The following is a 536277-nucleotide window of genomic DNA, read 5'->3' on the forward strand; positions in this document are numbered from 1 at the left end:
AAAAGGTGACATTTTTTGCTGAGATTTGAAGTCAATGAAGCCAGGAGGTAGAGATGAGTGAGAGCATTCTATTGCATATGGAGGATAACCAAGGAAAATGTCTGGAATGAGGACATGGGGATTCTTGTTTGAGGAATAGCAAGGAGGTCAATAGTATGAGGATGAAAAGTGTAAGAAAATTGGAAATCTTTGAATGCCAGGGAATTTTGTATTTGATTTTGAAGGTGGTAGAAGATTGGAACTTTTTGAGCTCCAAATCTTTTTGAGTCTTTTTGAGTCTTTGAGGACTTTTTGAGTCAGGAAGTTCACTGACAGCTAAGTAGAGAATGGATTGAAAGGGGAAAAAACTTGAAACTTGTGGTAGAAGGTGGGAGAAATTAACACTAATTATTAATTTGTGACCCACCCTTTTCCTTCTATTTCTGTTAGAACCCAACTCCTAAAAGTTTCTTCCTAGTCAGTTTCTTGAAGGGCATGGGTAAGTGATAAGATTGTTTCTAGCCTCCAAGGCTATTAACTTTGGGTGGGACCTTACCCAATTGGGAGACCTAATTTCTGTATAAACAGAATCCAGCTATATACAATAGAATAAAAATAATATATAATAATAGAAATAGTATCTATCATTTACATAGTGCTTCAAGACTTACAAAATGCATTTGAACATATTTTCTTATTTGATGTTCATAGCATCCTTGTGCTATTATTAAGTATATTATTATCCTAATTTCAAATCTGAGAAAAGATAAAATAGGCAAACTAATGCATTCTTGGTGAAGCTATAAATTAGTGCTACCATTCTGGAAAGCACTGCAAATAAAGTGACTAAAATTTCCGTGGGGAGCGTGAAACAAGTAGGATGTGAGCAGGAAAAGCGGTACTTCTGTGAAACTGCAGATACTGGTCAGATCAAACCAGGAGACTAACCCCAACCTGACCTGAACAAATTATTGCTGTACAATTCCTTCCTCTAATTTATCTTTCCATTCCTTGAGAATATTGAGAATTGTTGAGGGGAAAGGAATCAGTGGTTTAGTAGGGCAGGCCTATCAAGACAATCTGGTAGGTTAGATTGAACATTGGAATGCATAAGATACCTATAGAACTTCTAATAATTAATAAAAGAAAGTATACTTAGCCAAAGCTGGAGAAGGATATTCAGGGAAATGAAAGAATATTTAGCTAAAATTCAGTATTGATTCAAATTATACATCTTCTTGGCCTCTGTATTGCTCATGATGATCTGCCAGTCAGAAGCAGAGAATAGAAACAGGAAAACAGATAAGGCATCACTAATGTATGCCAAGGTGGTACAGTGGTGGTACAGTGAATGGAGTGCTGGGCCTAGAGTCAGGAAAACCTGAATTCAAATTCAGCCTTAGACACTTATTATCTGTATGACCCTGTGCACATCATTTATCCTTGTTTACCTCAGTTTCCTTTCTGTAAAATGAAAGGGAGAAGGAAATTTCCATTCTAGCATCTTTACCAAGAAAATCCCAAATAAGGTCACAAGGAATTGGATATAACTTAAAACTAACCAGCAACAAGACTTTTTGCCTTTTTTTTTTTCCCCCAATCAAAACCTGTTGCAGAAGGGAACTTCTAATGAGGAAACTGCCAATTAGAGTATTAATTGTACTTTTATAGTTTAAGAAAGTTGCTGAAGATACTAGGTGATAGTGATTTCCTTACGGTCACACAGCTAATATATATGAGAAGCAGGACTTAAACCCATGTTTTTATGAATCTGAAATCAAGTTTTTACTATACCACAAGAAAGTGAACATTACATACTCTTCCTTTGCTGCTGCCATTTCATGGGCTGCTCTGCAGACATTGACACTTGTGTGATTATTGATAATTCATACTACACTTGTTCAACATGTCTAGACAAGGGCATATAGCTCATCTTGAAGCATCTGAAATACCTCAGGAGATTTGATTTTATTTCTCTTTCTTCAATGTAGACCCAATTGATTATGCCCATATAGTTTTTAAAAATTCACTAAGATCACTAAATTTTACAAATGAGTTGTCTTTTTACTTTCTTTTATTCTAATAAACTTATTATATAACTAACCACTAAAAGAATATACTAAATTATAAAGAATGAACATGAGAGATTTATTTCACCTTTCTAGTTTCTAAAAATTAGTTCTTTGAATCTAAGACCATGGAGAAGTAACAGAAGTTGGAGATAAATAATGAAGTACTACACCAGATTATAATCAATTCTATGCAAGATATATGAAGGCATCTGGTATCCCCAAACTACGAATTGATGATTTTCAAAGCTATCCATGTGATTTTTGAATGTGAGCCAAGAGAATACTCTGGAACTGATATAAAATAGGTTCTAATAACTCAAAATAACAATAAATATGCTATCAACTTGAATTGCTTTCTTGAAAAAGATATCTTTTCATAAACCCTTGTAACTAATGGGGGTGAACTTGTGTCCTCTTTAATCTGTAAAATAATCACTCTGAAATTGTGTGCTTTGATTCCTGGCCTCCCAGACTCCAGAGAGTCTAGAAGAAGGCATATTTTTCAGGCTGGGCTTTCTAAGGCAAATCACCACCCTCCTTCCTCCCCCCCCCGCCCCCCCTCCCTATTGGTAGCCAGATCATCATTCAGGAAGCCTTCAAAGTGATTTTCATTCAGTTGAGATCTGGGTCTGATATTGAGTGGCTTGAAACTCCAAGTATCTAGGCCTGGGGGCATTGACTTTCTTTTCAACTGGGAACCTTAGCCTCAGACTTCTATAAAGGACAATTCTAAACTCCATATTTTTGCAGAATGTCCGAAGCAGGATTATGCTTTGTCAAGGAACCTCTCTCCTCGGCACAGCTGCCTGCCAGGACTCTTGTCCACTGTGAAGAGACGCTCTTCTCAGTGATAACCTTTTGTTATTTCTCTGCCAGGACCTTGTCACTCAGAAGTCTGTCTTCCTAGCAAAGCTGGCTTCTGCAGTGCCAACAACAAACTTCTCTTTTGCCAGTCAAATTTTTCAGGTTCGTGAATTCTTTCACATTGGACCTGCACCGCTCACCAAAAAGGGGATTCTCACAACTCTCTGCACTGCCACTAACTGCAACTTAACTATTGAGAATCAGTTTCTTCTGAAGAGAATAGAACTATAAACAACATTTTAGAGATCATGGAACACTAATATACAAAGTCCTACTTAAGAAGTAGTGTAGGAGGCAGCTAGGTGGTGCAGTGGATAGAGCAATACAAAGTCCTACTTAAGAAGTAGTGTAGGAGGCAGCTAGGTGGTGCAGTGGATAGAGCACCAACCCTGAAGTCAGGAGGACCTGAGTTCAAATTTGACTTCAGACACTTAATACTTCTTAGATGTGTGACCCTGAACAAGTCACTTAACCCTAAATGCCTCAGCAAAAAAAAAAAAAAAAAAAAAAAAAAAAAAAAGTAAAGTAAAAGTGAGTAGAGCACTGCAGAAGTCAAGGTGATGTGAAAATTTTTTTTTTTATATATAGTTTACCTGTGAGGATTAATTCTGATGAAATTTGAGATTTTGAGAACAACCTAGTTAAGGTCCTAGTCTTAGTGGGAATCAAGAAATATAGACTCTCATTTCAATATCTTCAAGGAAACTTAAAGCCAGAGAATTTTATCACTCCCTGATAAATATTCTAGGGATCCTGAGGTTTGAATAGAAGGCTCATTGGAGTCAGAACACAGCTTTTCAGTGTATATGACACCCTGTATATAACACCATCAGGCATGATGCCATAGGCCTTACTCTGTAACCATTGGTGTTTGGGAGGGAACCACTGCTACCTATTGAATTCACACAATCACAGAACCACAGAATTTAAGTGCTAGAAGGGACCTCATTTTTCTAGCCCAAAAGAATCCCCTTATCACATACCCACAAGTGGTCATCTAGTTTTTTGCTTAAAAACTTATGAGGAAAAAAATTCACTGTGTAATGATGCACTAAATTGTTGTTGTTGTTGTTGAAATTAAGCCTAAAATGACTTCTTTGCAACTTGCTGGTAGACCTGCCCTTTGGGATAAATAGAAAAATTCTAATTTTTTTCCCCCTCACATTACAATCCTTTAAATACTTGAAGACTGTATCATAGATCCTTTTGTCTTTTCTTCAGACTAAGTACTTCCAGTTCATTCAATCAATCATCATATGACATGTATTGAAATACCTTTATTATCCTGATTATCTTCCATTGGACATTCTCCAGTCTATTAATGTCTTTAAATTGTGGTGCTTAGAACTGAACACAGTACTTTCTTTATATTAGGTATGACTAGGACAGAGTATATCGGGAATATAATCTCACTATTCCTGGAATTTATATCTCTCATAATGCAACCCAAGATTGCATTAGCTTTTTAATTTTTGGCTGCAATATCACACTGCTGGCTCATATTGAGCTTGCCATCTACTAAACCTTGCCAGATTCTTTTCAGAACAACTGTTGCCTATCTCTGCTTTTCACATCTTAAGTAGTTTTTTTTTTATACTTAAGTGTAACACTTTACATCTACCCCTATTGAAATTTATCTTATGACATCTAGCCCTATTGGAATTAAATCTTTTGAAATATCTTATGACATGCAATGCTATAGTGCTTAGAGTGTAGCCTGTTCTGATCCTGTCATTCACTGTGTTAGCTACCTCTCTCAGATTTCTAAGTTCTGCAAATTTGATAAGCATATCATTTATACTTTTACCCAAGTCACTGATAAAAATATTAAACAGCATCAAGCCAAGTATAGATCTCCGAGGATCTCCACTTAGAATCTTCATTGGAAATATTCTGCCACTGGGAATATTTTGACATTAAGCCACTGATAATTACACTTTAAATTCAACTATTCAACTGGTTCAGTATCTTTCTGATTGTATTACCTAATCTCCATCTTCTCTACAACAATAGAAAGATATTTAAGAGAAATATATTAAATAGGAAATAGGAATATGTTAAATAATAAAAGTTTTATTTAAATATGAAATATAGATACTAAATAGGATATTACTTTATTAAATGTCTTGGTAAATATCTGCATCATTCCCCTATTTTAGATTAGAAAACCTGTCAAAAAAAAGGAAATGAAGTTATAATGGCATGGCCTATTCTTTCTTTTAATCCCCCCCCCCACCCAATTACATGTAAAAACCATATAAAAATATTTAAAATTTTTGAGTTTCAAATTCTCTCCTTCCTTTCCTCTTATCCTCCTTCCTCCCACCCTTACCTCCTATTAAGAAGGTAAGTAATTTTTGATATAGGTTATATATGATATGACCTATTCTTGATGAAACAGTGCTGACACTTTGTAATCTTCACTTACCTTTTTAGATGTTGGCCAACCATCTCTCTAATGCTGCTTTTTATGATTTTCTTAGGATTTGAAATCAAGTTTATTAGCCTGTGATATACAAACTTTTTTCCTATTTATGAAAACCAGGACATTTGCTCAATTTCAATCTTGTAGTACCTCTCCCATTTTCCATAAGCTTTGAAATATCACTGATGGTAGTATTGTAATCATATCTACTAGTTCTTTCAGGATCCAGTGATGTAGTTCATCTAAAATAGGTGACTTGAATTCATCAAGGATAACTAAGTGATCTCTTACCATCTCTAGATTTATTCTGTAGATCATTGCCCTGTTAGTCATTTTTTATTGTCATTTCTAGCGCCAGGCAATTTTACTTTGCAGAGAAAAGTAGAAACAAAATGATAACTACTTTTTTCTGCTGTTCATTCCATCTACCCCGAGCTAAGATGCTATCCCTTCTCTGAGCTTCCTTTTTCTGCTAAGATAACTAACAACAAAAAAAACCCCAAAACCCAACTTCTTTTTGTTGCCCTTACCTTCTCTTTTTGACCCCAACTCATTTCTGAGAGTTAACATCATGACATTATTTTTCAGGACCAGTAATTCTTAGATTCATTTTATATTACCCATTCAAATTTCTATCTATACAGTTTTTAAAAGTCTAAATGCTTCAGAGAAATCCTATTTTTCTTCTTCAAAGGATATGTGCTCTTTTGTGTCTGCAGTATTTCTCTTAAACATCTCCCATGCTTCTAGGGATAACCATTTTAGTCATCTATGTGGTCCTGTCTACTTTTCCTCTGAACTCCCTGAACAATGTTTTCCTAAAATGGTATGTCAAAAAATACTCAGATTTTCTTTTCTATCACCAGATCTAGGATTAAGTGATTCCTTATCCCAAGGTTCCCATTATTATCATTCTAGTAACTAGTTCTTCCTATTAGTGAGAAAACTGAAAATATAATATCCTCTTTTTGGCTGCTTTGCCTTTCAAAGAATGAAATTATCACTAAGACAAGTCAAGAAGTTATTCACTGCTTTGTTATTGGTAGCATATGTCTAGATATTGAAATCTTCCATCACCACTATCATGCCTCAGTGCCAGGCTGGATATAGTACAGCCAAAATTCTCATATATTTCTTTCTGTCCAAGTGTTCTGTAGTATATTTTAATGACAAATCAGTTTTGTTTTTCTCTTTTTTGATCTCCATCCAAATATTTTCCAACAAGCTTCCTAACAAGTTCCTGGATATCCTCATATGAACATAACTTCTTAAATTACAATGCTATCCTTCTTATCTATCCTGTTTCTTTTGAAAAGTAATACCCTTCTAGAGCTATCGATCAGGCATGAGTTTCATCTCACTAAGTCTTAGTAGTACCTATGAGAAAATTTTCCCCTTGAATTAGGAGTTCTAATTTATTTTTGTTTGTTGTCTAAATTTTGGGTATTTGTGTATAGGCATGGAGCCCCGAGTTTTAATAGTGACTCTTTCCTTGAATTTTGTCTCTTGTGAATTTCTAGCTTCTATTCACCTTCCATCTTTTTGGCTGCTCTCTAAAGTATCTAACTTTGGGGATATATGTATGCATATGCATATACACATATAACCATGCTAGATGCATACAAATAAATATAAATGTATATATATAACAGTGCCTCAATTGCAAGAATTAGAAAAAAATAACTGCCCCATAGTCTTCAGTTTCTTATCCATAAATTTGTAAACTTGATTAAGACTTCAGTAGTATCATTTGTACCAAGCTAAATCACCAAAAGTGTGTATGTATGTGCACATGCGTGCATGCGCACGTATGTGATTTTGGGAAATCTTCCATGTCTTCAATATATGCTCTAAGAGATCACAGATTATTGTGGTCTTTAGAAGGTGGGGTGTATAGACCTGAATGTTATACACATTGCTTTGCTGAGAAATTAGTTGAAGGGGGCTTACTAGATGTTCCATTCAAAAATATTTGAAGAAAGAAAGGAAACAAGTTTATTAAGTAGTTTCTATGTTCCAAGCACTGTGCTAACTACTGGAGACACAAATACAACCAGAAACAAAGATAATCTTTCTTCAAGGAGCTTATATTCTAATAGAGAAAGAAAACACAAAAGATAACTTGGAAAAAGTGGGAGAGGGGAATGAAGTTACCTAGCACAGGAATATCATTTCTATGTCCAAAAAATTAGGAATGGGGCTTGGAGGGGAATGAAGGCTGGACAGCCTGAACCCCTTCATAAAATGGAAGTTTCAGAAGAAAATTACCATTGGAGAAGGGATAAGTTTGGCCTTGGGAAGCAACATTCCAAGATGAGCAAGCCACTGGGATAGTAGGATGCTCCAAGTGAGGAGATCCCCAAAACTCTGAGGAAATTCTAGGATAGGACAGCTATAAAGTCATGATTTTTGAATTCCAGAAAAAGTCAGGAACAAGCAATGACTTGACTCTTAAATTTGCTCGTAGGAACTACAGCCAGGGATAAAATTCTTGCTATCAAGTTTTGTTATTCAAAGAAAACATATATACAAAGCCATCTCATGGAAATTAGGTGAAAGATTGGGTAATCTCCTGGCCAATAAAATGACTTTTGAGAATTATTGACATTTTGAAGACATGATACTTCATAACCACATTGGAACATATGTAAGAAATAGAAAGTTAAATAGACAATGGTTTCTGAAAAGATCTATTCATCAATTGCAGATGGTCAGTTAGTGATTTATTGGGAGAGGCTGTAGGAGCAAAATTTGAATGAAGAAACTTCATTTTAGTACTTTTTTTCTATTAGTGTTTTATTTTTCAACAGTTACATGTAAAAACATTTTTTAAACAGCCTTTCCCAAATTTATTTAAAGAAACAGAATGAGAAAAAAGTAAAACAGAAAAGGAATACAAGACAAAATGAAGCAAAATAAAAGAGAACATTGTCATGCACCCAGCAGAACATCAGGGAAGATTCAAAATATATAACAACAAATACTAGTTCAAGAAAGTATATATAGTAGTAGAATAAATTATATTTATCAGCATCCATCTTTACTTCCTTATAAATTATTTTGTTTTCTGTTGCACACTTTTTTTACTTTATTCTTTTTCTCCCTTTCTTTTACCCCCAGTTAAGAATGGATATATATTTATATATACATCTATATATATGTAGTATGTAGACTTATATATATATATGTGTATACATATACATACACATATACACATACATATTTCCTATCCCTGCTGACCCTCCCTTGCTACTTAACCTATTTCTACCCATGAATCCCTCCCTTGTCTTCTTCCCTCTTTGCTTCACTGTCACCCATCACTCTCTCCTTATTTTCTTTATAGATTTTGGAGGGTGCTACATCCTTCATAGTATATATGTAAATCTTACCTATTTAACTCATTCCTGATGTGAGTAGGTTTTCATAACTATGACCCTTCCTCCTCCCTCTAATGCATCTGTGTTTATTCTTCTTCTGCATCTCATTTATATGACATAATTACTATTTTTATTTTAACTCTGTCCTAATCTTTCTTTTTGAGTTGTTGTAAATCTTAAACATATGCTATAAATTTCCCATATAAAAAATAAAAACAATTTATCCGTGTTGAGTTCCTTGAAATTGATCTTTGATATTGGTTCATATATTAAATTTTCTATTAGGTTTGGGTTTGGTTGATAGAAAGTCCTGAAAATCTGCAAGTTCATTAATGTCCATTTTTTTTCTCATTCAATATTATAGATAATTTTTGCTGGATATATTTTTGGCTGCAGGCCTACTTCTTTTGATTGCCAATAGATATGATTCTAGGATCTGTGGTTTTTTATTGTGGCTGCTGATATGTCCTATACAATTCTAATTTTATCTCCAACATGTTTGAATTTTTTTCACCTTGTTTCTTGACCTAGGGATTTCGAAATTTAGCAATAGTGTTCCTACGTGTTTCTCACAAAGGATATCTCGTTCTGGTGGTGGTGGGTGGATTTTTTTCTATTTCTACTTTCCTTTCATGTTTTATCACTCCAAGATAATTTTCTTGGATTATTTCTTGCATTACTGCATTAGTTTTATTTATACAAAACCTTTTTAATTTAATATAATCAAAATTATCCATTTTGTATTCAATAATGTACTCCAGTTCTTCTTTGGCCACAAATTTGTTCCTTCTTCTTCTCCACAGATCTGAGAGGTACCCTTTGTTCTTCTAATTTGCTTATAATATCACTCATGTCTAATAATATAATATCATGTCTAAATCATGAACCATTTCAACCTTATCTTGGTATAGGGTGTTAGGTGTGGGTCATTGCCTAGTTTCTGCCATATTAGTTTCTAATTTTCCCAGCAGTTTTTGTCAAATAGTAAGTTCTTATCCCCAAAGCTGATGTCTTTGGGTTTATCAAACACTAGATTACTATAGTTATTGACTATTTTGTTCTGTGAACCTAACCCATTCAATATGCATAGGTTTTGAAAATAAAAAAGCTTTAATTAAGAAAAATACTAGAGAGCAAAAATAAAAGTTTGAGCTCCAGATTCTTTCCCTTCTTCCTCCCTATCCATCCCTCATCCCCCATATTGAGAATGCCAGCAATTCAATATAGGTTATACATGTATGGTCATGCAAAACATTTCCATCTAGAGTCATGTTATGAAAGAAAACACAGGACACCCCCCCCAAAAAAAAAACTTAAAAAAAATAAAGTTTAAAAAAAAGTATGCTTCAATCTGCATTCAGACACCATCAGTTCATTTTCTGAGTATGGATAGCATTTTTCAACGTAAGTCCTTCAGAGTTGTTTTGGATCATTGTATTGCTGATAATATGTTATTTGCAAGAATTGAGTGTATATGTTATTCTCTCTTTGAGCCAATTCACATGAGAATAAGGTTCACTCATTCCCCTTTACCTCCTTTCTCTTCCTCTCCACTCTGACAGCTCCTTCTTGCTTCCTCCATGTTATAGTTTACCCCATTTTATATCTCCCTTCGCCTTTCTCCCCTCTTTTACCTTTTACTTTTTTTAAGTACTATCCCCTCATATTCAACTAACATCTGTGTCCTTTGTTTATCTATACTCCTTTTTTAGGGTCCTGATAATGAGAAAGTTCTTATGAATTATAAGTACCATCTTCCCATGGAGAAACAGAAACAGTCCAGCCTCATTAAGTTCCTTATGATTTCCCTTTTCTGTTTACCTTTTTATGTCTCTCCAGCATCTTGTATATGAAAGTCAAATAGCTCTGCTATTTTCATCAAGAATGCTTGGAAATCCTTTATTTCATTGAGCATCCATTTCCTCCATCCTTTCAGATTATAATTAACTTTGCTGGGTAGGTGATTCTTGGTTATAATCTTTCCTACCCTCCTAAATATTATATTTTGAGCCTTTTGGTTATTTAATGTAGAAGCTGCTAAATCTTGTTATCTTCACTCTTCATTCCTTAAATCCTGAACTATTTCTTTCTGACTGCTTACAATATTTTCTCTGTGATCTGGGAGCTCTAGAATTTGGCTAAAACATTCTTGGAAACTTTCATTTTGGGATCTCTTTCAGGAAGTTCTAGGTGGATTCTTTCCGTTTCAATCTTACCTTTTGGTTACAGAATTTCAGGGCAGTTTTTCTTGACAATTTCATGAAAGATGATATCTAGGCTCCTTTTTTAATCATAACTTTCATGTAGTCCAAAAGTTTAAAAAATTATTTCTTCTGGATCTATTATTCAGGTCAGTTGTTTTTGGAATGAGGTATTTTAGTGTTGTCTATTTTTTCCTCCATTTTTTTGGTTTGTTTTATTGTTTCTTGATTTCTCATAAAATTATTAGTTTCCATTTGCTCTATTCTAATTTTTAAGAAATTATTTTCTTAGGCTTGGAGAGACTTATATGAACTGATGCTAGGTGAAGTGAGTAGAATCAAGAGAACATTGTATACAGTCAACAAAATTATATGATGATCAATTCTGATGGACATGGTGTTTTTAAACAGCAAGGTGATTCAGGTCAGTTCCAATGGTTTTGTGATGAAGAGAGCCATCTGTACCCAGAGAGAGGACTGTGGGGACTGAGTATGGATCACAGCATAGTATTTTTACTTTTTTGGATTTTGTTTTCTTTCTCATTTTTTTCTTTTTGATTTTTCTTATACAGAATGATAAATATGGAAATATGTTAGAAGAATTGCACATGTTTAACCTGTATTGGATTTTTTGCCGTCTAGGAGAAGGGGTGGGGAGAAAGGAGAAAAAGGTCTTGTGAATGTTAAAAACTATCTATGCATATGTTTTGAAAATAAAAAAGCTTTTAAAAATAAAATAAAATAAAATAATTTTCTTCAGTGAACTTTTGTATGTCCTTTTTTGTTTAACCAATTCTACTTTCAAAGGATTTATTTTCTTCAGTGGATTTTTTTTTTCATTTGGTCAAGTGTTTTTTTTTTTGTTTGTTTGTTTTTGCTGAGGTAATTGGAATTAAGTGACTTGCCTAGGGTCACACAGCTAGGAAGTGTTAAGTGTCTAAGGCCAAATTTGAATTCAGGTCCTCCTGACTTCAGGGCTGGTGCTATATCCACTGTGCCAATTAGCTGTCCCTCAATTCTGTTTTTAAGGCCTCCTTCTCCTTATTGACTTTTTATATTTTATCATTTGGTTTAATCCTTTTTTTTTAAGTGTTATTTTATTCAGTATTTTTTTTTTTTGGGTCTTTACCAAGCTGCTGACTTTTTTTTTTCATAATTTCCTTGTATCTCTCTCATTTCTTGTCCAAAATTTTCTTCTTTCCTCTTTTATTTAATTTTCAAAATCCTTTTTGATATCTTCCATGGCATAAGACCAATTCATATTTTTCTTGGAGGTTTTGGATGTAAGAACTTTGATTTTGTCATCCTCTGAGTGTGTGTTTTGATCTTCCTTGTCACCATAGTAACTTTCTATGGTCAGAATCTTTATTTGTTGTTTGCTCACTTTCCTAGCTTATTATTTGACTTTTAACTCTGTTAAAATAGGGCTCTGTTTCCAGAGTGGAGGATATAGTGTTCCAAGCTTCAGAGCTTTTGTGAAGCTGTTTTCAGAGACTCTTCTAGGGACCTCTAAGTCTTCAGTTCTTTCAAGATGGTATGATCTAAGCAGAGCTGTGCTTTCTATTCTCCCGGTCTGTTAGCGACCACAAGCACTCATTTCTGCTCTGGAACTGTGAGGACAGTTGCTGTTCCCCCGTGGCCACAAGCTCTGGTGTGCTAGCACTCCAGGCTGCCTGGTACTGTTGCCCAAGACTGTCATCCAGGCTGGAGTGTGGGTAAAACAACAGAGTCCTGGCTCAGGGCTGGCAAAGAAACTCCTGTAGTCTCCTCTGATCAGTTTTTTGGTCCCCTTGCTGTCTGTGGGTTGAGAGCTTCAGAAGCTGTCGCCTGCTGCTGCTGCTGCTGCTATTGATTCAGGGGTTCCCCGGTGTAGTTTGTGGGGCTGCACGGCCCTGCCTGCCCTGGGCAGGGTTCCCCCTAAGATTCACTCAGCCTCACAGGGAATTCTGTATTCTGAGGCTTACCACTCAAGCTTTCTTTCAAGGGAAGAGAAATCACTTATAAGGGCTCAGTTATTACAGAGAGGATTAGCAGGCAGCCTGGGCCATATAAGGTCAAAGCATCTGCACTCTAGGTCAGTGGTTCAAACCCCCCCATTTGACACAAAGGGATTGCACAGGTTCAGGATGCAGAGCTGTTAAGTTGGTTATTACTTAAGTACAAGTCAGGCTTTGGTCAGCAACCAGCCTGACATAATACTTCTGGAGGAATGGGGAAAAGTGTTACATATGTAGCCAAATGGGGCTCACAATAAAAATGTCCCAAAAGATGCCATATTATATGTTTCTGCAGGGAATGCCTGTGTTTGGTCTTTAATTTGAAAGTTATCTGCCTGCATGCAGCTTTTGTATTAAGACAATTGCCTGTGACTGTCGTTTTTTCCTTTTTGGACAGGACCTAGGTAGCTCTTATGAAAGAACTTTCTCATGCATGAAGATCAACATTTACTCTGCAATTTGTAGTCTTACAGAGAGTTGTCTGGAACATTACAAAGTTGAATGATGATGGCATGTCTGTCAGAGGCTGGGCTTGAATCATGGTTTTCTTCACTCTGTGGCTTGTTCTCAATCCATGATATCATACTCCACACAACTTTGCTATATGCACACTAAGTGGATTTCTCTTTTCCTAAGCAGAGGTTTTTCTGATTAGAATAATTGAATTAATAAAATTATCCTTGGCAGGCGTGTTCCCCTTTTTTTCCTCTTTCACATCATTCATTTAATATAAAGGAAAGAAAAAAATACAAAAGAGGTTGCTTAAACCCAGATTTAGACTTGCCTAGGCAGAGCAAATGCTTAGATGCCATGGAGGTGGCCAGAGATTAGGTCAAGACATCTCCTTTCTCTACCCGCTTCTTAGGAAGTAGCTAAAAACAGTTCCAACTAGACTCAATGAGGGAGAAGATATATATGGAGAGAGAGAGAGAGAGAGAGAGAGAGAGAGAGAGAGAATGTAATCTGGTTCTTCCAGCTCTGTCTTTCAGAGTGCATTGTAAACTTTAAAGTACTACATAGGTAGTTTGCTATTTTATTGCATCATGCTATATTATTGTATTTACACTCCACTTTTTGTTCTACTTACATGTTTTAATAGTGAATTGAAGTCTGGCTTTGGAATGAAAAATATTTGAGTTCAAATCCTGCCTCTGACATAGGCTAGGCAGGTCATTTAACCCATCAAGGTCCCAGGCAGCTTTTTAAAGTCACAGGAAAGTTGCCAATATGCATCTGAGTTGCTAGGGGGAATTTCCACACAGGGAATTCCCCACATGGGTGAAATTACTGTTCACGGGTAGTACATGAACATAGAATATCTTCTACCTGGCTTTTAACACTATCCCCAATCTGGTTCTGGGCTACCTTCCCTGACTCATTATTCCCATTTCCACACTCTCTACAAATCCCTACCTCCGATTTCTCCCCCTTCCTGGAATGTATTGCCTTTACGTCTTTGCCTTTTGCCTTCTTTCAAAGCTCATCTCAAGTTTCATTTCCTTAGGCAGTGGTTTCCAATTCCCCTCTCCCCCATTTTGGGAACCCCTTTCAACAACAACTAAAAAGATGGTGTGAACCTTCAAGGTAATTTAATATATTACTCGTAATATCCTTTTAGATTTGCTCATTAAAGGCTTATAATAGCTACAATGATAATAATATAATGCTTTAAACATGCATACTTATTGTCACAGAGGAAAAAAAAAATTTGTAACATGGGAAGACTTTCCTAAACCTCTATTTGTTAGTGCTTTCTCCTCAAATTATTTTGAATTTACTTATCTTTATAAATATTGTACACCTTCATTAGAATGGATTTTCTTGAATATCCCTTCTTGAAGGAACATTTTTTGTTTTGTCTTTTGAATCTCCACTATCAACCACTAAAGGCCTTGCACTTCAGCAGTCGATAAATTTTTTCTGAAATAAACTAAATTGGATTATAGAAGAGGGCTGTTGTGATGAAATACTATAAATTTTATTCTTTTTGAATTGCTATTGTTTCTTTTAAGTTCTTGTCAGGTGACTTTCTATATTAGAATTTTTGCTAAGAGTAGTTTTTACTCTAATGAAAAATGTGTTATGTGAAAGTCTGCTGGTCTCGCTGCATTTTTGATTCCTAAAACTCCACAAGATTTAGTTAGATATAATAATACATTCATTAATTCCAAAATATTATGCATCCAATATGTCCATGGTACTGTACTAAACTCTGGGAACTATTCAGTGATATTAATTGAAATAATATATTCAGCAGAGCTTTAGGAGCTAAATTTATCTGTAAGTCATAGTCACCAGAATCATAAAGGAGGTATGGTGTAATGAAAAGAGCTCTGGATTTAAACACAGAGTAATTGAATAGAAATGCTTGATCATTTTTCATACAGGACTGTTGTGAAGCTCTATTGAAATAATGTCTGTAAAGTGCTTTGCAAACGTTAAAGGGTTGTATAAGTGCCAACTGTTGTCCTTACTATGATTCTGTCATGGCTCTTAGTGACAGCAGGCTTCCTTTCTAGTTGTCCATAAATCATCCCTTTAATAATACATTCTAGATTTCCTCTAGGAATAGAAGTTAAGTTCATAGGCTTCCAAGCTGGCAGATTTTTATCCTTTGTCCTTTTCTCCAAGTCTGTAGCATTTCTCCCATTCTTTTTGTCCTTTGATCAATGGCAAGTTACTTAACTTTTCTGGGCTTCAGTCCCTAAAATAAGAGGGTTGGATTAGGATGGTTTTTAAGGTCTCTTTCAATATCAAATCTTGTGATTCTAAAATCTTTCCATGACTTTTCATGTAAACAACTTTCTTATTATGAAATAAGAGTTATGAGAAATATAAGATAACTCCATGTACATACTGATGTGTTTCTTATTGTTGCTAAATAAGAAATATTTGTAAGCAATATTATATCATGCAAGTGTCTAGAAATATAATATGTTCTATAATGGGTTTTTACAAAAACTTCCTTTGGTTTTACTGTTTGAGCTTAGATAAGACATTTATTATCTTTATGCCAGCTGTGATATAAATATAATAATCACTTGTAAATTGATTCTAAGTCTTCAGATAAAAGAAACTTAGATTTTGAACCATAACTCTCACACTTGTTATCATTGGATTTATTTTTGAGGCATTTACCATTGTTCAAAAGAATTTGAAACCACCCATATAATAAATACAATTAAACAAACATTTCTCTTATTTTCAGTCATTTTCAGTCATATCCAATTCCTCATGATCCTATTTGGCGTTTTCTTAGTAAAGATACTTGAGTGCTTTGCCATTCCCTTCTCCAGCTCATTTTACAGGGGAGGAAACTGAGGCAAACAGGGTGAAGTGAGTTGCTTATATGTGATTATAAGTATAATTAGTCTTCCCAAGCAAGGCCTGCCATTCTATCTGCTGTGCTGTCTAACTCCGACAAATTTTTCCCTAGCTCCTAAATTGTTGGAAACAACTAAGACTGAATTATAAGGACTCATCTCTAGGACACCTAAGGTGGTTGTGTTCCAAATTACATGTGGTATTGGAACTTTTCTGAGTGAAAATTATAGAAACATATGAAAGATGAATTTAGATAAAATTCAGGTCTGGAACACGGAATGTTCATTTTTTTTTTCTTAATGGCATTTTTAGAGCTTGCAAAAAACCTTAATTAGAATTTCTGGGTTCCATTAAAAGTCTAAATGGTTTAAAAGAAAAGAAACTAAATATTTCATAAGAAGAGTGCTTAAATGCTATTTTTAAAAAGAGTCATAATAAGGCAATTTATATACAAGTGCATATGAATTCTATTATTTAAAAAAAAGATACAAATTTTAAAGAAAATATTCAATCTTAGTAAATTATTAATTATTAAGCTGATGAAATTTAATTCAACAACTTAAATGTCTATTGTGTAGAAATCATTGTACTAGATCCTGGGGATGCAAATATAATAATATCATTTCAAGGCACTTGAGAAGAAATACAAGATATATAGCTAAATAACCACATTGCTATTATAAAATAGAAATGCTCCAAATTGCTAATTAATTCAATTCAATAAACATTCATTCAGCACCTATTAATTCATTTGTACTAACTATGCTAAGCATATAAAGATGAAAATGTAACTAACATTTCCTGTCCTAAAGAGTTTAAATCCTATTCTGGGAAGCAATTTCTACATGATAAACCTGCTTCTGGGAGTATCTGAAAATGTTTAATGTAGGGACCCTGTTCATTACTTCTCATGAGGTGCTTTTAGAAGTAGGTTCACTAAACTATAGAGGCCAGCAGCTGACAGAGCCTATTCTCTATGCTCCTAGAACATGGCTCTCATAGGATGACATACACAGATAAATATAAAATTTATACTAATGCAAAAACAGTCAATATTTTTAAGTATCTACTATGTTTCAGCTACCTGTGTTAAGCACTTGGAGATACAAGGAAATGTGAAAAATCCTTCACTTTAAGAAATTTACATTCTAATTGGGGAAACTAAGTAAATATCTAGGTGTACATAAATTATGGAATAGGTAGAAAACACTGAGAGGGAAAGTTATTAACAGTTGGCAGAGATAGATGGAAAAGGAAGAGCCTATGAAAGGCTTCCTGCTGAAAATAGGATTTAAGTTGAGGAAACTAAGAGGTGGAGGGGGCAGAGAATTCTAGGTATGGAGAATAGCTAGTGGAAAGCACAAAGAAAGGAAATGTAGTAGATGGAGAGAAGCACATAAGCAACTCCCATTATCCCTTTTTCATCACAACTCTCCTATCACAATTTCCATATATCATGGGTTATTGTTAGAAGTTAAATGGGAATTTTTTGAAAGTTTTGTAAATGCCACAGATGAAAAATGAGGGTCAGCAGATGACACAGAACAAGTAACCAAATACTTAGCCCAATTTTACAATAAGGTACTATAAACACCACCATAAAAAACAGAAAAAATTCAGACTTTTTTTCTGAAATGAAGAGAGAACCAAAAATTTTATGTAGATTTTCCAGATTGAGGGGTTACCAGGCTGCTAACACCCTCCTCCCTGCCCCATGTGGAAGGGATATCTATATAAGTAGGCCAATGAATTTAGGTTGTAGGGCACATGGTGAAGGAGGAATGAAGTATAAAAAAGAGTGGAAAGATAGGTAAGGGCCAGTTTATGGAGAGTTTTAAATGCCAAACAAAAATTTCTATTTGATTTGGTAGAGCAGTAGTATGAGAATCGCTGCAGGCTGCATATTAACTTAGAAAGCCACAAATTAACGTTATCTGTGTTGTATTACCTTTTTATTTATTTTATTAAACATTTCCCAATTATATTTTCTACTGGTTCTAATTGTACTGGGGAGTTTTTGTAACTGTGAGTAGACTGGGATTTTGCCCTTTTTCTTGTAGATAACAAGGAGTTTTTGAAATTTATTCAGCAGGGTAGGGAATGAATTGATCAGATATATTTAGAAAAACAGCTTCATAGAGGATAGATTAGAGTAATATAGAACTGAGAAAGGGAGACCAGTAAGAAGGCTATTGCTGTAATCCAGGTAAGATATGTTGTCAAGGTAGAAATGAAAAGATATGACAATAGATTGGATTTGTGGGTTGAGTGAGAGTGAGGAGTTAAAGATAATATTGAATTTGCCTACCTGGATGATTAAAAGAATGGTATAATCTTAAACATTAATAGAGCAATTGAAAGGACAGTGTGTCTGAAGGAAAAGATCAGTTCTGTTTTGGACACTGAGTTTGAGATGTCTATAGGACATAATGATGATTGTTGGAGGAGATGTGGGAAAACTGGGACATTGATGCATTGTTGGTGGAGTTGTGAACAAATCCAACTGTTCTGGAGAGTAGTTTGGAACTATGCTCAAAAAGTTATCAAACTGTGCATACCCTTTGATCCAGTAGTGTGACTACTGGGCTTATATCCCAAAAAGATCATAAAGAAGGGAAAGGGACCTGTATGTGCACGAATGTTTGTGGCAGCCCTCTTTGTAGTGGCTAGAAACTGGAAACTGAATGGATGTCCATCAGTTGGAGAATGGCTGAATAAATTGTGGTATATGAATATTATGGAATATTATTGTTCTGTGAGAAATGACCAACAGGATGATTTCAGAAAGGCCTGGAGAGACTTACACGAACTGATGCTGAGTGAAATGAGCAGGACCAGGAGATCATTATATACTTCAACAACAATACTATATGATGACCAGTTCTGATGGACCTGGCCATCCTCAGCAATGAGATCAACCAAATCATTTCCAATGGAGCAGTAATGAACTTAACCAGCTATGCCCAGAGAAAGAACTCTGGGTAATGACTAAAAACCATTACATTGAACTCCCAATCCCTATATTTATGCCCACCTGCATTTTTGATTTCCTTCACAAGCTAAACTGAACAATATTTCAGAGTCTGATTCTTTTTGTACAGCAAAATAACAGTTTGGTCATGTATACTTATTATGTATCTAATTTATATTTTAATATATTTAACATCTACTGGTCATCCTGCCATCTGGGGGAGGGGGTGGGGGGGTAAGAGGTGAAAAATTGGAACAAGAGGTTTGGCAATTGTTAATGCTGTAAAGTTACCCATACATATAACCTGTAAATAAAAGGCTATTAAATAAAAAAAAATTTAAAAAAAGAGATGTCTATAGGACATCCAGTTGAAGATGTGTGGCTGTGGTTTAGGAGAGAGGCTAGATATATGAATTTGGGAATATGGATTTTTCATAGAGATGATCATTGAATCCATAAAAGCTAATGAAAGGTTAATATAAGCTACACAGAGGAAAAAGAGAAAAAGGTTCAAGACAAAGTCTTATAGAACATCTGAGATTAATGGGCATGATATGGGTAGAGAATCAGCAAAGACAGAAGAATTGATTGTAGAAAGAAAAAAATGCAAAAAAAAATTAGTGGGGCTGATGGTGGTGGGAGGAATCTCTTGGAAGAGTTATGAGGGAATGTGATCAAGGGTGCATGTGGATGGGTTGAATTTGAATAGATGAAGGAGCTCTGCTTTATCTGAGACCAGAATATAAAAAAATAGTAAGAGAAGATACTGGATTTTTGTGAGGTAAAATGGGAGGGAGGAAGGAAAGTTCTTGATAAATGGCCTGAATTTTTTCAGTGAAGTATAAGGTGATAAAACTATTTAAAGAGTGAGAGAGTGATAATAACTAGAAGAGGGAGAATCAGTAAAAACCTCATGGAAGAAGTGGCACTGAACTTGTGCTTCAAAGGAATGTAAGTATTCTAATAGTAGGGGGTTGGAAGGGAGAGTGTTTCGAGATTTGCTGACCTAATTGTACAAAATCATGGAAGTAGTAGATGTCATGGATAAGGACTGGAAAATATGTCAATTTGACTGAAGTAGAGTGTGGGAAAGAGCCAATATGAAATGATTTTGGCAAGACAGGTGGTAACCAGACTGGGGAAGGATTTTGATGTCAGATAGAGGATGTTTTATTTTATACTTGAGGCAAGAGGAAAGCCATTGAATACTTTCCAGTGGCAAATTGATACAATCAGATAATATATTTTAGGAATATCATTTTTTGGGGGGAGGAGGCAATTGGGGTTAAGTGACTTGCCCCCTGTCACACGGTTAGCAAGTGTCTAAGGTTGGATTTGAACTCAGGTCCTCCTAGACTCCAGGGCTGATACTCTATCCACTGTTCAAGGAATATCAATTTTGTAACTATATGGAGGATACCTCACAAAAGAAAGAAAACAGGAAGAACAGTTAGCAGGCTATTGAAATAGGATAGACAACAAGTGGTGATGGCCTAAACTACAATAGATGAGTGTAAGAGAAGATAGATGTAAAAGATTTTGATGGTAGGATTAAAAAGATGTGAGAACTAATTATAAACAGGAATTAAGGAATAATGAAGAATCATTAATAACTCTAAAATTGTTAATCTGGGTTCATAGTTGTGAACCTGAAAGCACGATTAGGCCATAATTCCTAAGAGAGAATGTTTGGTAGTAGGATAAATGGGAAGAGGGGAAACCATTGCATCATATACCAATTTTCTGGCTTTGGGAAAAAGAGAAAAAATACCATTTGTTATATCAGGTCTTCTGCCTGGTTTCCAAAATAGAAACACCCTTTCTTGAGCACTAAGCTCTTCCTCTTCTGGGAAAGAAGAGAAATGAATTCTGTAATGTTTCTAGATTGCTGTCCTACCTTGGGGAAAGGAAAGTAACAACATTTCTTCAGTTCCCAGCATGTTTTCTCTGACCAGAAAGGTACTGAGAAGACTCTATTTTCAGGCAAAACTCCTTTGGACAATGAAAACCCATCTAAACTCATTTCTGAATGATTAACACAGCGTCCCTTAGTTATATCTTCCTCACACCCATCTGCCATCATTCAAAACTTATTCTTCCTGCCCTATTGTTCTATTTTTTATTCCCATTCTCAATCCCCTGTCCCCCATGTACCACTCTAAAACTACCACACCCTCCACTGTGCTCTCAAGAATGCCTCTCAATAGATAACAAATTTTCTTTCATCTTAAATCTTTTCCTTTCCTACTTCTTTCATCTTCTGGCTCTCTAGCTCCCTTCTTCATCACACCCACTTTGGCTCTCTGTCTAGCAGAGCTTTCTCTGCTGAGACTTTCACTCATTCACCTGACTCACAGATCAAAGTTGGGAATGAGCACCTTCCTGTTTCCTATCACCATTTCTGGGTTCTTCCTCCACTGCCATCTCTCAGTAACCTCTCCTCATCAGAGAGCCAGGAAATGTATCTGTCTATCACCCAATCAAAATTCTGGCAGTCTTATCTACTGGCCTCCTCAATGAGTTCAATGCCGGCTCCCAGTCTTTCCTCCCCAATTTCTGCCTCATACTAGGGGACTTCAGCACACAGCCTGATATTCCTGATTTTCTAACTTCACAGTTCCTCAGTTTGCTCGTTTCAAATGATCTACTCCTCTACCCCATCTCAATTATATACAAAGAAGGATCTTGCCATCACTCACAAATGAACCACTTTCATGTTGATGAATTCTGAAATTTCCTTTTCTGATCACAACCTATTTTCATTTCTTATATTTTACTGAAAGAAATTGAGGCAATTCACTGATCACGTTCCCCCCTTTTTATGCATTTCACCATCACCCAGATGCCTTCTGCCACTATTTTCTCCATCCTTGCTTTACACAATGAACAGGCCCTTTTTTTAACCAAAGCAAACTCCACTTGCACAAATGATTCTATTGCTCCCTCTATGATCCTGATTCTCTTACTTTTCTTTAATGTTTTCCTTTCCACTGGATGCTTTTCTTTTGCTTTTACAAACATGTTCATTTCTCTCCAGTCCTTTAATAACCGTCACTTGAACCATCCCTCTCTGCAAGTGATTGTCATTTTTGTGGTTAAACTTCTTGAGAAAGGTACCTTTCTGTGCTTGTTGCCACCATCTCCATCTTTACCTGTGTCTCACATGAAAAGGTGATCTTCTTTGTTATGGTCAACCCTTCTACCTGCACAAGTGATCCCATTACATCCAGTATGCTCCAGAAGATTCCCCACTCGATCATCCCTATTCTTCTTCTATTTTCCTCTAGCAATAATGTGAGAAACGAAATATCTTTTAAAAAATTTCTTTATTAAAGCATTTTATTTTTCAAAATATATGTATGGACAATTCTTTAACATCAGCCCTTGCAAAACCTTGTTTCCAATTTCCCCCTTTTCCCCCATGTCCTCCCCTAGATGGCAAGTAGTCCAATATATGCTAAATATGGTGGTAATATATGTTAAATCCAATATATGCATACATATTTATATAATTATCTTGCTGCACAAGAAAAATAAAATCAAACCAGTAAAAAAAAAGAGAACCAAAATAAAATGTAAGCAAACAACAATAAAAAGAGTGAGAATGCTATATTGCGAACCACACTCAGTTCCCATGGTTCTCTCTCTGGGTGTAGATGGCTCTCTTCATGACTGAACAATTGGAACTGGCCTGAATCATCTCATTTTTGAAGAGAGCCACGTCCATCAGAATTGATCGTCGTTTTGTCTTCTTGTTACTATGTATAATGATCTCCCAGTTCTGCTCATTTAACTTAGCATCAGTTCATGTAAGTCTCTCCAGGCCTCTCTGAAATCATCCTGCTGTGTGAAATGCACAATCCATGAAAATGCCAGAAATCAGGCCAGCTGTGCTGGCTCTTATAGAGAGCATGAAAAGCAAGAGAAAGACAAAAAGACACCGGTGTTCTTCCAAAGTGAAGTCGTAACAAGAATAAAGTAGAGCCCTTTATTATCATTAACTGTGCCCTTAAATGCTTTCTAACCACAATGTTGCTAAGGAAACACAAATGAAAACAAAAAGTAAATAAATCAGTCAGTGTATGAAAGTTGTGTTCAAGGAGAAACTTTAACATTCTCAGACAAACTGTCTCTCCTCCTATCTGAGCAGGTGGCTTATTATTCCTGCAGATCCATTCCCATGACATCTTTTGCTCCTGAAGCTTCCCAGCCTCTGCCGGGCAATGAGCAGATTGAAGCTCAGAATGACACAAATTACTGCAAACTGAGTGCAGATTGAGCCCGCCAGAATGCCTGGGAAAGTACAGCTTGGAAATAGCAAACTATGCACAAGCTAGACAGGTATGATTACCTGGGAGGTCACACTGCTGGTTGTTTCTTACAGAACAATAATATTCCATAACATTTATATACCATAATTTATTCAGCCATTTCCAATTGATAGGCATCCATTCTGTTTCCAGAAACAAAATATATTACCAAGAATTCCTGACTCACTGATGACTGCAGAAAAGGTTTATTTTACATTCTTGCAAGAATGGGTATACCCCAATTCCATAGAATTGAGAGCATACCAATAAAAGTCAGATTAAGCCTTTTCATGATATTTAGTTAGCCCTACTTCTTCCTTCTGGATCTTGACCAATCAGGATCCTTTCCAGGGTACCATTCTCCCTTATAAGGTATGTAAGATATTTAATTTAAAGCGAAATTTGACCAGAACAGTTCTTTAAACTTCAATCCTTTCTTGTCCAAGAAGAAATCTTCCTTTTCTTATCACATAGCCAGTTCCTACCTCGAAGGAGGTTAGATTCTTCATTTTTATGGAGGAAGATTACCCAAGGAGGGGAAGGGCAGAGTTCAGGGGATTCCCATTCAAATCTAAACCTCCACTCTTGATTATCCTTTGATGTCTTTGTAGGTTTCAATTTTCTAATTTTAAGTTTTATTTCTCCAATTTAATTTTCATAACTGTGGAAACAAATAAATGTCCATCCATTTCTCCCAATTAGCTTGTCTCATATTTTTCCTCTTTTTCTTGGACAAATTCTTTGAGAAGGCATTACATAAGTCATGCCTTCACTTCCTTTTCCTTTATTTTCTTCTTAAATCTCTACAATTTGACTTCTCTTGCTTTTCCTTGAGCAAGACAATCCATTTTTGGACACTGGGCATTTTCACTGGTTGTTCCTATGCCGGAAATGTCCTCCCTTTTCCTCTCAGCCTCCTGGCATCTCTGGTTTCCTTCAAGTTTCAGCTGCACTCTCACCTTTTACAGGATGCCTTTCCTATAATTCAGGATGACTGTATGATATGTATTGAGGAATTCTTTACTCTTTCATTGTATAGATCTTTAAAAAATAACTAAATTGAATTAATATTGTAGTGGTATTTTAAAAAATTATTTATTTTTAGACTAGTGAAGAATTGTACAATTTAAAATTGTTAAAATAATGTAAACTAACTTAAAATCTATTACAAAAATAACACATATTGTGTAAACTCCAAAAAAAATTTTTTTTTTGGTCTGGAGGGTCTTTTTGATTATTTCCAAGAGGGGAAAATCAAGGAATATTTAGCAGGATTATTTCAGATGTCTTAAGGAAGTCAAGGGTTGACCAAAGAAAAAGGATTATAATATGTGGAAATTTAAGAAGGATACATTGTGAACCTAGAAGATCACTCTAACATAATTAATCATGATATATAAAGACAAAACTTTCAGGAAGCATTTATAAGTTAAAAAGTTTGCAGAGAGACATGCACTTCAAGGAAGTCTTTGAATAGCAGCCAAGGCTCCAAGTAAACAACATGAGTATTTTTAAATATTCACACTTCTCAAATCAAGATTAAACAGTTGCTAACAAAATGTGAGAACCCTTAGATTACTGTATTGGCTAAATTACTGAATGTTTCTGAAGGGTGTTTCAGGTAAACAAAGGATAAAAGTGAACAATAAAAGGAAAGTGTGTAAGAGAATAGGACAGGGTAATCTCAAAATGAATCACTATTTAGGATAAAAGGTAATTCCAAGTTAAATAAACTTACTTTTACTAATACAAGACATAAATTTTTTTGCTTATAGCAATTTTATTAGTTTGAACTAACACTAGAAATAAGAACAGGGGAAAATCTACCAAGTCTTGTTCCAATGCCTCATCTTGCCATGGAGGACCCTCTGAGCTCTTCTAAGAGTTAAATATGTCAGTAAGGGGCAAACCCTGCTAGATTCTACTGGGTTGGAAAGGCTTCGGGCATGGTCTCAGCAACAGAATGATCTAGTTTTTAGGTAGAATCACGATAAGCATGGAAAAACTAATCACCAGTAGATTAATTTCTTGATGGTGAATTTTTTGGTCATGCTAACTCATGAAACAAAGAAAAGTACAAAATGGCCTTCTGTCCTGGTGACTCCCTTCCACTTCCCTATGGCACTGAAAGAGACATGGATTGAAAGTCAGAGAATACTAATAAAATCACAGTTTTTCAATTACATTTAAATTTTAGTTTGTTTATAACTTCTGATTTTAATTCATATCTTTGAAAATGTTTTCTCTTTGATATAAAATCTGTGACTGATGAGGACTATGTGATAATTTTTCATCTTTGATTCCCTTTTATAAATTTTTATTGTTGGGTCTCAGGGTCAACTCTCTTACATTTGGTTAATTGAAAACCTGTCTTCTGTTATTACTAACTTTACTTGACTAAGATCTGACTCATAGACTAAAATCATTAATAACATTGGGATATTATTCTCCTAATGCCATATTTATATGTAAGAGATTCTTATGGTGATTTTTTTTGTTTTGTTAGTAACCTTTATTTATAGCTTCCTAAAATATCAGAGAAACCCACATTGTATGAGGACTAATTCATACTAGGCTAAAGCCAAGCAAGGGATTGTAATTAGAATAAGATACATTACACCAGTGATACCAAATGCAAATAGAAAAGGATATCTGAAGGCTGCATATTGACTTAGAAAACCACAAATATTATCTATGCCTTATTATGTTTTTATTTATTTTATTAAATGTTTCCAATTAAGTTTTTTTCTGGTTTTGGCCTTGTGCCTTGAATTTGATATCACTGCTTTAGATTATGGGGTCTTGGGCAAATCTGCCATTTTTAATAGTGGGAATTTCATGCCAATTTTATCAGAGCTTGGTAATCAGAGATCTCAAAATGCGGATATAGTGCTTTGTGAATCATCATTAGGACATAGAGTCTTACTTCTTTAGCCAATTGCAAAGGCATTAAATGCCTTCCCCAAGGACCTAATCCATACATATTCAAAATAGAATTGTTTTGTTAATGATTTGCTCATATTCTTTTGTCTCTCATATACTCTGAACACAAAGCACAGAATCTGCTATGAAAGTCTATATCTAAATATCTTTCTTTCCTTTCACTTACTGCCCAGTATTCAATAATCATTCTACAAACACTTGATAATTACTCTATTTTCTATTTTCTTTTATAGTGCTAAAGTGGAAAAATAACTTAGTGTTGCATTAACATGAGATTTTATTTCCACTTATAATAGGAATTACAGATTGGAATTGGCGGAGGGAATGGCTAGGCTTGTCCTCAGTTTCTGGATATAAGTTTTGATTAGTTGATGGGTATTTTAAAAAAATATTTAAAACGATTCCTTCAGAAACAGGTATATGAAAGGTAACCTAAGTATACAGTCAATAAAGGATTCGATTCTATGGAAGTTGCTTCTCTTTTCTTTTTCATTTCACATGGCATATAAAATATCTCTAGATTTGAAATTGTGGCTTGCTTCAGATTTGAAATCCTTCTCCTGCTTGTCCCCTTAAAGTGGTTATAAATTTCTATAGCAAATCAGCACTACCAGGATTGAGATTTCTACCCTCAAGGGAGTACATTAGTATTCTACTACTTACTGTCCAGAGTTCCTCTTCTAAGGACTGATGTATCTTCTATTTTCTCTGAGAATATCCATTTTTCTTAAATCCATACCAGTGAGGTTAAAATTAAATATACACGGTTCAATGAGTGCTAATTTCTTTATATAATAATGTCAATATATAGTAATACTAGTAAGTGGTACAGTGCATAGAGGGACTAGGTGTCACGTCTTGAGTTCAAATCCTGTCTCTGACACTAGGTGTGTGACCTTGGTTAACCAAGGTCACTTTGGGCCTTTGTTTTTTCATCTGTAAAATGGAAAGGTTGGATTCCATGGGCCTCTAAAATTCAGTCTCCTCTAAATCCTATGATCGTAAAAGGGAAGGAACAGAAGAACAGAGAAGAATGGAACAATTTGTGGGCATTTATAGATGGTGTAGGACTCTTCCAACTCTAGCAGACAAGTTCTGTACTCAGGGCTCCCTCTTCATGAGGAGGAGTGGGGCCCCCTTCTGGCCAGAAACGTTAAGACGATTCCTTAAGATGCTTTAATACATTTTTCCTTGATATCTGATTTTCAGTGTCAAGAATGTATTTCTAACAGTTTATTTGAGTTTTTGTTGGATCCAGTCAATCTTTTGAATTATATTGCTTAATTTCCAATTAGTTTTTAGTATATCTTTTCCTTGCTTTTTATTGCATGTTTCTTTATTGCATCATGATGTGAAAAGGATGCATTTATTATTTCTGTCTTTATGCATTTGATTGTTAGGTTTTAATGCTCTTAATGCTTTAATGCTTTTAATGCAATTAATGCTTTAATGATCATTTTTTGTGTAGATGCCATGAATTGCTTAGAAAAAGGTGTATTCTTTTCTATCTCCATTCAGTTTTCTCCAGGGGTCTATCATCTCTAACTCTTTAAAAATTCTATTCACCTCCTTAACTTTTTTCTTGCTTATTTTGTGGCAATGTTTAGGACATCCACTAGTATAATGTTGTTATCTATTTCCTCTTGTAGCTCACTTAACTTTTCTAAGAATTTAGATGCTATGCTACTTGGTTCATATATTTTTAGTACTGATATTACTTCATTGTCTGTGATACCTTTTAGCAAGATGTGGTTTCCTTCTTTACCTCATTTAATTAGATCTATTTTTGCTTTTGCTTTGTCTGAAATCAAGATTGGGACCCCTGCTTTTTCTTTTTTTTTACTTTAGTTGATCCATAATATATTTTTCTCCAACTTTTTACCTTTACTCTGTGTGTATCTCTCTGTAGATTCTGGTTTTTAGTCTATTCTGCTGTCTGCTTCCATTCAATGGGAGTGCTAATCTCATTCACATTCACAGTTATGATTACCAGATGTATATTTTCTCCACCCCATTTTGTCCCCTGTTTATACTGTTCCTGGCCCTTCTCACCAGTATTTTGCTTCTGACCATTGCTTCCCTTAATATGTCCTTCCTTCTATCACTCCTTCTTCCTTATTTTACCCCTTTCTCCTACTACTTCTGCCCTTTCTTCTATCCACTCTCCCCCTTTTCTTTCCCATTTCTCCTTCTACTTTCCTAAAGGGTAAGATAAATTTCTTTACCCAACTGAGTGTATATTTTATTCCCTCTATGAGCCAAATCCAATGAAATTAGGGTTTAAAAATGCTCATCCCTCTCCCTTCTTTCCCTCTACTATAATAGCTTTTATGCCTCTTCATGTGATCTAATTTACCCCCTTTTACCTCTTCTTTCCTCTTCTCCAAGTGCAATTTTTTCCACCCCTTAATATTCTTTTTATATTATCACATCAAAGTCAAGTTATACCTACACTCTTTGTCTATATAAAGTCCTTCTAATTGCCCTAATAAAGATACAATACTTAAGAATTTCAAGTATCATCTTCTATTGTGGCTGAACTAGCTCTCTGGAGCATCTTGGTACCAGCCTGAATCCTTGGTTTTAGTGAAGGAGTGATGAGGCACAGCTTATGTGGACAGTTAAAACATGGAATCTGTTTATTCAAAATTCTCTCAGCCTTATATACCCCAAACCTTTATATAACCAAAGCAATACTGTGCATGCACTAAGTATATACTGCGCATGTGGGACCACATAAACAACTTGCTATTATGTGTAGATGACTCTTTGTCACTTGGTATCACTCTGCTTCAACTACAGCACAGGTTATCACCACTCCCTGACTTCTCAGGAAGGCCGAGATCCCTTAGGGGAGATGGGGGCCGAACCAGACATTGTCAGCAGGTTCCCTCTGGGCCAAAGGGTCTTATACCTCACCCATAATTCTCCCACTGTCTGTGGCCCTCTACAATCTTCCTGTGTAGGAATGTAAACAGTTTAATCTTTATATAAAAATGTTTATTTTTTTCTTTCCTGTTTACCTTTTATATTTCTCTTTATAATTGTATTTGAAGATTGAATTTTCTGTTTAGTTCTGATCTTTTCATCAGAAATGATCAAAAGTCCCCAATTTCATTGGATGCCTTTTTCCCTGAAAGATTATGCTCAATTTTTTTAGTAGTTGATTTTTTATTGTAATCCATGCTCCTTTGCCTTCTGAAATATCATATTCCAGGCCCTTTGATACTTTAATGTAGAAGTTACTAAACTGGGTAATCCTGACTAGCTCCTTGATATTTGAATTGTTTCTTTCTGGCTACTTTCAGTATTTTCTCCTTGACTCAATAATTTTGGAATTTAGTTATTGTTTGAAGTTTTCATTTTGGGATTTCTTTCAGGAGGTGATCAGTGAGTTCTTTCAATAATTATTTTACCCTCTGATTCTAGGGTATCAGGGAAGTTTTCTTTGATGATCTTTTGAAAGATTCTATCTAAACTTTTTTTTTTGACCACATCTTTCAGGTGGTCCAATAATTCTTAAATTATCTCTCCTGGATCCATTTCCCAGGTAAGTTCTTTGTCCAATGAAGTTATTTTACATTTTCTTCTACTTTTTTCTTCTTTTTATTTTGTTTGATTGGTTCTTGATATCTCAAGGAGTCATTAGGTTCCATTGCCCAATTTAATTTTTAAGGTATGATTTTCTTCAGTTTTTGTATCTCCTTTTCCATTTGGCTAATTCTACTTTTTAAAGAAGTTGTTTTCTTCAGTAGATTTATTTATTTTTTTTTTTTGCATTTGGCCAATTGTATTTTTTTTCCTGAGGCAATTGGAGTTAAGTGACTTGCCCTGGGGCGCGAATTTCAAAAGACTGTCTTCCATCCATTACCTCTTTATGTCCACTTCAGCTCATATCCTTCCTGATCAGTTTAATTCTCTTGATGATATCCCCCTCACATGTAGTCCCAGTATCTGGTTCCATATGGTGATGACATTTAGGGCTTTAAAGTTGTGGGACCTGAAACTATCAGATCTGGAATTGATGATAACCAGTGGTTAAGAAGCTTGTTTTCAAGGGTCAGGAGCTAGTAGACTATAAGGAGGATTTTAAGGATTAGGCTGCCTAGGGAGAGGCAGAGAGAGGATAAATGTAACAGATAATATTGGTGTACTTTTAGGAGTGGGGGATAAGTTGGTCCATAGCAGAAGTGATCTGGGCTTGGTGCCCTTGAGGATATCCCAGAGTTTCTGGTTTGAGATGTTGTCAGATGTTGCAGAGTCAGTAGGAGGGCCAAAAGAATGCTGGAGATATTACAGCTTTGTCCATAAGAGAAGATTAGCACCATATGGGAGGTATATTTATGGATGAACATGGGTATGTTGATGGCTCCCTCCATTTTAGGCTAATTTATCACGAAAAAATGCCGTTCAAATTTGCTAAAGTTATTTAACTAAAGCAGATTTAGGTTCCTGAAGAAGCTGGCAGATTCTTCTGTGTCTCTATGAACTTCAAGTCAGAGGTGGTTATCTATTTTGGCTGAGAGATATTAAAAGCCTCCTTTATCTGTAGGAAATCTTCTACATTATCCAGTAAGAGTTTGTTTCTCACAAAGCAGCAAGCAGCTGTCTGTGAAGGAACTGAGGATGGTATAAGTTAAGAATTTCCCTTATTACCTTCATGTATTTACCCAGGTCATCTCTCCAAGCTTGACCCATACTAACCCTGTGATTTTCTGGGATACAACAAAGACTTCCTTAGCCTTAGATATGGGAAGTTCCTGGGGATGGAAGTCCAAAAATAGCTGTTCTCAACCCAGAAACCCTGGGATATCCTCTACCTGTCAGATATAAAAATCAGAGTCATTCATTATTCCAGCAGGAGGTAGTAGTCAATTGTTTGTTTTTAGAGCCAGATTTTTATTTCTTGCAATGCTTTCAGTGTTTCTCAGGGTACAGCCAATTCTGAGGTCAAGTTCAACTGTTGCTGGAGGGCTGGAAGTTTGTCCAACCCATGCAGGGAATCTGCTGAGCAGGGAATGACCCCTACAGCAGGAATTATTCCTTTTGTTTCATGAATAGATTACAAGTCTGGAGGGCTAAAAAATTGACATATTTATTTCAGTATAATTGGTTTTTATTTTACGTTTAATAGGGGCGTACTCTGGCTCTGCTTATTCAGAGCCTCAGGTTTGTTACATTTTCTCTCTCTCCTCCCCCAGGATTCTTAGGTACTTTGAGAGGGTTGAGGAGTTAAGACCAAGTGTTTTTGGCCACATTGAGTAAAGGGGATTTGGGAAGGAGGTGACTGACTACAGAGTGTCATCTGCAATGAGTGGGGTCTTTCATCCTCAGACTTGAATGCAGGGGAAGCCCACTGGGTTGTTAAGTCATTCCATTTTAAAGATGGTGATCTTTCTGGGCATACAGAAGATGGAAAAGGCTGCTGACAACCAACTGGTAGATCGACATGGGCTCCAGAATGTCCCTCACTCTCCTAGAAACAGTTCCTTCTGCATTAATGGCACCTTTTTAGGTAGACTGAGCATGAATGAACCGCCCCCCCACTATATATAAAGTTTAAAACATTATCCTGAGAAGGGATTCATAAGCTTCATCAGATTTCCAAAGAGATCAGGAAAAGATTAACAATCTGTGCTCTATGGAGATAGAGCAGATCAACTGTTACAAGTAATGAGTCTGGGGGAAAAGAGCTAGATTCAGATTGAATGTGGGAAGAGAATAGGAATGTCACTCTGGGGCCAAATCAGAGATAAATTGAGTAAACAAAAAAAAGGCAAAAAGAAAAGTCTTCCCAGGAGTTTGAAATGGAGGTCAGAATTGCTATGAAAACTAGGGGCAGGTCAACATGGATCAGTGCTTTGTCTCAAATAGAACACTTAATTTAATACAAAGTTCCTGACTAAAACGTGTCTCTCCATGGCCACAAGTCCATCAGCCACTCGGCCTTCTCCCTTCGCTGCAAGTGTATTGCTATGGGTTAAGACCCAATCATTTCTCAGCACAAGGGCAATTCTGGACGTAGGACATGCAAGATCACTTTGGTAAAGAGTGGAATGATGGATCATAAAACCCTACACCTAGTTTTGGAAGCACCTTAGAGGTCATCCACTGTGACTGAGGAAATGGAGAATTTAAATAACTTGCACAAGGTCACACAGGCCATCAACACTATTGTAGGATTTGAACTCACACCATGGGACTCCAGAGGCAGTGCTCTTTCCACTGATATTCCCCAGGAATATAATTCTTCTTGCAGGCCAAAAAGCCCAGGGGCAAGAGAAACAAATAGTCTTTTGAAAAGTATCCCCTACAGACTTGGGTTCCATGCCTATTCAAAGTGTTCAGGTGCGGGCATTTTGAATAGAGAGAGGTCTACATGCCGTTCGTCCCCACTCATTTTCTTAGCCTGGGATGAAGAAAACTTCATCAGATTTAATCCTGAGATACAGCAAGAATATAGCAAGCCTCCTTGTTAACATATCCCTCCCTTCAGTAACTCTGGCTCTGGAATTCTGGAGGGAGCAGAGATGGAAGGAGTGCCAGTGGTCCTCAAACTTTTGTTCTCAATATCTTTATTCTATTAAAAATGATTGAGGATCTGTCCAAAGAGTTTTTGTTTATGAGGTTTATAGTTATAGATATTGATCACATTAAAAATAAAAACTAATTATGAATTTGTAGACTCTCTGAAAGGATTTCAGAGATTCCCAGGCTGCTCTGGACCAGACTTTGAGAACCACTGAGTTAAGCAGTTTAAACTGTGACACGAAGAGCCATTGCATGACAAGTTGTCACGTTAGCTTTCTTATGGAGTTAGAAGGATTCTTTATTGTTTTTTTTCTTTTTCTGCCCTTCTCTATCTTGAATATATTTGTTTCTGTGTATCATCCCCACCCACCCTTCCGTCTTTACCACTTACAGTGTTCACAGTTGTCTTGACAATTAATTCTAATGGATTGTATATTTTGGGCTCTCTACTTTGTTTCTGTTCTATGTTTCTTTGTGTTTAATATACATAAATATGTAAATATCATATATTTATAGTACATGTAACTATAATAGAAACATATAAATAAATCCATGTTATACATATGCATACATTTACATGCACATACATATTAGGTAATCTTGAAGTCAGTAGACCAGGGTGAGCATCCTCATTTGGACAGTTACTCCTTTGTGAATACTCTTCATTGGTGACATGGGGATAATCATACTTGTATACAGCTGTGAGGAAAATACTTTGGAAACTTTAAGGTGGAGGGTATGGTGACCCACGCTGACAATCCTAGCTGGGGATGTTGTGGAGAGGTGGTGGTTTGGTGGAGCTGGTGGATATCTTGAGTTTTGGAGGGAAGGGAGAGGCAATAAGTATTTATATAATACCCAGTGGGTGTTAAATAAAAAAACTACTGTGCTAAGGGTTTTATATATACTATTTAATTTGATTCTCATAACCCTGGGAGATTATGAGATGGGAGGTGCTATTATCACCCCCATTTTACAGTTGAGGAAACTGAGTTAATTGCCCAGGATCATATAAGTAGTCAGTTTTCAAGGCCTCATTTAAACTCAAGGCCCAGACCTCTATTCACTGGGCCACCAGATGCCCCAAACTTTGACCTTCAGTGTCCTATGCAGATTGGGTATCCACATTAAATTCATCATTAATTTGGTGGTTGTAGGGAAGACACCAGGTTGTCTATGGAGGGGTAAACTTCCCAAGCTAGGAAACCAAGCAGGGCAAAGCTTCCAAGATGATGAGCAGCTGAGAGGGGACTTTAGGTGATGGGGAGAGACCCAGGCTTGAAAACAAAATAAAATAACTCCCTCCCCATACAACACCAACAATTTCCAAATACTTAACATTAAAATACTATTGAAATGTAAGTTATTATTACAAAGAAGTCATGAATGTATTTAAAGAGCAGAAGTTACTGCAGGAGGGAAAGGAACTCTGTAGACTTCTGCCTGCAAAATTCTGTAAAAAAGACAATTTTCATACTTTTGCTAATTTTGATTCTGGGCATAGTTTTATCAAGCTCATATAAGATACACCAGCATATTCTTAATGTTATACCACTTCTTCTCACATTATGGCATGTGGTATAGGGCTAGTAATGGTAATGAAGAAAAGGAAATTAGAACCATTACTCTTCCAAAGACTTCGAAGAGCTTTCTTGAGCAACAGGACTTAGTAGAAACAGCACTGAACTTGCAATCAGAAGACCTAGGTTTGTGTCTGAACTCCTTTAATTACTTTTTGGTTGATTTTAGGCTTCTCTTTCTTCGTTGACAAAATGGGGCTAATAATCCTTGACTGCAGAGGTGCAATAACCTCTCTGTGCCTTAGTTTTTTAATCTGCCAACAGGAGTTGATGATACTTGACCTTGGGTATTTTCTCTGAACTTCAGTTCCTGCATTGGTAAATAGAGAATAAATCCATATGCCCTGTTAACTTCATAGTGTTGTTGAGAAGAAAGCATGTTGGAAATATATAAAGTATAAATTAGGTGCACTGGGTGTGAAATCAGGAAGAACTGAGTTCAAATCTGGCTTCAGATACTAGTTATGTGATCCTGGCAAGTCACTTAACTGTTTGCCTCAGTTTCCTCATCTGTCAAATCAGCTATAGAAGGAAATGACAAACCACTCCAGTATCTTTGCCTAGAAACCCCCAAATTGGGCCATGAAAAGTAAAATATTACTGAACAGCAACAACAAAAATGTGAACTATATTACTATTTTTTCTGTGATGACTTCAAGGACAAAAATGAAAAAAAAAATCACTAGATCTTAGAAAGAATATTTAATCTTGAATAAAGGCATGTCACAGATTCCTCTGCAATAATGGTAATATAGCTAAAGTATGATGAGTAGCTCAATTTTAGACTTCCCAAGATTACACAATTCTTTTGTGAACCATTACCAGTGTCAAGAGAATTGATAGTGCAATTTTAAGTACTTAAAACACTTGAACAATCATGTAATAAGTCTATTCGCTGGGAATTCCAGACAATTGTAAATCTTAGGGATATATTGTGCAAGGTCTTGAGAATAGAAATGAAGTATATCTTCATGTTTTATTGCAAGCGACCCTACATTCCTGGAATGGATTTCTCCTACATCTTGGACTATTGGAATCCATTTCTTTCTGTTGAAAGCGATTTGTCTCACTGATAGTGAGGGAGGTAAGAAAAACTAGATTGTTTAATCTATTGTTTAATGATGACAACAATTTAGACAGAAAGTAGGATAACCACCAAAAAGCACTAAATGTTCTGTAATTATAATGTGGGAGAAGAGAAAATGTCATCTTTCCAGGTTTTGTGGAGGTGAGGGGCTATATTGTATTCACTATCAGCCTAGATTGGTGGCTGGATTGATTTTATTGAAATTTTTTACTTTCCCCCTTAAAAGATTCTTTATTATAAAGAATGGCTTGCTAGAAAGGCAAAAGGGAAAGTAAGAGGAATATATCTGGAAATGAGAATGAGGTAAAAATAAAACATCAATAAAAATGAAAGAAATAGGAGGGAAAAAAGGATATATATCTTCTTAAATTTTCTTAGAACACTGTGTTATTCCTTTATCATTATCACATTTCACCTTTTGTCATATTTTGTGTTTCATATTTCTCCTATTAAATTATAAGTTTCTTGAGAGTAGGGACTGCATTTGGTTTGAATTTGTTGATCCCCATTGTCTAGGATACATGTAAGGAGCCCTTTATAAATAAAGTAGGGGCTAAAAAATGTTTGCTGAAGTTAATTAATCTTCTGGATGTAGTTGAGAGAGAATAGGGAACCAAGAGCTGTCAGATGCAAGATTAATTTTTCATAATTAACATTTTTAAAATGTATGCTGTTCTTTTTGATAGTATTATCCAAGAATGCCATAATGAAAAAAACCTAAGATTATTTTTGACTTTTCCATGTATAATAAATAACTCTTTTTTTTCCACTAAGATATTGAAGTAGAATTTACCATTCTTTAAGTTAAAAGACAGGATAAAAACTTGCTATAATTTAAATTAAAATAGGAGTTATTTCTTTTTGTTGTTGTTTAAATGTTTTTCAGTTGTGTCCAACTTTTTATGATCCCTTTTGGGGTTTTCTTGGCAAAGACACTAGAGTTTGCCATTTCCTTCTCCAGCTCATTTTACAGATGAGGAAACTGAAAGCAAACAGGGGACTTGCCCAGAGTCACACAGCTAAGTATTTGGGGATAGATTTGAACTCAGGTATTCCTGCCTTCAGGCCCAGTACTCTACCCCACTGGTCCTGTTACTTTTTGCCGCAGTTTCATGTATTTTTAGCTCATTCCTATACAGAGTGTATAATCAAAAGTAAGTCACTTGATCTCACTTGAGAGCATTTTTCTAATCTATAAAATGGAATAATAGTACCCATATTACTTAGTTTAGAAGGCTGTCAAGTATTATGAACTGCCTTTAGTCCAGGACAGTCCTAATGCTCAGGATTAGAATGCAATTAACTCTTGTGGATTATAAAATATGATAAAAACAATTTTGTGAAAATTATAGAAAGGAAATAATTTCATACAAAATGATTACTTCTCTTACCTCTTACCTCTCATTAGCTGAACTCACCCAAGTAAGTGCTAATTCCCCTTAGGCTGAACCTTTTATGCCTTAGGGGACAAAAAAATCAAAACAATCATTCAAGCCCTAGTCCATGTGGACCAATCACTATGGTCTTTTTGTAGCTATAAAGCACAGATTTTCAATCTGGAGTTTATAAATTTGGATGACCAAAAAAATTGCAAATTTTTTCCAATATAATTAGGTCCTTTTGTATTTTACTCATTTAAAGATATTAGGTTTATCATATTACCAAAGGGAACCAGGACACAAAAAAGGTTAAGAATTCTTGTCTTTAAAAGGAAACTAGCTCAAACTACATGAAATTGCCAATGTCCTTGCCTCATTGTGGAAAAGTAAATTGGTACCTCATTGGTAAAAAGCCCCCTCCCCCCCCTTGTGCTGCTTATGAGGTCAGAATTATTTTAAGATCATTTAGTGGTGGTCTGTATTCTAAAAGATTGGGGGGGGACTCCTCCTATATCAATACCTTTTTAGTGTTCCCCAATTGGCGATACCAAATTTTGGCTCCTTTAGGAGCTTCTACTAATCTCCAGAGATTCAAGATTACCGTGGTCACCAGCAGGGCTTTTTAAAGTTTTCCCATTTGTCACCCTTTTTTGCCTGAGAAATTTTTATGTGACCCCGCATATATATGGATAGGCACACAAATAGAAAAATTACTGATAATAAATCATGAAGAGATTTATTTTAAAACAATTCTTTGCTATACATATAATTTTGCCACTTATTAAAGATGAAAGCAAATTTGCATACTAATGAGATGAATGTGCTTGTTTATTTTTATATAAAGAATTAAATCTTGGCAGAATATTTGATACCTGTTATTGTTGCCAAATTTTTCACAACCCTTACATTTTGTTACATTACCCCACACAGGGCAGTGATTCACTGGTTAAGAAGCTTTGTCTAGAAGATGCCCCCTTTTCTAGATGAATTCCTGTTTTTCTGGATTGCAACCCCCATCCCTAATAATTTCACCTTTCCCATTTTATTAAAAGCAAAGCATTTCCCAATAATTTCAGTCCTTGGTTCCTTAAATCCTATTTAGGAAGGCATTGTTTGGATTGTCCCTAGGGAGAGCAAACTTGTCAGTTAAATGAAACCTGATTAATTTCTCTGGATTGTATAGAAACCTCTGAGGTAACAACTCAGTTTGGGGAATAATATGAATGCTAGAGAGTGTTAATTGGGATAATGTCCAAAAATAGTTTAGTTATATGAAGATTTCCTGAAGGTTATATTCAAGAATTCACTGAAGCAGAGCCCTTCCCTCTTTTTGGGTAGCAATGACTTATCAAACACACAAAATCTGGAAAATGAAACACTCAACGCTCCCAATTAGAGGTGTAAGGGTGGAATTATAGTACATTTCAATATTTAACAATACCATTTGCCAAAGGACTACAGTATGGAATGACCGAATCCCCCCTTCTTGATCTGCTTCATGGAAAAATGGGCCATGGGATCAGAAGAAATGGTATGGAATAGAGGATATATTCTATGAGTATTTTGATGGTGGCTGCCATTGTGGCTAACTTAATTAAGGGTGACTGCAATCTCATCTTAAAAATGTATGAATCGCAGCAAGGACAAAATACTTGCCCTGAAATAAAAATGGGAGGAACACTATAATTAATTTGCCAATCAGAGGCAGGTGGAATACTTTGTCCTCCTTCTCCCCCCTTACTACTACTCTTCCAGGCTGGCTGTGTATGATCTTGTCTACATTGTGCTTGGAATGCCGTCTCCAAAGCTTCTTACAGAAATGAATATTATCGCCTCTGGCTGCCTAACAGTGATAGACATAGCTGCTCCTCCCATCACATTCAGAGTTCCCATTTATATAGAGCTATTTTTCTCATTTTCATAGTTGGCTAATTATCTGCTCAAGCCTGGAAGGCCAGTTACTGTTCAGGTGAGTCTCTGATTAAAAGGTGGGATACAATGGCTGCTGAAGCAGGCAGGTCATAGGAAGTGGGGTTTGTGAGGAAGGGACAGAAATCCAGTGTACCAAATCCATCTACTTAACAATTTTTACTTCCTCCCTTGCTTTTCTCCATGGGGAACTGGTTTCAGAGACAATTCATCTTTGTGAATTTAAATATGCAGAACTTTCCATTTTATATACCTAAAAAACAAGAAGAAAAAGCATTTAAAAATTTTAGTTTTCCAATAGCATTGCCCTTTCTACTTGTATTGTTATTAGATAGATAAGCTTCTACTTTGCCTTCTAGGTCCTTAAAAAATAAGAAAAAAATGTATTTTTCTGCCTCTAACTGCCAAATATACAAGAACAATTTATCTTATTTTCCATAAGTTGATAATCCAACTTAAAACAACAACAACACATTTTTTAACAGCCAAAAGATATTTAATGTTGCTGTTTTTATTTTCTCCGTTAAGTCCTATAAGCATCTGACAAGTTAATGCCTACAGGGATCATCCAGAATGCTGGAGCTTGCTCAAACCAACTGGGAGAGCCAATTCTCAAATTTTTATTGGGAACATTTACACCTCAATCAGCAAGCTACAAATCAGGACTTGATTTATTGTTTTGTTAATTATCTAGACTTAAGGAAGTGATATAGAAAATATTAATAGTGCAGATTAAATTTAAAAGTGTGTTTTGTACTTACTGGCATCTCTTAACTCAGTAAGACTATTCACTGTTGTTAGGGTTATCTCTAATACTGTTACAACCATGGGATTTCAGTCTTTTCCCACATCAACAATGAATCTAATCATCAATTTATTACAAACCTTATTTGCTGACCACTTCTAAATATTCTAGGGCAGCTTTAGTTCAAGTTAGTCCAGCAAATTGGGTCAAGATCAGAATGTAAAGTAATACTGATAGACTATGAAATACAGTAAAAACAATTTATGACAAGATTTTTAAAGGATAGAATTTCTTTTTAAATTAAAATAAAATATGGCTGTTTTCTACCTCTGGCCTTTACTACATCAAGGGGCAGTATTTAGTCAGGAAGGTTTCTCTACAGGGTATTGGCAATTCCAGTAAGATTTTCCATAATACCAATTCTTTATAAGATGAGCCTTTAAAGCCTCTGAAATCAAATAACTGGAGCCCTTGTTCCCCAGGGCCAACCGCATCCCCAAAATCGAATCTCTGTGTCCTTAAGGGAAGTCAGCCCAGTCTACCTAAAACATGTGCCCTACCACATGAAATTCATATTAGATAATGTATATTTAAACTATAACTCAGCACCCCAAAGTCTATGTTTATACTGACCATATTCAGTCTTAGGGTGGTGGACCTTTTAAAATTCATATCGATTTGACTCATTTTGCCTCTATCCAGAGCTTTCTCTGAATATCTCCTAAGATATGTTGTGTTTAGATCCTTAAAGAAGAAGATTAAAGGGCCCCAGATTCAGTGCAAGCACTCAAAATAAAAGTACATATTAGATATAGAGATATAGAACAGCTTTTATTTCACCCACCTACATACATAAAATATGAGACAACATTAAGGACTTAAAGAATTCCATAAAATATCACTTTTCCCTTTTTCTATGAGTGGAAACTTTGACTTAAGGCACTTATACAGACCAGTAGCTTTGTAATAGTACTCTGCAGGTTTGTAAATCCCTTAGAAAGAAAAATAAACTAACCAGAAATTCTAGCAAGTCCCACATTCTACTCTAGGAACCTCTAACTTTAAAGAACTATCTTAAGGTCCTGAAATTCCCTAAGAAAGGAAGGAAATAAACTTCGAGTTTCTACAGAAATAATACCTTTCCCTTCAGATTTGTCCTGTAGTGATAACTAAAGATAATAGGGAAGGGCCAGGTTTGCCTCTCTATATCAAGATTCTAAGGCCAAATGTTTATTATTTTTTGTGTCCAGGATACTGCTTAACTGTACTTCTTTGTTTGTGCTCACAATTTTTCAGACCAAGAACTCTTCTCTCTAGAAACTAGGTCCAAGAACTCTTGACATTTACCCAGAAGGCTGGAGTTCAGGAACTCCCATCACTACTTACTCATGGTTGGTATGTACAAAATTCCCAGCCCAGCCACTGTTTTTCCACAGTTGGGCTAAAAGTTCAGGGTCTATAAACTCTTGCTACTCTGTTCCATAGGTTTGCAATGTGTGGGATATTTTCCCTTCCCATCTTTTAAAAAATAAATTTTTATTAATATCTTTTGTTTTTATATCATCCTCTCTCCATCCCTCTGTATTTTTCTCCATCTCTCTTCTCAGAATAATTTTTTAAAATAGCTCTTTATTTTCAAAATATATGCAAAGATAATTTTCAATATTGACCCTTGCAAAACCTTGTGTTCCACATTTTTCTCCTTCTGCTCCCTCTCTCCCTCCCTTAGATCTCAAGTTAAACAGTGCAGTTCTTCTATACATATTTCCACATAAATCAGAATAATTTTTAAAGAAGAAAAATAGGGGAAACAAAACAAATCAATACATTGATCCGAAAATCTAAAATGTTTATTATTATTATTACTTTGGTTTTTATTTAACTTTCTGTCATACAGTTATACTAAATCAATACACAGAAAAATCCATGGCTTCAGATTGACTTTTCTTCAGGCCCTGGTAGATCAGCTTTTTATGTTGTTATGGCTGAAAATTTAATAATCTGGTGACATACCTGATGAGGAGTCTCTGAACATAGAGAGGAGAGATACATAGTCCATTACTGGACCAATTTAGACAGTTCTCTGGCTTGAGTAGAACACAACAGAGCTTATGGTCCATTGACACAGCTTTTGAGAATTTAGGATTATCTCCAGACCATGAGGAAACATATCTTAAACTTATAACAACATTCAGTCGTCATGGTAAAATATAAAGGAGAAATATAATTTTATCACAATCAAAAGATATTTGGTTCTTTAACAGTTTCTGAAGTTTATCTTGAAGAGGCTTTCTGAAAGATTGAAAGAAAGAAAGGGCAATCTGGAAAATTTTAATTTGAACAAGACCGGAATCCTAATTTGTTAAACCATTTTCTGGACCTCTAAAAACAGGTGATAGTGGAGTATGAACAACTTACTCAATATTCTAGTAAAAAAAAATGCTAGTAGGGATAATCTTCTTTTCTCACTGTACTCAGGGCTCAAATAAACCATGATTTTCCTCTTTATTGCTTTACACATTGACTGTGCTAGGCATTTTTTCATAACAAAGGAAAGAAAGGAAGTTTTTCATTGTAAAAACTAAAAAGACAGAAAAACTAGGCCATACTAAGTAAGCCCTTTGCTTCCAATTGTAGAGGTTTGTGTTTACGAAGCTGGTCTTTTGTGACTTGGTGAAATTGAACTGAGGCAAATTATTTGTGTCAGGTAATTTGAGGAGCTCAAAGTGGTATCTTCCTGGGGAAGATTTCAGCTGAGCTAGGGTTGTGTTTTCAGGCAGACCTACTGACATTTGTCAAGTGTAATTTAGGAATTTGTGTGTGTGTGTGTGTGTGTGTGTGTGTGTGTGTGTGAGATAAGTGGAGGAAACCTGAAATTCTGGGTTCTGACATCTGCTACACTATATTATAAGCTTTTCAGGATGAATATCTGTTCTACTACTCTTTTCTTCCACTGAGCTATTTGAGAGATTTCCCTAGCAGTTTTTTGTATTATTTTGCAAAGCACATGCACCCTGAAAAAAGAGACAATGACCAAGAAGTAAGCTTGTTTGGGGATTGTAGCCTTGGAATAAGTGGGAACTACTGGGAAAAAGGTATACAAAAAAGATTATTTTTCCTACTTTATTTTAGTTAAATTTACATAATACAAAATAAAGAGGACAATGGACATTATCTGGTGAATTTATGTTACTTACGCAGCTGATCTGGACAATTCAAAAGGCTGTCGGAATCACGACATTTCATCACATAATTGCCACCCTTTTCTTTCAGGGGTTGGCTGTCGTTGCAGGGTTAGCTGGTATATGTTCATTGTCTATTGTGGAGTGTATTGTACAGTTGCTATGGAAGCTAATGAGGGAGCTAGTAGCAGGAGGAGCTCTCCAGCTAGAGGGGAATCTAGAGAAACGAATGGGTGGGACCAGTTAGATATAACCTGATTACACACTCCCTAGTAGGGCAAGCTCTCCCTGGTAGTGGGAGGATTTGGTCGGCATCGCTGAACCAGTACATCTTTGGAGGGGACTGTGGGGAGCATGGTATTCAATAGGTTTAATCTACTATGCCCACCTAGAAGGAAACAGCCATGTGGGGAGAGAGGCTGAGTGTTAGATTTACTACTAGAAGAAAGTGAGATGTTATTGAGGAGAAACTGAGGGGTGATTGCAGGAAGGCAGAATATTAAAAAAAGAGAAAGAAGCCAAGAACCGTGGTCGGGAAGTTAAGGATTCTGGAGAAATGATTAATTTCAGTGTTACTTACTATGTGTGTACTTATACTGTGTTAAGCTCTGGGAACACAAAGGCAAAAACATCGTCCCTGCTCTCAAGGAGCTGCTCTTCTAAGAGAGGGAAGAGAAAGAAAACGAATGCAGTGAAGCTGCAGGGGTTTGGAGCCATGAAAAAGAAACTGTAATATTCCTAACAGAAGACAGTCAGCAAAGTATCAACAAAACTAAAAATCATGATTAAGAAAAAAGCAGTTAAATCCAGAATTATTCGGGTGCTCAAAAACATATGGGGGAAAAGGATCTGATCTTTACATGGAATTGTTCAGTAAAACTTCCCAGGAATATCTTATAAAATATTCTTTACATATAATGAGGGTAATGGTTAGGATTGGCAGAGAAAGCCTGAAGTACTGATAAGAGTCCTCCTTGAGACAAGCAGGGAATCAGTTCAGCCTTGCAATCTACCTCTGTGAGAGATTAGGAAACCCTGCCTGATTGTATCCAATCAGATGTCATACAATAACATAAATTTCCCCTATAAATCTGTCTACCATCTATACTGTCTTTGCTGAATCTCTTTTGGGTTAGTGTGCCACACACTCATGGTGTTTTTCTCCTTAAAGCTAACTTTTTGAGGATACTAAACTCTTCTATGGATTTAGCCTGCCAATTAATGGCATACTCCCATCTCATGGTATATTCCCTTCCTTCTGGTTAATTATGAGTCTCCTTTGCCCACCCCTCACTGGAACTTGTCTTTTCATTGTTAGTTGTTAAAACTCCTTTTCTTGCTAACTATATGCTCTCTCAAATCTATTTCATATCTACCACTCCTGGTGCTTATTTTACCTCTTCATTTTGTCTATAACCTCTTCTCTCTCTCTCTCTCTCTTTTTTAAAATTGTAACTTTTTATTGACAGAACATATGCTTGGGTAATTTTTTACAATATTATCCCTTCCATTCATATCCGACTTTTCCCTTCCTTCCCTCCACCCCGTCCCCTAGATGGCAAGCAGTCCTATACATGTTAAATAGGTCACAGTATATCCTAGATACAATATATGTATGCAGAACCGAACAGTATAACCTTTTAAATAACCTCATAAATAAATGGATCTTTTGGAAAGGCGCAAGCCATTGTGAATTCTACACATGTAAATGGTTACCAAACCTCAACATTTGGGGTCTCATCATATAGAATCTCATCATATAGAAAGGCACTATTTATCCATTCTCCAACAAGGAGAAACTTAAGATTCAACTCATTGGACACAAGTGAGTTGTGTATTTCAAAACTACAATGATAAAGAAAAAAATACTTCAACCAGAATAAAGAAAGATATAACATACCAAAATGCATCAGTCAGGTTCACACCAGATTTATTTATTTAGTGAAAACTAGGAACAATTGGCAAAATTGGAGCATGACATATCTAAAATTGAAAAACATGGGCCATAAGCCCGGAAATCAGTGTTCAAGGAAATATAAACATGTTATTTGAAAGCAAGAGTTGAACATTTAAGAATTAAAGAGACTTCAGAGAATTCATAGAGCAAAATATTTATTGAAAAACTGTCCTTCCCCAACATTTTCAAATAGGGCAGAACTCTTCTGAGTTGAAGAATTAAGTATTTAAAGCAGCATCAACTTTTAAGCTGATTGATAACTAATTAAGAACCTTTGTGAAGAATAAAAATAATTAGTGTTATACTGGATAATTATGGAATGTTACAGAAGAGAGTTCCAGATAAGTACATAAATAGAAAAGACAGGTGAAGAGACTGGAGAGGAAAAAAGGTACAATGCTCTCAAAGATAAGATGGGATGTTCAATATTAAAAAGCCTACAGAATAGCACAAAATATGGAGAAGCATTTATTAAGGATTACCATGTTCCTTGTTCTGTGCTAAGCATAGAAGATACAAATAAAGGATAAAAAGTAAAGACACTTTATGCTCTCAAGAAACTTTCATACTTTCATAATAAAGGAGGCAATACATAAAAGAGAGCTGAAAAAGCAAAGGGAGTAGAGTAAGAATGAAGTGCATGAGAGGGAATGGTGGTAAAATCTAAAGAATGAAGGATGGCTCAAAATGGAGATTCTGTGAAGAATTCACTAATGGGAGAAGGGGGCTTTGGAGGCAGAAAGAAAAGGAAGCCAAGGCAGAGTGATGAATTCCATTTAGTTTGTTTGTTCAGTTTTTTAAATAATATATAGAAATAACAAAATAAATTTTTTGTTTCTTTCTGACAACCCAAATAACTTAACAGAGAATGTTGTACAAATCAAAGTTAACAATAAGAATAACAAATTACCAGATATTTAATAGAATTTCTGAATTGAAAGGGTATGTAAACCATTCAGTCCAACCCATTTTAGAAAAAGAATCCCTTCTATAATAAATTTTAAATGATCACCTAGTCTCTCAAATGAGAAAGAAAACACTATATGCAGAGGCAAGTCATTCCACTTTTGGATAGCTTTCATTATTAGGAAGCTTTTTTTTTTTTTTTTTTAATACCAGGCTTAAATTTGTCTCTGTAACTTTTGCCCAGTGTTCCTAATTCTGCTTCCTGGTGCCAAGCAGATTAAAACTTCTAAACCTTCTTCATCTTGACTATCCTTCAAGATAACTATCCTGTCTATCTATGTCTTTTCTTCTCTTAATAATCACCCAAAATGTAGCCAGCTGATAAAATGCAAACATTTATTTTCTCCTTCCAAGTCTTGTCTCTTTCCTTAGGCCCAGTTAGCTCAGAAACCTATCTCTCTGCTTGGTTCCAAGAGCGCTTGCAGATTGTCCCTTGCTTCTACCTCTGCTCTCTCTCCTTGGTTCTAAGAGCTCTTGCAGCTTTGTCCTTTGCCTCTGCTTTCTTCAGCCTCCAGATGGAATGAATCTCTCTTGCCTCTGAGAGAGGGCTTCTGGCTCTCAATCTCCCAGAGTGCTGAATTTGGTTGTGCCTCCGAGAGAGTGCTTCTCCTCAACTGAACTGATGCTCCCTTCTCCAATCTAATTCAGATGAACTCTTCTCTCATTGTTTTCAGCTTCAACCAATCCATTTTTTAAGCTTTTATTTTTTTTTTCAATTAACAAGCATGAGTTTTCTTTCCCTTTTCATTCACTCTTCAAAGAGTGGGGAGAGGAACTCTTATAATAAATATGCATATGTGAATAAAACAAGATTTCAAAAGTGTATTTTTTATTCTGTCTCCTTTTGTCAGGAAGTCTGTTGTCCGTTGTCAGGAAGTCAGTAGGATAGCTCATTATTGGTCTTTGGAATCATGGTTCGTCATTACATCAGTTAGAGTTCTTAAGTTTCTCAAAGTTGTCTTTATAATATTATTGTATAATTTGTTCTCCTTGTCCTACTTACTTTTTTTTCTGTATTCATACATATAGTTCTAAAGTTCTCTGAAACTATCTTTTTTGTCATGGTACAATAGTATTACATTACCTTCATATACCATAATATATAGTTGTTCAGCCCTTCTTTTACATCTTGAGCTCTGTTGAAGTTCTTCAATATCCTGGTTGCTTTCTTTTTAACTCTTTTTATCCTACCAATATGTTAGTTGCCTTTTTATCCTACCAATATGGTGTTCAGAACCAAATACAATATTCCGCATATTATTTGCAATATACTATAACATGGAACCCTCACCTTCTTATTCCTAATGTCTTTCATAATTCAGCCAACGATTGCATTAGATTTTTTGGTTGTGATAGTATTCTGGAACATTAAGCAACATCAAACAATTGAAAATGGACCACATTTCCTAAGAGAAACATTAAAGGATTTCAGAATGGGTAAAAACAGAAGCCAACAATCTATCTATATTACACATATTAGAAGGAAATATTTACATAGACTTAAATGGAAAAGTTGGACTAAAATTTACGCTATAACTAGCTCAAGAAAATTGAAAGTAGTATTGATGACTGAATTTCATCAAAACCCAAAAGATTCAACAGAAATAAATTAGGTTATTTTAATTGAATTGTTTAAAAGCATTATTGAAAGATAGAGTATGTGTATTTTTAGGAGAATTAAGTTCACTGGGGATAGCTGAGTCAGCAGGAGAAAGCTATGCCTGATATGCATGGAACCATTTAGAATATCAATATCATCCAGAGCAGAGAATGGAAACTTCCAGAGGGAAAAAAAAAGGCTTAAGCTTCTTAAAAGCAGGTTGTATTTAGGCAAAAAGTTAATTTATCCATATCCTCTGCATTTTAGCTCTCTAATCTTCAATATTGTTAGATTCTGTGACTGCTTGAGCTAAAAGGCAGAACAGCTGTGCAATAAAGTCTATGCATGTGTCTACAATGTTATAGGTATATTTAGGAGCTTCAAGAAATACTCTTGATGTTGTTTTTTTGTGAGACAAGATGGTTTTCAGGATGTGAAATTAAAACAGTAATCAGTAGTGTGAATGAAAGGGAATGATTTTGAGTCGGGGGGGGGGGTCCCCACAGCATGAATCCTCAGTGGTAAACCTGTGTGTAGAAGAGAAAGCAAAGCAGTGACCAGAAGTTGGAGCTCTTGCAGATTGTGTTTGATCTTTGATTGTATGGAGCAAAGAGGAGAATTCTAGGGCATGGGGAGAAACTGGGGCATCTAACAAGTGGTCCCAAGAGATTGTGTGTTGGCTCTGGGTCCTAGTGGCTTCTTATGCAGCAATACCAATTAGAGGAAGTAAGGAAGAAGAAGATTCTATATATCTGAATCATATGTTTCTGAATTTTTCATTTTCACAAAGAAAATGGGAATACTTGGGGAGGGCAATCATCATTTAAGGGATTCTTTTTCTAAAATGGTTGGACTAGCCAATGGACCTACTCACACTCACTTTTTTAAGGTCACACTTTGCCACTAATTTTAGTCATACTCTAAGCTCTGTATTTGTTTGAATCTCCCCGGTGCTCTTCTTTCAGATTAGTCTCTCTCTCCTTTTTTGAACTGAAATCTTATCTCACTTGTAGCCAGAGCTTAATTCAATCTTTTGTATTCTTTGGTGTGTTCTAATCTCTATAACTTCTCTGGTTTTCATTAGTTACTTTTCTTGCTGAATGAATTTACTTGCTGTTCTCTCTTTGTGATAGTCTTTTGTGGAGTCAGCAATGGGTAGGAAGGAGCTAAACTGGTGAGTGTAAGCTAAGTGCCACCATCTCCTTTAAGAGCATTTTGGGAAGCAGTTTTCTCCCTTTGAACCTGTCATGCCCTAGACCAGAGAAACTTATCCTGGTCTGATAGTCCGCAAAACTCCCCAGTGAAGCTGAAAGTGATTAAGTATAATTAGGAAATGCTTAACAAAATCAACAAAACTATGATGTAGATAACAAAATGTAACGTAACAGTAATCTTTTACATCATTATGTTGCCAGCAGGGATCCCTTTGAGTCTGACATCACTGTCCTGGACTATCAATACTTGAAGGGGGCAGAGATATAATTCTAGCCCATATCTCTGTCAGAGACTGTAGATAAGAGTTCCCAGCTTTGATCCTCTGTTCTTGTTAGCCCGAGAGTGGTACAGTTGTGATGCTTGGTTCTCCTTCCTGCAGAAGTGTAGAGGGCTGAAACTATGAAACTCCTTTTCAATCCACTCAGCAGAATGAATTGTATGCAATCATTCTAGTTCTTACTTATTATCCAGGAGATAAAAATATAATATCTAATTTGGCCTATTCAGTAAGTATAGTACAAAAAATTGCCACAACCCAAAGTAAAATTTGTAGCTTCCAATATATATCAGCTCTTTAAGGAACTTTTAAGAACAAGTGAGAAAGCATCCAGGTAAAATTTATATCTTGCATGTCCTCTCTCATAGAGGACTTCCAGGTCCTATTTTTGATGATAATTCAAAGGCAATTGCTTTCTAACCATGTTGGCCAATACTCCTTTATTTCAAGAAGTCCAAGAATCTCATTCTAAATATCATCAGGCTGCTTGAGCTTTATGTTTGCAATTTGGAATAACAAAAGAGGAAGCTAGGAGAATAGTAAAAGCCTGTACAGCTTGCCTTCCTTTCCATGCTCCTATGTTTCCTCCAGGGAAAAACCCTCGTGGTTTGAGACCCAATGAAATTTGGCAAATGGATGTGACCAATTATAAATTTTTTTGGTCGTCTGTCTTTTATCCATGTTGTAGTAGATACCTTTTCAGGATTCCTTTTTGGTGTTTTCACCCACTTTCCTGAGAAGTCAAGGAGGGTGTGACCACCTGTGTTCCAAAACAAAAGCAGCAAAAGAGACACAGCCCAAGTGGACACTGAATTCCTTATCCAAGCATTTGCAATTATGGGTGTGCCACAAGCAATAAAAACAGAGGACCTGAATGTGCTTCTAAATATTTTGCACACTTTTGTGCACAGTATCAAATTTTACACACCACTGGCATACCCTTTAATCCTCAAGGACAGACAATAGTAGAAGAGAAACAGAGACATCAAGACATTCCTCTAAAAACAAAAGAAAGGGGGAGCCACAGGTAACCCTAGAGAACTTCTAAATCTAGCTCTTTATACAATTGTCTTCTTGATTTTTGACAAATATGCACTGGCTCCAGCAGACAGGTTTTATAACCCATCGGAAGGGCAGTGTCCAGTGTGAGCAGCTCCACTATCTTTAGATAATCACCAGGTAATGTGGAGAGACCCAGAAAGTGGTGAATGGAAGGGACTAGATAAGTTAACTGTTTGGGGGAGAAGGTTTGCTTGTATCTCCACAGGTGGAGAAGGAATCAGATGAGTGCCAATGAGCCGTATTCTCCTTGTCCATCAGAGAGAGATAGAGAAAACCTTTGAAACAAAGGAGAAGAACCAAGAAACATCGGGTGGTTCCATCGCTGACTGTGCCCACCACTAAATGAGCATGGCAGTTATGGCATTTGACTCATGGACATCAAAAATTGTTGGACTTCAAAACCCTCAGGAATCATTGGATTCTTTGAGACATAATAAGATTGTTGTAGGACTTCAAAACCCTCAGGAATCATTGGATTTTCTGAGAAATGATAAGACTGTTGTAGGACTTGAAAACCCTCAGTAATCATTGGATTCCCTAACACATAGAAAGACTGTAGCAGGACTTCAAAAACTTGCAGGGATCATTGTATTTCCTGACGTGAAGCAATGGACAAGAAGTTGGTTTTGGACTATTTCTTGGCTGCTGAAGAAGGCTTATGTGTGACTATTGTTTACATACCCTCTTCTAGGACTTCTGGAAATCTTCTACAACACCATGTTGATTTATATTCTTTGTTATATCACTACTCACATGTACAATTCACGTTTGTTACACCACATTGAGCTTGCACTGGCTGTGGGGAGAGTCATCACTAATAGCCTGTGCGTTATTGCTATGTGCTTGTGTAATACCTCCCATGCTGATGGGTTTGTGTCTACCTGTTTCTAGTAAGACTCTTCAGCCCAGAAACCTGCTAGCAATATCTGGCTTGACTCCCCACTTCCCTTTGGTGTTTTTTTTATCTCTCTTCCTGAAAAGTCAGGGAGGCCATCATCACCTGTGTTCTAAAACAAAAGAAAGCGGGAGATGTAAAGGGCTGAAACTCTGAAAAGGTGTGCTTGAATCAGACAACCGAGCACTTAAGGCTAATTGCCTTTTCTATATAAGACAATGACTTTATTAGCATATGTTTGGAAAAATGGCTCTTCTCACTATTTGCTGCAGGCTCAATGTTTTGGTCTTAAGATAATTGTAGGCAAGGATTAGAGGGTGGGTCACAAAGGCCAAAATTCACTTGGCTGCAGGACAAGGAGGAGAAAGGTGGAGATTCTGGACTCCAGAATTGAGAAGAGATCTTTGGCAAAACTCCTGGCAGTTTATCTGCTTCTTCCCCTAAAGACCAAGGACTTTTAAACTTATCCTGATTCTGGCTGATCCTGAGGCCTCTAGGGAGCTAGTCCAGACTTAACACAGAAGTAGGTCAGATCTCAAATCATAGCTTTCCATGCCGTCTACTAGACATTTCTATATAACTGAACAATCCATGTAGACATACATTTGACTGGTCATGTCTTGCCTTAGGTGTTCAATATTTAAGAAATATTTGGCCCCTGAGTCAGAACTTAGCCTAGAGAATCTTGCTTTGGTAATCAGTTTCTAGAAGGCTTACGCATGCCTATTCAAAGCGTATTAACTTGATGAGATGAATCCACTGTCCACAGTTATCTAGCAACGTGCATATATCAAAGCCTACTTCTGGTCCTCAGTATGAAATTACTCTATTTGTGGGGAACTGGTTGCATGAGGGAAGAGAAAAGGCATAGATCAGGAAGAATTTTGCTTGACCATTTTGTTTGAAGTAAGCAGAACCAAGAAGAAAATATGCACACTTACCACAATAATATAAAGAAAAACAATACTGAAAGATGACATAATTGAAAATAATGAAAAAATCAAGGCCGATTCCAGAATTTAAATGGCACATGTATATATGTATTTCCTTCTGTTCATTTTATTTTTTTCATGATAAAACATTTATTTTTTATTTTTTTCAAATACGTATATAGTTTCCAACATATCTTTTTTTTAAAGATTTTTTTTTGTTCCAAATTTTTCTCCCTTCTTCTCTGACCTTCCCCCTTCTCAAGGCAGCAAAGCAATTCTATATTAATAGAATAAACATGTACCATCCTTTTACACATATTTTAATATTTGAAAACATTTATATGTGTGTACAAGAAACATTTGACCAAAAGGGAAAAAACCACAAGAAAGAAAAGCAAGCAAGAAAACAAACAAAAAGATGAAAATACTATGCTTTGATCCACATTTAGTTTCCATAGTTCTTTCTCTGGACACAGATGGCATTTTACATCCCAAGTTTATTGAAAATGCCTTAAATTATTGCATTGCTGAGAAGAATTGATCATCACATAATTTTGCTGTTATTGTTAATGTTCTCTTCTTGGTTCTGTTCACTTCACTCAGCACATTCATGTAAGTCTTTCTAGGCTTTTTTGAAGTCAGCCTGCTCATCATTTCTTATGGAACAATAACGTTCATATACCATAACTTATTCAGCCATTCCCCAACTGATGGGCATCCATTCAATTTCCAGTTCTCTGCCACTACAAAAAGAATTGCTACAAACATTTTTGCACATGTGACTACTTTTCCCTCTTTTATGATCTTTTTGGGATACACAGACCCAGTAGTAACACTGCTGGATCAAAGAGGTTTTTTTAGTTTTTTTTTAGCCTTTTAGAAACAGTTTCAAACTGCTCTCCAGAATTGTTGGATTATTAAATGGTATATATATCCACAGAGAAAAAAGCCATAGGTTTATATATGTATCCATCCCCCCAATGCTTTTTTGTTTTTTCTATCTTTGCATAGAGACATAAATGTCTCTATGTGACAAGGAAAAATGGTCAATTATACAAACAAGGATAAAAAAGACACATAGAAAGTTCTGGTTCAGTTTTAAAAGAGATGTTTACTGGGAGATAGTTACAAAAACATTCTGTGTTTGATATCATGCCCTCTTTCTATATTTTTCTTTTGTATTTTTATTTTCTCACTCATCTTTTTTATGTAGTTGTAGTCACTGTGTATTTTGTTATTCTGATTCTTTGCTTATAATTTCTGACAGATTCTTAGTATTAAGTGGAACCTCAGAGGTTAGCTAAAGCAACCTATTCCTGAACAAGAAACCTTGTTACAACATAAATAACAAATGGTCATAGGGGTTTTGCTTGAAACCCTTCAGCAAAAGAAGCTCACTACCCCCCAATTTGGTGAGTAGCTGATAAGTGTAAACTAAGGGCTACTACTCTCCTTAGGAGCAATCAAGAAAATAGCTTTTGTTCTGAACTTATCATCCCCTGTATCAGCAGAGTTTGAGGGAACCGATATATATATATATATATATATATATATATATATATATATATATATATATATGTATGTATATATATAATATATATAAATATATATACATATATATACAAAAAATATATATATATATTTATAGCTCTATATTTCACAATTGGATAGTTTAATTTTTAAGGACATTTTTCTTTATGTCATTTACAATTTCTTTCTTTTTCTTCCAGTCTTTTCATCTAGATAGGGTAAGAATGAGGTCCTTTAAGCCTTCACTTCTTCAAGCTTGTTAACCCCACATTCCTTCAATCAGCTCTCATAAAGTCTGGTCTGTAGGTCTTCTATCATCTATCTGTTTATCTGTCTATCTATCTGTCACCTTCTTCTAGGAGGTCTCCCATTTATCAGTATCCTTTCTAAAAAAAAGATTTGTAGAACTGGATATAATACTCCAAATATCCTCAGAGCAATGCAGAGTAGACAATGGGACCATTACTGTCTGCTTTTCACTGTTCACCAATATACATACTGTCACCAAGACAATTCCTTTCTTTGTGGCTCTGTCTCTGTCTTTTAAGACTTCATAAATTTTTTTGGCTATCATATCATACCGTTCACCTATGTGTAGTTGTATGGCAGTACATAAAATCAACAAGTATTTTAACAGATGGACTGACTCCTGCCTATACATACCTGCTCCAACTTATATTTATAGAGCTGGTTTTTTGAACTCAACTGTAAGAAAGACTTTACATTAATCCCTTTAAAATTTCATTTATCCCATTCAATTCAATGTTCTAACCTCTAGAGACCTTTTAAGATATTGACTCCACCATCCAATATGTTAACTTACCTTTTAGTCACCTACAAATTTGATAAGCATACTATTTATGTCTCTATGCAAGTAATTTATAAAGCTCTTAAAGAATAAAGGGCCAAGCACAGATCCCAAAGAGTTTCTCTGATAGAGACTTCCTTCTAAGTTGACACCAAACCATTAGGGATTTGGATTCAATCATTCAGCCATTTCCTGATCCATCTGACTGTGCTAATAGGCTGATTTATGTGTCTTTTTCTTATTCAGAAGAATTGCAAGACTTTGCCAAATGATTTATAACACTCTTGATTAGCCACAAAGCATCTCTCAGGTTTTGTCTGACTCTTTGTGACCCCATTAGGATTTTCTTGACAAAGGCACTGGAGTGGTTTGCCATTTCCTTCTCCAGCTCATTTTACAGATGAAGGAACTATGGCAAACAGGGTAAGGTGATTTGTCTAAAGTCACACAGCTGGTAAGTGTCTGAAGTCACATTTGTATTCAGAGCTTCCTGATTCTAGTGTCAGTGCTTTTTCCACTGCACCACCTACTGCCCCTTCCCTGACTTACCGATATAATAATTATATAAAAAAGAAATAGAGATCATTAGACATCATTTATTTATTTCATTAAAATTAGGACAATAGCAACAATAAACTGATAACTTTTAATTTCTTTAATCATCTTCTTTTTCAAAAATATGCCCCTTTCACTTTTCTATTAAATCACTAGGTGTAACAAAAAATAAAAAAGGAGAAAAATCTACACATTGATCAAGTCTAACAACAGTATATGTAATACTCAACACCCATAGTACATTATATCTGCAAAGTAAGGGAGGAGACCCCATAGTATTTTCTCATTTTTTTCTCTGAGACCAAACTTGATTATTATAATTGCACAGTATTCAATTTCTTTTTCCTTCCTTCCTTCTTTCTTTCTCTTTCTTTTATTCTTTTTTCTCTCCTTCCCTTCCTCCTCCCTCCCCTCCTCCTCCCTCCTTTCTTTTTTCCTTTCCTTTCCTTCCTTCCTTTCTTCCTTCCTTCCTTCCTTCCTTCCTTCCTTCCTTCCTTCCTTCCTTCCTTCCTCCCTTCCTTCCATTTTCTTCTTTCTTCTTCTCCTCCTTCTGCTTCTTTTGGTTCTAATTATATTGTAGTTGGGCAAGCCTTTTGTGATCATATCTTCTTTTCCTAGATCTTTAATAACTCCTATTGATAACATGTTTTCAAATTTTATCTGGAATTGAAATCAACCTCATTGGCCTATAGTTGGCAAAGTCCATTAACTTTTCTTTTTTGATAATGGAGACAACACTTAAGCTTATTAAGTCCCATCATATTACCAAATTCTTATATTCATTAAGATATTACTATTGATGCCTCAACAATCAGTTTTCAATAGCCAGTTTTTAAATAACTTGGAGATGCATTTCATTTGAACATCAAAGTCATCAAAAATAGCTTGCTTTCCTTTTAAAATCTTCCTCTTTATCTTGGATGTCAACTTCCAATTAACTGTTTTTTCTTCTATCCTTATAAGTTGAAACATTATAGTCTTGTTAAAGAAAATACAAATAACTAATAATCATATATTAAGCACCTACTGTGTGTCAGGCATTGTGCTAAGTACTTGAGAATACAAGAGAGGCAAAAATCGAATTTTTTTCACTTTTACATAATATTTTATTTTTTTCCTCAATTACATGTAAAAACAATTTTTAATATTCATTTAAAAAAAGTTTTGGGGCAACAAGGTGAAGCAGCAAATGGATAAAACACCAGCCATGAAGACAGGAGGACCTGAGTTCAAATTGTTTTTAATTGTTTTTACAATATTCTCCTGGTTTTGCTCATTTCTCTTTGTAGCAATTTATGTAAATCTTTTCAGTTTTTTCTGGTCATCCTGTTTGTCATTTCTTATAGCATGATAATATTCCATTATAATGATAACACAACAATTTGGTCAACCATTCCTCAATTGAAGGATATCCCTTCAATTTCTAATTCTTAGCTACTATAAATACTTTTTCCACTAAAAAAAGCTCATAGTGGTATTGCTAAATTAAAGAGTATAGAGAGCTTTACAGACATTGCAATACTCAATACCTAACTTCCACTACCTATGCAAAGTAAGGAGAAAGTTATTTTTTCATCTTTTCTCTGGGACAAATCTTGGTTATTATAATTATGTTATAATTATAATCAGTTTGCAACTTCACCAGGTGTAATGGGCCAGAACTCTGTACTGGAAACAAGGATTCTTACAAGATGTTCAGTATGATTGATTTAATCTTACAGTGATATAATAATTGGTTTATACTCAGTATACTGCATATAAACTGGGACAAACAGCCAGAGACAGACTCGGAAGGGGACTGGAACACATTGAGGGAAGACAGACAACTGGAGGCTATAGCACAAGCTCCTGGACTCAGAGAGATATTCCATCTTTGATCAGGCTCCTGGTGGCTCTCCTTCATTTCTCCACTGAAACCAAGTCCTGTTTGAAGGACCTCCAGAATGTGTCTTGGTTTCTGTGGGAAAGGCAAGAGGATCACCACAATGATTTCTGTCTTGAAGTCTGTCTCAGTCCGAGAGCTTGTTCTGTATTTCCTGCCATCTTATTAACCCCAAATTGTACTTTTCTCTTTCCTTTCCCCCTCCTTCCTCAGTATTTTGCTTATGTACACCACTTGCCTCAAGCACCGTTTCCCTTTAAAGTCCCTTTCCCTTTCTTATACCTTTCCCCTACTATTTGTTTTCCCTTCCCTTTTAGCCTACCCCTCCCTTCCCTTTTCCTTTTTCCCTTCCCACTTTTCTATAAGGTGAGAGAAGTTTCTCTGTGAACCCAAATATTTCTAATATTTTCTCTTTGAGCCAAATCTGATGAGAGTAAAATTCACACAATGTTCATCCTCCTTCCTTCTTTTCCTCAAATATAATAGGTTTTTTTTGCCTCTTTGTAAGATGTAATTTCTCTCATTTTACTTCCACTTTCCCCTTTTTTTGGTAGAATCCCTTTCTACTTCTAGTTTCTTTTTTATATTATAACAGCAAAATCAGATTATACATGCACTCTTTATGTATACCCATAACAAAAATACAGTTCTTAAGAGTTCTTTCCTTTTTACTTTTTTATGCTTCTCTTGAGTTCTATATTTAGAGGTCAAATTTTTTGTTTAGCTCTGGTCTTTTCATCAGAAATAAATGGAATTCATCTGTTTTATTGAATGTCCATCTTCTTCCCTGGATGAAAACACTCAGTTTAGTGGTGTAGTTTATTCCTTGATGCATTCCAAGTTCCTTTACCTTTTGGAATATCAGATTCCATGCTCTCTGATCCTTTAAGGAAGATGCTGCTAGGTCCTGTGACTCCTTGGTATTTGAATTTTTTTTTGGCTGCTTATAATATTTTTTCTCTGTTCCAATAGTTCTGAAATTTAGTCACAAGATTCCTTGGAATTTTAATTTGGGGGTCTCTTTCAGTAGGTGACCAGTGAATTCTTTCAATGGCTATTTTACTTTCTGATTTTATGATATCCCAGACAGTTCTCTTTGATGATTTCCTGAAAAATGGTGTCTAGACTTTTTTTTTCCATCATGGTTTTCAGGAAGTCCAATAATCCTTACATTATCTCTACTAAATCTATTTTCCAGGTCAGTTGTTTTCCCAAGTAGGTATTTTACACTTATTTTTTCATTTTTGGTTTTGCTTTGTTCTTGATGTCTCATTGAATCATTCATTTCTATTTGTTCAGTTCTGATTTTTAGTGAATTATTTTCTTCATTTAGGTTTCTTTACTTCTTTTTGTATTTTTCCAATTAAATTTTTAAATGAGTTGTTTTGTTCCATATATTTTTTTTTCCATTTCACAAATTCTGTTTTTTAAGGAGTTATTTTCCTTTTCCATTTCACAAATTCTGTTTTTCAGGGAATTGTTTTCTTTTTCCATTTTGTCAACTTTATTTTTTAATGAGTTGTATGCTTTTTCCATTTCACTGTCTATTTTGTACTGAATTTTCTTCAGATCATTTCTGTGTTTTCTTTTCCAAGCCTTCTTCTAAAATTTTCATTTCCTTTCCCCCTTTTTCTTCTAGCTCTCTTTTGAGATCCTTTTAAATTTCTTCTAGGAGAGCCATGTGTGATGAGAACCAAGTTATATCAGCCTTTGGAGCTTCATCTGGAGACAATCTGCCTTTATTCAACTCCAGGTTTGAAATCTGGTTTTCTCTTTCACCATAAAAACTGTCTATAGTCAGAGTTCTCTCTGTTTTTTTTTTATCATTTTAAAAAAATGTTAAGGTCTGCTTTTAGGGCAGGGAAGATTTTCCAAGCTTCCTCTACAAGCCACAGTGAAGCAGCTATGACTGTGCTGGGTCCATGCTGACTCACTCCAAGTGCTGGATAGGTGTGGCCAGATCCCATGAGACTCAGGTGCTTCAGAGTTCACTCTTTACCTATTGCGTTTGTGTTGGATGTTTTCTAACTTCTCTGCTGATCTCCTGGCTTGCATCCAGGACATAGTGACCAACACTGCTGTAGATTCCTCCCCGTAGATGCTCTGCCTGTGGAATCCTCATCACCCTGAATCTGCAATAATGCACTGGCATTTGTTCTTGGCTCGCCTCCCTCCATGCCTGATTGAAACAGACTTTTTCTGGCAATCTTCAAAATTATCTTCTGCTGGTAATTTGTTGCACTCCCCATATTTGAGGATTCTTCCAGTCCAGAACTAATTCAAAGACTGGTTTTGCTAATTAGTCTGAGGTTTGTAGGAGAAGGTCAGAAGAAAACGTGTGTCCTCTCTGCTATATTGGCTCTGCTCCTCCCTCTCCATATTTTATTTCAATTAGATTGTGAGATTTGTTGTCATACAGCTGGACAAAATAGCTTCTAAATTTTGCTTTCATTTCTTCTTCATTGGTGGTAAGTTTACCCTTTTCATTTTTGATGCTGATCATTTGGTTTTCTTCTTTTCTTTTTCTAATCAAATTAACCAAAGACTTAGCAATTTCATTGTTTTTTCTCCATAAAACCAAGTCTTAGTTTTAGTTATTAGTTCAATAGTTTTTTTCACTTTTATTTCTCTTTATTTCACTTTTTATTTCTCCTTTGATTTTCAGAATTTCTAATTTGGTATTTAATTGGTTTTTAAAAAATTTGTTCTTTTACTAACTTTTAAAATTGCATTCCCAACTCATTGATCTCTTTTTTACATTTTTTTCTTAAAGTTTTTTATTTACAAAACATAAGCATGGGTAATTTTTCAACATTGACACTTGTAAAATTTTCTGCTCCAGATTTTCCCCTCCTTCCCCCAACCTTTCCCCTAGATGTCAGGTATTCTAAAAGATGTTAAATATCTTAAAGTATATGTTAAATCCAATATATGTATACATATTTATACATATTATACATATTTATACAGTTATCTTGCTGCACAAGAAAAATCAGATCTAGGAAAAAAACACTTGAGAAGGAAAACAAAATGCAAGCAAACATCAACAGAAAGCATGAAAATGCTATGTTGTGTTCCACACTCAGTTCCCACAGTCCTCTCTCTGGGTGTATATGGTTCTATTCATCAGTGAACAATTGGAACTGGTTTGAATCATCTCATTGTTGAAGAAAGCCATGTCCATCAGAATGGATCATCGTATAGTCTTGTTGCCATATATAATGATCTCCTGGTTCTGCTCATTTCACTTAGCATCAGTTCATGTAAATCTCTCCAGGCCTCTCTGAAATCATCCTGCTCATCATTTCTTACAGAACAATAATATTCCATCACATTCATATATCATAATTTAGCCATTCTCTAATTGATGGGTATCCACTCAGTTTCCAGTTTCTTGCTACTATCAAAAGGGCTGCCACAAACATTTTTGCACATGTGGGTCCCTTTCCTTTCTTTAAGATCTCTTTGGGATATAAACCCAGTAGAAACCCTGCTGGGTCAAAGGGTATGAGCAGTTTGATAGCCCTTTGCACATAGTTCCAAATTGCTCTCCATCATGTAAGCATTTAAAATTTCCCCTAAGAATTGCTTTGGCTTTATCCAATAAGTTTGGTATGATGTTCCATTATTACTATTTTTTTTTTGTATAAAATTACTGTTTCTATGATTTGTGTTTTGACCTATTCATTTTTAAGGATTAGATTATTAAATTTCCAATTAGTTTTTAGTCTGTCTTTCTTTTATTACATGTAATTTTTATTGCATCTGAAAAGGATACATTTACTATTTCTGCCTTTCTGCACTTGATTGTAAGATTTTTATCTTTAATACATGATCAATTTTTGTGTAGATGCTATGATCACTAAGAAAAAGGTACATTCCTTTCTATTGTCATTCATTTTTCTCCAGAGGTTTATCATATCTAACTTTTCTAAGATTCTATTAACCTCCCTAACTTCTTTATTTTGTGATTAGGTTTTTCTATTTCTGAGTGGGGGAGATTGAGTTCCCCCACTAGTATAATTTTGCTATCTATTTTCTCCTGTTAACTGACCTAACTTCTCTTAAGAATTTGGATACTATACCACTTGGTTGGTCTGTCTATCTATCTTTAGTATTGTTTTTAGTACTAATATTACTTCATTGTTTATGGTACCCTTTAACAAGATGTAACTTCTTTTCTTATCTCCTTTAATTAGGTCTGTTTTTGCTTTTGTTTTGTCTGAGATCAGAATCACTATCCCTGCTATTTTTTTTTTTTTTTTGCTTCAACTTAAGCATATTATATGCTCTAGCTCTATAACCTGATTCTGTGTATATCTCTCTGTTTCAAATTTGTTTCTTGTAAATAGCATATTGTAGGATGGTTTTTAATCCAATCTGCTATCCACTTCCATTTAATGAAAGAGTCCATCCAATTCATATTCACAATTATGATTACTACTGTGTATTTCTCTCCATCTTATTTTCTCCCCTCAATATACTTTTCCTCTCTTTTCACTCTGTCCCTCCTTAGCAGTGTTGTTTCTGACCAACCCCTCTCTCAACCTACCCTCCCTCTTATCACCCTTCCTTCTTTCTCTTATCTTCTCTTATTGTTTCTATATTTCCTTCTATCCAGTTCCTCCCTTTTCCTTTTCCTTTTCCTTTCTCTTCCCGCTACCCTATAAGATAAATTTCTATATCCAACTGAATGTATATGTTATTTCCTCTTGGAGTCAAAATTGATGAGATCAAGCTTCAGGCAATACTCATTCCCTCCCTCTTTTCCTCTACTCTAAAAGGACTTTTCTGCCTCTTTATGTGATCTAATTTATTCCATTTTCCCTCCCCTTTCCTCTTCTCTCAGTATAATTCTTTTCCTACCCCTTAATGCCTTTTAAAAATATTATCATATCAATATCAACTTATATAATACCTTCTCTCTATTTTTGCCCCTCCTAAGTGCCCTAATAAAAGATAAAATTCTCAAGAATTACAAGCATTATTTTTCAATGTAGGGATGTACACAGTTTAACTTTTACATAATACATTTTTTCCTTTCCTGTTTACCTTTTTATTCTTCGCTTAAATCTTGTATTTGTAGATCAATTTTCTGTTTAGCTCTGATCTTTTCAATAGAAATGATTGTAAGTCACCCTACTTCATTGAAAATCCATCTCCTCCCCTGAAAGATGATGCTCAGACTTGCTAAGTAGTTGATTCTTGGTTGTATTTTAAGGTCCTTTCCCTTCTAAAATATAGTATTCCAGGCTCTATGATGGTTTATTATAAAAGTTGCCTAATCCTAAATAATCTTCACTGTCTCCTTGATACTTGAATTGTTTTTTTTCCTGGAAGCCTGCAATATTTTCCCCTTGAGATTACAGTTCTGGAGTTTTGCAACAGTATTTCTTGGAGTTTTCCTTGTATCTCTTACTGACAGTGATCGATGGGTTCTTTCAATGATTATTTTGTCTTCTGCTTATATATCAAGGCAATTTTCCTTGTTGATTTCTTGAACAATGCTGTCCAAGTTCTTTTTCTTGATTGTTGTTTTCAGGTAGTCCAATAATTTTTAATTCTCTCTCTTGGATCTATTTTCCAGGTTATTTTTTCAATGAGATATTTTACATTTTCTCCTATTTTTTCCCCTTCTTTTTAGTTTGATTTTTGATGTCTCATGCAGGTATTAGTTCCATTTACCTAATTCTAGTTTTTAAATTTATGTTTTTCTTCAGTTAGCTTTTGTATTTTCTTTTCAATTTGATTAATTCTACTTTTCTAGGTGTTGTTTTCTTCAGTGGATTTGTTTTTCATTTGACCAATTGTATTTCTTAAGGAACTGTTTTCCTTTTCCAAGCTGTTGACTCTCATTTGCATACCTTTTTTTCCCTTTCCCTATTTTCCTCGTATCTCTCTTACTTGATTTCTAAAATCCCTTATGAGTTCTTCCAAGAAAGCTCTTTGTGCTTGAGACAAATCCATATTCCCTTTTGAGGTTTTGCAGGTGGGCATTTTGTCCGGTATTTTGGCCTTCCCTGCCACTTAGTAGTTTTCTATGATTAAGGTTCTTTTCTGTTTCCTGGGCATGGCCTGAGCTGGGCTGAGCCCCCTTTCACCCCAGTGAGGCTGACCTTTCTGGAAGTCCTTCCTGTTTATCTTGAGCTGGAAATTTGCTTCATTCTATCTCTTTGTAGGCTCTGTCATTCCAGATTCTGTTCAGAGGCTCGGTTTCATGTGGTTTTGGAGGAAAACTAGGAGAGCTCCAGCTTCACTCCACCATCTTGGCTCCATCCTAGGAACTCGTGGTAAACCTGTATCTTAAATGCAAAACACTATATAAGAAGTGTTAAAATAATTCCTGTATAATTTGCTGTAGGGACAGCTAGGTGGTGAGAAGATAAAGGGGTGAGTCTGGAGTCAGGAAGACTCCTCTTCCTGATTATGAATCTTTCCTCAGACTCTTACTGGCTGTGTGGGAAAATGCTGTCTGCCTCAGCTTCCTCATCTGTAAAACGAGCTAGAGAAGGAAATAAACAAAGCCTTTCAGCATCTTTGCCGAGAAAACTCCAAATGGGATTGCAAATGCTGAGCACAATTGAAACATGTGAACAACCACAAAAGGACACAACTAAATAAACAAGAAAAAAAAGAAAACTTGTTAAGACTATGCCCTATTTGGATTTCAGCAGAGAGAGACAAAGAGATGTATGAGAGACGCCTGTTCAGGGACACATTTCAAAAGATGTTGGAGTCCTCCATTAACCCAACAGCCTGTTATAAGGATGGCAGGGATAATTTGTACTCTAGGAACCATCATAAGTTACAGTGAGACCCCTTGCAGAGGCAACCCACCCCCGAATAAGGGATAATTGTTGAAAAGGAAAAACTGTCTTTCTCCTGCCCTCTCCCAGTAAGTGATCATCTCAGTGCCAGACAGGCTCTCTGCCTGAGGAACCCAGCTCTCCAGCTGAAAAGGCATTGCAGCACCGGAAGGAAAAGCACAGTGACATCCAGCTGATCCTGGTTGTTTGTCCTTCTTTCTCCACAAGGACCTTGCCTCATGCCGTGACACGCAGGTGAGGAAGGCTGGGCAAGGCCGTGGCCTCCCTTTCGCCTCCGGAGCCATCTGGGTCCTAGGGCCAGACACAGATCAGGATGCCTGGCTCCTCAGAGGGTGTGAACAAGTCGGATAAATCCCTTGGTGTCTTTGGACTCATTCTTAATTAAACAGCTACATCTCGACCATCTGCAGCCTAACCACCCATTGGGCCTTGTGTCAATCACATTGAGCCTTGTTGAAGACCTTAGCTTAAAAAGGCCCAGTTCTCCCCCTGCATCCAGGGCCATTTTCAGGCCTCCTGATCATTATACAGAAGAACATCATACACAGCAACAAGAAGACTATACAACGGTCAATTCTGATGGGCGAGGCTTTTTTCAACAATGAGAGGATTCAAATCAGTTCCATTTGTTCAGTGATGAAGAGAGCCATCTGTACCCAGAAAGGGGACCATGGGGATTGAGTGTGGATCACAACATAGCATTTGCACTCTTTCTGTTTTTGTTTGCTTGCATGTTTGTTTCCTTCTCAGGTTTTTTCCTTTCTTTCTAGATCTGATTTCTCCTGTGCAGCAAGATAACTATAAATATGTACATATATATTGTATTTAACATCTACTTTAACTTAGCTAACATGTATTGGGCTACCTGCCATCCAGGGGAGGGGGTGGGAGGAAGGAGGGGAAAAGCTGGAACAGAAGATTTTGCAAGGGTCAGTGTTACTCATGCATGTGTTTTGTAAATAATTTTTTTTTTTTTTTTAAATCTCAGTGCTCTGTATTACCTCTGGGATCAAATAGAAAATCTTTTACTTGGTGTTCAAAGATCTTAAGACCACGCCCCCCTCCCTTAACCTTTCTAGAATTCTTATAGTTCATACCCTTCAACCTCCATAATCTGTGATCCAGGGTCACTGACCTCCATGCAGTTCAAAGAACAAGATAATCCATTTTCCAACTCCTGACCCTTCACTTCCTCTCTCTCACAAGCCTAGAATGTTTTCCTTCCTCATCTCTGCCCGGTTTCCTTAAAATCTCTGCTGAAAATTCTATCCTTGAGAGGACTATGGTGGCCTGAATGTGGATCACAACCTAGTATTTTCACTTTTTTTGTTGATTGATTTTTTTTCCCCCTCTCTTACTTTTACCCTTTTTGATCTGACTTTTCTTGTACAGCATGATAAATGTGGAAATGTTTAGAAGAATTATACATGTTTAACTTATATTGGATCACTCACTGTCTAGAGGAAGGGAGGAGGGAGAAAAATGTGAAATACAAGGTTTTGCAAGGATGAATGTTGAAAACTATTTTTGCATGTATTTTGAAAAATAAAAAGATATATTTTTTAAAAATTATCTTCTATAGAAAGCCTTTTCCAATCTCTCTTCATCTAGTATCTTCCCTTCTATGGATCATTTCTTATTTATCCTGTATATAACTTGTGTGTACGTATTTGTTTGCTTGTTGTCTGTTCCTTTAGATTGTGAACACCTTGAGATCTGTCAAGTTTTGAGGGACTGTTCTTTGACTCTTTTTGTACAAATTGCCTCATTCATGATAGGTGCTTAATAAATGATTGTTGACCTACTAAATTAAAAATGCTTTTTTTTTCTAGCTTAAAATCCTTTACAGAGCTTTCCCTGTAGAAAAGTGGGAAAAAGCAAAAGCCAGGGCCTTCCCTTGAAACTGAGAAAAGTGATAACCAAAACTTAACTCTTCTAGATGGTTGGCATTAAGACTTATCTAAGGACAAAGTCTGTTTCTTTTTGAAATTTAAGGTTAGTCTTGGTTACAGGAAGGAACTCTTAGGAGAAGTGGTCAAAGAAAGAACTGAATGGTGACTGTTTTGGGATGCTAAACCCAAACTCTATTTTAACATATTATGATCTTTTCTTCATTCAAGATTCCTATAAATGTTATCCAAAATTTTGGGACAGGGAATAATGTAAGAAGACATGGGAGGCTGCCAATTTGAACTTCTCCTAAACTGTTAAGCCTAAATCATTGTGTACAGTATTATTATTAATATTTTTTTCTTGACAATTTAATAGTGTCAGTTAAATAGTTGCTTGGATATCAATGTCTAATAGAAAACAATTATTGAATATAAGAGCTTCTCTTATATTCTAAACTAAACAGAAATGTGGGATCTTTAAAACTGTTTTAGAAAGGATTTTGGAGGACAGCCTTCCCACCTTTGTTGACTTCTGAGTAGGCTCACAGAATGAGGCTATTTAAGGCCAGATCTGTCATGTAGAATAAGGTGCATTTGTGCATGTAACATTTTGTGCATCTTCATGGATGATTTACTGTTACACATACTAACTAACAAGACAGAAATACTAATTAGACTTACACTTTTTACGGCATGTAATAAAATCTTGTTAATCAATATGTGCAAACAATACAACAATCAATATCCTCTGAAAAAAGAACCATTAACCAACTTCTTAGAAATATTGGTAAACAAATCTTTCATAATGGCACTTATGACAAACTTTCCTTCCTGCCCAACCAGAGACAGAGTGTCTTCCTCTTCTGTGGATTATCCCTGGCAATCAGTACTGCCTTCAAATGAACATGGGTGTTTTACAAATGCTGGAGTCTATCCCAGTTGTAACCCAGAAGTAGGTTAATGACTAGGACCTCTGGTGGGTTTCTTACATTCTAGTTATGGGTGTTTCTAATTTGTTTGGCACAAAGTGATTGGTAATTTGTTATATAAACTATAGACAAAGCAATTTATAACATTTTCCTATTTGGTTGTCTGTAATATGAGGGTTCACATTTGCCTATCAATTATATAAGAACACACATATTGTCTCAAATCACCCGAGTGCTTAAGTTATCACTGAAAAAACTTATAGAAAAACAATAAAAATGACTATTACAAAATGGAGGCTTAAAAATGTTGTTGAATGTTGTTAAAAAAATGGCTAAGTTGACAAACACTCCCACTATCTTATTAAGGTAATAAAGCATTCTCACTACAATGTATGTCTTTTTATTTCTTTATTGGTGGCCATTCTACCTTGTGTTTGAAAGATGTTAAGTCTTAAATTGTGGAGTAGGAACCCTTCCTTCGAAAGTTTTAAATCACCTACACTTTAGGACAAGAACAATTTCAGCAAACATCTGGACACTGAAGTCTGGGGCAATCTCCACTGCCTGACCTTGCTATTGTTGAGTAGTTTCAGATTCTTTGTGACGCCCTTTGGGGTTTTCTTGTAAAGATATTGCAGTGTTTCCCATTTCTTTCTCAAGCTCATTTTCCAGAGGAGGAAACAGGGTAGAATGACTTGTCTACAGTCACACAACTAATAAGTGCCAGAGACTGGATTTGGACACGAATCTATTCATTGTACCACTGAGCTGCCACTATATTTGTCTTGTTTATAACTTGTTTATAATAAAGAGATCACAAGGATTCCTCCCAAAGTACTTGATTATTTAATTGGAAGATCCTTCTGTTTCTTAAAAAATGCTGGATTATTTTAGTCTGAAATTCTTCTAGTCATTTAGAATACCTGATCAATATTGGCCAGTCATCTGTTGGTTTGAAAGATGGCCTGTTGTTTTTTTTTTTTTTACTTTCTTTCTAGATCAATTTTTCTTGTGCAGCAAGATAATTGTATAAATATGTATGCATATATTATATTTAACACATACTTTAATATATTTAACATGTATTGGACTAAATGCCATCTAGTGGAGGGGGTAGAGGGAAGGAGGGGAAAAGTTGGAACAGAAGTTTTTGCAACGGTCAATGTTGAAAAACTACCCATGCAAGTGTTTTGTGAATAAAAAACTATAATAAATTAAAAAAAAGAAAGATAGCCTGACTGAATGGACCATTGGATCCTCAGCAATGGTAGATAAGACTGAAGAAGCATATAAGTCAGAATAGAGCTGGACCTGGGCTCCTGAATTCTAAGGACAGATCCTGCACCATGGAGGTAACATCAACAATGAGTGACCACTTTGGGAAAAGTTGGCAGAACTCCAAACTGGGGAGTAAAGCATTTCAAAATGTCTGTACCTGGAAAAACTGATATTCTATCTCACCTACCAGGGAAATGAAACATGAAATTTTTTAGATAAATTGGCCAAATGACAAAAAATTAAAACACTTTGGCCAATTTTTTTTCTTTTTAAAAATTATCCTTGTTTAGTCTACATTAAAAGTGCATTCTGTGAATTTTTGATTGTGTGAATGAATGGTTGCTAGTAACAAAAATGTTTTTTTCTGTTTTCTATAAGTATGGATATCTATTAAGTTCAAAAGGAACTCAGTTCATAAACAGAAGTCACTTGATTTTTTATTCAATGACTTAAAAAAGAAGCAGAAAGGAAAAAAAAAGTTGTGAGAAAAATATGTTGTTTCATAGTATGCAATTTTGAAGCTAAACCTTATCTGATGTTGAAGAATTGTCTAATGAGCAATTAATTATTCTTTTAGCTTTTCTTTTGCTTAAATTTCCTCCAACAAAAAGACTAATAAAATAATTTGGAAAAATGCAAAATTCAATTTTAGTTATCTAGTTTGCTTGACTACAATGAGTTTTTGAATAGTTGGCAGAATTTAATTGCCTAAGTAAATTAAAACTAAAGTTATAAAAAGAAATTAGACTATATCATGCATTTGCAAGTTCTTGAATAGAAAACAAATTGGAAATGATTTATATGGCAAAAAATGAGAAACTGTCTGTAAAACTGGAGGTTTCTACTCTTATTTTCTTCAAGTACAGGTCTGGTCATATCACCTCCTCCCTTCTTCCCTATTCAATAAACTGCAAATGCTTTCTATTGGCTTCCATGATCAAATACAAAATGCTCTATTTGGTATTCAAACCCCTTCCAGGTCTAGCTCTTCCGATTTTTTCTCTTCTTAGACCTTACTTCCCAATAAGTCCTCTTGATCTAATGACTCTGGCCTCCTACATGTTCCAAGAACAAGATACTCCATCTCTTGACTTCAGAAATTTTCTATTTTCAATGCTTAGAATGCCTTCTTTCCTTCACTCTGCTTCCTGACTTACCAGGCTTTCTTCAAGTCTCAATAAAAATCCAACCCTTTTAATTTTAGTGCTTTCTTTTCATTAATTATTTTCTATTTATCCCATATTTTAACTTGTATATATTTATTTGTGTGCTATCTCCCTCATTAAATTGTAAACTTTTTGAGGGCAAGAATTATGCTTTGCCTTTTTTTTGTACCCCTGGTGCTTAGCTCTTTGTTGCATGTGGTAGATGTTTAATATATATTCATTGATTTATCAGTTAAAAGCAAATTTTCGCAAATAATTTGGGATATATAAGAAAATTGTTAATTAACACAAAGATTCAATTGAAGCTAGTTCTGAAAATGCAATTTAAAACATGATTTGAAAGCACAGAAATATAAAGTTAAGAAATTACAACAATATTGGAAAAAATATTGAACAGTTTTTAAAAAGCCAAATTCAGTTCTGTGATTTGTTAGGCTCAGTTTGGACTAATCAGTCAGTTTAAAAAATTAAAAAGGAAATTAGAGATGGTTCTTTGTAAGTTCTGAGCTAGCTCCCTGGAGACCTCAGCATCAGAATAAGCAAAAGTCCTTGGTGTTTAAGGGGAGGAGTGAAGGAGATGGACAAAACTGCCAGGAGTTTTGCCAAGGATCTAGAGTCCAGAATCTCCACACTTTTCTTGTCCCCGTCCTTTGGCCAAGTGATTTTGGCTTGTCTTACTCCACTCTCTAATCCCTCCTACGATTATCTGTGTACACTAAAAGATGGAGCCAGCATGGAATAGTGAGAAGGGCCATTTTCCCAAACATAGGCTTAATAGAGTTATTGTTCAATAGGTAATTAGCCTTAAGTGCTCGGTTGTCTGATTCAAGCATACCTTTTAAGAGTTTCAGCCCTCTACATCTCCTGCTTTCTTTTGTTTTAGAACACAGGTAGTCACATCATCCCTGACTTTTCAGGAAGGGAGAAGAAAGTACTAAAAAGGTGGTGATCACACCCTCCCTAATATCTCAGGAAGGGAGATGAAAAGCACCAAAGGGAAGTGAGGGTTGCTAGTGGATTTCTGGGCTGAAGAGTCTTACTAGAAACAGGTATGCACAAACCCATCAGCATGGGAGGTATTACACAAGCACATAGCAATAAAGCACAGCCAAAGTGCTGACTCTCTCCACAGCCAGTGCAGGCTCAATGTGGTGTAACAAACGTGAATTGTACATGTGAGTAGTGATATAACAAACAATATAAATCAACATGGTGTTGTAAAAGATTTCCAGAAGTCTTAGAAGGAGGGTATGTAAACAACAGTCACAGTCACATATATGCCTTCTTCAGCAGCCAAGAGATAGTCCAAAACTAGCTTATTGTCCATTACTTCACATGTCAGGGAATGCAGTGATCCCTGCAAGTTTTTGAAGTCCTGCAACAGTCTTTTTATGTGTTAGGGAATCCAATGATTCCTGAGGGTTTTCAAGTCCTACAACAGTCTTATCATTTCTCAGAAAATCCAATGATTCCTGAGGGTTTTCAAATCCTACAACAGTCTTATATCTCAGAGAATCCAATGATTCCTGAGGGTTTTGAAGTCCTACAACAATCTTTTCATGTCTCAGGGATTCTAAAGATTCCTGAAAGTTTTGAAGTCCTGCATCAGTCTCATTAACAATTTTTGATGTCAATGAGTCAAACACCATAACTGCCATGCTCTTTCAGTGGTGGGCATAATCAGCAATGGCACCACCCAATGTTTCTTGGGTCTTCTCCTTCGTTTTAAGGGTCTGCTCCATCTCTCTCTGGTGGACAAGGTGAATATGGGCTCATTGGCACCCATCTGATTCTTCTCCACCTGTAGAGATACAGGGTCTCAAACCACGAGAGTTTTTCCCTGGAGGGAGTGTAGGAGCATGGAAAGGAAGGCAAGCTGTACAGGCTTTTACTATGATCCTAGCTTCCTTTTTTGCTATTCCAAATTGTAAACGTAAAGCTCTAGCAGCCTGATGATATTTAGAATGAGATTCTTGGGCCCCCTGAAATAAAGCAGTATTGGCCAACATGGTCAGAAGGCAATCCGACTTTGAATTACCATCAAAAATAGGACCTTGAAGTCCGCTATCATAGTGGACATGTAAGATATAAATCTTACCTGGATGCTTTCTCACTTTCTCTTGAAGAGCTGATATATGTTGGAAGCTGCAAATTTTATTTGGGTTGTGGCAATTATTTATATCACACCTACTGAATAGGCTGAATCAGACATTATATTTATATCTCCTGGATAATAAGCAAGAGCTAGAATAATTGCATACAATTCATTCTGCTGAGTAGACTGAAAAAGAGTTCTGACTACTCTCTTTATAGTTAAGTCACAAGTATACAACACAAATATTATGTTTGGATGCATCTGTAAAGATAGTTGGTCCTTTAAGAGGAACTTCTCTTCAAGAATCCATGGCCAATTATGTAATAATCTGGTTATCTTTAATGGAGACCCATGTGTAAAATTTGGAGCTGTGACCAATAAAATTTGCCACTCTGGGATGGTCTCACAGCACACATTAATTTGTGTATTAGTATAAAAGGTGTATATCTTGTCAGGTCTTATTCCAGATAATTGTACTGCTAGCTTAATGGCCTTTAATAAAATTCTAGCCACAAGCACTGGGTAAGAAGTAAGGCTTTGTTCTAGTTGCACACTGTCTCCTTGATGAAGGACTGCTGTGGGTGCCTCTTGTGTAGCAAAAACTGGTATTTCCAAGGGTTTTTGAGTGACTCTTTCAACCACATTGGATAAAGCCAGTTCAATTTCTCTCAAAGCCTCTTGAGCTTCTTTTGTAAGCTGGCATGGTGAATTTAAAGCACTGTCTCCCCTTAAAATGTCATATAATGGTTGCAATTGATAGGTAGTCAAGCCTAACACTGGACGCATCCATTATATATCTCCTATCAATTTCTGAAAGTCATTTAAGGTGTTTAGCTTCTCTGTTCTTAAGGACAGTTTTTGTACTATAAGCACCTCAGGGTATACTTCATATCCTAAATATTGAAAAGGAGCATGTCTTTGAATTTTTTTCTGGAGCTATGTGCAATTTGTAGTTCCTTATTGTTTCTATGGTCTTTTGTAGACATGCTTCTAACGTTTGTTCCTCAGGTGCACATCCTAATATATCATCCATGTAATGAAATAATATTACTTTTGGAAATGCTTTTCTTATTGGAGTAAGAGCAGCAACAACATACATTTGACACATAGTAGGGCTGTTTTTCATTCCCTGTGGCAAAACGGTCCATTCATATCTTTTATAAGGCTCAGCTAAGTTAATGCTGGTCACTGAAAAGGCAAATCTTTTCATATCCTTCTTATCTAGAGGGATAGAATAGAAACAATCCTTAATGTCTATAACCCAAAGAGGCCATTCTCTAGGCAATTGAGTAGGAGATGGAAGTCCAGGCTGAAGAGTTCCCATAGTTTCCATCTGTTCATTCACCTTTCTTAAATCAGTCAACATCCTCCATTTTCCAGATTTCTTTCTTACAACAAATACTGGGGAATTCCAAGGACTTAGAGAAGGTTGTAAGTGTCCTTGGCCAAGTTGTTCCTGTACTATATCTAATAAGGCCTGAATTTCATTGCTAGCTAAGGGCCACTGTTCTATCCATACTGGTATATCAATTTTCCATTGGATAGGAACAGATGAAAGTGTTGGCAGGCCTTCAACAACAGCAGCCTTGCCTAAAAAACCGAAGTACTCATTTGTAATTCTAATTGTTGTAAAATGACTCTTCCCCTCATATTGATGGGGATTTTTTCAACTATACAAGAAGTAAAAACTCCTGTTTCACCTTCATATATCCATCTCAAAGGGGTAGCACTAACTTCAAAAACTGCTTTTGATCCTACTACACCAGACATGTAAGTGTTTGCCTTAATCTTTGGCCAGTGACTGGGCCAGCTGGTACATCTAATGACTGTATGATCTGCACCAGTGTCTACCAATCCTTTTAACGGTATGCCATTTATATAGATAGTGAGCATAGGTTGGTCACTTGTAACTGCTGCTGTACAATATTCCTGGATTCTGTTGCTTGGAGTCAAAATCTGGGCCACTATCACCAGATTGCCTATTAAGAGTCTGTATCAGTAAACCTGATGCTACTACTTCTCCTGGGTGATAAGTCACACATTGTCTACCTGTATTAGTGACTGGGATATTATTTACACATTCCCCAGTTTCCCACATCAGTGTATGGATGGACACTGTTTTGTAAGTGCTCTCAGGAGGTGAAATGGTCAAGCCTACTGTGCCTGGAGGGAAGGGATCCATAGGCTGGAGAGGAATAAATTTCACTTCTGCAGGTGGTATCTCAGTTGTCCCAGCTGCATACAACTCTATTCTCTCCAATTGTAATCCCTTTCTCCCATCAGGTTGCTTCCTGGCTGATTGATTGTGTAATCCCCTTCTCCCATCAGATTGCTTCCTGGCTGATTGGTCATGACTGAGTACTGGACTTCCAGGCATTCTCTGGGTGTAGCATTGGCTGCCATCATGCCCCAAGTATTTTTTGTCTTGGACCCTGAAGCTGGGCCCCTCATCCCGTTTCCCTGAATCAGTCTACATTCAGATGCCCAATGGAAGTCTCTGTTGCATTTTGGACATGGGGTATTGGGTCTTGTTCTCCCACCCTGTTTTCTCACTCTGTCTTTATACCAACATTGCACTTTCAGATGCCCTACTTTACCACACTGAAAGCATTGAAGAGTCTCTCTGGAAGTCCTTTGCCAAAAGGGACCCTGTCTTCCCATGTCTGGATCTTGGGAAGTCTGCATCATACCCTGGCTATAAAAGGCATTTGTGCCCACTGTGGCACAGTGTCTTATGAGCTCCTCTAAAGGAGCGTCCTTGTGCAGTCCTAGTATCATTCTTCTGCAGATCTCATTAGCATTTTCCTTAGCAAGTTGCCTTATTATAATTTCTGTTGATGCATTTTCACCAATAGTTCATATGATAGCTGTCTGCAAATATCCCACAAAATCAGCAAAGGGTTCAGTTGGCCCTTGTGTTATTTTGTGAAGGCCTTTCCTTTGCCCTGTTTACCTGGAATAAAACCCCACACTTTGATAGTAGCAGATGCAATTTGCTCATATACTGCTATGGTGTAATTAATCTGTACTGAAATTTCTGCATAGGAACCTACCCCTGTTAGTTGGTCACAGGTGATTGGAGGATTAACTCCACTATGACTATTTTGTTGGGCTTGTATCCTACAGAGCTCACCATATTCAGAAAGCCACAACAAGTTTTGTCCAGGTTCTAAGCATATCCTTGCTATAGATTTCCATCCCTAGGGGTTAAGACTTCATAAACCAAATTCTGTAATAACAGAATAAATCTTAACATAAGCTGATGCAGCCCCATAAAGAATGTGAGCCTTTTTCAGGTCTTTGAGGATTTCTATATCAAAAGGAGTATATTTTCTACTTTCTTGACCTGAAGAGTTAAACTGTTGAATCACAGGATACATTCCTATTTTCAAATCAGCTAAATCATGCCCTTCTTCTGTGGCTTTATGTAGTGCCATTTGCAATCTACATAGGAGGGAGTGATTGCTGGGGGGGATGTGCTGGTGGTGTCACTGCCCCTCCCACTTCAAGGTGAAGTTGATGGGGGTGTGTCAAGGACCTGCTTCAGTGTAGGCAGGGTTGAAGCTGGGCTGTGAGAGTGAGAATCACCATGTCCTTTAAGTTCACTTAAGTCCTCATGCCCTTTGGCAATGTTGCCATTAATCTGTCCTTTGTCTTCCTCTTTTTCCTCACACTTCCTCATCTGGCTGTTCTTAAAACTTTTCTTTTTTCTTTAACTTGTGGGATTCTTTAAGGCCACTTGTATTATGTTGTATATATAGAATGTTTCCTTGGAAATTGAATCAGGACCATTATCATTATAATATTCACATTGTTGATCTCCTACTAGTTTCCAATTATCCACCTCTATTTCTTCTTCCTTGAAGAACCAAGGGAACATGCATTCCAATGTATCCAAGAATCCACCAATTTGCTCCCAAGTTACAAGCAAACCTTGTCTCTTTGATCAACCTAAGTATGCTTTCTATAGAGCTCCCTCAGGGTAGAGGTGGGGGTGAAGTTGGGGGTGGGGGAGAATCTTTTCCTAATATCTGTCCCATTTCAGCTAGAAAAAGTTACTAGTTTAGCCCTTAACAAAGTAAATTCCGTTTGTCTATTAAAATACTCACTCTATTTCCTGGTCACAGGGACTTATTCAGTGAAAGTAGGGTCCTTGGTTCACATGTTGCGCACCAAATGTGAAGTCCAGGCTAGCTCCCTGGAGGTCTCAGGGTCAGCCAGAGTCAGGATAGGCAAAAGTCTTTAAGGTCTTTAAGAGGAGAAGTGAAGGAAATGGACAAAACTGCCAGAAATTTTGCCAAGGATCCCTCCTTGATTCTAGGGTCCAGAATCTCCACACTTTTTCCCTCTCAGTCCTGTGGCCAAGTGAGTCTGGCTTCTCACTCCACCTTCTAATCCCTCCTACAATTATCTGTATACACCAAAAAATCAAGCCAGCTTGGAATAGTGAGAAGGGCCATTTTTCCAAGCATATGCTAATAGAGTTATTGTCCAATAGGTAATTAGACTTACGTGCTTGGTTTTCTGATTCAAGCACACCTTTTAAGAATTTCAGCCCTTTACAATTCTTTAACCCAAAAAGCAATGAAATGCATAAAGGTGCTCTTAAAAATAGAAAATTCCATAAAGTAATATGAATTCATTTAGAATCCAGATGAGTGATTTTAATTTTTGATTCTAATCAGGAGCAGAAAAATAGAAACAATGTGTTTTTTTTTTTTCTACAGAGATTATGCAAGATCCTTTTTTGTGCCAGTTCTTAGGGGAAAAAACCTACAGAAAAAAACTCATCTAGGATTTAGGAAAGTTGAAATACAAGTTTAAAAAAATAGCCCTCATTTATATTAGAGACAAATAGCAAGCTTCCTGTAAAGTTGTGAATTCCACTTGAAGAAATGCTTATTTCTTCCTCTGAAAGCTGGAGTTAGTTTTTACTAATGATTTCCAAGCTTCATTTCACAGATTGCTGAATTCCTGTAGATGTGGAAAAGTAGCTGAAATCAGGCAGCAAATTTTAAAATTGATTAATTGGAGATAATTATTATTCACAGCATAGACAATCTGTGCTCTGAAAAGTAATTGCTGGTGTCATATTTTTGTAGTTGAGAGCAAAAGTAACAACTATTTGATACTAGTTTCTGAATTCAACTAGTATAGAATGCCAAAAACTTGTATGATAAAAAAGATAAATGAAATGAATTTTTTTCATGTAGATGATCTAGAGATGCATTCAACTAACTGGATTAAGTTTATTTGACTGGCAATACATTTTGTGCTAGTTTTAAGTATGAGACTGTTTTATGTTTGTTAGGTTAAGTTTGTAGTTTTTTTACATTGTGATTTCAGGAAAATCATTGTATGACAATATTTTTGAAATGAAATATAGTATGAGTCATATGCAACATTGAGAGACTAGATTCTCCTTGAACTGAATACTTTGACTTTATGAATTATGAGGCATTTTCTAGTTTAAAACCGAGTCCATTCCAGCCTTTGAATTCAAATATGTATATTCAAGTTTGTCAAAGAATCAATTTGCATTTGGTTAACAAAACCTCCCTTTCCAAAGTGCTGGAGATCATTATCTCCTACTTGAAGTTCTAGAAAGACCTCTCTCTGAATGATTGTCAATCTTCCTCAGGAGATTGAGTTTTTTTTTTAAATTAAAAATTTTTATTTTCAATTTTCCTCCTTCCCTCTTCCACTATCCATTAAGAGGGCAAGAAATCTATTTATTATACAAAGGAAGTTATGCAAAATATATTTCCATATTAATCATGTTATGTAGTGGGGGAAGTGAAATTAAGTGGGAAAAAATGCCTCAATGTGCACTTTAAGTTCATCAATTCTTTCTCAAATTCTTTTCATCACAGGTTCTTTGGAATCGTCATGGATTTCTGTATTGGTCAAAGTAGCTAAGTATTTCACAGTTGATTATCATTACACTCACTGCTGTTACTGTTTATGGTGATGGGAGACTGGATCCTGTATATATAATCTAAAAAAAGTTAAATAGAAAAATTCAGACTGTTGATATATTGTCAGTATCTGTGTTTTGCAAATGGCATGAAGCGTATTCAGAAGAATTTTTTTTTTTTTACGTGTATAATCCAAGACCATCCTGGGCCATCCACATTTCCTTGTCTTGTTTACAGAACAGTTTTGACTTAATTTCACTTCTTTTCCACGTTTATTAACCAGTGAAAAAGATCTAGATCTTCTACAAAGTTTGTTTTTATAACCAAGGCAATTCTTTCATATTTGCATAATACACTGAACAAAAGAGGGGAATCAGTGTTAACTGAAGTTGTTGAGGTAGTAAGGAATTTTGGTTGAAAAAAAATTGTTTGAATATTTGTTTTTAATAGTCCAAGAAAATCCTTGTATTTGCAATATTACCATGTCTGTGTCATCTACCAGGCAGATACACAATACTGAAAAACTAGGCTAAGACAGAGGCAAATGAGAAGATTCAATTGAATTCAATAAGACCTGATTTCAAGTTCTGCCATAGACACTTACTCCTCCCTATAACCTTGGTCAAGTTACTTAATTGGTTTTAGCTTGTTTCTTTTTCTGTTAAATACAGATAGTGGCAGTATCTGCTTTATAGGATTGTTTTGAAGATTAAGTACTTGGTAAACCTTTAAGTGCTATATTATAGAAAAACCAAATATATATTATAGTAAGACAAAGCATCTTTCAAAATGAGTTTTTTAAAATTATCATAAAAGTTAAATTTATTCAAATGTCTAAATGCTGTAATGATAAACAATTTATCTTTATTACATATATTTATGTATATATGCATGTATGTATATATATATATATATATATATATGTTTTAGGATGAATTGAAGTGGATCCTACTGTTAAAGTCAATTTCACAAAGAGAATTGCTGGAAAACTTTTATAACCAGATTACTACTAACTACCAAAATGGCAACTGAAAGCTACTGATGGAAACTCAATAAAGTTCACAAATTTTACTCTAAATGAACTTTTGCTTCTATGGATCTGAAGGTAAAGGGGCAGGGTGACCTTTTGATTAACTTTTCTCCTGTCTAGAGAATATATGTCACTCCAGAGCAAAGAGACTGTATCTATCATTTCTGAGATGGAGTCTGTACATTTATCCCTAATGAATGTCTTTCTGGAAAGAACTATGAAAAGTTAGCTGAGGATATGAGAATGCCATCAAAGCAAATTTGTGGTATATGAATGTTATGGAATATTATTGTTCTGTAAGAAACAACCAGCAGGATGATTTCAGAAAGGCTTCTCTGGAGGGAGTTATATGAACTGAGACTGAGTGAAATGAGCTTTGTTGTTATATATCTTTATTTGCCACTTCCTTCCTTGGTGACCAAAAATATATTTTTCTTTTTTCAATATATTTTATTTTTTCCAAATACAAAGTTTTCTCCCTCTCCTTACCCCTCCCCAAGAGGGTAAGTAATCTGATATAAGTTAAATATGTGTAATTGTTTTAAACATAGTTCCATATTTGTCATGTTGTGTAAGAAAATTCAGATCAAAAGAGAAAAACTCATGAGAAAGAAAAAAAGCCTAAGTAAACAAACAACAACAAAAAGGTGAAAACATTATGCTTTGATCCACATTTGGTTTCCTCTATCTTTATGTGGAGAGTATTTTCCATTCCAAATCTATTGGAATTGTCTTGAATCACTGCATTGTTGAGAAAAGCCAAGTTCATCACAGTTGATCATCACATAATCTTGCTGTTGCCGGGTACAATGATCTCCTGGTTCAGCTCATTTCACTTAGCATCAGTTCATGTAAGTCTCTCCAAGCCTCTCTGAAATCATCCTGCTGGTCGTTTCTTATAGAACAATAATATTTCATAACATTCATATACCATAACTTTTTCAGCCATTCTCCATCTGATGGGCATCCACTCAGTTTCCAGTTTCTTGCCAGTACAAAGAGGGCTGCCACAAACATCAAAAATGTATTGTTTAAGAAGGTATTTATTAAGTGTGCATATTGATATGAAATATCTATAATGTTTCATGTGCAAATTGTTGTGTTTAATGACCATATTATTCTCCATAACATTACTGAAATTTGTAAGGTTATATAGGATTTAACCATGGTTCCTAGAATTTGTGATCTGAAAATGGAACCATAATGGTAATTTTATTATAGGATCTAAAACTGGGAAAGGATGTAGATAGTATTGTATATTGGCTCTTTAAAAACCTGCTGTTCCCCAACAACATAATTGCTTTAAGACTTTAACTGGTTGAAATCATTTTCCTATATATGACTGGCACATGGCTGTCCTGATTATCTAGGAGAGGTTGTAATTCATACTTTGCTGATAAAGCTCTAGAGCCCTGTCCCTTGTCCACTGACGAACTTCTCCCGGCAGCCACATCCTGACACAATTTTTTCTATGACCTCACAACATCAGAGCCCATCCGAGAAGGTGCTGTAATCCATGAGCAAAGCAGAATTGAATTAGCTCAGAAGAAACAGGAGGTCAGAGTTTGAGAATCCACCCCAATGTTCACCAGACCTGTTTGTGTCCTGCCTGTGGCAGAGCACCCTGAGCCGGACGGCTCTGATCAGCCACAGTTGGACACATTAGCTTGACTTTAACAGAGAGATGTCATTTTGGTCTTCAAGAGTGAAGGGCGACAACTAACCTCCCAAGGGAGCCCTGGTGGGGCAGTAAGTGCTGTTATTTAGTATGGAATAAATAAATATGGACTTTCTGACCTTTATAAATATCCAGCAGCACAAAATATTAAGGTGATGCTATAATGACAGTATTTCATAAATTTTGTTGGATTCAACAAATAATAGTAAGTACACTCTCCCAATGAGAATAATAGTTAGATGGAAGAACAAGTTTATAAATTAGGAATAAATATACTGTTAATAACTGTGTCTAAATAAATCAGAGTATCTATTTGCCACCCAGCAGAATTAAGTAATTGCCTTTAAACTCAAATAACTTTGTTAACCCTGCTTAGTTTTTAAACTACTGTCAGAGATGAAAGGATTAAAGTATGTTTAAACACTGGTTGGGTTTTTTTTTTTTTTTTGTATGTAGTCACTGTTTTGCTTTTCCCACCCCAATTCAACTTTTTATGCCACTTGGAATACTATTATAGAGCTGAGAACAGTCTTTGTCATCTATTTTGCTGCATTCAAATAAGCAAAATGGAGAACTCTATTTTTTGAACCAATTAGAGTAATGAATGCATCTTGCTACTGATTAGCAGGTACAAACTTGAAGCCTAGAATTAATAAATATAGAATATGCTTCAAATTGTGCACAAGCACAAATGGCATAATTGTGGAAGCATATTTCACCCTTCACTCCTTTTAAGTTTCTTTAAACATATTAAGAAATACTATTATTATAGCCTATAATCTTTTCTTTTTAGGAAAGTGGGAAGAATAAAGGGTAAGGCCTTCCTTCAAAAGTAAGGAAAGGGCTGTGCTGAAGCCTACTCAAACCCTTTGCTAAATTTTCAGTGAGACTTTACCCCTTGGAAATCAGCAAATGCTACAAATCAGACCTTGATTTATTGTTTTATTGAGTGTTTAGATTTCATAAAGTGTTAATAATGCAGATTAACTTTAAACTGAGTTCTGAGTACATTCTCTTCATTCCCCAGCACGGTTGTTAAAAATTTATCATCATGTCCCTGAGTAAGGGTGCTAACTAAACAAAGTTAAAGCTAAAAAAGATTTAATTAAAAGAGATAAATAGGAAAACTGCATTATTTAAAAGGTACCATAGATAATGAAGGAATATCAATAGTAAATCTATATGTACCAAGTGCTATAGCATCCATATTTTAAAAGAAGAAACTAAATGGATCACAGTTGGAAATAGACAGCAAAACTATAATAGTGAGGGACTTCAATCTTCCCCTCTCAAAGCTAGATAAATCTAACCAAAAAAATAATTAAGAAAAAAAGAAAAAATCAAGGAGATGAATAGAATCTTAGGTAGATATGATACTATTTGGAGAGGATTAATGGAAATAGAAAGGAATATGCTTTTTTTCTTAGCAATACAGGATACTGTTACAAAAGCTGATCATATAATCATATAATTATATAGTTAAATGAATAAAAGAATAAATATTGAATGCATTCTTTTCAGATGAAGAAATAAATTTATATTTAATAAGAGACTACAAAAACACAGATGAAAAATTAGAGACTAAATAACCTAATCTTAAAAATGTGTGGTTTAAAGAATAAGTCATAGAACAATAAACAATTTTGTTAAAGAAAATGAAAATAATGAGACAGTATACCAAAAACTATGGGATGTAGCAAAAGCAGTAATAAGACAAAAATGTATATCTCTAATTGCTTACATCAATAAAATAGACAAAGAAGAGATTAATGAATTGGGAATGCAATAAAAAAACAAATTAGAAAAGAACAAATTAAAAATTTCCCAATTAAACACCAAATTGAAAGTCCTAAAAATTAAAGATGAGATTAATAAAATTGAATATAAGAAAGTCACTAAATTAAATAAAACTAGGAGCTGTTTTATGAAAAAAAATCAATAAATTCAATAAAGCATTGGTTAATATGATTAAAAAAGAGAGAAAAAAACAAAATTATTAATACAAAAAGTGAAAAATGTAAACAAACCACTAATGAAATCAAAGCAATTCTTAGGAGATATTTTGCCCAATTAGATGCCAACAAATTTAACAAGTTAAATGAAATAGAAGAATGCTTTAAAATTATCAACTGCCTAGATTAACAGAAGAAGAAATAAAATATCCAAATAAATCTATTTCAGAAAAAAGAAATGGAAATGGACATAAATGAGCTTTCTAAGAAAAATATGGATGATTTAAAAATGAATTCTACTAAATATTTAAAAGTTCGCTGAATTACAATATTAAATAAATTATTTGGAATAATAATCAAAGCAGGACTCCTATGAGATTCCTTTTATGAAGCAAATATAATGCTTATACCAAAACAAGGAAGAGCAAAATTAGAGAAATAAAATTATAAATCAATTTCACTAATATGAACGTAAGAATACTAAATAAAAGATTAGCTTACCTAGGTGACTACAATAATATATCACAATGATTATATGCTTTAAAAATATCAACTGCCTAGATTAACAGAAAAAGAAATAGAATATCTAAATAAATCTATTTTAGAAAAAAAATGGAAATGGACATAAATGAGCAAGTAGAATTTATACCAAGAATTCAGGAATGGTTTAATATAAGAAAAACTATTAACACATTTGTTTATGTCAATAATAAAAAAAACAAAAATAATATAATTATATTAGCAGATTCAGAAAAAGCTTTTGCAAAATATAACACTCATTCCTCTTAAAATTTTTTGAAAGCATAGACAAGAAACATCTACCTAAAACCATCAGCAAGCATTATTTATTAAGGGGACAAGCTAGAAGTCTTCTCAATAAGATCAGGAATACAACAAGGATGTCCATTATCATCAATATTAAACATTGTATTAGTAATGCTGGCAATAGCAATAAAAGAAGAAAAAGAACTTGAACTAATCTGAATGGGCAATGAAGTAATAAAACTATGTCTTTTTTTGCAAATGACAGGATGATATACTTGAAAAATAGTAAAGATTTAACTAAAAAACTGGTTGAAACAATAATATTAGCAAAGTAGTAGGATAGAAAATAAACCCACATATATCAACAGCATTTCTATGCATCAACAGCAAAACCCTGAAAGAAGAGATAGTAAGAGATATTCCAATTAAGATAATTGTATACAGCATAAAATTCCTGGGAGTATACCTGGCTAGACAAACCCAGGAACTTCATGAACATAATCATAAAACACTTTCTATATGAATAAAGTCAGATTTAAATAACTGAAGAAGTATTAATAGCTCCTGGGTGGGCAGATCTACTATGATAAAATAGATCCAATTCTACCTAAACTAATCTACTTATTCAATGCCATCTTGATTAAATGACCAAAAAAATTTATTGAGCTAGAAATAATAAGAAAATTCATTTCTTATTGAATGAGAGGTCAATAATATCAAAAGAATTAGAAAGAAAAATATATATAAAGAAAGTAGGTTTAGCAGTACCAGATCTTAAATTGCAATTAAAAGTAATAATTACCAAAACTATCTGGTACTAGCTAAAAAATAGAAAGGTAGATCAATGGAACAGAGTAGTCATACAATATATAGTAGTAAATGATTATAGTAACCTTGTGTTCAAGAAAAGTAAAGATTTAAATTATGGGGATGAGAATTAACTAGTTGGTAAAAATTGTTGGAAAAAATGGAAAGCAGTTTGGCAGAAACCAATATCTTATACCATTTACCAAGATAATTTCAAAATGATATAAGACCTAGATATAAAGGGTGATATCATAAGTAAATTAGAAAGACATTACCTAACAGATTTATTGATAGGAGAATAATTTATGAACAAAAGATAGAGAGCGTCATGAAATGTCAAGTGGCTAACTTTGATTACATTAAACTAAAAAGGGTTTGTATAAATAAAACCAATGTAACCAAAACTTAGAAGGAAAGTAGAAAATTGGGAGAAATCTTTTTATAGAAAACTTCTCAGATAAAGATCTCATATGTCAAAAATGAAAAGAATTCTGTCAAATTTATAAGAATAGGAATCATTCTCCAATTAATAAAAGATCAAAGGATATGAACAGGTAATTTTCAGATGAAAAAACCAAAGATATATCTCTATAAATAGATACATATGTAGTCATATGAAAAAATACTCTAAATCATTATTGATTAGAGAAATGCAAATTAAAATAATTTTGAGATATCATCTCACATTGATCAAATGGGCCAAAATTATAGTAGAGGGTAATGACTAATATTGGGAGAGGATATTAAAAACAGGGATATTATTAATGCATTGTTGATAAAATTGTTGAAAAGATCCAACTATTACGGGGGACAATTTGGAACTTTGCTTAAGGGCAATAAAACTGGTCATATTCTGACCCAACAATACTATTAATAGATCTGGATCCCCCAAAAATCAAAGAGAAAAAGAAAAGTTCTTACAATACTTTATTTATAATAAGTGCTTAATAAATGTTTTTTTTCACTCATTTATTCCTTCATTTCTTCCCTACAGTCTCTCCCAGAGATATTCCTTTCAATCCTTTCCCTTAATTACCAGTTTCTTCCCTAAACATGTCCAGATCTTCATCTCTACAGAACTCCGCTGGGGTCAGAAAACTTTGGATAGAAAACGCCACCTGCACTCAGAACGATGGAGAATTAACAGGAAATCAACACTGTCATGTCCACTTTTTCCCCCTTTTTCTTCTGATTGTTTTACTCTTGTGGTTTTTCCCTTTTGTTCTGAATTTTCTTTCCCAACATGATTCAGAAAGAAATGTGTATTAAAAAATTAGTCTTCATGTACAATCAGAAAAAAATAAAATAATAAAAAAGAAATTGTTCAGTGGGGTGAGTGGGTAGTGGGACAATGAAATGAATGCCTATAAAAATAAAAAAATATATAATATATACACATATAATTTTAAAAAAGATACCTGCAACACAGACCCTATTCTCAAGAAATTGACAATGTAAATACAAACTAATTCAACAGAGTCAAATAAAAATACAAAGGGGAGTTCCAAGTAAAGTGTTATGAGAAATTTTCTCACTTGTAAACATATTTTTCTTTTTTTCTTTCCTTTAAAAAATTAACTAATTTTGATTATACATGTGCATTTTTTACATATTTTCTTAAGAATCAGGTTGGGGAAGAAAAATCAGAACAAAAGGGGAAAAACCACAAGAGAAAAATAAAATAGGAGAGGAAAAAAGGAAAAAGTGAATATAGCATGTGCTGTGGTTTACATTCAATCTCTATAGTTCTCTCTCTGGGTGTCTTTTATTCTTTTTGAAGAAATAACGTCCCATCATCCAAAAGTCTTCATCACAAGTTAAATTGTGAAAGATTTAGAGAATTCGTGGGGGAGGGGGTGAGAGCTACTTGTAAAATCATAGATTTATAGTGGGAAGAAACCTAAAAGGGTATGAAATCAGATCAAGCAAGCAAACATCAACAAAGATGAAAATACTATGTTGTGATCCACATTCAGTCCCCACAATTCCCCCTCTGAGTACAGATGGCTCTCACCATTACAAGCTATTGGAACTGTCCTGAATCATCTCATTGTTGAAAGAGAGCCATGTCCATCAGAATTGATCATCATATAGTCTTGTTGCCGTGTATAATGATCTCCTGGTTCTGCTCATTTCATTCAGCATCAGTTCATGTGAGTCTCTGCAGGCCTCTCTGAAATCACCCTGCTGATCATTTCTTACAGAACAAACTATTCCATAACATTTGTTCAGCCATTCCCCAAGTGATGGACATCCATTCAGTTTCTAGTTTCCAGCTATTACAAAGAGGGCTGCCACAAACATTTTTGCTCATGTGGGTCCCTTTCCCTCCTTTAAGATCTCTTTGGGATATAAGCCCAGTAGAAACACTGTTGGATCAAAAGGTATGCACAGTTTTATAGCCCTTTGGGTATAATTCCAAATTGCTCTCCAGAATGGTTGAATCAGTTCACAACTCCACCAATAATGTATTAGTGTCCAATTTTCCCACATCCCCTCCAACATTCATCATTATCTTTTCTTGTCATCTTAATCAATCTGAGAGGTGTGTAGTGGTACCTCAGATTGTCTTAATTTGCATTTCTCTAATAGTGACAGCATTTTTTCATATGACTAGAAATAGTTCTAATTTCTTCATCTGAAAATTGTCCATATCTTCTGACCATTTATCAATTGGAGAATAGCTTGTGTTCTTATAAATTTGAGTCAATTCTCTATACATATTAGAAATGAGGCCTTTATCAGAAGCCTTAGATGTAAAATTTTTTTTCCTAGTTTATTCTTTCCTTCTAATCTTGTTTGCATTGGTTTTGTTTGTACAAAAACTTTTAAAATCAATATAATCAAAATTATCCATTTTGCATTTCATAATGTACTCTTAGTTCATCTTTGGTTTCCTTCTCCACAGATATGAGGTATCCTTTGTTCTTCTAATTTGCTTATAGTATCACTCTTTCTGTCTAGATCATGAACCCATTTAGACCTTATCTTATTATAGGGTGTTAGATGGGGGTCAGTGCCTAGGTTCTGCCAAACTAATTTCCAATTTTCCCAGCAATTTTTGTCAAATAGTGAGTTCTTATCCCAGGAGCTGGTGTCTTTAGGTTTATCAAACAGTAGGTTACTATAGTCATTGACTACTATATCTTGTGAACTTAATTCCACTGATCAACTACTGTATTTCTTAGTCAGTACCAAATGGTTTTGATGACTGCTACTTTACAATATAGTTTTCAGTCTGGTACAGCTAGGCCACCTTCATTTGCATTTTTTCCATTAATTCCCTTGAAATTCTTGAATTTTTGTTCTTCCAAATGAACTTTATTATTATTTTTTCTAGCTCTGTAAAATAATTCTTGGGAGTTTTATTGGTATAGCATTGAATAAGTAGATTAATTTAGAAATAATTGTCCTTTTTATTATATTAGCTCAGCTTATCCATGAATACTTCATATTCTTCCAATTGATTAGATCTGACTTTATTTATCTGGAAAGTGTTTTGTAACTGTGTTCATATAGTCCCTGACTTTGACTTGGCAGTTAGACTCCCAAATATTTTATATTATCTACAATTATTTTAAATGGAATTTTTTCTATCTCTTGCTGCTGGATTTTGTTGGTGACATATAGAAAGGCCAATGATTTATGTGGATTTATTTATCTTATAACTTTGCTAAAGTTGTTATTATTTGTAGTAGTTTTTTTAGTTGATTCTCTAAGTATACCATCATATCATCTGCAAAAAGTGATAATTTTGTTTCCTCATTTTCTACTCTAATTCCTTTAATTTTTTTCTTCTCTTTTTGTTAAAGTTAACATTTCTAATACAATATTGAATAGTAATGGTGATAATGGATAATCTTTTTTCACCCCTGATCTTATTGGCAATAGTTCTAGTTTATCTCCATAACATATGATGCTTGATGATGATTTTGAATAAATGCTATTGATCATTTTAAGAAAAACTCCATTTATTCCTATACCCTCTAGTGTTTTTTTAATAGGAATGGGTCTTGGATGCTGAAGTTCTTTGAAAGTAGATTAAGACCTCTGTATCACAGCTCTTCTCCATTTAAAAAAATCAGTGCTATTCCAAAATGTTTCTCTTAAAATATTTCTCTATTTTCTTGTTTTGTAATTGGTCACTTATACACTCATAACTCCTCTTTCCTATAAGGTTTAAGACTTTTCTGTAATGTTTTAGTCTGTTAGGTCACCTAGTCATATCAGGTCTGTTAATATATCCAGGTGGCCCATCCAACCCAGTCAGTTCCAAGTATATTATTTTAAACGTTTATATTCTGTAGTTTTGCAGCTCAGAATCTTAATCTTCCACTTACAGTGTTGTCTTTATGAAACTAATCCCTGTAATGTTTTAAAACCCAATGATATTTTCATAAAACCAGTTACCTGTAAAGGCCTGGAATTCTGGAGAAGTATACTTGAAACAAGGTGTTAACTCAGTGGAATTGATGAAATAATGGTTCTCTAGTTCACATATATACTTAGTAGTTAGCATGGTGATGTAATGGTTCTCTAGTTCACACATAATCAGTATGCTGTCATGATGTCATTACAATAAGGTATATAAAGTCTAAGAAGGACTGGAAGATAGACATTCTATCTTTGACCATCCTGATGGCTCTCCTGCCTTCTCCACTAAAACCAAGGCCCCCGTCCAAAGGACCTCCAGAAAGCTAACAGCAGCCCTGCCTAAAAAAGCCAAAGTTATAGGGTTATAAAACCTATAAGTACTTATTAGTAATCCTAACCATTGTAAAATGTCTCTTCCCCACAGATTGATATGGATTTTTTCAACTACAAAAGGAGTAAAAGTTACCTGTGTATGAAGTGCTGTAAATTTTAAAAACAATTTCCCAAAGCTTTATAATTTTTTTGCTCCAAAAATGTTATTATGCTAATGTCTTTTTGAAAGTAGAAATCATACTAGATTAGCTAGAAGATATTAGTGAATCCATTTATGCTTTTACATGAATAATTTAAAAAATCAACTATAAATTTCTTCAGACTGAATAAAGTCTAAGTATGATCATACTTGTTCACCAAATTTTAGAATATTAAAAATGAGAACAACATTTCTTGAAATTTGACTTTTAAAAAGGAATAAAAGTATTATGCTATATCATGGGGGGTAAAGTATGAAACTTATTACTCAAAATATTTTGGAGATAGATGTTTCCCAGAGCTAAGATCAGCAAGCTTCTGTTTATATCTTGACCCTCCTGGCTCCTGCAAATGGAATGCCTGCCTCTTAGGAAGGAGGGTTTACCATGTGGGACCAAAGGTAAGTCTCACGTACCCTAAGTGGGCTGGATTAGGATATAATAATTTTTAGGTCTTGAGTTACCATTTCCATGGTTCTGTGGAAACAGCATTGTCTCAAGTCCTGGGGATCGTGTGTACCCTGTGGGGCACAGAACCAGAATTTTGTGATGGTTGGAACAGGAGAGCAATAGCTAACAGTGACATGGAACAGGGTTTGTGAATATGTCATGGACGGCCCTGGGAAGTAGGGGGAACTAAAGCCTTCAGTGGTCCAAGTACTGGTACCAAGCAATCCTTGGTAATGGTCCAAGCAATACATTTTGCCAAAGGGCGGTATTGTCCTGAGCGCAAAGGATTAGTGTATGACAATGTTGTGACAAAGGTCTGAGAAACAGGGTAGCACCAAATATTCTGACATCTCCCCCTTTGTCCAAAAGACCCTACCATCATGGCCAATGAAGGAGAGGCTGATACATACCACAGGATATTGCCCAAGGGGTCAGTTCCTTGAAGGATCTGTCAGGGATGTGTCCCAGTATCATTGCTAATTGAAAGGAGAGGGGATCAAAAATGTCAGTGAGAAAATGCTGACACACCCTTGGATCAGGGCCTTGGAGGTGGGTACAAGACAAAAGGGGAGAGGAAAAAAACTACTGTAGCAGTAGCAGACTCCACCCTCACCCAGATTCTTGGTTTAGCTGTCTTGGATGTTAGCTACTTCTGGGTTCATCCATTCCGGAGCAGGGGCTTTCTTCAGATGATCCAATTTCCCAGACAATGCAATAAAGTTTTCCTCACAATTCCCTTAATTGCATAGTTATACTAGTCAGATACAGATCAAATTACTTAAAGAGATCACCAAAGTAATCAAGAAAACTTAAACATTATCATTAAGTCCCATCTAACAGAGGAAGAGCTAATAACTGAACATTTTTAGGCTACAGGGTTGGGGGGTTGTTGAAAAGTGGAGCCATGAAACAGAAGAGGCAGAAATAGTTGCTTAGAAAGATAGACCATACAGAAAAAATAGTTGCAGCTGTTTTATATAGTTACCTGGTCTCTAAAAGCCTTTCTTGCACAATATGCTTTATTCTCAGGACAACACTAAAGGGAATTATGCTTCTTTGGTTCTACATCTAAAGTTTTTGACCTAATCTAATACAGTCACTTAAATTTGGTTCTCCAATTCTGAAACTTCAGAGAATTTCAGTTTATTCATTATTTGCTCTCTCCATTTTCACTTAAATCCTAAATATGATATAATGTTTGATAGAATTCACTTGTAAATCTATCTAGTTCTAGTGCTTTTTCTTAGGAATCTCATTTATGGCCTTTTCTTCTACCTTTTAAAATAATCAGACGGATACTTAAAAATGGGAAAATAATTTTTCTTTCTTTACCATTATCACTATAATTTATGTGTAAAATCTCATTAATCCTTAATTAATATAACCTTAGAACTTCTTACCAAAACATTACTAAAACCTGTATTTCCATGACAAATTAGTTTTGGAGTCAGTTATATACAGATGTATATAGTTCTTAGACAAAAACTGTTTAATTCTGTGGCTTTTCTTAAACTTTACTATTCCATTTAGTCAGAAAACTTTTGCATTACATCTTTATTTTAGTACCTTGTCTAATCATTTTCTCTTTGGAAGATTATCATCCCTATATTTGACCACAAATATAGATTAAAATTATAAAAGTTCATACTTAAATCCTATCATAATAACTCAAAGATGTTCCAGTATCAATTTATTATTTAATGCTTTTAGTGCTGTATTTACAAACTTGATTATAGAAATTTATTATAAAAGAAAAAAGAGGGATATAGTTATATCATAACAGAGAGAAACACTCCCTTAGCTGTGTTTGGAAAAAAATTTCCTTAACTCTGATTCTAGGCAGGAGTCAAGTCCGAGAGCCAATCATAAAGTCAGAGAGTGTTAAAGGCATGGCTCAGGATTTACCAAATGGGGAATTTTCTTGTTCTAGAAAGGAAATAGCACAATGAGAAATAGGATCAGGAGGATCCTACAGAGGTCATGTCCTAGGTCATCCCCAGGCCTTTCCCCGGCACAAACATTTACCTTAGCAGTCCTCAGACTGTTGCACATGCCATTTTCTACTATTGGGTTTTTGACAATTTAGATAACTCTCAAATTTTACAACAAATTCAGAAATACAATTTAGAAATAAAATAATACAAAAAATAAACTTCAGATGTCATCAATTGCATTTCCAAATTATCACATTTAAAAATCATTGATGTTATGTTTGGCATTTTGAAAGTTATCAAATATGGAACCATTATTTTCAGTTAGAGAAATACTAATGTAGTGCTTAACACATGGAAGTCACTGTGTTAAGTACTTTATAGAGATAATTTTGATCTCATAACTATTATCACTTTTCTTTTTACAAATCAGGAAACTGGAGCAGAGATAAAATAACTTTCTATCATTTACATAGCTAATGCATTTCTGTACCTGGAACGGAGAAGAGAGGGCTTACCAAGGGCAGAGACTGGCTGGCTCCTGTACCATACTAGGCTCTGTCAGGGGCACTTGCACTCTCCCAAGTAGCAGCTGAGTAGGGCCTGCCAATGGCCAGGCTTACCTTGGAGATACTGAGATTTTGGGGGAGGGGTAGCAGAGGGGGTGGAGGTGGACTTTGCCATTGGTGGTAGTTCCTGGTGATGTTGGCTGTGGACTCTGATCTCTCCATACTTCTCAGGTGCTAGGGTTGCAGGGCTGCTAGGGCAGGGTGTGGGGTCTTGCTCTCATTATTGGATGGTTCAAAATTCAAATTTCCCAATAATTCTCTAGCATTCCCTTTTCTTAATGTGATCTGAGATGAGAGGGGTTGAGGGACATGGTTATAATGGTTTTGTTAGCTATCCCCACAACTGAGATATCCCCAACTCCAGCGGAGAGTGGAGTCCCTGTGTGACAGGGGTTGGGGGGTAAGGCCCTCATTATTTTCTGGGGTATTTTTCCTTTTTCAGCACTGCAACCTTTATTTAAAGGAGCCATATTTTCTTTTCCTAATGACACAGAAGGGGTCAGAGAACAAAATAGGAAATTAAAAAAGGATCGACATAAGATTGCTATTTATTTTTTTCTTCATCCTTCATTTCTGCACTTTCTATCAGCTCTCCTTCGCAACTCTAGAACAATTCCACTATTAATGTCAATTACTTTTAAAACTTATTTAATCCTTATTTTTCTTTAAAATTCATTCCATAAGAATGGTATCCCAAACTTTTTGAAATATGGCAAGTTCCTGATATTACTCCCAAGTGGCAGTTTTCTCCTGCAATATTAAAATGACTAATTGCCAAACTCCTTAATTTCAAAACTTCAAAATCTAAGATGCCTTTAGCAGTTCTACAACTTTCCGTAATGCTAATTTAACCAGTGTTAAGACCACAGAAAAAACTTTTCCCTTTTATAATCTAATCTCTAAAAAGGCTAAAGTGATAAAATTCCCAGTGTTCTAACTACAATTCTTTTAAGTGATGCCTAGTCCACTCCCACTGGCACTAAAGGCTCATTTGGCCCTGTTTTAGTGTCAAATCCCATTTCTAATACCAATTAATGTCAACTAGACTATAACCAGTCTCTTAACATGTGGCCTGAGTGAAGAAAATGCTGTTTTGGAAATGGGAGGGCTCCTCCCATCTCTCAAGGATGAAGGTTTTAACATGCTGAATGAAAGGTAGGTCTCATATCCCAAATTGGGCTGGATTTTGACCTTTTAAGGTCCCGAGTTACTTGTTTCCCCATCATTATGAATTACTGGAATATGAATCCATGTGGTAATTCTTAGGCACATCCTATTTTTCATTGTCATTATCTTTCACAATTCTTAGAAATCTGTAATTATCAAGTAACACACCAAGGAATAATGTATGCTTCAATTTTATTTAACAAGAACTGAACAATATCAATATGGCAAAGTGTTGTAAAATATTTAATATTCAATTTAGTCATATTGGTTTAAGTGGTAAGCACTTTTTACTTTGTATGAAAATTTAAATTTTTTGGTAAAGCATTTATAGAAAAGGACTGTTGTAGATGTTCCCCATCTTCAAATCTAGACTCTTCTGTAGCTCTCCAAATGGGTCAACACCCATCCACATGGTATTAAGTGTGAAGAAAAAATCACCGCTAAGGCAAAGACGGTTTCCTGAAAGACAGAAAGTTCAAATACAAATCAACATATAGAATAACTCAAGAGGATAATTACAGGCCAGCATCGACCAATGTTTTCTTAACTTTTGTCTTTCTTCCACTAAAATGTTGGGACGATAATTGTCTGTTGGTTTTTAATGAACTCAGTTCAAACATTTAACTGGCTAGCATGTGCATAAAAGTCTCCTTGAAAAGCCACTTTATTACCAACAGAAAAAGCTTTAATGACCTTTTCTGAAATACATGGTTTTGGAAACTAATTAAGAGTTAAATCCAAATAAGCTAGTTTATTTGCAGTAATTAAAATTGTCTAATTCCTAAAAAAACCCCCAAGTTCAGTAATTTAGATTGAACGGAAACCTTAACGTCTAACTCCTTCAATGCTTCATATCTGGAAGTCCCTAAGAGGTGGCCAAGTGTCTTTTGAACTGCTGTTCTGACACAGATCAGGGCCTGTGGGCCTTCCGCGTGCCTGGGGCGGCACTGGCGTTTCACTGGATCAAAGTCTATTTTCAGCTGTGGCTACTAGATGGCGGGGAAGCGGGAAAACGAGAAATAACTGAAAGAACGGAGGGGGCTTAAGGGTTAGAAGCCTCCTTCGGTCTGGCCCAGGGGCCCTCGAGGCTCTCCGCCTTTGCCCCTCCCCCCTCCAACGGTTCTCCAAACGATTTTTTCCCTCTCTCCCATCCCCCCCATAACCGTCTTTCCCGCTTCCGCTCGCCCGCTCCGAGGCTCCGCCTAGCAGCCTCGGCCAGCAGCTCGTGTCCTCGTCCGCGGAAATGTCTCCCGCCTTTCCCTCCACCGAGTAAATCCTGCTCCATGTGCCCTCCCCGCAACAGTCCCCTCACCCCTCTAGTGTCCTTCCCCCTTCGCCATTTTCCTTTCTGATGCTGCCCTTAAGCCCCAACCCCCCCCAAATCTCATTGCTCTCCATACTCCTTCCCTAAAGCTAACACGATTCTACCTTCAGGCCCGCATAAAGGGCGTCACGCGGTCCCGTCCCTTAACAGGTTCCCTGGGACCGGGGGTCTGTTTCTTTACGCTTTCCTCCCCGCCTCCATGCCCCCGTTCTCTTTACAGCAGTCTGCCCCCCCAGGCTGCGGATAACGCCCCAAATGGCAGCCCCGCGGCGGCCTGCCCTCGTCACCTCCCCCACGCCCACCGTCTCAGGGCCCGTCCCGCCCGCCTTCCTCTCCCGCTCCCGGCGGCAGTCTCACCATGGCGTTCACCGGCTCCACGGGCCCCCTCCGGGGCTCAGTGGGTTCGGTGTATTCGACGAACTCGCTGTATTCCAAACGACGGCCGGATCCCGTCCCGGGGGGGCTGCTCCGGCTCCAGCGGTGGCGGAACAGGGCGGAGAGGCGTCTCCAGGGCATGGTCCCGAGGGGAATCACCGCCGCTATTGCCTGCTGGGCTGCGGGAACGGTCGAGGCTGCGGACTTCGGGAGGCGACGGAGGCGGTGGCGGCGAGGCCGTGGGGTGGACTGGGCCCGGCTCGTCGCCCCCTTCCAACTCCTCCCTCCCGAGGACTTCGGGGGCCCGAGCCAGCGCCCCTCCTGGCGGAGGAGCGGGGAAGAGGCGGCGCGCGGGCCAAGTGCCCCTGGACCTCGCGGGAGCCAGTCCCATGCTGAGCTGGAGCCCGAGCCCGCGGCCGAACGCTTCTGAGCCAGCGCGGCGCCAACGGCTGCGGCGCGTGACGGACTTGTCCCAGTATCATTCCACTCCCCACCCCCCTGCTTGGGCGCCCTAGCGCCACCAGGCCCACTGGAGGCCCCTCGGAGTCGGTCGCGCTCCGCCCCCACTCCCCGTCCTTGCGAGGCTCGGGCTCTCACGGGCTCAGGAGATGATGCTCCCTCCTCCCTTCCTCCCACCCCCCAAAGCCATCCCCTCCTCCCGTAGCCTCATGCCTACATTCATCATTCATTCCTTTAGTTACTACTTATTGGGGGAAAGGATAGAGAGAGGCCTTGGAGGCGGGAAAGCCTGTGAGGGCTTGTCTTTTGCGCCGGACCGCCCGTTCTGCACGGGACGGAATGAGAAAGACGGTTAAGCACTGGTCATCTGCTCCCTTTGGCGTTCCCCCATCAGCATAATGTGCCATCTGTACTAGGTCTATGACCTGTTGCTTCCTTCTGTACCGGTGGTCTACACTCTAACACTAGCGATTTTTTCCCTCTTATCCATGGGTACGGACCTAGCCCGGGCCGTCCCCATCTTATCTGCTGTGTTTCAGCTTTGAGAGCCATCTTCTAGTCACGAGTCCCAAATCGCGCGGACACATTACGTATAATTTCCCATTTTCCTCCTTCAGATCCGGAAATCTCGTAGCACTAGTCCGTTTTATATTTGGACATGAATATGCTTGGATTCTGTTCCCTTGTGAAACATGGGCACTTTGCTACTTTATATTGTAGTTCTCAGCATCTATGGCCTCTTCCTTGGCAGACTGGTTTCTATCTCGCTTGCCCTTTTCAATTTAAAACCCTTTTAGTTATATTTGTGAGATTCTAAGCAAATATGTTCTTACCAACGTTTCTTGGTCCAAAAAATCTAAATCCTTAGACTCAAAAGACCCATTGGATTCTAGTTCAGGTTCTGTCACAAGTCAAGTCGTGTAGCATTTGTTGAGTACCTACTCTCGGCCAGACTCTCTGCTGAGCAATAAGGATACAGAGACAGGTCGGGAGAGCAGCGTCTGCTCCAGGAGATCACGTTTCTAATGGGAGACCACAAGCAAATAACTATGTATAAAACTCTATACAAGAAAAACTGGAAATAAAGAGAAGGAAAGCACTGGGAATAAGAATTCAGGAAAGACTTCCATAAAAGGTGGGATTTTAGCTGGGAACCAGCTAAAGAAACCGGAGAGCCCAGGAGGTGGAGATGAGGAAGAATATTCCAGGCATGGAGGACAAGTTTAGTGGAAATACTCATAGCTGAGAGCCAGAGGATCATGCCTTTCAGGAACAGAAAGGAGCCCAGTGTCACTGGGTTGCAAATTACTGGAGGGGAGTAAGGTGTAAAAAAGACTAAGCTGGGAAGAGGCCATATTTCAAAACACCTTAAAAGATAGATGATTTTATTTTATTTTATTTTATTTTTATTCTAGAGGAAATAGGAAAATACGGAAGTTTATTGAATGGAGGGAAGTGACATGGTCTCGCCTGCACTTTTAGGAAGATCATTTTGACAGTTGAGTGAGCGAAGGATGGACTGGAATGGGGACAGATGGGAGGCAAAAAGAACAAGTAGGAGGCTATTTCGGTAATCACCCTCTCTGGTCCTCATTTAACTCATCTTGATAAGGGGTTGGATTAGATGGTTTGTAAATCATTCTAGCTTTTCTAGTTCTGGAATTCTCTGTTAGCAAATTAGCAAGATCCATCATAATTCTTAATTAGTGATCAAATAACAATCTCCATTGCTGATTGCTGTAAGACTTCATTTCTTTAGCCAGGGAAGGATTACATTTTTCCTTTTTATTATTTGTAAATCGTATGATCATAACTATGGTAGCGATGCAGATAATTTCAAGCACAACCTAACTGTATTTTTGGGCTCCACATGTTCTTTAGTCCCCCAAATATTAATCCAATAAAGATAATATCTTAGTCAAAAATAGTTTTTGGTGTATTTTACTGAGCACAATGGTAGGATACAGAAACATTACAATTTTATTGCTGGATAAAGCCTTTTAATGATTAATCCTCTTTATTTTACAGGGTAGGAAACTGAGGCCCAGAGAGCTTAACTTGTGATCTTGGCCATACGTTAAACTAGGGGATGAATTGAGTCTTGAAGTAGTGCTTTTTTCCTTCATACTATTATGTCACATGAACACAATCATCCAGACATATCTAGGGAAGACATGAAATAAAGTAAAATATTCTTCTAATACAAAAAATGTAACTTTTCCCAAACCTTTCTTCTTTTAAAATTAGGTATTTTTTCTGAATAGGTATAGATTTCCTTTGATTTAAACACAGTTTGTAGCACAACATTTATTACAGAAATAGTCCTTTAAACGATGAGGAAATGCATGTTAAAAAAGCAATAATATATTGCCAAAGTATTTCATGGTTTACAAGGTACTTTATGTAATGATCATTAACCTCACAGCTGTCCTATGATCCTTTAGGCATTTTAGGAGAAAACTGAGGTCTAGACAGAGGGTGTCATCCTCACTGTCATGAAGCCAGTAAATAAGAGAACTGGATTGAAGCCCAGATCATCTGGCTCAAAACTCATTGCTTTTGCTATTATAACATAGCTCCATCTATGTTTACATTCCCATGATCTAGCATAATACTTGATATAATAGACAACCCATCAGGTTTAGTGAATTGGAGTGCAAATATTATGTCAAGTTATCTAAATTCAGCTAAGCTCTCCTCATTGTGCAGAAATACCTTTGTTTATGTCTAATGAATACTCTTCTCACTCCATAGTGTGGTTATTATTACTCCTATACTTCTTTGATTCAGTCTTTGAAAATAATGTGTCCCTTTCCCTTAACGAGACCAACCACTCCACAGCTACTCTAGGTGCCATCTATTATTTCTTCTCTCTTACATTTCAGTATATGTGCCAAATTTTTCTCCTTTGCCTTAAAATAAAATCAGATCTTCAGGACCCCTTACAGTTGTAATTCAAATTCATATTTCAATTATGAATTTACCTTAAGAGCTCTTACCTCCTACTCCTTTTCCCACTATCCTTTACACCAAGGAGAAATTTTAGAGTGAAACAACCAATATAATGGCTAGAAAATATCCTGGAAAATGGGGTTGGGGTGGGCAAAGGAATCTCCTAGGTTGGCTCTAAATTTCCCTAGGTTGGCTCTTTGCCTCACTTGTTTCCCAGAAAGAGCTAGTTCTTAGCAACAAGAGAGCATAAATTTATTGATCAAACAGTAAGCAACTATTATTATATTTATGTATTGTGATAAGATCTTGGAATACAAAAAGAGGTAAAAGACCCTGACCTCAAGGAGTTTACAGTCTAATATGGGAGACAACATGCAAAAAATATATACAAAGCACATTATATACAAGAGAGATAGGAAATAATTAAAAGAGGCAAAGCACTGGAATTAAGAGGGGTTTTCTGTAGAAGGTAGGATTTTAGTTAACCCATAAAGGAAGCCAAGGAGATTCGAAAACTGAGTCTTTTAGTATATAACTCTGGGTATTTTCTAGACTAGAGGGAAGATTAGTTTTAGGATTTCTCTCTCCACAGTATGTTCTTTCAATTTATTATAGTAAAACTTATCTTTCCAAAATTAACTGCAGCTTGGATACAAATATCCACATGATTTATAGGAAATGCCTATGTCCCTTCAATTTGGTAGTTTGAGGGATGCATTCAGAAATCTATTGCAAAGAGCAATATCAAAATTTAACCCCCTTGATAACTAATTTTAATCCTCTAATTACAAAGACTTTATAATTAGATCAAACCCCAGTTTTCATCTCATAATTGTAATCCATAAAATATTTTAATGACCATTCCGTAAAAGAATTAAAAATGTTTCTTTGATACTATGGACCAAAATTTAAAAAAAATTTAAAAGCAGGATTCAGCTATTTCTTAGTTCTATTTATAAAGAAATTGTTATCAGTTGAACAAATCTCAATCTCTTTGGGCCTCAGTTTTCTCCTCTGTAAAATGACAAGGTTGGACTTGATTTGTAAAGTCCTTTACAATTTTAAACAAATTGATCCAAAACCTACCTATACAGACAGATGATTCATGTATGTCACTATATCCATATACAACATATGTGTGAATATAGATTTAACACTGAAACATGAAATGTTGTTAAAACACTCATTTACTTCAGGAAAAGTTATTCAGACAGTTTAAAATCAAGAAGTATTTTAGCTAACCTTCCTGCATCGATGCCAAATAGCATAGTTTTCCCTGTCTTATTGCTTACATGTTTAACTATCTTTAAGATCAATAAATTGGAATACCAGTTTGTTGGTTTTTTAGCTTCTTCTAAGCCATGGAATGAGCTTCCATTAGTGCCTCTTGGAAGTGGGTGCTGTTAGTTTCATCTAACTTTCGAGTCCTATGTGGCCAAATTGAACTATAAACGACTAAATGAAAAAAAAAGTGCTTACTATATGCCAAGTGTTGCACTAAGCACAAAATATAATTGAAAATTGTAAAGAAAATGGACAATTCTTGCTCTTAAGAAATTCATACTTCAATAGGAAGAGACAAAATATAGAGAGTTAAATTGCAGGGCAGACGGAAAAGTCTGCAAGTTCCAGGGATTCTTTAGTGAAGCTAAAGACCCCATAGTCCTTAAATTATAGTGACAGATCAAATGGCATTTCCTTGATATTAGCAGGGAAGAGCAGATGATAACACCCAGAGGAGCTCAGAACACAGTACCAGAGCAGATGAATGAGTTAAACGTTCTCCATTTTCTGGAAGATTGTAGTTGCTGGTTCCCTGTTCGTACAGGCTGTGTAAACATCTGTTTGTGATCCACAGGGCAAAGAGCTCCTGAAGGTACCCAACTGACCACTGTTGGAAAGGTAGAAAGTAAGGAGAGGGAGGGAGTGGATGGGGATGAATACGGACCAGCCCGGAGGAGAGAAGGGACCATGTGTAAGAAGACTGAGGAGGGCACCTTGTGACTTTTGCTCTGTCCTTTTGTCTAACACCTAAATGTGATCAGTGCTAGCAAGGAGTCCCCACTGGCCCACTTGGCAGTGGAAATTGTAGTGGTTATCTTGGGATAGGAGGAGGGAGATGGAGGAGGAGGAAGACTTTTTTCCTGCCAGGCCGATATCTTCTCTAATCTCCCCACAATGCTATGCTAACTGCTTTTTAGCCACTGTTAAAAGCAGACTTTTATGTTTGCTTTTGTTTCCCACAAATTTTCCTTGCCTCAAACCTATTTTCTATACCTTTTAATTTAATCTCTCATATTGGATAATTATATGAGCCACTTGGCTGCAAGGAAGTAGATATCAGTTTTTCCTACCTAGAATTGTTACTACTAAGAAGACAACATTTTAAATTAGGTCTACAAAGTTTGTTGTCCCTAATACAGTGCCTATCTGCCAGTCCAATCTGGGATTTCAAGGAACAGAAAATTATACTCAGTTGATATATAACTATGAAGTTTATCAATGGCATACAAATTATCATTTGGCAAAAATACAAAAGGATATAAAATATATGTGCACAGTCTCTCTTGGTTTTCAATGTTGCCTCTATTTTTAAGAAATTGGATAGTAAATGTGAAAGCCCCTAGAAAGCAACATTGGCCAGAATTGTAGGATGATTGGATGATTAAGTGGTCCAAGGAGGTTAAGACTAAGCTTTATATTTTGGCTGACAAAAGCCTTGAAAAATGTATTAACTTATGATTTTAATCATTGTTGACTAGACATGAACAATGAAGATAAGGACAAATAGAGGCATTTTCTTATGTATCTGGGGATGCATTTATGAATTGTACATTCATTCTAGTTGTTGCTGTATTCATGTATTTATTTCCATTTCATTCCATTTGGGGAGGAGGACTTTTCTGATCAGACTATATCAGATAATTATTTTTATTCATGGAAGTTAAAGACATTGAAGTGGTTTTATTTTTGGGAATGACATTGTCTTGAATTGGAATGAATATACATTAAATTAAAGTGATATTTAAGTGTCTGATGCAGACACTTCCACTAGTCTTGACATCTCAGGTATACTACTAGACTGCTAAGTCAAAATCTTCCAATACTTCCTAGTTTTCAAGGTCATCCTCTAGTCAAAGGTGGGGAAGTAGCCAAAAAGTCTTCTCCTACCTCTTCCAAGTTATTTCCACCTGGAGGCATAGCTTGAATCATTTCTCCTACTGAGTTGATCATACGATGCTGGATTCTGAAGTGCATTTTATTACATCTGTGATCCACAGGCTATGACTGAGTCTTCTCAACAATTCATAATAATCTTCCCTTGTGGTATTCCATTTCATCCAATGGTTGTCTCTCCTTCAAAAATGATTAAGGCCCTTTTATGCTTAATTTAATGCCTTTGATTTATTGATTGATTTAATAGCAGTATTTATTCAATAGCACTAAATCAACAGCAATTAGATGTTTTAACTTGACAACGACATCTGGGTAGCAGAGCATTTTGCTAGTGATTTTAATTGGAGTGAGGGTGAACTTTGGTAAATTCAGTTGATCCTTACTTTTATGCTCTCTCTATAGTTTAATATTTACTGTTTCAGAAAAATCTACTGGAATGTGTTTGGCAAGGTCCTTAGTTCCAAATACTGGGTAGTTCTCTAGTTACTTGGAGAAGGTCAGCATTCTCCATTCTTAATATCTTTCCCAGTATTGTGGACTAAAGAATTTCAAGACATAAATCTTTTTGGTATAAGTCATAATCAAATTTGAGTTGATTTGATTTTCATTCTTTCATACTTTTAAAAACATGATGATGCAATTTAATAAATATCTTGAAGTTTGAAGCATAACATTTTCTTCTGGAGGCAATATAGGAATTTTTTGTTGTGTCACAAAGTTATGGGCAGTTTTTATATGATATTTCTTGCGTTGTGATGTTCAGAATTTTTTATTAGTAATATTCTATTGGGAAATCTATCATCCTTAATTTGTTTGTACAAAGTTGTCTATACAAAGTCAATAACTTTGATTTGTATAGATATCATGTCAGCTTTGAGATTATTGCCTTCTGTTTCTCTTTTGCCAGGTTTTCTTCCTTTTAAACATTTTTTATTCTAAATGTTAATTTCTCTTTTGTTTTTTCCTCTTTCCTCCCCTTTCCTCACCCCAATTTACTAATAATTTCTGTTTTGAGCATTTAAAAAATCTGACATTTGTTGCTTATTAAAAAAATCTATTTAGTTTTTTTGAACAATCCTGGAATTTCTGGTTGTTTCATACTCTTTTACAATCCCACAGGATTCTATGTTTAAACTATTTTAGTTCACTTTCCCTTATTTTATAATATTTGTTAAAGATGATAGCTTTGTATCTCTTTGAAGATTTAGTATTCTTCAAGTTTTATGAAACCCTCTTTCAGTTAACTATCTGCTTATGTTCTGTCTTTTTAAAATAGTTTTCTTGTTCCTGAAATCTGGTTTTTTTTTTAAATAATTGTATTTCCTTGTGCCTCACTTTCTGGCTCTTCCTCCTTTGACAGCATGTATATACTTGGGGTTGTACTATAATATTTACCCAGTATCTTCTCTTTCAGGTGTGATGTAGCCCCTTATGCTGGTTCCTTTCTGTAGTTCTTCTTTTGGCTCTCATCTTATTGGGTTGAGAATCTACTCCTTTTCTCTAGATTGGGGGAAGCTGGATAAGATGTGCTGGACCAGTCTGTAACTTTGGGGATCTTGGACCTCAGAATGCCTCCGTTTAGATACCAGGTTTTGGGTAGGCAGGGGGTGATGTTCATTAATAGTAGTAGTAGGTAATCCCAATAGTGGTCTCAGGAACAAACTCGTGGATTAGCTTGTATCTTTTTTGTATGTCCTTGCTTGGATTTTGCAAGGTGGAGAAAGAGAGAGGTGCTGAATGAGTGTTTTCAGGATTAGCATTCTTTAATATCAGTTCATAAAACTTTTCTCTTGTAAGGTTCTCTTTCTCTCTCTAATCATTCCCTCCCTCCTTGCAGTGACTACAACATTGTAAAAAGAGAAGTGAGATCAGAGAGAGGAATGAAAAGAAACAGGAAGATCATTTATATTATGACTATGATATCTTAAAAAAACATTTTGAAAGACTTAAGAATTATAGTCAACACAATGAACAACTAAGACATCTAAGATTATCAATTATGATTTCCATCTCTTGGCAGAAAAGTGCTGCCCTACAGGTATGGATTGAAGCATATATTTTCTTTTTTTAAATAGCCTTTTATTTACAAGATATATACATGGGTAATTTTACAACACTGACCCTTGCAAAACCTTTTCTTCCAACTTTTCCCCTCCTTCCCTCCATCTACTCCCCCAGATGGCAGGTTGACCAATATATGTTAAATATGTTAAAATATAAATTAAATATAATATATGTATACATGAAGCTTATTATTTTCAGACTTAGCTTATATGTAGATTTGTTTTGTGTAGCTATACTTACTTGTTAGCAGGGGAGGACTTTAATTTTTTATTTTTATTTTCAGAGGGATAGCTATTAAGAAGAGTAAGAGATAGGGATAGTGATACTAAAAATACAAAGAAGAAAAGAAAGAAAATACTTATAAACATTAAAAATATCTACAGACAAGAGCTGGAGGAAGTTCAGAGTGAAACAAAGAAATAGTATTTTGAAACTACCATGCTAAATTTGTTATGCTTTTAAAAAAAATGAGAGAATCATGTTTTCATATGCAATCTTCTTTTCTGTGCCTTATATTTGGAAATTATATTTGTTTGTTTATCTAGTTCATAAAACAAAGAGAAAATGATAAAGATTGTTTTCCCACATGTATGTCAAGTCCATAAAAGATTCCTTGATGAGAAAACTTTGTTCTATTTGCAAATGACATTGTGTGGATTTTTATTAAACCCTGAAACATTGCTGGGCCTCCTAAATGAAATGTGTACTCACTCAAAAGAATTCAGTTTAACTGAAAAGCCAATCATCCAGATTATGATTTGCAGTTAGAAGCCCCTATTTCTGATCCCTCAGTATGTATTTATTATCTTGGAATTACAATGCAGATGGACAATGAAATGGATCCAGATTTGAATAAAAGAAAGAATGAATTGGATTGTCTTTGGGAAACTGCACAGTGTTTTCAATGACCTCAGCTTTTCTATTAAACAAAAATTCATAAAAAATATTCATAATCATATATAACTGCAAATCATGTCACATTGAGAAGTAAAAAATTGTGTGGGTCATCTAAAGGGCAATAGAGAGATATATGGTGCATATAAATAGGCTCAGTCTATTATTAATGACAAATTATGTGCAAAAAAACCCTTAAAAGATATCATTAAAGAGATGTATGGCTGAAAAAGGAGTCAAGCAGGTCAAGTAGAATAACAGATAACATATGGAAGGCCCACATACATGTTTCACTGTTACCCAGGAATATAAATAACCCAAGAAGCATGTTGCACTGCCACCTTGTAGTAGAGTTATAGACTAGTATAAAGAAGTTGCAGAGAGAAAAGTATGAATGGGCTTGTTTTCGACCTCACACAGTCAAAAGGCACAGAAGAGATATTTAATAAATACTTGCTTGATTCCATTGTTGGAAGAAGCACCTATGATGATAATGTCATGGATCTGTTAAAATATTGACATATATGCAAATCACAAGGAAGATATAGCTTTTAAAAGGTATGATCTTCATAAAATTCAAATGCTCTGAAATAATTCCTTAAATTGATTTGAAACAAAAAACCTGAAGTAGTAGAAGTATATTAAGTATATATATGCAGCTAAGTGGTGCAGTGGATAGACTACCAGCTCTGAAGTCAGGAGGATTTGAGTTCAAATTTGGTCTCAGACACTTAACACTTCCTAGCTGTGTGAATCCTGGGCAAGTCACTTAACCCCAATTGCCTCAGTCAAAAAAAAAAAAAGGAAGTATATTAATAACAAAGTAAAATAAATAAATCATAGTTACTACAGAGAGAACATATTTTCATTCAGGCCCTTCTTACCTCTTGCCTGGATTATTACTATAGTGTTCAAATTAATTGCCAAGAAAGCTTTCACTTAAAACTGCCAAAGTGATTTTCTAATGCCTGTCATCTCCTCCCCTACCTGGGCTGCCTCAAGGAACTTGAGAGGCTTCCTGTCACCTCCAGGATCAAACATATTGACATTTAAAGCCCTTCACAACTTGGCCCTTTCCTCCCTTTCCAATCTTCTTATACTTTAGTCTCCTCCCTGTACTCTTTATCCAATTGTTCTGGCCTACTTGCTGTTTTTTGGGAGTGACACTGTCTCCTTGGTGCCCTTGCACTGGTCTTTCTCACACCTGGAACATGTGATCACTCTGCCTTCTAGCTTTCTTTAATACTCAGCTTTAATGGTCCTTTTTGCAATAGGCTCTCTCAGTTCCTAATTAGTGTACTCTAGGATGTCTGAGAAATAGTCACCTCCATGCTTTGATTTCTAAAATGTTATTCTGAACAGTTGTGAGAAGAAAAGAACATTATCTCCCTAGTCTAATAAATCTGTCAGAAAAATGATTGCATTTCAGTATGGGTAGAGTGAAGGAGATTTATATGATACATATACTATCGATACTTGGAATATTGGAATGACTATAAAATACTTTTAATATTTCATTGGATAGGTGATTTCATTCATATGGGAATTCTCTATTGGAACAGATCACAACTCATCCATGTCTTTGTGTGCACAATCTTTGTTCTTGTTTGCACATAGTTTCTAGACAATGGAATGTAGAGGGCCAGTATTGAAATAAGTCCATGAAGAAGAGATGGACTCTGACAGTGGAAACTCCCAAGTGCTAGAGGGTCTGCTCTAGGTATTTTTACATTTTGTGGGCAGCAGTATAGCATTCATTCTATCCATTGATTATCTTTCCCTTTTGTTACATAACTGTCCCATTTCCTTTTCACATCACACATGTTGTATCTGTCAGGATAAAGTGAACAGTGATGAAAATCAGCAAGATCAGATTTTGTCTAGTACAGCTTATCTCAATCATTGGTAGCTGAGTTTGCCCCTGAGTTTCTGTTTCAGGAGATTTCTCGGTGATAAAGACCTAATCAACCTAATATAAGAGAACAGAAAAGAGTCCTGGAATGAGTACATCCACTTTAATTATCATCATCATTTACCATCAGCTTTGTCTGTCCTTAATTAATCCTTATTGATTACTCTCACTATAGTAGAGACAGTATGGTATAGTGGAAAAATCACTGAACTCTGAAATGAGGGCCATGACTTTTGTCCTGGATTCACCACATAATAACTTGTATAACCTTGGACTACAAATCCCTTCATTTCTCTTAGTTTCAATTTATTATTTTATCTATTAAAGAGGAATAATTCTATCTCACAGGGTTGTTGTGAGGATAGTACTCTGTGTACTATAAAGTGTTATAGAAATGATATTACTAGGCTTTGAAATGAACACAGAATTTTTTAATAATAGCTTTCTATTTTCAAAGAAAGCTAAGATAGTTTTCAACATTCACCCTTGCAAAACCTTGTATTTCAAATTTTTCTCTATTCCTTCCTCTCACCCCTCTCCCCTAGACAGAAAGTAATTCAATATATGTTAAACATGTGCTTTTCTTCTATACATATTTACATATTTATCATGCTGCAAGAAAGATCAAAAAGGAAAAAGTGAGAAAGAAAAAAAGCAAGCAAATAACAATAAAAAAAGGTAAAAACACTATGTTGTGATCCACATTTAGTCCTCACAGTCCCCTTTCTGAATGCAAATGGCTCTCCACAAGTCTATTGGAATTGGCCTGAATCACCTCATTGTTGAAAAGATCCATGTCCAAAAAAGTTGACCATCTCATAATTTTGTTGTTGCTGTAAACAATGTTCTCTAGGTTCTACCATTTCTCTTAGCATCAGTTCAGTAAGTCTCTCCAGGACTTTCTGAAATCATTCTGCTGATTGTTTTTTAATAGAACAATACTATTCTATAACATCATAGACCATAACTTGTTTAGTCATTCTCTAAATGATAGGCATCCACTAAGTTTCCAGTTCTTTGTCACTACAAAAAGAGCTGCTACAAACATTTTTGCTCATGTGGGTACTTTTCCTTTTTTTATGATCTCCTCTTTGGGATACAGATCCAGTAGACACTGGTGGATCAAAGGGTATGCACAGTTGATGGCCCTTTGGGTATACTTCCAAACTGTTTCCCAGAATGGCTGGATCAGTTCACAATTTAACCAACAATGTATAAGTGTCCCAGTTTTCCCACATCCCCTCCAATGTTTATCATTATTTTTTCCTGTCTTCTTAGCCAATATGACAGGTGAGAACACAGAGTTTTTGTTAGAATATTTTCACATTGAATTGTAAAGGAATAAAGCTACCAAAGATATTTTGGTTAAAGTTTTATGTCCCAAATACACTAGAGTTAGCTGATCCATTATCTGCAAATTGACTATTTTTTATAAGTTCATTAGATTATTACATATATATATTATATTATATACATATACATATTCAGTTTTTCTGAATATTTGGTGATCCATGCATTGACTGCATGGAGTCAGCCCTAGATTCTTTACATCTGTCTCCCTTCAATAATAATTATTGTTACTTTCACACCAACTGATAAAAATGGATTAGCTAGCTGATGTACTTGAGCCAGCTTTGGCTTGCCTGGACATTTTAGTTTTTAGAACATGTGTTATCAGAGATGATCAGATCTAAAACATGACACCCAGGCGTTCTTGTGTCTTGTGATCTCTCTCTTAGAGCACTCGGTTGGGCAGCTACTGTTACAAATATCTCTGACTGGCTTCTGGATCAGATAGAATTTATTAGGCATTAAGTGCCTATTATGTGCCAGGCTTGGTGTTATGTACTATGCACTATAAAGAAAGACAAAAATAATCACTGATCTCAAGGATCTAATGAGGGAGACAATGTATAAACACATGTGAAAATAAAATATATATAGGGTAAATTGGAGATAATCTTGGGGAAAGGCAGTAGCACTAAAGGGAATCAAGAAAGGTTTCTTACAGAAGATGGATTTTAGCTGATAACTTGAAAAAAAGCTAGAGAAACCAGAAGGCGGATGAGGAAAAAGAACGCTCTGAAAATGAAAGTTGAAAAATGGAGATTACAGCCTTCCAACTTAGTAACCTGCCAAAGCTTCAATTCTACTGCAATACCTTTGAGAATTTCAGTATGATGACACACATGTAGAATCTATGTACCATTATGTATGTTAAATACTGTGATGGAAACCCAGTTATGTATATTTAAATTTCTTAATGTTAGTAATAAAACTTTATTTACTTATTTTTCCTTATTATTAATTTATTTAATTAATTTATTTTACTTATTTTATTTACAAATTTTTGCAATTGGGATTAAGTGACTTGCCCAGGGTCACACAGCCAAGAAGTGTTAAGTGTCTGAGACCATATTTGAACTCAGGCCCTCCTGACTGGTGCTCTATCCACTGCACCACTCAGCTGCCCCTAGTAATAAAACTTTAAAAATCAAATACATACAAATGTTATTTTATCTGTTATATCAGGGATCATCAAATTATGACAGGCCTTACAGATTTCAGACCTTACAAAAATAGGTGGCTGGCCTTATTTGGCCCTTGTGCAGCAAACATTTGCTGATCTCTATGTTAAATAATACAGACAATAAACCCACTAGGAACAATTTTAATTTCCTAGGGTTTTCTAATAAGCACGCCTTGTATTGGTATTCAATGACAAAGTTGATTCTTTGCCACCTGGAGGCCATGTGTCTCTTTGAGATGGTTGTCAAATAGATCAGCACTGCTCTCAACCTTATATGAGTGATTCAATTCAAACATTTTTTCAGTCTTGTCTGACTCTTTGTGACCCCATATGCTGTTTTCTTAGCAAAGACACCAGAGTGGTTTGCTTTTTCCTTCACTAGCTTATTTTACAGATGAGGAAACTGAAACAAATAGGTTTAAGTGACAAGTGACAATACCTCAGATCAGATTTGAACAGCAAGTCTTGCTCTGTATCCACTGTGCCACCTGCCTGTCCCACAATAAGGGGATGGTTGAGTCTTAAATGCGGGGAATACACTGAACCAAGATAGGCAGAAGACACGGAGGTAGGGGTATATTTTGATGGGTTTTTTTTTATAGTTCTAATTATGGGGATTAACTGGTTACTCTCAGATTCTGATTGATGATTGATTACCAAAGTTTTTAATGAAAGAAAGCTGTTAATCAAAACTAACATCATTAGCAAGTGTTTATGAGTTGTTGTGGTATATAGGTCATTAGCAGTTGTTTATCAAATTTGAGGAACACATCATTAATAGTTGTTTATCAAATGTGGGGAGCACATCATTAGTAATTTTTTATTTTTAACTAAATTTGGGGATCACATATGTCACTGTCAAACTGTACCACTTAAGGCATAATGCTACAGAAAAACAATTTACATAACTGCTCAGTTACAAAATGGAGACTTACAACAAAATCAAGTCAGTTATGGTAAAGAAACAAATTTATTTTTTCTATACCTTATATCAGGATAAGACAATTGAAAAGAATTTGAGGTTTCCTTTTTATAGTAAAAAAATTTTTTTTAGGGTAAATACTATGCAAGATTTGAAGTTGTTTTTTTGTGATTTAAAACTTGGTTTCCTGAATTACTGACATGAAATTATATCTGATATGGTTTATGATGTCCACAAACTTAGTTGTTAAGTTCTTAATTTGAATTGCTAAACATGAAAAACTTGAAAATTTGAGAATTTAATTGTTTTTTATTTTTATTCCTTCCTGAACTTTCTACATGCCTGCCAGAAAGTTACTAAAAGTGTTTCAATGACTGAGAGAACTCTAGTTTTGTTTCCCAGAAGTATCTATTGTGCCTCATAGAAAAAGCAACTTTAAAAAGCATAGCAGCCTGCCTGGAAATCTAGATTTGAGGTTGTTTATAGAAAATGGATTCTTAGTAAAATAAAAAAAGATCATAGTACCAATTGAAACAAAATTACTTTGGATTTTATGAGAAAATTGTTAGCTACTGGAAGCTACCTACAAGAAATATTTATTGACCCCATTTTTTTGTGGTAAAAAAGTTGAATTCCTTCTTAACTAATGACCATCAATAACATGGCAATCTTTTTCATATTCAGTGGCTATTTATGTATGTTATTTTTTTCACATAGGATAAGTAGACATTTAGATGACTAATAAGAGATTTCTCTCATAGAACCATATCAGATAGCACTTTGGAGACTGATGCTCCAAGTTCACTTGGGAAATAATTTTTGGGTTGATGTTACAAATGCCAAATAAAACCATGAGAAGAGGGATTTTGTTGAAGACAAAAATTTTATGATAGTGATTCATGAAGATGTTAAGAAATTTCTATTTTTCTAGAATTAGAAGGAAATATTTTGGTTTTTCAAGAATTAAAAAATATAAGCTATTGATATCTGTTAGAATCTTAAGGGAATTAATATTTTGGGGGGTTTCAAATTTCAAATTAATTCAAAGCTATGGTTTTATCAGTATAGGGAACTCCTAGATGGGGAAACTCCCTTTAACAAATGCATATCAGCAAGTGTTCTGTATCTTATAGTTTTAGAGAGTTGTCAAAGTAGGAAAGGTCAAGTGACTTATCTAAGATTTCACATGTATCAGAGTGGAGAACTGAATCTAAATTTTCCTGATTCAGAGGCTGGCACTTTATTCAATATACTCCACTAGCTCTCATCATTATAACATCTTTATATTACCAAAGATTTTACATAACCAGTTTTAAGGAAAATAGGAAAATAATAAGAAATATTAAATTAAATGATCTCTGAGGTTTCTTCTAACTCTAAGGTTGTTTGATTCTATACAGCACTGACAATGTTGAAAGACTGAAGCTTTGTCTTCAAGATATGAAGGCATCTTGTTAATTCATAAATTGTTCCCATTTTTAAGAGGAAGGAGGAAAGGGGTCATTATATAGATCAGATTTATAATTTGTATATATATATATAATTTATAATTGATTAAATTATTTTTGCCATCAATTTTGATGTTCTGCAGACTCAGCCACTGAAAGAAGTCTACAAGGTTGGGTCTGGGTCTATTTGAAAGCAATGATTTGATGGATGACTTTGAGAGAATGTTTATATTGTGTATATTTCAGAAAGCAGGAATGGAAGTAAATACAAACTTAAAAAAAAGGATAAAATTCAACAGGAACATGGAAAAGACAATCAAGGACATCAATATTTAGAAACTAACAATAACAAAAAAAACTTAAGATGCAATAATTATAGTGTAACAGCAATTACCCTAGTCTCCACTGCCTGAAGGCCAGGTGTGGTACTTTTCATCCTCTCCTCAAAGGTTCCCCACTATCCTTAAGAGGACTGAAGGATGTGTAGTCTGCTATTGGCTAAAGCCACAGCAATTGTCTTCCTTCAATTTTCAAAGGTCTCTTGTACCCAGGTTCTCTTTAATTTAGTAGATTATCTTTTACAAATGAGTATTTACCTTTAGGTCATAAAAAAAGAAACATACAAACATTTTCCCCCAACTCTTGGGAGGGCATAATCACCCTTACACCATTTCAATCTCTGGAGGAGAATAGCTTAATGGCTTAATTCAGTTCCTGCATAATATATAGTTCCACTCACTTTTCTTCATTATCTCCCTGACAATTGGTTGCTTTCCCTACTGCTTTTACAAACATGCTCATGTCTCTTCCATACTATAAAAACCTTCACTTGATCCATCCACTCCTATCAGCTACTGTCCAGTAGCTCTCCTCTCTTTTGTGGCTAAATTTTAGGAAACATTTACAATAGCTGTCTCCACTTGGCTTTCTCTCACATTTTAAAAATTCCCTATAGTAGAACTTTTGACCTCATCATTTAATTGAACCTGTTCTCTCTAAAGTTACTAACAATTTCTTAATGGTCAAATCTCAATGATCTTTTCTCAATCCTTATCTTTGTTGACCATTGTACAACTTTTGACACACCCTTTTCTTCTTGATACCCTTTTTTCTCTAGATCTTCATGACTCTTGTCTCTCTCAGTTCTTCTCCTCTCTGATAACATTTTCTCAGCCTCCTTTGCTAGATCTTTATCTAGGTCATACCTGCTGAGTGTGTGTGCTGCCTAGCTCTGTCCTGTTTCATTTGGTGATCTCATCAGCTTCCATCAATTAAATTAATACCTTTATGCTGTTTTATATAGTTGTAACTTTTCTTCTGATCTCTAGTTTCTCTTCTCCAACTGCCTAGTAAACACTTCAAACTGGATGTTATAAGATATAAATCTTATGCTTAACATATCCAAAATGCCATTCCTTGCTTCATCCCCCCATCATTTACATTGTAGTAGTCATTGTGTACATCGTTTTCCTAGCTCTGCTTACTTCACTTTATATCATACATACATACATATATATATAGTCATGTTTCTCTTTAGTCATCATTATTTGTCTTTTCCTAAAACATAGTAACATTTCATTTCCCTTTTATATCACAGTTTATTTAGCTGTTCTCCAGCAGATAGACATCTCCTTTGTATCTAGATCTTTGCTACCCCAAGATGCTATTATAAATAGCTTGATATACCTTTTCTTGTTTAAAACATCACCATCATTCCTGTGATAGAGGTTCCCAATCTTGGTGACATCTTTAACTCCTTACTCTTACTCATTTTACTCCAATCAATTGCCAAATATACTTTCTATCTGCACAATATCTTTCATATACCTGTATCTATATCCCCTTATCTCCACTCATATAGCCACTACCCTAATCCAGGCCTTCTTTATTTCTCACTTGGGCTCCCAAATGACCTCCCTTTTTGAAGTTATTCCCCATTCTAATATCTCCACAAAATAATTTTTCTAAAGTTCAGCTTTGACCATGTTAACCTCCACTCCCATTCACCTCTCCCTTGATCTATAAACTCCTCTTTTTGATAATTAAAGGGATTTGTGACCGGTCCTATCCTTTGTATCTAGTCCTATTATACATAATTTTCTCTTATGTATTTTAAAATCTGACCATAACAGGCCTTTTTGCTGGTTGTCACAAATGAAAGTCCATCTCATGGCTCAATGCTTTTGCATGGAACTTCCCCAATTTTTGAAATTCACTTCTTTCTCACTTCTGCCTTTTAGAGGCCTTGATTTCCCTTAAGATTCAAGTAAAAATCTACCTTCTACACAAAGTCCTTTTATGTCCCCAAGATCCTAGTGCTTTCCCTTTCAAGATTACATTATGTCTACTTTGTTTTTTGTATATCTCTATAAAAGTAAATATTGTTTTTCCCATTAGACTGTAAGCTTCTTTAGGGAAGGAATTACTATGCTTTTGTCTTTATTTTTCCAATGTTTAGTACACTTCCTAGCACATAGTAAATATTTAAATGAATTTTTGTTGATTGAATGATCCATATTCTCCATTAATATAATCATGTTTAAAATAGACCTACGCCCCCTCACACACACATACACACACATACATAGGGTAACATGCATGTACATCTACATATACTCACATACATATATACACACATGTGCATTTACCCATATATAAACATGCATTTAAAACAGTATTAGTATCGCTGACATATAATGTAAGTTTCTCTCTTAACTGAATCTTCAAGTGTGACTCTAATAGGATCAATGACTACTAGCCATACTTTTTTTCTTAATAAAATCAGCTTCTGATTCTATGTCATAGTGCTTATACACATTTCTTCTTTCCTATCTCTCCACATCCATTTGCATTCCCCTCTGTTTTTCTGCCCCCTCCTTATTTCTTAATAGATTTTGGAGGGTACTATACTCTTAATGGTATATATAATGTTGTCTATTTTGCCTATTCCTGGTGTGAGTAAGTTTTCAGAATTATGAGCCCTCCTCCTCTAATGCCCATGTGTCTATTCTTAGTCTGCAGCTAATTTGTATGACTCTTTCTTTTGAGCTACTCAATTCCTGATGTCATCATAAACATATTTCCATGTAGAAAACATAAACAATTTGTTAACATTAAATTGCTTAAAATTAATCTTGGATATTGGCTCTTATATGTTAAATTTTCTACTGAATTCTGGTTTGGTTGTTAGAAAGTCCTGAAAATCTTCAAGTTTTTTAAATGTCCATCATTTTTCCTTTAGTATTATAGATAATTTTGCTGGATATGATATTTTTGGCTGCAGGTCTAGTTCTTTTGATTGCTGATATATATGATCCTAGAACCTGTGATCTTTTTATTGTGCTGCTGATAAGTTCTGTACAATTTTAATTATAGAATTTTTTTTCTTGTTTCTTGCATAATTTTCTCTTTGATCTGGGGGTTTCAAAATTTGGCAATAATATTCTTATATGTCTTCCATGAAGGATCTCTTTGAGGTGGTAATATGTGATTTTTTTTTCTGTTTCTACTTTTCCCTCATGATCTATCACTCTAGGACAATTTTCTTGAATTATTTCTTGCATTTTTGTGTCAAGGTTCTTTTTTTTTTTTAGTCTAATTATTCTTATATTTTCTCTTCTTGATCTGTTCTCCAGATCTGTTGTTTTTCTTATAAAATGTTTCACATTCTATTCTATTTTTCATCCTTTATATTATTTTGTTTTTTCTTGATCACATAACTTTACTGAGTCCCCTTGCTCAATTCCAATTTTCAAAGTATTATTTTTTTCTTTTTTGTTAATTAAAGCTTTTTATTTTCAAAACATATACGTGGAAAATTTTTCAATATTAACCCTTTCAAAACCTTATGTTTCAATTCCTTCCCCCTTTCCTTCACCTCCTCCTCTAGATGGCAAGTAACCCAATATATATTAAACATGGTAGAAATCCAATATATGCGTCCCTATTTATATATTTATCTTGCTGCACAAGAAAAATCAAACAGGAAAAAAATGAGAAAGAAAATAAAATGAAAGCAAACAACAACACAGAGAGAGTGAGAATGCTATGTTGTGTTCCATACTTTGCTTCCATCATTCTCTCTCTGGGTATAGATGGCTCTCTTCATCACTGAACAATTGGAACTAGTCTGAATCATCTCATTGTTGAAGAGAGCCACGTTCATCAGAATTGATCCTCAGATAGTCTTGTTGCCATGTACAATGATCTCCTGATTCTGCTCATTTCACTTAGCATCAGTTCATGTAAGTCTCTCCAGGCCTCTATAAAATCATCTTCCTGATCATTTCTTAATAGAACAATAATATTCCATAACATTCATATATCATCACTTATTCAGCCATCCCCCAACTGATGGGCATCCCCTCAGTTTCCAGTTTCTTGCCACTACAAAGAGGTCTGCTACAAACATTTTTTTTTGCACATGTAGGTCTCTTACCCTCCTTTATCATCTCTTTGGGACAGAAGCCTAATAGAAACATTGCTGGATCAAAGGGTATGCACAGTCAAACAGTTATTTTCATCTTTAAGATTCTATATCTCTTTTTCTAGCTGGATAACTTTTCCATAATTTTCTTTGTTTTTTTGGATGGTTTTTATTTTTATTTTTTTTTATTTTTTCTTTGATGTCTCTCATTTGCTTTTTAAATTATCTTTTGAGTTCTTCTCCAAATTCTTTCTTGACACAGAGCCATATACCATTACTCTTTGGGATAGAAAAAAACTCTTTTTGCCAGTATTTTCTTCTTAAGCTGAACCTTGGTCTTCCCTCTTTCCCTACTAAGTTTCTGTGGTGCTGTTCTTTTTTTTTTGCTGGTTCATTTTTTTAAGGATAAGTATTAGTGTAAGCACTCCTATACCCCCAACCAGTATTGTCCCTGCTCCCCTGTTGCACTCACTGGGGGCTGGTTCTGGCTCAGGGCCATTTCTCAGCAGCAGCTGTTTCTCAGCAGAGCAGCTGGGCCTGGGGCTCTTCATCAGCCGAGACTCCCCCATCTCCTCAAGCTGTCTGGGAGGTGAAAGTTTCTATGACTCCTGCTGACCTAGGCCCCCCAAAGTGATGTTTCTGTGTCGCTAACCTGGAGGGGTTTGCACTTGGGTTAATCCTGGCCCCTGTTCTGCCCCAAATTTTCTTGATTTTTCATCAGTCTATGTTTGCCCTGAGCCACAAATTTGTTCCATTTGTGGGGAAAATCTGGAGAGTTTGAAATTTCCTGACCTACTCCACCATCTTCCCAGAATCCTCCCCTGTGAATTGTTTTTAATGACTTTTTTGGTGTGAAAGTCATTATTTATGTCATTCTGCCATGAACAGTTTGCTGAAGGTGTGGTTCTAATGTCAGCCTTTCAGACTCCATTTTGGGATGAAATGAGGTACCCATAGGTGATTAAACATTTAACATAAGAGTGTTTACTTTGTCTAAACACAGTAAAGATATGTAGTGAGGATGTAGTCAGAGAAGCTGAGTCTAATCAAGTCTCAGGAATAGCTTTGTTCTGGATCTAACCTATGTTAGCTTATAGAGAATCAGGAGAAGTTATATCAGGAAAGCTGGGGCTGAAAGAAGTTGTTAGGAAAATAATCTTATCACACAATCCATTAAATTAGTCCATCAGTATTTATGAAGTTTTTTAAAATGATATTTTATTTTTTCAAATATATACAAAGTTGTCAATGTTCACCTTCACAAAACTTTGTTTTTCAAATTTTTCTCCCTCTCTTCCTTTCTTTCCCCTTCCCAAGTCATCAAGCAATCTGATATAGATTTGTGTGCAATTATTCTTAAGCATATTTCCATACTTGTCTTACTACACACACACACACACACACACACACACACACACACACACATCAAAGGAAAAAAAATGAGAAAGCAAAAACAAGCAAACAAACAATACCAACAAAAAGATGCTTTGATCCACATTCAGTCTTTATAGTTCTCTCTGGATGTAAATGGCTCTTTCCAGCCCTATAAAGAATTATTGAAGGTGGATAATAACAATGACTTCTGGAACTTATGCCATTTACAATGTCATCTACAAATGGGAAAACCTGGTGACCTGAATAGACACAGATAGTTAATAGCCAGACCAGATATTTTAAATTAAGTTTGCCAGTGAGGGGCACTTAAGTAGAGTCACACAGTTGAGGAAGGAAGCAGTGTTTCTATAGAACAGAAAGTAGTGGGATTGGAGTATCTGTTCTTAGGGCTGTGGGACAGATCTTATTTCATATCTGTTTGTCCATTGAACTGAGGATATTGAGGTTAAACTAATTTTTGGAATCAGGACGCAAAACAAGACATGTTGACACCTTATTCTGGGTTGCATGCAATCTCAAGTGGGAACAGAGTCAGGGCATACAGTAGGGAGGAACTAACAGGTGAACCGATGGTGGAACCATAATTGTCCCCTTTTGTTTTATACAAGTACAATATCCTTATAAAATAGGAGCCTCAGAAATCACATTCTTACCATAACATGGTCAGGGGTGCTCTTAGAGGTCAAGATTTGTACCAAGGATTTGTACAGAATAGTGAAGAATCCTAAGGAAGGCACAAAGTCCTACTTAGTCTTGGAAAGCTATAAATCAAGGGATTAAAACTTGAACTAGTAAACAAATGCACTATGGCCATGTATTTGGCCACCAAATCACCAAAAAAACAAAAAACGAAAACACACAATAGCATGGTCCCTTCAATGTCTTAAAAGTTGAACATTTAAAAATAATCCTAATCTCACACATCCCTTAAGGAGATAAACATTGTAAAATATGTAAACTAAGTCAGATTATAGATTAATCTATTAAAATAGAGTGTTCACAATGGATTAGTTGAAAGGAGAGATTTATATATCACCATTTAGCTAGTGTAGCTGATAAATAAATGATTTTAAGAAGCTCAAACTTCCTTTTGGCTTCTACTTGATCAGTTTCAAACAGCATTATTTTCTTAAATGTGGATAAAGTGAGGTTAATAGAAACAGAAGACAAGCTTTCAGTTGAACAGAATTTGCAGAAGGAATGGCCCTGATTCCCAAACAATAAATACAAGGAATTTAGGCATCCTCCTCTTGTAGGTGAACATAAGCAACATGAAACATTAAAGTCAAAGTAATAAAACAATGATCATCAATATTAAAATCGTTTCCTTATTCCTGGTAATCAATGTCCATGTAATCAGAAGTTACATTTTGAGATCTAGCTGTCCCATGTAATTCTCTGGTCCTTGAAAATATCTCCCCTTGAAAATTCTGGAATGAACATCATTGTCGGTATAACTTGGAGGGGACTCCTCTACTAAGAGTCATTTCCTTTCTTAAAAGTCACTTGAAGACAGTCCTATTTAACACAACTAAAATATGATAGTAATAATACAGTGTCATTTAGTACAACCTCCTAAATTTGGAATTCTAATAACTAGTTCATGCGGTGAAAACCAGTTCAAAAATTATGGAGTAAATCCTAATAGCTGGAAAAACAATTGATCATCAGATTAAAATCCCATAATTCACTTGAAAGTTCAGAGAATTTCAGTTTCACTTGCTTTTACTATTTTACCTAAATCTTAGACAATGCTATCAACAGATTGAAGAAAGAAAAAAGATCCAAGAGGGTCTAACTTGGAAAATCAGCCCTTCTGTCTCCAAATATTATCAGAGAAAGACTTCCTAATAGCAAAATAACATGATTAAAAATTTTGCAATTATTAATATAATTTTACATGTAAATCCTTAATCCAATTTTAAGAATTTATTACTAAATCATATTTAAAGACTTTATTACACACACACACACACACAAAACATACACAGTATAATATATGTAGAAACTATTTCTTAATCTACTTTTGTTGCTTTCTCAAAGAATACTGCATCAGAATTTAAAACTTTATTATCTTTATCCTATTCTCCTCCTTTGAAGATATATTTTATCCTCATCTTGAAAGAATGATGTACTTTAAGGACCTAATCCTATACATGAATAAACAATTAGCAAGCAGATTGCAAGCTGAAGAATTTATTTACCTAGTTACTTAGGATATGGAGTTCAACACAAATTCTGATTAAAAGTAGTAAAATCTCTCATATTTGCATTCTATCATAGTAACTTACCAAGGCTCTGAGCAGATATTACTTCATATCTGAGTAAACAATGTTGATAGGTTTCCGCAAATATTGCTAACAAGGACAACAACGAGGGATGAAACATCCTGTTAAGATATCTTCAACCAATCACCTTGTGAGTCAAGAAGCTAGCTAACTCACAATTTCTGATAAGGAGACCCAGACCTAAAGCTGGCCAAAATTGGCTGAGGTCAATGACTAAATGCATGTTTTTTTGCATTAAACATGCTTAATGAATGAACCTCATACATATTAACCAACACATCCCAAGGGCAGGGTTAGTCAATATTTTTGTGGGTATGAGAGGTAAGGGAAGGGGAACATGTCTAGGAGCAAGATTGTATCCAGAAGGGCTCGCCAACCAGAACTCTGAAGGGAGAAAGAAGTAAGACTTACTCTTAGAGCTTGTTCTCCTTTCTGTATCAGTGTGTGAACTCATATGGAGTTTTCACACCCACTTCTGCGGGAGTGTATTAAAATTTTAAACTGCTTTACTTATCCTGAGTATGTTCATTCATTGTGCCCTTTTGGGTGTTTAGAATTTTGCAGTTAAGATAATTCTCTGAATTGAGGTGTAAAACAGCACTTTGACAACTTGTTTGAAGCTGCTTGCAATTTCAAGTAGGAAGCAGGTTAGGGCACACGAGGAGGGGGAAATTAGCAGGGATAAAATGGTGGGGTCAGGACCCACAAGCCATAGTGAAAAGTGACATACTTATCGTCAGGTGAACTTTGAACAACTTCAGATACTAGTTGTGTTGTCATGGTCAAAGCATATGAGACTTTTCAGAGTCTCAGTTTCCTCATTTTAGAAATAGTGTGAATTTTTTTTCACTATCTACTTTATGAAAATGTTGGAAAAAAGTACCTTGTGTACCATAAAGTGCTATTATTTCTCACTATCTATAGCATATTCCTCTTTTTTTTTGGACTCTAAAAGACATGTCTACTATCACAATGAAGAATGCTTTTGGTAAATGTGCATTTTCCTGGTTTGTGATATATTTAGAGTCAGAGAACTGAAACAAAGGTATCAGTGTCTTGTTGTAGAAGAGCCTTTAAATTGAATTTTGCTCTACTTAACCAAACATAATCAAGAAATAATTGCACTCTGATTCTCCTTGTTAGGACTTTTTGTGGTGAAAAGCAATATAGAAATAGCCAGACAGAGGGAGAGAGGAGGCACCATGTGCCAAGCCAATCCTTGACCATTATCTCCTCTCTACTCTAGTGGAGACAGCTTAGGATCCTTGAGAAAAGTCTTGGAAACAGCAATGTTTCTAGCACTGTGTCCATAGCCATCATCTTGAAAAGGAAGAAGGAAATGAATTGAGTGGAGATTCAACTGAATTACTGCAAGAGCAGAAATAATAGCCACAATTACTAAAGGCTCAGGAAAGGAGGTTCTGGAAACCAAAGTCCTTGTCCCTGCTCAGTGCTTCAGTCTCAGAAACTGATATGATTTTATCAGTGGAAATGACATTAAAGAAGAGAAATCTTCTGTTTTGCTGCTCCACCCTAAGAACCCTGGGATTTTTTTGTTTGATTTTCAGCTGAAACTTTATGCTTATATTTTATTACCCATAAGAATAAAAACTCCTTGAAAGTAGGGCTAAATTACCTTTCTATTTGTATTCTTATTTCTTTGTACAATGTTTTGCCCACAGTGTGTTTCATAAGTGCTTTTTCATTCATTAAAAAAAGAGTGATGTACAGAAAACCTATCATTATATAACTGTATTACAAAGTTATGTAACTTTGTTAAATTGACCTTGCTTTAACTAGTATAATATGGAAAATAAGTTTCTGCATGTGGTTAGAATCCAACTTTCATTTGTCTCCTGGTCCTGTCTTGTTCCTAATTATTTCTGGACTTCAAAACCATGTTCCCTATACTGCTGGTTCATCCTAGAACTTCCCTTAGCACTTGGGATCCCCTTACTTTGAACAGCTTACTATGCCCATAGCCTATTCACCTTAGAATGTCTCCCTGGAAGAATTATCCACTTTCTCTAATTAGTCAGTTCCTCCTACAGCCTCCATTTTGGATAGGGCCTATTTGCAATAAGTATCTCCACTTTCTTTCCTCCCTCCCTTTTTCTTTTTAACCCTTTACAAACCAGCTTCCAATTAATATTTCAATGAAACTGTCTTCTCCAAAATTTCTGATGATTTCTTTGTTGCTAAATCCAATGGTCTTTTTTCTGTTCTCATTTTTCTTGACCTTTCTGCAGCCTTCAATACTATTTATCAGCCTCTCCTCTTTGAAATTGTCTCCTCTTTTGGTTTTGGTGACCCCATTCTCTCCCAGTTTTCCTAGTTAACTGACCCCTCTTTTTTGTCTCTTTAGTTGGATTCTCCTCCAGATAATACCCTCAAACCCTCGGTATTTCTCTCAGAGTTCAGTCCTGGGCCCTCTTTTCCTTCTATACCACTTCATTTAGTGATCTTTCAGCTCTCAATGGTTTAATTAGCATCTCTATCTCAAGTCTTAGATCTACCTGCTTCAAAGTCTCTTCTCACTTTAATCTCACATCTCCTACTGGGTGTAGACATCTTAAATTCAACATGCCCAGAATGGAACTCATCATCTTGCCCCCATACCCTATCTTCTTCCTCCCTTTTTAGGGTAGTTCTTCTCAGCTCTTCAAGCTTTGAAACCTAGGAGTCATCCTAGACTATTCACTTTCTCTCACTCCATACTACTTCCCCCCATATTACGTCCCATATATTGCCAAGGTCTGCCAATTTCACCTTTCCATCATCTCTCCAATATGCCCCTTCTCTGCTCTGACAATGACACGTTCTGGTGCAGACCCTTACCACTTCCTGCTAGGACCATCGTGATAACCTGCTGGTGGGTCTGTCTGGCTTAACACTCTCTCTACTCCAATCCATCCTCCAGTCAGTGAAGTTATTTTCCTAAAGCACAGATCTGATCATTTTATTTTCCTCCCTCAATTCAATAAATTCCTGTATTGCCTCTAGGATCAAATACAAAATGCTCTGTTTGGCCTTCAAAGGTCTTCATAGTTTTCCCCCCTTACCTTTTTAGTCTTCTTACACTTTACTTCCCTTGACATTAGCCTTTTGACTATTTCATGGACAAGACATAACTATTGGTTACTTTATCTCACTATTCCCCATTCTTGGAACATTCTCCCTTCTTCACTCTATCAAATGATTTTTCTGGCTTTAAGTTCCAACTAAAATTCCATCTTTCACTGGAAGCCTTCTCCTACCTCTCTTAATTCTAGTGTCTTTTCTGTTATTTCCTATTTGTCCTGTATATAGCTTGCTTTGTATAATTGTTTACATGTTATCTTCCCCATTAGATTGCAGGTTCCTTGAGGACAGTGGGGTTTTTTTTTTGCCTCTTTTGTTTCCCCAGTGCTTAGCACAGAGATAAGCATGTGTTAAGCACTTAATAAATGTTTATTTATTGATTTGTTGAGTTCATCCTTTGGTATTTCATTCTAGTCTCTACTGATTGGTATTCCTTTGGCTTTTTCTTGGCTACTTCTTTACTTGGTGGTGTTTAGCTAATACAGTGAATGACAGAATCAGAATCCAAGGACAGGTTTGAATGACACTGAAACTAACAGGATTAAATTTAATAGGGTTAGTTTAAAAGTTCTGCATTTGAATTGCAAAAAATAAATTGGACAAATATGGGATATGGAGAAATGTACATCAATTAAATTATGATGTCCAGTCATTGGAATTGATATTTTTTTTGGGTCAGATCATATTTAGACTCTTATATCCAGTTTTGAGATAAACGATAGGGTAGCTATGAGTAGATTGTGACATATTTCATAAAATAAATTATGAAAGAGAATTTGAGTGAAATGTGTCATTGAAGAAATGTATGAGTGAAAAATATAGACTTCTCACATGATGAGAGCAAGATATAACCATCAAATAGCCCATGTACTCTATTGATATCTTCATGACATCAAGAAAAAGTATGAAAGATTCATAGAATATTGGATGGACTCCTCTATGGCTATTGTAAAGATATGAACTCAGAATAGATGTTGTTGGAGAGAATACTCCATTTTCTCAGTATTGATATGAATAAATTAATCTGCAGTCTGCATATCAATACTGAGAAAATGGAGTTTGTCTGGAGAAGAGTCACCAGGATGACAAGATAATTGGAAAAACTACCATACAATTCTTCTTTGGAAAAAACTGGTAATATTTATTTGGAGAAGAAAAAATTTTGTGATAATTTAATACTGTTTTCCAATATTTAAAACATGTTGTATGGAAAAGGAATTAGACCTTTCTTGCTTGGTTCCAGAAGAAAAATAAGACCACTGGGTAGATGTTACAAGAGTGGTAGATTTTGGCAGGATATAATAAATCTGACAGGAGAGATAACATGGTCTGTTGGATAAATTCCTGGGCAAGTTGGTTCAAATTCCCATATTTGACACTTGCTAACATTGTGATCGTGACCAAGCCATTCTGCTTTTCAGAATCTGTTTCCTAATCTGTAAAGTGGAAAAAATGATACTTTTACATTTGCCTCATAGGCTGGCATTATATAAGACTGAGTTATTATTATAAGCAAATACTCTCTAAGAACTAGAGCTATAAAAAATAGAATGGATCGCCCTTGGAGGGTAATGTGTTTCACTTAACAGAAGTGTTCCCTTGGAGTCTAGAGTTTGAAACATTAAAGAGGGGTTTTACCTTTTGGGTAGGGAGTTTGGATAACTTTTGAAGTCCCTTACAATTCTATAATTCTAGAAGTATTAATCTTTATCATAACTTTTTGTGTCAGTCAAAACTATTGATGACACTGCTTCATCTTTGTGAATTTATTTTGTCTCACTTGAATATTTGTTAAACATAGCATAGAAATTAATATTAATGTTTTATTTTAAATAATGGTCATTCATTTTTCCTCTGACAAGAAGTAATATGTATGTCTATTTTCCACATTTGCTAGCATATTAAATGCTTGATCTTCAATGTCCTCCTCCTGCATGTTGAAATATGTCACTATTCATTCCTGCTGTAATCCTTTGCTTCTATAAATTACCAAAGAAAATCAGCTTTATCATTAAATAATAACAATATGTATGTGATAATCATCATATAACAAGTCTATATGACAAGCTTAAGTAAATTCTTTGGGAAGTCGAATGTCAGTGAGTCATGCTTTTGTTCATATATAAATACATACATACACACACACACACACATATATATATATATATACACACACACATATGACCATAATTAGAGAGAGTATTGAGCTGATAGACTATTGATCTGGTACTATGACATTTTCTTTTTAGGTTATTTAGTCTTATTTGCATTTGTATTGACCTTGTAGCAATTCCTTATTTACTTCTTAACAGTTTCATAACTAATGTCAAGAGAACAAAAAGGATTCCATTCAGTCAATCAGCCAGTCAACAAATTGAGATCTACTATATTCCAGGTAGTATGCTAGTTGTGCTCACAAGTGATAGTGTGGCTCACTCTTAAGGAACTTACAACCTAGTTGGGGGAAACAATGTGTACATATATCAATAGGTACAAATATATAGAAAAATAAAAAAAAAACTTTGATGACGTTGTTTGTCCTTCATTCTCAAAGAGGACCATGACTTTAGGGGAGGTGATGCCATGATATGCAAATGAATTGGATTTAAGTGAGGAAGGGCTGTGCAAGGTCACCTGCCTCACTTTCCCTTCCAAAGCCATTTAGGTCCAGTGGCAAGATGGCTGGAGATGGCCCTGGATACAGTGGGAGACCTTGATCTTTTAAAGCTAAGGTCTTTAACTGGTCTCAGTATGACAAAGCCCCCTTCAGTGGTTTAAGAATAGCTAGCAATCGAAGCAAAGAATCTCCTTTTTCACTTAGTCTTCGCTGCTCCCCCCCCCCCAAATCTATCTAAATCAATATATCTGGGAGGGGAAGACCTGGGTTTCTGGCCAAAGCAGAAATGATTGCTATTTACATTCAATCTGAGTCAATCAAGACCCAAACAATGACAAATGGGGCTTGGCATAGCACAAGGTGCTAGCAGCTGAGGGGTTATAGGAAAGGTTTTATGAAGAAGGTAGCACTTAACTTGAGTCTTAAAAGAAATTAAGGATTCTAAGAGGAGGAGAGGAGGGAATACAGTCTAGGTATAGTAAATAATCAACACAAAAGCAGCAAGGATAAAGTGATATAGGAAAAAGTAAGAAGAGCAGTTTGGTTGGATTGTTGCCTGCATGATGGGAAGTAATACATTATAAAGCTGGAAAGAGAGGTTGGAGTCAGGTTGTGAAGGTTTTGAATGGCAAAACATTTATACCTAAGTTTAGAGATAAAAAGGATTCTATGCAGATATTGCTTTGATTTCCTCTTCCTTTTCTTGTTCTTTCTCTATTTCCTCTTTTCTCTCCATCTCTTTCTGGCACTCTTTCCTCGACCCCTTTTACCACAGGTTAGGAAAAAAGGTGCTTCCCTGCTCAGTTGGCCATATCTCTTTCTTTTCCTTTCCTAATTTTTCACCCTTCTATTCTTTTCAAAATCAAAACCTATTTCTACAACCAATTCCCTTAAGACTTTTCCAAAAAAATTCCAATTCAATTCAATTAAAAAAAATCTCAATAAATTCCTTTACATTCCATAGGTAAGAAGATCTATTTCGAATTGTGGTTTCTCGTTAAGATGATTGATCTTGGAACAAGAAAACCTGGATTCTAATTCTGATTCTTCTGCTTATTAGCCATATGACCCTGACTAGAGAAGATACTTCATTTTTCTTGTATTTCAGTTGTAAAATGAAGTATATGGGATGTGAGAACTACCCAGAATTCATTTTACAGATGAAAAATCTGAAATTCAGGAAAAAGCAAGTGGTTTATGCAAGATCTCACACATAAAGGCAGAACCAGAACTCGAATTCGGAACTTTTCTCTCTCAAGCTTTGGCCGTCTACGTTACCCACTTCCCAGGTTTGTTGTGAGGATCAAACGAGATAATGTAGGCTAAAGCACTCTGCAAACCATAAGAAGCTATCTAAATGCCATCTATTATTAGGAAGGAACCTAGAAAGAACCCTTGCCGACAGCGAGAGAGAGCGATATCTCCTGTCGTTGCTGTCTCAGAAGCAATGTTCCCCCTTCTAGGCTTGTCCTCTTTCGCTATCCCTAGGAAAGTCATCCCTCCCATCCTCCCCTGCAGTTAGGACTAAGGATGGGTCACACCTGTGCCCCTCCCTTTCCCGCCCGCTGAGCCATTGAGGGGCCTCACTGGAGGAGGGTCTACAGCCGGGGAGGACTCCGGTGGGGGACCCAAAAGCACGGGGACTCCGCCACTTTAAGAGGCTTTTCTCTGGGAAACTCCCATCCTCTCCTTTCGCCTTATGAATGGAAATACTGCTCCCTCCCCCCATCCGGTCGAGTCCATTTCCCCGTTTCACTAGGAGCCACTTCTGTCTCCCTCTCCCAGCCTCTCTTTGGGTTCTCTCGCCCACGCCGAGGCGGGCAACCCCAGGGGAACAAGGACAGGAAACCTTCGGCCGCCCAGCAAATCGCATTAATCTCCCCGGGGGCGGTTCCCCAACCTCCCGGGAGGGATTCCAGCGTTTGCTGGGCTCTTGGTCCGAATGGTAGCGACAAGGGCGTAGGGGAGGGGGGAAAGAAGGGGAGGGGAGGTGGGAGGGGGGTGGGATGCGTTCATTTCCTGGCCACATAGCTGGCGGAGCGAGGGAGCCCGCAAGACCGAGACATTGGGGGCAAAGCCTTGCCACCCGGGCCGCACCATGTCCACCAAAGCGGAGCAGTGTAAGTAGCGGTCGGTTCGGCGTCCCTGCTCGGCCTCCGGTGGGGAGCTGAGGGAGTTGCGGCTGCGATCGCAGCAGGGAGGCAGAGTCTGGCAGGGTGCTGGGGCGGCCGGTGGAGGGGGTGGGGGGTGGGAGGCTGAGGTTGCAGGGGGTCGCGGACTGGAGCGCGGCGCTGTCCGCGGTGCTGAAAAAAGCTACCTCCACGTCTCTCCCCAAGAGCTTTTAAGAGATTTGCAAAAAAATGTTTAAAGGAGCGAAATAAAATTGAAACGGGGTCATTCTGGGAAAAAGAGGCCTTATACCTTGCAAATAAACATTTCAGTATCTCCTGGTGGGGGAAGGGGGGTAACGACAAATCAGAGGCGGAGAACTGTCAGTGGCGTCCAAGCCTGCCGGGCTACTGAGCATGCCCAGCATTCGCTGCTAGAGCCATAGGGGAGTTTCAGTCTGCAGTTTCCACTCCGGGTTGCGGTGGTAATGAGGAGAAGGGGGAGGGAGCAGCAGCGAGGCAGAATATTGGGCTCAAACGAGGGATGGAGTGGGGGTGGGTGAGAAAGGAACCCATACACGGCTTAGGGTAAAAAGGGAAAAGGAGGTGGAAGGGCCAGGGAAGAAAGCGTTGTGAACGCAGGTCTGTTAAGCAATCAGATCTGAATTTCAACCAGAGTATTCACTCCCTTTGTGGAATAACTCACCATGAAACCTCAGGGAATGTCAAGTGGGTTTTAGTGGTGGAATGGCGAGGGAAAGACTGGGGACGGAGGTTCGTCCCCCCCAAAAATAATGGGAGGCAAGGTCATGAACGACTTGGAATCTCCTTGGGGCAGGAGTTAGCACAGAATGGGGACCAAATCAATATTTCTTGTGGGTTGATTGATTGAATTGAAAACTTCCCATTGCATGCACTTGATGGACTTAGTGACAAACTTTTGACTGGAAATATAAAGCTCAGGAGACTGATTTTTTAAATGGGCATACCTGGACTTATATATACACATGAATTTTGTCTGTTTAGAAGGCAATCAACTTAATCCAGAGTTGCTTTCACTGCACAAAACACGTCTGTAACTGGTTTTGGAATTGCTCTGAAGAGTTAGTTTCATAGTCATACTTTTGGGGCCTACATCATGCTATCGTAGAGCTGGAATACTTTATTTTCCTTTGTTTCTTATTGACTTAAAATCTGTCCTTAACAGGAAGATTTGTAACAATTGATAACGTTCAAGAAATATCCTTCAATCACTAGAGCTGGAATACCTTATTTTTCCTTTGTTTCTTATTGACTTAAAATCTATCCTTAACAGAAAGATTTGTAACAATTGATAATGTTCAAAAAATATCCTTCAATCTCTGAAGACATTTCACCTTTAATGGGATAAATGTATATAGCCTCCTAATGAGGTAATAGGCAAAACCAACCTATAGCAAAGAATTGTCTGAAGCTTATAAAGGTTAAGGAACTTGCCTATGGTCACACAGCTAGTAAGTATCAGCAGAAGTGGGATTTGAACCCAAGTCATCTATCATTCTATTTACATTACAACTTATATTAACTATGAAGCCTTGTAGTGAGATGCATTGTTATCGGGGTATATTTATTTTCACTTGTTTGTTTCAAAGATCAGCCATATGACTTTTTACTTATATTTCTAAGACATAATTTCAGGTCAAATTATTGATGCTTTTTGCCACATCTTTCCTCTTCTATTTTCTTCTCTATTTTTCCTTTTCTTATATTACCCGTATTCAGCTTCTCCTCTTTCCCCAAACATTTAAAAACATGATGACTGAAATTCTTGTATCCAATTTCCTTTGTTGTTCAGGAAGTGAACATAGTTTTCTTTTAGTAGGTAGTTTCCTTTGTTTGCCTAGGGACTGCTTCGAGAGAGGCAAGGGAAATAACTGAGTGGAAAAAATGCTGAACTAAGATGTCAATTCTAGTTCTGTATTCATCACTCTGAGACATGGACAAGTCGCTTAGTTCCTCTGTGCCTCTGTTCTTCCATTTATATTGGTGGGAACAGAAAAAAAATTACTCACAGGGTTGTGTGAAAGGTTTATGAGAGGAAAAAAATATATTGGTGCAAAGTTTCCCACAAATGACTAGGGTAGGCCTTTTTTTTTTTTTTTTTAAAACAGATTGGAGAGAAATTGAGAATACTCCCCCTTCCCCCATTTTGTTGTTTCTGTGAATATCTAGAGTGCAAAAAAAAATGAAGCAGTGGGATTTTCTGCATGGTATAATGAATAAAGACCTACAACCTCATGCCAGAGAATAGCCAAAAAAAGAATATATGGCAGTTGTGCAATGGGATTTTTACCTGTACTAGGGGAGAAGGGTTTATCAGAAGAGACAGGAACAGAGGAAAGGTTATTTTCCTTTATTAGCTAGGAGTTTAAAAATAGTATTTTCCAAACTTGAAGAGAGAAAATTGAGTTTGATATATGTGATTGAGAAATCCTCAAAAGATGGAAACATTATTCACAGAATCATAGAATCCCATTTTTGGAAAGAACCTAAAAATTCTTCTGGTCTTGCCCATAATTTGAATAGGAATGCCCCCTAGAACATATTTGACAAATGATCATGCACTTATTCTCTGAAGCCATCTAGTGAGTGGGAATCTGAGACAGTCCCTTTTATTTTTTAATAACTCTGATTGTTAGATGTTTTCCCAAAATCTGATCTGTGACTTCAATCCATTTTCTTTAGTTCTGTCTTCTGGGACTAAGAAGAACAAATCTAATCCTTCTTCCCTAGGCTAGACCTTCAAATACTTGAGGACAGATATCATACCTCTTTTCTTCTTGCCTTTTTTCTTCTTGTCCACATCTCCTTTTTTCCCCACTGTTAGTTTTAGAAAATCTTTTCTACTGTATGAAAACTGGATTGATTTTGCTGTGGTGATCAGAGGAAGTACCATGCATTTATATAGTATAGGGCAAAAAGCTACTGGATTTGGAGTTAGAAGATCTGAAGATGAATTCTACCTGTACTATTTTTTGTTTGACTTAGGGTAAATTATTTCATTTTTTCATGTCCCAGTTTCTTAATCTATAAAATGTTGATTTTAGACTAGATAATCTTTAGAGTCCTCTGCAGTGCCATATCCTAAGAACCCAAACAAATGATGCAATTTATCTTGGAAATATGAAGAATGACTTATGTTCAGATGATGATACATAGTTATAAATACTTTAATGCTTCTTACTTTAAAACTTTTATGATTTCATCAGTGTGGTCACTTCCTACAATGATATAGCTTGCAACATCCTATCGCTTTGTATATTTTAAAAAATGAATTGCTGTGGTAAAAAAATCCCTTCATTGCCAAATAACTCTTTGGTGATGACCCTCTATGCACTTCCCTAGACTCATCCTTCAAGTCATTCTTTCTTGTAATAGCCTTTAGTGCTGGCATAGCTTCTGAGAACCATGTCCTCATGCTGAGATATTTAGAGAAAAACTTAACATTTCTTCCACTTGTTAGCTATGTGAAGTAGTTCAAATTATTCTACCTCATTGAAACTACATCTTCTCATTTGTAAAATAATAATATTAATGATTATAATAATTGTTCTATCTGCCAATAGGATGGCTTTGATAATCAATTAAGACCATGCTTGTTAAGCAGTTTGTAAGATTTAAAATGTTACATAAATGTAAGTTATGATTAATTCTTTTATTTTTATATTATGGCCTTTTCTCTCTGCTTATGAAACAAGTAAAAATAATGAGAGGAAAAGATAGTTTTAGCTAGGGATATAGTTGGTTTTGGGCCTGTACTTATATGTTCAATCTGTTTTCTGTGCCATGTGCTAACAGCCCTAGCAGAAGGTGAAAGCTTCCTAGCAATTTCCCAGAAGATTGCAAAAATTTACGTTATAAAATTTCTTTCCTTTTTTTCCAATTTTCTAATTTTTTCGTTCAGCCATTCAGGGACATATCATTGAACTGATCTTGGCCACTCCTGCTCTGACCTGGGGGATATTTGGGAGAATGGGGTACTTTTGGTTCTTCTTCCTAAGAAATCCAGGTGAGGGATTTATTTTAGTTCAAACTTTTCTACCAGAACCTTTAGGAACCTCTAAAAGTATTCTTAAAACTATCCTGTCAACGATTACCTGGATGTAGAGATAGATTATAAAGAATTATAAAATTATAGATTCTCAGAGTTGGAAGTCATATCCAATCTGTTTGAATAGGATGTTAAGTCAACAAGTATTTATTAAGTGCTTAGGATGTCATTCAGTCTTCTTCTTGTTCTTTCTTTTTATTTTTTGCCAAAATGATGTTGTGCCAATACCACTATTATGCCTAAATCCAAAAGATATCAAAGTAAGAGTGAAAGATCCTATATATATATATATATATATATATATATATATATGTATATATATATACACACAAAAGATATTCTTGGCAGTTCTTTTTGTAGTGGCAAGCTAGAATTTGAACTGCAAGTAAAGGGGATGCACATTAATTGGGGAATGCCGAACAAATTATGTTTGGTGAATATAATGGAATAATAATTGTACAGTAAGAAATGATGAAGAATTTCAGAGAGACCTGAAAAAAACTTGTAAGAGTGAAATGAGCAGAACCAGGCGACCAGTTTATACTATAACAACACTGTAAAAACGAACAATTTTGAAAGACTAGAACTCTGATCAATGAAAAGTTCGACCATGATTTTACCTTTTGACAGAAGGATGATCGACTAAATATTTAGTCATTTTGTTTAGCTATGCATGTTGATTACAAGGTTTTGGTTTTCTTTCTTTCTTTCTTTCTTTCTTTTTTTTTTTTTTAGTGATGGTAGGAAAAGAAGAGGTAGAAAAAATGTTGGATACTTGGAAAGAAATGCTGTAGGTGATGCACTGATCGAACTAAGGAGACTTTTCAGTTCCTGAGTTTTGGTTTCTCAACAGAAAATTTATATATTTTTCTTTTTTTTCAACCTTACTCTATCTTTTAAGAAGATGGCCTATTTGGATTATTTTTAATATGATCCTTTAGAATACAGAAATTGTGCTACAAAAATAATTTTGTTCTGAATTTGGGAACTAAACTTGGAGATGCTGTCACTTTCCCGTGGTTTGGGCGTGAACCATCAGATGAGTAGTGTATTATCGCACATACTGTGAATCAGGGAGCAAGTGTTTGTGGCACTGGTATTTGTAAAGAGTTTCACTACTCAGTATTCTGGGTCCCTAGAACTTCAAGAACCACGTCATTGCAATGGCCTTAGCCACCCTTGGCCTGGTTTCTGGTTGGGGGGGGGGACATTTGGGAAAATAGGGAATGTTTTGTCCTAGGAAGTTCAGGAACTTTAAAAAAAAAATTGTTTTTACTTATTTATTTATTTATTTTGCTCAGGCAATTGGGGTTAAGTGACTTGCCCAGTGTCACAAAACTAGGAAGTGTTAAATATCTGAGACCAGATTTGTACTCAGGTCCTCCTGATTTCAGTGCTGGTGCTCTATCCACTGCTCCCTCTACCTTACCTTTTAGGGATCCCTAAAAGTATTCATAGAAACACCTTGTTAGTGATTGCCTGGAAATTGATATAGATTGGGCCAGAATTATAAAATTATAGAAATTGTCTGAACAGGAAGTTGTCGACAAGGATTTAATAAGTGCAAGAATTGCTAAGTGCAAGAATTCCCTTCATAATATCATCAACAAACGATCAGCCAGCCATTGCCTAAAGATCTTTAATAATGGAACTTGTTCTCCTTCATGAGGCATCCTATTCTAACTTTGAACAGAAATGGCATTGCTGGGCAGCTGAATTCTAAACACTCACCTCTAGAGTAGTTCTGTTCCCAGAGCCTCCATCTTCTTGTATTTTAAATCTATCACCTCTCTTTGAGGAGGTAGGTAGCTTACTTTATTGCTAACTCTCTGGAATTGAGGTTAGTCATTGTGTTCATCAGAGTTCTTAAGTCCTTCAAAGGTATCTTTATAATGTTGCTTGTTTTTGTATAAATAATTCTTTTGATTCAACTCACTTCACTTTATGTCTGTTTGCATAAATCTTCCTAGATTTTAGATGGATGCACTAGGAATATCACTACCCCATTGGGTGGAATCTTTGAATGCAAAGTGATTTGCTAACCTGGGATCATGAAATGGACAATTGTTGTTTCTTCTATTGAGACTTTGGGCAGATGATCATTTAAATAATGTGAAGTTGTAAGCTAATGTGCTAAAGAACAGGGAATATATAGGGCCTGATATTTTCAATGTATTGAGAACTATTTGTATAAATATACATGAGTTATTTGTATAAATCATAGAATCATATGATTAAAGTTACATTAGAGTCCTCTAGTTCATTCCTCTCATTTTATAGATGAAGAATTTGAAGATCAGAGATGTTAAAGTGAATTGCCTCAGTGAGTATAGGTAGGAAGTAGCAGGCAGGGTTCTGTCTTCCGTTCAGATCAAATTTGTGAAAGTGATTTCATATACAAATAAAAAAATATATAAATATAACATATATGTGTATATGTATATATGTAGGCTATACATGTGTATGTCTGGTTTCTTTGGCTATTTCTAAAGAAACAGGCATTTGAATCATAGTAACTACTATTTCACTTTATATAGCACTAAAATGTTTGGTTCTCTAGATACTATTCTTATCAGGAATGCCAGATTTATATATTCCTGTAAAACTAAATAGCTCTGGTAGTTGGCCTCTTCATTTAGATTTCTTTGAGTTCTCATCATATCGCAATAACATTTGTGATTGAGTGGGTCAAGATTATTGCATTTTAAAGTACCAGCTAAAAAGAAGAGTTTTATAAAATTTATGTAATATTAAAAGAAATTTTAAGATTTAAAATCAAATTTAAAAAATTTAAAAATTCAAAAAAAAGATTTTAAAATTTTAGCTTTCAGTTCTCTTTGTGACAAAAATAATCTATGTCCTCAGATTTCCCAGATTTGTAGATTTTCTTATAGTGTATAGAAAAACATGTCTCATTTAGGTTGGAGTGATTTTATTTGGAGGCAGCATTGTTTGAAAGAAAAAGCATTGGATTTAGAGTTAGGGTTCAAATGGACTTACCAATGGGCAAAGGAGATATTCCTGGCTTATATCCATATACTCTGGGGACAGAACTATTTTAGGGATTAGAGATTAGTGCCCAGGAAATCCACTATATTCTAACTTCAAATCCTGGTTCTACTTACTTACTGGTTGTGTAATCTTGGGTAAATCATTTAGTCTTTTGGACCTCAGTTTCATAATCTGTTAAATGAGTGAGTTGAACTGGGTGACTTCTAAAACTCCTTTCATTTACAAACTTTATGTTCCTAGAAATGAAAACATAAATTATGTTATCACAAAGAAATGACATTTTGTTGAACTCCTGATAGTCAAAATGGAAACTAATTTCTCTTCTCTTTTCAATAATAGTGCAAAATGAACATAGAGTGGCTATTAAAAAAATGATAATAAACCTTGCAATGTTGCTAGTTTTCTATCATGAAAACTGAGTACTACACATTATGTTTATAGGATGAGAGGTTATTTTCCATGAACATATTTTAGGTGTACAGTATCTATGAGAAAGGAAAATTTACTTCAGTTTTGAGTCATGCTTCGATTTTATTTACAGTACTCATTTGATATTTGTAATGCTCAATAAATGAGGCAAAATGCTGTCCTTAGAAAATTTACAATCATGTATACTAAATAAAGCAATTAATAACTTTTGATTCAAGAGTTTGGAAATTTACTTTTGGAAATTGAAGATAAGCTTTAGAATGAGTGGAAAGAAAGTGACTTCAGTTCAATAACAGATGAGGTGATAGGTTTAGTGTTAGATGGAACCATAGCATTTGTCTACACTATTTCCTACGTTTTAGAATTGTCTACACTATTTCCTGTGTTTTAGAATTGAATTAACTCAGGTCCAGAGGTAAGGGTCTTGCTCATGATTACACAACATTAAAATCATAGGACAGGTATTAGAACCCAGGATTCTTGATTTCAGATCCAGTGGATTTTTTAAAACAACAAATTTTTTTCTTTCCCTTCAACCTTCCCTCCCCCCACACCATGAAAAAAAAAGAGAAAAGAAAATTCCTCAAATAAATAATCAGTCAAGCAAAATAAATTCTTGCATAGCCATGTTCAGAAATATGTGTTGTTTTATATTTTAAATCCATCACCTCTCAGTCTGGAGGTGGGCAGGTACTTTCTCATTGATTCTCTGGAATTGTGGTTAGTCATTGTATTCATCAGAGTTCTTAAGTCCTTCAAGGTAACTTGATACTGTTATTTCTTTTTATATAAACTATTCTTCTGATTCAGTTCACTTCACTTTCTATCAATTTGTATAAATGTTTTTAGGTTTCTTTGAAACTATTTTATTCACCAGTTTTTAGGGTATATAGCATGTAATAGAATATTTCAAATACCATAACTTGTTCAACCATTAGTTGATGGGCACCCCTTTACTTTTGGTTCTTTGCTGCTGTAAAAATCGCTTCTACAAATATTTTTGTACATATGCGACTTTACTCCTTTTCTTTGATATATCTGGGGCTTGGGCCTAGTAATGGTGTCACTGCATCAAAGTCTATAGGTTATTTAGTCTTTTAGGGGCTCCATGTATGTGAGCACTTACATGACACTTCTGGAATTTGTGGATGATTTTTTTAGTTGGCAAAGATTACAATCTTCTAGGGTTGTTGTAACTGAAAAACATTATCCAGTGGCCAAACTTTTCTAACTTAGTTTGTCTGGTGGTCTGAGAATTAAGTATAGATCCCATCTCTGTAAGCCCTTTAACTTGGTAAGAAAAATCAGTGTTTGTGTTCTGTTGCTATAGGCCTCTGTTTTATGAATGAGATACTAGCTTAGAAGTGTAGAAGATAAAATGTTTATTGGATTAAAAACACATTTAATATAAAAATACCTTTGCCAACCTGCTATCTTTCTATTGTGTAGAAGATCTAACTTTCCATTTATCATTTCTAGCTTATTTCGAACAATAGGTTTTAATTCTGAATAGGCCAGCTCTGTTTTTTGTCCTTCTAAGGCAGAAACCCCAAATAACATATGGCTTACCATGTGGGAGTCTTTTACTTTTAGAGCTGGACCTAAAAATGGAAATTTATACTGCTCTGTTCAGCATCTAATGGTAAAATTCACTTTCATGGATCTCAGGTTATTGTTTTAATCTGTTGTCTTTTCATCCTCATTGCTCCACACAATGCCTGGCTCATAGTTGATACTTAATAAATATTTTTGATTGATTGATTAATCTTATACAATATGAATTAGCAAGTTCTTCTATTTTAGTTCTCTTTGTTCTGATGTAAAGGTGAGGGCTCAAGTTGCTCTTCCTTAGACAAGAACTTTGTAGCTAAATTTCATTAAATTTCAAGAATTCTAACTTGAGATCGCCATCCCTCTAAAATACTTTTCACATAAACAATCTCTGATAACCAACAGCAAATATGTATTACAATTAAACTCCATTTTTTTGGGAACATTAACTGTAATGCAACTTTATCACAAACCAATGTCTAAATCGACAGATTTAGTTTGGGAAACTCAGTAGTTTTTCTATTGTGTCATATTTGACTGAACTTTATTAAATGTCAATTATATGTTGCTAAGTACTTTTTTAGTATGTGGAGTGATAATTTAAGCAAGAAGTTTCTTCTCTCAATGAGAAACTGATATATACAAAATATTGTATACACAATTGATATATACAAATTAGAAAGAAAGAAGTGTGTAAGAGAGTACAACATGCAATGAGAATTTTGAACAGGAAAGATCGCTTTTTAAATAAACTCCATCTAGAAAAATGATGTGATTGAACCAAACTAGTTTTCATTATTCTTAAGGGAGCATTTACTTTTTACTGGACTGTTTTTGATACCAATGAGATTACCTCCTCTCTTAAACCTTTATACTTCCTGGAAACCTGTCTGAAGGAGCTTCTCCAATATAGCCCAAATTATCATTTTCTGAGTATCTGAGGATTTCTGTTATTCTCACGGCATCTCCTGTGGAGAAGAAGCCAACTATCCCAATCAACTGGCCCTCATGGGGTAGGCAAGCCAGCCTAACACATTGCAAAGCATTCTGAGGGAGACAGGAGGCAGCCTGGCAAGCAAGAATGATCATTGCTACCTTAACCACCACCTCAGACCCAGATGGATATAGTCCAAACCCAAGAGTCTATATCAGCCCCTCCTTGACCACCAGCCAAGATCCTGTAGCTCCCCTCCAGGAATCAGTCCTTGACTTTCAAAAATCAGTGTCCATCTCTCGCTGACAGGGGTCTGGGAAACAGAATGATATGTCACGGTATAGTACTTTAATGATTCTAATGGAGATGTTGGCAAATCAGTGATGAAATCCAACCCCATCCTGTACCACGGAGCAAGAGTGACTGGAATAAGCTGCCATAGGCCTGATGACTTTATCCAGTACTATTTATTGCATTGGCTCTGCCGACATTACTATATATAGGCTATATATCAGAAGGGGCAACTAGGTGACACAGTAGATAGAGTGCCAGGCCTGAAGTTAAGAAGACTTAGTTTTAGGAGTTCAAATCTGGCCTCCTACACTTATTAGTTGTGTGACTTAATGTTCATCTATAAAATGAACTGGAGAAAGAAGTGGCAAATGATTCCAGTATCTTTCCCAAGAAAATCACAAATGGAGTCATGAAGAGTTGGGACAAAAAAGAACAAAAATGCATGAAAGACCATCATCAGGAGTACAGTAGAAGAGCAGAAGAGCTATGAAAGAAACCTGAATGTCTTGCTAAGATGGTGGCAAAATGTATTAGAAGCATATGAAGAGGATCTTAAATTATTCCAGACCCTGCTACAACGATGTTATAAATACAGCTTATGAGAAGAGTGGATCTACATCACTGCTGTCCTTCATGTTTTCCATCTTGAAGCCATATATAAGAGTGCAGCAGTGAAATAACCCTGACTTGATAACACCCTTGAGGTTGAATCACGAGAGGAGAAGACTCAGTCTACATGGCATGTTGTGAATGGTTCAGAAATTCTTATAGATTGAGTACCCGACGATATGCATAAAGAACAATTTTATAATTTAAAAGAATAATGAAGGGGGTTACTTACATTTCCTTTAAAAAATAGGGCCAAATTTCTGAAACCACAACTTCCAGCAATTCTGGGTCATAATATTTCTGTCAGATGAAGTAACTTATCTTAAGTCAAAGGTAGTGGGAAAGTGGAAGAACTCTGGTATTATGGGCAAGAAGAAACCCTTGAGGTTTCCCTAGGTATCCATCCTTACTCTGCTCCCTAGGTATCCATCTCTACCCTAATGGGTCAGCTAAAGTCTGAGTGGTAAAAGAATAATGCTAAGGGACAAGCCTGCTTAATAGCCCAGAAGATCAGTTCTTATGATAAACCCAAGGAAATAACTTTCCCTTTTTAAATGTCTGAAAAAAGGGCTTCAACAATATGGAATATTTGGGAATATTTTGCTAATGATAAATGTAGTCTAGAAGATTGAAGGCAGGAGATTTGGGTTTGAGGTAACTTGGGGTTAGATAGTATACTGTTCTGGGTTGGGAGTTTGGAAAAAATGACTTAAAAGTCTGCTTTAGACCCTTGCTAGTTGTGTGAGTAAGTCAATTAACCTCTTGCAGGGTCAGTTTCCTCATTTGTAAAACAGAAGAGGTGGGACTTGATAGTCCCTAAAATCTCATTTCTAAATCTATGAATTTACTAATATTCTTATATGATATTTTAAGGTTGGAAAGTGCTTTCCATATATTATTTCATTTGGCATAAAATATCCCATGATCATGACTGATACCTATTAACTGGGTGATCTTGGGCAAATCATAATCAACTTTGAGTTTTTTTTCCTTTTGTAAAATGGGGATAACACCTGTACTTCTTATTTCATAGGACTGTGTGGAATGAAGCTTTTTAAATCTTAAAATGCTATTTAATGTGATCCAACAATAATAATATGTCTGTGTCATGAAGAATGGTTTATAAAGGTGATAATTTTGTTGCTGTTCAGTCATTAAGTAGTGTCCAGCTCTTTGTAATGACTGGATAATTGCTAAGAAATTACAGAAAGGTCATCCATACGAACCCTTAAGTCCTGATCATGTAGATTTATAACAAAATGGTAAAAAAAATGCATCACATTACTTTAGGATGTGAAAATTTTAGTACTTACCAAATACTTAGATGCCCACGATCAAGTGACTAGAATTATATGCACCAAAAGCTTGGTATGTATCCATCAGTTATCAGGAAATTAATTCCTATACTATAAACATAAACCTCAAAATAGTCTTGAGAATTCAAGAGATAAACTGTACTAGAGTTTCTAGTCAAATCACCCTTACAGACAAAGCTGCTGCCCATAATTTCCCAGGCAGAATCTGAACCCATAGAATTTATATACACCATCTCTAAATTATGTGGAATGAAAAGCTTTCAAAATATAGAGAGTGAATGGGCAAAATAAAAACTTTAGGAACAAGATAAAATGCATCATTCTTGTCATTTTGTCTGTACTGGACTTGTCTTGAAGATGCTTTTGTTTGAAAATAAACATATCTCAACATCTTATTTATGTACAAAAGAAATAATTTTATTCATCTGCAAAAGAATTTGCCAAACATTAAAGAACAATAGTAAGGTAGTAATTTGTCCTAGGATTATTTCTACCTGAACTTCATTGAATATGACAAGAGTGATGATGATGGTGATGATAAAGAAGAAGAAAAATTTGCTCTTCTCTGGAAGTACTTCTTAGACATTAAATAATGACTATTCATTAGGGATATTATAGAAGGGCTCTGTTATAGGTTATGATGGATATCTTTTGAGTTTCCTTCTGATTCTAAGAGCTTGTGATCCTATATGGTTAGATATAATTATAGGTCATTTCTGCAGACCTGGTTCCATTCTCAATCTTTAAAAGGATTTTAAAAGTTGTGTTTTTTCAGATTGGTAGTCAAGATCATGGACCCAAACCGCTATAAAACTCATTCCATCTGCTAGATTTGATTAATAAGTTTTTCTGAAAAAATGAAGTTATTTTCAAGTCAATCAAGTTTTTCCAAATCTCATTAGTAGGGTGTTGAAATGTGGTGGGGATCTTAGCTAATGCAAAAAATATAATTTCACTTGGATCTATGATGAGTGTGTATCTTCTGCCTTCCACCCTCCCTGTTTCAACTTGGTATATGCCTAATAGTTCTGTACTCATATATTTCATTAAGGAGGCAGAATAGAAAAGACTTTCTTACCAAGATTACATTTATTTCCGTGTTAATTCCTGGCTTTACTTTTTGAGGCAATTACAGGAGAAATGGAAATTTTTTCTTCAAATCTTCTTCAGCTACTTCGGGGAGGCTATGTATTGTGTATATATTCAGTGTGTAAATTCACCCATAGCATATTATAGTGCTGGAAGTAATTCAATGAAGCAATCTCCCCAAGTAATATTCTGAATCTAAAGGGACTGTGACCCTCTTGGATGTGGGGTAAGGGAAGATGGACAATATTCTGCCTTTGAATAAAGTTCTGCTTTGATAAATCTTTCTGATGAGGTAATGGTGGATTTTTCCTTCTCCTGCCTACTAATCATAAGTAACCACAAGACTATATACTTTTTACTCTATTTTCTCTATATCCTTATAGTGATCTCATCAGTTTCTATGGATTCAACTGTCATCTCTGTGCAGGCGGCATATACATACATATATATGTGTGTATATACACACATACATATTTGGATATAAATATATATACATATGTGTATGTTCATGTGTATCTCTAGTCTTAATATCTCTTCTGAACTTTGCCTCTGCTTTACTAACTGTTTGCTTAGACATATCTTTACTGGGATGTCCTGTAGACATCTCAAATTTAACTTTTCTAAAATCTAACTCATTATATTACCACACAAACTCATTATCTTCCAAATTTTCCTTTCCAGTTGAGGGTACTATATATTTTCATTCACTCCATTTTGCATTTTTAGAGAAATCATTGAATTTTGTTTCTTCCTCAGAATCATATTCAGTCAGTCACTAGATTCCATGTCTCTAAAATCTCTTGCTACAATCCTTTCTGTCCACTCACACAGCCACTGTCCTAGTGTAGGCCTTTAACATTTTGTAGATGAACTATTGCTATAGTTTTCCTAATTGGTTTACTTGCTTCCATTCTTCTCTCCCTCTGCATCTTGTGTTCTACCATGCTTCAATTGATTCTTTGCGTAGCTGCCAAATTGATTTCTAAAGCAGGAATCTGACTATGTCACTACTACTAAAAAAATTAGTGGCTCTCTATTGCCTCCAGTACAAAAGCTCTTGGAACATTTCCTTAGCCCAGCATTTAAAACCCATTTTCCTACATGACCTCCATATATTCTTTTAGTTTTATTTCATATTGTTCCTTTTTACCATGTGAAAAAAATTAGTGAGAGGTGGGTGCTCTACATGGAATGGGATGGAGGGAGAGAATGAGAAAGTAATCAGTCTGCTCTTTTCTTGCCAAAGATACCAGGAACCTAACCTTTTCTTCCTTGCCCCATAGCTAATAGCACTTGAATTCATGTTCCCCTCACTTCCTGTCACTCAGCTTTGTGTCTTCTAAATTTCCTGTTCTTGGGGAAAAGACTGGATCACTCAATGATAACCATGGCCCTCAGGAAAGAATTTGTTACCAAGTGCTTCCAAATCAGCTATATTTGTATAAATTCTCAGATTTGTTTGAGCAAAGGCTATCCCAAATTAGTGACTCTAAAATGGCTTTTTAGGCCAATTATTTGACATTGATAAATGGGAAATGAAACAGATATTAATACAAATTATTACCATTTCTCAAGGAAGCTTAACTGATATAAATCAATTTCTACAAGGAGACTAAAAAAGTCTAAGAACTGCCTCCATTAGCAAACACTTGATCTTCTTGCTAAGCAGAGAGATGTGGTATCCAAGGGCAACACACAGTTTAGAATATAATCTCTACTGTAAAATTCTTTGGAGAATGCTGATTGGAAGATTATAAGTATTATCATCTTACAAAACAGTAAGAAACAGAGGGGAAAATAGTTCAGAGAAAGCTTGGCAAGAGAACCAACTAAGTCAAGTTATCCCAAAGGTATTTAATAATGAAATTATAAGAAAGCAACTAACAGGCAAAATTCTAAAAAAAGATTTTTCTAACAAATCTTTCATCACTGACAGTGGTGTCATTGAATTTGGACTCTAATATCACAGATCTTGATGTACTGCAAGAAAAATTAGAAATTGCACTAAAATAAGATTGGAAAAGAAATTAGACTAGATCACATCCACATCCACATATGTATTTACACATGTGTAGGCTCAAATGTACACAGTTTTTAGAGTGTGGAGTGATTCATTTTCAAGATACCTTAAAGAGAGAAGACATTTGAAATATTTGAAAACATTTGAAAGAAATAGGGGACCTTACTGTTTAAAAATGTAATTGAGAAAATATTGGTAACGACCAATAAATATTCTATTTTCTTATTCTATTAAATTTTTATTGGAATCATCTCTGGACACAGCAAGAACATCCTTGATGAGTGATTTAAATATGCACAAAGGGCATCCTTGATGAAGAGAAAGGATGAGAGCAAGGAAGTTTTTATAAATGGTGTCCTAGAGCAGACCATGCCTTTATATTCATACAATTGGCTAAAAGCGGTGAGATCCTGTAGAACTCCGCTGTGCTTATTGTTTGTTATCTATAAAAAAGCATTTGACCGGGTAGAGAAAAATGCCATCTTAATGTTTCTTTCCCAACATATACATATATTAAAATCATATACCATTCCTTAAAAGCAAAATAATACAGAGAACTGTCAGATATTTTGATTATTACAATCAAGTGATATGTAAGACAGGGAGAGAGTTGTTTATTAAAAGAGCTTGCCAATAGCATGGAGGATAACTGGAAGAGTCATAATGGAAAATGCTTCTCAGGAGATAGTGAAATTTTTCAGATGCTTCCCTTTATGGAGCATTTTATGACTGTGTCAAGCCTTGGAATATTACAGGACATTCTAAATGACACCTGTAATTAATCTAAAGAGTTTGGTTTAAGTTCCACAGGAAAAAAAGAGGGGATGAAGGATATATACTGTTCAGCTATGATATACAGTTGACTGGACAGACTATAAATAGCTGCTCATTCATCAGCACCTATATTTTAGACAAATATCATGAATGGACAATGAGTTGAACCTGAATTAATCTGAAGCAGGAGAGAAGGTTAATTTGCTTTTGGGAGATTTTGCAATGCTTCTAATAACTCCAGTGTTCATTCATCTACCCTTTCATTCAGGAAGTACTTATTAAGCATCTGTTATATACCAAGCACTACATTAGGTGCTGGGAATGCAAGCACAAAAATGAAACAGTCCCTGCCTTCAAGGACCTTTCATTTTATAGAATGGTGGAAGCATATACTTAGAAAATTAAATATAAATAATCTGGAGCAAGTAGAGGGATGGGGGATTAGGAAAGATGTGAACTTTGCTTTGAAGGAATGTAGGAATGCCCAGATGAAGAGGGAGTACAATCCAGGTAGAAGAGACTGTACAAAATTGAAAAGAAAAGAGATGGGATATAGAGTATGGTGAAATAGTTTAGCTATAGTGTGGAGATCATGAAGGAGAGTGATGTACAAAAATGCTAAAAAATTAGGTTGGAGTTAGATTGTGAATGGATTTTAAGGCTTAACAGAGGAATTTGTGTTTTATCCTAGAATAATGAGGGAGCCACTGGAACTCTTTATTAGGGGGGTGACATTAATTTGGCAGCTCGGTAGAGGATGAATTGGAAATCAGAGAGACTGGAGAACAATATGGAAGCTATTGTAATAGTCTAGGAAGAAGGCTATGGAACCCTGAACTAGGAGGTGGCTGTAGGATTGGAGAGAAGTGACTGAATATCTGATGTATTTTGGAAGTAGAGTTGGCAGCATTTGGCATCTAACTGAGGTGAGGTGAGGGACAGGGAGAAGAAAGCATTGAAAATGATTCAGAGATTACAAATCTAGATGACTTAAAAGCTGGTAGTGTGCCCTCAATAGAAATAGAGAAGCTACAAAGAGAAATTTGTTTTTATTAAAGCTTTTTCTTGTCAAAACATATGCATGGATAATTTTTCAAGATTGACCTTTGCAAAACTTTGTATTCTAAATTTTACCCTCCTCCCCACTATGGCAAGTGATCCAATATATGCCAAACATGTTAAAACATATGTTAAATCCAATATATGTATAGATATTTATACAATTATCTTGCTGCACAAGAAAAATCAGATCAAAAAAGAAAAAAATGAAAAAGAAAAAATTCAAGCAAACAGAAGCAAAAAGAGTGAAAATGCTGTGTTGTGATCCACATTCAGTCCCCACAATCCTCTCTCTGGGTAGAGATGGCTCTCTTCATCATAGGATCATCGGAACTGGCATCAATACATTCATTGTTGAAGACGGCCACGTCCATCAGAATTGATCATCGTATAATATTGTTACCGTGTATAATGATCTCCTGGTCCTGCTCATTTCACTCAGCATCAGTTCATGTAGGTCTCTCTAGGCCTTTCTGAAATCATCCTGCTGGTCATTTCTTACAGAACAATAATATTCCATAATATTCATATGTGATAAATCATTCAGCCATTCTCCAACTGGTAGACAGCCACCGACTTTCCAGTTTATGAAGAGAAATTTGGAGGGAGGGCAATTAAGTTTAATTTTGAACATTTTGAGGTTGAGAGAGATATGGGAAATCCATAAAACAACTGGTTATATTTTAAAAATAATATTGGCTAGTGGTATGAGATAGCTGTAAGTCATAGAGTACCACAGTCTTTGAGGAATTAATATTTTGGCTCACTGAAAAGCAATGGAGAGATACAAAGTGAGTGTTAGGGGATCACATTGTATTATCAATGAAGAACTAAACAAAAGAAGTAGAGTTAAAAATATTATCAGAGACTTGTGACCTGAAAAGGAAGGGGGTTAGTTTTATAGTGAGAGTCATGGTGGCCCATGTGCTTAATTAGTATCTATGCAATGACAAGAGATCTAGGGGAAGGCCATCAGAATTGTGGTAGAGGAATTATGGGAAGACTGGGATAAAATTAAAGGACAAAAAAGGCATGAATTTGTTGGGGGCAATTACCCACCCCAGTGAGATCACAGACTCATCTAAGTACCTCCTTCCACACCTAGCACAATGTTCTGTACATTAGGTAGGTTCTTAATGAAGATTCACTGAAGTTGATATTTGTTGAATCAAAATTTGAAAATTGTGGCATATGTCTCTCCTCTTCTCAGTCTCTGTTTTCAGCCTCAGTTATGGGAGAAAACTGGCCACACAGGAAATAAGTCTTTACTTCACAGCCTATTTATCTCCTATTTATCTCTTCATTTTTCCTGCGCTGAAACTTAAGGTTTTTATATTTTTTTGGACTAATATGCAATCATCATCAATTATCAAGCAATGGGCTTAATTAGTTCATTAATCAATCATTTAAAAAAGCATTTTAAGTTCTTTTCAAAAATACTTGGAGTGTTGCAGATTCTGAGCTAAGTGCTGGAACTACTAAGTTAAATTGAAAATAATTCCTGCCCTTAAGGAACTTAAATTGAAGAGATGAAATGTCTATAAATAGGTACATATAGGATATGTATTGAGTAGATGAAAAGTACCTTTTAAGCAGAAAAAAGTTAATAGCTGTGGGATTCAGAATTTGAACACAGGTCTTCTGACTAGATCTAGCCTCCTGGTACAGTGCGCTGCCTCTCCAAATATGTAGGTGTGATCTCAGTAGCTTGTCTGTGTTCTCCAGCAAGCAGGTTACTGCCTTCCGGACTGCCACTCAGGAAGAATGAGAAAAGCATTTATTAAGTGCTTATGTATGCCGGGCAGTGCTTATCTACCCCAGCTCTCTGTATTAGTACCAGCTGTGACTACGATTAGCTTTCTGACCCTGAACATGTTACATGATTGTTAATCTTTTGTGAGTGGGTATATAAATCTTTCCTGCTTAGTGTCCTCTCTGGAATCTTGGAAATATTAATGAGTAAAAGCCAGAATGGTTGCATCTATGAGGGAGGGATTTGTAAAAAGTGCAGGTAGGAGAGAAAGTAAAAAATGCAGCTTAGAGAAGAAGCAGGAATTTGAAGTAGAGCAGTAAACAAAGATAATACTGGGTTTCGAATTGTTTCCTAGGAAAAATGGTTAGAAATTAGAGGATGGTTTTGTTGTAAAGAAAACTTCCTAAGTAGAATGGTCTTTCTTGGTAAGATGATTTCTTATCATTGAAAGTCTTTAAAGTGGATGCTAGATGATAACCTCTTGTCAGGGATTTTGCTGTATTAGATGCTATCTGAAGTGACTATCAACTTTGAGATTCTGTGATTCCAAGGGTAAGTTGTAGAACAAGAGGGAATAAAGCTAGAAGTAAATAGCATATATATATATATATATATATATATATATATATATATATATATAGTGTGTGTGTGTGTGTGTGTGTGTGTGTGTGTGTGTGTAGCTATGAAATGGTATTAAACATTTGGGAAAGAAGTTTGGAATCAGACTTCTAAAATAATTAATGTGTCCATATTTGGGCATTTTGACCCAGGGATTTCGCTTCTAGACATAAACCACAAGGAAATTATTCACAAAAGAAAAGGTTCCATATATACCAAAGTATTTATAGCAACACTTTTTATAGTAGCAAAGAACTGGAAACAAAATGGATACCCGTTGACTAGAGATTGATGAAAAATTGTAATACATGAATGTAATAGAATATTATTGTGCCATAAAAATGACAAATATGATAAATGCAGAGAAGTATAGGAAGACTTTTGTAAACCAATGTTAAGTGAGGTAAGTTAAGTTGGAACACCAAAGTGTATGACTACAACAATGTAATTGGAAGAATGAGAGCCTGCCAATTCTTGTTTAGCTATGGGCTAACAAATGATGCAAGGAATAACTTTAGGCAGCAAGTATTTTATTGTTCTTTAAAAAAAACATTTTAGGGACAGCTAGGTAGAGCAATGGATAGCACCAGCCCTGAAATCAGGAAGACCTGAGTCCAAATCTGGCCTCAGACAATGAACACTTCCTAGCAATGTGACCCTGGGGAAGTCACTTAACCCCAGTTGCCTCAGCAAAAAAAAAAGTATTCTATATAACACTTTAATATTTGAAAATCATATTAGTATTAAATGTGCTTATCACATTTATTACTTCATTTGATTCTCACAAAATCTTGGTGAAGATAGCTGCATGCTATAGATGAACAGAGTTTAAATGACTTGGAGTTATCTACACTGTTTGTCGGTCCTCTCATGAGTTCCAACATAGGGGGCTATCACTCAGCAATGACTTCTTTCTTTGAAGTACGCTTCATCTCTCTAGGTTGCCATGTCAAGATTATTTTTTCCTGTCATCTTTCAGTCACCAGGTCATTTTCCTCCATTCTTTCTCAGATAATTCAGTAAATGATTCACTCTCTTCCTTTATATTGTATCTCTTGCCTTCAGGTTTGGCTATTTCAATTTATGGTATTACCTTGTCATCTGAATTTATTTTCTTCCACGATCTCCTTCTCTGCTCTGATTTAACCACTCTCTTCAGAGCTTTGACTTTATCAACCTAAATTGTTCCATCTTAATGATCCTGAACTCTCTGCTTTTTCTCTTGCCAGTCTCTTGTCTTTCCCTTTCCTTGTTTACCTCTTCCCTCCTTAATTATTTCTTCTACACTCCACCTGTAGCCCACTATTTCTTCCTGTTTGTCCAGTTAATTAGTAAAGTGATGCAGTGGATAGAGCACAAGATTAGGAGTCAGGAATATCTGAGTTAGAATCCTGCTTCAGACACTACCTGTAAGAGCTGGTAAGTCACTTAAACCCTTCAGTTTCTCTCTTAATTTCCTGATCTGTAAGATGGGAACAATATTAGCATTTATTTCTTGGATCTGTTTTGAAGATCAAATAAATTAACATTTGTAAATGTTAATGTGAATGTGAATCTTAAAATGACATATAAATGCTAGCTATCCATCCTCATAATCATTCTCCTCTTCCCTTTCCTCCTCCTCCTTCTCCCTGTTATGATTTCATTTTCTTTTCTTCACAGTCTTGACTCAATAATTAACCAATTCAGTAAGGTGCTATCCTCCACTCTTGTGTCCCTTGCCTCATAACTTTCTACCATTCATGCTATCAATCCTCAATTCTTGATGATCACCCTACCATGTGCCTTCTCTGCTCTTGAAACAAAGCTGCTGAAGGAAATTGTATTGTTGTGTCTATACACAACTTTGGCTATAAATTTGGCTATAAAATCTTGTTATATAACCCAATCCCTCCTTCTCAGATGATTGTGCCTCCTATTTAGCTGAGAAAATCAATAATATTCACTGTAATTTCTCTTTTCTCTCTTTTTCCTATGCGCATCTTCATTTGTTTTCTCTTTTGTTCCACTCTGAAAAATGGAGTAATTTTTCTCCTTGCTAAGATTAATTAATGCTTCTACTGTTGCCCCAATCCAATGCTCTATTCCTCTTTTCTTCAGGAGTTTGCCCTATCACTCACTCTTCATTTTTTTTTTTTTTTTGCTCTTTCATCTTTTTTTCCCTCTTTTATCTTTGATCTACAAATATACTCAGATCTTTCTATCCTTAAGAAAACTACCATAAATCGACTTTTATCTTTTCAATTTATTGCCATATTTTCCTCTTCTCTTTCCCTGTCAAATATTTAGAAAGATTGTTTTTGCCTTTACTGGGCACTATCCACTTTCCCCCCAGTTCCTTGCACATTCTATTGAAACTGTTCTCTTAAAGCACTAATCCTCAATTTGTAATTGTCCTTTTCTTTGTCTTCAATCTCCTTCATCTTTTTATAGATTCTAACCAACATGGACCACCTTGAATACCCTATCTTCCATAAGTATCCGTTACATCACTTTTTCCTAGTTCTCCAGACTATTCACCTGTTTGATTACTTCTCAGTCTTTTTGCTGATTCATAATCCATTTTCCACTTCATAATTTTGGGTGCTCTTGAGGCCTGATCCTGGATTACAGTTCTATATCTTTCTGAGATATTTTTCTCAATAGTCTCATTTACTCCCATGACTTCAATGATCACCTATTCATAGGGTCATGGATTCAGAGCTAGAAAAGATCTAAAAAACATGGTCAAAGCTTTTCATTTTACAGAGAAGAAAAATGGGGGTCAGGTGTTTCACAAATATATTTGTCCAGCCTTATTTTTTTTCTCCTGAATTCCATTTACCTGCTAGATAGTTCTAATAGGATGTCCTATTCACACCTCAAACTCAATATTTCTGAAATTGAACTTTATTTAACCTGTTCCTCTTCCAAGTCTTTCTATTTTTGTTGAGGTTACTAACAGCTTTCTCATGAGATAAATTTGTAACATTGGAATCACCTTTAACTTTTTCTTTTTCATTTCCCATTATTCAATAAGGTGTTGTAAATTTTATTTACACAATGTCTTTCATTTTTCTTCCCTTAACCCCATGTATAATAGCAAAACCTCACTTTAGACCTTTATGAACATTCATCTCAGCTATTGTAATATCATCCTAATTTGTCTTTGGGCTTGTAGACTCACATCTTTCTATAATACCATTTGTGTAACTTTCAAAATTTTTTTTCCCTAAGATATAGGTCTGGTTATGTGTAAAACCCCAAAAACTTTCAGGGACTTCCTTTTGATGTAGAATAGAATATAAAATCCTTAATTTAATATTAAGGGCCCTCTACAACTTAGCTGCAAACTGCATTTTCAACCTGGTTTTTTAAATTGCCCCAATTCCTAGGCATCTCATGAAGCAAATGTGTAGCATTATATAATGACATTCATCAGGAACTTGGTTAATAAATTAAGGAAAGATGCACGAATATGGGAAAGACTCTGGTTTTATCAAAATAAGGAACATATAGCCCGGGAATTCCTCTCACCAATGCAGTTGGCAGTTATAGAGAAATATCTAAGACACATTAAAGGTAAAGGAAATTGACTAGGGTCATACAATTGGAAACTCTTAGAGGTGAATTTGAACATTAAGCCCAGAATTTTAGCCATTATGCTTCCCATATAAGGAATGTGTAGGCTAAATAAAAGGATACGGACAAGAATGGAATAACTGATGGCTGTGGTATAAGGAATAGAAGAGCATGGGAAAGGTATAATATTAGATATATTATGAGAAAGATGTCATTAGAAGGTTAAAGAAGGCTGATTTTGAAATCATTAATATGCTGGAAGGAAAAATGCCAAGGAGAAGAAAAATGGGGAATAAAACAAATGGCACAAGAGGAATCTTTGTATTCATAATCTTTAAAAAATGTTGCTTTTAAAATATCACATGTAAATGCATTATCTCTCTTAATCTGCTTCTAGAATTTCCAGCAAAGACTGTATTTCTTCTTTTATTTTTAGTTTTAACATGCAAAGGCATAATTTCATGAATTCTCTATTATGAACCTCATGGAGCAGTGAATCCTAAGGTGACTCTCCAGCTTCATCTGGTTCAATAAATCACAGTATGATATGAGGTGAATGTGCACTGGAAATCCCCTTGAACAGATATAGCCTAAAGGGCTAGAGGAACATACATTCCTTTTTGGTATGTGAACCTAACCCTAACCTCAGTTTATCCATCTGTAAAATGAGCTGGAGAAGGAAATGGCAAACCACTCCAGTATCTTTGCCAAGAAAACACCAAATGGGGTCATAAAGAGTCGGACACAACTGAAATCTATTCACAACTGAAACAGCAACAAAAGATTCCTTCCAGCTAAATATTTTGTTTGGTGTGGTATTGTTAAATGGGTACTGGATTTGAAGGCAGAAGACATGGAGCTGGAGGCTGACTGACATATTAAGTAGCTATGTGACTTTGGGCAACTTGTTTCCTCTCTTAGGTCTGTTTTTTTTTTAACCTACAAAATAAAAAGATTTCATTAGATGATCTTTATGGTCCTGTTCAACTCAAAATCAACAATTCTAATTATGTTCTGTTTCATAAGGTACCTGCCAACATTAATATTCTACGTTATAGTGCCTCTTCCAATTCCAGTCTTCTTTGTTCTAAAATTCTATTACTGTAATATCTCTTTCAGCCCTGATGTCCTATGATTTTTATAGAGGATATAATCTAGCCTTTCTTTTTTCAAGAATTTTGTATTTTTCTACAATGCTCCTGGGGAAAATGAAGTGACTTTTAAATAAAACATGTAGGATAAATATGATATCAGAAGTGAACTTGTCTGCTTATTTAAGAACAGAGGTGCTATATAAGCCCAAGATTTTGTGGTGATTGGCAGCCTTTGATTACTTTTTTATGAAGATTTCCCCCAAAGACATAATTCAAATAGTCTAAGTTGAAAAAGGAAAATATGCCTAATGTTTTTTTTCTTACTCAGAACTTGGAAGTAGTATTAAAGTCAGCAGCAGTCAGAAATTGTTACCTTCTGGGTTCCACTGAGTAAAAATCTCTCACTTTTATATCCATTAAATTTAAATAAGAATGTGGGGTTAATGGAGAGAGCACTGGATTGGGATTTTTTTTATTCTAGACCTGACTTTTCCATTCACTAGCAGTATAAACTCAAGCAAATCACGCTTCTGTTTAGCGCTTGAATTTTCCTTTCTATAAAATAAAGTTATTGGACAAAGTGATTTCTTTAAGGTCCTCCACAGGTCTAAAATTCTGTGATGATCCTATTCCCTTTGCCTATCAACAATATCTTGCTCTTTTCTGGGTTGCTATTCTGACTAAAATTCATTTAGAAGCTAATTTTCATTCACTATTAGGAACAATCAGCAGGACCTTGTCTCTCCTGGATTTGATACTAAAGAGATGTCTTATGTTGACTGCTGGTAGTGACAGTCTTGCCACCTAATGGTCTCTCTCAGTAGCCTCAGAGACATATGACTGAGAAGGACAAATGGACACTAATTGAGCTCTGTGGAAGAGGATACCAAAGAGAAGTTGACCATCATGGCTGCTTGGGATGTGTCAACGAGGAATGACTAGAACTGGTCCAGTCACTACAGCCAGGTCAAACAGTCAGGTCAGGAGTATGGACAATGTTGGTGACTCCAGGTAGGTCTAGGAGAATGGAGATCCTCTCCAAGTCCAAGAATTCCAAGTACTTACAAGGTCTGGAAAGCCAAGCCCAGAAAGGTACTAGCAGCTATAAAGTTCCTTAAAGAAAACAAGAGATTCATTTCAAAAATTATTACATTCACTAGTTTATTATTTTACTTGTATGGCTCAAATTAATCACCCCAACACAGTTTAACAATGTGGCTATATGCCAAGTACATTATCATTATATATTGTTGAGGTAAAAATTTCCTCATTATATAATCCACCTTTTTCTTTTGACTTTATGCCAATGCACAATACCCTGTTTCTGAAGATTGGGTATTAACTGAAAGAGTTTTTGGTTCTCATTGTCAGTTGACAGGCATGTAAAGGAACCACAGCCACAATATTTTCTGAGGATAGAAAGGTTATTAGCTTTATTCCATTCTTGCTTTGACAATGATGAGCTTTCTAGGGAGGAAGTATCATTAGCTTTGGTTTTTTCATCCATAAAATGGGGCAATTACATATTTATTATCTAATTCATAGGATTGCCATAACTTTACAAACTACAATGTTCAATAGACATTTAGAATATTTTTATTATGAGTGTCTCACTAGAGGAGCAAAAATAAAAGATGGATAGTTTGCGATTTCCGTAAGTTATATTACTGGCATGTTGACTACAACAACCACAAGTTACTGGAATACTGTTGTCATTGTTTCTATTATGAATTTTTACCAGAGATTTTAGTAGAGTATTGATGTATGATTTCCTTAGAGTTGTAATTAAAGTCAAACTTATGAATGATGACTAAAACAGAATGAAACTCTTAGGAACAATACATACTACAAGATCCTTCTTGTTTTGTTTTGTTTTGCTCTAGTTGCTTCCAAGATCCGCCACTTGCAGGAATATCATAACCGGGTCCTCCACAACATTTATCCTGTACCTTCGGGAACTGACATCGCAAACACCCTGAAATACTTTTCTCAGACCTTGTTAAGGTAAGCTTTAAATTATCCTCTTCCTCTAAGAAGTCTTAGACAGTATTTTGGAATTTATTAGGACCTAATGTTTGATTGAACTAAAGGTTTTATGAACATTAAAATTTTCACTGCTCTGCCAGAAGAGTCGGGACTCAATTTTTCTAAAATAGATAATGTCAGATCATAGACATCAATTTAAAATAATGGCTTGTATGGCTACTGCCGATTTGCTAATTTAAGCTCCTTTTCAAGTGCCTGATTAAAAATAATAGAGGTTATGAGCTTTATGCCAGTCCATGCTTGGATTAAACTGAGAATGGACATTGTTTTAACTTAAGGTCAGGTAATGCTTTGGTCTTAAGACAAATCCCTCTATTGCTAATATTCAGTAGGACTTAGATATATTATTAGCATTTCCTTCCTCCTAATTGAAGAGCAGTAATGCCATGATAATGAATTTTGCACATCTGTGGTGCACTTAATTTGTTTTTTAAATGTATTTTAAAATTCTTATTTGAAATCCTTAAGGGACAAGGAAAAAGTAAACAAAAGTTTAGGACCCATTTTTCACTGTCTGCTCTTATGATAAAGTGAAAAAGATGTAAAACAGAAAGTCAAAGTTCAGCTTCATGGCAATCATCAAGGTAGCCAAGCAGGCAAATGGGCCACAATAGATCAAAAAATTCAGGTCAGTGTTTGGGTCAAAAATGTTCCTACTCTGATGCCTTATGGTGGGAAGACCTGTGGGGCAGAGCAGCAGTGTCACCCATGTGTTAAACAGGTGTCAAACCTGAGAGCTTCCTGCAGCTTCAACATGCCCAGGTGTGTCCTGAATGAGATTAAAATGTAACTGGGGAATATTTAACAAATTAAGTAAAAATACACGAAAATCTAGGTAATGTTAGCATTTGTTTTGTCTAAGTCATTATGTAGCGGCAGGGCTTTTTATATACAATTTATTGGCCCATCTCTCTTTCTACTTGAGTTTGACACCATTGGTGAAGTGGAAAGGGCCTGACTTTGAATTCAGGCTCGGCTACTTTGACAAGTTATTTCCTCTCTCTGATTCTCAGTCTCCTCACCTGAAAAGGAGGGATTTAGATGATCTCTGAGATTCCTTTAATCTCCACATCCATAGTTGGGTTCTTGAAGAAGTTGCCTGAGGAATATAAGCAGGCAGGACCCAAGACTTCAGGTAGCAGCCCAAGAAATAGATTGTGTTCTTCCTCTCCTTAAATTTTTCTATAATCGTGATTATAGACCTCACACTTGCACATCCCTCTGTAAGTTAGTTGCTCAAGTGAAGTGATTGTTTTATTATCCCTTTTAATGACTAATACTGATCCAATTTGTATTATTACAAGAGACTGAAAATTTTGCAAGCCAAAGAACCCAACGAAATTCTCTTGAATGTCATAGCTGTTGTGTCATTGAGGCCAAGAGTTTCAAAGAGAAACTTTGATCGTTTTCCTTAATCCCAGATTATAAAAGTGTACAATGTAGGATAGCAGGATGCTTCATTTTAGCCAGAGCTGTGGTTAAGGACAATGGTACATTGGAATACCTGCAGGCATTTCCCTTTGATTTCAGTAAAAGCTTTGCCCAAATGTCTAAAGACTGAAATAGGCAGAGATGTTTAACTTCATTTATCAAAATTGCATCAAAAAGATTCTTTAATATTTCCAAAGTATCACAATTTCACCAGTGTGTCATTCCCTTTACTGGCTTAAAGTGTAACTCCTTTTTGCCTTAATATAATGGCTTGCAACAACTTTTTTTGGGGGTGTGATGTAGACCTCTTTGGTGGTCTTTGGATTCCTTCTTAGAAGGCTTTTGATCCATAGAATAAAATATATGAAATTTCAAAGGACACCAATTATAGTGAAACATAATGATTAAATGATAAAAAGGAAAATCTATATCAAGTTCACAGTCTCAACAATTAGCAATCCCTGCTTTAATAGATGGCTTTTAGGAGTTAAGCAGACCCCAAACCTTACTAATAGCTAACAGTGTGATAAGTTCTTTTAAACTTAGGTAGGTTGACCCTCAAATTACAGACACATGTTTCATCATAACCTTCCCACCTTGGTAGGACCTGCTGGAGCTTCTGTTTCTGCTGCTAGCATATTTGTCAAGAACCCAGGGCTTCCTCTGCACCATGATGAGGCATCAAAATAGGACTTTAGAAGAGAAGTCAAGAAAGGAAACATATCAAAATATTACCATACTCATGGAAAAGAAATTGAGAAGAGTTGATATATGTTTACTCAATCCATAATGCATTTCTGTTCAATCCAACAAACTTATTCATTGCCTTACTCTGTGTAAAGCCCTATGCTGGACACTGATTGGGATATAATGAAGAATATCATCTTATCCCTATCCTCCTTGAGGAACTTATAATTTTATTTCATGTTAAAAACATGTCATAGCCATTTTTTTTCACATCTAGCTTCTCTTTGAATGGGCTTGCCCTTTCCCCAATTTGAAATTTTAAAGTTTCCAGATCTTTTTCAAAGTTAAAAACTCAGATTCTTTTGCACCAATCTTTGCTCAAGTTCCATTCATGCTGATATTGGATATAAAATTGAACTGATTGGTGTTAACTTTTTAGAGAGTTTAAAATAATTTAAAAAGTGGATTCCATTCTCAGCCCAGAGATCTCAATTGCAACCAAGAAAAATGGTGAAGAGAAGGAGATTGGTGTGTTAATATGTATAGTTTTCAATTATTTAGTTCCAAAATCTGTATTAGTCAAGCCAATTCTGTTTGCTGTTCAGAATGAATTCAGATACCAAACTTGCAAATTCATGGGAAATTTTGGATGGATTAATTTTCTTTGCTATGAATATGTGAAGGCAAATTCTCATCTTCCCCATCACTCTTTCAGAGGTTCTCTCTTAGCACAGAATTTTTATGAACACGGAAGGGACCTAACATGGTATTGTGAAAAGATCACTGATCCAGGAGTCCCAAGACCTTGTCTTTAATATCAGCTTTGCTACTAAGGAGCTATGGGCTTGGGTAGGTCACTTCCTTTTGGGGGCTATGTTTCCTCATTTGCAAAATAAGAGAGTTGGCCTAGATAATTTCTAAGATCCCTTCTGGCTCTAATTTATTCTAATTTTGAGTGCTATGAAAGGAGAATCTCTTATGGGTTGAAAAGGGAGGGTGATAATTTGACTGTTAAATTTAACTCTTCTGAGCAGGGCATTCCTAGAATTCTTTGTGATTTAATGTCTAGTGTATATTTATTAACAAGAATTGCAGATAGGGGAAATGGTTTTGTCATTCCCGAATTGCACCATTTGGTTGGGAAAAATACTTTTATTTTTTGAAAAAATTTCACAAAACATCATAAAATCACCATAAATGATGCATTACACATTTATTCATTAGCTCTTCCTTAAGTTTCTCCACAAATGAAAGCATTTCCTTACATTAATACATGAATAGTAATTAAAAACTGGTTTCATGGATTACTCATTATCAGCCTTTTCCTCCTACCCTCACCTGAGAGTTGAATTTAAAGGCAGTGAGGGGACAGTTCTGCTATCAGATTTGTAGCCCAGATGTTTTTGCTGACATCCTTCCTACCCTGCATGTGTGCAGCTGTTTTTGAAACTGCCACACATAGGAAGGCAAAAATAGCAAAGTGGAATTCAGAAAATGGAATTCGGCCTTTGATATTTTAATTAACTGATCAAACATTTCTTGGGAAAAAGTTTTCTTATGCTCATGTTTTAGGAAGCATAATAGCACACAATTTAAAAAATATTATAGTATTTTTCCCCCTCCAAGAAAAGTTTGATTGGGGCACAGGGCTTTACCTTAGGGATTGCTTTTATTTCCCTATAAGCAACTAATTTTACCTGAGATGAGAAATTCTGGTCTATCCGTATGACTTCTAAAAGAATCCTATTCCTAAAGTTAGTAATTTGGGGATAGACTATAATTCCCTGAATTTTGAGAAATAATATATCTGACTCTTCTCCTGTGTGATTCTATGGGCATTTTCAGAGGGATGCAGACTCATGTGCAAAATGTTGTACTAATGTAGGACTTGAGAAATAATTTTGGAGCATCTAAGAATGTAATTAGTAGGGATAGGTTCAAATTCCAGCTGGGGCCCAGGAAGTCCAGAAAGGGGTATCTCCTTTTAATGCTCCCGTGTGTTATGGCCTTGGCCCAGATAGAATCCTACAGGATGAGACCTGATTTTCTAAGGGCTGGCCTTCAAGCACATTTAAAGGTGATATTTTCAGTAGAGATCTGTTGTTGCAAGAGCTCAAAGGCGGGTAGATAATTCAATGCCACCCCCAAAAGATCTAGATGGACAGATGTGACAGGAATTTTAATACTGGCACATTTTTCATTGTGAACTGTTAACAAGGCATAGTAATTAAAGTCAAGCAAATAAAAAAAAAACAATAACTAACACATCAAGAATTCAGCACTCTGATTACTTAAAAGCAAACCACATCCACTCTTAGGCTTTTTTTTTGCTAAGAAATATTTTGTAACTATTCTGAAAGTATTTTCTATTATTATCAATTGTTTTGCACTGGACATTGGGTAACAGAAGCCAAAGGAAACTGAGAGGTAAATAAGGCACATGGAAAACCATGTAGTCATTTATTGTAGATTGTGACCTATCTGTCAGTAAAAGGGAAGAAGAATAAATGCATAGATGACATAGCAAGCATGCCTGATACTAACCAACTTGTCACAGAACTGTCCATTTGTACATGTAACAGCCAATCACTAAGAAATTTAGTTCTGTGTAATGACTATAGAATAAGTGTAGATTAAGTTTATTTTATATAATGAAACATAGATAAAAATAAGTGCTTTCTACTTTCATATTTATTAAGCTTATATGCTTACTATAGAACTGCGCTGTATAAGTGCAAAATATATCATCATTATTATAATTATATTGCCTATTTATTGTCTCTTCTTCTGATAAATAGTATGATCGACTTTGTAAGCAAATAAAATCCTAACAAACCCCCAAAGTTTTCTAAGCAGCAATTTCTCTTTTTTAAGAAAAAATTATTAACTTTTTTTAGCTGCAGTAATTTTACTAAAATGTCTTTTAAAATGTCCAAGCTAAAAGCAAGCGAATTTATTTTTAGTTATTGATTTTGATTCCCTCTAAACTTTTTAATTTTCTAAATTATCTTTCCTCTAATTTATAGTGAGTTTTGTTGAATAATACCGTAAGTAGCATCAGTAACGAATGGGAGCATACTGTATGATGTGCAGCTATATAACAGGTGTTGCTTGCTTAACCCTTAGAATTTTGAAGGTAAATATTTAACAAAGCAGTGTTTGTATTCATAAGAGAAGATGTTTCCTCCCCCCAAACATGCAAAATTTAAACACACACATAAACAACCATTATCATTAGCTCACAAACATATGCTACAGACCATCAACTATATATTATTTTATAGCTTTTCCAAATGTAGCTTAGTTAAGCATTTTAGAAATATATATTATTTCTAAATCCATGTGCCTGTTAAAACTCATTATCTCAAATGATACTGACAGAATGTCATGAAACAGTATCATAAAATACATACAGACATTATTTTGATGAAATAAACATGTGATTTTTAAGACTTTCTTAACAAACGCACATGTTTATTCTTTGCTAAAACATGTTTCTGGAAGTGCCATGCCTATATTTTGCATGTTGTAATTGACTTGATCTAGATAGTCATGCACAAAATGCCCTTTCAAAGTGTCTTTGAATTACCAAACAAAACCCTTGCCAATCTGACAATCTTTTTCTTCTTTGAGAAAACCACCCCTTCACCAAATTGCTGAACTGTAAAACATGGGTCTGGCACTGAAACATGAAACATGCATTTTTATATTTTTGCTCCTTATTAACCAGATAACACATGAGATGCAATGCAAATTATCACCAAGTCCAACCTTAATTTCTTAGTATCTCTAAGCATGAAGTATATGGCCGGTTACTAGATTTGTAGACACTGCCTTTGTAGCAATTGCATCTTATGTGGGGCAATATCTGGTGTTTTATTATTTGTTTTATAGTGTCATTTCAATGTAATGTGCTGTTCTTTGTGTCTTTGTTGTCTCTATTTTTTCTTTGTCCCCCCAACAGCATTTTGTCCCGCACAGGGAAGAAGGAAAGCCAAGATGCCTCCAATTTGACAGTGCCCATGACCATGTGTCTTTTTCCTGTGCCATTCCCACTCACCCCATCTCTAAGACCACAGGTCAGTTCCATCAACCCTACTGTTACTCGCTCCCTCCTTTACAGCGTCCTGCGAGATGCTCCATCTGAACGTGGCCAGCAAAGTCGTGATGCTCAATTATCAGATTACCCTTCATTGGACTATCAAGGCCTTTACGTGACTTTGGTGACTCTGCTGGAGCTCATTCCATTACTACAGCATGGTCAACATGGTAAGCATCTCTCCTAATTATTACGATGGATTCAAGTGAATCAAAGTGTAAAATGCCTCTACTATTTGTTGTGGGGGGCGGTGTGTGTGTGTGTGTGTGTGTGTGTGTGTGTGTGTGATAGAGACTGCTTTTGGGGGTCATATTTATGAATCACTTGTTGGGGTAATTGGTTTCTAAAGCCTATTTATAGTGAAATCTTATACTATGCCCCTTTCCATCATTTTAAAAAACGTGTGTTCACATTCTTATATCTCCTTTCTAAGCCAAACTGCATTTCACAGAGTTTAAAAATCTGATTCCTTTCAGCTAGAAAGTGACTTATTTTGAAGCAAACAAAGCAAATGGAATGTTTATTGAATGCTGCCTTGTAGCAAAGAAATTTACACTTAACATAATGAATCAATGGACTAGAAATCAGGAAACTTGGGGTCTTACCCACTGAATAACTGTTTAACTTTGGATAGTCTTGTAATCTCATTCTTCTTCTTCTTCTCTTTCTTTCTTTTCTTCTTCTTCTTCTTCTTCTTCTTCTTCTTCTTCTTCTTCTTCTTCTTCTTCTTCTTCTTCTTCTTCTTCTTCTTCTTCTTCCTTCCTTCCTTCCTTCCTTCCTTCCTTCCTTCCTTCCTTCCTTCCTCCCTTCCTCCCTTCCTCCCTTCCTCCCTTCCTCCTTTTCCATTTTCCCTTTTTTCTCCCTCTCCCTCTTTGTTTCCCTCTCCCTCTCTCTTCTGTAAAGTAAGGGAATAAAAGTAGGATAGTGGTATGATACTCAAATAGAAACAGATCTCTGAAATCCATATTGACTTAGAAACCAACAAATTAAGATTATCTAAATTGTATTATATTTCTATTTATTAAAAAAATTTCCAATCACATTTTAATCTGGTTTGGCCATACTTGTGGTATTGTACCATGGGCCATGAGTTTGACATTTCTGGACTCAATTATCTTGTAAATTGCTTTATAATTTTATGATTTCAAGAACTCTTCTAGCTCTAACATTCTGTGTTTCCAACTATGAATATTAACTTTAAAGTATTCTGGCCATAAATCTGATCAACAGTGTTATAGAATAGTCATCAAGAGATATAGGCTTTTTTTCTTGACTCCTCTTCTTGGATAATTTGATTTTTGACCTTAACCATCTTTTTTAATCTCCTTAACCTTTCTTAGTTTCATTTTCCTTACCTGTAAAGGGGATATTATTAATACCTAGTATCCTAACCTAATAGGTATCTTGGGAGGATTTACTGGATAATATATTCAATAAATTACTCTGACATTTTTGCAGAAAGAGAGTTTATAAATAGAAGTTCTCTAAGTGTTATAGCATTAACAAATTTATTCTTGAAAGCACAATAAAGAATTTTCACTGTATAGATGAATGAGAGTATTTTTCAGATGTCTTATTATGCATTCCTGTTAAATCTTTTAATGATCTGTTTTATGTTTTGCTATAGGTATTTAGTGAGTTATTTTTTAAATTGAATTGCATTTATAAAAATGATTTGATTGTTGAATTTTGGTGGTCTTTTTTGGGGGGGCATATGGTATGACTATAATCCAGGTGAGATATTGATAAACAAATGATCCACAAAATTCATAGTGCTCAATTTGTTCATAGTTGAACAAAGTTGTTATTTGTCAGAAATTGTTAAAATTATCCATTTTAAAAAATTTTCTTAAGACAATCAAAGGTGAGCGTTGTTTTCTTAGATCTCTTGATTGAAAAATAGATTTTTGTTTCAAAACATCAAGACCAGTATTTATTTTGATCCATTTTTTTTGTTGAAAAAATGTTGAAATTTTTTGTTGAAATTTGTTGAAAGTATAAAAGAGTCAAAAAGGGTATAAGGGACATATTCTAAATTTGGTTCTATTGGACTTGGTTTTAGACTTGACTCCATTATTATCAGTTTGGCATTGGCAAGTATCTTAAGTTTCTATTCTCAGTTTTTTCACGTCTAAAATAAAAGTGATCCAAGGTTCTTCCTAGTTACTAACTGATCAAGATTTAAAGCAACATAAATCTTACAGCTAAACAAGAGCCTTCTTGAACAGAAAACTCCAAAAGATTACTATGATAGTGCCAGTGATGGAATATACACATAGCTTGTCACTGTTATCAATATTGAACTAACAGTTCTTGGTTTCACTGTGGTACATGATGCTACTGGGGTTATTTGGTCATTAAAAACCTTCTTTACTTGGGATGATGCTTCTTTTTTCATGGACTAGAATTATTTATGATACAATGCCTTTTTGCAGGTTTTACCCTGGCGTTTCCCCCTGATGAATTATTAATCCTAGGCCTTTAATTTGTTTAAAATAAATCTCCCCTGTCCTTCATGGCATGAATAATTTGAATAGATGTATTGTCAGTTAGAATGATGTGTGGAATTAGAATAAAGAATTTGAAATTAAGTAATGTAGCATTTATTGTATAGTGAAAATATACCAAAACAGAATGAGTCCGAGTTTGTCCACATAATAGCTATAGAACCCGGATCATAGAATGTCTAAATTAGGAGGCTATCAGTTCAGTTCTTATATGTACAGTAATTCCTCTTATAACATCCTTAAGATAGTATTTCCTTGAGTAAATTCAAAACTATAATCTTTGAGGCATTTGAAGCCCCTTGTTTTACTTTTTGGAGCAGTAGGCAAAGTCAGTTCATGTGTTTGGATCTGAGTTGCCCCATTTGTAAAGTGAAGTAGTTGGGCTAGATAATGTGTTGAGATACCTTTTAACACTGACAATTCTGCAATGCTCTGACTCAAGAATTAAGTTTATTGTAATAAATTGCAACCCAGATCAATTGTATTCTGCTCGCTCAATTTATGGAGAATTTTTCATAGTATGTTTTCTATCTTTGTTTTAAAGTTGTTTCATTTTATTCTTTGTTGTTATCCACTTGCATTTTATAGTAGAAAACTTAAAAAAAGACAGATAACTTAAGGTCAATTTTCAGAGGCAGAAGGGGTTAAAGACAGAGAATGTACCTTCACAATAATTCAATTCAATAACAGGGTAGAGTAGGGAAAGGGCACAGTCCTGGAAGTCAGATCAAGTCAAGTCAAATCAACATGCTATTTAATACAAGCTGAATGCTAAACATTAGGATACAAAGAAAGGTAAAGCTCAATAATCCTAAAGGGGATAGGACACACAAATAACTATATACACATACACACTATATATATAGATATAGATAGATATAGATATATAAGTAGAAGGCCAAAGAGAACATGACCTGTTTAATTGTTCTGGCCCTCATTGTTCTGGCCCTCCAGTATGGGCGAGTCATTTCTTTTGGGCCCTATTTTCCTCAAATGTAAAATGAAGGGGTTAGATTAGATGATATCAAAGATCTTTGTTTGCATTAACATTTTGTTGTACTATGATAGATATTTGATAGAATGAAATCACAGGACAACTAAAATATTATTTTCCTCTTTCTTACCTCTAAAGTACAGTGCTATTAGAATGGTTTCATATTAATGAATTCCAAAGTAAACTAGAAATGACTTTTTAAATATCAATTCACTGTTTTGGATTATCTGTGACAGTGTTGCCACTCCTAGAATAAATAATTAATTATTTAGAGGAATATTATTTTAGTGAATACACTTTTCTTTCTTGGATTTTATGCCACCTACATCTCAGTTTTGGAGGCAATAATCTTGAGATATAGTTTCTCATTTATATAGCATAGCTGGAAAGGTATTGTAGTTCTCTCTTGTTGTCAATTTAATAAAAATATTAGTAGGCAAATCACATAACATCACTGAATCTGTTATCTTACCAAAAAATCTTCTTTGGACATAAGAATGATGCAGGAATTTAAGGTTCACCATTACAGAGAAAGTGATTTGAAAGGATTAAAGCAAGGAGCAGCATGGATACTAAATGTTATTATAATCAGTTGATCAATAAGCATTTATTAAGTATCTATTACATGTTAGGATCTGTTCTAGGTAATGGGGACACAAAGAATGAAACAATTCCTACTTTCAAGGAGTTATATATTATATTATTCATTCATTTAACAGACACTTATTAAGTATTTATTATTTCCAAACATTGTAGGTAGGCATTAAGGAAGGTATATTAAAAATAGTCTTTGAAACTAAGGAGCTTGTAGTCTAATAGGATGCAGATATAAGTATTAAACAAAAAGAATGTGACAAGTACAGAAAAAAAATGTAAATAAAATGCTCTGTGAATTCCAAAGAGAGAAAAATCATTTCTGCCTTAGGGAATTAGAAAAGGCTTCATGGGAAAAAGAAAGATATGTTGAGCAGACCCTTAAATAATGATTAGAATTTCAGTGTCATTGAATAACATTATATATACATATATTAATTCAACAAACATTTATTGGATGTCTATTACTCATATAGCAATAGACTAGGTAATTTGCAATTGAGTTTCTAATGACTTGGGAGAACTAGTGGCTTATTTCTTTAATCAGTTCATAAAATTGCAAGCCCCAAAGCTAGTATATTTCATTGGTGACAAACTAAGTTATTAATTTTTTTCTTTTTTTTTTTTGTTTTGCAGATCTTGGACAGTCAATATTTTATACAACGACATGTTTGCTACCCTTTCTTAATGATGACATTCTGAGTACTTTGCCCTACACAATGATATCAACATTAGCTACCTTTCCTCCGTTTCTACACAAGGATATTATTGAATATCTTAGCACATCTTTTCTACCCATGGCTATATGTAAGTTTAAGTTCAATCTCAGTTTGATATTACTATATTTTACAGGGACATAAGATATATTAACATATACTATTTATAAAAATTGTATTTAATGTAATTGGTTACAGGTTTTCAGAAATATAATAGAATTACTTCACAAAGGAGTTATAATTTAAAGACATAATTTGACATGAATATTATTGTAAACATCAAATGAAAAAATGAATTTTTATTCATTCATGCTTTGTCCATATGTAGTAGGGAAAAATAAAACATTATAAACCACAGATTACTCAGAAATTCCCTTTTTACAGATGATGAAAACTTTCTGTTATAAAAATGGAAGCATGTGCATCTTCTGAGATACAATAACTCTTATCTTTTGCACTTAAGGAAGTATGCTATTGTCTAGAGCACTAGATTAAAGATAAGTGATCTGAATTTTAGGTCTAGTTCTAATTTGGTATGTAACCTTTGGTTTTAGAGTAAATTATATAGTTTGAGTCTGTTTGTTTATCTGTAAAATGGGGAATATATTGCCAATGACATAGAGATATCATGATGATAAAAAAATGATTAGATATAAAAATCTTTTGGAAAAATTGAAGGGTTTATACAGATACAAAGCATAGTAATAATTATGGGGTTAAATTGAATTGTATTTTCATTGCTAAGGGATTAATCTTGCTGGCCCTTTCAGAGTATGGAAAGAAAAAGAAAATTATATTAGGTCCCTGGTTCTAAAAATTGCAACCTCTCTCTATATTTTTAAAAGCCTGGAAATTGATTATAATTTAGCTTCATGAGATAACTTTCTTCTCATAGGAAACACATTTGTTGACCATCCAAATTCAATCCTTTAGGAAAACAATTGTCATCATTTTATTACCTATCTTATTAGAACCTGCTGCCTGCTTATTAATTGGTAACTAATTATAAATTGTTTTATACAAATTCATAATAACATTTGGTAACTAGATATTTATTCTACTTATTATTTTAATTTGCTCAGATTGTTTTCCATATATGTATATACATATATTTATGTGTATACACATATCAATTTATATCTATATTTATATCTATCTATTTACAAATTTACAGACCCTAGGAAAGAAGGGATCTAAGAGGCCATCTAAAAAATTTTTTTTCCCAACCAAAATCTCTTTAGTTTTTGAATTTACATTTGGTTAACAAAAGGTTGTTTTTCAGGATATGAAGTATTCATTTTCTTGTAAGTTAGGTTAAAACAGTCTGCTTTTGCCTAAATTATCCAAAGAATTAAAAAATTTGCAGATTACTTATACTATTCAAATTTATAACTTATCATTTCATTCTGTGTTGTATACATAATACTAAGATAGCATTAAATGTCAGTGTAATAAAATTAGAAGGACTTACAATGAATGCCTAAGTGACTCCCACGGGGAAGAGTTTATTTCATGAAGGCTCGATAATGACCTGTCATTTTTGTTTGTAAATTTACTTCTTTATTTATTGAAACTATTTCATTAAGATGCTAATCAAGAAATTCTTCATGTCCTGCCATATAACATGAGTTGAAAGCACTGAGAATATTTAGTGTGGCGAAGAGAAGACTCAGGGAGTCTGTGATTGCCATCTTCAAGAATTTGAGCAGGTGTTTTCTGGAAGCATTAAAGTTTATTCTGTTTTTCCTTAGAGGACAATTCTAATTTCAATGAATGGAAGTTTAAAAGAAGCAAATTTAGGCTTTGTTTACATCAGTAAAATGAGAAAGAAAATTAGAGAAATTATCCAATTAGCTCTGATCTAAATAGGTTTTCCATGAAAGAGCCTGATAAAGGCAAAATATTTTTAAAAACATCAATTTCCTACCTAATTGTTTTGTTCTCTAATCTGTTGTGCTCATCAAGCATTTTAGTTTTTTTCACTTAATATTATATACTTTTTCCAATTATGTAAAGATAATTTTCAACATTAATTTTGTAAGATTTTGAATTCCAAATTTTTTCACCGCTTTCTTTTCTTCTCCCTTCCCAAGATAGTGAGAAATCTGTTATAGGTTATACATGTACAATTATTTTAAACATATTTTCGTATTAGTCATGTTGTAAATGAAAAATCAGAACAAAAGGGAACAAGAAAGAAAAAAAAATAACAAAAAAAGTACTGTGCTTTGGTTCTCATTCAGTCTCCATAATTCTTTCTCTGAATATGGATGACATTTTCCATTCCAAGTCTATTGGAACTATCTTGCATCACTGTATTGCTGAGAAGAGCTAAGTCTGTTATAGTTGATCATCACATAAAATTGCTATTAACTATGCAGAATGTTCTCCAGGTCCTGCTCACTTTAATCAGCACTGGCTTATGTAAATCTTCCCAGGCTTTTCTTATTAAGCATTTTGTAGGCTAACCTCTAGAACTTTTTAAATGCATGAGCTAAAACATCTCTGCTGTTAAGAAAAAAGAGAAAATACATAAATTTTAATTGATTTTGATTCTTACAGAATGGGAAATAACTTTACAATGGCATGCTATAGATAAAGAAAAGCAGGTCTAGAGACCTGGATTCTTGTCTTAGTTTGAGACAAAATTCTGCTGTTTGCTGTGTGACTTTTGCTGGTCATTTTCAGCTCCTCTGGAATTCTATATCGTTAGTTGTGAACAAAGGAGATTATACTAGGTCATCATCCTGATTTAATGAAGAGAGGGTGGTTTTAGAACGGGAATAACTGAATTTAAATTTTGTCTGTGACACTTAATCTGTCAGATCTGAAGGAAATTATTATTCCTTGGAACTCTGTTTCTTCAGTTATAAAATTAAGGACTTGGATCAGTATTATACTACTCCAAAAACGAGTAAAGATGGCTGTGTGGTACAGTGGATAGAGAGCTGGACTTGAAACTTTTCCAGAGTTCCAGCTGTGTTATTCTGAGCAGGTCACTTAACCCTTCATGCCTCAGTTTCCTCATCTGTAAAAAACTGGAGAAGGAAACAACTAACTACTCCAGCATCTTTGCCAAAAAAATCTCAAATGCAGTCATAAAGATATCTTGATTATGATATCTTGATTTTATTAACTTGTCTGTAAAAAAAAAAACTTGTCTGCATATGTTTCCCTATTCTTGTAAGATGCAGTTCCCCATGCCAATAGTACATCTCTGTGTTAATCAAAGATCCTTCTTTAGATTTCACTGAAGTGGTTTAACAATTGGCATTCATGCCATTGGTTTTTAAGATCTTTGAAAATGTTCTGCTGAGACACCAATAGAGCCAGAATTGTGAGGAACTGATTCCTCATACATCTGTCAGATTTGCTGTTTCATAGCCTAGGCAGTTATACAAAGACCCAAACAGAAGGGGAAAAAGGAATCCTATAACAGAAATTCTACTAGAATTGGAGATTGGGATTAGGGTTAAAAGAGCAGAGGGTAAAGTAATGAAGGAGAATGTGTCTTCCAAAGAAATTTTTTTTACAGAAACAAGAGGTAAGAGTTTTATTTTCTTATGAATCTTTTGAGATCAAAGGCAGCAAGAGGCAATATGGGACAGTGGCAAGAGTCTTGGATTAGAATTAATTAAGCTCCCATTTGTATAGCACTTTAGTTATATAAGAAGGCTGTAGGGTAGGCAAAGGACAAAGGACTTTGCTGAGAGATAGCACGATGTACTAGAAAGAGCCTGGTTCCTTTCCCAGCTGAAACGTACAACCTGGATCTACCAGCTGGAATTACTAGTTGTGAAGGTAACCAAGATGTTTGCCTTCTGAAAGCCTCAGTCCTCATTTGTATAATGGAGATGAGAAGCAACATGACACAGGGACACTGTGATTCAAGTCTTACACTTGATAGCTAATAGCTGGGTTACCACAGAGAAGTACTTTATTTGCTGAATGCCCAAGTAAATTCTCTTAAGATTGCAAGTGAAAGGCCAGTTGGCTAGACTGGCAGAGATTCATGCCAATCTGAACTGGGGAGGCAGCGTGTTTCTATATTAGGATAAAATCACAGGTCTCTATTTCTCCCTGAATGGTGATTATAAGATGTAGTTTCCTTGATGGAATTATTTGAGGCTAACTGCTTTGCAAACTTCCGAGCTTTACAGAAATGTGAGTCTTGATTATGTCTGATCTTGAACTCTGAGTAATTTTGGGCATAGCACTCTATTTTTCTAGACTTTACCCCATTTTAAAAATGAGAGGTTTGAATTTGCTTTCTAAGCCCCCTTCTGACTTAACATTCTCTCTATGATTCTATAATTTAGAGCAATCTCTATATTCAGAAATCTCAACAGAGAAAGGGCTTAAGCTAGATAGATTTGTGCTTCATTTTTTTTTTTGATGTTCCCAAAGCTGATATAGGGAGAGCTAATTTCTCAGAGTGTAAGAATGCATCCTTATGGGCCCTAAGAATGAAGGTCTGCTCTTTAAAGTGGCTCTAATAAGTTATTGGCAGTCCTTGAAAGTTAAAGAGGACAAGTCCTCAATGGTAAGTCCTCAATGCCATCCTGTTTCAGATACCAGCTGCTATAATTTTATTAGTTAATAATTCCTTTTGGGTTTCTGGAAGGCAACATCTGATTCATTTTTAAAATCAGATTTGACTTTTATGTCAACCTTTCTTTTCAATTTCTCCTTCATATGTGACATGTAATTCCTGTTCTTTTCACTTTAAATACATATAAACACACATACATATATGGATATATTTGCATGAGTACATACACGCATATATACTTATTGTGTGTGTGTGTGTGTGTGTGTGTGTGTGTGTGTGTTATAAAATTGGCCAACGATTGAAAATCATTTGTATTCTACCAGGGGAAGCTTTCTTTCTCCAAGAGTTGACTCTAGGATTTGTACATACCTTTGAAATATGTATGCTTGGGGATGTGCTTTAGCAGAGAAGCTTACCAATTGTATCCTAGTTAAAATTTATTGGTGGAATCTACCTTCCTTCTTTCAAGGATATTCATGGAATATCAAGTATATTCACCTATTTTGCAAAGGTTCATATCTTCTAGATTTATTTTCTAAGATTTTGACCTTATTTGAATTTTGGGGGTCTATGTAGTCTCATTAATTTTCTTTTGCAACTCTGGATTCCCATAGGAGGTCACTCAACCTCAGAAAACAGGTTCAGTTGTGTCTTAAATATTAACTGTTATTGTAATGGCAATATAAATCTTCCTTGGAATATGAATGGTTAGGGCATTCAGGATCAAGGAGTTTCAGGTCATCACTACACTAACTCTTTTCATCCAATCTAATATGGTAGTGCAAGGTATGTTAGATGTGGAGTCAGGAGAATTGGGGCTTGAAATTTTTGTGATTAATTATTTGATTATGGGCAGTCTTTCTCATCTGTGAAACAGGCATATTAATATCTGTTCCTTTCATCTCACAGAGCTGTTATGGACAAGAGACTTATGAATTATCTAAAGTGTAAATTATTATTGTATTTCTTAGAAGGTGGAAATACTTGAGGTTCTTACAAGGGGGAAGTTAGCTTCATTGTCTCTAAGGTCACTTATAGCTTCAAATCTATAATTCTGTGATAATATGATACTTTAAAAATCACATAGTGATGTTGAACTTAGAAAGAGCACCAATTATCCTATCAATCAAGAAACATTTATTAAGTGCCTCCTATTTTCTTAAGTTCTGGGGATATAAAGTAAAACAGAATGATCTCTGCCCCTCAAGGAGCACATATTTGGAAACAATATGTACATATACTTATATGTATATATTGGATAGGAAATTTTGTGGGGAAACTGACAGCTAAAATGATCAAGAATCATTTGATGTAGGTGGTTGAGTTTTGAGCTGAATTTTGAAGAAAACTAAGGATTCTAAAAAGTAAATGTGAGGAGAGAATGCTTTTGGCCGAAAGCATAAGATTATTATAAAGGTGTAATGGAGCCCTACACAGTTTTCTGAAATGTTTCTCTCCTATTTAGGTGATGCAATGGAAGAGAATGGGACTGCAAACTTTTCAGTTTTCTGGGCACATGTTTTATGTGTGGGGTAGTGGGGGAGCATGGAGAGAGGGAGCAAAGGAGTGAAAGAAGAAAAGAGACAGCGAGAGGAGATACAAAGATAGAGGTAGAAAGAGAGAGACAGATAGAGGAGGAGACACACACACACACACACACACACACACACACACACGGGGGGTGGGGGGAGAGAAGAGAGGGAGACAGACAGATAGAGCAGAAAGGAAATATGTTTTGAATTTTTTCCCTTGCTGTTTGTATTCTTGGCTACATTCAGTCTCATGGGTATAGACTTCACATCTGTTTACATTATACCTTTTCAAAAATTAAATTGAGTAAATGATATATGCTTGTGTATATTTACTAAATTAGAGGTGAATTGTTTGTATTCAGTCTGTTAGAAGATCCTTCAGTTACTTTCTTTCTATATATTATCAGTAACAATTTCTCAAGGCTTTTGCAATGGAAAGCATCCTAATTTCATGATTTGATCATACTTAAGAGCAAAGCTTCTTAAACTATGGGGCCTTATAACTGAATGTGGTGGTTGTGAAATTATGATTTATCTTCAGCAAATGTTTGATTTGTATACCTTTTTTATGTATCCGAGGTCACTTAAAAATTTCTTGGGTGAAATGAGGTCACAAGTGGAAAAAGTTTAAGAAGCTTTACAGAGAAAACTTGATCAATAATGATAGAAAGAACAGTGTCCTTTGGTACCTCACTTCCGTATATGTTATTCTTACTTTGAGCTTGTATAGAACAAAACTCCCAAATAGCAGTATGACAGAAAATAGTGGAAAAATCACTAGACCAATAAATAAGAAGACATGAATTCAAGTACTGCCTTTGATATTAATGACGTCTTGGGCTAATCATTTAATTTCTCTGAACATCACTTTTCTCATTTTAAATGAGGATAATAATATCTGCTCTATTCATTTCACAGGTTCATTGTTTGGAAAGTATTTTATAAACTGGAAAGTGCTTTATCAGCACAAGCTATTTAGCAATTTTTTTTCCTAGAAGAAGGGTAAAGCGGACAGCTAGATAAGTGGTGGATAGAGTAGGGGCCCTGGATTCAGGGGTATCTGAGTTCAAATCTGGCCTCAGACTCATAACACTTCCTAGCAGTGTGACCCTGGGCAAGTCCCTTAATCCCAATTGCCTCGGAAAAGAAAAAAAAGATATTAACTGACAGTAGGAGGATAGCAACAATATAGTCTTGTACCTCTCCAAATTCTCCCAGAGATCTTCAGTTACCAAATATAGACCTAAACATACAAATTCAAGTTATTCTTCTAGCTTTTTTCCATGCTATTTAATATAATTCAGGCCCCCTGTTGTAATATGTATATCCTCTGTGTTAGGGAGATCTAAGTTCTACCTATTGTGGGTCATTCTACTTAAATGGTTCCCTATGCTTGGAACAATATACAATCAAGTTAACCATTGTTGAGTGTGTAAAGTATAAACATCGAGGTGTTGAAAGTTCAAAGGTGTTCTACTTATTGGTTGGGGGTGGCTGGATTAAAACTGACACCTAAGGTCCCTTGCCTTTGTAAATCTCTGATCTTAGTAACTAGAAATGGAGAGGTTCCACTCACTGGTTGGGGTCTGATCCAAGGGTCTGTTCAGAGTATTGTTGAGAGTGCAGTGACAATATCAAGAACAGTAGTAAAAGCAGGAGATGGAAGGTTTGGGTTGGGTTGGCTCAAGGGAATTAAAAGTGGGACTTAGGTGAGAACACAGAGCTGGAGGAAGCAATCGGAGTCAGGAAAGTCAGAGTAAAAATGTGTGGGAGCAAAACTGGATGACCTTTGGTCCATTCTTCTTATGTTATGATGGAGTGTCCTTTTACAATGAAGCTGCCCGTTTGTCATCCATGTTCCCCTCTGCTTATTGAAGAGACAAGGCCTTCAGATGCTGGGATTCACACAAACAACTTGTTGCCCACTCCCCCTTTTACATCTTTTAGGATTTGGCTCAAAATATACTTCTTCAAATATGCCCTCTGTAATTAGTTGAACAAATCTAATATTCATTGCATGGTATCTAAATGATCTTTACATTTTTATTTGTGTCATCATCCACACCATAAACATTTATGGAGAGCTGATAGAGTACATACATTGCATGTTGATTGTCAAAATGAACAATCCTTCCTCTCTCCCTCCCTCCCTCCCTCCCTTCCTTCCTTCCTTCCTTCTTCCTCCCTCCCTTCCTCCCTCCCTTCCTCCCTCCCTCCCTTCCTTCCTTCCTTCCTTCCTTCCTTCCTTCCTTCCTTCCTTCCTTCCTTCCTTCCTTCCTTCCTTCCTTCCTTCCTTCCTTCCTTCCTTCCTTCCTTCCTTCCTTCCTTCCTTCCTTCTTTATTATACAGAGCACTAAAGAAATACAAAATTTATATCACATACAATTTTTGACCTCATGGAGCTTAAAAGTCAGTTACATGCCTTATTTAAAATGATAAATAAAATGATAAAATGATAAAAAAATAAGAACATTGTATTGTGTCTAATCCAAAAATATTTACTTCCAGTGGGCTCATCCAGGAGAGAAGGTGTTCCTGCCCATGTTAATCTCTCAGCATCTTCCATGTTAATGATAGCAATGCAGTACACATCAAATCCAGGTAGGTAGAGTATAAGCTACTTCCACTTCTCTCCAAAGCCTAGATCCCTAAATCCATCCCCAAAACAATCATCAAATATTCTCATGACTCTGAACAGGTTATGAATTCTCATTCTATGAACGACTTCTTTTGGTAAACTAGAGAGATGTTAGGAAATCTATTGGAAAACAGGCGTTAGAATCAAAATAGAATTTTCTCCAGTCTCCTTGTGGAGGCGAGAAAAACTTGCTAGCTCATGATGCTTTCAGAATGATTAAAGACAAGCTTTCACTGAAAATATGTGAGTAGAAATAAACATATATTCACATTAGAAAGGAATTTATTCACCCAGTGGTTAATAGACTTGTGTCTAGTGTGCTTTTTACATAGGTGAATACTGGAAAATGACCTTAAAGGGTAAATTGTTCTGAGTCATATTCTATATGTGTAAAATCAGGTTTTATTAAAACTTAATTATGAGACAAAGAAAAACTATGTAGCATACCCAGCTTTTGTGATTATTTTTTTGAAGTACCTTCTGATATAAAAAATAAGGTCCTCCAATGAATGGTGTAAGAATTTGACTAAGGAATGATTTGCTACATTTCACTCTATGCATTGCAGAGGATGAACAAGATAAAGTTCAGGTTAATTACATTTCTTATTAGTCTATAAAGAAACCTGGTTTGGGGTCTGGTTGAGCAAGGACCAATTTTAATGTTTTAGTTTTAGTGAATACTCTCTACCTCTTGGTTTTCTGTGTAGCATATAAATAAATATATTTGATTTTTTCTATATTAACAAATACTCACTCATGTGTGTGCATTTTTCATGTATTTTGTCTTAGTCTAGAAAAGTAATCCCTTCATTTTATAATAAAGAAACTGAGACTCAGGGACGATAGTGCCTTGCTCATGATTACACACTTATTAAGTGTCAGAATAAGGACAAAAACTCAGGTTTTCTCAATCCAAGTCTATTGTTTTCTATCATATTAGGCTTCTTGTTGAGCAATTCTCAAAAAATAAAACATTTCTTCCTGGGGACTTTCTGTCACTAGGTAATAATAGGATATTTATCTCTCCATTCTTTGGTCATTTGAATTTATTATAAGAGTAGCAAATGGCAGCCTGATTGTTGCAATTAATCGTCTGGTCTTGTAGCTTTATGGGATGAAATTCTTCTCTTACTGTTATCCAATCTGCTTGTCATAATTGAACAATGTGCAGGTTTTTAGGGACTGTGTGTACAAAAAAAGACTTCAGGTAACTTTATAAGTTAGTCCAGGAGACAAAACATGTAGTAATGTGGTATGAAATGGGTCCCAAGTGAATTGAAATAAGAGTAATTGGGGGTTGGGATTTGAAAAAAGGTAGTCCACTTTGAGCTAGAATAGTGAGTGAAGGGTTCAGTTTTATTTAGCTTGTTCTCTTAAGACTCTTCTTTTTTTTTCCCCCTCCAGGTATTTCTTGACATTCTGATTCTTGGAAGTCCCTTAAATTCTACTTTATTAACATGATAAAATAAATATTTCTGTTAGATAATAGAATACAGCGTTAGAAACTCTAAGGCCATTTCTATTCTTTGAAACTTTGACAAAATAAAAATGAATATTTTTTTTCTAATGTCAGTTATAGAGTAGTGAATTAATTCTTGACCTGACAGTTTAGAGACCTGGTTTTGAAACTGAGCTTTGCCAGTAATTTACTTTGTGGTCTTGACCCAGTCATTTGACTTCTGTTTGTATTCGGCCCTACTTTATAAAACAAGAAGACTGAATTATATAATTGTTAGATTGCTTTCCAGATTTGATGTTTTATGTTGCAATTTTCTCAGATTTTTTCTAACTATGGGTATGACTAATTCATTGATTAATTTTAGTTGTATAGTCTATTATTCATGTGTTTACAAGTTAATTCTATGTTAAAATTGCATTTTCCTTCTTCTAGTGTATCATTGCCAATTATTGGAATGCCTCATGAAATATAAGCAAGAAGTCTGGAAAGTAAGTTTTGGACCAAATGTAGCTGGCAGATGCAAATTGAACTTGAACAACATTGTAAATTACGGTTGACAAACATAAGTTATTGTGTAGATCAAATACATCAAAATCCTACTCTCCTGATGTGACAGTCCCCATAATTCTTCCCTCAGTAGAGAATCTATTTCTTAGTTGGGACGGAAATAATGCTCTAAGGACAGTGTATTGACAGAATAAGTTGATGAACATGTCTTCATTCTGGGAATTAGTTTATTCTTGTTTCTCTTATATTTTCAGATGACAAATTATTTAATTTAAATAAAAAAGTTGCTTGGTTCCTTTTTTTCATAACAGATGTACTCTTTAAAGACGTTATATATCTAAATAAGTAAATAAATGTGTGTATATGTGTGTGTGTGTAGCTGTAATCTTTCTAGAATATTAATCTTTCTGGAATAGAATTTGGTCTGAGACCAACTCAGACCTTACATTAAGATTTTTTAAAAATTTATGTCTGAAGGACTTCTTTGTAAGGTAGTTTCACTATAAGATAGGTCCACAATACATTTTTAGGAGATGTTTTACTATGGAACTCCAGTAAAATGATTTCTACATGTTTTAAATTATATAACTTATTATAAAATCTAATAATATTTCTTTAGTAATGTTGAATGACTACAACATTCTGTGATGCTGAGTGAATTTTTCTTTTTCTCCTTAGGATTTGCTGTATGTTATAGCATATGGACCTTCTCAAGTGAAACCACCAGCTGTGCAGATGCTTTTTCACTATTGGCCCAATTTAAAACCTCCAGGGGCCATAAGTGAGTACAGGGGATTGCAGTACACAGGTAAGAAAAATGGTTTAAGTGTTCATTTAGGCCACTAGTAGGCCCATATGCAGGCACTTGCAGGCATCCAGGAGTAATGATAGGGCACCCCAAGATGTAAGTTACTGAGAGTGGTGAGGGTCTTCACCTGGGACCTTATTGTGCCCAAATGGGACAGTAGCCCCAAATGTTCTAGTGGGGTTTTAGCCCTGCTTACAGATTGGTTGTATAGTAAGTGATAACTGATACTTATCTAGGAGGTCATTGTAGTATAGTGGGAAGAACACTGGCAGTCAGGATTACTTGGATTCAAGTCTTGGCTCTAATGCTTATTAGCTGTGATTTTAGTCAAGTTATTTCACTTCTCTGAGCCCCAGCCTTTTCATTTTAAAATAGTGGCAATAATACCTATACTATATATTTCAGAAAAGTAATTTATAAACCTTTAAGTATTATGTAAAAAAAGACCAGTGGTGCTCTAGACTACCAAATTTAAGGCCTGTTTGTTAGGCATTTTCAAAACTATATTGTCTTATATTTGTACTTAATTTATATTTATAATATATGATTATAATATATTTATATTTAATGAACTGAAATGACTATACACAAGTGGGTAGAGCAGAAATTAATGTACATATATTTCCATCCCTCTCAGCAGGTACTGCTTTCTTTAAGTATTTGAGTTCTGTATATAGAGAAATTAGAATTATTTTTGATCCAAAAGGAAAGAATCAGTTCTTTCCTACATCGAGATGTAGAATGAGGCAATTGATCTAGCTGAAAATTGTATAAGCAGATATTGGCTTCTTAAGGATTATAACTTTCCAAAAATGGAAGAGATTCCTTCAGAAAGTAGTCATTTCTCCATCCCTGGTAGTTTAAGCAGACATTGGATGATGGCTTTTTGTCAGTTATGCCATAGAGGGAATTCTTGCTCAGATATGGTTTGGGTTAGAAGTCTGCTGAGATCCCATCTGCCTTGGACATTTTGGATTTTATTGATTTAACTCAACCTAATGGTTGATCAGGGTTTGTCTGTTCCGATTGCTACTTTGAACAAATGAGACTGAAGAATATTGATGGGTGGAATGGGTGTTCAAGCATTGCTGTAGTCCTCAACTGTCTCAGCAATCATGTTCATATCATAAAATTATTTCTTAGACTTATTATTGAAAATGAGGTGATCTCTTTGAATAACATCTCTTAGAAAATCATGTAAAAAGATCCATTTAAAAATTATATAGTAAATTTATAACCTGGTATCTTTTTAAAGACTGTTTAAAATCCATTATAGATAATAAAATCATTATGGTGAATGATAAATACAAGTTGGATTTTTAAAAGTGCTTACTATGCTCCTAGCCTTGCATTAAGAATCAGTGTCATATGGTGGGAAAAGTATTGGATTTGGAGTCAAAAGACTTGAATTTTAATTCCAGCTCTGACACTTTCTACCTTTGTATCCTTTGACAAGCCATTTGATCTTTCTGGGCCATAGGCCCAGATGTAGAATGAGGCAATTGATCTAGCTGACCTCCAAGGAACCTAACATCTATGATGCGATTATATACAAAGATAAATACTTATCTGTGAAGAAATTCACAGTTTTATAGGATGAAAATGTGGCACCTTTAATGCTCCTGAAAATAAACTTGTCATTGCCTTATTAGGAAAAAAATTTTTTGAAGTGCTTTAGGCAATAACACTGCAGGGATAGTGATGATTCTTAGCTGAACATTTCATTCTCATGTGATCCCACTGGCACGGTTTCTTGGCTTATTTGCTCTGTGTCCCAAATTAAGGATGTAGATAGAAACAAACTTCATCCCTATCCCCCTTCTCAAAACAACAACAACAAAACAGCAAAACAACCAAACAAAGAAACAAGCAAAAAAAAATCTCAACCACACTAGGGGTTTAATCTGAATAAGGCAGACATAATTCTGATTGGGGTTAGAGGGAAAAGGAGTATTTTTCTTAGTCAAGATATTGACCCTTTCCTGTTTCTATTGTACATAAGAAAGAGTGCTGGATTTAGAATCAAAAGGATTGAGATCATGTTCTGTCCATCACGTATTGCCTTTGGAAGCAGGGACAAATCATTTACCTTCTCTGGGTCTTGGTTTCTTCATCTGTAAAAAGAAGGGAGTAGACTAGACCAATGTCCCTTCTATCTCTCAATCCTATATGACATAGATTTATGATCCTTCATGATTGAGGAAAGAGTTTAACTCATTTTTTAAGTATTATCACATTGGGATACTTCCACAGGACTAAATCTGAGGCTTTTAGGAAAGTGATATGTAGTAGAAAGAATGAAAGTCAGGAAGTCTGGAAAGTAGAGCTCTCCTCAACCACCTGCTAATTGTGTGAATTTAGATAAATTATTTAATCTCTCTGGTTTTATATTTTCTTGTCTCTGAAATGGAGATGATGACATTTGTCTTACAATAATTGTGCAGATCAAATAATGCAACAGTTTGAAAGATTTCAACAACATATGATTTAGATTTAGATTAAAACGACTGCAAAAGTCTGGTGGTATTATAACCTCACTCTATAGGATGCCTACTTTTAGCCTGTTGTCACCTTTGAGAAGAATGATATGAATGCAATTTCTTTTCCTAGTTTTTGAATTGTTCAGACATTTAAATGATTAGAATACGCTTTGAGGTCAACCAACAAAGGGGCTATTTAAACAGGAATCTAATGAAAAACTGAAGTGTTGGTGTTGGGGAATGTAATAGTTGTAATGAGTAAATATTGATCAGTTGTGCTTTGCTTTACAGCCTGGAATCCCATCCACTGCCAGCATATTGAATGCCATAATGCAATTAACAAACCAGCGGTGAAGGTACTGTTTTATTTGACTGGGGGCCATATTGTTCTGCCAATGGTCAAATTACTGCAAGCTTATTACTCTGTGAAATAGAGCAGAATGCAGCCATTCTCTTCTGAAATTCATAGACTTGTGCTCTGCAGAAACCTTGCCTTTTTCCATAAACCTTTGCTCTCACTTTGTATTCAACTTTACTGCAAGTTGACTGGAGCTTGGCAAATTAGATTAAGGAACAGTAAAATCTGCAGGTATTAGCCAAGCATTTACAGCAAATAGTGCAGAGACAGGATAATTATCACACTTATTCCATTGTAAACACTTATCTTGACCTTTGAGGGTTTTTGCCTTAGTTTTTATTATTGTGGTAGTAAATTAAATTCTTACTGAATGCCACATTTAATACACCAAAGGGCATTGACAAACTGGAATGCACTCAGGGGTTGATGAGTAGATTCCAGACAATGTCATATAAGAACTGGTGGAAGAAATTGATAATGTTTCATGTAGAAAATTAATGGGATGGGATGGAGTGAGGTTGTAATGTGAATACACCCTTCAGATATTTAAAAGTTTGCATTTGCTCTTCTTGGTCTAAGAAAGTTGAAATAGGAACAATAAATGGAAACTGCAAAAGTATCATGAATTGCCTCTCTATATAATGACTTTCTATCTTTGGCAGTCTTTATATAAAGGCTAAATAGGTAGTTATCATGGATGTTGTAGAGGAAGATTCATTCTTCAGGTGGGGAGTGACTAAATTATCTCAGAGGCTTCTTCAAATTCTGAGATTCTTTGAATTCACATTTTTTATTACAAATGGGGGATGTCCCATTCCATTTCACAAACTTTTAATGAGCATTTGCCTTGTTTAAGATACTAGAAATACAAAGGTGAAAAAAAAAATGAAAAAAAAAATGACCTAGTCCCTGCCCTTCAGGAGCTTACATCTGGTGAGATATGTATACAAATAGCTATAATGCAAGTTAGAAAAAGCACATGCATGAGTCACTATGGTCTGAAAGATTTCAAGAAGGAAGAGATAATTTTTAGTTGAACAGTTTTCATGGAGAAGGTTGCATCTGAGATAGGCCTTAAAGGAATAAAAAAATACCAGCAAGATTAAGAATATTTTTTTTTCCTGCTATGGGAAGAAAATATAGAGGCATGAGAAAGGAGATTTCAAATTGATATCAGGGAAGTATGATTTTTTGTTGATTTCACATTTGTTTCAAGGTGAGATGCCTGCAATGGTGTTATGTAAAACCAAGAAGCATAAGCAATAAATAATTACATCTTGCCTAAAAAGTTATGATTTGTGATTAGTAACTGAGATACAGTAGGATAGTAAACATGATGAGATTATTGGGTTGAAAGGAATGGTAGGAAATGGGGGAAAGGAATCACTGATTATTTGTATATAAATGACAAACTCATTTGTTAATTCAGCAAACACTTATTATTTACTTACTATGTGCAGGGCAATGTGTTAGGATCTAGGCAAGAGACAAAGATAATTATTTTACACACACACCTGGGGTGACTGCTCTTAAGAAGGTTCTGTTTTAGTAGGGGACGAAAAGACCTACAAAAATAAGTGTAACATAACTTATATAACGTAAAGTAAATTCTTTTTTTAAAGTAATTATAATTTTTTATTGACAGAACCCATGCCTGGGTAATTTTTTTTACAACATTATCCCTTGCACTTACTTCTGTTCCGACTTTTCCCTTCCCTCCTTCCATCCCCTCCCCCAGATGGCAAGCAGTCCTATACATGTTAAATGTGTCACAGTATATCCTAGGTACAATATATATGTGCAGAAATGAACAATTCTCTTGGAACATAGAGTAAATTCTTAAGAGGAACAGAAGTTATGAGGTCAAATTAGGAAAAACTTACTTTCTGCTGGAGAGACTGAAAAAGCTTCATGTAGGATGTATAGAAAGTGCAAGAAACCAAGGAAACCAATTGATAAAAATGATTAGGTTATAATTAAATGAGCAAAATTGAGGGAAATAGCATTTCAAGATATAACAAGTGCTGTTTTACATTAGCCACACAAGGAGAAGCAAGATGAAACATTTGTGTATGATTATACATCTTTTGTGATGAAGAAATTGATGATGAACATAATGAATATACTTCTATTTTAGCTCTTTTAATCTTTGGATTTTAATGACCACAACTGTTTCTAGGACCCCTTCCTTTGAGCAAATGTCTTTGTATTCTACTTTAAATAAGAAGTCATAAAGGGGATTTATGTTGTAGGTAAGGGTTGGACTTTATGACTTCTTAAATTCTACAATTTTATGATTTTCAAATTCTTTCAAATTCAAATTCAAGTTCTATGATTCAAAGGTCTAAAAAGTTACCTTAATTATCAGTTTATTCTCTTTTAATGTGTTGTTTTATTCAGTATTTTTTTGTGTCTCCTTTACCAAGCTTTTGACTTGTTTTTCATAATTTTCTGTTACTTATGTCTCTTCCTGATTTTCCTCTATCTCACTTAATTTATTTTCAAATTTTTTTTTAAAGCTCTTGCATAGCTTGAGACAAATCATACTTTTCTTGGAGGCTTTGGATGTAGAAGTTTGGACTTTGTTATCTTCTGATTGTGCATTTTGATCTTCCTTATCACCCAGTAAATTTCTATGGTCAGAATCTTTTTCTGTTGTTTGCTCATTTTTTTCAGACTATTACTGGACTCTTAACTCTTTGTTAAAGAGTTCTGCTTCTGGGGTAGAAAATCCACTGTCTCAAGCTTCAAGGATTTTGTGCAGTTGTTTCAGAGATAATTCTAGGGACCTGTAAGTTTGCAATTCTTCCAAGATAGTATGATCTAAGGAGAGCTGTGTTCACTCCTCTTCCGGTCTGTGCTCTGATTTTTGAGCCACCTCAAGCCTTCTTTTCTGCCTGGAACTGTTGAGGAGGGTCTCTCCTCCACTGTGATTAATGTGCCGGTGCTCCCCCTCCCCCTGGAGTTGCTACCCAGCACTGCACTGAGACAGAACTCTGTTGCTTTGCCCATACTCCAGTCCCAGTGCTAGAAAAGACACCTCTGTAATTTCCTTCTGACCAGTTGTTAGACTCCCTCACTATTTCTGGGCTGAGCTCTAGAAGCTGCTGCTGCTGATTCCGTGGTTTCCAGGGCCTATTCCTGGTCGGATGGAGTGGGGGCTGTGCTGGACTGTGCTCCACTCTCACCTTTTCTAATGGCTTTCTAAGTTGTCTTTGACTGGAAATTTGTCTCATTCTATCTTTTTTGTGGGTTCTTCTATTAGAATTTGGTTAGAGTCATTAGAAAGGGACCCTTTTCAACAGTTCCAGGGCAGAAAAGAGTGCTGGGGTCACTTACAGACCAGAGTACAGACTGAAAGAACTGAAAATTTACAGGTCCCTAAAAATATCTCTGAAAACAGTTGCACAAAACTCCTGAAGCTTAGGACAGTGCATTTTCTACCTCAGAAGCAGAACCCTTTAAGAAAGAGTTAACAGTCAAGTAATAGGCTAAGATAATGAGTGAACAAGAGAAAAAGATTCTGACCACAGAAAGTTACTATGGTGATAAGAAAGATCAAAACACATTATTTAAATCTGTTTAAAGTCATTTTTGGAAGAGTTTGGGGGAGAGCTTAAGCTTGTCCCTGCTTTTACTTAGCCATTTTAGCTCTGTCTTCAGCTTATTCTCTTAATTTTCTTTAAAATTTTCAAGTAATTTAAAGAAATTAATCTGTCCCTCTCACTATCTCAGCTCCCCCATTAAGCAAAATAAAGACAACAGCAATAAATACTGTGATACTTATCAAAGCAGTTTGGCAAAACAAATTCCTATATTAGCCATGAACAGAAATGCTTACCTTTTGATATCTTAATATTCCTTTTAAATAGTATTTTATTTTTTTCTACTTACAAAACAACTTTAGCATTTACTTTTATAATAAAATTTTAAGTTCCAAATTTTATCCCTTCCTCCATCTCTCTTCTTCTTCCCTAAGCAGTTATATATGGGTTATATATATTCTTGCTACATTTTAAGTTCATTACTGTCAAATTTCATTTGTCATAAGACTAGTCCATTCTTTTGGACTCTTGGTTTTTTATTTAATTTCATTGATTAGAGTTCTAAAGTTTTTCAAAGTAGTTTTTCCTCTGTAATGTTACCATTATATGAATTGTTTCCTCGATTATGCCCACTTAGCTCTGCATCAATTCATAAAAGTCTTATCAAGTTTCCTTTTATATTGTCAATTTCATCATTTTTATGGCACAATATATTCCATTCCATTCACATATCACATGTTTTTAGTTATTCCCCAATAGGAGGATACCTCTTTAGTTTCTAATTTGTGGCTACCAAGAAAAAAAAAACTGTTATAAATATTTTTGTACACATAGGACACTTTCACCTTTTTAAAATTTCTTTGGGTGTAGACCTATCGTGGTATAGCTGGTTGAAAGCATATACATTCATGCCCTTGAACCATTTATTTATTTGGAAATGGCTTCAGTTTTTTCTTTAATCCTGACTCTATACCATCTGTATATTTTCACTGATCTTTTGAATTTTTTCCATCTCTCTCAAGAATCATTCCTTAAAAAAATTCCTTTAAAAAGTATGAAGAAAGGAAGAGAAAAAAATTCCATGAAATTCAACCTCATGTTAAGAGTCTGACTTTATATGCAGTATTTGATACATGGTCTGCATTTTCACAAAGGAGTCAAGGGAAATGTCTTTGCATATAGCTTCTTTGGGTCCAATTTTGATTATTATGATTTCATAGCATATAGATTTACCAATCTACTGTTCAGGTCAATAATGATTTTGTTAAATTTCATTTTTTTCATAATTCTTATTCTATTTGACTTCTGTGCAAAATCTAAAGCTGTTATTACACCTGCTTGAAACTTCTTCCTCTTTTAGCTTCCTGGTTCTTCTCCCTTTAATTGTTCTTTCTCAATGTTATCTTTCCATTCATACCCATAGGTATTCTATAGAGTTTAATTGTTGGTCCTCTGTCCTCATAAAATTCAAGTTAATGGAAATATTCTCTTGCTCCTCACCTGAGTGCTTTTTTTCATCACTGTGCATTGCCTATCTTTTCTCCCAAACTAAATCTTTCTATTCCTATCTTCTCCAAAGGATATTTGGGATTTCATTTCAAAGGATATATGGGATTTTAGAACTGGAAAACATTATAAAAAGATTATGTAGTTCAATTCCCTTAATTTAAAAAATGAGGAAATAGAAGCACAGAAAGGTAAAAATGATTCACCCAGATCATATCACTAATCAGTTGATAGAGCAACAAAACAATCCTAGGTCCTATGAGTCTAAATCCAATGCTTCTTCCCCTGCCTCATGCTGTTTCTCTTTTTGTTAATATACTTTTTTCCTGTGAACCTACATTGAAAATCTTAGTGTCATTTTGTATTCTTTCATTTCCTGCATTAGCTATGTTTAATCAATAACCAGAGGCAGAATGGCACAAAGATTAGAGAACCAATGCTAACGCCACAAAATTCTGGATTCAAGTCCTATCTCTGACATTTACTGGTCATGTAGCCTTGAGCCAATCATTTAACGTTTCAGTGTCTAGACTGTTCTCTAAGACTTTAAAAGTTAAGAAAATGCTACCTCAGTGGGGAAGTGTTTTTTCACTTGGGAGTTCCCTATTACCATGGAAATCCCAAGTCTAGTTCTCACCACTAATTAATCAATCAATGTTTATTAAGCATCTACTGTGCACTATGCACTGAGCACTACTATGTGCCACTGTGCTAAGCCCTTCTCTTAATCAATAACAATATCCTGCTAATTCTTTTTTCAAAATTTTTCAAAAGCAATTACTACTCAGTTATGAGTTGAACAATATTAAACTATCAAGGAAAAGAACTAGGAAAGAGCATGATGAGAAAAGCTGGTTTATAGTCTCATTTGACTAGAGTATGGTGTATAATGGAATTAAGAGAAGGATAGATTGGAGCTAAATGGTGGGTTGAACTTTAAATATAAGAATCAGGATTTTATAATTTATTGGGTGGGTAGTGGGGAATCATTGAGGATTTCTTCACAAGGAAATAACACAGTCATAGTGGTACATTAATAAAGTTACCTAGTAAACTATGGAGTGAAATAATCACTTAAGATAAATGTTCTTTTTATTTAGTTCTTACATCTATGAAACAATGTATAAAAGATGTAAAGGAAAATGAGATAGAAGTGACTATGGTGTTAACATTCATGGTTTTAATAACAAGGAGGAGGTAAACCAATTAAATAAAGAAAATGCATTCCTGGAAAGTGAATTTTAAAAATTTTTATGTGATAAGAAGGAAAACAAAGTATGATTTAATTAGACAATCTTTAAAGAAATGATTCTATAAGCATGGTAAAGAAGTGGAAAAAACCCAAGAGTACAAAGTCACAAAGTTCAATATAGATTACACAAAACAGGGACTTTAAAAAAGCCAACTGGAATCCCATAAGCATAAACGTTTGCAGACAGAATAAAGATTAGGATTCATTAATTTGGAAGACAGAATTTGAGGAATAGTATTAAAGCTCAAACAATTATGGATTAGGTAAGTAGATTTATTCACCAAATTCTAGGAGACTAGAATGAAAGGCTCCTCCACCTTGAAACTTGAAGTCTAGGAAAAATAAAGGAGATTTTAATTCAATTTAATAGAACATTTATTCAGCATGTTTTATGTTCAAGGCATTATGCTAAATGCTCTGTGTACCAAGCTAAAAAACAACAGTCTCTGTCCTCAGAATCCACAATTGATTAAAAAGATATGACACCTAAACAACTAAGTCATAATAGTCAGAGCTCAGATTTATAGTACATTACACCTGCCAAAACACTTTCCTCAGTACAGCTCTCTGAAGTGGGTAATACAAGGTAATACACATGAATAAATTGAGGCTTCAGGGTTATACAGGTAGTATCGGAACTAAGATTTGAACACAAATCTTCTTAATGAAGAGCCTGAGTTCTTTTCCCTCTTTGGGCTGAAGAAACGAAAAGTCTAGAAGAATTTAGTGGGGGAGAGATCATGTTTAACTGAGGGGTGTACGTGAGTATGTGTGTATGTGTAAGAGAGATCTTGGAAGCTTTATGGAAAGCATGGCACCTTAGCTGGACTTGAAAGGAATGGGCCATGGAGAGGGAATGTGTCCCAAACATGGGGTGGAGTAAGTCTGTATACAAAAATGCACAGAAGTAGGAAAAGTAAAAAATGAGATGAAGGGTGGCTGATAATTTGGTTTGAGTTAAAGGATGAGTTCATGAAAGTTAAAAAGACAGATTGGATCCAATTTGTAGAGGGTCTCAGAGGCCAGATGAAGGAATTTGTAAGATTGTGGCTGCATAAGAGCAGAGGCTATGATTTATTTAAAATTTCTGCCTAACCTAATGCCTAGTACAATGTCCTGCACATAGTAGAAGCTTAATAATTATTTGTTGAGTGAATGAATGAAAGGTTGAATAAAAGGTTCTAAGCAGGAAAGTTCAGACCTTGGGCACTGTGTAGATTTTTTTTGGCACTTAGTGAAGGCTGGATTGATTAAGGAACAGCTGATAGTACTTATATAAAAATTATTTTAGCAAGTGGTACTGGCTTAAACATATGCTCACATTCAAAAAAGATGTAAATAAATTCATGGTGGTCTGCTGCTGAGCTACATGGAGAGAGAAAAATATTTGTAGTTTTTCCCCTGGATCTCTGAGGTTAATGTTTTAAGGAAGATAAGTGGATTTCCCCCCAGCACGGTTCTATGGAAATGCTTTTATTCTTAAAAGAGAAAACTGAGCCAGTTGACTATCTCACTGGAGAAACTGGGCATCCACACTGGACACCCTGCATATTTCAAAGGGAAAAGGGAACAATAATGACCTAGTACTCAGGAACTTATATTGTGTGATGCTCTGATAAAATTATGTGGATGCCTTGTGGTGTCGAGGTGGCTCTGGTGCCCTGGAGGACACGCTCTGACAGGTTGTACCACAGTGGATAAGTTTTGGGTGTGGATTTGGTGATAGATTGCTTGCCTGTAACCTGAGGATCGACTAAAGTTGAAAAGACATCATCAGATTAGCCTCAAAGTCGTGAAATTTTTAGCTATTACAACTTAAAAATATTATTTATTAAGTCAGAGAGTGGTTACAATTTATGTCAACTGGGAAATTACCCATAATAATGCAACTACCCATTCTTTGAGTATTCTGTAAGCATTTTGGGATTTCAGACCTCCTCAAAGTTCTTCAATTCCTCACTGTGACAAGGAGGTGATTTGGGGTTTTTAAAAGTTATTCCAGTAGGGCACAAATTCTGGAAATGTTCTTTCAGGCTGGAAAGGCATTGAGTATGATCTAGGAAAGAAGTAAGAAAGCATTAATTTAATAATAATAAATAATAACATTTAATAATATTGTGCACCAGACACTGTGCTAAGTACTTTACAAATATGATATCATTTGATCCCTCACAATAACCCTAGGAAATAGGCATTATTATTTATCCCTATCTTGCAACCGAGGAAACTGAAACAACTGACAAAACTGAAAACTGAAAAAACTGACAAAGATGAAGTAATTTGACTAGAGAAGTAATATGTACGGTCTTTTTTGAATTTGGGACTTCCATATTTCATGTCCAGCCTTCTCTCTGCTATGTCACCAGACTATCTGTATATAGTTGTGCTCATCAACTGTAGGATGACTATTAGGTGATAAAATTTTTGGAAGGAAGTAATCCTTGTATCAAATTAAAATACAAAATGGCCCTTTCCCCTGTGTAGTCCAATTCACCTTCTGCTTGGATGGTGGCAGAGCAATAAAAAGAGGGGAAGGGAATGATAAGAGCCAATTAATTTTTAAACTTTCTCCAAATATTAACTTATTAGTCCCTACATATGACACTTTTGTCAAGTGATCACAGAGTGGATTTATTACTTCAGTAACCGAGTCTTGTCAATATTGACATTTTCATAATAGATGAAACCCAAAGACAAAAGGAAGTTACAACTAAAAGGAAGGGTGACTCACAAATTCTCTTTAAAAATGTAGACAAAGGAGTTGTCAGAATAAATTTTATTATGTGTCTGAAGGGTAGAAGAAAGATCATTTTATGGGATATGTGGTCATCTTATTTTGAAGTGCTTATAATGTGCTTCAAATCTCTTAAAAATAACCAGGAAGATAATTGAAGCTTATGCACCATCTGTTCTAAGAGTTGAAGACACAGAGAAATTCTGCAGAGAAATCAATAAGATTCTCTGAAGTTTATTAACATATTCTTTAAAACTCAATAACTTCAGGAGGGGACAGTAAAAAACTATTGAAATGTGGGCTCAGGAAAAAGAAATAAAAGAAGGTAAAGGTTATCTTGAAGTTTCATAAAAATAAACAAATATATGATATATATTTGTATGTATATACATATGTGTGTATGCACTTTTTTTTAAAAGAAGCAAACTTTGAGATAATAGATCTAGTAGAATAGTAAGAATCTAATGACATCTTCCAAAACAAAATTGGTTCTATCCTAACAGATTGGAAACAATTGGTTATTGATGAGGTATTAATTTTTGAATGAGATGTTTGTGTACAGTCAAATTTATCAACTTATTAGAGCAAGTATCAATCAGTTGATAAGCATTTATTAAATGCATACTATGTGCTAGGTATTGTGATAAGTATTGGGGATGCCAAAAAAGGGGATATCTAAAAGACAATCCTTATTCTCAAGGAATTTAGAGTTCATTGGGGAAACAACAGCACCTCCAGTACTTATCATAGTGTCTTGTCATATAGTAGGCACTTAACAAATGTTTATAGACTACATGCAAACAAGTTATTTACATGATAAATTAGAAATAACAGCACCAAGGGAAGGCTGTTGAATGAAGATAGATCAGGAAAGGCTTCCTTTAGAAGAGGGACAGGGAACCTTTTTTTTCTGACAAGGGCTATTTGAATAGCATCATTTGTGGGCCATACAAAATTATCAATTTATAAAACTCAAGCAGTGGATGGTTATTGTACCCAATTATCATCACCCGTGGTTGTCTTAGCAAATGATTCTGCCGGCCCTATATAGCCCTCGGGCTGCACATTCCCAACTCCTGCTATAGAATGTGGGATTTTAATTGGGACCCAAAAAAAGCCAATGAAGTCAGGAGGAAGAGAGGGAGAAGCAGAGCATTCCAGCATGGGAGACAGTCAGTGAAAATACCCAGATTTAGGGGAGGTAGTATCTTGGGTAAAGAACAGGAAGGAGGCTAATGTTACTTGATCACAGAATGTACGGTGGAGGATATAATGGTTAGAAGACTGGAGAATATGAAAGGCTTTGAATACTAAATGGGATTTTATATTTGATCCTGGTGGTGATAGGGAGCCACTAGGATTTGTTGAGCAATAATGGCCAGACCAACATTTCAGGAAAAATCATTTTGTCAATTGAGTTGAGGATGGATTAGAGTAGTGAGAAATGTATGGCCAATAAGCAGGCTATTACAACAGTCCAGGTGATGAGGGCCAGCACCAAAGTGGTGGAAGTGTGAAAGGAGAGAAGAGGATATGTAAGAGATGTTATGAGAGTAAAATCAATAGGTTTTAGCAACAGATTGGATGTAGCAGTAAGAGAGAGTCAGGGATGACACTGAGGCTGTTACCTTGGATAACTGGGAAAATTGTTAAATGACTTAACAGTCATAGAGAAGTTTGGAAGGAAGAAAGATAATGGGTTTAGTCTTGGATGTGTTGAGTTCAAGATGTCCCATAAGCAGTCAAAATCAATATCAAATTAAAAGACTGAATAAATATATGAAGATTTGGAATGTTATGAAAATAACTCCCTTCAGAGTGATTTAACCAAGCTATTGATTGTGATAAGTTGAGAACAGGTGTACAGAATTTATTTTTTTCTCAGATTAATTTAATTAATGTAAATCTATTACCTCAATGAGCAGAGCAAGAACCTAGCATCTATCTTGTCATCAGTGCTTGATTTCCTTGCCAAGTGGAGAGAGATGGCAGACAGTGGTAATCTCAGCTCTAAAATCTTACAGAGGATGATAGAGTTCAATCTGGTCTTAGACATATCCTAGCTGTGTGACCCTGGGCAAGTCACTTAACCCTGCTTGCCTCAGTTCCTCATCTATAAAGTGAGCTGGACAAAGAAATGTGCTTCAGATCTCTTAAAAATAACCAGGAAGATAATTGAAGCTCATGTACCATCTGTTCCAAGGGTTGAAGACAGAAAAATTCTGCAGAGATTCTCTGAAGTTTATTAACATATTCTTTAAAACTCAAACTTCAGGAGGGGCCAGTAAAAACTATTGAAATGTGGGCTCAGGAAAAAGAAACAAAAGAAGGTAAAGGTTATCTTGAAGTTTCATAAAAATAAACAAATATTTGATATATATTGTGATGACTACGTATTTTAAAATCAGCCGGAGTCAGGAATTCAGGTTAAGGGAAAATCTTCAATCTTTATTCTCAGTAGAAGTGGAGAAGGAGCGGAGGTAAAAGGGAATCGGAGGTAAAGGGAGATTAGCATCAGCAGCTGTGTCAAGAAGCCAGCTAGACCAGAAGCCACGAGATCAGAACCCAGTTAGCAGTCTCTCTCCCCTCTCTTCCTGCCCCTCTGCCTCCATCCACCAAAATCATCATTTCCTATACAACACATCAGGACTTGCACAGAGAGTGGGCGGGGGCCATTCTTTATCCAAGCATGTATATTAATAGAGTATAGTCCAATTACTATTTAGCCTCACGTGCTTGGGACCTCAGTGCATCAACTCAAGCCTCAGCCCATTACTATATATATATATATATATAGAGAGAGAGAGAGAGAGACCTAGTAGAATAGTAAGAACCCAATGACATTTTCCAAAACAGAATGACAAACCACTTCAGTATTTTTGGCCAAGAAAACATCAAATGAAGTCACAAAGAATTGGATTCAAATGAAAAATAACTGAACAACACAGCAACAATCGCAACTCAAGCACAGAGGCATTTAGCATTTGGGGTCCATAACTCTAGGACCTCTTGTTTTTCCATTTTATTATGACTAGCTACTCTACAGTAATTCAGCTACACATTGCAAGCTCAGCTATTTGCACCAAGCTTTTTTGCCATGATGTGAAGAAATCTTGGGATATATTCACATAGGCAGGTCATTTATGGATCCATAATTTATTCATGTAATCCAACTTGACTGAGCTTAGTTAGCACAATGGTGAAGCTTTCACAACAGCCTCCTTCTTTTATTGCCTAGTTTTACTTCCTGCCTTACATTTATTGCCCACTTAATTTTATACCAAAGAGACAAGAGCCTTTCAGTTTGATTTCTGTAGGTCTCTAGACTATTCTCTGAACAGTGACCTCTCATTCTGGACAAGAAATTTGTTCTTGTTCTGTCTTTACAGTCACACATCCCATCCTGGAACTCTCCCTAGTTCCAGAATACTTGATCCGGATCAGTCTTTCCTTAAGCTCTAGAGACTGGGCTCTAATGAAATATGTCATTGGGCAAGTCAATTAACTTAAAGCTATTTCAGTTCCAGTTTCCTCATCTGTGAAATGGGGATAATAATACTTCTACTACCTTCTTCAAAGTTTTATGAGATTCAGGTGTGTTAATGTGTATAAAATATTTTGTAGCTACAAGATGCTACATAGAATTTAGCTATTAGTATTTCCTACATCCATATTTGTATAAGTGTACTTGTGAAATCAGCTTTCTGGGGGGGTCTGTGGTAAAATAAACTATAAATTAGGAAGAGATCACCCCTTCCCATTTCACCACTTCATGGAAAGTCAACCTAGAAAGACTGATGATGTAAGGGTTTTGTGACCTCTGACCCTGGCTGTACTGAGAAACAGGGAAAAGCTCAGATAATGCTTTTGAGGAGACAGCTTTTTCTGACCTTGTGATAGGGAGGCATCAATTCCCAATCTTTAATTGTTTTCTGCATCCAAGATATCAGGTACTTGGATGGTGCATAAGACCTCTCTAGGAGCAAATGCAAAAATAGGAGAATATAATTCCAGAAATACAAGGAAAGCCACTGGAGAATATTTGACCTCTGGAGCCGGGTTGTTTTTTTACTAAAAGTTTTTCCTTTGCCCTTTTCCTTTTCTTTCTTCTACTTCACACCCCTCTGGGGACACACAACTAAAGTATAATAGTTTAGTATCAATACCAACCCAGAAGCTATGATTTTTCCTACTTTTACCTGTGACCTGTAGTTAGCTGCAGAAGAGCTCAATGAATGCTTTCCTTAGAACTATGAATAGCAGCAGGAGCATAAATATTCTGTCCTTCCAATTGTTAAAACAGATAATTAAAGATGTTTCTTTTCAAACATCTAACTTAAGTAGTTTAAATGAGGGATTTCCAACATGTAGAATTTAGCCTACAAGTAGTTCTCAAAGCACTGAATTACAGAGCTTTATTGGACAGGACTTAAATATCACTGAGTCATACCTCTTAATTCTACAAAAGGAAATAAAATTCAGAGATATTAAATGATTTCTCTCAGGTCACAAATTTGGCAATAAAAGACAACTTTTGTGGTTCCCAGACCAATACTCTTTCTTCCACAATAAACCACAGATGTGCTCTTAAGTCTGTGCTCTGCCCCTTGTTTCATCTGTGCTCCCTTTTCCCACATATATTTCTCTGAAGTTAACTAGTATTCTTAATGTGGAGGAAGGGTTCAAATGGCAGTGACATCTCACATAGTTTTTTGAGTTGTGTTAGATGACGTTTAAGGTCATCTCCTAGCTCTAGCAGGCTATACTCCATTATACTCAGGAACTTCGGGTTTACCATCTGCATTTCCTACTTTTAGATTTTCAGCAGTGCTCTCCCATGGACTCCCTTCCCCAATTATTTCAAGATTTTGAGAAAATGGAAAATAGTTTTGCCTTCACAACATAGTTGGAGTCCTAATTAATTTACCTAGAGGCAAGGATGTCCACTAAAGCACTCTGCCAGTACTCCAAAGTGACATGGAAGTGACACTGGGCTCTTGAAGCTATGCTAGCAGAGGGCTTCACATAGATATTCCTTGATGGCATTCTATTGTCTGGTGACTAACCTAGCTCTGTGGACTATGATGCTTCCAAAGAGTTGAGCACTAGTTCATGAATATTTTTAGCTGTAGTAACATGAGAAGACCATCTTACAAAGGTTATAATCATTGGAGGAAGCCGTAACGCCAATAAAACCAGAGTCCTAAAGCACCGAAATAAATGGAGCATTATAAACCTTATGAATTCATGACATCTTTTCCAGTCTATGATTTCATCATGCTGCCAGTGGTTCCAAATAGGAAGGAGGTGCTGTTCAATTGCCAAACATGGCACTGGTTTCATATAAGTAGAAGTAAAACGACGTTTGTAAGACTTCTCTGACTTAGTTTAATGTAGACGCCTTCAAAAGAATGTCATTACATAAATCCACTAAGAAGCAATGAATTGGGATGAAAATGGCACTGGAACTTGAATTAGGGAAGCTGGTTAGAGTCCTAGTTTTGCCACTTTCCAGCTGTGTAACTATATTAAAAAGTATTTAGTCTTCATAAATCTCAGTTTCCTTAAGTATGGAATGGAATTAGTATTATTTCTACTTTTTATCTTGGAGGATTATTGTGAGAATAGTGCTTTATGAATCAAAAAACACACAGATTTATGCAATTATTAGGTGATGGGACTTAAATTTCTAGAACAAGACTTGAAGGGGGTGATGATACTAATGTAATCAGATTTAAAGCATTGAAATAAGAACACTATACTCTTAGAATTTCATGACACTTTTTTTCAGCTCTGATTCCATCATGCTGCCAATGGTCCCAAATGGAAAGGGGAGGTTACAGTCTACTTCTACTCACCTCTTATCTTTCACAATCTGTTAAGGTCTAAGGAACACCCTTAGAGTATTGTTTTAAAATATATGAAATAAAATTATATTATAAGGAAACCAATTATATTGAAATACTTATCAAAATTGTTAAAAAACAGATTTGTAGAATCTTGGATCTAAAATTTTGGATAAAGGGGAAGTTAGGTGGCTCAGAGGCTCTGGCTCTTGAGTCAGAAGTTCGAATGTGACCTCAGATGCTTGATGTTTACTATATAATCCTAGGGAAATCACTTCACCCTGATTGTTTTGCCAAAAAAAAAAAAAGAATCTTTGATATAAAACATAGGGCTAAGAGATAACGTGTAAATTTTGATTTAAGAAAGATTAAAGGGAAAGAATGGCCTTTCTGCACTCAAGAAGGTGTTATGGAGTGGAGGGATATGTAGTAGATTTTAAAAAAAAGTTTAAGTTAATGAGATTGTTATGTATCTATCTCTTTCATTAAGTTCTCCTAAGTTTATCATTTTATTTGGTTTTATTTGGAAATCACCTAATGAAATGCTTGAATACAGATGAATATTTAATATATACAGCAGCTGGATTTAAAAACAACGAACAGCAGAAATGCAAAATAAATGACATTATATAATACATATATTTAATAAAGTAATACTTAAAAAACCTGAATATGGAGATTCTTCAGGTCCAGAAGGAATCTGGGACAGCTACATCTTTCTGGGAATGGAAACAATAAGAGTAACTGAGCCTGTGGATCCGTTAATTTGGGGAAGGAGCAGTCTAGTCTTGGCAACTCTCCTGACTGAACTGGAAAACTCTCGTAAAGTCTCTTAGGACATTGCATCCAGCTGTATTGACTTAAATGTGGGATGCATCCACAAATCAACTGTAGTTAGTAATAGAGGTGCAGAATAAGGGATGTCTCTGAAATCAAGAACATCTGGGACCTGATGTATATACAAAAATATCAGAGAATCTTCAGCTACCTCAGAGGCCATATGGTGTATTCTATACCTGGAAAACATTCTGTATTAGCACAACTGTTACAATTATTCATCCAGTTTCCATTTATAGATCTCTAGTAACAGAGAATATAGAGCACTATATGCTACTACTGAAAATCCACCAACAAGCATTTATTAAATACTAATTATCTGCTATATTCTGGTGCCAACATAGTGGTAGACACTAGGAATGCAAGACATGAGTGAAACGCTCTCTGCCCTTTTAGGAACATATAATCTAATTAGGAACACACACACACACACACATATATATAAGTATATATATATATATATATATATAGTTTTATGAAAAATAGACAAAATATCATTTCTTGGGGAAGGAAGACTCAGTTATTCTCATAAGGTCAGAAGCCAAATAGTAGACACAAAGGGTTGAGGAGTGAGAGAAAAGAAAGTGGAATTAACAACAGTAGATGCTTTCTTTTAGGAGTATGATTGAGAAACGAAATTAGACATAGAGCATGAGGGGAATGGTATGGTCTAATGTGTGGGTTGGTTTTTTTTTAATGAATGGCAGAGGGACAGCTAAATGGTGCAGTGGATAGGGCTCCAGCCTTCAAGTCAGGAGGACTTGAGTTCAAATCTAGCTTCAGACTTAATACTTGCTAGCTATATGACCCTGGGCAAGTCACTTAACCCCAGTTGTCTCCCAAAAACAAACCATGGAGGAAATAGCCCATTTAACACAAAAGATGAGCTGTATAAACAGATCTTTCAAATAGTATTTTGATAAATGTTTTCACTTAGTTGGATCATGAGTAATTTTCCTCCTCCCCATATATAACGATTCCATACAAGTGAAAGCTTGAAATTACATAGTCCGTGCATTTATTCTCTCACAAGAATGTTTTTAATAGCTTTTTATTTTTACAAAGACATGCAAAGATAGTTTTCAACATTCATAAAAAAAAAAAAGAAAAGAAACAGGGGCAGCTAGGTGGTACAGTGGATAGAGCACCAGCCCTGAAGTCAGGAAGGCCCGAGTTCAAATCTGATCTCAGACACTTAACACTTCCTAGCTGTGTGACCCTGGGCAAATCACTTAGCCCCAATTGCCTCAGCAAAAAAAAAAAAAAAAAAAAAAAAAAAAAGAAAGAAAAAAAGGAAAAGAAATAAAAACACCCCAAAACGAACCTACTCAGTGCTTTAGAGACATTTCGATACAGATGATTATGGGTTTCATGCAATTTAAAGCAAGAAGGGACCGTGAAGATTATTTTACCATTCTTTTTTTATTTCACAAAAGGAAACTGAAGCTTGTATGGGGCAAGTGGTTTGCTCAAAACTGTGCATCTAATAAGGAGCACAGCTTGAATTCAAATCAGCCTCCAAATTCAGCACTCTTTCTTCTAGGAATGAGGTGAAACAGTAATCTTTAGCTCAAGTGTTACGGATCACTGTTGATTAATCAGGAATCAGGGCAAAATGTTCCTAAAGTTAAACTGTAAATAGGTGGGAAAATAGCACTCATTGGCAAAAGTTCAATTTATAGATGACTTTTTTTGTCCTTACCTTTAAATTTATTTATTTAATACTTTTTTCCAGTTATATTCAAAACAACATTTTTAAAAAATTGTTTTTAAGATTTTTGAATTCTAGGTTCTTTTCTTTATCTCCATTCACAATTAAGAAACTTCATATGAAGTTATGTAAAACATTTCTATAAAAGTAAAATTGTGAAAGAAAACATAGATCTCTCACCCTATTGAAAATAAAGATCCTCAAGAAAAATTAAGTTGAAAGAGAGAGAGAGAGAGAGAGAGTAATAGAGAATGCTTCAATCTATATACAGACTCTATCAGTTCCCATAGATGTGGATGATTGTACTACTGAGAATAATAAAGTCATTTACAGCTGGTCATTCCAGAACACTGCTATTACTTTATATACAATACATTTCATTTTGTTCATGGAGGATTTTTCAGGATTTTTTTTCCCCTGAGAGTATCCTGTTCATCATTTCTCAGAGAACAATAATATTTCATTACAAACACATATCACAGTTTATTGAGCCATTCCCCAGTTGATGGGCATCTCCTCAATTTCTGTTTATTTTCTGTTCTGAGAAGAGAGCTGCCATGAATATGTTTGGTACATATAGGTCATTTTCCTTTTTTTTTTTTTTTCTGTTTTTTCCCTCCAATATTTTTTGGTATTCATACCTAATAGTGGTCTTAGGTCAATGGATATGCATGAATTTGCAGCCTTTTGGGCACAGATCTTTTGATCATTTATTAATTAGGGTATGGCCCTTATTTTTTATAAATTTGATTCAGTTCCCTCTATGTTTGAGAAATGAGGCTTTGTCAAAGAAACTTGCTTCAAAAAATTTTTTTTTATAATCACTATTGCTAATTGTATTTCTCCCTATTTATTTTGTCTCATTTCACCCTGTTCCTCTTCAAAAGTGTTTTGCTTATGAGCACTCCCTTCCCCAATATGCCCTCTCTTTTATCATCTTTCCCCCTTCCCATATTACATTCCCTTCCTATTCTTCTCCAGGTAAGATAGATTTCTATACCCCTATTGAGTATGTATGTTATTTCTCTTTCAGCCAATACTAATGAGAGAGTAAAGTTCTCTCACCCTCTCCTCCCTCTCTTTCTCTTCACTGTAAATTTTTTTCCTCCCTTTTTTAATGGCAGATAATTTGCATTATTCCATTTTTCATTTTTCCTTTCTTCCAGTACATTCTTCTCTCACCTTTTGATTTCATCATTTAAAAAAAGTGTATATGGCTTAATATATGAGTTGTCTAAAATGAGATGCATTTATAAGAGCTTAAAAAATCTATCATTTTATTTATCAATTAAATCCCAGTAACAAAAATACCTACTTTTTCTAGGAGGAAATTTAGTTGTCCAATTGTTAAAGCAAAACAATCAAGGTGAGCCGAGTTCAGGCACTGGCAAGTGGTCAAGTTCTATAATGTGTACAGTACCGTAGTGGTTCTGCTAAGATCATTATCACAAATCTCCTACTCTAAGGGACATGATTTCTTAACCATGGTTTTGGTGGGGCAGGATGCTGGTGTACTTAGTAAAACACATGTACATCCCTAAATCTGGAATATATACATGAAAGATGGCATGATGTTAAGGAAAGAACATGAACTAGGAGTCAGGAGGTCTTGGTTCTGCAAAAAGTTCACTGTATGACTATGTAGGCAAGTCCCTTTCCCTCTCTAGGCCTTAATTTTCTCATCTATAAAATGAGACTGTTGACATCGATCAATCAATTGACTTACATTTATTAAGTACCTGCTACTTTCCAGGCATTGGGACAGGTGCTGCAGACCAAAGATAAAAATGAAAATTTGTTTACAAAGCTTATATTTTATTTAGGGAAATAACATGGAAAGATTGGAGTAAATATAAAATATATTTTATAAGACATAAAATACTGAATAAAAACAAGGTAATGTTTTTTCAGGAGAAATGTAGTGAAATAGCAAATGGGAGATCAGGAAAGGTTTCAAGAGGAAGTGCTTGAGTGAATTTTGAGGAAAGCTGAGAATTCTAAGATTTAGAAGTGGAGAGGGAGTGGTGACTTTAACAAGGAGGTCTATTCTCTGGAAAAATGGAGATCCACCATGGGATACAATCACTATTAAGGGAGGACTTGGGCCCTTACTCTTTTCATCTAGATAGGTGAGACACCCCTTTTATCTTTGAAATTGTCTTGTTCCTTTTGCCTACTTACACAGTAGCACATCTAAGTTTTTGGATATATACCACCATTACAAGATTCCATCCAAACTTTCTCAGGGTCCTGGGAAAATACACTTACTCTAGGGATCACTCTAGTTCTTCATCCCCTATGAATGGTTTTTTTAAATTTACAGAACTAGCTACTCACAATAATAATACTTTTGGATATTAAACATAAGTAATAACTTAATAGGGCAAAATAAATATTGTGGATATTAAATCAAATACTTAAATTATAACACACATGTAAACTGGTTCATACTTTTTCACTAAAACACTCACTAGCTATGGTGAATATTCCTAAAGTTAAAATATAAGTAAATGAAAAAATTGGACTCATTGGCAAAAGTTCAATTTATATACTACTTTTGAAGAATGCATCACTTTAAACTGAGATCCATCTACAAGGACTTTAAAAAAATCTATCAGTTTATATATCCATTAGCTCCCAGTGACAACCTGCCATGGAAATATCTGAGGGAGGATAATTCATGCTTTGGGCAATTAACTCTAGACCTCAGAATTCAATATGATATGAAATTGCTTTTCTATTCATTACTTAACTGTTAAACCTCATCACTCTTATGCTGGAGAAATCCTCTATTTGACCAGCTAGTTGACTTTGAGCTTCACTATAATACATGTAAATTGAAGGAATGTCTTTTGCCTAATTTTGTATACATAGAGCTTAGCACAGTCCCTGGCACATAGCAGGTACTTAATAAATGTTTGATTATCAAAAATAAATGTGTCATTGAGAGGGTGTTTAGTAATTGTTAGTTTTTAATATAAATAGGATTTTTCTTTAAGCCAGTCGACTGCAGCACTAATGAAACTATCTCTGGGCCATGTGGACTAGCCTGTCCAATTATTTACTCACTTGGTGCTGTTCTGTCTAATCAGCAATATAAGTCCTCTCATCTCCTTCTGCATTTCCTTCCTGAGCCAGAGGTGGCTCAAGCTCTAATGAAAAGCATCTTTTCCAAATCTTTTGTTGTTCAGTCATTCAATGGTGTCTGACTTCATAATTCCATGGACCATACATGCTAGGCCCTTCTATTGTCTACTGTCTCTTGAAGTCTGTCCAAACTCATCTTCCTTTCTTCCATGACACTATCTATCCATCTCATCATCTGCTGTCCTCTTTCTTTAATCTTTTCCAGCATTAGGGTTTTTTCTAATAAGTCCTGTCTTCTCATTATGTAGCCAAAGTATTTAAGTTTCCGCTTTAGTATTTGACATTCCAATAAATAGTCTGAATTAATTTCTTTAAGTACTGATTTGAGCTCCCTCCTGTCCCAGGAACTCTCAAAACTCTTTTCCAGCACCACAGTTTGAAAGTATTGATTCTGCAGTGCTTAGCTTTCCTTACAATTCAATTTTCACAGCCATATATTGCTACTGGAAAAACCATATCTTTGACTATATGGATTTTTGTTGGCAAGGTTCTGACTCTGCTTTTTAGCTTGCTGTCCAGATTTGCCATAGCCTCCTTCCAAGGAGCAAGCATCTTTAAATTTCATGGCTGCAGTCACCATCTGCAGTGATCTTTGAGCCCAGAGTATAAAATCTGACACTGCTTCCATTTATTCTCTCGCTATTTGCCAGGAAATGATAAAACCAGTTGCCAGAATCTATGTTCTTTTATTTTTTTGATACTAGGCTTCAAGCCAGCTTTTACATTCTCTTCTTTCTCCCTCATCAAGAGACTTCTTAATTCATCTTCACTTTCTGCTTTCAGAGTGATATCATCTGCATACCTGAGATTATTTGTCTGGCTTTTGATTCATCTAGCCTGGTCTTGTCATACTCCTTTTAGAATCTTAAACTAAATAGTTGTTCCATGTTGAGTTGTAACTGTTTCTTTACCCGCATACAGATTCTTCAGAAGGCAAGTAAGATGATCTGGTGTTCTCATCTCTGGAAACTTGCCACATATTGTTATGATCCACTCAAAGGCTTTAGTGCAATCAATGAAGCATAACTAAACATTTTTTTTCTGGAACTCTGTTGTTTTCTTCATATTTCAGTGAATGTTGGTAATTTGGTCTTTAGTTCCTCTGCCTCTCCAAAAATCAGACAGCTTTTCTGGTAATTCTTGTTTCACATATTCTTGAAGGCTAGCTTGTAGAATCTTAAGCATAACCTTGCTGACATGTGAAATAATGTTTGGTAATTTAAACATTCTTTGGCATGACCTTTTTTTAAAATAATTTTTTCAAATACGTGCAAAGATAGTTTTCAATATTCCCCTTTGCAAAACTTTGTGTTTCAAATATTTCTCCCTCCCTTCCTCCTCCTCCTCCTCCCCTAGACAGTAAGCAAGCCAATATAGGTTAAACATGTGCAGTTATTCTAAAGATATTTCTATATTCTTCATGCTGTGCAAAAAATCAAATCAAAAGGGAAAAATATGAGAAAGGAAAAAAACAAATGAACAAAAAAACAACAAAAAGAAAGGTGAAAATGCTATGCTTTGATCCACATAAAGTCTCCATAGTTCTCTCTCTAGATGTGGATGACACTTTCCATCACAAGTCTGTTGGAATTGCCTTGAATCACCTCATTGTTGAAAAGAGCCATCACAGTTGATCATCACAAAATCTTGTTGTTGCTACATACAATGTCCTCTTGGTTCTGCTCACTTTCTTTAGGATTGGTACATAAATTGATCTTTTCCAATCCAGTGGCCACTGTTGGGTTTTCTAAATTTGCTGTCATGTTGAATGTAACACTTTAACAGCATCATCTTTTAGGATTTTAAATAGTTCAGCTGGAATTCCATCACCTCCACTAATATTATTATTAGTAATGTCTAGAGTAATCCTCTAAAATGTTTGGCTCTAGTTAACCATACCATCATGGTTATTGATGATGTTAACTTCTTTCTTTTGCTTTCTTGTTACTTCTTCTTAGTATCTTCTACTTCTGCTAAATGCCTACCATTTTTTGCTTTTATTATGCCCAGTTTTTCATGAAGCATTTCCTTAATGTCTCTAATTTTCTTGAAGAGATTTCTGACTTTCTCATTTTGTTGTTCTTTGCATTGCTCATTTAAGAAAACCTTTCCTCTCTTTGTTGTCTGGAATTCTGCATTAATTTGGATACATCTTTCCTTTTTTCATTTCCCTTTTGCTTTCTTTTTTTCTTCAGTGATTTGTAAATCCTCATTAGACAGGCATTTTGCTTTCTTGTTCTTTTTCTTTGAAATTTTTTTCATTGCTACCTCTTGTACAACATTGTGAATCTGCCCATATTCTTCAGGCATTGTATTCACCAGATATAATCCCTAAAATCTATTAATCACTTGCACTTCACATTCATAAGGGATATATTTAGGTCATACCTATTTCGTCTTGTGATTTTCCCTATTTTTGTCAGTTTAAAACTGAATTTTGCAATAAAAATTGCATGATCTGAGCCACAGTCAGCTCCACATCTTATTTTAACTAATTATATAGAGTTTCTGCATCTTTGTCTGAAAAGTATATAATCAATCCATTTTTTTATATCGACTATCTGGTGACAAAAAGTCACCTTTTGGGTTGTTGAAAATTTTAGAGATTACTAAAGGTCAATGGTTGTTATGGGAGCTCTTGACCAATGACACAAATTCTATCTGACCAATCAGTAATTATTCAATTGAAGCCTTCTCTTAGATGACTTCCCTCTACCTCTAATTCCCAGAAACAGTTTTTCAGCCCTTCTGCTATCTTCACTTCTCTTCCTTTGCTGCTGCTCTCTTCTCTGGATCTTCTCTTGTCCTCTCACTGTCACCCCCAGTGACTTGTCTTTTCCTTATAAAATCAAACCAAATCAAACCTGACAGCTTCACAATTCTTATCCAATCCTTTAAATCCTTTAAAAATCATAATTTGTCCTCCAAATATTTATATCATTTCTTATTTTCTTAGTTTTACCCTATTCTACTGCTGACTCTAAGTAAGAGGGGACCAAAGGGAGAACAGTGTCATGAAAACTCCAGAATATCCAAGAGGAGAAGATGGTTGAACGTGTGCTAGATGCTATTGAGAGCTCAAGAAGGTTGAAGGGCCATTGAATTGGACCATTGCTAGATGATTGATATTACTGGAGAGAGAATTTCATTTGAATGATAAGGTTGCAAAACAGAATGCAAAGTGTTTTTTTTTTGTTTGTTTAAACATACATTCATTTTTTAACATATTTCCTTATGAATCATATTGGGATAGAGAAATCAGAACAAAATGGGAAAAAAACACAAGAAAAAAACCAAAAGAAAAAAAAAGTGAATGTAGCATGTGTTGATTTACATTCAGTCTCCATAGATTGCTCTCGGAATGCAGATGGAGTTTTTCATCTAAAGTCTATTGGGACTGCTCTGGATCACTGAACCACTGAGAAGAACCAAGTTTCTGACATTATTTTTCAGTTTTCCTGGCAACTTTATTGAATTAGTTCTTATCCCAGAAATTAGAGTCTTGGGGTTTACCAAATACTAGATTACTGTAATCATTGATTATTGTGCCATGTGTATTTAACCTATTCTACTGATCCATTGTATTCTTAGCCAGTACTATATGTTTTTGATGATATACAATAAAGTTTTAAGTCTGATACTGCTAGATCACTGTCCTTTGTATTTTTTTCCCATTAATTCCCTTGACATTCTTGACCTTTTGTTTTTTCAGATGAATTTTGTTATTATTTTTTTTCCAGCTCTAATAAAATATATATATTTTTGGCAGTTTGATTGGTATTGAACAAGTAGACTAACTTAGGCAGAATTGTTGACCTGTCCATGAGCAATTAATATTTTCCAGTTGTTTAGATCCGACTTTATTTGTGTGAAAAGAGTTTGGGTTCATGTAATTCCTAGATTTGTCTTGGCAGGTAGACACCCAAATATTTTATTTCATCTACAGTTATTTTAAATGGAATTTCTATCTCTTGCTGCTGACTTTGTTAGTAATATTTGTTTCACACCTGATCTTATTGGGAATGTGCTTATCCCCATTATGAATATTGCTTGCTGGTGGTTTAGAATGCAAAGATTGAAGAAGTAAGAGGGGAAGAAGTGGAAAAAAATGAATATAGATGATTCTTTCTAGGAGAGTTTGGCTATGAGAGAGAGGAGAGATGATCTCTAAGGTTTTTTAATTTCTGGCATCCTGTGTCCTAAAGTTCTATCTAGCTTAATGTTCTTTGTTTTAGCATTTGACATGCTAAATTCCTTTTGACATTCTATTTTCAGTGTCTTTTTAAGTAGGCAGTTGCATAGACAAAATTCAGTTTATCCACAACTTTTTATTACCATGCAAATTTGTTTTAAATGTAGATTATATGCAAAATCTTTTTCACTTAAAACATTTTAAATGACACATGGTCATGTGTTTGGAAAATGAGATGCAAATTTTCTCTGGGTGGAAATTCATATACTGGTGGGCAGACAATAGAAGGCAGTTGCCTAGGTTGCTATATATTGTAGTGGGAGGAAAGCAATGAAAGACCTTGCTTATATTTTAACTTTTTACCAAATATACACATTAATACTAAAAAATTATGCTCTAGAAAATTTCTAGAAAATAGAAAAAAATAAAATGTTTTTATTTTGGTATGACAATAAACATTTATTAAATACCTTCTAGGTTGTAAGCCTCATGTTAAGTGCAGACATGCAAAAAGAGGCAATAGTCAGTCCCAAATCTTCATATGTTATGGTGAAGCTCAAAGTCAACTAGTTGGTAAAGTAGCATTTAGTAAGCATTTATTGCTTGCCAGACAGTAGTTAGGGAGAGATTGAAAATGAACAGAGCATAAACTTGGCTCCAGTTAAGTAAAATCAACCAAGGTAGCCACAATGGCTGGCAGCAATTTTTGGCACTGGTAGTCTTGCAACTCTCTAAAGAAAGGAGGGAAGTACGTTTCCTCATTTTGTCTAAAAGCCAAGATTGGTCATTGTAATTATAGAGCACCCAACATCATGTCAGCATTCTTCTTATTTACATTATTGTAGTCAAAAATTATTTTATGGAGAATTCACAGGGCAAGCGCTCACAAGGTGATCAGAAAAAGCAATACAAGGACACTCTGAAGGTATCCATTAACAACTTCAGAATCGATTGTATGACATGGGAGACACTGGCACAGGAGCACCCAGCGTGACGTGCCCTCATCAAGAGATGCTCCATGAGCAAAGTAGAACTAAATTAACCAAAAGGAAACATGAGATGTGCAAAATTAGAGAGTCCTCCCCAGATGCTCATATTAACTGTTTGTGTCCCATCTGTGACAGAGCACTCCAAGCTCGTATTGGTCAGATCAGCCACAGTTGGACACACTGCGACTTGACTCTGACGCAGTGATGTCATTTTGGTTCTCTTCAAGAATGAAGGACAAGAACCAGCTGACCAATCAACCAACCAGTTCTAAACCAGGCTATGCATATTGTTTTCCAACCAACAATGCATATTGTTTTTCTGTTTCTTCTCACTTTTTTATCAGTTCATAAAACTCTTTCCAGTTTCTTTGAATTACTCATTCATCATGTTTCTTGATGCAATGATATACCTTATGTTTGTATATAATAATTTGTTCAGCCATGATCCCACTGATGAGCATCTACATTATTTCTAGTTTTGTTAGTAGCACTTATTTAAACTTAGCCATTTCCACTATTTTTCTGTATCATCAAAACTCCTTCAGACTGAGGATTTTAAATGAAAGGCTGATTGGGTTAATATGATCTGCCTCTCTCTGCCCTCTCCCTCCCCCCAAATCAGCAAGTACAATTAAAGAAAGCAGCTTTGGTATGTTTTTATAGTTAGTGAGTAGAAAGAAATTTTGGAAGACTTTGTTCCAAGCACATTAACTGCACAGCAGGGGTTGAGTATATTTTGAAGACAAGGAAGAATTGAAAATGACCTTGAAAAATTAGACAGACTTTCTTTTAAATTGTTCATTCTGAGAACATTTTCTTGAAAAGTAGCAAATTTAGATGGCCTTCTGGATGTTTTATCTATGAAATGCTAGAAAATATAGACAATTGACCAGCTGGGTTTGCAAGACAACTATCTAATAGAGTAATGAAAATGGTTAATAGATTTGATTTCAATTTAGGCCCTCCTCCTTCCTTGCTGTATAACCTTGGGCAAATCACTTCTTTCTAGAATCAGAAATCAATTTCTTTCTATGTAAAATGAGCAAGTTGGGCAAGATGATCCTGAAGGTCCTTCTAGTAATCACAGTCTATGATTCTTAGTCTGGAGGGGGAAAACCTCTTAGTCAGTGAAATCATAGTTCAACTGTAGTTAAAATGATCAAATTTCTGAATGAAAATGCTAAAAAAAAAAGAAAAGAAAAATGTGTCCTAATTTAGAGAAACAAAGAAAAGCCAACTGCTTAAAGTATAACTACCTTACATTGTAGCATTTTCCCAAACCATAACTACCTTTACAAAAAAAATTATATTATACATTCTCCTTCTTTTCCTCAAGAATGATTAATCATTTTCCTTCTCCTGAAGAGATATTATATCTCCTTATTGCTTTAGAAAGTGATTTTCAACTCCAGTGATATTCATATTCAATTGGGAAGATCTATTATAATATATTATGGCAGCTAGGTGGCTCAGTGGATAGAGAACTCTGGGCCTGAACTCACAAAGACCTGAATTCAAATGTGACCTCAGACACTCACTGACACTCAGAGAAGTCCCCGGAGAAGGAAATGGCAAACCACTTTAGTATCTTTGCCAAGAAAATCCCCAAAGGGGTCATGAGGAGTTGGACATGACTGAACTACAAATTATAATATAATAAATACCCTGTAAAAATATTTTCAGGGTCTGTGCAAGATGTGGCTATTTAGACTAAAAATTAATAGCAACAATGAGGAGATATAACAGCTAATTTAAGCTTCAAACAAATAATATTTATAAGCTCTCTAGATTTCCATGGAAACATTGGGCTACCTTCTTGGAGAGAAGTGATTCTGTACAGTAGAAAGAGACTACTTAGAGCAAGAAGTGGGTTCAGTTCCTTGCTTTGCCAATGACTATTTTTGGAAAGTTATTTGGTTTTTTCAGGCCTTACGTTCCTCATATGTAAAATGAAGATCACCCTTGTTTGGGACAAAAAGACCTACCCAAATTGACTACCACAGAGATCACTCATAGAAAGCAGAATTATTTATTAGAATCTCAAAAAGCAGACCCCATCCTGGTTTGTGAGCTGAATTCACAGCAGGATAGAACCAGAGCCTTGAAAATGCTTACAGCTTTTATACATTTCAGAAAAAGAACCTGCAAAATCCCATCCTCTATATATTGTGATTGGTCACATAAATCTGTATTCACTAATTGGTCAGTGGAATGTAGTGGACAAGGTGATATACAGCTTTTTCGGCCACGTATATATTTTTAATCCCTTCTTTGGATAATGGAATGTAGCCCAGGCCTTCTCTAAAATCATATGACTCTGGAGAAGCCAAAACTGAGGCCTATAGGCTTGATCTACTTTAGCTAACAGTCTCTGATCAATATATGCTTAATCTGAAAGTTCTTCACCTTTTCCCACACACCCTTATTTCATAGGGTTTTGGCAATATTTAAAATAGAGGAATGTGTGGAAGGTATTAATGTAAGGAATTATTAGTTTTGTTCAAATTAATCAGTTTATTATTTTAGCAACAAGGAAGATGTTATACATGAAGAGAAATGTTCACTTGGCCTTCTCTTTTTTGTTTCAGATGTGTATAGACCCCTCTCTGTCAGTGGCTTTAGGAGACAAACCACCACCATTATATCTTTGTGAAGAATGTAGCCAGCGCATTGCAGGGTAGGTGAAGTCATTGATGTCACAAATGAAATGAAGAATCATAACGAGTTTAGGGGCAAAGTCCTTCTGGTGTTAGCCTTGTATACCATGAGCCACATTTTTCTAAAATTTGTTCAATAATTAACTTTAAAGTTTTTGTTGTGTACTATTAAATGCATTCCTATGCTTCCTTTAGAAGCTCTCTACACTGAACAGTTGCAAAGTGACACTAGAAGCAGCAGGGGAAAACAATAATGCTTAATGAATTTAGCCTTAGATTTGAAGTAGTCTCTTGTCACCAAGTCTTGGTTTTAAGTAAATGGAATCTAAACCATGGCTTCCAAATTTAACATGTATTTCAGATAGGTGTTTCTGCTTATTAGCTTTGCAGCAATCACAATTGGCTCTGCACAGATCATACTATATTTTCTCTGGCCTAATTAGCATCTGGAAAGCATCATTTAAAAATAACTGAACATGATGAAATGTCTATAATTTTAAATTTAACCTCAAAGAAGCAGACACTTTAAATGTTTATTATGATAGGACTTTTAATTACGTTCCATTTCTATAAAAAGGATTTTAGCAACAGGGGGTATTCCAAAGCACTCATTTAGAGGGCAATGTTGAAGCGTATTTAAAATGTGAAACATGGTGTTTTTTTCTCTATAGGGATCACAGCGAATGGCTGATTGATGTTCTCCTCCCACAAGGTAGGATTTACTCCATCTAGGATAGATAATGAGGAATGATGAATAATGCCATTTTTCTTTGTGTGTATCTTATTTATTTATTTATTTAAATGTTTTAATTACTAATGGCCTAAAATTTTTGACATATGGCAGGAAGACCATAGGAATATGTAGCCTGGAGAGATAATATAATTTTCTTTAAGTATTTAAAATGCTTTCTCTCAGTAAAGGTATTAGAAAAGGGATTGTTCTATTTGGTCCCAGAAGGCAGAACCAGAAACAATAGATAGAAAATAAAAAGATACAAATTTAGGTTTGACTAAGGGATAAACATCCTAATGATTAGTCTGATTAGTCCTCCAACAAATCACAATGAGCTTCTTTGGGAGGTAATAAGTCCCCTATTCTCTGAAGGTTTTGATCAAAAGGATGAATGACAACTTGTTTTGGATGTTTGTCCAAGAGAAGATTCTTATTTAGGTGGCATCTGAGAGAGATTTGGTAATTCTGTAGAACAAAGGTGTCAAACATGGGTTGCAGACTTCTGTGGTTTATTACACTCTCCAGTGAGTTAGAACCAGATTAAAATGCAGTGGAGGAATGTTTAACAAATTTTTAAAAATATGATAAAATATAGATGCTATTAATTTGTGATATTCTAAGTCAGTATGTGGCCCATAGGGATGTTATTGTATACTTTAGTGATCCTTTTTCTATTTGGGTTTGACATCTCTGCTGTAGAACAGGGTAATATTGTGGGAAATGCCCTGGAGTTGACATCATACCACTTAACTCCTCATTCTGCAACTCACTAATTATATGACTATAGACAAATCAAACTATCTTTGAGATTAAATTTCCTTACAGATAAAATGGAGATAACAATTGTGCTATGCACACCACAGGATGGTTTTGAAGAAAACTCTTTGTAGGTCATAAATTGCTAATAGAAACTTTAACTTTATAGTAGTAACTATAAACATTATTGTTCTTTTGACTATATTTTTCTGATATCAGATGAAAGCAGGTTTTAACCATGTTTCATTATTTAAAAAAACATTTAGTATTTTTGCTTCATACATATAATACAGAATATGAATGGTGGCAAGGGAAGTCAGGTTAATGAGTGAATCAGTTTCTTTTTGTAACTAAGATCATGACTTTGCTCATATGAGTCTTCCTGTATAAAAGTTGAGTTTTCAATTTTTTGGACCAGCAGAGAGGGAAAGGTAGTAAATTTAACAGAAAGGAGGAGGAAATAGTTGAGTTTTTGGAAAAACTTTGCTCAAATTTATCTCACCTTGATTGGGCTAGAATTTTGATAAGCTTGAGGAACTCTTACCACGAGAATTATAATGAATAAGAATGATGGACTTAATAAGTATGCTGGACTTAGACTCAGAAGACCAGGATTTGAATTCAGCTTCAGTCTCCTTCTCAGTAAAGTGGGGCTAATACATTATCTATATCATAGGATTTATTAAATTGTAAAAAGCCATATAAAATGATCTCTTACTATTACAATGCATATATATAGTAGTTATATTTTGCTGAAATATCATATTAAGGTAGAACTTTGAAGTAACAGTGGGACCTTTAGTTGAAAATGTAGTTTCAGCTGTTGAAAGTCTGAATTGGAGTTTAGAAAATCTGAATTGGAGTTTAGAGGTAAGAGTTGAAAATAAAAATTTTGAAATAATCTGTTTATAGGTGGTAGTGAAACTTCAAGTATAAATGATATTGCCAAAGAGAAGAGAGGAGGACAAAGGATGGAACCTTGGAAGATACATTCTTTAAGATGTAGATCCAGAATTACTGCATAACTTGCTGGAAGTTATCAGATGAGGAGCTAACAAAACAAGTGGGGAAGTGGTAAGAAAGGCAAGAAGGGAACAATGAGATTGTAATACTTTTAAAACTAAAAGAGGACAAATGCAGTAGGAAAGGATGATCAGTGATGTTTTCAAAAAGGGCTTTTGATTTTGGCAGTAAGAAGGTTAGTGGCAATCTTTGAAAGAACAATTTTTGTAAAGTGGTACCAGAGGAAACAAGATTTCAAGGGGCTGAAGAAAGAGAGCATGGATGGGGAAGGCCTTGGAAGCATGAGGTAGAGGCAGTTTTCCAAGGAGCTTAGTGGTAAAGGAAGACAGAGAGATGGAATAGCACCTAGCTCATTAGAAGGGTCAAGAGAGCTCTTTCTTTCTTTCTTTCTTTCTTTCTTTCTTTCTTTCTTTCTTTCTTTCTTTCTTTCTTTCTTTCTTCCTTCCTTCCTTCCTTCCTTCCTTCCTTCCTTCCTTCCTTCCTTCCTTCCTTCCTTCCTTCCTTCCTTCCTTCCTTCCTTCCTTCCTTCCTTCCTTCCTTCCTTCCTTCCTTCCTTCCTTCCTTCCTTTTTTACTTTCTTTCTTCCTTTCATCCTTTCTGTTAAAGAAGTCATTAGAATGTTTGTAGGTTGATAGAAAGGGAATAAGAGAATAGGATGAAATTTCACAAGATTGACAAAAGGGTGATGGCTAATGAATCAAAGTCCTAGAGGAGGTGAAGGGGAATGCAACAAAGGGGACAGTTCAAACAATTAGCTTTATTGAGCTGAAAGCTATGCCTTTTAATATAATATAATAATAAGGTTGGTGAAAGGAAGGAGGAACAGTAATGATGCTCAAGCCAGATAAACTAAGTCTCTCAATTAGTTCAAATAAACATGTTGTGTTTGTTTTATTAAATGCTTTTTAAATGCTGTGACAAGCATAATATTTATTTTTCTCAGTCTTCATTCTCTTGGACTCTGCTTTAGTTTTTAACTTGTCAAATACCCTCTTCTCCTGGCTACTTTTTTTTTTTTTGCCCTTGGTCTTCATGGCTCTGCTATCATCTGCTTTTCGTCTTAATTGTCTGACTTTTTTCTCCACTGGAAGGAAGAAGTCTTTATTCTCAAGCGTCACTCAGGACTCTGTCCTGTTCCCTTCCCTTGTTCCAGCTTTTCCTTTGGTGATATTATTAGCTCATATGACTTTCAAATTTATGCATTTAGCTGTAATACATTTCCTGACCTTTAGTTCCATTTGCTGGTAATTCCTGCCCACCAAGGTAAGGTAGTACAGTGGATAGAGTGCTAGGACTAGAGTCAGGAAGACTCATCTTTCTGAATTCAAATCTGTCCTAGTTGTGTGACTCTTAGCAAGTCACTTAACCTTAGTTAAGTTTGCTTCAATTCCTCATCTGTAAAAAGATCTGGAGAAGGAAATGGCAAACTATTCCAGTATCTCTGCCAAGGAAACCCTATGAGGGGTCACGAAGAGTTGAATATGACTGGAATTACAGACAACAAAATCCATCTGAATGTTCCTTAGACTTCCCAAATTAAATATCTAAAATAGAATTCATTTCCCCGAAACCTATCCTTTTTCTGAATCTTTCTGTTTCTGTCAAGGGCACTATAAACTTTCCAGTTATCTAGTTTCTTAACTCTGGTAATCCTTGATTTCTCTCTCTCTTTTACTTCCCACAATCAATCTTACTAAGAGGTTTTGATTTAGTTTCACAACATCTCTCACACCTCTCCCCTTATCTCTATTTTTAATATCTCTTATCCGGCTTGTTACAATAACTCCTAAGGAATCTTGTTTCTAGCTTCTTCTTTCTCTAATCCATCATCCACAAAGCTGCCAAAATAATATTCCTAAGGCACAAGTCTGACTTTTGCCCTCTTTTGCTCCCAAAGCTCCAGAAACTCCATGTTTCCAGGATAAAATATAAATTCCCGAGCCTTAATTATAGCATATAGCAATTTATATGCATTATAAAGCATTTTTTGTTATTTGTTATTTTTTATTATCATCATCACCTGAATCTTTTTCTTTACAAAGACTTGTTCGTCAAATACCACTTATGTGAAGTAAGTATAATATACCTGACTAGGGGAGGAAGGGCTGGACAAGTTTTATGTAGCTGAGGTGTCTGAAATAGTCTAACTCTCCATCCATAATAGGCAATACTTTCCACATTATCTTTGTCAGGCTGCTGCTATTTTTCATTGGAGCTCATTCCACTTTTAGACATTTCTGTTTTTTAGAAAATTCTACCTTTTACTTTGGTATTTTGATGGATATGAATGCCATATAGGTCCTTTTCTACTCATAGACTGAAAACTACTCATGCCTTCTGACCTCCTGTGTCTTTTTCCCCTTTGCAAATTCTGTAAAAGTCTTAATTTTTCCTGTAGATCTCTATAAAATATCTATCTAACCCAGTATAGGCTAATTATTTTGAAAATCAATTAATCAAAAAGCATTTATTTAGCAACTTGGAACTGTGCTAGAATCTGGAGTTACCAAGACAAAAACTGAAGTATCCCTTGCCTTTAAAGAGCTTGTAGACAACATGTGCATATATAAGTATATATGGAATACATACAAAATAAATATAAGGTAGTTAAATGCAAGGCAATTAAGAAAGAAAAATAAGAAATTGAAGAAAGGAAGGCAGCTAAGGAGTCAGAAGATTCATGTAGCTTATCCTAAAGAAAATGAGGGATTTTTTTTTTGAGGCAGATAGATGGAGGATGGCTGCTGCAAATTCACTGAAATGAGAGTCAGTCAGTAAGTCAATCAGCAAGTACTGTTAAATATTTACTATATACCAGGTATTGCACTTAGTGTTGGGGATACAAAGAAAGGCAAAAAGTCTTATCTTTGTCCTCAGAGAGCTCTTATCCAGCTGAAGAGATAACAAGACAACAGATAAAGAACAATATACATCTAACATATATGTATGTGCATATGCATACACATATACATATACACATGCATGTGCACATATGTTTGTATGCATGTTTGTCTTGTATGTAAAAGTTCTTTACATGTGATTTTGTTATCTCCCCATCAGGTCCTGATACCCTTGCAAAACCTTGTGTTCCAAATTTTTTTTCCATTCCTTCCCCTATCCCCCTCTCCTAGACAGAAACTAATCCAATATATGTTAAACGTGCAATTCTTCTATACATATTTCCACATATATCTTGCTGCACAAGAAAAATCAGATCAAAAGGAAAAAAAAAATAAGAAAGAAAAAAGCAAACAACAAAAAAGGTGAAAATACTATGTTGTGATCCACATTCAGTCCCCACAGTCCTCTTTATGGATTCAAATGACTCTCTCCATCGTGTTTGTTAGAAATGGCCTTAATCTCCTCATTGTTGAAAAGAGCCAAGTTCATCATAATTGATCATCATATAATCTTATTGTTTCAGTATACAATTGGTTCTACTCTCTTGGTTCTACTCACTTCACTTCGCATCAATTCATGTAAGTCTCTCCGGGCCTCTCTGAAATCATCCTGTTGGTCGTTTCTTATAGAACAATAATATTCCATAATATTCATATATACTATAACTTATTCAGCCATTCTCCAATTGATGGGCATCCACTCAGTTCCAGTTCCTTACCACTACAAAAAGGGTTGCCACAAACATTTTTGCACACATGGGTCCTTTTCCCTTTTTTATGTTCTCTTTGGGATACAGACCCAGTAAAGATACTGCTGGATCAAAGATTATACAAGTTTAATAGTTCTTTGGGCATATCAACTAACTTTTTAATTGAATTCTTAGGATAGCATCATCATATATTCTTAGGATATATCATCATATTATCTACTAAAAGAGATAGTATATTGCCTTATTTCCCATTTTAATTCTTTCCATTTATTTTTCTCTTATTGTTATAGCTATAATTTCTAAAACAATATTGAATAATATTGCTGACGTAATTTCCTAGTTTATCTCTTTTAATTAAATTTATTTTAAGTTTGTCTGAGTTTATGATTGCTATTCATGCCTTTTTTTAAACATCAGCTGAAGCATTATTCTTGCCTTTTATTTTAATTTTGTATGTATCTCTCATTTTGAATTGTGTTTTTTAATAAACTACCTGTTGTTGAATTTTGATTCTTAATCCATTCTGCTATTCATTTCCATTTTATGGGTGAATTTATCACATTCACATTCAAAGTTATAATTATTAGTTCTATATTTCCTTCCTATCTTATTTTTCCTCACTATTTATCCTTCTTTCCCTATTTATCCTATGCCTCCTTATGCCACTAATTTCCTTCTAACCACTACCTTGCCCTCCTATTCCTTAATCTACCTACTCCTCTCAGAGTTTCTCCCTTATTCCTTCCCCCTTACCATCTAAAAGTCCTTCCCTTGTCCTATCTACTCACCCTCTTATTTCTTTATAAATTTAGAAAACTTTTATCCCCTAAGATGTATATTTTATTCCCTCTTTAACTCAGTTATAATGTTAGATTCCAGCACTACCAGCCCTTTACCTCCACCTGCTTCCATTGTAAAAGCTCTTATATTCATGTCTCATTTGTATAATTACTCCATTTTACCTTTCCCTATCCAATTTTATTTTTAGAGACATCTTATACTTAACTCAACCCTAAACCTTTTATCAACGTATGATCTTTCAAACTATCCAAGTAATGACAATAATCTTGAGTATAGTTACCATTTTGCCATATAAGAAACAGTTCAGCCTATTGAGTCCTTTATAATTGGTCTTTAATGCTTACCTTATGTTTCTCCTTAATCTTATATGTCATAATTTCCATTGAATTCTGGTCTTTTTGTCATGTTTGCCTAAAAGTCTTTCAATTTATTAAATATCCTATTTTAAAATTCAGGATTATACTCAGTTATATTAGATGACAAATCTAGTTCCTTTGCTCTGTAAAATTTAATCTGTCAAACCCTTCAGTTTTTAATCTAGAAGCTTTTAGATCTTGCAGTATCCTGACATATTTCAAGAGTATTTAAGTGGTTTTTTTCTCTTGTTGCTTGTAGTGTTTTCTTCTTATCTTTGCTATAATATTCCCATAAGTTTTCATCTTGGGATTTCTTTCAGATGGTAATCTATGGATTGTTTTCTATTTCATATTTACTACTTCTTATAGTACTTCAGGGAAATTTTCTTTATAATTTCTTGTAATAATGTATGTAGACTTTTAAAAAATCATAATTTTCAAATAGTCCAATAATTTTTATATTGTCTCTCTTCTATCTGTTCTCCAGACAAATTGTTTTTCTAATGAGATGTTTCATATTCTCTTCTACTTTTTTCATTTTTAAAAATTTTATTTTATTATTTCTTGGTGTCATATAACATCATTCACTTCCTCTTGCCCAATTCTAGTTTTTAAGGAATTATTTTCTTTCTTAAGTTTTTGGATCTCTTTTTCTAATTGGTTTACTTTTTTCATAATTAAAAAATTTATTTTTCTTGGGTTGCTCTTATTTTTTTTTAACTCTTCTTCAATCTCTCTCATTTGATTTTTAAAAAATTTCCCAATAACTTTTTCTGGGCTTGTGACCATTTGACACTTTTCTTTGAAACAGGAGAGGGTTTTTTTTTTTTAGCTTTGTTATTTCCTTTTGAGTATGAACCTAGATTTTCTATAGGGACAATGTATGGTTGGATTCTTTCCTTTACTACTGTGTTCACACGGCTGTGTGCATTTTCCTTCTTACTCATACTCCCTGACCATGTCTGATCAACAGACCTGTGCCTGACAGTTAGCAACTCTGGAGGACCCTTCAGTCTTCTCTTGCTCAGCAGTCCCATCTCCTGTAGTTCTTGAGGTGAAAGTTTGGGCTTATTTGTTGATTCTGCCTGGAGGTGTTTGCTTTGTGTGAGGAACAAAAAGAAGGCCAGTTTGGTCTGCAAAGGCCAGCAAGGAGGTGGGTAATGTTTGAAGAGGCCAGAAAAATCGGTAGCATTCAGGTTGGAAAGGGCTTAAAATTATAAATAGAAAAGTTTAATTGAACTTAAAGGCAATTGTAAACCACTAGAATATATGAGAGTAGGGTAATGACATGTTTAGATTTATTCAACTAAAATACACTTGGAGTGTTTTTTGTAGGATGAATTGGACTGAGGAGAGATTTACTTTTGATTTTTGTGTCTTTTTATTAGTATTTTGCCATGTACTAGTCATACATGTTAATGTGGCATAGCCCACTTAAATCTGTTATGTATCTTTGAGTCACTTGAAATTTTGATCATTCTGTGACTTGGTCTTCTATTGAGCATCATTGGTTAAAAAGATGGCCTTTGCATTACACTGCTTCCCCAAAATGATATAGACCTATTTTTTCTTTTTCTATTTTATTGTGGCCCATATTTTCTTATTTCAATGCTTGTTCAAGTTACTATTTATATTGATGGAATATCTCAAGAGACTGCAAGTCATGATCTTAACAGTACATATTTTTCATCTATTTCATTTTTGCCTCTGTGGATTGCTAAATGATCTCCTTTGAAAGGCTGTGGATCTCACTGAATCTTCCCTTTAGTGTTATGCAGCTTGGTGGAATCAGTACTAAGTTATTTGGAAAAAATGGAGCATTAGGAAAAGGGAATCTTTCTTCTCTTGGACTTTCCAAAGCACATCTTCCATGACAGAAACAATCATCACTGATTAGTATATATTTCCTCATTTTATGCCTCATTTGGTATTGATACTCAGACTATTGTTGAATGGAATTCTCTGTGATTGCCTCTATTATGGAATCTTATATAATTTTAACAAAAACATTGGAAATTTTTGTTTGGAAAAGAGCTTTTAAGATGCCTTTTTATTTTGCCAAGCTAACTTTTTTTTTTTTGGTAACAAATAAATAGAATCTTACATTCTCTAAATTTCTTAATGATATCATTATAAAAATGAAACTTGCTATAGGATATCTTCTACAGAAGTCTTTCTGTTCCCTTCTAAATTTTTACTCTGAATAAGAATCAAAATATACCATTCTCACAAAGATTTAATAGAAATGAGAAAGGAGGTATATGGGGTAGTTGATTTTTTTCTTGTTTTTTTTTTTAGGGTTAAAAATACCACCTCTGCTCTTTTCCATTCTTTTGGAATACCTTCTTTAAGGTGTCTTGCAAAGTATTTTGTGGATTTGTCTGTTTCATGGATCATCATGGACAGCCATCTCTTTAGTACAGTCACTTATTATTAGTTTCTCATTAACCATATTACTACCTATCTACTGCTAAATCTTGAGTTCAATTATATGACTTTGTGGTTCCTCTCAGTGATTCATTCTGCAAATAGTCCTTTTTTTCCATGCTTGTTTATTGTTTCCTTCCTTGGCTACACAGAGGTTCTAAGGAAAGCCATCTTTAAGTCAGCCTTTTAAGTTTTATCTTTGATTCCTAGTAGTCACTGATGGAGCTAAATAGGGATTAGTAGTTAGTACCAGTTTGCTCAGCTAGAAATCAACTCATCCTTCCTTAAGCAGTCATTAGCAGATATAATCAGCAAATACAGGAACCATTAACCAGAAAAGTTTTCCATATGGACAAATGACTTATGGAATTTTAGGTGCTGTAATGGTCTCATTGAGGTAGTATGGAAACCAGATCAGTCAAAATGAACACATACACACATACACACACACACACACACACACACACACACACACACACTCCCCTTCCCGGATCTGGTGATGTGTATGTGAGGTGATTATCCAAATATATTGCGAGTTGACTTAATGAGGTAAAAAATAAAACTTGGAAAAGATATCTCAGAAACCTTTTTCTGCAACCATTGCTATTCCTCTAGTTTTTACCATTGTATTGAAAGTTAGTTTAGGATGGAGTAGAACAAGATAGTGTACTGAAAAACTTTATGTAGGGATAATGATCCTTCACCTATTTCATTATCTAGAGATAATTGCTGTTTTAAAGAGAATGTGGTAGAGAAAAATGTTATAACTAGTAAAGAATTCAGGGGCAAAGAAATAAGTTAAACTGTTTATTTGGCATTGCATAAACAAAATAATCAGTGGATAAATCAATTTTCATTTTGATAAGTTGTTGCGATATTCCTTCTCCGAAGTCTTCTCCCAAAGCATTATTATTATTAATAATAATATTAAATTATCATGGCTTTGCTAATGGAGTCCAACTTATGACAGAAGGTTGGCCACCAGGTAATGAAACTTGTGGACCACATCAAATTTTGAAGACTCATAATAGACTTGGTGAGATTGCGATCTTTGTGTTTTTCGTAAATACCAATGATGTGCCTGCAATTGATAAAATGATAGAATTTTTAAGTGATTAAAGTAGAAATGGTGTTAATGTATAAATGTAAGCATTTTTATAATTTATAATTTTATATAAAATATTATGTTATGACATGATATATTATAAATTATATAAAATAATTTTATAATTTATAATCAAAATTAATAATTTATAAATGTATAAATCTATACCTACATTCATAGTCTAAAGCTTTACTGTTGTACTTTAAACTGACTTCACACATCTATGCATCTAGTAAGCCAGGGACATTTTATTGGCATATTCATTAACTAGAACAGTAGTTCTCAAAAATGTGACCTGAGGAATCCCCAAGATTCTTTTGCAGGATACATAAAATTAAAATTGTTTTCATAATAATGCTGAGAGATACAAATACATTAATATTATATATGCATATCTCTCTATATAAAACACTGAAACATAATAAAACTGAAACAATAAATATAGATAGCTATAGATAACCTATAGATAAATATAAATAGACATAACCCATACAAACAAAAACTCTTTGAGGGGGATCCTCAGTAATTTTCAAGAATCTAAAGAGGTCTTGTAACCAAAATGTTTGAGAACTGCTGAACTAGAGTAATGCTTTAAAAGGAAAAAAATGAATGAAAAAACATTTATTAATCTATACTATAAAATAGGCATTTGCTTGCACTTCTATTGTGAACAGATCTTTTTGATTTATTTCATCTAAAACCACTTCAGTTTCTTAGTTACAAGAGGGTAATATTTGTACTACCTAACTCACAGGGTTTTTATGAATATCATTTGATATAATAAATACAGAAACAAACATAAGGTAAGATGTTATGATAATGATGAAGCTGATGGTTATGATGTATGCTGTTCACCACTGATGAAAAATAGTTCTAAGATTACTTTGTGGCCCAATAAGGAACTACTTAGTCCTGAAGATGTATCCAAGATGAAGCAGAGATCTATATTGGAGTTAGAAAAATGTAGATTTTCTGGGGCTAATTCTAGAGGTAATATAATATTATTTTTCTCCCCTGGATGTCCTTGGTGAGGTGGGTTTTCCTTCTCTGTTGATGTTTTGTATACCTTCCCCTTACAGCTGAAATATCTGCTATATGTCAGAAAAAGGTAAGACTAAATCATCTGTGTGGTGAGGCATGACTTTTCTGTGTTTGTTTCATAATCTCATTCCATGAACATGTGCCTCATTTCTATGCCATGGTCTCCAAAATGTCTATGTGATCTTAATTTGTAAAGGGGGAAAAGTGATTTAGCATGCAAGATTGCTTACTTTTTAGATGGTCAGTTTCCCAGCCCTGATCTTGATAACCCACACCATATGGTGTGCTTGATAATAATAGAAATAATTTTATTTTTAATGTAATTAAACCAAAATGATAGGATAAGATATTAGTTTAAAAAAAAACACTTCACCAAAACATCTGAACAATGATAAATGTGGAGCTTAAATTTATTGAAATGATGCATCTTTCATGCTAAAAAGACTTTTATGGTGGTGGGAAGGGGTATGTGCCAAAATATAGATGCACAAAATATCCTAATTCTGTTTCTATGCATAGAAGATAGTCATTTATGTCAAGATAAATGATTAAAATGACTTCTTTGCCCCCAAATTCTCTCTTTTTTAGGCTGCCCCCAACCATAAGTTTCTCTACATCTTTTCCATCTTTTTTTTTAGTCTAATACTTGTTTGAATAGAAAAAGAGAACAAGAGAGGCAATATGTTGTAATAGAAAGAATATTAGTCTCTGAGCCAGGAGATCTGTTTCTGATTTTGGTTTTGGCTGTATCACTAACTAGAGGTAGCAGATTGAAAACAGAACCCCAAAGGCAACAGGTAGTATAATGTATGGTATGTATGTTTATAAACCCAGAGTGAGAAAGAGAAAACAATGATGCTAAACAGAAAGGAAATTGGAAGGAAGAAGATGATCTTGAAAGTCAGAATTAGAAAACATACATATTGAGAAAAAAAATGAACTCAAAAGTTGAAAGAATATCTTAGATTTGAGAGAAGTAAATGTCTAAAATAGACATTCTATACTAAAAAGGGAAAAGACAAATGTTTCTATCAAATTAGTATTTCTTTTTGCAAGACATTTAGGGTTAAGTGACTTGCCCAGAGTCACACAGCTAGGAAATGTTGAGCGTCTGAGATCAAATTTGAGTCCTCTTGATTTCAGGGCTTATGCTCCATCCATTGCATCATTTAGCTGCCCTTCTATCAAACTATTAAGAGAAACAAAGACTTTGGGAAATAGTTGTTAGTCTGTCATTAATTATATCACTCCAATGGTTTGAAAACCTGACTCTGGTATGGAAAATTCAAGGATACAAAGCTAAACATGTTGTGTAATAGTCAAAATTTAATTCAAAACTTTGTTTTAATATAATTGTTTCCTGTAAACAATATAGTGCCTATATTTAATTCCAGATAATAAATGATTTGTTATCCTTCTTCCCCTTTCAGCACCACTGTTTCATCTCCCTTCCTTAAGTACCTTCATGTGCTTATGCCATGTCTTATACCTACAGGCTCCTTTAGCCCTCAGCTACTGCCAAGATTCAAAAGAATTTTATTAAATTAATCCTAAACTAAGAACTTACAATATGTTCCTTGCCAAGGGCATTTACATTTGAATAGGAGTCTCTAGGAAGCCTTTCAGCCTTTTGGAGTGAATTTATCCATATTTAGAGAATTTCAAGTCCCAGCTGGTCAGTAATGGGGGTGTAAATGAAGACCCTCAAGTCACTACTGGTAGGTAAGGAAGTGCTTTCCACTCCTACTACTAAGGCCAGATCTTACAATATTTCTTAAAACTATGGAATCTCTTTTAGTCAATATCCAATTTTCACACCCTCTATCTCTGGAATGTATTACCTCCCTTTTACTTGAAGTTTGTAAGCAGTTTTTAGAAGTGTCTTCTTATCCCTATTTTGCCTTTGCAGTGTTCCTATGGTTCTTATTGCCACATTATATAGGGCCTCCCACAGAGAATTGATGAGAATGCAAATAGTTTACATGGAGCAGCCAGTCAAGTCAAATAAGGCCACCCAAAAGTGCCACAAAAGTTTTGGAAGTGCCCTTGGATACTAAAAGATAAGAGTAGAATGAAAAATTCCTGTTTTGAAGAAGTTGAACAAAAAGATTTTTCTGGTTGCTTTCAAAAGGGGTGAACAGACATTCTGTGATGATGCAGAATGTAGTCCCTACATGTCTCATTTCTTATATTTATGGTATATATTTCTATATATTGTAATGCTGGAGAAACTGAGGCAAGATAGAGATTAGAGAGTATTTAATATTTTATTTGAAAGAGAGAGATTTACTGAGACCAAATGGATCCATAGTTTGGTCCCAGGGTTGAATGAGACTATCATCCCCAAGAATCCAGCAATAATGTGAGTTCTCAATGATATATATACACGTGGCTCAGACACAGGAGACAGGGGATAGACAGAGTACTACACAGGGGCAGAGTCAGGGTGCTGGGAGCTGGAACAGGACTATGGATCTGGTACTGACTGACAGGATGGGGGAGGCATTCTGGTAAGTAGGGAAGGGCTGGGATCATGATGTCTAAGATAGAAGGTCTTTTATCCTTATCTGGATCATCATGATTAGGAGGGAGGGGTGATGTTGCAGTATTTACCAGAACAATTAGGTCACAATTCAGAGAAACTGAGGCAGGACAATTTAGGGAAACTGAGTCAGGATAATTAGGGAAACTGAGCCAGGATAATAAAAAAGAACTCTGGCACAACAATATTATACATTTCTAAAGCAATATATATCATTATCTATGTTATATATAGATGTAGACATCTATCTATCTATCTTTCTATCTCTCTATTTCTAAAGCAACCAGGGTAAAAAGTCCATTACTTTGACATGATGAATCTCCAGGAACCAAGCTAAGCTTTGGAGGACAGACACAATTCTGGTTCTTACATAGTATTACTGTGTTTGCATCGAAAGAAAACTTACATGAATGGATAATAAACATGTATTTACATGTTAATACATGTGAGAGACTGTATAAATAAAGAAATAACCTCAGAGTCAGAAAGTGCAGCTTGTAACATCCCAGCTTTGTATCAGAAAACAATTCACTTAAATTCTCTAAATAGCTCTTTGGGCCGCCATTTGCACATCAGGTGCTAACCTCCAAAAGAAGGTAAAGGGAGGTAGTTCCCTCAATAATATTTGTGAAATAAAACCACATTGGTTAAAAAAAAGGTACACACATATGTCCATATTTGAACATATATATATCAGTTGGAAAGATACCTACATATATCAATATATACATGAATATGTGTACATATATATGCACATAAACACCCCTGCCTATAAAATAAACTTGACCACATGTATAAGTGGTTCCCCAATAAAAACTAGCCAATGAGAAATCCATCTTTGGAGCACATGAAGTCTTACATTTGCTGCCTGAGGACCAGGGTCTGAAGGCAGGGCATCAGAGCTGTGCTGGCCAATCATGGGCTGGAATTGTAGCCACTCTTTGGTATGGCCCACTCTTCCACTACTAGAATTATTCTTTATTTCACTTATTTATTCATAATTTTATGTATTTGCCTCCTAGAGCAAATAAAAACACACACAACGGGGTCGCGTGCCCTTGCATGAAGGGGCGGGGAGGGCGCTGCTGCCTTTGGGAGTCTTTCGCAGGCCTGCCCCCCTTGGCTCCTAAGGGCACAGGATAGTGCCTGAGCCCTCCAATTGCAAGGCTTGGAAGCGCAGTGAGGGCCGCTGGCCCATGTGTTGGGTGGGCCGGATTTATAATCACTACCACCCCCAGGCCGAGAAACTGAAGCACATCACGCTGAGGAGGGGGGACCCTGGGCCCTCTTGTCTGAAAGGTTTCAGGAAGAGGCCCAGGTTGGGGCTTATGTTTGGCACCGATGCCGGGCTGGCATAGAGCGGAGACACTTGTCACTACGAAGGCCGCCTGCTAGGGGATAAATGTTTTGTTTTGCCCCTCCAAACTGGTGGAGTGGGGGAGAATTAGGATCAGTGTCTGGGCCTGGTGGTGAAGCCCCCGGACTGCTGAAACCAATCAGTAGGTTGCCTGTGCCAGACCCCGAACCTGCAGAGACAAAAATGAAGGCTCCTGTTCTCAACGAGCTTACATCTAATAGAGACACATAGGTATATATGTGAACACAAAACTGATACAAGGTGATTCTGCAAGGAGGGTGCTAGCTAGAAAGGAAGACCTCATGTGGAAAGTCTGACCGGACTTTGATGAGTGCCAAAGGAGGGAAGGACGGCATTCCAGGCTTGGGGCAGCTAGTGCAAAAGTGCAGGTAGGGGAAAAGAGTGAGCAGTTCGATGGGCTCCACCATAGAATTCGAGAAGTTGTATAATGTGTCATAAGACTGGGAAAGTTTTTTTTGAGGCCATTGTGAAAGGTTTTAATGTTCAAAGGATTTTATTTTTGATTCTAAAGGTAATAAATAGGGAGCTACCAGACCTTATTGTTAAGAGGAGTGACATGGCTAGCCCTGGGCTCTGAGAAAATGATTTTGGCAGCTGTGTGGATTATGGTTTGGAGTGGGGAAAAAGGAGGCAGGAAGGCTAATTAAGAAACTATTGCAGTTTTATGCTGAAGGTGAAGACAGTTTGTACTGGAGCTGGGGGAGTGGAGGGGTGATTGTGTGAGTGGGAGAGAAGGGGACCTAAGCCAAAGATGTAAAAGATGGCAGAGAAGTAAAAATAACAAGATTTAGCTATTTAGATGAATTATAATAAGGAATCAGGGAATAATACTTAAGTTTCATCCAGTGATTGGAGGAATGGTGGAGTTGTCAATAGAAATAGGGAAGTTCAGAAAAGAGTGTGGGTTTTGGGGGAAAATATTCATGCCTCTTTTTAATATGAGATCTTTGAGGTATGCTTAGAGAGAGCTTTGCAGCATAGTTGATATTTAGATGTTTTGTTTTCTTTAATTTTTCTTTTAGCTATTTAGAGTTGAAACATTTCTCTTTTTGACCTTTTGATTCTATTAGATCAATAGGAAACATTTTGGGTCACTTCATCCTTACTGAAACCTAACTGAGAGAGATCTGTACTTATGGAGAGCCTTGCTTTCAAATGCTGATGTCCATTTTGAAGAATCCTGATGTTTGTCTATCTCAAGTTCCCTTTTGTTCCAATTTTTAAGTAAATTTACATTGGTTATTTAATTAAAAAATTTTTTTTTAATTTTCAGAACTGTAGTTCTCATGTGAGGAGGGCTGTTGTTACCTGCTTCTCAGCAGGGTGTTGTGGTCGCCATGGAAACAGGCCTGTCCGGTACTGCAAAAGGTGCCATTCAAATCACCATAATAACGAAGTTGGGTCATCAGGAGCTACAGCAGAGACACATCTGTATCAGACGTCACCTCCTCCCATCAACACACGGGAATGTGGGGCTGAGGAACTTGTGTGTACAGTAGAGGCTGTGATTAGGTAATTAGACTGCAGAGTTGATGGCCAGCACCTAGGATTACTTCTTATCCATAAATAAAGATGTGTAGACTCTGATGTACCAACTTTTTGCAGTGACTGTATTTGATGAGATGTATCTCTTTTTTGAGCATTCTGACTTATGATATTTCTTTGGAAGTGAAAAAAAAATCTTAAATGTAAATACTTTTCTTCATTTATTTTTTTCCCCACTACATATGTCAAAAAATTACATTGCTCCTCTTTCACGCCTTTTTTTGGGGTGTGTGTTTGTTCTGTATTTCAACTTTGTCAGTTTATTTATTTTTTTAAATAATCTCCTGTCTTCCCCAATAGTCTTATGTGTATTTACAACATTGATAAACTTAAAGATAGGGAAAGGGGACCTTGAAATCCTATGGAAGAACTTATAAACGGAATTGGATTTTTACTTAGCCTCCATCATTCCAATGGCTGTCTTGTGTGTTTTGAGGGAAGTCACTTTTCTGTGTCCTAGTTTTTCAATTTATAAAAAAGAGATGTACAACACAAATGAAGTGAGTTCCCTACTACTGAAAGTGTTGAAAGGTGAGGCTAAATGACCATTATTTAGAATCCTGAGAGATTCATGCTTTACAATATCATATATTTATAGTTAGAAGAGATACTATTAGTGATTATATCCATTCTCCAGATGAGTATAACAAGGCCTCAAAAGGCCATAGATACCAGGTTCATAGATACATAGCTGGAAAGGATGACATACTATTTAGTTAAATCCCCATCTTTTTACATCTATAAGGGAACTAGCATCTCTATGGGGCTGTTAAATGACTTACCCAAGGTCCTACAAGTATTACACGACAGAGCCAGAATTAGTATTCATATTCTCTGATTCTAAATCCATTCATTGTTTTATATGTTATGCCAAACTGATCTCTGATGACTGAACCAATACTTCTGTTTCTTGGCTATCCTTCCATAATGCTTCACTATCAACGATTTGTTTCTAGACTGTTTGATATGAAAATTCCCTCCCCACCCCCCCCTTTTTTTACAGCTTGCTGAAGGAAGCTGAGTTTCATGCTGAGCAGAGAGAATATGAACTAAATCGTCGAAGACAAATGGGGCTTTCCTCTTCCCATCACTCCTTGGATAACACTGACTTTGATAACAAAGATGATGATAAACATGACCAACGACTGCTCAGCCAATTTGGAATATGGTTCTTAGTAAGGACATATATCTATATATCTATTTGTGTGTATACTTTTTTTTTTTAAAACCCATTATCTTTCATTGTATTTCTCATTATGAGATTCCACAGATGAGGAAATTTGTTCTTGTGCATTTCTATTTTTATAATGTTGGCTGAATAATGTAGTAAAATGGAGAGGAAACAATAAGCTTAAGATACTGTTCTGCATGAGAATTATATTGTACTTTTTAGGCCACAACCAAGCATTGACATTGCCAGGATAGGATGTTTTACTTCTGGTTTTAGTACAGTACAGACAGTGGCATAGGACCTGACATTTATCTACATGCTTGATAGTTCAGGCCCTAGGGAACTATTGATAGGTTTGGGGTTATTTTAATGGCTGTTTCTACACATGACCCAATATATGATTCCAGGACAATTGAAATATTCCATTTGGCTCTGTTAATGAATAATCCGACATCAATGTGTTTGATTTAGCCACAACAGTTCAGAACAGCTTGAATGGTCCCAGGGAACTAAACTCACAATTTCTGCTGAAATGGGTATGGTGGGTTTCCAAACTAGTGATAATTAGGTCTCATAACTGGGAGAAAGAATACAGACACAGTCTGGATGGTCATGGCAACCACAAGTTTTATTGATTGTTAATATTATATTAGGAAGGCATCATTGTATAATAGGAAAAATGAGATATTATATCAGAAGATTCTCAGCTTAGGCACTTAGGCACTTAGTAGGGGAAATCACTTCAACCTTATGAGTATCAATTTCTTTATTTGTTAAAAGGAGATGATGATAATATTTGTTGAGTAGTTAGGTGGTACAGTGGATAAAATGTCAGGCCTGTAGTGAGGAAGACTCATCTTCCTGTGTTCATATCTAGTCCCAGACATTTACTAGTTGTGTAACCCTGAGCAAGTCATTTAATAACCTGGTTTTCTTCAGTTCCTCATCTGTCAAGTAAGCTGGAGAAGGCAATGGCAAATCATTGCAGTAACTTTGCCAAGAAAACCCCAAATGATGTCACAAAGAGTTGGATACAACTAAAAAAACACTATTTGCTATTTCACAAAGTTGTGAAGAACAACACTTTGTAAAACTCAAAGTGCTAGAGATATTTGGACTATTATTGCCACGTTAGTCTAAGATTGTTTACAGGTGGCCTCTAAACAGAATTGGTTTTGGGGATGGAGTGAGGATAGCTGTGATCCCTAGAATTCCTGGCCTTATAAATATCCTCTTCAGCCTAAATCCAGCTTTATTTAAATAACCAAACATTATTGAAATATTTCATTGCCTGAGCCTAAATGCTTCTCTTAATTGTAATGATCAGGAATAAAAAAGGGATTATGAATATTTCTTATCTTCTTGGAAATAGGAGCCTAACCTCTTTTAAGGCAGTGAAGAATTACTACCCCTCTTTTTTCATGGGAGTAGAAGTGGAGTAATACAAAGTTCCAAAATAGAAGGCTAACTACTAAAGATCATAAAGTCAATAATCACCAACATATCTAAGATTTACATGAAATGGCATCCTGTTGTGGAATGTGACATAGATGTCTATGAATAGTGATCTCCAGTGACTTGATTTTTTTCTATTAGTAGTGTTTTCACATCATTCATATTCCTTTTCTGTGGTGTTCTTTTTCCAAAACACAGCCAGGTGATAAAAGTTCAGAACTTTTATTGTGTCCTTCAATGTAGTTCGGTTAGCTCAGGCCTATCTCTCTGCTTGGTTCCAAGAGCTCTGCCAGAATGTCTCCAAATCCAAAGGTTTGTCCTTCCGACTCCAGCCAGCACCAAGGTAGAAGATACAAGGAATGTCTCTTGCCTCGAAGACAGGACTTGTGGGCTTCCTCCCTGTTCCCAAGAAAACTCTCTCAAGCTCTAAGAGCTTCCTGTATATATATGATCTCCCAAAGGTTAACTCCTCCTTCTGGAGAGAGAGGGATTCTGGGTTATCTCCCAGAGTGCTCTCTGGCCCTAAAGGAGGTGTGAATTCGGATATCTCATACTAAGCCATATTAAGCCCTGAAATCTCCCAAACGTGTGAACTCCATTGAGTACTTAGATCCTTATGAGCTCTCTAAAGGTGTGAACACAAGCATCGTTTCTATCAGTTGTACTTAGTACCTTGTTTCAAGTTCTGGCCCAAAATATCTCCTAAGATCTAATCAATCATATTGAACCATGCTAAATTAGATAATTATTGTCTCTATCAACTCTAATGGCTTAACACTTTGTAAAGATTCCAACACTTTTCAATTATTTACTGGAATTTAAAGCTTGATTTTATTATATCCCTTGTATGGGAACGGCAGCCAACATATTTTGACATAATTAGAATGTTCATTGAAGTTGGGAATAATATTTTCTTGTGGAAAAAAAAGGGGTCCAAATGAACTCAAACCCAGTATAAACAAAGTTTACTAGACAGAAAAGGGTTAGGGGGTAAGAATCATACAGTTTTTAAATCATTTGTAAAAATGAATTTAGTTGTTGGTACTTTACATGTGAGATCTTTGTCCAGTGATGACTGAGTGGACATAGTCTATAAACCAGAGGACAAAAAGAAGCAGCAGCTAAATGTAAAGGGGGAAACTAGGTTCTCTTTGGAGGAGCAGTTAAGAAATTGGCAGAATTGTTTTTGTTGTTTATCAAATACAAGAATACACATTATTTCATGGGATATCCAGTTATCTCATATTTCAGTAATCATGTTAAGCATTTGCAAAAAAGAACACCCTGAATAAAATCAAGCCTTATGTCACAATATTAGCTTCAATGGATGAGAAAGTAGAGAAATTCTATAAAGAGCTCAATAAGACTTTCCAAATAAAATCAATGTGTATTTTAATGTAGATAATTTCAATGCAATATCAGATAACAGGGTAGATTTATGAGATAACAGTGAAAAATATGTTGGAAAAATATAGTTTATGAGAAAGAAATATTGACCAAAGGCTGATAATATATACTAAAATCTCATGCCTATATATCATGAATAGTTCAAGAAATTCATAAAGAAGAGAAACAAAGAGTTCTGGACATAGTGAACATTGAATAATATTACCTAAAATAAAACAGATTACAATCTAATAGTTAAGTAAGAGTTAATCATCAATATGGGACTAATTTTCAGATTGTTGTCTGTGTTTAGTCAGATTACCATCTTAATACTAATTGTTACCATTAATAATGGTCCTTGCATTTTTGCAGTGCTTAAAAGTTTACAAAACCTTTTACATACATTATCTCATTTGAGCAACAATTTTGATCAAAGGTGAAAATAAAAGTCAAATTGCAATCACAGAATTTCAGAGTTTGAAAGGAAAGTTCCCAGGCAGAGTACCTCCTACCAGACCTATTTTACCAAGCTGTTGACACCAAAAAGGGAAACAGGTAAAAGAACAAACATCAACATGGAAGATTCCTATTTGCTCAGGAAATTTTATCAATATAAACTAATTGTCAAAGTGAATAAAGTAAAATAAATTTACTGAATGAATTAGTGTTAGCCAACAGAAACACTGGTTTGGAATATAAACTTGTTTGTAAAATCTTAAAAAGAGGGCTAATGTGAGATTATGAGCAATATTACTTCATAAAACAATGAGAAATAGGAAAAAACAAGTTTAACTATAAAACTAGAAGAACAGACAAAAAGTGGAAAAAAATCTATGAAAATTTCTGTGGTAGACCTTTTCTCCATAATGGAGATACTACATTTGTACTCAACATCACAGCTCTCCAAAATAGGAAGAGGAGCAAGATGAGGAATGACTGGGTGTCTCATTGGATAGTATACTGTTCCTTGAGTCAAAGAAGAGTTCAAATCCAGCCTTTGACACCCACTAGCTCTGTGACTTTGAACAAGTCACTTACTCTCTTTCTGCCTTACTTTTTCCCCCATTTGTGACTTAGGGATAACAATCACACTCACCTCCATGTGGGGTTCATATGTAAAATACAAGCTATTATTTTATAAAAGTTGTCTCTAAGGCAGCCAACACAGTTCTGAGGAAATGGACATTAGGTTTTAGTAAAGAGAAAAGTAGATATCAAACTCTTTGGGGGAGGGAGGAGGAAATTAGTTTTTTTAAGTGTGTGTGTGTGTGTGTGTATGTGTGTATGTGTGTGTTGTATGTTTAATGGACCTGTACTAACTTCTGATGAGGAAACTTCTTTTACCAATTCAGGTCAACACCTGCTTTGCAACTTACATTCTTAAGACTGCTGCCTAGGTCACTTTGAAGTTAAGTGACTTTTCAAGAGTACCATAGCCAGTGTATAACTTAGATGATCTTCTTGATTGAGTCCATCTCTGTATCCAGAATACCACACTGCCTCTTCAAGTGTTAATAGTACTGAAAAAGAGCAATAAAATATCAGTAATTAAGATCTATAAAGTCTACTTAACTTCCTCTACAAAACTTTTATAAGAAAGAATACTTGATGACGGTAGATGAGAATATGAAGGTGAAGATAATTAAAATTTTACAGAATGTCATATTTTTATAGTTACTCAGTTACTGAAAGGAATAGAGAATGCAAGAGTCCACTCTGTTTATTGTCTGTGGATTATAAATTATGCATTTGATTTGGCTGAGCAAAATGCTGACTTAAAGACTTCTCCAAGAAGATGCATCCTCTTGTTAAGAATGTTAAGAATCATTAAAAAATCCTTGAAATATAGAATAGTAGAGTAAGCATTTGCTTGATGATTCCATAGTTAGGAATATCAAGTGGGGGGAGAGAGAGAAGGGAGTAGGGGAGAAGGAAAAGAGAGAGGGAGAGGAGGGAGGAAGAGAAAGAGAAAGGGAGAGGGAGGAGAAGTGGAAAGAGAGACGAGAGAAAGAGGGAGAGAGAAGGAGAAAGAGGGGAAAATATGCTTTCCAAAGAGGCCAAATAATCTAATCACCTTATTTAAAGATGAGGAAACTATGGCCTTGATTCAAACCAAGTGATTTGTCCAAGGTCATCCAGGTAATGATATACCATGAAATTTGAATGGAGATCCTTGCTACAGTGCTCTTTTTACTACAACAGTTTAGTTGGAGCTTCTTTGAAGAATTTTGAGGGTAACATGGTCAAAAGTCATATAGGATAAAAATGCATGGGTGGAATTTGTTATGCATCGTTGGACAAAATATCCACAATGATGAGACCATAGATCCATCCAAATATGGAAGTATGGAAATATCCATAATCCTCATGATGTCATACAACAATGAATCTTTAAAGATGCATGATTATTAGTGTAACTTGTATGTTCCTATTTTGTGTCTTACTTAACATTACTAAACTTAGCTTCATTGATCAAAGTTTTTTTTTTTTTTTCTGTTGTCTTTTAGTGAATCTATTGTGATTTTATTGTATTCATGGGAGATCTTGCTAGGGGAGGTTCTTTAAATCAGGCCTTTGTGCTAAATCGAATGCTTTTATAAGCTAATAAACAAAAGCATAGTGGGAACTTGTATTTATGGATATTTCAGTCAGTTGTGTAACTTTAAAATGGTTTTCTGTAGGATGACGTCTTTGAAAGCCTATCATTCATTTCCCTTCTTATGTATTCTTCAAAGATTTTCACAATACTTGTTTAAGTTATTCTCATAAAGGCAAAGTAAGTGTTTGGAGGTTTGTCATTTTCTTGAATCTCTTTTAATAGTAGTAATAAAGTATTAATTTTTATTATTAAGTAATATATAAGTAAAGAGATTTATACTTGCCAAAGATTTTACCTTGGCTGTGAAGACTGCACTTCAGAATTCAAGTAAGAGAGGGATTCTCTAGAAATGGTAAGATTCCTCATGATGTTCCTGATTAAGGATCACATTCTGATTATTTGAAACCATAGAACATTGCAGAGCTTCTTCAGTTGAATTCAGAATTACTTAGAGAAGGTTTGTTAGCTGAGAATTGTAATAACCTTGTGGGAATATCCTTTGGTTGCCTCAAAGAGAGAAAATCTTGTTTTTATACATATTTTCTATCTGCTCTTCTCATCCCCTGTTCTTCTCCCACCCTCTATCCCCATTCCCTTAAATATATTTAAAAGGAAAACGGATAGAAAATGAAATATCACAGCTATTATATTCTACATTAGAGTTTTATACAAGCCAGATTTAGAGAAGTATCATATTCAAATCAGTGGTATGGCATGTGTCTCAATAATTTCATTTGAAAGTAGACTTCTGCAGTTTGGTATATACTTTGTGCTGTTGGAAGTGGGCCAAGACTATCCAAACCAGTGCAGATTGATAGACTGGATCTGTAAAATGGACACAGTGCATTTAAGGAAGATAATTATTCACCAATATAGCCAACCTCAGATACAATGACTAGGATGATTTCTAGATGTGTGAGTAGGTTACTCAACAGACCTTTATAAAAGTGATTACTTTATGCGAAGCACTGTGCTCTTCTGTCAGGAACTTTTTCCCCCCCTAAGGCAGTTGGAGTTAAGTGACGCGCCCAAGGTCACACAGCTAGGACCTGTTAAGTGCCTGAGGCCAGATTTGAACTCAGATCCTCCTGTCTTCAGGGCTGGTGCTCTATCCCTGTGCCACCATGGTCTTCATTAGATTGCCACAAGAGTTTATGACACAAAAAGATTAAGAATCCTTACTTTATAATGACTTAGCCACCCAGGAAGTCTGGATGGGATATGGGAAGTCTTTATGAAGAATGTGGTTAAGGGCCTCTATCAGGGTTAGAAGGAGTGGGACCTTTCTAAAAGTCCTTGAGTTGAGAGTGAGTTAATACTAAAGAAGCTTTGTTTGGGATTCTGGCAATCTCTTTGTATAATACAGAATAATTTTTTAAAAGACAGCTCAAACTTAGAAAGTACTTTGTAAACCTTAAAGCACTATATTAACATGATTTATTATTATTATTGTTAGCTCAGTGCAACTGCCTATTCTTAATGGATAATCCAAGACATATTTTCCCCTGAATTTAAATGTAATAGTAAATATGTTCTGACTGCTTGTATCTGACTTTGGGTTCATGTTTGATGTTTTGCAGGTGAGTCTTTGTACCCCTAGTGAGAATACACCCACTGAAAGCTTAGCCAGACTGGTTAGCATGGTCTTTCAGTGGTTCCACTCTACAGCTTACATGATGGATGATGAAGTTGGAAGTTTAGTAGAAAAGCTGAAACCTCAGTTTGTCACCAAGTGGTTGAAGACCGTGTGTGATGTTCGCTTTGATGTCATGGTCATGTGCCTGCTTCCCAAACCGATGGAATTTGCCAGGGTAAGAAGGGAGTCACATAATTTGCACTGGATGTGAAAAGAGGATGTGGTTAAAAACCCAAACCAAAACATTGGAGTTTTTATTATTTCAACAGATGGACGTCTCTTTGATTATTTTATACCAGGGAATAATAATAATAATAGATGATATTTACATAATGCTTAAAGGTTTGCAAAGCACTTTATATTTCATCTGACAGTTCTGTGAGGTTACTACCGTAGATATTTTTAATCCCATTTTACAAATGAGGAACCTGAGTCTCAGAGTAGTTAAGTGACTTCCTCATGCCTCAAGTGGCAAATAGTAAATGCTGGAAATGAAATCTGAACTCAGGTCTTTCCTACTGCCCAATTATTCTTTCCATGAATTTGCAGTGATATGTACTGATTCTACTTTAAAACATATTTATGTGGGAGAGAGAAGGGGATAATGTAAGACAGTTCATAAAACTGCTTAAGTTAAACAGGGATGTTGCCTTTTTATTATTGGTTACTTAACCAGATTAGTTGGCAACAAACAGAAAAGATTCCTCAATCCATAGTGCCTAAACTCAAGCTTTTTTTTTTTTTTTTTAAATGCTATTGAGTCAGGTACACATGGGTGGTTATGTCTCTGAGATGAGGTATGTATTCTTCAAAATAGAAGGATATCCAACAAACTCCATGGAATTTGAAATGTTGGTTTGGGAAAACATTTTTTTTAAAGTACTTCAAAATCAGACACTGTCAATCTGTCTCCCTCTCTGCAACTGCAATGATATAAAATGTGGATATTGCCAGTTCTCCTAGATTAAAGGAAATGGTTTCATTTCTTGAAGCTTTCTGATACAATTTTTCTATGGGTCTTCCATTTTACCTTACAAGATATAAGCCTTTAAATGAAGAGCAAGGTAGCAAAACAAATTTAATCCCTTTCACATGAGAACCTTTTGAATATTTGAAAGGCATAATGCCCTCCATAAGTCTTGTCTTCTCTGGGTAAATATCACCAATTTTTCAACCATTTATTTATTATATGGTATGATTTTTAATCCCTCACCATCTTGCTCACCCTCCTTTGGATGTGCTTTTGCATGATTCTGGTTCCCAGAATTGAAGAGAGTCAGAAAATTTTAGAAGTGAAAGGGACCTCATTTGTCATCTAGGCCAGAGGTGTGGGATAAGGTGGGACAAAACTTCTGAAAACAGGGGGACTGCCTATTGCTTTTAGTTCTGCATTTTCAGGACAAGCTGAAAAAAGTCAAATCCCTTTCCCATGTGGCAACATGACTTAAAGTTAATGTGCACCTTTCCCCCTAAGTTATCTCCAGGATAAATATCCCAATTTTCTTTCTGCATTTGTTAAGTTTTATAGGTTCTTCACTATCTTGGTTGCCTTGCTCTGGACTCCCTCTAGTTTCTTAAGTTCTTTAAAATGTAGCACCCAGCATGGAACACTTTATTTCAAATCTGGTTTAACTAGGGAAGACCACAGTGAAACCATTCCCTCCACTTCTTGAATGCAATATCTCTCCTAATGCAGCCAGTTAGTCATTGGCTGCTGTATCAAAATGTTGACTTATATTAAGCTTGTGGGCAATCATTCAACTATTTTATCCTGTTAAATTTAGTTAATTAATCTAGTCTTTTGAGTATTTTTTAAGCTCTCAACTCAAATTGTTTTTCGTTATTATTTAATTAAATGCTCCTTGAACCTGTTTACACCTTTTGCTATTATCACTACCATAATACCTCCTCTATGATGATTTCTGCCCTAGTGCTATTGGGTCAAGGAGTGCGTTTCTTATGTTCACAAGTTGCCCTACACTTTCAGATTTTTGGTTCACTTCTTATTAGAGTGACTGGGCAAGTCAATTAACCTCTCCAGCCTCAGTTTCCTCACCTGCCAAATGAGAGTTTTAAATTAGATAATCTCCAAGGACCCTTTTAGTTCTAGGTCTTTGATTTGTTCAGCTCCAGGTTTTTAAACTGTCATCTTCCATATGATTAGGTACATTTCAGCATATATTCCAGGAATCTTTCTTCTCCTACCCTTCATTTAAGTCAGTCACCTATGCCTTTGGGATCACAGATCCATTGAAGTTTCAAGTATTTATAATCTCATCTTTGAATGTAAGTATTTGAAACAGTTTATAGGCTGAAAAGCAGTGTAAAAAGAAGGTACTTTAAAGATAAAACAGAACACAGATCATCTGTATGAAGCAGAAAGAATAGGTTTCTATTTGCTTTTCAAGACTTACTCCATTAACTATTGTAACTTTTGATTTAGGGACTCTTATGACCCAAAGATACTGCGTACATTTTGGAATTTTTTCCTTCACTTAGCTTGGGTAAATCAATCTAGAAAATTTGGGTAACTCATTTAGCTAAACTAAGATTGACTCATTATCTATAGAAAATCTGTCTATTTTTGACTGTGTGTTAGATGTACTCTATGTATGTGGAAAACACTTTTGGCATATGTCTCCCTGTTTTGGAGATTAAACAAAATTTTCTTTATTATATTTTTCAAAGAATTTTGTACTCTGATTTTTGCTTCTCTAAGGTTTTATAAAGCAGACTGCCTTTGTTCTAAACTTGCCTCCACTTCTTGCTAATATTCCCATCCTGTCTTTTTCTCAAAACTTCCTTATCCCATTCTGGAAACTTCTATACCTAATTTTTATACATCCAGGGCTTTATTAACTAAATCCTATTTCTTCATTCCTTTGACTTCAGAGATAGGGAACCAACTAATCAGACTAATCTGAGAGAGAAGTTGCATTTTCCTTATAGTTCTTTCCTGATCTGTCAGCTTAATAGAACCTGTTTCAAAGATAAATACTGACCCTCTGAAGGACAATTGCTAATCCTTATCTCTTATGTAGATCTTGACCTACTACTCAAGAGACCATAGTAGTGACTTATTTCTAAGTTATATCCTTTTCCTTCTGGCAGATGAGATTTTTTGGCATCCTTTGCTATGAAATCCTCTTCTTTTGTTCCTGTTCACTTATGCCTTTGTTTTTTGGTATCTTCTTTCTTACTTTTTTGGTTTTTTCTTTATACGAGTTAAAATATTCCCTAATAAAGGCCCATCTTATGTATTACTGGACTATCTGACTTTTTCATAAAAATATTCATCTGCATCCTTAATAAGGACAATCTTTAAAATAGTATTTTGAGCCTCAGAATTTAATATGTTTTTGTAGTCAAACACAAAGCAACAATAATAAATGCTTTTTAGTGAATTGTGGAGCATAAAGATATAGCATGCTGCATAATATTGCTTGCAGACATTTGTCTGTTCTCTTGTCATATTTTGATCAAAGATTCTTTTGATAAGTTTGTAGATTATTCTCATAAAATTTTGTAAAGATGAGAAAATGGGCATGCGGCCTATAAGTTATTTATATTCTTTTTGTCAACTTTTTTGGATAATATTGTTGGGGATTTTTTTTACTCAAATGTTTGATGTCCTTTCTTTTTTCCTATCTCTTGAGATTAAGTTGCCAAGTGCCAGCAAATCAATGTCAGTTCTCATATGGACCTCCTCTGTGTGTACTTACTCCTATCTAACTGAACTTCTCATTTTTTTTTTCTGTAGTGATATTTCTATTAACTCATGTAATGGAGACTGTGATATTAGAGTGTAACTGTAGTGATTCCACTATCACTGATGGAGAATAGTGCTAGCTTTATAAATCTTTACAGATATTTCTATATTTTTGTCTTCTCATTGTCATTTTAGTTTCATTCTTAAATGCTGTCTACATAAAAGCTGAAATTTAATATAATGGAAGTCTTCCAGTTTTTGGCATTCTTTCTTAAAAATGAACTATGCTCATATGTTTTTTATTTATTGTTTCTTTTGGAAAACTTCCCTGGTGAAGCATTGCTGTGCTTTGTCTCAGAAAGATAAGCAGAAGGTGGACACGTGGCCAAAAAGAACCTAGGCTATAATTGCATCACAAGTTCTTAAGGAAATGTGTGAAAAATATTACTATCATTATCATGGTCTAGGACCATGTTTGCAAGATGTCTCAAATTTCTTTCAGTTCACTGAAAATCTAAGCATTTATATTAATTATTTCCAAATGATCATTTTGAAGCCTTTAAAGAAAAAAGATAAATCCTAAATTCAATAAATAATTTACCATTTTTTCCTTCCTGCAATTGGCAACGAGTATCTAGCATTTGGTATTTAGCCACAATATCTAAATAGTGTCAAAATCAATGTCAAAAATAATTTACTTCCAGTGTAAAGACTGATTATTTGTTTATATTAAGTTAAAGTATTAAGCCTTCTTCAAAACCCTAGAAGTATATTTCCTCTTAATCTTTTACTTTACATCAAGTACTGAGGTTCAGCCAATACTTTCATCTGCTGGTGCTTATAATGAAAGCATAGAACCTGATTTAAGCAAGTAACAGAATAATAAACTGAACTTGATTCAACAGTTTGCCATTTGTTCTATTTTGATTCTGCCAGACAGAGTCTAGTCTTTAGTCAAAAAGTATACCATTTACATCAACCATTTTTTTATACTCAGGAATGGAACCAAATGAAGTGCTAGAATCTCTTCACTCCCGCATTTTAAGATTTTGTTAAAAAAATCTTTATTGTTATTTTTTGTTTTTATGTTGCTTTCATTTCCAAATATCCTCTTTCTCTCTACTCTATAAGTTTAAAACAAGGAATAAAAGAAAAAAAATTAACAGATATATCAGTTAAGCCTGGCACTGCATATGAATACTGATTCATATTCTCCTACCTATGTTCTTTTGGGACAAGCTTGCTCATTAAAATTACAGTATTCAATTTCTTTTTTTTTCTTTTCATTTGTTTTGTAGACATTGTATATATTGTTTTATGTTTCTGCTTACTTCCTTCTACTTCACTTCTGAATTAGCACAGAATGTGTGAATGCTTATGGTCACCACTAAATCCAGTCAGTAGACCCAAAAGATAAGAAGAGCTTGTGAAATAACTCAGCAGGTACCACATCCAAATTATATATTTGAGTGAAATGAAACCGGCAAATGGAGGCCAGCTTGCTGAAGTTGAAGCTAGATGTATACTTTCTGGAGTGGATGGAATGATGGGGAGCTCTGTGAAGCTGGCATAGGTTTTTCAATCAAAACTAATATAGTCAAAAAGTGTTTACACCTTCCAAAAGGAGTAAATGACAGGTTCAAGGCAACATGATTGCCATGTGCAAGAAAGTGGCCACACCCACCATAATCATTGTGTATTCTTCCACCATGACAAATTCTGATGAGATAAAAGAAAAATCTGACTCTAGAGATCCTCATTATCAGTGTACAAAAGAAAACAAGCTTGTAATTTTGGGTGATTTTAATGTCAGAAGAGGGATGGATTATCAGATAATCAGAAACAGCAACGACAGTGATCACTTAATACTGAAGACTTGTGCCTTTTATGACTTTCTTATTATGGACACTGTTTTACTTTTACCTGAATACAATAAAACTTTGTGGATTCATCCTTGCAACAAACTGGCATTTAATAGACTATATTATTGTAAGGAAAAGAGATAGTATCTGAGAGTGACAAAGGTGATGTCTGGCACATAGTGCTGGACTAATCATAGACTTATCTTTTCAAAGCTAAACATTCATATTCAACAAATCCAGCAGCCTCAAGGCAAAATGACTACCAGAAGACTTAATAGCAGCATATTAAAGTGCTCCTCCCTATGTGAACAGTTTGTTGCTAACTTGGAGAGAAAGCTGAACTAGTACATGATTGGTAACAATGGAACAGAAAAGGAATGGGTAATTTTCAGAGATTTGGATCTGGGTCAGAACACTTGCAAACATCAAAACTGGTTTGATGAAAATGATGAGAACATTCAGAACCAGCTGAATGAAAAACAAAAACTCCACAAGATTTACCAACAGGATAGTTTGTTTCTAATAAGGCCATGTTTAATTCTATCAAAAGCAAAGTTTAGAGAGATATAGGCTTCTTGGCTCAATAAGAATGCAGATGAAAATCAATTTTATACTGATAGTAATAATACAAAGGATTTTTATGATGTCTTGAAAGCTATTTATGGACCAAAAATCTGTGGAATATCTCAACTTGAAGCCATGTTGATTAATGATAAGGACACAATCTTGGAGCGAGGGACTAAATACTTCAATAATGTTCTCAACAAATCATTATCAACCAATGGTGAAGTCATTGATCATATACCTCAGGATGAAGTCCATTCCTCTCTAATTGAACTTCCAACTGAGGAAGAGGTTTTGAATGTCATTAGCCTCTTCCTGTATGGCAGAGAGACTAGTTCTGATTCTATTCCAGTTGAGATTTACAAGGCAGTAGATCCACTGGTCATATAAAAACTAACTAAAAGTCTTCTGGGTTATATAGAAAGAAGAGATTATCCTCCAGAAATTCAAGGATGCCTCTACTATCTATCTTTATAAAGGAAAAGGAAGTGGGATATTCATAGAAGGGTCTTTCTCTTAGTCATTGCCATCAAGATTCTTGCCAGATCCTCTTTAATAGGATAATCCTTCATATGAAAGGTGGTCATCTACCTGAGAACCAATGTGGCTTCAGAAAGGCCCATGGAACAGTTGACACAGTGTCTACTTACATGCTTACATGAGATCTGGATAATGGATGATGCTCTCAAGATTTCCCTGTCACCAGTGGAGTGAAGCAGGTCTGTATGCTTATTCCCAAGCTTTTGATATGATATTTTCAGCCATGTTGTCATATGCCTTCAATGAGGATGAAAGTGACATTGATATCAGCTACCACAACTGATGGTAATTTATTTAACTTGAAAAAGTCACGAGCAAAGACTAAAGTGGAGGGAGAGTTGGTACATGACTTTTTGTTTACAGATTTTTGGGCACTCATTACAGCTTCTGAGGCTTAGATGCGACAGAGTTATGGATTCTCTGCTGCTTGTGCTAATTTTGGCCTAACAATGAATATCAAGAAAATAAAGTTTCTTTATCAGTCAGCACCACAATATCCATATGTGGAGCCATCAGTTACAAAGAAATTTTGAATACGTTAAGTACTTATTTTGGCAGTATATTTTTAGGGATGTACACATAGATGATGAGGTGGCACGTGAGTAGCCAGAGCCAACTCAGTGTTTGGGAAGCTCTGAGGAAAGTGTGGGAGAGAAGAGGTATTAGACTGCTTACCCAACTGAAGGTCTACAGGGCTGTTGTGCTGACCTCATTGTTGTCTGCCTGTGAAAGCTGGACAGTATTCTAGTATCATGCCAAGAAACGGAATCCCTTCATTTTATTTGAATTATCTAATTCTGAAGGTCACTTGGGAAGATAAGGTATTAGACATTGACCTGGCAAACATTCACACTCTCCTGCAGAGAGCACACTCCAGTGCACTGGTCATGTTATTTATATGTCAAATGCAAAGTTGCCTAAAAGACTCACATAAGACAAAATGCTCAGATGGAAATCAGACGTGATACAAGGACACTCAAGGCCTTTCTGCATGATTTTGGAACTGAATGTGAGACATGGGAGACACTGGCACAAGACAGCCCAAAATGGTGTGCCTGCATGAAAGAAGGTGCTCTATGAACAAAGCAGAATTGCAGTAGCTCAAAGGAAAGGTGAGCCATGCAAGTTTAGGGACATCTCCATTCCAAATGTTCATATGGACTATTTGTGCCTGACTTGTGGTAGGCCTTTGTGGTAGAGGCTCTCTTCCTGTTGGCCTGATCAACTTCAGGCCATTATACCTTGTACCTTGCACCTTGACCTTCACATAGAGATATTATTTTGGTCCTCTTTAGCATGAAGGACAACAAACAATCAAGCCTTGAAGGCAAGATTTGTTTTTGTTTAGTGTTCCCATTTTCTAGTACAGTGCCTTGTATGTTGTAGATGCTTAAATTATTTGCTGTATTATTATACTATCATTAGCTGTCTGATTTTTGGCAAGTCATTTAACTTCTATAAGAATCAGTTTTCTCAATTGTAAATTGAGGGAAATAGTCTTTATGTTGTTTAATTCTTAGTGTTTTGCAAATGTAACTGATTTAAATAAGATGAGGTATTATTAAGAACCTCAAATGGTCTTATATTGTCTCTTCATATATAGCTATCAATTTAAATTATATTTTCTTTTTTATACCTTAAGTAGACCTTAAAATTATAGTTATAAACTAATAGTTATAAATCTTTACTTAGTAATAGAACTGATTTCTGACTACCTGGAACCTTATCACAAAAAAGGGACCATTAAAAAGACCAGGTTAGGTGTGAACAAGTCTCTTGTTTGAGTCAGAAAGGAGCAATAATTGGGAACATACTCTTGTGACTTAAAAGAGAAGATCAAATCAGGCATCTTAGGTAGGAACACCCTACTCTTTAACTCTTTTTGGAAAAGAAAGTATTTAGTGTAGGAATTCAGTCTACATGACACTAAATTATTACTCTTAAATTTAATTTCTAGAGTTAAAAGTGAATCTTAGATAATTTCGTATTTTTTTCCTGCAACACACAATAAATATTTACTCACCATTCAAAACTATATTGTGATCAATTAATTATATTCATCACATATTAATTTTAAATTTCCCTCAAAGGGGATTTTTTCCCCCTTTCCTCTCTTTATTCATGGACAGTAGTATCTAGCAGCAGAACTACTTGTCCAGGGGAAATATCTCATCTAACATTTGGAAAGTCAGTTTGAGAGAGTTCAAAGTCAAGTTGATGCAGCAGTCATACTTCAGACAGAAACAGATACAGAGGGTAATCACTTGAGGACAAGCAGCTTCAAGGAACTGAACAGCAGAGAAGAGATTCATCTATGGATTCAAAAGAGAGGCAATTGATAGCTGAACTACATAGAGAAGGAATTTCTGGGAGCTTAGATGAACATTCAGATCAGCAGAGATATTTATGAGAACTTCAGGAGGAGAAAAAGGACATCAGGTTCCTACAGTTTTAGAGTTCGGAGTTGCCTTGGTTACATATATTCTCTTATGTGTGCCTCACTTTGTCATACTTTAAATTTGTGCCCATTCTTCTCTTTGTAGAAGAGTGTGCCACAAGTTTATGGGGGGAATGTTTTGAAGTTCTTGTAGTTACTATAACCATCTTAGTCTAAGCTTTCACTAAGAGTTAATTGGGTCTGTTAGCAGGTTGTCAAGGAAAAACACACTGGTGGGAGCTCATGAGCTACACTGTTAAGAGCAGAGACTTACAGTGTGCCCTTTTAGCCTAAGAGTTCAGTCTCACTCTGGGGACTTAACCCATCAGTGTGAGTGATAATTGGGGGGAGTAACCTAGTGGGGATGCTATATTAGGCTTCACTAGGGCAACATTTAGGTTTTCTATACACTGGCAGGGACTGAATGGAGAGATTCTTCATCTGAGATGCCTTCTTTGACATTGTAGCATTGTGATGGACTAGAGAAAAATGAACAATTTTTTCTCTTATCTTTTGGACTTTTTGTTGGGTTTTGAAATAACTTTTTAATAGTTTAATATTTATGCACTAGTATCTGTTGCCTTATTATGCTGTACCATGAATATAGCAACAAATACGAATACCATGGATGTGTGGCATTTCCCAGAATATAGATAACTGGAACTTTGTGAACTAATTAATGTTTATTTAAAAGCAAAACAAGAGAAAACAAACTTTTGTCCAGATTTTGTTTGACTGCTTGCCTTAGGTTATAACCATTGCTTGATCGCACAGTGTATAGAGCTCTGAATTTGGAGTTAGGGAATCTTAAATTCAAATCTTGTTTCAGACATTTCTTAACTGTAATTTTGGGCAAGTCTCTTAACCTTTGACTGCTTCAGTTTCTTCATTTGTAAAATGGGAAAAATGATAGTTCTTAAATCCTAAGGTTGTTTTGAGACTATAATGAGATAGAATATCTACAATGCTTTTTAAGCCTTAAAATGTCATAAAATGCTAGTTTTAAACTAAAATCAAATTCCTGAGCAATCAGTTCCAAGTTTTAATACCTTTTTGGAAGCCCAAAACCTTTTTGGAGTTTCTCTGAATTTATTTTCCTTAACTTACTTGTCCTAGTGAGGGCAAGTTCATACTTCTAGTTGTATATCTGATGTATTATAGTAAACTTTGAAGAGAGTCGGGGTGTCCTGGGTATTGAAGGGATCCAGGAGAAGTTTCATTTCCTAGCTATGGGGTGTAGCTTCTAGGAGAGGTATGGCAGTAACCCCAGTGCTACTTTGACTTTAATCCTAAAGCCACCTGGCTTTTGGGAGTGCTGTAAATTCTGCAAACACTGCTGGCTGTCAAATTACAATCTTTTGATTTGTAATAACAAAGTTTCTGAGACAAAAATGAGGTGCATACCAGACCATTCCTGAACTTTACTTCTAAGCCATAAAATTAGTATATCAGTTACATGAAGCACATGATCTCTTTATCTTTTTCCTACAACTTTATCTTCTTTCTTTTGCTTCTTTTCTAAATTCTTTTGGAACTTAATCTGTTTCAATTGGTGTTGCAATTATAATAAAATTCACCCCTTGATTTGGAGATGGGTTCAAGCCTGCAAATTCTTTTGAGACATCTTGTGACACCAATCTGAAACTCCAACCTTTTGGGGTCTCCTTTGAACCTCAACACTAGGACTGAACCTTTTCTGAATATTTGAATCCAGAGCAAAAGGGCCCGTTAGTGGCTTGGACAAGTTCCCCCCTCTCCCTTACTGCTTAGGGATTTTGTATTATTAAATAAGAACAAAAATAAAGCTGTGTAATTTCTTATGTGAAGATATATTGACAGTAGACCCCAGGTTCTTAAAACCTAGGAGAAGGGCCTACATGTTTTTGAAGTCTTCTGAACCAGGCTTCCCTCTGAGAAGAAAGACATTCTTTTTCTTTATTGAATTTGATTTGAGTGCCTTTGCAAACATTTAGGAGAAATTAGTAAAAAAGTTTTTTCTTGTTAATATTAAGTAATTGTCAATTTGGAAGTGAGTATAATCCTTAAACCCAATGCTAAGGTGGGCATCTATCCTTGTGGAAAAATATTAAATTCTGGATTGTGAACTATGCCTCATGGTCTTTGTCAAAATGCACCCCAGTTACTTTGTTGGGAACAAGAAAATATTTAACTAGAGTGACAGTGTAAAGGAGTGAGTCTTTGAAAGCTCAGGGCTTAATACGGAAAAGGAGTCATCAAGGAGATATTAAATTAATTGTAAAAATGAGACTATCCTGTTGATAATCCTGTTCAACAATATGAACTGTGAATAAATTCCTTGAGTACTGATGTCCTTGGACAAGCAGTGATGGGGAATATATTGTGTGTTATCCTTAAAGGACATGCCCAGTTACTTAGAGATAGTTAAGCCAGAGTCTTATGCTCTTTACCTCTTGAAGGAGGATATTTTCTTTCCTTTTCCTTCACCCACACCTCTGTGCCATTAGCCATGGGGTTTAGCATCAGAGCTACTCATCTAGAGGAAATGCTCATCTAACAGTTGTAGAGTTTGAGGTCCAGTTGAGGGAATGAAGACATCCAGTTTAAGCAGACATTGATACAGAGAGGCCTTTAGTCTCCTCATAGGTATCATATCTGAAAGGGGGCCAGTGTGAGGACTCTTAAGAGGAGAAAAGGACACTGAGACCCTATAGTTTTGGAGTTGGAAATTCTTTGACTATGTTTCCAATATACATGTGCCTTACTGCTTTTGTACTCCATGTTTGTGCCTTAGATTTATGGGAAGGTGTTTTATAGCTACTCTTTTGGAGATGGATATGCCATCTTAGTCACTAATATTGCTAAGGACTTTGTGTTTCCTGGCCAAATATAAAGGGGAAATGCACAAGTGGTGACTCGTTAGCTGTAATATTAGTGCTCCAAATGCATAGAATACCCTATTACTTTATGGGGGTAGTAGCTACACACTTGGAAGCTAACCCAGATGGGTGAACATATCCCACAGGAGGAGACAGACTTATTTGGGGGCTTTTTAGCATAGATCTTAAACATATCTAGATGTTAATCTTAGAAGCGCACTCAGCTTCTTAGGGGAAATGCTTGTCGCTGATGGTCATAAGTATATTATATTCTTTCTTCTTTTGGCACTGGAAATCTCCTTAGGTTGGTGGGTACTGGGACAAGTCCTGCAGCACAGTGACTCAGCTAAAGGAAGGTCTCAACCGCATTCTTTGCCTGATTCCCTACAATGTGATCAGTCAACCTGTGTGGGAATGCATCATGCCAGAATGGCTAGAAGCCATCAGAACGGAAGTCCCAGATAACCAGCTAAAAGAATTCAGGGAAGTATTAAGGTAGGTCAAAGTGTCAAGAAATTTGTTAGCTAAATCTGGAACTTAATGGAGTTTTCAATCTCAGGAATTAAATGATAGCTAAAGAACTACATCTAGTGATTAGAGCATTGTTCAGAAGAGACTTTGTTCATGTTAAATGATGAATAATTATAAATATAATGGAGGATTTATTCATAATTATAATTTTATATGATGGGTTAGAAGCAATGTCAAAAAAGTTAAATGCTAGAAGGTAGCTTCAATTTTAATTTCTTTGATACTAAATCCTTTCTTTTAGCCTTTAATAAGAATGGGAACAAGTACTAATAAATTATTAATATATTTGTTAATAATTCATTTCTTATAATGAGTCATTCTGAATATATCACATGTAAATAGATTCATAAAATGTCAGTACTGGAAAGGAACTTAGAACACAGAATGTCAGAACAAAAAATGTTAGAACATACTATATAGAATTCAAATTCAACTTGCTAAATGTTTATTAAACTCTTGCTATATATAAGAATTATGCTAAGATCTGGTGATAAAAAGATAAAATGAAATAATCCTTACCATCAAGGAGCTTATAGGAGAACTTATATCTTATGGAAAAATACAAGATGCATAACACAATGTAATATAATATAAGTATAATATTAGACACATTATTATTTTAATAATGAAGAAGGAGAGAACCCTAAGGGAAGATGAAAGAAAGCTTCAAGGAGCATATGGCACTTAAATTGAGCCCTGAAAAATGATAGAGATTTTGAAATGTGGACATAATAAATATGTGTACTTGAGATACCAAGTGTGTCTGCATGAAGTCAGGCAATAGAATGTAAAGTTTGGGGAACAGTTTGATTGACCATGAAGGGGAATATTCTGAAAATCTCTGTTGAGATAGCTCAAAGCCATATTATAGGGGGTCTTAAATGTCAGATTTAGAAGTTTATAACTTATCTTGAAATAGGGAGTCATAGAGAATTTTTGAATAGGGATATAACATGGTCAGATCTGTGCTTTATGGAGATTATTTTGGCATATGTTTGGAAGATATATTGAAAAAAGGGATATTGGAAAAAGAGAATTCAATTAGGTGATATAATAGTTCATAGGACAGGTGATGAGTTCTTGAATTTGGATTAGAGTTAGAATGAATCTTAGCATTCATCTAGTTCCGTCTCCTAATTTTACAAATGAGGTAATTGAGCCCCAGATAACTCAAGTGACACATCTAGTAAGTTGTGAGACCAAAACTGGATCTCAGATCTAAGTCCTTGTACAAAAATAAACATTTTATATGATAGGATAGGAGCTGACATTTATATATTGTTTTAAAGTTTTCAAAATTTTTTATATTCAGTATCTCATTTTAGTCTCATGATAATTCTATAAGTAATATTATATTCATTATACAAATAAGGAAACTGAGGCTTAAAAAATTGTGATTTGATAATGGTTATACACCTAAGTTTCAGGTTGGAATTTGAACCCAGATGTTTCTAAATCTATAGCCATTATATTATTCCATATCACCTTTGTATAATTTTATACTTTTTGTATGTGGCTGCTGATGTGATTGAATCATATAAAACATAGACTAGTGGAAGAATAGTGTGTGCATGAAAGTATATATGATTTGACTCCCCAAAGTACAGGGTAGTTGGAAATATATTCCTGATATTAATTGACTTTCATTCTTTTCCTTTGTAGCAAAATGTTTGACATTGAGCTTTGCCCTCTTCCCTTCTCAATGGAAGAGATGTTTGGATTTATCAGTTGCCGGTTCACAGGATACCCCTCTTCTGTGCAGGAGCAAGCTCTACTATGGCTTCATGTAAGTCAGGGATGCTGGTTGATCATGAAGAAAAGAGTTATAACCTGGGAAAGGAAGACCCTTTGGGGTTAAATGACAAATAGTGTAAATATTGTCTAAATGATGGTAGTATTTCTGGGTTTTGCATAAATACAAGATCATTTCCTTACTCTTCTCCCTGCATCAGCTTCACCTACATATGTATAATGGGAGAACTATTTACATTACATTAGAAAAAGGATAAACTAGGACCCCTATTAATTTTATTCAGCTCATTTATTCACTTACTTAAAAATATTAAAAATAATTATTAATCACTTATCTTGTACAGAGCATTTTGAGTACTAGAGCATATACAAAATTTAGATAAGATATAGTCTTAATCTTCTTGGAATAGAGCTTCTGTAGGGGGATGGTACAAATTCTAATAATTGTAATACCCAATCTTACTTGATAACTGCTTTAGAGAGCTGAAAACATTCATTCACTTAACAAACAGTTATTAAGCTATTAAGTAAACTATTAAACTATTAAAGCCAGTATTGGATAGTAGGTGTAGGGCAATCCTCATTGAAGTTCTTTGGAGAGGCCTACTGATTAGCAGGGATCTGATAACTGAGAAAAAGATAAGAGGCCAAACTAAAAGCAAAGAGATTTATTAAAGAAGTTAATAAAATGGAGAAGAAACTCGAAGGGAGGACTTGCAGCTCTTGCTGATAGCAGATTTACCTTTCTGGGATGTAGACTTGTTTTTATGATATTTCAGGTCCAATCAGCAACATTCTTTAGTAACTTAAGCTAGATAAATAATGCATTTCACAGGATACAGAGAGGTAGAGAAAGAAGGGGAACATTCAATGGAGAAAAGAGGAAAATTTGGTAGGATTTATTATTAAAGTTTAAGAAAACATTCACTGTTCAAGGGCAAGAGACAAAGGAAAGAGACCATATACATTTACAATTATTAAAGAAGTTGTTTTTGACCCAAGGATAACAAGTAGACAACCTATTTTATCTTATCCTTACATAGTTTGTTAATATTCTATTTCTCCTTTAACAGGGAGTAGTTACTTTCTAATATTTGGATGCTAAGTGATTGGGGGATTAGTTCATCAAGATTTTGAAAATCATTGTGTTTTCTATTTTTCTTCTTCATATGGGAGACACAATATTTAGATAACAAGTATTCATTGCCTTCTTGGAGCTTTGGTTCTACTAGGGAAGATGGTAACTCATCAACATAGCCATAGGACAAAATAGAGGTTGGTGAGTGCATAAAAAAAGTAACAAATGCTATTAAAGAATTGATGTGAGAGAGATCATTTTGATCTATGAGAAGATAAAAGAAGGATTTATGGAGGAAAGCTTTTTATCTAGATCCTGAAGGATTGATAGAAACTGGACAGGCCGAGCTGAAGATGGTGAATAAAGAATGTACCAGGAAAAGAGAATACATTTTATGGAGATTCATCATTTTTGTTTATTTGTTGTTTTTGTCACAAATGAAATTTTGGTGAATTTGCTTCACATTTTTGGTCCAGAAAACGAATCCTTCCTAATTAATTTTTAGAAGTGTTTAGTTACTGTTTATAGTGAAAGGGAATAAACTTTCATTGCTCTCTATCTTTTTAGAATAAGAAAAATATAAATGTGTTGGGGACAGGAGAGAGGAAAAACGTGGCATCTAGATGGTACATTGAAAAGGTCTATGGACCTGGAGCCAAGAAAACATGAATTCAAATTTGACTTCATACATTTAGTAACTGTGTGACCTTGTGCAAGTGACTTAATTTTTTTTCTGCTTGAGTTTCTTGATCTGCAAAATGGGGATAATATAGCACCTATTTTCCAGGGTTGTTGAGATGATAAAGTGAGGTAATATTTGTAAAGCACTTTGCAAATCTTAAACTAGCTATTATTATTGCTATTAATCATTATTACTTCTGATACTTAATAACAAAGAATATTAGAACAGAGAATTTTAAGAGTGAGGAGAAGCTAAAGAGATCCTCTAATTCAATCCTCTGATTTTATACTCATTCCTTTCATCAACATTTAATGAATGACTGTTCCTCCATACAATATCCCTATGTTAGGCAGTGTGGAGAATGTAAAGGAATTAAAAATGAATAGCATAGTCCCTTATCTAATGGAACTTACAAGTTACAGACAAGAAAATGGAGGACCAGAAATATAGTCACTTATCCAAGGCCATACAGGTGGTCATAAGAGAACTAAAACATAGGCCTTGCAACTCCCAGTCCATTGTCTTTCTTCATTACTTATTACTGATATCCAAATAATCTACAAGACAAAATGACTTCATGTTAAATAAAAATTGTTATATCTCCTTGTTTAGATTTTGAAAATCTGTATTTTTTCTCCTTTTGATATGTATATATGTTTGTCTTTCTTCAGGTATTATCAGAGTTAGACATCATGGTTCCACTTCAGCTACTAATAAGCATGTTTTCTGATGGAGTTAATTCTGTCAAAGAGCTAGCAAATCAAAGAAAATCAAGAGTCAGTGAGCTGACAGGGACTCTTGCAGCTCGAAGGGTAATTATTACTCAAATTCTTCTTGTTTATCTTGTTTGTTGAGCCTGGAAAGCACTGCCAATTTACACCAGTGTCTAATATTGACTTCGAAGGCCCAGATATTTGTAAATGATGACTAGTTTTTTTTTTCCATCTTGCCTTCTTTTTATCATATAAGATTTTGATAAACTATGAAATGTTGGATCTAGGGATTGCCAAATAGAATATATAATCAAATGTAATTTTTATTCTTTAAAATTAATATCTATCAATTTAATACATGTTTATTAAGCATCTATATGCCTCTGTTCTATGTGTTATGGAGGAAGACTGAAAAATTAAAAGATATGATCTCTGCCATTATGGAATAGAAACTCTAGCAGGGGAAATACTCAATATTCCACAGTATTGTAAGAAAAACATTTTGTAAATTGTTAAGTATAGAAATGGGAGTTAATGGAATTTATAGTCTAGTAGAGAGGTAAGATCATCCTATAAAAAACTGTAATATGTAGGAGAATGTAATATAAAAGCATAAGCAAGTTGTTTTATGAGTTCAGAGGAGAGATATCTTCATTCTCCTGAAGTCTAGAATGTGTTTTGGAGTAGATAATTTCTCTTTTTTGCCCTTCTTGTTTGATGAAGAGAGCTGCCACCATTTATTTCCCTCTCTATCTTGCAAAACTTTTCTTCTCTCTTACCAAACTTATTGCTTCCTTTTGCTCTTGTATCCCAAACTTCCTTAGGGCATGTGAAGAGTAGCTGGTAGTCTTTATGTCTCTCACTTCAATTAGAGGCAACATCTTTAATTTGCATGTAGTGCAAATCTTAATGAGCTATTCTTTTTTTTTTTTAAAAGATGGTGCCAGTTACTTTGATTTTTGTGTAAATAGTATTTTATTTTTTTCCAATTACATGTAAAATAGTTTTCAGCATTTTAAAATAAGAATTTGAGTTCCAATTTTTTCTGTCATCTTCCTTCTCCTTTCTCCTCCCCAAGACAGCAAGCAAGCTGATATAGATTATACATGTACAAATGTTACATATATTTCCATACTAGTCACATTGTAAAAGAAGAAACAGAACAAAAGGAAAAAACATGAAAAAGAACAAAGAGAGTGAAAATAGTATGCTTCATCTGCATTCAGACTCTATCATTTCTTTTTTCTGGATGTGGATAACATTGGATGAGCTACTTTTTTTTTTTATCAGAATAGTCCTCAGTTTTTAAAAAATAGGCTACAAACAATAAACTACCTGGATCATTCTATAATCATCATAATAATTAATAATGATATATAGTGATTTGTATAACTTATGTTTATGTTGTCAATTATTTCATGGGTAATATTTTTTTGAGCTCTCAACAGCCCTATCTTTGTAGCAGGCAGCGTTGGGCAGGAATTATCTCCATTTGGCGGATGAGGAAAGTGAGGCCAAGAGATATTGGATGAATTGTCCAAGACCATTTTTGATTTATTGAGTTGATATTTAAATTACTTCTTAAATTTGCTAGTTAAAAATTAACAAATTACCGGTTGTAATTTACTATTGTAGAATCTGTGGTTTCATCTTTGCAGGTACTTCTGTTACTGATAAATATTGTAGAAAGTGTAGAGAAGTAAATAGAGCACTAGACTTGGAGATAAGAAGACCTTGGTATGAGTCCTGTCTCAGATATTTACCAGTTGTGTAAGCTTGGGAAAGCTATTTAACCTCTTTGAGCCTCAGTTTACCCATTGGTAAAATGAGAGGGTTGGACGCAATAATTTCTAAGATCCCTTTAGCTATGACAGCTTATGATAAAAAAAGATCCCTTTATCTATGATCCTAAAGTATGTAAAAAAAAAACAAGTATATTTAAGTGTTTAGATACATACTGTAGATGTAAATTATTATGGCCAAAATAAATCATATGGCCTGGTGGCCAGCTTTCTGAGGAAGGACTTGTCAGCCTTTAGTCTGGCTAGTTTTAGGATGACAGACATAATCTAGGTCCTTGGTTGAAGATTTCCCAATTTTATAGTATGTAACCCTTAGTTTATTCTCTATTGTCCTTTGATATGTCATGGTCAATTTCATGCCATGGTCAATCACTGGAGAAGGATTTATTGTGTTCATGAGGACAAAGATTTAGACATAGGAGAGATTTAGATGTTATTGAGTCAAATCTCCTTATTTTGTAACAAACTGAGGGTCCAGAGATAGGAAATGACTTACTTAAAATTACATAAGCAGCAAGTAGCAGATCCATGTTTAATATTATACTTTACATAGTGAATGCTTCCACAACTGTGGACTTTAGTAAGAAAGGCTTTTAGTAATACTATATAGATATCTATCTATCTATGTGTGTGTTTAATATTGACAGTACTTGGCTCTCCATCTTTCATTTGTCATTGAATTTCCAATTCTTGTGCATAATGATTTTCAATAGTACTTTGTTTTGAGATGATTATTCCCTATAACTTATATTAGAGAAATATCTAATGACATTTAGGAGAGTTTATTTAAAATATTATAATCTAAATATAAAAGTAAATTCAAATGTCTTTTTCTTTTAGTGTCTTAGTACTTTATACATATAGTACAAATTAGCTATTCTAAAAAATTTGAGTTTTATTTCATATTTTTATATGATTCATTTAATTTTTTTCAAAAAGAATGTGTAATTGAATGATTTTCCCCTATATTCTTGATCCTAGGGGAAGATATTGTATTTTATTTTAAAATCATACAGTTTGATGGCTTTTTGAGCATAGTTCCAAATTGCATTCCAGAATAGTTAAACTAGTTTACAACCCAACTAAGAGTGCATTAATGTACTTCTTTTCTCATATCCACTATAGATTTTGTCATTTTCCTTTTTTGGTCATCTTAGGCAAACTGTTGGGTATGAGTTACTACTTCAGAATTGTCTTAATTTGCATTTCTCTAATTATTAATGATTTAGGTTATTTTTTCACGTGTCTATTGATTGGATTTTTCCTCTGAGAGTTGTCTGTTCATATCTCTTTTTATAAATTGAGTAATGGTTCTTCTTATTGTAGATTTGACTCAGTTCCCTATTATCTTAGAAATGAGTCCTTTATTACAGAAACTTTCTGTAAAGATTTTTTTCCTACTTTTCCCCTCAATTCCTATTTTTCTTCTAATTTTAGATACATTGGTTTTATTTGTGCAAAAAAAAATTATTCAAAATTATCCATTTTGTTTTCTAACAACTTCTTGATTTCTTGTTTGGTCATAAATTCTTCTCCTATCCATAAATCTGACAAGCAGTTTTTTCTTTACTTCAGTAATTTGCTTCTGTTATTATACTTTGTCTCAATCATGCACTAATTTTGAGTGTACTTTGGTATGTAGTGTGAATGCCTAGTATTTATTCCTAGTTTCTGCTAGACTTCTTTCCCAGTTTTCCCAGAAGTTTTTGTCAAATAGTGAGTTCTTGTCCCAATAACAGGGATCTTTGGATTTATCAAACACTAGGCTACTGTGTTCTTTGTTTCCTGTGACAATCACAGGGAGGTCTTTTTCTTAGTCATTGCTGGCAAGATTCTTGCCAGAGACTCCTTAATAGGCTAATTGTTCACCTGAAAGATGGTTATCTACCTGAGAAGTAGTGTGGCTTCAGAAAGAACCATAGGACAGTTGATATGGTATTTGCTGACCAACAACTCCAGGAGAAATGCCAGAAGCAGAACAGAGGTCTATACACAACATCCATCAATCTAACCAAGGCCTTTGATATTCTTAGTTGTGAAGGCTTATGGAAGATCTTGGCAAAATTTGGTTGCCCAGAGAAGTTCATCAATATTATATGTCAGTTCCATGATGGCATGCATACATGGGTTCTGAATAACGGATGATGCTCTTGTGTTTTCCCAATCACTAGTGGAAGCAGGCCTGTGTGCTTGTTCCCATGCTTTTAACATAATGTTTTAGCTGTGTTGCCAAAGGTAATTAGACTGCTTACCAAACTGGAGGTCTACCGGAGGTTGTGCTGACCTCATTGTTTCCTTGTGAAATCTGGATAGTATACCAGCTCCAATTCTGCTTTGTTCAGAGCATAGCACCTTCTTTGATATGGGCCCACCACATGGGGCAGTTCTTTGCCAGTGTCTTCAATGTCTCACATTTGATACCAGAGTTCTTCAGAGAAATCTTGGAGTTATTCTTGCATTGCTTCTTTTGACGTCTTTGAAATTGCTTCTCTTATGTGAACTTCCTGTAAAACAGTCTATTCAGCAAACGTGGTAAATAACAACATTGCTAGATATCTTCAATGAGGATGGAAGCAACATTGAGGTCAGCTACTGTACTGATGATAAATGACTTACTTGGAAAGGCTACATGTCACGACTAAAGTGGAAGGACACTTGGTGCACCACACCATCCATATGTTGAACCATCAGTTAATAAGTGGAGAAGCTTTGTAGGAGAATTTGAATACTTGGCAGGATGGCTAGAGAAAGTACCTTATTAGTGTCCAGTTCCTTCCATTGCCAGGTAATCTTCAGAATCTTCCTCTGACAATTCGGAGGAATTGTTGTGCATATTTAGTTTCCTGACATAGCACTGGCATATTGTTCTGGTTTCACAGGCAGACAATAATGAAGTCAGCAGAATGACTCTGAAGACTTTCAGTTTGGTAGGCATGCTAGCTCAGGTTCTGGATAATAGAAAATGCTCTTGAATCATCAATCACCAGTGGAATGGAATAGGGCTACATGTTTGCTCCCATACTTTTTAGATGTTTTCCTCAATGTTGTCAGAAGCCTTCAGTGAGGATGACATCAGTATCAAGGTCAGCTACCATACAGAAGGTAAACTATTTAACTTGAAAAGGCTGTAAGCCAAGACTAAAATGGAGTTTCGTACATGAATCAAGTTGGTACATATTTATACAAGTATCATGCTACACAAGAAAAAAAGAGATGCAAAACAAAATGCAAGCTAACAACAAAAAGGGTGAAAATGCTATGTTGTGAACCACACTCAGTTTCCACAGTCCTCTCTTTGGGTGTAGATGACTTTCTTCTTTACTGAACAATTGGAACTGGTCTGAATCATGTAAGAGGGCCACGTCCATCAGAATTGATTATCATATAATTTTGTTGCCATTTATAATGATCTCCTGGTTCTGCTCATTTCACTTAGCATCAGTTAATGTAAATATCTCCAGGCCTCTCTGAAATCATCCTGCTGATTGTTTCTTATAGAACAATAGCATTCCATAACATTCATATGCCATAACTTATTCAGTCATTCCCCAATTGATTGGCATCCACTTAGTTTCCAGGTTCTAGCTACTACAAAAAGGGCTGCCACAAACATTTTTGCGCTTGTGGGTCCCTTTTCCTCCTTTAAGATCTTTTTGGGATATTAGCCCAGGTGAAACATTGCTGGATCAAAGGGTATCTTGTGTTAATTTTGTCTAAATAATTAACATTAAGAAAACACAGGTTTTCCACTATCCAGCAGCACACCATCTATATATGAAACTATTGGTTATAGCAAATGGAGAAATTTTGAATTCACCAACCTTCACAGTATACTTTTCCAGATATGTACACATAGATGATGGAGTTGACACATGCATTACCAGAGCTCACTCAGTGTTTGGGAGACTCTGAAAGAAAATGTGGTAGAGAAGAGGTATTAGGCAATAGCTTACTTAACTTAGAAGTAAAAGGATGATTCTTTACTTATTTTAAAAAATAATTTATGTAATACTGGAATTATTTGTTCTTTAAATATTTGATACAATTCATATGTAAATTCATTTGTTTTTTTTCCTTTAGAGAGCTCATTTATGGCTTGTTCAATAATTTTTTAAAATAGAGTTATTGAAGTCTGTTTCTTGTTCTGTTAATCTGGGCTATTTATATTTTTGTAAATAATCATCCATTTCATTTAGATTGTCACTTTTATTGGCATATGACTGGAATTGCTTTTATTCCTCTTTATTGGTTGTGAATCAATTCACTTAATTTCTAAATGAATGGCATTTGGAAACATTTATTCTGTTTATTAGAGAATTAGAAGAGTGTTATCTTTGAAGGCTTTTTATTATTAGCTCACATTTGTATAGTATTACAAAACACCTCACAAAATCCTAGGAAGTAGGGAGTACATGTATTATTATCAGTATTATAGATGAAGAAACTGAGGCTCAAAGAGTTACTCAGATGTAACTCAGAAGTTACTTGCTTGAGGTCACATAACTAGTTTCTTTTGTTGGAACTGGGACGTGAAGCTTGCTAGGACCTTTGCCTCTGGTCCCATTACTCTTTTCACAAAACTAGCTGATTATACTCAATGAAGTTTCAAAATTCTTTCCTACAGGTGAGTGTTGCCTCTGACCCTGGTCGCCGAGTTCAGCACCATATGTTAAGCCCATTTCCCAGTCCTTTCCAGAGCCCTCTTCGAAGTCCCATGCGCAGTCCATTTCGGAGCCCTTTCAAGAACTTTGGCCACCCAGGAGGAAGGACTATTGACTTTGATTGTGAAGATGATGAAATGAATCTGAATTGTTTCATTCTCATGTTTGATCTCCTCCTGAAGCAGGTACTAGAAACAAAAGTTTTCCTTTAGTTTATTTATTTTTTATTCATTTTGTCATCATAAAGTCATAGACTTGTAGAGTTTAAAGAAGTCTTGGAGATTATATAGGCTAACCTTTAATTCTTAAATTCTTTCTATAGTATCCCTGACAAGTATTTATTGTTTTGCTTGAACTGTTCACATACTGTGCCTATTTAAACACTTTATTTGGCCAAGATCTCAAATACCTCAGAAAAAAAATTTATTGGATTATATTGTTAGAAATTCTTCCATTATTGAACTGAAATTTGTCACACTGTTCCTCATTGCTTGTTTCTGAGGCCAAGCAAAACAAATCAAATCTTTCTTCTGCATGTCATTTACTAAGGCCTGATCTCACACTCTGAATTGTTTTCAAGAGGGGACTTCCAAAAGTATTTGAAGCAATAGCAGCATCATTGAAATAAATTATGAGCTTCTCTGGGCCTCTCCTTTCAGTAAAAGGAGGGTATTGGAAAATGAGCCTTCCAAACTAGTGACTTATTAGGATGATGCTTCTTTAAATGCTTGTGCTCTGCTCTGTGTAATATTTCTGAACTTTAAGGTTTGGTGATTTCATCATCCATGCGGGTAGATTCTCTCCCTTCACTCCTTTACCCCCAATTACCCTGTATTAGTACTAGTTATTTATGAATTTCTATGAATAAAGATAGTTTTCACTATGCTAACCTTCCGGTAAAAAGCCTCACACCCTGAACTTGGCTGTTCTTCAGATGACCCAGTTTGTTACTGATTCTACATGCATATCTTTCTAGCTGGGTAGGAACTATTAGGGCTTATATTCCAGTAGAATAGTTTCCAAGAGCTCAGGGTCACTTCAGTGACGGAGTGGGATTTGTTTGTTTATTAAAAAATTCTTTGTCATTACTCTTAGTCACGCATTGTTTTGGTATTATATTACTATAAATCCTCAAATCCAGTAGTCATGGAAAAGAACACATATTAATCTATCATAGATAGTTATATGTTTGATCTTTGAATAAGGATTAAACAATATCAAGGGGTGAAGGCTATTTTAGGGGAGGAGTGTACAAAAATCATTAAACAAAAAAAAATCACAAAATTCCTTCCTTTCCTCTTGTATTCTGCAGATGGAGTTACAAGATGATGGAATCACCATGGGCTTAGAAAACAGTCTGTCTAAGGACATCATTTCCATTATAAATAATGTCTTCCAAGCCCCCTGGGGTGGTTCTCATACTTGCCAGAAGGATGAAAGAGCTATTGAGTGCCACTTGTGTCAGTCAAGCATCCTTTGCTATCAGCTGGGGTGTGACCTCCTAGAACGACTGGCTCCTAAAGAAGAAAGCCGGCTAGTGGTAAGCAACCAAGGAAAGGCAATGGCTCTAAAGGTCTTAGTATTATAATTATACCTTTCTTATAGGTATTATACCTTTCTTCTTTTCCCAACAAAAGTGCTGTCATCAATATTTTCATGTATGTAGGACTTTCTTTTGTCATTGACCTTAGAATATATACAGATTTAGACAGTTTAGTTTAGTTACTTTTTTGAATAGTTCCAAATTGTTTTCAGAATGGTCATACAAATTCATAGCTCTATTAACAATATGATTATTATCCATAGCTCTCTGATACTGACTTTTCTTATATTGTAAGAACTTTGTCAATTTTCTGGACATGATATGTTTTTGTTTTATTTTATTAGTAAACACTTGAAACAATCTTTCATATGATTGTTTAATTCATAGCATTCTATTCTGTTGAGAATTGTTCATATCCTTTGACCAGTTATCTAGTAGAGAATAACTTCTTGTCCTGTATTTCTATTAGTTGTTTCTATATCTTTAAATCGGATCCTTATCAGAGATGTTTGATACAATTTCTGCTCTGTTGACTGCTTCCCTTCTAATGTTAGTTGAATTAATTTTGTTAATGAAGAGGTTTTTCATTGTCATAATCAAAATGATCTTTTTTATTTTTAATCTCTTCCTATCTACTTACTTTTTCACAATGCATTTAGTACCTCTCTCCTCGAATTTGTTCTAAGTGTCACATTGCATCTTTCCCTCACTCCCCTCATTGGAGAAGCTTCTTGAAAGCTAGGACCAGTGTCTTTTCCATATTATCCACAGTGTCTCAAAAAGTCTTTGTACAGTGGGGCAGCTAGATGGCGCAGTGGATAGAGCACCAGCCCTGAAATCTGGAGGACCTGAGTTCAAACTGCCCTCAGACACTTAACATGTCCTAGCTGTGTGATCCTGGGCAAATCACTTAACCCCAATTGCCTCAGCCAAAAAAAAAAGAAAAGTCTTTGTATACAATAGCTTCTCATTAAACTTTGAGTTAGATTGAATTCTTGGTTCTAGGCCTTTGCATAGATAGTACTCCTTTTGCTCTGTAATGCTCGCTCACATCACCATCCTTTCTTAATACCCTTCAACTTCTTCAAGGCTCAGCTCAGTAAAAATATTTTTTAAAAAGTATATTTTTCATACTTTCTTTCTAACACTCCCTTTATGATTAACCTTCTTCCAGTCTATTCTTTTTCTTATATTTCCCTCTCTTCTTTTTTGTTCTCATCTATTTCCCTTTAGATGTTATTTTTTTAATGTCAGAATCTGTATGTATGGATAGGCAGGTATGTGTATATCTATTCAACTATTCTTTATTTTGATAAGTGACTTCATACAATGCTTACTCCTCTACCTTTTCCTCCATATTTGCATACTCATTTTCTTGGGCATCTCATTTATATTTATAATCAAGCTGCCCTGTCTCTGGCTCTCTTCCAGTCCAACCTTCTCTGCCATCTTACAAGAAACAATTTCTTTGAATAAGGTGGCAGCCATACCCACCAACTGCCTATCAATTGCCACTCATAGGGCAGGCAGGTGGTCCAGTTTAGTTGAAGCAGACGGTCTGTGTGTGGCAAGTTGCACTATCACCACCAAGTTGTTCACCTTTCTTCTTAGGCCTTGATTGAGACAATAACCTGAATCTAAGATTTTTTGGAATTAGCAATGCCGGCAGCATATCTCCTACAGGGAAGCAGCTGTGGCGAAGCCACTCTTCTTCAATTATTCTTGCTATATTATTGAAATCCTAGAAAATAAAATTCTTATCACCAAAGTCCTTGAGAAATTCAGCAATAGAAACTAACATGACCTTAATAAATGGAAATAATGTTAAAGAAGAGGCTATTGCTATCTTCTTTGTTGCTGCACTCAAAGGACCATAGGACCTTTCTATTTGATTTGCACTTTGAATCTCACATCTATTGAATCTTCCACATATTCTCTCACTAGGATTTGAGCTCCTTATCTTTTTGTATCATCAGTGTTTAGCATAATGTATCACACATAGTAAATACTTAATAAATGCTTCATTCATTCCTTCAATCAATAAAATAATAAATTATTCCTCTTTCCTCACTTCTTCCTTACTGTATTCTTTTTCTGTGTTTATTTCTTCTTTAAAAACTAGTGTAATGATTTATGATCTGGGAGGAGCCAAGATAGCAGAGTGGTAAGAGCAATGCAGCTATGATTCTCTCTTCAAAATTTTAATAGATAGAGAAAATGTACCAGACTAAATCCTAATGGGGAAATTCAGAAAATATTTTAATGAATAGTCCCAGCTTGGCATAAGGTGATACACAAGTATGATTACAGGCTCAGGAACTAAAGTGGGCCAGGAGCCATATGAAACACTCTGTGCCCAGGGCAAGAGGAAGTTTTAGACATATTAGAGTTCCACCAGACTGATACTGAGGCACTGTGATGAGGATTGCTTTGTTATATACTACCCAGCTCTGAATCACAGACCCAGTATATACAGTGAAGTGGCATTTTAAGGTATGAAGTCCCTGAACAGTGCAGTGAGAAAGGAGGCAGTTCAACTCATCAATAAGCAATAAAACAATCGAATATAGTAGTAGCACCTGGAGCTTACAGTTCTGCCATTCTAAACCAAAAGAACTTTCTAGTTGACACTTAAGGATTCTAGTTAAATCCAGGGACTTTCCTAGACACAAACTCAGGTCAGAAAATTGCAAAGCTCAAATGAAGGGAGTACGAAATATACTTTGCTCTGAGTCAGAACACTGGGAGTACTGAAAACTTACAGGTCTTTAGCCTATTATTCGAGATGCTAGAATATTACAACGTTATAATATTACAATATTACAATTATTGTAATATTACAGTATTACAACAATACACATGAAAGCAGCCATAGGACAAGCTCAGACTTTGTCTACAGAAGTGTGGCAGAGCCTAGTCAGTCAGATAGTAGACTGAAAGAATGAACAAACAAAAAAATATTAGGCTGTTATGGTGGGTAGGACCTCTCAAAACACAACACAGAAGAAGAGCAAAACTTCCAAGCAATACTCCAGAGAAAAACATAGCTTGAACACAAACTCAACTAAAATTCTTGGAATAGATGAAGCAACAGTTTAAAAAAAAGCTAAAATCTTTACAGGATAAGAGGGTTTGAGGAAAAGAATTTGAAAACAAATGAAAAGCATAGAAGAAAAGTTGGAAGGAGAATTTAATTAGGGAATTAATTTAGCAAATTGTGCTTGGCACAGGAGATACCAAAACTTGCTCAAGCAACAGCCTCCCTGAAAACTTGAAGGATCAACTAGAGAAGCCAGTGACTCCATGAGGCAACAAGATATATTAAAGTCAAAAGGCTGAGAAATAGAAGAAAATCTAAAGTAACTTTAAGCAAAACATCTGATCTGAAAAACAGATTGAGAAAAAATTTAAGAATCACTAACCATCTGAATACCATAACAAAAAAAAAAGAATATGGACATTCTACTTCAAGAAATCTTAAAAGAAAACTGTTTAGATCTGTCAGAATTAAAGGACAAAGTGGAAATAAAAATAATATAATAATTGCTTTTTGAATGAAATGCCAAGATGAAAATTTCTAGGAATGTCAAAATCCAAATCCAGTTTCCAAGTTATAAAAAATATTGCAAGCAACCAGAAAAAAATCATTCAAGAATCTAGGAATCAAAATCACAAATGAATTAGCAGCCATTATTAGAAGAAAATAACAGCTTACAGTATCATGTAAAAGGTATAGGATATCTTACCAAAAGAACCTTACTTAGTACAACTAAGTATCATGTGTCAGGGGAAAATAGATTTTTAATGAAATAAATTCCAAGCATCCTTGTTCAAAAAACTTGAGCTATGTAGAAATTTTGAAGTTAAAAACCATAAAACAATAAACATGAATGAGCAACAATAAAGGACTAAAAAGAGGATAATTTGCTTACATTCTAATATGGGGAAGTGACACATATGTGAAATTTGTCTCCTCAGAACGCAGTTATCATTAGGGTTCATAGAGGTAGTGCAATTAGACAAGACCTGGTAGTGGTTCTTTTATGTCTTGATGCTCTAAAGAAAAGAGTAGGAAAAAAAGAAAAAAAAAACAATTAGGGGAAATTATTTCACATAATCAGTGTGCCTGATTGTACAAATAGCCTACTGTACAAACAGGAAGGGTAGTTGGGAGACAACAGTTGACACTCTTCATTGACACTGACTTCATTCTTATCTGAACTGGTCAAAAAAAGAAAGTTTTCAGAGATACATTTCAAATAGGAGAAAAAGGGGAGAAGGGAGAAGAGAAAATATGATGGAGGGTAGATTGAGAAAAGGATTAGCCTTAAGCAAAACAAACTAATAGTGCATAAAAATGTTTTATCTTCTTTGAGATGGCAAAGAATGGAAATCTAAAGGGAATACTCATGGACTAAGGAATGGATGAGCAAGTAATGGTATATGCATGTGATGCAATACTATTATGCTGTTCTCTTATTAGAGAAATATCTATTATTCTAGGGGACTAATGATGAAACATGCTAGCCAACTCCTGAGGTGAAGGACCTGGAACGAAGAATGGGACAAATAATTTTTTTGGATGTGTAGATTTTTTTTTTGATTGATTATACCTATTTGGAATAGGCTTTGTTTTTTCTTTTATTCTCAATTGAGAGGAAAGATGGAATGGAAAAATGAGAAAATCAGTGTCTTACTGACAAAAATGAAAATATTTTAAAAAATCTAACAAGAAAGAGCCACAACTAGGTTCTTTGTTTTTCTTTAACTCCTGTGACCCTTGATAACATTTGGATTCTCAAGGGACACTTGTCTGTTCTCTCTAGTTCTCTTAGTATGCAGATACTTCTTCATCAGTTAGACCCTTCCAGTTGCTGAGATGTACATGCTATTGTAGGTTTGACTTGATTCCTATGTATTTCAAATTTTCTTTTTTGTAGTTTTTGAGAAATAAATTTTGTTGATATATTTTGTTTTATTGCCAAAACTTGTCTTCCCAAAATTGTTCACTACTGTGCCTGGTATAAAGTAGGAGATTAATAAATATTTGTTGAATGATTGATAAATGTGAAAATATGAAAAAAAATCAGTAATAATGATGGATTCATTGAAAACATCTGAAAATACATGAAATGTACCACACTTGTGGGTCTCCCATCTTTGAAAAGTATCTTTTTGTCTGAAAAGTGTGAGTGTCTTTTCATCTTTTCTATGTAATTTTGCCATGCTTGTTTTTTTTAAATTTGCATTATTTATTTTGTGGTTTTATAAATTTACATTTTAGTAGTCATTTTGTGTTTTGTTTTTTCACCCTGCTTACTTCACTCTACATCAGTTTATGCAATCTTTCTGTGCTGCTTCATATTTTCTATATTATTTCTTACAGCACAATAATATTCCTTTACATTCATGTATTAATGTTAGGGGTCATGGCCCCAACTCCCAAGTGGAACAGACCTTATGTGACCGGCACTGCCTGTCCACCTGAAATGGCAAAGACTGTAAGTGATGAGGGGCCAGAGCCAGAGTGGTGGGAGACTCCGTTTATTACAAAGACTGCAGGTGCTTTTATCATCTTGGTGCTTGTTTCTAGTTACTACTTCATACATAATCACATCCTAGCCTATAGTAGGTACATGATTCTCTACAGGAAGCTACATGTAGATATGATGTGTGCATTCCTTTCCTAATAAGATACTCAAGGTACTCCCCTTGAAGGTCCAGCACGCCTCTCTTGGGAACTTCCATGTTGCTCCTAGGGTGGGACCCCTTTCCTCCCAGCGCCATCTTGTTCATCCTTACAAGGCTACCCTCAGATTATCTGATCCGTGCCCTGTGTGATATCCAAGGCTGGCCAGGGGGTTGGCAGGCCCTTTTACATCTGAACATTTATTTTCAATCAGTTGGCATCTACCCATTTTGTATTACTTTTTTTGCTATCATGAAAAGTGTTGCTATAAATGTTTTGATGTATATAGGGCTTTTCTTCTTATCAGTGACCTATTCGAGACATAAGTCTAGTAAATGAATCTCTGAATCCAAGGATATATATATATTTTAGCTGTTTATTTGAAAAATGCTTTCCAAAATGGTTGTACTGATTTACAACTCCACCAACAATTCACTAGGATATATAATTCCTAGAACGCCAATATTTAACTATTTCCATCTTTAATTATTTTTGCCACTTAGCAAGTTAAGAGGGAAATATCAGTTTTTTATTTGTATTTCTCTTATTAATGATTTGGTACATTTTCATATGGTTGTTAATAGTTTGTAGTTCTTTTGAGAACTGTTCATTTCCTTTGACTGCTAGGTACTGGGGCATGCCTTTTGGTTTTATAGATACATATGCATACACATACCTGTTAATTATTTATATATTTTAGTTACTAAAGCCTTATTAGAGAAATTTGATACAATTCCTCCCTCTCCCCCATTTAACTGCTTCCTTTCCAATTGTAGGTGCATTAATTTTTTGGTAAGAACTTTTCCAGTTTCATATAATTAAATATCCATTTTATTTTTTGTAATTCCTTCTATACTTTCTTTGGGTAACAACACATCTCCTGACCAAAATCTGCTTCTCTTATAATTTTTTTATGGTATTATCTTTTATAACAATGTTATGTATTCATTTAGGTTATTATAAACTATAACAAAGTGTTGATCTGAGTCTAATTTCTCCTAGACTCTCCAGTTTTCCCAACAATTTTTATCTAATAGGAAGTTCTTTTCTTAATAATTAGTATTTTTAGGTTTATTGATCATGGGTTATTGAATTGTTTTTTAAAATTCTACTTATCTAGCTTTCTTTCTGCTACTTTTCTGATTTTTTTAAACCAATACCAAATGGTTTTAATGATTGTTGTTTTATAGGATAGTTTGAAATCCAAAAGTGCTATTTCCCTTTTTTCCATATTTTGATATTCTAAATGTTTTGTTTTTCCAAATTAATTTTTGTATTATTTTATCAAGGCCTGTAAGATATCCCTTGATAATTTGATTGGAATTGCTATAAGAATCCAAATTAAATTTGTCATTTTTTTATTATAGTGACACAGTCCAGTCACGACCATTCGACAGTTTTTAAAGTTATCTTTTATTTGTTTAAGGAACACTCTGTAATTGAATCTATATAAATATTTTGTGTGATTTTGTAGGTCAATCTCAAAATGTTTTATGCATTTTGTAATTATTTAGAATGAAATTTCTTTTTCTATTATTGCCTCTTGGGTTTTTATTATTATTACATAGAAATGCTATTGATTTTTGAAGGGTATATTTTGTAGCTTGTAACTTTACTGAAGCCATTAATTATTTCAGTAATTATCTTTTCTAATTCCCTAAGATTTTCTGAATAAACTATCATATCTTTTTTCTCTTTCTTAATCTTTATACTTTTAAATTATTTTTCTTGTTTCATTGATAGCATTTTCAGAATTATGTCAAGTATTAGTAGGAAGGGTGGCATCCTTGCTTTACTATGTATATATGGAAATTTCAGTCATATCTTTAGTACATTTGCATCTTGTTTTTATTGAAACATTTAAAATAATATTTTATTTTTTCCCAATTACATGAAAAGATCATTTTAAATACTCATTTAAAAGTTTTTGAGTTCCAGATTTTCTGTGTCTCTCCCTTTACCTCTCCATTCCCTAAGATGGTAAGCAATTTGTTGTATTTCACGTATGTGCAATCATGTAAAACATACTTACATATTAGTTATGTAAAAAAAGAAACATACCAAAAGAAAAAAAAACATGAAAAAAATTTTGTAGGTTTCAATCCACATTCAGACTCCATTAATTCTTTCTCTGGATGTAGACAGCATTTTTTATCATGAGTCACTTAGAATTATCTTGGATCATTATCTTGCTGAGAATAGCCAAGTCATTCATAGTTGATCATCATACAACATTGCTGTTACTGTGTACAAGTTCTTCTGCCTCTCTTCATGTCACTTTTATATCAGTTCATGGAAGCCTTTTTAAATTTTTCTTAAATCAGTCTACTCATCATTTCTTCTAGCAGTCATATTCCATTACTCATTTTCACAACTTGTTCAGCCATTCTTCAATTGACGGACATCCCTTCAATTTCCAGTTCTTTGTCACCATAGAAAGAGCTGCTCTGACTATCTTTGTACAAACAAATCCTTCTACTCCCATCTCCCTTTAAAAAATCTCATTGGGATAGAAACCTAAGAGTGAGAAGGCTGGGTCAAAGTGTATGTACAGTTTGTCGTTCCACATTGTTCTCCAGAATGGTTAGTTAGATAAGTTCACAACTCTATCAATAATTCATTAGTGTCCTATTTTGCCACATCCCTTCCAACATTTATAACTTTCCTTTTCTATCATATTAACCAATTTGATAGTTTTCTCTCTCCCTTCCTTAGCACCCCTTCCCCAAGACAGCAAGTAATCTGAGAGGTGGAGGTGGTATCCTGGAGTTGTTTTAATTTGTATTAGATCCAAACCCTCAAAACTATCATCAACTCCATTTCTGGTTACCATATTTCAAGAGTTAATATAAGAAGATCATAATAGATGTGTTAGAACTAGTTGACAAAATGAATAAAAAGAATACGCTTTTGAAATAAAGACTAAAGTGACCCAGCAATGCCACAACCAAAATCCAGAGCTTCCGAGTCAAAGAAAAAGTCTTCAGAAATAAAGAGTTCAAGGACGAAGGAACCCAGTCAGAATCATACAAGATTTAGTAGCAACACTTATGAAGAAAAGAATCTTGCAATACAATATTCCCAAAAGGTAAAAGATAAAGACCAAGAATTATAATTTACCATGTAAAATTAAGTATTACTCTACAGGGAAAAAACAGGCCTTTAATATAATTAAAATCAAGTATGTCTAGTGAAAAGAGCAAACCTGGAGTAAAACTTAGAAATACACTGCCAAAGTCGTGAACTGATCCAGTCATTTTGGAGAGCAATTTTTTTTATTATTATAATAACTTTTTATTGACAGAACCCATGCCAGGGTAATTTTTTTTACAACATTATCCCTTGCACTCACTTCTGTTCTGATTTTTCCCTCCCTCCCTCTACCCCTTTTCCTAGATGGCAAGCAGTCCTATATATGTTGAATACGTCGCAGTATATCCTAAATACAATATATGTGTGCAGAACCAAACAGTTTTCTTATTGCACAGGGAGAATTGGATTCAGAAGGTAAAAATAACCCGGGAAGAAAAACAAAAATGCAAACAGTTTACATTCATCTCCCAGTGTTCTTTCTTTGGGTGTAGCTGCTTCTGTCCATCATTGATCAATTGAAACTGAATTAGGTCTCTTTGTCAAAGAAATCCACTTCCATCAGAATACATCTTCATACAGTATCGTTGTTGACATATATAATGATCTCTTGGTTCTGCTCATTTCACTTAGCATAAGTTCATGTAGGTCTCTCCAAGCCTCTCTGTATTCATCCTGTTGGTCATTTCTTACAGAACAATAATATTCCATAACATTCATATACCACAATTTACCCAACCATTCTCCAATTGATGGGCATCCATTCATTTTCCAGTTTCTAGCCACTACAAACAGGGCTGCCATAAACATTTTGGCACATACAGGTCCCTTTCCCTTCTTTAGTATCTCCTTGGGGTATAAGCCCAGTAGTAGCACTGCTGGGTCAAAGGGAATACAGTTTGATAACTTTTTGGGCATAATTCCAGATTGTTTGAAGAGCAATTTGGAACTTAGCCCAAAGGACTATAAAACTGTGAATACTCTTTGATCTAAAGTATCATTATTGGATCTGTCTCTCATAGAGATTTTTTTAAAAGGAAAAGGACCCATGTAGACAAATATTTGTAGAAGCCCGTTTTTTGGTGGCAAAGAATTGGAAATTGAGGGTCTACTCATCGATTGGGGAATAAGTTGTGGTATATGACTGTGATGGAATACTATTGTGCTATAAGAAATGATGAACAGGCAGATTTCAGAAAAATCTGGAAAGACAAGAACTGATATTGAGTAAAGTAAGCAGAGCCAGAAGAACATTATACACAGTAACAGCAAACATTGTGGGTAGATTAACTATGATATGCTTAGCTCTTCTCAGCAATGCAGCGATCCAAACAATTCCAATAGACTTGAGAGGGAAAATTCCATCCACATCCAGAGAGAGAACAATGAAGACTGAATGAGGATTGACGTAATTTCACCTTTTTTGTTTGTTTTTTTCTTCTTGAGGTTTTCCCTTTTATTCTGATTTTTCTTTCATATCATGACAAATTATGGAAATATGTTATATAGCAGGAGAGGCCCTCTTGAAATTGGATATCATAAATTTACAGTGGATCTAGGCATTGTAGGGATGTGCCTTTTACAGTTGAGTAGCATATAAGAAAAAGTGGTGAAAAAAGATAGTGAAGGCTAGAGTTTGGTGACATTTAAGTGGCAATAACATAAAGATCTGATATGTAGTTGAATTGTTCAGCCAGCAAGACTAGATTGGGAAGGAAAGAAAGGAAAGCTGTCATAAGGGTGATGGCTAAGAAGAACATTGAAGGATAGAAGGACTAGGGATCATTATGAAAAAAAGTAATTTTCAGAATATTCAAGTTCAAGGGAAGATGGAAAGAGAAGGTTATGGTTAAAAAGAGGAATTTCAAAATTCTTGGTCATGGAAATAGAACATCATCATATGGGTACTAAGAGATAAAATATGTTGATGCTATACAATACTATATATTTGTTTTATGAATTTATGAATTTTTAATCTTCTGTATCTTCTGCTAGCCTTTGTGTGTCATTTGTGGCTTCTGAAATCACCACTCCCTAAATTCCCATTTAATTTCTTATGTTATCTTTCAATATATCAAAACTATGATGAGGAAAGTCAAATTCTGCAAGGGATAACTATATTCCATTTTATATATTAGAAACTGAGACTTAGTGAAGTTATAAATTGGCCATTAATTAGTATAACCAAGACTTGAATCTAGGTCTTCTGATTCCAAATCTAGGACAATGCTTGACCAGCTGCCAGGGTCTTCCAACAATAGAGAGATCATCATCACTATCGTCGTCGTCATCATCATCATCATCATCATCATCAACATCATCATTATTATTTGGCTTCAGGGATATTCTTTTTTATTTCAAAGTGTATAAAACCTTTAACAATTGACTGACTGACATGATTGGTTAATGAGTAAGCTCCAAACAGGACGGATTTCCAGCTAAATTAAGAAGTTTGTATTTGAAGATAGTTCATTTCCTATATTAACAAATCCTATTCTGGGTTATATCACGACTGTAATATTTTGTTTCATTCATCTTCTCAGTTGCTTATCAGTTGATAATCCTTGGTAAGGTATTCATTAGTAATGAAAGTTTTAGATTATGGACATCCTTTCTGTGGTCATTTAAATTTTTAAAAAGGACTCTTAATGGAAAAAATTTAAGACTTAGGAGAATCAAGCTATGATGATGGAATGAAAGGAGGCTGGGTTGAAATGTTTCAGTGGAGATCCCGCCTAGTACCAAATCATGTTGGTAACCTACTAATGTCTCCTAAGACTAGACTAATAGAAATCCAGTTTTTGTAAACTCCTACTTAATATTTTTTGGCTTCCCATTGTTTTACTCAGGATATATTCTGACTTATATTTGGGAGATAGCATGATTATACAGAAAGAGCACTGGTGGTGGCAAAAAATAGAAACATTGGTTACCCATCAATTAGGGCCTGTTCGAACAAATCATACTATTCAAATGTAATGGGATATATTTGTACTGTAAGAAATGAGAAATGTGAATAATAAAGAGAAACTTTGTGAGAATTATGTGAACTGATATAGAACAAAATAAGCAGAAACAAGAAAACACATTACCAAAATATCCACAGTAATCAAGGAAGAAAACTCTAAATACATTAAAATTCCCTACATGGTCAGTAAATCAATTGTTCTGCTTAACCTCTTTCTTAAAAGGGAGAGTTTTCTTGGACAGGGTTAATGACAGCAGTGTAAAGGAAAACATCAATACATTAATTTTTGAAATAATCTTGGTCAGAGGACTCACATTTGTATCTTGATTATGCCTCTCAACAGTGTGGCCTTGGGCAAGTCATCTTACCTGTGAGCCTGAATGTACTTTTCTGTAAAATGAGGGTCCTATATTTAGGCCTTTTTAGAAAAGGCAGCTAAGTTGTACAATGAATAGAGTGCTGGGTCTGGAGTCAGGAAGATTCATCTTGCTGAGTTCAAATCTGGCATTAGAGACTTACTACCTGTGTGATCCTAGGAAAATTATTTAATCCTGTTTTCCTTGGTTTCCTTATTTGTAAGATGATCTGGAGAAGGAAATGGCAAATCACTCCAGTGTCTGTGCCCAAAAAAACTCTAATTGGGGTCATTAAGATTCAAATACAACTGAAAAATGACTAAAATGTCTTAAGGTTTTTTTTTTTAAAGAAAGTATATTCATAAAACTTAAGGCACTATAGAAATGTTATTATTATGGATAGATGAAGCATTTATTATGTGTCAGACATAACTCTATGAAGTAAATAATACAAATCCTATCTTCATTTAACAGATGAAGAAACTGAAAAAGAGTGGAGTAGAGTGCCGACTAAGGTTACAAAGCTTGGAATTTAGACTTGGAATTTAAAGTCCAGTCCTTCCATGATATTAATAATAATTATGGTATACATCTATGTAGAATGACATTAAAAATTAAGACTAAAGTACCTATGTCAGGAAAATAGTTTTTAAAATTTCATAAATTCCACCAACTTGATGAAAGTTTTACTATTTCTAATATTTATTTCCACATAAAGGAAAAACCTTTCTAAGAAGGCTTGGGACTCCATAATTGGCTCCATTGGCTATTATTCATATTGCCTGAATTTTCATGAAGGCTTTTGTGTTCTGAAACTCATCAAGATTCTTGTTCTATTATTTTAGGAGCCCACAGACAACCTTGAGGACAGTCTTCTCTATTCCCGGCCTGAGTTTATAATAGGCACTGAAGGAGAAGAGGATGAAAACCCTGTTGCAAAACATGGAGAGAATCCAGGAAATCACACTGAACTCCCTGAAAACATTGGTAGGTCAACCTAATATGAAATTAGAATCAACCTAAGCTTTAAGAGGAAGCGTATGCAAAACTTTGGGCTTTTTGAATGAGCACAACATTTAAGAGTAAATTTTTTCCCACATAGTCTAAAGATTGAAGAGTGGGGATGGGACTTATATATGTACTATTGATTAGGGGACAATAAATAGTGCCAGGAAGAAAAAACCTGGGGAAAGGAGCAAGTCTCAAATACTATGTTCAATAAACCAAGATTTTGGCGAGGATGGGGTGGAGGTGGTGATATTGGAGATTGTGGTGGAATTAGATAAGAAATGGGAAAAGCTCCTATTTGAATGTATGTATTTCAAAGTTGAAAAATTAGTGGTCAGAAAGAACACACTGAATAAGGGACAGTGACAAGAGGGTAGTTCATTTCACACTGGTACTCCTAGATTTTCAATTGGGTGATGAAGCAGAGTTTTAGGATGATCACAAGAACAAAAATGCAAAAAGAGCCAGCAGTAAAATACTTTTTCATCTAAAATTCAGCACCTACTGGAAAATTACTTTCTTCTACTTGGGAACAGTACTAAGTACTGCCCAGAGAACATTACAACACTAAATACTCATATATCAGTCATACTCTTTCAAATGCTGGCATCTCATTTAGGTCTTATTCCAGGTTAAATATTTTTTTAATATATATATACGTACACACACACACATATATATATATATATATATATGTATATATTCATTGATACTTCTGTTTCTTTAATGGATACTTATATACTTTCTCATATTTTTAATACCCTTCTCTAGATATGTTTTACTTTATCAATGTCTAATAATGTATGAACGAAAAGATAATTTAGTACCCACTGTGTGCCAGGCATTGTATTAGATACTAGGGATACCAAGACAAAAATGAGATAATCTCTTCCTTTAAGGAGCTTAAATTCTAATAGGGTTAGAGATGGTCGAGATAATATTTACAATGAATTGGTGAGGGGCAATTAGATGGTGAAGTGGATAAAGCACTAGCCCTGGAGTCAGGAGGACCTGAGTTCAAATCAAGCTCATGGGCCTATATTTTATAGACATTTATCTTCCTTATTTTGAAAATCATGACAAAATTTACCTTTTTATCATCTTGTGGAACCTCTTTCATTTTATATCATTTATTAAAAGGTCTCCAACAATGACAATAATTTGTTTATTCAAAATGCATTTATTAAATAAAAACTAAAATAGATAACAAAAAAGCAGTCAGGAAACAACATAGCCTAATAGGTAGATCTGAAAATGAGTATAATACTGAACTAAAAGGCATCAATTAAATGCTTACTTTAAAAAAGGAAAAAAATGCACTTATTTAGCACCCACTATGTGCCAGGCACTATTCTAAGCACTAGAGGTAGAAAATTAAATAATAATAATATTATTTATTATTATTATATTATATAGCTTATTATAGTAGGGGGTGTCAGGATCAACATATACACATAAAAATGAATACTACATACACACACTCTAATTTAGGGAATGGAGGAGAATACTAACAACTGTGAGAGTTAGGAAATACCTCATGGAGCATATATCACATAAGCTGGGCCTTGAAGGCAGATGGGATTTCTTAAGAGGTAGAGTAGGGAGCCATGGGGGAGGATAAACTGTGCAAAGGTACAAGATATAGAAGAGAGGGAATGTCGCATAAAGGGAGAGCATATGGGCCAATTTGAGTGGAATATAAAGTATAGGATTAGGAGAAATATGAAATCAGATGGAAGAGATAGGTGGGATCCTGATTTTAAGATCTTTAATGTCAAAAACTTTAAATGTCAAACAGAAGAGTTTTTATTTTATCTTAGAGAAAATAAGGAGTTGTTACAGAACTTTCTTGGGTAAAAGATTTACCTAATCTTGTGCTTTAGGAATATAAATTTGCCATCTGTGCAGAAGATGAAGCAGAGAGACCAAATTAGCAAGGTGTTGTAATAGACAGGTGAGAAATGATATAAGTGAAAGGAAGGGAACAAAAGAGAGACCTGCAGATGTCCTTGAGTTGCTTTTAAAATATGATCCTTCCCTCCATGATTTCTTTGGCTGCTTTTGTTGAAGTTGCCATTCATGACTCTATTGAGTAGTCCATTCTATGGTTCTGCGTTGCTCCATAGTTTTGCTTCTTGCAGCCCTCAGCAGCATGCTTTTTCTATACTCCATGGCTTTGCAGTTCTTTTCCACCACTTCTCTCCCTGTAGTTCTCAAGTCTCAGAAGATGGCACTTATTCCTTTGTTTGGACCAGCTCTAACATCCTGTAGGCAAAGACCTTTGAAGGTTCTATCTTTTTTGAATATGTTCACCACCACAAAATACTTCTATGCCAAAACACTTTTATTTTCTGTTGTTATCTTTTGTATGAATGTCATATTTCCAGTCCTCACACAGAAGATATCATTTGTGTAGAGTAAACATGTCTTCTTCTACTTATAAATAGTCCTTTCTCCTTAATTCCATGTTGGTTCCTTATTATTTATCACAATTTGTGTCTTTTCTCCCCTGGAGTTCAGGGTTCATACCTTTTACCCAGTCAGTAGTACTTGGTTGTTTAGGGGTTTAACACCTAGACTTAACTTGGGTTCATGATCTTAAAATAGATTTTGATAATTGTATTTAAATATAATCCTATATTTTATTCTTTTAAAAACATTATTCTGAGAAGAGTTACATAGACTTCATTAGGCTGCCAAATGAGCCATAACAAAAAAGGGTAAGAATCTCTGGACTACACTATTAGAGGGAGTACTTAGTACTTTTCCACTTATCTTGCCATTCTTCTTAGGCCTCTGTGTGCATTTTTTCAGATTACTTAATTCAAGAAGAATCATACTTTGACCTTTGTGCAATAATGTCAGGGAGAGAATTCCTCTGTCTTCTGATTTGTAATCACTAGCTATAGTTTTGTTTATATGTAATGGCAGATTGGATAGAAGAAAGAATAAAAGCAGAATGAACTTCTTAGTACATGAAAAATATTCTTATTCATACTTATTATTAATTATATTCATCATAATATCTGCTTTTGTGAGACAACCTAAGATTATCTCACATTCCTGTTTACAAGCAATGCACCTAATGGTTATCATTCATGGTATAGATGCTATCACTGCCTCCTTCGCTTTTCCTATTGGTCTTTGAACAAATCAGTTCAACAAAAGCTTATGTAGTACTTACTGTGTTCAAAGCCATGGGATTAGTTCTAGGAATACAAGATAGATGTAATATAAATCTAGATCTGAAAATCTTATAATCTGGTCGGGGCAAGGAGAGGGGAGAAAAATGAAGGAGAGACTAAGGAGAAATATACTCCAAAAACTTTTATACTCCACAATATACTCCACAATACAATATACTCCAAAAACTTTTATCTTCTCAGATATTGGAATCATATTGGTATCAAATCTACTCCATCTGTTATACACACACACACACACACACACATATATATATATATATGTTTCGTATATACTTGTACCTAGTGTATATATATGTTTTGTATATACTTGTACCTAGTGAGTAGCAGACCTGGGGTTTGAACTAATGTTCTGAATTCAGTACTCTTGTCACTAGAGCACTTTTTTGAAAAAAAAAAAGACTGAAGAAATACTTCAAGAAGGTAGTATTTCAGGTCTAAAGTGCTTCTGAGCATTTTACATTTATTTCTTCCCATTTTTATAAATTTATGTTAAGTAGAATCTAATAAATTATGTTTATGTTTTAATACCACTTCTCCTCTACTCTCCCTTAGAGATAGGAATTCTAATTCTGTATTTGATGTCCTAGTACTTTGTACTCTTTCTCTACAATTACCCTGTTTTACTTGTATTTTTGTGTATGTATCCCTACAAGATATTAAGCTTTTTGAGGGTGGAAACACTGTCATGTTAACTTTATATTTCAGTCTTGTACACAGTGGGCACTTAATAAATCAATTTACTCTATTTCTTCCTCATTAGAAAATGAAGACATTAGAGTAGATGATCTCCAGATTGACTTCTCATTTTAAATAATTTACAGTCTGTGGAATATCAGTTTACTGAATCATCTTTTGGATCATTCTTACTGGATCATCTCCTTGTAAATTCAAGGAGGAATTACATTAATGCTTTGTATAATTATTTCTTGACAGCAATAAAGAATGACACTGAAAGAAAATTTTGTTACCAGCAACTTCCAGTAACTCTAAGGCTAATATATACCATTTTCCAGGTATGCTTTTTATAATGTTGGATTATATGTGTATGTTTATCATAAATTTCAGTATCTGAACAAAGCAATAAATATGTGGTTATTTGAACAGGAAATGGCAAAGTTTGAAGAGCCTGACATTCTTTTTAACATGCTCAATTGTCTGAAGATTCTCTGTCTTCACGGAGAGTGTTTGTACATTGCAAGGAAGGATTATCCACAGTTTTTAGCCTACATTCAGGATCATATGCTAATTGCAAGGTATGTCTTTCATCTGAAGATTATTTTAAATCTTTGCATTTTAGATTTTGACCCCCAAGTAAGTTATGAATATGATTTATTTGAATGTGATTTTTTGATCCTTATTTCTCAGTCAAGGAAGGATTAATGACAAGTGTATGCTTCCTTATTTTTCTTCTTGACATTAATTCTTAGTGTCATGGGAAGGAATGTTATTGCAAATTAATTAAATTCCATGGAAATACATAAATACAATTAAATCTTTTTAAAGCATATATGCACCAAGTATATGCTGAATATACAAAGAACAAAAAACCAAATAAACCCTGCTTTTAATGAATTTACATTCTACTTGAGGAAAATTATATGTATATAAAAAGTAAACAAAATATATATGGAGTAGAAGCAAATTACTTTCTGAAGGCAAAACATACAGTAAAAAGCATGGTTTGATGGGAAAAAGTATTAGATTTTGAGAAAAGACACTTGGGTTTGAACACTGACTATAATATTTTTTAGAGATCTGATCATGAGAAAGTCATGAAATCTGTATGAACCTTCATTTGTTCATATGAAATATGAGAATAGGAATACTTGCTCTAAGTTCTTATTAGAGTTGAAGAAAACACTTTATAAGTAGGAAGGAAATATAAATTGTTATGATTATGTCTTTTTTTAGACAAGTTACTTGGTCTTCTTAAACTTAATTTTCCTTACATAAAAAATAATAAATTGAATTATAGATAAGCTCTAAGATACCTTCTTGTTTTGTCAGTTTATTATTTTATGAATGTGTCATCTTTCAGAGGTCATACATTTTGGGAATCTGTTTAGTTTAGGCAAATTCCTAAATTCCTTCTTGCTATTTGCCATTGCACAAATATTTTGTTTAAGATTTCTGGAAAGTGACTCCAAATACAGATTTAATGGTTTCCTAGCCAGAGAGAGATTACATCAAAGAAGGCTATTAAAGTGTATTTGTTTGAAATTTTGCAGATTAGACAAAAGGGCTTTTGATTGAAAAGGTAAGGAAGAAAATTACTTATGTAAGTAAAAATAGATACTATAGAGAGTAGCTACAGTATAGAAAAAACTAGAAATAGGAGAAAAAAAAATCCAAGAAAGATGCTAATAAGAAACCACTTAGGAGTACATACACATGCGCGCGTGCACACACACGTAAATGTATAAGGTGTAAGTACTAAGCATGATGAACTAGAGAGGAGACAAATTTGACCTCGGAGGTAGGTATGAATTAGATTTACCCAGATAAGATACATGAATATAATATGACTTTGGAAGGATACATTTTATTCAAAATGAATAGGATTGATAAAAGGGCATAGGCAACAGAGTAGTACTTTGTAAGACTATAAGAAGATAAATTTATGTGAAGAATTCTAAGCATAAAAGGGGTGTAGGTATGGTTGGACATCCGAATTTAGAATGATATTAAAATGATCTGTACTACAACCACCTGGACAGAAAAAAGGAAATAAATGATGAGTTTGGGAAAGATCATAAATTTGGTAATAGAGGCATAACATAATAGTGATAAGAGAATTAAATTATCCAGACATATGCTTGGACTCTGTCTCTTACCCAAAAGTAGAGCAGCTAATAGATTTTTGGTTTCCTCTAATGATAATTTTATCCTATAAAAATAGAATAATCAACTTGGGCTTGATTCTGATCAATAAGCAGAAAGCTGAAGTGGAAATGATGGGACGTTGGGCAGGAAGTTTAGAATTTATGAAAAAGGAAAGACTAGCTTAGTCTATCATGTATCCTACATTCTAGGAGTAGAGACTTAAAAGTGTTCAAAGAAAAGATTGGTGGGATGTGATAGATTCTACATTTCTACAGCAGATTTGGAAAAAATCCCAAGAATGTTATTCTGAAGATATGAAAAGAAATAATTCCAATGAGAATGCAAAATGGATATTTTCTAAAGAGTCCAACATTAATGTGTAGGGAATTAATTGAGCAACTTACTTTTTAAAATTACATACAAAAGATGGAAGTAAGAGCAGATAACTAAAAATTGAACATAACAAGCATGCTGTTGTCTAAAGCCAGGCATAATAAAGTCTTGAATTGGTCAAGGAATGCTGAGGATAACAAAAATAATTTTTTGGTTGCTTTTAGCTGTGTTGCACCTGTAGGCTTTCCGTTACCACTCAGGATCCCCTAAAAACCATGTTAGATTCAAGATATGGGTCTGCATCTACTAAAAAAAGATTGTAGAACTTCACTGATGTATTTATTTTTACTAGTTTACCAGAGGGTCCTTTAAAAAGGCATTAAATGAAATTACACAGAAAGGAGTGTAGAATGGCAAATACTGTACTATTTTTCAAAAATGAAAGGGAATAGAATTTGAAAACTTTTATACAGTGAGTGCCATTCTCGTGCATAAGATGAAAAAATGTGGAATAAATGATTTGTAAGAAACCAATTGAATGCCTAAAGAATAATTAAAGGAAATCAATAGTGGACTGCCCTTGGACATTTAATATTTCTATTTATGGCTTGGATAAAGACAAAGATGGCATACTTATAAATTTAAAGTTGACACAAAAGCTAGGAGGAAAGCTTAACATTGGATGACAGATTCCAGCTAGAAAATTGTCTCAGCAAGCTAGAATGTTGGGCTAATTTAATTCAAATTTGAATTAATTTGAAATTTAACATGAAGAAATATAAAATCTTAAACATGAGCTCAAAGATTAACTTCACAAAAATAAAATAGGGGAGATGTATCTAGTAATTCATCTGAAATATTTTTTTTTGGTTTGCGTAGACTGTAAGCTCAATAAAAATAAATAAATATACATTGTGATAGAATAACCAAAAGAAATTAATACAAACTTGTATAACATTAAGAGAGGCACTATAATAAGGCCAACAAAGGTTATATTTTTTGTGTATTTTACCTTGGATAGACAACTCCTAGGGAATTATGTACTTCATTGAATAGAGTGTTGAAGTTGGGGTTAGAAAACTGTTTTCAAATCTTGTCTCAGGTATGTGCTAGCTGTGCAGTTATAGGCTAGTCACTTAACTCCGTTCTGAGCCTCAGTTTCCTCATTTGTAAAATGAAGAGATTGAATTCATTGGCTTCTGGGGTCCCTTTCAGCTCAACTCAAAGGTCTGATGAATTTTGGGCATCTATTTTTTTTGTAAACTGGAAAGTGCCCAGAAGAGGGTAATGAAAGGTCTATTTTAACTATTAATTGGACGAACTAGGAATATGTAACTTAGCAAGGAGAAAACTTTTTGCTTTTGTGATACCTGACTTCAAAAAAGACTGTCGTATTCCACTTATCCTTTTTGGCCCTTAAAAAATTAGAAGCAATGTGTGTAAGTTGTGGAAAAGTAGAATGTGGTTTGAAGTAAAGAAAAACTTGCCAAAAGGGGAATGGACTGTTTCAGGAGGAAGCAGACCTCCTTCATTGGACGGTCTTTAAAGCAGTTTCAGGTGATGACTTATTGGTTGTAGAAGGCATTGATTGAATTAGATGGTGCTCTGAGCTTCTTTTCAACTCAGATTATGTGTTTCTATGATAGTATATCATAGTGCCTTGGAATGTACAAATAAGCTATGCCTTCTTGGACCATTTTAAATTATGTGTACATAGAAAGAAGCTCATGAATTTATTGATGAAGATAAATGGACAAGATTTTTATTCATTGAAGAGTGAATTCTCAAGGCCATATCTTCCTCCAGTTTTTCATTTATATACTCACAAAGTACCTTATTTGCTCAGTCAGGGTGAGACAAGCAACTAACAATCAGATTACAAGTGTCAGAGACATCCTTGATGTGGACTTTAACAGCTAATTGTTAATGACTCCCAGCTGGGATAGCAGCTGGTGAGACGGCACCTCAGCTGTGTGGCCTACGTGATTATTGCCTGTATGCTGGTGCCCTCTCTGTCTCTCTGCCTTTGACAGCTACCTTCTGCTGCTTGAGACTCCATGGTGGACATGGCTTAGAGGTGATGTGGTGCAGTGGGAAGAACATTGGAGTTGGAGGCAGAGGACCTGGGTTTGAAGCTTCACTCTACTACTTACTCCCTATGATGTGGGCCTCAGTTTCCTCATCTATAAAATGAGAGGGCTGAACTAAAAGATCCCTAAGGTCTGTTCCAGCTCTAAAAATCTTACGAGTACATGTGAATTTTGTCATGTTAAGTTTTTTGTAAACTTAAACCATTAACAATAAGTGTTATTTGCTGATGGACACAAAGCACTTGCCCTTTCTCTTGTATAAAATGAAAGCCTATTTCAGGGATCAAAATTCATCAGGGTATAGGAAAGCCTTCTCAGAAGAGGGAAAATTTGAGCTAGACCATGAAGGATGTGTATGATATTTCAACAGATGAAAGGAAAGGGAGGGCATTGTATAAAAGGGAAATAGCATAAAAAGGCAGGGAGATTGGAAAGTACTTTATCTTTTAGGTTTTGTTTTTGTTTTTATTTTGGGGAGCAGCTAGGTGGTACGGTAGAGTGCCAGGCCTGGAGTCAGGAAGACCCAAGTTTCAATCTAGCCTCAGACACCTCCTAACTATGTGGTGTTGGGCAATTCATTTAACTCTGTTTGCCTCAGTTTCCTCATCTGTAAAATAAGCTAAAGAAGAAAATGGGAAACCACTACAGTATCTTTGCCAAGAAAACTCCAGATGGGGACACAAAGAGTCATACATGACTGAACAATAACAATTTTTTCATTGTCAAGGCTTTTTGATGATGTTAAAAACAATACTCTCAATATACAAACACTTCTTTCTAAGGAACTTTGAAACAATCTTCACCATCTCCCTGCAATATAAAGCAGAGGAAGTATTATCTTTAATGAACCAATAAAAATGAGGTTAGGAAAAAAGAATCAAATATGCACTATGAAAAATATTGGTAGTTATCAATATACTTTTTTTTTTTCAACAGAGAATGGAGCCAGAGAATTCTTTGAGAGCAAAGAAAGAAGTGTTACTCATTCATTTTGTTCTGAAATACTGCTGAGTACTTTTCTTGGCCAAAAAAGGTCACTGAGAAAGTGTGTTTATAAAAACCTCATAATAACAATAATAACTAGCAATTATATAGTACATTAAGGCTTGCAAAACAACAACACTAATAATAATAACTAGCATTTATGTAATACATTAAAGCTTGCAAAGCACTTCCCATTTGTTATCTAATTTAATCTTTACAGCAACCATTTAAGGTAGTTGCTGTTATTCCTATTTTACAGATGAGGAAACTGAATCTGAGAGAGATTGAGTGACTTTCCCAAAGTCATATGCCTAGTAAGAGTCTGAGATAGGATTTTAATTCATTTTTTTTCTAAGTCCCAGTCTAGCATTCTATTCACTGTGCCATCTTGCTGCTTTATGTATAGTACTTTGATTTAGGTGCTCTAGAAGATATAAAGATGAGATGAAAATAATGGCTCACATTATTAAAAACTGAAAAAGCCCTGTGAAGTATTACAGGTATTATTCTCCTAATTTCAAAGATGAAAAAGCTGCCAGAGCTCTGGTTAGAATTACATACTTAGTAAGCATATGAGCCAGGAGACTGGAATCTAGGTCTTCTGACCTGAAATCTACTGTTCTTTCCACTAAATCCCTGTTAGAAAAGATAATTTCACAAATAATTACAATAGACTGTAGTATAAATAGCATAAAAGAGGTAAGAGCAAATTGTCCTAGATCAATTAAATGACAAGCACTTAATCAACTCTTACTAAATGCCAGTTGTATTGAGTGTTCTTTTGTTGTGCTCTGAGTATTCAAAGTAGTTCAAAACCACAAAAACAATTTTTGACCTGAAGGATCTTATACACTAATGGAGGAGATAGCATGCAAATAAATAGATACCTATTATAAAGAGCTTTACTAAATTTACAACTTCTAACTTCCCAAGATAATTCCCCTTCAAGTTTTGGATAAGTTTTATTGTAATGTGGGAAGAGGTAGTATATCAAGATAGTGTGGATCTCAGAAAAGAGAAGTTTTTTTTTTTTTTTTTAGTTATTATGGCTTAATAGTAGCTTGGAGGTGGCACTGGAGAATAAGGAATATGCATTCTGGCTCAATGGATTGGGTCAGAGGGAGTACTAGTCTCTGGAAGTATAAAGTTTCAGTCAAGGTGGGTCAGTAGAAGTACTGGTGTAAAGAGTGCATGTAGGAATGATGCAGGGAAGTTTATTCACAAAAGAATAGAAGTTCTGTATTAATCACAGGAGAAAAGAAAACTAAGGAGTAGCAGAAAAGCTAGTCTGAATAGAAAGAACTGAGTAAGCACAGAAGAAGTAAGAAGTGCTGAGTAGCAGAATTTGGTCATCAGACAAGCAATGTGAACTAATGGCCCAGCATTCCAACTGCAACATTACAGTGGAGAAGTCAAATATGAGCACTGTCTTGGGGCTGGAAAGCTTTGAGTTCAAGTTCCAACTTAGGCACATAATAGAAATGGCATCTTGGGCCAGTCATTTAACCTTTTGAGTTGGTTTTCTCTTTTGTAAAATGGGGATAATATACATGCACTGCTAACTTTATGGATGTTTGTGTCAACTTTTACAGCATGATGTAATCATTATTATTAGATTGTTGGAATTGTCCTCCATAAATTAACCTAGTTTTCTATTTTAAAATGTTGTCTTTTAAAATTAATTCAGAAAACATTTATTAAATGTCTCTAGTGAGTGGTGGGTTTGGGGTCAGAGGAGCTAGAACTGAATTCCAGTTATGTCACTCACTGCCTTGGGTGAATGACATCAATTCTCTGGACTTGGACTTTTTTTGCTGTAAATTCAGAAATTGGACTTAGTAACTTCCAACTCTTAATCTGTGATCTTCTATGTAATACATTTTGCTTTGTGTTGTAATGGAGAAATAAATTAAACACAAACCTTCTCAAAGAGTTTACAGTTTAATAGGAATTGTAAGACATGGATACATAAATATGTTACAGATTAGAATGTTCTAACTACATAAGAAAAGTATAGAGTACTATGTGTTTAGGTGAAGGATTCTTTTCATGTAAGGATTGTGGACCATTTAGTTGGCAGGTTCTTTCCAAAGTTCCTTCCAAACTTCAAATCCTGTGATTCTATTAAGAGAATAATAAGATCTGGTGGTTGGAGGGAGTCAGGGAAGACTTCATGGAGTATATAACATTTGAATCACATAATCTAGGAGCTGGAAAGAGCCTTTGAGACTTTATGGTTCATAAGATCACAGAATCCAAATCCAACCAAAACCAGCATTCTGAACTGGGCTAATTTTGAATCAGTTAATAACTTTATTGTATATTCTTTTCAGCTAATTAAAGAGTTATGCCATGAAGTTAATCTGAGCATAAAACAGTCTATATTCATTATTGTATGTAGAGAATTCAAAGCTATGGATCACTTTATTTCCAAAGGGACAAAGACTCAAGATTGTGTTTCTTAGTGAAAAATGTTGTAAGGGGAATTTTCTTTACAGACACAAATACATCTTGAGTCTAATAAGACTGTACCAATCTTTACATCAGATTGATATTAATCTCATTAATTAAGAATGACTCTACAACATTTTCAACAAATGGTCATTCACTTTTCATCTACTGGAACTATATCTTAAAAGATGGGCTGAATGTCAGCAGTTGGAGACCAAGGGAAAACTGGTTTTAGAGAATACTATGCACAAACATGCAGAAGTCAAAAAGCTTGAGATGCTTTACAGGGTACATACGACTTAGAACTAGATGGAACCTTTAAACTAATTCTCTCACTTCAGAGATGAGGAATTTAAGACTCAGAGGGATTATCTGCTTTTCACATGGACATATAGGTAGAACTAGTATTTGATCCTACCTCTTCTGACTCTAAATCTAGTGCTCATCACTGTTGTAAATGGGGGTAGTAGTCAAATGTTATTGGAGTACAAAATATATAATGGAATGTGAAATTTGACTAGAATAAAGATTAATCTAGAGAAGGGAAAGAATGAAGATTATTATCATCATTGCTATATACTCTATAATGTGCTTTTTTCCTTGTTTAAAACAAGAAGTTACAAGGAATAACAGGAAGGACCTGCAGATATGAGAAGGTTTCATGGGGGAAGTGGTATTTTAGGTGGGCTTTGAGGGATGGGTAGGAAATTAACAAGTTAGGGCAGAACATTCTGGATAGCAGGAGAAAACATGAGCAAAGTCAGGGAAATAGGAAGACCAGGAATGTATTTGGTTGACTAGAACATGGTGGTCATAAAAGGAGAAGTAGAAGAACAGGCTGAATATATAAGTGTAACTTTAACAATTCCACATTAAGTACAAGTCACTTTTATTATAAATAATGGCAGTTTTTTGAAGTTCAGTCTTCATTCACTTAACAAACATTTTCTAATTATCTACTATGTTTAAAGTTCTTTGCTCATCAGAGGGGAGAGATTAAAAAGAACCTCTTCTCAAGAAGTTTACAATCTAATTGTGGATTTGGGAAGAAAATATTAATGATGATTATACAAGAAAGAGAAGTATAAAGAGGAATTACGTACAAACTGTTATTTCATAAGGTTATTCTAAGGATCATACATGGAATGCATTGCAAACTTTAAAACACTATATACATGTTAGCTATGAGAAATTTTTTGGTAACCAGAGTATGTTTTCCTTTGGTCTTCTAGCTTATGGAGAGTCATCAAGTCTGAATTCTCCCAGCTGTCTTCACTAGCAGTTCCTCTCCTTCTTCATGCTTTGTCACTTCCTCATGGTGCTGATATCTTCTGGACAATCATAAATGGCAACTTCAATAGTAAAGACTGGAAAATGAGGTTTGAAGCAGGTACTTTTCTACTAACTTGAGGTTTATCCTGGGGGCAGAGGACGTCAAAAGGAACAAGTGAGTTAGCTGCTGCCATCTACTTCAAGCAGTGAGACAGATTATTAGAATCTAATCATTATATGTATTATTGGTCCTCTTTTTTCCTCATTTTCAAAGAATCTTCATTTTTTTTTTCACTGATGTATCTGATTGCTCCACTGACTTGATAGCAGGTAGAACTCCTATGTTCTATTTTCATTATTTCATTGTAAGGCACCTAATGCCAGGTTTTCTGACATTGATTTAGTTTGATTCTGTTCAATTCATTGTACTTCAATAAATAGTCGTCAAACATCCTTTTAGATACAAAGATGAAATACAAAGATGAAAGATGAAAGTCTCTGCCCTCAAGGAACTTATTAAAGGGAATATAAACAATAAACAGTCTTAGAGGGAAAGGTAAGGTTGGGATTAGACCTAGGGCTTAAACAATTAATTATGATACAAGCTAGAATGTGATAATGGCAAAAAGAAAAGTGAAGATAAATGAACATTACATACATTTTCTCGTTTTATCCTTACAACTCACACTTTTAAGGTATCCCTGTTTTCTAAAAATCGTAACAGAATTATAGAAATTGAGTAGGCCAAAGTACACAAAAAAGTAAATAGCAGGATCAAGTAATCAACCCATGTCTTCTGCCTTAGGTTTAGTGAGTTCTTCACAATATTTTATGTAATGATCAAAATCATGGTAACAATTTTTTAAAGAACTGTTCAAAGCATTGTGGTTATATAGATAAATGAGGTAAATCCATTATCCGAAGGAGCTTTTTGTCAATATTGCTCGAGAAGGTTACAAAACACTTTTGTCTTATTAAATCATTTGATTTTTACTTTAAGTCTACTGAGCAAGTCTTAAGTGTGAGAACTATAAATAAGAATAAAATAATTATATAATGATAAATTAAAATACTAGAGAAATTGTGCAGACAGGGATTGCTATGGGAATTCAGAAGGAGAGAGAATTGGAGTTGGTGTAATTAAGAAAGTTTTTTTTAGTGGAGGTATGATCTCAACTGATTTTTGAAAGATAGATTGGATTTATGCAGGCCAATAGGAAGGAGGGAGGGTATTCCAGTAAGGGAGATGAATTTGAGAAGAATCACATTATTTAAATGTTATAGGGGATCAAATGAGATATATGAAAAAGTGTCTTGTAGCCATAAAGTAGCATAGAAATGTGGGCTGGTTGGATCCATGTAATAGCTCACATTTCTATAGTTCTTTAAGGTTTACAAAGAACTATCTTCACTGCTGCCTTAAAATATCAGTATTATTAACTCCATTCTGCATTGAGGAAACAGAATCTCATACATCTATATAATTCCCATAATTAGCCAATCAACAAACATTTATTATTGTTACTGTCTGCCAGATCCTAGGACTACAATGGCAAAGACGATAGTTTCAATATCCAATGAGTTTATATTCTGGTGGGTGGGGAACAACATTCATACATACATATAATACAGAATATGTATAAAGTAAACACAGTATAATTTTGGTAGGAAGAGATGAACCATTGAAGAGATCAGGAAAACTCTTCCTCTAGATGGTGGCTCTTGAACTGAGACTTAAAGGAAGCTGGAGTTTCCAAGGGCAGAGGAGAGGAGGCATGCATTCTGGGGAGGGGATAGGCCGTGAAAAGGCATGAAAATGGACTTCAAAATGGACTATTGTATTTGAGGAATATTGTATTTGAGGTCAGTATGGCTGGAATGTAGAGTGCAGGAAGAAAAACAACATGCAGTAAGGTTGGAAAGGTATGCTGACCTGTCAACTTTGCCATATTAAATTTTGTTGTTCAGTGTAAGCATAGGTTCAGAGTTTGCTCTGAGCAAAATTTACTAATATATTTTCATCTATATTTTGGGTAGATCCCTATGTTCCTCTCCTTGTCCCATTTCATGGTGTTCCAGCTTCTTGCTCCCTTCAAAGCCCAAATCAAGTGCCAACTCCTCCATCAAACATCCTGGACCTTTCCTCCTTCATCTGACCTTTGTCATCTGCAGACACCATAGGATAATTTCCTCCTCAAACTTCCTGAGACCCTTGCTCTTATTTTATTACCCCTTGTGTTCTACTTATTTTGACTTGGTCTTCCCCCAATCTCTGACCTTGTGAGATTGGGAGTGCATTGTAGGGGGACCTTTTGCATAATAAACAACTTAAATTAGAGTGAAATAGTAAGTAGATTACTATATACTAAATAAATTAGTATATGATTCTAGGAAAATATTTTGAATATTCAGAATCCAAGAAAACAATAACAACAATAAAAAAGCAGGAGCAATTGCTTTTAAACACATCTCGATTAATTCAATTCAATTAGGCAAATATTTAGGACATACTGCTCAGCACTGTGATTGATGCTTGAGGAGAACATTTTGTTAAGGCATGTCTTCTACTTTCATGAAGTGTATAGTTTAGTAGGGAAACTTGATACATATACAAGATAGCTATAAAACAATTATGAAGCTAACTATAATTCACATTTATATATTACTTAAAGGTTTCCAAAGTTCTTTCCTCTTATCTACCCTGTGAGGTAGCTAGAAATGTATATATAATACCCATTTTACAGCTAGTAAGTATAAGATCAAGGTACAACTCAAACCCAGTTCTTTTAACTCTCAGGTAAGGGCTCTTTCCATTATACCACACTTATCAGAAGAGTATTATGTGAGGCTTGAGAGAGGCTAATTATTGAAAATTATTGAGAGGAAGGCTATTGAAAAAAAAAGTTTAATATTTCCTGAATCTGGGTTACATAAGTTAAACTGAAGGCTAAAAATGCAATAAAAAAATCATAAATCCTTAGGAATAAAGAGATTGCTCTGTAATCTCTTATTCCATAGCTGAATTAGAGAAGTAGTGAAAGGCAGACACAATTTCTTTTGATGTTTAAAGCCAGTATTTGGGGGTTGCTTTGGGTAATATCTGGTCTCTGTGTGCAGTTCTCATCCTATGTGAATCAATGCCAACATTCTCTTTGTCCTGTTCCCCTTACATTGCAGTGGAGAAAGTGGCAGTCCTGTGCCGGTTTCTGGACATTCATTCAGTGACTAAAAACCATCTGCTGAAGTACTCTTTGGCGCATGCCTTCTGCTGCTTTCTGACAGCTGTAGAGGATGTCAACCCTGCGGTGGCTACAAGAGCAGGGCTCTTGCTTGATACCATAAAGAGGCCAGCTTTACAGGTACCTTAAACGGCACACGGATTCTCCACTCTTGATCATGTGGGACAGATTTTGACAGAATCAGAGAATTTCAGAGTTGGACAAGACCTCAGAGGCCTTCAAAAACAACCTATACTGAACAGTAATGTCTTCTTCAGTATTGCTGATGAATGGTCTTCCAGGCTTTGCTTCATTACCTTCTGTAGGATAACAATGACTAAGACTGTCCATTCCATTTTCAGATAGCTTTATTTAATTGTTTGGAATTTCTCTTTCCTTCCGTGGAATTTATATTTGCCTCTCTCCAACTACTACCAGTTTCCTTGAGTTCTGTTCTCTGAAGCCAAATAGTAAAAGTTTAATCCCTTTCCCACATGACAGCCTTTGAAATACTTGAAGACTGATATCATGTGCTCCCTAGGTCTTCTCTTCTCTAGGCTTAACATCCTCAGCTACTTCAGCCTATACTTGTCTATCATATTCTCCAGGCCCTTCCTCATCCTAGGTACCCATCTCTGGATATTTTCTAGCTTATCAGTTTCCTTTTATAATTAAACACACAGAAATGAATATCATATTCCAGATCTATCTGATCAGGTTAGAATTTTGGAAACTGTACCTTTCTTGATGTAGCCCAAGATCACATTAACTTTCTTAGCTGACTTGTCATACTATTCATTCATATTGAGCATGTAGTTCACAAAAAAACTCAGATCTTTTTCAGATAAATGGAAATGTAGTCATGTCTCCTCTGCCTTATAATTTATAGCTTATTTTTTGATTTTAAGTAAAGAATTTACATATGTCTATCATTAAATCTATTATCTATCCTTTCATCCTAGGCATGTTTGAGTCTACTCAATATATTTCTGTTGATTACTCCAGTTTTTAGATAGTAAATGCTAAGGAAATGCTTACTAATTGTATTTAGCAAAATGACTTATATTCACAGTTCACAAATAGTGCTTGAAGGTTTATAAAACTTTTTCCTCATATGAGAGAGGTAAAATCTTTTTTTTGAAGAATAATAACTTATTTCATGGTTAAAAAGGCATAATGTTAGAGCTTCAAGTGATCTTAGAGATTATCTAGTCTGATCCCTTCATTCTAGAAAATGAAACCAAGGCTTGAAGGGATAATGACTTGCCTAAAGACATATACAGCTAGCAGATTCAGAACTCGGATTCTGGTTGCTAGATTCCACTCATCCAGTGTTTTTCTACTCTACCTACCACAAGATGATTTTCAAAGGAAGGAAAAGATTGGAATCTACAAATCATAGGCTAGAAGTTCTAGAAAATTCACCAGAATAGTTTGTGGACTTTAAAAAGTGGTGATTAAACCCTAAGGTGGTTGTTTTAAAAACCAGTCAATATCCTGATATAAATAACTAAGGATTCTTGATAACATTACAATACTGATTGTTCAGGGGAGATCTATAAATATTATTTACCTATGTTTTAAAGAAGCATTTGATAAAGTTTATTAGGCAATTTGGGGGGACAAAATGGAGAAATATAGACCAGTTGGAAGAATGGTTGAATGATCAATGACATGGTTGAATGACTGGAGGCCCAAAGTAAACGGTGACAGTTATCTCTCAGTTTGAGAAGTGTTCTCTAACATATTTTTCCAAAGATTTGTTCTTGGCACTGTGACATTCAACTTTAAAAAAAGTTAGTGATCTGAGTGAAACATAGATGTTATTATTATGCTTATCAATATATCCAACAAGACGAAACTAAGAAGAATAGGCAAAATGGTAAATGAAAGTGCCAGGATATGTAAAGATTTAGAGAAGCTAGAATGATGATTCAAAGAAAACAAGATGATATTTAATAGGAATAAGTTTAAAATTTTATTCTTAGGCTAAAAAAATCACTCTCATAATTATAAAAATCAGGAGGATTGATAGATCTGAAATTCACATGAAAAAAAGTGAGGTTTTTGTCATAGTATACAAGCTCAATATGTCAGTAGTGCTACCTACTGACTGAATGTTAGACAACAGTAGAGACACATAGTGGTCAGAACATGGGAGGTTAACTCCACTTTTCTGAGCTCAGGAAAGACTCAGTATGGAGTTCTATGTTCAGTTCTGGTGCCACATTTTTGTGTTGATATTGGTAATCTATAATTTGTCCAGAGGAGGTTGACTGGGATGATATAGGAATAAGAGAATATGCAGAATAAGGGTCATTTTATACTAGAGAATAAAAGACCTAGGGAGATATGGTAGTTTATTTTCAAGCATTCAGAGAGTTTTAATGTGGAAGAGAATTTGGCTTCTTTTGCTTTGCCCCAGAAAGCAGAAATGAGAGCAATGGGTGAAAATTAGAGAGACAGATAGGCTCCATTTAGGAGGTAATGTGAAGGCAGTTTGAATTTAGCCTCAGGTATTTAACTTGACATTTTACCTTGGACAACTCTTAGCCTGAGCAAGATTGTTGCTTTATCTGTAAAATGGAGATAATAAAAGAACTCACTTCATAAAACTGTTATGATTATCAGAAAAAATAGCATTTGTAAAGTACTTTGCAAGCTTTAAAATGATATATAAAAATAAAACATTACATAAGGATTTTTAAAAATAATAATTAAAGCTGCCTGAAGATAGTATAATCTGCCCAATAAAATAGTATATACCTTTTCATTAGAAGTCTTTTTATCTTTTTTTGGGCCTTTTGTGACCCCTATGGGGGCCATATATAGCCCACAACATTCCTGAATGTGATCCTGAACCATATTAAAATCTAATTGGGAAATAGTCAACAAAATAAAACAGTAAAACATAGGTAATGTTAATATGTGTTTTTTCTAAGCCAGAATGTCATCTATAGGGATTCTTATGTATGTGTACATGTTTATGTTTGAGTTAGACACACTTGTTGTAGAGGAGATTTCTGTACCAGGATAGATGGGAATTCATGGCTCCTGAAGTTCCATCTGATTTAGCAATTTAGGGTATTTAAATGTTGTAGAGGAGGAAGAGAACTGGGCTTGGAATTAGGACTGAGATCGAATGTTACTTCTGACACTTGCTAGATAGATGTGTGATTTTGGGCAAGTCATTTAATCTCTTAGACGTAGATATACATATACATATATATGTATATGTATGTATATCTATATATGTGTGTGTATGTGTGATGTATGTGTATGTATCTTTTTGTACATACATACAAAGACACAAAATATACCATTGACAGGATAAGAACTAGAACTATGAATTCCTGAATTTAGAGTAGAAATTGCAAAACATGGAATACGAGATTATATAATTTGAAGGAGTGAAGAAAGAACATGTAATAATGATGCAGATGGAAACTATGTGAGAAAAGTGCTCCTGTGGGTTTTTTTTTGTTTGTTTGTTTTTAGTTACATGGTACACTGCCAGAAATGTTACTCTAGTTTAATATGGAAATTGATTTTAAGTAATTTTGATGAGATGAAATTATATGAATTGCTTAAAAGGTCTGGTAAGAAGAAAGAAGGGTCTGATTTCTATTCATACATAGTACTGGAGACCTTTGACACAATGGAGATGTTTTAGGGAAAGATTTAGGGAATTTAGGGAAAGATCAAACTCTTTGAAGTTACTCTTTGAAGTAAGGCCTTAATGTATCTTTGTAACAGAGACTGATGTTCTCATCTTCTGGACAGGAATGACAATGTTGAGTCAATGTGTTGACACTTGTATTCCTCTTTGTGTAAAAGGGAAGAAAACATCCATCTAAATTCTCTAAACCATGGGTTTGATGTCAGTCTGTCTTTGGACTGTGGTGTCCATATGGGAACTTTTCCTGTCTTAAAGGAGTAGGAGTTGTATTAGAGTTTGTTTCCCTCCACAACTCCTAGAGTTGCTATTTTAGTTCATCAAACTGAAAGGGAAAGAATTGGGGCAAACCTGCCAAATTGCTGGCAGACTTGAGAAATTCTATAACCTGTTAAGTAGCCAAGATTCCCAGGAACAGAGGATCATTATTTCTCTTCTCTAAGCTCTGTCTCAGCTCTGCCTGCCAGTCTTTCTAATTACAACAAAAACTTTATAGTTTTCTATTTAATTCTATCCATAAGTAAGTAGATGGTCTTGGGTGTCCTCTTAAATATTGGGGAGACACCTTCTTAAAGTTTTATCTCATCTTGATCATATTTGCTTTATTTTTCAAGAAGGAAGAATCATTTTAAATTCTTTTCTTAAAGGAACTCAGATTATTTAAAATTAGTTATAGAGAATATCCAACCAAGGAAAGTGAGTAGTGGAGTATTGTTCCTTCATGAGGTTACTGAAGCAGCTTTGGTATAGTGGAAAGGATGCAGGATTTAGAAGGAAGAGAGCTGGATTTGAATCCTATCTCTGATATTTACTAGCTGATTGACTATGTGCTAGTTACTTAATCTTTATGAACTTCAGCTTCTTTAAATTTTTACGAGAAAAGCACTTTGTAAACATTATAGAACTATAGAAATGTGATGTTATTATTACTGAATTACCCCTTTGGAAGCTTATTGCTGATGATACCTGGAGTTGGGGTCAGGAAGACCTGTATTCTAGTCCTGCCTCACACATTTTCTATGAACCTGGACAAATCACTAAATTTGGTCTTCCCCAGTTTCATCAGCTGCAAAATGAGGATAATACCAGCACCTGGTACATAAAGTGGTTGTGAGGACCTAATGATAGAACACATATACAGTGCTTTGTAAGCCTTAAACCATTATAGAACTGTGAGCTTTTATTAGATTTATTATTGTTATGGTAAATTAAGAACTAGAAAAAACAACCAGATTTCACTGATTTGAGAAATGATTCAGACATCGACCATAACATAGCTAGGAACCAAGAAAACTCAATCATAACTGCCTTGTACAAGTCTGGTCACAATCTAGTACATATATATGTAATGTAATTTGATATAGGAATGTAATATTGATAGAGATAGCAACTCAGAAGTAAAATGGTCTCTGCTTGTAAACCAACATCTCTAACAGACACACAGTTCATATTTTATCAGAATCAGAGCCAAAATTAGATTTGGACAAGGTTCTTACCTAACTTATTTCCATATAAAATTTTGAAAAAGTTTTTCCAATTTGAAATATCATTTTTATTCAATCAGAATATTCATGTCTCCTTTGGCGGTGAAATGTACCTAACAGTTGGGAGCTCTGGGTTCAAGGCTCACTGTGTAACCTCAAAGATATCACCTTGCTTCCCTGAGTCCTGTTTGAGATAGAGAATTGTAAGATTCTTCTTAGTTTTATGATTCAAATGTAATGGAAAGGGCATGAGACTTGGGATCAGGAATTCTGGCTTTGAATTCTAGCTATAAGCTAGTTGTGTGATATTAAACAAATCACTTTTTTTCTCTGAACTTCACTGTCCCCATTTGTAAATGGGGATAATAATACCAGCACCACTTACTTCATGAGGAACGAATGAAATATAGTACAAAGTGTTTTATAAACCTTAAAATTTTGTTATACTGCACATAACCCCAAAATGTTTATATCTATTATCTTTTCTTTTATTCTCCAACAGGGCCTATGTTTATGCCTTGACTTCCAGTTTGATACAGTTGTTAAGGATAGACCCACAATTCTTAGCAAGCTTTTACTCCTACATTTTCTTAAGCAAGATATACCTGCATTGAGCTGGGAATTTTTTGTTAATAGATTTGAGACCCTTTCTCTGGAGGCTCAGCTGCATTTGGATTGCAACAAAGAGTTTCCTTTTCCAACAAGTAAGTATAGCAGAGAAATGAAATTTTAAGGGGGTGCTGCAGTTCATATCCTTGAACAAGTCAGGATGAGCAGAGGTCCTTTTGCATGTAGTTTCACCTCTTGTTATGGATGGAATGTTGAATTTTTCTTATCTTTCTAAGGTCTAATAATACCCTAGTGCCCTAGTTTTAAACTGGTTCTAACTCATTGCTGGTACTCTTGTTCTCTCCTCTAGGGTCCCAAATCATTTCATTTTGTATCTGCATCTTTTGTATTGTTTATTCATTGTGCTTAGATCCAAATTTTGAACTTTTAGTTAATGATTTGTGCATGGGCAGATTTATAAGATGTGCCCTCATCCCATTAACCCATTGTGACATATTTACAGATCATTAATCTGCATGATATACATTAATAATACTCTGATGCACAATTTGGAGGCACCCACCTCTGTGTTTGTGTATACCCGTATATTTTGCCCTGTTGAATTAAAAAATTAGGTGTTTTGGTATTATGATCTAAAGGTAAAAATTATAGACTGGACATAAATCCCTACCTACCTCTGACTCATCATAAAAGTGTGCATCCCACACGATACATGAAAAAGATTTTTTTCAAGTAATCACACAGCATACATTTGTATATATATATAGTGTATATATATATTATATATATATATACACACAGTTATCTTGTGCAAAGATTCTTATATAGTGGTACAGACTGAAGAAAATGATAACTTCTTTAATTCTATTTGCAAAGCGATCACTGCTGTAAGGACCAATGTTGCTAACCTCAGTGATGCAGCATTGTGGAAGATCAAGAGGGCTCGTTTTGCAAGGAATCGCCAGAAAAGTGTGCGTTCCCTGAGAGACAGCGTGAAAGGGCCTGTGGAATCAAAGAGGGCACTATCCCTTCCTGAAACTCTAACCTCCAAAATTCGTTGAGTATCTTCTCGCATCCTATTGATAAAGCCTGTGTAATGTCTTTTCTGAGGCTTACTTGTTGTGCTTTTTAACGTTCACAGAGAGTGAGTTGCTTCTATGGTCAACTGAGCTTTTTTTTTTTTAATTTAAATTTTTTAAAAAAAATTTTTTTAGCAGGCTTGGCTTTCAGGTTCCCTAAAATATCAACTCTGATGTGCAGAAGTTATTCTAACCAGTTCTGGGTTGGCCTGGCTATTTCACTGTGACAAAATACTAATAAGCATTTAGTGAGATGGGAAGAGTGCTAAAACAAAGGAAGCCATGGTCTTTTCTGGCCATTATTGCCCCAGAAAGAAGCAGTTGTCAGAATGGAATTCTGGGCTTTGAGTTTTTTGTTTACATTATAGTAAATTTAAGAATTATTTAAATGATAATCAGCTAAACCTGCATGCCAGAACTGGGAATGAATAAATGTTAAAAATGAGCTATAGAACATGTTGATTTTTCCCCCTTGCCCTTTGATAGAAACATCTGAACAAGGCTCCAAATCACCCACCAAATCATAATCACCATCATAATTGCTCTTCTGAAGGGAAGACCAGGCTAAGAGGAAAGTTGGAGTCCTACTTTTAAAAATCTCTGTCTCTCTCTCTCTCTGTCTCTCTGTGTGCCTTTGTCTTTTTTCACTCTCTTCTTGTTTAAAATTCATTCTTTATACTTTACTGTTTTAGAAAAGTAGAAAGAAATTAGTATTTTCTGTTTTAATAAATGAGGAGAAAAACAGCACATATCCTATAAAAGAATGCATATGTTTTGTTATATTGCTGTTTAATTTGTTAATTATTTAAGCCCTATCTAATCCCCAAATAATCACAGTGAAATCAATGAAACACCTCCATATAACACATTTGGGATCTTATCATAAGCTGAGAAGTTTAATTTAACATTGGCATTCATTAGTAGAGAGCTTTTTTGTGACATGGCCATTTTAATCGCAATTTTGATTTAATTTTTGTTTTTCTTTTATATCTTGATTTCTTGACTTTATGATAAGCTATGAAAATGTGGTACTTTTTCCTTTTGGAGAGTCCACAGAGTTCCTTGTAACATTAAATAGATCTTCTCCAGGGCAAGGGATGGGGTGCAAAGAGAAAGGAAGGGACCAATTTAGACTTTTCAACAGAAACAAAACCACTTGAACATAAGCCCCAGGGATGCTAGACTTTGTAATGAATTCAGGTGAAATTGATTTGGATCCTAAAAACCAGCAGCTGGGATCAATGATCTCATTTCATTTTTCTTTAACAGCTTTTTTTTTTTTAAAGCAGTTTCACAACCTTGCAGACTAGCTCCAATGTGCCCCCAGTTGTTTTCTTGTATAGTGCCCATGACAATTGGTAATGAATCTAGAAACCACATTTCTTATTTTTGTGAAGCTCAGAGATATCATTCAAATAGCTTGCATAATAGTCTGATGCACAGATACCCAATATCTGATGTTAATGATGACTAGGAAGAATGAACTTGTCCTTACTGTTCAGTGTAGCTTTGTTAGCATTGAGAATATTTCTAGGCTCAAGTTGTCTTCAATGCTTATTTAAATAGAGTTGTTGTTGATTTTTAAGCTGTGAGGTTGACCAGGCATGAGCAGTCTGCTCCAGCTCTCGGTGGGACACCTGAACAAACGCCAGGTGGGTACTTTGGGTGTTGAAGGGCTATATAAACATATTGGGCATATTATCTGACTCAGGTAGACAAGATGAGATAAAGTGTAATGTCTTTAACTGGACCAAGGATGATTATGAGATTGCTAATTCCTAAAGATTCCTACCTCAGAAATTCAGACACCTGAGCTCCTGAAGTTGGAATTTTGAAAGATTTGAAACATAGTAGCTGTCCAGTGATTTGTGGTCCCATAAGGAGCATCATGCTGTAAGCCTTGTGCACTTTTCCCAAGAGAGCCAATGTAACTGCTATTCCATCCTATGAATATATGCATATATATGCATGTGTACATATATAAATTCATATATGATATAGCACTGCTTTAGGAAAGCATACATTTCATTTACATTTTTTAAAGGTCTGCAGTTTGAACCATCTCCATTATCACCTCCACATCCACCTAGGAGCCAGCCATTAGCCCATTTCTAATCCCTTAAAAGATTCTCACATGTCATTTCTGTCTTTTGAAGAAAGGAAGAACTCTTTTAAATGATTAGTATTGAATGACTAAGGGAGCACACTAAGAGTGGTACCATCTTTCTTTTGACATATTGTGGTATATCCCAATATATTGGGAAGCATTCTGAGGGTTAAAGGATAACAGGAAGTCAATTTCATGTTTGTAGCCTGGAATTTATCTACTGAATGCCTGTGGAATTTACTGAAAATTGTAACAACTCTAATACCTGTTGAATTCCCTCTATTTCCCAGTTAATGAAAGCTGATAAAAAGTGTTCAGTAATCCCTGGCATAGGTATAATTTAGCTTAATCCTATACAAATGAGGAAAGTGAGCTTCAGGGAAGCTCCCACAGATCAGCATCATGGCATAAGTCTTGTGTCCATTCATCCTCTAATAAGGATCAGAGGATTTAGAAAAATGACTGTGCAGGTCTATACTGGTAACTTGAGGGCTCTGGAGTACTTTCCTCCTAAAACACGGTGATATTGGTGGTATCAGTATCATTTTGGCTCAGACAGGTGTAGTGACTTACTTGCTCATAATTACAATGAGGAGGTATCAGTCAAGGTGTGAAAGTCGGCATTTTCTCCATTCCGTAGCACTCTCTCTTTGTTCTTTGTAATCCTTCTTTTCTACATGTGGCACTTATGAAAGGACCACATTGAGAGACATAAAACATTATGTGTTTTGAACTTGGTGAGAAAGAGGGAGGAACCAATATGTGAAGCTCATGTAAATTGCAAATGTGAGCCAAAGTGCATATTCTGTTTGTAAATAAATGATAGAAAAGAGTATATGTGATTTTAGAGAAAACCTTTGTCAGAGTCCCTCCAACACAATATTCATATTAATACAGTGGATATTGTAATACCATTATATTTTGTTTTATTTTCTTTTGTGATAAAATGGAGTGAAAATCACAAAATCAAGCATTTAAAGATGGAAGAAATTTTAGAGTTCATTTGGACCAAATGAACTTGGTCAAGTTTACCTCATTTTATTTACATAAGTGAAAATCGAGGCCTAGAGAGGTGATGTGATTTACCAAGTTCATACTAGTAATAAATAGTAGAGGCAGAACTGAATTTGAAAGTTGTATGCTTCCAAAGATGGCCCTTTCCCACTGTATCACAATACTATGCTTATTAGGAACATGGAGTACAATAATCGCTTCTTCAGTTACGCCTTTCGTAGGATTCAGTCACTCTTTAGTCTGGTACTTTTTCACAGTTTTAAGGCTTAACTGGAGACCTAAATTATATTTATCAGTGCCTACCTTGATACCTAACTAAAATGAAGTATTTTTGAAGTTTTTGGAAAACATACAACACCTTAAGGTTTTGGATTCTGAAGAAAGCTCCCAAGAACGCAGTAACCTACCAGAGATGATCGCACAGAAATAGGTTGGTTATCAGATTTGTTCACAATGACAATGAAAAATTAGAACTTTCAGTAAACATATTCTTGAGCTGTCATATGGAACAAAGTTTGCTGAGACAGTGGGAAAAAATGGGTCAGCTCAGAAAGCCATTTCTTAGTATTTTTCACTATATTATTTGCCAGGTGTAGACTACTTAAAAAGAGAAGTAGAGATTTGCCAAGACAATCACAAGTTATAATGAAATTGTTTTAAAAAATAATTATAATGAAACCATAGTGCTTGTTGCAGTCCTAATTTTCCTGGTCCTTATTTTCTAGTGTAACCAACAAGTTTCTTGAGTACCTCCTTTAATGACTATGCTTGAAATAAAATGAATTCCTTTTAATTATGCAGTTAAAAACTTTAATTTCTGCTTAAGTTGAGTGTTTTGGTAATTCACATATAGTTCCTGATATACCTTTTTTGAATTGATGGATTATCTATAATATCTATAATAAATATCTATAATAAAAGGTAAGAGTTTCTGCCATAAGCTTTCAAAAGCTATATTGTCTCCAAGGACAGTTACAGATTATGTGTGTCACATACTCCACTTGAGAATCAGCATGATACTTTGGAATGAATTCTAAATTTTAATCAGAAGATCTGAATTAAAATTCTAGCTCCATTACTATCTGTGTGACCACAAACCTCATGGTCATGTAGGTTTTCTAGATCTTAGTTTTCTCATATGTAAAATTAAAGGGTTGACTTTGATGGTTCTCTAAAGGTCTTTCCAACTCAAGGTTGTGATATTTAGAATCCATAAGTCTTAGGGATCAGATTAAAGTCATTTGCTGGGAAAAATCTCTTTCAGTAGTCCTGACCTATGAACACTATATTACATGTTCATTTCTAAAAATGTTATGTAGGTATAACCTATTTTTTTTAGTCAATGCTTGATTGCCAAATAGAAATTATCATTAAGACTCTTGATCTACCTCTTAGAACTATATTTATGTGTATATGGAAAGTAGATAATAAAGCACTAACCCTTTTTCAAGGAATTTGGTCTTGTTAGGATTATATAAAGTTGCCCTGAACCCGAAAATATTTACTATAAGTTACTCATAGAGGAGCAAGTCTTGGGTCTCTTTTATGGTTCCTCCAGCCTTAGAGGCCACATATACATTTCTCTTTCTCTAAAGGGCAACACAAAAATAGACAACCCTTTTTTTCTCTCTTTAGAAGGTCAGGTTCTTATTTTCCTTGTGCAACCATCTTTGGCTAGAAGAGTTGATCATGTTTCCTAAGAGATTTACATTCATTCCCTCCCTTCATAAGAAGGTAGGGTTTAGGGACATTGTCTATGAACTTTTTTGTTATCCTTGTGGGGCTAGTATATTTTGCTTTTGCTATATGCTTCTGCCATTTCTTGTTCATAGAAGGCCTACTCTTAACTATCTACTGTCTCTGATCAGTGCTCAGGAAGTAATAATAGAGCACCTGGACTCACATATGTGTTTGCTTCAAGGCAGCTGTTAGCGTTTCCCCTCATATATAGGACAAGTCTACCCTGTGATCTGTTCTATGAGGAGAGAAAGGTGAAAAGGAGCCCAATAAAGGACTGAAAATATTTTAATCACTCTCCATTGTAGGCTTTCACTAGGGGGTAGCTCCATCTATAAGAGTCTATCCTCTGATGGCTTAGCTATAGGAACATAGGAATGCCATATCTTGGGGGCAGCCCTAGCTATTCAACAATATACATATCCATGTCCTCTATAGAGAGATACTTATTGACCCCAAAATCTCACACCCTACAAAACTTGTTAAAATGATCAGAGCCCTCCCTAAAAAATTCCTTTATATATTTTTAAAATCACATTAATATGCATTATTTTATTTAGTTATCTAAATGTTGTATTGTGAATAGGATGGGTAATATTTTTATTATGAGAAAAATATGGTAGAGAGAGATTGATTAAGTTTGACTGAATGACTCAACGGAAGACACACAAACAAGCAAGTTAGTAATAGAGATGAGATGAAAACTCTGATCTTACCTGAGATAAAGCTTGAAATTTTTGCCTCATTTATATGGCAAGTTTGGAACCCACAGTGGAAGTTTGGAGTCTTTATTATTATGTAGACAACATCTGAACAGAATTTTTCAGTATGAAAATGCTGAAAATATATGTATTTTAAAAAGTCACGTTAAAATTAATTGTATACCCTCCCAACATCACTCTATAATAAGCATTCTTTTAGGAGAAATCAAAATGACATTAGCTTTAAACCTATAGTTCTCTTCAGTTGTATCTAAATATGAACAAAAGTTTTGGTTGAATACATCATCCATATAGCACATAATTAGGGCTGTGGGATTAGAGTTACTACAAGAGTATAATATCATTTATCAAGACAGATCTCTAAAATCTGTTTATCTACCTCACATCAAAAAACCTAAGTGTGTTGGCTCATGGAAACACAATATTAGACTTTCCATTTATATGATGCCACTTCATGCCTTTGACTCTTGATTCTCTTCTTTAAAATGGGAATTATCATTCCTTGTATTGCCTTCCTGGTTGTAAAGATCAAATGAGCTATGCTTTTTAAAGTACTTTGCAAACCTGTAAAAAATATGACTTCTTGCTCTATTGTTTTCTTCTAAAAGAGGTGAGACCCGGGATATGTCTATAATTTAGTCATATTTTATATATCCAGGCTCTTCTTGGTCTTAAAACAATCCTGTTTTTTTAAAAAAAGTTATATTGTATTTCTTAGATGCAGCCAGATGTATTATTGCACAGATAATGGTCATCATAATAATAATCCATAACATTCATACTTATATCTCACCACCTATCTGAGCCTCAAAACAGTCTTGTGAGGTAGTCAGGGTAAGCATTATTACTTCCCCTATTTAATAGTGAAGAAAACAGGCTTGGAGGTGAATTTAGACTTGCTCAAGATCTCTTGGCAAATAACCTGTTTAGGACAAAATTTGGATTCAGGTCTTGTGACCCCAAGTGCAGTCCACTTTTTATTTTTCCAGAATCCAGAGTGTTCGAACTTGGAGAAATTTTAGAGTCTATCTGATCCCACCTCACAGTTTTACAGATAAGGAAACTGAGGCTCTTCATGTTAAAATGACTTGTAATTAACTTATAGTCAGTTATTGACCCAGCTAAGATTTGACCCCAGATCTTAAAATTTTAAGTCCATTTTTTCCTTTATTCCATTTTGTCTATTGATGTTCTAAAATGAATGTTTATTATGCAGTAAATGCTTTATCTTCAATTTTAGATCTTAGATCAATATTATATTAAAATAATTTAATTAGTCAGATGCAATAAGCACACTTATCTTTTAGGGAGACAGTACAATGTTGCTTATATGAATAATAATTGAAAATTTGAGGTTGCTAAGTGATTTAGTTGAAAAAATTATGGTCCTGGATTCAGAACAAAAAAGAAATGCTATAAATATTTTTGTATATATAAATCCTTTTCCTTTTTCTCCCTTCTCTTTGATATTGCTGAATCAAAAGGTATACATTGTTTAATACCCCTTTGGGTATAGTTCCAATTTGTTCTTCAGAATGATTAGACTAATTCACAACTCTACCAGGAGTAAATTAGCATCCCAATTTTTCTACATTCCCCTCCACCATTTGTCATTTTCCTTTTCTTTCATTTTGGGCACTGTGATAGATATGAGGTAGTATTTCAGAGTTGTTTAAATTTACCTTTCTCTAATCAGTTGTGATTTAGAGCACTTTTTCACGTGATTATTGATAACTTTGATTTTATCTTCTGAAAACTGCCCGATCTTATCTTTTGACCACTATCAGTTGGAAAATGACTGTTATTTTTATAAATTTGATTCAGTATTTATATATTATATATAGAAATGAGGCTTTTCTCAGAGAAACTGTAAAAGTTTTCTTCCCATTTCCTGTTTTCCTTCTAATTTTGGTTGCATTAATTTGATGTAATTTAAAGCTTTTTCCTCCCAAAGTGAGATATTGTGAGTTGATATTTTCAATCAAAAATCATTTATTAAGCATTGATGATGTGTCTGGCACCATGATTAGCATTGGGGATGCCAATTACTTTAAATGAAATATTCTCTAATCTCAAGGACCCTACATTTTGAAGGAAAGACAAGAACATATATATGTATAAATATATTTAAATAGATACATATATGTATATATGTACATATAAGTTGGATTATGACAGGTTTCTTGACATCTGAAAGTTTTGTCTGTTTTTTATTTGAGTTGCTAATAGGGTGATTTTTATTTGAGGTGCTTAGTATGAGACAGTCGAGCAGAAATCTGAACAAGAGTGAAGATCAGGAATTCTTAATCTTTTTTTGTGTGTCATAGATTCCTTTGGCAATCTAGTGAAGCCTATGGATCCCCTGCTTTGAATAATATATTTAAGCATAAAACAGTACATAGTGTAACAAAGGAAGCCTATGGATCCCCTACTTTGAATAATATATTTAAGCATAAAACACAATGCATAAAACACAAAGGAAATTAGTTATATTTAAATATTTTATCAAAATATTTTAAAAGGTTCTCAGATTGCAGATTAAGGAACCTCCCTGCTTTAGTGATGTTTTTCCTTTGTATTTACAAGTAACATCATGTAACATAGACTTCAGAATTTCATAAAGTGATATTCCCTTTCAAAACCTACTAAATACAAAGTACATTAAATATTTGTTTTGCTTATGATATATGACCTCATTTCTACTCATGATATCCTATTTTATCAGTACTGCCATGATACTGCAAGATTGATTTGCTGTGTTATTTGAAGGATAGAAGGGTCTGCCCCTCCCCAGCCAATGCTTTGCTTTCTTGGGCATAGTATGTCTTTATGTTTCTTGTTGAGAACTGAAATTCAAAATATCATGGAAGCAATCTTAGGTCAGAGATCATGAAAACTTACAGACCTAACGAATGACATTTCTTATGTTGACAGGGCAACAGTCTCCTGAGAATGATAACACCATAAAGGACCTGCTTCCCGAGGATGCTGGGATTGACCATCAGACAGTTCACCAGCTGATTACCGTTTTAATGAAGTTTATGGCTAAAGATGAGAGCAGTGCAGAGTCAGATATCAGTAGTGCTAAGGCCTTTAATACTGTCAAACGGCACCTTTATGTTTTACTTGGTTATGACCAGCAAGAAGGATGCTTTATGATTGCCCCTCAAAAAATGCGCCTCTCAACTTGTTTCAATGCATTTATTGCTGGAATTGCACAAGTAAGTATGGTTTTCATTCTCAGTAGAATATTTCAGTTAGGTAAGCCATGGATTAGAGATAGTCATCTTCTTGATTCTATAGCAGAAGCAATTTCTAAAATGTTCAGTCACTGATTAATAATATTAGTTCATTCAACAAACATTTTTAAGCACTTATTGGTTATAGAACATCGTGTAGGTGTCAGGACAGGTAGAAGTTAAGATAATACTCATCACCCTGATGTGAAATAAGACATAGAGTTGCAAAACAATGTGTTATTTACTGTCTGAAGGGGAAGGTTGTTACCAACCAGGAAGAATAGGACTGATTTCATAAAGGAGATGTCATTCATGCCAGGCTTTAAAATTTACCAGGAAATGAAGGGAAGGAAAGAAATGCCAAATATAGATAAATAACATTCTGGGGAAAAAAGCATAGAGGTGGGAAGTAAGGCACACCCTTAAGAGATAAAGAAGTTCACATTTATATATCATTTCATAGTTTAAAAAAAGCCTTTCTCTTAAAACAAGCCTGTGAAATAGGTGGTGTAAAAGTATAATTGACTCACTCCATTTTCCAGAGAAGATTGTGGGATTGGATAAGTCCCAGGAGAAGGGCTAGCTCTCAGTTAAGACATGGCTAACCTTAACATTAAGATTCAAACTAAGAACTGTGGGTACAGCTTCTTCAAGCCCATAAACATTTGGTTATATTAGGCAGGAGTTGTACAAGGTTGGAAAAAAATTAGGTAGGAGGAAATTTAATAATCCTTGCCTTCTTTCTATAATTGTCTTGTAAGTTTTCCTTTGGAATTTCATTTGTGGTGTCATAAAATATTTATATCCTCTTACCTTATGAACCTCTGAAGTTTTTTACAGCATTGTAAAAAGACTTTAATGTATGGTCATATCAATTCCACAACACTAGAAGTGATGCATATATATATATATACATATATAAATGATAAGCATATATTTGAATATTTATGTACATATGTATATAGTTCCTTAGTTATATATACATATTAATCAACTGCATTTCTATTGTAAAACCTTAAAACTGGTCAGAGAACTCAAAAATTTTGTAGAATCACAGAATCTTGAAATGGAAGTAACTTTAGGTCACTGTGCTAGGTGTTTGGACATTTATTCCAGCATCAGAACAGAAATTTCCTCTACAATATTTTGGTCAGTTTAATTCTCCTTGTATAGCACCAACATAGTTTTCTATTACATTTTGTACTATAGCTTATACAATTAAGTGTTTTCTAAAATTACTTCTGATAATGCTGACAGATCAATATATGCTATTCATTCATATGTGGTGGGAGAGGGTATGCAATATTATATGCCAAAGCAAGGCAAGACTTGATCTCAGACCTCTAATAGTATCATATAAATGACAGCCTTGTGGACAGACTTCTGTTTGTTTTGACATTGGATGCGTTTAATTGAAGTTTTCCCCTCCAGTTTTCTGTTGACACCGAGGCTTGTGTTTTGTTTTTTACAGTTCATTCATTCATTTTTTCATAATCCATTCATCTCTCCCTCCATTAATTATTTGTTGAATGCGTACTATGTATAATACAAAGATGATTAAGGTGAATGGCTCCTGACCTCATTTATCAAATATATGTATATTTAGATTTATAGACACACAAATGTCTCTGTAATTTACAGATATTAGTTCATTGCATATATTTATATATGTGTGTCTCTTTATATATATGTATATAAGTATTTATTTTAAAAATCTGGTTCATGATTTTATCAGTATAAGGATTTCTTACTTATGTAGATTAGAATTATTTCTGCAACTTATCATATTAGATAGACTTGCCTGGAACACTGAAATGTTAAATGATGCCCCAGGTCACATGACCAGTTTATGTCAGGTGCAGGACTCCAAGGTCAACTTTCCATCCACTACATGCTGCCTTTCGTTCAGAGCTAGATCCGGTCCAGGATGCCTGATTCCATATCTAGAACACTTTTCCCTTTAATACTGGCTCTAGCCATTGACTCAGGAAAGTATAAAGTCAGAAAATTAGATAGGTAATTAGATAAATCACTCTGTTCTGAGTGATGACTAGTTCTGACATGTCATGACTTTATGATGCTATGAGGAATATAGATAAGTGGTGTAGGTAATTCATCAGTAAAAAACAACTGTGGGAGAATTGGTCAGGGAATACTTCATGAAAGGAGTAAGAATTGCATCTTTCTTGGGTAACTGGCACATTCAGCCTTGTATTCCAGCTGCTTATGTTCATGTCTTATCTTCTGATTAGAATGTAAATTACAACAGGGACATTGTGATTTTTGTTTTAAACATCTTTTTACATGTTTATCTTCTGACAATACTTTAGGACTTTGCTAGATGTTGAATATCTACTTAGTGAAGGAATTATGGGAATGAGAGCACCATTAAGGCAGAGAGAAGAGTAAGGGTAAGCACTAATACTTCTATTTGCTTTCGTTGTTCAATCTATATCTATTTCAGGTGATGGATTATAACATCAATCTGGGAAAACATCTTCTTCCTTTAGTGGTTCAAGTGCTTAAGTACTGCTCTTGTCCTCAGCTGCGACATTACTTTCAACAGCCGCCTCGTTGCTCTCTCTGGTCCCTGAAGCCTCATATTCGGCAGATGTGGTTGAAGGCCTTACTTGTTATTCTTTATAAGGTGAGCCACCTTTGTTACTTTTCCACTCTGGGTATAATGATCCTTTTAGGGAATCTAGCATTAGCGCAGTACTTGGGCAGCGATTCTGCAACTTCAGGTGTGGTGTTAATGACTCTCCAAAGAAAATTAATCTTATATAATTTGGAATTGGGGTCTATGCAGATAATTTGGAGAGAATTAAAATGGAGTGGCTAAAATATTTCAATATCCCAATAAATAGTTATTTATGAAGTACTCAATGCAGAACCCTGTGCTAGGTATTTTGAGGGGATATACACATTTTAGATGAGACATAATCTTTTTTTCTTAAGGTTTTTACAAGCCAATAACTTTTGTGAACTCCTAGAGTTTATAATGATTACTGACATTTACTAAGACTTCAGAATTGTATTATCTCATTTTATCTCTCACAGCAACCTTGAGGGTGAGGAGAGGCATTATTATCACATATATTTTACAGTTAGGAGAACTTTGACCTAGAGTTCAAGATCATACAGATAATGAGTGTGAGAACCAGGATTTGAACCCCAGTCTCTGACATGAAATACAAAGTTCTTTTGTATCAAATTGACATCTGATATTGATTGTCTAAAAATTTAATAAAATAAAAGTAATATTACAAGTAAAAGTTGGCTCTATACAGTTATAAGTCAGGATTCGTTTTTAAGTAGCCATTATTAAGACCACAACATTTTTAAAGAGATTTTTAAATAAACCTACTATAATTTAGAATATTCCTGGGCTGAACTAGGCTAGTCTGTCCTGTGGTCAAATGATATTACAGTGGGACTTATGCAAATTTAGGCAATGTCCTATGTTTGAAATCTTTGATCCTTCTTTTCCCTTTTTTCTCTTATCCAGTCAATTACTTTGTTCCAATGATTTTCTCTTTTTACATCTATTTTGAATCCATTTTTCCCTCTCTGTTTTCATTGTTACCACTTAGTAGAGACCCTCATTTGACTAAATTATTGCATTAGACTCCCAGAAGAGCTTTCTGCCTCAGATTTAATTTCCCTTTAGTCTAGTCTTTATCCTAGAATAATCTTTAGTATACCTAGATTTGGATATGACATGCTTTTTTCTCAAAAAACTTCACTGGCTTCCTATTTTTTCTAGGCATAATTCAAACTCCTTTGCCTGTAATTTAAGGTTCTCTACATTTGGGCATTATTTTACCTTTCCAACTTTGTCTCATATCACTGCTTTCCATGTACTCTTTTTTCTGGGTAATTAATAATTTTTATTAATTATGACTAGCAGATAATTAATAAAATGGTCATTTGACATGATCTTTGTATATCAAAGATAATCAGGAAGCTCCTCAGACATATATATATGTATATATATATACATATATATACATATATATATGTCTGAAGAGTTGATGTTTCCTGACAGGCAGAAACTAACTCTGATTGGTTAACAATTAATCAGAGAATAGATATTATGTTAGGTAGACCTATTCTAATGAGGGATTGAGGGGCTTTGATCACTTTTACTCCTCACTACCCAGATCCATCCCCAGCCTTCCACAATCTAGATAAAGGGATTTTTATACCCCACCTCCATGTACTCTTTAGCCAAATTGTTTTTTTTCCCCTGCTTCCATAATGTAATGTATATGTTCCACCTTACCTTTAATTGGGTTGTTGCTTATGACTTCTTACTTTACATACTATATTTTTATTCATCTTTCAAAGTCTAACTCAAATATCATCTTGTCTGTAAAGCCCCCTTATCAGTTATGAACCTCATGCAAGTTAACATGAAATGTTGTTTATTTATATGTTTTTATTTAATATCTCTATACTAGACTGTGAACTTTGCTCTCTCATAGTTTGTACCTTCTTTTACAATTTTATTTCCTTATCCCTTTCATACATAATCTGCTCTCATCAAGCTAAATGGCTAGCTTTTTTCCCCACATGTAATGTTTCATGCCCCACTTCTTTGATTTGCATTAGTGTTCCTGCTTTTATCTATTGTATGCTCTCCTTATTTCTGCCTCTCCATAAGGCCTTGCCTGATTCCTCCATTTATTAGAGCTCTCTCTCTCTCTCCCTCTTGAAATTACTTTATATTACTTTGTATTTATATGATTAGTTATTGTATCTTCTCAGGAGATAGTAAATTCCTGAAGGGATGGGACTTGCTTCTGGCATTGCATACCTCTCTTCTAGGAGAAAACCTTGGATATAGTAAATAACAATAAATATTTTCAGAATAAATGAATTCACAATATTATTGTGAAATGTTTCACATATTTGTCTATAACATATTTCATTTTATTGTAACAGTATCCATACCGAGATTGTGATATCAGCAAAGTTATGTTACATCTGATCCACATAACAGTCAATACGCTCAACGCACAGTATCACAGCTGTAGACCTCATGCTACTGCAGGACCTTTGTACAGTGACAACAGTAACATCAGCAGATACAGTGAGAAAGAAAAAGGTACTTTCAGAACTTGAATTTTATTCCCTATTCTGCTTAATATACTTTGCATGATATGTTTAGGAGAGAGGAGACCTTTAGGAGTTAAGCTACGTATTGATCCTGCATTTCTTTGTAAAACTTTCCCTCCTAACACTACTTTTTGCATTTTCAAATGCTCCTTGAGGAGAAATTACCAGTCTCTTTTGACATGAATTATATTGTTCTCTATGAATCATATGATATTTAAATTTTGATTTTAATATTGAAGAAACCTTTGTGAACCTTTTCAAGACTGTTAGGAAATTTCTTTCTTTGATATACCATAAAAAAGATGTTTTGTTTTTCCAGCACTTTAAAGAGTCATCATTTTGAAATTCTCAAGTTTGTTTCTGAAATCATAATCAAAATTTTAAAGGATTTTAGGCTTGAAAATATTTCCTGTTGCTATCTATCATAATAAATGGTCTGTATTGGTAATTCAAGGTTCTGTTCACAATAATAGCTAATGTTTTAAGGTTTGCAAAACACTTTATTTTTATTTTATTTGCTGTCTCGTGAGGAAGTAAATTATAAACATCTTAAGCATACAGCTTATAATAACCTTGTTTTACTAAGCACTTTGCCAGGTAATTGTTTTTCTTGAAATTAAATAGTAAAAATAAATCTCAAAAAGAATGAAATTAATATCAGATATATTCTTATGATATCATATTTGAAGAACAGAGACTTTTTCCACAATTAATGCTAAATTGACTTCATCTGAACTATTGGGGGCTAATTAATGTTATAATGAATTTTGGGGCTATAGATAACAATTTTGAAAGAACCAAACACTACTACTTCACCTTGGAAGTAATAATTCACTATAGTGAAGTTAAAGTACTTTAATTTGATTCAATTTTAAAATTCTGGGGCGACAGTAGAGTGGGGTGCATGGGTCAAGTAGATTACTAAGGTTACCAAAAATCTTCTCTGAAATAGATATAACCTTCTGGTTTGGCCCTTGATTTAACCTAATCTCTTAGATGTTCTATAGATTAGCTTGATCTAGAGACTGATTTTAGCTCCTGTTTTGGGACAAGGGTTGGACATATTTTTATATTCATTCACCACCTTAACAAACAATATTTTCAAACTCTGGGAATGGAATCAAAAGGAAATCATATACTCCTTGAATTTTACTTTGCCAAATGGAGAGCTAAGATGTGGAACCAACATACCTGGAATTGTCACATAAAAGTAGATTTGGACATTTTTTTTTGAGCAATGACAATAGCAATTCTATATCTATATATAGCTCAGCAGTTGGGCCTTAAAGGCAAATTGATTGTAAGCATTTATTTTTCATTTCATTAAAAAGTTCAACATACATAGTTTTGTCAGTGGATTTTGTTTGATGTCAAATTAACTTGCAGAATTTAGGTAAGGTAAAAATGATACCTGAAGTGAGGTTATTTTTCCCTTACTTCTGCTACCCGGTGGTTATTATTAAAAAAAAAAAAAGGCTAACCATACCTGGGTGTCATTGTTCCAGATAATGGTCCCAGAGACCAGGTTGTACTATATTCATTCTGAACGTTATTATTTCATTGTGAATAAACCTAAAAAATTGCCTTTGAGATATATAAGACCTGATGAGTAAGAATAGAATGCCATTTTTGTTAATCATGGTGTTTGATGCATGTCAATATTTTTTTTCTTGTTAATTTGTCGCCTTTTGGGCATAAGAAAAATATGAAAGTTTGCTGTTTTCTCCATTAAATTGCCTATGGCCCTATCTGTGATTTAAAAGTGGCCTACAGGAGGTATAGAGGATTTGGCACTCAGACAAAGACACTAAACAAATGAATGTGTGTGTGTGTGTGTGTGTGTGTGTGTGTGTGTGTGTGAGAGAGAGAGAGAGAGAGAGAGGGAGAGAGGGAGAGAGAGAAAATGAGAATGAATATGCACTGATCCTTAAGACTATTAAAAAACCAGGATGCTTTGGGAATCTCATGAAGAATATTATTATAATGTGATAAATACCACAGAGAAAGAATCTTATTTGTATTAGGAGAATTTTTTTTTTTGTTTTTTGTTTTTGTTTATTTTCTCTTCAGTCCATAATCATTTGTGGAGCTTTTGAGATAACAAATGGCTTTTATAAGCTTTTTATGTGTTGTGTGTTTCATTATCAAATGTAGAGTACAGTATTTTGCATTTACAAAGTTAAAGGTGCATGTAGTGCTAGGCTGTGTCTATACTAGTCTTAAAAGAACCCTGGAATAAAAAAAAAAATCACACATTCTAACATGGTCTTGTTTAGTTTATTTTTCTTTTGTCAAAATAGAATCAAAAACCTAGAAAAAACAAAAAAAGAAAATAAGTTGGTTTAGCTAGTTTCCCAAGTATAAAGAAAAAGTATCATGCAGTTTTAAGAGCATTTAATAACTCTCTTCTCCTATTTGACCATATTGGGATAGTGAGAAATATGTATTCTGGAAATGATGCAATAGAATGAAGTATGATGGGCAACCTCTTTGTAGTTTGCTGCATTTCACAGAAATTTTAAAATCTGGAAATAATACCAAGCCATGACTTAAATTAGGTTGATGTAGATGCCTTCCTCAAAACTTAATTCCACAAATGATTTCATGAAAACACTAGTGTAGACACAGCCTAAGAGATGGTGGAGTCTCTTAAGTGTAATTATGACTTTCTCTCCCCAATTAGAGGAAGATAGTGTTTTTGATGAATCTGATATTCATGATACACCTACTGGACCCTGCAATAAGGAGTCTCAAACTTTTTTTGCAAGATTGAAAAGGATAGGCGGCAGCAAAATGGTGAAATATCAACCGGTTGAGATGAATGTGCAGAGAAGTATGAAATTTTTTATCTTAGTAATTTTATGCAGAAATGTTGTACTCTACCGTTTGTTTTAGGCTAAAACTTAATTTGATTATGTTACTACACTTTTTTTAATACTATTGATTTTGATATATGTATGCACAAACAGTATATATATAGATATATTTATATATATACGAGAATTGACAGATACATCATTAATTGTCATGATTGTCTCAGAGGGCCATTGCTTAATTTGATTTGTTGCAAAATGTTTGCTTCTCTTCCACACAACCTGAATACAGTTCCTTAGATCTGATTCAGCCAAACAAACCCCATCTAGGGCCCAACTGAACAGAGCTGAGGAATTATTTGGAAACCTAATTGTCTGCAAAAACAAACTATAGGGGGTCACTTTGGCTCTGCCATGGCACAGTTCTAATCTTGTTCTTGCAATTAGAAAGCCTTGTTAAGAACTTGCCCAGAAAATCAGATTTCCCCACTGGTGGTGCTGGGATTGTAGATTATGATTTATGCCAATTTTGTGCTGGAGCATGAGGGGAAAAAAAGTGAAATCGTCAAGTAAAATAGTACTAGCTTTTTCTGTTTTAATCAGGTGAAATAGAACTGGCTGAATATAGAGAAACGGGTGCATTTCAAGACAGCATTCTACGCTGTGTGAGAGAAGAAAGCATTCAGAAAAAAAAGCTGCGCTCTTTAAAACAAAAATCTCTTGATATAGGGAATGCAGACTCCCTGTTGTTTACATTAGATGAGCATCGTAGGAAGTCCTGCATAGACCGGTGCGATATAGATAAGCCATCTACCCATGCCGCTTACATCACACACAGACATAATGATTATGGAAGACCCAGACAGAATTCTTCTACCAGGCTGGACAATGCAGAAATCCCCGAGAACCCCACTATAGAGAGTTTTCAGGAAACCCGAAGACCAGTAATACCAGAAGTCAGATTAAATTGCATGGAGACATTTGAGGTAAAAGTTGATTCTCCAGAAAAACCTTCTACTCCTAAAGAGGATTTAGATCTTATTGATTTGTCATCAGATTCCACATCAGGGCACGAAAAGTGCTCTATCCTCTCCACATCAGACAGTGACTCTCTTGTCTTTGAGCCTCTTCCTCCTCTCCGAATAGTGGAAAGTGATGAAGAGGAGGAAACGATGGAACAAAGTACTGAGGGTGTGTCTACAAAAAACATTTTGTCTTTTCCTTCAACTCCCACTGGACCATCTGTGCTCAGTTTAAGTACAACTCCTCTTGTGCAAGTTAGTATAGAAGATTGCTCTAAAGATTTTACTTCTAAAGACAGAAGAAATAGTCAGTCATCAGGGAAAAAGGAATCCCCTCCTCTGCTTTCTGAAGAGTCAAAAGATGGTGAAGAGTTGTCAAAGCTGGAGGCACTTCAAGAATTTTCCTGTGGTAGCCCTCTCACTCTGAAGCAGAAGCGAGACCTTCTGCAGAAATCTTTTGCCCTTCCTGAGATGTCAGTTGATGACAGCACTGAGATTAACATGGAGGAAGAAAAAGAAGGTGAACAAAGCTCAAGTTCATGTGCTAAAACAGTCCTCCTTAAAGTTCCTGAAGATGCTGAGAGCCAGTCTGAAAGTGAAAAGCCTGATGCTGGTGCTGAATCTGACACAGAGCAGAATGCTGAGCAAAAGACAGGAGAGGATGGAACTGAGGAGTCTGAATTTAAGATCCAGATCGTACCTAGGCAAAGGAAGCAGAGGAAGATTGCAGTCAGTGCTATCCAGAGAGAGTACCTGGACATTTCCTTCAACATTCTAGACAAACTGGGAGAGCAGAAGGAATCAGGTAAGCACATTTCTCTTCCTCCTGCATAATCCTACACAGGCCCACCCACTGAGTCTTTGCTTAAGTTTGTGCAACTGTGATAGAATTCTGGTCCTGAACATGCATCAAACTCTTTATTCTTATAATGTCAGTCAGCTGACATTATAATTGCTTCAGAAACCACCCTGACTCCCTCTTGCTCCAAATAGCATGCTGGATTCAGATGTGGTTTTACTGGCTGCCTACATGTCATAGTCTTTGTTGTCTCCTAAGCACTACAGTCAACTCTTAATTATCCACTTTTAAGAGAGAATTAATATTCCTAAAGCTTTGAGCCATTTATTTTGCTTCTTTTCTTCACAAAAGCTGCTCCAAGAAGCAAAATAGATCTCTATTTTTTCCTATACACCCATTAATGAACAGTAAGAGACCTCAAAAGAGGAGCAGAAATGAAGGGCTTCAGATTAAGTTATGGGACAGATGAAAAGGCCGTGAATTATTGAGAGTTGACTGTATAATCATTTAGAGTCCATAGCTGATTATATATTTAGCTAAATGTGCAAGGATTTTTAGAAATTCTTAGCTATCAGGAATCAAAACACTTTTAGTTACAACTAATGTAATCCATAGGGCTCAAGATTCTTATATGTAAATCCAGGGGCATGTGTATGCTTAATAAATACCATTTGATGATAACAGTATGGTCATGACACTACAGTTCTTTGCTTGAATGGCATTTTTAATGTTCTCCAGGAAATACAGTTAACATCAAAGTGAGCGGTTCAGGTACCAGTAGATCTATATTATCTTAAAATATTTCTAGTTTCCTGAAATACTGACACACTGCTGCTCGCATGTCTCTCTTTCTCTCTCTCTTTCTCTGTCTCTATCTCTCTTTCTTCTCTCGCTGTCTGTTTCTCTTTGTCTGTCTCTCTGTTACTCTAATTTGTTACCAGAAGAAATAGAACTCATTAGAAATGATCATTTCCAAAAAACAATAGCTATAGAGTTTAGAGCTGGAAAGGATTTTAGCAATGTTATCTATTTTATACCTCCTCCCAAATCTTGTTTTATAAATAGGCATATGAAGGACCAGGAAGTTAAATCACTTACCTGGACAGACCCACAGCTAGAACCCAGATGTAGATTCAAAACCAATGCTCTTTCTGTTATCTTATGAAAATAAATGACATCTAGGCACTTGTCTCCTCTGGTAACAATCTCTGTTTTTACTTCTTATTTTTTGCTCTGTAGGGTGCTAGATACTATTCTTGAGTTCCTAATAATGTCATGGAGAGTCATAGAATTACAGCTGTCAGAGATCTTGGATATCATCTATTCCAACTCCCTCATGTTAAAGGTGGGAAAACAGGCCCAGAGACGCCAAGTGATTAGCTCAAGCAGGGTCACTTTGCTATTTAGTAGCAGGGCCAGGACTAGAATCTAAGTCTTCTGACTTTTATTCCACTGTAGGTGGTACATAATCAGCATTTGCTAACTAAATGAATTTACAGAAGATAGAAAACTATATCTGGCATTATTAAACAAAGGCTATTATGACTTTTAAATAAGAGTAGCTTTGGGCAGCTTAGAGCTAGTCTTATTATTGCAGCCAGAGAATTACTGTCTTTCCTTAATGACAGTTTGTCACTTTCTCTTTCTTAGTTGCACACCTATAGTGTACAGAAATGTAGTAGCTACATAATCTAGGCATTATATGTGAGGTATCTTTCTTATTCATCCTTATTCATATTTATCCTAATAATCTTTGCTGTTCCCTGCCCTCATCCCAAGCACCAGTCTCAGAAATTAGAGTTGGGAAATCAGATTCTACTGTTAAGTATTTCATTCATTCAACAAGGAAAGCTACTGATATTGAAAATAGAAGGAATAGTTCCTCTAATAGACTAATAAGAGAGATTAATAGAATATTAGAGATAAAAGGCACCTGAATATACATCTTCTGAATGTTAGAATATAGCATATAAAAATATTGATTTGGGAAAAGGACATTAGAATATGTGATCATAAAATATTAGAGCTAGATGAAAACGTTTGAGTTATAATGGATTGTTTCCTTTTACAGATAAGGAAAATGAGACTGAGATTGGTATGCTCAAGGCCATGCAGAAATCATTTTTGATAACATTTTATTCTCTGCAAAAGAGGAAGTCAGCAATAAAGAAAGAGAAAGCAGAGTAAAAAATTGCCTAAAATAACTCGGTACCCTATTGGGTGGATTATGTTTTGTTTTGTTTTTTAAGTCTGGATCTATAATTTTATATGAATGGGGAATTCCCAGTACAGAAATAACCTTTACCAATCCAGATTGGCAGCTCTACAGCAATTTATAATATTAGAGAATTGCTTGAGAAAGATTCAGGCACTTACCTAAGGTCACACAGTAATTATATATTAATGGAGTCTTCAACCTAGGTCCTTCTGATTCTGAGGCCAGTTCTTTATCCATTACAGTTCACTTCCTCTCAGTGACATACTTAAGATTATTGCCAGACAATAAGGATTGTATTTCAAGATGAGAGCTACAGCTAAAATTTTTTTAAAAACCACATATAATTGAGGAATTGACAGAATGTGACTTTTAATCCTTCTTATCATCTGTTATTTTTATTCACTGATAGTTTTGTACTTTACTGAAAGATAAATAACAAGAACATACCACAAGAAATGAATGCAAGAGGAATACTTATCCTAAAGAGAAAGCCTAGGGAAAAAGCTAATTCAGAAAATCACTTTTGGGAACAATCAGGAAAAAATCTGTTCTTTGGGGATGGATGAGGATAAGGAATTAGTATGAAGGCAAAGCTGGGACTTCAATCCAGATCTCTTGACTCTAGTGCTAGTTGTTCTTGCCATTATCCTCCTGTTCTTTTAATGAACATAATTATTTTAGTTGTTATTTAGTTTCTATGAATGATTACTAATTCTTAGGAAACTTTGTAGGTGGAGACCACTTACCAAGTGTCTGCTTACTATCTGAGGCATTGTGGAAATGGAAGAATTTTAATTTGGAATTTTTTAAATGGAAGAATTTAAAAATGGAAGAATTCTTGAAGCAGTCTATATAGCACTTTATATCTGAAGTTCATGGTAGTATCCTAATACAAAGCTAATTAAAAATGTTTGAGGAAAGGCACAAGTGTGGAGAAGTATCTCTTAGAGTAAAGCAAACTGCTAGTAACAAGATGGGTTCATTGACAACCTGACTGACAGCTAGGGTTTAGAAGAAAATATTTAAACTTGAAAAAAATTAATAAAATTATCTAGAAATCTCTTGATATTTGGAATTTAGCTAAGAACTACCAAGGTTGCAAAATTTCCACATAAAAAGTAGGTTTTTTTCTTATAAGAATTTAAAAAAGCATTGTACTCTGGGGCTGTTTAGTATAGGGGAAAATTATTCTGCCCATCTTAGTTGAATCTGTGAACACCACGATATTACACTGTATTGTATTTGGTGAATGTAATAAATAATGATGATTCCTACTTAATAAAAGGTTAAATGCTTTTGTATCTTCAAAATTTAAGAAATTTGGGAAGTATGTGATTTTTCTTTTAGAAAAATTTCAATCCAAATAATTAAAATAAAAACAAAACTTTTAGATGCTTAAATAACCACTTATTAGCAGAACAAACTGAATTCATTTCTTATTGATCCTGTGCAAATGAGAAGAAAATAAGCAAACACTTTTCACCTTGGAAGAATTGGCATATTATTGTTAAATGGTAGAGGAAATAAGAATATTTTGCCACTTGCTTATGAAATTTAGGCTTATGAAGTAATAAATACAATATTTGACAACTTTGGGAAAATCCTTTCAACCTTCTGGGTATCAGTTTCCTGCTCCATACCATGAAGAAGTTAGATTAGATGAGATTATCTAAGATCCCTTCCAGCTCTGACATTTTAAAGTATTGTTAGATGAATAAGGTCATAAAATTTGTTGATTTGTCCAGGATTTCAGATCAAATCACCACTCACATAGCACTGAGCAAGAATGCAGAATCTGCCTTTTAAATGCTTTGATTGGTTTTCTTAAAGAACAGGTTCACAGATAGTAAAAGTGACTTGACTACAACTCGTTATGGGTTCTCTAGTCCTACCACTAGAAGAAATGTGAAGAGTTGAGAGTCTCCTGAAAACATAAGGGACAGAAGAGAGTGAAAACTATTCTTGGACTAGTTTCTTCAGTCCATTTTTGAGGTTTTAAGTAGTATTTCTTTTCATAGATCCTTCTGCTAAAGGACTTTCAACTTTGGAAATGCCCAGGGAATCTTCCTCTGCACCAACTTTAGAAGCAGGCGTTCCAGAAACAAGTAGCCATTCTTCTATATCAAGTAAGATTTTCATTGGCTTCAGGATATCAATATTATTATTCTATTCATCACATTGGTTTCATGTCATCACCTGGTACATCACTCAAAATTCAGCCTCTATATGAAAGTGTATTTTATTAATACCTTAAGTTTCTTTGCCTTTACCTGTTATGTAGTTAGAAGGCCTAAAGTTTAACATGACATAGTATTGTTCAACATCTTGGGGGGATCAGTGGGCCATATGGAACCTGGTTTGTTGCCAACCAAGCTAATTAGCCAAGAGAAGAATTATAATTGAGTATGACCTTTTATTTCAAGTGAAATCTACATCCAATCTGCTGTAGAAATAATAGCTATGGCAGATTGTTCTGGAGCTGTCATAGATACTGCAATTAAAAAAAAAAGTTATAGAAAAAATGTTACTTAGAATTGTCTCCAAAATTGCTGTTCTCTCCTCCCCAACATTCTCCAGGTTTTATATAAGACAAAATGATAACTGTTTCCAGTTAAATTAGGTTTTTGTTTCAACCTACGTATTTTGGTCAAAAAAAGAAAACAAGATATAATTTAGAGTGGTTGTTATAAATGTTTCCATACTGCCCTATTTTGTTTGGCCTTAGATTTTTTTTTGTCCATAAAGACATTATATCCTGTGAAATAATATTCCAGTCAAGCTGTGATCTCAGTAGTATTGGGGGGGGGGTTCCCTGTAACAATGCAGACAGCCTATATATGCCTGCCCAATCTATGTTACTTTTGCCTTTGTGTTCCTATAGGTTCACAGGTGATAAATTGAAAGTAAAAGATATTGGAAATTTAACTCAAGCAGAACCATAGAATCCAAGATTTGAAGGAGATTCAGAGGTCTGGCCTACCTAATTAGGAATGACATACTTCTATAGCAGGAGTCTATGACACTAGGAAGCTTAATTTTTCTAATCACCTCGTTTTATTACTGCCTATATAAAAGGAAAGGAAGTAACATTTGTATTTTAAAATGTTAAAAATAATTTTTAGTTTGAGGATTATACAAAAACCTGTGGACGGATGAATTTGGCCCACTTACTATAAATGACCGAAGGTACCTACTTGAATACGAATTTACCCTCCAGTGGAGGCAGCCCATTCCATTTTCTACAACTCTAATTATCAGGGAGTTCTTCCTTATTTCAGCCTGAAATCTCTCTCTTTAATTTATATACTCATTGGCTTTGGTGCTTCTTCTCTGTTTGAATATATTTTTATCTCCCTGTAGATAAGACCATGCTAATATTAGTCTTCACTGGGGCCACCAAGAAAAAATAAGGATGTCCTGAGAAATGAAATCCTTTATTCTAAATGCCCATATTAATCTCTACTATTTTAGTGGAATTGTTTTACTTAGAAGTATGAAAAAGTAAGGATCTTCTAAGAAATCATTTCTTAGATTTTTAACAGTTACTTGTAACCTCAACAATGGATGAACTGTCAGTTCTATATCTAATTACTCTTATTTCATCAAGAGAATGGGTTTGATAACTGAATAAATATCCTTTTTAAAATCAAAGCAGTAAAAAATGAAAGATTTTTAGAGGGCTGTTTTCCTTTCTGTAGTTTTATGAAAGGAATCTGAAAAACTAGATCTTTCAAATCCTTGGTAGAATTCCAAGTTGGGTATATTTTAAGAACGCTCTGAAGGAGAAAATATTGAATTAATTAAAAATTATTAATAAAGCTAATAACTCATGTGCTTACCATAGATTACCATTAAATAAATCTTGACCATAAGAAGCATTTATTTGGCATCTATTTGCATGTGCAAATTGTAAAATTACAAACTGATACAGAAATAGGAAAAGTTCCTGATTCCCAGTAATTCTGCCATCTTAACAAAAATGGTAGTAGAGAAAAGAATTTTGAGATCTGAAGCTCTTTTATGATTGAGTAATCTTTAAATTTGTTAAACTTTTAAAATATATATTGTCTGCTTTCGGGTGTTTCTTACGCCTGTATATGTAGGAAAATTAATATGTAGAATTGATTTATCTGTAACAAAAAGAATTTAAGAATAAAGAATGTCTAGATGAAATCTAACAGCTATTTAGTGAATTCAGTTATTTGAGGTAGCAATTCAGATAACTCTGACTCCTAATAGGGCACTTTTTTTTCATGAGCAGAGTTTGTCTTAAGTTTTCTAGTCAATTTCTCATTTTATTTGTCTGACACAAGAATCCCACTCTTTTGACCTAGGCTCAGTTTCATATAATAGTGCTAACCACATCATAAAAGCTAAGCTAACAAACAGTTCATACTATTAAAAAATAATTTGGAAATTGGTTTCAAGTTGTCATTGTTGAGAAAAATGTCAGGAATACTTTACTTTAAATGATTTATATATAGTTGTCAATAATTTCTGATCATGTTTTGTTTTGTTGCCAGAGGGTATATTTTATGGCTTAAGAAATTGAAAATATGCTAATATGGTGCCAATCAGCTAAACATCTATAGATATTCATATGTTCATTAAACTTGGAGAAAAAACAGCTGAATAGTGAAATGAGTATTTCAGAGTTATAGGATGATAAGTGAAATGTCATGCTGAAACAGAATACAAAATTCAAGGATTCTTAATTCTTTAACTTACTCAATGAAATATTTAATCCATGGATTTCTGTATTTTTTCCTTTTTGGAGGAACATGCCACAAACTGCAAAAAAAGAGTTTACTTCACTGGGGAAATATTTGCTAATGTTTCATTTAAAATTCCTAGGAAGGCAAATTTTTTTTACAGTGGCAAATTTCAAATAATAGACCAATATTCAAATATTAATTGTAATATCTCAAAGATTGAGTCAATCTTCCTTAATTTTATACCAGTTTCTGACTTGTGGGATCTGTAAGAAGTCACTTAATTACTCTGTGCCTCAGTTTTTTCATCTCTACAACGGGGATATTCTACTCTCTCCTCTTCTTTCTTCTCTCTGGAATCTCATGGGAATGTTGTGAAGATTGGAGATTGACACACTATCTGGGAAGATTCATGAATCCAAAGAAAAATGAATTATAAAGTATAGGTACAATTTTTTGGTTGTTGCTTATATTCCCAGCTGATTAATAAGAAATTGCTAAGAATGCACCATCTCCATAGCTGAAAGGAAGAGAGTATCTAAAATAATATACCACAGTTATTCTTTCATCTGGACAGCAACATATAGTTTTACTGATCATTAATAAACTTCTGCTGAATGTTGAAATTAATATTAGCTATAAGATTTTCATTCCTATGTGTGATACTGAAGTTTATTTCCCCTCTGTAACCACTTTTTAATTTCCCCCATATAGCTCAGTATAGGCAGATGAAAAGGGGATCATTGGGAGCTCTGACAATGAGCCAATTAATGAAGCGACAGCTGGAACATCAGTCTAGCGCCCCTCACAACATCAGCAACTGGGACACTGGTGGGTCGAGCTTTTTCTTTTCTTTCTTTTCCCCCCTCACTTAGCTAACATCACTCTTGATATCATCCCCTATCCTTTATAATTAACATAAAGTATCTTTCCTGTCCTTCTGTTCAGGCAGTAGTAAAATAAGGCAATTATGAAATCTATTTAAACTTCCCTAGAGTCCTGGAGCCACACATCTTTTTTTTTGAGGGCCCCAAATTTGTTTTCATAAAGGCCAAGGTTTAAATATCCCGTTTTGTGATGTTACAAAAAAAGACATGTCATCCATAGTCCATTTTTCATTTGTCACTGACATTTATCACTGGCCAGTAGGTTTATGGTTGGTCAACAAGATCACCAGGCTGCCACTGTGTGCCCTCATTCTCATATGATTTACTTGTACCTCATCCCAATTCTGTCATACTACATAAATCAGCATAAATCTGGAATTTTAGTCACAAATTTTGAATAGGGAATAGGTGCTTAGGTCTGTATTTAAAGCATTAGGTGTCAATATGCCTTTGTTTTATGCTAGTTCTTGGGGTTCTGTGCCTCAATTTCTCCTTTTCTACAATAAGGACAATAATATGTCACTGTTCTCTTCACCCCTCATATTCTAAAATGTTGCTGTCTTGAGCCAGGATTGCCACAACTTATGGTAGGAAATGTCTTCTTTTTCCTATTTGTAATAGTGAAGATGATAATGATAATTATAAAAAATTATTTAAATTTAAATAGTTCTTTAAGGTTTGTAGAGTGCTTTACATTCAGGATGTTACATAATTATTACAGTTATCCATGTTACAGGAATGATTATCCCCCTTTTATAGTTGAGGAAACTGAGGCTCATATAATTAATAAATACCAGAAGTGAGATTTGACCCCCAGTTTCTTCTGAATCCCTTCTAGCATGTTTACTACTATATCATGTTGCTTAGGCCATTGTAAATCTGTGAATTATCAATTTGGGATGTATGGGCCATCATTTACATCAGGCTATTTTAAAATAATAGCTGACATGTTTGTAGACTTAAGATTTATAAGGCACTCTTCTCATAACAAGTTTGTAAGTTAGGTTTTTGGAAGTATTATCATCTCCATTTTACATATGTGGAAACTGAGGCACAGGGACAACTGGCTTGCCCAGGGTCACATAGCTAGTTAAGTGTCAGAGCCAGGATTTGATCCCAGATCTTCTGATTCTAAGTTGAGCACTCATTCTACTATTATGTTGTACTGCTCAACTGATATTGATCATTACTTTGAGCTTATTGTTTGTTTTATTTTTTCATGATGAGAGATTTTTCATTTTCACAAAACAAACACTTGGTCATTGTGCCAGTCATGTCCCAAGATCTGAAAGTTGACTTAGATACTTCATCCTATTTCTCCCATATATTTCCTTCTATTTTGGGGATAGGATGTGCTGAATGATGATATTTTCAGTGTATATCAGTTCCTAGATATTGATGAATTGGTATTGTATATATCATTGAATGCAACAGAAAATCCTCCTATGAAGAAAGGGGATTCTTACTTCAGTTAAGGGATTCACTAAATGATGGTCTCTGAGGACTCATCAAAGTATGATATTCTAGGATTCTTATCTTAGGTAGTAGTTTTGCTGTTTGTGTGCCTCTTTTCCTCCAAGTCTTCACAAGAACCCACATATCTTAAGTTAATTTTGCTATCCCTTTGGTATAAATTAATTCTAATCCATATAGAAAAAGAAAGGAGGAAAAACTAAGCAACATGGATAATCTACCAGTTATTAGCTCCTGAAGAATTCTAGATGACTGTCTCAAGGTATTTTTTCCCATATAGATTGAAAAGGATTGACTGAAGCTCATTCACCATTATCTTTGCAGTACATGGAATAGAAAAAAATGCTCAGAATGGTAGTTCATACATGGTCCATTGTATTTATGATAATTAAACTTCTGGCCCCAATAAGTAGATACTTTGGCTATGAGGATTCTGATTTTTCAAGACAGACCAGTTCCTCAATTATCTTTATACATTTCTACCTTTAGTAAATGTTTTAGCTTGGATCATCTCTCCTGGGCAGTGTTAACATGTATGGTTCATTTGCCTGATTTTTTTAATGATGGAATTTGAATATAAACAAACTTTGAATCTATGTTAATCCAAATGATTTGACAGATTTTTTTTTCATTTCTCAATATAAGCTTTGGTGTAATATTTCATTCAGACTCTCTGTTCAGAGACTGTTTGAATTTTCTTCACTTCAGTTCTGTAGGCTGTTTTTCCATTTTCTAGGTCTCAAATCATCTTGGTGTAAGAATTCTATTTCTGCATTCTTGTTGTAAATGGACCTTTATAAAAGAGTCAGAGCAGAAGGAAAGAGCATTAGACTTGGATTCAGGACACCTATTCTCAAGTCCTGGCTCTATCACATACTAGCTTTAGATGATTACTTTACTTATTATGTAAGAATGGACTGTGATTTCTAAGGACCTTCCTTTTAGTGTTTTTTTTTCCCCTAAAAAATAGGTTATTGGCTCATTCATAGATGCAAAACATCAGGTTAATATGATTTTCTTTTGTGTCCTCTTTCAATTCAATATTAATTAAATACCTATTATACACAGAATATACTGTGTTGGGCATCAGATAGCAGATAAGATGGAAATTTTAGATAAAACATGGAGCTAACCTGTCTACTTATTGCCTATGTGAGTTTTGATAATAATAGCTAACATTTATATAAATGCCTACTATGTCACAGGCACTGTGCTAAGAACTTTACAATTACTTCATTTTTCCAATACAATAAATCTTGTGCCATTTTACAGATGAGGAAATGAGGTAAACAGAAGTTTAAGTGACAACTTAACTAGACTTAGACAACTTAACTTGACTAGACAACTGTCTAGTGTTACTCAGCTAGTAATGTCTAAGACTAGATTTGAATTTAGGTCTTCCTAATTATAGGTCTGGTGCTCACTGTGCCACCTAGCTACCTATGGGTAAAGTGACCTATTCTAGGCACTGGGGGGAGGGGTTATGGTGGGAAGGGCACAGTTGGCAGGGCAGAGCAGGGGAGTTAGTTGTTAAAGATACTACTATGTCACATTCATGGAACAGACTTCTATTCAAAGTCTTACTTATTTCTAAAAAAACAAGTTTTACAACCACAAGGGAAGGTAAAACTAATAAAAATCCCAACCCAGAAAAACAGATATTCTTAGTTTCGTAACTTCAGGAAGCTTGGGGCTCTAAAGTTAACAATAGAGATAATCAGGCAAGGAGCTAGTAGGATTATAGATTCAGCAGGGGGCAGCAGAGAACCACTGATTAATGGGCAAGCTGTACCATTGTAAAAGAAAATGCAAAAAACCCTGGGGAGTGCAGCATGTGAGGGAAGTCAGATTTCAAGTGGACAAAGTCAAGAGAGAGAAAAACAGAATTTTAAACTGGCTAAGCAGCAGGCAGACATAACAGTGTACCAACACAGAAAGAGACAGAATTGACAATTCCTGCAGGTCTGGAAGTCTTTTGAGGGGATGCCTTTCCCTTCAATCTCTAAAGAGGCATCTCAGAGCTTCCCTGTTGCCAAGGCTGTAATTTGACATCTGGCAAAGCCAGCATTATGGCTTCATGTCTGCTCATCTGGGTATCTTGCTTCTTTGTCTCATCATTATTTTCAATTAATGTTTCTTAAGCATCCATCTTCCTTACTTCCTTTTTTTTTTTTTTTTTACTGTAGACTCCATATACATTTTTTCTCTAGTACAAGCTTATGTGTGTTCTCAGGCCATTTTTTTCACTTTATTTCTGGTCACAGCCTTAATTTAGTTGATTTAAATTTTTTCTGATTTTGTGTGTGTGTGTGTGTGTGTGTGTGTGTGTGTGTGTGTGTGCATAAAACATTTCTTCCTGAGACCTGACCTTCATCTCAAAACAGATCTTAAGTTTGAAATTTATTTAAAGACAGAATTCTTTGATGTTGTTAGGTGATCTCTTTTTGATGAATTCAATTTGCATGTTAATAGAGCCGAACATAAACTTTCCCTTACCCTAAGATCCTGGGCATTTCCTTAAAAAATTATTAACAGACTCACCAAACAGTGTCTTCATGTTGTGAACCATGCTGTAGCACTGGAGATTGAAATGCTCTGTTTGTCCACAGAACAGATACAGCCTGGGAAGCGTCAGTGTAATGTGCCAGTATGCCTAAATCCAGAACTGGAAGGACCCCCACTAAGAATGAGAGGTTAGTTCACTCTCTGTTTTTGCCTCCCAAAAGCACCACCGAGTAGAATTCAAAGTTTCCTGCTGTTTGTGTCACAAAGCTGGGTTTCAAGTGGTGGTATATCACCAGCTTGTTCTATGAAAGTCTATCTACCATGTCCATATCAATATGATTTATTCTCCCTTCCAGACCAGGGAGAAGGTCAGTACAAGTCTGTGAAGATCGTGTATTTTTAAATCAGCAGGAGACAGGAATTCAGGTTAGGGGAAAATTGTCAGTCTTTATTCTCAGTGAAGAAAGATCGGAGGTGGAAGAGAATCGGCGATAGCAATGTGTGCAGCTGAGTCAAGAAGCTAGCTCGACCAGCAGCCACACAACCAGCAGCTCGGAGTCTCGAACCCAGGCCCAATCTCCCCCAGCTTCTCTTCCTGTCTCTCTCTCTGCCTCCACCCACCAAAATCGTCATTTCCTATACAATTCATCAGGACTTGCACGGAGAGTGGGCAGGGACCATTCTTTATCCAATCATGTATATTAATAGAGTATAGCCCAATTACTAGTTAGCCTCACATACTTGGAACCTCAGTGCATCAACTCAAGCCTCAGCCCATTACATCTCCCGCTTTCTTTTATTTTAGAACACAGGTGGTCATGCCATCCCTGACTCCTCAGGGAGGTCAGAGCCCCCAAGGGGAGGTGATCACAGCCTTCCTAACTTCTCAGAAAAGGCGGTGAAAGCACTAAAAAGGAGATGATCACGCCTTACCTGACATCTCAGGAAGGGAGATGAAAAGCACCAAAGGGAAATGGGGGTTGCTAGCGCGTTTCTGGGCTGAAGGGTCTTATTATGCACAAACCCATCAGCATGGGAGGTATTACACAAGCACATAGCAATAACGCAGAGGCTATTACGGATGACCCTCCCCTCAGTCAGTGCAGGCTCGATGTGGTGTAACAAACATGAATTGTACACGCAAGTAGCGGAATAGCAAACAATATAAATCAACATGGTGTTGGAAAAGTTCACCAGAAGTCCTAGAAGGTGGGTATATAAACAACAGTCACACATACACCTTCTTCAGCAGCCAAGAGATAGTCCAAAACCAATCTATTGTCCATTGTTTCACATGTCAGGGAATCCAATGATCCCCCTGAGTTTTTGAAGTCCTGCAAAAGTCTTTTTATGTGTTAGGGAATCCAATGATTCCAGCAGATTTTGAAGTATTGTAACAGTCTTATCATTTCTCAGAGAATCCAATGATTCCTGAGAGTTTTCAAGTCCTATGTCTCAGAAAATCCAATGATTCCTGAGGGTTTTCGAGTCCTATGGCTCAGAGAATCCAATGATTCCTGAGGGTTTTGAAGTCCAACAATCTTTGATGTCCATGAGTCAAACGCCATAACTGCCACGCTCTTTCAATGGTGAGCACAATCAGCAACAGCATATTTCTTGGGTCTTCTCCTTTGTTTCAAAGGTCTGCTCCGTCTCTCTGCGATGGAAAAAGGCGAATATGGCTCGTTGGCACCCATCTGATTCCTTCTCCACCTGTAGAGATACAAGCAAACCCTCTCCCCAAAGCAGTTAGCCTATCTGGTCCTTTCCATTCACCACTTTCTGGGTCTCTCCACATCACCTGGCGATTATCTAAAGATAGTGGAGCTGCTCGCACTGGACACTGACCTTCCGGTGGGTTATAAAACCTGTCTGCCGGAGCCAGTGTATCTTTGTCAAAAATCAAGAAGTTAATAGTATAAAGAGCTAGATTTAGAAGTTCTCTAGGGTTACCTGTGGCTTCCCCTTTCTTTTGTTTTTGGAGTAGTGTCTTAATATCTCTGTTTCTCCTCTCCACTATTGCCTGTCCTTGAGGATTAAAAGGTATGCCCATGGTGTGTAAAATCTTATACTGTGCACAAAAGTGTGCAAAATGTTTTGAAGTATAAGCAGGACCATTGTCTGTTTTTTAAAGCTTGTGGCACACCCATAATGGCAAATGCTTGTATGAGGAATTCAGTGACCACTGGGCTGTCTCTTTGCTACTGGCATTGCAAAAGTGAATCCCGAAAAGGTGTCTACCACAACATGGATGAAAGACAGACGACCAAAAGATTTATAATGGGTCACATCCATTTGCCAGATTTCATTGGGTCTCAAACCACGAGGGTTCTTCCTGGAGGCAGTGTAGGAGCGTGGAAAGGAAGGCAAGCCGTACAGGCTTTTACTATGCTCCTAGCTTCCTCTCTTGTTATTCCAAATTGTAAACGTAAAGCTCGAGCAGCCTGATGATATTTAGAATGAGATGCCTGAGCTTCTTGGAACAAAGGGGTATTGACCAACATAGTTAGAAGGCTATCTGCCTTTGAATTGCCATCAAATATGGGACCTGGAAGTCCACTATGAGAATGGACATGTACTATATAGATCTTACCTGGATGCTTTTCTCACTTGCTCTTTGAAGTTTCTTAAAGAGCTGATATATTTTAGAGCTGCAAATTTTATTTGGGCTGTGGCAATTCTTTGTACCACACCTACTGAATAGGCTGAATCAGATATTATATTTATGTCTCCTGGATAATAAGTAAGAGCTAGAATGATCGCGTACAATTCATTCTGCTGAGTGGACTGAAAAGGAGTTCTGACTACTCTCTTTATAGTTAGATCATGAGAGTACACAGCACAAATATTATGTTTGGATGCATCCGTGAAGATAGTTGGTCCTTGAAGAGGAACTTTAGAAACTTTTTCTTCAAGAGTCCATCGCCAATTATGTAATAGTCTAGTTATCTTTTAATGGAGACCCATGTAAAAATTTGGAGCCATGGCTAATAAAATTTGCCACTCTGGATGTCTCACAACACACATTAATTTGTGTATTGGTATAAAAGGTGTATATCTTATCAGGTCTTGTCCCAGATAATTGTACTGCTCGCTTAGTGGCCTTTAATAAAATTCTAGCCACAAGCACTGGGTAGGTGTAAGGCTTTGTTCTGGTGTGCCGGAGGTTCACCCACTCTATCACACTGTGTCCTTGATGAAGGATGCTATGGTGCCTCTTGTGTGGCAAAACTGATATCTCCAAGGGTTTTGAGTGACTCTTTCAACCACATTGGATAAAGCCAGTTCAACTTCTCTCAAAGCCTCTTGAGCTTCTTTTGTAAGTTGGCGTGGTGAGTTTAAAGCACTGTCTCCCCTTAAAATGTCATATAACGGTTGTAACTGATAGGTAGTCAAACCTAACACTGGTCGCATCCATTGGATATCTCCTATTAATTTCTGAAAATCATTCAATGTGTTTAGCTTTTCTGTTCTTAAGGACAGTTTTTGTACTGTAAGCACCTTAGGATATACTTCATATCCTAAATATTGAAAAGGAGCATGTCTTTGAATTTTTTCTGGTGCTATGTATAATTTGTAATTCCTTAGTGTTTCTATGGTCTTTTGTAGACATGCCTCTAACATTTGTTCCTCAGGTGCACATCCCAAAATGTCATCCATGTAATGTAATAGCATAACTTTTGGGAATGCTTTTCTTACTGGAGCAAGAGCAGCAGCAACATACATTTGACACATAGTAGGGCTGTTTTTCATTCCCTGTGGCAAAACTGTCCATTCATATCTTTTATAAGGCTCAGCTAAGTTAACACTGGGCACTGAAAAGGCAAATCTTTTCATATCCTTCTTATCCAGAGGGATAGAATAGAAACAATCCTTAATATCTATGACCCAAAGAGGCCATTCTCTAGGCAACTGAGTAGGAGATGGAAGTCCAGGCTGAAGAGTTCCCATAGTTTCCATCTGTTCATTCACTTTTCTTAAATCCGTTAACATCCTCCATTTTCCAGATTTCTTTTTCACAACAAATACTGGGGAATTCCAAGGACTTAGAGAAGGTTTTAAGTGTCCTTGGTCAAGCTGTTCTGTACTATATCTATAAGGCTCTGAATTTTATCTTTACTTAAGGGCCTTACTGCTCTATCCACACTGGTGTATCAGTTTTCCATTGATAGAACAGGTGAAAGTGTTGGAGGCCTTTCAACAGCAGCCCTGCTTAAAAACCAAAGTACTCATTTTTAACCCTAATTGCTGTAAAACGTCTCTCCCACAGATTGATGGGGATTTTTCAACTATAAAAGGAGTAAAACTCCTGTTTTGCCTTCAAAAGTCCATCTCATAGGGGCAGCACTAACTCCAGCTGCTATTGATCCTCCTACACCAGACATGTAGGTGTCTGCTTTTAATCTTTTGGCCAGTGACTGGGCCAGCTGGCACCTCAAATGACCGTCCGATCTGCACCAGTGTCTACCAATCCTTCCAATGGAAGGCCATTTATATAGATTGTGAGCATAGGTCGGTCAGCTGTTACAGCTGCTGTCCAGTTGTGATCTGGAATCAAAATCTGGGTGACTATCACCAGGCTGCTTATTAGGATTCTGTATGAGTAAACCTGATGCTACTATTTCTCCTGGGTGATAAGTCACACATTGTCTGCCTGTATTGGTGACTGGGATATTATTCACATTCCCAGTTTCCCACATCAGTATGTGGATGGACACTGTTTTGTATGTACTCTCAGGAGGTAAAATGGTCAAGCCTACTGTGCCTGGAGGCAAGGATCCATAGGCTGGAGAGGAACAGATTTCACCTCTCCAGGGGGTATCTCAGTTGTCTCAGCTGCATACAACTCTATTCTCCCTAATTGTAATCCCTTTCTTCCATCAGGTTGCTTCCTGGCTGATTGATTGTGTAATCCCTTTCTGCCATCATATGGCTTCCTGGCTGATTGGTCATATTGGGGTATTGGCCGTCTAGGCGCTCTCTGGGCGCACCATTGGCTGCCATCATGCCCCAAGTGTTTTTTGCCTGGGGCCCTGGGGCTGGGCCCCTCATCCCGTTTCCATGAACCTGTCTACATTTGGAGGCCCAATGGAAGCCTCTGTTGCATTTTGGACATGGGATACTGGGTCTTGTTCTCCCACCCTGTTTTCTCACTCTGCCTCTATACCAACATTGAGCTTTCAGATGCCCTACTTTACCACACTGAAAGCATTGACGTAGTCTCTAGAAGTCCCTTGCGGAAGGGACCCTGTCTACCATGTTGGGATCTTGGGAAGTCTGCATCATAGTCTGGCTATAAAGGCATTTGTGCCACTGTGGCACAGCGTCTTATGAACTCCTCTAAAGGAGCATCCTTGGGTAGTCCTAGTATAATCCTTCTGCACACCTCATTAGCATTTTCCTTAGCAAGTTGCCTTATTAAAAATTTTGTTGTTGGATTTTCCCCATTAGTTCTTGTGATAGCAGTCTGCAAACGTCCCACAAAGTCAGCAAAGGGCTCATCTGGCCCTTGCATTATTTTTGTGAAGGCCTCACCTTTGTCATTTTTATTGTGAATCAGTCACTGCTTTGATAGCATTAGCAGCAATTTGCTCATATGCTGCTACTGAATAATTAACCTGTGCTGTGACGTCTGCATAGGGACCTATACCTTGTAGTAGGTCATAGGTGATCGCAGCATGAACAGCATTTTGACTATTTTGTTGGGCTTGTATCCTACAGAACTCACTATATTCAGAAAGCCACATGTAATTTTGTCCAGGTTCTAGGCATACCCTTGCTATAGATTTCCAGTCATCAGGAGTCAAGACTTCGAAAGCCAAATTCTGTAACAGCATCTTAACATAAGCTGATGTAGCCCCATGAATAGTGCAGGCCTTTTTAAGATCTTTAATGATTTCTATGTTAAAAGGGGCGTATCTTCGACTTTGTTGACCTGAGGCATTAGACTGGGAAATTACAGGACAGATAAGTGGCTGAAGCTCCCGGATGTCCACGCCCTTTTCTTTGGCCTTCATTAAGCCCGCTTGCAGCCTACTCAAGATTGGTCCTATCACTCCCTGCCTCCTCCTCCCTCCATCCTGGAGGGTGGAGTTGGTGGAGGAGAGTCAATCACTTGCTCCTGGGGTGGGGCTGAAGCTGCCTCCTGAGAGGAAAGGTCACCACACCCGTGCTCACTTAAGTCTCCATGCCCTGTGGGGATATGGTCATTAATCTCTTCATTGTCTTCCTCCTTAATATCATGGCTAATTTGAGGAGGAGTGGAAGGAGCCATGGGTTTTTTCTTTCTTCTAGGGATTCTTAGTGCTAACTGAAATACATTGTATAACTAAAATGCCTCCATGGAAATTGAATGAGGACCATATTCTCTGAAATGTATGGACATCTCTTGTCCAACCCGGGTGGGACCAGTTATCTCGAGAGATCTGCTCCTCCTCTAGGATGCAAGGGGAGATGCAGTTTAATATACCCACAAATCTCGCTATCTGTTCCCAAGTTATAAGTAACCCATGTATTTCTATCAGCTTAAGCATGCTTTCTATAGCACCACTCTTGGGTGGGGTTGGGGGCGGGGATGGAGAGTCTTTAGCTAGCATTTGTCCCATTTTAGCCAAAAAAGATTACTGGTTTAGTTTTTAAGAAAATAAGTTCCTTATTTGTCTATTAACAATACTCACCCAAGTTCCTGGTCACCGGAGACTTCTTCAGTCATTGGTTCCCACCGTTGGGCGCCAAATGTGAAGATCGTGTATTTTAAAATCAGCAGGAGACAGGAATTCAGGTTAGGGGAAAATTGTCAGTCTTTATTCTCAGTGAAGAAAGATCGGAGGTGGAAGAGAATCGGCGATAGCAATGTGTGCAGCTGAGTCAAGAAGCTAGCTCGACCAGCAGCCACACAACCAGCAGCTCGGAGTCTCGAACCCAGGCCCAATCTCTCCCAGCTTCTCTTCCTGTCCTTCTCTCTGCCTCCACCCACCAAAATCGTCATTTCCTATACAACACATCAGGACTTGCACGGAGAGTGGGCAGGGGCCATTCTTTATCCAATCATGTATATTAATAGAGTATAGCCCAATTACTAGTTAGCCTCACATACTTGGGACCTCAGTGCATCAACTCAAGCCTCAGCCCATTACACAAGTCTATGCCTACATTCCACTTCAGACAGATGACAGAATATTTCCTGCTCTCCTCATTTTTCAAAGGAACAAGAACAGGCTGATTTTCTGTTTCAGTTTACATGTTTTTGGAAATTAATGGCAATTCTAGTCCTTTAAGAATTCTCTCATGTCTTCTTTTTTTCATTTGTTGACCCCAAATGAACCTCTGTGAACAGAGGCCAAGACAGCCATAGCTAAATTTAGTTGTTTTTTTTTCCCATTCAAATGTATTTAACACATTTATTAAATGCTTATTGTGCTAGCTTATACAAAAGATATAAAAGGTGTTTTGTCCCCATGGAGCTTATAGTTTAGTAGATAAGCAAATGATTTTAGCAAATAATATCATATGATAATTATATTATTTTCTAGGTACAAATTAAAGTATTATGCCAAAGGGGAAAAGTTGTTATAAACAGTTATGTATACTAAATCTAATAGAATTAATAGCTTCTAATTGTGAGAAACAAATTTCTGGGATTGTTCTATACATTGGGAATATCAGACTTGACAATTCCCAGAAGATAATGACATTCTCACCAGAACTAACAGTGATCTTTGCTTTAGTCTTTATTATTGACTTAGGGCCTTTGAAGTAGCCTTTTTTTTTTTACCACTTCTAGTACTCTGAACTTTACTTAGGATATATAAAAATGGAACTTGTTAGATGGTGATTTTGAGATCATATGGCAAAGGATTTTTTGGATTTTTTCTTTCTTTTTTTCCCTTCTTGCTCTATTCTGCCTCTCTTCATTATTTGCATTCCCCATTGCACTCATTGCTTCTAGAATTGTACTAGCTGCTAGTATTATTTGATGCAACAGGGTCTAATATTTAAAAGCTGATACTTCTCATAGTGCTGCAATCTAGCAGCAATGTACTATGAGTTCTACACTGCCAGAAAGCAAGACAATTATATGGGGAAGGTATTTTGATAATATTGATGCCTAAAAAATGCTTATTTCTTTAGAGAGAGAGAATTTTATGCTCTTAAATAACAATGGGAAGAATGATATCCTCTATGACTGTAACAGATTAGTGGCAAAACTATTAAAATGATTTAGAATTTCTTCCTTCTTGAACTTTTTATTGTATTGGTTATACTACTGTGGCTTTATATTAACATTGACTATCATTATTTGCAAAAGATTTAAGGACTTTGTACCAGAGACTCTACTGTAGCTATATCTACACATCACCAAATATCCAACTATTTGGAAACTTCTATATGATTGAATACACTTCTCACTTTTGACTCAGACACAATGTATAATGGTTCAAGAAGTATTAACATAGAATCAAGGCCTATCATTTGTGCTTTACTCCCATTCTTGCTCTTTTTTTTGAAATAAACTAATGATATCACAGCATTTATCAACAACCATTTTTTAAAATCTTGATTAACTCTTTTTAAAAAATTTACTTATAACTTACTTATTCTTACTTTGGCTCTGTATTTCTTCTATTTGAAACAACAGCCTTCTCCTTTCAGACCATTTTAAAGATCCTTTGGCAGTAATCTTATTTTATAATAAAAGTTAAATGAATTTTTGAGAAGCATGAGGACTTTTTTCCCTAAATAACACAGTTAGTCAAACTCAGAAGTGAATCTAGAGTACAATCTCGGGAGCAGAACAAATGCCATTAAAAGCATTCTATATATATATATATATATATATATGATTTTATTACAGGCTTTTTTGTATATGTGTAGTCTAGATTCCTAAACATATTCTATAGACAAAATACATTCTTTAGTATTTTTAGACCACTAAATACACTTACATTAAACAAGAGACCTATGGTCAAAATATATATATATGTATATATGTATATATATATATATGTGTGTGTGTATGTATATATATATATATATATATATATATATATATATATATATATATAAAATCATGATCCAGATGCCATTATTCTAGTTGTTCCATGGAGATGTGCTTTATTACTTTTTTTTTCAGATTAAGACATTCTCCCAAATTTTATTCCAATCTCTTTGGAAATCCAATTCTATAGGATGTCACTCTCCTCTTTGGGGATAGATAATATAATCTTTCACAATTTTTGCTTTATTTTATGGTTTTTATTGGTAACTTATTTATTTTTAGACTCTAATGATTGTCGTTATTTTCAATCTTTTCCCATTAAAGAATTTGAAAACTCTGCTACTGTTTTGGTGATTATGATGTTTTCCTTAAGCTATCAGTTTGTGTTGCTCTTTGGCATGGCTTCTTTCTACTCATCTATTAGTTGTTTTTTCAGCACCAAATGGTTGTCATCCCAACTTTCTGTATTCCTTGTGTGTGGAGATATTGCCAATTTCAGATTTATGATGCTAGCTTTCATCAAAGACACAAAAAACTTGGGTTTATACAAGATGAAGGAAGCTTGTTGAGGAGCATCAACTCTTTGGATAGTGCTTTAAATTCAAATTCATATTTCATTTATAATGCTTTGGTGAACAAATGAATAGTATCTTAATTTTGGGGGCACATGGATTTATTTATTGATATAGAGAACTATACTTTTTAAAAAGCATATTTCTGACCTAATGTAAGTCTTTTAGATTGCTCCTTTACCCCAAAAGAGTAGGATTTCTAGGTGGGAATTAAACATGATATTTGGGTATGTTCTTGTTGAGAAACCCATGTCCATAACTGAAAAATAGAACTCCTCAAAGAGAGTTACCTTCTTAGTGAATTTACCACCATCTTTTCCCCCATTAACTCACAACTCTACTTAGGTGTTTGCAGAGCTGAGAAGGATGGAGCAATAGTGGAATAGATAGATAGCCAATTCCTGGAACTCTATAAGGAAAACTGAACAAAATCATAGTTTTTTTTTAAATGAATAGTAATATTGAAGTATTTTTTTTCCAAAATGTAACTTAGGGTAACAGGAAGGGAGGAAATTTGGTTCTATCTCCATAAAACTGTATTATAAAGGGCTGGTTGAGAAACAGTCCATTGCTAGGCAGGCATTAACCAAACTGTCTTCATCAATTGTATCTTTACCACACTCTTAGGTGCTACTAAGTCCAGTCTGCTATCAGCGCCCAGCATAGTCAGCATGTTTGTACCTGCACCAGAGGACTTCACAGATGAGCAGCCAACGATGATGACTGACAAGTAAGCTTACACACAATGTTTTCTTCACAATATTTTCACCATAGTTACAAGAGGTACCAGAAAAAGGATGTGTGTGTATGTATGTATATGTAACTATGAAACCTACAAATTAAAGAAAAAGGAACCATGCTGCATATGGATGCAGTGATTATATTGGTAATCATCAGAATGCTTCTGGGAGGTTCAGAAAAATCCTATTGTACAGATAGCTTTTATTTCTTCCTCAGCATATTTAAATTTTATTGTTATAAGAACATTTATAACTCTATCCGTGCAAGAGGCAGTGGTGTGTTAGAAGAGGGCAATGGGCTGAGACTGGGAGTCTTCATAATAATTATGTTGGGTTGGTCTGTTGCTTCATCTCCCTCAGCTTTTGTATCCTTAGCTGAAAGAGATAATCTCAGAGGTTCCTTCCAGTTCCAACATTCTTTGTTGAGTCCTAAAGTCTCTTTCAGTTCAGCCTTTCTATATATATTAGAAAATTCTATTTTAAGGTCTCTTATGTTGCTATGTTGCTAACATTCTATGTTTTTTGTTCTAAGAACTCTTCCAAGTCAAGAGTTTGGTATTCTAACAATCTCCATTTTAAATACTCTTTTAGACCTAACATTCTGAAATTTTTAGTTTTTGAGCTAATGTAAAAAAATTCCCCATTTAATTTTTTCTTATTAGCATGGAGGTAATTGGATTCTCAGGTTATGGCAGCAGAGCACAAAACCATGCAGGCCCTACCAAGCTAGAAAGATTTCCAGTATCATACCCATGAAGGTTTTAGTTGTACTAAAAAAGTCTGTCACCAAAAGCTTACCTATTAAGTGATGAATTTTTAGTTTATAATAACCCATGAAACAAATAGGTAGTCCTTTCCTACTTTCATGTTAAGGTTGTTGGATTGGCATACTGAGAGCAGGGGATGCTAAAAACCACATAGTACTTAGATTGTGTTAGACATTAATTTAACTAGAGATATTCTTAATTTGAGATTTTTGTCCATTAATCATTGAGTTGATTAATACACAGCTGGAGAAGCTGATTCACATTGATATTCTTGATATAAATGAAACATAAAAACATATGGAATTTGCAGCTAAATGGAAGGATAACTTATTTGTTCTGTTTGGAAAGGTGAATGAAAAATTTGGCAAAATTGGTTTACCATGCAGCCAAAGGTAACAACAAACTTCATTTTATGATATACTGGATCATCTTGTCTTATATTATTTATAAACATAAACAAAAAACTATAATCATAATTCCAGGTTTTGTATCAATATCTCTTCTAGAAGGTGAAAAAGGAGGAAAAATTTATGAATAACTTAAGAGTTCTCTAAATTAAGTCAACATATAATTTGAAACTAAATGGCTTTAAGTCAACATATAATTTGAAACTAAATGGCTTTAATTAAAGGGAGAGAATAAGAGAGAGGGAAACAAAAACTATACAGGAAAATATAGTTTGGGATTAGAAGTGAAAGATATAAAGCTTTGAGACCACTTAGAAGTTTCATATCTGTATTTTATTTTGTTTCATATTTTAAAAACATTTTTACTGGCATCTCTTGACTTTTTTCTTTTACATCACCTACATTTCCCAATGCCTTTCTCTCCACCTGCATTCCTCCTTCCCAGAGAGCTCTCCTTCTTCTTTGTTACAAACAAAGAATGAAAAGGAAGAAAGGAAATTAGGTAGAACTAATCTACTTATGAAAGAAAGGCTGGCATTATATATGTTCTCCATACTCATAGTACTCAATCTGTGTAAAGAATAAGGAGGAACCCTTTCGTATCTCTTCTTTGGGACCTTACTTGATCATTAAAATTTCACAGCATTCAGTTGTGCTTTGTTTTTCTAGTGCAGTAATATCCAATTACATTTGTCTACTATAACTTGTTTAGAAATTCCCTAATCAATAGGCATTTACTTTGTTGCTAATTCTTTGCTAATACTAAAAATACTGCTCTAAATTCTGGAATATTTTGTTTTACAAATTGACCTTCTTGGGATAAGTTCCTAGTCCAGAAGTGGAATCTGAGTCAAAGGATGTGAACGTTTTTGTAACTTTATTTGCAAAATTACAAAATCTTTTCTAAGGAAAGGTCTCTTGTAGAAAATGAAACTTGAATTGAATCTTGAAGGAAGTCAGGAAATCCAAGAAGATGGAAGTGAGGGGCAGAATGTTTCAGGCATTGGGACATCCAATGCAACCATAGAAAGATGGGAAAATGGGGAATATTGTTTTTGATGAACTGCAAGTAGATAGAACATATGAAAGGAAGCAAAATATGTGTAAGAAAAGGACACATTAAGCCAAACAAAGAAGTTTATATTTGCTCCTGGACCTCATTGAGTTGAGGCTAGCATAGGCAGTAAGAGTATGATATGGTCAGAACTCCACTTTAGAAAAATCACCTTGGCAATTGAATGGAGGATATATTGGAGTGGGAAGATAAGCCAAAAGGGCCAGTTAGAAGTCTATTGCAGTAGTCCAGAAGAAAGACCATGAAAGCTTGAACTAGCATGGTGGCTGTATTAGTGAAGGGAATGTGACATAGAAGAGAGATGTTATGAAGGTAGAAATGACCAGATTTTAGAAAGATTGGATAAGTGGTACCAAAAGTAGAGCATGATATTGAAGTTGTAAACTTACATTAATGAGAGATGGCATTTTTTGACAGTAATAAGGAAATTGGAAATATGGGAGAGATTTGTGAATAAGATAATGAATTATGTTAGGGACATGTTGAGTTTGAATTGCATATAGACATTCATGTTGAGATGTCCAGGAGGCATTTGGTGACATATATGTTGCTGATATATATGTTCCCTTGCTCAGTTGTGACTTTCTTTGTGACCACATTTGGGGTTTTCTTGGCAAAGATATTGGAGTGGTTTGCTAGCTCTTTCTTCTGTGGATTAGACAAGCAAAAGTTAAATGACTTGCCCAGGCTCACATAGTTAGTGAGTGTCTGAGGCTAGACTTGAAAACAGGTCTTCCTTATATAGGCCCATATTCTATCCACTGAACACCCAGCTGATCCCATATATGTATTATTGCATATATTTGTGTATATAGGTACATATGTTTATATGTGTAACTATCTATATGTTTTACATACACATATACATGCACTCATATATGTGTGAATAATTAATTGGTCAAATCAGCAAATATATATTGCTTGTCCTCTGCCAAGGGTGCTAGGGTTACAAAGAGAAAGTTATAATATTCCTACCCTCAGTGAGTTTGCATTCACTTTTTTCAACATATCCTTGTCTCTAAATTCCCTTTTGTTTGTAAACTTGCCCATATCTCCTCCATCCTGAAAAACCCTCATTTGATCCATACATCCTCATTATCTTTGATCCTGTGTTTCTTCTGCTCTATGTAGATAATTTCTCCAAAAAGTCCATCTGTAATAGATGTCTCCACTTCCTTTTCCTCTTACTCTTTTCTTAATCCTTCACAATCTGGCTTCTTTTTCATTGCACCAAAACTACTCTGTTCAAAGTGACTAGTGATCTCTTAGTTTCCAAATCATTCAATGGTCTTTTCTCAATCCTTGTTCTTGATCTCTCTTCAGCATTTAGTACTGTTAATCACTTTTTCCCCCTTGATACTCTCCTCTCTCTAGGTTTCCAAGACATTACTCTCTCCTGGTTCTCCTTCTGTCTATCTAGCCACTCCCTCAGTCTCCTTTGCTGGATCCTCATTCAGATTGTACCCTTCTAACTGTAAGTCTCCTTCAGGAGTCTGTTCTGAGCCTTTTTCTCTTTTCCTTCATTTTACTAGGTGACCTCCTCAGTTCTTATGATATCCTATCCCAAAGATAATTACTATGTCTATGCTCATGATTTTCAAGTCTACCTATCCTACTTCAAACTCTCTGTTAACCTACACCATCTCATTTCTAATTAATTCCCTTTTAGACATCTCCAACAGGAAGGATGTCCAATAGACATTTCAAACTAAACCTGTTTAAAACAGAATTCATGATCTTTCCCCCAAAACCTGCGTCTCTTCTTACCTTGTACTAAAGAGGGCAACGCTATCCTCTCCATTCCTCAGGCTATAGTTCTCTTCTATTAGTTATCTTCAACTCTCCAAACTCGTACCCTATCCTCCAGTATCCAATCTGCTTGAATTATTTACAGTAACTTGCTGGTGAGTCTGTTTGCCACAAGTTTCTCCTCACTCTCTAGTTTATCTTCTATTCAGCCACCAAAGTGATTTTCTTAATGTTCAGGTCTGACTATGTCACCCCCTTTTCAGTAAATGCCACCAAATCCCTATCATCTCTAAGATGCTGCATTTTCTCCCATTATAATCACTCCTTCTTAATATTTCTGGTTTTCTTATACCTTGCTTCCTATCATGTACTCTCTTCAGTCTAGTAACAGTGGTCTCCTGGCTATTCCACGAAAGACACTCTTATAGCTTTAAGCATTATTTTTTCTGGCTGTTATCATACCTAGAATGCTATCCTTCCTTAATTCTACTTAGTGATTTTCCTGGTTTCCTTTGAATTCAAAATAAGATCCCATCTTTTACAGGAAGATTTTCCCAACCTGTTTTAATTCTAGTCTTTCCTCTGATAGTTATTTCCTATTTATCCTGTATATAGCTTGCTTTGCATGTATTTGTTTGCATGTTGTCTTCCAGTTTGTTCTGGAGCTTCTGGAGCTTCTGGAGAATAGGAACCATCTTTCGATTCTTTTGTATCTCTAGCACTTAGCATAGCTCCTGGCACATAGTAGGCACCTACTAAGTGTTTTTTTTTTAATTAATTCTAATGGAAAAAAGCATGTATAAATACATTTATATAAAGGTACATACAAAGTAGATACACAGTAACTAGGGAAAATACTAGCAGCTAACGAGATCAAGAAAGTATTTTTGGAAACAAATAGAACCAGGAATACATTGTACACAATAATAGCAAGAATAGGCAATGATCAGATGTGAAAGGCTTAGTTCTTTTTAGTAGTTCATGATCTAAAGCAATCCCAAAAGACTTTGGATAGGAAATACCATCTACAACCAGAAAAAGAACAAAGGAGATTGAATGTAAATCAATACATTCTGTGTTCATTTTTCTTCTGTTTTTTTTTTTAATCTCTTCCATGTTTTTTCCCTTTGCTCTGATTTTTCTCTCCCAATATGATTCATAAAGTAATGTGTATTAAAAATAAATAAACTTACTACTATAAAAAAGAAAATATATTTGACTTTCCTATAGAACATGGTGCTTTAGATGAGTCTTGAAGGAAGTTGTGGATTCTAAAAGCAGAGGTAAGATAGGGTGGCTTTCTATACTTAAGGAACAGTCGGTGAAAGGGCACATGTTCCATCTCATCCCCTTCACTGAATGTCCCTCAAGAACCAGGTTGCTTCCTCTTTTATGACTCAGTTTGGAGGAATTGGTACAGTTTTGGATTAAGGAAACAACTGTGATTGCTCTAAAAGTGTATTACCCAAATCTTAGAACAATATTATTTAATATAAAAGTTCTATTTCTTATTTCTCTAGTTTATATTAACTCCTTTAGATTCTAGAGGGAAAAATTTGATACTTTGAGTAAAGTGCCACCTGGCGTTTGTAACATAGTCCACATATTTATAATTGAACAGGCCTAAACAGTCTAAATAGATCATAGGGAAATTAGAAGAGGCTGCCTTGGACTTGAAGGGGATATCATTAATGGAGGAACATAGTCCTTTATGAAAACTACTAGTATCTTTGAATAAAAATTAAATTATATTTAGCTATCTTCATATGACATGGAATTGCTATAATTTCAATGATAAATGATAGGCAGTATTTCAGACCACTGCTGGAGTATTTAAATGATTTTTTGCTCATGGGAACCTTATTCCTATATAGCATGGGCAATGGCAATCAATAACATCACAAAAATGGAAGGAGTATATTAATAGAAAGAATATGACTTCAGAATCAACTGTGTATATAACGAATAATTATATATATAAGGAAACATGGAAAGGCTTTTATAAAATGATAAAAAGAAAAATCAATAGAACAAGAACTATAACTCCAAAACATGTATAGCAATCCATGATCCCAATTTCTCTCTAGTCCACTGATATTATATTTTATATTTCTGGGGAGGGCTAGTTTTGCCATTGTAGTAGTTTTAAGATACTATCAAAAGGTTCTCTTGATATGTACTCTAAATAAAATTCCTCTATTTTATATTAATAAAGTGTTTAAGTTTTATATGCTTGAGTATTCCCTTATCAATGACAGGAGCTGGGCTTTATCATACATTCTTTCTTCCCTCATACTCTCTGTTTTTGAAATATTCTTCTAAAACATAACACAAATCTCTGAGTTCTCATAATTTATTTGTAACTATATTATCTTGATTTGAAAAAGTTCATTGTTTTACATACTTAATTGCTTATCTTTTGATCTTCTGAGACTTTCTTGAAGTAAATACGTATCTTTACAAAATTATCTCTGCCTTTAAACTGTATACTGAATTTAGCTAGGTAAATTCTTGGTCTGTAACTCATATTTTTTTTTATTTTTGAATTATGCTGTATTCAGTTTTTTCCTATTCCCTTTTGTCTTTTTCAAGACGTTTTCATCGTCATGGTTAATGTCCTTTGGTAAGTTAATTCTGTTAGAGTATAATTATATTATTTCTAGACAGCTTGTGTCTTTTTCCTTCTGGGAGCTCTGTGGATTCTCTTTATAGATTGTTGCTTTCTTTGCTAATAATTTCACATTCCTTTGTTTTTCAAATTTATCAAATTGCTGCCTCTTGATCTTCTCACTTGCTTTTTATTCTTTCTAGTTCTTTAGTTATTCTATTGGTTTTCTGAACCTGCATTGATATTTATTGGCTGTAATTCTGTTTTTCCCTCTACTCAGTCTATTGTTGACTAATTCCTTTGATTCTTTAGTGTTTTCCTTTTTATGCTCTATATCAGTAATTTTCTTTATTATTCCCTTCTAATCATGTTTAAAGTATCTTTTGATTTTAGCATGAATTCTTTCTGTGATGGTTCATTTTCTTTAAGATCTTAATTTAATTTTACAATGTTCTTGACATTAATGTTTATTCAATTTCTTTAAATATGAGAGCCATTAAAGAGTGTCTCAGAACATTTCAATAGTTTATTTGTTTTTCTTTTCTTTCTTTCTTTTTTTTTCCTGAGGCAATTGGGGTTAAGTGACTTGCCCAAGGTCACATAACTAGGAAGTGTTAAGTGTCTGAGATCAGATTTGAACTTAGGTCCTCCTGACTTCAGGGTTGGTGCTCTATCCACTGCGCCATCTAGCTACCCCAAATAGTTTATTTTTTCAATCTGTATTCCTTTAGGTATAATTTTTTACAGATGAGTCAGAATTTGTTCCACTTCCATTTTGTTTGATTTTTTTCCCTATTTGTTTCCTATTTGTTTCTTTATTATTTTTCTTTGTTTTTTTTTTTTTTTTTTTTCCTGAGTGGTCTGTGAGGATCCTGATTTTCTTTAAACCTCTTTATCATCTTGGCTGAATGTATTCATTTGTCTTCTTTTTCTGCTAGGATCAAGGGTTATCATATAAAAATATGAGAAGAGAACAAAGAGGTTTTTGCAGAAAATTCTCTACTAAAGATTACAGTTTCGATAGGAAACGGTAAAGAGAAAAGAAGATTCCATTTGTGGATTTTGTTGTTGTTGTTGTATTACAAAACAACACCACCACATTTGAATTTCTTGAGCAAAGTATAATCTTTGGGACTTTTCTCACATAAGATGTTCTATTCATTAGTTAAGATCATACAAAATTCCAAGATGGATATGACTTTAGAGAGCTTTGTTCAATAATCTTTTAATTATCAACCTCAAGTGAAACATGAAACATGAAAAATATGTCATTATCTTTTACAAAAACAAAATAGAAGACTCCCTATGGACATTAAGTTTTCCAAATTTACAAATTTGCAAATGAAATTGTGCTGATATCACTGAGCCCTATAATACAGCTGACCTCCTCAGTGATAGCCATAGTCACTTAAAAGGGATTAGCTTGGAAACCCACAAAGGAAAAACCAAGTAAATGAAGAATATTTAATTCCTAAATTATGACATGCAGTTGGATGGACAACCCGCTGAATAAATGCGCCAGTATATGTATCTCAGAGAGGCACCATGAATGGATAATGGTTCAGAATAAAATGATATGAAAAGAAATATGAGTTTCTATGTAGCACATTCAGTGATGATAAATAACTCCCTACTATAAAAAGCCATTTCTGACACAATCTCTCAACCATTTCTGTAGGATGGTTACTGAGAATCCTGGATGACAATCCCAGAGTATTCCTAATTGCAAGGAAAAATATATGGTGTGTATAAGAAGGTTACATTAATGGTAACTGTAAGGTGATAAATAGCATCAAAGATACATTAAACTATTAGAGGTCCTGTGGTGAGGACAAGGAATAGATTCTATGGGATATCCAAGAAATATTCAAAGAAACAGGACATTACACTTTAGAACATTGGGTGGATAAACAGAAAAAATGTGGACAAGACTCTGACAAGGTGAGAAGGTAAGGGTCGGCTACAGTGTGATCTGGTTTTAAATCCTGAAATAGCTTTGTAATACTTGTGTCATTTACTTCTATGGTCTCAACTTTCCTAATTTATACAATGAGCATTTCTAAGATTTTTTTCACTTCTAAATCTAATATCAATAAAATATTTATTGAGGACCTACTGTTTGCAAATCCCATTCTCAACATTGGGGGTGAGGAAGAATTCAAATTCAATAAGCCATATTTTGGGGGTATCTTTTTTAATATTACCTGCATTTCCAATAAACAATTATTTGTAACAAATAATAAAAAAAGAGAAAAAAGCAAGTAGTTTACCAAAACAAACCAACATAGCTGAGTTTGACAGTATATTCAGTACTTTATACCCAAAGTTCCCTACTTCTGCAAAGAATTAAAGGAGTTACATTTTCTCAGTTCTTATCTGAGGTAAAGCTTTGTCACTATAATTTCACATGGTTCAGTTTTATTTTGTTTTCAATAGATAGTTATTAAGTACCTTTGTGTAAGTAACTGTACTAGGTGTTCGGAATACAAAGACAAAAATAAATAATTTTGGCTTCAGAACTTTTATATAAGGGATTCCAAAAGTTTTCATACAGTTTTAAGTGATTAAAATGTTTAAACTTCACTAAATTTTAGTATTTTGAAACTCCACTAAAATTTTTGCTACTTCCTATTTACAACTTTAAAGAACAATAGCTAGGTAAATATAAAATGTATACAAAATAAATGAAAGATAATTTGGAAAGAATTAACCAGGGATATCAGGAAAGTTCTAATACATGAGGTGGCATTTGAACTGAACTTTGAAGAGGAAAGCTAGGATTTTACCAGGGTAAGGTAAAGAGGAAGAGAGCATTGTAGGCAAATACAGCCTGTGTAAAGAAATGGAGGTAGGTGATAGAATGTCATATGTAGGATCACATGAACAACAAGATGAAGGACTATCCCGTTGGGTTCTCAAACCTTTCCTATACAGAAATTATATGCCAAAGTTAAGGCAACTGTAGCTATTTCCATGATTTACGATACCTGGAATCAAAAGAATGTTGGAAAAATACCATCACAAACCTTGAACTGACTCTCTCTGATCCCAAGTTCATTCAGCAACCCAATCCCATCTCCTGTGTTACCAGCAATGAGACTCCACCAAAAAGTCCAAGGATGAGACTTCACAACCAAACCCATAGCCACACCTCTTTCCAGTGCCATGGAGCTCTTGGTTCCAAGTTGCAAAAATTTGTCCTGGCCAAGATAAGTTAGGAGCCACAGCCCTGTAGTGCTGGTACAACAAAGCTCTGAACTATTGATGCAAGGACAAACAGCTTCATAATATTGGAAGACCAAGTGCTGGAACAGATGACCCTGTGGCAACTGTGTAGCAAAGAGTCAAACTAAAGAACTAGGGAACAGAGGGAATTGGAAAAGACCACAGGACATGACCCGAAATGTGTATGAGGGACTATGCAACATTCCACCAAACCTGAGAGAAAGAATAAATAGCACCCAACTGGGGTCAGGCTAAAATTACCATCCAAAACTCACGGGGGCAGAGACTTAAGCTAGTGAATTATGAATTGCCCACTGTAGGAGGAGACTGAGGTGCTTTTAAGTTCAGCTCACAAGGAAACCACAATCATGAGACATGAGAAATAAGGAAAATAAGGCTAGAATTAAAGATTTCATGAAAAGGAAAGCTCAGTGATCTTATATAAGCAGATAAGCCAGTAGGAAAAACACTAACTACAAAAGGAAATATGGCTTCCAGATCTAGCAAACAAATTCAGGCATCTGTAAAAATACTGAAAAATAAAGGAAAAATGAGTCAATAATAGAGGACTCTACGGAATTTGAGGAGGACATGGAAACACAATACACTGTCTCTGAGTGATTCAGAAGAGAACTGGGAAGTATAAGAGCAAAAATCCAAAACACCGGAATGTGCAATGACAAGCCTCGCCTATAAAAGCAAGAGAACAATAATAGAAAATGAACAATAGATTATAAATGCAAATACCCAGAAGTAAAGGGCAATTTAGAAGAGAAAAAAGCAGCATCAAAAGAATATTATCATCATGTAAGCAAAACATACTGCTCTTGAAGATGATACAGAGACAACCAAGGATCATAGGTCTTCCAGAAGAACATGATAGAACAATAAACCTTAATATTATACTAGAGAAATATTACAGAAGAGAACTTTCTGGAACTGCTAAACATAGAAAATAAATTCTAGTTGAAAGATTTCACAGATTGCCTTCAGAATGTGATATGCTGGAACTACAATGCCAATTTGGTTGGCATATAGAGTACTTTTGGAAAAGTAATGTGAATTTGGTATGGATTTAATAGATTGGAGCCAGATTGCATAAGATTCTGCCAAACAGCAGGTTATATTTAATGCTAAAGATTATAAGGACCTGTTAACATTTCTTGAGCATAGAAGTGACAAGATCAGAACTTGCTTTAGGAGTATCAATTTAGCAGATGTTTTGAGAGAAAAGAGAGACTGAAAACAGAGAAGTTAGGGGGCTATTGTAATCTTTGGGAGAGGGCTGATATTTGGAGAAAATGTGTATGCCAGAAGTATTATGGAAGTATAATTGACAAGACTTGTAAATTGACTGGGTGAATGAAAGAAGCATATATTAAGCTCTTACTGTGTGCAAAGATCTGTGTGCTAAGCAATGGGGAAACAAGTATAAATCCTTTCTTTCAAAGAACTCATAGTCTCACAGCCTCACAGATGGGATTCTGAGGGGAAATAAACTTGAGAATGACTCCAACATAATGGACATAGGTAAATGGGAAAACAGTGGTACTCTCAACAGAAAGTGTATTTTGGAGGATGGATGGGTTTTGAGGGAAAGATAAATAGGTTCTGTTTTGGACATGTTGAATTCACCATACCTATGGAATGTTCTCTGTCTTTAAGGAGCCTACATATCAACATGATGAGCTGATTCAGTGTACTTAAATAACTTATAGTAAGGGTCAAATAAGTGGTACAGAATACATACTCACCTCCCCCCCTTAGGGGAGATGGAAGAGATCAGGAAACAAAGAGATTTGGTTAGATAAACAGAAAAATGGAGGGTGCTTTTTTTTTTTTGTCAAGAGTTAGAATTCCTATATAATTTGCTAGCACTACCAAATTATAATCATAGTTACCCTGCACAGTTCTACATGGGATAATTTTGCTTATTCAATGTAGATGTATAAAAGTATCCCAGGAATAGGAGGCAAGATCAGTCTTTTAGTTTTGTTTCTGTATAATTTCGTTCTGTATAATAAGTAACTAGGCAAGTTACTTAATATATCTAAGTCCCAATTTGCTCATCTGTAAAATGAATTGTTGGCAATGACTTCATTGACAACTTTACATATTATCAGAAAGATCAAATAAGATAATGGGCACAGAGTACTATAGAAATTTTAGGCATTATAATGCTATCTAGAGAAGAACATGATATTAATCAAACTCATTTTAAAAGTTCTTTACCAGTTACAAAGTACCTGACTCATTGCAACATTATGAGCTAGTTAAGATAAATATAGTTCTTGTGACTTCTGAGTCTTCTTTTCCCAGCACTAAACTCCCATTGACAAGTTGGGTGCCAGATCTTGGCTGTCTCCTTGTCAACATTATAGGGCTTACCCTGGAATGTCAGAAGGTAAACCTATAATGCTTGCATCTCCACAAGTGCTTTTCCCTGAAATTGTCAGTTAATAATTTTAATTAGCCAGCTACAAATATCTTGAAGAAAAGGATACTATTTTTGATACAAAAAGAACAGTTGGCACAAAACATGCTCCAAAAGTCAGGGACATATTCTCTTATAAGTACATATGGAGTACAGATAAAAGTGAACTCCCTCTTAGGGAGTCCATGTGAAGGTAATGCAGACTTTTGGTTACTCAGAGTCCTTTTCTTTCACTTGTGCAGTGCTTAGGAACTTCACTTTTAGCATGGTAAATCTGTGCTCATCTATCCTTGGACTAACTGGCAACAGTTTCTGCATTGGGAACCATCCTAGGGCATTGAAAGGGAGAGGGGAGATTCAATATCATCCAGATCTTTCAAAGCTGAAGAGTTTTTTTCCCACTCTTGACTGGAGAGACCTGATCAAGGCTTAATCTGAGGACTCTCTTTCAACTCCCCAAATCTTCCTTTCCCAGGTAGTTTCTCCTCAAGGCTATGCTGGAAAGCCATATTTGGTCGAATTTCTGGAAAAAGCTCCATTCTAATTCTAGTTTTTAATAAAGGATCTGGGTAATGTAACAAAATTTCATAGTCAGTTGGAGTGGACCTCTTGTCTGAAACAATTTTACTTTATTGTAATATTTTTATGTATAGTATATATTAAGATTGAGTGATTTATTAAGACATGTTCTCAATTAAAACTAAAATGAAATGAAGTGATTGAATACCCTTTACTCCATCAGCTTCCCATTATAAGTATTATTGTTATTATTTTGTAAATGAGTAAAGCAAGATTTAGGGAGATTATGACTTGCTCAAGGATCATCTAGCTAGTAGGTATTAGAGTAATTAAATGGTCTATCTTGCCCTTTTAATATGTTGTCATCCTCCTTGCCTCAAGACTGGAGCCATGTGTGTTTTTGTTGTCATGAACGACAAATATATTTTCTCACACATATCTAACCAAAGTTCATGCTCAGTTTCTTTTCTCTTAAATCACAATCTCCTCTGAATTCAAATCTAATGACTTTTCCATCTTCTTCTCTGCACAAAATTCTTATTTTAACCAAATGCCCTATGTAGTCAACATGGCGCAGTGGGCATGGTGATAGATTTGGAGTCATGGTATCTCACTTCAAGCCTTGGCTCTGCCATTTGCTAACTGTGTGGCCTTGGGCAAGTCATTAATCTCTCTGGGCCTCAATTTCTCAAATTTATATAATAAGAGTCTGAACTAGATGATCTTAAATGACCCTTCTAATTGTAGAGCTATGAGATAATTGTATTGATAATTGTAATTGATTGTATTGATAATTGTAATTTTATGATGTCCCTTTTATTTCCCTATCACAAATTCCATCCACTTGCCCCAAAATTCTTAGAAAATATCCTTCCATCTTTCCTATCCTCATCCTTCTTATATTTTCTATTTGCCTGCTTCTTTTTGCTATCTTCATCCCTGTCTTTTCTCTTCTCTGGCTCATGTGAAGAAAAAAGAAAAGAGAAGAGAAGTTGATATGATTCTTCTAGAAAACATATCTACTGTTTGTGTAGGGATCTACTATCAGCTCCTTGCTTCATATGCAAGCCCTTCATGAATTGAGATTAGCTACCAATTCAAACCATATAATTGAAAAAAAAATCATTTCATCCAGTCCTTGTGGATCAGGGTAACTTTCTACTCATTGATAATAGAATTATCTATTTAGATGTGAAAGAGATGATAGAGGCTATTGAGAGTCTAACTATCTGATTTTACAAATGAAGATACTGTGGTATCAAGAGGTTAGTGAAATACTGACGGTCAGAAAGCTAGAATTTGTGGTAGGATTTGGACTTGGGTCTCCCTAACTTTCAAGTCTAACAGTATTCTCTGCACCATCCAGATTCTACTATACTTTCATGCTGACCTGATGCCTCCTTGGACACAAAGATAATGCCCATTATAATGGGTTTTTATTAATTATAAATAATAATAACAATAACTTCCGTATATTATTACATGATCTAGCTTTGTCTTTCAGAACCTCCTTTCTAAATAGTGTCTATGGGAAAAATTTCTGCATCTTATGGTTATTCTCAGCTGCTTCATCATAACACAACTCACATTTACAGGGCTCAATATCCTTTTTCTTTTTGGCAAGGCAATTGGGTTTAAGTGATTTGCCCAGATTACACAATTGGTTAAGTGTCTGAGGCTGAATCTGAACTCAGGTCCTCTTGACTCTTGGCGGCTGCTCCATCCGTTGTGACATCTAGCTTCCCTGTCCTCATTTGTAAAATAAGAATTTAGAATTAGTTGGCCTCTGAAGTCTCTTCTAGCTCACCTGTGATTTCATGATTATTGTGGAAGACATTTCTGCTTCAGAAATATGGTGGAATAGATAACCTCTGGTATTTATTCCAGCTTGCTAATTTTGTAAATCTTTTTAGTAACTGCTGGCTTTGGTTTCTTTGCTATTCTGGGTAAACTGTGTCAGGTCTCAGTTTCACTATTCAGCTGTAGAAAAATGGAATATCTCTGATTGAAAAGATTGCTTATGTGATGCAGTTATAATAAGGTTAACTCAGGACTGAAGTGCCAGGGAGAAGTTCCTCTGTTCCTACAAATTAAAGACTGCAACTAATGAGTGAGTTGGTATTAATTCCTTTAAGAAATATGTGTATAATCTCTCAGGACATCTTTTAGTCATTTAGCTTCTTTAACTTTATAGCTTTGACTTTATTATGGCCAATTTTTGACACATTATTATAAAACGCATCATAAAATTCTTCCATTCATTTTCCTAATGCAGAACATTTGAGCATTTAAAAACATTGCCATTATTCCTGATTGGTGTTACCAACCAGCTTCCCTCTTCCCTCAAAGATATTAAAAAGATATGTAAATTGTTCAGCACAATTTCTATGTGACCTTTGGCTGTCACTACTTTTACATATCAGGCATTTACACACTTATTCTGTTGTTCATCTTTAGATTATTGATGATTGATGTTCATGACTTATTAGTCACTTGCTAGAGCAATAAAGCATATCGAAAACAATTATTATCATGTCATTTCCTTGAGCCTTTTTTCCTCTTCTCTATAAATTATGGTTTTGAAATAGATAGTCTCTAAGATTGTTTGTAGTTCTAAATCCTATGATCCTTTAATTTTTTCCAAAAATAGCCAGGTCAAGTGGTGGAAATTACAGTAGACTAGGAGTTAGAAAATCTAAATTTGAGACCTGCTTTTCCCCCTATGCACTATGTGAGCTTGCTGATATGTAATTGGAAGAATAATATTTAAACTATCTGTATCATAGGAGAGGTAGTATGGTGAAGTGAAGTGAATACTGTACTTGGAATTAAGAGATCTGAGTGTGAATGCTGCTTCTAACACTTAATAAAAGTGAACTCTTGGACAGGCCACTTAATTTCTCTGATTTAGCTGTAAAATGGATACAGTGCTAATAATACAATACAATATAGCAGCATGGAAAAAAATAGGAGGATTAGTATACTATAATATCAACTTCATCAATAGAGTCAAGTCTGTACCACAGCAGATAAGATAATGATATTCTAGTCTGCCTGTGTATACTTAAGATACGTATAGAATGCACTAAGAGAAACCTAATATCTAGAATGGGATATGTGAGAACTTTAATTGTCCTCTAACTGGAGTTAAATTAAACCTGGAGAACATGTTGAGTTCTGGGCACTACATTTTGAGAAACACATTGACAAACTGGAATATATGCAGACGAGGTTAACCGTATTGATGAAAGAACTAAAAATCATGACATTTGAGGATCAATTGAAATTTATCAAGATTATTAGACTAAAGAAAAGATCTGACAGGAGGTTCATGATAACTATATTTATGTATCTGAAGGATTGTCTTGTGGAAGAGAGATTAAACTTGTTTTGCCTATCCTCATAGGGTACAGATAGTAACAGTAAATAAAAATTGCAGAAACAGATTTAATTTTGTTATGACAGAAACTTTCCTAACAGGACTATCTGAAAGTAGAAGGGGTTGCTTTAAGTAAATTAGTTTCTCAGTGCTGGAGGGCTTCAGCCAGAAGTTTAGTGTTCAGTTCAGGTATTCATTGGACTAGATGACCTTTATTGTTCTTCCAACTCAATGATACTGAGTCTCTTTGTAACTTTTACTACTTATCTACTAGAGTTTCTGTGGGGGAAGTGATTTGTAAACTCTAAAGTGCTATATAAATATGAATTATTTTTAATATTACAGTTATAGACTTACTCTTATTTAATATTGTTTCAGCCCTTCTTGGCTATTTATATAATCCAAAATTATCAGCACAACATTGAAATGTATACATTTTTTTTTCTTTTTAGGTTCTTTCCTTACTCTTTAAACAATTTCCCTTCTTTCCTCCTGGAAATGCCATCAATTTCCCTATTTCTGTTGAGGGCACCACCATCCTCCCAGTCACCCAGGTTCGTAACCTTGGAGTCATTTTTGACTCTTCCCTTTCCCCTAACCCCCATATCCAACTAGTTGCCAAGTCCTGTTAATTCTATCATCACATCTCTTGCATCCATCCCCTTTTCTTCATTCACAGGGATTCCACTCTAGTTTAGGCCCCCATCACCTTTCATCTGGACTATTGTAATAACTTTATAATTTATCACTCTATTTGTAGGTTTGTCCATATTCCCACAGACCTAGAGTAAGCTTCTTAGTGTATAGCATCAGAAGATCATAGATCTAGATCTGGAAAGGACCTTAGAGGCCATTTAGTCCAACCTCCTGATTTTATAGATAAGGAAAATGGCATCCAGAAAGACTAAAAGTACTTTGTCCATGTTTAGAGTGATAGTAAATGGAAGAGCAGGATTTGAAATGCTGATATTCAAATTCAGCAACTCTACTCATATTATTTTCCTGCAAAACTTTTAGTGACTCCTATTGTCTCTATGATAAATACAAATTCTTAGTGGGATATTTAAGGCCCTCCAAAGTCTGATTTCAGGTCTTATTTCACATGTTTCCACTTTGCATTCTCTATATTTCAGCCAAACTGGATCACTGACTGTTCCCTCAGTGAAGTATTTCCTCTCCTACTTCTGTGCCATTGCACAAACCATTCTCCATATTGGAATGCTTTCTCATCTTTGACTTTCAGAATCCTTATTTTCTTTAAGATTCATTTCTTGCCACCTCTGTGAAGCCTTTTCTGTCAAATTGTTAGTTTGTTTGCTCTCATCTCAAATTACTTTTTATTTACCTATCTTTTGATATTATGCCCACCTCCAATAAAATGTAAGCTCCTTGAGGGCAGAGACTATTTAACTTTTTGTCTGTTTTCCTAGTGCCTAGTACAATACCTTGCATGTAGGGGATGTTTAATGAATAGTTGTTGACTTGAATGCAATCAAATGTTATCCTATATACACCAAAAATAATAAATTGTAATTTACTTAGAAGCAAATATCCTCTATATTTTTCTTTTTTTAAAAAAATAACTTTTTTTTTGCTAGTCTCTACTCAACAAACACCAATAACACTCCCCTTCTTTTCTCCTACTCTGCATATTTAAAAAAAAAACTCTTCTTTTTGCTCTATTTTTTTTATATCAGCACTTTGTAAACTGATTTATAAACCTCAAAATGCTCTGTAAATGTAATTATTTTTATTGGTATTATCATTGTCATTCTCATCACCACCATCATCACCAATACCACCACTACCATCATCATCTTAATCATCATCATCAAACTGAGGCACAGGGAAATGAAGATTTGGCTAAAGGTTGTAAATATCTATAGCAAAGTCTGGCACCTGAATTCTCCTGGCTTCTCAGATACTCCTGATCAGATCCTTCTGTCATTCATCTATTAATGGAATATATTTTTCTTCAATTAGAAAGTTCAGGGGATTTATTCAAGTGGGCTTATGTAACAGAAAAGGGAACAACAATTCAGTACAAGTCATGTCATTAGGAACATAAATCATTCCTCCACTAATGAAAACTATCTTTGTCATAGATTACAATTCCTTTTCCGATGTCTATGGTAGTGATGGGATTAGAATTTTGGGAGACTACTTAAATAGAGCAAAGCACTGCTTTTTCAAGATCCAAGACATATACAATGAAAACTACTGGTTAGATATGATTTAAACCCTTTAAAGCCCTCATTTTATTATTTATATATAAGCATTTCTTTCTCTGTTTTCTTTTTAGATGCCATGACTGTGGGGCCATTCTTGAAGAATATGATGAAGAAACACTAGGGCTAGCCATTGTAGTGCTCTCCACATTCATCCACCTAAGTCCAGATCTTGCGGCTCCTTTGTTGTTGGATATCATGCAGTCTGTGGGAAGGTGAATGCCATTTTTTTGTCTTTTTAGATGGGAAGAATCTCCACTCCTATTTTCCCACCTACACCCATATGAATATTTATGATACCAAACCAAATAATACACCTTACTCGCCTATTTAGGTTGTTTGGTAAGAATAATACCAAATAACTGGGCTGACTCGATTTTATTGCATGTGATTTTTGCTTTTGTTTGCTTTAATTTTTATTGCATACAGTGAATTTTTCTGTTGTTTGGATATTGTGATACAATTTCAGAGAAGAACTTCAAGCTTTGTATCTGTAAGCACTGAGGCAACATATGCTAGTATTGGGTGGTCTCTCTCTTGGTAAACCCATGAACTAGTTTTATTGAATGAGCAGAAGTGTATTTAGAAGTAATAGCATCTATAGAGTAGAGCAAGGAATATAGCAGATTTCAAAAACTAACCTAGCCCTGAAAAATGAAGGAAAAGAAATAACTTTAGGAATACACTGCTTTGCCCTGATTGAATGATAAATGAATTAAGCTTAGTTAGCTCTGACTGCTTATAAGGACAAACATGTCTAATGTGATAGATCTTTTAGAAGCTAAATATATGAAAGCTCCTGACAGCCATTAATTAGTTATGTGGCTTTCTCAGTTTTTACATCTATAAAATGATGAGGTTGAGCTAGAGCAAAGTTTCTTAAACTATGGGTTGGGACCCCATATAGCTACTGAAATGTGGAAATTGCAAAAAATTTGGCAACAATAAAAGGTATCAAATATTCTGTCCAGATTTAATTCTTTCTTTAAAAATAAACAAGTACATCATCTCATTAGTATGCAAATTTGCTTTCATCTTTAATAAATGGTAAAATTATATGTATTGCAAAGAATTTTTTTAAAATTAATTTTGTTATTATTCATAATCAGCAAATGTTTAATTTATATACCTATTGTATATACCTAAATGCCTCAAGTGAAAGAGAGTCACAAGTAGAAAAAATTTAAGGAGCTCTAAGTTAGAAGATCTCTAATGTAATATTGTGATTTTCTGGTTTTATATGCTACATTCCCTAGATGCAATTAATCGTTAAACTCTAGCTGTAATATTAGTTTTTTTTTTTTTTTTTTTAGGCAAGGGGATGAGATGTCATTCAGTTCAGGAATAATTTATGTAATACCTCCCCTAATACTGTGGCAAGATATGTCAGACAAATTCTCTTCTCTTTTGTAGCTTATGTTTCAGCTGAGGATGGAAGTGAAATGAATATTGAAAACAGTTAAGAGACTTTTCACAGCAATATACAAATAAAAACCAAATGAGCAATAAGGAATAAGTGTGATAGGTGCTCAGGAAAAGGATGTATTCCCATAGTAGGGAGGTGTTCAGGACAAATATCATAGAGGAAGTTAAGACCTGACCTGGGGCTCAAAAGATAGGTAGAGTTTGCATATTTCAAGAAAAGGGAAAGTTAATAGACTTGAGTAGATTTAAGATCCACTATCATTCCTGCCTCCCCCTTTTTCTCCACTCCCTCTCCCTGCTTTTCCCTCTCTTGCCTCCTCTCCTCTCCTCTAGAAGTTCTTCCTTCCACTTTGGGAAGGAGATTACATCAAGGGAAAAGTAACCACAACTTTCAGTCCCTCACTATCAAGCTTTGTTTGTATTATACCCTATCTTCCAAGGTTATATGGTAAGTGGAAACAAAAAAGTGGAAGCTATATTGCCATGTAGACAGAGGAGTATCCAAAGAGTCCAAATTATCTACATGTGAATTTCAAGAGTAAAGAGCCAGGAAGTTAAATACTAAAATTCTTACTTCTCTATATTATTATCCATCCCAGCTTGGAATAGTTGGGAGATGATATTTATTTCATACCTATCTGATGGATTCAAGAAATGAATTTTCATTTAGAGAGTTTCCACTATATTATTAATACCAATGAATTATATATATATATATATATATATATATATGTGTGTGTGTGTGTGTGTGTGTGTGTGTGTAACAGATAGAATTATTAATCTAGAATAGTACCATCCCATAAAACAGATAACTAACAAAGAGAAACTACTTAAAGATGAATCTTCTGAAGAAAATTTTTCCTTAAGCAAAAATTATTGTATTAAAATTTTATCTTTCTTTCATCTTGGTAAAAAGGTACTTCATACTAAATACTTTAAGGTACAGCAAATGAGAGATGAGAGAAAGGCTGCCCTTTATTACAGGCTTCATTATATCCTGATTGTTTGTTTACTATGGATAGCTGAATTTTAGGGGAAGTGACTTGATCTATTATATAACTAAATCCAAGAAATAATAAGTTATATTAAAATGGACTAAAGTGGATCAAATGAATTCTGTAACATATCTCTGTGATATGACTCTGCCAAACCTCTATTTGTTGTGACTGCTGAATCTACAGGGGGACCCTAGATACTTCTTCCTTGAGGTTCTAGTGTTAATTATGAAGGGGTAAGGGTATCTTTCTAATGTTGTTGCCAGTGAGTCCCCATTGTAATGCTCTGCCTGATGATTATATTTGCTATCAATTAGCTAGTCAGAATTAATTAGATTTTAGTTTGGATATCAGGAAGGAAACAAGTATTTATCAAATTCCTACTATGTGCCAGGCACTGAATAAATCAATGAATTAAATCTTGCTCTACATTACTCTTCTCCCTGCCCCTGGTCCATTACATAGAATACATTTTCCTTTGGAATATTACTTGAAATAAAAATTTTTATTAAGTAGATATGATGACCAGTTACTATCATAAAAATTAATTGGCATGTATTCTGGGGGAAACTTTGGATGGGATGAAATTAGGTACTATTTAAATTGTTCATCTAGTCTATATCTAGACTATGTGAGATGTAAAATACTCTAAATTATGCTGGCTAGGAGTCATATAACTTGATGGGTTGGTTGGAACCAGGCCATCTTTTGGGGGCACTGTCTGAAAGGACTATTGGGAAACGGTACAATGTTGTGAAAAGAAATTTAGAGATAAAAGACCTGTTCTTTAATCCTGACTGGCATTTACCCCCTGTGTTACTTAGTTTCCTTTTCTATTAAATGAAGAGTTGAATTAAATGACTTTTAAGGTTCTTTCTTGTTTAAAATCCATAGTTTGATTATGGAGCATTTGATGATGGTTCTAGGTCCATGTCTATTTGTAATTTTCCTGATATTATGTTCTGTGGCTAAGGGCCAGGACATTCCTGTGACTATATTTTTTGATCCTTTGTTTAGATTGGCATCCAGCACCAGTTTCTCCAACCAAGCAGAAAGGTAAGGTCCCAAAGTAAGCCAAATACATTTTCTCTACCCTTTCTTTTTGCACTCTGGCTGTTCTTTTCGGAAGGAAAGAAATACTATAGACAGCACATCTGTTCTAAGAGATAGGAGACTAGGTTTGAACTTTAGCTCTCTCATTTATAAACTGGGAATAGAATATAAAATGGGAATAGATAACTTGATTACCTCAAAATTTCTGGTGACTCAAAGAGCAGTGCAAGATTGTAAGGAACTACATAGTTCCATTTCCACTAAGGAAGAAGAGGAGTAAAGAATATTATTGAGGAGACAGATGACTGAAATGGAGGTAGGCCAATCATTTTGAGTACAAGTGGTAATAATCAGCCAGACTAATTGCTACACTGATAGCAGTAAAACATAAAATGAATTAGAGTAAGGCCTCCATCACATTGGGTAAATATTCTATAAAACATGTGTGGAGAAACATGTAAAAAATGTCACAGGATGAGGTGTGGTTTTTATTGGAAGATGAAATACCCAAATCAATGAAATCATAAATTCATTGACATATTGAACTGTATGCATACACATCTATTTATCTATATATATATCACCCAACTCAAAAGGGCCTATGAAAATCAAACAAGATGCTGGTTATGAAATTCTTTTGTAACTTTAAAGCACTTATATAAGTATGAGATGATTTTTGTTGCTTTTAATTATAACAATATTTGTAGATGATTTAAAATCTGTGGGTTCTTAGCATCCCTGACTTCAACAGCACCCTCATGTTATCATTCTTATATTTATTGCTACTATAATTCTTTCTCATAATCAAGCTTTTATTTATGAATTTTAGGATATGCATAATACTGTATAATAGGGATATCTGTTTTTCTTATGACATCAGATTAAATTTTTTTCAGGAATTCTTTTTTTTTCTGACTCCTGGAACATTTTCTTATCTTTAACTTCTTTAATGGAACCCCCACCTTTTCAAAAATACATAAGTTTTATTATAGGGCTTCCTCAGTCTCATAACTGTGACATGAATTTCTTGTGTTTATGAGTATTAAAGTCAGATCCTACAGAAGTCTGGAAATTACAGACAGTGTATGTAGTTAAAAATATAAATAAGATTTGACTTAATTTTGTATGATAACATAAAGTCATTTAGCGCCTCCCCCCCCCAAAAAAAAAAAACCCAACAAGGATGTAGGTTACATAGAAATGTGTTCAAAAGATGCAGGTTCCTGACTTGTTGGATATTTTTAGATGGTGATTTGTCTTTTTGTGTAAGCTACATTTCCCAGGTCCCAAAACTCATTAGAAATGCACCATGTTAACTTAATATAACTTATACATGAACTGAAATGAAATGGCTTTTTAAATTTAGTTCCAGGAAAAAATATAATATTTTGTTTTAAACTGTGTCTATTATAGTCATTAAAAAGATTCCACAAAGTCTCAAAGATTGAAATTGATGAGATATGATTTGAAACACAAATTTGAATGGACTTTAAAGAATAACAGACTCTGAAGCAGTTAGGTGGCACAGAGAATAAAACACCCACCCCTAAAGTTAGGAGGACCTGAGTTCAAATTTAATCTCAGACACTTAACACTTCCTAGCTGTGTGACCCTGGGCAAGTCACTTAACCCCAATTGCCTCAGGGGAAAAAATGAATAACAAACTTTTTTGGATCATAGGTCATTTAGTTCAACTTCTACCTGAAGTATTAATCCTGTCTATTTTATATTTGTACTTCTCTAGTGATAGGGAACCCACTAATCCACTAATATAGTTCATTCTTCTTTTTGGCAGTTTTAATTATTAGGAAATTTTTCATTCTATTGTCTTAAAATCTGTTTCCTTGGAATTTCTTTTACAAAGTATTTTTTTAAATGAACAAGAATTTACTTTCTCTCCTCACTATACTCCTTGAAAAATGATAAAAACACAACCTTTGGGAAAACATGCATATTTGAACAAAACAAACATTAATATGTAAAAATGTATCTTTCACTCAGCATCTTGAGTCCATTACTTCTGTCAAAAGAAGAGTAGCATTCTTTATTATTGTTCTTATGGAATTGTTGATTGATCATTGCATTGATTAGAGTTATTAAATCTTTCAAAGTAATTTGTTTTTATAATGTCATTCACTTTATGTCACTTTAAATAAGTCTTCTTGGGTTATTCAGAAGTCATTCTTTTTTCTTTCTTTTTAAAGTTTTTAAGTTTATTTTAAACTTCAGTAAAAAATAAGAAAAGAAAAAAAATCATTGCTATGTACACAGTAAAACATGAGGGGATTCAATATAAAGCAATCAATTTCCATTTCAAAAGAATCTATATGTCCAGCTTTTCTTTGGTTCTTTGAGGTTTTCTTTTTTCTCTGCTGTGTACTTTTTACTTTTTTCTTTTTCAGAAGGCTACAATTAAATATGTATATATATGCATATTTGCAAAAATATATATGTATATAACTGTATTGTTTATTTCCACTTGTCATTTATATCTCTGAAGGTAGAAAGTATTTTCTTTCTTAAGTCCAAGTTTTTCCAGTATTAACCAGCACATCATTTCTTACACCACAGCAATATTCCAACCCAATCACTTTCTATCTGAGAGATTGTCTATGAAAGATTTCCTCCATTTTTCTGTATTACTTCTGTTCTTGGCTGCGTAGGGTTTTATTTACATAATAAATGTATTTACACAAGAAAATTTTAATATAAAATGATCAAAATTACCCATTTTGCAAAACGAATACAAAAAGTAAAGCAAAACAAAAAAGAACATTGTCATATGCCCGCAGATCATCAGGGGGGAGTCAAAGTATATAACAACAAATTACCAGATCAAGAAAGTATATCTATTAACAGAAGAAATTATATTCATAAATGTCCATTTTGTCCTAATTTCCTTGTAAATTGTTCTTTGTTTCTTTGCTGCACTCCTTATTAACTTTATTCGTTTTTCCTCTTTTCATGCCCTCCTCTCCCCCAAGCAAACTAAAGTTAAGAAAAGATGTATTTATGTATACGTATGTAGATATATGCATACATACATACACTCACCCCTCCACATACATACATCTTTCCTTTCCCTGCTGACTCTTTAATTAAATTCTGCTCCATAACTTCCCTTGCTATTATTTAATTTCCCCTTCACCCAGGGATCCCTCCCTTGTCTTCTTCCTTCACCCTTTGTGTCCCCACCCATGATTATTAGCTTTACCTTAACATTGCCAAATTTTTAACTTAATAAATCCTCCCTTCTTTTTAGAAATTTATTTGTACTATATAAATAGGTTAGGTAGAATTGTCATTAAAGTATATTGACTTTACTTACCCTCAAACAATACATATTACTTAAATTATTTACATCTAACTTAATTTGTATAAAAAGTATTTTATGTTTATATAAATTTATATTCATATAGTACCTTTGTCTGTTTTGGCAGGTATTTTATTTTAAGTATATAGTTATTTTAAGAGGACTAAAACAATATTGAATGACAAGGCTTATACAGAGTGTAGTTTCCCTATTTTTCTCTTTTGATTTAAATCTTTTAGCTTTAACTTTGTCTGAAATCATGATTACTACTCCTAATTTTTTTTAAATAATAAACTCTATTCCTGACCTTTATTTTATGTTTGAGTTCATCTCTCATTTTTATAACATTTCCTAAAAACAACATAGTTTTGAATATGGGTAAATTAATCCCATTCATATTCTAAGCTATAGTTACTTTGTATATTTTTCTTCTTTCTGTGTTTCCTAACTATCCTTCTCATCCCATTCCTATCCCTACTTATTCTTTTCTTCTATAATATGTTGCTCACCTATTAGGAACCCTCCCTTATGCTTCCCCCCATCTAACCTATCCCTTTGTCCTGTTATTTCTTTCTAAATTTAGAAGACTTGTACCCTGCCACATATATGTGTAGTTCCTTCTTTTACCTATTCCTTTTTTTCATTTTTATAAGATCTTTTGAGAATAAGCCACAAATATTACATTAGATTTAGTAGAATAAAGTAGCCTCAAGACACTCCCATAAGTTTTCAGTTCCCCACCATTTCCAAACCATGCTACTTCACTTCCAGCTATCCCTTTCATCTTTTTTCAGTTAAAAGTTGGATTCTGCCACAGGGTTCCTGAGCTCTGATTGACTTATCAGAGTCAATTGTCTGATGAGTCAACTATTTTTTATTGAAATTTTTTATTCAATACTAACCCTTGAAAAACCTTGTGTTCCCATTTCACCCTCCCTTCCCCTTCTCCCTCCCCTAGATAGTATGTAATCCAATATGTATTAAACAAAGTAAAAATATGTTAAATTCCATATAAGTATACATATCTATATAATTATCTTGCTGCACAAGAAAAATCATATCAAAAAGTAAAAAAAATGAGAAAGAAAATAAAATTCAAGCAAACAACAATAAACAGAGTGAAAATGCTATGTTGTGATCCACTCTCAGTTTCTACAGTCCTCTTTGTAAGGGTAGATGGCTTTCTCCATCACAGGTCTATTGGAAGTGGTCTGAGTCATCTCATTGTTGAAAAGAGCCACGTCCATCAGAATTGATCATCGTATAGTCTTGTTGCCGTGCATAATGATCTCCTAGTTCTGTTCATTTCACTCAGCATCAGTTCACGCAAGAGTCTCCAGGCTCCTCTGAAATCATCCTGCTGATCCTTTCTTATAGAACAATAATATTCATATACCATAGTTTATTCAGCCATTCTCCAACTGATGATCATCCATTCAGTTTAGTGTTTCCTGCCTCTACAGAAAGGGCTGCCACAAACATTTTTGCACATATAGGTCCCTTTCCCTCCTTTAAGATCTCTTTGGCATATAAGCCCACTAGAAACACTGCAGGGTCAAAGGATATGCACAGTTTGATAACTCTTTGGGCATAGTTCCAAATTGCTCTCCAGAATGGTTGGATCTGTTCACAGTTTCACCAACAATGTATCAGTGTCACAGTCTTCCCGCATTCCCTCCAATATTCATCCTTGTCTTTTCCTGTCATTTTAGCCAATCTGAGAGGCATGTAGTAGTATCTTAAAAGTTATCTTAATTTGCATTTCTCTTATCAATAATGATTTAGGCTAGACTATATGACTAGAAATGGTTTCAATTTCTTCATCTGAAAATTGTCTGTTCATATCATTTTACCATTTATCCATTGGAGAATGGCTTGAATTCTTAGAAACTTGAGTCAGTTCTCTATATATTTTAGAAATGAGACCTTTATCAGAACCCTTGATTGTAAAAAAAAGTTTTAACAGTTTATTGTTTCCCTTCTATTCTTGTCTGCATTAATTTTGTTTGTACAAAAACTTTTTAACTTAATATAATCAAAATTATCTACTTTTTGTTCAATAATGATCTCCAGTTCTTCTTTGGTCACAAATTCCTTCTTCTCTACAGATCTGAGAGGTAAAGTATCATAATAATAATAAACTAATTTGTTTATAATATGATTCTTTATGTTTAAATCATAAACTCATTTTGACTTATCTTGGTAAGTGATATTAGGTGCGGGTCAATGCCTAGTTTCTGCCATACTATTTGTCAGTTTTCCCAGAAGTTTTTGTCAAATAGTGAGTTCTTATCCCAAAAGCTTTGGGTTTGTCAAACACTAGATTTCTATAGTCATAGACTATTTTGTCCTGTGAACTTAACCTATTTCACTGATCAGCTTCTCTATTTCTTAGCCAGTACCAAATGATTTTGATGACCACTGCTTTATAATATAGTTTTACGTCTAGCACAGCTAGGTCACTTTTATTAGTATTTTTTAAATCAATTCCCTTGAAATTCTTGACCTTTTGTTCTTCTAGATGAACTTTGTTATTATTTTTTCTAGATCTGTAAAATAATTTCTTGGGAGTTTGAGTGATATGGCACTAAATAAGTAGATTTTAACTTATTCCCAGTGAGCCTAAAATTTAAGCACTACCCGCCTTTGTCCTACTAACTTTCTCTGCATCATTTTTTTCTTTTTTGCCTCCTTTGTATGAGATAATTGCTTCTTTTTTCTCTCCCTACATAGTTTTTTACTTGCCCCATTATACTCAGCTCAGCTTAAACTTTTCTTTCCAGATATGCAAATAAAAATGTAGTGTGAGAGCATTGTGTTCAGTATCAATATTCTGGATTCGATTTCATTTGTTTCTGCTTCCCTGGTCCCCTCTCCTTTCCTTACCCAGAATCTAGTCACAGATATTTATCCTTTATTTTTTAAACTTCTCTTTAAAATCTAGTCTCTTTCATTAGTTTGTTTTGCTTAGAATGAATCACTTCTTTAATTTTCCCTCCTTCTTCATCACCCTATTTCCTTTCCCTATTGAATAATTGTATTTCTATACCTAGTTTTGTGTGTGTGTGTGTGTGTGCGCGTGTGTATTTTTTTCTGCTATGGACCAGTTATTATGAAAATGATACTGAAATGCCACCTATTATCCCACTCCCTCCTCCTTTTTTTTTTTTGCATAGTCCTATTTATGTACCTAAATTATCTGAAATAATTTTCATCACCCTTTCTCTTCCTTTTCCCTTCTAGTCTATTCCTTTCCCTTTTCTTTCTTTTTCTTCCTAAGATCATCAAAACTTAAAAATGCCCATTCCCAGGCCTTCTGTCTTATTTGAATCCTTTTATGACCTCTGATAATGGTCTCATTATCAGGGAACACAGGTATCATATACCCATTTGTTGTTGCTGTGTAATGCCAGAGAAACTGAGCAAGATAGTGATTAGAGAGTATTTAATAATTTATTAAATGGGAGAGATATACTGGGACCAAATGGATCCATGGTTTGATCCCAAGATTGAATGAGACTATCATCTCCAAGAATCCAGCAAACAATCTGAGTTCTCAATGACCTATATACAGATGGCTCAGACTCAGGGGGTATATTAAGGCAGAAGCAAAGTCAGGGTGCTAAGAGCAGGAACGGAACTCTGATAATCTGGTTCTGACAGGGCGAGGGGAGGCATGGGAAGAGGCACCCCGGAGATGGGGAGAGGCATCTTGATAAGACAGTCTCTGACATTTTAGTAGCTTGGGATGAGGAGAGGCAATTTGATATTCTAAAACATAAGATCTTTTATCCTTATCAAATATTTTGATAAAGAGGGAGGGGAGGTTTTGCAGGAGTGAGAAGCAGGGAAACTGAGGCAGGACTGGGTCAGGATAATTATGAAAACAGAGCTGTGGTATAAGTTGTTTGTCTTTTGTTCTCAAAGATGATCATGATATTTGGGAGATAATGCCATGACATCTGAGAGGTGATGAAGTGACATGGAAGCGAATTTGAATTGAAATAAGGAAGGGCTGTACAAAGTCACCAGCTTCATTTTCTCCTTTACATCCATCTGGGTCCAGTAGCAAGATATAGATCAGGATGATTGGAGATGGCCCTGAATGCATTGGGAACTTTTAAGCTAAGGTCTTTAACAGATCTCAGTTTGACTGTGGCAACCACCCATTCAGTGATTAAAGCTAGGTAAGGAAGAAATGAGGCAGAGACAGACCTTTTTACAAAGTTCAAAAAAATTCAGTATGAGAGGGGAAGACCCTCTAGTTTCTGACCCAAGCGGAAACAACTACTATTTACATTCACTCTGAAACAATCAGAGCCCAAACAAAGATGAACTGGGACAAGTAGTATACAAACATAAAATTAAACCTTAATTTTAAAAGTACATATGTCTCATTTCCCTGTCAAATATCTTTTCTGTACAATAAGCCTCCAATGAAGTTGATAGAAACTTTGTAACTGAAGAGATACAAACGGGTTGATGGAAAGAACAGTCTGGCCATCAGTTACTGGTTTTTAATTTCAAGCTTTCTTAGAATTTTTGTTCTGTACTCGCAGTGCTCCTTTTCTGCCTCCTCCCTCTTCAGTTTTGTTTGATTCAACTGATAGTACATTTCTCCACAAATTCTGTGAGATCCACATTATGATAAGCCAGTTATTTTTGAGCTCATTCTAACTGATTAGCTATTGAGAGCTTCTCTCTTGTAACTTTCTCCACTTGAGCTTCTAGTTGAGCCATATTCTGAGATAAGTTGAGCATCATTGTTCCCAGGTCTTCCTGTTTTTTTTTTTTTTATCTGTTTGAATACTTCTTTTTCATTGAATTGTTCTTGCTTGACTACAAGTTCCTTTTCAAATCAAATTTTCTCTCTCTCCAGCTCAGTCTTTAACAGTTCGCACTGAATTAAACTTGCTTTTTTTTCCAAAGTTGGCTTCTTCGTTCACAACAGCATGTTTCACTTCCAAATAGGTACTGAATTCCATTTGCTTCCATCTCTAACAAAGTCTTGCTTATTGCAATTAGTACAGACGTTAATTCATCTCTTTACTTCGTCATTCTTTCAATTTGTCTGCACATGAGCATTGGTATGGGTGAGGACAACTTCATGATGAGAACATTTTAAACAAAGACTGCCAACATGGTTAGAAATTGCATGAAAAGATTCTTGTATAGAGCCTTTGTCTTTCTTTGAAATCTTCATAACTTTTCTGAGATTCAGATATATCTTTGCTAAGAGACTTGACTTGAAAGTCTAATATTTCATTCTTTTCTACATAAATAAGTTTTAACTTTTTAGAGGAATTCATAAAGATTTGCTCAATCTTCTGCGTTGCTAATCTGGATTTCAAGCACTCTGATTTTTTTCTAGCACTCTAATTGATCTATAAAATTATTTTTAGTTCTTAAAAAAACTCTTGCTTCATCTTTTGTAGGAATTTTAATTGAACATTTACCTAATTTGTGTTTTTCTTGTAGATCCTTTGGGGGTTATTTCTTTTTAGGGTTTTAGGGCTTGAGTTTGTTATCATGGTATTTTCTCTTTATGAGGGTATTTTTGTTTTGTTTGCTCATTTCCTTCCTAATTTTGGACTTTGTGTTAGGGTCAGGGTTGGGTTCAGAGTTACACAGCTAAATGAAGAGGTAAAATAGTCACCAGGAGTGGTAAATATGAAATACATTCAGGAGAGCAGTGGAAAGATTATAGTTAGCCGGGAAAGGAGTTTTAATAATTAACAATGGAAAAGACAAGTTCCCCAGTGGAACTCACAATTAAGTAGGAGGAAGGGAATACATGCCATGAGAAAGGAGTAGGACATTAACTAGCAGGCTAAATCCATGGAGGAGTTTAGCAGACTAACTCCAAAAGGAATTAGCAAGGGAAGGAGATAATACCATTGATTGGCAGGCTAACCTTAAAAAGGACTTAGCACCCCAAAAGAGTTAGCTATAACAAGTATTAAGACATCATTGGGCATGGGGGAGGGGTGACAAATATTAAAGTCTTAGCAGTACTTTAGCTTTCTCTGTTAACCACATCACTGCTTGCTTTGTACTTGCTCCTTACTCAATATGCAGCCTAAGGCCCTTGACTATGATGTAGTCCTTACCCTGGACTACCACATCTAGGAGCAGATTCCTTCACTAATCTGTACTAAATCTATTACCTAGAACTGAGTAGTAAATATTAGTTTCTAGTTGATCCCTATTCCTGTTTTCTGTACAAGATCAGACCCCTCTATGCCAGATCTGTTGCATTGCACTGTGCCCACCCTTGCCCAGTCCCTGAGTTGGAATGTCCTGCATGAACGTGAATCTCACTGTTTTCTTATGTTCATCTGGGTGATAATTATGATTTACTGTAATTTTTTCTTACATTTCCTGATCAGCACTTGTGGTACAAGGCCCTAGAATGACACAGTGAATAGAATTCTGGTCCTGGAGTCAGGAAGTTAAAAATTTTTTTTTAGTAATTTTTCAGTTGTGTCTATTTTTTTTTTTATTTTTTTTATTTTTTTTTTTTAGTTGTGTCTATTTATGATCCCAACCTAAGTGGTCTGACATTTCCTTCTCCAGTTCATTTTACAGATGAGGAAACTTGAGTCAAACAGGACTAAGTAACTTGCCCTTAGTCACACAGCTAGTAAGTATCTGAGGCCAGATTTGATCTCATGAATTTGAGTCTTCTTGACCCAGGGCCTAACATTTTATCCATTGGTGCTACCTAGTTGCCCTGGAGTCAGAAAGACAAGTTGATATCTCTCCAAGTCTTTTCTAGGCTAATTCCTTCAACTGATATTTAGTAATAGAGTATAGTGTATAGTATCACTACAATTCAGAATGTAAAACATGTAAGATTATAGTAATTCTTTCAGGATGTTAGTGTTTGTGTAAATTTTTGAATTCAACATTTTAGAGAATCCTCTTTCTTCCATTATCTGAGTTGAGTTTTCAGAAAAGTTCTACCTGTGGTGTGGAGGTGACCTTAAAAGTTTGCCTTTAGTGAAGGCTGTGCTATCTAGTATAAACTCTGGCAGTTCTAAAAGAAAGTTAATAATGGCTTTGAGTGCGAGTCTAGTGAGATACTATTTTTGCCATCCAGGGATTTAGCCTAGATAAATTCATATACTTTCATATGGCTCCCTGCCTCCCTTTTTCCTTCCATCCTTCCTTCCTTCTCTCCCTTCCTTTCTTCCTTTCTCCCTTCCTCCCTCTCTCCTTTTCTTCCTTTTTTTTCGACATGCTCTGGAATACTTGATTTTTTTTTTTAACTCTTTAATGCCTAAAGAGAGTACCTTTTGAAGAGAAATGCATTGATTTCTTCTTTAAGAGATGGAAACTTACATCTTTAGAGTGTATTTGAAAGATTGAAAAATCTTTCAAGATTTTTTTCATTTGAACAAAATAAATTTAGTCTAGATCCATAAACATTTGTTAGCTCTGGAAAAAAACTAATAAGAGTTAGTAGGTCTCTTAGAATATCTGTTGACTTTCTTTGGGTTATGAAGCAATGTAATAGAATAGAAAGATTATTCACCTCAGAATTCAGACACTAGGCCTCAAAAATTTAAAGTTGCTTCTAGCTCAAGCATAGCATGCTTCTATATTTCTGTGATTCTAAATTTTCACTATTACTGGAGTTAGGTAATGACCATATTCACTTTATCTAGCATGAATTGCAAGAAGAGAATTAGTGTGAATCCTGATGCAAAGATTTCTTGGAATTTGGAAGAATGAGAAAAAGTTTCTTGATATCTTGTGCTTTTTCTCCTTCATTCATCCCAGCATGATGATCCCGGGTAATGCTGCAGGGGTGGCAAAGCAGTTTCTTCGCTGTATCTTCCATCAGTTAGCACCCAATGGGATATTCCCACAGCTGTTCCAGAGCAGTATAAAAGGTATTTTTTCAGACATTTAATATGTGACCAGTGATTCAGATCTGAAACCCTACTAACTTGGATTGCTGTCTTTCCAGATGGGAGCTTTTTAAGAACCTTAGCTACATCTCTCATGGACTTCAATGAACTTAGTTCCATTGCTGCTCTCAGTCAGCTGTTGGAGGTAGGTTTTGCAGAAAGACAATTGAAATCTTAACTTAAATTGTAGAACAGAAGGAGCAATTTGAAATTACTAGTACATGAAAAAAATCAATTTCCTTTTCCTTGAAAGTTTTCACTCCCTAACTTGCTTAAAACAGATAGTGTATGTATTCTCTTACAGAGTGGGGCCTTTTTGAAGTCTCTGGCTCATATTTGATACTTGAAGATGGATTTAGGGAATAGTGGTTAAGAGTATAGCCCACTTATAGAATGTCTTAGAACTTGATAAATACCTATTATATTCAAATTCTATTCTGGATAGTAAAACAAACAATAACAAAAAACAAAAACAAAATTTGTTCCTGTACTCTTGTAATTCATATTTGATATTTATGCTACTTAATGTAACACATTTTAGAGTTAGAAAAGTAGAAAGAGAAATCAGAGAGGTATGGACTATCTTCTAGCTAGAGGGATCAGAGTAAGTTTCATGAGGTCAGTAGGCTGAGGCTATAGAAACTGGTAATCTTTATTACCATCCTAAACTTGCCCTTACATTTTGTCTTGAATTCTTTGCTCTGAAGTTGCCTATCTCCTTAATAAAGGAATGAGGCATCCTGGTGTTCCAGGATTAGTATTACCTCAGATTCCTAATGAATAATTCTATTTTGGCTCTAATCTAAAGGGGTCTTTCTGATGGAAGCAATAAAAAGCATATCCAGATTATTCTTATCCCCATTTTATATAGAGAGGAACTGAAATAGAGAAATTTAAATGATATGCCTAGGGTTACATAGATATTAAGTGTCTGAAGCAAGAGTTGCATTCAGGTCTTCTTGAATTCAAGTTCATCATTCTATTTATCGACTTGGTGCAAGGTAGGCTGTAACCAGAATAAGATCCAAAAAGTAGAATAGTATTACTATGATTGAGTTTTCCTCTTTTCCTGTTTAATTGATTTAGGAAATACATATTGACCACCTTCTAGCACCTGAAGCAGATTGTCATAAGAAACAGGGAATAGATTTATTCAGTGTGGCTTCAGAGGGAAGACTTGAGGAAAATGAACAAGAGTAAAGTGGGCAATTTCAGTCTAATATAAGGAATAATTTTCTGATAATCAGAGTTCTGTAAGAATGGATTGTACCACCTTATGAAATGTCACTAGTTATGTTAGAACTGTGACCAGTCTTCAGGGATATTGGAGAGTGGATTCACATCTCATGGACTTAGGTGACCTATAAGTTTCCTCTGCCTGGTAATGTATGAATCTCTGGTGGGGATGGTCAAACTGTTGCCCTTAGTATTCAGAGTTGAAACTATTTATACATATTCTAACATAAGTCTATATTCCTCTACTTTTTTCATACTAGTATACTCATTCACTCTCTTGCCAGTGTCTGTTATGACCAAGATACGAATTTATGAGATGACTAGCTTCACTGCTTAAAGCATTATCTGCACCCTTCAGTAATTAAGGAAATCCTTGGGCTGGAGGAAAGGTTATCCTTACCAATATCAGAAAGACCCAAGACTAGAGACAAGGGGATAAGGAATAAAGGCCAGGCTTGTTGATTGCTTTTTTTTTTTTAATTGTCTTTCCTCTTTTAAAAAATATGTCATATTGTTACCAGTCCATTTCCTATGGACTGCTGATATTGAAAGAATTGTTTCAAGTGGGTAAGTTAGTTGCTTAGAATTCAAGGCTTAGGGAATCTCCTGAAAAAGAGGAAGCCCAAATGCAGGGACATGAGAAAAGTTGATGTAAATTTATGTTCAGAATACTCTCTTTGGACCTATTTGGATTGTTGCCACCTTTTGCTGAGTACAGATTTAAATAGTTAGAGCTTATGGACTAGAACAACAGTAATTGGAACAAAGGGGTTAAAACCCATGACTCATTAGCCCTAAGCTCTAAATAACTTAAATGACTATAGATTACTATGCATATTAATTCAAGGTATACTATTTGGATAGATTCATAATCTCATTAGCATCTAATTCAGCAGTTGTCTATTGAGTGCAAAGATCATCAATTAAAAAATATTTTCTTCATCCCTTTGGTTTTGTTTACATAAATGGGTAGGACAGTTTTGTTTGAATGATTGAATATTACACTGAGGAGGCCTTCTAGTGTTCTGAGACTCCATGTAATCCATACAAAATCATCTACTGAAAGAAGCATCTATAGAACCTTTCCATCAACAACTAATCCCTCTTCTATTTGGATTTCTTCTTTCTCTGCTTCAATTGACTTTTGGTGCTCAGAACTGGCCCCAACTGGATGCTGTATTTTTCTCTTCAGGCTATGTCAAATGCTGTACAACCTCCCACCTGCACAGTGTCCTATATTGGTATTGTTCCATTCCCTCTGCTTCTCATTTCTCTGGCATTAGCAGTTTGGCGCTTTGCTGCATTGATGCTTCTAGATTAGAGTTCTCAGTAGGCTTTTACTCCTGAAGGGCTATAACTAAACTGCCTATTGAGTCATGAGTAAAATTCTGTGCCTGGACACAGAAGCTCTATACAGTACTAGAGAAAAGGGGGAGAGAGTTTAGTGTGTAAGAATGAATTTTGTTGTAAGCTTCTATTGGGTCCTTGGGCCTCTATGACAGCCTTATTGTCAGCAGTATGGGAGATGAGGAACAGGTTCTGAGTGATCTCGGGGTCAATGAATGTCAGTTCAGGTTTCTTTTTAAACTTTCATTTTGAATTTGTTCTAAACAATTTAAAGTTGCTTTATCTTTGGCATACAATTTCTGTTTTGGAGAGGTTTAAGAGGTCATGGGGTTCAGAGAAAATGTCTAATCCTACATCTTGTTGCTCATATAACATGGAAGTTCCTATATCTTTTTTTTTTTTCAAAAAAATCTCCATGGAAATATAAAACTTATGATAATCTCTAGATAACTTCTACATAAGGCCTTAAAAATGTTTTCTAAGCACTTGAACATAGAAATTAGAAACCGAAATGAGTATGTACACATTCAAGATCTTGTTGCTCTTTCCATAGCCTCCCTAAGACTTAGCAGCAACTATCTTGATACTTTGGGCCTTTACAACTTCTATCCAGAGGCAGTGCTAAACAGATGCCTGCAGTCTACTTTGGAAACAGGTGAAAAGCCTCAGAGGATAGACAAAGAGAGACACCCTAATTCTATAGCTGATCTAAAACACAGGCAGCTTGGATTTGTTGATTATCAGTGGAGATTTGTTTTCAAAGCAGGCTTATTTTCCTCCTGCCTCTGAATCCCCACTCCATTATTCTTTGGGGGAAGGAGTATATTTTATTCTTTAAATGCTTGGCAAAAATCCTTGCTCAGAGTAAGTGCTTAATAAGTGTCTGCTGAATGTATGGATACACCTTAGGTCTCTCTTTTTTGTTTCTGTTTAATTTTCTCTCATTTTCTTTCCCTGACTTTGGGTGATTTTGTGTTTGACTAAAGTTCTTTGATGCATCAGTATAAGGAAGTGCTCTTGAATTCTCAAAGAATTCTCATGCTATTGGAGCACAAGCACAACTTCTTTACCAAGAGGGAAGCCTTTAGATAAATGTCATATGTCAATTATCTAGGAGTTAGCTTTACTAAGTGGAATGAAGGTATCACCAGATTAACCACCAGGTAATGAATCATTTTTGTCACAGCAACTCATAAAAACAATCTACCAAGCAGCAGAGGAATTACAGTTTGTGTTGGTGGTAGAACCCATAAAATGATGGTTCCTTGAAATATTGAAGTAAGTTAGTAATTGTTGGTGACTTAAAAGAATAGTTGTAAAGCATATGATACAATGTATGCATTTTTAATCTTTCAGAAGCTCAGAGCCTACACTTTTGTATTTTCTAGGGTTTGAATAACAAAAAGAATTTGCCAGCAGGGGGTGCCATGTTACGCTGCTTAGAAAACATTGCCACCTTTATGGAAGCTTTGCCAATGGATTCTCCGAGCAACCTCTGGACTACCATCAGTAACCAGTTTCAGACTTTCTTTACCAAACTGCCTTGTGTGTTACCTCTAAAGGTATGAAGTGACTGATCAGGTTTCTTTTTAATATTTTGCTATTAATTAGAATTCCCTTAAGACTCTCCAAGGCATTCATTCCACTTGAGTGAATTGGTCGAGTCTTGTGATACCCCAAAATCAAGAAATAGAAACCTTATTAGTAAAATGTTAGTGTCATGGAAGGTTCCAAATGAAAAATTTTACTTGGCAAAAAGCAGAGAAAATGATTATTTGCACTTTCCCCAAGCTTATGAGGTGAAAATGATCTATTTCAGTTTTCCTTAGAGTTAATAAACAAGCAAAGGAGTATGTCTATCGCAATGCTTCTTAAACTGCTACATGGACTGAAATTCCATATGGGGTCAGCCATATAACTGAATGTGGGAGTCATGAAAAATTTGGTGACAGTAAAAGGTATCAAATATGTCCACTAATTCTTTATGTAGAAATAAACAAGCACATCTATCTAATTAGTATGCAAATTTGCATTCATGTTTTAAAATAAGTTTCCTTATGACTTATTATCAGCAAATGTTTGATTTGTATACTTATTATATACCTATATACTAGGGTCATGTAAAAATTTCTCAGGTGAATGGGTGTCATTAATAAAAAGAGTTTAAGAAGTCACAGTCTTTAGGTTGTGCCTGTTAAGAGATTTATTGCTGTAGGTGTTATTAGAAAGAATAGTGATTGTTCTCTAAAGATGCTGCATGTTGCCTTTGAAAATGTGTTGAATTGAAATCAGATGATCTAACTCTTTCTCTTTGAGCCTGTATGAAACTGAACAAGCCACATTAAATCTCGGTTTCTTCATTCAAAAACGTGCTTGAACTAGATGACTTGTTTCTTTCAAGTGTTGTATTTTGTGGCCTTGTGAGCATGGGGAAACTAGGATAATGACCATAACAGTGCTTGATCACGTATTCATCGTTAGAACAAATGATATATATATATATATATATTTTTTTTTTACCATTCTGTCTGCCTTACTTCTCTCCAAACTTCAATGAGAAGAGGAGAGGTAACATAATATAGTAGATACATACAGAATTGAAGTCAGGAAAAACTTAGTACAAGTACTGATTCTCACCATACTATTTGTGTAGCTTTGTGTAAATCACTTAACCTTTCTGAGTCTCACTTTCCTCATCTGTAAAATGAGGAGTTTGGATTATATTATGTTTAAGGCTCCCTTCTGCTCTATGACTACGAGACTATGATTGCATGATTAGAAATTTGGAACTCCCAAACAAAATTTTCATAAAGGTTCTTTTATGAAATACAAACATAATAAAATGTGAGAATTGGAAAGAACCTCAAAGATAAGTCTAAGCACATAGAGGAATTGTTATGAAGTGATATGAATTGACAATTGCTTGAATAGAAGGGGCAAGAAAGAGTAAGGAGTCAAGGATGACACTTTGCTTATAAGCCTAAATTATTGGGAGGATGGTGGTACCCTTGACAAGTATAAGGAGGATAAGAAGAGGGGAAAGTTTGAGGGAAAAGATAATGAATTCAGTTTTAGACATGTTGAATTTAAAATGTCCATGAGACAACCAGATGTTGTCTCATCAGAAGATGTCCAAAAGGCAGTGGAAATGTGAGAGTGGAGATCAGGAAAAGATGTTAGAGCTGGAAAAATATATCTAAGGATCATTTGCATAGCAATGATAATTGAATCTGTGGGAATTGATGACATCAGCAAAAATAATACAGAAGGAGATGTAAAGATCCAGGGCAGAACTTTGGGGGATACCTGTAGTGTAGGGGTAACCTGGATGAGGATCTAAGGCAGAGGAAACCGAGAAGGTGCAATCTGTCAAGTAGGAGATGCATCACAAAATCCTGGAGAAGAGAGTATCAGGAAGAGGACAATTATATCAGAGATTGTAGAGAGAGTCCAAGACATGAAAGTGAAAAAAAGTCATTAGTTATGACACTTAAGAAATAATTTTTAAATTTGGAGAGAGAAGTTTCAGTGGAATGAAAAGATAGCAAGTCAGACTTCAGGGAGTTAAGAATGAGAAAAAAAGGAAGTAGAGATACCTATTGTAGACAGTTTTCTCAAGTTTATCTAGGAAAGAAAGAACTGTAGGAAGATAGCTAGTGGGGATGAATTGTTCAGGAGATGTTTTGAGGATGAGGAAAACATGGGTGTGTTTGCAAGTAGTGAGGAAAGAGTCAGTAGATAGAGATTGAAGAGATAAGTAAGAGATTTAGTATGATGAAAAATGAAATTACTATATCTGCCTTCAGATAGAATGGGATTAAATGTGCATGTAGAGAGGTGTCTTTTCTTGGCAAGGAGGAGGGCCCTTTTGTGAGACAAAGGTAAAGGAGAAGATGATGATCAAAGGCATCTGAATGTTATAAGATGAGGAAGAAGAAAGAAGAGAGAACAGTAATCCTTTGAGATAGATGCTTTAAATATCCTCTTTTTACAATTGAGGGAATTTAAACACCTCATCATCTTTATAGAGGTAACTTTAGTTTCTCCAAAGTTGTGTCAATAAAATACAAGGTCTGATAAGCTCTATCAAACTACAGAGGAATACAGAGCTGACGATGCATGGCCTATTTTGTTTATGGATTAGTGTAATTCTGGGGAGGTTCATTGTTAGGCTGGTCAAGGTACGTTTCAAAGATTCCTTTATAGAGGTGTTGCACTCTTCCTTGGTGGAGGTAGCATTGAAGTATGTATTATTGTAGATCTTTATTTGTTCCTCTGAATGTGAAATTCTTTTAGTTTCTGTAATATAAAGTTAGCAATATTTTTGTTTGTAAAATAAAATATTTTGAAGATCTGTTGGAATTCATGTCAGTTATTGATTTTCCTTTATGTTGAATAGACATCTAGTTCCATTTCATAACACTATAGGATTTAGAACAAGAGGGAACCTTAAAGATCATCTTGTCCTTTTTTTGTATATAAGAATACTGAGGACTTGATGGGGAAGTGACTCTTCAGGATCATACTGGGTATAAAGAACTAGACCTAGGATGATAAAACTCCTTCTTTGGTTATAGATATGGTACTCTTTCAATTGTACTACCTGATAATCATACAGATAATACTAACAGTGCTATTAATCCATCTGGTAGATAGATAGATAGATGGATGGATGATGTTTCAGGGGACCATTTAGGAGCATTTAAATCAATTAAAGACTGGTTTGGATAGAGCCAAGTAGAAAAAACAATATCTAGACCAAATGAACTGTTCAGTTGCCTTTTTCTGTCCTTCACCACCAAGACAACATGGATTTTGAACTCCATCTACCTACTAGTTTTCAGGGAGACAAAAATACATGTACTTGAGGGGACATTACAAACAGTTTGAAAGACACTACCATAATTCTTAATTGAGGGGACAGTTTAGGATCTTGAAAAAGGATATACAAAAAAACAAATGTCAAATTAACTCTGGATTGAAAGAGAAAAAACAAAACAGTTAACCCCAAAAGAAAGTACTTTTGATCTGTGTGAGTTTTTGAACTTTAGTAGAAACAGAACAAGATGAAAAGCACTGTACTGAGACCCTCCAACTCATTGTTGCTGACAGTATATTATCTTTTATTTCCACATACAAAGAGATGCTTCATCAAAAAAAATCTTCTCATGCCTTAGCTCCATCAGCTTAACATAGGTAGCCAAAAGATAATAAAGTGTTATTTATAGATAGAGGTAAAATTTTATTTTTATAAATGCCATATAAGATACTGACCCATTCTTTACAAAATACTTCCCTATTTATCTAATCCCTTGTTAACTCAGTGTTATTACTGTTTTTTTTTAAAGCTTTCAAACCTTTTGGAATGCCTATTTGATGTCCCTTGGCTAGTCCATGTCCATGTTTTTGTCTCCTCAAATACACTAGTAGGTTAATTAGTGAGGCATGATTTTTCCTTGTAAAAATCATTCTGTCTTCCATTAAACTTAGCTTTGATGACTATGAAAGGAAGCAAATGCAACAGAACTATTCTTTGAAGCTGAGGATTATTTATTCTATTTATATGTCTAAGCCCACAGTGGTTCTCTTAATTATGGGAGAAAGCCTCTTCTGAATTAGGTTAGCATTTTTCTTCAAAATGACACATTTTATACCTGTTAGGCTATAATGTAAATTTAACATGTAAATTTATTTCTGGCTTTGGACTATATTAAAGATAAATGACCAATTCATTGAATAAACTATTATTTCTTAAAAGTAACAAACTGTTCAGGAGCTTTGATATTGTATGATTTTTTTTTTAAATCAGAGAATTATTTTTTAAATGGATGGTTAGAAGGCAATAATGGAGGAACTATAGGTCAAAATTTTCTTAAGCTAAAATTAATGCTTAAAAGGACCAATTTTAGTCACAGAGAATAAAGGATAAAGCATGTTTCCCTTTGCCTGGTAAAGAGATTGTGGGTATGGAATGATGTATGGCTCAGTTTTTTCAGTGTTTGAAAGGAGGATTTTATGAGGGATGTGTTGGAAAATACTGTGATATAAAAAACAAATGATATCAATAATACTTTAAATTAAAAAAATAAGATGAATGCTCATAGAAATACTAAAACAAAACAGGACAAAAAAGGTATTGATTTTGCCCTTCTTTCATTTTTGGTCAGTGTTCTTTAGATTCCAGTTTGAGAATAATGATCTGCCTCCTGAAGATACCTACCACCAGTGCTACAAGGGTATGTTCTTAATAATGATAATAATCATAAAAATAATGATTGTTCACATTTATGTCATGCTTTCCAATTTACAAAACACTTTTGCTTCCAATTATCTCACATGGTCCTCAGAACCACTCTGTGGGAGTAAGCAATGTTAGCATTATTATTCAGTTTCACAGATAAGGAAACAAGTCTGAAGTAGTTAAGTCAAGGTCACATGTCTGTTTCTTCTTCAAAGTCACTTTTTTTCTAACAGAAAGTCCAGTGTGCTTTTTTCTCAAATGTATGATTGTAACTTTATCTAAACATTATTTTTGTGTTAAAAAGCCAATGTGGGGCCATTGTGGATCAGTAGTAATTGTTTATTAAATGTCTCTTTTATACCCTTTTGTTTCTTCCCAACTTGGAATTGTCATGATGGTGTATGGCAGAGTCTGTGAAATGGTTTGTTGTATTTCAGTTATTACTTAGATCTCTCTACAATGTTATTTCAGTCTCCATGACTATTTTGGATTTGAGGAAGACATAAATATGGGAGGGATAGGCAGCATGTTGCTCATTTCAAGAGTTTCATATAATTGAGATCTGTTCTTAGAAGCCTCTCAGTCCAACCTCCTTATTTTGCAGATGAGGAAACAAAGAGAAATGACTTTGCTGGGGTAGGTAGAATCTTCAATTCAGGACCTTGATCTCTAAATCCAGAACTCTTTCTACTTTACCCGTGATGTCAAACTCAATTAGAGATGGATCCCTGTGGGCTGCATATTGATTTAGAAAACCATAAATTAACATTATTTCTGTTCTATTATATTTTCATTTATTCTATTAAATGTTTCCCAGTTACATTTTAACCTGGTTCTTTTGAAGGGGGCAGCATGTAAAACTTCAATTTTTCTTTGCATGCCACCATACTATTTTGCTTGTAGGAACATAAAAAATAATCTTTAAGTATTTGAAGATTTGTCACCTGGAAGAGGAAAATTGTTCTGTTTATCCAAGATGCCAAATTTATGGAAATTGAAGAGAGACAAGTTCCAACTTAAAAGAAAAAAGAGTTTCCCAATAATTAGAATTATCCAAGAGTGTAACAGATTATTTTGGGAGGTGGTAGGCTCCTCACTAGTAAAAGTTTCATTGGAGACTGAATATCATAGAGAAGATCCTTATTTTAAGTCAACTTCAGCTATATGATCTCTGAGATCTCATCTTCTCTGAAGTTCATTGATTATGTAGCATGCTTGTTGTAAGCATAGGTCATATTTGGAAATATTTTGAGATCAATACAAATGTAAACTAAAGCAGTTCTGGAATCTAAAATTTTTGAGTAGACTCATAAAGATAAAATCTTTAACTGGCTCAGAGTAAATGACAACACTGAATGTATATCCTTTGATCAATAAATATTTATTCAATACTTACCATACCAAAACTACTATGCTATATGATGTGGGGATACAAAGAAGTACAAGAAGTTTCCTATCTGTCTGGGAAATTGATATTTAAAACTCCAGTCATTAAGAAACAAATAAGAGTTAATACATATGTGTGTGTGTGTATGTGTATACATACATACATATATATATATATATATATATATATATATCTGTAAAGTTTTTATAGTAAAAACAGTTTTTAAACCTCTTTTACATGATTAACCTGTTGACCCTTACTATAGATTTTTGAGATAGGTAAAATTATTATCCTCATTTTATAGAAGGAGAGGTTGAAGCTCAAAGAGGATGTATAATATCTCTCAGGTAATTAGCTAGTAGGTGAAACAACTAGGATTAGAACCTAAGTTTTCTGATTACAAATCTCATGTTATTTCCTTTATACCACATAGCTTCTATCTTCTGCTTGTTAGGAGTTAATAACTGCCAAATGAGTGATATGTATTTGTCATTAATACTATAGATATAAATATATCTAGATAGCTCTATAGCTATAGATAGCTGGATTGGTCAGAGAAAACATAATGGAACATAACTTTAATGAATGAATGGGATTCGGATGGAGAATGGTTGGGGAGGACTTTTTGTAAACCAATATGTCTCCCAACTTTTATATTTCTGCTTGGTAGTACCAACACATTCCCAGTCACCCAGAGTCAAAGCTTCAGAGTCATTTTTGATTCGTGTCTTTTCCTCCTTTTTATATCCAGTTAGTTGCTGTCTTCTTGTCTATAATAGTAGTTTCTCCCCTCTTTAACTCATGCTTAAACTATACAACAGGCTTCTAAATAAGTCTTTATGCTTTCAATTTTTTCCTTCTCTAATCTTGGCTTCACACATTTGTGTCACACAATACACAGATCTGACCTCTCTGTTTACTCCTCTATTCATAAACCTTCAGTGATTCTCTATTGCCAAAAAAAAAATCAAACCAAACCAAACCAAAATACAAGCGGTATTTAAGGTTAGGGATAAGAACAGGATCTCTGATTTCCTTGGTACAGGGAATTCCTGGATGAGGAAACTTTTGGGGGGTTTAGGGTCTAGTATAGTGTTTAATACATATTAGACAATAAATAAATGTTGTATCAAGGTATTACCCTGTCTGCCTTCATGAACTTTGAAGAGGTTATTTTCTGTCATATATTAATTTCTCTATCTTTTGAAATTGTTTTCTGTTTTTATGATCTACTTTAGGCATGAAATTTTCCCTAAGCCCTATTGCTGAAAATGACCTCTTCATTTTGAGTTTTCTTTCTTTTTGGGCTTTGTGTAAATCCTTCCTTTGTATTTATCACATTCTAACTTGTATCATATATATATATATATATATGTGCATATATATATATATACATACATACATACATATATATGTATATGCCCTCAAATTTGGCATAAGAGCTGTCATTTTTCATCCTCTCCAAGAACAGTGCTTGGTAAAGGGTAAATATTTAATAAATGTTAGTATTCTCCCTCTTGAAATGACTTTATATTATTTTGTATACACTTTGTAGTTATAGATTTGGTTACATCTTGGGTGCTCCATGTTCTTGTATCTCTAAGAGAGTAAGCTCCTTGAGGTCAAAAACTGTTTTGTTTTTAATTTTATGTCCTCAGTGTTTAGCATAATGCCTTGTATGTAATATTAGGCACATAGGTTGCGTGTATATGTCCATATATTTGTATATATACATGTGTATTTATGAAGAAACATAATTCAACACAAGATGGCAGACATTCCTTTTTCATTCTTTCATTCTAGTCAATTCAGTTCTCTGATTCAGAGTTTTTCCAGCTGAGCCATGTTGCCTGTCACTTCTGAGGGTGGGTTTGGAAATGATGTCATAGAAAAGAATTGAATTTCTTCCAAGCAATAGCAATGATAGATTGCTGTACTTTCAACCACTGGATGAAGCTGCATTTCTGATGTCTAATGCTTTGTTTCTAGGATGCATTATAAACTTGGAGGCTCTTGCCTGAACAACTTTTTGCCTACAAAGATAGCCTTACCAGCTATCTTCCAAGCTAAAAATTATGACTTATTACAGCATTGTAAGATTTTAATTCTGTTTTATTTTAAAGGAATCAACAATTGATTTTTCTTCAACCATATCCCATTTCAGAGTCTGCTGGAACCATTTTCAAAACTTCTCAGCTTTGTCATTCAAAATGCTGTCTTCACGTTGGCCTACTTGGTGGAATTGTGTGGCTTATGCTATAGAGCTTTTACTAAGGTAAGGAAGAATGTACAGTGTGCCAGACTGTGTTGAAAAACTTCTTTCATCTTAATGTCAAATCCTAGTTGAGTTATTTTTTTCCCTTAAATGTGAAGAAATTATTAAGTCTTTTGACTTTTGTTATAATAAATATCATTGGAATGAAGCTTTTATATACATTATACTTAGTCTGTATTTTGAATATTTTCCAGTTAGTTTAAAAAATAATAAACACAGAGGCAGCTAGGTGGGGCAGTGGATAGAGCACCAGCCCTTAAGTCAGGAGGACCTGAGTTCAAATGTGGCCTCAGACCCTTAACATTTCTGAGCTGTGTGACTCAATTGCCTCAGCAAACAAACAAACAAAAACCCAACCTAAAAAACACTTATTATGTGTGAGACACTGACAATAAAAAAGAATAGAAAATAACATTTCCTAGCCTCAAGGACCTTAATAATACAATTTGTATATAGATAAATAAGCACAAAATATATACATAGTAATTACAAAGTAGTCTAAAAGGAATAAGGAAAGCATTATTAATGAGGGAATTAGAAAAGGCCTTTTGTAAAACCAGCACAAACAAAAAAAGGGGGATTATATTGATCAACTAACAAGAGTTATTATCTTATAGAATTGGCAATGTGCTAGGTGTTTGTGACATAATATGACACAATCCCTACTCTCTTTGTATATCTTAATAAGTAAATAGAAAAGGAGAAAATATTATGAACAGTCTGGAAAAGAAAGCAAAATAGAATGCAAAGTGATGATGATGATGATATATTCATATTGCAATTTTTAGCACTTATTTGATTCTCATACTAAATCCAATGACTCCTTAGCTTTTATCCTTATACACAATTCGACTGTTTTATAACATTTGAAATTGTTAAGTAGTTCAGATATTATTATATGATTGGTAAGTAACATAATTGAATTAGACATAGTAGTCATTTATATACACCTTTATAGTTTTCCAAGATTTTTTCTATATAATTTCATTTAAGCCTCATCATTTCTCTATGAGGTAGGTACTGTGGGTATTTTTATTTCCTTTTTTACAAAATAAGATTGGAATCCACTATACCACTATACCTCATCCTCATCCTCCTTCTCTTCATCATCATCCTAATAATAATATTATCTAACTTTAAATTGCAGAATTCTGTTTTTTTAATCTTGTTTTGCTCTCCTAATAGCCATGTGAGAGAAGATTTCACTAATATATTTGACAGGCTCTTATATATCTTTGGATGCTAGTAGAGTAAGGTGAATTCAGAATTGGATGAACAACTATACCAAAAGAATGTCAGTCATTTGGTCAGAAAACATTTATTAAGTGCCTATTGTACACCAGGCTTTGTGCTAAGCATTGGACGTACAAGGAAAGGTAAAAGAGAGTCCTGGATCTCAAAGACTTCACAGTCTAATGAAGGAAACAATTTTAAAGTAACTATATATAAACAAGATACCTAAAGGGAAAAGAGGACATGGTCTGCAAGCAAAGGGACTAAGATTAAGAAATATTAGGAAAGGTGGGATTTTAGCTGAGATTTGAAGGAAATCAGAGAATCCAGGAGGTAATGAAGAATGATAGCATCCCATATATAGAAGACAATTAGTGAAAATGCCCAGAATTGAGAAGAATGTCTGGTTCAAAAAAATAGCAAAGAGATTAGACAGTGTCCCTCTGCTGTAGAATATGTATGGTTGTGTGAAGCAGGTGGTGTATGGTATTAAATATAAGAAAACTGGAACAATGGGTGATAATAAGGGGTTTGATTGTTTGATGTTTATTAAACCTGCGGGCGATAAGGAGCCATTGAAGTTTATTGAGTGGGGAAGGGTGGATGACATGGGCTTAAAGAAGACCACGTTTACAGTCGAGTGGAAGATGGATTGGAAGGGGAAGACTTGTGGCAGCAGGTTGTTCTAGTCTAAGTGTAAGCTTGGAGTGGGGAGGTTTAAGTAACAGTGTCACTCTGGAGGAAGATCTCTAATATAATTCCACAGTACTCCATCCTTGACCCTGTGCTATGTAACTTTTTAAATGAATGACTTAATTATACTGTTTTATTTATTTTATTAACTTGATTAGAAGTGTTTATTTTATTAATAGCTGGAATGATTAAAATAATAAGAAGCATGAATATATGCTTATCACATTCATAAATGGTCCACATTTGGGAAAGATAGCTGATACATAGGTTGAATAACAGAATTGGGATCCAATAAGATATTGGCAGACTAAAATGATAGTCCAAATGATAGCTGCTGACATTTTTCCTGAAATTTTATGGTTTAAAAGGTACATTATAAAAATCATTGCATTTGATTCCCACAACAACTCTATGAGAAAGGTCATATTGATATTATTATCTCCATTTTTTTGGATGAAGAAACTGAGGTTCAGAGAGGTTAAAAATCATTGCTATAGTCACCCAGGTAGTTGGTGTTAGAGGAAAGATTTTAGCCCAAGTCTCTTAAACTAAGTCCTGTGTTCTTTATATTTTCTTATGCTACTTCTTGACTAGTATCTGGTGATCTCTAAGTTTCTCCTACTTCCAAATCTATGTATGATCTTATGATCTTAGTTTAAAAAAAGAAAAAATATAATAGTAGTATGTAAAAAGTCCTCTTTTTTAGGTTTAAAAGTCAGCTGTCCAATTATAACAAAAATAGGAGAATGGATAGAAAAGCAGTTTGTATGAAAAGGATCAACTCTGAAATGGCAACCAAAAAAAAATGAATGTTCTTTGAGTGGCACAAATAGAATCACAGTATGCCATTTGAGATAATGTTTTGCCTATTGTATTCTGTCCTAGTCAGACCTTCTGTGGAATATTATGTTTGTTTTTAGGATCCAAATTTTAGGGAGGACATTGAAAAGCTATAGTATATCTAGAGAAGGATGACCAAGGAAGATGAGAAGATTTTAACTATGATAAATGAAAAAGAGAACAATTTCAGGGGAGCGTGGGAAGGGATGTGATAGCAATATTCAAGCATCTGAAATCTGTCATTTCCACTTCAACTCTGAGATTCTATGATTTCTCCATTTTTGTTTTGTAGAGGTTTAAGTGACCTGCCCAAGGTCACATAGCTCACAAGCAGAAATTCAAAGTTAGGATTTAGGATTCTGTTTTCCTCAATACCAAAAGTCTAGACTAAATGATCTCTTCTTGTCCATCAGATACTTATGATCCCATGAATAATTTATACATCTACTCCACATATAATTCTTTTATTCTAAAGTAGAAAAATATTGGCTTGTCATTTATAAAAGCCTGTGGATAAAGCTTCTTAATTCACATCATTGATTTCATCTACCCAACTCTGGCTTTTGGGCTCTAAGATTATAATCTCATCTTTTGTTATCTTGCCTTAATAGTCTCTCAATTTCATTATCTTGACCTCAGAGAAGTGTTTGCTTCCCCCTGAGAAAATGGAAAACTACTGCTTACATGAAAAATAGATGCAGAAACATTGTTGGGGTGCTTTAATATTATTCTAATGAAAAAAAGAAGGCAGGGTAGAAAGAAGAGCTTTTATGTTTGTGAAAATAACATATGAAGTTTGCTGTTCCTAGTTCTAAAGTTTTCCAAGTTTTTTCTTAGTAGGGTCTCTGTTTCTGCCCTCATCTATAGACCATGGAAAATGCTCCTTCACAAGGGAACCTTGTTAACCTCAACAAATGCTAAGAGTTCTTGCCAAGGGTTTCTGTTTAACCCTTCTGTATTTCCTATTTATCTCTTCTCTGCCTTTTTTTCTTCTTCTCCACATTATGGTCTTTGTGAATGTATTCATATTACAGGAACGATGGGATTTGGAAGGATTCATGGGAGTAATTTTTATAAATCCCTTGCAGATTAGGAAACGAGTCCAGAGAGGGAAGTACTAGTACTAAGTACTCCTAAGTCCACAAAGGTAATAATTAGCAGAGCTGGGATTTGAATGAAGTCAGACTTTCCATCATCCAGGTCCAAGTGTTCTTTCCATTTTGTCAAGATATTCTTTCTGCCTCATGAACCATTTCTGTAATTTACTTCCATACTGCCAGTAGTAATACAAAGCTACACACTAGGCTCACTCTTATCTTCTTTTTAATCTCTTCTTAAAATTTCCTTTCCCTCCCTTCCTCTTTCCCTCTTTCCTTTCCTCCCTTCCTCCCTCCTTTCCTTCTTTCTTCCCTCTTCTTCCTTTGCTCTCTCCTTCCCTTTCTCTTTCTTTTTTGTCTCTCCCTTCCTTCTCCCCTTCCCTGCCTCCCTCTTTACCTCCTCTTTCTTTTCCCCCTCCCCTCCTTTCCTCTCCCCTTTTCTCTTTCCCTCCCTTCCTTTCCCCTCTCCTCCCTTCTCTCCCTTCTGTCTCCCTTTCCTCCTTTCCTCTCCTCTCCTTTCCCTTTCCCTCCCCTCCCTTATCCTCCCCTTGCCTGGGCTATTGTACTTACTTCCTAATTGGTCTTCCAATCCTTTCTTTTGTCTAGTTCACTTAGCTAACTTCCAAAACAATATTCCACAAATGTTTATCTGATCATATCACTCACTCAGAAATCTTTGTTGGCTCCTTATTGTCTGTAGTGTAAAACACATTTCATTATTTAAAGAATTTAAATTGCTCCCACTTTTTTCCTTATTATCTCTCTTCATATACTCTATATTTCAGGCAAGTTGGCCTAATAACTATTTTTCACATATAATATTCTATCTTCTAACTCTCTACTTTTGCATAAGCAGTTTCTACCCCCCTCCTCCATCCCAATGTCTGTAAGGCATTCCATATAATCTCTACCTTGTAGAATCTATGACTTTTTTCAAAGAACAACCTTTCCTCAGTCCCCCTACTTCTTAATTCCTTGTTCCTTTTGAAATTACTTTGTATTTATTTATGAACATACTATATCTCCCATTCCCTCTGATCTTCCACAGAAAACTGGTCAGGGACTGTGATATTTCTTTCTTTCTTTCTTTTTTTTTTTTTTTTTTTTTTTTTTTTTTTTTTTTTTTTTTTTTTTTTTTTTTTTGTATTTTGACTATAGTCATAAAGCCTTGTATGTAGGAGGAGCCACTGTAGTAAATGTTTTGTTGAATTGAACCAAAGGATCAAAAGAAAAGATTCGGAAAGAATCTATGTAAATAAGGCATTGGGGTAGAAGAGAAGCACAGAATTGGAATCAGAAGCCTGTAGGTGCCATCTCTCTGCCTCCTTAGTTTCCTCATTTCTAAAATAAGAGAGTTATGGTAGGCTCATTTGTGAGGTCAGGAATAATTGGAATTTTCATTTCTTCTCAAGGATCTGTAGAAACATTCTCTACAAATGGGGATGGCTTCCTATACTTAAAAATATTTAGGAGGTAGTTCTTCTACTTTTCCTGGGTTGATCAAATTACATGTTCTTAGTGCTTAAAAGACTAATTGAAATTAACTTTTTTGGATGGGCATATTCTTTTACAATTTCATTTTTCCATTCAACTCAATAAGCAATTCTTAATACATCCTGTAGCCATGTTTTTCATTCCTGACCTATGCATCTTGCTGAAGCACTCTATGACATTGGTCTATGCTAAGTGAATTTTTAGAAACCTTGTTCTCCCTTATTTTGTTTTTGTTTAGGAACGGGATAAATTCTACTTGTCTCGTAGTGTTGTCTTAGAGCTACTCCAAGCTCTGAAGTTAAAGTCTCCTTTGCCAGATACAAACCTACTACTGCTGGTCCAGGTAGAGTACTAACTCGCTTCTACTCCTTTTCATGATGCCCATGCATGTTTGTAAGAATGAAGATAGCAGGACTGTAGGGTTAAATACTGTAGTTCCTGTCTTCTCAGTGATAGAAAATAAAATGTCTTATAAAGAATATACTCTGACTATTACTCTGCACTGATGTTCATTCTTCCACTTGGCTTAATAACCAGGACATTCTTGTCCTGCCAAATGTTTGGTCAAATTGATTTTTCTTTCTCATTCTCAAATGGGTCGTAGGATTTTAGGGTTGGAAAGGAGTGTAGAAGTCATCTATCAGATTTATTCCTGCCTTTCCAGCCTCACTACCACCAGCACTAGCTGGTCCAGGGCTTGATGCCTAGATTACTAAAGCAGTCTCCTAACTGGTCTTACTCCACTCTTTCTCCTTTCCAATCTATCTTGTGTGCTGCTATAAGAATAATTTTTCTTAAGATTGATTATTTTATGGAATCACAGGTTCAAAAGAGAATTTAGAGATCATCTGGTCTCAATCCCCAACCAAAGCATAAAATCCTGTCTACAACATCCCTTACAAGATGTTATCCAGCTTCTGCTTGAAGTTCTTCAGTATTAGGGAACTCACTATCTCCCAAAGCAGATCATTCCACCCATGGATAATTCTTATTTTTGGGTAGGTTTTTCTTATGTTGAACTGAACTCTATCTCCCTATAACTGCTCCCTTTGTTCCTAGATCTTCCCTCTGGAGTCAAGTCAAATAAGTCTTATTTCTTTTCCATATAACAGTCCTGAAAATATTTAAAGGTAACAATCAAGTCCCCAGGTCCTTTCCAAGTCAGATATCTCTAATTCCTTCAAAGGAGCATGATAGTGCATTTTTTTTTGTTTTGTTTTACTTTTTAGTTCCTTTTGATGATTTCTACCATAAAAAAATCTAAACTCATCAGTCTGACATTCAAGGTCATCTTTTATCTTGTCTCAACCTGGTATCAGTTCCTACCATCCTCCAACGTATTCCCTTTGTGGTAATAAACTGATCTCTGCTTATAAATTAATGAAGAATATGTGAGTATAAGGACAATGTGATGGCAAGATTTCCAGATGTCTTGTCACATGTTCTGTAATCCCTAAAATATTTCAAAAGGATCAGATCTTAGATTTTTCTTAAAGGGTAGAGTTTAATAACAAAAAGGCAAAATATTTGGTACAGAGGAAAGAGCATTGGCTTGTGAGTCAAGAGACCTGAATTGCAGTCATCTCTTTTCTCATAACTCACTGTGTGCTTTTTTTCCAACTCCCTGGGCCTCAGTTTTCTAGTTATCAAGGAGAGGGTTAGATGACCCAGGGAAAGATGGAAAATTCCCCAAACATCCACATGTGTTGCCAGAACTGAATATAGTGCCTACTGGAAAAATAATTTTTAATTAGCCTTGAATAGATAATCATTGGCCTTTTCTGTCCTATGTTACCAAAATTGTGTAGTGAATAACTGGATATAGGCTCAGGAATATGGTATTCCATTCCTATCTGTGTCCCATACAACTATGTGACCCTGGGAACTAACTTCTCTGAAGTTCAGATTCCTCTTTTATAAGAAATAATGATATTTATATAAACTCACAGTAAACACTTTAAGGCTCTCATGAGTACTAGTGGAAATGTTTATCTTTAAAATCACAGGAATATAGACTTGGGAGAAAAGTGGGAAAACTTCGAGCCCCAAGCCCTTTATTTTAAATAACAAAGAAACAATGGCTCATCTAGGTAATGGTTTGCCCAAGATTATATCTTGTTTGTGGAAGAATAGAGGTTTGAACATAGGTCTTCTCACTCTAAACTCAATACTCTTCTCTTTATGCCATAATTCGGAAGTACTATATACATGTGAAATATTATTGTGGATATTCTTAATATAATTTTGTGGGGACTAGCACCCAAATCACTGTTACCTTTGAGTAGAAATAACTTTTAATATCAAGATTTCCTAAAAGTTAAACAGGAGAAACATATGACCAGCAAAGGGAAAAGAACTTTTTATTTTGCAGAGGAGCCTAGAAGGATTTAGGGGTAAAGAGGCTGGCTGGCAATCCTAGATGTCCCTTTTACCTGATAGCTTCAGAATTCTGGTCATTCTACATCAGTCTGATTTGGGGGTCCCTCAAAGAAAATACAGGCTCTGAAGTTTCTGTCCTTCAGACCTGTGAAGGCTTCTGTGACTTGAAGAGGGCAGGTATGTATAGTGAATCTTCTGGCTTTCCAGAGCCCTGTGCTGTGGTTGCTTGACTATGAGGTCCATTAGTCAGTTCTAATAAGCACTTGTCAGGAGACAGCAATGAAACACTGACAGTCTAAATTACTCAGTGGTTAAGAGAATCCTGAAAACAATGATTATAGCATCAAGGCTAGATGAATAAATAACAAAAAACAAATTAGCTTCAGAAAAGAAAAATAATATTTCTTAATATATTCATGCATGCAGTTTTGGAAGAGATATGCACTTCCTCTTTTCTTGGGTGAATTTGCATTTGTCACTGAACCATGAACTGATACAGAGAAATCAAAAGGTAAAATCACTTGGACTGTGAGGCCGTTGTGTCAGCCATTTGGAGAATAGGCCCATTAAGGACAACTCTATGAATAATGCATTTTAATCTTACTTCAGCCTTCTTCATTTAGAGGAAGGGCTAGCTGAACAGAGAGCAACATTCACTCAAAAATCAGGTCTTGTCCTGTCAGTTTTTAAGTAAGAGATAGGTTCTTATATTCTTATAAATTCACAGTAAAATGGATTCATGAGGAGGAATAAAAAGGATCCTTGAAAATATCTCCTTAACCATTTTTCTGAATCATACCTTGGAAATCAGGATTCTATAAGGAATGGAAGGCCCTCAATGAGTTTACTAAGAACAGGTGAAAATAGTACTTTTAAGTTCTCTCTGGGAATTAGGCCTTTCTCAGTGGTTATATTGCTCTTTTCCTTGTTATTCTAGATTTTCTGGCTCATTAGTAATTCTCTGGAAGCAGAATATATTGTTGAATTGTTCATCTAGAGGAAAGATATTAAGGATCTTCTTATATGAACTATTCTAATAGCCACCACTGGTTTCTCTTTAACCAGTCTCTTCCTTCTCTAATCAGTCCTCCACAAAACTACTAAATTATATTTCTAAAAATATAAATCTAATCACATAATGATTATAGAATCATAGTTTTAGATGTGAAAGGGACATTAAAAATTATCTATTTCCCAGATTCTTTCTTAAAATGTAAGGATCTTATAATCGAATATGGGAGTCTTAAAATTACAATTGACTATCTGTAAATGTTTGATTTGTATACATATTATATATATATATATATATATATATATATATATATATATATATATAAAATATACACACACACACACACACACACACCACACACACACACCCAGGGTCACATAAAAATTTCTTGGGTGAAAAAGGATTGTAAATGGAAAAAGCTTAATTAGCCCTGATCTAGTACAATCTAGTACAATTTTACAGTGAATAAAATTGAAGCCCAGAGTCCAAGGCTACACAGGCAGAAGAAAGTGAGAAAAATCATGTTTCTTTCCTCAGAAATCTTGAACAGTCCCTATTACAGAGTCAAAGATAAAAAATAAAAACCCCAAACCCCCCCATAATGTCTTGGTACACCTATACTAATAGCCCTCTATAATATGGCTTTCACCTATCATTTTAATTTTATATCACATTACTTTCTATCACATTTTCCATGTCAATCAGACTGGCTTGCTAATTGGTCCTCATATCATGTCATCTTTTGCTTTTATTCTTTTCCATAAGTGGTTCCCCCATGTATGAAATTATTCTCATCTCAGTTTCATCTTATAGAATATTTACTTTCTGTAAAGCACAGCTCAGCTGTCATCTCCTTTATGAGATTATAGATGTAAAGCTTTTTACAAACTTTACAATCTATGAGATATCAGCTATTATTGTTATTATTTCAATAAATGAACTCAAATATTGGAGGTTTCTTTCACTTTTCTTCATACCCTCCTAAAGAATAAAGAAGCACTGGAAGTGGATATTGACTAAGGCAGCCTGATGTTGGGTAAATGATTGGAACTTGGCACAGTCACTTCTGTGCTAGTTTTGGAAAGGTCAGGGAAGTGAAATTCTTCCTTTAATGGGTAATGAATGTTTCTAGATTCATGGAGAAATGTGTTTAATGATCCAGTGACTCTGGAAAAAATTTGGTCTTTTTTCATTTCCTTTTGTGATTCTCATCTGAAATAATTGTAGTATGTGTGTGAATGAGTGTGTGTTTTAGTATTTGTGTGTATATATGTTTATGTATGTGAATGTGTATGAATGAAAACCAAGTTAAGTAATCTTAAAAACAAGATAAAGAAAAGAGTAGTAAAAAAGGAACAATTTGTATATCTTATCATGTATAATATTGATCTCAGAGAGAAGGAGTTATAATTACTCAAGTCATGGAAATGAATTTATTACTGCATATTGTAGAAGTCCATTTAAAGTAATATTATTCTACTATTTTACTAATAGAAAGACAATGTGGTAAAATTATATTTGTCAAAGAATTTTTTCAAATAAATTTTTTTATTATTTGTTATCAGTAAATGTTTGATTTGTATACCTATTTTACATATCCATATACCTGAGGTCCCATAAAAATTTCTTGGGCAAAAATTGGTGATATATAGGAAAAGTTTAAGAAGCATGGGTGTAGTGGACTGAGTTAGTGTCAGAGTCAGGAAGACCTGAATTTAAGTCTTAACCTCTCTATATAGAACCTGTTTGACCCTGTACAATTGACCTAACCTTTTGCTGTCCCAGTTAATTCTCTAAGACTTAATGGTTCAGAATAGTTAAGTTTCCCCACTAGGAACTCTCAACACCTATTGATATCACAAGTATAGCTCCTAAATCTCTCACTTCTCCCCTTTCTTCCCCTTGCCTCTCCCCAGATGCAACTAAACTAAGTAATAATCTGGCAGATTGATGGTATTTCCTGTCAATTGAGTCATTTCATTCATTTCTTCAATAAACATGTTGGGGGCCTACATTGTAAAACATTATATTAGATACTGAAGGGAATCACAAAATTAATATATGAGGGTTTCCTTGTCCTTAAGAAGTTTACTTAAATAGGATTGATATTTTTTAAGTTAATAAAGGAATCAAATCATGAATAATAAAAGAAAGTCCAAAAAAAAAAATTAGATGCTGTCTAATTATAAAGGCTTCAAGGATGAAACTAGTGCCAAATTTCTATTATCTGAGGAGCAATTTAACTACTAAGGAGTTTATTACTAGGTTGGACATAAGGTAATATATTTGTCAGCCATTGCAACTTATGAAGACTATCTGGTAAAGTCATATACCATTTAGGGGCTGAATACTTATGCTGATGGGGGAAGAGCTAAGAAGTTGAATGACAGGATTAATTGATTAATGAGCATTTATTAAGCACCAATTAGGTCTAGTACTAGGCATTAGTTATCCAAAGAGAATAAATAAAATAGTTTCTGCCCCCAAAGACATTTACTTTCTTTTCAGGTCTTTGCTACTACAAAATATTGTTCCATAGTTGGTATTTTGGTATTTTGATATTTGCTTTTATTACTGTCTGCCTTCCTTGTAGTATATAAGTCTAGTAATGGGATCTTAGGGGTTAAGAACAATTTTAATAACTTTCTAAGTTATTAAATTGCTTTCCAGAATGGTCAGATATCTCTTATAGTTTTATCAAAAGTGTGTCACATCCCCAACATTGACAGTTCCCTTTTTTGTTATTTTAGTAAATTTATCAAATATGAGGGGAAACCTCTGAATTTTTTTCATTTGTATTTCTCTTGTGTACTTTGGAGCATTCCTTCATATTGTTGTTAATAGTGAAGAGTTCTTTTGAGAACTCTGTTCATATCCTTTGACCACTGATCTATTGGGAATTTTTTGGTTTTACTTATTTCTGTGCCTATACAACTTGGATATCAAATCTTTTTGAGATAATTTATACAAAGATTTTTGTATCTTCTTCCCTTAATATTCTAGCTGCATTAATGTTATTTATGCTATTCTTTATAATTTCAGACAATTAAAACACTTTCATAATTGTCTTGTTTGTTAAGAACTCTCACTCAGCCATAGATGTGAAAAGAATCTGAGTGAATTCTTTTCTAATTTTTTTATATGAAGTGACCTTTACTATTTAGGTTGCATCTCTGTTTTGAACTTATAAAAATATATGATATAAGATGCTAGTCTAAACCAATTTCTGAGTAACTGCTTTCTAGTTTTCCCAACAGTTCTTGTTAAGTAAGGACTTATTCCCCAAATAAAGGAGTAGACATTCTTTAATCAAAATTCTCAAAAGGCTCAAATGATGGGCTAACTTTAATTTTTTAGAAGTTCACATTTATAAAGTTTTATAGTTTACAAAGATCAAATTATTAAATAAATGCAAAATAATGCATTTAGGTTAAAATTTTAGCTGCTCAGGTATGGGATTAGTGGAGGAGAACATGACTAAAAAGTAAATCTTCTGAGAAAAGTTTTTAAGTCAAGTTAAATTAACATAGCAGCCAAGAACAATGTGATCTTAGGCTCCTCAGCCAAAGTCCTTCTCTGATACTTAATCATGGTAAGAGGTAGCTCTGGATTTTTTAAAAAAGATATGCCAATATCAAGTTCTACCAAGTTGAAGAGCTTTCAAATATAGACCCTGGCAACAGATTTTGTTGACTTATGACCAATTTAACAAAGTGTAGACAGAGTTTTGCCACCATAAGGTTAACGAATAAATGGAAGGATTTTGTTTGTTTTGTTTTGCCACTACAATTCAAAAAACCTTTGGTCAAGCCATGAAGGGTTGGTGGGCTTGGACTGAAGTGACAGAAGTATTGTGCACATAAGACTAGTATTGAACTAATTACTGTTTTCTGAGGACCAGTCTTGCTATTCAGAGGGGCTTGTCACAAAATTGGCAGTAAGGTGATGAATGTTTGCTTCACAATAACTCTTAAATCCATCTGCTGAATTCTGGAAGCATTTTTACTCACATTGCTGGGAAGAATACTTACACTGATGATATTATAGAAGTTTTAACTATTGAAATATTGAAGAAATATTCAGAATGAGAGAGGCAATAGTTGCACTCCACTTTGTACTAGTTAGGTACCCTCATTTATATAGTTCTTAAATTTTTGCATCTTTGCAAATATTATCTCAGTCAATTCTCATAACAACCATGAGAGATAGCTGTTAGTATTACCATCATTTTACAATGGAAGCAACTGAGGAGAAAACTCAAATGATTTGCTAAAAGTTTTGCAACTAATAAGTTAATGAGTCTGCATTTCATCTTGACTACAGATCTAGCTCTCGCTAGTATTTAGTAGTTCTTGCTGTGTTTGGTTCCAGGTACCAGATTTTTTTTTTTTTGGAGGGACATTGAAGACTTCAAAAATCGGATAACAGAGAGTGATTGGACTCAAAACTTTGTCATATAAGCTTATTTAAACTAGAGTTGAAAATATTTTTGCGGGAAGTATGATCACTGTCATTAGCTATTTTAAATTTTGTTATGTGGAAAAGAGATTAAATTCATTATTCTCCATAGGCCCAGAGGACAGAACCTTTATGTGTTTGGGGATAGGGAATGAATTTGAAGTAGGCAGACTTCATCTCAATTTAAATAAGAACTTCAAAGTCCTTCATAACCTTCCTGAAACTCTCTTTTTCCTAATCTCTATCTTCTGGTTTCCCTGGCTTGCTTCCAGTCTCATCTAAAGTCCTACTTTCTGCAAGAAACCTTTTCCAATTTTCTTAAATTTACTGCCTTCTCTGTGAGATTATCTCAAATTTATCTTCTAAATATCTTGCTTATGTATAGTTGTCTCCCCCCTTTACTATGAGCACCTTAGAAGGGACTGTTCTCTGCCTTTCTATATATCCCAAGTGCTCAGCATGGCATTTAGTAGGCATTTAATAAATGCTTGTTGATTTCAGTACATCTATATTTACTGAGGTCCTGCTATGTGCCTAACTAAAAAAAAATTCTGTTACTTTTTACCTAAAACTCCCACATTGTAGCACATAACTCTGACTTCACTCACAAGTTTAGATATTCTGTGGGAGAAAGGCCTTCTTTTAATGATAGATCTGCTGTGGGCTGAATGACAAAGGAATTCCACAGTATTGCATGTGGCATCTCCATTAACTCACTCTGCAGGCATTTTTAGTGCTTACTATTGACATGAGGTTATTAATATAAGATGAGTTAGTAATAAACTGATCACTATATTCAGAGGAGAGGTGGAAATGCTATTTTTGGTACATTTTATATAATGAATGCATTTGATAATGGCACATACTGGATGTCTGTTTCTTTTGTAATCTTCATGGGGGAGTGCAGTATTACAGTGACATTATTATATTTTATTTGGAAGTAAAGAGGGCACTATTATCTGAGAGTTGTCCTTGAATATATATATATAGCCAGTATATGTCAGAGCTAGATTAAAACTCTAGTACCTTCATTTCTACCATATATTAGGAAGTACTACTAAAATGTCCAGAGAAAGGCAACTAGGACTATGTCTCAAGAGCATGTAATATGAAGATTGGATGAAAGAAATGTGATGTTTATCTTGAAAAAAGAAAAGACCTGCTAAAAGACCTGTTAGCTTTTTTGAAACATTTGAAAGACTTTTATAAGAGGAGGATTAGAAGGATTTTGTTTGGCCCTAGAAAGCAGAACCTGGAGCTATGGTTGAAGCAGCAGAGGCAAATTTAAGCTTGATCTTAAGAAAAACTTCCTTGCAATTTTAGTTATTCACTTATGGAATGGCTTGCTTTTGAAGCTAGTGAGCCATCATTCTTCGTGAATCTGGCTCTTTAAATCTTATATTGTTTCCATTACATCTAGTTGCCCTTTTAGTTTTATGAATTACATAGTCTGTATTGCTCTATATTGAAGAAGAAGAAGAATAACATATAGATAATAACTCACATTTCTTATATGATTTTAGAGATTTAGGTGTTTAAAATTTTTTTTGAAAAGAACAGCAATTCTTAGATGACCCATAACCCTCTCAAGGTCACACCATTATTTGGAAATCAACCTTTTAATCTAATTTGCTCAGTGTTAATTAGGATAGGATTGGAACTTAACTTTGTACCTAAGGCACTAAATTATCATGTCTGATGGTTTGACAGCTCCATATGTTTAGTGCCATTTTGCAGCTAGTATAAAGCAAAAGAATGGCAGATGTTAAAGCTATGAGCATTTACTTATATGACTGCATTTCCACAAATTCAGAACACTGAAGTTTCTTGGAGTTGGTGTTCTCCCCTGGGGCCCTTTTTTCCCTCGTCAATGCTTTCTTTCTCCTTGAGCTTTCCTCAGCCTTTAGCAATTGGCTAATCTTGGTAAGCCTCTTCCTTCTTTTGTCTTTACTGTATGTCCATTATCTTGTCCACATTTATGTCTAATTCATCATACTATTCATAGATGTTTAGATTTGGAGCTTTCTGGGGCCATAGAAATATGTTGAGTCCAGTCCTCTTATTTTTCAGGCAAGGTTTGACTGATTTATGTAGGTATGCTTCCTGTGACTGGTGTAAACTCTTTGAGAGCTTACAGTTCCACAAGTAGCAGCAGAGGGTCCTGCCCTCTTAGGGCAACCCTGGAGAGGAATCATCAAGTGCTGATGCAAAGAGGAGTGTGCCCTGCAGTTTAGTCTTACAGAATGTCCTGGGTCACCCAGAGATTCCATGACTTGCCTGGGGTCCTTGGCAGAGGTAGGACTAGAAGCTGGGCTTTCCTGATTTTGCACTTAACCTCCCTTAGCCTCAATTTCTTCATCTAAAATGGGAATAATAATAGCATCTATCTCATAGGGTTGTTTTAAAGATCAATGAGATAATACATGTAAAATGCTCCTCAAACCTTAAAGTGCTCTCTCTATACATGCATGTTAACTAAACTGTTAGCTATCATTTTTCCATTCTGATAATTATTCATAGAGTTGAATTGACATAATTCCGAGGCTGGCCTTTTAAATGGAACATATCTTTATTCAGTTCTTTCTTTTGTGATAAAAGGAATTAGTTATAACCATGGTTTTTCTGATCAAAGGAATCTGTAATGTTCTGGTTAGCTTTCTGGAGGTTTCAGGACTAGCCTTCATTTAGCAGAATAATCACCACAAGAATCATCAAGGATAAAGTCCAAAGTCTTTATTGTCTCCTTCACAGTCTGTGAAGGACTTCACCTGGGGCCAGGCTAGCTTTCTGGGGGATCTCCGGAATGGGTCTTGGTTTCAGTGCAGGAAGCAGGAGAGCCACCACAATGGTCTCTGTCTTAATTTGTCCCAGTTTATATGCTCTATTACAATTACATCATTATAGTAAATGAGTATGAACCAATCATTTTATCACTAGGGAACCATTATTTGTTGTAAGATTAAATCAGTCATACTGAACTAGAGAACTCACATGCTAACTTAGATAACCATTTGTCTTATCAATTCCACTGAATCAGCACCTTGTTGTAGGATTAAATCAATCATATTGAGTTCCTGCCCTTTTGAAGTCTATAGGCTGAACCAGACTGCCCAAGAGGCCCCACAGTAAGTAAAAAGTTAAAAACTACCTGGCTTAAATTGCTTTAAGTATGGTTGCTATCTATGACTGACAAAAGATCATTCCCTTCTGCTACAAAATACTTCCGTTTTATTATGATATGTTAGGTATTATGATATTTGTATCAAGCTTTGGGCAGGAATTTCTTTGTTCCTCAACATGTCCCTTCTTTTCTAGCCACGTGTCTTACTTTTTTTTCATTAGATGGTACAGGCCAGTTCAGACTCTGAGACAACTTGTAGACTTGGGCTGGAAGTACGACAAGCTCACCTTCCAAGGACATTTGGCTTGATATCAATCTAGTACCATGGCTCCAGTACACAAAACTGCCTCACAGATATATACGGCAGGAAGAACTACAGCAGGAAAAATCAAACAGAAAACCCCACAATTTAGCGTGGGTCTCTCTTTGTTCTTTGCTCAGAAATAGCTCTGTTAGGCAAGCTTCTATCTGTCTGTGTTGGCTGCAGGAAGCTCCAGGGTAGAGTGAGGCCAGTGTTTTCTTTAAACCTTTGGTAGGAGTGGGTGTCTTTCTGCCACTGCATCTCAAGTACTCCATTTCCTAATTATGCCAACAGTCGTTTTAGGACCCTAAAATACCTCGTTCCATGACTCTCCGGTCTCAATCACTTGAGATGAATAAAAAGGTGACAGCCTTGGGTACTTGGTAAGTAGGTCTTACCTATCCAGAACTCAAGAATACAGTACTGCCTTTCTCAACCCACTCAAAGTTCTTCTGGGAAAAGAAAGATGAATGCACTGCTGTGGTGGAGTTGGGCTTGCCTGGATGTTGCAGTGGTTAACTCTGGGTTTCAAGGCAGGAAGACCTGTCTTCAAATCCAGCTTTGTGTGATCTAATTTAACTTCTCTCTACCCATCTTTTCTCAGCTGTAAAATGGGGACAATAATAGTACTTGCCTTGCAGAATTATTGTAAGGATTAAATGAGGTAATATTTGTAAAGTGCTTACTAGTCCAGTGTATGGCACATAGTAGGCACACAAAAATTTTTTATTCTCTTCCCCCTTTTTCTCTTACCTAATATAGCTTATCTACTCTGGGGAAGAGTTCCTCATTTATTTATTTATCACCTTTTAGCCTGCCAGAGTCCCTAAAATTCTCAGAATTGGTACCCTTTTTCTTGATCCCAACCCAATTCTAGATAACCAATCTCAGATACTTGTGTACACAAACTAACACCTTACCTCACATTCAGGTACCAACTAGTGCAACTCCTGGGATACGATGTGGTCAGTTCCCAATGTGGACATTAATCCTCATAAGTATGTCCTGTTCTGTAGAATCAGGAATAATTATAAACTAATTTGTTTTTTATAGAGAAGTGAAATGGTATAGTAGAAAAAGTGATGATCTTTGAGTCAGAATACCTGAGTTCCATTCTAGACTCTGATGTTTGCAGGCTTCATAGTCCTTAAACTTAGACCTCTTGAGCTTTAGTTTCTTCATTTATAAAATAAATATTTTAAATTTATACTACCTACCTGACAGGAATTTTTGAAGTAGTCAAAATATTTTATTCTATTGTAACAAAACATGATTTTAAAATTGCATACAATGATTTTAGGATTGCTTCAAAATGGAATCATTTAATCAGCTACCCCTTTTTGTAGAACACAGCTTTATAATAAAGATTTGGTATTATTGAATATCTATTGATATTTATCAAAGAAGATACTATAAGAAACTTAGAGTGGAATGTGACTATCCTCAAGGAACTAATGTGTTAGTGGAGGAAATATATAAAACTTTAATTAATGAATATGAACACAAATTATAGAAACATACCTATGACTGTCTTTAACACTATCAAATATTGAAATGGAAAGGATTAGGAAGGTCAATAGTTGTTCAGAAACTTGTAGAGATTGTCAGAGTGATAGAAATCAAGAAGAATTAGCCAGAAAATAATTAATGTAGTGTAATTTAACAGATAGTAGGTCATCTTTTAACTCTAGTGGGCTTTGGATCAAGTACTGCTTTTGTCCCATTATCAGCTGTAAGTGACCCCAAGCAAGTTGCTTAACCTCTATTCTCAAGGTAACTCTCTAGCACCATTAATTTTAGAGGAATTGCTAATCCACATCTGTGGTCTATACCTTTATAAAAGTAACTTTCAGATTGCAAAGAAATCACAGGTCCAACACACTAAATAGACCAATCAATCTGATGATAATGATGATGAAAAATAGAAAGTACTTTTTTTTGGTAGAATGCAAATATCCTGTCTCACTTAACCTAGACAGGGTCAGTTAGATATGGAATCTGACAGTCCTCTGTTACAGAATAGGCTGCCACTTGCTCCATAGTTAGACACATACCTCCCTCAAGATGTCTCACAAGGTTTTTGTGAGGCATGTGATATGCAAACCTTTTAACATTGTAAGGATGAGTTGTGATTAAAAAAAAAAAAAAATTCTAAACTTCCTGCAGTACAGTAGAGAAGAACTCCAATAATTTTTGTAGCTAGAGAACAGATGGTGATAGTAATGATGTTAAATGGAATTATTTGCTCCAGCCAAGCTCTGCAGACTTTGTCATTTATTGTTTGTGTTTAATTCAGTGGTTATTCAAAAAATGTCAACATTTGAAGTCTCTGCACTTGTTTCAAGTGGCAACAAGGCCCTACAACATTCTTGATGAAGTGAAAGAAGGCTACTTGCTGAATTTTGATTATAATCTAGTGACTTCCTCTTGAACACTGACTCAGGCCACAACTGATTTTCTTTGTAGACTGTCTGAGGAAAGGGCATAAGGTTAGAGAATAGGGATAAAAAAAAGAATGTCAAGGCCGAATGCTTTTTGTTTTTTTTTGTTTTTTTCCTCATGAAATTACAGCCTAATAATGGAAGTCTTGACCATAAATTTAAGCTGGAGGAGCAAAAGAATAATAAACCAACAACCCCTGGAAACACATGGTATAATAGAAAGGACAATGGACTGAAAATCCAAGACTTTGTCACTGTATGATTCCACACACGTGCCTTCCAATCTCTGGATCTCAATTTTCTCATTTGCCTAATACAAAATACTAAATATTATCAAAAGTACCTCTAAGCTTTAATATTCTACATTCTACCATTCTGACATGTAGGAATGCAGGGTAGTAGAGTGAAAAAAATACTGGATTTGAAATCAGAGAACAAAGATTTGAATCCCAGTTCTTCCACTCAGGACATATCCAAATTTCAGCAAATTATATAGGAAGGATAAGATGAGGGGCCCTCTAAAGAGCTCTTCAAGCTTTCAACTTATAATCCTAAATTCACTTTCAGCTCCAACATTATATGCTTTTTCTTTCTGATGGAGCATCTTAGTCTTATTTCACACAGTACTTTTGTTACAAGTAAGATTTCTTATATTAATTTATGTTGCTGAATTTTCAATAGAAATGTTTGTAGTGACTAAAAGATTGAATGTATCTAGGACAAATAGCTCTGACTATAAATACTAATGAATTCAAATTGAGCTAATAAAATTATGAATTACTTATTAATGTTGAAAGACTCTTAGAAAAATAATTCATCTTTCATTTTCTTATTAGTTTGTTTGTGCAGATGCTGGAACCAAACTAGCTGAGTCGACAATCCTGCACAAGCAGATGATCGCATCCATGCCTGGAGTAAGTTTGAAACCTAAATCAATTACATCATTTCACCTTAGGTCTAACTTCCATGGTCATAGGCATATTTTAGGCCAGAAGGATTTTTAGCTTGTTTTTGTAAAAGACCAAAAATAGCCCTGTTTCATTTTTTAAAAAATATTTATTAGTGAAAATTTAAGTGGATGTTGCACACTGGCATTTTAAAAAGAGATCATTTAGAATGTTGAAATCAATTTAGTTGTTATAGAAAATCACCTGTCATCAACTTTGGAAATATCTAACTAAAATTCAGTTGTTATAGTTGTTATAGAAAATCACCTGTTATCCAACTTTGGAAATATCTGATTAAATTTTTTTTAAACTTCTATTTTCATGACACCACTTGAGCCATTCAATTAAACAAAAATGCCAGAAAAATTCATTTATGTAGCAATACCTTTATTAATGTAACCTTCCATCTTAGAATTCTGTTTTTTCCATTATTGATAAATTCTGTCAGAACAAGTACAGTAGGAATTTTTGCTGTAGCTTACAAATCTCTAAACTTTCTAGAGAGTAGTATATCTATAATAATGATTTCTGCTATGATAATAAATACTTATTTGCTAGCCTGCTTAGGAACTTAGCTCAGGTAGAATCCTCCTTTGTGAAATATTTACTGATTCCCATATGGTACTTCCCTGTTTTCTCAATATAATTGTATTGTATATTTGTTTATCTGTGTGTACTTTTTCACATAGATAAATGTCAAGTAGAATGTAACTGCATGAGGTCCGGTACTCTTTTCCTTTTTGTCTTTGTACTGCCTAGATTAGTGCTTCATAAGTGCCTAGTTAATTGATTTGATTTGAAATGAATTCTTATGTATCTTTGTTGATAACAAAAAATTTAAAATTTTGACAAATAAAAATATTCTTCTGTAAAGTGGTTCAGTGGATAGAGCACTGGGCTTAGAGTGAGGAAGATTCAACTTTATGAGTTCAAATCTGGCCTCAGACTTTTACTAGCTTCTGTGACTTTAGGCAAATCATTTAACCCTATTTGCCTCAGTTTCTCATCTGTAAAATTAACTGGAGAAGGAAATGCAAATCATTCCAAGATCTTTGCCAAGAAAACCCCAGGTGGGGTCCCACAGAGTCAGACATGATTAAAATAACTGAACAACAACAACAACAACATCTTATGTGATGCCTTTTTATGGTGTTGAAGTAATCTTGGGTCATAAGCTCTGTCTGAGCCTAGTAAAAGGGAAAGGCTTTAGACAGAGCCCCAGTGACAGACTAGCTTGTCTAATACAAACAGACTAATTACCAAAAGGTTAGCCATTAGGTGTTTTGTTTTGGGTTTTGTTTTGATGATAGTAGTCTATGAATATGGAATATTGTTGTTCTATAAAAAATGATGAGCAAACTGATTTTAGGAAGGTCTGGAAAGATTTACATGAGCTGATGCTGAGTGAAACAAGAAGAACCAGGAATACATTGTACACAGTAATAGCAAAACTGTGTAATGATAAAACTCAACTTGGTTCTTCTCAGTAGTTCAATGATCCGGGGCAATCCCAATGGGCTTTGGATGGAGAGTGCCATTTGCATCCAAAAAAAAAGAATTATGGAGATTGAATATAAATCAATACATACTATATTCACTTCTTTTTTCTGTTTTTTTTTCTCTCTCATGGTTTTTTCCTTTTGTTCTGATTTTTCTCTCCCAACATGATTCATAAAGTGATGTGTATTAAAAATAAATAAATTTTAAAAAGGTTCACAAAGATAGACCTTGAAAGTTTGCAAAGCACTTTAAATATAAATATATAATTTATATCTCTGTCTGTATGTGTATCTATTTCTATTTACCTTATCTGCTCAGATCCTCACAGCATCCTAGAGAGGGTATTATTATTAGCCTAGTTTTACAGATGAGGAAACCGAGAAATGGTGGGGGTAAGTGACTTGCCCAAGTAACATAGCTAGTAAATATCTAAAGCAGAATTTGAACTCAGGTTTTTTTGTTTCCAACTTTGGCATTCTATCCATTATGTCTCCTAGTTACCTTAGAATAATAGACATTTATAGATCACTTTAGTGTTGTAAATCACTTTAGGTATATTATTTTTTCTGAACATCACCACAGACCTGTGAGGAAGGTATGATAGATATTATTATCCTCATTTTACAGATGAGGAAATAAATGGAGGTTCAGAAAGGTTAACTAATTTGCCCATGTCCATACAGGATTTGAATCCAGTACTTTAAATCCAGCACTATTTGCTTCTCCAAACTTCCTGTCTACTAAGGTGTTGAGAAATTATCTTTATCAATGGAGAGAATATCCACACAAGTGAAATCATAAATCTTTTGAAGTATCCAAGTTAAGTGAAAGTGCTCACATTATCTTTGAAGAAAGCAAACAAGAGAATCATTGGTCTACTACCTTTTTCCTGAAATATTTTGAATTCCTTATAGATTTTAATTATTTGATTCTTACAAAATTAGTTTGGAGGAAGTTAGATGTGAATCTTTTAAAGTTGCAGTTTGGAACTATAAATCAAAGAACTAGATTTCTAACATTATTTTTCTAGTGGAGTCAGTCAGTTGATAAACTTGAAAAGACAAATGAGGTTGAATCCTTTATATTTTCCAAATCTATGGCCATGGGTGTGCTTACAAAGCAGAAAATGAAAGTGTTGGCAGTGTTCTGATTTGTTTTATAGAAGTAGCCAACTCAGGCAGATAAATGAGACACAAATTGGATTTGGGGCGCTTGAATTCTCTAAAATGGACACCTATGACCCTTCAAGTAATTGGGTAGTGGTCAATTCTCAGTCCCTTTTTTATAGCTTTGATTATATGGTAAATCCTAACTATATATATCCTCTCATAATTTTTGGGATTATAGAAACCTGATCAATATAGTAAAACATGTTGCTGATGAAGGAAAATCACTTTCAGAAAATCTAGAGAACAGATTTGCATATTGGCATATGCAAAAGCTCTAAATGATGGATGGCACAAATTGGGGGGGAAGGGGGGAATCCCTTCTTCTGCATTAGGGACAATAATCTCAATTACCTCTTATATTTCTGTCCCTTGGCTTAAAAAGCAAAAAGAAAACCATTGCTGCCATTGAATAGTTGGGAGGACACCTTGATAGGCAGGCACTTCAGTGACCTTATTTTACTGTTTGATATCCTGCCATAGAAACTGACAGGCATAACATTGGAGAAAAAACTAGAAGGTGATATTGTTCAGCATAATTCAGACTTAAATGAACAGGGAAATGAGAGTCATTTGGTGAGTGGATTAAGTATATAACATTTCAGATTCTCCTAAGGAAACATAGATTTCCACAGGAGTGTTAATTAAGCTTCAGAGATATCCACTTTTGAATTATTATACTTAATTCAACATAGACACCTTCTTAGCATACCTTTGATCAATTAGTCTATATGAGCATTTTCTCTCTATTCCTGACATGTTAAAGTTTTTGCATTTATTTGGAGAGGCAGTAGTTTTATATCTTTATATAACTAAGTTATAGTGAGATTTTTTTATCACTTGCTGTCTCTTTTTAAAAAGTTCTCCAAGTTACCTTCGAATATCAAAGAAAAGGAATTGCAGCCATCTCTTTTCCTATCTAATTATTATTTCATCCATTGCTTACCCTGAGGAATAGGTAAATAGTATTATAGATGTCTTTCTTTTATGAAAAAGAAAGATCAATGCCAATGTAAACATGGTGACTTTTGAGAATAGATTTTTTTGGAAAAAATACTTTTAATAGAAGTCTATACAAGAGCCTATTGATGTATCTCCTTGGTGCTTTTTAGCCTTTGTGTGGGAGATTCACAATTGTAATGATAAATTTTACTGAGTGGTCCATACTAAGATGACCAGGGACAGTCTAATGTTATACAACATTTGGAAAAATCCAATTGAATTAAACAACAACAATAACAACATTCTTTTCTAACTAACAATCAGTTTCTCCACTAAAGTAGTCCTCCAGTGCCTTATCATAGTGAAATTTTTTAAAGTCAGTGCTTTTATGCTAACCCTGACTGGTGCTACCAGGGCTAGATTATCTGGAATAGGCTGCATCTGTCATCCAAGGACTATCGTGACTAAATCCATCAGAAGGTTGGTCTTCATATGAAATGATTCATAAAACCTTATGCAAAATCAGGGAAGGGTTATTATGGTTTGTATTGATGGAGGAAATATAACAACCACTGAAATAACCACTTTTTGAAATATTAAAGTGTGGAATAGTAGAAAAAACACCATATTTGTATTTAGGATATGGTTTTGAATTGGTCAGTGCCATATGTGATCTGTATGATCTTGGGCTACTTACTTTACTTCTTGGGGCATCTTTTTTTCTCATCTGTGAAATAAATGAATTAAATAAACTCATAAGTTACTTTCAGGTCTAAATTCTATACTTTAGAATCTTAAAAGCAACAACCAGTTACCAGTGGTTCTCTTTCACATAGGTTTCTTGGAACTGCTAATTTTTTTAAGATTCAGTACAAGTGTCACTTATGTGAAACTTTTTTTTCTGAACCTCTCCTCACAGCTGCTGATGCTCTCCTACCTTGTTCTCCGAATATAACCTTGTATTTATTTTGTATATGACTACTACAAATGTACATTTTGTCTCCCCTGATGGAATGTAGGTGAGCCGAGAGGAGGGACTGTTTCACTTTTGTCTTTGTCTCTCCAGTGACTGGTCCAGAGCAAGTACTTAATAAATTCTTATTACTCCTTTCTCTGAGTACTATCTAAATCAGTTTTCTTTTCAAACCAGTATGCACATATAAACACAAACTCTGATTTTGCATACCAGAATCAGTTAAAAAGACAAAAAGAGAACTCTCTAAACAACAATACGGAATAAGAGAGAAGTCAACTATTCTCACAATAAAAGGAAGGGAAAAAATGGGGTTCCAGAATCAAACTAATCAATGGGTCTCCTTCTATTTTAGTGTGGAACAGCAGCTATGGAATGCATGAGACAATATGTTAATGAAGTACTGGACTTTATTGCTGACATGCATACGTTAACCAAACTTAAGGTAGGGTCAACACACATGTATGACTTGTATAGCCTTAACTTTTGAGTTTTCTCAACTTAAGGGAAATATTTTTAAATGTTATATATTGTATATGGTTACTTTGGATGAAGATATATATTTACATGATGTCAGGGACTTGTGATCTTTAATATCCATGTCCAAAATTGAGTAGATGCCAATCAATTGGTGAATGGCTGAATAAATTGTGGTATATGAATGTTATGGGATATTATTGTTCTGTAAGAAATAACCAGGAGGAGGATTTTAGGGAAGCCTGGAGAGACTTATATGAACTGATGCTGAGTGAAATGAACAGAACCAGGAGATCATTATACATGGTGACAATAAGATTATACAATGATCAACTCTGATGGAAGTGGCTCTCTTCAACAATGAGATACTTCATACCAGTTCCAGTTGTTCAGTAAAGAAGAGAATCAGCTACACCCAGCAAGAGAACTATGGAAAATGAGTATAGACCATAACATAGCATTTCTATTCTTTCTGTTATGTTTGCTTGCATTTTTTTCCTTCTCAGGCTTTTTTCTTTCTTTATAGATCTTATTTTCTTTATGCAGCAAGGTAACTGTATAAATATGTATACATATATCGTATTTAACATATACTTTAACATATTTAACATGTATGGGTGTACCTGCCACCTAGGGGAGGGGGTGGGAGGAAGGAGAAAATTTAGAACAGAAGGTTTTGCAAGGGTCAATGCTGAAAAATTACCCATGCATATATCTTGTAAATAAAAAGCTAAAATAATAAAAAAAAAGAATTGTTAAAATGAAAAAAAAATCCATATCCAAGAGAACAAGGAAGGACTTTGGAGGTAAAGTGATGAATGCTGCTTTCATGGACCTGATCATGGAACTGGTGACAGAATTATCACTGCTCATTCTTTTAATATAGTCTGTGGCTGGACTACTAACCATATAAGATTTTTCCTTGGGACATAATACAGGAAAATACAAATGCATGGAGAAAGTTAACTAGGTATAGAGACTCACCAGAACTATAATGTTCTTCCATGTAGAGATCTTAACTGGTTATCTTGCTTTGTCTCCTTCCAAAGCACATAATTCAACTTCACTGATATAATGGTTCAACTTAATATCATTTTGGAGGCTAAGATTCTTCTTGTTTTTGATTTGCTATCTATAACCAGCTATAGAATGGGAAAGATATCGAAATCTTGTTTGAATTTTTGTCAACAGCTGTTGCCTTTTTGCCCCAAAGATTAGCTGCCTTGCTTTCTATTTTGTGATAACAGTTGAAGTCTCTTCATTTATTTCTGTTCCTTCAACAAATGTTTAACAGAAGTCAGTGCCTTATGTATGCATAGTACAATGTAGTGATATTTCCTAACTATAGTCTTTTTTTTTTTTTTTTTTTTTTTTGCTGAGGCAATTGGGGTTAAGTGACTTGCCCAAGATCACATAGCTTAGGAAGTGTCAAGTGTCTGAGGCCATATTTGAACTCCAGGTCCTCCTGACTTCAAGGCCAATGCTCTATCCACTGTGCCATCTAGCTGCCTCCCTAAGCTATATTCTGTGGAATTAAGAAGCTTTATATGATATGAGTAGGAGGTTCTGTATGAAAATGTTGATATTTATGTTATCCTAAAATAACAAATAATAAGTTATCTATGTCAAAATATGAATGCAAAATATGCATTTTGGTATGAAAATATATGTATAAGTTTTTTAGACCAACATTATTGGATTTGGCTATTTGAAACTCTAGACAGAATGACCAAATTGGTTTGGGAAATACTGATAACATTATATAGAATGAAATAACTGGAGGATCTATAGATTACTATACTAAGATACTATAGATTCCAAGCTCCTTATTTTATAGAAAAGGAAATTGAGGCTTAGAAAGGAATTTCTCTAAGCAGAGGAGCTGGGGCTTAAACGGAGGTTTTCATGCTCCAGATCCATTATTCTTTCCACTATATCGTGATTTTTTTTCATTCATTTGTTCATTCATTTACTGAGAACCTATTATGTGTCAGACTCTGAACCAAACAAGCTTATATTATGTTGGAAGATATATATATTTATTTATTTTTTTTTTTTTTAAGACAGTGGAGTCTACTTGAAGGAATCTTGGATTTAGAGTCAGAGAATTTGGGTTTAAATGCAACTTTCTATCTTTGTGACTTTGGGCAAGTTACTTTGGGCAACTCGCTTTACCTCTGCAGGTATTAATTTCTTAATCTGTAAAATGAGGGATTTGGAAAAGATGATCTTTAAAATCCCTTTCCTATAAATTCTATATGAGCCTGAAAAATAAGTATGGTAAAATATAGAATGTAATGATAAAAAAACAAACTTCTAGACAGTTCTGTAAGAAAACTTCAGAAGGGAATGATCTGTTCCAGGAGAATGATTTAAAATATTCTTTGCATATGGACAATACCCTCATGAAGTTGTTGATCTTTTTTTATTGTTCATTGAGGTGGAATGAATTAGCAATGTAAATCAGCCTTCTTGTCATCATTCTTCTACTAGGGAACCAGTAGATCTGAAATCACTAAGGAAAAGTCTAGACTAATCGCAGAAAAAAAAAATTCAGACACAAAAAATAGCCAGATTCAAAATCTGGCAGCAAACAATTTTTCTTTGATCACAAGAACCTAGTGATCCAAGAATGGATACATCAGAGAAAAAAAAGAGATTCCTCTGTCACTGGACATAATTTCTAAATTCTACTTAGATAATCTCAGTTTTTGTTTCCAGATATAACTTTTCATAAGACATGTAGGGACAGATTTCTCAGTAAGTAGTCCTTTTTTTTTTTTTTTTTTTTCATGGTGGAACTTAATTAGTGAATGATTGAATGGTGTTCCTTAATGATACTGAAAGCGCTTCTACTCTCTAGACTTATTTCTCTTCCTGTAAATTTAGAGCTTGTCAAGTCAAATTAATAAGCATTTTTAAGGCCTTATTATGTGTCAGTTTTTCACTAGGAATTGTGTTAATCACTAGGAATACAGATATAGGCAAAGACATAGTTCCTTCTCTGAAGAAGCTTACACTCTAATGGGAGTGACAACAAACCAACCAACATGCACAAGCATGTTATATATAGGAGAAATAAAAAATAATTAATAGAGGGAAGGCACAAAAATTATGAGGTTGAAAAAAACATCCAGAAGAAGATGGGATTTCATTTGGGATTTGAAGGAAGCCAGGGAAGTAAGTGAGCAGAAATAAGGAAGAAAAAAATTTCAGGAATTTCAGGAAAATAGGCAGCCAGGAAAAAATCTTCAAAGCTGCAAGAGGAGAGTCTTGTTCAAGGAACAACAAGGAAGGTAGTGTCACTGAATGAGGGATATATAAATAAGTAAGGTATAAGAAGACAGAAAAGGTAGGAGAGGGCTAGATTATGAAAAGCTTTGAATGCTTAATAAAAGATTTTATATTTGATCTTGGAGTCAATAGGGAGCCACTAGAGTTCATTGAGTAGGAAGCTTGGTATGCTCAGACTTTGCTTTACTAAAATCACTTTAGTTGCTGAATGGAAGATAGATTGGAGTGGGGAGAGACTAGAGGCAGGCAACCCCACTGTTGGGCTATTGCATTTCGTGGTTCATGTTATTGAATTGAAAATTTTCTAACAAAAAAAGGAAAAAAACAAGATCAAATCTTTTGAATATTAATGTGAAAAGTTGTATGATCCCAATTTTGGCTTTATAGAGTCACATGAAGACATGCTCTCAGCCTTTACATGAAGATACCTTTGGTGGACATCTCAAAGTTGGGTTGGCTCAGATTGCAGCCATGGAAATCACAAGAGGCAACCATAGGGATAATAAAGCTGTTATTCGCTACCTCCCCTGGCTCTACCATCCTCCCTCTGCAATGCAACAAGGGTAAATTTGTTTTTGTTTTTTTCCCAAAAAACTTTTGTGTTTTTTTTTTTTTTTAATTTATTTTCAAAAAGGGTGACATGGAAACTCTAGGGAAAATACTCTGGTACTTGCTGGAGTAACTAAATGTGCTTGGGATTTGTAGAAATATTCTGTGATTGGTATGAAGTATAAAATAAGATATACCATGAAGCAGTGTCTCTTATGAGCTTTTGGCTTCGTGATTCAGCAGCGTTACTGAGTTCAGAATGTGAAATGCTTTATAATATTGCTGTCAGGGAAAAATTGCATATGCTTTTTTTCTATTGTATTCTATGAAAATAGGCCTTAAAAAAACTGATGATTCTTATGAAAATGCTTTTGACTATTTAGCATATCTATGGCAAAATTCAGTTAATAATCTTCCCCTTTTCTTATTGCAATCTTATATCCATATAATTAGGTATATTTTTGCTCTGTTTTATTTCACATGTAATCAAATCCAGATCATATTTGTTAATTTGAAAATCACAGATAATAGATAAAATTTCACTTCATCTTTTTGATCTAATGTACCGATTAAATACTTGTTATATGTTTTTATACTGTAGGAGGCCCAGAATCTAGATTTTCTTCAAAGGTCTAGCTAGCTAACTGGGAAAACAGAATTAATGTAAGAAAACAATTCTGACTAAACTATACAGTACAAGAAGTAAAACAGGCAAAGGGATGTAAGGCTTACTTTCATGGAGGAGATGGAATCTAACATGGTGGAGATTATTTCATATGTGAGTAGAGGTATAGGGAATAGAGATAAATATACCACTTTCGGGGAGCATTTTTGGAAATTGTGTTTTGAGGAATGATAAGAGGTAAGAAAGAGACCTTTCCTTAATTTTTGGAAGAGATATTGTGCTACTGAGTAACAAAGTAGTTGAATTTGAATTTCCCCTTCTTTTTATAGTGGAGGAGTAAAAGGGGGCCTACCTTAACTCTTGAGGTCTGTTCATCAATAGAGAAGATTTTGTTCTCACAGTTTATGAGAGGAGGAGTTATTGGATCTGGAAAGCCCAAAGGTCCAAATGTCAAACAAACTTGGTCCTTCTGCCATTTCTCTGAGTGACTTCTCCTTTGTCATGGATCACATGTCAATCATGGCTGAAAAGAGTGGGGAAGAGTCCCTAGGTATCTGGCAGTACTATTCCCAGATCTGTGTGACATGGTCTAAATTACACCACCTAGAGCTTCATTTCACTCATCCACAGTTCCTTAGGTTCTGCTCAGCTCTAATGAACTTTTACTCTACAGAAATTAAGCCAGAATAATTTATTGAATTCATTGTATGCAGAAGAGTATAATAGGTAATCTAGACCTGAAATTGAGATTTGGGATTAGTAAAGAGAACTAGAATAGAACATATATAAATCATTTGTCAGTATACCTTTCTTCCTTTCCTGTTTTGAATGCTGATTTTATGACCATTCAAATTCGTTTACTCATTTAACATATATTCTTCTGCTTTTAGAGAATGGAATCCTTGCATATATCACATATTTCCTTCTTCTCTTGTAGACCTAAAGAATTCATTGAGTGTGTTTCTCATATCCGCTTGCTGTCCTGGCTGCTTTTGGGTTCACTCACACATAACTCTGTGTGTTTAAATCCCTCATCTCCCTGTATGCCAATTCCTCTGGATGCAGGGTCCCACATTGCAGATCATCTTATCGTTATTCTGATTGGATTTCCTGAGCAATCAAAGGTAAGCAATTTCCAGAGGATTGAGACCATATGCATCAAAATTGCTAATGGAAACTCTTATCAGCCAATTATGTTTCTTCTGGGAAAGAAAATGCATCTTATCATTTCCCTTCCTTTGTATGTTCTGAAAACAACTGATGCTTATTTCAAGCTGTTTAAATCTCCAGACTTCTTTTTTCCCCTTAAGTTTTTATTCAGTTTCCATTTCTCAAAGTGTCTTTATCTATGAAGGCAAGCAAGAGTTGTCTTCCTAGACATGCCAATGTCTCGATTACAAAAAAGGAGTAATTATCTAAAATATAATAATAATCTTACAGGAGTTTAATAAGGAAGAAATCCATGTCTGATCCAAATCTCATGGACTATTTTGTGAGTACAAACTTTCAGAGGCACATAAAATTTGACCTAAATGTTCTTTCCTAACCTCCACACTTGGTTTCTCACCTTTGTGCCATTGCACAGACATGAGTTGTAGTTAATCAGCAAGCTTTAGATACCTGCAGCTCTGCTCATCACTTCATCCACTCTTTCAATCCCTAGTTTACTGCAAAGTTACTGCAAGATTCAGCTTATGTGTCAACTCCTACAGGAAGATTCCTTGATACCCCCAGTTAATGTTGCCCTTAGATTATCAGGTATATATTTAATTGTTTATTGGCAGTGTGGTCTCATGGATAGAATGCTGGGATTGGAGTCAGGAATGTTTGAGTTCAAATCTTGCTGTGGAGACATACTATATATGCAAAGAAAAGTCACTTAACCTTCCTGGGTTTCAGCGTCTTCCTCTCTAAAGTGGAGATGGTACATATCCATAGGATTTTTGTGAGAATTAAATGGGATAATTGTAAAATCCTTTGTAAACCTTGAGAGACAGCATGACATAGTTTGAAAGCTTGATGCAAAAAGATCTGATTTTAAATTCTGGCTTTGATATTTGCTTTCTATGTAACTGTAGTAAGTCATTTCTTCCCAATAGAATATAAACTTTTTGAAGACAAGAATGTATATATGTGTGTTATCTTCAGTATGCAGAACAGTGCCTTGAACACATTAGTTACAAGACTACTTGTTGGATTGTATAATAACCATCATCTGTATTTCATTGATTTTAGGTTCGTTCTTCATTAGCATAAATTTCAAAAATTTAGTTTCTAGTTTTATATAATTAAAAAAATAATTATCTAGTGATTGACCTGATGAAATGTATTTCTCTGAAGTGTCCTTGGAACTGCCTTCAAATCTTTTTAGATTTAGAAGACCTGATAAAGTCTGCATATCATTGGTATGGCCTCCAAAAGTGTTTACATGCTGCCTTAGAGGCATTTGAGCAGGATAACAGGAATAACAGCTCACATTCATATAGACTTTGATGATTTGCAAAGATAAAAAAGAAAATAAGACTCTGTTGGGAGCTCACTAAGGCTGCCTTGAAATCACTTAGTCAAAAACAAAATGCATAACAATTGGTTATATTTCTATGGTATTTTATAATTTCCAAAGTGATTTTGCAAACATGACATTATTTGGTCCTAGGAGGCAACAGGGTAGATTGCCATTGAAGGAAATAAGGCTAATACAGGTGAAGTGACTTGTCCAAAATTACACAGACAAGAAATGAGGGACACAATGTCAGTCTGTTTTTATTTTTGTTTTTCCTACTTTCAGCTCCAGTACTTTTTCCACACTATCCACAGAGAAACAAAAGAATATATCTGTCCTTAATAGTCATTCATTTATTCATTTAGCAAGTCTTAAGTACCTGCCAGATGCCAGAGAAAATACAAAGAAAATGACTATGCAGGTTCTATTCTCATAGAGTTTAATGTATATGACTGCCAAGTTGTTATAAATTAGAGTCAAGCAGGGGCTAGGTTGGCAAGTAGATTATGGCAGGCAAAGGTATTTCTAAGCTAGGACAAATTGTTCTTGAGAAGAGGCATGAAGATTCACTTAGTGGCTTAATATCCCATCAATATATCAGGTAAATTTTATAGAGGATATGGCTGCTGAATTTGGAAGCAGATATTTCTTCTTGTTTAATAAATGTCTCTAAGTAATCCATCTAACTCCTCAGTGTTTCAGTTTTCTCATTTCTAAAATGGGTATAATAATTCTTGTTCTATCTACCTTGAGAAAAGTACTTTACTAAAACACTTAAGGTGTTTTAGAAGTATTTTGATATTATTCCTGTCTTTCCCCTAAATTATTCAGGGATGGAAATTTCAGCTCTTCAAGGAGAAAGGATTTAATCTGCCAATTAAAGGGGCTGAGGTAGCATGCTTTATCTCCAAAGAGCTGCTTTGTTCTTTGATCATACACTCCCACTGACTGAGTGAGAATCAGACAAGAATGAATTATAAATTCATAGGAATAGAATAGCATCTTTATCCATGGATGCCTTGAATCAGATGCATAATGCCTATAGCTTTATAGGCACATCATGCAAGCTACTTGTTGGGGCTACCTTGGGAGGCAGTATGGTAGTTGGGCATAGCATCTTTCTCTCCTTCATTCTCCTTTGCAGACATCTGTGTTGCATATGTGTTCCCTCTTCCATGCATTTATCTTCGCTCAACTATGGACAGTCTACTGTGAACAAACTGCTGTTGCGCCCTCTGTCCAAAATCAGAATGAATTTAGCTTTACAGCCATCCTCACTGCACTGGAGTTCTGGAGTCGCGTCACACCAAGCATCCTACAGCTAATGGCACATAACAAAGTGGTGAGTTCAGTACCTGCTCATAAAACGCCCTAGCCTAAGATGTGATTGCATTGTGATAATAATAAATAACAACTTATATTTAATAGCATTTTATACTGGCTGAGAAGTCCTAATCTCACAACAATGTTTGAATGATCATTGTTATTCTCATTTAACAAAGAAGAAAACAAATTCAGAGATGTTAGGTAGCTTATGCAGTAGAGTCTTAGCAGAGTAAGGGCCAGAATCCAGATGTTCTGACTCACTGCAGTGTTATTTTGGTTATACCATATTGTCATATTTGCCAAATTAATCCAAAAACTTAATGAAGGGAGTTTTACATTCTAATACATTACATCTAGTAATCTAGTAATTCTAATACATTAGAAGCAAAAGTAAAAGAAGAAACAGATGTTCTTCTTCTAATACAGTCATTCCTATATAACATTATTAGATAACTTGGTTTTACTACGATGGGATTTGAGTGCCTTAAGATTTTTTCATTTCAAGCCATATTCATTCAAGACATGTTAAAACTTTTTTCAATTAACAAAAATAAATTTCTTCTTTCTATCTCCTCCCTTCCCAAACATTGGGACAAAAAAAGAGAAAGCAAAATTCTTGCAAAGGAACATGCATAGTCAAGCAAAACAAATTCCTACATTAGCCATATCCAAAAATTTTATGCCTCATTCTGTACCCTGAATTCATCACTTCTCCATCAGGAGATGGATAAAATACTTTACCATGAAATTATGATTGGTTATTGCATTGATCAGAGCTTTTAAAAGATCATATAGAGAGAAGATTTTGGGGAAAATACAGAGTAGGTCAAAAAATTCTAAGCTCTCCAGATATCCCTTACAAACAAGATAAAATAGCACCTCAGGGCAAGTCTAGAATGGTAAAAATAAACAAGAGTTGGGGCATTACAGTGGTCCTCCTAAGACAATTGGAAAAGATAAGAAGAGAGATACCAGGAGGGAGGTTTGGCCCAAGTGAAGTCAAGAACTGGCCCAGACCAGTTCTGCTGAAACAGGTAGTCCTGGAATTCTATTCCCATTGGGAATGAGTTAAAGAGGAAACAATACATACACACACATACACACATACACACATATATATCCAGAAGTGTATAAAAGTCTGCTAAATTCAGAAAGAAATAAGAGGGTAAGGAATGAGGGAGAAGGGAAAACATAAGGGAGGGATTTTTTGAGGGAACCCTACTCATATCAGATCTGAGTTAAAGAGAGATCAACATAAACATTTACAAGGGAATAAAAGTCTTCTAAATTTATAAAACAATAAGGAGGTGAGGAAATAGGATAAGGTCAGTATAGAAGAGTGTGTGCATTAACAGGACTGAAATGAGATGTGTAGGTTAATGGGAATGATATTAAGATGGAACAAGACTTATATTTGGAAGACTATAAAAAATCTAAATTTCAATAGAACAAGAGGTCAAGGTGGCAGGGTGGGGAGAGAGGATAAAGGGAGGGATCATTGAGGGGGGAGTAAATTAACTAAGAGATAAGATAGCAGTTGCATTTAAGCAGAGAAGTCTGGAGGGACAGGAAATAAGCAATACATTTATTATGTACAAAAACATTAATAGTAATTACTGATCACAGACAAAGTTAAAACTAAAATAGATTTAATCAAAAGAGAAAAATAGGGAAACTACTATGTTAGCCATATTAATTAATATTGTTTTAGACTTTAAAATAACTAGATATTGCTGTGGTGTAGGAAATGATGAGTTGGTGCAGTTAGAAAAATATTATATAAAGACATGGACTTATGAAAGCAGATGTCTTCCATCTTCAGAAAAGCAGAGGACAAACAAGGATAGTATGATCTTACATAGATGTATATGAATATATATGTCTATGATTTTAGATATCTGTGTATATGTCTATATGTGTATATGTGTGCATGTGCCAAACTTAAATGTAGCCTTCTTGGGGGAGATGGACAGGAAGAAAGGGGAAAAAAAGACTAAAGTACATGTCAGAGAGCAAAAAAAACCTACAAGGAAGCAAAGAAAAGATGGACAAGTCTGAATATAATGTGTAGTATTTATTATAGAGCCTTTCTTGAAAGCCTCAATTTTTTTGCTTTATATATTGAATCTTCTTTCATGCTCTGCTGTGCACATCACAGTATATTTTTATTTTCTTTTCCTGTTTTGTCTTTGCTTAAAATTAATTAATTATTTGAAAGGAATAAAAGGTCTTCATGTTTTCATATAGATTTCCTTTCTTCCATTTTGAGTTGTTTTTATGAGCTACCTACTCAGAAAGAAATTTAGAGATGTTTGTTTAAAATACTTATTCTCTTCAGAATAAAGAGTATAGCCAAAATCAGATTGGGAGCACTCGCATAGAGACCTTTGTCTAAGTTGACTTCAGCCCATTAAAGACTACTTTGGAGGTCTGTCATTTAATCTGGGATTCATCCCAGACTCCTCACTCTCACACACACCCTTGCCTCTCCCTGCCAATCTGTTCTCAAGGCCTGTCAATTTCACCTTAGCAAAATTTCTTGAGTAAGTCCCCTTTGCTTCTTTGACACTGTCACCACTCTGGCACAGGCCCTTATCACTTCATGGTTTTCTTTTGTTTTGCTTCTGCATTAGCCTGCTGGTAGGTCTGCCTGCCTCATCTTCCCCAAAAATTACCCTCCATTCAACTATTAAAGAGATTTTCCTAAAATTAATGTCTAATCATATAAATATCTCTATTCAATAAACTCCCGGAGCTTCCTGCTGTCTCCAGGAACAAACATAAAATGCTCTGTTAGGCATTCAAAGCTCGTCATAATCTAGTCCCTTCTTACCTTTTCAATCTTCTTACACCTTACATCTTGACATATAATCTTCTATTTCAATGACAGTGACTTCTTGGCTGTTCAATGAACTCCATCTCTTAGCTCTGGGAATTTTCTTTGGCTATCCTCCCATGTTTGGAAAGCTCTCTCCTCCACTCCCAACTACTGACCTTCTAGGCTTCCTTTAAGTACCAACTAAAATCCCAACTTCTACAGGAATCCCTCTTAATGTCAAAGCTTTCCCTATGTTAATTATTCCCTATTTATTCTGTATTTAGCTTGCTTTGTATATATTTGTTTGCATGTTGTCTCTTCAGGTAGATTATGAACTTGTTTAGGGCAGGAATCATCTTATGTTGCATTTAGCGCAGTGCCTGGATCATAGTAGCATTTAAATGTTTATTTAGTAATTGATTGATTGGTGAACCATGCCTACCACAACTTGTTTAGCCATCCCTATCCAGTTTTGACTTAAAATGGAGTTTCCATCATAGTGAGAGAGATCTCATTATCTCCTGGCATAGTTCATTGGACTTTTGGGAGCTCTGATTGATGGAAAATTTTTCCTTGTATCAAACCTATAGCTACTGCTGTAAATTCTACCCATTATTTGCTGTTCTGTCACCTGTCAGTCCTTAATAATATTCATTAAAATATTTGAAAATAACTATTATGTCCTATATGTCTTTCTTTCTATAGGCAGAACCTCTCCAGTTTTTTGGGCATGCGGTCTCAAAGTTCTTAGATATTTTGACCATCTGTACTTGTTACTTCTCTAGTTTGTTAATATCTTATCTAATTGTGTTACCCAGAATTGAACATAATATTCCAGATGCGATCTGTGTAGTGGAAGGTATAATGGAACTATTACCTTCATCCATCTAGATAGTATGCCTCTTTTAACGGATTACATTAATTTGAAGGGGTTTTTGGATGATATATTGCACTGTTGATACAGTGACATTATAGCCTTCTAAATTCCTTTGATCTTTTTTCCCCCCAAAGAACTATTGTTTAACTAAACATTTTGAAATTAGGAAGTCAATTTTTCTTAACTAATTATAGGACTCTACATTTATCTTTATGAAGTATTTCTTGTTTGATTTGGCTCCGTCATCTTACCTGTTGAGAGCTTTTTGGATCTTGAATGCCATCTCACATGTTTTCTGTCTCTTTCACTTTGTGTCATGATAAATCTGATAAGCATGCCATCCATGCTTTTCTCCAAATCTATAAAAATATTAATTAGAAGCATGCCATCACCAGATCCCTGCAGTACTCCAGTAGAAACCTTCTAAATTAACTTTAACCCATTAATGATAATGTTTTGAGTCTGGTTATTTAACTAATTTGTAATCAATTTAACTGTGCTATTATCTAGTCTGTGTCTCTCCAATTTATATGCAAAAGTATCTTGATAGAGTTTGTCAGATTTTTTACTGAAGCCTCTTGAATATTCCCTTACTTACCTGGTTTAGTAAGTCTATCCTTTCTTACCTCCTCTCCAAAAAAAGGTTGAAGTTAATTTGACTAGACTTTTCTTTTAGTTTACGTTATTTTTTATTGATTTCTTTTATTTTTACATATCCTTTGTTTACATATTCTTACATTCCTTGTAAGAAAGATTTTAAAGGAAAATGAAAAAAAATTTGGCTGAGCAAAACCAGTTAATAGTTCTGTTAATACTATGTGCAACATTCCATATGCAAAGTTCCCACTTGTGCAAAGAAAAAATGTTGCTTCTTTTTCTCAATTTGTTTCCCTGGCTTGGCTGGGCCATTAGAAATTATATATAATTTAGTTTTTTTTCATTTACATTAATGTTATTTTTGAATATATTGTCTTCGCTGTGCTTATGTCATTCTGTATGCATTCAAAAACATTTTAATACTTTATTTTTCATAATCATTTCTTAGTGTATAATAGTATTCTATTAATTTCATGTACCACAGTTTGCTTAGCCATTCTCCATTTAATGGGTGTTCACCTTCTAATCTTTGCTATCACTGAAAGTGATAAATATTTTGGTGTGTGTCAGATATTTACCATGATTTGTTATTGATGAAGCTTTGAAGGGTTTCTGAGATAACCACTTCCTTTTCTAGATGTTTGCTATTTATTTAGAAATATTACTCATGTAGGCCAGAATTTAGCAGGAATTGAAATCAAGTTCCCCAGCCTGTAGTTTGCAAACTCCATCTTCTTTTCTTTGTACCACTTTCTATGGTAATTGATGGTAATTGTAATAATAATGGTAACCCCTCACTTTTCATATAGGACACTTCATATTATTAAATCTGACCTTGAACATTTACTAACTCTGTGAGCCTGAATAAATCACTTCGTTTCCTCATCTATAAAATGAGCTGGAAAAGAAAATGGCAAGCCACTCCAGTAACTTTGGCAAGAAAACCCCAAATCTGGTCATGAAAAATTGCCCACAATTGAAAAATAGATAGAGCTGTATTTGTGTAGCTGATTTTAATTTTTAAGTCTAAATTTAAATTTATCCCTATTAAATCTACTATGATATAGCAGATAGGAAGCTGTATCTGCAGCCAGTCACAAAAGTAACAACAATGAATGCTTATTAATGCTGTGTATCTGAAACCATGTTAAGCAAGACAAAAATTATAAAAAGACAAAAGTGAAACATTCTCATTCCTCAAAGAGCTTATGTTCTAAAGGAAGATGTGGGTTCGCATCCTACCTCTGACTTTAATTAACTTTTTGACTATTGGGCAAGTCATTTGGGAGTCATCAAAATGATATTTGTATAATGTGGGAAATTGTTTTGTTTTGTTTTTTTGCTTGATTCTGAATAGTTGTTATGAGTATTTTGTTTTGTTTTATTACACTTTAGCCATATAGCTTTTCCCTGTTCATAATATTCCATTTTCTGTCCCCCAAGCATGAAATCCCCACTTCCACTTCTCCAAATCCCTTTCTTCCATCAAGACTCAGCTCAAACACTATCTCTTTCACAAGGTCCTTGATATTACCAGAGTTATTATTGCTCTCTGGCTAAAATTTCTTGTACATGTTGTTTCATCCCAATAATATGGAAGCTCTTGAAGGGTAGGGACTGCTCTGTTTTTATTCTAATATCTAGCAAAATGCTTTGTTTGTTCAATGATATAATGAACTTAACCTACAACATTGCAGCTATTAACCCAGATATTAGTGTTATTTCTAACAAACTTCTACAGAAATTTTTGTGCTTATACAAATATTCATTATTGAGGTCTAAATTACTAATAGTATAATATAAATGCAGCGCAGAGATTTTTGTTTTGTGTCACTGATTGATTTTACAATTCCTCTTTTCTCCTTAAAAGGATACTATGTAGCATATATTTCTTTAAAAATTAAAGTGAATTAAATTATTTTAATTCTGATTAATTTTTATTTTTATTTCATTATATCATTTTATTTTTTTTATTATATTTTATTATATCATTACTGCAGCCAAAGTAAATTATGCTTAATTCTTACTGATAGCTTTGTATGAGCCACTGACAAAAAGGAACCATAATGAAAGTTATGCAATAAATCAAATTAGTGTTCCCTAAAAGAATGATTGCTTGGTTATATGAGGCTGTTGATAATAATGAAATTTAATTTTTAGTTCTGATAATTTTTTGACAATATTTGAGACAAGTATAATTAATAATCTCACAAAACCAGTGCTTGGCAGCATTAATTTAGGAAAATTATTCTTATTGTATTCATCCTGATGAAACTATAGATTTTAAGGCAAGTAAAGTCTCCTGCAAATCTCTCAACTTCTTTCTGAATAAGTGTGGATAAGAATTGTTCAAGATGGAAGAAGGGAAATGCTTCTGAAGAGATACATGACTTGTAATGAAGGAAGCTAAGGGCTTCTAGGTTGGTGGTACTATGTATGGAAGTGGTGTTAGACAAGGAAAATTTCGCAAATAGAAAACTGCTCTAGCTTATTTTTTTTATTCCGGAGTTTTAGAAGTTCAACCTGATCGTTAGGCAAAAGTATAAACAAATGTCAGTGGCTCTTGACTGGTACATAGTGGTTTTTAGAGTTCTTATTACTTTGAAAGAAGCATTTGTTTCTCCTTTTTTGTTTCAGATGGTAGAAATGGTGTGTCTCCATGTGATCAGTTTGATGGAAGCACTGCAAGAATGCAATTCAACCATTTTTGTCAAGGTATGAAAGTCATAATGGTTCTTAGGGAGAACTTCCCTCAGCCTTCAGGATCTAGGACTCATAACTATACTTTTTGAGCGAGACACTTTAAAAAAACAGCTTCAGGAACCATAGCTGGAGGATATATACTTCTATTAAATATACGAGAAAACATGAAAAAAATTACCTCACTGAGTATTTCAAACAAATATAACTTGAAAGTTGCTAATTAAAGATATGCTTATAGGAGAAATTTATTTTAACAGTGGTGCCATAATTTAGTAAATTGGATAGTACATGTTTACTCTTCCCAAAGCTATAGGCATTTAACTCATTGTCACTCTCTGGATGATCCTTTGAGGTCAATGTAATATAATTGTAAACTTTGTTCAAGAAAGTATCCTGGAGATTATGTAAGCAAATTGAATAGATATTTATTACCCAGGATCATTCCCCAAATAACTAGTGATATTGAAAAGTCAAAGAATTGGAGAAAACTTTGATAACTGAACTTGAGAAAGACTATATTAATCCATTTGTATCCTCAATAGCGTCACTTTTTCATTTTTTTGATTCTGTTCTTTAGAAAAAGAATAAGAGCCAAATTTCCTAGTGCTGTGCCCTAGATGGGATAAGTCCTAGACTCTATCAATATAAGTTAGTGCCTTCCTGAAACTTAAGAGCCTTAGAGAATTACCTAGAGTACCGACAATGACTTATTTAGGGTCACAAAGTCAGTATTTTTTAGGCTTGAATTCAATTTCTCTGGTTTCCTATCTACTGTTTCACATTGCCTCTTTTTATCTTAAAAAGGCTTATGGGGGGAAGGAAGTACAATTAGACTAACATCTGAACATTTTATAGTATTGGTACTAGTGATCATTCATAATATCACCAATGTGTTGGATAATTGTCTTGTATAACCCAATTCATTTTGCTAATAGGAGGGACCATCCAGTGAAATGCTTTTCTTTGAATAAAAGAATGTCTTCAACTAACAATAAGAATTGGAGAACAATATAATATGATCATCAAATGATCATATCATAGAATTAGTTAGGAAAGTGGTTTTATATAGGTCAGATAATTCAATATACCTATTTCCTACACATGAGAAAATTGAGATCTGAAGAAATTAAGTGGCTTGACCAAGGTCAAACAGGTAGCGCACAAGTCACACAAATGTGGAAAAGCCAGGAATAGAACTAAATTCCTTTAACTCTAAGAACATTGCTTTTATTTAAGCTAAAATAACTTCTGTTTTTCAAGTTTCCCAAGGAAGGAAAAAAAAAAAAAAACATCACCACCCAAATCACTCTATATTATACCATTACTGCAGCCAAAGTAAATTATGCTTAATTCTTACTGATAGCTTTGTATAAGCCACTAACAAAAAGGAACCAAAATGAAAGTTATGCAATAAATCAAATTAGTGTTCCCTAAGTAGAATGATTGCTTGGTTATAGGAGGCTGTCAATAATAATGAAGTTTAACCTGAAGGTTTCAGTCATGTAATTGGTAAATTATAAATCTAACTGTCTTTGGAGAGTACAATTAAGAATCAGGTAATCATATGTTAAACTAGTTGGGAAAAGTGACAATAGCTTATCACAAACAATCAAGTTACTGGCTCAGAAAAGCAACACTTTTTTTTTTTTTTTTTTTGATGGGACCTGAAGATGTCATGGCTCTTAGTGTTTCCAGCTAATACCATTCTTCCTGAATTCTGAGCAAAGACCTTTCTTTGCCAAAGAAACTTTCTACATTGTAGTTTGCTAGCTCTTTAAAAGAATAGCTGACATTTTAGCCCAAATGTCAGCCACTGTTCTGTTCCCTAAAGAATGCAAACACTTTCCTATGAGAAAAGGGAACACCTAGGAAAATACTCTGATATGCACTCATAGGCCAAGTCTGGAGTTAGACATCCCTAGAAATATCCTAAGTTTAGAGTTTTTAAATTTTTTATGTGTATCATGGATTTCACTGGCAGCCTAGTGAAGCCTATGGACTCCTTTACAGAATAATGTTTTTAAATTGAATGCTAAATTTGAGATAGAGATCAGTAAAATAAAAGTGTAAATTTTTATTTTTTCTGTATGAGTTCATAGATGACCTGAAATTTATATTCTGGTCCCTTAGACAGACCATGGATCTGAGTGAAGAACCCTTACCATAGTAATGTTAACTTTTTCAGGTTGTGTTTCTTGCTTATTCCCATAACTCCCAGATAAAAGAGCTCCATGTGAGTTTCTCCAAAACTCATATTTTTCTGGATTATCCTCAAACAGCGATTTCTTGTGGATTGTTATATCCTATAGAATCAGAACCCACAGGGAGCCATCCAAATTTACACAAAGGATAAATAAAGACCTGGACCTTGATATAACTATAAATATGGATATTATAAGTCCTTTGACCTGATTCCAACTTGCTATTTCTGAACAGCATCCTGATGTAAATTAATATGTTCTCCTAATCTAATTATCACTGACTATATGGTTATCCACAATTACTACTCATAAACTCTAATTAGAGATATTTAACTCCAGGCTGCTGCAGACTGCTGGTCAGAATTTCCTTTTCTTCTGAATATTTGTTTCCTTCTACAGAGGGGTGTGTGTGTGTGTGTGTGTGTGTGTGTGTTTGTGTCAGCACTGGACAGTCCAGCCACCATTTGAACCTATTTACCTGAATTATTGATACCATATTAAGTCAGTAAATTCCTAAAACTGCTATGGGAAGTCAGTACCAATAGTTTATCTTTGCTTCTCTTTGATATTTGGTAAAATGACAGAATCTCAGAGCTTAAAAGACTTCAGAGGCCATCTAGACACCCTGGGGTAGCTTATTTTGTGATTTAAAATATTTAGGCAAGGATTAGGATCAGATAATTTGTGGCAAAGACTTCTAAGGCGCTGACTCTTAATGTCCTACTAGGATTGTAAGTCTAATAATAGGAATAAGCCACAGGGATCATTTTCAGAAGATATAACTTCACCCAGTGATACTTCTTCCCTAAAAACTATAATTATGTTATATCCAATGTGTTGGCCAAGACCACTATTTTTATTAAGAAATTAGTAAATTGGACATAGTATTAACAAGGTTTTAAAACATGTATACATGACAATTAACTATGAGCAAAAGAATAAGCAGAAATAAAAATAATCACTTTCATAGACCTAATAATACAATTTTGGTGTGTTATTCTCCAAAGAGGGTAGTAACTTGGAGTGGGGTAAACAAACTATTGGTTTGAGAATTATAGAATTAATATGTATACTTCTATCTGCAAACTTTTCTAGACTTTACTGAGAATTTCTATTCAGACTTTTCTGAAACTGTGCCTCAGACTCAGAAGATCACAATTATAACTTGTCTTCTGATAGTTCAGATGAGCTATGTCATATTCCACTACATTGTTGAATTGAACTTTCCTACTGCTCTGAGGGAGCAGAGGCCATTGAAGAGAGTAGAAGCTGATGGTACTACATCAGGAATGAGAGACACTATTCCTACTCTATAAAGTATAACCTGCCAAAAGACAGCAAGCTGTAAGAGAAATCATATATCTCAATAGATGTTTAAGCTTTAGGATATAGAGCCCATGACTTTTAAAGAGTCAGTTGGCCCCTAGCTTGTACTAGTCATTTTTATGCATACGCAGACTGTACAAAGTCCTTACTTATCTGTTTTGGTTCTATTTTACCTTCCATATAATATAGATAGGAAATAGAAGTCTATCTTTTTCTGACAGTGTGGAATTCTAGCTGCTGTTCATGAACCTTTCCTTAACAATCAAGAGCTAATACAATCATGGCTATACCTGGAGAATCATTTCTGAAGATTCTAGGGAGGAAGATTCTATTTAAGGAAGTGAAGGTATTTTTAAAATATACACTAACTTTCCCCTCATTGAGTGGCTTTCAAGAGATAATCAGTCACTTGCTCTAAAGTGTATATTCCAAGCAATCATGGGGTGCTTATTAACCTCCAAATGCCACCAGCTCAGCAGGGCCTGGACTCAAAAAGACATTTTTCTGATTATGGGCAATGCCTCAGCATGTGCCCTCATCCTTGCAAAGTTGGAAGGATTAATGATGCCCTGCTTTCACTCACTGTAATTGCATCTGATGTGGCCAAGTAGTACAATAATAGCAAACATCTTTGTTTCTTCCTCACAGCTTATACCTATGTGGCTGCCAATGATTCAGTCAAACTTGAAGGTAAGTTATTCCAGGGGCTACTTTAGGGCAAGTTTTTAGTTTGAACCTGGGTCCCTCATGAACCCATCATGAAGACCATAGGCATTTTTAATACTGATCACACTACAAGAATTGTCATGCTTACACATGCTCATTGCAAATTGCCTTATAGTTCCACTGTCTCCTTCCAAGTAAGTATTGGAGCATAGCATTTAGAATTAGAAAGGATCTTACAGATTTAGTCCAATTCTTTCATGTTATATATAGAGGGATTAAGGCCCAGATTTGTGTGTCTTGTCCAGGCTTACATCAGGGCTGGAATTCAAACCCAGGATATTGACTCCAAATCTTTGTCTACCATAATTTTTTTTTTTCAAAGCACGGTTTGTGTTGGTTATCATAATACATCAAGCATCTGTGATTTTGTTGATATGGGAACATGCCTCTTTCTAAATGCAGATCCTTCCCCATCTAAGAAGGCAGAGAGTTTAAGCCCAGCTAAGTGTGAGAGGTAATTGAGTCCAGATCATCCTCATTATAGGTTTTACATTCTGTCTCCCATAGTATGCTGCTTCTACATTATAATAACAATACTTCCAATTTATAAATTATTTACAAAAAGCGATACAACTACCCCTTGAAGTTGATATTATTATCCTCTACTTTATAGATTGGAAAACTGAGACCCTGAAAGGTTAAATGATGTGACTAAAGTCACAGAACCACTAAGTAGCATTCAGGATTCAAACCCAGGAGTGTTCTTTCCACTAGGCTATCCTGCCTGGATTGTTATGCCATTTTATCCTTTGAACATATTACTGCAAAATGTACAGGGATTTTATAGATCTCATGTTTCAGATGAGGTGTCCCGTACAATTGCATGTTAAAAGTGGCAGGTCCAGAACAGGGAGGCCCTGTGTTCTATCTTCCTGGCCATGTGGAATCATTATTAGAAAGTGGTACCATGGAAGGAATGCTAGCTATATTTGAGATCAGAGAACCTGGGTTTGAATCCCAACTCCGCCAATTACTACCCATGTTACTTCAGGGTAAGTCACTGAATTTAATTGAACTCATTTCTCTCATCTGTAAAAAGGATTGTGGTAGGAGGATTAAATGATTTTTTGGTCCCTTCCAATCTTAATCTGTATTTCTATAGCATTTATCAGATATCATTCTGCACTTCAAAGAAAATTATGTAGGGATTATTCTTGCTACAGTAGCTTAAAAGCTAGTTAAGAGAATTCTCAGAGACATGTAAGGTATTTAGACATCAGAATTTCAGCAATAAGCTTCCAATTGAAAGTCAAGGAAACTACTTCTAAGGACCTATCTCACTGATTATACATTCTGAATGTAGATTTGTAATAAGGATCAAGATGAAGTAGTTTCATGTCTTCAACTAATCCTAGTTTGCTGATTAGCTGCAGAAGTGTAGCTATTTTAAAAGAGCATACTAGGGTGACTTGAACAAATAAATGTCCTAATCCCCCTATCATCAGTCTTCTAGGAAGGGGAGAAATTTTTGAAGGACATTTATTAACTTATGTAATGTCAGAACTATGAGGCTCATCAGAAATCATTAGGCACAATTCCTTCATTTGATATATAGGAAATCTGAACGTAGAGGGAATTGACTTGTCCAAGATCACATAGTTAATAGGTGGCGAAAATTCAGATATTAGAATTATACAAATGACCTTAGTGACCTTAGACATTTTTTAACTCTTTGTTCTACCAGCCTCCCGTCCATTTTACAGATGAAGAAACTGAGGGCCTGGGAAATGAAGTAATTTTCTCAAAGACACAGAACTAATAAGTGGCAGAGTCAGACCTCCTAACTCCCAGTGTGGTACTCTTTCTATCCCACTACCTGGCTCCTAGGGAAGGTTTGTCTTATGAGGGGCAAATATGTTTTACTGCTACTAAACATAGATGTTTGATCTTGGCAGAGGTACAGAGAAGTTAGTTACCAGCTGCATCTACAAGTTTGGCAGCAGGAATTAAGTTTCCATTTTGCCTTAGCTCTTGTCACCTGTCTGGCAGTGGTGGTGTTAGTAGGAATTCAGGAGGCATCCTTTCTTGTGTCCATTCTTAAGGACAGAAAGAACAGGGAGATAGTACGGGGTGGGGGGAGATCACTAAATCAACTGGGGCAAATTGTAAGTTGCAGGTATGCACTGGTATTCTCTTTTCCATGTCAAGTCACGATGGAGAATAATAGATCCAAGAGCTATATGCAGTCCCCCTCTGATTTCTGATCTATGGTAACAGCTTTGCTGCGGCCATGGATAGCATGCTGTGAATTGGTGTAACAGGTCTACAGAGACAGATTTTAGCTTGACAAAAGGCAAAATCAATGTCTTAACAATTAGAACTCTCTCAGAGTGGAAGGGGCTGCCTCAGGATGTGGTACATTCCCATCACTGATACTCTTTAAGTGGATCCTAGATGATGACTTAGCAGGGATGCTAGGAGAAACTTCCTGTTCAGGAGTGAGTCCCTGCCAATTCTGAGCCTCGGTGACTCTGCCGATCTGTGATTCTGAATCTCTTATGTTTCCACAGCATTTATCAGCTGGACTACAACTACGACTTCAAGCAATTCAGAACAATGTGAACCACCACAGCCTAAGGATACTGCAGGGCTCAGGACAGACAAGCACGAGCTCATCCGCACTCCGGAAGTGGCTCCAGTGCACCCAGTTCAAAATGGCCCAGGTGGAGATCCAATCCTCAGAAGCTGCCTCCCAGTTCTACCCTCTATGAACAGGGCGTGTTGCTTCTAGCGTGAACACTCTGGTTCAGCAATAACGGGATTCCAGACAAATACTAGGATCCACGCAGGTTTGAGAAGGCATTGGGGACCTCTGCACCCCCTCTGTAGTTTAGATACAGACATGCGGAGCCTGCCGATGGCCGTGTCGAAGCTTTCCTGCTTCACCTGTTTCTGACGTCTCCTTGGGCTAGCCAATTAAGTGTTTCCTTACATTCTTTTTTAAGAACCAAATCATTTCTCTTTAACTGACTTCTATTTTTTTTAAGAAGAAAAAAAAATAGACTGGTGGGCACTCACAGAAAAGTTGTATAAGTCCCCCTGTTGCTATTTTTGATGACAGAGAATAAATAGGGTTTTTGAAGCCTTTTAGTGTTTTTTCTTAAAACCGACTCTTGGCAATGCAATAAAACTCCTCACCGTGCGCCGGTGACACCCTACGGAGGCTTGGGGTCATGATCATGGGAAAAAGCGGCAGCTTGCAAGGAGCATTACAAAGTGCACTTAGAAATTAGGGGGTTTAACTGTGCCAATTCTTCCTCCCTTTCTTTTTTTCCTTTCTTTCCCTTTTTATAATATCGTTTTCCAAAACTGTCCAGTATGGTGGCTTATTTTTAAAACAATTGCAACAAACAACAAAAACTAGATTTTTTGACTCCTTAGTTTGAGGCTGTACTTTCTTCTTGTAAGCTTTAGGATAACCCCTTTAGTTTTATGAATAAGAAATTTTATTCTTTTCGTAATACTTGTATACAATTCCATTGGGATAAAAAACAGACTGTAGATTGCATACCAACCTAATGGAATCCTAGCACTGGCACGTAACACTGCATATGGAATTACATTCCTAAAGCCGAATTTTAATAGTGCAAGAGCACCGAGATGCGTTGGCACTTATGATCAGCATTTGACTGTGCATTCACAAATGGTACTTCTCTTCTTTTATTCCTGTAATGCACTGACAAAAAGAAGAATTAATACACGTTTAAGCTGTATATTAACATGCTATTAAATGCATATTCTTTATTATCTTTGAGAGCCTGAGGGTTTTCTTTTTAAAAAATTAATTTCTAGGTCAAAAGGGATGAATATTCCTTAGGTATGTTATAGAGGGGATTCCTGCTTCAAGCAGTGTTTGGACTATATACCTTCTGAGGTCAAAAAACCAACAAATATTACTAAAGCTCCTACTCTATGAGAAGGTCCATAGGATAAAACAAAAATAAAGTGAAGGAAGGGCCAGAGGAAAGAACCAGTAGCAGGACAAATATAAGGTGAGTATAGGGAAGCTATTACAACAATGGTCATAAGTGTCAATAGTGACAGAGATCTCAGTGAAAATATTAGCCATGTCAATAGAATTAAATGGGTTTGAGAGATGTTCCTGTGACAATTGATAGGATCAGAAAAGCATGGTCTAATGTGTTTCCAGAGGACCTGTGTTCCCTTCTCTGTTCTGTTACTTGCTTGTCACTTGTAAGCTTGAGCAGATCACTTAAAATCTCTAAACTTCTGTTTCCTTCTCTAGAATGAAAGGTTTAAATTGAATGACTTCTAAGGGTCTGAGTAGATCTAAATCTATAATTCTATGATTTTATGAAGGGATTTTGTTATTTGACTATGGGATAGGGTAAATCAAGGTAGTAGAAAAGTCAAAGATAAGTCTGAGATTATAATCCTATTTAACTAAGAGAACAATGGCACCAGAAGAAGGGTAGATTTTGAGGGGCTATTATAATGTATTTAGTTTTGCTCTTATTTAGTTTGAGATGTTAATAATCTAGGTGAATATGACCAACAAATAGTGAGGGATGTAGGATTGGAGTTCAGAAGTAAAAGCAGGACCAGATAGATAGATTTGGGAGTCATTTACAAGAAATGATTATTGAAACCATGAAGATGAAAGAGATCAGTGGGAGGGAGACAGAGAAAGAGACAGAGTAGACCAAAAAATACATAGAGAAAAAAGGGCCCACTACAGATACTTGGAGGACATCTAGGGATAGCTTGATACATCCCTTTCAACTCTGAGGTTCTATGTAAGCTCCTTGAGGGCAAATATAATAATAATTATTAGTAATAATAGTAGCCCCTTGGGTGCCTAGTATAGTTTTGTACATGATTAGATACTTAATTTTTTAATGGGATAGAATTGAATTGATTCCTATGAATGGGCTGGGTCTTGATGAAAATTGTTGAATTACATATTTTTCAATTTTCCTAGAGCAATTTGTAACACAAAATCTCAGAACTGTGAGGCTAACTCAGAGAACATCTAGTCCAACCTTAACCTGAACAGGAATCCCTTCTACCACATCACAAGCAATCAGGCATCCAATTAAGTTCTTATAATGAACTTAATACTTCCTAAGGCAGCCCATTCTATTCTGGGATAGCTTTTACAGTTAGGAAGTTTTTCCTTTATTCTTATAAAATTCTATTTTTTACCATACATGTTTCCATGCCATCATTCTTCATGAGACTGAGATTATAGATCATAGATGGAGAGCTAGAAAAGACTTTAGAGAGTTATTTTATTCAATTCCCTCACTTTATAGGTGAGAACTCCACTTCTTAAACTGTGGTTTAAGATCCCAAAAAGGGACTCATAACTGAATGTGGAAGTCATGAAATTATGATTCATGATTAGTAAATATTTCATTTTATACCTGTTTTATATACTTATATAACCAGGGTTGTGTAAAAATTTCTTGCATGAAAAGAGATTGCAAATGGGAAAAGTTTAAGAATTTCTAGATGAGAAGAAATTAAACTACTTGCCCAAGGTCACACAGAAAGTGACAGGAACAGGATTTGAAACTAGTTCAAACTCTGATTCCAAGTCCAATCCTAGTATGTGAGAACAAATGAATAAGTAACTTTTCATTTTTTAAATTCCCAGTGCCTAGCATAGTACACAGTAGGTAATTATATTAATAATTAATTGATATTTGCTAAACTACATTGAATTTTAAACTTTCTAACAGCCATTACAACCAAATTGCTTGCGACAAGGAGCAGATTATATTTGGTTATTTTGTTGGAAACAAGAATGAATTTGGAGTATATACTCCAAGCAGGATACCCCCACAACCTACAGGGCCTGAGATAATTCATTGCTTCATTAATTATTTAAGAGGTTCCATTTTTCTTGTAGGGGGTCAAATGTTTTAATACTTTATAGAGATGAGTAATACCTCCAGTGCTAAGAATGTTGACTTGAGTCCTAACAATTAAAACTCTCCAAAAATAGAATGAGCTGCCTGGAGGGGATGGGAGGAGGGAGGAATTTTGATTTTTTTCACCCCTAATGGTCTGCAAGCAGTGATCAAAAGGTCAATTTTTGGGAATGTTGTACAGGAAATTTTTGCAATTGGTAGAGGATTTGGACTAGCCTTGTGATTTGGGGCAAATTCAGGTCTTTGAGCAAAAATTCCTCAACTGTAAAATGGAGATATTAACATGGGTCCTACCTACCTCACAGGGTTGTTGTGAGGACTAAATGATGTTGTAGAAAAATTCTTGGTCAGATACTGTATAACTTGAACCAGATCAGGGATTCTTAACCTTTGGTCCTTGACTCAGTGTGTATTTTTTAAAAGTATTTTGACAATTGTATTTCAATATAATTGGTTTCCTTTGTAATCCTATATATTTTTTTTTTTGCATTTAAAAACAATATCCTGAGGAGTCCATAGGTGTCAGACAACTGCCAAAGGAAATCCATGATGTAAAAAAGATTAAGAACCTCTGTACTATATTGATTGTGAAGTCCATTGCTACTCAAATTCTGTGATTTTGTGATGACCTCCTAAGTCCCTTTCAGCTCCAAAGTTTTGATTCTAAAGAAAGATAAAGAGGCAGACATGCACTGTTCTAAAATTTCCTGAAAGCTATGTTGTGTTTTTAGAATAGAAAAGTTATTCATCATTCTTAATGTGTTAGCTGATATATCTTTAACTTGAAGAAAATAATCTGATAGATCAATTAAGCAAAAGATAATTTCTGAACTCCCATTAGGTACCTACTCCAATCCCAAATGATGGCCATGACTTCAGAAAGATTTGAAGTAAAAAATTCAGTTCAAATCCCAGCTTTAGCAATCTATGAAGCTATAATGTTTGACTAGGTGAAATTGATCTTTCATAGTGTCATAGGATTTTGAGGTGGACGAGACCTTTTTGATCTAGTCTAATTTTCATTTAGAAGAAGAAAGAAAAGATCAACAGAGATCAAGTGTTTTGTACATAGTCATAAGGAGCAACAGCCTGCATTTGAACCAGGTAATCTGACAGCATATCAAGTGCTCTTTGCCTATTGCAATAAACACAAGAAACTGAGTGATTCTGTTCTAAGCATGAGTCCAGGAAAGAAGAAGGAAATTTCTCCACTAAATATTAGAATTAGAAGAGTCTCCATTAAAGATCTCCTAATCTAATCTCATTTAAAAATTTAGAATCATATAGGGGAAGATATTTTCCCAAGATTTTGCAATGTGCAAAAAGTGGCAGAAATAAGATTCAAACCCAAGACATGTTTTTCTAAGTTTGAGATTCTTTCTGTGTGTCAGAGTTGGACATTAGCATCCTTCTGGAGTCCTAGAATTGATCTTATCCCAGATAGGACAGCTCCAAACCATCCTTGCACAGAAGTTCTAAAAGTCCCATTAGTCTATCAGACCTACACCTGTTTTAGGCAAGCAAGTGGTAAAATGCAAATGGTATATATATGGTGTCGAGTTCATATAGAAACTAGAACCACCAAATGCACTCATAAAGATCTGTGCGAAAAGTCTATTGACTTAGAAAAGCACAAATTAGCTATCCATGTTCTATTGTATTTTTATTTATTTTGTTAAACAACACCTATTTTTTAAGGCTTCTGTTCTCCCAAGTGTTTGACACCTCTGACGTAATGGATGAAACTTGGACTTGGAACTAGGGAAACTTTTGCTGCAGTTTTGCTTCATACACTTATTGATGAGTCATGCTCAGCAAATCAAATCATTTATTCTCTCCAAATTTGTTTCCTCATCAGTAAAATTTGGGCAATAATAGCACCCACCTCACAGGGTTGTTGTGAAGATCAAATAAGATAGCATACATCATAGTAAGACAACACGTATCATTTCCTATGCTCCAGGCACTGTGCTATAAGGGGCTTTGGCAAACCTTGAAGCATTATATAAATGCTTGCCATTATAATCCATGTTTATGTCTCTCCTTAGCCTTTTTAACTATGTTATTTGCCTCAATAATCATAATAGTTCATGTTTATGGAGCAATTTGTCATTATAAAGCATGATGTCATGGCTATAATATTGGATCTGGAATTCAGAAATCTGGGTTCAAACTCTGCTTCTGACACTAACTATATGGCTATGGACAAGTCTTACAAGTTCTTTGATTTAAGTATGCTCATCTCTTAAATGGAATGCCAATATCCTCCTCACAAGAAAGCAGTGAAACTCAAATGAGATAATTTATGGAGATTACTTTGTCAATTTTAAAGTATTACATAAATTTCAGCTGTTACTATTATTACAAACCTCTTAATACCTTGTATCTTTGAATTCTTACAAAAAACTAACAAAGTAGAAAGCAATGAGTTAGATGAAGGGTCACAGATCATTAGAAATGGAGTTAGAACTCGCTCAAACTGAGGTCTCCAAGCTGCAAGTGCAAAGCTTTTTTTTTTTTTTTTTTCCTCTTCCATTTTATTTATTTATTTAATAGCCTTTTATTTACAGATTATATGTATGGGTAACTTTACAGCATTAACAATTGCCAAACCTCTTGTTCCAATTTTTCACCTCTTACCCCCCCCACCCCCTCCCCTAGATGGCAGGATGACCAGTAGATGTTAAATACATTAAAATATAAATTAGATACACAATAAGTATACAGGACCAAAATGTTATTTTGCTGTACAAAAAGAATCAGAGCAAAGCTTTTTTTATTCTGTTCTGGTAAACAAGTCAGAATCATTTGTCTGGAGTGACCTAGTATGTTAGAAGGATCAGTGGTTTTTGAAGTCAGAAGGCCTGAGTTTGAGTCTTGAGACAAATACTTGCTAATAGTGTGACCCTGGAAAAGTAAAAAAAATTCCATAAGCCTCAGTTTCTTTATCTATAAAGTGGCAATGATACCCTTATTATCTACCTCACAGACTTGTGAAGAAAGTGTTTTGTAAAACTTATGGCATCATTCACATTATTATCATTATTGGAGGACACCTACAATGGCATGATCATTGCTGAGATTAGATGAACTAATACAGCTGAACCAGTCCTGAAATTTGGGCTTCATTACCTGAAAGGAAGCAATTATATCTAGGTATTAAATAGATGAGGTCTACCACTGAATAATTTATTTTCAAAATATGGGCCATTCATATCCCAATAACCAATAGCATGTAGGTCCCCGTGGCTTTTGAAACATTTCCTGAAGATCACAAGTAACTAATATTCACTCATAGATAGTCATAGCTGGATGAGACCTTTAATCATAGGCATGGAACCGTTGAAGGTTATAGCTGGATGAGTCCTGAGAATATAGGATGTTAATTTGGAAAGAATGTAAGAATATAATATCAGAACATAGAAGAGACCATAGACCAAAGATATTGGAGAGAACTTTGAACAGAATACTAGAGCCTTCATTTTTGTTGTGTGAAAATGAAGCCTAGAAAAGTGAAGAAATTTGTTCGAAGTCACATAACTAATTAGAAGAGAAATAGAGATTACAACCCAGCTCTGAACGATTAAGTCTAGCATTCTTTCTATTATACAATGATACCTGATTGGACCCTAAAGAATTCAAAATATCACAAAAGTCTGGGTAGATTGGACAACAGAGGGTTCTTTTGTAAAATTTATTATAATGTTATCTATATGGCAATATACCTTATTGGAAAGAGCTAGGATAATAGCATCAATTTGGTAAGCCTATAAGACATTTGGCCCTAGCCTAAATGGTGATCTCTGCGACTCTCCTGCCTTTTAGAATTTGTAGACTTCAGATAAAAGTGATGATGATAATGATGATCCGTGGTTTCATTAGCAGGGATACTCATTCCATTATTTCAAGTTATATATAATTCCTCTTAATTTGAGTAGATGATTTCATGTCCTATTATTACAAAAACAAACAAAAATTTTGGTAATAATAAGTTTCTCTGCATTAAGCCATGCAGGTTTTTGAATAACAGAGATACATCCTACCAAGTTTATACATGAAACTCAAATTCAGGCTTGTTTTTGAACTCCTCCAGTTTGGTTGGGTCTTCAAAGGTCTATGGTCTATTAGCAACACTTTTGAGAATCCAGGGTCACCTGTATACCAGATGGAAGATAATATTTGTATTATCTCATTGGTTCTGGCATTGTGGACTCTCAAAACCTAGGTGGTGAAAATGCACACACTATAGAATGCCCATATTTATAGAGTGCTTTGCAGTTACAAAACATTTTCAACAACAATTAAAAAGTCAAGGTAGTAATACAAATATCATTTCTCATTTTTATATGAGGAAACATATTTAAAGAGGACAAGTAGTTTACCTTCAGTCACAAAGCATTCAAGAGGCAAAGCTGGGTTCTGCATCTTCCCACCAATAATAGGATAGATAAATAATAAATAATAGATATCTGCATCTTCCCACCAATAATAGGATAGATAAATAATAAATAATAGATAAATAATAGGATAATAAATTTAGAAATAGAAGAGACCTAAAAAGGCATCTTGTTTACAAAAGAGAAAAATATAGTCCAGAAAGTTTAAATAATTTGTCCAGGATCAGACAGTATTCTCTACTTTTCCAAATCACTGTACAAATTACCTCTTAACCAAAAGATACAGGTGGCAGTTACTTTTTGGAAAAGAAATCTCATTTATTAAGGCTTCAGACTAGGCAGTCTCCGTTTCTTTGAAACAAATCAGTGTAGCTTAGTGCCTAGCATCTCAAACTGTGGTTCGAGACCCCATATAGAATTTCATAACTGAAGTGGAAGTCCTGAAATTATGATTTATTATCAGTAAATGTGTGATTTGTGAGGTATTATATATACACACACACACATATGTGTGTGTGTATGTGTGTGTAAATATATATAGCTGCAATCACATAAAAATTTCCTGAGCAAAAAGGGATCAGGGATGGACAAAATTGAAAAAATCTTGGGCCACTGGATAGAAAATTGCTCTTAGAGCCAGAAGAATCGAGTTCAAATTCTGATTCTGGTACATATTGGCTACGTAACTTTAAGCAAATCACTTAACCTCTCAGTACTCTCACAAGTTACTCTCACAGAACTAAGAATGATAGTGAGGGTGCCCAATCTACATTGGTAGAGAGAGTTGCCTAACCAGTGAAATAAGAATTTCAGGTCCTATCCATTTTTAGGCCAATGGATTTAGAGATGGAAGAAACCCTAGAGACCATAGACAACCCCCCTCATACTGATCCTTTAGTGATGGTAGATTGTGGATAGTTTGTACTTGTTTTCTACAATTTGATGTGGCAGACTATCCTGTGACTGTTGTTGAGAATTGTTTAGGTTCAGTTCAAATGTTATTTCCAAATGTTCTTAGAATCATTGCACAAAAATGGCAAGGAGCATGGTCAGATCATAGGAAGTTCTATAAGTGATGCTAAATACTTTTGCCTATCAAGCCAGATGTTTTAACAAAAACATACTTTTAGAATAATATTTTTTTAAAACCCTCAAACCCATTCTAAATCCTTTCCTCAAGTTGTCACTAGCAAAGTCTGATAATTGCTATTAAATTCAGCGGTTAAAAATGGCGTGTACATTCTCCTCACCTAGGTTTTGAGAGTCCACAATGCCAGGGCCCCTGAGAGTCACAAAGTTAAAAAATATCAATGTCAGGGCTTAATTTTAAACTCTCCGACTCAAATTTCCAAAATTATGCTAAACTAAGATAACAAATTCTTACAGCTATTTTCACAGTCTTGGGTTCCACAATCTTGTGGCTAGAAGACAATATTAAAAAATAAAAAAGGCCCAAGATTCAGATCTTGTATTTTCTTTTCACAGTCAACCTTTTGGTCGAAGCCCTTATCACATTTTAACTGAATTATTGCAATAGCTTCTTAATTACTTTCCCTGACTCCATTCTCTACACTCTTCAACCTTTTGTTCAGAAGACAGGCGTCAAAACCCTTCAGTGACTCTATATTGCTTTTAACATAAAATACAAATACCTTCCAAACATCCAAAGCTTCCCACTATCTATCTGCCATCTATCTGTTCAGTTTTATTTTACTATTCTTCACATACACGGTGCTCTAGTCAAATTATACTACTAAATTTTTTTCATGATTTTTCTCTTTCCCTTAAACCAGACTATATTCTTCCTCATTTCTGTCCACTGATAACCTTTCCTTCATTCTAAACCCAGCTCAGGTATAACTTCTTCCAAAAGGCAAAAGGAGACAGCGGTCATAACTCTTATTTTGTTTCTACCTTCTCTACCAAAGAGAAAAATTTGGGACTACAAAGGACAGAACAAAAAAGATAAATAGGGAAATATTGAGATAGCCTCTAACTAATCTAATCACTAGGCCTAGATGAACACTGTCCCAAGATATTGAAAGAATTGGCAAATATGATTGTTGACCCTATCACTGAACTGTGAAAAAGTAGACCAGGTGGGAGATAGCCAGATTAGAGAATGACAGAAGCTTTCCTATTATTAAAGAAAAAAAGAGAATGGAGTCTAAAAACTATAGGATGGTGAGTTAGCTTTGATTCTTTGGAAAAAATAATTCTGGAGTTATTTTGAAGGTGTGCTTAGCAAATATCTAGAAAATGAAATAGCTTAATGCAAAAAATCAACTGACTTCATTAGGAATATTTGAGGAATGCTACACGTATAATTCACTTAGATTGTTAGACAACATTTGGCAAAGTAACATGTTATTCTTATGGAAAAAATGAAGAGATGTGAGTTTCAATAGTAATATTGTTTTGTAACATTTTAATATGTTGAATTGCAATATATACAATAACTACAGCAAGGTGAATAGAACAATAAGGTAATGGAAACTGAATGCTGTGAAACGAGAAAGATCAAGCCCAACCCCAGAGATATGAAAAAGTACCTTTCTCATGTCTTTGCAAAGGTTGTAAATAATGGGATTATATGTAAAGTCAGAATTTTTTGATATATTGGTTGTTTTGCTGAATTCCCTCCTCTTTTTCATCCTTTGTTATAAGAGATTATTTAATAGAACAAGAGACATAGTGACCAAGACTTGAGAAGTTCTGTTAGAGAGTCTCAGCATTCTGTACCCTGATCAGTAATCACTACTAATAGTAATCGCTAATGGTTCAATGCGATCTTGAATTGTTTTCAGTGGAGTATCTCAGGCTTCTGTCCTTGGCCTTGGGATATTTTAGCATTTTTATTACTGACTTGGGAAAATATATCAAATTTGTAGATAATACAAAGCTAGGAAAGAGACCTAAAAGTTCTTGACTGGTTTAGAATATTTTATTTTATTGAATAAAATGAAATCTAATAGTTATGAGTATAAAGATTTACCTTTTTATTAACAACTATGAGATGGGAGAAAAATTAGTATACAGCAATTCATCTTAAGATCTAGAAGTTTTAGTTATAAATGGTGTGCTCTGGCAGTCCCTCCCCTCTTCCCCTGAAAAAAAAAGCTAACTTAAATTGCAGTAAGAGAAGCAAAATACATGAGAAATGCAAATTATAAGAATTCTAATCCAAAAAATGACAAATGCAGAAGATGAGAATAGTTAATGTTGGAGGGTCTGTAGAAAGATAGGTTCACTATTGCACTATCTGGTAGGAGCTGTGAATGGGTCCGACCATTCATGTAATATTAGAAGAAAAGCAAAAGTTTTTTTAAAATGCCATAATAAACAAATTAACTGGAAAAAATTCAAAGAAAGATAATCTCTAGAAACCATGATTCATGTCTCAATAAATCATAAGTGAATATCTCCATGATATAATAGAAGGTGAAGTGAAAGTAGAAAGGATCCACCAATCATCTATTGAAAAAAACAAGAAAATTTCCAGAAATATCAGAGCCAAAATCCAGAGCTTCCACAACAAAGAAAAAAAACATTGCAAACATCCAGAAAGAGAGAGGAATCAAGGAATCACTGTCAGGATAAACCAAAATCTGGCACACTATTATATATGAGATGGAATCTTGTAATACAATATTCTAAAAGGCAAAAAATATAGATTAATAACAAGAAAACTGATCTTGCAAAAGCTAAGTGTGGTCCTAAAGCAGGAAAATGATCTTTAAATGGAACAGATCACTTTTAAACATTCCTGATAAAAAGATTAGTGCTAAATAGGAACTTTGAAATACAAACACACCAGTCAAGAGAAATCTAGAAACATAAATACATTTCAGCAATTTAAAAGATCTAAATGATCATGAAGGCTAATATTCTATTAGGAAGGAAAGAAACAAGTGTTCCTTAAGAATTTTAACATCTTCCAAGTTTATTGAGATAATTATATAAGAAAATCAAAGGACCTAGGGGGTAGATTACATCTGTTCTGAGGATTTTAAGAGGGGAGGCCAAGAGTATAAAAGAATATGTTAGTGTAAAAAGGAGGAAGAAAGGATTTAATTGATTATTTTTTACAATTGGAGTTCATTAAAAGAAACGTATACAAATACAGATGAAGGGATAGAGGAAGAAGATATTAGATGAACCTCATTCTGTTCTGAACCAGACAAGAGTGATGGTGAACATAAGAACATTAAGCATTTGATATAGAACTACAGTGCTGTGGAGTTTTGGAAGGGGGGAGTTGGAGGAAATATAATAATGGGAGTGTAAAAGCAAGCATAGCAAACTTCCTGTTCTGAGAAGGGGATTAAAAAGGGGAAAAATAGAAAAAAATATATAAATAAGCATATAAATATATGGATATATGTGTATATGTATATATAATAAAAACGAGATTAAGTGCAGTGATGCTTGTCAATTGAGGGAATAGCTTAATAAAGTGTGGAATAGTAATGTAATGGCATATTATTGTGTCCTAAGAACTAGCCAAAAAACATAAAGAAAACAAAAAGTAAAGAATCCTGGCAAATATGAACTAATGTAGAGTGAAGTGAGTAGAGCCAGAACACTTTATACATTAACAACAGTATCAAGAAAAACAAATTTGAAAGACTCAAGAACTGATTAAAGTGATGACCAGCTATGTCTCCAGAGAACCCATGTGAAATGACGGCAGTGCCTCTTACCCTAAAAAAGAAGAAAATAAAACAGGAGTCTTTGAAACATTTTTCAAGTGCATATAGAAATACAAGGAAGCACAGATAAGTGGAATAATATTGAAAATAACAGGTTTAATTTATTACCAATTTTTTCAAAAAAGCAAGCAATATGGAACAGATATATTCCTAAATATTCTTTTTGTTTTCTGATTGAGACAGCTAGGTGGTAAAGCGTCTAGAGCATTAGGCTTAAAGTTCAGAAATTTTGAGTTCAAATCCAGCCTTCTACATTTAATAGCAGTGTGACCTTGATTGTCATGTAATCTCTGTCTGCTTCAGTTTCCTGAGGGACAACAGTAGCACCTACCTCTTAGAGTTCTCGTGAGGATAAAATTTAACATTTGTAAAGCACTTTGTAAATCTTAAAGTGCTAAGTGCTAGTGATTATTATTGTTATTATTATTATTGTTGCTTTGTATATAGAAATGTGTTTTTTTCCCTTTGTTATGGTTAAGCTCAGAATAAATTTTTTTAAAAATTATCTTTCGTGTACAGAACACTATGGTAGGCCCTTCCAAAGGAATAAAATTTGACTCACATAGTTTCTATCACCTGATAGTCAGGGACATATAGTCAGGGGCAATAGACAAAACAAATAACTACAAAACAATATTGTATAATAAGCAGATATACAAAATAAAATGTTGCATAAGTCTCAAGGAAATAGGGATGACTGAGAAAGCATTAAAGAAGAAGATAACATTTATTTCCTAGGCAGCTACATGGTGTAGTGATAAATAATCCAGCCTGGAGTCAGGAAGATTCATCTTTGTGAGTTCAGAATCTGGCTTCAGATGCCAACCTGTTTGCCTCAATTTACTAATTGTCAAATGAGCTGAAGAAGGAAATAGCAAACTTCTCCAGTATCTTTGCCAAGGAAACCCTAAATGGGATCATGAAGAGTAGAACATAACTGATAAGTAACTAAATAACAAAACATTTAAGATGATCTTTAAATCTACATAACACTTTAACAAATAACACAGTTATTGATAAAGTACATTTATTGTTTTTCTGTCTGTCATTGTTCTTTCCATTATATCAAAATGTTGTTTTTCTACTCATAACTTTCAAAAGAAGGCCCTGATGACTCTCAGGCTAATTAATCCTCAGACATCTCCTAGAGAGATGAACTTTCATGAAGGTCCTCCTTTCTGTCTGAAGTGACTGGGAAATTTCCAGCTCTGAATTCCCCACTGAGTTCTAAGCCATTCATTCATTTATTTTTTTTAAACATTATGCTGTTTCTATCCAAACTCAATAACAGCTGATTAGCTCCATGTGGAAATTCATTAAGTTAAATAAAACATATCAAATTAGCTTGCCATCCAATTAACACAATAGCCCCTATGACCTCCCCCCAGATGAAGGAGGTAATTTTTTTGTTCTTTTCAAATGTTTAAACAGTAGCATGGCATTATTTCTACATGGTGATTCAATTTACAGCTTGTTATTCAATTGTATCCAATTCTTTGTGACCTCATTTGGGGTTTTCTTGGTAATGACAATGTAGTGTTTTGTCATTTTTTTCCAGCTCATTTTACAGATGAAGAAACTGAGGCAAACAGAATTAAGTGACTTGTTCAGGGTCACACTGCTAATAAGTATCTAAATTCAGATTAGAACTCGGGAAGATGAAATCTTCTGGACACCAGGATTGACACTCTATGTTCTGTGTTAGCTAATCTCCCTAAACTACAATTTATTGCATCCTATTAGTATGTTAAGTGAGGAGATTCATTAGAGGGGGGAATCACAAGACTAGGTCAAATGACATGGGAGACTTTTGATGTATAGCTTGCGATGAAGATTGGGCATTACTTGCTCTGGCAGGAATGATGTCTGTTTTAGGTAGTCTAAGAAACTTTTTCTTTAAGAGGTCATCCTCAGGATTTGGTTTTTCTGGAGGCTCAAGAATATAAAAAATGTGGTCTGGGTGGGATTGTTGTTCTTGACTCATGGAAGAATTTCTACCAACCTGCAGGACATTTTTCTGACTCAGTATTACTGCCTAAGCAAAGTAGTATCTGTTTTAGCTAATTTTATATGTTTAGTCTTAGTCTCAGTGAAGTAAATTCATTGTCATTATCACAAGATTTTCATTGAATTCCATTCCTGAACCTAAATAATTAGGCTGGCCTAAACTAGACGTAATTGAGCTAGAATAATTGTCATTAGTTGGCAGAATTGGATCATAATAACTTTGTAGTTATATATAACATATATATATATATATATATATATATATATATATATATATATATATATATAACATCCTGGTAGATGTGGAGCATAGGCAATGTGGGAAGAAAGGTAGCCTCAAATCATGGTATGAACAGATATAGGAGTCTAGTACTGTGTGCTTGTGGAACTTCAAGCTGCATATGGGGATGTCTCTCAATAAGATAAAACGGGATTGCCCCCATCCATTAAATAAACCCTACTGGTCTTTAAGAAACTTAAGGGAAATATTTACAGACATAATGTGATTAGAAAAGTTAAAGAGAGACATAAAACATGAATTATGATAAACAGAATGTATATGTTGCTTCAAGGTTTCTAAAGCACTACATAACTATTGATTTTTTTAAAATATATTTTTTTTAATTTAATAGCTTTTTATTTACAGGTTATATGTATGGGTAACTTTACAGCATTGACAATTGCCAAACCTCTTGTTCCAATTTTTCCCCTCTTTCCCCCATCCCCTCCTCCAGATGGCAGAATGACCAGTAGATGTTAAATATATTAAAATATAAATTAGATACACAATAAGTATTCATGACCAAACCATTATTTTGCTGTACAAAAAGAATCAGACCCTGAAATATTGTACAATTAGCCTGTGAAGGAAATCAAAAATGCAGGCAAAAATATGGGGATTGGGAATTCAATGTAATGGTTCATAGTCATCTCCCAGAGTTCTTTCACTGGGTGTAGCTGGTTCAGTTCATTACTGCTCCATTGGAAATGATTTGATCACATTGCTGAGGATGGCCAGGTCTATCAGAATTGGTTATCATATAGTATTGTTGTTGAAGTATATAATGATCTCCTGGTCCTGCTTGTTTCATTCAGCATCAGTTCATGTAAGTCTCTCCAGGCCTTTCTGAAATCTTCCTGTTGATCATTTCTTACAGAACAATAATATTCCATAATATTCATATACCACAATTTATTCAGCCATTCTCCAACTGATGGGCATCCGCACAGTTTGATAACTTTAGCCACCACAAAGAGGGCTTCCATAAACATTCGTGCACATACAGGTCCCTTTCCCTTCTTTATGATCTCTTTGGGATATAAGCCCAGTAGTAACACTGCTGGATCAAGGGGTATGCACAGTTTGATAACTTTTTGAGCATAATTCCAAGCTGCTCTCCAGAATGGTTGGATTCGTTCACAACTCCACCAACAATGTATCAGTGTCCCAGTTTTCCCGCATCCCCTCCAACAATCATCATTATTTTTTCCTGTCATCTTAGCCAATCTGACAGGTGTGTAGTGGTATCTCAGAGTTGTCTTAATTTGCATTTCTCTGATTAATAATGACTTGGAGCATCTTTTCATATGATTACATAACTATTGATATTGCCTCTCTACTCTTTATCTACCCATTTGCCTCTCTTACCCCTGCCATTTCTCCTCCTCCACACACCATGGTACTTAATAAGGAGAATAAAAAGGATTGCAAAAACTAAGATTATTTTAGTCTTGATAAGTATCTTAGAAAAGGTGTATCCCTAACAGATAGAAAATGGAAATAAATTACTTTGTGCATTCAGTAATAAAAAGAGATACTAATATAGTTTTGAAATTTATACATTGTTCCTTGAAGGTAGAAGAATAGTTTTGGGATGTGGTAACAGTACAAGTGAAAAAGGCAACAGGAGTGTGGAAGGTGACTGTGGGTGACAGGTGGAAAGCATGGTCTTAGGGTTCCCCCTCTTTAAGTACTCATTAGAGAATATGTTGAAAACCATTGAGATCAAGGTTATAAGGGAAAAGAATGAAAGTAAGAAATACTATTTGTAAAAAGTCTTGGACTTATCTTACTATCCAACTCCCTCCCACACCCAGGGGATTTCCTCCAAAGGGAGCTTGCCTGTAGTTGGGCTTTCAAACTTCCATCACCAAGGAGTTGGAAAGGCTGCAGAAGAGGTTTACCATCAGCTATTTCTGGACTCATTAGTTCTGGAACCTTAGAGAAGTCAGAGAAGATATTTACTTTAGAAAAACCAGTTAAATCAATCACTTAGTCATCCTGATGGAAAGTGTACTTCGTCCCTTTTTAGGTGGCTGAGATGGTTCCCTATAACTGTCCCCACAGAGATGAATTTTTCTCTGTATTAGTTTCCCAATAGGGTTAAGTGAATTGAGACAAGTGAATTCTTCCCTTTTTTTCCCTCCCTCCCCCCTTTTTTCTTCTCCTCTTCTTCTCTCTCCTCCCCCTTTTCCTTCCTTTTCCCTCCCCTCCTTTTCCTCCTTTCTCCTTTCCATCCTCTCCTTCCCATTCTCCCCTTTTCTTCCCCTTTCCTTCCTCCCCTTTTTATTCACTCCCCCCACCCATGACCAGCCTATTTCAGGAACAATTAAATTCTGCCTTCTGGGAGGAGCTCCTTCTGAATGGTATGTATTCTATGATAAATGACTGATGTTTGTTACCCATTAGTCTAAAAAGAAAGCTTAAAAAAACTCTTCAAGTTCTAGAGTCCACATTCATCACCACAGTATTTTAAAAGCTCCATTTATCAAGTCACTGGTAAGCCCAGTAGTCTTTCTCAGCATAGTAAAAGACAGTTTCTGGTCTGATTGGGCCCTTGTTGCTACAGAACAGGTGATTCAGGGTGATGCTACTATTCTTTATCCTTGTCTATTAGGAGTCAGATGATGGAATATCATTTGCTACAAGATGGATAATACACAGGAGGTCCCATGATTAAATTGAAATAGTATATTCATGTCATGAAGGCAACTGCCCAGGCTGCTGAGTGGTCTTGGTGAAGAGGGCGTGACTTGGCCAGAAGCTGAGACTAACAGACTCAGCCTTCGCCTTCTATGCTCACTCAGTGTGCCCATTTATGAAGATGTGGCTCAGGAGGAAAGCTTTCAGGCATGATTAACTGACATCTCTGTCTGCTTCTTAAGAGATGTATGGGACTGGACTTGAGGGACCACAGCCCATAACAGGCTATGGTGAGGGATCAGTGGAATGATTTGCCAGTTGAATGACTGGCATGTATTAGAACTTAAAGGAAAGGGCAGAAATGATCATCAGGGTAGTTTGGTGGTGCAAACAATAGAGTGCTGGGTCTGGATCCAGGAAGACTCATCTTCCTGGTTCAAATTCAGTCTCAGATGTTTACTAGCTGTATGACCCTACGCAAATCACTTAGCTCTGTTTGCCTTTGCCAGGAAAGAAAACTCCAAATAGGGTCACAGAAAGCAGAACACTATTGGAAAATAACTTGTTGTTGTTGTTTGTCCTTGGTTCTCAAAGTTGACCATGATTTCAGGGAGGTGATGCTATGACACTCAAGTGAATTGGATTTAGGTGAAGGAGCTCTGTGCCAGGTCATCTGCCTCACTTTTCCCTCTAGAGCCATCTGGGTTCAATGGCCAGATACAGATCAGGATGATTGGAGATGGCCCTGGATCAGTGAGAGATCTTGGACTTTTTAAACTAAGGTCTTCAACAGGTCTCAGTTGACTAAGGCCACACTCATTCACTGATTAAGGTAACGTAGCAATTGAGACACTTAGTCCAAAAACAAAATCCAAATAAATAAATTAATAAATCTGGGAGAGGAAGATTCAGGGTTTTTGATCAAAACAGAAGTAATTGCTGTTTATATTTAATCTGAGTCAATCAGGACCCAAGAATGACTAAATGGGGCCAACCCCTGGGACCCATTCATACTCAATAGAATTAGACTTAACAGCAACTAATATGATCTTCATCCCTCTGAATGGAGTCCATGGGTCTTACTGAGTGATCTCGGGCTTAGAACAGAACTGGGCAATCAAAGATTCTTTCCTTAGTGGTCAGGACCAATGGAGAAATTTTTTGCTGGTACTTTCAATGTAAACAAATATTTATCACCTATCTTAGTACCCTTCAAAAGCATCTTGAAGACTGGATATGGAGACATTGATATTATGTTACAGTGAACATGGGACTGTAGGTTTTCTTTAATTAGGAAATGTTGTGTCCCTCCCCCCACATCCTTCCAGGAAACCATCTCTCTTTTTTTTTTTTTTAAATCTTTTTTATTATAGCTTTTTATTTACAAGATATATGCATGGATAATTTTTCAGCATTGACCCTTGCAAAACCTTCTGTTCCAACTTTTCCCCTCCTTCTCCCCACTCCCTCCCCCAAATGGCAGATAGATCAATACATTTTAAATATGTTAAAGTGTATGTTAAATACAATATATGTATACATGTGCTGCACAAGAAGAATCAGACTTTGAAATAGTGTACAATTAACCTGTGAAGGAAATAAAAAATGTAGGTGGACAAAAATAGAGGGATTGGGAATTCTATGTAGTGGTTCACACTCATTTCCCAGAATTCTTTCACTGGGTGTAGCTGGTTCTCTTCATTATTGAACAAATGGAACTGATTTGGTTCATCTCATTGCTGAAGAGGGCCACGCCCATCAGAATTGATCATCATATAGTATTGTTGTTGAAGTATATAAGGATCTCCTGGCCCTGCTCATTTCACTCAGCATCAATTTATATAAGTCTCTCCAGGCCTTTCTGAAATCATCCTGCTGGCCATTTCTTACAGAAAAATAATATTCCATACCATTCATATACTACAATTTATTCAGCCAATCTCCAATTGATGAGCATCCACTCAGTTCAGGAAACCATCTCTTACAATAAATTTTAAAAGAGGAAGAAAAAAATTCAGCAAAACTAACCATATCAAAAAGGTTGCTATTATATTTAGTGCTCCACATTCAGAATCCTCTCACTTGTGTAAAAAACCTAGGCTAGAGGAGGAGAACCTTCTTTAAGGCCAAATTTGGTCATTATAATTTTGTAGCATTAAGTTTCCATTGTTGGATGGATGTAGTTATTGTATATGTGATTTTCCTGGTTCTAATTAATTCACTTTGTGTGTCAGTTCATGTAAGTTTTTCCATGCTTCTCTGAATTTATTTAATTGACCCAGAGTCATCTTTCATTACATTCACATGTCACAATTTATTCAACTATTCCCAAAAATCTATTTTGTTTCTAGTTCTTTTTCACTGAAAAAAGTGCTGCTATAAATATTTTGATACATTGAGTGTTTCTTCTTGTCATTAATGTTCACTGGGTATACCTACCAGTGTGATCTCTGAGTCAAAGAGGATGGACATTTTAATCATTCTCTGCAGGAGAATCTAAATGACTGAATTCATTATTTTTCTTCTGCTGATTTCATTAGATGGGAGAAGTGAAGAGCTGGAGGTTTGAGAAGTCCAATAATATCTATACTCCCAGATTCATTAAGGGCCTTTTATGAAGGCCTTTAGCCAAGAACCATGATTTGTTTTTGCCCCTCCAATGTGTCTGGCTAAAAACTAGAGAACAGTGTTTTCTATAATGGAAAGAATTATTTTCTACTTCTAATTGGCCACTTGTCAATTAGGGTGGAGAAAAATGAATTGAGAGAGCAAGGCTAAGCACCCTTCATATTTTACCCCTCCATGAAAGTCTAGCAGGACAAATTCTAAGCAACACTATGTGACAGGATAAGTTATGATGGCAGATCTAATTAGAAGGTTGAGTGAGACTGGTGGATTTCTTGAGCTGGGGAGTTCTGAATTTTAATGAGTTATGCTGATTAGTTGTTCATGGTAAGTCCAGAATCCAAATGATGACCCTTTGGGAGTGAGGAGCCGATAGATTCCCTAAGGAAAGTAAAAGGAACAAAGTTACTAAATCAATTGTTTATGAGTTCATCGTAGCACCTGCACTTTCAGCCCAGTCTTTCTTTCTTTCTTTATTTTTATTATAGCTTTTTCTTTACAAGATATATGCACGGGTAATTTTTCAGCACTGACAACTGCAAAACCTTTTGTTCCAACTTTTCTTCTCCTTCCTCCTATCCCTTCCCCCAGATGGCAGGTTGACCAATACATGTTAAATATGTTAAAGTATAAGTTAAATACAATATGTTTATACATGTCCAGACAGTTATTTTGCTGTACAAAAAGAATCGGACTTTGAAATAGTGTACAATTAGCCTGTGAAGGAAATCAAAAATACAGGCGGACAAAAATAGAGGAATTGGAAATTCTATGTAGTGGTTCATAGTCATCTCCCAGAGTTTTTTCGCTGGATGTAGCTGGTTCATTTTTTTTGTTGTTTTATTTATTTATTTATTTATTTATTTTGGATGTAGCTGGTTCAATTCATTACTATTCTATTGGAAATGATTTGGTTCATCTCATTGTTGAAGAGGTCCATGTCCATCAGAATTGATCATCATATAGTTCTGTTGTTGAAGTATATAATGATCTCCTGGTCTTGCTCATTTTACTCAGCATCAGTTCATATTAAGTCTCTCCAGGCCTTTCTGAAATCATCCTGCCGGTCATTTCTTACAGAACAATAATATTCCATAATATTCATATACCACAATTTATTCAGGCATTCTCTAATTGATGGGAATCCACTTAGTTTCCAGTTTCTGGCCACTACAAAGAGGACTGCCACAAACATTCTTGCACATGGGGTAGGTAATCCCAAGCTTAGAACCAGACCTGTTTTGGTTTTCTCATGGTAATTAAATAAGGAAAGGGGCACAGGAATATACTCACAGAGATGAGATTTAAAAGGAATTTTAATCCACAGTCTTGAACTCTGGTATATTCATAGATTATTCTAGGAAACCTGGACATTTAGATTTTGGACAACCAAAGTAAAAACCTTTAATTAAACCACTGAGAGTGACCCAGTGTGACTTTCTGGCTGTGATTTAAGTTCCTTGAGGAGGCCCATTTGGAAGAGAGAAGAATCAGCATTAGATAATCAAATCAGAAGAATGGACACATCATTTAGATGATGCTGTAATTCCACTTACATTGGTGTTTGGAGAGGGGGAATGGGGGATTGGAGGCAACTTAAAATAGTAGAAAGAGTGTTGAATTTGGAATTAGTGGTACTAGGTTAAAATCTAAGCTTTGCTGTTAAATTGTATGATCTTGAATAAGTCATTTTAACTTTGAGTCTCAATTTTTCTTTTCCGTAAAACGTCAGGATTCCAACTTGAAATCCATGATACTTTTCCTTTGAACCATTATCCTTCTGGAGAAAAGTGTAGAGGGCCAGAACTCTGGAGAAGTATACTTGAAACAAGGATACTTACAACAAAGTGTTAACTCAGTGGAATTGATGAGATGAGGGTTTTTTAGTATACATATACTTAGTACTTAGCATGGTGATGTAATGGTTCTCTACTTCACACACTGATTATGTGTGACTATGTGTACATTTATGTACAGATTATGTACAACATAATCAGTATGCTGTAATGATGTAATTACAATAAGGTATATAAGCTCTAAGGACTAGAAATCAGATTCCATTTTTGACCATCCTCCTGGTGGTTCTCCTGCCTCCTGCACTCCTGCACTAAGATTAAGACTGGATTAGACTTTGAAAGACACAGACTGTAAAGGAGACATGAAGGAGACAATAAAGACCCTAGCCTACCCCTGACCATTCTCGTGGTGTCTATCCTACTGAGACCAAGGTCCTTCCAGAGGACCTCCAGAAAGCTAGCCCAGACATTAAATTTTGGTGTCCAAATGTGGATGTAAGGACACATCAGTACTCAGCAGTTCGACTGACGTGATATAAGTTTAGTGGAGCAGTTCCTATGACCAGGAAATAGGATGAGTAAACTAGTTCCTTTCATTTTTTCAGCTGAAATGATGCAAATACTAAGAAACGAGCCTTCCCCACCCCAAGGGAAGTTTGTAGAATGCATATTTAGGTTAATAAAGAAGCAAGGTTTGTTGGTAACTTGGGAGCAAATCATTGAATTCTTGGAAATATTAGAGTGCACGTCTCCTTGGCTCTCTAAGGAAGAAAAATTAGAGCCAGATAAGTGGAAACTAGTGGGAGAGCAACTAATTGAATATTACAATGATAATGGTCCTGATTCAATTCCTAAGGAAACATTCTATATATACAACATAACACAATTGGCTATAAGGAATTACATAAGTTCTAAAATAAGGAAAAAGGAGAAAGAGCAGGAGGGGGATGGTATTGACAAAGCAGCTGAAAAGCATAAACAATTGGACAAGAAAGGAGTTAAGTACAGTGCTGATGAAATTAAGGAGTGTGGTGCTTCTCAATCAGCACCACCCATGCAGCAGCTTTGTCCACCCCCAAAGACACGATTACAAAAGGCATTAATTAAAGCTAAAAATGAAGGACAGAATACATCTGATTTGAGAATAGACACATATCCTGTGATTTCAGAGTTTGATTCTTCAGGTCAAGAAAAAAGAAAATATACTCCTTTTAATTTGGAAATTCTCAAAAGTCTGAAAAAGGCTTGCACTCTATGGGTCTACATCATCTTATGTTAAGATGTTATTAGAGAATTTGGCTTTTGAAATTTTAACCCCCAATGATTGGAAATCTATAGCAAAGACATGTTTAAATCCTGGACAAAAGTTGTGGCTTTCTGAGTATAGTGGACTTTTTAGAATACAAGGCCAACAAAATAGACAATATGGAGTTAATATGCCAGTCATCTTTGATCAACTAGCAGGTCTAGGTCTTTCTGTAGACACTTCAGCATAGATTAATTACCCTATAGCAGCATATGAGCAAATTGTTGCTGCTGCTATCAAACCATGGGGCTTTATCCTAGGTAAACAGGACAGAGGAGAAGCCTTTGCAATAATAACACAAGGTCCAAATGATCCCTTTGCTGATTTTGTGGGACATTTGCAGACAGCTGTCATATGAACTATTGATGAAAATGCAGCAACAGAAATTATGATAAGACAACTTGCTAAGGAAAATGCTAATGAGTTTGTAGAAGAATTATACTAGGACTACACAGGGATGCTCCTTTAGAGGAGATTATAAGATGTTGTGTCACAGTAGGCACAAATGCCTTTTATAGCCAGGCAATGATGTAGACTTCCCAAGATCCAAACATGGGAAGACAGAGTTCCTTTTGTCTAGAAACTTCCAGAAAGACTTGTCAATACTTTCAATGTGATAAAATAGAGCATCTGAAAACTCAATGTTGGCATAAAGACAGAGTGAGAAAACAGGATGGGCAAACAAGACACAAAACCCCATGTCCAAAATACAACAGAGGCTTCCATTGGGCATCAGAATGTAGACTGATTCAGGGAAATGGAATGGGGGCCCCAGCCCCAGGGCCCAAAGCAAAAAATACTTGGGGCATGATGGTAGCTGATGCTACACCCGAAGTTCAGTACTCCAACATGATCAATCAACCACAAAGCAATCTGGTGGGAGAAAGGGATTACAATTGGGGAGAGTAGAGCTATATGCAGCTGGGACTACTGAGATACCCCTTGGAGAGGTGAAATCTGTTCCTCTCCAGTTTATGGATCCCTTGCCTCCAGGCACAGTAGGCTTGACCATTTGACCTCCTGAGAGTATTTACAAAGCTGTGTCCATCTATACATTGATGTGGGAAACTGGGGAATGTGTAGATAATATCCCAGTCATATAGGTAGACAATGTGTGACTTATCAGCCAGGAGAAGTAGTAGCATCAGGTTGATTGATATAGACTCCTAATAAGCAATTTGGTGATAGTTGCCCAGATTCTGACTCCAAGCAACAGAATCCAGGAATATTCTAGACTGCAGCAGTTACAGCTGAGGGACCTATGCTCACTATCTATATAAATGGCATACCATTGGTAGACACAGGTGCAGATCATACAGTCATTAGAGGTGCCAATTGGTCCAGTCACTGGCCAAAGATTAAGGCAGACACGTATATATATCTGGCATAGGAGGATCAAGGGCATCTGAAGTTAGTGCTGCCCCTATGAGATAGACATTTGAAGGTGAAACAGGGGTTTTTACTCCTTTTATAGTTGAAAAAATCCCCATCAATCTGTGGGGAAGAGACATCTTACAATAGTTAGGATTACAAATGAATACTTCGGTTTTTTTAGGCAGGGCTGCTGTTGAAGGCCTGCCTGCACTCTCACGACTGTTCCTATTCAATGGAAAACTGACCCAGTGTGAGTAGACCAGTGGCTCTTAACTAGTGAAAAAATTCAGGGCTTATTAGATATAGTACAGGAGTAACTTGACTAAGGACACTTACAACCTTATCTAAGTCCTTGGAATTCCCCTGTATTTGTTGTAAATAAAAGAAATCTGGAAAATGGAGGATGTTGACTGATCTGAGAAAAGTAAGTGAAACTATGGGAACTCTTCAGGCTGGACTTCCATCTCCTATTCAATTGCTTAGAGAATGACCTCTTTGGGTTATAGATATTAAGGATTGTTTCTATTCTATCCCTCTAGATAAGGAGAATATGAAAAGATTTGCCTTTTCAGTGCCCAGCGTTAATTTAGTTGAGCCTTATAAAAGATATGAATGGACAGTTTTGCCACAGGGAATGAAATATAACCTTACTATGTGCCAAATGTATATTGCTGCTGCTCTTACTCCAGTAAGAAAAATATTTCCAAAAGTAATGTTATTACATTACATGAATAATATACTGAGATGTGCACCTGAGGAACAAATATTAGAAATATGTCTACAAAAGACCATAGAAACACTAAGGAACTACAAATTGCATATAGCGCCAGAAAAAAATCAAAGGCATGCTCCTTTTCAATATTACTTTCTTTAAGATCAGAGAAGCTAAACACCTTAAATGACTCAGAAATTGATAAGAAATATCCAATGGATGCATCCAGTGTTAGGCTTAACTACCTATCAACTGCAACCATTATAAGATGTTTTAAGGGGAGACACTCCTTTAAACTCATCACACCAGCTTACAAAAGAAGCTCAAGGAGCTTTGAGAGAAGTTGAACTGGCTTTATCCAATATGGTTGAAAGAGTTACTCAAAAACCCTTAGAAATATCAGGTTTTGCTACAAAAGAGATACAGAAGTCCATCAAGGATGTAGTGTGATAGAATGGGTGAAGCTTCCAGCATATCCAGAACAAAGCCTTGCTCCTGACCCAGTGCTTGTGGCTAGAATTTTATTAAAGGCCATTAAGCGAGCAGTACAATTATCTGGGATAAGACCTGACAAGATATATACCTTTTATACCAATGCACAAATTAATGTATTCTGTGAAACCATCCCAGAGTGGCACATTTTATTGGCCACAGCTCCAAATTTTACACATGGGTCTCCCTTGAAGATGACCCAGTTATTATGTAATAATTGACAATGGATTTTTGAAGAAAAGGTTTCTAAAGTGCCTCTTAAAGGACCAACTATCTTTACAGATGCTTCCAAACATAATATTCTTGCAGTATACTCTCGTGACTTAACTATAAAGAGAGTAGTCAGAACTCCTTTTCAGTCCACTTAACAGAATGAATTGTATGCAATCATTCTAGCTCTTACTTATGATACAGGAGATGTAAATATAATATCTGATTCAACTTATTCAGTAGGTGAGGTACAAAGATTTGCCACAGCTCAAATAAAATTTGTAGCTTCTAATATATATCAGATTTTTAAGAAACTTCAAGAGCAAGTGAGAAAGCATCCAGATAAGATTTATATCTTGCATGTCCACTCACATAGTGGACTTCCAGGTCCTATTTTTGATGGTAATTCAAAGGCAGATAGCTTTCTAACCATGTTAGCCAATACTCCTTTATTTCAGGCAGCCCAAGAATCTCATTCTAAATATCATCAGGCTGCTTGAGCTTCTTCATTTGCAATTTGGGATAACAAAAGAGCAAGTTAGGAGCATAGTAAAAGTCTGTACAGATTGCCTTCCCTTCCACACTTTCAACCCTCGTGGTTTGAGACCCAATGAAATTTGGCAAATGGATATGATCCATTATAGATCTTTTGGTTGTCTGTCTTTTATCCATGTTGTAGTAGACACCTTTTCAGGACTTACTTTTGCAATGCTAGCAGCAAAAGAGACAGCCTGAGTGGTCACGAAATTCCTTATACAAGCTTTTGCAATCATGGGTTTGCCATAAGCAATAAAAACAGATATTGGACCTGCATATACTTCTAAACATTTTGCACACTTTTGTGCACAATATCAGATTTTACACACCACTGACATACCTTTTACTTCTCAAGGACAGGCAATAGTAGAGAGGACAAACAGAGACATTGAGACGCTCCTCCAAAAAGAAAGAAAGGGGGAGCCGCAAGTAATCCTAGAGAACTTCTAAATTTAACTCTTTATACAATTAACTTCTTGATTTTTGAGCACTGGCTCTAGCAGACAGGTTTTATAACCCAACAGAAGAGTAGTATCCGTTGTGAGCACTCCACTATCTTTAGATAATCGCCAGGTGATGTGGAGAGATCCAGAAAGTGGTGAATGGACCAGATAGGTTAACTGCTTGGGGGAGAGGGTTTGCTTGTATCCCTACAGATGGAGAAGGAATCAGATGGGTGCCAACAAGCCATATTTGCCTTGTCCATTGGAGAGAGATGGAGAAGACCCTTGAAATAAAGGAGAAAACTCAAGAAAACATCAGATGGTTCCCTATCTGACTACATGTGCCACTGAAAAAGCATGACAGTGAACATCAAAAATTGTTAATGAGACTGCTTCAGGACTTCAAAATCTGCAGGAATCATTGGATCCCCTGACACATGATGATACTGTTACAGGATTTCATTTTTTGTTATTTGTCAACATTTATGTTGACAATATAGAGAATATGCTAATGTAGATTAAACTTAAAAAGTGGGACTTTTAAAAAATCGCAGTTCTTTGCCCTTCCCTTATATGTTGTTTTTTCTATTAGAATGTAAGCTTCTTGAAGTAAAGGATTATCTTGCTTGATTACATTTGTATTTCCAATTCCTGATACATAGTAAGCACAGGTTTCTCTTCTCCCCACCTCCCAAGAAATGAAGTTTGACATTATTGAAAAAGGGTTCATCAAAGAGGTTAGATTATCACAGGATGTCACCTTAAAGCATAGTTTTTAAACCTGAAGCCTGTGTACTTTTAAAATTATTTTGATAATTGTATTTCAATACAATTGGTTTACTTTATAATGATATGTATTTTATTAATTTAAAAACATTATTCTGAGAAGGGAGTCTATAGGCTTCACCAGATGGTTAAAAGGGGATATGACTCAAAAAAAGGTTAAGAACCCCTCTGCTTAGAGACTATCTGATTTAAATCCCAGATGCCTGCCAAATGGGTGATATTTTATTTCCATAGTAAATGTTTGAAAGGCAATTAAAGTGGAATATGAAGAGCTTTGGCTTAGGTATCAGGAGTACTGGAGTACTTCTTGGTAATTACTTTTCTTCCCTGGCTTCAGTAAACTCTCAGAGCCTTTTGTTCTTTGCTTCTTTCGAGCTAAAAACATCCTTTATTTTCTGACTCTTTCCTTTGCCCAGGTAAAATTAAATTATGGATGCCCGGCTGGAACAGAACTGCTAATTGTTGGGTAGTTTGGCCACCTACTGTATAGGCATCCCTTCCCTCATGCTTACCACTGCCTGTCCTGCCTCCTGCTTGGTTATCTAGCTTGCTGCTTTCTGTCTCTCCTGCCAGTGTTAATTAGGTTATTTTGTCTTAATTGGTTTGTAGATGATAGACTGCCTGGAATATTGCTCTGGGCAGGGCATTAAGGACTGGGATTTTTCCTGGAGGAGAGGCAACTACTCAAAGACACAAGTTTCAAAATAACTGAAGGAAAGAATCTTGTCAAGCTGAGAAGTCCCTTTATGACATGTGTCTGCATATGTCTGTGTATCTGTGTGCGTCTGTGTTAAGGAAGGCAAAGGTTCAGTGCAGGCACATTTATTGCATGTGTGAAATGCCATATATGGAATGCCATAAATAGTAGAAAGAGGGTTGGCTATTTGGGTGGACAACAACCATTACTCAAATTAAAATCAGAGCCTCTCAAGGTAAAAAACACACAGAGAGAAACAGAGAGAGAGAGAGAGAGAGAGAGAGAGAGAGAGAGAGAGAGAGAGAGAAAGAGAGAGAGAGAGAAGATTTATTATGCTCTCATGAGAAAGGGCAACTTCCAAAAGAGAAGAGTACAAAGCACAAGCTACAAACACAGGATTATATAGACCCTACCACAGAAGCCCCCTCCACTGACCTTTTCTCCCATTGACTAGGAAATTCTAATAAATCCAGAGACTAAATGTACCCAAGAAACAAAGAATACTAGTCTATAACACACTCTACCATATTTAGGTACTTCGTGCTAATGAAAAGATGTGTGTTGAAGGGAAAAAGGAGGGAAATTTTTGCTTATCTAAAATAATCGAAAACCTGCTGCTTTTAGCTATAGCTCAACTTGTTATTGCAAAGTCTCATATAGATCAAGGGCACATTTTCATGAGAGGTCTTCACTCAGTTTATCCACTTCAGTCCCTCCTCTTTATTTATTAATCTTTGAAAATCTCTTACACTTTTCTTGATACATTTCCTCAACTATCTTGTGCTCAGTCTCTAATTCCTCTATGTAATGTTCTCCTATTCAGTTTTCTTGGGGTCTCTGGGAGCAACCTTCTTTTTAGTTCAGTAATCACCACATGAGTAGCCAGGGGTTAAAATCCGAAGTCCAAATCCTTTATTATCTCTTTCAAAGTCCTATCTCCTTCACTTGGGGCTCGGCTAGTTTTCTTAGAGGTCTACCTCTCTCCTTGGTTCTGAGAGCTTGAGCTCTCACCTATCTTCTCTGCCCTTTGAATCTCTCCGAATGAATCCTGGCTAAGGCTTCTAGCTTATATGCTCTAAACCAATCATTATATCACTAGGAAACCATTATTTGTTGTAAGATTAAATCTATCATACTCAACCATGCTAACCTAGATAACTATTGTCTCTATTAATTCCACTGACTTAGTACCTTGTAAGAATTCTTTGTTTCAAGTTCTGACCCATAACAGCTCTAAATCTGATTTGTCCTTTTTCCCCTACCGAGGTACATCTTTGTCTTATTAACACTCTGAGTCTAACTGGACCTCCCCTTCCAAGTTGTTCAATCTTTACCATCCTGACCAGTGATGTATGTACTAAGGGGATAAGCTGTATCATCCAGGGGAGGCAGACAGGGAGTAATATTACTCCACTTAAAGCTATCAGCAGGAACCATGAACCTGTTTCCATCAGCTGCCTCTAGATCAAGACAACCAAGAGGTTATTAAATGGTGAGAACCAGATTTGGAATGGGACATAGGCCCATTTTCTGATGTCTTTGATGATTCCCTTCACTGCCTGTCCATCATCATCAATTTTCTTTTTTTTTTCTTTTTTCTTTTTTTCTTTTTTTTATTTAATAGCCTTTTATTTACAGGATATATACATGGGTAACTTTACAGCATTAACAATTGCCAAACCTCTTGTTCCAATTTTTCACCTCTTACCCCCCCACCCCCTCCCCTAGATGGCAGGATGACCAGTAGATGTTAAATATATTAAAATATAACTTAGATACACAATAAGTATACATGACCAAAACATTATTTTGCTGTACAAAAAGAATCAGACTCTGAAATATTTGTACAATTAGCTTGTGAAGGAAATCAAAAATGCAGGTGTGCATAAATATAGGGATTGGGAATTCAATGTAATGGTTTTTAGTCATCTCCCAGAGTTCTTTTTCTGGGCATAGCTAGTTCAGTTCATTACTGCTCCATTAGAAATGATTTGGTTGATCTCGTTGCTGAGGATGGCCTGATCCATCAGAACTGGTCATCATCTAGTATTGTTGTTGAAGTATATAATGATCTCCTGGTCCTGCTCATTTCACTCAGCATCAGTTCGTGTAAGTCTCTCCAGGCCTTTCTGAAATCATCCTGTTGGTCATTTCTTACAGAACAGTAATATTCCATAATATTCATATACCACAATTTATTCAGCCATTCTCCAACTGATGGACATCCATTCAGTTTCCAGTTTCTAGCCACTACAAAAAGGGCTGCCACAAACATTCGTGCACATACAGGTCCCTTTCCCTTCTTTATAATCTCTTTGGGATATAATCCCAGTAGTAACACTGCTGGATCAAAGGGTATGCACAGTTTGATAACTTTTTGAGCATAGTTCCAAACTACTCTCCAAAATGGTTGGATTCGTTCACAACTCCACCAACAATGCATCAATGTCCCAGTTTTCCCGCATCCCCTCCAACAATCATCATTATTTTTTCCTGTCATCTTAGCCAATCTGACAGGTGTGTAGTGGTATCTTAGAGTTGTCTTAATTTGCATTTCTCTGATTAATAATGACTTGGAGCATCTTTTCATATGACTAGAAATAGTTTCAATTTCTTCATCTGAGAATTGTCTGTTCATATCCTTTGACCATTTTTCAATGGAGAATGGCTTGATTTTTTATAAATTAGAGTTAATTCTCTATATATTTTGGAAATGAGGCCTTTATCAGAACCTTTGACTGTAAAAATATTTTCCCAATTTATTGCTTCTTGTCTTCTAATCTTGTCTGCATTAGTTTTGTTTGTACAAAAACTTTTCAGTTTGGTATAATCGAAATTTTCTATTTTGTGATCAGTAATGATCTCTAGTTCTTCTTTGGTCATAAAGACCTTCCCCTTCCACAGGTCTGAGAGGTAAACTATCCTGTGTTTCTCTAATTTATTAAAAATTTCATTCTTTATGCCTAGGTCATGAACCCATTTTGACCTTATCTTGGTGTACGGCGTTAAGTATGGATCAATGCCTAGTTTCTGCCATATTAGTTTCCAATTTTCCCAGCAATTTTTATCAAACAGTAAGTTCTTATCCCAAAAGCTGGGGTCTTTGGGTTTGTCAAAGACTAGGTTGCTATATTTGTTGACTGTTTTATCCCTTGAACCTAATCTATTCCACTGCATCATCATCAATTTTCACACAAACTTTACCGTCTTTAGCCAACAAGCATTCTAACATCAATCTGTGCTGGAGTTCTGCTTCTCTAGTCTGAGTGGCCTAGTTTGCTAACACATCCTTTGTTATAGTAATTATTTCGACCATAGCTTGGAATCTAATGAATCTATTCGGCATATAAATTGGGGTTCCATACTCCCAACTCCCATCTAGGACCATCTATCACACCCAACTTTTGTATCCCTAGTAATCAGAGTAGGTAATCCTTCTTGTAATGAAATTTAGCAACAATAGAAATGCTAAAAGACAGACATGTGCATCTAGCAACAGATAGATAACCAGGCCAAATACTCATCTACTTATTTAGGATATAATGACTACATATTTTCAGATTGAAAACTGCAAGATCTTACATACTTGAATTGTGCTCATGGCTTCTGCTGACCATTTGCCCTGATTATAGAAATTTGCCATAAGAGAAAAAAGCAGAGACACAATTATAATCAAAAACAGGTCCTTCAGGCCTCAGCCTCAGCATATACATGACAGGATAAAATATCCTTAGCTCAGTTTGACTTTTAGGTAATTGCATGCAATAACCATTCCATCTTATAGCTAGACTCAGGAATAATCAGGTGGGTTCTTATTCATAGGAATACCACTGAGTCAGAAGGATCCTACCTTAAGTGGAGGCCAAGGTTGTCCTTCCAACTCTTGCCCAGATACTAACTTACACCTGTAACAATTCAGGATCACATTCCTCTGAGCAGCTTGTAGCATATTCCTTTCAGATGGTGGATTTCTGGCTTGATGATCCATCAAACAATCATACCTGAATTCAAAACACCAAATAATATCACCTACAGTTCCAAGAGATTTTATTTCAAGTAGAAAATTTCATTAATCAAAGTTTCAGGTGAATTTAGCTTTCAAGGATCATATATCCTAAATAAATATTGACTACAATCTTACATTGATAACTGTAAGAGATTCATACTAGAAAGTTCACAATCTTATCTTCATATCTAAGTAAATGGTTTTAAATTCAACATTAAACAAATCATTTTGCTTTGAGATGCTCAATAACCAATCTATAGCAAAATATGTTCAGGTATTAACCATACTCAAAAGGACAAAGACATAAACCACTGTTATCAGAATTTTCCTAAATAATGGGAACAGCTTTAAAATGACTCAATACAATCAAATAAAACTCACATAGAATATAGAATATACTGTCCCGATTTCACATTAAAAACCCTATTGGAATTAACAATGATTTCTTCATCCTAAAAATGTTAATTAATGTTAATTCAACTTTCTCCAATTGAGGAGTCCCCATAAACTTTTCTAAAAAATATAAATCATAGATATAACACCAATATTGTTAAAATTCCTTTAAGCACAATTAATCTCCCCTCCTTCCTCCCCCCCCCCCCAAATATTCCTGATTGTCCTAGTCAATTTTAGAGGTTATAAAATATCCTTAACAGTCTATTCTTGAGGTTCCTCCATAGGTCCTTTAACCCTAGTGTTCTCAGCCTCCAGTTTGCAATTTCAGTCATCTGTAACATCTGGGTTCTTCCCACTCTGCTTCTTCCAGGACTAATAAACACCTACTCTCCTGGAACTTCAAACTCCAAAGGTGTTGTCTGGGCCAGCAATTCTTGCTTCCTAAGAGCTGGAAGGGATGAGGATGCTGTCACTATATAATTCCTTAAAAACTTATTCCTTTGTTTCAAAAAAGGGTCTTTTCCTTTCTCCACCAAAATGAAATGAACAATCTCATATGTGGAAGCTCACTTCTGGGGACAGTTCTAATTCTTTAACAAAGCAATAGGCAAATATTCAGTCCAAAACAATTTAGTCTCTAACATCAATCTAATAAATTGTTTATTATGAATCTGATTCATTCTTTCTACTTTCCCTGATGAAGGCAGAAGCTCAGATGTACAGAATTGCCACTCAATTTGCAATTCTTTCCCATTATTTCTTATAAAATCTTAGAAGTAAAGTATGTTCCATTATCAGAACATTAGTCTCTACCAATCCATACTTAGGTATAATTTGTTCCAATGTTATTCCACTAACCCCTTTTAAGGCAGCAGAGCTCAAGGGAAAGTTTCTAGCCATCCTATCAAATGGAACATTATAATCAATAAATACCTCAGTTTTTCACTAGTGTCATTTCAGTAAAACCTAACTTGAATATTTTGAAGCCAGATTCCCTCCCTTTGGAAAGACACATTACACACCTTTCAGACACAATTTGCTTTACAATTACACATATCCCTACACATCAAATTTTCTTGCTTTTATTTCTTTGTTAAAGGGAGAAATCAAGACAAACTTAAGATTCAGAATATAGGTAATATTTAAATAACTTTGGAACAAATTTCACAAAATTTATACCATATATCCAGTGGGACTGACAAAATGTTATAGCATAGCTCATAAGTTACAAGAGAACTTTGTTTTAATACTCAATTTTTTTTTTTACTTAAAATCAAATCAAATACAGATTTTAAACTTGTGGCAGCAATACTTCAATAATGATACGTATATATTTCTAATTTTTTTTTAAAATTATAACTTTTTATTGACAGAACCCATGCCTGGGTAATTTTTTTTTTTTACAACATTATCCCTTGCACTCCCTTCTGTTCCGACTTTTCCCCTTCCTCCCTCCATCCCCTCCCCCAGATGGCAAACAATCCTATACATGTTAAATATGTCACAGTATATCTATCCTAGGTACAATATATGTGTGCAGAACCGAACAGTTCTCTTGTTGCATAGGAAGAATTGGATTCAGAAGGTAAAATTAACCCAGGAAGAAAAACAAAAATGCAAACAGTTTACATTCATTTCCCAGTGTTCTTTCTCTGGGTGTAGCTGCTTCTGTCCATCCTTGATCAATTGAAACTGAGTTAGATCTTCTCTTTGTCGAAGAAATCCATTTCCATCAGAATACATTTTCATACAGTATCGTTGTTGAGATATATAATGATCTCCTGGTTCTGCTCATTTCACTTAGCATCAGTTCATATAAGTCTCTCCAAGCCTCTTGTATTCACCCTGCTAGTCATTTCTTACAGAAAAATAATATTCCATAACATTCATATACCACAATTTACCCAACCATTCTCCAATTGATGGGCATCCATTCATTTTCCAGTTTCTGGCCACTACAAACAGGGCTGCCACAAACATTTTGGCACATACAGGTCCCTTTCCCTTCTTTAGTATCTCTTTGGGGTATAAGCCCAGTAGTAGCACTGCTGGATCAAAGGGTATGCACAGTTTGATAACTTTTGGGGCATAATTCCAGCCAATCATTCTTTAGTATGAGATTAGTTAGTTTCCAATTATTCTTTGGTTTATTTTCCCCTGGCTTTTTATTGAATGTAATTTTCATTGCATTGTGGTCTGAAAAGGATGCATTTACTATTTCTGCCTTATTGCATTTGAGTTTGAGGTTTTTATGTCTTAATATATGGTCAATTTTTGTATAGGTTCCATGAACTGCTGAGAAGAAAGTGTATTCCTTTCTGTCTCCATTTAGTTTTCTCCAGAGATCTATCATATCTAACTTTTGTAGTATTCTATTTACCTCTTTGACTTCTTTCTTATTTATTTTGTGGTTTGATTTATCTAAATCTGGGAGTGTAAGGTTGAGATATCCCACTATCATAGTTTTTCTATCTATTTCTTCTTGCAGCTCTCTTAATTTCTCTTTTAAGAATGTAGATGCTACACCACTTGGTACATATATGTTTAATATTGATATTGCTTCATTATCTATGCTACTCTTTACCAAGATATAGTGCCCTTCCTTATCTCTTTTAATTAGATCAATTTTTGCTTTTGCTTGATCTGAGATCAGGATGGCTACCCCTGCTTTTTTTGACTTCACCTGAAGCATAGTAGATTCTGCTCCAACCTTTTACGTTTACTCTGTATGTATCTCCCTGCTTCAGGTGTGTTTGTAAACAACATATTGTAGGATTCTGGCTTTTAATTCATTCTGCTAACCGCTTCCTCTTTATGGGGGAGTTTACCCCATTCACATTTATGGTTAAAATTACCAATTCTGTATTACTTGCCATCTTGTTAACCCCTGTTTATGCTTTTCTCCCTTCCTTCCCTCTTCCCCCCCCTCTCCAGCATTAAACTTGTGAGCACCACTTGCTTCTCACAACCCTCCCTTTTTAGTATCCTTCCCCCACTTTAGAGTTCCTCCCCCTATCTTACTCCTTTTCCTCACAATTTCTGTATTCCCTTCTGTTTAGCTTATTCCTTCCCTTTTCACTTTTCCCCTCCCACTTTTCAGTGAGGTGGGAGAAGTTTCACCATAAATCGAATATGTCTAAAATTTTTCTCTTTAAGTCAATTCTGATGGCAGTAAGATACACACTATGTTAATCTCCCTCCAATCTTTCGCTCAGATATAATAGGTTTCCTTTTCCTCTTCATGAGATGTAGTACCCCCACTTTACCCTTTTCCGGGTACAATTTCCTTTCCACCTCTAGTTTCTAGAACAAGGTATAGATGTATTCTTTATATATCTTTATAGCAGAAATATAGTTTCCAAGATTTCTTTTTACCTTTTTAAGTTTCTCTTGAGTTCTATATTTATAGATCAAACTTTTTGTTAAGTTCTGGTTTTTTCATCAAAAATAGGTAAAATTTGTTTATTTTGTTGAATGTCCATCTTCTTCCCTGGAAAAAGATGCTCATTTTGGCTGGGTAAGTTATTTTTGGTTGCAGACCAAGTTCCTTTGCCTTTCAGAATATCATATTCCAGGCCCTTCGATCCTTTAATGTGGACACTGCTAGGTCTTGAGTAATCCTTATTGTGGCTCCTTTATATTTGAATGGATTTTTTCTAGCTGCTTGCAGTATTTTTTCCTTCGCCTGATAGTTCTGGACTTTGGCCACTATATTTCTTGGTGTTTTGCTTGTAGGGTCCCTTTCAGTAGGTGATCAATGAATTCTTTCCATTTCTATTTTACCCTCTGTTTCTATAACTTCTGGGCAGTTCTGTTTGATAATTTCCTGGAAAATAGTGTGCAGGCTCTTTTTTTCATCATATTTTTCTGGGAGTCCAATAATTCTCAGATTGTCTCTCCTAGATCTCAGATTTTCCAGGTCTGTTGTTTTCCCAAGAGGGTATTTCACATTTTTTCCATTGTTTCATTTTTTTGGTTTTGCTTGACTGATTCTTGGTTTCTCCTTGAGTCATTCAATTCCATTTGTTCGATTATGATTTTCAATGAAGGATTTTCTTCACTTTTTTTATATCTTTTTCTAATTGTCCAATTGAGTTTTTAAATGAGTTGTTTTGTTTTATGGAATTTTTTTCCATTTTGCCAATTTTATTTTTTAGAGAGCTATTTTCTTTTTCCAGTTCACTAATTCTGTTTTTCAAGGATTTGATTTCTTTATCCACTCTATTTTTAAGTGAGTGGGATGATTTCTCCAGACTCTCTTGCCAAGCTTCCCTTTCCTTTTCCCATTTTTTTTCTAGCTCTCTTGTGAGAGCCTTTTAAATTTCTTCTATGAGATTCATCTGTGTTGAGGACCAGATCATATCCTCCTTTGGGGATTTATCTGGAAACAATCTGTTTTTAGTCTCTTCAGGGTTTAAAGTCTGCTCTCTATCCATATAGAAGCTATCAATGGTTAAGGTCCATTTAAATTTTTTGCTCATTTTATCAGAAAAGAATCAAAGAAGACAAACTAGCAAACAACAACAACAACAACAACAACAAACAAACAAACAAACAAACCCAAATGCAATCTGCTTTTTTTTCAGGGGGTTGGGGGGTGGGGACTGGATCATGTTACTGAGCTTCCTCTACAGACTGTGGGGGAGGGGGTGGGAAGGCAGCAGCAAGGCACTAGCAGGAGCAGTGAGGCACTATCAGGACAGCAATGGCTGTGCTGTGTCTGCGCTCTGAGACTCTGAGAGCATTCTGAGACACTGTGGATGGGTGTAGCCTGGTGCAGAGAGATCCTAACTTTTTAAGGTTATAGTCTTTACCCCCTGTGTTTTTAGCTTCTTTGCTTTTCTACTGGCTTGCTGCCAGGGCAAAGTTTCCAATACTGTAGTAAACCTCTCCCCACAGAGATGGCTGAGATCACACCCCCCCCTCCTATCTGCTCAGCTGTGAGCTGCCTGCTGTACTCTCGCTGCTGCTGTCTGCCCTCAGTCTGCACCCCATCTAAAACCATCCCTACCCTCGAGGAAAATCAGACCTTTCCTGGCAAATTTCAAGGATTTCTTCTCTTGGTGATTATTTGTGGCTTTTTTTTTCAGTCAAGCACTAATTCTGAGGCTTGTCATGAAATAAATTCTCAGAGAAAATGTGGAGTTAAGTAGATGTGTGCCTCCTCTCTGCCATCTCGGCCGGAAGTCCCCTAAAGAAATATCTTCCAGGAACACTAGATAAATTTTTAGAATCTGCTACCTTAGATTGTTCCTTTCCCATGGTTCACTGTATCTTGTTTTCTTTGATGGAAGACTCGCCAGATTTTATCAAAGGGAAATAGGAGCATCCTTATGGTCTCTAACCATTTACAATCTCCCAATATCAAAGGGAAATAGGAGCCACTTATGTATTGTAACCACTTAAAGTCTCCCAGTCCCAATCCCAGTCACCCAGGTAGATCATCGGTTCTTGTTAAAGAGAAAGTATTCTTACAAACTCTAACTGCTTAAAGTCTCCTCTTCTCCCATCAGTTTCTTGCCCTACCTGGACTGTGCAAAACTTGCCTGATTGATTTCAAAGCTTCTTCAGCTGGCTTATTTTCTGAGCTGAATTAATTCTCTATCTCAGCTATCCTATTTCCATTTTTGCTTTCTCTGAGTGTCTCTCTTCAGGAATTTACCTGATTGGAATAGGAATTCCTAAACCAAGTCCAACCACTTTAAAACTCTTTGGAGGACACCTGCTCAAGGATTTGGGATGGGAGAGACATCTCATGAACAAGAAATATCCTAGAATGAGCCTCCAAATCTATCATCTAACCTCCTTTACTCAAATTAAAATAGAGACTCTCAAAGTAAAAAAGGAGTTCTAATTAAAAAAAAAAAACTAAAAAAAAAAAAAGACTAAATGTGTACCCCAGAAACTTCATGCTAATGAAAAGGTGTATGTGTGGGAACAGGAAGTAAATGTTTGTTTACCTAAGGTAATCAAACACTTGCAGCTTTTATATATAGCTCAACTCTTTATTTAAAAGTCTCAAGTCACAATTAGAGCAGAGATCGAGGCCACATTCTTAATGAGAGGTCTTCACTCAATTTATCTCATTCAATATGATGTCCTAAAGTGTGAGTTCAAGTCTTGACTCTAATATTTATTCATTGTGAGACCATGGGTGTATTATATTATTTTTCTGAGCTTTACTTCCTCTGTCCTCAAGGATAGTAAATTCTCATAGGAGGCTCAAGATGAGAATGTCTAATATACAAATTGTTATCTAGGATACAAATAACTTTTTTATTTGCTGGGGGAGAGAAGGGCAGTGGAATCCAGGGAAGTCATGAAAAGCCTCATGTAAAATGTAGTGTTTTATCTGAGTCTTTAAAAAACCAGGTATTCCAAAAAGGGGAGATGAGAAGAGGGCATTCCAAGCCTGTGTGATGATGAGAGATGGAGTGTCATATCTGAATAAGTACCAGTTGGACTGAAGAGTACATAGAGGAGAGTAGGTTATAATGAAACAGGAAGGGTAGAATGGGGTCAGGTTTTATAAAGCTTTAAATGACTAAGAAAGGGATTTATATTTGTCCCAGAGGTAAAAGGGAGTCATTGAAGTTCATTGAGTAGGGGCAGGAAATAGATCTGTGACCTAGGGAAATCACTGTGACATGTGTGAGAAAGTTGGATTGGAGTGAGGAGAACTTTGAGATTGAGACTAATCTGTGGGTTTGTTTGTTTTTTTTGCAGTAATCTAATTGAATAACTATAAGTGTCTAAACTAGGGCAATTATAGTATTAGTGAAGAAGAAAACAAGACGTAAGACATCTGAGGATGATAGAAATAATGAAATTTGACAACCATTTGGATATGTGGGCTGAGGAGAGAGACAAGGTGGGAATGATGGTGAATTTGCAAATCTTGGTGACTGGAAGAATGGTGGTGCACTTGACAGAAATAGAAAAGTTCAGAATAGGGATGAGTTTTAGGAAAAGATAAGGAATTTTCTTTTGAAAATGTTGAGTTTGAGATGTATACAAAATATCTATTTGATAATCTCTAATAGGTAGCTATTGCTGTGGAAGTGAACTCAAGAAAGAAATCACTTTTGGAGTCATCTACATAGAGATGTTAAATTAAACTCATGGGAGGTGATGAGATCATCAGGTGAAAGAAGATAGTGATAAAAGAGAAGAGGGCTCAAGACAGTTTTTTAAAAATTTTTATTTTTCCCAGTTAAAAACAACAATTTTGGGGTTATACATATACATTTTAAAAAACATTTTCTTATGAATCTTGTTAGTAGAGAAAAAATCAGAACAAAAGAAAAAAACAATGAGAGAAAAAAAAACCCGTAAGAAAAAAATGAACATGGCATGTGTTGATTTACATTCAGTCTCCATAGTTCTTTCTCTGGATGCAGATGGCATTTTCCACCCAAAGTTTATTGGGATTGCCTTGGATCACTAAATTTTGAGAATTACCAAGTCTGTCATAGTTGACTATTGCATAATCTTGCTATTACTATATACAATGCATTCCTAGTTTTACTTGTTTCATTCAGCATCAGTTCATGTAAATCTTTCCAAGCCTTTATAAAATCATCTTGTTCATCACTTTGTATGGAACAATAATATTCCATTACTTTCATATATCATAACCTAGTCATTTCCCAATTGATGGACATCTCATTTGCCACCACAAAAAGAACTGCTACAAACATTTTTGCACATGTGGGTTCTTTTCCCTCTTTTATAATTTCTTGGAGATACAGACCTTGTAGTGGCACTGCTGGATCAAAGTTTATACACAGTTTTATAACCTTTTGGGCATATTTACAAATAAGACAGAGACTTCAAATCTATACACAGTAGGAAAATAAGACATGGAACTTGATCCAGCAAAGGAGTTCAAGGAGGAAGGAGTGGTCATATAGAAGAAAGAAGACCCAAGAGAGACCCAAATCTTGAAAAGCTAGAAAGGGGAAAATATTCAGGTGAGGGGAGTGGTCAACAATGTCAATGTTGCAAAGAATAAAAAAGGAAGAGGATTTAGAAAAAGACCATTTGATTTGACAATTAATAGACCATTTGTCATTTTGAGAAAAGTTATTTCAGTTCGGTTATGAATTCAAAAACCAGTTTGAAGGGGGTTTAGAAAAGAAAAAGTAGGTTTGAAAAGTACTGAGAGCCTTTTCAAGGAGTTTGGCTGAGAAAATGCATAGAATACCTTAGAAAGGATGTTAAGAATGATTTCACTTTTATTTTTATATTCACAACCATAGGATAGTTCAGGCACATTGTAGGAATATAATAAATATTTATTGGTGGATTGAAAGAGCTGTAAAATGAGATATAAAAATGTTCATGCAATTTGCCTCAGAGTTTTTATGAGGATAGCACTTTATAAGTCCTTAAAGGGCTATATTTTTAAAAATGATGATGATGATGGATGATTCTCATAGGAATAGGGAGGTGGCAGGCTTAGAGCCCTGAGGTCAGGAAGACCCAAAACTGTTTCTTGCCTTAAACATTTCTTAGCTTTTTTCTTTCTCCATTTTCTCATCTTTAGAATAGGGATAATAGAACCTACCTCTTTAAGTTATAGGCAGCCAGGTGATGTGTGGATAGAGTTTGGAGTCTGGAGTCAGGAAGATTCATCTTCCTAGGTTCAAATCTGATTTTAGATATTTACTAGCTATGTGACCCTGGGCAAATCACTTTACTCCATTTGCTCAGTTTCCTAAAAGGAAATAGCAAACCACTCCACTATCTTTGTGAGAAACAAATAGGGTCATAGCGTATCAGACACATCTCATGTGTGACCTTGGGCAAGTCAATTAATCCAGTTTGCCTCAGTTTCCTCATCTGTAAAAGGAAGGAAATAACAATCTCTATTGTATCTCTGCCAAGAAAATTCCAAATTAAGTCACAAAGAGTCAGGCTCAACTGAAAAATAACTTAAAAGGAGCCATGAAGTTTTTGAATACAGAAGTGCTTTGACCACACAGAAACTTTAGGAATTCAGTGCTCAAAAATACATGGTATAGACAAGTCCCGAAATAAATGAGAAAAGGGAGAGAACTGTAGAAAACCTAGCTGTGGCCCATATTCCTCTGGATCTAATAGGAGAAGAAAAACACAAAAAGAATTAAATAGGAGCTTCAATCAGAGGGGCAGAGGGTATTGAGGGTAATGATGATGTATGAGTACCAAATCTGATGCAATCTCTCAAAATAGTGAGTTTCCTAGTGATGAATTTTCCTGGGACAATGATCATGAGAGTAATCTAATTCAGTCCAAGGAGCCCAGTAGATGAGATTTGCTCCTTATGACAGAAAATAAGTGGGTTTTTTATTATTTAAAAATAAAATGTTTTATTTAAAAACAATATTGGGCACGGGAACTACTAACTTAACTTATCTATGTTTCTTTAAAAACTTAATATTGGATACCAGAACAATCAATTTGCTTAGTAACTACATATACATTTCTTAAAATGCCCACCAAATGTGAGATAATGTCAGTAATGTAATTAGTACATTACCCATTACATAGTAGGTACTTAATAAATGCTGGTTTCCTTCCTTTTCTCATAAAAATTGCTAAAATTATGATTCCTATTCCCCTTCATTGTAGCAGCATCCTCTCTTATAGGAAATGGCCTGAACCCTTTTCTTTTTTCTGTCTATTTTCTTGGTGGTCTTATCATCTAACTTCTCTTTGCAGATGACTCTCAAATCCAGATATTCAATCCATTTCCACCCTAAGATCCAGTTCCACATTATCAAATGCCTATTGGATGTTTCAAATTGGATGTCCCTTAGACATTTCAAACTCAAAATGTTCAAAATGTAATCCACTATTTTTACCAAAAAATTTGCCCCAAATTTCCCTATTTCTATCAAAGGTTCTAACATTCCTCCAATCATGCAAGTCAACCTCAATGTTGTATCCATAACCCTTTACTCTCCTTCATTCTTAACCAATACATAACCAAATCTTGCAATTTCTTTTTTTTTGCACTTAATAGTATTTTATCTTTTTCCAATTACATATAAAGATACTTTTCAACATTTATTTCTATAAGATTTTGAGTCATAAATTTTGTCCTTCTCTCTCTGCCTGCCCAAAACAACAAGTAATTTGAAATAGATTATACATGTATAATCATGTTAAACATTTTCCCACATTAGTCATGTTGTGAAAGAGAAGTTGGAACAGAAGGGAAAAAACATAGAGTCCCCTTCCAAAAGTGAAAATAGTTTGCCTTGATCTGTATTAAGATTCCAGAGTTATTTCTCTGAATGTATATAGCATTTTCCATCATGAATCTTTTGGAATTGTGTTGGATCATTGTATTCCTGAAAAGAGCTAAGTCATTTCACTCTGCATCAATTCTTGCAAGTCATTCCAGGTTTTTCTGAAATCTGCCTGTTCATCATTTCTTATAGCACAAGTGTTCCATTACATTCATATGCCACAATTTGTTTAGCCATTCCCCAACTGATGAACACTCTCTTAATCTTTAATTCTTTGCCACCACTATAAATATTTTTGTACATGTGGGTCCTTTTTCTTTTTTATACATATATTTAGATGATATGGCTCTCCTCACTATTGGAGCTTGCTGAATGTGTTGTGATGAGGTAATCAAAGGCAAGGATTGGAGAGTGGAGGGTGAGGGTCAGAGTCTCTGCCTAAAGCATGATCAGGGGAGAGACTTCAGGCTCTGGACTTCAGAGTCCAGGATTCATCTTTAATGAGCCGAGTGACCATTTGCCTGCCTCCTTCACTTCTCCTCCTAAAGACCAAGGACTTTGATTGATCCTGAGGTCCTCCACAGAGCTAGCCAAGACATAATAACTAATATGGTAAGGAACACAAGCAAAAACCTCTCATGATCAAAGAATATGCATGAAAGGATACGTGTGCAGGGGTTACACGTAGTCACAGAAAATGCATGAGCAAAACCATGTACACAGAATATATGTGGCTAAGGAACACAGACAACTAGACAACTAGAGAAACATTCCTCCAATACTGCAGAATCATTACTATCTTTTGGTGATGTCACTGCCCCATTCCCTCATAGTATAGAGCATTTTTTCATAAAACTATAGATAGCTTTAATTTCTTTATCTGAAAACTGCCTGTTTGTATCATTTGACCATTTATCAATTGTTGAATAACTTGTATTCTTATAAATTTGACTTAGTTCTCTATATATTTTAGAAATGATGTCTTCATCAGAAACAGTGACTGTAAAAAAAATTGTTTTCCAGCTTTCTGCTTTCCTTCTAGTCTTGTTTGTATTGGTTTTGTTTGTGCAAACCCTTTTTAATTTAATGAATTCAAAATAGTTCATTTTGTATTTCAAAATGTTCTCTATTGGAAGGAATTTATGACCAAAGAAGAAGTAGAGATCATTATTGATCACAAAATAGAAAAAATTGATTATATGAAATTGAAAAGTTTTTGTACAAACAAAACTAGTGCAGACAAGATTAGAAGGGAAGCAATAAACTGGGAAAACATTTTTACAATTAAAGGTTCTGATAAAGGCCTCATTTCCAAAATATATAAAGAATCGACTCTAATTTATAAGAAATCAAGCCATTCTCCAATTGATAAATGGTCAAAGAATATGAACAGATAATTCTCAGATGAAGAAATTGAAACTATTTCTAGCCATATGAAAAGATGCTCCAAGTCATTATTAATCAGAGAAATGCAAATGTACACAACTCTGAGATACCACTACACACCTGTTAGATTGGCTAGAATGACAGGGAAAAACAATGTGGAATATTGGAGGGGATGTGGGAAAACAGGGACACTAATACATTATTGGTGGAATTGTGAATACATCTAGCCATTCTGGAGAGCGATTTGGAACTATGCTTAAAAAGTTATCAAACTGTGCATACCCTTTGATCCAACAGTGTTTCTACTGGACTTATATCCCAAAGAAATCTTAAAGAAGGGAAAGGGACCTGTATGTGCAAGAATGTTTGTGGCAGCCCTCTTTGTAGTGGCTAGAAACTGGAAACTGAGTGGATGTCCATCAATTGGAGAATGGCTGAATAAATTGTGGTATATAAATATTATGGAATATTATTTTTCAGTAAGAAATGACCAGCAGGATGATTTCAGAAAGGCCTGGAGAGACTTACATGAACTGAAAATGAGCGCTGAGTGAAATGAGCAGGACCAGGAGATCATTACATACTTCAACAACAATACTATATGATGATCAATTCTGATAGATGTGGCCATCTCCAGCAATGAGATGAATCAAATCAGTTCCAATAGAGCAGTAATGAATTGAACCAGCTACACCCAGCAAAAGAACTCTGGGAGATGACTATGAACCATTACATAGAATTCCCAATCCCTATATTTTTGTCTGCCTGCATTTTTGATTTCGTTCACAGGCTAATAGTATACTATTTCAAAGTTTGATTCTTTTTGTACAGCAAAATAACTGTTTGGACAGGTATACTCATATTGTATTTAATTTATACTTTAACATATTTAACATGTATTGGTCAACCTGTCATCTGAGGGAGGGGATAGGGGAAAGGAGGGGAAAAATGGAGCAAAGCTTTGGCAATTGTCAATGCTGTAAAATTATCCATGCATATAATTTGTAAATAAAAAGCTATAATAAAGGGGAAAAAACCAAAATGTTCTCTGTCTTCTGTTTAATCATAAATTCTTCTCTTCACAGATCTGACAAATAAACTATTCCTTGTTCTCCTAATTTGCTTATGATATCACCATTTATATCTAAATCATGTGCCCATTTCAACCTTATTTTGATATATGATGTGAGAGGTTAACGTATGTCTAGTACCTGGCATATTATTTTTTTTAGTTTTCCCAACAATTTTTATCACATAATGAATTGTTTTGCTAGAAGCTGGAGTCTTTGGGTTTATCAAACAGTAATTACTATAATCATTTATTACTGTGACTTGTATACATAACCTATTATACTGATCCATCATTCTATTTCTTATCCAGTACCAAAAAGTCATGATGATTGCCAATTTATAATAAAGTTTTAAATTTGGTATGGCTAGGCTACCTTCCTTTGCATTTTAAAAAATTAATTCCTTTGATATTCTTGATCTTTTGTTCTTCCAGATGAATTTTGTTATTATTTTTCTAGCTCTATAAAATAATTTTTGGGCAGCTTGATTGGTATGACACTGAATAAGTAAATTAATTTAGGTAGAATTATCATTTTTTTTTTACTATATTAGCTTGACTTACCAATAAGAAAAATCTTTTTTTCAATTGTTTAGCTCTGACTTTGCACAAAAAAATTTTGTAATTGTGTTCATATGATTCCGAGGTTTGTTTTGGCAAATAGTATTGTATACTATCTACAGTTATTTTAAATGACTCTATCTCTTGCTGCTGAATTTTGTAATGTATTGAAATGCTAACAATTTATGTGGGTTTATTTTATATCCTGCAACTTTACTAAAATTGTTAGTTGTTTCATGTAGGTTTTTATTTGATTCTCTAAGTATATGGTCATATTATCTGAAAAGAGTGATAGTTTTGTTTTTTCATTGCCTATTCTAATTCCTTCAACTTCTTTTTTTCTCTTATTGCTAAATCTAACATTTCCAGCATGACACTGACTAATAGTGGTGATAATGGGCAAACTTGATTCATCCCTAATCTTATTGGAAATGCTTCTAACTTATCTCTATTACATGTTTGCTGGTGGTTTTAAATAGATACTGCTTACCATTTTAAGGAATGCTCTCTTTATCACTAGTTACTCTGGTGTTTTTAATAGGAATGAGTGCTGTATTTTGTCAAAAGCTTTTCCTGTATCTATTGATATTATCATATGATTTCCATTATTTTTTGTTTTTGAGACAGTCAATTATGCTAATAGTTTTCCTAATATTGAACCAGTGTTACGTTCTTAGTATAAATCCCACTTGGCCAGGGTGTATTATTTTGGTGATAAATTGATGTAATCTCTTTGCTAATATTTTATTTTAAAATGTTGCATTAGGATTCACTAAAGAAATTGATCTGTAATTTTCTTTCTGTTTTTGTTTCTCCTGGTTTATGTATCAGCACCATATTTGTGTCATAAAAGAATTTGATAAGCCTCCTTCACCTATTTTTTTTCAAAATGGTTTATATAGTATTGGAATTAATTGTTCTTTAAATATTTGGTGGAATTTATTTGTAAATCAATCTGATTCTGGAGATTTGTTCTTAGAGAGTTCATTGATAGTTGGTTTAGTTTTTTTTTTCTAAAATAGGGTTATTTAAGTTTTTTATTTCCTCTTCTGCTTATCTGGGAAATTCATATTTTTGTAAACATTCATCCATTTTACTTAGATGGTCAGATTTATTGGCATACAGTTGGACAAAATATCTCCTAAGTGTTGCTATAATTTCCTTTTTCATTGAGGTGACTTCATCCTTTTCATTTTTGATTCTGGTAATTTAGTTTTCTTCTTTCTCAAATTAACGAAAGGTTTCTCTATTTTACTGACTTTTTCATAAAATCACTTCTTAGTTTTATTTATTAGTTTGTTCATTTTTAATCTCGATTTTATTAATCTCTCCTTTGATTTCCAGAATTTCTAATTTGATATTTAATTAGTGATTTTTAATTTGTTCTTTTTCTAGCTTTTTATTTGCATGCCCAGTTCATTGATCTCTCCTTTCTCAATTTTTTACATGTAAACACTTAGAGATATAAAATTTCCATGAAGAACTGCTTTGGCTGCATCCCACAAGTTTTTGGTATGTTGTCTCATTATTGCCATTCTCTTGGGTGAAACTGATTGTTTCTATGATATGTTATTTGACCTTCTCATACTCACTCATTCTTTAGGATTAGGTTATTTAATTTCCAATTAATTTTTAGTCTATCTTTCTATGATTCTGTACTATACTTAATATTTACTGCATTATGATCTGAAAAGGATGGATTTAATTTTTCTATCTATATTAGATTGTGAAATTTTTATGCCCTAAAATGCCACATATCACTGAAAAAAAATATTCCTTTCTATTCCCATTCAATTTTCTTCAGAGATCTATCATATTTAGCTTTTCTCAAATTATATTCACACCCTGTAATGTTCTCTTTTGGTTTTTCTTGAGGTCTCTGGGAGCACCCTTCATTTCAGTTTAGAGGAATCACTACATGAACAGTCAGGTGTTAAAGTCCAAATCCTTTATTGTCTCCTTGCCTGGGTCCTGGGCCAGCTTTCTTGAAGTCCTCCTGAATGTGTCTTGTTTTCTGTGGGGAAGGCAGGAGTATTACCACCATTTTTCTGTCTTCCCTAGTTCTGATTCTAGCTGAGTTTGAGTTTATATGCTCTCTTATCATAGGTGTGAATCTTGTGGAACTATATTAAGTACCAATTACATGTACTGAACTGGAGAACTGTCAAGCACCATGCTAAAAAATCTTTGTCTCTATCAATTCCACTGACTTAAGCACCTTGTAAGAATCCTTTGTTTCAAGTTTAGAGTTCTGGCCCATAACAACACCCTTAACTTTTTTTTTCTTGTTTATTTTGTCCTTAGACGTATCTACTTCTGAGAAGGATTGAGCTCTTCTGCTAGTATAGTTTTGCTGTCTATTTCTTCCTATACCTCACGTGACTTTTCTGTAAGAATTTGGATCCTATACCACTTGGTGCGTATATACTTAATATTGATATTACTTCATTATTTATGGTACTTTTTTAGCAAGATGTAGTTTTCTTATCTCTTTTAGATCTATTTTTGCTTTTGTTTTATCTGAGATCAGGATTTCTACCCCCTTGCTTTTTTGTTTTTATTTGAACTGAAGCATAATATATTCTGCTCCGACTTTTTGTTCTGTGTGTATCTTTCTGCTTCACGTGTGTTTCTTCTAAACAACATAGTGTAGGATTCTTTTATTTAATCCATTTTGTTATTCACTTCCATTTTATGGGAGAATTCATCTCATTCACACTTACAGTTATGATAACAAATTGTGTATTCCTATTTCCCTCTCTATTGTTTATACTTTTCTCTCTGCTTTTATCCTGTATCTTCTTTTTTTTTTTTTTTTTAATTTAATAGCCTTTTATTTACAGGATATATACATGGGTAACTTTACAGCATTAACAATTGCCAAACCTCTTGTTCCAATTTTTCACCTCTTACCCCCCCCCCACCCCCTCCCCTAGATGGCAGGATGACCAGTAGATGTTAAATATATTAAAATATAAATTAGATACACAATAAGTATACCTGACCAAAACGTTATTTTGCTGTAGAAAAAGAATCAGACTCTGAAATATTGTACAATTAGCTTGTGAAGGAAATCAAAAATGCAGGTGTGCATAAATATAGGGATTGGGAATTCAATGTAATGGTTTTTAGTCACCTCCCAGAGTTCTTTCTCTGGGCATAGCTGGTTCAGTTCAATACTGCTCCATTGGAAATGATTTGGTTGATCTCGTTGCTGAGGATGGCCTGGTCCATCAGAACTGGTCATCATATAGTATTGTTGTTGAAGTATATAATGATCTCCTGGTCCTGCTCATTTCACTCAGCATCAGTTCATGTAAGTCTCTCCAGGCCTTTCTGAAATCATCCTGTTGGTCATTTCTTACAGAACAGTAATATTCCATAATATTCATATACCACAATTTATTCAGCCATTCTCCAACTGATGGACATCCATTCAGTTTCCAGTTTTTAGCCACTACAAAAAGGGCTGCCACAAACATTCGTGCACATACAGGTCCCTTTCCCTTCTTTATAATCTCTTTGGGATATAATCCCAGTAGTAACACTGCTGGATCAAAGGGTATGCACAGTTTGATAACTTTTTGAGCATAGTTCCAAACTACTCTCCAAAATGGTTGGATTCGTTCACAACTCCACCAACAATGCATCAATGTCCCAGTTTTCCCGCATCCCCTCCAACAATCATCATTATTTTTTCCTGTCATCTTAGCCAATCTGACAGGTGTGTAGTGGTATCTTAGAGTTGTCTTAATTTGCATTTCTCTGATTAATAATGACTTGGAGCATCTTTTCATATGACTAGAAATAGTTTCAATTTCTTCATCTGAGAATTGTGTTCATATCCTTTGACCATTTTTCAATTGGAGAATGGCTTGATTTTTTATAAATTAGAGTTAATTCTCCATATATTTTGGAAATGAGGCCTTTATCAGAACCTTTGACTGTAAAAATATTTTCCCAGTTTATTGCTTCCCTTCTAATCTTGTCTGCATTAGTTTTGTTTGTACAAAAACTTTTCAGTTTGGTATAATCGAAATTTTCTATTTTGTGATCAGTAATGATCTCTAGTTCTTCTTTGGTCATAAAGACCTTCCCCTTCCACAGGTCTGAGAGGTAAACTATCCTATGTTCGTCTAATTTATTAACAATTTCATTCTTTATGCCTAGGTCATGAACCCATTTTGACCTTATCTTGGTGTACGGCGTTAAGTATGGATCAATGCCTAGTTTCTGCCATATTAGTTTCCAATTTTCCCAGCAATTTTTATCAAACAGTAAGTTCTTATCCCAAAAGCTGGGATCTTTGGGTTTGTCAAAGACTAGGTTGCTATATTTGTTGACTGTTTTATCCCTTGAACCTAATCTATTCCACTGATCAACTAATCTATTCCTTAGCCAATACCAAATAGTTTTGGTAACTGCTGCTCTATAATATAATTTTAGATCTGGTACAGCTAAGCCACCATCATTTGATTTTTTTATCCTGTATCTTCTCACCAGTGTTTTGCTGTTGACCACCACCTGGCTCAATCTATTCTCCCTTCTATAAGTTTCCCTTTTATTTCCCCTTACCCATTCTATTTCTGCCCTTCTTTCTATAAGTTCCCCTTCTCTTTCCTTTCTTCTTTCTCCTCCTACTTTGAGATAGGGTAAAATAAATTCTATACCCAACTGAGTATGTATGTTATTTTCTCTTTGAGCCAAATCCAATGAGAGAATTTAAAGAATGCTCATATCCTTTGTTTCCTCCTATTGTAATAGCTTTTTTGTGCCTCTTCATGTGATATAATTTACTCTGTTCTGCTTGTTTCTTTCCTTTTTTTTTCTCAATACAATCCTGTTTTCATCCTTAATATTTTATCCTCATATCACAACTTATGACCTCACTCTCTGTTTATGTAGATTCCTTCTAACTGCTCTAATACACAGTTCTCAAAAGGTACAAGTGTCATCTTCCCATGTAGGGATATAAACAGTTTAATTTTATTGAATAACATTTTTTTCTTTCCTATTTACATTTTTATGCTTCTCTTGAGTTTTTCAAGAGAAAGCAGAAAGACTTTGACCTTCCCTGTCCCCCGGTAGCTTTCTATGATCAGGACTCATTTTGATTTTTTGCTAATTCAATTTAATTCACTTTTGAGTAGCATGTCAGGGGAATGTTTACTGGTTTTCCCCTGCCTTAGGTACTGGCAGCTCACTTATTGCACTGGAGTGGCCCAACATCTTTGAGCCTATTGTACTTGGGGTCTGGAGCCAGCAATTTGCTTTCTATTCTGGCACTGAAGATCTCACAGCTGATCTGCTGTGCCACTGGCCTGGTGACACAGGTCTGAGGAGCCTTGGTTGCTAATCTGTATTGTTCTAAGAACCTGGTTTGCATAAGCATTGGAATGGGCTGCATTCACCCCTTTTACTCAAATGAGACAATTCTTTCCTGAAGTCCCCTAAATTATCTTAAACTAGAAAATTATTTCAGTTCATCTTTTTCTGGGTTCTGCCATTTTTGAATCCTTATAGAAGCTTGATTTAATGTTCTTTCCAAGGGAAACGGGGGAGAGCTGAGGCAACTTTCTGGCTTCTCTCCATCATCTTGATTCCTCCAAATCTTGACATTTTTACTTTCACAATATGTCTCATATTTATTCCCTTCTCTCCCTCATAACACACATTATTCTAGTCTAAATTTTCATTGCCTCTTGCCTGGATTATTAGGAAACCATCCTAGTTGATCTCTCTCTTTTTTTTTTTTCAAATATCTTTTAGCTCTACTTTCACATAGCTGCCAAAGTGATATTCTTAAAGCACAAATCTTATCTCTTTCCCTTTTAATTAAATCCCAAGGCTCCCTATCACCTCTGTGATCAAATACAAATTCTTTTGCTTGGCATTTAAAGTTCTTCACAACCTGACTGTACTTTTCCAGACTTATTGTATATTATTCCCATTCACACAGCTATTTTACTTTTCCTTGTGAATTTCATTGCCATGCCTTTGCAGAGTACCTCCTTTTACCTCTTTGCATTAAAATCCCTAGTTTCCTTTTAAAATTCATCTCAAGAATCATCTCCTATATTAGATCTTTGTGTATGTGTATGTGTAAAACATTTCCTCAATAAGACTGTAAGCTTCCTGAGGGCAGGGAGAAATGAGTATTATATTTTTGTCTTTCTCACCAGCACCTTGTTCAATCCTTGATGCATAGTACATATTTAATAACTGTTTATCTATTGGCTAACTGATACCACTTACCCCTGATACATGGACAAGCCATTTGTACTCTTCATTCCACAAGCAACTATCCAAGACTCTAAATTACAAAGGAATTCCTGATCTGCATTGGTATGGATAGTTTCTGTAGCTTGAGTTCCCAGTACCATAAAATTGTAAATTTAGACATCCTCTTCTCATGTGAGGAAATATAGATAACATACACAATATAATTTTATTAATTAAATATCATGAATTATTGAACCCTAGGATCTAAGTCAAAGATTGCCTAATTCAAACTCTCTCTAAATAAGAAATCAAATATATAATTGTTTTTCAAAAGGATCATCTGATCTTCACTAATGGTGAGCTCATTGCCTATAAAGGCAACCATTTTCAAAGAGCTCTAATGATTAGAAAGTTTTTTATATGGAACCCCCCAAAAAAGCTTTTTTTGTATTTTCTGCTCATTTTTTCCCTGTCCTAAATGTAATATAAATGTCTGCTTTGTATTTTTCCTGTCCTAAATGTAATCTCTTTTCCAAACAACAGTGCTTTAGGATGGTGGACTTTATAGTTCTAGTTTTATGTTACTCCCTTTAAGTCTTTATATGAATTCTTTGTCCAAACATTTTTATTCATTTTTTTTCCTTTATATGATTGTAGCTCATATGAATTCCATTCTAATGATTGTTTTTTTCCCATTTTTTCATTATTTCAAAAAGTTCTTTCCATATTTCTTTGTATTAATCATCCCTTTTGGTCTTAATTGCATTATGGTATCATATTACATTAATGTCTAAAATTTGTCACTATTCCTTTACTGTTTGCTCTCCTAGACTACTTTGTAATCCTTTCTGAGCATTGATCATGTTAGTCCCTAGGGCAAGATTGACCTTATGCCCATATGCTTCTCTATTATCCTATGTAGTGAGGCCCTTCTCTCAATTATATAATCCCTACAGGTTTCCAGGGGTCCTGAAATCTGCTCAGAAGAATTTCTCTCCTTTGTTCTACACAATTTCTTGTGTAGAAATCCATTTTTATAATGGACTCTTAAGATGCATCCCACAAATTCATCAGTGAATTCAGCAAAATATGGTGGAAGGAATCACAGGCTCTTAGGTATAGTTCTAGAAGGAGCCTTAGAGACTATATGATTCAACTCCCTCATTTTATAGATAAGAAAACTGAGGCCTAGAAAAGTTTTGCTAAAGGCCATACTGGTGTTATGCCTGTAAGTAGAAAGATCCATGATTCTTTCTACCATGCCATCCTACCAATAGCAACCTTGACATCAGAACACTTGGATTTGAATCCTAGCTCTATTACTTAGAAACAGTGTGATCTTTGAGATTAATTTTTCTTATCTATAAAAGAGATGTTAATACTTGTATTTTTAATCTTATAGAATTGATGTGATAATTGAACTTTAGTTTTATAATCATAAAAAGACAGGAGAACTATCACATACTTTTAACTTTGATTCACAAACCTTTTTGGCAGTGTGGTGAATCCTATGGACTACCTCTCTGAATAATATTTTAAAATATGTAAACCCTGAATAATATTTTAAAATATGTAAAATAAATAGGATTTTAAAGGAAACCAATGATATTAAATATAGTTTTTAAAAAGTTGTTTTTTTAAATCATTCATAAACCTCAGGTTAAGAAACTGCTTCACATTCCATCTGGCCTTGACATTCTGGAATATTCAATCCAACTTTTCCCATGATTTTTCTCCAGTAAAGTCATTCAGTGCTACTCTCTTTATGTTCTTACTAATTAAGAATTTGCTGTATGGACCAAGTCTAAGAAAATCCTTTTCACTTCTGGAACTATACCCCTCAAATACTATGAACACAAATGTAATAACTGGATGTGAAAATTCTTTGTGAACTCTAACATTCCTTTAAGGACAACTAAGTAGTGCAGTGGAGAGAATGCTAGACTTAGAATCAGGAAGACCTGAATTCAAATTTAATCACAAATTATTGTTAGCTGTGTGAACTTGATTAAGTCACTTAACCCTGTTTGCCTTAGTTTCCTCATCTGTAAAATGAGTTGGAGAAGCAAACAGCAAAGCACTCTAGTATCTTTGCCAAGAAAACCCAAATGGGGCATAAAGAGTCAGACATGACTAAAAAATGATGGGACAACATCTGCTATACAAATGTGACCCATTATAATTGCTGCCTAGTCATAATTACTGCATGGGTGAAGCTTCAGTCAAATAGACTGGTGGAAGACCTTAGCTTACAAGGCCAAGTTCTCCTATCATACCCAGGGCCATCTCCAGTCGTCCTGATGATCTATATCTGGCCACTGAACTCAGATGGCTCTAGAGGAGAAAGTGAGACAGGTAGCCTTTCCTCCCTTACTTGTATGTTATACTATCACCTCCCTGATGACATGAGAATAAAGGACAAACAACAACAATGCTGAGACAAAGGAAATAAGGAACAGAACTGAGTGTAATGAAGGAGAGGCCAAGAAGCCATCTGGTAACTTATTTTTAAACTAATTGTTCTTACTAACTAATGCTCTATTCATGCTCTAAATCAAATGCCTTCCAAATCAACTGGTAAGCTTTTACTAAGTGATTACTGTATGCTTGGTACTGTGCTGAGTGCTGGGGATACAAAGACAGGTAAAAAGAGTCCCTACCCTCAAGAAGTTTAAATTCAGAGGGAGAAGATATGTATATAAATTATTATTTGTAAGATTTTTATAGAGTGGACAGAAAGTTGCCTTAGAAAGGAAGGCTGTTCAGAACCCTTGGGGGAAAAAAAGGAATTTGCTAGTAGGCCCATTGCCATTGGAAATCCATAGTTGGGCTCTTGCCACGAGGTTTCAGGCTACTTTCAGGTTCATCTTACTGATGATGTTCACTGCTATCTGCCCTGTTCTGGCTACCAGGCACTAGTCACAACCAATGGAGCACCTTGGAAAGAACCATTTATTAAATGGAGAAGCTTGGCAAACCCAGCTGGCATAGAAACGCTAACTCAGGGCCTGTGATCAAGAACAATGCTTCAGCTTGCCTCCATTATATAGAGCCAATTCCTGATTACCTAAAGAGTTGATGCTATGATTGGTGTGTAATCCATTTCCTCTGTTTCCTCTTTCTTTCCTTTGCTATCCAAATTTGGACATTTCTGGCCTCATCAGCATCTTTGCCAAAGTTAGTCAAAATGGAAGAGCAATTAGAACATCTGTGTTCTAATCCTTGATATGTGACTTTAGGCCCACTGTTTTTCCTCTTATTGTCTTGCTTTTCTCATTTGCAAAATGGGACTCATAGAATTTAGGACTGCAAGAGACTTTAGAGATTATGTAGTATAACTCCCTCATTTTGTAGATGAGGAAATGAAGTCTCAGAGAAGGATAACGATAATGTTCAAAGCCATATGGACAGTAAGTAGAAGAATAAGGATTCAAATTCTTTCTACTATTCTATGTTACCTTTAATCTATATCGCAATCCCCACCCTGATTATATCATAAAATTGCTGTTAAATTCAAAGGACATTATGTAGGAAAAAGGACTTTGAAAAGTATGAAATGCTGGGTGATATAGTAGATAGAGCAATGAACCCTGGAGTCAGGAAGACTTGAATTCCTGCCCAGCCTTGGACACTACTTAGTTATTTTTTTATGTTAAAGTATTGTTAAATACAATATTCGTATACATAGCGGTACAGTTATTTTGCTGTACAAGAAGAATCGGACTTTGAAATAAAGTACAATTAATCTGTGAAGGAAATTAAAAATGTGTGCAGACAAAAACAGAGTGATTAGAAATGCTATGTAGTGGTTCACACTCATTTCCCAGAATTCATTTGCTGGGTGTAGCTGGTTCTATTCATTTTTGAATAAATGGAACTACTTTGGTTCATCTCATTGTTGAAGAGAGCCACATCCATCAAAATTGATCATCATTTAGTATTGTTGTTGAAGTATGGTCCTGCTCATTTCACTCAGCATCAGTTCATGTAAGTCTCTCCGGGTCTTTCTGAAATCATCCTGCTGGTCATTTCTCACAGAACAATAATATTCCATAACATTCATATAGCACAATTTATTCAGCCATTCTCCAATTGATGGGTATCCACTCAGTTTCTAGTTTCTAGCTACTACAAAAAGACCTACCACAAACATTTTTGCACATATATGTCTCTTTCCCTTCTTTGAGATCTCTTTGGGATATAAGCCCAATAGTAATAATAATGGATCAAAGGGTATACATAGTTTGATAACTTTTTGAGCATAGTTCCAAATAGCTCTCCAGAATGGCTGGATGTATTCACAATTCCACCAACAATGTATCAGTGTCCCTGTTTTCCCACATCCCCTCCAACATTCCACATTATCTTTCCCTGTCATTCTAGCCAATCTGACAGGTGTGTAGTGGTATCTCAGAGTTGTCTTCATTTTCATTTCTCCGATTAATAATGACTTGGAGTATCTTTTCATATGGCAGGAAATAGTTTCAATTTCTTCATCTGAAAATTGTCTGTTCATATCCTTTGACCATTTATCAATTGGAGAATGGCTTGATTTCTTATAAATTAGAGTCTCTATATATTTTGGAAATCAGAATCTTTGACTGTGAAAATGTTTTCCCAGTTTGTTGTTTCTCATCTAATCTTGTCTGCATTAGGTTTGTTTGCACAAAAGCTTTTTGATTTGATATAATCAAAATGTTCTATTTTGTGATCAATAATGATCTCTAGTTCTTCTTTGATCACAAATTCCTTCCTCCTCTAGAGGTCTGAGAGGTAAACTATCCTATGTTCTTCTGATTTATTTGTAATCTCATTCTTTATGCCTAGATCATGAACCCATTTTGACCTTATCTTGGTGTTTGGTGTTAAGTGTGGGTCAGTGCCTAGTTTCTGCCATACTAATTTCCAATTTTCCCAGCAGTTTTTTTTTTTAATCAAACAGTGAATTCTCATCCCAAGAGCTGGGGTCTTTGGATTTGTCAAACACTAGATTATTAAAGTTATTGACTATTTTATTCTGTGAATGTATTCCACTGATCAACTAGTGTATTTTTTAGCCAATACCAAATGGTTTTGGTAACCGCTGTTTTATAATATAGTTTTAGATCTGATACAGCTAGGTCACCTTCATTTGATTTTTTTTTTTCATTAGTTCTCTTGAAAGTCTTGACCTTTTGTTCTTCCAAATGAATTTTGTTGTAATTTTTTCTAAGTCATTAAAATATTTTTGGGGAGTCTGATTGGCATAGCACTAAATAAATATATTAGTTTAGATAGTATTGTCATCTTTATTATATTTGCTTGACATATTCAAGAGCACTTAATATTTTTTTCAATTGGTTAGATCTGATTTTATTTGTGTGGAAAGTGTTTTGTAGTTTTGCTCATATAGTTCCTGACTTTCCCTTGGCAGATAGATTCCCAACTATTTTATACTATCAGCAGTTACTTTAAATGGAATTTCTCTTTGTAACACTAACTGTTGGATTTTGTTAGTGATATATAAGAATGCTGATGACTTATGTGGGTTTATTTTGTATCCTGCAACTTTACTAAAGGTATGGATTATTTCTAATAGCTTTTTAGTAGAATCTCTGGGGTTCTCTAAGTATAGCATCCTATCATCTGCAAAGAGTGATAATTTGTTTCCTCATTACATACTCTAATTCCTTTAATCTCTTTCTCAATTCTTATTGCCAAAGCTAGTATTTTTAATACAATATTGAATAGAAATGGTGATAGTGGGCAACCTTGTTTCACTCTTGATCTTATTGGGAATGGTTCCAGTTTAAACCCATTACATTTGATGCTTGCTGATGGTTTTAAATAGATGCTACTTACGGTTTTAAGGAAAAGTCCATTTATTCCTATATTCTCTAGTGTTTTTATTAGGAGTGGGTGTTGGACTCTATCATATGCCATTTCTGCATCTATTGAGATAATTATGATTTTTGTTAACTTGATTATTGATATATTCAATTATGTATTAATAGTTTCCCTAATATTGAACCAGCCCTGCATTCCTATTATAGATCCTAATTGGCTGTGGTGTATTATCCTGGTGATGATTTTCTATAGACTTTTTGCTAATATTTTATTTAAGATTTTTAGCATCAGTATTTATTAGGGAGATTGATCTATAATTTTTTTTCTGTTTTCATCTTGTCTGGTTTAGATATCAGTACCATGTCTCTGAAATAAAAGGAATTTGGTGGGAGTCCTTCATTCCCTATTTTTTCAAATAGTTTATATAACATTGGAGTTAATTGTTCTTTAAATGTTTGGTAGAATTCACATGTAAATCCATCTATCCCTGGGGATTTTTTTCTTAGGGAGTTGATTAATAGCTTGTTCTATTTCTTTTTCTAAAATGGGACTACTTAAGCAATTTACTTCCTCCTCTGTTAATTTGGGAAGCCTATATTTTTGAAAGTAGTCATCCATTTCATTTAGGTTATCAAATTTATTGACATAAAGTTGAGCAAATTAACTCCTAATTATTGCTCTAATTCCTCTTCATTGGTGGAAAGTTCTCCCTTTTCATTTTTAAGACTTACAATTTGATTTTCTTCTTTCCTTTTTCTAATCAGATTTACCAAAGGTTTATTTATTTTATTATTTTTTTCATAAAACCAACTCTTAGTTTTATTTATTAATTCAATAGTTTTTTTACTTTCAATTTTATTAATTTCTCCTTTTAATTTTAGAATTTCAAGTTTAGTATTTGATTAGGGGTTTTTAATTTGCTCTTTTTCTAGCTTTTAAGGTGCAAGCCCAATTCATTGATCTTTTCTTTCTCTATTTTATTCAGATAAGCTTCTAAAGATATAAAATTTCCCCTTATTACCACTTTGACTGCATCCCACAAATTTTAATATGTTGTCTCATTGTTGTCATTCTCTTGGGTGAAATTATGAATTGTGTCTATGACTTGCTATTTCACCCATTCATTCTTTAGGATGAGATTATTTAGTTTCCAATTACTTTTTGGTCTATTTACCCCTAGCTTTTTGTTGAATGTAGTTTTTCTTGCATTGTGATCTGAAAAGAATGTATTTACTATTTCTGCCTTTCTGCATTTAATTTTGAGGTCTTTATGTCCTAATATGTAGTCAATTTTTATATAGGTTCCATGTACTGCTGAGAAGAAAGCATACTCCTTTCTGGCTCCATTCAGTTTTCTCCAAAGATCTATCATACCTAACTTTTCTAATATTCTAGTTACTTCTTTAATTTTTTTCTTATTTGTTTTGTGGTTTGATTTATCTAATTCTGAGAGTGCAAGGTTGAGATCTCCCTCTATTATAGTTTTGCTGCTTATTTCTTCTTGCAATTCTTTTAACTTCTCCTTTAGGAAGTTAGATGCTATACCACTTGGTACAAATATGTTTAGTATTGATATTGCTTCACTGTCTATGCTACCCTTTAGTAAGATATAGTTTCCTTCCTTATCTCTTTTAATTAGATCAATTTTTGCTTTTGTTTGATCTGAGATAAGGATGGCTACTCCTGCTTTTTTGACTTCACCTGAAGCATAATAGATTCTGCTCCAGCCTTTTACCTTTACTCTGTATGTATCTCCCTGCTTTAAATATGTTTCCTGTAAACAACATATTGTAGGGTTCTGCCTTTTGATCTAGTCTGCTATCTGTTTCCGCTTTATGGAAGACTTCAACCCATTCACATTTATGGTTAAAATTACTAATTCTGTATTTCCTGCCAGCTTATTATCCCCAGATTATGCTTTTCTTTCACTTCCTCAGTATTAAATTTATGGGCATCACTTGCCTTATGCAGCTCTCTCTCTTTATAATTCCTCCCACCCCCTTGGAGTCCCTTCCTTTTTCTTATACCTTTCCCTTATACTCTTTTCCTTTTCTCTTTTCCTCTCCCACTTTTTAATGAGGTGAACCATTACAGAGGTGAACTCTGTAAACCAAATATGTCAATTATTTTCTCTTTGAGCCAAATTTGATGAGAATAAGATTCACACAATATTCCTCCCCCTCTCTAAACTCCCTCATATATGATAGGTTTCCTTTGCCCCTTTGTGGGATGTAGTCTCCCTCTTTTTATCTCCCCTTTTCCCTTTTTCTGATACTATCCCCTTTCCATTTCTATTTCCCTTTTTATGTTATTTCAGTAAAATCAAATTATACATGCATTCTTTATGTATGTCCATAACAGAAATACAGTTCTCAAGAGTTCTTTGTACCTTTTTCTGCTTCTCTTGAGTCCTATAATTGTAGGTCAATTTTTTTTTGTTTGTTTAGCTTTGGTTTTTTCATTAGGACCAAATGGAATTCACCTGTTTCATTAAATGTCCATCTTATTCCCTGGAAGAAAATGCTCATCTTAGCTGTGTAGTTTATTCTTGGCTGCATTCCAAGTTCTTTTGCTTTTTGGAATATCAGATTCCAGGTCCTTTGATCCTTTACTGTGGAAGCAGATAACTCTTGAGTGATCCTTATTATGGCTCCTTGCTATTTGAATTTTTTTAATGGCTGTTTGTAATATTTTTTCCTTAGTCTGATAGTTCTGAAATTTAGCCATAATATTCCTTGGAGTTTTTATTTTAGGGTCTCTTTCAGAAGATATTCAATGGATTCTTTCAATGGCTATTTTACCTTCTGATTCTATTATATCTGGGCAGTTCATTTTATGATTTCCTGTAAAATAGTGTCTAGGCTCTTTTTTTCATCATAATTTTCAGGAAGTTCAATAATCCTCAGATTATCTCTCCTAGATCTATTTTCCAAGTCTGTTGTTTTTCCAAGTAGATATTTAACATTTTTTTCTATTTTTTTTTCATTTTTTTGCTTTTGCTTGACTGATTTTTGATGTCTGCAAATCATTCATTTCTATTTATTCAGTTCTGATTTTTAATGAGTTATTTTCTTCATTAGTTTTTAAAAATTTCTTTTTGTATATTGCAAATTGAGTTTTTAAATGAGTTATTTTGCTCTATGGAATTTTTTTTCCATTTCACTATTTTTTTTTACTCAGTTATTTTCTTTTTCCAATTCACAAATCCTTCTTTCCTGGGAGTTCTTTATCTTTTGCAATTCAGAAATTCTGTTTCCCTGGGAGTTTTTTATGTTTTCCAATTCACATTTCAGGAAGTTGTTTTCTTTTTCCACTCTATCAAATTTTTCTTTTAGTGAATTATATGCCTCTTCTGTACTCTCTTGCAGAGCTTCTCTTTCCCCATTTTTCTTCTAGCTCTCTTTTAAGATATTTTATAATTTCTCCTAGGAGAGCCTTGTATGATGGGGACCAGGTTACATCCCCTTTTGGGGTTTTGTCTGGAGACTGTTATTAGTCTCCTTGGGACTGAAAACCTGCTTTCTTTTTGTATAGAACTATTGATGATTAGTGCTTACTTGGCTTTTTTATTCATTTTTTAAAAAGCCCTTAGGGTCTGCCTTGAGGGCAAAGAATTTACCAGCTTCCTCTGCAGAACAGGGATAGATATATGGGCAGTAGCTGTCCTGCAAACAGGCTACAAAGAGTGGCCAAGCTGCAGAAGTGCTCTGGGAAAAGCCCCACCCAGAAGTGTCTCTGCCCTGGGAAGCGTAGCCACATAAGGGAATTTCTATTGCCCCAAGCAGATCCCTCCCACTGTGCACATTTGTGGCTGCTGTCAGAGTCCTCCTCCTTTCCACTCCCGTGGTGTGCAGAAGTGTAACTGTCCCAGGCAAAAACCCCGTGCTGCAGAATGCGGCTGCACAGCTGTGCTGTGGTCCATGCTAAGTCACTTCAAGTGCTGTGTAGATGTAGCCAAATCCTGTTAAATTCTGGCATTTTTTGGAGAACACTCTACTTTTGGCCTTTTTTAAACTTCTCTGCTGATCTACTTTGCAACCAAAGCAGAGCAGCCAACTTGTAGTAGAGTCCTCCCTGTAAGTTCTCCACCCATGGAGACACCCCCCACCCTGGTCCGCTCAGTGAGCTAGCCTCTAGTTTTGCCTCTCTGCCTGCGCTGGCCTGTTCCTGCTGATCAGGACAAACCTTTTCTAGTGATCTTCTAGATTATCTTCGGCTGGAAATTTGTTGTACTTCCAATATTTGTGGATTTTACCAGTCAAGCGCTATTTTTGAGGCTGAATTTAGTAATTAGTAGTGAGAGTATGAAAGGAACTTAGAAGGTCATGTGTGCCTTCTCTGCCATCTTGGCCACTACTTAGTAGTCCCTGGACAAATCACTTAACACTTATGTCTCAGTTTCCTCATCTGTAAAATGGGGAAAGTAATTGCTCCTACTTCCCAATGTTGCTGTGAGGGAAAGAAAAGATTTGCAAAGTGTTTCCCCCACCCAAACCTTGAGAACTTTATAAATGCTAGCTATTGTAATAATGTGAATATTAGTGATTTCTATTATCATCATTTCTAGCTAAAGACTTGGTTGGAAAGGAGATTATACCTTTTGGCAAAATGAAATTGAAGGACAGAATGTCAATTTATGCTACCCATAGGCCCTATGTATACTCTGTTTACAAATGAAAAGAGCAGATGACTATTTTGACTTCAATTTTTTTTCTGCCTAAAAAAATCTAGTTAGGAAGAGGGAATGAGAAACCATTCCATACAAGTATTTCATGAAAACTAGGGAATTTTAATTTGGAAAAGAGGACTTGGAGGGGATGTAGAGTGGTGCCTAAAAGATTATAAGGGCAAATATTTATGGCTGGATGGTGCCTTGGAAGTCTTCTAATAAAACCCTCTCATTTCACAGATGAGGAAACTGGGGCTTAGCTTTCTTCAAAAATCTAAAAAACTCAAATCTGAAGAGTGATTTGTTTGGCTTAGTTCTGGAGCAGAACTATACTAGAAGCTACAGAAGGATATGTTTAAGCTTAATGTAAAAAGAAATTTCCAAATAATCATTGAAGTATTTAAAGAGATGTTCCAGAAAGTGATGAATCCTTCTCAATAAAAGTGTTCAATCAAAGGCTGAATGGCCTCTTGAAAGGAATGTTATGACTTCTAAGATCCTATCTGTTGTGCGACAGTTCCCTTTTGATGTCCTGACCTAGTTTCCCCATTGTCCTATTTAATTACTCTGCCTCAGCTTATAACCTTTCCCTCTTAATGGTTGATGAGATAAAGGTTTTATATCTTTAGGTTATAATCATTTGACAGGATAAAGGTTTATCCATTTTAGATATCATTAGAATATTAGTAACCTCTCCAATACCTCCCTCCATTGTGTCATCTTTGGTTTTTCCCCCCATTATGTCATTGTTCTTCTTATCCTATAAAAAAAGCTTGTTCTCTGATACTTAGTACTGGATTCTTTGAGATGATAGTCCCATCCAGCCCTGGGACCAAGATCCATTTGGTCCCAGTATATCTCTCCATTTAATAAACTATTAAATTGGTCTCTAACCTCTGTCTTGCTCAGTTTCTATGGCATTAAAATCTAATCTTTAGAGAAGAGATGGCACAATACATCCTTATATTAATTCCATATTACTTTTTGAATTTCAAACTTTTATGTAAGCTATTTAATGCAAAAATTTCCACCAATCAATAACTTTTATTCCAATTCTAGCTATAGTTATTTTGTTTGTGCTGAAGCCTTTAATTGTATATAGGTAAGATTTTATATTTTGTCTTTTTTTATCTTGTCTTTTAAAAAGTTTCTCTGTGATTTTGAAATTTGTGACCTTATGCTATTGTATAATTTTATAGCATGAGTAGATATTTTTGTAAGCATGGGTAGTTGGGTCAATTGATTACCCGACCCTTACTTAAAGCAAGTGACAAGATATGACCAGACACCTTATCAGATAAATACAATTACTCAGAAGCATGACCTAAATTTGAAAAAGTCCTAAGTGTCAATTAATTATATACTAAATTATATAATTTAGAAGTTTCTCAATTTAGAAGTTTTTGAAAGCTGTTAGATGAACTGAAATGACATGTTTGTATTAGTTGTTGATATTTCTGAGAATTTTCATTAAGAGTTTTTTCTTTTTTGGAGAGGATGACAAGTAGTTTCTTTATGTTTTCACTTTTCCCTTGACTCTAAAGTTCTAGTTAGTTTTTGTTTAATTACTTCATGAAATATGGTATCCTTTTGTGAATGTGTATATGTGTGGAGGAGGGGGGAATCATAGCATGCAGATTACCCAATAAGTATTAGATTATCTCCTCCCATTTTTTATGTAGGTAGTTTTTGATCTTATATTTCTTATCTTTCCTTCTGTTTTTCAATCTTTGATTTTATTCTAATTTTTCTTGTGTTGTGTCACAATTCCCTTTTAATGTAAAGACCCAGTTTCTCTAATTGTCCTATTTAGTTACTCTGCCTCAGGTTATAACCTTTTCCTCTTAATGTTTGATGAGATAAAGGTTTTATATCTTTAGGCTATAATCATTCCTTCTTAATGTTTGACAGGATAAAGGTCTATCCATTTTAGACATCATTAGAATACCAGTAACTTCTCCAGTAATTCCCTCCATTATGTCATCCTAGGTGCCTCCTCCCATTAGGTTATCCCCATCCAGGTACCTCCTCCATTATGTCATTGTTCTTGTTATCCTATAAAAGAGTCTTGCTGTCTGATATTCAGGGCTGGATTCTTTGAGATGATAGTCTTGTTCAGCCTTGGGACCAACCATGATCATTTGATCCCAGTAAATCTCTCCATTTAATAAGCTATTAAATTGTTTTCTAATCTCTGTCTTACTCAGTTTCTCCGGGATTACACTTGTTTCCTTGAGTTACTGTTTTCCATTTGTTCTATTCTGATTTTCAGGGTATTAAGCTTCTAGGCAAAGTTCTTAACCTGCCATTCTAAAGTTTCAATTCTCCTTGTTATACTTTCTTCTTTGACGCTTTTATTTAGTAACTCTTGTTTTATTTTTTCCAGGTCCTTTTATAATCCTTGTGGTCAGGATTTTTTTTTTTCCCTTCAAGTTTCTCTTTAAATTTATGTGGAATTTTCCTTTTCCCCTGGATTTACTCCCTGGTTATCTTGCATAGCATTCAGCATTTTTTTTGTTTTGTTCATATCAGATGTTTCAGTGTCTAGGTTAGGGGGAGTAGTTTGCTTGGATCAAAATTCCCTCTTTTATCTCTGAATGATATGGGTAAGTCCTGCCTGATTATGTGAGTGAAATTAGGTTTATTCTGTAAGAACTATTTTGCATTATCTCTTGCTATGATTCTAACTCAGACTGCCTAGAAGCTAAGTGTGGTCAGGCCACTATTTTACCTATAATTCTTGTAATTTAATTAGTTTTCATTTAAGTACATAGATACTATACACTTTCATGATCCATGGTGACTTCAAACAAAATATAATTTTTTTACCTGTCTCTCTTTTTCTTATCTATGTTTATTTTTGACTAATACTTCTTATTTACCTCTCTGAATTTTTGTTTTGCCATTACTCTTCACTGTTTGATGAATGATTTTACAACATTACATTCACATGTGATTATGATTGTTAGTTTTTTCTCCCTCCATTAAATTTTGTTGTAAACTGTTCCCCTTTTGATAAAATGAAGGGAAAATCAATGCTATGCATCTATAGTATATATTGAACAATCTAACCACTCTTCTTCCTCAAAAGACCAATGATACGCACCTGGAGTCATTCCTCAGTGTATAGCATACTCCCACCTCTTTTTGGTCTTCTTATACCAGTTATTCTGAACTCCATCGCTGATGCACAGACACTTTTTTCCATATCCAACAAACTGTTCCCTTACTTTCATGTATTCAATCCTAGCCCACCAATATTCCTTTCTAGAAATACCTGTCCCTTCTACCATATTTGTTCCATAATTGGCAAACTTCTATTCATTTTAAGCCTCTTCCTTTCTCATTCCTTACATTTTCTGGCATTCACAGAGACCTGGCTCCCTCCTAAGGACACTACATCCCCAGTGACTCTTTTCCAGAATTGTTTACATACATTCACGCATCTATTCATTCATCTTCTCTCCTTCCTCCTCTAACCTTTGGTTCTCTTCAGAATTTACTGCTTGAAATAGGGGGAGTTGAAAAGCTGCTTTCAATCCATTGCAAATTCCAGATTCTTTCTCTACCACTATTACTCAGTAACATTTGTTTCTTCAAGGTTCGTGCTATATAAATCCATCACTCAGTTCAAATCTTGGTGAACATTATCTGTCAATCCCTAAAACCTTTTTTCTCACTGAGTTCTGTGCCTGACCTTAAAGACTTTCTCTTTACCTCAATTCCTGCTCTTATACTAGGAAACTTTAATATATATGTTCTAATTTCTCAGTTCCTCAGTCTATCCAATTTCTATGACCAATTTCCATGATATACACAGAAGTATACATATGGATTATGTCTTTGTTCTTTTTTTTTTAAGGATGAAGGTTACACAAATATTTTTCTTTCATGTTTATGTACTCCAAAAATCCTGTATCATATTTTATCAAAATATTATAATCCTTTATCATTCCATCTTTTCCTATGCCTAATAACCCCCAATCCTGTTTTAATCCTAATTGTGACCCTTGTTCCTCTATCTCCAGAAGTTACACTCTCTTCCCTGTTTTGTCTCTTTAGTAAATCAATACAACTTTCCACTAGCCTGTATGTTTTGTAAACATTAAAGAGGTGAATGCTATTATTGAATCCTTTGTCTTCTTGTCCTATCACCAAACATGCCGAACTCCAGTTCTTAATTATTCCCACCATCTATGCTCTCATATCCTTCAATCCTATTCATGTGCAGCTGAATGAAGCTGATTGGATCTATTATAATTTTACTACAAATATCTGAATTATACTCTCCTGCAGCAAGACAATCTTTTTACATCTCCCAATATGGATTTGTGATCCCACTTCAGTGGATATTCCCACTTTTCATCCCTCCTTGAGTGTCCCATTACATTTCTTCCCACTGTCTCAATTATGTACCTTTTTATAATATTTTTATCCCCCACCAAATTGAGACCATTTGCTGAGAGATCAGCTTCTCCTCATATATTATCACTTAGGCATCTCTCCCAACTCTTTCTTTCTCTTCCATTTCTATCTCTGAAGGAGAGAAGGTTCTTCTCATTGTTAAGGTAAATGCACTCTTGATTCCTTCCTGTTGTGCTTTTCTGCAGGTGATTGTGTTAACTATCCTATTTCCTCTCTAATTTTTAAGTTTTTCATTATCAACTAGTTCATTTTCTATTACCTACAAGTGCATGTAACTCCAATCCTTAAAAATCCTCACTTGATTTTATCATTTCTGATAAGAATTATCCTATATCTTTCCTTCTCATGGGTAGACTCATTGAGAAAATTGTCTACACTTGGTACCAACATTTCTCTTAGAGAATATTTTTCATCTCTTTGTATCCTGGATTTTGACCTCATTATTCAAATGGAAATTGTCTTTGTTAAAGTTACCAACAATTTTCTGTTTGAAAAATCAAATGGCTTGAACTCTGTATTCCTTGATTTTGGTAAATCTTTGACACTGTCAACCAGCATCTTCACCTAGAATTTTCTTTGTAGGTTTTTGTGATACTAATTTCTTTCTTTCGATTCTGCTTCCTTTCTGAGTATTCCTTCTCCATCTTTTTTGCTGGATTTTCATTTATATCATGCCTGATAAACATATATTTTCCACAAGACTCTGTCCCAGGTCTTCTTTTCTTTAGTATTATTTCACTTGGGCTCCTGGAATTTCAATGATCACTTCTATATAGATGCTTAATAGACCTATGAACAATGCTATCTTTCTCCCAAACTCCATTCCCACATGTCTAACTGCTTTTTGGGCATCTCAAATTGAACCATGACATTTCTATTTTTTTTTAAATCTTAAAGCTTTTAATTTACAAAACATATGCCTGGGTAATTTTCAACAAAATTGCAAAGCCTTTTGTTCTAGATTATCCCCTCCTTCCTTCCACCTGCTCCCCTAGATGGCAGGCAGTCCAATACATGTTAAATATTTTTAAATATATGTTAAATCCAATGTATGTATACATATTTATACAGTTATCTTGATGCACAAGAAAAATCAGATCAAGAAGGAAAAAAACTGGGAAAGAAAACAAAGTACAAGCAAACAACAACAGTAGGAGTGAGAATGCTATGTTGTAGTCTACACTCAGCTCCCATGATCCTCTCTTTGAGTGTAGATGACTCTCTTCATCACTGAACAACTGGAATTGGCTTGAATCATCTCATTGTTGAAGACAGCCACATCCATCAAAATTGATCATCATATAATCTTGTTTCTGTGTATAATGATCTCCTGGTTCTGCTCATTTCACTTAGCTCTCCAGGCCTCTCTGAAATCATCCTGCTGTTCATTTCTTACAGAACAATAGTATTCCATAATATTCATATACCGTAATTTATTCAGCCATTCTCCAATTGATGGGCTCCATTCAGTTTCCAGTTTCTTGCCACTACAAAAAGGGCTGCCACAATCATTTTTTGTACATATGGGTCCCTTTCCCTCCTTGAGGATCTCGTTGGGATATAAACCCAGTAGAAACACTGTTGAGTCAAAAGGTATGCACAGGTTGATAACTTTTTGAGCATAGTTCCAAATTGCTTCCAGAATGGTTGAATATGTTCATAGTTCCACCAACAAGCTATCAGTGTCCCAGTTTTCCTACATCCCCTCCAACACTTATCATTTTCTTTGCAGTCATCTTAGCCAATATGAGAGGTGTGAGGTAGTACCTCAGAATTGTCTTTTTTTTTTTTTTTTTTTTTTTGGTGTCTGGCACATAATAGGTTCTTTTTTTTTTTTTTTTTTTTAATAGCCTTTTATTTACAGGTTATATGCATGGGTAACTTTACAGCATTAACAATTGCCAAACCTCTTGTTCCAATTTTTCACCTCTTACCCCCCCCCCCCTCCCTAGCCGGCAGGATGACCAGTAGCTGTTAAATACATTAAAATATAAATTAGATACACAATAAGTATACATGACCAAAACGTTATTTTGCTGTACAAAAAGAATCAGACTTTGAAATATTGTACAATTAGCTTGTGAAGGAAATCAAAATGCAGGTGGACATAAATATAGGAGTTAGAATTCAATGTAATGGTTTTAGTCATCTCCAGAGTTCTTTCTCTGGGCGTAGCTAGTTCAGTTCATTACTGCTCCATTGGAATATTTGGTTGATCTCGTTGCTGAGGATGGCCAGGTCCATCAGAACTGGTCATCATATAATATTGTTGTTGAAGTATATAATGATCTCCTGGTCCTGCTCATTTCAGAATTGTCTTAATGTGCATTTCTCTGATCAATAGTAATTTGGAGCACCTTTTCATATGACTACAAATAGTTTCAATTTCTTTATCTGAAAATTGTCTGTTCATATCATTTGACCATTTATCAATTGGAGAATGGCTTGAATTCTTATAAAGTTGAGTCACTTCTCTATATATTTTAGAAAGGTCTTTATCAGAACCTTTGTATGTAAAAATATTTTCCCAGTTTGTTGCTTCCCTTCTAATCTCGTCTGCATTAGTTTTGTTTGTTCAAAAACTTTTTAACTTAACATAATTAGAATTATCTATTTTGTAATCAATAATGATCTCTAATTCTTCTGTAATCACAAATTCCTTCCTCTTCCACAGATCTGAGAGGTAAACTATCCTATGTTTTTCTAATTTGTTTATAATATCATTCTTTATGTCTGGATCATGAATTCATTTCAACCTTATCTTGGTATGTGTGGGTCAATGCCTAGTTTCTGCCATACTAGTTTCCAATTTTCCCAGGTCTTTTTGTCAAACGATGAATTCTTATCCCAAAAGCTGGAAATCTTTGGGTTTGTCAAACACTAGATTGTTATAGTTATTGACTATTTTGTTCTGTGAACCTAACCTATTCCACTGATCAGCTGCTTTATTTATTAGCCAGTACCAAATGTTTTTGGTGACTGCTGCTTTATAAAATAGTTTTAGATCTGGTATGGCTAGGCCACCTTTATTTGATTCTCCCCTCCCCCCCATTAATTCCCTTGAAATTCTTGACGTTTTGTTCTTTCACATGAATTTTGGTGTTATTATTTCTAAGTTAGTAAAATAGTTTCTTGGGAGTTTGACTGGTATAGCACTAAATGAGTAGATTAATTTAGGTAGTATTGTCATCTTTATTATTTTTGCTCAACCTATCCAAGAACATTTGATATTTTTCCAATTGTTTAGATCTCACTTTATTTGTGTGGAAAGTGTTTTGAAGTTTTGCTCATATAGTTCCTGACTTTTCCTTGGCAGATAGATTCCCAAATATTTTATACTATCGACAGTTATTTTAAATGGAAATACTCTTTGTATTTCTTGGTGTTGGGTTTTGTTAATGATGTATAAAAATGCTGATAATTTATGTGGATTCATTTTCTATCTTGCAGCTTTGCTAAAGTTGTGGATTATTTCTAATAATTTTTCAGTTGATTCTCTAGGGTTCTCTAAGTATACCATCATATCATCTACAAAGAATAGTAATTTGGTTTCTTCATTTCCTACTCTAATTCCTTTAATTTATTTTTATTCTCTTATTGCCAAAGCTAGCATTTCCGCCCCCCCCTCCCCCCAAGGCAAAAGCAGAAAGGAATTTTATTATGATCTCGCGAGAAGGAGTATCTCTCTCCCCACAAATAGTTAGGCAAGGAGAGGCAAAGTCCAGTTAACAAACAAGAATTATCTAGGGGCCTGGACTAACATTCTCTATAGGCTGGATCTTTGCTCTGATTAGCCAGGATAAAAAACCTTACATTCTAAATCATTGTTGCACCACAGTTCTCTTTTATGTTTCTGCCTCAGTTTCCCTAATTGTTCTGCCTCAGTTTCCCTGAATTTTTCTGCCTCAGTTCCTTGAATTATTCTGCCTCAATCCCCTGATTGCAATACCATCCCTCCCTCCTAATCATTGTAACTTTGGGGTTTACTACTCCAGATAAGGAGAAAGACCTCCTATCTCAGATATCATGACTCCAGACCTTCCCAACTTAACAGAATGTCCAGTGCCTCCCCTCATTCTGTCATTATTCTTCTTAATCCCAACTTATCAGAATTTATGGTCCTACCACCCACTCTGTCAGAATCTGATTGATGGTCCATTCCGATTCTCAGTGCTCCAACTCCATCCCTGCTTTGGTCTACCCTGGTCACTTAGAGTCATATATATATATATATATATATATATATATATATTTCATGGGAAACTCAAATTCCCTGCTGGATGCAAAGCTAGTATTTCTAATACAATATTGAAGAGTAACGGTGATAGTGGGCAACCTTGGTTCACCCCTGATCTTATTGGGAATGCTTCCAGTTTATCCTCATTACATAGATACTACTGATTATTTTAAGGAAAAGTCCATCCATTTATTTCTATACTTTCTAACTTTTTTTAAAATTAGGAATGAGTGTTGAATTTTAACACTGCTTTTTTTGTATCTATTGAGAAAATCATGGGTTTTTTTTGGTTATTGATAAAGTCAATTATGCTAATAGTTTTCCTAACTGGTTCAGGGCTGGTTCAACACTGCGTTCCTGGTACAAATCCTACTTAGTCATGGTGTTTTATCCTGCAGATGATTTTTGTAAGCTCTTTGCTAATATTTTATTTAAGATTTTTGCATCAATATTCATTAGAGATTGGTCCATAATTTTCTTTCTCCATTTTTGTCCTATCTGGTTTAGGTATCAGTACCATGTCTGTGTCATGAAAGGAATTAGATAGGACTCCTTTATTCCCTATTTTTCAAGTAGTTTATATAGTATTGGAATTAATTGTTCTTTAAATGTTTGGTAGAATTCACATGTAAATCCATCTGATCCCAGGATTTTTTCTTAGGGAGTTGATTAATAGCTTGTTCTATTTCTTTTTCTAAATGGGACTATTTAAATAATTTATTTCCTCTTCTCTTAATCTGGGCAATCTATATTTTTGTGGGTATTTCTCCATAACACTTAGGCTATCAAATTTATTGGCATAAAGTTGGGCAAAATAACTCCTAATTGTTGCTCTAATTTCCTCTTCATTGGTGGAAAGTTCTCCTTTTTCATTTTTGAGACTAATAATTTGATTTTCCTCTTTCCTTTTTCTAATCAAATTAACTAAAGATTATCTATTTTGTTGGTTTTTTCATAAAACCAACTCTTAGTTTTATTTATTAATTCAATAGTTTTTCTTTTACTTTAAATATTATTAATCTCTATTTTTAGAATTTCAAGTTTGGTATTTGATTGGGGGTTTTTAATTTGTTCTATTTCTAGTTTTTTTAGTTGTAAGTCCAATTCACTGATTTTCTCTTTCTCTATTTTATGCAAATAAGCCTCTAGAGATATAAAATTTCCCCTTATTACCTCTTTGGTTGCATCCCACAAATTTTTGGTAAGTTGTCTCATTATTGTCATTTTCTTGGATGAAATTGTTGATTGTGTCTATGATTTGCTGTTTCACCCGTTCATTCTTTAGGATTAGATTATTTATTTTTTGAAAGTAATTTTTAATTTCATTGTGATCTGAAAAAATGCATTAATTATTTCTGCCTTTCTGCATTTGATTTTGATGTCTTTATGTCCTAACATATGGTCAGTTTTTTATAGGTTCCACCTCCCTCCATGCCCAATTGAAACAGAAACTTTTCTGGTGATCTTCGAAATTATCTTCTGCTGGTAATTTGTTGCACTCTCAATATTTGTGGATTCTGCCAGTTCAAAACTAATTCAGAAGCTGGATTTGCTAATTAATCTGAGGGATGTAGGAAAAGATCAGAAAGAAACATGTGTTCTCTCTGCCATCTTGGCTCCACCTCCTGGGCCCATGATATTTCAAACTTAACATGTTTAAAACAAAAATCATGATCTTCTCTCCCCCAAAATCTTCCTCTCTTTCCAATTTTCCTAAAGTATTGGGGTCTCTATTATCCTCCAGTTACCTGGGACTGCAAACTCAATCTCACCCTTGACTCATCACTCTCATCTCACATTTCCAATTTTTCATCTTCTCAATATTTGTTTTCCAGGTAAATTTTTGTTGGTCAATTCATAAATATGCTTTCAAATATGATGTCTTTTAACTTAGTTATAAGAATTTTTATAGTTTCATTGCAAATTTTGATTTCCAATTATTCATATATTCCAAATCCTTTTGTTAAGAGTTTGTTGTTTTTGATTTTATACCACCAATTTTTATTCCAAATTTTTCATAAATACTTGAATTTTACTCTTTACTTCTTGCCTGAATTCTTTTTATTAGGTTTTCTAATCACTCTTGGAGTTCTTGTACCCATTCCATTCTCTTTTCAGGGCTTCTAATTTTACAATTATTCTCTTCATCTAGAGTTTTTTCTTGGCATTTGCTTACCTCATGGTATGTCTTCTACATACTATAGCACATTGAAATTGGAGTTTGGAAGACTAAGTACAAATTCTGCCTTAGGCACTTGTTAGCTATATGATCCCAGGCAAGTTGCTTAATCTCTAAGACTCATTTTTCTTATCTATCAAATGGGGTTAATAGTAGCAACTACCTCACAAAATTGCTGTGAAGACCAAATGAAATAGCACATGTAAAGTTCTTTACAATTCTTAGAGAACTATATAAATGTTAGTTATTCCACACAGTTTTCTTTCATCTCTTCAGTACTTTTTCTGTAAGGAATTCTCTCTTTCCCATTCTCTTAGTTGTTAGTGGTATGATTTCAGTTTATTTTGTGCAGTTTTTGGTGTTTTGAAGATCTGAACAGGAGCTGAACTTATAAACAGTATTTTATTTAGTCATCTTGAATCTCTGTAAACATGTCTATTGGCAAAATGTCTATTAATTTTTCTCTTCACATAATCCTCAGTATGAGTGCTTTTCAGAGGGTCTTCAGTTTTAAGAACCATCAGGTTATAAAGGCAGGAGATGACAAGTTCCTTGACCTCAAGTGTTTACAATCTGGAACTGCTTTTCAATCTTCTTTTTTCAGGAAAAAATTTAATCTGTGAAAACCCCTTATATTAATTTTATACAAGCTTTTGAAAAGAGGACAGATTATCTCAGTAGTAAATACTAATCATTTGGCCAGTTTAGGAACACTCAAGATATGGAAGTAATTACTTAAATTACTTAGCTTCCACAGTGTCTCCACTTAGAATGCACTCAGAAAATTCAATTTTTGAAACACATTTTCCATTTCATTAGCATTTATGCCATAGATTTAGAATTGTAGGGGCCTTAAAAGCTATTGAATTCATGCCCCTCCTTTTACAGATGAAGCAAGTGAAGCAAAGAGAAATTAACTGGATCAGGATAATATAAGAAAAGTTAGAAAGAAGATGTGAACCTAGGTGTTTCTCACTCAAGATCCAGCCCTTTATCCCCTCAATGTTTTCCTCAGTTTGTACAAGTTTCTCTAGGTTTTACATCAGTTTGTACAAGTCTCTCCAAGTTTTTCTAAAATCTGCCTGTTCATCATTTTTATTACTCAATAGTATTCCATTACACTTATATACCACAGCTTATTCAGCCACTCCCCAGTTGAGGGAATCTTTTCAATTTCCAATATTTTTCCACCATGAAAAAGGCTGCTATAAATATTTTCTGCAATAAAAATTTTTGTACAATTTTGCAATATTTTAAAAATGATTACTTTGGATTACACTTTTATTTTATCTTCAGTGCCAAACTTTGTCCCTTTTACTTCCACTTTTTGTAAGAAACACTCTATTATAAGTATAGATAGTCAAAACAAATTTCTGCATTGATAAATCCAAAGAATGTGCAATCTGAATCTATCATCTTTATGTCTGGAAGTGGATAACATGTTACACATTGAGTTTTCTGGAATTGTTGTTGGTTGTGATATTGATCAGAGTTTCTAAAACTTGGTAAGTTGCTTGCCTTTATTAATTTAGTGATATTGTATCTAAGTTATTCTCCTGAATTCGCTTATATTGTTTTCCATAAGTTTGTACAAGTCTTATCTGGTATCTCTGAAACCATTACCTTCATCATTTCTTACAGCACAATAATATTCCATAATATTTATATGTTATTACTTGATCATCAATTGCATGATTAATGGGCATTTATTCAGTTTCTAATTCTTTGCAACAACTAAGATAAATTTACGTCTAGCAACTTTTCCTCTTTCTTTGATCTCTCTATGGGATATAATCCTAAATATTGCTGTGTCAAAAAGTATATAGAGTTTGATGAATATGGGGAAATTTCCAAATTGATCTCCAGAATGATTGGACTAGTTCACAGTTCTTTAGTGCATTAGTATTCCAGTTTTCTCATATAATCTCTAGAATTTTCCTTTTTTAGCACCAGCCAGTCTGATGGAGTGAAGTGGCACTTGAGAGTTGTTTTAATTTTCATTTCTTTAATTAGTGATTTAGAACATTTTCCCATATAATCTTTAATAGTTTGTATTTCTCTCTGACAACTGCCCATTTCTGTCCTTTGACCATTTATCCATTGGCTCATTCTTTTTTTTCCCCTAGTAGCACCATTTTATTATTTTATTTTTATTAATTAAAGCTTTTTATTTACAAAATATTTGCATGGGTAATTTTTCAACACTGACCCTTGCAAAACCTTTTGTTCCAAATTTTCCCTTTCTTCTCCCTACCCTCTCCCCTAGCTGGCAGGTTAAATATTTTAAAATATATGTTAAATCTAATATATGTATACATATTTATACAGTTATCTTACTGCACAAGAAAAATCAGATCAGGAAGAAAAAAACTGAGAAAAAAAAACAACATGCAAGCTAACAACAACAGAGAGAGTGAGAATCTATGTTATGGTCCACACTCAGTTCCCACGGTCTTTTCTCTGGGTGTAGATGGCTCTCTTCATCTGCCATCTTCACTGAACAAGTAGCATTAGTTTATATCATCTCATTGTTGAAGAGAGCCACATCCATCAGAATTAATCATCGTATAGTCTTGTTGTTGCTGTGTATAATGATCTCCTGGTTCTGCTCATTTCACTTTGCATCAGTTCATATAAGTCTCTCCAAGCCTCTCTGAAATCATCCTGCTGGTCGTTTCTTACAGAACAATAATATTCTATAACATTCATATATTATAACTTATTCAGCCCTTCTCCAATTGATGGGTATCCACTCAGTTTCCAGTTTCTTGCCACTACAAAAAAGGGCTGCCACAAACACTTTTGCACATGTGGGTTCCTTTCCCTCCTTTAAGACCCAGTAGAAATATTGCTGGATAAAAGGGTATAATGGCTCTTATTCTTATTAATTTGAATTGGTTCTCAACATTTCTTAGAAATGAGATCTTCAGCTGAAAAACCTGCTGCAAAGATATTTTCTCCTAATTTATATCTTTAAATATTAGCTGCATTGGTTCTGTCTGTGGAAAAACTTTTTAATTTTATATAATTAAAACCATCCATTTTACCTTTTTGTCAGTCTCTTTTTTATTTACTCATGAATTCTTCCATCCCTAAACTTGACATGTAATTTCTTCTATGCTCCTTTAATTTTTTTTTAATAGCCTTTTATTTACAGGATATATGCATGGGTAACTTTACAGCATTAACAATTGCCAAACCTCTTGTTCCAATTTTTCACCTCTTACCCCTCCACCCCCTTCCCTAGATGGCAGGATGACCAGTAGATGTTAAATATATTAAAATATAAATTAGATACACAATAAGTATACATGACCAAAACGTTATTTTGCTGTACAAAAAGAATCAGACTCTGAAATATTGTACAATTAGCTTGTGAAGGAAATCAAAAATGCAGGTGTGCATAAATATAGGGATTGGGAATTCAATGTAATGGTTTTTAGTCATCTCCCAGAGTTCTTTTTCTGGGCATAGCTGGTTCAGTTCAATACTGCTCCATTGGAAATGATTTGGTTGATCTCGTTGCTGAGGATGGCCTGGTCCATCAGAACTGGTCATCATATAGTATTGTTGTTGAAGTATATAATGATCTCCTGGTCCTGCTCATTTCACTCAGCATCAGTTCGTGTAAGTCTCTCCAGGCCTTTCTGAAATCATCCTGTTGGTCATTTCTTACAGAACAGTAATATTCCATAATATTCATATACCACAATTTATTCAGCCATTCTCCAACTGATGGGCATCCATTCAGTTTCCAGTTTCTGGCCACTACAAAGAGGGCTGCCACAAACATTCGTGCACATACAGGTCCCTTTCCCTTCTTTATAATCTCTTTGAGATATAATCCCAGTAGTAACACTGCTGGATCAAAGGGTATGCACAGTTTGATAACTTTTTGAGCATAGTTCCAAACTACTCTCCAAAATGGTTGGATTCGTTCACAACTCCACCAACAATTATGCTCCTTTAATTTATGTCACGTTTTATGTATAAATACTTTATCAGTTTCAAGTTTATCTTGGTATACAGTTTGAGATATTGGTCTATATATAGTCTCTTTCAGTTTTTGAACAATTTTTCTCACAGTAAAGTTTTGCTCCAATAACTAGGACTTTAGGTTTAACAAATACTAGACTGCTATGCTTACTTCTGTATATTGTGTACTAATTCTGTTTTACCAATTTGCCTTTCTAAATCTTATCTAATACCAAATTGTTTTAATGAATATGGTTTTGTAGTATAATTTGAGATGTAGTATTACTAGGCTTCCTTCTATTCTACTGTTTTGTTTTTTTCATTATTTCTCTTGGCATTTTTGACTTTTGTTTCTCCAAATGAATTTTGTTATTATTTTTTAATAGCTCTGAGTAATACTGGGTTAGTTTTGTAGGGCACTAATGGCTAACTTAATTTAAGGAGTATTATAGATGTTTATATCATATTGGCTCAGTCAACTCATAAACTATTAATATTTTACCAATTAATTATTTAAAATCTGTCTTTATTTATGTGAAGAATGTTATATACTTGTTTACATAGTATCTCTGTGTATCTTGACAAGTACTTCCCCAAGCATTATATACTGTTTGTGATTATTTTAAGGGAATTTATCTTTATCTCTTCCTACTGGATATTATTAGTAAATGCAAAAATGAGGATGATTTGTGCATATTTATTTTATATCCTAAAACTTTGCTGAAGTTGTTGTTTCAATTAGTTCTTTTAGTTGATGTTCTAGGATTCTTTAATTAAAGCATCGTATCATCTGCAAAAAGGGATAATTTTGCTTTCTCTTTGCTTCTGCTTATTTCTTAAGTTTCTTATTTGATTCTGTTAACAAGCAATTCTAGTATTATATTGGGGAGAGATGATACTAATGAACATCCTTGATATACCTCAGATTTTATTGAAAAGATCTCTAGTTGATCACCCATACAGATAACACTGGCTTTTTATTTTAGAGATAGTACATATGATTTGAGGAAAGCTTTGGTCATTCCCATGCTTACTAGTATTTTTTTCTTAACCGAAGTGGCTATTATGAAAAATATTTTCTATGCCTAGCTGTATCTAAGATATCAAAAGATTTTTTGTTGTTTTTATTGTTAATATGGCCAATTATGTTTATGCTTTTCTTAATGTTGAACGAAACTTGTAATTCCTGGTATAAATCTAGTTTATTTATGCTGTGAATTTTTTGTGATGTGTTATTCTACTTGCCTTGCTATTATTTTATTTATAATTTTTGCATTAATATGTTAGGGATATTGATCTATAGTTTTCTTTCTCTGTTTTGAGTCCTTCTGGTTTAGATGTCAGGACTATATTTATGTCACAGAAATAATTTGGTTGGACCCTTTCTTTTTCATTTTTTCAGTTGACATAGTTTTGAAATCAATTGTTTTTTAAATATTTAATAGAGTTTAAAATTGATAGAAATTCATCTGGTTCTGGGGATTTTCCTTTAAGAATTCATGTGTAAATTATTTTATTTCCTCCCTTCCTCCCTCCCTTCTTCCCCCTCCTTCTCTCCCTGCCTCCTTCCCTCCTTCCTTCTCTCTTGCCTCCCTCCTTCCTTCCTTCCTCCTTTTCTCTCTCCCTCCTTTCTTTCCTTCTTCCCTTCCTTCCTCCCTCCCTCCCTTCCTCCTTTCTTCCTTCCCTCTTTCCTTCCTTCCTTCCTTGCTTCCTTCCTTCCTTCTTTCCTATTTTGGTGTTTCAGTGTTTTTTTTTTTTAATTGTTGGTTTTATGATGTTTCTTTAGTTGTATTCCCATTTCATTGATCTGTGCTTTTCCTTGTTTCTTGATGAAAATGTTCAGAAATATGAATTTTCCCTTAAGTACTGCTTTGGTTGCATATCAAAAAATTCAGGTGTTGTCTTATTGTCATTGTCTTCAAAGAAATTATTAATTGTTTCTATGAATCATTTAATTCACTTATTCTTTAGATTTAAGGTTATGAAGTTTTCAATTAATTTTAATTTGCTTCAAAGGTCCTTTATTTTATTGAGTGATTTTTATTATATCCTGTTTCAATAAAAGATGCATATGATATTTCTACTTTTCTGCATTTGTTTGTGAGGCTATTTAATGCCTTAATATGTGGTCACTTTTTTCTTTTTTTTTTCTCAGTAGTATTTTATTCCTCCCATTACATGTAAAGATAGTTTTCAACATTCTTTTTTGTAAGATTTTGTGTTTCAATTTTTTCTCACTTCCTTACCTCCTCAAGAGAGCAAGCAATCTGATTAAAGTTATACATGTATAAACCTTTTGAACACATTTTTATATTTGTCATGTTGTGCAAGAATGTCATATTAAAAGGGGAAAAGCCATGAGAAAAAAAACCAAATAAACAAAAAGGTGAAACTACTATGCTTTGATTCACATTCAGTTTTCATTGTTTTCTCTCTCAATACATAGGACATTTTCCATCCTAAATCTATTTGAATTATTTTGGATCACTGTTTGCTGAGAAGAGCTAAGTCTATCATAATGTATAATGTTCTCCTGATTTTGCTCACTAGATGCTTTGCTCAGCATCTAGTTCATGTCTTTTTTGAAATCATCCTGCTCAGCATTGCTTATAGAACAATAATATTCTACTACATTCATATACCATAACTTTTCCAGCAATTACTCAATTGATGGGCATTCACTTAGTTTCTAATTCCATGCCATTATAAACAGAGCTTTTACAACATTTATGCACATGTGGGTTCCTTTCCCTCTTTTATGATCTTTTTACAGACTCAGAGGTGGCACTGCTGGATCAAAGAGTATATAGAGTTTGATAGTTCTTTGGGCAGAGTTCCAAATTGCTCTCCAGAATGACTGGATCATTTCACAACTCTATCAACAATGCATTAGTGTCCCAGTTTTACCACATCCCCTCCAATATTCGTAATCTTTTTGTGTTATCTTAGCCAATCTGAAAGGTATGAAGTGGTACCTCAGAGTTGTCTTAATTTGCATTTCTCTAATCAATAGTGATTTAAAACATTTTTTCATGAGACTATAAATGGTTTTAATTTCTTCATTTGAAAATTGTCAATTTATTATCTTTTGGTCCCTTTTTTTGTGAAGGTATCTCATATAGCTGAAAAAGTTATATTCTTATCCACTACTATTCAATATTCTCCATTTGTCTATATAACTTTTCAAATGTTTCATTTTTTTTTGTTCATTTTTTTGTAAGGTTAGCTTTATATAGATCCAAGAGAAAAGCATTTATTATAATTTACTGTCTTTTATAGTTCTATTCTCCACCCCTCATAATTAATTTAATTTTTCCTTTTAAGAATTTAAACGTCATGTAATTTGGTATATATATATCTGGTACTGACATTCATTATCTCTGACACTTTTTTTTAAGCAAAATGTAGTTTCCTTACTTATCTCATTTAAGTAAGTTTATTTTTGATATTCTTTCTGAAATCACAATTATTACTCCTTCCTTTTTTATTTCACTAAATCACATTATATTTTCCCCAGTCTCTTATTTTAAGTGTGTTTTTTTTTTCCTTCCATTTCAAGTATGTTTCTTGTAGACAACATAGTTAGACCTTGGTTTCTAATCCATTCTGTTATTTCTTTCCATTTTATGAGTAAGTTCATCTCATTCATATTCACAGTTATGATCATTAATTGTGTATTTTCCTCCATCCTATACACTTTTTTTTATTTCTCTTTTTCTCCTGACCCTGTTTAAAAGTTTACCTTGCTTCTAATCCTTCCCTTAATCTACCTCCCTTTTTAATTCTCTCAACCCTTACTTCCCTTTAATCCTTTCCCTCTTGTTTCCATGTTAGGTGAAATATATTTCTAGATTCTGTGTGTGTGTGTTTGTTTGTTTGTGTGTGTGTGTGAATTCTTTCCTCCTTTTGACCAGTTTGGATGAGAATGGTATTCAAGTGTTATTCACTCCCCCCTCCCACTCCATCCTTGTGTTTATTTCTATTTTTGTACCCCATTTATATGAAGTGATTTTTTCATTCTTTCTTTTCCCGCTTCCTTTTCACATTCTTCTTCCTCACCTCTTTTTATTTTTCTTTTAATATAATTCAAACATAGCAGAATCACTCGTAGGTCCTGTATCTAATTACACTCCTGCTATGATCACTGATGATGGTACAGATCATTTCCCCCAATAAGAAGATAAACTTTTTTAGTTCTTTATAATTGCTCAATCATGCTCAATCTTTTGACTCCTCTGTTTATACATTGGATTATCTAATCATCTTTGGTCTTTTCATCAGGAATGTTTGAAAGTCCTCTATTATATTAATTCTTTCCTCTATATTTTCTCTGCACACCTTAGTTTCCTACATAAGTTATTCTTGGGTGATAGCCTATATCTTTTGTATTTCCTAGTAATTGAGTTCATCCTTTCTACCTCCTTGCAGTATTTTTTCTTTGACCTGGGAGTTCTGGATTTTGCTTCCAATATTCAGAGGAGTTTTTTTATTTTTTTTATTTTGTGGTTTCTTGTAGGACATAACAGTGGTCTTTTTCCATTTTTACTTTTCCCTCTAGTTTTAAAAGATCTGGAAGTTTTCTTTTTATGGTTTTTTGAAATATGATAATTAAGTTCTTTTCTTTTTGGTCATGTTTTTTCATTGAGTTCAATGATTCTTAAATTATCTCTCCTCATAGTGTTTTACAGGTCAGTTGTCAGTTTTAACAAGCTACCTTACTTTTTATTCAGTTGTTTTATACTTTTGATTTTATCTTAATATTTCTTGCTGTCTCATTAGCTTCTATTTGATCAATTCTAATTTTCAGGGAATTATTTTCTTCATTAAGATTTTGTACTTGTTTTTCTAAAATTTTAATATTTTTCATATTTCCATCCTTTTCTATGGTTTTCTTTTCCTGTTTTTTTTCCCTCTATCTCTCTCATATGGTTAAAAAATAATTTATTAGCTCTTAACAAAACAAAATTCTTGTTTTTCTTGTTCTTCCCATGATTATGGTTGGACTTGTATCCAAATTCTATTTTTCTTTTAGGTATGGTTCATAGATTTTTTGAATCATTCTCTTCTAGGTTTGTAACTGAAGCTTCCCTGTCACTACCATAGCTTTTTGTGATTGGATTTCCTTTTTTGTTTACCCATTTTTCTAGACTTTTTGACTTTTGATAATTTTAGTGCTGGGTTCTGCTCAGCTCTGGGGTGAGAGGGCATTTCTGGGGTAAGTTTTTGTCTTCTTGTGTCCTGTTATCAAAGTTTATGCTGGAAGGGTACAAGTTTTTGGTACTCCCAAAGTGATGGTCTGCTTACTAAGTGGCTGGTCGGAATTCTTGATCCAAGTTTGGGTTTCTTGGCTTGAACCTAGTTTGAAATTTCAGTAGACTACTATTGGACTTAACCACTTTTAGTCCTTGGGCAGGCTCTCTTAATAATGACTGAATTGCAGATTTACTTTTCACCTAGGACTCCTCTCTTGGTTATGATATTTTAAGCTTCCACCCAGGGCCTGAAGGCTAGAGTACTTCCTCTGTTTCTGGGATCAGAGCAAAATATATGTTGCTGTCTTTAGAATTTGTTCCTTGCTCAGGACACATCCAAGGCTTATAGTGGCTGCTTCTTTCTACCACCCAATATGCAGATCTCTATCCCTTCAGTCTGATCCAGAACTAAGTAATAGAGAAGAATTGCTAGATGGTACCTGTTTGTGTATCCTGTGCTTGCTCAAGGATCCCAAGGGATCTCTTCCTTCCCTGGTGCATGGTTTTGGCTTTTAGTCTCAGAATTTTACTGTGCTGTAATTGTTGAATTCCCCTCTAGATCCTGTGCCCAATGTCTAGCTAGGCTACCTTGTATTGGAAAAATGACTAATTTCAACTTTTTTTTTTTTTGGATTTGTCAATCACACTTGAGCTTGGCGAATATTCTAGATCTTTTTGGAGTAAGTTTGGTTAAGAAATTAGGTTGTACTTCTTATTACTACTCCACCATCTTAACTCCTCCCACAATGTGAGCTCTTTGAGAGCAGGAATTGTCTCTATTTTTCTATTTGTATTTCTATAGAAAACACAGTATATTGTACACAGTGAACACCTAAGAAATTCTTTTCCATTCATTCATAAGTTGCAAAAAACAGACACCAATCTGCATTGGTACAAGAAGTTTCCTAACTCAGTAGTTTTCTGTACTATTGTTGGTACCCTGGAAATCACAGGTCTAACACTATCCCCAAATAGTATATAAAACTCAACTAAGAAAAGATTTAAAAAATCATTTTTATCCAATTTTGAAAACTTTAAACAGAGGGTGGAATTTCACTCATTCAGAATAATATAGAGAAGATTCCAACTTGGATATTAAGTAGATCAAATGACTTCTAAAGCTTCAATGCATTTTAAGATTTTCAACCACTGAATGGTTCTTTAGCCCTAGGTCCATAGAGTGGCTAAGAAACTCAGCCTAAAATGGAACCTCAGAGGATAAAAGTTAGCCAAAGAAAGATCACTCCTCACTTTAAAGGTAATCTTGAGGAGGAGGTCTGGTGGTAGAGATGGGAGAAATTTTGTGAATAAAGACCTAAAATGGTTCAGAGTTTCTGAGTGAAGTTTGGAAGATCCCAGTTATGGCATGCAATTAAATATCATAGTTCATTTCTTGTGAATGGACAATAGATATTCAGAGCTCTCCTAAAGGAGACACAGTTTTCCTTGTCTCCCTTCCTAGCCATTTACTCTGCTACTTTGCCCAATTCCTCCATTTACAAATATCAAGGTTGAGAGGAGTAGTTAACATGTTGACTGACTGATCCATAATCCCAAAAGACTTCAAGTAGAAGTAAGGGCCAGATCTAAGTAAGTCAAATTTAAGAGGGATAACATCTTTCTCAGTATACGTTTTTAAAAAAGACCTGGGAATTCCAGTAGGATTCAATGTGAGTCATTACATGAAACAACAACCATAAAAAGCACATATTACTAGACTACATTATGTTTGACATAGTGCCAAGGACAATGAAAGTGATAATTCTGCAATATTCTGACCTTGTAAACTTGCATTTGGAGTACTGTGATTCAACAAACATGTACATTTTATATACATGTTTTAGTAAGTATTTAGCATGGTGTATTGGATGAAGTTTTGGGCTTAGAATTAAAAAGCTCATGGTTTGAATAACTTTGGAAAAGTCTCAATCTCTCTGGGCCTCATTTTCCTCATCTATAAAGTTAAGGGTTTGGATTTGATAATCTCTAAAATTCCTTCTAGTTCTAAATCTATAATCTCATGACTGGGAAAGTAGAGGAAAGAATTGAGCTATTCAATGGATTTCTTCTCCCCAGTGGCTGTATTTGCCACAACTGGCTATTCAACTTCACTTCATCTACAATCTACTTTGTATGTTGGATTGTCTTATCTCCTTTTATTTCTTGATCTCTATGTTCTTCTAATTGTACCTAGTAACATTTCTTGTCTGGTACTCCTAAATGTGGATAAGCCTAAATTGAAGATACTAAATTTTGGGATAAAATTACTAGAGCATGAGTTAGCACCCAGAATTTGTTGAGCCTCATTATAGTATTTGGTTTATTTTGCTCTTTTGAACATAGCCCACTTTACTTTGTCTTATGTACCTCTTTTAAAAATTTTAATTACTTTTTTTATTGATTTATTTTTCTGATTATACATGTATATTAACTTTTAAAGCACACATTTCTTTATGAATCATGTTGGGAAAGAAAAATTAGAACAAAAGGGAAAAATTATGAGAGGAAAAAAAAACAGAAAAAAAAAACTGGACATAGCATGCATTGATTTACATTCTATCTCCATAGTTCTCTTTCTGATAGCAGATGGCGTTTTCTTTACAAAGTTTATTGGCATTGCCTTGGATCACTGAACTGCTGAGAAAAGAACCAAATCTTTCATAGTTGATCATTGCACATTCTTGCTGTTATTGTGTCCAATATATTCCTAGTTCTGCTTGTTTCACTCAGCATCAATTCATGTAAATCTTTTCAGGCCTTTCTAATATCAGCTTTGTTCATTATTATTTATAGAACAATAATATCCCATTAGTACAATATACCATTGTATTCAATGGTATTCAGCCATACTATAATTGATGGACATCTACTCATTTGCCAATTCTTTGCCACCACAAAAAGATCTCCTACAAATATTTTTGCACATATGGATCTTTTACTCTCCCTTCTGATTACCTTGTGGGAAACAGACTCAGTAGTGGCACTGTTGGGTCAAAGTATATGCACAGTCTCATAGCCCTTTGGGTATAGTTACAAACCTCCAATTGTTCTTGAGAGTACATGCCTTAATTTAATTCAATTCAACAAACACCATATGTATTTTATATACAAAGCACTTTACAAAGTATTAGGAATGCAAAAACAAAAATAAAATAATCCCTGCCTTCAAGGGGAGAATGGCATTTTACCATATAGTTTTCTTAAAGAATTATATGAGTACATGTAGTAAAATAATAGTAATAATGGTATATTTACTTCACATACACACACACATACACCTCACAGCAGATAGACTGCCAGCCCTGGACTCAAGAGGACCCAAGTGCAAATCCAGCCTGAGATACTTGTATTTCCTAGGAAGTCACTTAACCCTGTTTATCTCAGTTTTCTCATATGTAAAATAAACTAGAAGAAGAAATGGCAAAATACTCCAAAATTTTTTCCAAGAAAATCCCAAAAGGATCATAAAGAATTGAACATGACTAATTGACTTAACAACAATAACTATCTGTATATTTGTATATTTACATGTATATGTATGTATGTATGTATGTATTCTCTAGTATCTAACAGAGGACTTTGAACATAATAAGCAAATGTTTACTGAATAAAAGAATGAATGGATGGATTCTGCCTAGCTGATGGTAGATAAATTTATTCATTGACGTAAATTTAGATGTGGTCTCAAAGAGGGGACCCTTGAATGAAGGTCTACTTCTGGGACTTTTCTTGAATGAAATGGTTTAAATATGTACCCATAATTAAATATAAAATAGTCAGGTACCTTTGTCTCCATTCCAAGACCACAAAGCCTTATAAATAAGAAAGAGTGAAGAAAGATCGTTATATATACATAACAAACCTGAATGAGCCATAGTAGATACAATGTGACTATGAGATCATATGGGTAAAGGACTGTTATTGTCTAAGAGCTGAAATAATGATATCCTAGAACCTGTCTGGGAGAAATATTATATTTATTTAAATACTAAGATAAGATCATCATCTACAGAGAGAAGCAGTGAAGATGACAAAGGCTGGAAATGCTGAATTTTGGATTCTACAGAGCAAGGTAAAGACTGTATCTATAACAGATGCTTCTACTTAACCCTCATGAATAGATCAGTGAATGGAAGTTCTAGGGAGGCAAACCTAGGTTCAACATAAGGAATAAGTTTTTGACAATTGGCACTATCTTTCAGATAAATGGGTCGCCTCAAAAGATAATCTCTCTCATATTGAAGATTTTCAAGTGATAAATGTTTGATCATCTTCAGGCAATGCTGTGGAGGGAATTCATCCTTCAGGTAGAGGTTAACTAGGTGACTTCTAATAGACCCTTCTAATCGAGATTCTATGATTCACATGCAGACATATAAACTAAGCACAAGAAAAGAATTAGTTAATAAACATTTATTAAGGACCTACTGTGTGCCAGGTATTGTTCTAAGTGCTAGAGATACAAAGAAAGACAAAAGAGATACCTTGCCATGAAGCAGTTCATAATCTAATAGAGGAGCTCACAAACTTTTTTTTTAATCATTAAAGCTTTTTATTTTCAAAACACATGCATAATTTTCAACATTCACCTTTGCAAAACCTTGTGTTCCAAATTTTTTTTCTCCCTCCCCCCAGATGGCAAGTAATCCAAACTATGTTAAACATGTACAATTCTTCTATACATATTTCCACAATTATCATACTGCATAAGAGAAATATCAAAAAGGAAAAAATGAGAAAGAAAACAACATTCAAGCAAACAACAAAAAGGTGAAAATGTTATGTTGTGATCCACAGTCAGTCGCCATAGTCCTCTTCCTGGGTGCCATGGCCCTCTCTATCACAAGACCATTGGAACTGGTCTGAATCATTCTTGAAAAGAGCCAAGTCCATCAGAATTGATCATCATATAATATTATTGTTGCTGTTTTGGTTCTACTCACTTCACTAAGCATCAGTTCACACAAGTCTCTCCAGGCTTTTCTGAAATCATCCTGCTGATCACTTCTTACAGAACAATATTTAATAACATGCATATACCATAACTTATTTAGCCATTCTCTAACTGATAGGCATTCACTCAGCTTCCAACTCCTTGCAACCACAAAAAGAGCTAGTACAAACATTTTTTCACATGTGGGTCCTTTCCTCTTTTTATCATATCTTTGGGATACGGACCCAGTAAAGACATTAACTAGATCAAGGGGTATGCACAGTTTGATAGCCCTTTGGGCATAGCTCCATATAGCTTGTATTGGTGTCCCAGTTTTCCCACATTGCCTCCAACATTCATCATTATCTTTTTCTGTCATCTTAGCCAATCTGAGAGGTTTGTAGTGGTACCTCAGAGTTGTCTTAATTTGCATTTCTCTGACCAATAGTGATTTAGAGCATTTTTTCATATGATTAGAAATGGTTTTAATTTCATCTGAAAATTGTTTGCTCATATTCTTTGACCACTTAACAATTGGAGAATGGCTTGTATTCTTATACATTTGAGTCCATTCTCTATATATTTTAAAATGAGGTCTTTATCAGACCCCTTGGATGTAAAATTTCTTCCCCCAAGTTTTCTGCTTCCCTTCTAATATTGTCTGCATTGGTTTTGTTTGTACAAAAACTTTTTAACTTAATATAATCAAAATTATCCATTTTGCATTCCACAATGCACTCTAGTTCTTCTTTGACTATTCTAATATGTTAAAAGCCAAGCTAAATTATTTTGTCCTAGAGGCAATAGGGAGCCATTTAAGATTTTTAAGTAGGTGAAAAACATAATTTGTCTTGTGCCTTTGTGTGCTTTTTAACCTAAATATTTATGTTCTAAGAACTTTTGGAGCACTAAGATTCAATGAGTCTATGATTTTACTACAATGCATAGTAATCTCTGAATATGAATACCAGTGTGATCTTGAACAAGTCATTTTCATTTCTACAGGCCTTAGCTTTCTCATCTGTAAATTGAGAGGGAGGATCAGTCTAAGTGATCAATAAGGTCCCTTCTAGCTCTAAATCTGTAATGCTATGAATAGCCTTTAATCATATATTGTTTCCTTGTCACTTAACATAATTCTGGGTGCCTAGTAATCACTTAATAAATACTTCTTGAATGAAGGGATGAATTACAAAACATAAAACCAGAGCAGTTTGCTATGATTTCCCTTATTTGGCTGATAAGAGGTCAAGTCAAGGAATAAGATATGGTGGTAACTTGTAAGTGACATGGGCTGGAATGAAGAAGGATGTTATCCTCCTTCATTTATGTTCTCATTCATTTACTTCTTAAGCATATCACTAGTCTGGGGTGTAAGATGGTAAAACATGATTGCTAATCTCCAAAAACTTAAATTTTAGTTGAACAGAAAAGACAGACACTCAAAAATTAATTAATAATAGGCAAAGTCTGTAAAATGATAAAGGAAATGTCCAAGAGTTCTTAGCAAGGAGATCCTGTAGGCTAGGGGGGTTGTTCAGTTATATCAGTCATGTCAGCCTCTTCTTGACCTCATTTGGGAACAAAAATACTGGAGTGGTTTGCTATTTCTTTCTCCAGCTTATTTTGCAGTTGAGGCAACTGAAGCAAACAGGATTAAGTGACTTGTCCAGGATCACACAGCTAATAAGTGGCCGAGTCTATATTTGAAGTTGGATCTTCCTGACTCCAGATCTGGTACTATAAGCTAAGATAGTCAGGCAACAGAGAATTTAGAGCTAACATTTCCTAGGTGTTATTTGAGTAGATACATGACTTAGCAAACTACATTCTTAATTGGAAAAACATTATGGGCCAAGGTTTGGAGTATGGAATGAATGTGAGAGACAATATAAACTCCAATTTGGAAGCGATTTGGCTAAAGAGGTAGTAGAAGATGAAAATGAAAAGACAGATTGGGGCCTTATTATGTAGGTTTCTGAAAATCCAGGCAGAGGTAGTTGGACTTTATCTTTTAAGCAAGAGAGAGCTCTTAAAGTGCTTTGAACTGTGGAATGATATAATTAGAGATGTGCATTAAGAAGATTAATCTGGCATCTTAGGAAAAATCACTTGGAGGGGGAAGAGAGTGAAGTGTCCAGAGGAGGAGAAACAATTGGTAAATAGCCTTGAGTTTCTGTTATATGAGGATCCATTGAAGGAGCTGGGAATGTTTAGTTTAGTTTCAATAAAAGAATTCATAGGAATCAGATTTATTGCTGGAAGGGAATGTAAAGGTTATCTAATCTAATCCCCTTTTAGAAATCAGTTAACAGAAACCCCAAATGGTAAAATGACTTGCCTAAGTGTTTGTTACATCAACGGGTTGATCCAGTCTCCTTGGACCAAGTAAGTTTTATTTCTTCTTAGAGAAAAACTATCCAACTCTACATACAAAGCAGGGACCTTATTAAATGTGACTTCTGTTAGGCCAGGGTCCCACAAAAAGGGCATCTAAGCCCTTGTGCTCTGTCTCCAAATTCAGTCCTTCCTCTTCTATACTCTATGACCCCAAGGTAGCCATTATAGAGTACTTTATCTGCTTGAATATTCTTCTTCCTTTTCTGTGTCAGGGCTTCTTAAACTTTTTTCCATTTGCGACCGCTTTTCACCCAAGAAATTTCTATCTATGTATCTACCTATCTACCTACCTATATCTACCTGTATCTCTATATTTGTCTATATTCTATACATATACACATACACAATATACATTTGTATGTATATGTATATATGTGTGTATGTATAGCCTTAAATATATCTATATATACATAAATATATGTGTGTATATATATATACATACACACATATACAATATATAACTATATACAGAAACATATTTCTATATATCTCAAGTGTGTAGGTATATAAAATAGGTATGCAAATCAAACATTTGCTGCTAATAAAGCATAATTTCACATCCCCCACATTGTTACAACATCCCATATAGGGTTGTGACCCACATTTAAGAAGCTTTGCTCTGTGTCTCTTTAATTCCCCAGTTCCCTTTAAAAGTCAGTACAAATGTCACCTCCTACATGGGAGGCCTTCTTAATTTACATCCTTTTCACCACAGTTGCTAATGCTGTCTCTTTTCAAAAATCACTTTGTATTTAATTTGCATTTATTTTCCTTTAACATCTCTTTGTACATGTTGTTTTCTTTTAGTAAAATGTAAATGCCTTGAGGACATTTTAGTATATATATATTTTTAAATGATAGCTTTTTATTTTCAAATTACATGCAAAGATAGTTTTCAAACTTTGCAAAACCTGTGTTCCAAATCTTTCTCTCTCCCTCTCCCCATCCCTTCCCCTAGACAGCGAATAAGCCAATATAGATTATTCCTTCTTCCCCTATTTTTCCAAATAATTTATGTAATATTGGAATTAATTGTTCTTCAAATGTTTGGTAAAATTCACTGACCACATTGCTTTTTGCCTTGGAATCCATGTGTAATTCATTTCCTGATATGTACTAAGTACTTAATACAGACTTGGTGAATTGCATTGCTCTGCAATAAAGTATTTAAAGAGCTGGTACATGGAAAAGGGATTAGGGGGTTCTATTTAGCTCCAGAGGATGAGTGATGGGCAGTAGTTCTAAAGAGGCAAGTTTAAGCTAAAATTTGAAAAACCTGTGTCAGTAGTATTTTTCTAAAGTGGAATGGAGACAATGTGTTCATGCTCACCAGGAGATTTTTAGGCAAAGAGCAGATGCCTTTCCACATCAACTGAAATAGTAGAAGAGGCAATGAAATTATACTTCTCTGTATAAACAAACACAACTTAGAAGCAAATGAACAGAGTAAACCTGGTTTTAGTAAATCCAATAACATAAACTGTGGAAGGAAGGATTCTCTCTATTTGACAAAAGTTGCTTAGAAAACTAGAAAGTAGTTAGGCAGAAAATCGCTTTTGACCCACATCCTAAAACATGCACAATACGTTCTGAGTGGATAAGTGAATTAAATTTGCAGAGATACATCATGATAAAATTAGAGAAAACAGGAGGTATCTTTCAATACTCTGACTAGAAGGACAAATGATGGACATGCTTTATTTCCAGTTTCTTGCTGCACAAAAAGTGCTGCTACATATACAGGGTACCCTCAACGTTTTAGTGCAGTTTAATTGGCTTGGTTTTAAAATTTTGTTTTTGTTTTTGGAGGTGAAGCAATTGGGGTTAAATGACTTACCTAGGGTCACACAGTTAATAAATGTTAAGTGTCCGAGACTAGATTTGAACTCAAGTACTCCTGACTTCAGGGCCAATATACACTATCCACTGTCCAATCTAGCTACACCCACCTTTTAAAAATGTATTAAAAAAAAAGAATAAGAAAAAAGAAAAACAGAAAAGGAATACAGAACAAAACAAAAGAGAACATTGTCATATGCTCAGCAAAATATCAGGGAGGATTCAAAATATATAACAACAAATTACTAGTTCAAGAAAGTATATATATTAGCAAAAGAAATTATATTTATGAGTGTCCATCTATTCTTTACTTCCTTGTAAATTGTTCTTTTGTTTTCTGCTGTGTACCCTTTTTTTTACTTTATTCTTTTTCCTCTTTCATATCTCCCATCCCCAAATAGACTACAGTTAAAAAAGAATATATTTATGTATACACATATGTAAATGTATACATACATACATACATTCACATCCACATCCACTCCACATATGTACACAGATATCTTTCCTATCCCTGATGACTCTTTGCTTTAATTCTGTTCCTAACTTGCCTTACTATTACTTAACCTCCCTCCACCCATGGATCCCTCCCTTGTCTTCTTCCCATACCTTTTGCTTTCCAGATCGCCCATCTCTCCCTCCTTATTTCTTTATAGATTTTGGAGGGTGCTATACTCTTAGTGGTAGTTGTGAGTGGGTTTTCAGAATTATGAGCACGCCTACTCCCACTAATGCTTCTGTGTCTATTCTTCCTCTTCACTTCATTTGTATAATATGACTACTATTTTTACTTTAACTCTGCTCCAATCGTTCTTTTGAGCTATCCTATTATTGATGTCAATCTTAAACATATGGTATACATTTCTTGTGCAAAAAAGATAAAGAATTTGTCCAAATTGAGTTCCCTGAAATTGATCCTTGATATTGATTCCCATATATTAAATTTTCTATTAAGTTTGGGTTTGGTTGAGAGAAAGTCCCCCGAATCCCAAGTTCTTTGAATGTCCATTCTTTCTAACTCCATACGATAGATAATTTTGCTAGAATGATATTTTTGGCCACAGGCCTAGTTCCTTTGACTCTTGGTAGATACAATTCCAGGACTTGCAGTCCCTCCATTGTGGCTGCTGATTAAGTCCTGTACCACTCCAACTATAGCTCAGCATATTTGAATTGCCCCTTTCTCATTTCTTACAGATTTTTTCTCTTAGATCTGGGGACTTCAGAATTGTGCAATAATATTCCTATGTGTTTTCTACAAAGGATCTCATTGAGGCGGTGATTGGTGAATTTCCTTTTTTTCTACTTTCCCTTCATGCTCTATCACTCCATGACAATTTTCTTAGGTTATTTTTTGCACCACTGTGTCAAGGTTCTTTCCTTGGTCACAAATTTGAGGCAGTTCAATCATTCCTATATTTGCTCTACAGATCTGTTGCCTTTCTTATGTTTCACATTCTGTTCTATTTTTTTCACTCTCTAAAATCTGTTTTGTTATTTCTTGATCTTTCACATCTTCACTGGCTTCTCTCTGTGTAGTGTGCTTTCTAGAGCCCCCAAATTGGGGTGCCAACATGTATTATGCTTTCTAGAGCCCCTAAGCTGGGGTGCCAAAATATACCATCTGGACTAGCTCTCTGAAGGATCTCAGGACCAGCCCAAGCCATTGTTCTTAGTGGAGGAGTGAAGAAGGCAGGAGACCTATGAGGATGGTCAAAGATGGAATCCGTTTATTTCAAGTCATCTCAGCCCCTAAATACCTTAGTATAATTACATTACTACAGCACACTGAGATGTGCCAACTATAGAACTATTACAGCACCACAGCACACTGCTCAAGTGCTAACCATTAGCACCCTGCTATAGAAATGTAAATTGGTCCTTGCTGGAAGTATCCCTTGTTTCAAGTAGAACACAGGTGGTCATGCCCTCCCTGACTTCTCAGGAAGGGTGAGAGGCATCAAAGGGAGATGAGGAGCTGAACCAGACCTTGTCAGCAGGTTCCCTCTGGGCTGAAGGATGTTATACTTTATATAAGAATCAGAGTTCCCCCACTATCTGCAGCCCTCTACATCCCTGCCCAATTTTACAAGAATTACCTTCACCTTTGAGACTCTGCTTTTCCCCCTCTAGGTGATTAACACTTTTTTCATAATCTTTTGGGTCTTTCCTTCCTTCCTTTCTTCCTTCCTTCCTTCCTTCCTTCCTTCCTTCCTTCCTTCCTTCCTTCCTTCCTTCCTTCCTTCCTTCCTTCCTTCCTTCTCTTTCTCTCTTCCTTCCTTCTTTTCTTTCTTTCTTTTTAGTTTTTCATCAATGTACCTATTTGATCTTTAAATTCTTTTTTGAGTTTTATAAATTCTCTCTGGTTAGAGAGCCATTTCATATTACTCTTTGGGGTAGAAGCTTTTTTTTTTTTTTTTTTTTTTTTTTTTTTTTTTTTTTTTTTTTTTTTTTTTTTTACTTCAGTGTCCTCCCCTGAAGATGAAGCTTGGTCTTCCCCAAAGTTTCTATGATGGGGTTCCCTCCTCCTTGTCGGTTCATTTTTTAAAATAAGAGGTTTTAGTGTAAGCACCTCCAAGCCTGAGGTGGGCAGATGTCACCTCTGCCTTTACTTCAGTTTGCCCTTCTGACCTGGAACCTCAAACCAAGAGCTCCACTCTCCAGCAAGTGCCTGCAGCCAGCAGCATCCCTGCCTGCCCCATTGCTTTTGCACCCTTGGATGGGTTGTTTTTCCTCACCCAGGGCCATGTCTCTATAGCACAGATAGGCCTGATCTTCCCTATCAGCTGAGGTTATCTCAGTTTTCTAGGACTCAAACTTTGATTCCAAAAAGAGTCAAAGAGATGCAAGTTTCTGTGGTTCCTCCTGAGGTTCCAGCCAAATCCAGCCAACAGAAGAATCTCCATTTGGTGTTTCTGCTGAGCTAACCCAGAGATGGTTGCACTTCACACAGGTTAATCCTCAGCCTGGGATCTTTCTTCAGATCTTCTGGGGTTGTACCAGGAGGGCAGGACCCCTGTCTACCCCAAGTCTTCTTGATTTTTCACCAGTATTTGTTCCCCCTGAAGTACAAATTTGTTCTATTTGTGGGGGAAATCTGGAGAGCTTGAAAATTTCAGTCTACTCTGCCATCTTTCTAGAATCCTTCCCTGTGTTTTAAATTTTAATAGTTAAAACTGCATTAAGACTTTTATCTATACTTTGGTTAAATGTTGTATCTTTCTTTTTTGTCTTCATTTTAAAAAGAAAGAATAAATGTTAAAGGGTTTATGAAAAGACAGGCAAACTAATATATTGTGGGTGAAGTCATAAATTAATGTAAGTATTGATAAACAATTTAGAATTGTGTAAGAAAAATCACTAAATTTTTCATGCCCTCTGTCTCAGCAATTCCACTAATGGCCACATATGTTAAGGAAGCTGAGGACAAAAAGAAAAATTGAGTTATTTACCAAAATATTTCTTTTTGTGATAGAGAAGAATTGGAAACAATGACCATCCATCAATTGAGAATAGCTAAACGAATTATGGTATATGAGGAACTTTGATATAATGAATAGAGGATTGATCTTGAAATCTGGACAACCATAAATCAAATCTCACCTTACATACTAGTTAGCTGTGTGATCCTAGGCAAATCACTTAGCTTCCCCTCAATTTCCTCATCTACAAAATGAAGGACTGAATTCTATGGTTTTAAACATACCTCTCAGTTTTATGTTTATGATTCCCATAATCCTAAAATATAATATGACTGAATGATGAGAAAAAGACAAACATGAAAAATTCAGAGAAATAAGACAGATGAAATGATGCAGAATGAAAAAACTCCACAGAAAACAGTATATATAATAACTATAATAAAGAAACCAAAAACAATACTAAAAGACAATTTTAAATGCTATACACCCTAAGAATAGATTATGAAACACATTTCCTTTCTCCAAGTTAAGATATGGAGCAAGACAGGTATGGTTGTTTCCAGATACTGACAGATGCATTTGCTGTGTTGATCAATATTACTTTTTTATTTCTCTTGACTACAAGAAAAGGTTCTAAGTAAGAAGGGCATTTCATGAAGCAACAAACAGCAATCCATTAAAGTTTAAAAAAAAAAAAACAAACTGAAAGAAATCATTTATATCTTAAGATCCCTACAGCTCTAACATAATATGTTTGAAATACTATATTCCCAGACTCTTTCCAATTTGAATTCATAACCCTAAGAGTGTATCACTTGAGATTCATTCAGACCCCACCTCCAAAGGCAGATTCCTAGACAAAGCAAATAATAGGAGAGACAGAAACAATAAGCATATTTCCCATAGGCTTACTGCCTGCATTCCCTTAAGCTAGCCCTCTTTTAAATAGATAACATATATTCCCAGCTGCACAAAATGCTATTAAACTTTTCTGAAGCCTGTCAAATGTCAAGTTATTTCGTTACTGGCTCCTTTTCCCAAGACAGAGGGCACAATCTTCTAGTCCCTGTTGAATTTCTACATCAGTGACAAGAGGCTGTCACCCAAAGAGAGGAGTTAGCTTTCCCAGGGGCTCAGGTCATTCTTCTCCATGGGATGTGGCCAATCGACTTAAACAGATGGTACAAGTGTGTCCCTCCAGAGGCAGGCTGGGGTCAAAGGGCATTATGTCTTCAGAGGAGTGCTGCTTGACTTGACAAATAGCTCAGAAACAAAATGACACAGGGCAAGACACCAAAACAGCCAAATGAGAATAAGAATCCACAACCATAAAAATCATTCTGGTTAGAATCAAATTCTGAATATTGGGAGATGAAAGAACTTTTAGAATCACAGATGCAGAGAAACCCCTTAGGATATAGACTCTTAGGACATAGAATGTTATAATTGGAAAGAATGTTCTTCATCTCTCATTTTGTACCTGAGGAAACAGTGGCCCAAGGACTTGTCCAAAGTCATAGAGCAAATTCAAGTTTATAGCTAAGTCATAACCAGAACCCAGGTGACAGTGAATGAAAGTTAAAGCACCAGGAATATTACATATAAGCATATGAAATATTTATGTATAGCTTTACTTATCTGACTTTCTGAGACTTTTATGTTTTGTCTCCCTTGATTAGAATTAGCTCCTTGAGGGCAGGGGCTGGCTTTTTCTATTTATATCCTTAGGGCTCAGTCCAGTGCCCAGCATATATAGTAAGTGCTTAATAAATCCTTTTGACATTCATTGATCTTGAAGTCAGCATTTTCAAGGTTAAATTTATCTTCTGCCATCAACCCATTTCTCTTCCAAACTTTTCTTTTTTGAGGATACCAAAAAGCTTCCAGTTACTCAGGTTTCCACTCTTAAAATCACATTTAATTCTTCACTCCCCCTCATATCTAAAAACTAATTAGTTGCCAAGTCTTATTAAGTTTATAACTGCAAAATATTTTGAATTTGTCCCTTTATTTGCTTGAATTCAGTATGCTATTGTCTACATCCATATTTTTGTATAAGCTATACCATGTTCCTGGAATGTACTTATTTCTTTCTTACCTTTGTTTCTGAGAATTCCTATCTGCCTTCAAGGTTTAATTCATATGTTACTCTGTAGGAAGTCTTTCCTAGACTCATTATGGAATCTATGTACATAAAAATTTTTTTTTTTTGTGATGGATAGGTGGCAAAGTAGATTGAATATAAGATCTGATGTCAGGAAGGACAAGTTCAAATTTAGCCTCATACATTAGTTAACTGTGTTATCCTGAGCAAGTGACTTAACCACTGTCTGCCTCTCTTTCCTCATCTGCAAAATGCACCTTAATCTCAGGATTGTTGTGAGGACAAAAATGAGATAATATTTATAATGTAATTTGTAAACCTTAAACCACTGTGTCATGGTAGACTTACTATTTTGATAATTGCTTTTCAATATAATTGTCTTCCTTTGTAATTTTTATTTTAATTATTTTATTTTATGTATTTAGAAACATGTGTCTGAGAAGGGGTCCATAAATTTTATCAGATTGGCAAAAAGCACATGAAACAAAAAAGTTAACTCCTTAAATTATCATAAAAATATTTATCTGTTTGCACATTTTTAAAAAATTCTATCTTCTCAAAATAATGCATTCTCTTTGAAGATATGAACTATTTTTATTTCTGTTTTTGCTTCTTCAGCACCCAGAACAATGTTATGCACCAGTACACAATTAGTGAATGCTTATTGATTGAGCTAGATTAGATTGATTATAGATTAGTCAGATTTCTGATCTTTCTTGTTTCTTGACCATCAATAAGTATAAAGCACAGCTTTACATATTGACTCTTTTATCCTTTTATCATCGACCTGAATCAAATGTTTCCTCCTAGATATCAGGGAGATGTATAGGCAATAAGAAAAATTGACCAAGGTTCCTGGCTGGTTGGACGATTCTAATGGTGTGAGAGGTTGAATAGATTCAATGGGGAGAAAGAGAGCCTCACAACTATATCAGTGATGTTTTTCATATGATCATCCACATTTTTCTAGAATTCAAAGGTTCATAAAGTCTATTCTCAACCAAATCTGCAAGGCATGAAATTCAACTAATCATCACTCCTGTTTTATAGAGGAAGAAAACTAGAAAATTGTAGAGGTATAATATAAACCCAGATTATCTCCAAGTCAATAAATATTTATTAAACCACTCTACTACAGTGCATATTTTGCTTCAAGCAAACTCCTGAGTCACCCCTGAGGATTCCTGGGCAAGGCCTCGGGTCTTGGACCTTGTGCCTGATTCTTCTCAATCCCAGAAACTCCCGTCCAAAAAAAGACTTTGTGGGAGGGGTGACATCCTGGGCTTTTCCCTGGGTCAGCTAAGGTTGTCAGATCTGGTTTGCTGCTGAATAGGCCCAGCACTGGCTGCCACACAATGCCCAAACTGTTTAAATGGCTTCAAATGTCTAATTGAATTATCCTCAGACTGCCCACCAGAAAAGAAAGGTTTGTGCTGATGGAAGGGGACATTCACTGAGACTAGGGTCAGCCCTGAACTCACTTTTTTGAGGCATCTCTGGTGCTGCCATCGCCCATGCAAAAAACAATCTTCTGCCTCAAAAGCATTTCAGGCTGGGGCACAGATTATATGTTTCCACTAAGGGATAATAAGAGACCTTGTTTTATTTCTTCAATGAAAACCTCAGGTTGGCATAAAGGTAATGACAAAATGGCTAAGTGGGGTCAGCAGGGTCTTTTACCTTCCCATCTTTCCAGGGAAGTTCCTCTAAGGTTTACTCAGGAAGAGAAAACAGCCACTGGAAATGAACAGATGGCTCTCCCAGCAGTCTCAAAGAACAAGAGCCAAAACAAGAGTCAATCCAGGTGAATGACCTCCAAGGGCATCTAGTCCTTATTTGACTAAGGATCTTCTCAACAGCATGTGTGGCAAGGGATGATCCAACTGCCAAAGAAAGGCATTCAAGGATAAGGATACTACTTACCCCCAATTCCTCCATGATTTTTGGATAACTGATAATTGGGAAAATTTCCTCCAATCTGAGTCAAAATTTGCCTCTCTACAACTTCCACTCATTGTCCCTAGTTGTCCTCTTTTACTCCAAGCAGAATAACCAATCCCTCTTCTAGATGGCTATTCTTCAGCTATTTGAATATAGTAATCTTCTATCCCTAAATCTTCCATTCTAAAGATTAACATAGTCACTTTTAAAAAGATAAATTGGACAACAATAAACCAAAATCATCAGATAAATATACAAAATGAAGGCAATATCTTACTCAAACCCCTAGCCCTTGACAAAGTAGATAACTGTTTTGTATTCCTTCATTTCTTTCTTTTTTTTATTGATTTAAAAACCCATCATTTTAATAGCCAGCGTTTCATCCTTATAGATACATAATTATCATGCCAATTTCTTCCTACAGGCTCTACCCACTCTGCTTAAGCCCTTTCTCCAGTTTACCTGCCCTACCCCAAATCCTTTAATTTACTTAAATTGCTCATCTCTCTGTCTCCTTCCTTTCCTTTTTGACCTTTCCTTTCCCTGTCCAAATAAGCATGTGGTTCAAAATTATCCCTGTAGCCAATAGCCTCAATCTTTTAGCTTCAGTAATATTCTCTTGTGGCATCTTTAAAAAAATAAAACCCCAACAAAACCTTTTCCTTTACTTTGTCTTTCTTCCTGGAAAGAATTCCATTTCTGCTCTATACTGATTTCTGTTCTTGCATTTGTTAGCTACACCCTTACCTATCCCTACTTTTTTCTTTCTATATTCCATTATTTGGCAGCTAGGTGGTGCCAGACCTGGAGTCAGGAAGATGAGACTTTTGGAATTCAAATTGGCCTCAGACACTTATTATGTAGCCCTGGACAAATCACTCCATCCTGTTTGCCTCAGTTTCCTCATTTGTAAATAAGCTGGAGAAGGAAATGCAAACTGCTCTAGAATCTTTGCCAAGAAAACCCCACAAGGGGCCAAGAAGAATGGGAAATGACTAAAAATTTTATGACTGAACAACAAATTGTATTATTCTCTATATTCCATTATGAATGTGAACCTTTCAGAGTACAAAATTTAAGCTCCCTACTCCATCATAAATATGTGTTACTACATTTATAGATCCTACCCCATTTTTCTTACCCTTGAATATTTATTTCATTTTGCTTTTTGATGGGATTCTTTTTGAATATGTCCCATTCTTAGAAATAGGAATAAGGAAAGAAAGGCTTTCATGAAAAAATTCTTGTTGCATGATGAGAGTAAATATCACTAGCCATGAGTACCCAATCCTTTTTTATTTTAAATAGTATTTTTTCTAATTATTATGTAAAGGCAAATTTTATCATCTACTTAAAAATATTGAGTTTCCAAATTCCTCTTACCTTCTTCTTCTTTTACCTCTTCCTTCTTTAGATTATATATGTGCAATATATTAGTCATGTGATGAAAGAAGAAACAGACAAAAAACATAAAAAAGTGAAAATAATATGCTTCAATTTGCATTCAGATTCCATCACTTCTTTTTCTGGATATGAATAGTAATTTTCCTCGTGAGACCTTCAGAATTGCCTTGGATCATTGTATTAGCTAAGTCATTCATTGTACATACAATGTTGCCATTACTTTGTAGAATGTTCACGTGGTTTTGCTCACTTTACTTTGTATCAGTTCATGTAAGAGACCCAGTCATCTTTCCTTCTCTTACCAGGATGTCTTATGTCTTACTGCTCCTAAAACCAGAGTATATAATTTTTAATTCTACATCATCCCCTTCCCAGCCCCCATCTTTCCCTCTCCATGATCTCATCACCCTCAGTGCTAACTTACCTCTAGGAACTCATAAGTCTGCTCGTAAGGAGTAGAATGCTGTCTTATAAGCACAACTCTTATGTATAGAAAGTGGTCTCCCATTATATGATTTCCCCATTCCCTTTTTACTTCCTCATGGGAACAAATGGTTAAGACGAGACCCACCATTTAATCTGCCCATGTCAATATGGTTCGTGTTTTTTGATTCATCAAATTCTTCTAGGAGACACATGATCTTTATATTACCTCTAAGTGACCATCCGTCAAAGTAAATTTTGTATTCAGGTTACACTTTCTTGCCAAAATTTCTATAGTTTTGAATTCCTTATCTGTTTTTTTTTTCTTCACTCCCATGGCCACTATCATAGTTTAGATTAGGGGCAGGGAACACCCAGCCCATACATGGGCTGTATAAGACTGATGAAATCATTTGGTCTGGCCCTGCTCAGGCAGTTTTCTTTCAGTTGATAATTTTGTACGACTAGTAAATGTATATCTGCTATAAATATCTGAATGGCCCTTGGCAGAATAAAAGGTTCCCCATCTCTACTTTAGACTTACCAACTTTTGCCTTTACCATAAAGGAATGAAAATCAATTAAAAGAATTATTAAGTGCTTGCTATGGACAAAGTACTATGCTAAATATTAAGGAAATTAAAAAAAAATGGTCCCTGTGGAAGCAGTGGCCAATTAGCATCTCCATGAGGGTTGCTGCCCTGGATGATGCTGTGAGGAAAAGTAGTGGTCAGGGTTGTGGCAATGGTTTGACTCACTTGCCATATACTACCTCTTATAATAAGTGAAGGGGATTGTGCTCCCTTTAAGAAACTAGTCCTTTTATATTGATCAATTCAAGAAGCTAGGACCTTTGATTCACAAATCCTGGTCAAAAGCACCCTCTTTGAATTCCAATAGGAGATCCAGGCTTGTCCCAGCTCCCACCGGATCTGAGCCAACTTGGGACTCCACCCATGGGCCCCTTTTGGCTAAATCTTATTATAAAAAGAGCCAAGCTGGAGTCCTCTTTTTGCAGAGCGTCCAAACATGCCAGCTATGCCATGCTTAGCATCCCAAGGACTCTTTGCCCACTGGAATAGTGTTTCCAGTCCCCTCTTCTCTTTACCTAACATCTTTTACTAACTAGACTTTAACCTTACTTCCAATCCCCATAATAAACCTCTTTTATCAATCTAGGTTTTCAGGTCTGTAAATTCCTTTATAGAGAACTGCTTGCACCACCACTAGACCTCATTTAACTCCCTGTCCTTGTGCCGAATCCAAAGGGGCTGCAGGGGAGCTCCATTTGACTCTCTGTACCCTGAGCCTGCCACTAAACCTCATTTTCATTTGGGTACTCCAAATCTAAACCTCATCATTTTGGTTCCCTCTAAACATCATCAACAAGTACTATGCCTCCTTTTTTGTTCTATTTATTGTGACATTTGGTAAACAGATGTTACTAGTAGTGATGGTTGGTCCCTTAGATGATGGTCACTGGGGCCAGACTGAAGCAGAATTGTTGGTTTGGGCTTGTCTGTCTCAGATTGTCAGTTAATTGGCAATTGGTATTGGTGATAGATGATAATGAGCTTCTCCACAAAGGTTACTTCCCTCAATGAGAGCTGGCGAGAAGGGAGTAGGAGCAGAATGGTTTGAGGGGTGCTGCACCCCTCAAAACTTTTTGATTCAAGGTGCTCAACTATTTCTATTAGGTCCTGATGTTGTGCTAAAGTTCCCTTTTTAATGTCATGACCCAGTTTCTCCAATTGTCCTATTTAGTTATTCTGCCTCAGGTTATAACCTTTCCCTCTTAATGTTTGAGATAAAGGTTTTATAGACATTCCTTTTTAATGTTTGACAAGATAAAGGTTTATCCATTTTAGATGTCATTAGAATATCAGTAACCTCCCTCCATTAGGTTATCCCTACCTAGGTACCTCCATTATGTCACTGTTCTTGTTGTTCTATAAAAAGCTTGCTGTCCCAATACTCGGGGATAGACTCTTTGAGAAGATAGTCTCCTCTAGTCCTGGGATCAAACATGGATCCATTGGTTCCAGTATTTCTCTCCATTTAATAAACTATTGAATTGGTCTCTAATCTCGTCTTGCTCAGTTTCTTCAGCATTACACTGAGAAGAGGGGATCGATGAGGTGGTGATGGTGGTTTGAATTGCCTGAATTATCTCTTTCTCAGGATGTCTTGTTGGGCTGGCTTATAATAGCTGCCCAAATGATTTCTCCACCCTATCTATTCCCGCTCTATACACTTCTCCTGAATGGTTGTTCTTAAGATTTGGTCTAATCATATTATTCTCTGTTCAAAAAGCTCCAGTCATTCCCTATTGCCTCGAAGATAAGCCTGACCTTGAAACACAAGCCAATTAGATTGGTCATGCTGCTAGCACTCAGTGTATGGCTAGAATAGGTGTGTGATTGAAAAACTGAAATATTTCATTTCTTTGATGTTATTTTCAGGAAGCTATTATCCTTGTTTGGTATCTCTGTTTTATTTTACAGATTCAGCTTAAATTATTCTAGATTTGGTGCATTTTTGGAGGGGGCGGGGTTTTAGCCAGAGAAGATTACGCCATCATCTTGCTCTCTGACAACTATTACATAGCTAGTCAGGAAGCAATGTTAGGTATGTATAATTAAATAGAGGAAGGGAATAGATAGTATATAATATACATATATAGAATATTCTTAGTCCTATTGTGTATATGTGTGTATGTGGGTACATGTGTGTATATATATGTATATATAAAAGTCTCCTGCAATTTTCAATGTCAATGGCTTTGCTCATACTATTTCAAAGATCACATTATTTCTAGAATGTCCACCTGCAACTGCCAATCTTTATTTGTTGAAGCCTAACATATTCTTTAAACCCCAATTAATCTACCACCTCCTTTGGAAATTTTGTCATACTCACCAATGACCTTTTCAGTCAGACCTCATTCAATTTTGTACTTCTCTAAAATTTCTCATATAGTACTGAGTTTTGTTGTTTTTGTCATGTTGGTGGTTATTGTTGTGTACAGTAGACTGTGGGGCAGCTAGTTGGTACAATTTCCTTAATTAAAATCTGGCCTCAGCCACTCACTAGCTCTGTGACTCTGGGCAAGTCACTTAATCTTATTTGTACATACAAATTTCTTGTTAAATGTATTCATTCATACACTTACTTAATCATTATTCATTGATTAATTGTTTAATTAGAGATCACTTGATCAATTGATCCCTCTCTTTTTAGGAATAAGGACAACAAAGAAAACAGAAAATAAAATTCAGTGAATTGCTTGCCTGTAGGGTCACCTAGCTCCAGAGTTAGAGTTTATAGCCAATACTTGTCCTCCTTTTCCTTCCCCCCACCAGAATCACAGCCCATGGACCATTTCAGTGTACTGTGAATTATCCCTCTCTTTCTCTTTTTTAAAATTTTTATTTCCCCCAGTTACATATAAAAAAACCACTTTTTTGTTATACATGTACATTCATTCTTTTATATATTTCCTTATGAATCATATTGAGAGAGAAACATCAGAATAAAAGAGAAAAACCACAAATTGCCTCTCTTTCAAGGCTGCCCCCCCCCTTTAAAACTTGACTTCTTCAAAAAGACAGAACAGAGAATATGCTGACTTGTGAAGTGACAAATCTCTTTTTACTGGAGAATTACAAGGATAGGTTTTTGCTTCAGGTACATGGTTGAGATAAAGACTCCCAGACCCCTCTTCATCTCTGAAATTCTATGATTCAGAATATATTTTCATAAGGGTCTTATGGAAAGTCCCATACCTGGGAATGAGAACTACCATTGAAGCTGGGAATGTGACTGTCATTATCTGTCTTCTGATCTCTGATAGCACTTAATTTTCTTCTACATTTAAGAAAGTATAATTTATATTATATTTAATTGTGTCTCTCTCTCTTCTAGACTTTGCATTCCCTGAGGACAAGCATTGTGACTCTCTCTACATGGGCTTGAATTGAGAATTGTAAGTGATGTATTTTTGTTTCCTTATGAGGATTTTGGTTCCCTGTCATGTTGAGTTCTGTTTACCTACATTAAGATAAATCAGAAACATATGTGTGAATGCATATGCATATATACACATACAGACATATATGTATACATACATTTTACTTCTTTTGAAATCTGTTCTTTACTTATTGAATCCCTTTCCTGATGACTGTGATTGACAGCTATCAACTCCATGCAACCTGGCATGTTTAAGAATATGAATATGCCAAGTTATATGGCACTGATCATAAAACATTATTTCCCAAAGGTTTCAAATCATTTTTCCATGTTAGCTTTTATCATAGTGTCAGTTCTCATTGAAGTCATCTTAGTTCACTATGTCCCAAGTTCTTTTCTGAATTTTCTATTTCTATATTGTGTTACAGTAATTTGTGTATACCTTTTAGCTGCCTTAATAGAGCTTAAAGACAGGTAAAATGTCTTATGTGTTTGTATTTCATCTTGTAATGCTCTGTACCTAGTGGGAGTTAGTATTGAATGAATGAACAAATGAAGGAAAGAACCAGGTTTGTTATGCCACAGTCTCTTTTACTGTCCTGACTCAGTTTTCCTAATTGTTTTGCTCTACCACCTCTCCTTCTAATCATGATGATCCAGATAAGGAGAAAGACCTTCTATCTTAGGTATCATCAGAATGTTGGGTGCCTCTCCCCATTCTGTAATCCCAATTATGAGATGTCCCCCATGCCTCCCCTCACCCTGTCAGAACCAGATTGTTAGTCCCGTGTTCCCGCTCTCACCCTGACTCTGCCCCTGCCTCGCTCTACCCCCTGCATCTGAGCCATGTGTATATATGTCACTGAGAACTCACATTGTTTGCTGGAGATGATAATCTCATTCAGCCCTGAGACCAAACCATGGATCCATTTGATCCCAGTATATCTCTCCTTTTTAAATAAATTATTAAATACTCTCTAATCTCTACCTTGCCTCAGTTTCTCCAGAATTACAGGTTATCAATTTTTAGAAGGGATTATCTAAATTTTGCATATTATTTCAGGTTATTCTAAAACTCTAGGCACAGTAGATGACCTACTAAGTTTATGATAAAGGGATGAATGAACTAGACTTTAAACTTCATAAAGTCAGTGAATGACCTTGTCTTATGTAAGTTTCTTAATAACTCCAAGTCATAGTACAGTCCTCTTTAAATAGGAATATAATAAAATTTGTTGAGTTGAATGAAGATCTATGAAATTATCAAGGGATACTTCCTTTAATTACCTTTAGTGACAATATCCAATAATCCCCTATCCTGACAATTTTATATTTTATTTCCATTTATCAGTTTCACAAATGACAATACAACTTGTTCTTATAAGTACATTTTTATTGAAAATAAAAAATTAGTAATTCCCTCCCCTCCCCCCCAATATGGTATACTGCACAAAGTCCAAATGCTACAAGGCATATTTATTGTGCAATATCCTTAAAGACTAAATATACATTAATGGCTTATTGGAGGACATGACAACACTGATTTTTATGTTTCTCCATAGGTTACCATTGATACAGATTCTCTATAAACAGTAGTCATTTTCCTCTGTACATGTGGCACACAGTTAAGAAGGCAGATTTCAGGATATTTACATTCATGCATTAAATCTAACACACTACCTTTGCAATTGAAATAATATACTTTGTATATATGTAGGGAATATTGTAATTATATATAGTTTATCTCTTTTTAAATATATAACTATATATATAATATATATTTCTATGCTTTTAAACCTGTTTGAGGTCTTCCCTTCAAAACTTGCTTCTGTAGCTCCTAAGAAGGAGCTGGAGAACTCTGACAATTGTATTTGTCTATTAAATTCTAAATTAAGTCTCAGCTATGATACTTTTGGAAAATACCTATTTAATAAAATGTAAAAAAGAAAAGTCATATTTCATTCTGGACCTCAGAGCTCATAAAATATTCTGAGAATCTGTCTCTATTTTTGATTTGGGACTGTAGATACATTCTAAAAAAAATAAATTCTTAGCTAGAAAAGATCAGTCAGGTTGGATCTTATGTATGCTTAAAAAGTGCTAGGATGTCATTTAATCAGATAAAAAGCAATTGGAACTCTCTCCACCTCCCTCATCAGTCCACAAGAAATCTTTTTCTGAATGACCAGTTCCTGTTTCAAAGGTCTTATCTGAAGTGACAAAACAAAACAAAACAAAACCAGTTGAGATGTTTTCTTTGCATTTTATTAACTGAACCAAAGAATATCAGAGATGGCAGGGAACTTAGAGACCATCTAAGCCTAAATAGATTCTTCATATTGAAGATGAGGAAAGTTTCTAGAGAACTGACCTGCCTGAGGTCAAGCAGGTAGTCCCAATTCTTAACACAGCATCTTAAAAGTCTTGTAACTTAGTTTTAAAAAGCATGTGTAAACCCTGTACCAAATCCTTTAACACTGTTTCCTAAATTCTAATGTGGTGGGTTCAGAATCCTGGTTTGGTTGATTCCATGTGTTGGCTCAGTCTTTGATTTGATATTTGGACACTCTGATTTCCTTTTCGGGAGCTTGGCTTTAAAATCTATTAAAATAATAAAATAAATGACCTCTATTGTACCTTTCAGATCTAATATTCTATATTCCAAGGTTCTCCGGTCTTTTCTTGAGATTTTGCTCTCATGCTAACCACTAAAGACCAGTAAGTAGAGAAGCTGGACTAATAACCCACTCTTGAGATAAGACACTTTATCTTCTGCTGATAAAAAAAAAACTGCATTTTTGGGAAAACATTCTTTTAACAGGGCTTTGCTTAAGGGGATATACTTTCTCAGACTACACTATCTACATTTAGGGTTTAGAAAATGTAGTTACAAGAGCTCTCACAGTCTCAGATCAAGTGAACCCATATATTGGAAGGAGAATCTCCTCAAAAACATACAGCTGATCCCATTTAAGAGATTTCCAGGGATGAGGAATTCACTACTTTTTAAGGCAGTCTAAGATGTTGACCAGGATCTTTGGATAACTCTACTTTTTAAAGAATATTGAGAAAGTAATTTCCTTAAATCATAGGAGAGCTCACAAAACATTAACTTATTAAATGTTGGCATGGAAAAGAGACAATCTCATTGAGGGCAAGTCATTTGCCTAAAATCACATGGCTGGTAAAACTAGGACTGGATCCTCAGGTCTCCTGAAGAGATACTTTTTACAAAATAAATCAGCTGAAGTATGTCTACTGCATAAAACTTTCAGTCTCCAGTTGCTGGTATTCTGTGTATTCTACTGCAAAACAGAATAGAAAGAACATTACATTCAGAGTAAGAGGACCTGGCTTTGAATCCCAGCTCTGCTACTTACTGTGTTGTTGTTGTTCATTTATTTTTCAATCATGTTTGACTCTGTGACCCATCTGAAGTGGTTTACCATTTCCTTTTCCAGCTTATTTTACAGATGAGAAAATTGTGGCAAACCAGGTTAAATGACTTGCCTAGGTCAGATAGCTAGTAAGTGGCGGAGGCCAGATTTGAACTCTGGAAAGGGAGACTTCTTGGCTCTAGGCTGACACTTTCCACTGTGCTACCTTCTTACACTATTGATAGAACTTTGGGTAAATCACCTTTTCTACACTTAACTCTTTTGCGAAATGAGGAGATTGTTGGAATTTGATCTCTAATGGTCCCTTTCTATTTGAAAATTATATTCATAAGATCATGGCATCCAATCAAACATTTTCATTTTACAGATGAGGAGACTCTGGCCTGAGCAACTTAAATGACTTGCCTAAGATCACACAGATAGTAAACAGCATAACCTGAAAGCTTCTTGACTTCAAATTCAGGGTCCTCTGTTCTATAACCCCTTGCCTCTTCTTCCATTCTGACATTCCAGAAGCTTAGGTTGGAAGATGTGAATTGGAAGTATCTTACTTCCAGGCTGTACTTTATTACTTAATCTTTAAAACAACAAATATATTTGGTGAACTAGAGGAGTCTTCTGTGTACAGGTTTATAAAGTATCTACCTGAATGTAATTGGAGTTAATTCAGAGCTTAGATTCTGCCTGATGCACTTTCCTTATACATACAAGCATCTATTCATTTATGAGACTGATAATACATAATTAAGATCAAAGGTCACCATATTCCTCTTTTTACTTAAAGGAAACCTTTAAAAGTAATAGGATTATTTCATTCAGAAGAGCACATTACATTCTGGAAAGGCCAATCCACACTGCTACTGGTACATCAGGTCCAACTTATTTAGATTTGCAAATATATATTTTTCCACAAGTATGTGTCAGATGATATTAAACATGGAGTGTTTAAGAGTGAAACATTATTCATAGAGAAAGATGCTCTAAGTCAGAAAGAGTTAGAAATACCTTTAATTTGGATGCTAAATTTCAACCCAGTGATGATTACCTTAAATACACAGTAAAATGATTGGTTCTGTATTAGTAGACACTTTGCTCTATAAAAAGTATTGTGGTGGATTCTGAAAGATATTCAAAGATAAAACAACTACCACATGGGACTGATATATAAATGTTCAATGCATGAATGATTTTTTGATACTCAGCTCCATGTGAAAGTCTCCTGCCCTCAAGAGCTTACAATCTAATGGGTAGTAAATTTAAATATTAAATAATTAAAAAATTAAATAAAACATTATATAATGCAAAGTAGAGTGTATACTGACATGTATTAATTCCATTGGCAATTATTTTCAGTAATGGGGTTGCTATGGTTGACATGAGCCACAATTGTTGAATATTATTGACTCTTCACAGTGGTAGAAGAAATCAGCATATGGGACCAGTTCTCCCTCCCTCCATATTGCAAATCAACTCTCAGAACTTTCTATCAGTGATAGAAAGAGAAATATCTAGTGGATGAGGGAGGGAGCCAAAACAAGGCTATCTCATAATCACGGAGTTCTGGAGTTAGGATATGCAAAGGTCATCTACTTCAACAGGTAGCTAAATCATAAATTTCCCCTACAACATCCCCAAATGGTTAGCCAGTTTCCAAATGAAGACTTCCAGTATTGGGGAACAGATCTAGT

The 536277-nt window shown here is 35.0% G+C and overlaps 2 protein-coding genes across 12 annotated transcripts; one reads left to right on the top strand and one right to left on the bottom strand.

Annotated features, from left to right (window-relative positions):
• Window positions 1-92108: 92108 nt before the first annotated feature.
• LOC100927040 lies at window positions 92109-94498 on the bottom strand. The gene is made up of 3 exons (XM_031949292.1): window positions 94381-94498; window positions 93615-94297; window positions 92109-92392 (listed from the first exon to the last, which is right to left on the bottom strand). The coding sequence occupies exons 1-3, from the start codon at window positions 94496-94498 to the stop codon at window positions 92300-92302; spliced, it is 894 nt and encodes a 297-aa protein (XP_031805152.1). The 3' UTR covers window positions 92109-92299.
• Window positions 94499-125802: 31304 nt separating this feature from the next.
• Window positions 125803-426484, top strand: UNC79 (unc-79 homolog, NALCN channel complex subunit). Of its 11 annotated transcripts, none has more exons than XM_031952318.1 (52): window positions 125803-125917; window positions 151992-152112; window positions 158237-158541; window positions 163103-163273; window positions 171775-171867; window positions 173796-173851; window positions 174549-174678; window positions 177450-177514; window positions 205864-205952; window positions 206604-206644; window positions 217823-217851; window positions 222978-223216; window positions 224253-224424; window positions 231441-231671; window positions 243771-243961; window positions 245660-245783; window positions 248181-248321; window positions 254649-254870; window positions 255998-256225; window positions 269177-269318; window positions 273479-273558; window positions 273650-273798; window positions 282459-282616; window positions 285676-285857; window positions 291379-291580; window positions 292323-292502; window positions 294112-294177; window positions 301040-301326; window positions 303809-303991; window positions 306292-306454; window positions 309149-309298; window positions 309882-311105; window positions 315336-315443; window positions 318744-318860; window positions 322999-323082; window positions 333092-333194; window positions 351670-351810; window positions 355033-355071; window positions 366167-366279; window positions 366357-366442; window positions 370269-370442; window positions 375048-375116; window positions 378673-378783; window positions 384379-384483; window positions 398689-398766; window positions 403736-403825; window positions 407539-407714; window positions 409263-409449; window positions 411973-412170; window positions 419084-419161; window positions 423325-423366; window positions 425913-426484. In XM_031952318.1, exons 1-52 carry the CDS (start codon window positions 125896-125898, stop codon window positions 426111-426113), a joined length of 8136 nt encoding a protein of 2711 aa, XP_031808178.1. In that variant the 5' UTR covers window positions 125803-125895; the 3' UTR covers window positions 426114-426484. The 11 variants fall into 11 exon arrangements, with proteins under 11 accessions (XP_031808178.1, XP_031808182.1, XP_031808184.1 ...); XM_031952322.1 differs by having other exon boundaries at window positions 310008-311105; XM_031952324.1 differs by having other exon boundaries at window positions 158396-158541.
• Window positions 426485-536277: the final 109793 nt, after the last annotated feature.

This window comes from Sarcophilus harrisii, chromosome 2, assembly GCF_902635505.1.
Source record: "Sarcophilus harrisii chromosome 2, mSarHar1.11, whole genome shotgun sequence".
Lineage (NCBI taxonomy): Eukaryota > Metazoa > Chordata > Mammalia > Dasyuromorphia > Dasyuridae > Sarcophilus > Sarcophilus harrisii.

Bases quoted from the DNA above. Each gene is read 5' to 3' on its own strand.
- LOC100927040 (XM_031949292.1), bottom strand. From the start codon at position 94,498: ATGGCACATTATGCTGATGGGGGAACGCCAAAGGGAGCAGATGACCAG. The intron at 94,298-94,380 runs GCTTTCCCGCCT...TGTAGGCATGAG, and splicing joins CAAAAGACAAGCCCTCACAG to GCTACGGGAGGAGGGGATGG. The intron at 92,393-93,614 runs GTGAGACTGCCG...TCTGTCTTTCAG, and splicing joins TGGAGCCGGTGAACGCCATG to GAAACCGTCTTTGCCTTAGC.
- UNC79 (XM_031952318.1), top strand. From the start codon at position 125,896: ATGTCCACCAAAGCGGAGCAGT. The intron at 285,858-291,378 runs GTACCTTAAACG...ATTCTCCAACAG, and splicing joins TAAAGAGGCCAGCTTTACAG to GGCCTATGTTTATGCCTTGA. The intron at 323,083-333,091 runs GTTAGTTCACTC...CCACACTCTTAG, and splicing joins ACCCCCACTAAGAATGAGAG to GTGCTACTAAGTCCAGTCTG.